The sequence below is a fragment of the Muntiacus reevesi genome, chromosome 1 (genome assembly GCF_963930625.1).
Source record: "Muntiacus reevesi chromosome 1, mMunRee1.1, whole genome shotgun sequence".
In the NCBI taxonomy this organism is placed as follows: Eukaryota; Metazoa; Chordata; class Mammalia; order Artiodactyla; family Cervidae; genus Muntiacus; species Muntiacus reevesi.
The window spans coordinates 232,969,225-233,545,940 of NC_089249.1; the positions used below are offsets into that span (position 1 = coordinate 232,969,225).

The following is a 576,716-nucleotide window of genomic DNA, read 5'->3' on the forward strand; positions in this document are numbered from 1 at the left end:
GCGTAGAGGTCACACGAGGGACTTTTCATGTCTACCTTATACACTTCTGTACTGTTTGAACTGATTTACAGTATGTATTTGGGCTTCCTGGTGGTTCAGATGGTAAAGAATCTGCCTGCCAATTCAAGAGACACAGGTTCGATCCCTTGGTCGGGAAGATGACCAGGAGTAGGAAATGGCAACCCACCGCAGTATTCTGAAAAATCCAATGGACAGAGGAGCCTGGTGGGTTACAATGCATACTGTTGCAGAGTCAGACACGAGTGATTGATTGAGCACGTCAGTTCTTCAGGGAGGTTTTCCCTCATGTTCTCAGAGCAGAGTGTGGTCGACCTGCACTGATCTAGTTAAGAATCTCCATAAGTTGTTTTTTTTCTTTTTCCCAGAAATACAACTGGCATTACGGGCATTCACAGTGGCTTTGGCACTAACTGGAGCTAACTTATTCAACTGGGAAGGTAATCCTTGGGTATTGTTAACCTAGGCATGCCAGTCTTCCCCACAGAGTCTTGCTTCGGGCAGTATGAGGCTCTAAGCTCCTGCTCCCTGTCCATTGAGGCGTCTGGACAAAGTAAGGTTGGCAGATAAAGTGAAGATGATCTTGTATTTTGCAGTCAAAATTAAAAATGCAGTTGGGTGAATTATGATGCTCCATCTGAGGAGTTCTCAAGGTTTAGGTCATAATGTATATAGAATTAGAGTTCAGTTCAGTTCAGTTGCTCAGTCGTGTCTGACTCCTTGCGACCCCATGAATCACAGCACACCAGGCCTCCCTGTCTATCACAAACTCCCAGAGTTTACTCAAACTCATGCCCATTGAGTCGGTGATGCCATCCAGCCATCTCATCCTCTGGGGTCCCCTTCACCTCCTGCCCCCAATCCCTCCAAACATCAGGGTCTTTTCCAATGAGTCAACTTTTCTCATGAGGTGACCAAAGTGTTGGAGTTTCAGCTTCAGCATCAGTCCTTCCAATGAACACCCAGGACTGATCTCCTTTAGGATGGACTGGTTGCATCTCCTTGCAGTCCAAGGGACTCTCAAGAGTCTTCTCCAACACCACAGTTCAAAAGCATCAATTTTTCGGCGCTCAGCTTTCTTCACAGTCCAACTCTCACATCCATACATGACCACTGGAAAAACCATAGCCTTGACTAGATGGACCTTTGTTGGCAAAGTAATGTCTCTGCTTTTTAATATGCTGCCTAGGTTGGTCATAACTTTCCTTCCAAGGAGTAAGAGTCTTTTAATTTCATGGCTGCAATCACCATCTCCAGTGATTTTGGAGCCCAAAAAAATAAAGTCAGCTACTGTTTCCACTGTTTCCCCATCTATTTCCCATGAAGTGATGGGACCAGATGCCATGATCTTAGTTTTCTGAATGTTGAGCTTTAAGCCACCTTTTTCACTCTCCTCTTTCACGTTCATCAAGAGGCTTTTTAGTTCCTCTTCACTTTCTGCCATAAGAATTAGAGTTACTGATAGTTAAACCCATGATATTTAGGAAAATATCATCAAAGTAGCATTTGGGAAGGTTAACTTGAGGATACTGAAAGATGAACTCCCCAGATTGGTAGGTGCCCAATGTTCTACTGGAGAAATAACTCCAGAAAGAAGGAAGGGATGGAGCCAAAGCAAGAACAACACCCAGTTGTGGATGTGACTGGTGATAGAAGCAAGGTCTGATGCTGTAAAGAGCAATATTGCATAGTAACCTGGAATGTTAGGTCCATGAATCAAGGCAAACTGGAAGTGGTCAAACAGGAGATGGCAAGAGTGAACATTGACATTTTAGGGATCAGTGAACTAAAATGGACTGGAATGGGTGAATTTGACTCAGATGACCATTATATCTACTACTGTGGGCAGGAATCCCTTAGAAGAAATGGAGTAACCATCATGGTCAACAAAAGAGTCCAAAATGCACTACTTGGATGCAGTTTCAAAAATAACAGAATAATAACAGAATGATCTCTGTTCATTTCCAAGGCAAATCATTCAATATCACAGTAATCCAAGTCTATGCCCAGACCAGCAATGCTGAAGAAGCTAAAGTTGAAAGGCTCTATGAAGACCTACAAGACCTTCTAGAACTAACACCCCAAAAAGATGTCCTTTTCATTATAGGGGACTGGAATGTAAAGTCAGAAGTCAAGAGATACCTGGAGTAGCAGGCAAATTTGGCCTTGGAGCACAAAACAAAGCAGGTCAAAGGTTAACAGAGTTTTGCCAAGAGAATGTACTGGCCATAGCAAACACCCTCTTCCAACAACACAAGAGGCAACTTTACACATGGACATCACCAGATAGTCAATACAGAAATCTGACTGATTATATTCTTTGCAGTCAAAGATGGAGAAGCTCTATACAGTCAGCAAAAACAAGACTGGGAGATGACTGGCTTAGCTCATAAATTCCTTATTGCCAAAGTCACACTTAAATTGAAGACAGTACAGAAACCACTAGATCATTCAGGTATGACATGAATTAAATTTCTTATGATTATACAGTGGAAGTGACAAATAGATTCAAAGGATTAGCTTTGATAGACAGAGTACCTGAAGAAATATAGATGGAGTTTCGTGACATTGTACAGGAAACAGGGATCAAGACCATCTCCAAGAAAAAGAAATGCAAAAAAGCAAAATGGTTGTCTGAGGAGGGCTTACAAATAGCTGAGAAAAGAAGAGAAGCTAAAGACAAAGGAGAAAAGAAAAGATAAACCCATTTGAATGCAGCGTTCCAAAGAATAGCAAGGAGACATAAGAAAGCCTTCCTCAGTGATTAGTGCAAAGAAATAGAGGAAAATAACAGAAAGAGAAAGACTACAGATTTCTTTAAGAAAATTAGAGATACCAACAGAACATTTCATGCAAAGATGGGTTCGATAAAGGACAGAAATGGTATGGACCTAACAGAAGCAGAAGATATTAAGAAGAGATGGCAAGAATACACAGAAGAACTATTCAAAAAAGATTTTGATGACCCAGGTAACCATGATGGTATGATCACTCACCCAGAGCCAGACATCCTGGAATGCGAAGTCAAGCGTGCCTTAGGAAGAATCACTACGAACAAAGCTAGTGGAGGTGATGGAATTTCAGTTGAGTTATTTCAAATCCTAAAAGATGATGCTGTGAAAGTGCTACATTCAGTATGACAACAAATTTGGAAAACTCAGCAGTGGCCACAGGACTGGAAAAGGTGAGTTTCCACTCCAATGACAAATAGAGGCAATGCAAAAGAACGATCTAACTACCGCACAATTGCAGTCATCTCACACGCTAGTAAAGTAATGCTCAAAATTCTCCAAGCCAAGGTTCAACAGTACGTGAACCATGAACTTCCGGATGTTCAAGCTGGATTTAGAAAAGGCAGAGGAACCAGAGATCAAATTGTCAACATCTGTTGGATCATTGAAAAAGCAAGAGAGTTTCAGAAAAACATCTACTTCTGCTTTGACTATGCCAAAGCCTTTGACTGTGTGGATCACAACAAACTGTGGAGAATTCTTAAAGAGATGGGAAAGCAGACCACTGGACCTGCCTCTTGAGAAATATGTATGTAGGTCAAGAAGCAACAGTTAGAACTGGACATGGAACAACAGACTGGTTTCAAATAGGGAAAGGAGTACATCAAGGCTGTATATTGTCACCCTGCTTATTTAACTTAACGCAGAGCTACATCATGAGAAACACTGGGCTGGAGGAAGCACAAGCTGGAATCAAGAATGCCGGGAGAAATATCAATAACCTCAGATATGCAGATGACATCACCCTTATGGCAGAAAGTGAAGAAGAACTAAAGAGCCTCTTGATGAAAGTCGAAGAGGAGAGTGAAAAAGTTGGCTTAAAGCTCAACATTCAGAAAACTAAGATCATGGCATCTGGTCCCATCAGTTCATGGCAAATAGATGGGGAAACAATGGAAACAGTGAGAGACTTTATTTTGGGGGGCTCCAAAATCACTACAGATGGTGACTGCAGCCATGAAATTAAAAGATGCTTGCTCCTTGGAAGAAAAGCTATGACCAATCTAGACAGCATATTAAAAAGCAGAGACATTACTTTGCCAGCAAAAGTCCATCTAGTCAAAGCTATAGTAGTCATGTATGTGACTAGTAGTCAAGGATGTGAGAGTTGGACTATAAAGAAAGCTGAGTGCTGAAGAATTGATGCTTTTGAACTGTGGTGTTAGAGACAACTCTTGAGAGTCCCTTGGACAGCAAGTAGATCCAACCAGTCCATCCTAAAGGAAATCAGTCCTGAATATTCACTGGAAGAACTGATGCTAAAGCTGAAACATCAACACTTTGGTCACCTGATGGGAAGAACTGACTCACTTGAAAAGAGCCTGATGTTGGGAAAAATTGAAGACAGGAGAAGGGGATGACAGAGGATGAGATGGGTGGATGGCATCACCGACTTGATGGACATTAGTCTGATTTGGTGATGGATAGGGAAGTCTGTCGTGCTGCCCCCATGCAGTCACAAAGAGTTAGACATGATTGAGAGACTGAACTGAACTCAGTTTAGGACAAGCAGATTGGAGAGGAATAGACAGTGGCTTCCAAGATGCCAATTAGGAAAATGCTGTAGTAATTTGGGGATAACTGCTATGCTTATTGCCATGGCAGTTTCTTTCCTAACATCAAGTTCTCCGTGTGCTTGTTACAGTGCCTGGCAAGGCAGAGATGACTAATAAACCCTGGCTGTGTTAATGGTTGTGGAAGATTAATTACAGTACTGTAGAGAAAGGGAACACAGGAGATGCAAGAAAGCATGCAGATGACTTACCTAGTAGAGATGTGTGAGAAGCTGGGGAGAAAGGAGAGCAAATGATGACTGCAGTCTTGATCTTTACTGGCATGACTGAGAGAGACAGAGAGAGAGAGAAGGGAGAGACCAACTGAGAGAGAGAGAACAAAAACTGTGGACTGTGGAGAGGTAGCCTGTCAAAGCAGAGGGGAGAAGGGAGAAGATGAGTGCCATTCAAGGCATGTTGTGTTGAGTTTGACAATGGGACATCTTACAGAGATGTGGAGAAGGATGTGAGCATGCGTAAGAGCTTAGCATCTGGAATAAAGATCTGGGTTATCTCTAACATGGAGGCAAGAGTTGAATCTATAAAAGCAAGTGAACTGCCATGGAGGGCAGGATGTAAAGAGAGAAAATTGAGCTCTGAGAATTAAGTTCTGAGGAATGTTCCTTCTTTCAGAAAGTTCTGGCAACAATGGAGGAAGTTGCAGGTGATAAGTTTCTCGAACTGCCAACTGAATCCTTATTTACCAAAGGCCTGCTGAAATTACTTGACATTTTAAATGTAGACTACAGAGAAAGTCATTCAGAATCAGACATGCAGTGGAGAAATCCTTCTGAGATATATACTGAGGGAAAAAAAGACATTCCCATTTCTCAGTTGGTCTCTGTTTTAAAATTGTCAAAAGCAACAAAAATCAAAGCACTTCAGTTCAAAAGTTTGAGCTGAAGTTTGCTCTCATTCTAGCTCATTGGAGTGTACTTTCCCCCCTTCTATTTTTGCTTTGTCTCTACTTTGTAAAGAGGTTGTTTAAGCCTGTGCATCAAACTCTCAGAGCAACCCAGTCACTGAGGGAAAATCAAAAAGGAAGTATAGTGCATTTATAACAGCTCTGCTGGGAACCAGTGGGAGGAGAAGCCAAAGGATACTGTCCAGAGCAGTGACCCCTGAGCTTTGGAAAAGTTAACTGGCAAACAGCACAGGAACATAATGGGAGGACCAAGAGTGGCTCAGGAAACTTTCTTAGGATGAAAGGACCACACCTTAGGCAGTGACCATTACCATTTTTCACTTTCTTGCTTCCCAGAAGCCTTCTTCTTACACCTGAACAAAAACATGTAGCGACAAGCAGGAGACCGGGTGGGGAGCAGCGGCGCACCATCTTTGCCTTGAGTAATGCTGAGGCACCAAATAGCTTCTTGGAGGACATGTTGAAATAAATATATGTAGCTTTTATTCAGGTAACCATTTCTCTGTCAAGGACACATGTTTGTGTGTGTGCAGGCAAGCGGTCATATGTGTGTTGCTAGCATCAATTGGGGTAGGTAAATGGAAACACGTGATTATTCCACGGTACTGCAAAGATGATGGAAACAATACGCTTTTTAAATAAGCAGATATCGCATGGAAGCAGGACCCAGGTGCTTCCTTTCTGAAGGAAACTCCCAACAACACACTGAGATCCACTATCAACAATGAACACGTATCGACAGAAAAGCCCAGAGATTCTCAAATCAGATTCTTTAAGGCTTATAATACTGTAGATTCAGCTTAGTAAACTACTGAAAGGGGGAGAAATTAAAAAGTAATCATTTTAATTATTATGTTTATGTCAAGTTTAGCCAACTGCTACAGTAATATCACTTGGCTTAGTCTACTGTAATTAATTCAGTGAATGTACAAAGAAAACAAATTAGAACTATTTATAGCACTGAAGCTGAGTGGAAATGAGATATTGCCCAAGTGCTATTACAATAAATATAGGTTGTTGACACTCCTTCAAACTATGCTTTAGAACTTTCAACCATTTATGTTATTCTTCAACAGTATAAACCTCCATGAAAAAAAGAAAATTCCAATAGTGGATCTCATCAATCTTATTTTCAGATATGCATGTCAAGTTGAGTAACCAGGCACTTGTTTTATTTGAGCCAAATTAAATAAATCTAATTAAGGAAATGTTAACTAGTATGCAAATACTGAATGCATTAAAAAAAAAAAAAAAACCAGTCTCTGCAATTAGATACAAATATTATGTGACTTTTACCAGTCAGTCCCACAGAGTGAAAATCATGGTCAAGATTCCTATCATTTAACTGGCATAGATTCCCCCCAGGTTTAGTTAATAGTGAATTATATGTAAATGAAAAAAATACAGGCCTGGAACAAAAGAACATCTGTATTAGAGATGACTGTTTTTTCTTTTTGGACTGCAAGGAGATCAAACCTGTCAATCCTAAAGGAAATCAGTCCTGAATATTTATTGGAAGAACGGATGCTAAAGCTGAAACTCCAATACTTTGGCCACCTGATGCAAAGAACTGACTCATTTGAAAAGACTCTAATGCTGGGAAAGATTGAAGGCAGGAGGAGAAGGGGACAACAGAGGATGAGATGGATGGATGGGATCGCCGACTCAATGGACATGAATTTGAGTAAACTCTGGGAATTGGCGATGGACAGGGAGGCCTGGTGTGCTGCAGTCCATGGGGTTGCAAAGAGTTGGACACAATTGAGTGACTGAACTGAACAGAACTGAACCACTCACGTAGAAAATACAAATGAAAAATGCATGCAAGACCACTGGTTCACCATCTAAGCATAATACAAGCAGATTAGGTCCCAAGTAATTATATTCACAATTTTAAGAAAAAAACTATCCAAGCCCCCTCCTGATATTTCTGAATTACTGTTACTGACCATGGTAAAATACACTACCTACTCCTTACTGCCTACTTTCAGTTTACAGGCATCAGAGTAAGTCCTTAGCATTCTTTCGCTCAGTTAATCCACAGAGCCTCAAGGGCAGATGCCCTAGTTATACGTATCCTGCGGATGAGAAAACTGAGGCTGAGAGAGGACATTTCCACAAGATTCTTGTGGAGAAGCTGGCTTTTGAGCTCTAAAGTGAAAAAAGTGTAAGTGTTAGTTGCTCAGTCATGTCTGACTCTTTGCGACCCAATGGACTATACGGTCTGCCAGACTTTTCTGTCCATGGAATTCTCCAGGGAAGAATACTGGATTGGATTTCCATTCCCTTCTCCAGGGGTCTCCTAACCCAGGGATTGAACCTGGGTTTCCTGTATCTTGTGCAGATTCTTTATCGTCTGAGCTACCAAAGAAGATACCAATGTGAGCTCTAACTGATCAGATTACAAAGCCTGAGTTGTTAACCAATAGTTTCTCCTGACAAACAGGTTTTCAAATGTGGAGTTTATGTGAGTCTTCTGTATACAGCTGAACTGGCCGGCTCTTTGTCTTGTGGATGAGGTTCAACCTCTGCTTCAGTTAATCTAGCCTGGGCTCTGGTTTTCCCCCACCCATAGGATAACCAGCTCCTGACCATACAGCTAGGTTTGTTCTCAAAAACTAGTGCTCTCTATGTGCACAGCCCTTTGAACTCTGTAAAGCCATTTCACATGAACATGGTCTTCTGATCTGCCAGTGAAGTGAGAAGGGAAACCATTTTTAATCCCCATTTTATAGACAGTATAAAACTTAAGTTTATTCAAAGTCATGTCATGGGCTAGAAGAGCCAGAGGTAGAATTTGGATTTTAGGCCCTCCTCCCAAGCAGTTTCCTCTTCTGTTCGGCCCCTTCACATGATGGAACTGCATATAGAATCCAACTGCCAAGCCCAAAGGAACCCTCTAGGAGCCTGCTAGACAAAGTGAGTATACCTACTAGGGATAGCATTTCATGTTCTTATGTAATCAAGAATTTAGAACCATAGGCAGGCACCTCTAGCTCATTTCAGCGCCAAACCAAAAGTAATCCAAATATCAGAGAGATAACACAACTTCTGATTTGTTGCCAAAAAAATAAAAAGTCTTTTGGGAGAAGAACTAAAACTTTAATTCAGTTATCAGTTCGATGCTGTGTATGTGATTTATTTCTTCTAGTTTGCCCTTAGGGTTGAAAATAAATTATAAGGCAGTATGGATCCTGTGTTGATCACAACAAACTGGAAAATTCTTACAGATGGGAATACCAGACCACCTGACCTGCCTCTTGAGAAATCTGTATGAAGGTCAAGAAGCAACAGTTAGAACTGGACATGGAACAACAGACTGGTTCCAAATTGGGAAAGGAGTACATCAAAGCTGTATATTGTCACCCTGCTTGTTTAACTTACATGCAGAGTACATCATGGGAATTGCCAGGCTGGATAAAGCACAAGGTGGAATCAAGATTGCGGGGAGAAATATCAATAACCTCAGGTATGCAGATGACACCATCCTTATGGTAGAAAGTGAAGAAGACCTAAAGAGCCTCTTGATGAAAGTGAAAGAAGAGAGTGAAAAAGTTGGCTTAAAACTCAACATTCAGAAAACTAAGATCTTGGCATCCTGTCCCATCACTTCATGGCAAATAGATGGGGAAACAATGGGGCTCCAAAATCACTGCAGATGGTGACTGCATCCATGAAATTAAAAGATGCTTGCTCCTTGGAGGAAAAACTATGACTAACCTAGAGAGCATATTAAGAAGCAGAGAGATTACTTTGCCAGCAAAGGTTCATCTGGTCAAAGCTATGGTTTTTCCCAGTGGTCATGTATGGATGTGAGAGTTGGACCATAAAGAAGGCTGAGTGCCAAAGAATTGATTCTTTTGAACTGTGGTGCTGGAGAAGACTCCTGAGAGTCCTTCGAACTGCAAGGAGATCAAACCTGTTAATCCTAAAGGAAATCAATCCTGAATATTTATTTTAAGGACTGATGCTGAACCTGAAACTCCAATACTTTGGCCACCTGATGCAAAGAACTGACTCATTTGAAAAGACCCTGATGCTGGGAAAGATTGAAGGCAGGAGGAGAAGGGGACAACAGAGGATAAGATGGTTGGATGGAATCACTGACTCAGTGGACATGAGTTGGAGCAAGCTCTGGGAGTTGGTGATGAACAGGGAAGCCTGGAGTGCTCTAGTCCATGGGGTCGCAGAGTCGGACATGACTGAGTGACTGAACTGAACTGATGGATCCTTTTCAAATGTTACCATGTTTTCAAGTTTTCATAACTACTTTTCAAGTCAAATCACAGCTATATTCAGCTGTATAACAATTGGGCAAATACTTTGAATTTTTAAAATAATCTAAAATGATGATAGCAACACATATCTCACTGGATTGTTGTAATCCTTAAATGAGGTATGCATGTGACACATCTGTTGGGGCACTTGGCAAGTACATTTTAGTTGGTGATTTCACTATGCAAAGCATTTTAAAATGCATCTTTGAAATCAAATACACAAAGAGTGTCTATGCTTTTGTTAACTTGTTTTATCTTGAAGTTAATCAGATTTATCACCTAATAAAAATGCATCATTTAACTGAGAATTCATATAATTAACTTGCATGTTTTTCTTAATGAAGTACATGAGGTGCCAGAGCTGCGATGCCAAGTCTCTCCCTTGCATGAGTTTATTTCCACTTTGTCTTTATCTTTTTAAGTTTGCCTTGACTTACAATTTCACTAGCTTGTGAGCTCCCTGAAGGCAGAAGCAGATGCTTCCATCTGTATTCTCTCACAGAATCCACCATGTGGTAGCCACTCAGTGAACGGTGATTGAACACTGACTTGATGCCAAGAAACTAAAAGATTCATCGATTAAAATAATTTATGTTGGCTGTGAGATCCCCACTATGTTTGGTCAATAAAAGTACCCTGAGTTCTCTGGGATGTTAATTCTACTCTTTTTTTCTTAATACTATTCTTGAGCATCTCTTAATTCTACTCTTGAGCATCTCTTAAGCAAAAATGGGAAGGGAGATAGAAAGAGAAAAATAAAGAAAAATTAAAGGGAAACAAGGCGATAGCAAATAGGAGGAGAGGAAAAAAATGAATCAATGAACTTTATTTTTTACCTTTCACCAAATACCTTTCAGTATTACATTTTTTTAAAAGTCAATTTATCTTTTAAAAATTGAAATATAGTTTATTTACAGTGCTACATTGTCAATTTACCTTTTACAATTAGAAAAATGTATACAGTTCTTTAATCTTTATTTTAAACTATTTCAGTTAAAATGGTAATTTTAGGTAGTTAGAACAGGAAAAAGGAGTACAAAATGGTGGAGACTAAAAGACAAAGAAAGGGAAAAGTTCACAAAAGGAAACAAAGGAAAAATCCACAGACGGGAGTGAGAACCTCAGATGAAACAAACATGCCCCTTCCTGGCTAGCCCTAATTTCAATAGGGCAGGCTTGGAGGGAGGCGGCAAAACATATAAAAAGAGGGAGCCAAGAGAGCTGAGGCCTCTGTTTCAAAGGCTGGTCTGCCCTTGGGCCTCAAGGGTGTACTACTATCCTTTGTTTGCGAAGGAATAAAAGTCTGAGCTGAAACTGAGCTGTAACACTGGTCCATAGTTTCAAACCTTTGTTGTGGTGAGACAGAATCAAGGAAATTACACACTCTCCCGACAGCAACATAAATTGAGACCTGACTTGCTAATTACAGCTATTATCCATGTTTTGGAGGTTCCTGGAAGTTTTGAAGTTGCAGAGTAGAAGGGAAGGAACATGTGTTTTAAATTAGACATATTTGGCCCTACATGTACCTTGTCTGGTTACTCAATCCCTTTGAGCTTCCATTTTATCATCTTTAAAATAACACTTAATGTTAATTCTCCTCTCAAAATTGTATCAGGGTCAAGAGTACAAACTCTGGAGTTAGGCTCAAATGATAACGCCAACATCTGCTGACAAGGTAAACTTGTGTAAACTTCATTTTCCTCATAAACAGGTTTATAGGTATGAATATAGGTATGAATAATATCCACCTCATCAGGCTATGAGGAGGAATAAACAAGATAATCACGAAAAATTTCACTCTGCATATTAGTCGACTTGCATGATAAAAAATACTCAACATTATTATAATTTTGTCAATACAAATTTGGTAGAAATTTGTTTTCCCTCTTGGTATTTATACAGCTATATATATGTGTATTTATATATATACACATACACACACATCTATATACACACACCCATACATACAGGGTGTATATATGTATGTGTATATATATATGTAATATCCTTGCCTCTTGACCCACAAAGCATATATACATATGTATACATATATATACATATACATATATGTAATATTCTTGCCTCTTGACCCATAAAACCTAAATATTTATTATCCAGTCCCTTACAGAATAAGTAGTTTACTGACCTCTGCTTAGAAGGTAGGAAATCATACCATCCCAAGGTACTGCTTCTGCTAAGTCACATGTTTTCTACTAATGAAGTCAATTTCATGTAGCTAAGAGCTGAGAGACATAAGGCTAGAGGAAAGAGTGAAAGGTAACAAACTTTAAAGAGAGTTTTTTTTTCTTTAATGGGAAAAAAAGAGGTGCTTTCCCCCCTCCTATTCTTTTTAGGTCTAAGTTAGAAGAATGGCTTACCAGTACCTTTCCTGGACACCTAGTAAATAAATGGTGATGGAACAACTGATGATACATATGGGGAAAAAACAAGGTTGGATCCCAACTTCATATACCAGGTGGATAAAAAAATACTTTTATGTGAAAAGCAAAACTTTAAAATCCTTAACAGAAAATATTGAGGGTGCTTTTTGGCTATGGGATAAGATAGACACAAACCATCAAGAAGATGAAGCACTTAAATCTTATGTGGTCCTAGGAAGACACTTGTACACATGTATGCACGGAGACACACAAGATTGTTCAGACCACTGGAAAAGCAGGCAGTTGGGCACAAACTTAATGTCATAAGTAGTGAAGGTATCAATACACAGTGATATAGTAATGGACTATTATATGCTAGTAAATAGAGCTGCACGAAGTAGTCACATAGCTGAAATCTCACAAACTTGCACGTGAAAAAAGCAAATTCTTTAAGAGTAACACAGTATGATGTCATTTATATAAAAGTCAAAAACACACTAAATAATACTACATTATTTAAGAATAGATACACATGTGGTAAAAATATAAAGCAATGCTGAGAATAAGCTGAAAATTCAGAGTATCAGTAACTTCTAGGAAGACATAGGCTACAATTTAGAATATTCACAGGGCATTTTAACTATACTTCATGTTTTTGTATTTCAACCTAGAGGCAGAATACAAAGTTATTTATTGTATTTTAAAAATCTTATTGCATATATTATGCATCTTATATCTTACTGCATCAGAGTAAGTATAAAAATCAAATTAATAGAGAACCCCCCAAACTTCTTTTCCTTTATAAGCATTACTTTATTTGAGAGCCTTGCTGGTTTTTCCTGTACATCTTATGTTGCTGAAAGGGATGTAATTGCTTTCCTGAAAAGTAGCATAGCTTTTAGTTTGCCCAAGACATTTTAGTTATTGAACTAAGGACACGGATATAGGACTCTTTGAGAAGAGTCATGTAATACCCCAGAGTCCAGTGATAGTCCAGATCAAAGTCCTTGGCACCTTGGAGTGAATTAGGTTATTTTTGTCAGATTAAAAGGTGCACTGATGAACAAAGAAAAAAAAAGGAATTAACTGTACTGGTAAAATATCACACTCTAGGCTATGGATGATGTGTCTGCTTAATATTTTTGATTGCAACTAAGTTAGAAGGACAAATATTTAACAGTCAAGGTTACATTAGTTATTGAGGCAAAACTGTATTTTCTTTCTAGTACAGTTAAAACTTCCAATTCAAGAGGTCTGGAAAAGAGCAAGTAGTCATCAATTCTCTCTCTTTACTTTTGTGCCAGGTGAAGAATGTGTTTCTGAGGGGGCGGGTGTGTGTGTGCACACTATATTTTTTAACAAAGAAGATATCATCCCATATATACTTTCACATAGCCTGATGAAATTAGAACATAGATAGGGAATGTTTTTATATATATACATACATACATATGTAAATATATTCTTCTGGAATATGATTGAAATTTTATTACTTCAAAAATTATACACACATTTATTTTGTTATATATATATATATAGTATATATATATCATATATATATAGTATATATACAATACATATATTGTATATATGTATCACATGCTGTATATAAAAGTTAAATATCCAGAATTGAAATGTGTTAAGGAATCTAATACAACTTTAAAAAGAGAAAACTAAAACTCAAAAATGACTTAATCATCTAGTTATTAGCAAGGCTAGTGCTAAGATATATATTTTTCATTCTTAGTTCTCAGTTCAAAATTATGCAAGAAACATGTCCTTCTTAGCTACATGAAAAGAAGCAAAAATGGGTCACTGTTATTTACTTGTCATCAGATATATGAAATATGAAATGTCCCTATCTGGGCTACACAATAAAAGAAAGATGTGAAGAATTTGGAAGAGACTTAGAGAACTCTGAGTTGGAAGGGCAATCAGAAACTCAGTTGTGAGGAAAAGCATTAAGGCAGAGAATATCCAGCTTGTAAGGAGGAAGCCAAAGGATTTTGTTCATAATAGCAACTTGATAGCTTTGACCTATATTTCACAGGACAAGGTCGTTGAACAAGGTGGGAAACATTCCCCCAGTCATTGAACCAGGAAGACTTCAAAGCAAGGGCCTATTCTTTTCCATAACCCTTGCAGAAATATATCCAAAATACTTTCCCCGTCACTTCGAGATGAAATAATTGGTTCATTTAAGTTTTGTTGTTGTTGTTAAAGAATTGAGAAAAGGCAACATAAAAATTCAATATGCACAAAATGCTACAAATACATCTCATTTCTATATTAAGAGTCAAATAAAGTTTGAACAGACATAAACAGAAGACTGGAAGGGACACCAGGATAGAGACAGAAGGGCAAGCATAGAAGCCATACCCTGGGCATTGGCTGTAATGTTCCTCTCTAAAATGCTGATACAACTGCCTACTTTCTGTGGCTTTTTAACTGTTCAGAATCATAGGTTCTACTCTGAATCATAATATTATAATTTCCAAAGTGGAAGAAAGGGTTTTTCAAGCAGGACCAGCAGCCAGAGCATGTTCAGTTTGGGGAGCAGGTAAGAAATTAAGCCAATTAGAGTGGTCTCTCTTCCATGGATACTCTTTCAGATCTTGACCAGGGACCACAGCTCCCCTGCTCCAGTCTAGAGGGTGGTGGTGTGGCAGGGCATGTGTGCTCATTCGTGTCTAACTCTTTGCAACCCCATAGACTGCAGCCCACCAGGCTCCTCTGTCCATGGGATTTCCCAGGCAAGAATACTGGAGCGGGTTGCCATTTCCTACTCCAGCGGATCTTTCTGACCCAGGGATCAAACCTGCGTCTCTTGTGTTTCCTGCATTGTCAGGTGGATTCTTTACCACTGGTGCCACCTTAGAGGGGGTGACCTGATCCCATCTCCAATGAAGAGAGAAAAAGACCCAAGCTCTGATTGTAGCATGAAAAGTGAAAGTTAAAGTCACTCAGTCGTGTCCGACTCTTTGCGACCCCATGGACTGTATGTCGTCCAGGGAATTCTCCAGGCCAGAATACTGGAGTGGGAAGCTTTTCCCTTCTCCAGGGGGATCTTCCCAAACCAGGGATCAAACCCAAGTCTCCTGCACTGCAGGTGGATTCTTTACCAGCTGAGCCACAAGTGAAGCCCAAGAATACTGGAGTCAGTGGCCTATCCCTTCTCCAGCGGATCTTCCTGACCCAGAAATGGAACTGGGGTCTCCTGCATTGCAGGTGGATTCTTTACCAACTGAGCTATGAGGAAGCCCAAAAATTGAAGTATGAGCAATTTAAATTAGTGGCTAGAAAAATTTCCCAGTCCTAGGGCTGAAACAGGTTTCCGAGAGGTTCTGCAAACAAGTTCGTATCAGTAAGAATTACCTTGTGTTATGTGAATATTTAAAAACTGCTTTGGTACTGAGTTTCATTATGAAACTGATTTAAAGTATTAACATACCTTTCCATTGTTTGTTTATCCTTTTTTGGTACTGCTTTTTACATCATGTAAACAGGTTTTATTTTTATATACTACAAATTCTTATCAATGTCTATAAATATTAAAATAAATGCCCATGCACATCTTATCACAAACTCTCCAATTTTTCCATTGCTGATTCTCTTTTAAGGCTCCAGACACCCCTCTATCACCTTCAATTCAATCCTGACTTTCTCAACTCCCATTCTGCCTTTAATTAGGCCTGGTTAAGACCCATGTTTTGTTCATAAATGATTCTGTTATTTTTGTGATATTATAAAAGCAGAAAATCAATGTGAATCTTATGTCAAATATTAAATTCTAATTTTGGTGTAAAGTAACAGATGATCAAAGATAGCCATGTTTAAATACCATTTACATCACTGGAGATGTAATTTGAAAGACCACGGGAGGTGGGGAATTGAGAGGTAAAGGGCTTCTTTTTGGAGTGATGGAAATATTCTGACATTACATAGTGATGACAGTTGTAAAACACTTTGAATATACTAAAATGACTAAACTGGACACTTCAAATTCATTAAAATAAATTTTATGTTAATAGGAATTTTAATTTAAAAAAAGGAGTGTGCATGTATTCATGTGTATAGAAATCACTGGTGGAAAGGGGGAGAGGAAGAAGGTACCTGTGTGTGGCCTGATAACAAATACACCAATCTATTTCAAGGGATCTATGTAGGGAGTGGAATCTGAGGGGAGGGCAAATTCACTTCAATTTGTTTTCTCTGGGCAAAAGTACTATGTTATTTTTTCCTCTATTAAAATCCATCCTAATATTCCTTGTTGCAGACCCTAAAAATACAGATGTTCCAGCAGTTTGTTTTTCCTCCCATACTTCCCCATGCTTTAAAATAGAATTTCCTGACATAATTTACATATCATAAAATCCAATTTTAAGTGTACATTCTACTGATTTTAATAAATATACAGTTGCAAAACCATTATCACTCAAAAAGTTCCGTTCTGCTCATTCAGTCAATCCCCACTTCCACGCAACTACTAACTCACCTCTAGAGATTTCTCTTTCTCAGAAATTCATATAAATGAAATCATGATATGTGATCTTTCAGTTTTTCTTTTACTTAGCCTATTTTCAAGTTATCCATGTTGAAACATCTTACCAAGAATTATTCCTATTTATTGCTGTATAGAGGTATAACTTTTTATTATAATGATGCTGTGTAATCAGAAAGGGAAATAAAAAGACATTTCCATTTTGCAAATTAAATCATATAAAATAATAAGGTCTTTGGGGATCACTGATGGCCAAGAGAAAAAAAGTCCTGAAATATTATCAAAAATTACAAAACTGAAAACTGCAAGTAAATGTGTCATTAAATCTTACAGACATTTATTTAAAATATATTTACCTAGGAAAAAATGAAATAACCTTATTTTCTCTACTTTTATGAGAATCAGAGTAGGCTAGGTAGGTATAAATTTACAAGTATCTCAAAGATGTTTCTACTGAGTACTTCCTTTGTTTTCTCATATTTAAAATTCTTTTGTGCTGCAAGTGTTGCAAAGCTATTTAAAAAACCTTAATATGTAATTAATTAATCTACAAGCAATCAGCAGATTTAGTAGCAGTTACGGAAGAACAAATTATATATGCAAAGTATGCCTAATTAATAATTAAACTCACAAAAAAATGTAACATCCGATTTTTAGAACCTAATGTGCTCAAGAAAGTAATTCTGTTTTTAAATTAGGAGAACAGCTTTGTGATTAATTAGTTTTCATTTGAGTATGTAATCACTTTAATTTATTTGCATAAACACGGGACACTGTGCTCCATCAGCAGGTAATGTTCTTTATTAACTAGACTAGGAACTTAATGAACAAGAAGAAATATTCCTATCTGTGATGCAAAAATCAGAACTATACATCGTCTTGATTTCATTCTTCAGGTTTTAAGGTCCCCACTCTGAGATAACAATACAATAATAATATAAAACACTTGGCAAAGTAATCTGTCAATCTCTAGAAATCAATAATTTAATATCTAATGCTTCATTTTTTACCTATTTCCCAGTTACAAAAAGATTATTCATGAACAAAGTACCTTATTGAAATTCAAGTAATAATAATGTATTAAAATTCAGACTTCAATAATTTGGATGGTGGCCGAAGTAGAGTTGATTAAAAGTCATTTATTTCTTCATTGGTGGTGTAAAGTAATAAGAGCCTACATTGTGGAGAAAGTGGTGAGGACAGGCTTTATTTAAGATGTTTGAAAGTAAACACTATATGCTTGACAAGTGAATGACAGATCATACTTATCTATTCATTAAAGTATAGGAACCAATTTTTCCTTATGGTATTTCCAATCAACCTTGATATCTTGTTATTGCCACTCTTTTTCCCAAACCCTAAATACATCCTAAAAAGAAAAAAAGAAACTTATTATTAATTACTATATTTGAAAAGGTACTTATGTTTTTGCCTTGATACTAAATGTTTCATTCTTAAAGTTATTTTGAAATAAGCATATTATTAGATACAAATTGCTTGAGAAATAACTTTAAGCTTTTTTCCCAAATAAATTAAGATTTTTAATAAGTGAGTTTGTTTGGTGACCAGTAATTGGAATCTGACACTACAAAATGAATCAGTGGATACCTGGGAGGATAATTTCATTTGGGGCCACGATTTGGGGAGGAAGTTTGCTCTAGGTAAAGCAAAGGAAGGAAGGCCCAATGCTATTCTATTCATGCTATGATCTGTGTACTGAGTTTTTGGAAAACTGTTGGCCCTACTTTATGAAAGGCCAAGCACTGTGTCACTTATATATTTTTCCTCCCACAGGGCAAGTTAAGCAAATTGTCTGAGTCATTACATTAGACCTGCTCTATATGAAAACAGGCAGATCTCAAAATGTTATCGTGATGCCCGTAATTCTTCATGATTGCATAAGAATATCCTGTAAGATAGCATTATAGAGATAACTGTCCTTAGTTTTGAGAATATTTAGTATATTTTATAAGTATATTTTGATATCCTTAGTATGTCTGAGTTGAGCAATGCCTATTGAGTTGTAAAATGCCATATGCTTAGTACTTAGATTCTATCCAGTGATCAGGTCATCAGATATATTTTAAACAATTCTCTTTGATTGGATGGGCAGCATCTGAGGATAGTTAGTATTTAAAGATTTACAGATTTTTTCATTATCTGCATAACTATATCTGGTGAAAGAATACCTATCTCTATAAGCTTTGTTATATAGCTCGTGAAACATCCATTGGTAAATGAGTATTACAGCAAAGTTGTAAAATACACATTTACACTATATGTAAAATCAACTACACGTCCTTGGCATACACATGCTTGCATAAACAACACACTAGCTTAAGTGAGTGAACCTGCAAACTCCACTCCCAGACAGTTTTACTCAGAGACAGTGAACAGGCAAGCTTTTAGTTAATGCTGTGAGCATCTCCAGTATTTAAAGGTACAAGCGTGTTTTGGCATAAAAAGGGTGTAAAAGCAAACCATATGCTCTTCCTGACACTTAACTGAACCAGTAGAAAAAAGTTACCACATAGTATTCTTGAGACACAGTATATTTGTTTTTTAAGTATGCACAAATATGGCTATATTTACTGTATTTTTGATTTGAGTTTTACAAAGGGGAAATTTTGGCTACAATGACTCTTCATGTAAACAAGCATATTTGAGAGCTCAACTCTTACTTATGAAAGAGTTGACAGCTCAACTCTTACTTTTTAAGTATGCACAAATATGGCTATATATACTGTATTTTTGATTTGAGTTTTACAAAGGGGAAATTTTGGCTACAATGACTCTTCATGTAAACAAGCATATTTGAGAGCTCAACTCTTACTTATGAAAGGCAACTCCATTGTATAGCTGTTTTGACAAAATAGCTAGATATAAAATAGCTTTGCAACTGATTATTTTGGGTTAAATAAAAGCCAGCTAACAACAAAAATCTCTACATCACTGATTTAAGGTAAAGGTTATTTTGTTGGAGGTGGAGGCAAAAAATAAGAAAACAATTTGATTCATTTGGGGAATCTGGCTGAAGATTAATGGTCTTAAGTTTAACCAACAGTGGAAGATTTTAACACCCAGCACATCATCTGCCCTCTTCATTAGGAATAACTTGATATTAACAGAAGACACCCATGACATTCATCTTAGGAAGAACTGTTTACATTTATAAAATGAATTGAAAAAGGCAAAAAAAAAAAAAAAAAACTATCCAAAGACTGTAATAACAATATTCTAAGACAATTTGGAAAGTTTAAAAACCCAGACAAAACCTAATTATTAGTGAGTGTACTCCTCCAGAAGATTAAATATTAATGAAGAAAAACAAATTCATAATTCGAGATCAGAAATCATGATCTTCTTATAAGTAGTATGTTTATATTATTTTAATCTTTTATGGTTGAAAATTAGCTCTAAAAAAGAACTGAGAATATGTCAGCTTGGCATTTCTTTTTAGTCTAAAAGTCTCTTCTTAAAAGAAAAGAAAAAGAAAAAAAGCAATACTTCCTCCCAGTATGGCACCTTTCTCATAACTGAGCTTTGTCCAAAATCAGAAGCAGTTTCTCTAGAAAAAGCCAATCAGTACACAAGATACAGTGTTTCCTTACAGACTTTTTTAAATGCAAGCATGACATTAATGAAATAAGTTTAATACAAGAAAATAATGTTGTAGCTCAAAACAAATTGCTTTTTGTTCAATCTCACTTTTTTTTTTATTCTGTACTAGATGACCACTATTCCTGAAGCTTAGAATAAATTTGGAATACAAGTCAAAACCAGAGCCTAATTAAATAAAAAGGAACACCGAAAATCTTGGTTTTGCAAAAGTAAACTCAACAACACAATTTAAATTAATTGGGAAAATTTTAATCAGTAAGCATCAAACACACTTTACATTGGGAACTGCAATACTGAAATTGTGACATTTTAAGTATTTTCCTCAAAAAAGGTTAGTGATTTTCTTTTTCCTGGGAAACATGGAAATCCAACTATAACATTAATGTGGCCAGTCTAGGTCACTATGTTTTAGTTAATGCTAATATTTAAATAGATATTCACATTCCATGTCTACAATAAGGTAGACTGTGAACTAACTGTATTGCTGAATTTTAGCCAAAATTCCATAAAATAACTCAGAGGAACGTCAAATTTCTGAAGTGCAAACTCAAAACTTTACATTGGGATCACTTTTCGGCTTCAATTGCATCTGACTTGACAATACAGGCAAGTTTTCTTTCCTAATTCCTTGGGAAAATATTTCTCCAATAAGTCCTGTGTCTTCTCTACTATGGATTGTTTTTAAGATATCATCTCTGTGGTTAGTTTCCCACAGTTGATAAAAATCTATCAAAAACACCATAATATACAATTAGCAAGGGAAAAAGTTGTTTTTCTAAGGCTGCAGGAACAGGAAAGAAATAGCACTTCTTATTTGTATAAGCACAAACACCTTTTAAATTTAGTCATACTGCATAAATCCAATATAGTATTCAAAAGTTCTATAAAAATGAACAAAAGATACTTATTTACTTCCACTGCTCCAAGAGTCAAACATTAGATCTGCATGAGAGTTGCACTGTAGCCGTTTGCTGGTCCAATTGAAGAGTTCAAAGTCCTTTTCGTTACTTGGCCCAATGATGTCCACATCCCAGATAAATTCAGTTCAAAAAACGGAAATTAGGGCGAAGACTCCATATAGCAAAGCACAAGGATATGCTACTAGAAGTTGCTGTCCTTCCATGGCTAATGCAGAAATAAAAATTTTGGAAGCAGAAAAACTACACCATCCAATAATCCCAGCAGTAAGGATGATTCCTACCATTCCTCTGTAACAAAGAAAAATGGAGAGCAGAGAGAAAAAGCAGAAGATGAGATTAGTTATGTAAGAGTACTACCATAACCAATTCTTAAGAGAAGTTTTTAAAAATTAAATCACATGTAGACGTCTACAGAAATAACCAAGATCTTTCTTCAAATGCTGATATATCTCAGTTAATTCAATTATTTCATGTGATAAAAAGCTTACTCGTAACATATTTTGCTTTTTAATTTACCACAATTTCTCAACCTTGGCAGCACTGACATTTGGCCTGTGTGTACTTCTGCTGTGAGGGTTGTTCTGTCCATCCTTAGGACATCCAGCAGCATCCCTGGCCTCTAACCATTGTACCCCTGCCCCTCCAGAGTTCTGACAACTGAAACTGTCTCCAGACACTGCAAAGTGTCCCCTGGTAGCAAAAGTGCCCCTGGCTGGAAAACACTGTCTTAGTAGAAACACTGTCTTTAAAATTCAAATATAAACATATCAATTTTAACAAATGAGAAAAGTGAAGCAGTTTCTACACTGAAAATCTGAAGCATTTTCATCCAAAACAGGGACACTGAGGCCATCATCCTTCCAAACCTCTAGTATCAGTTGATACATACTCTTCTCCTATGCCTTCTTTTCCACTCTAGGTAGAACAAAGCTCAATCTTTCCTCATGTCCAGCACTAGCCAGGAGGGAACTGAACTACTGAGAGAGGATCTGTGGATCTGTGCACTGGCCATGAGGAGCAACTTTATGAGCAGTAATATACACCTCTCTCTTTAACCCTTACTTAAAGTATTATTTTAAAATAACACAACTTTAAAGCTGTGTACAAGGATATCTGAGAACACAGTAGGCTAAAAACAGTCTCTTGACATAAAAAATTCCAGTTTTAGTTAAGAAGCTACTAAACAGAGAATATGTATTTATTATTCATTCACTTAGCATATGCCTGATATAGTTAAGAAATGAGATATTAAAAAAAAAAAAAATCAAAGAGAAGGTAAGTATAATTTTAACAACCTGATCTCCTCCATGCAATATTTAAGTTAACAATCACCTCTGTTCAATTTGTTTATGGACACTGGTAAGTTTACCTAAAACTAGTGAAATTCCTTATCATATGGAAAGCAGAGATGGTATAAATGATTTTTAAATTTATTCTCACTTCCATTATTCATCACTGAAAAGTATGTAACACAGTCTTCATTTATAACAGCCACTATCTGTTTACTAAATCAGTGATTTACCTCAAACTGATAGTGAACTAAATTCTATTACACAGAATTGGCCAATCAACTCCCAAAATAAAGATCAGTACTTACTGCAAAGAAAATATCACTGCGAAGCTGGAAAGCAGGATCATAGGAAGAAGACAATACCCAAGGACACTTGCCACACAACCAAATGAAACACCAGTCATACTCATTAAGTTTAATAAACAAAACATTCCTAGGCATCCAATTGCACTGATCCCATATACATAGCCAAACTGGATTTTGCCAGCCTATGGGTAACAAAAAGATGACAGGCAAAGAAAGTTAGAGGCAAAGAAAGTTACTTTGGGCTTCTTTCACCTAAAATGGTACTTATAGAAGATATTTAATTTGTGAGGATTAAAATCCACAGAGGTATCTATTGTTTATATAGGGAAGTAAAACAGTGAGCAGACTGCCTTTTATATCTTTCTATGGAAGTTTAAAGTACCCACCTCTCAACACACAGATATTCAGGATTTCATTTTCTAGCTACCATTTGAGTTTGGCATAGAATTCAACTAATAAAGATAAAAACCATTGTAGAATCACCTCAAGTCATAGATTTCTAAAAAGAAATCTGGCTGATTTTAAGCAAATAAACTACCAAAACAAGATGGAAAGTCATTCAAATATTTGGATAGTAGCTAATATCACTTGAACACACCCAACTCCACCAAAATTGCGCTGAGCAACTTATTTTCATTGGCAGATGTAGTCATAATCATTTTAACAGCAGAAATAATTTCATCATTGACTTTATATGGGTGTTAAAGGAATTAGGAGATAGGAAGCCAGGATAAGCAGGGAGCTAGGGTTCTGTGGGGAGGGGAGGAGAAAAGAAAAGTGATTAACTACTGAGCAAGAGGAATAAAATGGAAGATATTTTCTTCTTTCACTATTTTTCCAAACTGTTGGTTGCTTTATACAATTCTCTGACAAGCAAAAACTTTAAAAATTTTCTGCTCTTACAAAAGACATCACTAAACAATCTTAGGACAATAAACAATAGCTTAATTGGAGTTAGTACTCTTAGTCATGCTACATGAACATTGTATTTAGGTCATGCTATCACTAAAATCAGTCTGCAGAAAAGCCTTTAAAAAGTTCTGGTTTGTCACACATCTAACATATGAAACTTAATTATAAAAATACCTCTACAAATTACATTAATAGAAAACTCTCTGCGATTTTTGTTAGAATCAATACTTATTTGTAAATATTTGATTAAGAGTGTAGAAGTTTAAAAAAGTTTATTAATAATAATAAAATCTGACACTGGGTACAATACATTAAACTTTTCAAAGTGTTCTCATATAACCTGTCTTAATCTCCAAAACAATCCTGTTAGGTGGGAGGCATTATTTATCAGAGGGAAGTGAAGGGTGAAATCAAGAGCAGATTAGAAGCACTGAGTTCATGCCTAGCTTTTCTGACTAAAAATTCCATCTTTAATTCATTATATTGTTTATCTCTTCTAATTCAGAAGAGGACATAAAGATAAAATAAAACAAACATTAACAATTATATTTACAATTTCTCATTTTCAATATGCTTCAATATTCTTAGAGAGAGGAGAGACAGAGACTAAAACTTGTTGTCTTTTAATTTATTAATTCATTAAATATTAAAATAATATATAAGAAAGACCAGCACTTATGCAACAAAACACTACTCAAGGACGACTTAAAAAAAAGGAATTCTGATGTGCGACTAAAGCCACATGTTATTTATTAACAATTTTCCCTAATAATTGGACCACTTATTGGAACAAGAAACGATTTCTAAATATACCATATTATCAACAGAGAAGTGATGAATATGTATAAACTTAAACAACTCTATACCTTTTAAGACATATCAAAACTTGATGTAAAAGAAGAGTCTTAATAAAGGCTCTTCAAGGAATATTTAAATTCCATTCTTTAATTTCACACTGAGAGTTCCAACTAGAATCTTACCAGTAACAATGTAGCTCCAAAAGCAAGGCAAAAAACCATTGGTCCTGCCAAATCAGTCTCATTCATGATGCTGCCATCTGCTACTTTCAAGGGGTGTAAAACTGTCAGTGTTTTTTGCCAGATGTGGTCAAAATTGATACCCAATTCTAAAGAAAAAGAAAATAAGAAAGTCAATTAGGATTTGTGATATACTTTCAGTTTACCAGAATTTATGTTGTAACAGGGTGAAAGAAAAAATGAAACCACCACTATCAAAATAGTGATCTAGCAACATCAGATGATATTATTTTAGTGAGTCCTCAGTCTTTACTGATTACGGTGCTTATTCCACAAATATCAAATCTCTGGTTTGATGTCAGAAAAAGGTAAGGACATAACGAATCAGACACTCTGAGCTATGACTTTATAGCAAAGAATACACAGACAGCATTCATGGTAAGGGGCTCTACACCCAGGGCTTCAGAAACACAGGAGACCCTGCAAAAACGTATACAAAAGTATGTCTTCTATGTATATATGTGCATTTTTTCTGAGAAGAGTATGCATAGCTTTCATTGGACCTCCAAAGAGTATCTGATCTTCCCCCAAATTTTTAAAACTATTGTTTTTTGGGTTTGGAGATACAATTTGAAAAACACCATTCACTGATGTTATTAGCTCTATCAGTTTGTCTTCATGCAGAACAGTCAATACCATGCTATTTCCTCTCATTTCTTCCACTGATAGAATTTCATCAATAAAGTAAAGTAAAAGTTACTCTGCTCACATACTGACATACTTTATTATCACTATATAAAGATCTATTAAAAACCTGGTTCTCTGCCTCAGTGTTGTTCGAAATGAGTCACTTAGTAGAAAACATTTTCCTACAACCTTATTCTTTTAAAGATAAGAGGAACTTCTCCAAACAAAGATTTACTTTCACCATCTGGATACTAAAGAGTACTATCTAGAGTTGCAACCAACTGTACCTTCTAATAAAGGTGGTTCATCTTCAAAGTTGTTTCCATAGAATGGCTGAGGTGTAGTTGGAGTATAGGCCTGAGTTGGCTGGAAAATCTGCCCGGTGTATGGCTGCTGTGGCTGCATCATGTCTGCAGGGACAAACCGGCCTTGGTGCGAGTAATCATAGCCAGCATACTGCCTAAAAAGCCAAGTAAGGTTACATGCCTCAGAATTATGTCAACACCCAAATCTGATATCCCTGACAGGCAAGAAATATGTCATGCAATTTCCAGAATATCTACTTTCCCAGTTTTTATAAACAGTGGTAGAAATTAACTACTAAGATCAATTTAATTATCTACAATAAGACAGGTGGGTCATGGTGGAGAGTTCTGACAAAATGTGGTCCACTGGAGATGGGAATGGCAAACTACTTCAGTATTCTTGCCTTGAGAACCCCATGAACAGTATGAAAAGGCAAAAAGATAGGACACTGAAAGATGAACTCCCCAGGTCGGTAGGTGACGAACATGCTGCTGGAGACCAGTGGAGAAATAACTCAAGAAAGAATGAAGAGATGAAGCCAAAGCAAAAATAACACAGCTGTGGATGTGACTGGTGATGGAAGCAAGTTCAATGCTGTAAAGAGCAATAGTGCCTAAGAACCTGGAATGTTAGGTCCATGAATCAGGGCAAAAAGGAGATGGCAAGAGTGAACGTTGACATTTTAGGAATCAGCAAACTAAAATGGACTGGAAAGGGTGAACTTAACTCAGATAACCATTTTATCTACTACTGTGGGCAAGAATACCCTAGAAGAAATGGAGTAGCCATCATAGTCAGTGGCAGAGTCTGAAATGCAGTACTTGGAGGCAGTCTCAAAAACGACAGAATGATCTGTTTGTTCCCAAGACAAACCATTCAATATTGCAGTAATCCAAGCCTATGCCCAGATCAGTAATGCTGAAGAAGCTGAAGTTGAAAGGCTCTATGAAGACCTACAAGACCTTCTAGAACTAACACCCCCAAAAGATGTCCTTTTCATTTTAGGGGACTGGAATGCAAAAGTAGGAAGTCAATAAACACCTGGAGTAACACGCAAATTTGGCCTTGGAGTACAGAATGAAGCAGGGCAAAGGCTCATAGAGTTTTGCCAAGAGACTGCATTGATCAAGCAAACGCCCAGACCAGATGGTCAACACTGAAATCAGACTGATGAGATTCTTTGCAGCCAAAGATGGAGAAGCTCTATACAATCAGCAAAAACAAGACCGGGAGCTGACTGTGGCTCAGATCATGAACTCCTTATTGCCAAATTCAGACTTAAATTGAAGAAAGTAGGGAAAACCACTAGACCATTCAGGTATGACCTAAATCAAATCCCTTATGACTATACAGTGGAAGTGAGAAATAGCTTTAAGGGACTAGATCTGATAGACAGACTGCCTGATGAACTATGGATAGAGGTTTGTGACACTGTACAGGAGACAGGGATCAAGACCATCCCCAAGAAAAAGAAATGCAGAAAAGCAAAATGGCTTTCTGAGGAGGCCTTACAAATAGTTGTGAAAAGAGAAGCAAAAAACAAAGGAGAAAACGAAAGATACATCCATTTGAATGCAGAGTTCCAAAGAATAGCAAGGAAAGATAAAACCTTCTTCAATGATCGATGCAAAGAAATAGAGGAAAACAATAGAATGCAAAAGACTAGAGATCTCATCAAGAAAATTAGAGATACCAAGGAAACATTTCAGGCAAAAATGGGCTCAATAAAGGACAGAAAAGGTATGGACCTAACAGAAGCAGAAGATATTAAGCAGAGGTGGCAAGAATACACAGAAGAACTGTACAAAAAAGATCTTCACAACCCAGATGATCATGATGGTGTGATCACTCACCTAGAGCCAGACATCCTGGAATGGGAAGTCGAGTGTGCCTTTGGAAGCATCACTATGAACAAAGCTAGTGGAGGTGATAGAATTCCGGGTGACCTATTTCAAATCCTGAAAGATGATGCTGTGAAAGTGCTGCACTCAATATGCCAGGAAATTGGGAAAACTCAGCAGTGGCCACGGGACTGGAAAAATTCAGTTTTCATTCCAATCCCAAAGAAAGGCAATGCCAAACAATGTTCAAACTACTGCACAATTGCACTCACCTCACACGCTAGCAATATAATGCTCAAAATTCTCCAAGTCAGGCTTCAAACAATACATGAACCATGAACTTCCAGATATTCTAGCTGGATTTAGAAAAGGGAGAAGAACCAGAGATCAAATTGCCAACATCTGCTGGATCATCAAAAAATCAAAAGAGTACCAGAAAAACATCTATTTCTGCTTTATTGACTATTCCAAAGGCTTTGACTGTGTGGATCACAACAAACTGGAAAATTCTGAAAGAGATGGGAATACCAGACCACCTGACCTGCCTCTTGAGAAATCTGTATGCAGGTCAAGAAGCAACAGTTAGAACTGGACATGGAACAACAGACTGGTTCCAAATAGGGAAAGGAGTACATGAAGGCTGTATATTGTCATCCTGCTTATTTAACTTATATGCAGAGTACATCATGTGAAATGCTGAGCTGGATGAAGCACAAGCTGGAATCAAGATTGCCAGGAGAAATATCAATAACCTCAGATATGCAGATGACACCACCCTTATGGCAGAAAGTGAAGAAGAACTAAAGAGCCACTTGATGAAAGTTAAAGAGGGGAGTGAAAAGGTGGCTTAAAACTCAAGATTCAGAAAACTAAGATCATAGCATTCGGTCCCATCACTTCATGGCAAATAAATGGGGAAACAGCGGAAATACTGGCAGACTTTATTGTTTTTGGCTCCAAAATCACTGCAGATGGTGACTGCAGCCATGAAATAAAAAGACGCTTTACTCCCTGGAAGGAAAATTATGACCAACCTAGATAGCACATTAAAAAGCAGAGACATTACTTTGCCAACAGAGGTCCGTCTGGTCAAGGCTATGGTTTTTCCAGTGGTCATGTATGGATGTGAGAGTTGGAATGTGAAGAAAGCTGAGCACCAAAAACCTGATGCTTTTGTCTGTCATGTTGGAGAAGACTCTTGAGAGTCCCTTGGACTGCAAGGAGATCCAACCGGTCCATCCTATAGAAGATCAGTCTTGGGTATTCGTTGGAAGGACTGATGTTCAAGCTGAAACTTCCAATATTGTGGCCACCTGATGGAAAGAACTGACTCACTGGAAAAGACCTTGATGCTAGGAAAGATTGAAGGCGGAAGAGAAGGGGACGACCGAGGATGAGATGGTGGGATGGCATCACCGACTCAATGGACATGAGTTTAGGTAAACTCCGGGAGTTGGTGATAGACAGGGAGGCCTGGTGTGCTGCAGTCCATGGGGTCACAAAAAGTCGGACTCTGAGTGACGAACTGAACTGAAGTTGTATTTTATAGAGAAAATTTCCAGATGATGCCAAAAGTTACTTATGTAGCACAGAAACATTTTACAAAATACTAATCTTTTGAATATCAAGAGATCAATAAGTGAAAATATAAATGGTTTGTTTTCCCCCCTTTAGCGAGCATACATAAAGAGAGCTGTGAAATACAACGTTTGCCTAAGACTATGAATAAAAACTTAGGATTACAGACTTTGTACTGCATGCTATATATTTTGCACTGTAAATCAGCTCTCTCCATTGGGTGTAAAATCACTCTTCTGTATTCTCTGGAATACGTTATTTTTTTCAAGTGGATAAATGTCTTTAAGAACAATCATCAATTTCAAACAGTGAAAAATAAGAAGCATTTTCTTGTGAAAGCTTTCTGAATATAACAAAACATAATTAACACACCTTGCATTTGAATAGTTCTTTTAAGTTTTTAAAGTAAATGTACACTTATTATGTCCTTTGCTATGTACTGTAACAAATCTTACACTTTAGAAGCAGACTTTGCTATGGCTTTTTTAGTGATGAAAACAACTGAAGAATAGTGAAGCAGAACAGAAAAATATCGAAGCAATAGCTTTTAATGATCTGTCTCACCATTTTCTGGAAAAATATGACCTATTTATCAAGGGGCCAATCCAATTACACAGTAAGAAATAAAGAAGTAATTATTTTAAAGGTAAGACACTTTAAAAATGAGAACTGAGATGCCTTAGAGATCTTTTAGTCTCTAAGTCTCTTTAAAAATTTATAGTCGCTTTTTCATAAATATAAAAGCCTAATGACCTCATTATTACTTATGATTTTAAAGTTAAATCTAATTTTTAAATTAACTGAACATCTTGATTAAAACCAAATCAAAGGTGGAATTCCTTGGTGGTACAGTGGATGGGAGGTTCGCCTGCCAATGCAGGGGATGCTGGGTTCGATCCCTGGTCTGGGAAGATTGAATGGGCTGAAGAGCAACCAGGCCCACAGGCCTCAACTACTGAGCCCAAGTGTGCCACAACTCCTGAAGCCCATGTGCCTAGAGTCTGTATTCTGCAAACAGAGAAGCCACCACAATGAGAAGTCCGTGCACTGCAACAAAGAGTAACCCCTAATCGCTGCAACTAGTGAAAGCCTACCTGCAACAACAAAGATCCAATGCAACCAAAAATTAATTAATAAAAAAGTAACTAATTAATTAAAATTTCAGCTACACATAGCTCATATTCTCTTGTCTTATGCTAGTCCAATACATGCTTAAAAATACTATTTATTTTTCTGGGTATAAGATATATTGATAGAATCCACTGCAGCAATATTTTAATGGCAAAAAACAAAAATCGTAAAACAATATAAATATATACCTGTAACTACATTGTGATATGAGTATAGATTACTATCCATTGTTAAACAGAATGAGGCAGTTTTGTAGGTACTCAAAAGAAATGATAATCAAAAACATTTAGTGGAGAAGACAAAAAATTAATATTCAGGAACTTCTCTGGTGGTCCAGGGGTTAAGACTCCAGTGCAGGTTCAAACCTCTTGTCCTCGTCAGGGAACTAAGAGCCCGCATGCCATGCAGTGTGGCCAAAAAACACATAAATAAATAAATAAAAATTTTAAAGCAGAAAAAAAAAAAACTAATAAGTGGAATAAAATAGTATACATCATATGCACCCAATGTGACTATGCTTTTTAGAATATATATGCACATCTAGGTATATGTGTTTTACATACATATACATTATATACACAATTATATAGGTAAAGAACCCCAAAACAGGTGAAGTAAGACACTTAATTTTCAGATTATAATCTTTTGTACCTTTAAAAATCCTATGTAGTTATTATTTGTTGAAATCCATTAACTCTAAAATGTTATAGCTACTGAAATTTCCCAAAACATGTAAATTAACTTTTTGAATAGTACTGTGTAAAGTGTTTAATGTGAATTGCCTCACATTATCTCACTACTCTAGAAGGTTAACTTTATCATCCTTTTCAATACCAAAATGTGAAAACTGATATTTGGGTTAAAATGATTTGTCCAGAGTGGTGCAAGGATTCAAAACCAGACTTTCTAATTCTAGTAGCTAACTCTTATAACAACTGTAATAAAAATCACCTTCAAATCCTATCTGACATCAACATGTTATTTTTTTTTCTGTATATGCATTTCCCCAGTCATTTTGGTATGCAAATACTTTGATTACTATTTATTTACTTACTTATTTACACACACACACACACACACACACACACACACACACACACACACACACACACACACAATCCCCATGGGGCTAGCTGGCTGAATTAGGATAAGAACTCACATCTTCTAATTTAGTAGAATATCCTATAGTGCCAACTCTCTAAGGATGTATCATAAATTCACCTTAGAGTTCATGGAACAAGTAGAAAAGCTCCATATGGAGATTTGTACAATCTGCATAAACAGACTATATTTTATTCTCTTTCTCCAGGGAGAGAAAGAGAATATAAATGTGTACGGAAGAGAAAAAACAAAAAGAATGACATGAACCCATGGTTCTCAAACTCCTTGATCTTAGAACCCATTATATTCTTAAAATTTGTTATTGAGAACTCCTTAAATTTTTTATGTGGGTAATATCTATCAATAATTTTTCATTTTATAAATTAAAACAGAAATGTTTAAAATACTTATTAATATGTTAAAGTAAGATTAAATCTATCATATGTTACCATAAACTTTAAATGAAAAAGCTATTTTTCAAGACAGCTGAAAATTCTTATATCTGCCTCTATTCATTCTGTTGTACCATTCAGTTGAAGTATCTGAAGAAAATCTACTGTTGCAGACATGTGGTTGGAAAATAGAGTGTTTTAATAATCTTTTCAGATTATTAATATTCTTTTTGATACATCAAAGCACAGAGCAAAGTGATAGTTTTTTAAACTTAACTTGCAATGTGGCAATTGGAAAGAATGCTAATGAACTGTCTTGTACTTTGGATCCTTTCTTTACTCATGTATAATTTTGTAACATCATGCATTGGCCATTTAGAAGATATTAATATGAGTTATGCAGATGTTCCAAATATAGACTCACTTAATATGAAATATATGTATATAAATCATATTTGTTAATATCATCACTGATCTCATCAGAATATAATTACTGGGAAGCTGACAAGTTCACAGTGATGGATACAAGTTTTCCAAAGTGCTTATTTTTGCCTGATATTGTGAATCTGATTATACTGTCAACTGTTTTCCTTGAAGTTAACAGGTCACTTCATTCATTTTGAGAAATTATTCAAGTCTGAATAACCATAGTTTGTCTGTCAGATGTTCTTTCCAAAAAAAGGTTTCCATGAAAAATTGGCTGATTCAGCTTGTGACTCAAATTGCATAGGTGCTTATCCTAGAGATAATTACTATACTTTAGTATGAAGTAGAAGTGCTTTAGAACTATTTCCCATTTTGTCACACAGAATATTTTAAAAATGTGTATTGTCAAGGGTCAGGATTTAAAACAATAATTCTTATAGCTTCACCAAGGGCATCTTTAAATGAAATGGGTTCACTCACCCCCAACAAGTATGTGATGAAGAATACAATGATTACTAGAACAATTTGATGCCACTGTCTTGATTCACATTTGGGTACCAGCAGTTTTACCAATCACTGCTTTTACATCAGTGCAAATGTCAACACATCTAAAAAGGTATAAAATGTCTCACTGTGTGTGTGTTAACCACTCAGTAATGTCCAACTCTTTATGACCCCATGGACTGTAGTCCTCCAGACTCCTCTGTCCACGGGGATTCTCCAGGCAAGAATACAGAAGTGGGTAGCCATTTCCTTCTCCAGAGGATCTTCCCGACCCAGGGATTGAATCTGGGTCTCTGGCATTACAGACAGATTCTTCACCATCTGAGCCACCACAGAGGAGCAAAATGTCTCATTACTATTACAAAAATAGTTTTGATCTTTCAAAACCTCCTGGGAGGATCTCAAGGACACTCTGGGGTCTGTAGACAACACTTTAGAACCACTGATACAGACCCAAAAATTTCATGTAAGGAAGAGAAATAATGCAAGCAAAAAAAAAGAGCTTTAAATGTGGCACTACTATTCCTTCATCAGATGAAAGAGAATGCCATGGAATTTTACACTTTCCCTTTTCTGGCAGGATCTGCTTAGGAAAATTCCTGACTTACTCCTATTGATCTTAAACTAAAACATAATATGGCAGACATGACCTTTACAGACTAAATCAACACTTCTACAGCAGGAAAAGTAGCAGATGAAACCAATGCTCTCATAAGTACTCAGTATCAATACAAAGACAAAGCCACTTAACATACTGGGTTGACAACTTAAGCTCATCAAAATCCACAGGCAGTCCATAAAGGTATCATCAGTTAAAGCAAGATGAAAAAATACTAGCTTTCAGTACTTGAAAAAATACATAGTTGGTATTTCTATATATTTCATACCCACATTGATAATACAATGTCTAATTAAGACATTCATAAAACTCAGCAGACTGAGATCAAAGGTCCTTTTACTTTTTGGGTTTATTTTTTGTTATATGAACATAAAGTACCCATAGTGGAAACTATGCAAAATGTTAAAGCTGACTTCATAGGGCAAATGTAGAACTATGAACTAATAATAAGCCAAGTCAAACTTGAAGACAATCCAAGTCAGATTATATCTGAACCTGTATTTTCATCAATAGAGAGAGAAAAGTTAGCTGACCTTTGTTACCTAGTTGCCATAACAAACAAAATACTATTTGATAAACTGAGATAAACATAAAAATGTCATTAAGGGGCAGATCCAATTGAAGGCATATATAGAAAAGCTCAATTTTTCTTAAAGTTCAGAAACTCAGTTATTACTGCTAACACACTAGTCTTATTTTTCTCAGCAACATCAAAAAATTCATATTCATTAATTGGCAGTAACATTTATGTAAGCACCTGAAATAAACTTCTTTACAAGCACTGAAGCAATGCTTATCAGTACATGATTTTTGTTGAAATGGAACTGTGAGGATAGTTAGCAACAGCATATCTAAAACAACTGCTCTATGGCGAACTGTAGTGAGATGCTAAGTGTACAGAGAAGCTAAGTTACACCTTTAAGAGATGCTAACAAGGACAGAAAGAAAGAAACATAAGAAAGGCAGAGATACATTTCCACTTGAAATCTAAGTGGAATAATTCTGTTGAGTCTAAACAATATCATTCGGTTAAAAATACATCCAGGTCCACATACATAGAGAGGTTTTCCAAAGCCCTATTGCAGCACTCCAGCCATTCTTACATTCATCTGCCCTGTCATACACTGAACAATCACAAAAAAATACATATTTAGGTAAATAAATGAATGGAGATTTCTCAATAGATTTTCTCCAATCCTGACCAATTAACTGATAAAAAGAGATAAATCTTCAATGGTATTATGTACTTGAGAATTTAACAGAAAGAAAAAAAGTGATTCAGAGATAGAGATTATTATCTATATGCTCACTTCCACTGTTCAACTGTGTTAAGTTTTAGGGAAAAAGGCTTTACAAGGTACCAAAATAAGCAGATTCCAGGTTTCTTTTGTTTTTGCTTTTGTAAAAAGTATAGCCTATACAAGACAAGCCACACTGTGTTAATTTCCACACGACCTAATACTAATGCTTCCACACGACCTAATACTAATGCTTCTCTCAGACTAGATACACAGCCTTTCCATGCCCTCGTCCTGGGACAGTCTCCATGGTTTTTAATTCAGAGTCCATATGCACATCAGTTAACACATGAACTGTCTGGATGTTATACACACATTAATACAGATGTCTGACTGTAAACATGTATTTCTCAGAAACAGGCCCCTAGTTTTCTTCAGATTCTCTAAGGGATCCTGGACCATCTAAAAACGGTTAAGTAACCCTGGTGTAGGAAACTCCTTCACTAAAAGGGAGGCTGAAAAGATTAATCTTAACGATCTGAGAAACTAAGATGGAGAAGGAAATGGCAACTCACTTCAGTGTCCTTGCCGGGGAGGTCCCATGGACAGAAGTGCTTGGTGGGCTAGTGTCCATGGGGCCGTAAAGAGTTGGACATGACTGAGAGAATGAACACACACAAGAAACTAAGAATTTGATGTCCTAGAGGAGACTGGTAAAAATCCCACCTTTAAAAATTTTTTTCCACAAACACCAGAAACTAAGGAAAAAAATACATTTTGTTGTTGTTGTTTTTTCAACAGTTCAGGACTGGAAGGTTTTGAGTCTCCGACCCCGCACCCCCTCCTTCAATCTGCAACTGGCAAGTTGCACGTACTGACTGACCAAAAGTTTTGGTGTGAGAAGTAATAAAAGTGATAATCAGTTTATATGATTATATGAAAATCACCTGATAACCACAGCAGGGAGCTGACACTGTTCAACAGTGTCACTTAGTGCTTTCAGTTAACAATCGATACACTCTGAAAACTGGACTGATTTAACTACTAACGAAGCCATCAAAAGATTTTAATTTAATTTTTAACTATTCTTGTGGTCTAAACAGCCTATCTCTAGGTACTTTACGCTCCTACCCATACCCTAAATGATATTCAAACACCGTACTAGAAAAAGGTTCTTCAACAATCTATTTTTCCACTCATGGCACATCTGAATATCTTGCAGAAAATACCGAACTCTAAAAAGGACAACGTCGTCCGACCCAAACAAGTGTCAAGATCTCTCCGGAGGCAGGAAGATTATGAAACGTCACATTCCTGATAAGCAATTTGTTCCCACATTCAGTCTTAGGCAGAACCAAACATTCAGGGTACATGTTTTCACTGTAATCTCGACAAAACAAATGGCCAAAGTTGAAATGTTACTTGCTATAGGGTCCTCCACTTCCTCCATAATCATAGGACTGCTGTGACTGGTCATCGATGCTGTAACTTGTCTGGTAGAAATCCGTGTTTAAATTATCAAAGCCTGACATTGCAAATGATCTGCAACAGAAAAGAAATGGCAAAGATATCTTATGCCCAAGGGCCTCCTGAATTCGACCCTGACACTCTACTTAAGCGAATACACTCAGAAGGCGGCAAATGATTCTTCTAGATACTAGGGTTGCAGTATTTGGAAGGTGGGTCGCGGGGTGGGGTGTGCTAAAGAAATGTCTCTAAGTCAAGGCCCAGGAAGACACCTCCACTTCGAGGGGCTGATAATCCCTGGGTAGGGGCGGGGACGCGGGAGGAGGGGTTCTGTGGGGTCCAAAATACTAACAACAGCAAAGATGATTCGTCACCTCGGGATAGGGCTTTACAGCTGAAAACACGACAGCCTCTTTGCAAAGTAAGGCCTGGGCCGGCCGGGAAAGCTCATAGTCTCGCAGGATCCGCGTCAGCAAGGCCCGAAAAGGAGGGAGGGTCGGAGAGAAAGGGCCCGGGCGCGGCGCCAAGAGGCGGCCAGGAGCCGCCGTGCCCAGGTGCGGGGAGAAATCGAACATCATCCCACGGAATTGGGCACTCACCAAACGTGGAAGCAGCGGCGGCGGCGGTAGCTCTGGCAACCCCCCTAAACCCCCCAAACTCAGCTAAGGACCCTGTACCGGGCCGGTTGCTACGTGTCAGAAGGGCAAAGAACTATTTCCGGGGCACGCCCGCTCACGCAGGCGTGTTGGCAGACTTTGGGCTCGGGTTGGAGGGCCGGGGGCGGGGTTGGTGGGGCGGTAAACGCGGTGTGGAGCATGCGCAGTATCTGCCAACTAACTCCCGCGGCGGTTTTACGGGAAGAGGGGAAAGCTGCTGGCAGCTTGGGTAGCGGTGGAGGCAGAAAGGCGCAGGCGCAGCGATTGTTGCTTACTACTTCAGAATGAGAATTGCTTTGTAGACCTAGTGCCTGGGTGAAGGCGTGGAAGCGCCTTTCAGCACAGATATACACACTAACCCCAAATGAGACAAACAAAATAAAGAAATAAAAAGAAACATATTCCCTGCAAACAAAAATAACTAACAAAAAGACATAAACTATAAAAAAAAAAAAAAAAACAAAACGAGAAAGCAGCTACCCTTTGAGATTTTATGCTCCATAAAGAATTTCTGAAATCAATCATGCAATTATGTAATTTATCATCTTTTACAAATAATTTGATAACTGATTGATGTATGTACCATTCGCTCAGTGGTAAAGAATCTGTCTGCCAATACCATCCCTGGCTTGGGAAGATCCCCTGGAGGAGGAAATGGCAACTCAATCCAATAATCTTGCCTGGAAATTTCCATGGACAGAGGAGCCTGGTGGGCTGCAGTCCAGACTGAGTGAGAACACACACACACACACACACACACACCACCCCCCACCCCCCCATCTGCAGAATTCTAGGTAGAATGACTATAACCCGATTTGCTGGAGACAGTCTCAGGTGTCCCATTCTAACCCTGCTTTTTCCAGTATAATTATTAATTTTGTTCCCTTTTCATTTTCAAAAATATTAGTTTGGCTGATAAACTGTATGTTGTACTCTCTTTAAGCTTCACTACCTAGGAAGCAGTTTCTAGTTACCAACAATGTGCATTAATGTATCACTTCATTTACTTAATGATCTTACTTAAAAAAATTCTGGTCTGTTTATTCTGATATTTCCACTTTTTCCTTTCCAAAGAAATATTACTCTCAAACTTGAGCAAAATACAAGAATATGAGATTTAAAAATTACTTGCTTGTGAATGAATTGTTAAAGATGTTACTCAACTTCTGCTTCTGTCCATGAGAGTAATTACTATATTTATTGGATTTTCTTTCTTCTTCAATCCCGGCCTCAAATGAGAAGCCAAGCAAAAAATTGTTATATGATTAAATCTTCCTTATTGTTTGTTTGGTAGCCTGCAGAAGCCCCTTGGGGATTCTGAGACTATCAATCAATATCATAGCTAGTAATGCAGGCTTTTCTTTTTAGAAGTTTTCTTTCTTTCTTTTTTTTTTTTTTTTGGTGTGCATACCCCACCTAGTGCCACCCCATGATAGTCTCCAGAAAATATATTAAAGGAAACTGGAGTACTTTGTAAACATGCTGACTTCTGTTAAAGTCATTGAGCCGGCTTCATTATGAGAGAACCTCAACCAGGTCAAGGGATGATGGAACATGAGGGATTCTGGAGAGGCTGCCTAGTCCTTCCCTGGGACCTAGATGTCAGGTCTCTAAACTTGAAACAAATAAGGGAAGAACATTCTAATCGTGAGCAATATCTGTTAATTATATTAACAGTCATGCTAATCTACACACTAACACTTCTGCATTCTTATACAACATTCTACATTCTTATACAAGAAAACTCTACTTTTTCAGAATGGCAGTTAAATTGTGCTTTGCTATCTTGGAGATGCCTTCTTTTCCCTCTGTTTTACAGTAAATATATCATGGGGAATTGTGCCAGGAAATGATGGTTTGAACATCGGTCCTTTCCCCCTACTTTCAGCTATATCCACGGTCGTCAAGTGAGGTGGGCATTTGACAACTGTGTGCTTATTATGTCAAGTTCCACAATGAAACCTGATAATTTTGGTAAAAATCAATGTAAGTGCTGAAGATTTGTTTTCACTGTCCATGAATATTAATTATCTAACTCAAATATGACCATCATATTTCTCCCAAGTTATCCTTTATCCCTTAGAGAAGAGTTTCCTCATCAAATTCTGGACCTGTTATTTCAATTATCTTGCTTTTAACAATAAATTATTGTTTATGAAGACATTTGCCTATAACAGCACCAAATGCTTTTGGATAGAACTTATTTGCAAAAGACAATGAACTTTAACCATAATGTAATAATTATTCTTGGGACTTTGATTCAATATTATAAGTGCCTAATGGTCTTTTATTTTTTTTAAGTCTTTTAAAGACAATTTTTAAAACAACATTTTTATTCTAATGTTAAGTATTTCTAATGTAGAGCTCACAGATATCCTCTTAAATAGCATTTCTAATGCAGAACTCACAGATATCCTCTTAAATAGCATTTCTAATGTTCGATCAGCAGAAATTCCCAACTGGTCCCAGGGACCAGTTTCATGGAAGACATTTTCTCCACAGATCAGCAGTGGAGAGGTTGCTCGTTTTGGAATGATTAAAGCTCGTTACACTTGTTGTGTACTTTATTTGTATTATTACTACATCAGCTCCATCTCAGAGCATCAGGCATTAGATCCCAGAGGTTGGGGACCCCTGGATAGATGTTGTGGTCTGCAAAAAGAATTTCACTGATGGTAATAGAAGTTCTGCATCTCAAATACATTAGATGGAAGGGAAATAATGTTAAAAAAAAAAAAACCAGCATTAGAGGACTGGGTTCTAGTGATGGCAGAGCCTCTCATGCCAAAGGTGTATTTGAAAAATGTAGTAACCCTTGGGTGTACTTACTGTGTGCTAGGCACTGCTCCAAGCTCTTCACACCTTTGAACTTAATTACTTTTGCTAACAACCTGATAAGGTAAGTACTTTCTATTTCTTCTTAGTAAAACTGAGAACAGAGAGGTGAAATAATTTGTAGACCTGAGATTTGAACCCAGATGGTCTGGATCCCAAGTCCTTGTGCTAAACCACTAGACTGTTTTGTTATTATGTTACATATGTGAATGGCGGAAAGGCAATATTTTTAATGAATATACTACTTTGTCTAATGTGTTGTTATCTATATATGTATACATAATATAAAATCACAATTGGACAGTTGATAATTATATCAGCATCCCCAAATGTGTGTATGTTCAAATTGATTTTCAAAATATTTTTTGTAGTCTTTTTGTTGGTTACATAATAAATCTCCTAATGTTCAGGTTTACTTATATTAGTCATGTAATTTAGTTAATAATGTATAGTGATAAACGATGCATGTTCTGGAGCCAGACTGCCTGGATTTACATCCTTACTAGCCATGAACCACTCGCCATTTACACTTACTAACCATGAACCTTCAGTAACTTAGTTAAGGGCTTTGGGCCTCATATTTCTCATGTGTAACAGCAGGATGATAACTGTATTCATCATGTGTGGTTGCTAGGAGGATTGTTATGAGATAATGCATCTAATTATCTATGTCTAGGGCTTCCCAGGTGTCACTAACAGTAAAGAACCCACCTGCCAATGCAAGAGACATAAGAGAGGTGGGTTTGAACCCTGGGTGGGGAAGATCCCCTGGAGGAGGCAATGGCAACCTGCTTCAGTATTCTTGCCTGGAGAATCCCACGGACAGAGGAGCCTGGCAGGCTACAGTCCACAGGGCTGCAAAGAGCTGGACATGGCCGAAGCCAATTAAGATACATGCATCTATATCTAAGTACTAAGTACTCAATGAATGCACACAGTTATTATCATTGCTAAATCTATATAGCTGCAGAAGCAATAGCATTTTATCAGCAACCAAAATGGACTTTTTAAAAACTATTATGGTAAGGTTTGAACAAACTTTGCATTTCTCTGATCAGCCACATACATTCATTCCAGTGCTTCCCTACAGACTTTGCATTATTTTAAAGTTTGTCTTTTCATATTGTGGGGTATATAAAAATATGCTTTCTTCACCTTCTGCCCCAGATTCTCCAAATTGGGCTTGTTTGCATTGCTAATTTTAGTCTCACGAATATCCTTTCATGTCAGATACTATTGGTTTAAGAACTACTCATACATTGAAGCAGTTGTACTTGAAAATTTTACAGTGCTATCCATATTTGATTTTCTTGATATATTTCATGTTATTTCAAACACTAAAGAAAATGTGTTCATATTTCTGCTTTATGTGCCTTTTTCTCTTTTCTTTCCTCAGTAAATAGAATTTAATTTATAAAGAGACAATGCATAAGTTGATTAAGGTTGCAGAAGATATTTTTATGTGCAAAGAAAGAAAATGACTGTCTTGGCCAAGTAAAAATAATTACCATAACATTTTAATATATAACATTTATAAAAATCATAAAGGGATCAGGTTTTATACACTCAATGAGAGTAAAGTCTAGAAATTACTGCAAGTGTAATCTATTACACTTCCTTAGACAGTTCATTCTTTATATTTTTCTGTTAAGATTCCTCCTGACCCTTTCAGTTATACCCACTTTAAGCTGCCATGCTTCTCACTACAGTTTAACTCTGCTGTTATAATGAATGTCATATTCAACTCGATTTTTATTATTAAACAATATTTCCAGGTCTAGATATTGCTCCTTTTGATACTTTAAGGCAGATAATTTAAATGTAAGTTTAAGATGTTCTTGTTCAAATTTGTATCTTGCCTCTTGGTGTACACATGCATGAGCTACAAAATCCTAGTTTTTAATTTTGGTATGATTTTCACCTTAATGTTTTGATAGTAACAGTATCTTCCCTGAGTAGGGCTTCCCAGGTGGCACAGTGGTAAAGAATTCACCTGCCAATGCAGGAGATGCAAGAGATGTGTTTGATCCCTGAATCAGGAATATCTCCTGGAATAGGAAATAACAACCCACTCCAATATTCTTGCCTAGAAAATTCCATGGGCAGAGGAGCCTGGTGGGCTACAATCCATGGGGTCACAAAGAGTTGGACATGATTTAGTGACTGAGCATGGACACACACACACACACACACACACACACACACACACACCTGAGTATGAGTTAGATCACTGGGCACATGACAGGTGGCCATGTGAGAGAATCTCCTAGCTTAAAGCCCCTGTGAAGCAGCATACCCTTTTATTTTTTTATTTTTATTTTTTCATTTATTTTTATTAGTTGGAGGCTAATTACTTCACAACATTTCAGTGGGTTTTGTCATACATTGACATGAATCAGCCATGGAGTTACATGTATTCCCCATCCTGATCCCCCCTCCCACCTCCCTCTCTACCCAGTTCTTCTGGGTCTTTCCAGTGCACCAGGCCCGAGCACTTGTCTCATGCAACCCACTTGGGCTGGTGATCTGTTTCACTATAGATAATATTCACACTGTTCTCTCAAAACATCCCACCCTCGCCTTCTCCCACAGAGTCCAAAAGTCTGTTCTGTACATCTGTGTCTCTTTTTCTGTTTTGCATATAGGGTTATCATTACCATCTTTCTAAATTCCATATATATGTGTTAGTATGCTGTAATGATCTTTATCTTTCTGGCTTACTTCACTCTGTATAATGGGCTCCAGTTTCATCCATCTCATTAGAACTGATTCAAATGAATTCTTTTTAATGGCTGAGTAATATTCCATGGTGTATATGTACCACAGCTTCCTTATCCATTCATCTGCTGATGGGCATCTAGGTTGCTTCCATGTCCTGGCTATTATAAACAGTGCTGCGATGAACATTGTGGTGCACGTGTCTCTTTCAGATCTGGTTTCCTCAGTGTGTATGCCCAGGAGTGGGATTGCTGGGTCATATGGCAGTTCTATTTCCAGTTTTTCAAGAAATCTCCACACTTTTCTCCATAGCGACTGTACTAGTTTGCATTCCCATCAACAGTGTAAGAGGGTTCCCTTTTCTCCACACCCTCTCCAGCATTTATTGCTTGTAGACTTTTGGATAGCAGCCATCCTGACTGGCGTGTAATGGTACCTCATTGTGGTTTTGATTTGCATTTCTCTGATAATGAGTGATGTTGAGCATCTTTTCATGTGTTTGATAGCCATCTGTATGTCTTCTTTGGAGAAATGTCTGTTTAGTTCTTTGGCCCATTTTTTTTGATTGGGTCATTTATTTTTCTGGAATTGAGCTTCAGGAGTTGCTTGTATATTTTTGAGATTAATCCTTTGTCTGTTGCTTCATTTGCTATTAGTTTCTCCCAATTTGAGGGCTGTCTTTTCACCTTACTTATAGTTTCCTTTGTTGTACAAAAGCTTTTAAGTTTCATTAGGTCCCATTTGTTTATTTTTGCTTTTATTTCCAATATTCTGGGAGGTGGGTCATCGAGGATCCTGCTGTGATTTATGTCAGAGAGTGTTTTGCCTATGTTCTCCTCCAGGAGTTTTATAGTTTCTGGTCTTACATTTAGATCTTTAATCCATGTTGAGTTTATTTTTGTGTATGGTGTTAGAAAGTGTTCTAGTTTCATTCTTTTACAAGTGGCTGACCAGTTTTCCCAGCACCACTTGTTAAAGAGGTGGTCTTTTTTCCATTGTATATCCTTGCCTCCTTTGTCGAAGATAAAGTGTCCATAGGTGTGTGGATTTATCTCTGGGCTTTCTATTCTGTTTCATTGATCTATATTTCTGTCTTTGTGCCAGTACCATACTGTCTTGATGACTGTGGCTTTGTAGTAGAGTCTGAAGTCAGGCAGGTTGATTCCTCCAGTTCCATTCTTCTTTCTCAAGATTACTTTGGCTATTCGAGGTTTTTTGTATTTCCATACAAATTGTGAAATTATTTGTTCTAGTTCTGTGAAAAATACCATTGGTAGCTTGATAGGAATTGCATTGAATCTATAGATTGTTTTCGGTAGTATAGCCATTTTGACAATATTGATTCTTCCAATCCATGAACACGGTATGTTTCTCCATCTGTTTGTGTCCCCTTTGATTTCTTTCATCAGTGTTTTATAGTTTTCTATGTATAGGTCTTTTGTTTCTTTAGATAGATATACTCCTAAGTATTTTATTCTTTTTGTTGCAATGGTGAATGGTATTGTTTCCTTAATTTCTCTTTCTGCTTTCTCATTGTTAGTGTATAGGAATGCAAGGAATTTCTGTGTGTTAATTTTATATCCTGCAACTTTACTATATTTGTTGATTAGCTCTAGTAATTTTCTGGTAGAGTCCTTAAGGTTTTCTATGTAGAGGATCATGTCATCTGCAAACAGCAAGAGTTTCACTTCTTCTTTTCCTATCTGGATTCCTTTTACTTCTTTTTCTGCTCTGATTGCTGTGGCCAAAACTTCCAAAACTATGTTGGATAGTAGTGGTGAGAGTGGGCACCCTTGTCTTGTTCCTGATTTCAGGGGAAATGCTTTCAATTTTTCACCATTGAGGGTAATGCTTGCTGTGGGTTTGTCATATATAGCTTTTATTATGTTTAGGTATGTTCCTTCTATTCCTGCTTTCTGGAGAGTTTTTATCATAAATGGGTGTTGAATTTTGTCAAAGGCTTTCTCTGCATCTATTGAGATAATCATATGACTTTTATCTTTCAATTTGTTAATGTGGTGTATTACATTGATTGATTTGTGGATATTAAAGAATCCTTGCATTCCTGGGATAAAGTCCACTTGGTCATGGTGTATGATTTTTTTAATATGTTGTTGGATTCTGTTTGCTAGAATTTTGTTAAGGATTTTTGCATCTATGTTCATCAGTGATATTGACCTGCAGTTTTCCTTTTATGTGGCATCTTTGTCTGGTTTTGGAATTAGGGTGATGGTGGCCTCATAGAATGAGTTTGAAAGTTTACCTTCATCTGCAATTTTCTGGAAGAGTTTGAGCAGGATAGGTGTTAACTCTTCTCTAAATTTTTGGTAGAATTCAGCTGTGAAGCCATCTGGTCCTGGGCTTTTGTTTGCTGGAAGATTTCTGATTACAGTTTTGATTTCCTTGCTTGTGATGGGTCTGTTAAGATCTTCTATTTCTTCCTGGTTCAGTTTTGGAAAGTTATACTCTTCTAAGAATTTGTCCATTTCTTCCAAGTTGTCCATTTTATTGGCATAGAGTTGCTGGTAGTAGTCTCTTATGACCCTTTGTATTTCAGTGTTATCTGTTGTGATCTCTCCATTTTCATTTCTGATTTTGTTAATTTGATTCTTCTCTCTTTGTTTCTTAATGAGTCTTGCTAATGGTTTGTCAATTTTTTTTTATTTTTTCAAAAAACCAGCTTTTAGGTTTGTTGATTTTTGCTATGGTCTCTTTAGTTTCTTTTGCATTTATTTCTGCCCTAATTTTTAAGATTTCTTTCCTTCTGCTAACCCTGGGGTTCTTCATTTCTTCCTTCTCTAATTGCTTTAGGTGTAGAGTTAGGTTATTTATTTGACTTTTTTCTTGTTTCTTGAGGTAAGCCTGTAATGCTATGAACCTTCCCCTTAGCACTGCTTTTACAGCGTCCCATAGGTTTTGGGTTGTTGTGTTTTCATTTTCATTCATTTCTAGAGCATACCCTTTTAAAAAATCATTATTCTTACTTTCTTCAATTCTTTCCTAAATGCTAGGGAATGCATATTCTCTGAACAGAGAATGGTTATTATTATGGTCTTGAGAAAGAGTAGGTTACTCTCTCTTAACCATATTGCTTTTAATGTACTTGGGTATGATGTTTTATTTTAAGACTTCTATTTATAACACTGATTAAACTGTTTTCTTTAAATGAAGATAATTTCATTTTAAAACAGAGGTATGTGAAATCAAACTTACAACTTTAAATTTACAAATTTACAAACTTACAAATTTAAAACAAAATTAAATTCTGAAAATTTGGAATTTGCCTTTGGAAATCAAAGGCAAACACATTTTTGCATCTTGATTTTGCATTAAACCATTAAGATGTTTTTCAACTCTTCCCCTGCAGTCTTAAATCTGCAGGAATTAATGAAAATCACAAATCCCCTACTGTCTCAGATAATGAATTTTTCTCTCTGGAAGAAAATATAAGTATTTCTTGACTCTTGCTAAGATTTTATTTTAGAAAGAGTAATGTCATTTAAAAGAGTAGTTGATTTTAGGTTCATAAATATCTTTTCTTTCCTGGACTCTCCAAAAGTTCTCCCTGTCAATTCCAAAATTGGAATGTAATAGTAGACCCCTCTTCCCATTCCCTGGAAATTAAATATCTCAGCTTCACATGAAGATTTTGAGAGGGCTGTAAGAGATTAGCCTGACTTCACCGAGATATCTCTAAAGTTAAAAAAAGAGAAAGAAATAGACTGGTCTTCAAAGACAATCAGAACACCAAGTGTCTCAGAAAATGACCAAAACACTTCTCATTTGACTGGCTTCCCATAATGAAAATTAGTAATTCATACGGTAAAGAATCTTCCTGCAATGCAGGAGACCCAGGTTTGATCCCAGGGTTGGGAACATCCTCTGGAGAAGGGAATGACAACCCACTCCAGTATTCTTGCCTGGAGAATCCCATGGACAGAGGAGCCTGGTGGGCTGCCGTCTGTAAGGTTGCAAAGAATCGGATATCCCTGAGCGACTAACACTACTACTATTACTAAAACCGACAGGAACCTTGACATCATTCATTTCCTACCTTCTGATTTTACAAGTAAGAATCTGAGGCCAAGAAATCTATTGTAAGACCTAAACCTAAACTGCTGCCTTGACATTTCTGACCCTGATGGACTCTAAAAGCCTAGTTTGTAAATTGTTGTCTCAGTTTCATCAACTAGGGGGCATAACTGGCAAGGCCCCACCCAGCAGGGAAGGCTGCACACCTGGCTAGTTCTTCTGCCAGCCACACCAGCTATACCCCTCCTGGTTGTCAACCTTATTGGTCTTACCTTCCTACAATTTGGTGAAATTATTCAGAGACCAAGCATGTCCCCCCATGGGAACCAGGGATCACCTCACTCTCCAAACACTATAAAGTCTGTCTCCCACAGCCCCTGTGGGTTCATTCTATTCTGAGTGCAATATCCACCATCCATGTGAACCTGAATGACTTACAGTGTCCCCAGGAGGACTGAGCATATGTGATTAACAAACTGATGCCAATCTCATCTGTCTAGTGTTGTGTGTCGTATATTCAGCTAATCCCTCCTTCACCAACAAGGTGAATAGATGATCAGAACAAGGGATTTGATCAGGTATGTTAACATGACTTGTGTCAGATTCATCATTGTATCCTTATTGTGACTTGCAGATGGTAGGTGAAAAATAAAGATGAGATGGTAAATGAGTAATTATAATCATCTAATTACATCAGAAGCTTTTTTAGGCTAAAGGTCATATTAGATTTACTTTGTGTCCCAACTCTAGGGCATAAAATAATGCCATCTTTTTGGTATGTTTGTATTTTATTTAAAAAATATTTATTGAGAATCTATCATGTACCTATTACTATATGCAACAAACAGACTCTGTGTCTGCCTCTTCATGTATTAAGTGCAAAAGAAAGGGTGGCTGTATGCTAGCCCTCCTGAGTAGCCTGCTTGGAGAAACACTTCTGTTCCCCAGTACTTCCAGCTTGATGAAATCATCCTGAGATTGCATCAGGCTAAACTTGCCATTCCTTCTTTGTGAACTGCAATGTCCAGGCCAGGAAAAGTCTCTCATTTGGAGACCTGCTGCTTGGGAGAAAGTTTATAGTAACCTGCCAGTGAATGGCAGCGATAACGACCTGCCTTAACTGAGAGGTCCTTATTGCTAAGACTCGCTGGATCTGAGCATTAGTGCACATGAGGTCAGACACTGGGGTATCTTGTATCTTGAGAACACTTTTTGTTTGTTTGTTTGTTTTCAAGTCAAGTTTGAGTGGATCCATGCCAATGGGAATCCACAAAAGCACTAATCTAATTCCTTGGCAATAACTTTTCTTAAATTCTTCTATCATATTCCCAAAGACAATTCTTCTTGTTCTAGTTATCTATTGCTTTATTTAAAAAAAGACCTCAAAATTTGGTGGCTTAAAACAAAAATACTAACATTAATTTTCCTTCCAAATCTGTAAATTTGGGCAGGGCATGGCAGGGATACCTCATCTGTGTTTCATACGGCTTCAGCTGGGGAGGTGAGGGAAGTGGTGCTCAAAGGCTGCTTACTGCAATCATCTGAAAGTTCTCTTGTATTTATATATGTCTGACTATTGCTGGCTGCAGGACAGGGCCTTAGCTGGAGCTCTGTACCTGTATGAGGCCTCTCCATGTGGCACGGGCTTCCTCAAAATATGGTGAGTGGACTAAAGAAGAACATCCTGAGAAGGAGCACCAGTCAGAATCTGTGTCAACCACCATTTCTACACGATCCTCAGAAGTCACCCAGCATCACTTCTGATGCATTCTTTTGACTAGAAACGAGTCATGAAAGCTGATCCATATTCAAAGAAAAGGGAACTAGACTCCAACTTCTGGTAGAAGGCTATCAAAGATTTTTTATATGTTTTAAAACTACTGCTTCCAATGGCATACACGTGGTAAAAAGAAAAACATGTTTTCTTTTGTAATCAGACAGATCGGTGCATACTAGTAGCAATGAAGAAATTAAGTGAAAGAGAATGAAAGAATTCAAAATATGTATTAGATCCTGACATGTGAGTAAAGGGCTGCTTCAAGGCTGGGTATGTTAGTTGATATTTTGTGGCTCTGTAGAGATGGTCTGATCATGTGCATTTAGCAATGCTATTCAGTTACTATTGAAGTATGCTGCTTGCATGCTATTATTCCTCAGAAAAACATGGTCTCTAAACCAAACACAATATTCATAGAATAAAGCAAGTTTGGATAACTATTCTTTGGAGCACTTTCTCTACCTACAATACACAACATTTGTTGTTTATTTTTCTCATGATGCAAAAAAGGATGACTTGTTTCTAGAATTTCTTATCAGTAGAGAGTTTATGCTGTACTCATTTTGCCCCCTAGTGGCTTCTTATGCCCTCGTTCTGTATTTATATTTAATGTCCACATTTCTTGGAATGTAAGAAGGGAAAGTACCACTCTGTCCCCTCTGCTACATGCCTCGTTTTACATAAGAAGATCAAGACCCAGACAACCGACTGAGTGACTGAACTGAACTGAACTGAACTTGCGGGACTTGTCTGATGTCACACAGCCAGATAGATTTAGAATTCAATATTGCTGTCTCATCCAAGTACAAATAAGACCTGCAGAAGTACACCACTATTGTTCATTGATGAGTAGGAAATAGTGTCAGGCAAGTGGGAGGTACTCGGTAAAAATTTGATAATAAAAAACAATTAATCAATCAAGATTAGGACCAATATCTTTAGATTCCATGCTTTATGCTGTTTACTATGTGGTTTGTCTTTTTATCCTCATCATGTCTTTCTCATAGCACTTGACACTTGATTTTATTTTACTCCACAACTATTTCAAATCCTTCAACTACTTTACCCATCACTCATTTTGTTATTAGGATTATTACATTATTATTCACTTGTTCATTAAATTTCAGTGAGTACCAGTTGCCTCAGGCATTGTGTTACCTATAGGGCTACAACAAATTACTTACATTTTTTTTTAATTAAAAAATTTAAATTATAGTAAAATATATTACCATAAAATTTGGTACCTCAACTATTTTTAAGTATACCGTTCAATAGTGTTAAGTATATTCACATTGCTTTGCAACCAATCTCCAGAACTTTTTACCTTGAAAAACATGAAATTCTGTATCCACTAAAGAGCTCCCCATTGCCCCTTCCCCCAGCCACAACTTCCACCCTTCTACTTTCTATTTCTATACATTCGACTACTTTAGATGTTTCATGTGAGTGGAACCATGCACTATCTTTGTGTGACTAGATTATTTCACTTGGTCTAACATCATCTATATTGAAAATGTGACAGAATTTCCTTCCTTTCAAGGCTGAATAATATTCCATTATATGTATATATCGCATTTTGCTTAACCATTCATTCATTGATGGACACTTGGATTGTTTCTACCTTTTAGTTATTGTGAATAATGCTACTATGGCCATGTACCTGTTTGATATCCTAATTTTACTTTTTATTTTTTGGCTACATACACAGAAGTGGAATTGCTAGATTATTTGGTAATTCTATTTTTAATTTTTTTGAGGGAGGTCCACACTGTTTTCTGCAGTGGATACATTCTATATTCCCACTAACAGTACACAAGGGTTCCACTTTCTCCACCAACTTGCAAAGGCTTATTATTTTATTTATTTGATGATAGAAATTGTAATAGGTGTGAGACAACATCTCATTTAATTTGGATTTCCTTAGCAATTAGTGATACTGAGCATGCTTTACTATGTTTTTAGTCCTTTATATAATTAAAAGAGGCACTTAATTCATCACTTGCTTCCTCTGTATATAGAGAAATCACCTGATAAGAGCCATTCTCTCCTTTTTCCCTTTGATATGCTATATCTCCATTTATTTAAGATCTGAATAATGATAAAATAATAACTAAAACTTGCATTACATTTGTACCTGTTACATGTGAGGCATTGTTTTAAGTGCCTTATATCATTAACATATTTATTTCTCAAAACATCCTTGTAAGGTGGGTACTATTACTATCCTTAGTTTACAGAGGGAGGCATGGAGGCACAAGAAGGCATATGCCTTGTCCAGAGTCACGTGGCTGCTAAACAGTAAAACCAGGATTTGCAGCTTTGAAGTTAGCTTCAGAGTCTGTGTGCTTAACCAGATGTAATTTGCTTCTCTCAGACCCCCTCAAGCTTTTTTATACCTTTTTAATATCACCTACATATTATGATATCTTCCTCAACACCTCTAATGTACAAGTTTGTATGAATTTGGGTTGCAGATAAAAGGAAAAAAAACTTAAGTGCAAATTGATTGCATTGTAAGGAAAAATTAATTACCCCCATGGATGGCAAATCTAGGTTACAGCTAGCTTAGGTTGTGTTCAAATCCAGTGACTCAAACAATTTTACATATTTCCCAGCGATCTCAGCAAACATCCTCAAACGTCTCTTTTGTTCTGACTGAGCATCATGCTTGTCACTGAAATAACGGTGGTGGCAGGGAGTACAAAATGCTCTGATTGATCTGCCCAAGTGAGTCACATGCCCACACTTGAAACAAAGGTGGCATAAATACCACTGAAACCACAGAAATTCGGAGTTGGGGTGGGTGTTGGGCCCCAGGTATTTGTTCACATTTTTATTATCACTTTTTTTTTTAAGGGAGAAGGGAGGCTGTGTTTCTCCCTCTAAACAAATTTGTAAGAGAAATTACTTGTTAGATAGTCCAAGCACAGGTTGGAAAAGAATTTCCAGACACAGAATATTTCAGAAGGGAATGAGTTTATTAGGAGCAAAAGGAAGAGATAATGTGGGCACTGTGAGCACAGGAGGTCCACCTCCTAACAGATCAAGAAGAGTCAACAGTTTCCTGGGTTAGTAGCCAGTTTTTATAGCCTCAAGACAAAGAAAACTGCTGCTGGAAGGTTGGCATTAGATGATTGGTTAAGGCACTGTAGGGTGACTACTGGTGTGGGCATTTTTGCCTAATTTGGGGTCAGGAAGCCTGCTGGTGATGTTCAGGGGGGCTTTTGGCAACAGTTACAAAAGGGTGCAGTCAATTTCAGAGGTGATGTTGGTTCTTGGCTTCACTTCTGTAGCTGTGGTAGAAGGCCTCACACCTGGGGACTTGGGGCAGGACTCAATATTATTGCTTTTTAAAAGCTTTTGCTTATATGGTTTGAATAATTTAAAAAGCCAACATTAATTTAATGACTGTACCAGACACTATGGTATCTATTACATATATGCACAGTTAACCCTCACAAGAGAGCTGAGGTGCAGATGCTGTTATCACTTTGCTGATGAGAAAACTCAGGTGTACATGGGACAGGAAGCAATAACTGGTCTTCAGTGACCCAGTTTATAAGTGGTGCTGGCAAGATTCTCACCCAGCCAGGCTGGCTTCAGAATCTCTTCTCCAGCTGTATTGTAAAGGAGGGTGCTGGTCACATATAGACACTGAAGCTCACGAAAGAAACAGAAGAATTTATCACTTATGTCAATGCCTGGTGTTCATCAATAGGAAAGACATCAGGGACCCTCAATCTTGCCAATTCAGCTTACATTTAATATTTAAGTCTTAAAATTAGCAACTAAGGTTTATAGATAAATAGGGAAAATATAAATACGTAGTTTACTGTATCGAGTTATGTGAGACACTGGTTTAAAAATAAAAAAGAATGGTCAATGGTCCCTGTTCAGAGTCTAAGAGAGTATGATTAAGAGTTAAAAAAAAGATTTATCCATGCTATTAGACCTATTCATCATCAGAAACATTGAATATTTTATTTGTGAGAACTTTAGTAACCTTTCAGTTCTGCAGTGAAAAAAAATAACTGCTAAATCTCTCTGAAAATATTTTATCTTAAAAAAGAAAAAGAAATTTTTAACCAGTTTGCTTAAGCAAGTGCCAAGATCTCTTCCATGTGCCCACATTTTCTTTTCAAGGCACACCCAATAAACAGCCAAAGCATCAAAGGCAAAATGCCAAAGGTACGTTAAATGTTTAGTATCTTGGAAAAAGTGATTAAGGTAAGAGATTTTTCACATTTTCTTTTAGAATCACCATTCTTTAATGTAGTATTGGGGGGGGGTGGGCGGAAATGCACAAACATGGAGGAAGAATCATTCCAGAGTCAATTTTTTCACAAGATTTGTGATATTTGGGTTTCCCTCGTAGCTCAACTGGTTAAGAGTCGGCCTGCATTGCGGGAGACCTGGGTTGGGAAGATCCCCTGGAGAAGGGAATGGCTACCTATTTGCAGTATTCTGGCCTGGAGAATTCCATGGACAGAGGAGCCTGGCAGGCCACAGTCTATGGGGTCGCAAAGAGTTGGACATGATTGAGCGACTTTCACTCACTCACTCACTCACTCACTGTGATATTTAATGGGTTTTTTTTTTTTTTGGCTTCAATTACCTCAACTGAAAAATGCTGGAAGAAAAACTGGAATGACGATGTATCTATTCATCCATTCATTGTATAAGTCTTTACTGGACACCTCTCATGTGCTAGGCACGGTGCCAACGCTGTGGATACACTAAAGTGCTGAGCAAAAGCAGGTGTGAGTCCTGCGCTGACAGAGCATACAGTCTCATTGGGAAAGACAAACCTGGTTCAAATAATCACTTATCAAATAGTCACAGGACTCCTTAGGACTTTTCAGTGCCTAGGTTCCAGGTACACATAAACATGAAGGAATAAAGTACCAATTATCATATTTGTTTATTGGAGAGATCTGATGAATCTTCCTTTGTTTCTTAGACTCATTTCCACCCACCTCCCAGACTGTCAGCTAAGGATACTGCAAATCCCTCATGGCAGTTTTCTACATGTCAATGACATAATGCATTGACCTGGTTTATTATTGTAAATAGCATTTACTGTGCATAGTCAATGCTTAATTTCAGTTAATATTCCACTCTTCATTTTCATCTCATTCTTGGAGATGCATTTTTTTTTCCCCAACAAAGAGAGGTTGAAAAATAATAGCTCTTAATCCTGAAGTTGGCTTCCCAGGTGGTGCTAATGGGAAAGAACTGGCTTGGTATTGCAGGAGACAGAAGAGACATGGTTTCCATCTCTGGGTCGGGAAGGTCCCCTGGAGAAGGGAATGGCAACCCACTCCAGTATTCTGGCCTGGAGAATCCCATGGACAGAGGAACCTGGCGGGCGACAGTCCATAGGGTGGCAAAGAGTCAGACATGACTGAAGTGACTTAGCACACACACACACTCTTGAAGTCTGTTGTGATGTCATTTTGTTTCTTCAAAGAGTTTCAAAGGTAAGAACTAAAGAAAGAAAGAGACATGTGGGTTTATTCTTATAGCTATAATAAAATATACCCAGGGTTCCTCCTTTCTTTCAGATCTCAGTTTTGTTGATACAACATGGATAAAAATGTGAAGTGAAGTGTCTTTACTGAATCATTAATGACCTGAGGCTAGTGAGAGGTAGACTTCTTAATTGCATATTTATTTATTACAATTCCTCTTGGTAGTTCTTCTCTGAATTGCTTCATATACCTTAGGTCAGGTTGTTAATTAAATCTTTTGTAAAGGTTTGGTTTTACCTGTAAAAACTCCCCTGATATCTCTAAGTTGGGCTGAATGTGTGAGAGGAAGAGGCTATTTGTTGGGTGCCAACCAATGGCTTTGTTTAGAATATTTTTGCCAGCAGCTCTTCCACCTCAGGCTGTTATTTCATGAAAAGATACATGCACAAGTCACCGCTTCTGCAACCACCCCTCCAGCTCCACTGGAAGTGGATGTGGTTGGCTTAGCAGAGGGCACTCTTCCCTCTGAATCTAGCTTATGTGTACTGCTGGGAAGAAAGCTGATATCTCTGGAGTTGTTTTTCGCTAGGGCAGGCAAGAGGCTCTAATAACCTGCAGTCATCATAAGTTTCTGGCTCTGTCACAACAGCAAGGCTGCTTTGATGTAGAAGTTAGGCAAAAATTTTGATTGTAATGAACAAGTACAAATCTTAAAATTTCACCCACGTTTTACTGTTAATGTGATCCTTCTCTGTGAATTTTTGTTTACAACCCACTCCAGTACTCTTGCCTGGAGAATCCCATGGACAGAGGAGCCTGGCAGGCTACAGTCCACGGGGTTGCAAAGAGTTGGATACGACTAAGTGACTTCACTTTCTCCAGAAAAAAAGCTAATAAATATTTGCCTTGTGTCACTTGTAGATTTACTGTTATCTACTGTTAGCTGTAGGGAATCATTGAGGCCAAATTCTCATGTTAGGTTTTCTTTTTTCTTGTGCCTCTCCACAGAAGGTCCATGAAAATATAAAGCTAGTTTTAATGATTCTTTTTCTGGTAGAGTAATACATCTGGAGATGGGTTCTTTAACCTGAAACTTTCTTAACCCTTAAAGGATGCTTAACTACAAGTGGCTTGGCTGATGGTGAAAAGTGAGACATTTCAGCGCCTAGCAATTTGGCCACTGGGCAGCATCAATAAAGGACTGAATAGGGGTAGGGGTTGGAGAAGGGGCAGGTGGGAGAGTGTGTAGCTTGAGGACACCAGATGGGTGAGATCTTACTATTCTTTTCAATCAAATACCCTTCTCTCTTTCTCCACTCCAACCCCTGTTACACACACAAAGGTTGAGAATCAATACTGAATTAAAACTTAAGAACTAATCCTCCAACCCAGAAATGCCAAAAGGAAGATAAATGGTTAATTATTTATAACATCATCAAAGACAAGCCCTGAGGTCTTGTTAAGGCCTTGCACTCATGTATGGCACCACACCACACCACATGTATGTATGCCTGATGGCACCACACACTTGTAAGCACTTTTATAAACACGATGAATACTAATGGCATCAAAGAATTCACTTAGACTTTTTGGAGTTTTCAATGATGCCAGACACTATTGTATGCTTTATTTGAGTAACAGTTCTATAACTATTTAATGCATAATTTTTAACTTACTTGGGGAAGGCGCACTGTTCGGAAATTTGCATGAACTCTCTGGAATCTCTAGAAAACGCACAACAGGTATATGGGGTTTTACACACAATTTCATGGGATTTTGTGAAATCTCCGCATGGACTTGGGCTTCCCTGGTGGCTCAGACGATAAAGAATCCACCTACAATGCAGGAGACCTGGGTTGGATCCCAGCGTCGGGACGATCCCCTGGAGAAAGAAATGGCAACCCGCTTGAGTGTTCTTGCCTGGGAAACCCCATGGGCAGAGAGAATCCCATGGGAAATCCCATGGAAGAACTTGATATTTGAAAGCAAATTGGGCTAGGTACTGAGGACTTCGTGGCATAGTTTTCCTGTCTGAGGGACGATGTTGTCAGCCACCTGCACAATGCCCAGAATGATTTTGGGGGTTTTCTTATGGATTGCCAGCATTCCCTCCCCTTTTTCTTCCATTATAACATGACATTGTTTATTTATTCACTTGCTTATCACATTCCTTACTCTTTTTTGAGAGTAAATAGATTGCTACCTTGTTTTTCTTCCTTCTCCAGAGTGGTTCTAAAGACTTTACATGGCCCCAAGTCAGAGCTACTTATTGCATGCAGGATGAGGCTGACAAACCACAACCTGTGAAGACAGAGAGGGGAAATCCACCGGAAAGTGGCTTTGGAAGCAACTTCAGGTTCGTTGTGGGTAACCAGCCCACAGAGTGCAATGAATTACATAAACACAAATGAATATGTCTGTATTTTGTGACTCCCTCCCACTCACCCAAAGTCAGGCACTTAGTCACTTTTTCCTCCCTGTCTCCTTTTCTCTGTTATACCTCGATTATAGCTGCTATCACTGCACCGGAATTATTTGTTTATGAGTCTGTCTCTTTTACTAGACCATGAGCAATTCCAAGACAGAGTCCCTGGCTTATTTATCTCTGTACCCCAATCCAGTGTCTGGGTTAAGAGTGCAGGCTTTGGAGTCAGACTGTCTGCATTCAAATCCATGCTCTGTACATGGGAGGAGGACCATTAGGGCAAGCTACTTAACTTGTCTGAGCCTTGGTTCTCTTCCTTTCCTCCTTCCTTCCTCCCTCCTTCCCTCTCTCTTCTATCTTTTCTTCCTTTTATCTCTCAATTTCCTTTGCACCTAAAAGTATCATATTAATAAGTTGTATCAGTTTATTGTGAAGAGTAAATGAAATACTGTTTATCACAGTGACAGTCACTATAGACAATAATAATGGTACCTCAGTTCCGTGTCTGACTCTGTGACCCCATGGACTGCCGCACACCAGGCTTCCTTGTCCATCACCAACTCCCAGAGCTTGCTCAAACTCAAGTCCATTGAGTCGGTGATGCCATCCAACCATTTCATCCTCTCCTGTCCCTCCTCCTTCTGCCTTATATCTTTCCCAGCATCAGGGTCTTTTCCAATGTGTCAGTTCTTTGGATCAGGTAGACAAAGTATTGTAGCTTCAGCTTCAGCATCAGTCCTTCTGATGAATATTCAGGACTGATTTCCTTTAGGATTGACTAGTTTGATCTCCTTGCTGTCCAAGGGACTCTCAAGAGTCTTCTCCAACACCCAAGTTCAAAAGCATCAATTTTTCGGCATTCAGCTTTTGTTATGGTCCAACTGTCACATTCATACATGACTACTGAAAAAACCATAGCTTTGACTAGGGACCTTTGTTGGCAAAGTAATGTTTCCACTTTTCAATATGCTGTCTAGGTTTGTCATAGCTTTTCTTCCAAGGAGCAGTATCTATTATTATATAAATTATTATTACTATTGATTCAATAATCAACTGATTATTGAATTAATAATCATTTCCCTGCAAAGAGCTATCGCTCAACTTGTCTTTTAAATTGTCTCAAGGGTTGGAATGCTTTCTTTTCTGGTTTTCTATGTATACCAGGCATTCAGTGAAAGCTTTTGACTAAACCTCTTGATATGTAGCTGCATACACCTATTTTCCTAGCAGTACAAAAAATCTTTTGAGCCCATAGATGCTAACAAGTTAAATGTAGAGGGTTTTTCTCCTGAGGCCAATGCAGAAATGCAGATGAAGTTCTTTCAGCATCCATCCTGCAAAGGACAAAATCATTTATAACCACTGTGAACATGAAGCTGGGCTTGTATTTCTTGATATCACAGATAAAAGTGGTCTTTTTCTGCTAAGAAAGCTTGGCAGGAGGTAATAGAGTGGTAGATCAAAGTGGAGGCCTCATTGCTGACTTGGTTTGAGAGTTTGAGACTTAGCAAGTAGAAAGAAACAAGCAATTGAAACTGTGACTCTTTGAGATTCTGGATATGAACAGGGTGACTTGGAGAAACTTGCATTTTCTCTTCAAAGCCTGGCGTTGATGCAGGAGTCTGTGGTAACACTGCCCTCTTCTGTTTTTCTGTATTGTTAATATTAATAACATACGTGCATGTGTGCTGAGTAGCTTCAGTCGCATCCCACTCCCTGTGACCCTATGGACTGTGTGTAGCCCACCAGGCTCCTCTGTCCATGGGGATCCTCCAGGCAAGAATACTGGAATGGGTTGCCATGCCCTCTTCCAGGGAATATTAATACCAGGATTTCTCAAACCTGGTTTGAAGATCCTGACATGAATTTTCATTTTCCAAGAAGTGCTTACTTAAGGCAGAGAGGAAAAGGAATCATATGTTTAATGTAAAGCATGATGACCTGACCATTAAAAAACAGGTTTTGTTATGAAGTGTTTATTCAATTCCATTGTAGTTGGGTATTATATTTCAGGGGAATGGATGAAGTCAAAGAATCATAACCAAATCAATCAATTCACTTATTGATTTGTGATCTGAGGACGACTACATTTCTCCTAGTTCTTAAAACTTCCCTACTCTTCCCTTAGAAGTTAAAACATAAGCACTAGGCCACGCCCTGTGACTCTTGCATTTACCGCATATCCTCTCAGAGTAAGAACAGTTAAAGAGTTGTGAATGCCAGTTCTTCACACAACAGCCAGCACCACTTTCTGTGAATAGTAGTGTGTGAACTGTTTTGTAACTATTTTATCCTTTCCTTCTAAGTACCTCTGTGTATCTCTCCGAAGTAGTTAAAGCATAAGACTGAATCTATACCAAGGAATTTGGACTTTATTTTATGAACAGGGAACCAACTGACATATTCAGGCAAAGGATGACATCTTTAGAAGAATAACACTGTCAGCTTTGTGTTGAATGAATTGAGATGAAAAACCTTGGAAGGAGGGAGAACATTAGCAGATCTGTGTAGTAGTACCATCTCTAGTACCTCCATGATGCGTCCAAAATCCTCACATTTTTCCTCATTTTCCTTCCTTAACCCTGGTCAAGTCACTCAAGTATGGCCTGGATCCCTGCAACATTCTTTACTTTGCCTTATAGTCAATCTTGCTTCCCTACAATTCATTATCCTCAGAGCAGTCAACGTCAACTTTAAAAAACAAGTAGACTAGAACTCGGAGCTTCCCAGGTGGCACAGTGGTAAAGAATCTGCCTGCCAATGCAGGAGGCACAAGAGAGCGTGGGTCCGATTCCTGGCTCAGGAAGATCCCCTATGGAAGGGAACGGAAACCCACTCCAGGATTCTTTTTTTGAAACTCAAGAGAGATGAAGGTTCTTATGTAATGACACAAGATGGGTCACAGATAAAGTTGGGACAGGTGAGGCTCCAGGGCTGGCCCTTGCACAGAGGCAGGCTCAGGGCAAGGGCTTGTGTGCAACTGTGGGTGTCCCACCTGATAGCACCCTCACAACAAACACAGGCTCCAGTGTACTCGAAGGGTTCTTTATTGCGGGTGAGACCCCCAGCCAAAGGAGTACTGCAACTCCGGACAAGCCCCAGGCACGGCCCGGACTCCAGGATCTTCAGGAAGAGAGGGGTCTGGGGGCTCCAGGCCTCAGGACAGTCCTTGGGTCACACAGCACCATGAAAATACAGAGCTAAAAACTTTCTGAATGTCTCTGGCTGGGAACAAGTTGGTCCAACAGGGTCCACAACCACTTTCTTTTGATCACTGGAACACAACAAAAGTGCCAATGCAGGAGCTGATTGGAGTCCACCTAGGCTAGATTCTTGAGGTCCTCCTCGAAGGCCAGATCTGTGGTGTTCAGCTGTAGCACCAGGAAAACATGCCCATGGGTGCCCATGCTCTGTATGACTACTGGCTGCTCCAAAACCTTAGGGTCATTCCCATACAGGAAACAAGCCTGAGCCAGCACATTGCCAAAGGCAGACAGGATCATCTTGGCCCACAACTGATCTGGCTGAAAGCAGTGTGGTTCTAAGTTGGCAGACTCCAGCACATACTGGGTGTGGGGATAGGGGTAAAGATAGCCCTCCAGAAATCCTGTGTCATCATTCACATCATAAACATTGCACTCCTAAAGACTGATGGTGGGAGATATGGGATAGAAAGTCTCAAGAACATGATTCTCAGTAGCTTCCACCTCCTCTCGGGGGACAATGGGAGGCAGAGGATTCTTGGCATTTGCTTGGGCTCCACTGGAACTATGGACCTGAATCAGGGTAGACTCTTATTTCCAGGTGGTGGATCACATGCTGTTTTGGGCATAGATCTGCCTGGTCAGAGAAGGATGCTTGAGCATCTGGGATTTATACAGCCGCATCAGGCTGTCCACAATGACTGAGCAGTATGTCTCTCTCTTAAGGATGTTTTCAGTAGAGTGCCAGAGATGAGCATGAGAGATTGCATTCACAACAGGTTCATCTTGATCTTCTGTGTGGTCTCTTGGATCGCCAGTAAGGCTAGACACTTTCTCAGGAAGGCCTTCTATTAACTTGGTTTTGTTAAGCCAGAGAGCCTGCTTTACACCCTCGAGGGGCGGCAACACTGGTGGGAGATGGAGCAGACCTGGTCTGTACAGCAGGTGCTCATGCAGCAGGGCCAAGAGGTGCATCCAGTCAGGGTCCCAGGATGGGAAGACTGGCCGTGCCAGCCTGGGCATAGAGTGCATCTTCCCCGTGAAGGTGATCGACTCTAGTCCAGGAATCTTGTATACCCTGTCCGGGGGAGGAGTCTCTGGCTTCTGCATGCCCCACTCATATGCCCTGCATCTCAGGGCCCTGCAGCACAGAAGCCCAAGCCACCTGGGGCGAACCTTTGTGGGCTCCACACCAACGCCTTGCAGATCTGATCTCAAGACCTCCACCTAGATGCTGCCATCTTCCCTTGCGCAAGGCCCACTCCAGTATTCTTGCCTGGGAAATCCCATGGACAGAAGAGCCTGGCGGGCTGCAGTCCAGGAGTTTGCAAAGAGTCTGCCATGACTGAGCGTGCAAGCATACACACACACATACATAGACTAGACCATGCCTCTTCTAACTTTAAACCCATCAATGACTTCCTATAATACTTATTATGAAATCGACACTCTTACCCTGGTCCATGGTCTTCTGCATGGCTTGACCTGCCCCTGTGTGCTTCTCAGACCTACACTCTCACTTCTGCTCCAACTTGCTGGCTTTCTAGGGTTTTTGAACATGTCAAGCATAGTCTGACTTCAGACATCCGAGCCTTTGTTCTTATCATTCCATCCATCTAGAATATGCTATTCCCAGAATTTCACACGATTGGCTTCTTGCTCAAGCTCACATATCACTTACTCAGAGCCCCAGCCTCTGCTCTTTGTCTCCCCATCCTCTGCCCAAGACATTTTTTGATATTACCAAGTTCTAATTTATTCATAACATGTCACCATTTGAAATGATTTTGCTTATTTAATTACCAGTTTAAAATCTGCATTGCTTGCCTAGAATGAAAGTTCCATGAGGAAAAGAACCATGTTTACCTGTTCATCTCTAGGTCTTCAAAACACAGATCTTACAACAGAATGCTGTACCTAGTCAATGGTAGATCTCAGTAATTATTTGTTGAACAATCTGATTTGGGTAAAAGGCAAAGAAAAGGGTAGGGCAAATGGAGATGAAAAAGAAGAGATACCTGGAAGATTTATTGTAAAGTGGATAGACAAGAAAATTGGGTTTAGAGAAAGGCCATCGATGTCATTAACTCAGAGAATATGATAGAATATAATGAACGGGAGTAGCAAACAGATATTTGGCTTTAGACTTGAATGTGATATTCTGGCAGATCTATGTTAAGATGCCCAGCAGGTATATCTAATTTGGTAACCAAACTTGAAGTCATTTGCATAGTGGTGACAGCCCACTCAGACTGAGTCAGGTCAACAGGGGGAGGGTATGGGGGGAAAACAGAACTTAGAAGATGCGCAGATTTTTGTCCAAACATCCTGTGTGCAGGAAACCATGCTGGGACAAGTGACTGTGATAAATGAGGAGCAAGGGCTAGAGCTTCATGAAGCCAGGGATGGTGACACTGACAATTCAGTAAGTGAAGAGTGTGTTATTCAGATAAATATCATTATTATCTGCCATATGGTGCCCTTTGACCTACCCAAAACAATTGTCAGTAGGAGACTCAACACTCTCAAAGGGGATCTGTGTGACTGCCTTGATTTCTGCCCTCCCGTCTTTAAGGGGACACAGAATGAGGACTGGCCAACATTAATGATATTAACGATGTGTCTCTACTCTAGGGAGATGATAGTCTAAAACCATTATGGAAAAAATACTTAAAAAACTGCAAAGCTACATTTGTTGAGTACTAACTGTAAGCAGGTGATGTGCTAAATACTTGATATGTATTCTCTTATTTGATCCTATAAGGAACTACAATTATTACCTGTTTTATAGATGTGAGCATCGTGACTAGAAGAATAATGCAACTTTCTCAACTGGTGAATGATGGAGCTGGGATTTGGTCCCAGAACTGCCTGATCCTAAAGCTGCCACTTTTAACCATGGTGCATGAACACTTCCCAGCATAGGAAGTAGTCATTTTTAGCTTAAGTTGTAGATTGCTTTGTAGGTTTCTTTCCCTTTCCATCCCCAAATTGTGAATGTTAGGTTAATAAACCGGGCAAATTTTATTTGCAATAATGCAGGGTGACCAAAATTACTCATGAGATTGTCCTTTTGTATGAACAAAACTTCCTCATGTTCTTTTATTCGGTCTCCTCTGAGTCATACAATTGCCTCGAAGAACTGCTATTGCTCGTTGTTGTTGTTCAGTTGTCATGTCTGACTCTTCACGACCCCATGGACTGCAGTATGCCAGGTTTCCCTATCCCTCACCATCTCCTGGAGTTTGCCCAAATTCTTGTCCATTGAATCCGTGATGCCAGCCAACCATCTTATCCTCTGTAAGTTATTGCTTACAGAAAGTGAATCTTCCCAAACCCTCAGGATATCCTTAATTACAGGGTTCTTGGGGTATCTGAAATAGAAATAGTGTTTTACATCACCCTCTGCCTCCACTCCCCAACCTGAAATTATTGTGGGAATCTGTTCCTGGAAATAATCACAATCACTAAATGGGTACTCTATGAGATTATTGAACATCCTTGGGGATGTGCTACTGATATACTTTGGCAATTGCTCTTCTTTCTCCTGAAGTCCCCTGAAGTTGTGATATGACTCTGGCCATAGATTTCCTCTATTTATCCTTCATATTGTTGTTGGACAATCTTTCTCCGCTGCAATGAGGCTTATGCTGCCCTTCAAAATATCAAAGGATTTCCACCAGACAACTGTCTGTTGATCTGGGTTTCTTAGACTGTCTCCTTAAAGGCACTTGGAGCTGTTGTAGTAAAGTCTCCTTTCTGTCATCCAGTATCTTCCTTGATCTTTGGTAGAATCCTCAGCATCATCACTTGCATTCCTTTTTTCAGCTGTCTTGAACCCACGTGTTCAGTGGCACACAAGTAATAGCAGAAAGAGGGGCCTGGTGGAGTCAATAAACGCCTTGGGAGGACCACTCAAATGGCTCTTAGTCCTCATTGGCTGAGAATCAAATACAAATTAACTGTGTGGACTAGAGCTGTAATGGGCTTACAGAAATATTTCTGAGAGAATCAAGACTAATGAATCAGCCTGACTTGGGGCAGTTCTAAATGAATTCTAAATGGATGCCTCTGACTTCATGCCCAGTAAATATGTAGTGATGCAAGGAGGCACTTTCTTTAGCTCATCAATAATTTATTAATGGGTACTTTGTGCGAGACAAGATGTTCCTTAGAGTTTCAAAATGACTTCCTTTTGGTTAGCTCTGTGTCTTTCTCATAGAACTTTCTGCACTTCTCTTAAAAGCAGCCATCACTCTCCTTGGTGCCTATGTTACCTATCTTCAATTTGGACACAGAGTAAACTGTTGCCCTACTGGCTTATCAGCTTGTTGAGGGCAACTCTAGTCTCATTAATCATTGCAGCCTCTACAATGCCTGACATAGTTCTTTGTACAAATAGACATGTAAATATTTGATTAAATATTTGAGTAAATAAATGATTATAAGAGACATGGAATAGAACTACAATTTCAAAAGCTTTTTTTTTTGTTGTTGTTGAACTCCAACAACCTTAGTTGTCATTAACTCATTGGGCTTCTGGGAAAGGACTCTCTCTGGACTCTGATTAGCTAGTGGCAAAGCACTGATGTTCTCAAACTGGGCTCCAACCCCTTGGTCACTTTCATTGGACAGTTACTTTCTCTTTCTTTCTTTAGACCTGTATGTACAAATGTCCTTGGGCAAAATGGCAATAAGAGAAATGCATTTTCTTACTGTCTTTGGTGCAAATTAGAATTCCATCTCTGTTCCATCCATAATTCTTTCTCTAATTTTCCATTTAAATTTATAATTTTATTTAATATCCTATCTAGGGGTAATCTTAGCCTCTGTGTTCAATAGGATGGTTTTACAACAGAGTAGCAGTATGTAACAACTCTCAAGATCTCATTTACATATATGAAAAATTCAAGGGGTTGGTCAAGAGGCATCAGGTTGAATCCAGTTTGTATCAGATACATAAATCTTTTTCTTTTTTTTTTTTTTAATATCATAGACATTATTTTTCCTGATGGAATGGAAACCAGATTTATCATGAAGATATATGACACTGGTTGCATTTTCAAACAATTGCCTGATGTCCTCTGGCAGTCTTTGGAACCACACATTGCAAACCAGCCTGTCATTTGGAGAGACCCTAGGGTAATTGGGAGATGTGCTTGGGGCTCAGATCATTGTCTATAAAGGTAACATGAGATTTCCTTGGCAGCAGCTAAGCACATCTGCATTAAACAGCATAAGAATGATGTCTCCCAACTCACGTTTGAATTGTGTGCTTTGGCTCCTTAAATCTTGTGCCCCATGTGTGTGTCTGTATAGGTCAATCATTACCCAGGCTTTCCAACTCCACACACGTTTTTGGAAAAGATGCAGAGTGACTGATGCATAAAATGACTGGATTAGAATTGCCTGGTACCTTGTCAAGATTTTTTTAAAGTGAATCATATATACATTTTTTTTACCATCTACGTTCCTAAAAAAAAAAAAAAAAAGCCCAAAAAACTGGGATTTTTAGTTTTATCCCCAAAGCAGTTTCTTATTTCTAAAAACTTTAAAATTCTAGAACATAAACATATAAATCTATACTACTCATCCTTGTGGCTTCATTAAGGGCCAATTCTCTGATATTGTTATGGAAACCTTTTTATTTTACCTCTTTAGAACCCCTTTTCATCATTGGGATCAGTCTTCCATTGGGAATCAACATTTCAGGAGTAAAGAAAATTAGACACCACAGGAGATCAGATTCTGCTGTATCCAGATAAAATCTCTGGATACCATTGTCCCAGGTAGTAGTTTGTTCATCTATGCATGTTTTCATTTATTCACTCACTTGCACATTCTAACAAACCTTTGACACCTGCTTACTTACAGAGTGCTTTCCCTGTGCCTGGTACAGAACTAGGATTGGGGATATGGTGGTGATCTCTGCTAGGGATGTGTTGTTGTTCTGAGTGAGCAAATATCAGATAGAGGTTGAGGATATTTAACAAAAGGAACTATGCCTAAATAAGTTTGGTGTAATTAATAGGGGACTTTGGGATCAGACAAGCTTGGTGTGACCTCTTGGTGATTATTTAAACTCTCAGAGTTTCTTTTATTTTCCCCACAAGGCCAACAATTCTGGATTGTTGTAGGAATTAAATGCATGTGAATATGTTTGGGAGTCATCGTCAGTTTTGTTAGTTTGGCTACAGACATCGACATGAATATTTAAGGAAACTGGTGTCAGTGCAATTTTGAAACTAAAAACTTTGTGACCTCTTCCTCTTCCAAGGGTGTTCCTTCTAATGGTTTTTCTTTTTTTCACTCCACTTTGATTGGGCATTGGGTGCTTGAGTGACCTCTTTGCAGTGATGAGTTAAGAAAGGCTATTTTTCGCAGTGAGTTGATTTCTCTGGGACTTGACCAAATGCAAAGGTCACTAATAGCATTGTGAATGAAAAATGTTGCCTGGCAAATCAGTAAACAGAGGATGTTACAGCCATCAGGCACTCCAGCCACCCCAGACTGGGAGCCCTCAGGGAACTCAGGATGGAGACAAACAGGCTGGCATAGCCTCAGCCACGGCAGCCACCCCCACACATGCACCCTGAGGGGATTCAGGATGGAGAAAAGCAGGATTCTGGTCCCAGATAGCTGAGGCACATATCAAAAGAGTGATTTCAATGAGCTGAGACTCTTGCATCTTCCCATACATAGAAAAGTGCTAAATTCAAGGACTTGAGTTGTTTGGCTTTCTTTAATTATCAGCAATCTTTCCTTGAAATTAAAAAAAAAAATATTGATCCATTTATTTATTTTTGGCTGTGCTGGGTACTTCTGTTGCTGCCCAGGCTTTTTTCTAGTTGCAACGAGCAGGAGCTACTCTTTGTTGCAGGGCTTCAGCTTCTTATTGTGGTGGCTTCTCTTGTTGCAGAGCACAGACTCTAGGTGTGTGGGCTTCAGTAGCTGCAGAGCATGGGCTCAATAGTTGGGTTTCCCAGGCTCTAGAGCACAGGCTTAATAGTTGTGGTGCACGGGCTTAGTTGCTCCGAGGCATGTAGAATCTTCCTAGATCAGGGATTGAATCCTTGTCTGTGGCATTGGTAGGGGAATTCTTTACTACTGAGCAGCCAGGGAAGCCCCAACAGTAATCTTATGAAGTTCTGCTACCTGGTCTTTGTAGATTTCCCAGATGGTTCTTGTGGTTAAGAACCTGCCTGCTAATGCAGGAGATATAAGAGACACGAGTTTGATCCTTGAGTTGAGAAGATCCCCTGGAGGAGGGTATGGCAACCCACTCCAGTATTCTTGCCTGGAGAACCCATGGACAGAGGAGCCTGGCGGGCTACAGTCCATAGGGCCACAAAGAGTTGGACATGACTGAAGTGACTGAGCACTCACATACCTGGTCTTTGTAGCAAAAACCCCTTTATATCATGGCTCCTCCACTACCTCTTCAGAGCAGTCCCTCAGAGCTATCTGAGAAGCTGCATCCCAGGCTTAAGTTCTCAGTTTCGTCTGCCAAGCAAAACACAAGTCTCAACATTTAAGTTGTGCATTTTTTTTTTTTTCTAGTTGACAGTATGGATAACTCAATGCTTTGAGAACTAAACTGAAATCAACCACCTTATATTCCCAACTAACACTCATTCTGACATAACCTTGTCAGTTTCTTTTTTCTAGTAATGTATGATTCCATTTATATAAAATGTCCAGAATGGACAAATCATTTAAAAATTTTTTATGGGGTTATAGTGGAGTATAGCTGATTTACAATGTTGTATTAGTTTCTGCTATACCGCAAAGTGAATCAGTTTTACATATACATATATCCTCTCTTTTTTGAGATTCTTTTCCCACATAGGCCATTACAGAGTATTGAGCAGGTGCCATAGAGAAGGTTCTTATTTGTTAACCTATTTTTTATATACTAGTGTGTATATGTCAACCCCAATCTCCCAATTTATCACCCCCTCCCCCCCGCCTTTCTCCCCTGGTAATCGTAAGTTTAACATGCCAATTTTGTGCCATTCTAAGCAAACACTCTCATTCCTGCAATTAAATTTAACAAACATTTATTGAGCACCCTCCAAATGCCATAGCCTGTGCCATATACTGAGGGTTACCAAGATGAATGAAAAATAATTCCCTCCTCCATGAATATCTTGCAGATAACTCAAAAGGCAAGGGAAGAAGTGCACTGGCAATGACAGTGGTATTTCAGAGCATTCCTGAATTTCCCAGCTTTGACTTCTCAAGTCCTTGAGATAAATCTTTCCATTTGTTATTTGGTTTTTGCCCTTCTGTCTCCGTGCTTTCCCCACCTGCAGATGCCATCGGTAGAATTCATTTCAGTCTATAAGTATGACATGTTTGGATTTAGTTGTGAAAAATGCCTTCTACAAACAATGGCTACACCAAAGTGACTGCTGAATCACTGTAAAATGGTATGAGATGTTCTGAATGAGCTTTCCTCTATTTATCACTCTTTGAAAAGTACAGCTATTTCTAAGGCAGGTGAGTCTGTTTTTAAATGAACTAATTATCCATCTCCAAGGATAATTGTGCTTAGAAATCCCAGTATCCCTTGCCTTTGTTCTATCCCCCTCCTCCCAGGAAGAAGCAGACTTTTAGAAAAGGGATCAGTCACATCACCAGCATGAATAAGTAATGTGGTACCCTCCCATCCACTCATTCACACAGACCCATGGGGTATAGGCAGAAAGTGGTGGAAGAGGGATAGAGGAGGTGATGGAGCCAAGCATAACTATAACCACATTGCCACTTACCTATTGAATATTTGCTATGTGCCAGGCACTTTCAGAATTTTATCTTTAATCCTCACAACAATCCTGAAAGTGGGTTTTTCTCTCTCTAATACATACATGAAGTGAATATCCTCAGAGAAGTAAAGTGATTATCTCATGAGCATGCAGCTGGTAGGCACCTCTTTCACACCTTGCTCTGCCTGATTCTAAAACCTGTTCCTTTTTATTACAACTAGGCTTTTCAAACTCTTTCCCCACAAATTGCTTCAGAGAGTTCAATAAATTCCATGTATGCATATAGAAAACTATTTAGAAAAACATTAAAATGCACTCTAGAGACCACTGACATGTTATTGAAATCTTTGACTGATTGCTTTTTAAATAATAAGTGTTTTTGAACTTAACACCTAAGTGTTTTTGGATTTGATATTGCTTGTATCTGTTGCATATTTTGGAAAGGCAACGGAGACATTGTTTGAAAAATGGGTTTCCTAGGTGGAAGATAAAAGGTTGACAATTACTGGCTTACAAATTACACTATTCCTTTGCCAAGAGATCTGTTGCATAATGCATAGCAAACATAGTAAGGATGGTGCCAATATGCAGAATCCAGCACACGCAACAAGCATCACACGGTGAATGATACAGCATAGTTAAGCAGGTTGCTCGCAGTAGGACTGTGGGGTAGGCAAGGGTGGACCTCTTTTGTTTTTTATGGCTATGCCTAAAATATTGCCTGTGTATTTGTTGGAACCAGTTGTTTCAAAGTCGGGCAGTTATATTCTTTTTCCCCCTTATTCTCCAATCTGTTTTAAGGAAGAGTGTATTTTTGTTGGTTAGGTTTCAGGCTGATGAGATCACAGTTTCAAAACACATATGTGGACTTGGCTTCACTCAACATCATGTTCAAATTATGCACTCCTAACTTGGACATTTGTTCCAGAAAATTGTCATTATTTTGAAGAAAACCTGAAAAGGTGTTACCTTCGTATGTGAAGAGCAGCCGATACTTGCTTTTCAGATCAGCATAACATTAAAAAACAAAAACACTTCGGATATCAAAATGAGTTTACGTAGAACTTTATTCTGCAGACTTCCTTTCAGAGACTGTATGCTGGTACGAACAACTTCAGCTATTATTTGTATTTTGGGAGTCAAGTTCAACAGTATTTTCTGGAAGAAATTGAGAGAAGTGACTAAGCTGAACATTTCCTATTACCTCAAACTTTTAGGTGGAGCTAAGGCCGCAAAGTGGAGAAGAAAATGGCAACCTGCTCCAGTGTTCTTGCCTGAAGAATCCCAGGGACGGCAGAGCCTGGTGGGCTGCCGTCTACGGGGTCGCAGAGTCGGACACGACTGAAGTGACTTAGCAGCAGCAGCAGAGGCTGCAAAGAATGACCTCAAAGGGTCTCCCATTCCAACTTTAAAATTATACATACAAGTCGAATCCCAATTCTTTCTTGTGGAGGCTTTATTTTAACAAGACAGACTGCTGTCTGCTGCCTTCTTCCTCTGTTGCATCCTAGTATGCTTCTGAAGATTGGGCGGCAATATTTTATCTTTCTTTTGCCATAGTCACGGTATCTCTATAAGGGGAGACAGCTTCATTTTATAGATATGGAAGCAGAGGCCACCTGAGGTTAAATGATTTGTCCAAACCATATGTGAACTATGTAGGATCCAAAGCTGAATACAGTACCAGACATTTTGCTGCAAATAAGTAGTAGTGTTCAAGAATCTAGAACCTTAATCTTTAACTTCTATTGTTATGATTTTGAGTATGAGTGTGTGTTTGTATGTGAATGTTTGATTTCAGAGATTGTATTGAATTTATCTTTGTATCTTAAATACCTAACAGCTGTGATGGATACGACATAGTACTTAGTAAATCCGTGTGGAATGGATGAAAGGGTACCAGGAATGCAACCTTGTCTGGAAGAAGATAGTGGCATTTCTACTTTTAACCACTGTGGTATCAATTATTCTCAGTTCCCTATTCCCCCCCATCTCCCCCACCAAAGCCTGATTCCCCATTACCGAGAAATACATTTATACCAAGTAATAATCTTTACCTAAAACTACATAGTGGGAAGAGCAACAAATTTGCAAACAGAGCTGAATTTCGATCTTTGGGCATCTTTGGTAACTTCTTTATGCCTCAACTTGAGCTGAACAACAATAAATATGCCTGCTTCTACCTCTTTAATGGATGCTACTGACATTCATTAAGCACTCGCCTGAGCTGGGGAATGTGCTAGGGGTCCAACATGCAGATCACCGTGTTTTATCTGCACAGCACACCTGAGAGGCAGTCTTCTTATTATCTCCATTTTACCCTGGCTCAGAGACATTCAGTCTTCTGTCCGATGTTATACCACCAGTCGGGGAGAGCTGAGAGAGAGGTAATGGCTCTGACAGGCCCTCCATCAACAGTAGCTATTAAGACGATGCTGATAATTCAGGAGTCCTTGGGGCATGTAACACAATGAATGCACAGCATCTTAGCATGAGTAAGTTGATGAGATCAACTCCCTCCCTGATAACACAGACAGTCAGCATAAAAGCTATCTCCCTTTAAGGAACAGGAAACTCAAGGATGTGTTAGGGGGTGAGGATGTGGGAGGTGATCACATTATTCCAAAATTAAAATTGTCCTTTTGAGAACACACTCTTCAACATTCAGCTCTGGGGGTGTGTGAAAGTGGGGAACAGGAAATAGAAGCTAAGACACGTTCCATCAATTCCACAAGTTACCCATGGTGTGTCTTCATGAGCTGTGGGCCTGAATATTACAAGGAACGGAATGCAACATTCTTCCTCGCTCTTCCCTTAAGAGAAATCTGTTGCTGGATGTTCAGCCTTTGCGCAGAGTGTGGCATCCCACGGTGCTTCAGTGGAGAGCTGCCAGAAGAGAATAATAACACTAGCAGTGTTATCTGCTGACACGAAGGACAGGAATACACTTACAGCCTAGACTTGGCTTCTTGCCTCTTGTTCAGGCACCAAACAGCTGGGATTACTGACAACCTCCCTGAGACACCCTGGGACACACTGGCTTACTTTAGCACTATTTAAATCTCTCTAGATAGTGTATTGCTTTGTTTCCTCCAAGCCAATTATTGCTTTAATCTCACTTCTTATCCTTTGCCTCCCTGAGACTAAAGGAACAAGAAAGAGTACAGATCAGAGGCTATTAACCTGGGTTCTACAAACCCCAATGTGAATAGACTTAGGACCAACCTCGAACCAAATCCCTGACTTCTCAAAGGGTAAGAGGTCCAGACCCTCTCAATTTCTTGAGGATCCAGGTAGATTAAAAAGCAAATATACCTCAAGAGGGCTGTAAAAACAATTGTTTATTTTTAACTCTTTATTATACTAAATGAATTTTTTAAAGCACAAAACAATATTCAGCAATATATGTACTTAAAAGTGTTTATTAAAAAATATGAATTCAGAGTGCATTCAGGTGGTGTGGTCACAAGGTTAAGGTTGTGTGGTGAATGTTTTATGTTTTCTTTTTCTTCAGTCCTCAGAATGTGTCTCTGTGAGTGTGAGTGTAATCTCACTTTACAAAGAAGGCTCAGGGACTCTTCCCTGGCCACCCAGAGGTTATGGCTTTGCCTGGGGGCGCTGGGGGTGCTGGGGGCGCTGGGGGTGCAGCTGGGGGTGCTGGGGGTGCAGCTGGGGGTGCAGGTTGGATCCCTGATCAGGGAGCTAAGATTTCCCATGCCTCCTGGCCAAAAACCCAAAACATAAGACAGAAACAATATGGCAACAATTTCAGTAAAGACTTTTAAATTGTCCACATTGGAAAAAAAAAAAGAAAAAACTTCAAAGAAAGAAGGTTCATAGTCCAAATGTGAGTATTGCTGGGAACGTGAGTCCCTGGCCACGTGCTCTCCCTGGTGCCTCTTTATTCTGCCCTTCCTCAGGGGCTCTGTCCCTGACAATGAGCGTGAACTTTTATGTCCATGTATTCATTTCCTAGATTTTCTTCAAGCAGCCCATTCTCCCCCAAATGAAGAACTTCTTGTCTCAGAAATAGCCTAACCTATGGAGCCCAGACCAATGAAAAGAGCTTCTCATTTCTGAGATACAGAATACTCTTCTTTTAAATTGTGAAAATATTTTAGCCTTGCAATTTAATTTCATATTAAAAGCTCTTTTACATGACTTGCTGCTTTTTCAAATGTGTAATAATCTTAAAATTCGTCTTGTTTTCTTTATTTGCCACCTCTCCATCCCTATTCCAGAATCCACCAGGTTAGAACTAGGGTACTGACTGTACTGGACAGGCAGGGGTCTAATCTCACCTTGCTGTGTGACCCTGTGGAGGTGCTTTCCCTCTCAGGTACTCAGTTTCCATGTCTTTAAGATGAGATGGTGATTCCATTTCACAAGCTCCTTTTAGTTTTAAAAACTATGATTTCTCTTCCTCCCCTTCTTCATTTCTTGCCAAACTATTTCCCAAATACTTTCATATCCAATCTCCAAAGCCACTGTCATAGTGTGCTGGCCCACTTGGTTAGACATAAAATAATTTGCTCTTTACTACAACCAAAGACATTACTTACTAGTTATAGATTCAGACTTACTTTTCCCCTTAACCCGATAGTAACTAGATGTTTACTTTGTCATCTTGGTGAACAGAACATTTCTGATAATACTCAAGACCTTTAAAACCAAGAGGAAAAAAAATCTGACCTTTGGCCCAAATGGTGCAGTTGTAGAGTCCGCCTGCCAATGCAGGAGACACAAGGACGTGGTTCGATCCCTGGGTCCAGAAGATTCCCTGGCGTAGTAGAAAATGGCAACCCACTCTAGTATTTTTGCCTGGAAAATTCCATGGACATAGGATCCTGGCGGTCTACAGTCCATGGTTCCCAGAGAATAGGACACGACTGAGCACGCGCGCGCGCACGCACACACACACACACACACACACACACACACACACACACACACACACACACACACACACACACACACACACACACACACACACACACACACACACACACACACACGTTGCCAGGTATAGTCCTGCACTGATAGTTTGAGGACACTAGATGGCGATATGAGTGCATCAAATAACAAGCACATCCTTGATTGGTCCAGCATGAAAATCCCAATGATTGAGGCCAGAGTAGGTTAATACATTAGTTAAAGAAACAAAGTTAAATATAATCAGATGTTGGAGTGTTAGCTAATACTCTGAATGTGTTCAGTAATCTGATTCTTAGTGAAAGAAAAGAGTGTTAAATTAGTAATTATTTTTCGCTACTGCTGAGTCTATCTTCACGCTAATTCTTGGGGCAAGAGCTGGCAATAAACCCATGTATCCCATAAAATGTATCTAATTCACACTTCTTGCTCCATTTTTTGGTTTTCATCTTTTAAAAATAGCAGTTGTTTGGAATGGAGTGTGCCCCGCATATATTATTCATAGATGAAGTACTACATTCTCGTTAGGAATGTGAGTCCTAAGACATTGGTGTTTGAAAGGGGAAATGGCTGACTTACTGTAAGCTGTTGGCTGGGCCATTATTGACTGGCAGGATCAACTGGAAGCACTTTGTTAGTGGATTAGGTTGCCCTGGAAATGCCTTCCTGAAACTCTAATGATGCACTTAAGGGAACCCTCTGGGACAGGAGTAAAATGTCTCTTTGCAGGCGTGTCTTCCACCAGAGTCCTCTTGGGATGAGACGGGAGCGGGCGGGGGCACATCCACAGAGAAGCTCCGTAAGGAAACAGACCCAGAAAAAAGTTGCAGGTAACGATGTCTTACATGGAAGCCAAGATAATGACTTACTGGTAGAAGCCCTGTTTTTCTCTGAGGGTACCAGTGCTTCCTATAGTCTTGTGAAGGAGCATCAGTAATTCCAGAGAGACTGAAGGTATGGATGTATATATTCATTATTTATCTATTTGCTGGGGTGAGGGTGGCAGAGGAATGGAGAAAAAGGAAAACAAAACAAAACAAAAACAAGAGAGGGCATCTGAGAGAACATGGCTTAGTCCTCTTCGGGGGGGCGGGGGGACACTTTGTAGCTTGAACATTGGGGGTCATTGGGTATGCTTTTTTTTTCTTTTAAACAAGCCTTAGAGGGGGCAATTTGCCCTTTAACAGAAATTTAGTGCACATACAAAGGAATTGTTTGTTGATTTTTTAAAATGAAAAACCGCCGTGTTCATCTGGGTTGAGAGGTTGTTTCTGGGGCATGGTGGTGGCTGTGGCGGTCTAGAGACAGCTCGAAAGGGCAAAGCAAAGGCGCTTGGAAACTCCAGACTCCCGGACAGGACCGGGAGGGAAGCGGCTGCGCCGCGCTGCGTCCCCGCCCCGAGCCCGGAGCGCCCGGGGGACTCGCGTGCGCACGGCCGGAGCGCGGCGTCCCCGTGCAGTCCCGGCGACCCGTCACCGAGGCGGACGTGACTCGGAGCTGCCTCCGCTCTCTCCAAGCCATATTCCTTTAAGATGATGTAATAGTCATTTCCCTGGATGGTTTCTTGCCTGCACTGCTGAAACAACAGCATCCGAACTGCACTGGGAACTGTGGAACCACCCAGCTCCTCCGCCGGAGAAGCCCGAGCCTGAGCCCCGCGCCGGCATCTCTGCGCCGCGGCGGCCGCCCGCTCCCACCTGGCTGGGAATATGGGAGCCCGCTTGCCCTTGCCGGCAGGTGGGGTGGCTACCTGGGACCCCAGCAGGGCGCATCTGTCTTGCTTCTGGGCTTTCTGAAAAGCTTCTAAGTCCCGGTACCTCTTGCAACTCTCTTCTGTTTTAAGGATTCTTTCCAAAGGTTTGATTTTTTTTTTTTCTTCCTGGAGAAGCTTTGAATATTTTTCTCTGCTTTGCTTCTTCAATCCAACCACCTCTAGTCACGGTTTAACTTTTTTGTGACTTGTTTTAACTTGAGATTGGGAGTGAATATATACATACATATACACAAATATACATTTATATAAATATTTATATATATAATTATTATTTTCTAAGAGCACATCTCTCTGGCACTTTTCATTGATACCTCTGTATTTTACCTGTTTGGGATTTTGACAAGCTCCAGACTCTGTGTGTGGCTGGGGATTGACTGCTTTGCAAATGGGTATTTCTTCACAAGAACTGTTTCCAGCACTCACTGAGGTAAGTTCCAGGGCTTATTGCTTTTCCTCTCCAGCTGGGGAAAGAAAATAAGTCTCCTTTTAGAAGTTGAAAATTGCATATTCGTTTTTAATGCAGAAATCAAATAGAAATGTTTTTAATACTAAATGCTGGAGACAGAGGTTTATAGATAAATATGTAGACACAAAATACCTTGAGAGAAGCTACGATTTAGTTGAAGAATGGCTGAAATCAGTAATTCCAGGGCTGCTTATGTAAAATAATCTCTCCCTCCCTCCCTTTCGGTTTCCCTCCCTCCTTCTACCTCCCTCTCCTCTCTCCAGCAGTCTCTTTTTTTCTGACTCATGCTGTGTTTGAGGAAATAATTTTCTCTCTTTTCCTGCAGACAGACCTCTCAGTAACTGGGGACCTGGCCGGCCTTGCCTACTGAGCTTGGGGGAAAACTGGATGCAGATGAGTTGATTATATTCCATGAAGTCATAGCTCACCACCTGCCAGGGTTTAAACTACTTCTGTAGCATCACTTCACCTGTGGACTCTTTGAAATTTTGCTTTGTTGGGGGAAAAAAAAAACTGGGGTAAGAGGAGGTTGTTTTTAACAAGTTAGCATCCTCTCCTTCCCTTATAAGTTGCTGCAAAGGATCAGGCTGTGACTCCATTGGATCGCTCCTTCACATCAAAATAGGAGAAGAAAAAGAAGAAAGGTACCATGGCTCTGAGTGGCAACTGTAGTCGTTATTATGCTCGAGAACAAGGGGCTGCAGTTCCCAACTCCTTCCCCGAGGTCGTGGAGCTGAATGTTGGGGGTCAAGTTTATTTTACTCGCCATTCCACATTAATAAGCATCCCTCATTCCCTCCTGTGGAAAATGTTTTCCCCAAAGAGAGACACAGCTAACGACCTAGCCAAGGACTCCAAAGGAAGGTTTTTCATTGACAGAGATGGATTCTTGTTCCGTTATATTCTGGACTATCTCAGGGACAGGCAGGTGGTCCTGCCTGATCACTTTCCAGAAAGGGGAAGACTGAAAAGAGAAGCTGAGTACTTCCAGCTCCCAGACTTGGTCAAACTCCTGACTCCTGATGAAATCAAGCAAAGCCCAGATGAATTCTGCCACAGTGACTTTGAAGATGTCTCCCAAGGAAGTGACACGAGAATCTGCCCCCCTTCCTCACTGCTTCCTGCTGACCGCAAGTGGGGTTTTATTACTGTGGGTTACAGGGGGTCCTGCACCATGGGCAGAGAGGGGCAGGCGGATGCAAAGTTTCGGAGAGTTCCTCGGATTTTGGTTTGTGGAAGGATTTCCTTGGCGAAGGAGGTCTTTGGAGAAACTTTGAATGAGAGCAGAGACCCTGACCGAGCCCCAGAAAGATACACGTCCAGATTTTATCTCAAATTCAGGCATCTGGAAAGGGCTTTTGATATGTTGTCAGAATGTGGATTCCACATGGTGGCCTGTAACTCCTCAGTGACAGCATCTTTCGTCAACCAATATACAGATGACAAGATCTGGTCAAGTTACACCGAGTACGTCTTCTACCGTAAGTACAGAGTGTTCTTGCTGTTTTTCATGTGTATGGATTTGTTTAACAGATATATATACATATATATATATGTATATATGGTCTGCATGTTCAGTCTATGTTTAAGGAATGCTGTTTTGGGATTTTCATTTTTTTTTTTTTTAACTCTTGAGGTATAGCTAGGGGATTAGAGGTTATAATCTGCTTTCATGTTTTACCTAAGGTAACTTTTGTTTTCCCAGTCCACTCACAGAATATTTAAAGGTCTCAGAAATCACAGGATACAAATGATATTGGTAGAGGTAATATGTGGAATGACAATAGACATGTGTGTCTGTCTGTCAGATATTGAACTGTGAAGATAAAGCAATGATGAGAACTTGGCTCTTGGGTCACAGGAGCTTGGTAGACGCAGAGTGGCTGAAGTGCTGCTGACTGTTGTCTTATCTGAACTTCGGGTCTATTAAGCTGGTTTCTGAAGACTGGTGTTCATCGGGGATGTTGAAAGCAAAATGGATGTTGCACTGAATGACGTGATCTTGGCTAGATGGCAGTACAGACTGATGAAAGACCCCTTCCCACCCCCATCCTCCCACCCCCGCCCGACCCCAAATCTGAAATTTGCCTGCCTAGGCTTTCACGAATTTGTGATTTGATTCCTTAGCAATTTGTACTGAGATTTGAGTTGCACTGCAGACTTAATTAAGCTGAGCTGCATTTAGGATTCACCCAAAAGAAATGAATCCTTGAGAATTGTCAATCACACACAGTCAGCTTCAGGCAACTGAGGTGATAGAATCACTGGCATAAAAGGAAACCAGAAGAGAAAAAGAAAGAAAGGAAACAATTGTACTGAAGCCTTTATAGTAAGAATTTCTTAGAGTCAGTCCAGTTGTTTAAATGACAATTTACTGTACAGAATGCCTTATTTTAAGAATTACTCTAAGTTAACCATAAGCCATTGATCTCTGGGAGAAAAACAATCAATCAGTCTGTAAAGTTCAGTGCTTGACGAACTGCTGATTGTCAACAGGTCTGGGAGCTGGGTGAAGTGAATTCCATGAGAAATATGTTTCCACTTTTCCCCTATTCTTATTTTAAGGCAAATCCATAAATTTTGAGAATTAAAGTATCTAAATGTCTCTGCACATTAAGGTGTGACTGAATCTGTTGGACTGAGTTTTGCCTACAGTTGTGTTTATTCCTTTGGAGATGATGTTGGGAGCCTTGGTGACAAGGCCTGTGGGAAGCCGAGTTGTTCTGTACTGGGTTTTCACAGATTTGGTTTTTAGAAGTGAAGACACATGGATTGTATAGAAAGAACAGCCTGCGGAGAAAAGTGGAATCAGCTAGCAGTTCAGTCACATTCTGATGTTCTGTAACAAGCATTATTTGGTCCAATACCCCTATCTATGGCTTTTATCTATAATCTATACCTTCCTCTGTGTTGGGGCTTAGTGGCCAGATTCTGCTTTCTTCCTTCTGGTGAGTTTTCCATTAGTGTAGAGATAAAGCTTTAGCTTTTTGGCTTTCTATAAAGGAATATGGCATTATCTGTGATTCTGTAGAACAGACATCTTCTAACTTGGAAAAAAAAATGAATCGTTGAATTTAAATCTAGGTTTGTGATATTTACCTTGTTTCCCAATTTCTAATATTTGAAAACGACCTCTTAAGAAACTTTAGTCAAACAGAAGAAAACAACAATACCCCCTCAAAAAGACCACACTTGATTCCAATCACTTGCTCATCTAATTGAGACTTAGAGCCTGAGTTGCCTGCTAGTTCAGTGACATTTCTGTGTTTATCAAGGGCTCATCTGTATAATACTAAGCCCTCTGTAGACTGCTCCAGACAGACTCTGTTCTCTAATCATATAATCACTTCCGTTTTTTGTTGGATTGCTGAGAGGATGCCAAGGAGTAGGTTGCTCTTCATTACTCCATGGACAGACTAGCACAAATATGCAACAACTTCACATTGCACAGCGGATATACTGCTTATGATATACTTGCTCTTTGTACCTAACAACCAGAGCTAAGTGTTAACTCTTCCTCAGTCTCAGGATCAATAAAGCTGACAGCTGGCTTTCTAGGGTGCATGACAGCTTCCGTGCAGCTGCTTAGCCATAATTATTTAATTAGAAGCTGCCAACTGTGCCTCTATAAGCATTAATTCATCAAGCTGTTGTGCTTGGGTTAATGGGCCAAAACTCTGGGAGGTGCTCTAAAGCAGGGAATTGCCTGTATGCAAAGATGCCCCAAGCCCCGCCAATCAACCAGTTTCCAGCCCCGATCCACTGCATGCATTGCAGAGGGCTTGGAGCCCAGAAACCACCGCCTGCCTGCCATCCAGGTTTGAAGGGCAGTGGTCTGAAGAGCAGTATGTGTTTCAGGGAGCACTTCCCCCATTTAAAAAAAGCAAAAACCAACCAACCAACAGAAAAGGTGTTCTTTGTAGGGGATCCCAACTTCCTCCTAGGTTATAAAAATATCTGTAGATAAAGATATAGATATGTGGTGACAAACTTCCTAGTTCCAAGGAGTGAACTCCAAGAAATCAGACTCTTCTAATAACCAAGGGATATTGCAGAATCACTTTGCCTGGATCCATATCACAGTAAAAATGAACAGCAAGAAATTAATACATTGCATATGGTGGTTGACAGTTGTGGGGAGAGATCCCTTCTTCCTCTGTTTGCCTAATTTTCTTCTAGATTTTCCAGGGAGATCTGTCAGGTATTAACAGGTTAGATTCTTGCCTCATTCGGTCTTCATGTAGACCTAGAATTGATGATCAACATCAAATAGTTTTGACTGACTGTTTAATGTAAAACTAGAAAAAAAGTCAACAGGTATTTGTGTGTGTTCAACAGGGTGACAAGAAATATGTTTGTTTACACTGCTTATACACCAAAATGCAATATGTGAGATATGGATTATGATTTGCTTATCAGCAAGCAAGAAAATGTGAGTGGTATAGGAACATGAAAATGTCTGTCCTAGAATTGCCTCACAAAGTATTTTACTTGTTTTAATTTAAAACAACAAGAAGGTATTTTTCCCTCTTTCTCATCCAACTAGGTAAATAATTACCTCTGTTTTCTTTCCAAGTATTGTATGGAAGGCAATATCGTAAACATCAGAGGATGACTTCTTGACTCACCTCCAGATGGAATGAGTTAAGTAATTTGGAAGACAGAAGTCCTGATATTGAATCAATAGCCATTCATACAACTTAGGAACAAAATCACAGGTGTATGGAAATAAATGAACCTCTTATTTAGAGCCCTCTTCCAATGCCCTAGTGAGAGGGAAAGTTGTTCTTCAATGGAGAAGATTATGTACATTTCCTTAATCTTATTCCTATGAGTGAGTTACTGAAAGCATTCATATTCAAAGGCATTTGCCTCTAATAGAATTGTGATAACCTGACCACAAGTAGGAGTTTCATTCATAACATCCAAAACCATAAACCGAGTTCTGTGAATCATAGATAGAGACATCGATTCATTGCCTTTTCAACAGAGTACTACTTGGAAGTGCATTTTAACCTTTTTTTCTCTTTACTTGGTTTCCTTACATTCAAAAGGTTGTTTCTACCAAAGTTTCTAAATAATTTTGTATACATATATATCTTCAGGGTGGTTGATTGAGATGGGGGTGTTGGAGAAAACTGGATCAGGAAACGATTTCTTACTTAGAATTCTGCATGACCTTGTATTAGGAAGAAATGGTGGTTCAAGCCATTGTGAGTAACTTACCCAATGTTAATTTTTAAACCTTCTGTAAAAGGGTGAGTTTTTAAAGGAAAACAGGCAGAAAAGCATCTATCTTGAAATAATTCTAGCTTTCTTTTTCCTTGTTCCTCAAAAGTTACCAATGACATCAATTTCTATTGTCCATAGAAATATGATGTTGGCACATTCAAAATGAAGACACAGAACAGCAAAGTCCAAACCGTGAAGGTCTGGTGTTTACCTACCTCTCCTCTTTCTGTGATGTTTTTCTGTCTTTTCCATCTTAGATGCTCCCCTTTCTTCATGCTTTAGTCATTCCTGCTTTCAAGTTCTTTCTCTTTATGCCACAATCAAGATCTCAGTAAAGTTCTGTCCTGTCGTTATATTTACAACATTTTTAAGGCATGGTGTTACTTTTCTCAGAGGTTTTTGTACATAAGAAACCTTTTAATAGTCATTGATCAGGTGACTTTGTATTCCAAAGGGAGTGTTCTTAAGGCCTGTGCCTTCTTATTTTATAATTTATATTTTAAATATATAACATAATCTTAAGTATAAGGCTTAATCATGAAGTCAGCCTAGACCTTGCTTGGGGAGATATTGGCTGGTTATGATAAAGGACAGGGGCAGTGGGTATCATTTTTTTCTTGTCTCTTTAAGATGCTGTTCTCTGACCATTGGACTCAATGTAATAGTACTATAAACATGTTAGTTGTTGTTAAGTCACTAAATCATGTCTGATTCTTTGAGATGCCATGGACTTCCCTGTCCTTCACCATTTCCTGAAGTTTTCTCAGACTCATGTCCATTGAGTTGGTGATGCCATCCAACCATCTCTTCCTCTGTCAACCCCTGCTTCTCCTGCATGTTAGTAAAATATTCTGTCATTTGTTTTCACTTTCATGCTAAAAGGGATATGTTACCTGAGCCTGATTCCTTGTAAGAGATGATTTGAGCAGTTTCTTCCTAAGTCTCTGGCCTCCCTGAATGAAATTGGCAGCAAGAGAAATGTCAGTATGTGAGGAAAAAAGGGGGAGAACTCTGATTTCCCCCAAGTCCTTTGATATGTTAAAACATATGTGTATGTGTGTGTGTGTGTGTGTGTGTATGAGTAGGTATATATATGATTAGAAAGAGAAGACCAAATGATTCTGACAGCCTGAAGAGATTTGGATCTTCTCAAAGGAATCATAAACAGAGAAAATGCCGCTGCGCTCCATTTGGAACACCTCCGAGCACAAACCATGGAGAGGAGTGACTGGACAGAGGAGAGAGTGCCGGTTCCATGCACAGAAACAGTTCTTTTGAAAGAAGAGGTGATGTTCAATCTCTGCATCACAGCTGACTGTTGCTCTTTTCTTTGGACTTCGCTGTAGCTTTCCTCAAATACTGCATTTCTTGGCAAGTCAGCTAAAACATTTCAGAATAGAAATTTTCAAACATTCAAATATAGAAACAACCAGCTCCAAAACTTACAGTGATTATTACAAGACTGATCTTGTTTCATATATATCCCTACCTACTTTTTCTTCTGTCTGCACTGGATTATTTTGAAACAAATTTCAGGTGTTAATCATTCATTCATCCATTAAAAACTATATGTTTCTAAACTAAAATGAATTTTAAAATGCATCACGGTAACATCATCATACAAAACAAATAGTACTTTAATATCTTCTGATATCTAGTTGGTGTGCAAACTTTGATTCTCTCAGTATTTTTTTTAAAGTTGTCTTGTTTGAATCAAGAGTCAAATGAGGTACATCCATTATCTTTTAAAAATTTATTTTATTTTTAACAATTATCTATTCTTGGATACACTGGGTCTCTGTGTCTGTGCATGGGCTTTTCTCTAGTTGCAGTGAGTGAGGGCTACTCTCTAGTTGTGGTGTTTGGGCTTCTCATTGCAATGGTTCCTGTCGTTGCAGAGCACAACTCTAGGCATGGGGATTCAGTAATTGTGGCTCATGGACTTAGTTGTTTCGAGGCATGTAGAGTCTTCCCAGAAGAGGGGATCGAACCCGTGTCCCCTGCACTGGCAGCTAGATTCTTATCCTCCATACCATCAGGAAAGTCCCTGTTTATTATCTTTTATTGCTATCTATAAAAGAAAAAGAATACTGCATATGACATTGCCACAAAGTGGCAAAAATCTTAAATCTTTTTATTTCTCCATTCCCTCCTCCTATCCCCCTTAACACTTTTTCTCTCTCTCCTTCTTTCTTTCTTTTTCTTTCAGTTTATTTGTTTGAAGAAACCAAGCTATTTGTCATGTCAGATGTCCGGCACTCTGGGTTTTGCTCATCCATCTCTATGATCTCTGTGATGTCAGTGACACATTTTTTCTTACCCCTGCATTTTCTGTAAATTTGTTAGAGCTAAACAGCAGATTCTAAGACTTGATCAGATTCAAGTTCAGAATTTCTTGCACGAAATCTTCACAAGTGTTGGAAAGCCCATTTTAATTTATTTTTTATGATCTTGATTTCTTTTTAAATTTCTTTTTAAAAATTAATTTATTTATTTCAATTGGAGGCTAATTACTTTACAACCTTGTGGTGGTTTTTGCCATACATCAACATGAATCAGCCACATGTGCACATGTGTCCCCCTATCCTGAAACCCCCTCCCACCACCCTCCCCACCCCATCTCTCTGGGTTGTCCCAGAGCACTGGCTTTGTGTGCCCTGATTCATGCATCAAACTTGCCCTGGTCTTCTAGTTTACATATGGTAATATATATGTTTCAGTGCTATTCTCTCAAATTATCTCACCCTCGCTTCTCCCACATAGTCCAAAATTCTGTTCTTTACATCTGTCTCTTTTTACTGTCTTGCATATAGGATCATTGCTACCATCTTTCTAAATTCCATATATGTCAATATGCTCTATTGGCATTTCTCTTTCTGACTTACTTCACTCTGTATAATAGCATCCATCTCATTAGAACTGACTCAAATGTGTTCTTTTTTGTATAGCTGAATAATATTCTATTCTGTATATGTACCACAACTTCCTTATCCATTCGTCTGCCGATGGACATCTCAGTTGCTTCCATGTCCTAGCTGTCATAAATAGAGCTGCAGTGAACATTGGGGTACATGTGTCTGTTTCAGTTCTGGTTTCCTCGATGTGTATGCCCAGCAGTGGGTTGCTAAGTTGTATGGCAGTTCTATTTCCAGTTTTTTAAGGAATCTCCACACTGTACTAGTTTGCATTCCCACCAACAGTGTAAAAGGGTTCCTTTTTCTCCATACCCTCTCCAGCATTTATTGTTTGTAGACTTTTTGATGGCAGCCATTCTGACTGGAGTGAGATGGTACCTAATTGTGGTTTTGATTTCATTTTCTCTGATAAGGAGTGATGTTGAGCATCTTTTCATGTATTTTTTAGCCATCTGTATGTCTTCTTTGGAGAAATGTCTGTTTAGTTCTTTGGCCCACTTTTTGATTGAATCATTTATTTTTCTGATATTGAGCTGCATGAGCTGCTTGTATATTTTGGAGATTAGTCCTTTGTTGATTGTTTCATTTGCTGGCAAGTCCATTTTTAATTTGCTTTGGCAGATTGAAATGCTATGTTTTGGAAGCAAGGGAAGGACACCTTCTTATTGTTAGTTTTTTCATAATTATCCTATAGGCAAATAACAATTGGGACCTATTCTCTCCATTGTTCAAGCTGATTCTGATGATACAGCAGGCCCGTGTCTTCCTTTCTAGTCATCTAATAACTGTGCTGTGCTTAGTCGCTCGGTCGTGTCTGACTCTTTGCGACCCCATAGACTGTAACCCACCAGGATCCTCCATCTCTGGGGATCCTCGAGGCAAGAATACCAGAGTGGGTTGCCATGACCTCTTCCAGGGGATCTTCCCAACCCAGGGATCAAACCCAGGTCTCTTGTATTGCAGGCAGATTCTTTACCATCTGAACCGCCAGGGAAGGCCTAGAACTGCTTAGTATTCCATTGCTCTTCTTGTCACTAGGCTGAGTTACCATCAGGGATGCAGTGAACAAGAAGGCTCCTGTTGACTGGGAGAGAGAATCATTTTTAGAATAGCCAGGGAAAGTTTGCCTACTGGCTATTCTAATTTTGCATGCTTGGATTTGTTCAACTGTGTGGAAACTCCACTGAACTTGTTATATATGTTTCCCAAACCTCTCTGTGTGTTCCTTATCTCAGTAAATGGTTTCATCAGTTGCCCAGTTCCCCAGGGAAGAATAAAACCTGAGTGGCTCTTCTTTCTCCCTTACCAGTTCTCCAAACTCCAAGTTCTATTAGTTCTTTTCTGTCATCCACCTAAAATCCATCCATTTCTTCCCATCTCCACTGATGCTACTCTGGCCCAGGCCACCAGTATTGCTTTTCTAGACTATTAAAAAGAAAATAAAATTGTCCTTCCCATCCATGTCTGGTGTGATCCCCTTTGGGTCTTTTCTTCCTGCTGCAAATATGGTGAGATTTCTAATGTGTGAGTCTGACCATGTCACTCCCTGACATGAATCACAGCTGTTCGTGACATGACTTCTGCTTCTGTCCCTTGCCTTTTCTGTTGCCCTCCCATCGCTTGCATTTTTAACCTCAGATCCTGAATGCTGTTATACACTTGCTTCTTCAGTTTTGTACATAATGTTCCCTCTGCCTGGAACGATGCCTCCACCTGCTTTGATTAAGTACTTCTGGTCCCAAATCTACAGGTTCCTCCTTATGGGAAGCTTTTCTAGCCCATCACATCTAAATTAGGTACCTCTTATATTTGCTCCAAAGGCCCCTATTTTCTTTTAGTTAGTTAGTTAGCTCAGTCGCTCAGTTGTGTCCGACTCTTTGCGACCCCATGAATCACAGCACACCAGGTCTCCCTGTCCATCACCAGCTCCCGGAGTTTACTCAAACTCATGCCCATTGAGTCGGTGATGCCATCCAGCCGTCTCATCCTCTGTCGGCCCCTTCTCCTCCTGCCCCCAATCCCTTTTTCACCATGACACAAATAATGCTGCATTACTGCTTATTTAACTGTTTCTGTAACATTAGATAGCAAGTTCTGTGAAGGTAGGAATTGTCAGTCACATTCCTTGTGATACATCTGGCCAAAAACCTGCAAAATTGTAGGCACTCCATAAATATTTCTCAAAGAAGGAAAGTAATGCCCATTGCAGATCCCCTGGAGGAGGGCACAGCAACCTACTCCAGTATTCATGCCTGGAGAATCCCATGGACAGAGGAGCCTGGTAGGCTACAGTCCACTTGGTCACCAATTCAGATACTACTGAAGCGACTGAGCACGCACTTATATATATATATATATATATATGTATATATAAAATATGTATATTTTAATTGCTTTACAATGTTGTGGTATTTTCTGTTGTACAACAGCATGAATCAGCCAGAAGTATACACACATTCCCCTCCTTCTTGAGCCTGTCTCCCACCCACCCCTCCCTCATCCCACCCCTTTAGGTCGTCACAGAGCAGACTTCTGTTATGGTCATACATGCCACTGTCTTGAATCTACCATTACATCATCTCTTAACGGAAGAACTGGAGAGCAGTGATGGTGTGATTGCTCTGCTGTGATTATTAATAATGATGGCATTTCCTGACTTGCCCTGAGTCCTAAGGGCAGTGCATCTTTCAGGGAGAATTCCATTTTGTATGTAAAGTGCTTAGCCTAGCTCTTAGCACCTGCACAGACATTCTAGCTCCAGGGAACTGAGAAAAACACTTACCAGCAGCGAAGTCTCCTGTGGTTTCCTTTTAGTTGATGCACCCAAGCAGGAGCAAATTGAAGCTGGGGTGGAGCCAGGGTTTAAGGAACAACCCAAGGAGAGACTTGGGATTCAGAAAAGTGCTGCAAAATTGAGAGGGATCTGCTAGAATGCAAAGTGTGCTCTGAGGATGACTAGCTGGCCTTCTTAACCTTCCTACTGCCAAGGGACTCTACTTCCTCTCTCCCTCCATTCTTAGCTCCTTAGTGATCAGAGGCAGAGGCAACATGAAATGGTGGTTGAGAGCCTGGGTGTGGGAGCCCAGGCTGTTTGAATTTGAATCCCTACCTGTTTGATCACTGGCAAATCACTTGACTTTGTGCTTTAGTTTCCTCACCTGGAAAATGGAGATGGTGACAGTGGCACTTGCCTCAGTGTGGTTACGAGAATTGAGTGGGTTGCTATATAGAAAGTGCTGGTGACAGCTCCCGTCACCCAGGCAATGCTAAGGGAATGTTACTAAGTAATTTCAAGGACCTCTGAGAATGACAAGATACAGGTCCTTCCTGTAAATAACTCACCTGATTCTTTTTAATAGTCTTCCTGGATACTCTGTCCAGTCTGTTGATTCTATGAATGTTAAAAAAAAATAAAAATAAAAAAACAAACAAAAGCATCTAGAAGTGATTTTTAAAGAGGAAATGCAAGCTACTGATTTTAATTGAATCTGAATAAACATAAAAATAAACGCTTCAAAAAGTTTCCAATTCCAGTGACTCTTTTCTTTCCTTCGCTATTCCATAATGCAAGTCATTAATAATGACTTTTCTCCCCACCTTATTTTCAGTGTGTGGTTTTTCAGAATCTAGGAGAATATATGGTAGAATTTAAAATTAAGAATATAATTTAAATTATATCTTCAGTCATTGAAGGATTAGAATAACCTTTTAGGAATCTCAGCCTAGAGAGAATTTTCCTTCACGGTGATAGAAAATGGTTACTGAATAATGCCCCTGATAATAAGATCATTTAAATTGCTCCAGAAGTGAAAACAAGACATTTGCTTCACACCAAGTAGCTGTACTGTGTGACTTTGAAAGGAGATAAAGAGTGGGAGATCATGAAGGACAGAGGAACCTGGCGTGCTGCAGTCCATGGGTTGCAGAGTCAGACACGACTTAGGTACTGAACAATAACAAGAGTTCCCTGGAGTCTGCTACCGTATGACCCATTCAAAAACTACCCCATGTGAAGAAATTCATACTCTTCTACTTGTATTCATCAGTTCCATTCGGAAGCAGAAAATTCTGATAATTTCTGCACCCCCATTTGTGTGTGTGCTAAGTCACTTCACTTGGGTCCGACTCGTTGCGACCCCATGGACTGTAGCCCTCCAGGCTCCTCTGTCCATGGGATTCTCCAGGCAAGAGTACTATAGTAGGTTGCCATTTCCTTCTCCAGGGGATCTCCCTGTCCCAGGAATTGAACCTACATCTCTTACATCTCCTGCAATGGCAGATGGGTTCTTTTAACACTAGTGCCACCTAGGAAGCCCCAGTTATCCCCATTTACAGCAACTTTTTATTCTGAGTGTATCTAATATAATGTGATTGTAAACTACTTACATGGGTGAAAATAGGAGGCAACCCATTCTTTATATATAACCTAGTGCACATCTGGTAGCTCAGAAGGTAGATAATCTGCCTGAGATGCAGGCATTCCCTGGGTTGGGAAGATCCCCTGGAGAAGGGAATGGCAACCCACTGCAGTATTCTTGCCTGGAGAATTCCATGGACAAAGGAACCTGGCAGGCTACAGTTCATGGGGTCGCAAAAAGTTGTACGTGACTGAGTGACTAACACTTTCACACTTAAGAGACTTTTGAGCTGCTGAATATTGTGTTTTAGACAATATTGTAAACTGTGGATTGACACTGCCAGGCTGTTATACAGAGAAAAGGAGAGCCAGGTTGCAGTAATGGTGATTTTTCTGTAAAGGGAGCTGTGGAACAGCAGAGAAATTCTAGCGAAGGGGATTGGGAAAATGGGGCGTATGAGTGTTAGAGTGTGGCAGAGGCATAAAATCAAAGCCAAGAGAATACTCTAGACTTGAGGAAATGTTGCAGAGCCCTTGACAGAAAAAGAGCTGGCCAACAATGAGAAGCACATCGAACACTGGTCGGGCATTATGGCTTAATTTCTCACAGTGTTAAGCAGTCAGTTATGTCAGGTGGAGAAATTTTCCTATGGGCCCATACTTGCAAATGTACACTGAAGTGCAAATGGAAAATAGGATTCCATTTGCACTAGTTTGTTTTTAGCCAACTAGATGAAATATCTTTTTCTTTAAACAGAGGGATACCTGTGTGCGGGTGTACGTCTTGTCAAGCTGCAATGAAATGGCATGATGCTCATCCCAATTTGCATAAAAGAGCACGCCTTAGAAAACACCAGTGTTGTTTGGCTTTTCTGAATAAATACTTTTGTGGCCTGGAGTTCTAACAACTCTGTTCTAATGTGTGATACTTGCAACATTTTAAAGGCCATTTTCAGGTCTTTGGATGCTCAGTAATGTAAAATATTTATTTGTTTGGAAAGATCTGATTGCTTCACACTTACTGAAGACCTGTCTCATATAAAGTATCTTTTTGTTTTTTGCAGGTTGTCCAAATATCATATCTGTAGCAAATATAATATCTGTATGCAAAGAACTGAGATCCTAGTTCACAAATTCCTCATGCTCACAATTTTCTAGTACTTCTCCACAGTCTGCCAGGGAAGTGACTTACATTGTGCACAGGCCTCATGGATTAGAAACTGCAGGCCCTTGAAATCTTCCATCATCTGCACAAAGAACAAAACATCATGTGAGGTACAATTTAGTTTTATACCAAGATTGTGTCATCCCTTCCTTAGAGTGACCTCCTTTGTTTATTTATTTTTTTAATTTTGTCTTGGGGTGTAGCCGATTAATGAACAATGTTGTGATAGTTTCAGGTGAGCAGCAAAGGGACTCAGCCATACATATATTTGTATGCATTCTCCCACAAACTCCTCTCCCACCCAGGCTGCTACATAACATTAAGCAGAGTTCCCTATGCTATACAGTAGGTCCTTCTTGGTTATCCATTTTAAATATTACAGTGTGTACATGTCCATCCAAACTCCCTAACCATCCCTTCCCCCCATCCTTCCCTCACCCCACAACCATAGGCTTACTCTCTAAATCTGTGTCTTTTTCTGTTTTGTAAGTAAGTTCATTTGTATCATTTCTTTTTAGATTCCACATATAAGGGATGTCATATGATATTTCTCCTTCTCAGTCTGACTTACTTCACTCAATATGACAGTCTCTAGGTCCATTCATGTTGCTGCAAATGGCGTTTTAGAATGACCTCCTTTAATTGGTAGATTCTATGTCTAGCCTCTGTTGCTTGTACAGAATTCTGTTTGCTGCCTTCTGGTCGTGTGAGTATATGCCAGTCCCTGGGACCTTGCTGCACCTTTGCTTTTGGGTGTGTTAGGTTCCTAAACGTCTCGGCAATGGTTGGCTTATACATTCCTTCTAGAATGTATTTCAAACACCTACTATGCACATGAGCATGCACACAGTTCCAGAGATTCACCTGTAAATGAGATGCACTTGGTCATCAGTGTTCTCATGGAGCATGTAGTTTAAGGAGAGATTGAACTAGTTAATGGGCAATTTCAATCTCATGCGATAAAGAAGTGTAAATTGATTAAAGGGTAGAGAGTAAACTTCTAATCTGAACTTGGGGTGTCAGGAAATCCAACCACATTTTGTATTAATGCTTAGAGGAGAAAATGCTAAAATCCTAATGTATCTGTTGACTTTAAGATACTAGCTGACTGATGGAGTCATAGAAATTCTATCCTAGGATGGCTTAGGAGTATCTGAAAATCATTAGCTATCGCTCCAGTTCTCATTTAGTTAATTCCATCATTTCCAGTATGAATGATTTTGATTACTCCAGGAACCAATATCTTCATTTTTAAACTCTTCATTTCTCCCTTCCATCAAACCTTGTCTTGTGAAAGTATATGTGCAAAATCAGAAGCCAAATGATAGCCTTAGATGAACAGTAATCAACTCTAAAGATACTTTATAATTATATCTATAGTCTCCTTTTATAATGATTCTCAAAATGATGTCATGATTATTATTTTAACTTTAAGGATTACTGATTTGCCTTGTCAGTCTCACACATAACTTTTTCAGTAACTACCCCAGTGCTGAACACACAGGAGGAGCTCAGTAAGGGATCAATAAATTCATAACACCGCATTTTAATTTTTAATTTTTTTTTTGCAGGGCTACACTGTTTGCAGGATCTAAGTTCCCCAAACAGAAGTTGAACTTGGGCCTTGGTAATGCAACTGTGGGGTCCTAACCATTGGACCACCAGGGAATTCCCTAAAACACCACATTTTAAGGAAATAACGTGTTAATTTTATCTTAAAGAAATTAAATGTAAAATTTAAAAGAAAACTTCAAGATATAAAATGTGAAATATAAAATGAATGAAGTGTGGAATGAATGATAATACCAGTTTTACTTGATACTTACTTTTAACCATGGGTGTGCACCCTGTGAATGACAGTGAAAATATGATTGAGCACAGTGACGGCATCAGATATATCTGGATGAAAACCTTAGTTTTGTTCCTTCCTACCAGGGCACCCTTGGGAGAGTATCTTAACCTCTTGACCCTTCAGAACATTCGTCTCGCCTCTAAAAAGGGAACACAGAAGCCTCTCTCATGGTGGTACTGTGAGGATTAAGCAAAAGTCATGCCATCTTGTTTCCTTGTCTTAGTTCGTTTCTAGGCTCTTTTGAATTCATCTTATGAATAGGTATGTTTGCATTCAGAATAAACTGAGAAAATATGGATCTGATGGAGCTGATCTTGCGTTTTCTCAAACAAAAATCAGGCTGCTTCTCACTGGTTTCCCTCTGGACTGATGCTATTCATTTTCTTTCTTTCTTTTTTTTTTTTTTATCCATTTTCTTAACAAGAGGAAAAACACACCCTGTAGTAACACATTCCTGAAGTTCCTTTGGCGTGCTCACCTCTCCTGCTGTTTCTGCAGGCCCTGGTCTACCCACAGCACCGTCACATGGCCTTTTGACAGCTTTTATAATAGGCCGGTCAGTCTCCCACCTTGAGACATTGCATTTGTGGACTTTTCCTTCTGCCTCTTGCCTTTCTGGGTCAGGCTTTAATAATTTTTCCTTGGAAAGGCCTTCTGTCACCATCCCAGCTGGAGGAGCCGGGGCTTCCTCATCATTCTCTATTCGGCTCTGTGTTTCTGTCATAGCACTGTTCACATGTGTAAATATTTGCTTGCTTTACTTGTTAATTTTTTTCTCAGTAGACTGTAAACTTCATGGGGGCAGGAGCTAGGAACTCTATTTGTCCTGTTCTTGTGTATCCATAGCCCCTAACACAGTGTCTGGTTGTGTAGGAGGCATTAACTTATTTTTTCTCTATCCTCCCTACCCTACCATGTGAAATTATAATAGTAGGATTACCTCTCATGGTGAAAGCAACTGACAGTATAAGTATAGGTATAAGTATGGGGCTTCCCTGGTAACTCAGATGGTAAAGAATCCACTTGCAACGTGGGAGACCTGGGTTCGATCCCTGGGTTGGGAAGATTCCCCTGGAGGAGGACATGGCAACCTACTCCAGTATTCTTTCCTAGAGAATCCCATGGACAGAGGAGCCTGGCAGGCTACACTCCATAGGGTCACATAGAGTCAGACACGACTGAAGTGACTAAGCAGCAGCCGCATGGGTATATGTGTAGGCATAGGTATGGGCTTCCCAGGTGGTGCTAGTGGTAAAGAAACTGCCTGCCAATGCAGGAGACGTAAGAGACATGGATTTGATCGCTAGTTGGGGAAGATCCCCTAGATTAGGAAATGACAACCTACTCTAGTATTCTTGTCTGGAAAATTCCATGGACAGAGGAGCCTGGCGGGCTATAGTCCATGGGATCACAGAGTCAGACTTGACTGAGTCACTGATCATAGCATCAAGGGGTCAGTGTAGCTGTTTGAAAACTCTAACTTGGACATTCTAAGCATATGGTGAATTTTTATCTATTGAAAAATTAGCTTTTTACCTTTTTGGTCAGGTTTATTAGTTGTGTATTCTTTTCTGCTTTTTATTTGGTTTTTCAAAAATTTGCTTATTTAATTTTGGCCGAGCTGGATCTTCGCTGCTGCACATGGGCTTTCTCTAGTTGTGGTGAGTGGGCTTTTTTTGTTGTGGAGCATGGGCTCTAAGGCTGCATGGGCTTCAGTACTTGTGGTACATGGACTTAGTTGCCCCAAGGGATGTGAGGTCTTAGTACCCCAACCAGGGATTGACCCTGCATCCGCTGCACCAGAAGGTGTATTGTCAATCACTGGGCCACGAGGGAAGTTCCTCCTTTCTATTTTTAAAATTTTCATTGACTTATGTTTAGTTCTAAGGGCCAGTCTAAATGAAGGATGGATTGCAGAAAGACAGTTATTAAAAAAGGTGAAAAAAAAAGTAAATTAATTTTACCTCTTAATTTGTTACAGTACAGAGAAGGTTACCTTAATTACCCATTTTATTTTATTTTTTGGTACAACATAAACAATGGGAGTTATTACTATTGAAAGCATGGAAAATGGTCATTACAACTGATTTTATATGCTTTCACCTAGTAGTCTGGAATTGTTTCATATATTGTGAATAAAACCTGAGGTTAGTATGTTATTTTATTAATGTATATATCCTCCAAAGAACTTAAAGGACCATGGTAAAATCTCTGCTTTCCATCCTAATGTGAAAAATTAATTGTAAACAAAAAAATCTATTTTGGGGGTATTTGCAAATAATCCCTCATAGCAGTGATAGTCTTCCATATAAAAACAGCAGGAACACTTTCTTTTTATCATAGCTGTATTTTCATATTGTTTATAGTCTGTGATTTGCCTTGGTAATTTGCTTCCTTTTATGGGAAAACAAGTTTTCTTCCAAACAACCAGATGCAATGTAATCAAATAATTGCTGTCTTAATTTGCTGCTGAAGTCCTCCTGAGCAGAAAGAAATAAAATACAGGTCTGCAGTAGCATTTATTTAAATTCTGAGTTGCTAACCATAATCATAGCTATCTTTTATACCTGAACTTGATGTCAGGTATCTTGTCAAGTGTTTCTCGTGTAATCCTCATGAAACCTCTACAATAAAAAATTGAGGCTTAGAGAGGTTTGACTTGCTCCAGGTCACTGTTAGTGGCTGCTTCAAAATTTCTGTATGGGAAAAACCTAGTAGTATGAAGTTCAAGCAGAATTCATTCACTCATATCAAGAATGAAGGTGAAGGTGGAGTGATGGAGATCAAGGGTGGGTGATGGGGCTTAACTTTATAACAATTCTCCTTACCCCACAGACCCAAGTCACAGTGATCTCATAATTGCTGCGAGCAAGATTTCAAATCCCGGCTGCCCTGACCCCAATTCCTGCACTCTTAACTGTCATGAAACGCCACTGAAATACCAGATGGCAGTCCTGTCTTTTTTGAACTGTCAAAAGCAACTCTTCAAGGAAACCGACTCTCAAGATTAAGTGAGAAGCCCACATACAGCCTCCACCAGACAGTGGGGTGGCAGAAGGTGCTGGACAGGGCTGACTTCCCTTCTTCTCTCCTCTTTAAATTTCAAGCCTTGTGAACACGATTTTCCTATGATACAGCTTAAAAAAAAATTAAACCAGATTGAGCTGAAATCTGCAAATCTGTCCTCAGTTACCCACACAAAACTCCTGGGATACGATCTCTTCTCCCAGGGACTCCTACACAGCATTATTTTTAAGATTTTGATTTCTTAGGTACCACAGATATGAAAAGGCACAAGATTTCATAGTACTAAAAAGAAGTCAAAAAACATTTGGAATGGAATAGGAGAGATTTATCCTTGTCTTTCTCCATGCTACCAAATACCTAAGCTAAATAAATAAATAAGCATGTGTCTTTAAAAATTAAAATACAAAGACATATTTGCAAGTTCTGGTTCTTGAATCTGTAGCAAATCGAGATGAGTGAATTAGTCCAATAGAAGGTGAATCTGGATGCTCTGGCAGGCATTCTTCATCTCCAGATAAAAGGCACAGTTAAGTGTGAACCTCTGACTAACCTGAAACTCTGTTTAAATCATGAAGTATACTGAAACTGAAGTCTTCTTTTATCAGCTCTACTAGTTTTGAATTTGAGGAGAGTTCCTTAAGACTATAATATTAGTATAACCACTTTATGTTACTAGCAGTTTTCTATACCTTAGAAGTCTAGACATATATAACAGCAAAGTTAGAAACAAAAAGTAAAAAGAAAAATTGATTCTTGATGTTAAAACCAGTTGACCCTTACAACCCCTTTTCCTTTTGAATCTTGGTGAAAATCCTGAAACCTTAGAAATAGGGAAGTATAGCCTCTTGCTGTCCTCCTTTTCTTTTGGTTTTTGCTTTTCTTCATTTAACTGTGCTCTAAAATTATAGATGTCACTGACTGAGCACAAATCATATGGCAAACACTATGATAAATGCTTTATAGATGTGACAGTGGAATAACCTTTGGAATAACCTTAGGAGCTGAGGATTACTTTTTCTCACAGAGAAGAAAACTGAGATGTTGGGAGCTCCTTACCCAAGTTCACAGCTAGTAAATAATAAAATTAAGATTCAGACTTTGGTCAAGTCTGTTCGACTCCTAAGATTGTAAATCCTTCTTAATTGTTAAGATATATTGGTTTGTTGCTAGAGTACAGATCTCTTCTATAAGATGAAATATAGAAATTAGATGGTAGAACAGAAAATGTGATCAATTTTTTTTTTAATGTGGTAGAAGAAAAAGTATATTTATATGCTGGTAGGAAGGATTTGGGACTTCCCTGGTGGCTCAGTGGTAAAGAATCTGCCTGCAGTGCAGGAGAAGCAGGAGATACGGGTTCGATCTCTGGATCGGAAGATCCCCTGGAGGAGGGCATGGCTACCCACTCCAGTGTTCTTGCCTGGAGAATCTCATGGACAGGAGCCTGGCAGGCTACAGTCCACGAGGTCGCAAAGAGTCGGACACAACTGAAGGGACTGAGCACACACACAGGAAGAATTAAGGGCTTCCCAGTGGTACTAGTGGTAAAGAATCCACCCACCAATGCAGATTTGTGAGAGACATGGGTTCAGTCCCTGGGTCCAGAAGATGCCCTGGAGGAAGGCATGGCTAACCACTCCAGTATTCTTGCCTAGAGAATCACATGGACAGAGGAGCCTGGCGGGTTGCGGTCTATGGGTTTGCAAAGAGTCGGACACTACTGAAGCGGTTTAGCATTCATGCAGGAAGGATTCAGGAGTTAAGGAAAATTCAATAATACAGGAGAGAGAGGAGAGACAGTTGGAGTGATATCCTTGGATAAGTAAGACAGAATATAATTGAGTGCATATAGAGTTTATTCTTTGTTATGAGCCTAGACAGTTCATTTAGAGTAACAAGATGTATGAATACAGATTAGATATATAATAGATATCGAAATAGTATATGTACATACAATCACATTTATGCATGTGTGTATATATATGTATATGTGTATATATGTATATATATATATAAAGCAAATAGTACTGGAGCATTTGGGTACAGACACAATTGGAATGCTTTGGTGGGAGCTTGTTGATTTCTCTTTGTATTACTTCTGTCTGCTCAATAAAATAAGAAACTGAAATACTGATGATGGTGAAGGAAGTAAGTGAGGTTTAAAGAGTGAGGAGATGTTTTAAATAGTTCTTTAGTGCTGTGGGAGAGTGAATGAACTAGGGGGAAGTATTGACTGGCAGCATTAAGGACTCAATTGAAGCAATTGGCTGTGAAAGTGATATTATTCAGCGTGGCTGTGCATTTTTCTTCAGCCACATCCAACTGCATAGGAGCAGGTGAAGAGCAGACCCAGATTTGATCCTAACCAGCAAGTGTGAGGTTTTGCAAAGTGCAGGCAAAAAGAGTTGAAAATGTAAGCAAGAAAGTTATTAAAATGATTGGCTATTGAATTTAAGTTGCTAAGAAGTGCAGCAAGGACATGAGGGAGATGAAGGACAATAAAAAGATGTAGGATCAATGCACCGATGGTCCCTGTGGAGTCAAAGGTTGTTAGAATCTTGTATTGGAGAAAACGAGCTGGAAAGATAGGAGAAGATGGTAAGATGTTTGAAACTGAACTTACAGAGGGTCAAACAATTATTAATGACATAATTCAGGGTTTGACTCTGGAAGAGACTGGCTGAGGGAAGGTGGAAAATGTGACTATTGGAAGAGAGGATTTGAGAGAATTCAAAGATCATCTATATTGGTACTGAAAGCACCAAGAATTAAGTTATTTCAACTTTGTAGCAACTCTGTGTCCTTCATGTTAGAAAGAAAAATTGAGGCCAAGAATTAGTAAATAAGTCAAAGATTCCAAACCTAGGAGGCATCAGTACTGCGATTTTAATCTGGCTTGCAAGGCTCATCTCTCTTAGCCACATGACATACATAATGGCTTATGTGTGGTATGCTGCCCTACCTCTATCCCATGGTTAATTAAAATGGGCTGAGGCAGGTTAGATGCTTTGTGTCATTTGCCTACCAAATCATTCACCAGCATAGATTTATTAAGCACCAACTAAGCACCAGTGCACTGTACCCTTCCATGTTTTGGGGCTGCAGGGGTAAAAGGTGTTGCAAGAAATTGCAGGATACAGTTTCAGCTGCATTATCATCTTTGCCAGTATGAAAGAGTTTGAATAACTGTTTGAATATTTTCTTGCATCTCGCCCTTATTATCTTATGAAGATGGGTAGAAAATAGCAAATGGATGTGCTAATATAGGTGATAATCGTTTATCTTATAATCTTAATATAGTTGAGACAAAGATGGACATCTTTAGGCATGCTGGCTGAAGCAAATCTTTAGCCTCAAATGGATATCATTGGACTTAAGCCAGTTGAGTGAATTTTTAATTAGGAAGGAAAAAATATCAAAGTTTAAAAAAGGTATTAAATGTAGGAACTGTATTTCAAAGTTACTACCTTAAATTCCTATAATTAGGAATGGGAATTTTTTTTCTTATTTTGGAATGACTATTATGTATAAATCTATGGCTTGATTTATACCACCAGATCTTTATACATGACTTAAGTGGTGTGTTAAGTATGAATGTATGGACTGCTTTTATAATATAGAGGTGATACAGGTATTGGGAAAAATAGAAGAGGAGAGCTTAATTCTGTGTGGAATATTGAATGATCAGGGATGTCTTCCCCAAGGTGGAAGTTCTTAAGTAAAGACATAAAGAATGAGGAATTTATGAAGCAGACAATATAAGGAATAGTATTTTAGGAAAAGCAGGTGCTGAGGCATGGGAATGAGATGGATCATGGCTTGTTTCCCTAACCTCATGGTTAGAATATAAGGGCAGAGGGCAGACAAAGATGCTGTATGGAGAGCTAAGTAATAATCAGATATGAATGGCCTTATATGACATGCTAAGCTGCTGGATTTCATCCTACGTGGTGAGAAGACTTGTAAGCATTCTAATAATCACCATTTATTCTTACCAGTGTCTTCCTTTTGCTTTCGTTGCTAGTTTGTGTGGGTTGTGTGTGTTAGTCGCTCAGTCGTGTCCGACTCTTTGCGACCCCATGGACTGTAGCCCACCAGGCTCCTTTGTCTATGGGATTCTCCAGGCAAGAATACTGGAGTGGGTTGCCATTTCCTTCTCTAGTTTGCTTCTCCAGTGCTAGTTTAGTGTTACCTAAATTCACTATTGTTTAATGCTTATGTGACACTTCATGATATCTGACTGTATTATGAATATTTGGGGTACATTTTAGGGACCCATTCTCATATATTTCTTCTTTATAGCTAAACTATTACTTGCTAAGTCTTCATTAGTTTATTTGATAGTTATTGAATACCTGCTATCTACCAGATATGTTCTAAGTTTTAGAGATTCAGAGTGAACACAATTTCTGCTCTCATGAAGGTTGTATTTAAGTGGAGGGCATAGACTGATAAGCAAATTTGTATATAAGTCACTTCCATGAATGCTGCCTATAAGGTGAGCATTCGGCTGAATTATGAGTTTGACAAAGTCCCTCCCATCCTCTGCTATACCTTTGCTCTCTACTGCTGTCAAGAATGTTCCAGAAATGAAAGTACCACAAAAAGAAAAGACAAAGGTTTTCAACCATGTCATAAATCTTCATTAAGAAGAATAAACTATTCTCAAATCTTGAATGTTCTTGATACCTGATGGTTTGCCAAAGGATGGATTGTTATTATTTTTTGTGTATATTTGGCAAATATATTATTGTGTATGGTCCATAAGATCACAGTTTTTCTTAAATTTACATTTGGTTTTCAGATAATCTACTAATAATGTTCAAATATCAAAGCTTCTACTAATGACAACAGTAATAGTAATAGCTATATATTTTGAGCACTTACTTGCTAAATATATTAGATTCACTGTCTGAACACTCAAAGTGATGGGAAAAGTCACATTGAGATGGGATCAAAGTGGCTAAGCAAGTTGCCCGTCTCCTAGTAGGAAGGAGAGCTGGGGTTCAGACCTGAGCCATGGGTTTCTAGAACCTGGACTCTCATCCGTCATATGACGTGTGACCATGCTGTCAGGAGACCAAGCTACCAGTCTTTCTCTTTCTGGCAAATTAGCACCTTTTGATGGAATTTAAAGTGTTGGGTTGACCAAAATGTTCATTCGGTTTTAAGTAAAAACAAAAGACGTATTTTTCATTTTCAGCAAGAACTTTATTGAATAACGTATTCACTAACCAAAGGAACTTTTTGGCCAACCCAAGAGATTCCTCCATTAGATCTATGGTGGGTTCTATCCCTGAGGTAGATTCTGCAGTCTTCAGAGCAACAGTCATCAATAGAAACCTTACAAGAACCATATATGTAATTTAAAATTTTCTAGTAGCCCACATGACAAAAAGCAAAAAGAAAGAGTAAAATGAATTTGAATAAAATGTTTTAATGTAACCCAGTATATCAAATATATCTTTTCAATATATTTCTGAATATCTTTTAGGACTTCAGTTTTTAAAATTTTTAAATCATTAAAACTAAATAAAATGTAAAAATTGAGTTCTTCAACTTTCTAACATCATACACTAATATAAACTCAAAATGGATTAAAGGTCTAAATGTAAGACCAGAAACTATAAAACTCCTAGAGAAAAACATAGGCAAAACACTCTCTGACATAAATCACAGCAGGATCCTCTATGACTCACCTCCCAGAGTAATGGAAATAAAAGCAAAAATAAACAAATGGTACCTAATTAAGCTTAAAAGCTTTTGCACAACGAAGGAAACTATAAGCAATGTGAAAAGACAGCCTTCAGAATGGGAGAAAATAATAGCAAACAAAGCAACTGACAAAGAATTAATCTCCAAAATATACAAGCAGCTCATGCAGCTCAATACCAGAAAAGATAAACGACCCAATCAAAAAGTGGGCCAAGGAACTAAACAGACATTTCTCCAAAGAAGACATACAGATGATTAACAAACACATGAAAAATTGCTCAACATCATTTATTATCAGTTCAGTTCAGTCGCTCAGTAGTGTCCGACTCTTTGCGACCCTATGAACCGTAGTACGCCAGGCCTTCCTGTCCATCACCAACTCCGGGAGTCCACCCAAATCCATGTCGATTGTGTCAGTGATGCCATCCAACCATCTCATCCTCTGTCATCCCCTTCTCCTCCTGCCCTCAATCTTTCCCAGCATCAGGGTCTTTTCTTTTTTTTAATATAAATTTCTTTATTTTAATTGGAGGCTAAATGAGTCAGCTCTCTGCATCAGGTGGCCGAAGTATTGGAGTTTCAGCTTTAACACCAGTCCCTCCAGTGAACACCCAGGACTGATCTCCTTTAGGATGGACTGGCTGGATCTCCTTGCAGTCCAAGGGACTCTCAAGAGTCTTCTCCAACACCACAGTTCAAAAGCATCAATTCTTTGGCGCTCAGCTTTTTTTATAGTCCAATTCTCACATCCATACATGACTACTGGAAAAACCATAGCCTTGACTAGACGGACCTTTGTTGACAAAGTAATGTCTCTGCTTTTTAATATGCTGCCTAGGTTGGTTATCAGAGAAACGCAAATAAAAACCACAATGAGGTACCTACCATCTCACGCCAGTCAGAATGGCTGCTATCAAAAAGTCTACAAACAATAAATGCTGGAGAGGGTGTGGAGAAAAGGGAATCCTTTTACATTGTTGGTGGGAATGCAAACTAGTACAGCTGCTATGGAGAGTAGTGTGGAGATTCCTTAAAAAACTGGAAATAGAACTGCCATACAACCCAGCAATCCCACTGCTGGGCATACACACCGAGGAAACCAGAATTGAAAAAGACACATGTACCCCAATGTTCATCGCAGCACTGTTTACAATAGTTAGGACATGGAAGCAACCTAGATGTCCATTGGTGGATGAATAGATAAGAAAGTTGTGGTACATATACACAATGGAATATTACTCAGCTATTAAAGAGAACACATTTGAGTCAGTTCTAATGAGATGGGTGAAACTGGAGCCTATTAAACAGAGTGAAGTGAGTCAGAAAGCAAAACACCAATACAGTATATTAATGCATATATATGGAATTTAGAAAGATGGTAACAACAACCCTATGTGTGAGACAGCAAAAGAGACACAGATATAAAGAACAGACTTTTGGACTCTGTGGGAGAAGGTGAGGATGGATTTATTTGAGAAAATAACATTGAAACATGTATATTACCATATGTGAACTAGATGACCAGTCCAAGTTCGATGCATGAAACACAGCACTCAAAGCCTGTGCACTGGGACAACTCAGTGGGATGGGATGGGGTGGGACGTGGGAAGGGGGTCCAGAACAGGGGGACACATGTACACCCATGTCTGATTCATGTCAATGTATGGCAAAAACCGCCACAGTATTGTAAAGTAATTAGCCTCCAAGTAAAATAAATAAATTAATTTTAAAAATTGAGTTCTTCAGTTTCACTTGCCATATTCACATGCTCAACAGATGCAAATGACAAGTGGCTACTATCTTGGAAGGTGAAGCTTTAGCAGCTTCTGTTTAAAGGAACCCCAGGTTGCTCACTGATATCACATATAGATTCATGTGTGGACCCTGAGATTCTGTATCTTTTCATGCCATATTGGAAGCATGGAACCTTTGTTTCTGGCAGAGCAGTTGTTTTGCAATCATTGTAGAATAGTGTCTTCCTGATTTGGATACATGCTTTGCTGGTACCCACTTGAATGGGCCTCCAGTTTCATAATGAAAGTCATATCAACCATTAAATAAAAGATAGTAATGTCAATTGTGAAAGTTAACTTTGCTGGTGTTGTTCTTGTAGGCACAAGTGGAGATGAAGATTGTGATCTTTGTCACTTTTCTTCAGTCCCAGGAGAAATTCTGACTCTATTATTTTAAATTCATTATCTTATGATATTGAAGTCTACATTGTGAGGGCTTGATTCCATCGAGGTCAACTCTGTTTCCAGCTGAGTTTTATAGGAGTCTATCTATCAGAGCTTTTGCCCTAAGCCTGGAAAAGAGAGAAAGAAGAAAGCAAAGAGTTGTGTGAAGCTTGCCTGTCAGTCCTCCGCACAATTCTTTATTCTTTTCCCCATCCACCTCTTTTAATTTTTATTGTAAAAATCCAAGAGTTTAGTGATAATGGCTTTAGGATATATCTTAGTCCCATCCCCAAAGGACTGTTGCATTATTTGCACTTTAAGTGGAATCCATTGTTCTAGTTGGGTTTTTCTTGTTTTACACCTTTTCGATCTTCCATAAACAGGACAGATAATGAACATAAAAGAAACCCAGCTTACCTAGGAAGATAAGGCAAAATTGCCCAGGTGTTTGAATTGTGCTGACTGGTTTTATCTGGTTGTGATAAATCATTTCCTGTCCAGGTGGTCAATCCTAGGGAAGGGGAGGGAGACAAGGGAGAATTTAAAAAAAACCTAATTAGTACCCATCATTTAATCTCTGCACTATCTGCTTTGCAGCCAGGAAGCTATAGTATTTGTTAGACAAAAGTCTTCAAGGATTAAAACAGAGTTGTAATATTTTCTGGTTAGGCAAAAACAAATTTAAATAAATGAGCAGGGGGAGATGATCTGTTGTAAAGAATATAATCTTCAATTAGTGTAGGTTTCTTTTGTACAGAAGCATTTGTACTCCCAGTTACCTGATGCAAAACAGGTGCCATATTATTGCCACGTCTCAGTAACGGAGAGGAAATGAATCATTTTTGCTTTTGAGGTTTCCCTTGGATGTTCCAAATTCAAAAGTCAAGATGAATTGTTCAAACCTCTCTGTTTGGTAGAGACTGTGGCCATCTATCTCTTATGCTGTTGCTCCTGAACATCACTCCATTAGAAACAGTTCAGGATTTCACTCTGGAGAAGTGTGATATATAAAAGCCTCACACATTTTTTCCCCACTCAATCTGTCTTGCTTGAATAATTACTATTTACATGAATACCTTCTCCATCCCAGGGATCACAAACTATTTAGGTAACATGAGAGATGCTGAACCAGTGAGGTAGTTTGTAAGAAGTTTCCCTCAAACCATGAAGACAAATGGCTGTTCCATGGAATCAGAAGGATGAGAGTGAGTCTTATACCCTATTTGTGCTACTTACCAGCTTTGTGAGCCAAGGTGTACAGCTGAGTCAGGCTTTCCTGTGAAAAATGGGAACAAATTCACCTACCTTAGTAGGTTGTTGTATGGCTCAAATAAGATGATGACTATAGGAGAACATTTAGTAAACTATAAAGTATTGTATAAAGAAGTTGATACATATATAAACTGTATACCTCAGAATCCCTCTCTTTTCCAAAGATAAAAGTTATTGTGATAAAAAAAAATGAGTTACTGAGATGGGCAAGAAACCAATCTCTCCCTAAAGGGACCTCAGCCTTTTCCTCTCTCTCCAAATGAAAACAGAAGTACATCACTAACTCTGTCTCTTCTGGATGAAAGAATAAAGCTGTCCAATAAGCAATAAATAAATGATTGCCAGGAAATATACACACTAGCCTCACTAAAGCCCAACTCAATTTCTATCCCATGAAAGTACACAAGCACACCCAGATGATGGAAAAAATGTTCTCAGTGTATGCTAGGAGGAATCATTTTGCGTGGATGATAATCTTGTTTTTATGCACAAAGCTTAGTCTACTGCTTCAGTGATTTCAATAACAGTCCATTCAATGTAACAATCCATTATTCCTCTGGGTTGATAAAAGTCTTATGCTTCCTATTTCTTTGAAGGTTCTAGTGCCTCTTTCAAGTGAAGGGAGGAAAAATAATTTTCCTTTTATCTTTCTAGGTTCTTGGCTCAGAACACTCTGTAATAAAAGATAGATTAACTTGAGGAAAACAAACAAAACTATAATAATATGTATGCCTTCTGTATACATGGGAGATACCCATTTCAGTAACTCCTGAAATGGCCCAACCCATCATCTTTAATACCATCTTCAGCTGAAGGTAAAAAAACATGAGGGTAGAGAGTATGGGAAACCAATTAAAGGCAAAACCTGAATATTCATTGGAAGGAGTGATGCTGAAACGGAAGTCCCAATACTTTGGCCACCTGTTGCAAAGAGCCAACTCGATGAAAAGGACCCTGATGCTGGGAAGGATTGAGGGCAGGAGGGAAGGGGGTGACAGGATATGATGGTTGGATGACATCACCAGCTCAACAGAGATGAATTTGAGTAGACTCCAGGAAATAGTGAAGGACAGGGAAGCCTGGCATGCTGCAGTCCATGGGGTCACAAACAGTTGGACACAACTGAATAGCAACTGAATAGCACACAACTGAATAGCAACAACAACAATCAGGCAAAGCATAACATACAGTGGTAAGATTTTATGCAGATTTAAGTCCTTGCTTTCTCCATCGAAAAGAACTTCAAGAGACTTGATAATCCTCTTTCTGATGGAGAGAGAGAGACACTCTTGTAAACAGAGATTTCCTTTATAAATGTAAATGTATCTTTGAAAATGTTAACTTCTAAGGTTTTAGAGCTTTTCCTATACCTGTTGTTTTTTGAAGATAATCAGCTTAAAATAATCATTTCACCAAGCGGATATATTTGGGAGGAGGGCAAATTCTCCTCCCCTTCCTAAGGATGTGGTTTCTCTGTCATAGCTAACGGAGGATAAAATCCTCTGTCTCCTCATTAGCCCACAGATCGTCAGTAAATTTGCTGAGTTCTTTGTTTCCTTGGTTATATTTAGAGCAGGAGCTGTAGAGTCAGTCTGACTGGGTCAAACCCTCACTCTATCACTTATTTCTTATCTGACATTGTGCACACAGTTCCTTAAACTCTTGATATCTTAGTTTCCTCATCTATAAAATGGAAATGATGATAGCATGTACCTTATGGAGTTGCTGCTGCTGCTGCTGCTAAGTCACTTCAGCCGTGTCCAACCCTGTGCAACCCCATAGACGGCAGCCCACCAGGCTCCCCGTCCCTGGAATTCTCAAGGTAAGAATACTGGTTGTCATTCCCTTCTCCAATGTGTGAAAGTGAAAAGTGAAAGTGAAGTCACTCAGTCATGTCCCACTCGTAGCAGCCCGATGGACTGCAGTCTACCAGGCTCCCCCGTCCATGGGATTTTCCAGACAAGAGTACTGGAGTGGGGCACCATTGCCTTCTCCTATGGAGTTGCTAAGAACGTTAAATGAAATTGCAAATATAAAGTGCTTAGCAAAATACCTGGTTTATGGTAAACCCTCAATAAATATTAGCTTTTATTATTGTTATTGTTACAGAAGTGAGAGATTATTATTTAGTTTTTACATTGAGAATTATAGCATAATAGTCTCTCTTTCTTATCAAATTACAGATGGCTATTTTGAGATTCTCTATTGAAAATTTATGCCTAAGGAAATGGCTTTCATGCTCTTCAAAAACACCTAAATGTCTGATTCTTATTTTAAAGGGCACAAAACCCACCATAAGACTTTAAATAACTTGTTATTTTGAACATCCTTATTCTTTCTTTGTATCCCCAAGTTTTATCATAGATCTGACACTTACCATAGTAATTTTTCTATCAAAAGGTCATTGTCAGGGATTTCTCTGGGGGCCCACTGGATAAGACTCTGCTCCTCCAATGCAGGGAGCCCAGGTTCGATCCTTGATTGGGGATTTAAGATCCCACATGCTACAACTAAGCCCGTGCACTGCAACTGCTGACCCCACTGCTTTAGAGCCTACACATCACAGCTAGAGAGCCTGTGTGCCGCAAGGAAGAACCAGTGCGGCTGAAATTAAAAAAAAGTCATTTTCAGTGTATAGATTATAGAAAAAGGAAAATGGCATAGATCTTGGCAATGACTCTGTTACAGGATTGACAGCATTAGACAATGAAACATTTACCTAGGTCCTCCTGCATGCCAGGCACTATTAGATGCTGAAGTTTTTATGTATATAAAACCCTGTCTCTGCACATGAGATACTGATACTCTAGTGAAGACACAAATACAGATACAACTAATTATCAGATAATGAATAAATACTGTATCTGAGGCACAAATAAAATGCAGAGGGAGAAATCAATTCTGCCTTTTAGATGAAATCAAGGATAGCTCCAAAGAACAGGGAACATTTGAGTTGGGTCTTTTGAGATGAATAAGATTTGGGTTGGTGGATGGGGCTCTGGAATGGGGGAGAGAGCTATTCAGGCAAAAGGAGCAGCATGTACAAAGTCATGAAACTTTGAAGGGAATTATATGAAATTGACAGGTAGTCTGATATGTCTAGAATAAAGCACAGTAGAGACCATGTAATTAATTATACTTGGCTAAAAATCATGGACATAGTTCTCTCATAGTGGTAAAGAGGTAATATAAAATATGAATAACTCATATTTCATGAAACAGAGCTAAAGCTTATGAAAGACACCATCTTAGAGAAGCTTGCTTGTAAGATAGTACTATAGTAGGGAAGTTTAGAAAAGCCATTATGATGAGTAGCTTGAGAAGCACATGACATTTTTGGTATGTGTGTGAGGAAGGAAGGGAAGATAAATACAGATGCTGTTAGCTGCTGGAAGCCATCGCGGGATAAACAATGATTTGGGAGGAAGGAGACTTGTTCTGCTACTAACTGGATGTTGACCTGGGAAAGTTGCTTAACCTTGTGGGCCTCAGTTTCCTCATTTGTAAGGTAAGGACTTTAGGTGATCTTAAAAGTCTCAAAATTTAAGGATTTATCATATTAACAATGGCTATCTCACTACTTAACTATGTTTTAATGGCTTGCCTGTTCCCCACTGAAAAATGCCCCACGATTAGTAGGTCAGGTGTCTAGATATCAATGACTAGCCCTAGATAGATGGAAATACTGTTGAATCTCTGCTTTGATTTTCTACTTTCAGTATTCCTTCTCATCAATCCAAGGTCCTTGGGTGTTTCGGGCCCCTGACCCAGATATTTCTTCTGCTATGAAAGTCTGCCTGCTTGACTTTGTCAGTCACATGCCTCTAATGGGTCTTAATTAGGGTGAACATAAAACACTAAAATAATGTCTAACCAAGTTGGTGTGACTCTGGTTTCTTATCCTGTTCAAGAATGGTCATTATTTAGATCCTACTCCATGAGGCTGCTTTCCTTGCTATCATCATTGTGATGTGGCATATTGACAGAGCACTAAATTTCTGTTGAGCAGATGGTGCCAGGATTTAGACTTATGCTTATCAGATACAGATGGTCCAAACAGTGAACTTACCTTTTGGTTATTTTAATTTAGATCAGGTTAAACATAAATGACTTCATAGAGCTTTTCTTTTGTGACTTTTGTTTTACTAGCGATTGCAAATGTTTTCTCTTATTCTTTATCCTTTTCTAGACAAAGTCTTTGATTTTGATTGATACATATTTTTGCTCAGTGTTGACCCAGGTTGTCTCCCCTAATCCTGTTCTATTTGTTTCCTAGTTTTTCTGGAACAGGAGAAAACAAAACAGCAAAAAACAAGCCACACTGTTAATTAGCCTGGAAGAGAAAGCTCTGTTATTGTCAAGAGTTCTTAATCATGAACCCTCATCCCCCTCCACCCCCAGTGACCATTGTAAGTAGCAGAGAACTTAGTATATAGGGTCTGGAGGAGCCCAGGCTTGCTTTAGAGGTGAAAAATAAAACAGAGCATCAGAGAAACTGAGTGATTTATCTGAGGTCACATTGAAGTGTTTGAAAGTGTCAAGGCCATAAATGTGTCTTCAAATTCTTGTTTGGTGTTCTTTTCAGACACCAAAGTGCCTCCTGGAACCAGTCTGGTTGCTTAGCATCAGATACTGTTACTAGCAACTGGCATTTTTCCCACATGGGGAAATTGATACCATCACTATGGAGAACACATTCTCTGCCAACTTTCTGAAAAACCACAAGTTCTGCAAATGTTTTGTGGTTCTGATTCTGAAGGTGGAGACTGTGCAACCAGATGGCTATGGACTGAAAAAAGATGTTGCAAGGAAGAAGGTAGGAGCAATAATGTTGGTTAAGAGTATAGGGTAATGAGAGAAGTAGGTGGTAAGATGCTACAGCTGAGAAGGACTCAGGAAGGCAAATATTTCACATGGATTTCCATGGTCTTCTTGAAAATTTTCAGAGGCTGACTTCTCAATGTCCCTTGGGAGTCTGTTTCAGTAATTCTCCACCCCAGAGTCAATGAACTTCTCTTCCTTTCATTTAGGAACTTTGGTTCCCTTTAGTTTGGTAACTTTAAGTCAGAGGTTGCCACTTCTGTCCTTTTCTTTGGAGGAAGTTAGACTTGCCTAAGGAGTGTGACATAGAATGGAAACCTGTACGGGTGAACAGCTTTATTTGCAAAGTGGGACAATAAGCAGACTTCATTTCATGCTTCTTCACAATCATCTAGTCCTGTTGACTGATCTCTGTGATAGGCTTTGCTCCTTTCTCAGGAGCATAGTGTTTTAACCTCCCAGTAGCCTTGCTGTCTGCTGAGAAGAATTGGGTTATAAGATGCTAAGATCTGGAAAAAGATGATATAATTTGCTTTCACCCAAAACAATTAATTTGTGCCCTTTTACTCATTCTTCCTCATCATTTTTTGATTTTGTCCCCATTCATCTATTCCATAATTGTTTTTTGAGTACCTTTGGCGGGGGTGGAGGGGCTAGGTACTAGGCATACAACTAGGGCAGGGCAAATGCTTGCCTACAAGGAACTTATGGTCCAGAGGTGGATTCAGATAAGTAGGTAGACAATTGCAATCCTTTATGAGAAGCACAATATTATGATAGGAGCAAGCATGTGGGATTGAGGAGGAGTACACAGGTCAGAGAGAACCCATGGGGGACACTCGATAAATGCTTGTTGAGTGAAACAAGAGTCTTAAATTGTGGCTTACTGATTGTGTAATTTTTGGCTGAGCCTCAGTTGCCTTGTCTGGAAAATCCCATGGATGGAGGAGCCTGGTAGGCTGCGGTCCATGGGGTCACTAAGAGTCGGACACGACCGAGCGACTTCACTTTCACTCTTCACTTTCACACATTGGAGAAGGAAATGGCAACCCACTCCAGTGTTCTTGCCTGGAGAATCCCGGGGACGGGGGAACCTGGTGGGCTGCCATCTGTGGGATCGCACAGAGTCAAACACGACTAAAGTGACTTAGCAGCAGCAGTTGCCTTTCCTGCAAACTGGGGATGATAACACTTTCTAGAAGGCCTCTAAGAGTTTTTATGAGAAGCAACTAAAAGAATGCACTTAAAAGCACTTAAGAAACCATGATGCTGTATAAAGGAATTGTTAAAAGCATTGATGGTGCTCTTTCTGATCTCGTGTTTGGTCATGGTATCCGAATGTGGAAGTTATTAAGAATTTTGGGTGAATTTCCTAAGAGAGAAGATTTCTGCCAAAGGAATGTGTCTCTGGAAGCCCCTGAGAGATTTTAAAGTGTCTTCTTTACAAGACAAAAACGCATGACAGACCCTAGAGACAGTAATGAAAAATCTAATTTAGTTTGCATTTAGAGTAAAGAAAATTCTGAAAGACATTTATTTCTTCTTAAAAGAGGTTTTAAGGATATGTTTACCTCTTCAAGTCCTATTTTGACAGTTCTCTAAATTCCCAATGATTAAATCCATGTTGTTACCAGATTCCCCTGGAAACCTTTAAAAATAGCATAATCATGAACTATCATGCCTTTTTGAATTCTATTCAACATTGATGCTAAGGAAAATATATGAAGAAACAAAATGGTCTTTACTATCAAGGCTGTTATAGTCTAACTGATGGTATATGACTGCCACACATAAGACGATAGTGAATGATAACTCCGTAATGCATAGATCATAAGTAAGACTGGAAGTTGAGAACTTACCTGAGGCTTATGAAGGCACTGAGATCACATTGGCTCTTAGAGAATGGACAAGATTTGGATAAGGCTGAATGGAATAGGGAAATTATTAATCTTTCCAAGTGAAAAGAAAGGCTTAAACTTTGGAAATGAATAGGATAAATAGTGCTAGTTTATGGGATTATTTTAGTTTCTTCCACTTATCAAATGCTTTCTATATGTTAGACATCAGCTAAGAACTTTAAGTTGGGGTCCTCAATCCCTGGGAACATGGGCTGCTACCAGTCCATGGCCTCTTAGGAAACAGACCTCATGGCAGGAGGTAGGTAGCGGTGAGCTAGTGAAGCTTCATCTGCCGCTCCACGAAGCTCTCATTACCATGTGAGCCATCCTGCCCCATCCATGGAAAAATTGTCTTCCATAAAACCGGTCTTGGGTGCCAAAAACGTCGGGGATGACTGCTTTATGTATGGTAACCTTCACAACAACCCTGTGAAGTTGGTACTGTTTATACCCCACTATTACATGTGAGAAAATTGAGTTTCAGAGACATTAGGTAATGTGTCACTAGACTCATAGCTACTCAGTGGTAAAATGAAGTTTTAAATTAAGGTATATCTGATCTTAAAGTCCATGTTATTAACCATCATATTATGCCATCTTCTGACTCTGTGCATCAGTTATTCAAATGAATAATTCATATTTACCAAGGAACTAGTCAGCAGTTTTGAAACTTCCCAAGTATCTCTTGAGATTAAAATCTCTTTCCTTCATCACAGTGTATGATTTTTAAAACTTTTTTTAGACATCACAGTATATGATTTTTTCTTTTTAATAGTTACTTTTTAAATTTTTGAGATAATTTAAGTCTGAAAGAAAAGTTGAGAAATAATACAGTACTCTGTCTCCCTTCATTCAGCCTCTCCTTACATTAACATTTGATACTATTTTAAAACATTTACCCAAACTATGACATTAACCCTAGTATAATAGTATTAGCAAAAGTACAGAACTTATTTGGATTTAACCATTCTTTCCCCAAAATATCCTTTTTCTTTCAGAGGATCCCATCCAGAGTCCTGTGCTGCATTTACTAGTCAGGTCTCTGTGGTATTTTCCAATCTGTGATAGTACCTTGCTGCTGCTGCTGCTGCTAAGTCGCTTCAGTCGTGTCCGACTCTGTGTGACCCCATAGACGGCAGCCCACAAGGCTCCCCCGTCCCTGGGATTCTCCAGGCAAGAACACTGGAGTGGGTTGCCATTTCCTTCTCCAATGCATGAAATGAAAAGTGAAAGTGAAGTCACTCAGCCGTGTCTGACTCTTCCGCAACCCCATGGACTGAAGCCCACCAGCCTCCTCCGTCCATGGGATTTTCGTGGCAAGAGTACTGGAGTGGGGTGCCATTGGCTTATCCAGTGATAGTACCTTAGTCTTTCCTTAACTTTTAGGACCTTGACACTTTTGAAGAGTATTGGTCAGTTACTTTGATTAATGTTTCTCAATGTCTGATGTTTGATGATAATTTTATTGAGATTACATATTATTTAGGAAGATTCCAGAGAGTTTATGTGTCCTTCTCAGCTGTTCATATTAAGGGGTAGTGCTGCTGCTGTCACTTCAACCACATCTGACTCTGTGCAACCCTGTGAACTGCAGCCTGCCAGGCTCCTCTGTCCACAGGATGCTCTAGGCAAGAGTACTAGAATCAGTTGCCATGCCCTCCTCCAGGGGATCTTCCCAGGGATTGAACCTGGGTGTCCTGCCGTGCAGGTAGATTCTTTACTGATGAGCCACCAGTGAAGCCCGTATCAAAAGGTACTTGAAGATAATACATGGGTTAAAAATGTCTTTCAATGCTACTAGATTATTTAGGTTATTGAGGAGATAAAGGAAGAAATATATCTTTAAGGATCAAGATTGTAGAGAGAAATATCAGTAACCTCAGATATACAGATGACACCACCCTTATGGCAGAAAGTGAAGAGAAACTAAAGAGCCTCTTGATGAAAGTCAAAGAGGAGAGTGAAAAAGCTGGCTTAAAACTCAGCATTCAAAATACTAGGATCATGGCCTCTGGTCTCATCACTCATGGCAAATAGATGGCGAAACAATGGAAACAGTGACAGACTTTATTTTCTTGGGCTCCAGAATCACTGCAGATGCTGACTGCAGCCATGAAATTAAAAGATGCTTGCTCCTTGGAAGAAAAACTATGACCAACCTAGATAGCATATTAAAAAGCAAAGACATTACTTTGTCAACAACCTAGTCAAAGCTATGGTTTTTCCAGTAGTCATGTATGGATGTAAGAGTTGGACCATAAAGAAAGCTGAGTGCTGAAGAATGGATACTTCTGAACTGTGGTGTTGGAGAAGACTCTTGAGAGTCCCTTGGACTGCAAGGAAATCACACCAGTCAATCCTAAAGGAGATCAGTCCTGAATATTCATTGGAAAGACTGATGATGTAGCTGAAGCCCCAATACTTTGGCCACCTGATGTAAAGAACTGACTCATTGGAAAAGATCCTGATGCTAGGAATGATTGACGGCAGGAGGAGAAGGGGATAACAGAGGCTGAGATAGTTGGATGGCATCACCGACTCGATGGACATGAGTTTGAGTAAACTATGGGATTTGGTGACGGACTGGAAGGCCTGGTGTGCTGCAGTCCATGGGGTTGCAAAGAGTTGGAGACGACTGAGGGACTGAACTGAACTGACTGATATCTCTGAGAACAGCTGGGTTGGTGGGCACAGAGGTTGGCAGTGGTAGGTGATGAGCTTTCATCCTTGTATCTTACTCTTCACACTTTGAAACTACTACAGTGTAGAACGGGGCAGATTCTTCTCTCAAGTATGGTGCCTCTGTCCTCTTTTTAACTCTGAAATTCACTGTGAATGGTCTTAAACTTTTGTCTGAACCTAATTTCCTGCTTTGATAGTCTGGGGGTAGTCAGAGTAGAAAGAAGGGAACTAAATGAGTAAAAAACATTCCAAATAATGCAATTCCTCTCTGACCTTACTCATACTCTCTAAATGCTCTTCAGGAGCATTAAAGGGTGAGGTTAAAAACTCAGTTTGTGATATTCATTATGGTTGATTTGGTGACTTTATATTGAAGGACTCATGTCTGAGAATAACAGGCTATTACAGCAAAATCACTCTTCTTACAAGGGCCTTTGAATTATTATACATAATGTAGATTGGAAATTGCAATTAGATCAATTAAATACATAGTATTTTTTTAATACTAATCCCTTCCTTAATCACTAACTTTTGTGGGTATTTTAATTTTTTTCAAGGAGGCAGATGAGGCTCATGTGTGAATAAAAATGAAAGGATTGTGAGTATAAAGAGTTTATTGCTAGTGCTCCCCTGCTGAATACAGTGATTTTCTGGTTACCTGATCTGAAATGAATTGTAAGTCAGTGACATAAGAGAGTACAATACAATAATTCAGGGCACCATGTTTTGGCTACGAAGCATAAATATTTGAACATTTGCATTACCATCTCTGAATGAGTGGATTAAGTAGCTATGAAATATTAACTCATGTTCTTTTGGATATGATTGAAATATTACATTCAATCTTTACCCTCCCCCCGGGGGAAAAAACACACAATCCCTGTGTTCTATGAAATGTGAAAGGAATCTCATTTCAGTGTCTTGCTTCATTTACCTGTGCCGTGTCGATGATACAACCTGATAACCATGTTGCAGTTGAGAGTTTAAGGTTCCCATTCTGTTCTTTAGAGGAACAGTACATGAGTACATCATACTTTAGGGGCTTCCCAGGTAAAGAATCTACCTGCCAATGCAGGAGACCTGAGACACGCAGGTTTGATCCCTGAGTCGGGAAGATCCCCTGGAGAAGGAAATGGTAACCCACTCCAGTATTCTTGCCTGGAGAATCCCATGGACAGAGGAGTCTGGCAGGCTACAGTCCATAGGGTCACAGACAGTCAGACATGACTGAAGTGATTTAGCACATATGCACAGCGTACTTTACCCACTTTTTCTAAAAGTTGTTTGTAAGTTGAAATTTATAAATTCAGAAGCAGAGATGGCAATCAAAACAATTTGTGGGTTTTTTTTTTTTTTTTTTTTTTTGGAAAGGAAGGTGGCTTTTGAAATATGTTAGACTTCTTATGAGTATTAAGAGATATTAAAGCAAGATCCCTTACTTTGACTTCCAAAGCCAGGAAATCCTTATTTATCTAAAGACCATGTACTGGTATTCTAGTTTATAGACAGGAGTTTATGGTACTATAAAAAATATACAGTTTCTCAGTTCACTTCAGTTCAGTCGCTCATTCATGTCTGATTCTTTACAACCCCATGAACTGCAGCATGCCAGGCCTCCCTGTCTATCACCAATGGCTGGAGTCTACCCAAACCCATGTCCATTGAGTCAGTGACACCTTCCAACCATCTGATTTTCTGTCGTCCCCCTCTCCTCCCACCTTAAATCTTTCCGAGCATCAGGGTCTTTTCAAATGAGTCAGCTCTTTGCATCAGGTGGCCAAAGTATTGGAGTTTCATCTTCAACATCAGTCCTACCAATGAACACCCAGGACTGATCTCCTTTAGGATGGACTGGTTGGATCTCCTTATAGTCCAAGGGACTCTCAAGAGTCTTCTCCAACACCACAGTTCAAAAGCATTAATTCTTTGGTGCTCAGCTTGCTTTATAGTCCAACTCTCACATCCATATGTGACTACTGGAAAAACCATAGCCTTGACTAGACGGACCTTTGTTAACAAAGTAATGTCTCTGCTTTTTAATATGCTGTCTAGGTTGGTCATAACTTTCCTTCCAAGGTGTAAGCATCTTTTAATTTCATGGCTAGAATTACCATCTGCAGTGATTTTGGAGCCCCCCAAAATAAAGTCAGCCACTGTTTCCACTGTTTCCCCATCTATTTGCCATGAAGTGATGGGACTGGATGCCATGATCTTTGTTTTCTGAGCATTGAGCTTTAAGCCAGCTTTTTCACTCTTCTCTTTGACTTTCATCAAGAGGCTTTTTAGTTTCTCTTCACTTTCTGCCATAAGGGTGGTGTCATTTGCATTTCTGAGGTTATTGATATTTCTCCCGGCAATCTTGATTCCAGTTTGTGCTTCATCCAGCCCAGTGTTTCTCATGATGTACTCTGCATATAAGTTAAATAAGCAGGGTGACAATATACAGCCTTGACATACTCCTTTTCCTATTTGGTACCAGTCTGTCGTTCCATGTCCAGTTCTGACTGTTGCTTCCTGACCTGCCTACAGGTTTCTCAAGAGGCAGGTCAATTGGTCTGGTATTCCTATCTCTTTCAGAATTTTACACAGTTTATTGTGATCTACACAGTCAAAGGCTTTGACATAGTCAATAAAGCAGAAATAGATGTTTTTCTGAAGCTCTCTTGCTTTTTTGAAGATCCAGCAAATGTTGGCGATTTGATCTCTCATTCCTCTGCCTTTTCTAAAACCAGCTTCAACATCTGGAACTTCACGGTTCATGTATTGCTGAAGCCTGGCTTGGAGAATTTTGAGCATTATTTTACTAGCGTGTGAGATGAGTTCAGTTGTGTGGTAGTTTGAGTATTCTTTGGGGTTGCCTTTCTTAGGGACTGGAATGAAAACTGACCTTTCCCAGTCCTGTGGCCACTACTGTTTTTCAAATTTGCTGACATATTGAGTGCAACACTTTCACAGCATCATCTTTTAGGATTTGAAATAGCTCAACTGGAATTCCATCACCTCCACTAGCTTTGTTGGTAGTGATACTTCCTAAGGCACACTTGACTTCACATTCCAGGATGTCTGGCTCTGGGTGAGTGTGAGTGATCACATCATCATGATTATCTGGGTTGTGAAGATCTTTCTCATACAGTTCTTCTATGTATTCTTGCCACCTCTTCTTAATATCTTCTGCTTCTGTTAGGTCCATACCATTTCTGTCCTTTATCGAGCCCATCTTTGCATGAAATGTTCCCTTGGTATCTCTAATTTTCTTGAAGAGATCTCTAGTCTCTCCCTTTCTTTTGTTTTCCTCTATTTCTTTGCATTGATCGCTGAGGAAGGCTTTCTTATCTCTCCTTGCTATTCTTTGGAACTCTGCATTCAAATGGGTATATCTTTCCTTTTCTCCTTTGCTTTTTGCTTCTCTTTTCACAGCTATTTGTAAGGTCTTCTCAGGCAGCCATTTTGCTTTTCTGCATTTCTTTTTCTTGGGGATGGTCTTGATCCCTGCCTCCTGTACAATGTCACAAACCTCTGTCCATAGTTCATCAGGCGCTCTGCCTATCAGATGTCCCTTAAATCTATTTCTCACTTCAACTGTATAGTCATAAGGGATTTGATTTAGGTCATACCTGAATGGTCTAGTGTTTTTCCCCACTTTCTTCAATTTCAATCTGAATTTGTCAATAGGGAGTTCATGATCTGAGCCACAGTCAGCTCCTGGTCTTGTTTTTGTTGACTGTATAGAGCTTCTCCATCTTTGGCTGCAAAGAATATAATCAGTCTAATTTCGGTGTTGACCATCTGGTGATGTCCATGTGTAGAGTCTTCTCTTGTGTTGTTGGAGAGGGTGTTTGCTACGACCAGTGCATTCTCTTGGCAGAACTCTATTAGCCTTTGCCCTGCTTCATTCTGTACTCCAAGGCCAAATTTGCATGTTACTCCAGGTGTTTCTTGACTTCTTACTTTTGCATTCCAGTCCCCTATAATGAAGAGGACTTTTTTGGGTTCTAGTTCTAGTTTTTGGGTGTTAGTACTAGAAGGTCTTGTAGGTCTTCACAGAACTGTTCAGCTTCTTCAGCATTACTGGTCAGGGCATAGATTCGGATTACAGTTCTTAGCAGATGTCTTGTGTAGAAAGGAATGAGCATTTAACTACAATACAATTTTATTACAATTATCATTATTATTATTGAATAAATACAAAGCATAGGCAATTATATACTTCCCACATCTCAAAACACGCTTCCCAACTTCCCAGCTAATGTGTCACTCTTGTCACATCTTTTTAATTCTACATGGATCTTACATCTCACCAGACATTATAGTAGTTTTATACAGTCAATATTTATTAATAAACCAATGGTGGTAGTGGTTTAGTCGCTAAGTTATATCCGACTCTTTGTGAGCCCATGGACTGTAGCCAGCCAGGGTTCTCCGTCTGTAGGATTCTCGGGCAAGAACACTGGAGTGGTTAGCCATTCCCCTCTCCAGGGGGTTGTCTTGACCCAGGGATCAAGCCCAGGTCTCCTGCACTGCAGGCAGATTCTTTACCAACTGAGCTACCAGGGACACCCTAATAAACCAGTATTGACATATTATCATTAACTGAAGTTCATAATTTATTCAGATTCCTTTGTTTTTACCTAATGAACTTTTTTCTGTTCTGGGATTCCATCCAAGATACCATGTTATGTATAGTTTTCTTATTTCCTGAGGTTCGTCTTGGCCAATGATTTTGTAATTATTAGACTGGGGTTGTGGGCTTCTGGGAGAAAAACCATAGAGGTCAAATGCTATTTTTATGATGTCATATCACAGGTTCATACTATTGTTGACATCATTTTATTGTTGACCTTAATCCTTTGAATTAGTGGTTGTCAAGTTTCTTTACTCTAAGTTTACTCTTTCTCTCTTTTTTTTAATCTTTCCAAACTGTACTCCTTGGAGAGAAGTCCTATGCCCACTCACACTTAAGGAGTGGAGTTATATTCCTCCTCAAGGGCACAATATCCACTTAAATTATCTGAAATTCTTCTACATGGGAGCTTTGTCTCTTTTTTCCCATTTATTTCTTTATTCAGTTATTTATTTATGTTGTGGACATTTACTTCATTTTTTGAGTTATAATGCAAATAAAGTTTGTATTAAAACTTTATTTTGTTACTCAAGTTGTTTTGGCTTTGGTACTTTGGAACTCTTTCAGTGACTCCCATATTCCTTTGATATAAGTCCATCTTTGTCAGTATTTTGCTTTTGTGGGGGTTTTCTTGGGGGGAGCACTTCATTATTTCCGTTACTATAAGATTCTCCAAGTTTATTTTGAATATTTCCTACCCTTGTCCTGGGATCAACCATCTCCCTGAGGAGCCCTGGTTCCTTTTTGAATAGTATTAGAAATCAAAATCAAGTTGCTGGTGAACTCATTACTTCTGAAGTGACATTGCTTCTAGTTTCTCTTATCTGATGTAGCAAGGGCGTAAGTGTATGTTTACTAATCTTGTAAATGTGTGTGTATTCAGTTTCTCAATCATGTCTGATTCTTTGCGAACCAACGGACTGTAGCCTGTCAGGCTCCTCTGTCCATGGAATTTTCCAGACAAGAATACTGGAGTGGGTTGCCATTTCCTCTTCCAGGGGATCTTTCCAACCCAGGGATGGAACACGCATCTCCTGCTTCTCCTGCATTGCAGGCAGATTCTTTACCACTGAGCCACACCAGGGAAGCCCAGCCATGTATATATACATAGCTATATCTATTATTTACCTACCTACCTACCTATCTACCTACCTATTATACAGATAGTACAACTATCTGCATCTGTATTAAGCTATATAGGAAATCTTGCTTCCTCCCCTTGTTTTTCTGTAAACACCCCCCGCCCCTGCCAACAGGGAGAAACTTGTTCCTGTTTTTTGCTATCCATTTACCTAGTTGTTCAATTCCAATGTGCATGTATAGCAATTTCAGAGTTGGTAACCTGTACCCTGTGGGGCACAACTTTACCAACCAGAGGACAGTGCTTATGTACAATTTCTTTTACGTTTAGTTTTATGGACTCTATATATTTCTAGCATTACTTAGGTCGGCATCTTTTCCCTGCATCCTTTTCAGTGAGATTATTTCATACATTTGCAATATGATCAGATCGATTTGCTTCCCACCCCTCCTTTAATGCTTTTTTTTTTTCACATGTTTATTCTGGATATTTTCTTTTGACCTATGTTCTAGTTTACTAACTTACTCTTCAACTGAATTTACTGTACTATTAAAAACCTTCATTGGGTTCTTAATTTTGATTATTATAATTTTCAATTACATGTTTTTCTGTTGATTCTTTTTAATAGTTTTCAGTCCCCTGTCAAAATTCCTAATTATGTCTATCAATTCTTTGAACATATAGTCTGTATCTCATAACTTTATTACTTGGATCTCATGTGAGTTTATTTATATTGTCTGTTTTTCTTCTCTCAGTTTGTGATCGTTTTTTTCTTATTTCTTCTTCTGCCTGGTTGATTTCTTTTTTTTTATTAATTGAATTCCCTCTTGATTTCAGTACTGTGCTGGATACTGGGAATTTCAGAGAAAATATGCATATTTATACAATCTTTGTCCCTGAGGCACTTACAGCCTCATAAGGGAGATACAAATTAATTAAAGAATCAAACCAATCAGTGTAAAGTCATAACTGTGATATATACTTTCATGGAGAGGGCTGTGTTTCTATAGGAATATATAATAAGAGGATAGAAGATTTGATCTCATCATAGAGGTTAGGGAAAACATCCTCAAGAAGTGCCAGTTGCTATGAGACTCAAGTATAGGGGTTGGTAAGATATATGGAAGAAATAAGAGTATTCCAGGCCAAAGGACTACCATCTGCAAAAGTTCTGAGGTGATAGGGAGAATCACATGTTCAAAGACCTTAAAGAAGTTCCAGATGGTCTAGAAGGCAGAGGCAGGAGGAAGTGGACCATCATATGGGGTTGAGAGACACACAAGGTTCAGACCTTGTAGTGCTTTGTGGCAATGCTGAGGATTCTGGTCTTCATCCCAAGGACAGTGAGGGGGCCATTGAAGTGTTCAGAGAAATGATGTGATGATGAGGATGCTGTATCCCAGAGATCAGATGATGTTTGGGCATACAGATGGCCCTCGTTGGGCTTCATATCAGCTGGTTGGGATTTCCCAGGCGGCACTAGTGGTAAAGAACTTGCCTGCCAAAGCAGGAGACATAAAAGACAAAAGTTCAGTTCCTGGGTCAGGAAGATCCCCTGCAGGAGGGCATGGATACCCACTCCTGTATTCTTGCCTAGAGAATCCCATGGGCAGAGGAGACTGATGGGCTACAGTCCATAGGGTCTCAAAGAGTCAGACACGACTGAAGCTACTTAGCATGCACACCTCTTTATTTGGTCTTATCCAAGATTCTGGCCATGCAAATCAGATTAAGTTGCTCTCCTAATTAAAACTATCCATTGGCTTCTCTTTGCCTTTAGACTATAATCTAAATTACTTTTTGTAAACTGAATCTCCAAGACCCGTCCTATGTATTGCCTGACCAACCTACCTCATGATACCCTCCTCTTCACTCATTGTGTTCCTTCTGTAAGGGACTTATTTCTGTCTCTTGAATTTGCTAAAATTGCTTCATTTTTAGGGACTTGCATTTGCTGTTCTCTTTTTCTGGAGTTTTCTTCCTACCTTTTTTTTATATTAGAGACTCTGTGATTTTTCCAGTTGTCGATCATGTGTTATTTCTCAAGAAGTTATTTTGCAATCATTATCATTTTCTTCATAGTACTTCTCATCCTCTGAAAGTATTCATGTTTTTATTTATACATTCACTATTGTCATCCTACCCCCTACCCCAAAAGGTATCTTATCTGATTAGTTTGTCACTGTATTCCTAGCACCTCATACAACATCTGGCACATACTACGCACTCAAGTGAGAAGAAAAGGAGGAGGTAGGGAGAAAAAAACCAATTCTCTCTTTTAATCAAATAAAAAACATTTATCACATATTATCTTCACAGTGTAGCTACAGTTTTTCCCCCATTGATTAATACATATCATGTTATAGACCTTACAGATGGTAAAGTATTGTGGGTTTTTGTACTAAGAATACAAATTCAATAAGTCAGGCCATATCTATTGTACATATGAAAACAAGGCTTGTAAGGACCAGATAACTTCCTGGCATTTACTCTGCTTTAAGTGACAGTCTGACCTGACCTTGAATCCTTGTCTCTTGACTGAGTCTGCTGTTCTTCCCACGCTAGTTCTCTATGATACCATAGGGACTGATATTGTCACAAGAAGCAGAATATAACCGAATGGGTCAGATAAAATTAGAAGTGGTTTCAAATTTTGCTGACTCGAGTCTTTGCACATTTTTAGAATCACGCTCAGATTTATTAATATCTTCTGGCTCTGGCATGTTTAAATAACTTTCTTCAATTTACATACCTATTTCTTTGACTGACCACTGGCAGTGTAACTGAGGATACAGCCAATCTCACTTAAAACCTACTCCTTTAAAAATGTTAAACTAATTATACAGTCTCTGGGGCTTTAGAACCTCTGAGAAGCCTGAATTAACAATGGATTCCAATATGCTTACAAACTACATTGCTTTTCACAGCATTCAGAGAAAGTGAGGGGGTTGTGAACCATTTCCACCTGGGGATGTTTCTGGCACAGTCATCTTTCTACTAAACTGTATACGTCTTGGAACTAAGGTTAGATTTACATCTAGGGGATATTTCTGGCACAGCTGTACAGAAGAGGAGTGCATGGGCTCTTTCTGCAGAAGTCTACTGCCATGCCAGTCCCGCCATGACAACAGTGATGCACATTTAGCAGAGGCGGTGCTTCAAAGAGCCGGGAAAGTGCACTCCTCTCAGGGATTCTCTATCACTGAACTCACACAGTTGACATTTTGCTCTGAAATTCTCTGCCTTTACTCCCTTCACTTTTTTCTTTGCCTCTAGTTTGCTTTTCTTACTTCATTGTACTTGGAACTGTGTGTGTATTGGGGGGTGGGGCAGAGATGCAAAATCTTGCTTTAGTTCTAAGAAGTATACGGTTTAGTAGGAAGATATAGAGGGCCTCCCAGGTGGCTGGGTGGTAGAGAATCTGTCTGCCCATGTAGGAGACTCAGGAGATGTGGGTTCAATCCCTGGGTCAGGAAGAGCCCCTGGAGAAGGAAATGGCAACCCACTCCAGTATTCTTGCCTAAGAAATCTCATGGACAGAGGAGCCTGGCGGCTACAGTTCATAGGGTTGCAAAGAGTCAGATACAACTGAGTGACTGAGCATGCATGCAGGAAAATATAGAACTTAGTTTTAAACAACTATAATGGAAATTAAAATTTGGGATAGATGTAGCCTAGAATGTATGGTTAAAAACTTGCTTCTTAGTGTCAGTCAGGCTTGGAGTTCAGTTTGGGATTCTATTATTGGGTTGTCCAAGAAGTTTGTTCAGGTTTTTCTGTAACATCTCAGGAAAAAAAAAAAAAATTCTTGGCCAACCCAAACTTATAAGTTAGGTTGTTTTAGACAAAATACTTAGCATTCCTAAGATTTGATTTTCTCATCTGGAAAATTGGGGTAACAATAACTATATGTGTCATTCCACACAATTTCATTCATGATACATTTATGTAAATGGACTAATACAGTTCTTGGCATGTAGTAACTGCTTGATAAATGTTAGCCTTTATCATTAATATATATATATGTATATAAATTTTAAATTGGTTTCAATTCCTTCTGCTCTTTGTGCATGACTGCATTTTGCATTAAGGAAATACCATTAGTACAGTTGGAAAAGGGAAAAGTACAGGGTGTGTGGGGAAGTGGCCAGTCTCAGTTTGGCCAGATTCTGTGATCTGTATAGAGAAATCTTGAAATATAAGTGATGAATCAATGAGGGTCACTTAAGGTGACGCTTGAAGAGTTTTGAGTGACAAATCTATATTTAAATCAACATGTATGGGTAGGTAGTGAAGGACAGCATACTGTTTAAAAGGAAGTTCTGGAGTCAAAGTACTCGGGTTCACCCCCGGCTCCACTGTTGACTGCTGCATGATGTTGGGCTAATTAATATATATATATATGTATATAATTTCTATCTGCCTCAGTTTCCTCATGGTTAACAATATTACTAATATCAAAGGCTTCTTGTGAACATGGCAAGATATTGCAAGTTCATTATTAGCTGAGAGCCTGGCAGAACACTAAATAAATGGTAGCTATTATTATTATTGTTAGTATTATTTCAGCTGAACTTAGTAGTTGATTTGCAAGTAGCAGATACAAAAGACAGCCCTTTTAGTGTTATTTTCTAACTAAAATGGGCATGGTGATAAATTTTGAGTAAGACAGCCATGAAAAGTAGCATTTTAAACCTCTTCTCCAATTCCCAAAGTTTTAGGTTTTCTCCAATAGGTTCCTGACCATTTATGCAGTCAGTTTCTATGTAGAGTAGCACGTGCACATGCAATTTACATATACCAACATGTCACTGGCTTATAGTGTGTGAACTATCAATATAGTGTAGGTAGTAAATCTATTTCTGAACATCGTGTGTATATTAGCTTTTGTAAGTTGAAAATTTTAAGGAAAAAGAAGTCATTATTCAGAAAAATGCTGTCATTAATCTATTTTTAAAATGCAAGAGACCAGTGCCCACTCCACTTATCATCTTTCTAAATCCAAGTATCCATGTGCCGATTTATTTGGGTGGGCAAAGGCTGAATAAATATTTTCTAGTAAATAGCATCATGGAGAGAGCTACCAAAAGCCAAATCAGAGTTAATCTTGATCCTTTTATTTTCTGTCTTCGGAAAGTCTGCAAGTGTTTCAACCTGCTATTGTTAATTTTCTGTGTGTCAGTTTTCCTTGGGTGCCAACATTGGACAGGTGGCCTAATGCTTTCTGTGAAAACTTAAAGTAGATGAATAATAAATGGGACTTTCACTTCCTTAGAAAAACTAAAAGAGCCAAGAGTTTTCGCCTTTGATTAGTACAGGCTAGGGTGACAGTTGGCACCTGCAGTCTCACAGGTGAATTTTTTTCTCAGTGGGGTTCAAACAGATCACAAAGAATCATTCTACTGAGTTTCTTGGATTTCAGTGTGATTATGAGGCTCATGTCAGAAACCTTAATGGAAAATTTTGCTGGAAAAGACATGCAACTAGATCATGCTACATTAAGCAAGTTTCAGGGCAAAGGCTGAGTGTCAGAGAAGTTTCATCCATCTGGAACTGTCTCTAACTCAGCGATTACAGCATGGAGATTGCAGCCTAAGGCAGGTTCTTTTTTTTCTCATCTCCTTCTATCTTGTTTTTCTACTCCCCTTGCTCTTCCTCTTTTCCATCCTCACTAGGAGTTGATGTCTCTACTACCAGAAACTTGTTTGGTCATGACCACAAGGAACTCAGTAGGTAATTTCTGTGACCTGTTGTTTAAAGCCAGCCATGTCCAGAGCTATATCTAAGTCTCTTAATAGAGTAGAATTAATAGTATTGTAATTTAGATGTATCTATTTGGGAAGGGATCCCAATTCCATCCAGGATATTGTATACTTCAAGATTCATGGTCATCTTACTGTGTCTCACACCAAACCCCCTTTCGTTGTCATCTTTATCCCCTAGCCAGCTTATTTTCTTCTGCTACCGTGCCAACAATTATTACATATTTACATACTATGTGATTATATATTACAGAAATATATCCTATATATCACTTCTCTTTTAGTTATGGAGTATTGGAACCTGGGTATCAGTAAGCATTTTTTATTATAATAATCCTCAAATAGCTATAAAAATATTGAGAGTAGTGTAAAGTGCACTCATTTCAGGGACTAGGATACTTCATGTGTTCGTGTGTCCTCATGAGCACCAGAATTGTGACTGGCACAGAACACGTACTTTGTACAAGTTTCCTCATCAAGATGATTGTATATTCATCAAATTTATTTCTTTTTTAAAAAATAGGGAAGAACTTTGTATAATTTCTGTACTTGGAGACCTTCTTCCCTTTTTGAGGTGTTCAAAAATGAACTTCTTGCCTCCATGTGGCTATAGAAAATAACAGAATCTTTGTTTTTTTTTTTTAAAGAGGATCATGTGGTCATATTTTTGTAGTTTTCTCAAGACCTTATAGTTAATTGGAGAGGAACTTATAACAGGCTTTCTCCTATCCTAAAAAAAGTGTCCCTTATTACAAGTTGAAATGGTGGCTCTTTGAAGGTACTTAACCTTGAGAGATTAAATGCTTCTAAAAGAGAAGAAAATATATGTCTACTGATACCAAATTAAATGCAAATGGAATCTGGAAGCATGTTTTATAGTTAGACCTTTAAAAACAGTTGTTTCATGTAAAAGTCTCTGTTTTTCTTTATCAGGGATTTTAAAAAGGATTGTTGTCAGATACGTTTTTACTAAATCACCATTGATCCCACCTGGGACTTTGGAAAGAAGCAGGCAGTTGATTGTGGGCATCTCTAGGGTAACAACCTGTTGTCTATGGATCTGTGTATCTAAGGCCTGGGTAGGTCTCTGGACAAAACCAATCTGGTTGGCAAATGCACATGCTAGCACTCACTACATTATCTGGAAAGTGCTTTCCTTAAGATAAAGTGGACAACCCAACCAGAACTCCTCCTTCCTTTTTGAATGTGTTGCCTCTTGCTTCAACTAATTTCTGACGTTGAAGGAAGAAACCAAATCACCTTTGACTCTAGAAAAAATGTAGTTCCTGGAGCTCAGAGTGAGTTCATTTCTAGAAGCAATTTATCTTGCTTGCAGCACATCATCAGACAATCGAGGGACATATACAATTATCAACATTTAGCAAAGAGGACAGCTTCAGTCAATTAAGTGCTCTCTTCGGCAACACATGTACTAAAACTTGAACTATATAGAGAAGGTTAGCATGGCCCCCATGGCAAGGATGACGTGCAAATTTGTGAAGTGTTCCATATTTTGGGGGCTTCCCTGATGGCTCAGATGGCAAAAAATCTGTCTGCAATATAGGAGACCCAGGTTTGATCCCCAGGTTGGGAAGACCCCTTGGAGAAGGGAATGGTTACCCACCACAGCATTCTTGCCTGGAGAATTTCATGGACAGAGAAGCCTAGCAGGCCATAGTCCATGGGGTCACAAAGAGTGAGATATAACGGAAGACTAACTGTTTCACTTTTAAAACCAAGCATATAATTTTGAGCAAATAAAAACCTTTGAGAATGTCTGACTCTCTTACAAATGATAAAGTGGAGATTTGGAGAAATTAAGTGGTTTAACTGAAGTCATACAGATAATTACTGGCAGAAGTATATTTCTAGAAGTAGGTTCCTGGCTCATTTGTAATCACCCAGGGAGATAATAATACTGTATATGCCAGGCCTATACTTCTTCCATCTTTTCTTCCACAAACTATACTGGGATGCTTTCAAACCTCCAGTGGATAAAATGAGATTATGTTGCTACTGTCTGGGCTTGAATCCAGGCCTATCAGATCTAGATGCCCCCTTTCTCAAACTGTGTTCTTCACTGACCAAGAATTACCTGTGAGAACAGGTACAGCATCATATGAACAGAAGAAAAAAGTGCAGTGGTGATTCTTTGAAAGGATACAAACATCATATTTTCCATTCTCTTCCTACTATTTGGAATCAAAAGACAAAGAAAGTCTTTGATTACTCTAAGTGCTGTAGTCTTGATCAAAACAGTTGACTTCTATGGACCTCTTTTATCTCATTTAAAAAAAGTGATTAGGGAGATTGCAAAGTATTGTGCTAAGAGACAGATTGTCAGGTTATCTGTTGTAGGTAAATCTGTCTGGGTTCTGCAAACAGAATCATCTATAAGTTAGTTTTTAGGAACAGAATATAAATTTACATCCATATGTTCATTATTATCTGTATTGCATTAAGAAGGACAGTATCAAGGAAGACAAGCAACTGTGATCTCCAAAAAGTCCCCAAGAGACCTTTTACTAGTGATATTCTGTCTACCTGACTTCCCCTGGGGATAGGCAAAAAGGAACATCTTCTTAGCAACACTGCAAAAGCAACAAAAAGTCCTAAGAGGCTTAGTGATCAAACTGGGAAGTTTTTGCTAAAGGAAAATCATAGTTTACTAGAATTTTAGGACTTTAATGCCACTGCTTGTGATGAATATGAGCCATCAATGAGATTATACATATTAGGTGAAACAGAAGCTCAGATAGTAAGTGTGATCAACATCGTCTATATAGAACTTGAGAAAGTGTTTATTGATAACAAAATCTCTAAGCTATTAACAGTCTTTCTGAGCGGGGAGTAGTGAAAGATCAGAATATACAAGGTGAACGCTGTGGCAAAAATTTTGCCTTTTTTAAGCAATATGTGCATCATGCAAAATGATGGGCTTGATGAAGCACAAGCTGGAATCAAGATGGCCAGGAGAAATATTAATAACCTCAGATATGCAGATGACAGCACCCTTTTGACAGAAAGTGAAGAAGAACTAAAGAGCCTCTTGATGAAAGTGAAAGAGGAGAGTGAAAAACGTACCTTAAAACTCAACATTCAGAAAACTAAGATCATGGCATCCGGTCCCATCACTTCATGGCAAATAGATGGGGAAACAATGGAAACAGTGAGACTTTATTTTCTTGGGCTCCAAAATCACTGCAGATGGTGACTGCAGCCATGAAATTAAAAGATGCTTGCTCCTTGGAAGAAGCAAGCAATATGTAGACCATAATCACTAGGATTTTTTTATATTATTTCATTCTACTTTATATTTCAGATACACACACACACACACACACACACACACACACACACATATCTGCATACCTCCCAAATATTTTTTAGAGGGCAGAGGTATCTGCATTACTTACCCCAATGTCCCCCAAAGCATGATATTGAAATACTGAATTCAAGGAATTGTTTTTATTCTAAAACACGCCTGCCACCACCACCACAGTAGAGTAACCTCAGTTTCAGATAATTGTAGGAGAAAGTTTTTATAAATATTCATGAATAATAAAACTAATCATTTTTTACCTGCAAGGTAGGACCAGTTCAACTGAAGGCTCCCATGGTTAGTGAATCACTAAGACAAACTATTTGTTTCAAGTTTGCAAATCCTAAAATTGTTTCAAGCAACCATTTCCTTTTTCTTCATCTTGAAGTAATTAACATAAGTTTAGGCATAGCTTCTTGTTGTTATACTCTTGGAGGTCAGATTATCATGGCACAGTATTTGAGACCACCAACTTCACCTAGGATGCCCCAACATCATGTTATCAGCCCCAGAAAGCTGGAAGACCTAGATTGCTAGGAGATATTTAGATCATCTCTAACCACATTTTCCCTTGGACTCTGTGTACATCTTTCTTAATTCATTCAGCTATACTCCAGTGTTTCAATTTCACCAACATTTATACTATTTGAGACTTTTATTATTTTTTTATGTATCAAACATAGTATATTTGCTGTGTGTCAGAAGACTCAATCTTATTTCCTAGAAATAATAAAATATGTTAAATCAAGACATAGTGGCCAAAAACACGGGAAGAACACTGTATTCATACAGTGTTCTGAGTACCCTGGGCCTTTATAAGGTACCTACAGACTGTAGTTCCTGCCCTCAAATAAACCTATAAATGAGGAGATAGGTGTTGTCATGGTTTAATCATAGGTATTTATCATGTTATTCAAGTGTTTGATGTGTTTTTTAAATGACTAACTTGAATAACATGGTAAATACCTATGATCAAACCATTACAACATTTAAAAGTACCCGAAAAGTGCATTTTATGGCAGAAGAAGAACTAAAGAGCCTCTTGATGAAAGTGAAAGAGGAGAGTGAAAAAGTTGGCTTAAAGCTCAACATTCAGAAAACTAAGATCATGGCATCTGGTCCCATCACTTCATGGCAAATATATGGGGAAACAGTGGAAACAGTGGCAGATTTATTTTTGGGGGCTCCAAAATCACTGTAGATGGTGACTACAGCCTTGAAATTAAAAGACACTTACTCCTTGAAAGGAAATTTATGACCAACCTAGACAGCATATTAAAAAGCAGAGACATTACTTTGCCAACAAAGGTCCTCTAGTCAAAGCTATGGTTTTTCCAGGAGTCATGTATGGATTTGAGAGTTGGACTATTAAGAAGCTGAGCGCTGAAGAATTGATGCTTTTGAATTGTGGTGTTGGAAAAGACTCTTGAGAGTCCCTTGAGCTGCAAAGAGATCCAACCAGTTCATCCTAAAGGAAATCAGTCCTGAATATTCACTGGAAGGACTGATGTTGAAGCTGAAACTCCAACACTTTGGCCACCTGATGTGAAGAGCTGACTCATTTGAAAAGACCCTGATTCTGGGAAAGTTTGAAGGCGGGAGGAGAAGGGGATGACAGAGGATGAGATGGCTGGATGGCATCACCGGCTCAATGGACATGAGTTTGAGCAAACTGTGGGAGTTGGTGATGGACAGGGAGGCCTGGGGAGGCCTGGCCCATGGGGTCGCAAAGAGTTGGACACGACTGAGTGACTGAATTGAACTGAACTGAAAAGCACGTTTGTGAACAGAGGCTAACAGCCCTTGTGCGCAAGAACGTTTCGTTCAGCTGGGAGCTTACAATATCTCGTGTGTTTAAAAGTATAACCAATGTATGCTGTGATTGAAATATTAGATAACACAAGAGATAATGCATGATTGTATACAGTTGCCATAAAATTAAAATAGATCTTAAGGGCATTTGCAAAAGTTCATGGGGAAAGAAATCACAATTATTAAGAGTCCTTGTATCCTTCAGTCACTGACATATACTTTTCTTTTGGCTGTGCCATGCTGCATGCAGGATCATAGTTCCCCAACTAGGCATTGAAACCATGACCCTGAAGTTGAAACATGGACTCTTATCCACTGTACTGCCAGGGAAGTCCCCTGACACAATTAAGTCCCCTTTAATTGCAAAGTGTGGGAAATAAGGAAACTACTCCTGTTTCTTGGATACTTACTATTTTCCAACTTTCTACTACTATACTATATTTTTTTACACTTGGTCTCATTTCCTCTGTACAGCTCTATGAATTCAATGCTATTTTACCCATTTTAGAGATGAAGGAGTAGAAGCAAGATTAGTCATTTACCTACAGAGAGAGATGACTCTAAGTAAGCAGGGAAGCTGGACTCAAATCCAAGGCTGTCTCAAAGTTCCACTCTTTACCACCCCACACTTCTGACTGAAAACTTTTGGTGAGCTGTAGCAGGTTCTATGTACATCGTTTTGAGAACAGTCAATGGGTTAGCAGGTTAGACATGATCATAGATGCTGCCTGATCAATCTCAAATTGAGATGACCTTCTAAACAAATGGTATGCCATTTCCTTTCCTATAGTCACTGTAGGATTTTGATGCTGTTTCTAAATGTAGGGGATTCTGAGACAATTACAGAACCAATAGTTGGAGGCAAAAATTCACCCATTTGCAGGCTGCTCTATATACCTCAAACCTGGCTGTTGGCATTGTGCTCAGGTAAGTGACTGAAAAATGGGTGTTTTAATGCCTTTGAATTCATCCTTTGAAGATTGCCTTCCTTTACAAGAGAGAGAAAATATGTTTTCTTAGCGTGTGTGTTATAACATGCTTTGTACTCAGTGGCTGCTCTTTGATGTTGTCTGAGTAGATGATGGTGATGACACCCTGAGTTCCTTTCTTTCAGGTCAAGATGATCAGGCTCTTTGCCAACCAAACAGGACAAATAGGTGTCCTACCAAAAGTTAGAGAAAAACCTGCAGTCATTACTTATTTTGAAATAACATTCGCTTATAATATCTTACGCTTTGGGCTTTCCTGGTGGCTCAGTGGTAAAGAATCTGCCTGTCAGTGTAGGAGACATATATTTGATCCCTGGCTCAGGAAATTCCCCTGGAGAAGGAAATGACAACCCACTCCAGTATTCTTGCCTAGGAAATCTCATGGACAGAGGAACCTGGTGGGCTACAGTCCATGGGGTCACAAAGAGTCGGACATGACTGAGCAACTAAACAATATCCTATTGTTTGTTTAGGATGCCTTGACCACAGGAATTTAGTGGTTCCACCATTTTCTGTCATGTCAACATGTTCAATACTGTCTTGTCAAGGTGATGAATCTTAAGGTGGAACAGGAGTTTACAATTCAGTCCCTGAGGACTTTGCACTCCATCTTTCCAGTCCATATGAAGTGATTGGCATCTATTCAGATACATAGTTCAAAGGCTAAGTAAACTTTGGTACACAAGGGGAAATATGAGCACCCAGTGGCCAGGGAGTAGATTTGGCTCCATTCCATATACCTAGTTCATGTATCAGGAGATAAGAAATCCTGACTGCTAAGGTTGGATGGGGGCAACCCCTGTGGGTCCATGTACAATATTCATACAACTGGAATCATAGATATGGTCCAGGATGCCCCAGTGATCAGCTGGAGTGTGCTCTTGGATAGCATGCAGGGTTTGAACTGGAAAAATCTCATCTGTGCATTGCCTCTGAGCATTTAGAAGGTAAGTTTTTAAAAAATCTCAGAGATATGACGTATAGAGAAGGAACACCATTATCTGTAGCCTTATGAGGGAACAGTTTCCCCAGGACAAGTACCTGGATCCATTAAAAGGGGCAAGGAACTCAGTCCTCTTCCAGGGAGGGCAAGGTATAGAAGGCAGATAAGCCCTTCCTATTCCTGAGAACAAGTAATATGATTGCTTATTGCCCACTTCCTACTCAAAGAAAACAAAGTTGTGAGATCAGGGAAAATGTAAGAAAACTATATGCTTACATGGGCACATATAAGCATATATTTGGTGTGGTATGTTGAAAAAGTGGTTGCCTTTTTTTTTTTTTAAGGCTTAGCTTTTGCCTTGACAGTTTCACAATTAAAGCCTTATCTTTGAGTCTGTATTTACCTTGCTGAAAGAGATCATTATCCTCGGAAAATGTTCTATCCTATTGGTATTGTTTCTTAAGTAACTATTAATACCATTTTTATGAACGGATATAATTAACTCAGAGACTGACAACTTTCTTTGAAATTCTCTTTTCTGTTTCCTAAGCATACTCTCATCTCTGACTGTACCTTGTAAACATCTGTCAGGAATTGATGAAATGACCTCATTTGGGTCCAATCAACTCAGCCACAAAGACTGTCACACTAAGACCTGATTATCACTGATGTATGGTAAAAATGAACAAACTAAAGAAAGCATTGTAAAGGTAAAACCTCCCAGGCAAATCAGCCCCCACCCAAAGATTCCCTTTATACAAAGCTGGGATTTCAGGAGAGAAATGTTGAAAGAAAATAATTATTAGAATAATAACTTATATGTGTGATTAAAACACTTGATGTCTTGAAAGCAAGGGGTTTTCTTAGAAGAAGATTAACTTGAAAAATGAATGTGCCAGAGGCTTGCTTTAAGTGTCCTCAAGCCTGCCTTCTCCCTCTCTGCTTCTGTGAAAGGGTCAAATTTGACCCAACATATTACCTTATCCTTTGTACCTCTCTGCAGAAATTCTTTCATCCAGAGTTTTCAAAGTGTTTTACAAATGTAAATGAACAAGCCTCATCACTTCTCTCTATAGAGATGGCTCATTTTAAGTAACACAGAAACTTACCTAAATAACTTACTCAAGGTCACCTGAGAAGTCCTTCATGTAATCTGAAAATGGATATTCAAAGTGTAAAAAATACCTCCCAGCCTCGCTGCAGATACAGACGCATTGCATCCCTTGGCAAGTGCCATTGAAGGGATGAATAACCTTCTTTAATCTTTACAGGGAGGCTTCTTCTAGTTGGCCTTTTCTCAGCCTCACGAAGAACCCACATACCTGGAAACGCAGACTTTAGCTCTCTTCTTTCCTAGTCCACTCAAAGCTGAGTGAGGACAGAACATGACTATTTTTTACAATCTTAATGAATTATTTTGATTCAATAATTGACCATGTTTTCTTTCATGCCCCCAAACTTGTCTATTATTCCAGACAACAAATATTTACTAGTTATTTTTTTTGCCACTCACTGTGCCAGACCCCAAAACACACTACAGTCATGCTCCTCCCTTCATGAGAAAGACAGTAAACAGGAACCAGATACACTGAGTCAGTCCCATGTAGATGAAAAACATTGTGAGCTAGGTGAGGTGGGTGGGAATGGATAGATCAGGGAAGACTTCTGTAAGTGAGTGACATGTGACCTGAGACCTGGAGTGTGAGAGTGAGTTAGATTTTCAAAGTACAGGAGGATGAGTGCTCCAGGCAGAGGAACAGTCAAAGTAAAGACCAGAGCTCAAGTGGGAAAAAATTTGGCATATGGAAAGATGGCCAGAGCTTAGTGAGCGAGATTGAGACTAGTAGGAAATGTGGTTGTAGAGGAAGGGTGGAGCTTGTGGGTCCTGGGAAGCAGTGTGGATTTTATCCTGAGAACCATGATCCAACCACGAAAGATCTTAAGCCTGGTGTTAACATGATCTGATTCATGTTTTAGAACTAGTGAATTTTGGAGAATATCCTTCCTCAGCAAACATTTTTATCTGTCTTTACATAAGATTCACCAGGCAGGGCAGGTTTTCTCATGCCTCACACCCACTGAAAGAATATGAGTAGGAAATTTTATGTGTTATTCCTACATTAATCCTTACCACACCAGTTCCCTAAATACTCAGGAATTCAATGTAAAACATTGTCTTATAAAGCAAAGACCTACCTCCTACTGTGGAGCTGATTCATCCAGTTTTTTCATCCCCAATTAGCTAGTCTTCTTGCCCTTTACACGGAGGAAACTGCAGTGTTCCTTTGATTTATCTGTCCTCCTTCCCTGTGACCCCTAACAGCACATGGCATAGACCTCATCACTTTGTATTGACATTGAGTGGTCCTTTGCCCGGATTTTCTGTTTGTGAGTTCTTTGAGGGCTACGAACTATCTTAGTCACATTGATATCCTCAGTTGTTATCACAGAGGAAGGTCCAGACTATGTGCTCAAAAAATGATGAACAGATGAATGAGCAATCATGGGTTGTCACAAATCAGGACACATTGGAGTATAAAAGGCAATGTGACTGATGATTATGCTGGGGCAACAGTGGACTGGACACCCACTGAACTGGAATGTGTGGTCATCTTGATAATCATTGTAATGAATTATGAGAAAAATTGTAAATTCTCTGATTCTGGAGGTCTTTGAGAAGGCACTGTTCATTTGCCCAAGCTGGTTTAGACCAATGGTTCTCAAAGCATGGGAGACATAATAGCACAGGAAATGTCTGTAGGTGGCAAGGGAATCAAGATAATAGTATTTATTAACACTGTCATAATTCCATTTTCAAATTAAATTAATTTCAATTTAATGGGTTTTGTCAAAATCCATGTATGACCTTTAGCATATATATATATATATATATATATATATATATATTTAAGTCTTATATATTTTACTTCCAAAGATTTGTTAAAAAGGAAGTTTTATTTCCCAATCCTATCTGGTAAATGATCATAATTTGCCATGAAGGAAGGCATAGAAATAAATATAACTAATATAATATTAAATTCCAGCCAAATATCATTTTCTGTTCAAAGGGTCTGATCCTGAGATTTGTTCACTTTTCATTAAAACAAAACAAAACAAAACAAAAAAACAAAAAGGAAGATCAGCAGAGGTTTGAAGGAGCCAAAGATAAGCTAGCGCTTAATGGAGAGTTTCTCTTTTAAATAATTAGAAATGGTAAAGTACCCATATATTCTATTATTATTTGTTATGAAGAAATTCTAAAGTTGAAAGGTCATACATACATACATAAATGAAATTAATTTAAAAATTAATGATTTAGAAAAAACAAATATGTACATATGCTATTTATTTTTGTACTCTTCTTCTAATTATAAGAATTGTGCATGCTTATTGTTGGAATATGACCCTGGAAAATACTTATAGCATAAAGCTGAAAATTAAAAACAGATGATCACCATTTAAGAACAAATGCATTTAATACATGAGGATTTTTTCTTTTATAAATATGATGATTTTGACTCTCAAAATGTTCATACATATGTAAATCTAAATTTACATAAGAAAAAAGGATTATGGTTTCATTTATTAAAAACAATTAACAATAGAACCACTTTAAATATGAAACCTTTCCTTTTAATTTGCTCAGGAATTCTCTAGCAGTCCAGGAGTTGGGACTTGGTGCTTTCACTGCTGTGGACCTGGGTTCGATTGCTGTGGCCTGAGAACCAAGATCCCACAAGCCATTAGGCACGACCAAAAAAAAAAGTTTAATTTGCTCTAAATTTATATACATTTAATATTGAGGACCATACTTATGAAGTAACTTAAGACACATCTTTACTAAATACAATTTCATAGAATTTTGGTCAGTTATAGTGAGATGAATGAAGTTTCCTTTTGGAAATTGTGTATTTAAAATCCCACTTTTCTTACCTGCCAGAGAGGTACAATTTCTGGCTCCTTACAGACTTACTTTCCTACTGTGGAGGAATAAAAGCATAGCAGATTGAATTTTCAGTGAGAGGATACAGCTTTGAACCTATTGCCATGGCAAACCAAGAGGTGTAGGGAGATAATTGTCTACTTATAAGAATGATATAGGTGTGGGAAATGTCTATTTACATTTTTTTCCAAAGCAGAACATCAGCACTGTGCAATGTTATTATCTTAACCACAAGCAGGCTAGATGGTTTAAAAAACAGCAACAACAGCAAATAGAACAATAACCATCCACACAAATGTGATAACCTGCTGTTCCACTGATAACAGATACTTTTCCTCTCCCTTCCTAAAAAGTTCTCTATTCAGACAGAGAATGGCTCTACCACCATTTGATTTCAATGTTATGGTGTGAGGTTGGGATTACATGATCTTTTATAGCACTTTGTCAGGAAACGATGCAATTAAGAAGATAACCCTCCTGTCCATTCCCACCAGCTCCACTCAACTTTAGTATAAATACTAATACATTTTAAGGACTATAGTCTCCATGAAGACTAGGAATCCATGAAGTTGTCTTCCTGTGCTGAAAACATTTGTTGGTTCCTAGAAGGCTCTTCAACAGTGTTGAATGAGCTATCATCATAATAGCTACTCTTCCTAAATACCCAAGATGTATTTGTTGTTCACCTGCTAAATCGTGTCCAACTCTTTGTGACTCCATGGACTGCAGCCTCCCTGTCTTTCACTATCTCCCAGAGTTTGCTCAAACTCTTGTCCATTGAGGCGGTGATGCTAGCCAACCGTCTCATCCTCTGTTGCCTCCTCCTCCTCCTTCCCTCAATCTTTCCCAACATCAGGTTCTTTCCCAGTGTGTTGGCTCTTTGCATCAGGTAGCCAAGATGTATCAGGTGCTGTGATTTATTGTAATAATTCCAATTCTCACAAAGACTCTAAATTGTAGTTGTTATTATCTGTATTGTCACACTGAAGAAACAAGTTCAGGAGTGTTAAGTTCATACAGGGATGGGAGTAGAGATTAAAGTTATTATAGATTTGTCTGATGCCAATATTTCAAGTGCTTCTCTTACAGAATGGAAGAGAGTTATATGGCCTCAAAAAGGGCTTCATATATGAAAGGGAAAACTCCAATGGTGCAGATTCAGATTTTTTTGTATGGTCCGATAATAGTGACATTAAAAAAAAAAGAAATCCATATATGAATATGTTTCTGAGACTGTGAGACAGATTTTTTTAAATGAGTTGTCTCTAAAGGGTTTGGAGGAACTTTGGTGACTGATAGGCATTATTAACACATTTAGGCTCTATTTAGAAAACAACTATATATGTATGTGCGTCCATTGTCTTAATCTTCTTTTTCCCACTGTCTAATCGTGCTTCAGGTTTCTCTGGTGGCTCAGCTGGTAAAGAATCAGGAGACTTTGGTTCGATCCCTAGGCCAGGAAGATCGCCTGCACAAGGAAATGGCAACTCACTCCAGTATTCTTGCCTGGAAAATTTCGTGAACAAAAGAGCCTGGTGGGTTACAGTTCATGGGGTCACAAAAGAGTTGGACATGACTTAATGACTAAACAACAACAGCAATCTCTCTTCAGCAGTCTCACAGACTGGGTGAGGTGGCAGAGGGGACACGGGCTCAGAGGGACATCCTGACTGGATTCCTTTTTCCTATGTTTTGCTTTCTTTGGTGGCTGGGCTGCCTTTTGAGGCAAATGGGCAGCCATAGCCAAAGAGAGCCCAGAATATCTGCAGAAGGGAACAGAGGGTGGCACCAAAACAGCCCTGTAGGAGATGAGGACATCAAAAAGATTTGTTCACCAGAGTTTGCAGTTTCCTGCAGCTTTATAAATAATTCACTTGGGTAATGTTTTATCAAAAACTGTACAATTGCTCAAAAGCCTGAGACTCTAATAGGCTTAAAAAAAAACTTAATAAAAGAACATCAAGGCTTTGACCTGACACCCTTCCCCATCTCAGTATTTTGTTTTTTCCTCTTGGGGAAAAAAAAATCTGTAACGCAAAAATGAATTTATTGTAATTGCCCACCTAGTGTGTAAAATTTCAACTTCAGTGTCTTGCTTAACAGGCATTGTGCACAAAGCTCAAGACCAGCTGAGCACTCAAAATTTCTAGTTGCTGTTTCTTTTAATAGTCAGCAGTTGGATGCTCTGCTCATCTCTGGGAAGAAGTCATTGAATCAATTCTTTATTTAACCTGTTTGCTGACTTATATTCCCTGTCCTACAACAAAGATATTTTGGTCCATCTTCTCCTTATTAAGTATGAATTTCCCCCATGCATTTTAATCCACTGATTTGTGTTTCTTGGCATACATACTTTGTGTGTACTCATTGTAAAATCTAGTTTTTCTGCTCACAAGGTGAGCTACACAAGAAAATAAGAATGATTCATGAAACTCCTCATCATTCCCAAGGAGAGATTCTAAGCATTTGCCAAAGATGGTGGGTTCTCAAAGAAGGACAAGTTTGACTTAGTGGTAAAAGTTGTGAGCTCTGGTCAGATGGCCAGGTTTGAATTTAAGCTATAGCACATATGGGCTGTGTGACACTGAATACCTTCTGTAAGTCTTCTGTATCTCAACTTCCTTGCTTATTAATTGTAGATAATTGTTCTTGCCTAAGAGGGCAGGTGGTGGTTCATATCTGATTCTTGCAACCTGAGGAGTAGAGCCCTCCAGGTCCTCTGTCCATGGGGTTTCCTAGGCAAGAATACTGGAGTGGGTTGCCATTTCCTTCTCCAGGGAATCTTCCTGACCCAGGAAATGAACCCAGGACTCTTGTACTTCCGGCAGATTCTTTACCGATTGAGCTAAGACAGCAGAGAGGTAAGCAATTGTGGATTGTTTATTACAATAGAATTCTGTGGATTGGCAAATTTATAAACACATTTTATAATTTCTAGAAGTACATTCTTCTCATATTACATTTTCCAATGTTTCACAAGTAATGTTTAATAATATACCCAAAGTCCTTCTGCAAAGGGAAGACGAAGGAGGATAAATCATGTTTAATAGTTAATATTTCAGGATTTTATCTTAAAATGATTTAGATAGTCAATGAATATCAATTATTTTATTTAACTCAATATAACTTTAAGTTTTTAAAATACCAAAAAGACTTTGGAAACTACTTAGGCACACCATAAAGCATAATCATTATTGAAAAGTTTGTAAACTTTTATTTACATCTGTTTAGTTCATTTGTTCTTAACAGTTATGTTTAGATTAGTCATGAAAATCTCACAAGATATTAAATAGCTAATTATCATCTTAAGTTATCTTTCTTGATGACAAATTCTCTATCAGAATTAGCATGAGATTTTTTTAACTTTTGGTAAACTTAGGTATAATAAAAGCATTATATTTAATGCTGATAACTCTAAAGATAAGACTGTTTTAATTAAAACAATAAACAGCCTTTTATTTACCAAAGATTATCCTAGATCATATGAACTTGGAAAAAACTTCTATATTTCTGTGAGTAAACTTGATTTATACAATACTTGTTTGTCTTTAAGCCAATTAAATAGAACTCTTTGCAAACTAATTTTGGTAATAGCATCTGAAGGTAATAAAACATCAGACGTCTATAACATACATACTTAGATATACATAAACATACATATAGACACAAACAGAGATTGTATCCCTTTCATTTTAAGATTTGAGCCATGAGACGAGTATGATAATGCAAAGTTCACTAGTTTTTAAAAGAACAGTTGAACAAGAATTTTAAGATGTTTTATGGGCCTAGTTTTCAAAATAGCCTTTCCTTTTTTTTCCCTTGATAAAAATAACCCTGTTTCCTAGAGAAGACCAGGTGGAACACTTACATCTCAAAAGACCAGAGAAAGAATGTAAGTTTCACCAAGAATGATTTTGTTTCATAATTCTAGACTTTTACAATTTCTACAAGCCTTTGAGATGAGTAGCGGAGGTGTGAGAGCATACCTGCTAAAGTCACGTTGGTCCTGTCCAGCTCTTCGTCACCCCGTGGACTGTGGCCCACCAGGCTCCTCTGTCCATGGGATTCTCCAGGCAAGAATACTGTGATGGGTTGCCATGCCCTTCTCCAGGGGATCGTCCCAACCCAGGAATTGAACCCATGTCTCTTACATCTGCAGTGGCGGGCGGGTTCTTTGCCAGTAGCACAAAAGGATAGGTGGGTCTTGGATTGTTTCTAGAGCCACAGTTCTGGTGTTGTAAAAACTCAATTTGTAAGAAAAGTTCAGTTGCTTTAAATTTTTCAAAGAATAGGGTTACAGCCTGAATGCTGTGGAGGCTGACCCACCCATCCCACTACATTGTCCTCAATTTGTTTTTTAGTATCAGAAAGAAGAGCTTTAAAAGATGGACATCAAGAAATACCTATAGTCTAGATTTAGAGTTCTGTGTCTTTAGGATGTTTTAGTAAATGTTTTCTCAATGTCTTCTAACCATTTTTTCTTTCTCTCTGGATACATAGTTTCATTTTAGCTTAGGATGTTCTCAGTCACTAAGATGGACCAAGGCAAGCCAGCCTCCTCTGCCCTTGGAATTTTCCAGGCAAGAATACTGGGTTGCCTTGTCCTCTTCCAGGAGATCACCCTGACCAAGCAATCGAACCTGCGTCTCTTGTGCCTCCTGCATTGGCAGGCAAATTCTTTACCACTTGAGTCACTTGGGAAGCCCTATGACCACTGTGGTTCTCTGTTATCTTGAATAAGCTTAACCTGCTTGTTCAACCTTCAAACAAAATTCTATTCACCCGAGGCCTTACTCTGGACCCATGTCCAGCTTAAGTTAGACCTGTCCTGTTTCTAAGTCGGACCTGATCCATCACCTGAAAGTCTGATTTCTACACCAGATTCAGCCCAGCTCCTGCCATTTTCAGGATCCAGGCTGGAAAAGAAATGCTCAGTCTGAAAGCTGCCAAGGCAGAAGCTTTGGCTGGAGCATCGGAGGGCACTTGCCTTGAGGCAGTGAGGAAGCAGTGACGCCAGGGGCTCTGCAGGTAACTTCACTCCTGTTGCTCCTTGCCCCCGCAGCCTGTGCGGTGGGGTGGAGGGGGTCTCCTTGGATTCCCTCTTCAGTCACCAGACCTGTGAGAAGACAAACTGAGGCATATTAAAATTTTAAAGTTATTGGAGCAAAATCAATCTAATCAGGAAGCTTCCAAACTAGCCAATAGGAAGGAGCTCTGAGGAGCAGTGCAAGTTGACTTTTAGAGCCAGAGAGAGTAGGGACAAGGGAGTTCTGTTAAGGTAACTTCATACTCCTGATGCTTAGAGAGGGCAAACTGAAATGTCAGAGTAGAGAAAGCTTTATTGCAAGGCCGTGCGGGGAGATAGTGGCTCATGCCCTAAAAAACCCAGAACCCCCTGAAGGGTTTCTGCAAAGCACTTTTAAAAGCCAAATGGGAGGGGATGGGGGTGGCAGGGTCTGTGCTCAGCTCATGTAAAATGATCTAATTGGCTGATGGTGAGGTAGCAGGTTGTCACAGAGGTTAACATTGTCAGCCCTTAGGCTCCAGGAGGCCTGGGTCTACATGCTTATGGTCATCAAGTAGCAAACATCTTCTATTCGTTGGGGAGGGAAGGGTTTTATATATCTGCAGAACAACTCAGGAATGTGAATCCAATACTATTATCTAGGTGCTTCAAAGAGGAGCTAAAGCAGAGGATATGGGGGGAGAGAAGATGGCAGGGATCTATCCCCTGGAGAAGGGCATGGCAACCCACTCCAGTATTCTTGCCTGGATAATCCCATGGACAGAGAAGCCTGGTAGTCTACAGTCCCTGGGATCACAAAAGAGTCAGACATGATTGAGCAACTAACACTTTGTTCAGGCAGATGACCTAACTAATACTGATCAGCTGTCTCCAGATTGGCTGATTTAAGATTCCATTTCTGGGAAAGCCAAAACCTTAATTAAGTTTCTGTTTGAAGTTCAGCATAAGCAATCCCATTATTGGGCTAGTTATTTTATTTTTTAGCAATATGAAAGCATCATTTGCAAAATAACCTTATCTGGAAGCTTCTAGAGGTAATTTAATTCAATAAAAGGAGATATTATTTATTTAAAACCATGTGGGCATTTTAAGGAGAAAGGTTTTTTTCTGTTGTTGTTTCTTTTGTTTGTGTTTAAGAATATTTATTTGGCTGTGCAGGGTCTTAGTTGTGGCATGTGGGATCTTTAGTTTAGGCATGTGGGATCTTTAGTTTAGGCATTTGGGTTCTAGTTTTCTGCCAAAGGATCCAACCCTGGTTCTGCATTGTGAGTACACAGCCTTAGCTACTAGACTGGCAGGAAGTACCTTGAGGAGAAAGGTTAAAAGATTTTTCAAAAGATAGAGAGTTTCTTGGTGGCTTAGTGGTTAAGAATCTACCTTGTAATGCAGGGGATTTGGGTTCAATCCCTTATAAGGGAACTGGGATCCCACATGCAACCTGTAAGACAGCAACTACTGAGCCTGCAAGCCAAGACCCAACACAGCCAAATAAAAAATAAAGTTTATTTTTTTTAAAGGTTTTTCAAAAGATAGAATTTCTGAATTTTTCCTCCTCCTTTTCTCTTTCTCCTTGTCCTCATCATCCTCTTCTTTTTATTTTTTTTATTTTTTAATTTTTATTTTTCAGTGAGTTTTGTCATACATTGATATGAATCAGCCATAGAGTTACACGAATTCCCCATCCCGGTCTCCCATCCCACCTCCCTCTCCACATCCTCTTCTTACTTCTTTTTCTTTTCTGTCCCTTCTTCCTTCTCCTCACCCTTTTCTCTCCTTCTTCAGTCCAGCTCAGAGTGTATGGCATTTATGGTAGGAAGTCAGGGAGCAAGATGTGTGGGAGTCAGGTAGCTTGGGAAGGTTAAAGGCTACTATGGAGTGCAGCCTTTAATAGTTGAAAAACTTGATAGCAGATCAGTTCAGTTCATTCGCTCAGTCATGTCCGACTCTCTGCAACCCCATGAACTGCATCACCCCAGGCCTCCCTGTCCATCACCAACTTCCGGAGTTTACACAAACTCATGTCCATTAAGTTGATGATGCTATCCAACCATCTCATCCTCTGTCATTCCCTTCTCCAACTGCCCTCAATATTTCCCAGCATCAGGTTCTTTTCAAATGAGTCAGCTGTTCGCATCAGGTGGCCAAAATACTGGAGTTTCAGCTTCATTATCAGTCTTTCCAATGAACACCCAGGACTGATCTCCTTTAGGATGGACTGGTTGGATTTCTTTGTAGTCCAAGGGACTCTCAAGAGTCTTCTCCAACACCACAGTTCAAAAGCATCAATTGTTTGACTCAGCTTTCTTTATAGTCCAACTCTCATATCCATACATGACCACTGGAAAAACCATAGCTTTGACTAGATGTACCTTTGTTGACAAAGTAATGTCTCTGCTTTTTAATATGCTGTCTAGGTTGGTCATAAATTTCCTTTCAAGGAGTAAGCATCTTTTAATTTCATGGCTGCAATCACTATCTGCAGTGATTTTGGAGACCCCAAAAATAAATCTGCCACTGTTTCCACTGTTTCCCCATCTATTTGCCATGAAGTGATGGGACCGGATGCCATGATTTTAGTTTTCTGAATGTTGAGTTTTAAGCCAACTTTTCACTGTCCTCTTTGACTTTCATCAAGAGGTTCTTTAGTTTCTCTTCACTTTCTGCCATAAGGGTGGTGTCATCTGCATATCTGAGGTTATTGATATTTCTTCTGGCAATCTTGATTCCAGTTTGTGCTTCCTCCAGCCCAGTGTTTCTCATGATGTACTCTACATATAAGTTAAATAAGCAGGGTGACAATGTACAGCCTTGACATACTCCTTTTCCTATTTGGAATCAGTCTGTTGGTCCATGTCCAGTTCTAAGTGTTGCTTCCTGACCTGCATACAGGTTTCTCAAGAGGCAGGTCAGGTGGTCTGGTATTCCCATCTCTTTCAGAATTTTCCACAGTTTATTGTAATCCACACAGTCAAAGGCTTTGGCATAGTCAGTGAAGCAGAAATAGATGTTTTTCTGGAACTCTCTTGCTTTTTCCATGATCCAATGGATGTTGGCAATTTGATCTCTGGTTCCTCTGCCTTTTTTAAAACCAGCTTGAACATCTGGAAGTTCACGGTTCATGTATTGCTGAAGCCTGACTTGGAGAATTTTGAGCATTACTTTTCTAGCATGTGAGATGAGTGCAATTGTGCGGTAGTTTGAGCATTCTTTGGCATTGCCTTTCTTAGGGACTGGAATGAAAACTGACCTTTTCCAGTCCTATGGCCACTGCTGAGTTTTCCAAATTTGCTGACATATTGAGTGCATTGCTGACATTTGAGTGCAGCACTTTCATAGCATCATCTTTTAGGATTTGAAATAGCTCAACTGGAATTCCATCACCTCCACTAGCTTTGTTTGTTGTGATACTTCCTAAGGACCACTTGACTTCACATTCCAGAATGTCTGGCTCTACGTGAGTGATCACACCATCGTGATTATCTGAGTTGTGAAGATTTTTTTTTTTATAGTTCTTCTATGTATTCTTGCCACCTCTTCTTAACATCTTCTGCTTCTGTTAGGTCCATACCATTTCTGTCCTTTATCGAGCCCATCTTTGCATGAAATGTTCACTTGGTATCTCTCATTTTCTTGAAGAGATCTCTAGTCTTTCCCATTCTATTGTTTTCCTCTATTTCTTTGCATTGATCGGTGAGGAAGACTTTCTTATTTCTCCTTGCTATTCTTTGGAACTCTGCATTCAAATGAGTATATCTTTCCTTTTCTCCTTTGCTTTTTGCTTCTCTTCTTTTCTCAGCTATTTGTAAAGCTTTCTCAGACAGCCATTTTGCTTTTTGCATTTCTTTTTCTTGGGGATGGTCTTGATCCCTGTCTCCTGTACAGTGTCACGAACCTCCATCCATAGTTCATCAGGCACTCTATCTGTCAGATATAGTCCCTTAAATCTATTTCTCACTTCCACTGTATAATCATAATACCAGATAGATTCAACCAAGGCTTAAAATGCCACACTTAGACATGGTAACCCAGAGTTATTTGAGGAGGCAGAGGAAATGGGATGTATAATACTTTTTATTCTTCTGAACGTGAGGTTGTGATCTCATCAGTATTTCTCCAGAATCCATGAAAACTTGAAGTGTCTATTCAGAATCATGATTACTCTTATGAAATATTGTATAAGCATGGTGGGCAGCAGAAATATTCACTCTACGTGTTGTCAGGACTTGACCTGCCTGAATTCAGTCTGTGGAGTTGAGTGGAGAGGAGAGGGTTGGTTGATGCACTGATGAGGGACAGAATGAAACATTTTATCTCCCTATTTCCTCTTTCTGATAATCTTCCTTTCTTTTAACTAATTCCAACCTCAGCCCTTGTGTACTCACTTCTCAGCTTGGATTTCTATACCTTTGAAGGTATCAATTCAACCTTCAAAGTCTCACGAATCAGAAGGTTTCTTTTTTCTTTTGGACTCTCTGTTTTACAAGGAACTTTTAACAAAGTCCAACAAAGCCACAGTGCTTCTGAAAGCCAGCTCTGTTTAAATTGTACCCAGGTAATTATAATTTCTTTAACTGTGGCCATTCCTCTGGTAATATGTATTCACACTAAAAAAAGATATTTTGAAATTCTTTAACAGCATATTAAAATGCAAATCGGTCTTCCTATTAAAGATTTCTGGAAGTTCTCTGACAACACATTTAAATGCAAATTGCCAAAGTGTAGATGCTAAAATTAAAATTGGGAAACATAATACACCTCCATGGAGGGGCTGATGCTCTTAACAGCAGAGAGGAAAGCAGTGCTCTGGGCTCCCTGTATTGTAATCACACAGTTGGTCAGCGACCAGGTCTGGACACTTGTGGAGAATAACAGTCCTACCACCCTGTTAGTTGCTCTTCCTCCTTCCGCATGTAATTCTGCAAAATGGATCTGAGCAAGGTGGACTCTTTGCAGTCTGACAGCCCGATGCTCTGCCTTCCTTTTTCGTGTGTCATGTTGCCTGGACAAACAGGGGAAGGCCAAGCTTCTGACCCACTGGTATTTTGTACTCTGTGACTCTGCCTTGCCCTATTTACAGACCTTCTGAGATTTCCCCCCTTTCTCTGGCTCTCTCCAGAGCTAGGTGATTATAAGAGGCAGATTCCCATGGCAACTATACAAGCCAGTGCTTTCCTGGTTCTGCTTTTGTGATTCCGCAGGGTCCTTCTGATTATCCCAAAGGGTGTCACAGGATTCTCAAATAAAATTAGTTTTAATTTACTCTAAATTTAAAAATAAATAGGTGTCATTCTGTACTTTGGGGTCATTGGGTGGTGAAGGATGTAGGCTTCTGGTAAGGTGAGTTGTGGGAGTGAAATTAAATAATAATCTGCTCAAAAGACTTGAAAATGTAATGTTGGATATCCTTTCAGGACTGTGGTTGAATGGTGTAGAATGGACTCCTAATTCCTAAAATGCAGCTCCGAAATTAATATTCTAAGATAGACTGGGTTGTGAGCAAAGCCTTTTTTGCAAGGATGAGCATTCTATTCTCTGACATTGTTTCTCCAGGTGAGGTGTTTTTAGGATTTTTTAAAGTCAAAATCTGGGGAAATTTCCAGATGAAATATCTCTCTTTGGTATATATAGTTCGTTGCATTCTTTGTTTAAAAGTAATTTTTAATTTTATAAAAATACATGAACACATTTTTTCTTAAAGACTCTTTTGTTTTAAACCCAGTACCAACCTGTTTTCCCAAGAGTTAACTTTGTTATGAATTTGATGTGTAGTCTTCAGAAAATTCTAGTATGTATCTATAGATGATGTATGGAACTATTGTGTGTATCTTTAAAAAAGGAAATGACATTGTTCTACAATGTGATTTCTGTCTCAGTATTTCTTAGCGGATTATAAGTTTTGATGTGTATATTTTTAATTCATTTATTTGCTTTTAGAATTATATCATATGATTATGCTTGCTCATGCATGCTCAGTCTATAAGTCATGTCCGACTGCAACCCCTGTCTGTAGCCCAGGAGGCTACTCTGTCCATGGAATTAATCTCTTAATGGTAGACATTTAGATGACTAATAATTTTCTACTATTATAAATAATTGCTGCAGGAAATTTTTTTGCATGTGGTTTGTTTAGGATGGATACTTAGAAGGGAAATTACTATGATTCTTATTTTTCAAGGATTTTGTGCCTTTCTCTTAGTCCCTCTGTATCTGACAGACACCTGGAAATGTTCCTTATTAATTAATAGGTTCTTGTTTTCAGGAAGAAGAGCTCTGGTTTCCTATTGCTACTCTATTCTGTATAATTATAAAATAACAATATTGCAGAAATCACATCATTATGAAAGTCACATCCTGTGTTAATCCACAGTGCAAATGACAGAGTGTGAAGCAGAGCTCTGAGTGATGGAGTTAATATCATTTATTCAGTGTTGTTATATATCCATGGATTCTGTATTCTTCCCTGAGGGTGAAAAACTCTCTATATATTTTTTGCCTAAATGTTTTATTTCTCTTTGGAAAGTTTGCTGCAGGGCAGAAATAATAATTTGCAAGAATAAATAATTGTGTTATTTGGTGGGCTTCAAAGTCTGGAAGTATTGAATTATCTTGTGAATTTGGGCCGAATAGAAGGCTCAAAGTTGATGATGATAATTGTTATAAGGCTCTTTTCAGCTAAGTGGAATCCTCACTCAAAAAACAAACAAACAGACAAAAAAACCACCTCATAGACTGCAGAATGACTTCCCATTGTAGAGTGCACACTAAGCTTAGTCAGAGAGTAGAAGGGCATTTGCATTGTGTAATTTCAATCACAGACTGTTAAACTTGGAAACGAACTTAGACCAATACCCTCCTCTTCCATCTAAGACACTTTCATCTCAGAGAGGTGATGTAAGTATCTGAGATCACTTAGCAACATTATAAACATTATAAACCAGATTTTTAAAAAAAAATTTACTTTTCAAAGTTTACATACAGTTAAATTCACTTTTCCCTCCTTTTTGGTATGTTTTCCTGTGAATTTTGACAAATACACCAACATAATGAGGATACAGAATGGTTTTATCACTCCAGAAAATCACGTGCAGCCCTCTTTGTGTCAAATCCTACTTCCACCACTAACCTCTAGCAACATCTGACTTCTGAAATGGTTATGCTATTTCCAGAATAGCATATAAATGAAAGTATATAGTATTTCATCTTTTAAGCCTGGCTACTTTCATTTACTTAATATGTTTAAGATTTCATTATGTTGTTGACTGTATTAGAAGTCCATAGCTTTTCATTTCCAAATATCATTCCACTGTATGACTACACCCCTGTTTATGTACCCACCTACTCCCTGAAGAATTGGGTTGTTTCTAACTTTTGATGATTAAAAATATGTTGCTATAAATATTCATTTAAAATTTTTGTGTGAACATAAGATGATGTTTCTCTAGGGTAGATAACTAAATGTGGAAGGTTAAACAAGCAAAAGTAGCAATTTCTGGGCATATATATATATATATATATATATGTATATAAAACATTATAAGAAAGGGCTTCCCTGGTGGCTCAGTGGTAAAGAATCCACCTGCAATGCAGGAGACTTGGCAGAAGCCATGTGGTGGATCCCTGGGCTGGGAAGATCCCCTGGAAAAGGAAATGGCAACCCACTCCAGTGTTCTTGCCTGGGAAATCCTATGGACAGAAGAGCCAGGTAGGCTGCAGTCCATTGGGTTGCAAAAGAGTCAGACTATACTTAGTGACTAAACAACAACAGTGGTATCTCATTGTGTTCTTAATTTGTATTTACCTAATGACCAAAGAAGGCTAAATGCCTATAATTGATGCTTTTGAACTGTGGTGTCTGAGAAGGCTCTTAAGAGTCCTTTGGACTGCAAGGGGATCGAACCAGTCAATCCTAAAGGAAATCAGCCTTGAATATTGGAAGGACTGGTGCTGAAACTGAAGCTCCAATACTTTTGTCACCTGATGCAAACAGACGACTCATTGGAAAAGACAGTGATGCTGGGAAACACTGAAGGCAAAAGGAGAAGGGGACAGCAGAGGATGTGATGGTTAGATAGCATCACTGACTCAATGGACATGAATTTGAGCAAACTCCGGGAGATAGTAGAGGACAGTAGAGTCTGCTGTGCTGTAGTCCACGGGGTCACAGAGTCAGACATGACAATTGTAAAACAACAATGACTAAAGAGGTTGAGTGTCTTTTCATGTGCTTATTTTCCATTTGCAAATCTTCTTTGAGGAATTATTTGTTAAAATCTTTTATCTAGTTTTTATTTGAGTTATTTGTTGCCTTTCTGTTGAGTTGTGAGTTATATGTGTATGCATGTATATATATATGTGTATATATGTGTATATTCAGGATATAAGTACTCTATTGGATATGTGATTTGTGGCTATTTTTCCCCAGTGTGTAGCTAGTCTTTTCATCTGCTGTTGTTTTTGGCAAAAGTTTTGAATTTTGATAAAGTCAAATTAATCAATTTTCAATATTATGGATTGTGATTTAATATATCTAAAAACTCTTTGCCTTTCCCAAGCTTTCAAAGATCTCCTATATTGTCTTCTGTGTTTAATAGTTTTATATTTTCTCTTTAAATGTAGAATCCATTTTGAGTTAATTTTTATTTAGTGTATGAGGTATAAGTAGAGATTACCTTTATTTATTTATGTATTTATTTAGCTTATGGATGTTTCGTTGTCTAGCACCATTTGTTGAAAAGTCTATTCTTTCTCCATTGACGTATTTTTGCACTGTTGTCAAAATCAATGACTATTATCTGTTTCTAAAGTCTCTATTCTGTTCCATTGATCTATTTAACTGTTCTTTCATCAATACTGAACTGTCTTGTTTACTGTAGCATTATGATAAGTGTTTAAAAAAAAATGAGTGCTCCAACTTTGTTCTTATTTTTCAAAATTTTTCTGGCCCCTTTAGTTCCTTTGCTTTTCATTAAAATTTAGAACCACATTGTGAGTATCTCTTAACAGCAACAACAAAAATCTTGCTAGAATTTTTATTGCAATTGTGTTATATTTATAGATCAGTTTTGGGGAAATTTGAGGAAGATTAAACTCTTAAAATATTGAAGTTTCCAATCAACACACATGGTGTATTCCTCACTTATTTGTATTCTTCTTTACTTTCCTACATCTGTGTTTTGGAATTTTCAGCAACAGTTGTAGCATATATTTTGTTAGATTTTGGGGGGCATTTTACAAGATTTCTCGCTTTCTTTTTCTCTTTCTTTTTTTTGAATTATCTGGTATTCTTGCCCACCCACTTGCTTGCTTTCCTCTTTTTCTGTCCTTCCTTTCTCCTTTCCTTTTTCTAAAGCATGTCCAGTTTATATGCATAACAGGACCTTATGTTTATCACAATGTCAATAGATAGTGTTTAAATTCTAATTTCCTATGAGCATTTATGAACATCATTTTTTAAAACCTTTTGATCCATTTCTGCTACCCCTCACCCCCTGCCTGTAGCAACCACCAACTTATCCTCTGTATCTATGAGCTTTTAGAAAAACAGAGTCCAATATAAGAGAGATTTTATGGTATTTGTCTTTCTTTATCTGACTTATTTCACTTGGTATAATTTCTTCAAGATCTGTTCATGTTGTACAAATAGCACTATTTTATTCTTTTTTTTTTTTTAAATAACTGAGTAGTATTTCATTGCATTTAGATTCCACATCTGCTTTATTCAGTCATCTGTCAGTGGATATTTAGGTTGCTTTCTTATCTTGCCTATTATAAGTAATTCTGCAGTGAACAAGGGGGTGCATATATCTTTTCATGTTAGTATTTTTGTTTTCTTAGATAAATGCCCAGAAGTGGAATTGCTGAATTATATTGCTATTTCTATTTTTGATTCTTTGAGGATCTTCCATACCTCTTTTCAGAGTGGCTATACCAGTTTACATTGCCACCAACAGTGCACAAGGATTTTTTTTCTTCACATTCTTACCAACATTTGTTATTTGTTGCCTTTTTGATAATAGCCATCCTGACAGGTATGAGGTGATATCTTATTGTGGTTTTGATTTCCACTTCCCTGAAAATTACTGATTATTACTAATGCATCTTTTCATGTACTTTTTGGCCATCTGTGTGTCTTTGGAAAATGTCTATTTGGAATTTTTAAATGTCTGTTCAAATTTTGACTTTATGTTGTTTACTGCTTACTGTAAAGAAATGTGATTTATTTTAATGTATTGACTGTGAATCCTGCAACCATGTTGAGCTCACTTATTAGGTGTAGGAGATTTTTTAGATACCTTGACATTTTCTACATAGACAGTGATGTACAAGTTTCCTTTTTTTTCACTCTGTATGTTTTTTTCTTTTATTGTGCCTTATTTCAATGACTAGGGCTTTTATAGTATTACATAGGAATGATGAAAGTGAATATCCTTATCTTGGCCTCTGGTTTAGGGGGAAAGCATTAATTCTTTAAGCATTAATTATAATGTTAGCTGCATGTTTTTATAGAGATTCTTAATCAAGTTAAAGAAGATCACTTGTATTTCTAGTTTGCTAAAAGTTTTTACTGTGAATTAATATTGAATTCCATCAAAAATTTTTCTGTATCTATTGGTATGATTGATGTCATTTTCTTCCTTAGTCTGTTAATATGATGGATTACATTGATTTATTTTCTCGTAATAAATCAGCCTTGCATTCTGAGATTAAACCATACTTTGTCCTAGTCTATGCTTCTTTTTATATATTGCTGGATTTGACTCCTAATATTTCACTGAGGTTTTTTATATCTATATTTATGAATGATATTGTTGTATAGTTTTCATTTCTTATATTGCCTTGTTTGATTTTGTTGCCAGAGTACTGCTGGCATCATAAAACAAGCTGAGTAGTATTCCCTCCTTTTCTGTTTTTTAGAAGAGATTGTGAGGAATTGGCATTATTATTATTTTCTTATCTGCTTTGTAAAATTCACCAGTGAAACCACCTGGGTCTGGAATTTTCCTTGCTAGAAGTTTAAAATTATGAGGGCCAGACAGTAAAGAATCTGCCTACAATGCAGGAAACCTGGGCTTGATTCCTGGGTCAGGAAGATCCCCTGGTGAAGGGAATGGCTACCCACCCCAGTGTTCTTGCCTTAAGAATCCCATGGACAGAGAAGCCTGGTGGGCTACAGCCCATGGAGTCACAAACAGTCAGACACAACTGAGTGACTGACACTTGAAATTATGAATTAAAGTCTTTAAATAGATATCACATGTGTGCTCAGTCATGTCCAACTCTTTGTGACCCCATGGACTATAGCCCCCAGGCTCCTCTGCCCGTGGAATTTTCCAGGGATGAATACTGGAGTGGGTTGCCAATTCCTCCTCCAGGGTTAAATAGATATAGAGCTATTCAAATTATGTTTTTCTTCTTGAGTAAGTTTGGCAGTGTAGTCCACATCATCTAAGTTGTTGAATTTATGACCATAAAGTCATTCTTAGCATTCCCCTTTGATTATTTTAGTATCTCTGGAATCTGTAGTGATATATTCTGATATTGATAGTTTGTGCCTTCCTGCTTTTTTCTTTGTCAATATGAGCAGAAGTCTACCAATTTTGTTGATCTTTTGAAAGAAGCTGTTTTTGGTTTTATTGATTTTTTTTTTTTTCTGTTTTCTATTTTCCCTTTTTCTATTTTATTTTTCTTACTTCCTTCTACTTGGTTAAGTTCCACATGTTCTTCTTTTTCTCGTGTCTTAGACTAGAAACTTCAATTATCCATTTGAGTGTTGAAGAGTGTTCTTCATTTCTAAGAGAAGCATTGAATGATATAAATTTTCTAGCACCATTTTAGAAGCATCCCATAATTTTTGATGGAACTGAATTCTATTCAGTTCCAAATATTTTCTGATAGCTTCCAATCTTTTTCATTGATGGTTGTACTGAAGGTAATTTTGATTTTGGTGGGCTTCTGAGAGGAAGTCAGTTCAGGGTCTTTCTACTCTGTCATCTTGGTAGTCCACAGAAAGAAATCCAGTTCTCTACTTTCCTTGAGACTTTCTGTTTGACTCATCAATTATTTGGAAGTGCATTTTAAATTTTCAAATATTTGGAGATTTTTAAAGATATTTTTCTGTCATTGATTTTATGGTTCAATTTTGTTATGATCAGAGAATAATACTTTGCATTATTTTAATCAAAAAAGTTATTAAAGATAGTTTTTTATGACCCAGTATATGGTCTATCTCATTGAATATTCCATGTGGACCTGAAAAGAACATGTATTATGCTGTTGTTAAGTGGGGTGCCTTATGAATGTTAATTAGGTCAAGTTAATTAGGTCAGTGTTGCTCAGGACTTCTATATACTTATTGATTTTCTTTCTTGATTACTGAGAGATGAGTGCTGAAGTCTCCAAGTATAATTATGAATTTACCTTCTTCTCTGTTTAATTGCATTCATTTTTGTTTCACGTATTTTGGATATGTTAGTAGGTACAGATACACTTAGGATTTTGATATTTTTATGAATTGACTCTTTTTTAATCTTTTGTAAAGTCCCTCTTTATCTCTGATAATTTTTTTATCCAGAACACTGCTTTATCTTATCTTTATGTGGCCAGTCTTGTGACTAACTTGGTGACAGAATATGAGAGGGAATGAAGAAAGGCCCTTGAGACTCCATTTTCCAGTTCCTCTGGTCATAAAGAAGCATATCCTTTCCAGTTATCTAAAAATCTGCAGAAGAGGGGCCTCCCTGCTGGCTCAGTGGTGAAGAATCCCCCTGCCAATGCAGGAGACATGGGTTCAATTCCTTACCTGGGAAGATCCCACATGCCCTGCAGCAATTGAGCCCGTATGCCACAACTATGGAGCTGGTGTTCTAGAGCCCAGGCGTGCATCTACTGAAGGCCCAGCAACTCCTGAAGGTACTGTGCTCCAGAGTCTGTGCCCCCAACAAGAGCAGCCAGTGCAGTGAGAAGCCCCTGCACTGCCATTGGAGAGTAGCCCCAACTCGTGGAAACTAGAGAAAAGCCTGAACAGCAACAAAGACTTCTCACAGCCAAAACACAAGTGAATAAATAAGTAGTTGAAACAAATCTGCATAGGAGTTTGGCCTCATGCCTGAGGCCAGCACAGGGGAGTAAAAAATATTAAATTATGCCAGTCTTCCCCTAGCAGATCCATCGCACATGGGGGCCCCTTCCTGGTATTCTGGCCACTAGAGAAGAAAATTTCCTTTTGTTTGTTTGTGCTGCTCCCTTAGGCATGTGGGATCCCCTGACCAGGGATCAGACCTGCACCACTTGCAGTCTTAACCACTGGACCACCAGGAAAATCTGAAGAAAATTTCTTTTGAAATGTCTTCTGATTGCACCTGCTGCTTAGTCTTGGAATTCAAGATTTTGTGGAGTTCAAGCTGGGAGATATGCGAGGGAAAAACACAGAATTGTCTGTACCATGTTGGTCACACTCCTAGTTCCGTTATTTACTTTTATGTTATTAGATAGGGGCCTTATGCATGCTATCCAGTGTTTTTAGTTGTAGTCAGAGAAAGTATGGAGTGAGCTTACTCCATCAGAGATGGAATCATCACTTCGTAAATCACATTTTACTCCATATTGGACAACTCAGAATATTCCTCCCCTCACCCTTCTCTGTCATTTTGGTCAAAAATAACTGTCTTAATCAGTTTTATTATTATGCCTGAAGTTCCATATTACATACTATTAATACTGTTAATACATGTAACTGATACTAGGGCAACAGCCAACTACTTTCAGCCAATTATACCTTAATTCTGATCAGTTCAGTAAGATTAGCATAAATCATAATTAAGAGATAACAAAAATAGTGGAGAACTATATTTCTTTCAAAGAAATGGAAAAGTGACTGATTTTATGAACACTATCTTTATAGGGCGTGAAAATATATACCCTTCAATAAATGAAAGATAAATAAGAACTTTGTTTACCTAGGAGATATAAATCCATAGGTATTAATTATATTTTATCAGAAAGTACTCATTTAGTTGTGATTTCAGAGATGCAACACTCTTTGACTTAAACTAAGAAAGAAATGTATTGAGAAATTCAGGCTACATTCATAAATGGCTTCATAAATGGTTAATTCACTACATAAATGGCTGCATTCACTTACTCAAATTATGTAGCCAGGAAAATCTCTATTTCTCATTTTCATGGCTGTATAGTTTCTTTTTCTTTTTTTTTTGACTGGGCTTCATGACATGTGGGATCTTAGTTCCCCAACCAGGGATCGAATCTGTGTTCCCTGAAGTGCAAGCGTGAAGTCTGAAATACTGGACTGCCAAGCCAGGGAAGTCCTGGTTTCTGTCAGCTTTGTTCTCAAGCAGATGCTTCCCATGATGTGGCTAGTTACTAGTAACTAAGTCACTAGTATCTTCAGACTTACTATTTTTCCTCAAAGTGACTATATCAAATAGAGTATCTTCTTCAAAATTGTAATTGGAAGTTGGAGATTCTTATTGATTGGTCTGGATTGGGCTTTATTTCCATCTCTGAACCATTGACTATTATTCTGGTTTTCCAAACCTAGGAAGTAGGCTTAGCCTTTGATAAAATAAGTTCCCCACGAAATTTGAGGTAAGAAGGCATTGACTCTAAAAAGGCAAAACAAAGAGCTATCCACTCTGCAGGTGACGTTGAAAGAAGGGTGGAAAGCTATGAAAAGAAATGTTTCCTACTTCACAGTGTGGCTTAGAAGCCTATTTTGTATAAGAAGGAAAGTTTAAAGGCTGGTTTTCTAAAACTCTAGCAGTAACAATTCTCTTGAATCCAGGGGAGTAAGTGAATTATGCTGAGTTTTTATAGTCCCTGATTTTAACTCTGACATGTATAGTAAATGCAATTCTCCAGTAATATTCGGTGGCATATACAAAAGACAGGCCATGTTTCTTTCTTTCTAATTTTTTTTTACTAATTGGTACCTGCTATATTTTGTTGCTTATTAAAAAAAAATAAGGAACAGATTTTCAGTTAAAAAAGATTGCTTTTCAAGTTAAAAAGTGTTTCAGTTATTTTTTTAATGTCAACATCTTCATAGATAAGGAAAAAAAGTCACTGAGAATTAAAATCAGATCATTGCTTGAAGAAAAGAATTTAGGTAAGCAGGGTAGGCACTTCTGAAGTATGAATGCTCATTTTCAATCTTCCATAACTCTCACCATAAACTGGGTTGCTCAGGATTAAAGGTTGAATGTCATGGCCAGAATACCCAAGGGATCATCTGAGACATGTCATCATAGAAGCACCTCACATAAACCACCACTGTTCAGCTGTCACCAGAGGCATGGACGTGAGACAATGCTTAGAAACAAAATTGTGTCACAAAAGATTGAGCCTCTACCCATCAGAGGGGAGTTTGTTTGCAGTATGTTGTGAAGAAAGTATTCACAAGGAGTTAGGTGTGATTGCTGCTGCAGCTGTATCACAAAAGAAAATTTTCCCTGAGAACCAAGAAAGAGATCAGAGATTTAGACAAGTCTCTCAGCCTATTGCAGATGGCAGGGTGACTGTTCAACACTTGAGAAAATCTGAGTGCCTAAAATTATTCCTCAACATCTTAGGATTCTCAGGTGGTACAGTGGTAAAGTATCCACCTTCCAATTCAGGAGTTGCAGGAAACTTGGGTTCAGTCTCTGCATTGGGAAGATCCCCTGCAGGAGGAAATGACAACCCACTCCAGTATTCTTGCCAGGATAATCCCATGGACAGAGGAGCCTGGTGGGCTAGTCTATGGAGTTGCAAAGAGTCAGGCATGACTAAGCACGCACACACATGAACCTAAATACAGTCGATTATACTGACTAAGTTTTCCTCATTGGGAACCAGAATGTGGCAGAAACCACATCTTACTGCATTTCGCCCTAGAATATCTAATGTCCTTACAGCCCATGGAAGCAAATCTTAGGGATCAGATCCATTGCCTGTCTGCTAAGAATTTAAGAGGACTGAGTTTTAAGGCTGTGAGGTGCCTGTCATTAATATTTTTTTACCTGTCTGTAGAGATTACTTAGGAAATGGCAACCCACTCCAGTGTTCTTGCCTGGAGAATCCCAGGAATGGTAGAGCCTAGTGGACTGCCGTCTATGGGGTCCATGGAGTCAGACATGACTGATGCGACTTAGCAGCAGCAGAGATTACTTATCACTGATCTCATATCACCCTTCTCTTGTCTTCCTGGGAAACATTCTTACAGGAGAGGGATTCCTGTTGTCCAGGACTGGGACAGCGCCACACACATTCCCTCTGTGGATTCTGTCCTCGTGCTTTTCTACTTTACATTTTGTTCTTGAGCCAAAGATCTTAGGAAAGAAAAAAATCCACTTAGCTACTTGGAGTGTCAGTCTCCTTATTTGGAACTTGAGGGTAATAATACGTGTTTCAGTGAGAGTCAGATAAGATAGAGGCAACCCCTTTATTAAGACCTAGTTGGTTATCAGATTTTGGTAATACATTAAGATATCTTTAATACTGGACATTCTTTCCAATTGGCAAAAAAAAAATTATAAATTGTACTTTGTTTCTGAAAATGGACTTTATACTATTAAATTTAGAGATCTATCAAAAATAAATGAAATGAAATGAAAATCCAAATTGAAACTTAATGAACATTTATTAAGCATGTAAAACCAAACAGTGAAAACCTTTACCATAAATTTTCCTTCTGGAAACATTTTCTACATGAACTGTATGAATAAAATATACTAAAATATATCTATTAAAATTATTAAATTTTGTACTGAAATTTTCCTTTTATAATCACAAGTATCCTTTATCCATCTTAAACATGTTTATCATCGAGTCAGTATGCCTGAATGCCTCTCAATTACTGGAATAGTAAACGTCCATGGAAAAGCAGTTCCCATAATAACTTCTTTTTCAAGGATCTTTTGCTCTTTTATATCAATAAGATCTTTCCTTCTGAGCATCCATTATTGTTGTGCTTTTATAGACAGATGTGAAATTGTCTCTTTTGGTAATATAACATTACCAAGACATTTGTTTGCAAGAAGTTCTGTTTTTATTTTCTCTTGATGCCGGTTAAGAAGAGCAGTTTTTGCCTTCAGTAATTTCAGATAGGGTGCCTAGAAATCATCTTTGAAGTGTTTGAATTATTGCATGCAGCTTCCCTTGAACTCTGACCTCATGCCAACCAGTTGTTTAACTGTTCAGACATAACCACATGCTTTTAAAGAGCTTTTATTAATTTATAACCATGTTGGTTCAAAAGTGTTTTTAATGTGGATTATAAGGATTTAACAATATAGGACACTAAAATAATTCAGAACATCAACAGCTAGGGTGTTCAGTGAAGACATTTTAAAGAAGAAAGGTGTTGGGTCTGAAACCAGAAAGTAGCAGTATATATGTTAGCAAACTGGAGGAGAAATAATGCCCAGAGCTAAGGAAGTGGCAGAAGCAAAGAAATTAACTTAAGCATGCACTGTCTGGAAGAATCCTCTGATAGCTCCTGTTCTTAAATTTACAATATCTGGCTGAGACCAAGATCTTATCTTCATCTCCCATTATTCCTTTATTAAAAACAAAATTGTACAGGCTAAAGGAATAAAGTTGTAGTTTTAAACTACAATCTAGACTATTTCTAATTTTATAATCTAGACCATAACAGCCTTTAAGAATTTTTTATTTTATTTATTGTGACATAATTCACTTGCAACTTTGTGTAAGTTTGAGTTGTATAACATGTTCGTTTGATTTATTTGTATATTGCACTATGCTTACTACAAATAATGTAAGCTAACCCCTTTATCACGTCACATAATTATCTTTTGTTTTTGTATTGAGACCAATTAAGTTCTAGTGTCTTAGCAATGTTGAAGTTTATAATACAGTATTGATGACTGTATTTGCTATGTTGTACCTTAAGTCTCCAGATTTGATTGATCTACTAGTTGTAAACTGTTGTTCCTTTCTAACACACTAAAGTCCCAATGCACTCAACTCCATGACTGCACATACTCTGGTCTTTTGCTCAGATCATTTGTCCTCTGTGTTATCTTCCTTGGCTCTCCTGTACTAAATTCATTGCTCTTCTCTTATACTTCCTTCGAACTTAGCATATGGTACTAATAAGATTTGATGCTTTTGAACTGTGGTGTTAGAGAGGACTCTTGAGAGTCCCTTGGACTGCAAAGAGATCAAACCAGTCAATCCTAAAGGAAATCAGTTCTGAATATTCATTGGAAGGACTGATGCTGAAGCTGAAGCTCCAATACTTTGGCCATCTGACTCGAAGAACTGACTCATTGGAAAAGACCCTGATTCTGGTAAAGGCTGAGGGCAGGAGGAGAAGGGAACAACAGAGGATGAGATGGTTGGATGGCATCACCGACTCAATGGACATGAGTTTGAGCATGCTCCAGGAGTTGGTGATGGACAAGGGAGCCTGGCGTGATGCAGTCCAGAGGGTCGCAAAATGTTGGACATGACTGAGCAACTGAACTGAACTGAACTAATAAGATGCCCAGCATACAGTTCTGTGATTTGTTTAAAGATTTATTATCCTCAGTAGGTTGTGTGACCTTTAAAGGCAGGCTTTATGTATTTAATATCATACTTCATATATGATGAGTAGTTGTTTGCTGAATGTTTCAATTGAAATGCATTGAACATGACATGTTTGAAAAATAAGTTATGCTTTTTGTAGGGATTTTTAAAAAGCATTAGACTAGGGACTATTAAAATGGGATAAAACTCACAGGGTCTTGGAACTTGGTTGGGAAAAAAAAAGATCTATGTTTTTATTATCTTAAATTTAATATTTACTTTAATTGCAAATTACTGTTACCATGCAGTATATTAGGAATATCGCTAACTTTGGCATTGGTAGATATAACAGATATTTTTGTATCATGTCAGTTATTTCAACTTATTGAAATATTGCTTAAGATCACTTCTTCAAAACTGGAATAATTATTAGGCTGCTGCTAAATCTAGCTGTTTGATCCATTAATGAAGGAACTCCTATGTTTCCATATAGATTTAAAGGAATATCTTAACTATTTTTAAAATAATTGGTTTCCTTTTTAATCTTATATATTTTATTTTATGAATTTTAAAACCTTATGAGAAAGAGTTCATAGACTCTTTGTCAGATTCCTGATGGAATATTTGGCAGAACAATGGTTAGGAGCACTTGCATTGTAAACTCAGTGAGGACAGGGTATATGAGGGAGGTTGGCAGTGTCCTTGAAAGCCCAGTTCAAGGGAGTGGTATCTGGGAATATGGTGAGGATGTCCTTCCTGTAGTAATGGATTTAGAATTGGAAGTCTGAATAATCCAGGATACTACTGCAGAGGTTGATTTGATGAAGTCATTCTTTTAGTAAACTGGATCTGGTTGTTCTGCACAGGATGGGTTAGAGGACCAAACTCATTTAGAAATCTATTCCAGTCCAACTATGAGATGAGGAGGCCTGATCAAAGATGGTTGGTTGTTAGAATTTAAGATGAAGACTTGACCTGGACCACATAAGGGTGAAATAGAAGCAACAGAGAGAAATGAGCCCTGGAAGTGATGTTTTGGGTGGAAAAGAGCAAGAGTTCAATTTTGATGATACTACGTTGAGCTTATGTAAAAATCTTGTTAGGTTTAGATGCTGGTTTGGCATTTCAGTGTGAAGCTGGAGATTTAAAAGCTCCTATTACAGAGTGTAGAGGTAAAATAAAAAGAACAAAGTAGTTCATCAATGGGAAGAGCAAAATGAGAGAAGAGGCTGAGAGTTAGGAAGGAAGCTTCAGGTTCAATGGAAAGTTTTTAGTTTTCCACCTCTCAGGAGTTACCAGTGATCTCTCCCTAGCTTTTACCCTCTGTGGAGTTAGGATCCAAAGGGCAAGCTGGATTTCTGGATGGCACATATTTTAGAAGAGAGCTTTGCTGCTCAGGAAGGGCCAGTGTTCAGCAGTGACCAAGGCCCTAGTTTGGCTTCAAATTGTGAAGCTCAACACATAAAATCCTCTTACCCATTATACAGAAGCTTGATGACATTTAAGGCCAAGTCTCATGCACACCGTTACTGAACTCATTAGGAGCATGGCTGTTTCTCTTTACTGGTCTCACTTTCTACAGCTCTCACAGCATCCAAACCCTACTCTTGTTTCTGCTAAGGCTACTACTCTCTTATCACTTGAGTTCCTTTTTTTCTTCCATTGCATGCCCTTTTTCCTAAGCTTAGCCTCTGTCTATTAGACAGTCTGTGGCTCTTTTCCAGAGTGTCTAATTTTATAGTCTTACACTCATTCTTTCAAGTTTTCAAAAATTGTTACCATGATACAGAGATTTTGCTAACTTCCACAATTGGCTGCTCCTCTAAATTGTTCCTTTTATGAACACTTAAGGAGCCATACTGATGTTTATATTTATTGTTTTCACAGTTTTTTATTGTGGCTTTTTTAGACATTTAAATCATTGCCTGTAAAAGTCTGCTCTTCTAAAAATGCATTGAAGTTTTAGTCTTATGTCATGACTGTGTCCGACCCCATCCACTGCTGAAATTTTATTTTGAAGTATCTTATAATTTTGACTGAAACTTGATCCATCTATTTTAAAGACCTTCAAAAGCATTCAAATGAAACAGGAAAGATGGTAACCTACTTAGTAGACAGCATCTGGAATACCATTTTCCCTTAGGTCCATGCCAATTTCAATGATGAACTAACCACAAAAGTGTAGTTTAATAAAACAAAATATCCATTCCATTTCATTAGTCAGCTTTTATGTAATTAAACAAGATCCAGTTACATTTTGCATATAATTTTGAGTGTTTCTTAGAAGATTATCTAGTGATTTAACTAGACTATAAGCCCTGTATCCTCTTAAATTAAAACTGCTGTTTTTTGAATGAATATCAATATGTCAATCTTATTTTTGTTTTGCTAGCACTAAAATGAAAATAATGACAGAATAACCTGAAACAGATTATCATGAATTTTTAAATAACCATAGACTTATTTTCATTTGATAACCATCAAAGATATGCTGATAATGCTACAATTCAGTGCAACTTGCTGTTTTAAGTTAAGACTTTATTATTTTAGAGCAGTTTAAGGTTTGTAGCAAAATTGAGTAGAGGTACAGAGCTTTCTCATATATCTCCTGCCCTCACACGTGTGTAAACGTCCTATTATCAACACCCCCATCAACTGTTACATTTGTTACAACTGATGAATCTATATCAGTAATAATCACCCGAAGTTCCTAGTTTATCTCAGGGTTCCTTTTGGTGTTTTACATTCTGTGGGCTGGACAAATGTATAATGAGATGTCTCCATCATTACGGTATAATGCAAAGTATTTTCACTGCCCTAAAATCCTCTGTGTTCTACCTGTTTATCCCTTCCCACAACACCTGACAGCTAGTGATCTTTTTACTATCTCCATAATTTTGCCTTTTCCAGAAGGTTGTGTAGTTGGGATCCTGCAATATGTAGCCTTTTCAAATTGACTTCTTACATTTAGAAATTTGTGTTGAATTTTCTTCCCCCCCTTTTTTTTGTGACTTGATATCTCATTTTTTAGTGCTGAAAAATATTCCATTGCCTGGTGTACCACAGTTTATCTCTTCATCTACTGAAGAACATGTTGGTTATTTCCAAGTTTTGGCAATTGTGAATAAAACGCCTCTGAACATTTGTGTGCAGGTTTTTGTGTGGACATTAAGTTTTCAACTTTTCTGGGTAAGCGTGAAGGAGCACAATTGCTGCAAATATGATTAAGAATATGGTTAGTTTTGTAAGAATCCACCAAGCTGTCTTCCAAAGTGACTGTACCCCTTTGCATTCCAATCAGCCATGAATGAGAGTTTCTGTTTTTCCACATACTTGACAGTGAACAGAATTGTCATGACTTAAGTGACTTAGCAGCAGCAGTGATATTTCATTGTGGTTTTAATTTGCATATCCTTGATGATACATGATTTAGAGCATCTTTTTATATGCTTATTTGCTGTCTGTTTGTGTTCTTTTGTGAAGTGTCTATTAAGATCTTTGGCCCATTTTTAAAATTTGTTTGTTTTCTTATTGTTGAGTTTTAAGAGTTCTTTGTTTGTTTTGGATGACAGTACTTTATCAGATGTGTCTTTTGCAAATATTTTCCTCTAGTCTGTGGCTTGTCTTCTCATTCTTTCACATTGCCTTTTGCAAAAGTTTTTTTTTAATTATAATGAAGTCCAGTTTATCAATTGGATACTGCTTGCTTTTTAATTAGATGTCTAAGATGCATAGAGATGTTTAATGACACATTCCCAGATACCTAATTTTCTGGGTATACGTGGGCATGTTTGCACATGAATGTTATTTTTTCTTATGAAGGTTTTTTTTTAATATACTACATTATTATATTTATTGTTATTTTTGTTGTTTAGTCACTAAGTTATGTCCAACTCTCTTTGACCCCATGGACTGTAGCCCGCAAGTCCTCTGTCTGTGGGATTTCCCAGGCAAGAATATTGAAGTGGGTTTCCATTTCCTTCTCCAGAGGATCTTCGACCCAGGGATAGAATCTGCATATTCTGTACTGGCAGGTGGAGTCGGTGGATTCTTTACCTCTGAGTCACCAGGGAAGCCCCACATTATCAGATTATCTGACTTAAATTTTACATATCCATTCACAATTGATAGACTTTCTCATAAATATTCTTGTTCCTCATCAGAGTGTTAAAAGACTTTTGTTGTGGAGGAATCCTTTTATAAATACTTTTACTTCGGGGTAAGGACTTGGAGAGAAGGAAGGAAACCTTTCCTAATTTGTTCTACCTAGTGTTTCCAGCCCTGGATTCTTTTTAGATTAAACAGGTAGATTTAGGTGGCAAAATAGCACAGCAAGGGTGTGGAGTTTGAAGTTGGCAGAACTGAGTTCTAATCACTGTTTATTTACAGTGTGCATATGCTAACTTATGCACGAGAGGATGAGATGATTGGATGGCATCACCAACTCAGTGGACATACAGGCTCTGGGAGATGGTGAGGGACAGTGAGGCCTCTCATGCTGCTGTCCATGGGGTTGTGAAGAATTGGACACAGCTACTTTGGCCACCTCATGCGAAGAGTTGACTCATTGGAAAAGACCCTGATGCTGGGAGGGATTGAGGGCAGGAGGAGAAGGGGACGATAGAGGATGAGATGACTGGATGGCATCACCGACTCGATGGGCATGAGTTTGAGTGAACTTCGGGAGTTGGTGATGGACAGGGAGGCCTGGTGTGCTGCGATTCATGGGGTCGCAAAGAGTCGGACATGACTGAGCGACTGAACTGAACTGAACTGAACTGAGTGACTGAATAACAAATGCTAACTTAACCTCTCCACACCTCAGTTTCTTATCTGTACTGTTCAGTTCTTCATTCAACTACCATTTGTTAAACATTTACTATATGGAAGGCACTGTCTAAACTCTTAGGGATAGGCGTGGTGCTTGACTTGATGGAGATTACATAAAAATAGACAATAGAACCTAGCATATAAATTTATGCAAATGAACTGATATTATCCAAGGAAGTGATGAAATGACAGATGTAAAGTAAGAGTTCAACAAATGATAGATTTTAACATATTATTAGTTTATAAGTCTTCTGACTACCCACTGTAGTCTTGTTCCAGTGCCTAGCATACTTGTTAGTACCTATCAGGCTCTTGTCCTAGGTAAAATCCTTTAGAAGAAACTCCAAGATGATAATTTGTATGCAAATAATTAATTAGGGAAGATCTTCTAGGAAAAACTGGTTAGGGATTGGGGGAAGCAGCAAGAAAGTAAGAGAAGCAAAGGAAGAGTGGGATTCAGACAAGCTCCAGTAGAGGAGACCTGATGCTTCAGGAGACTCTGGAGAGTAAATCATCCCTCAGAGCATTTCTGGTCCAAGAGAGGAGCTATGTCAGTCATTGTACCTATTAGTCACTGACCAAGTGATTCATGGGAACTAAGATGAGCAGAATAATGGTCCCCAATAATTTTCATGCCCTAATCTCTGGAACCTATGATTATATTACCTTCCATGGCAAAAGGAATTTTGCAGGTATAATTAGAGATATGGATTTTCAAATAGGGAGATTATCCTGGGTTATCCAAAGAAGCCCAGTCTAGTTACAGGAATCCTTAAAAATCCTTTCCCGCCTAAGGACACAGAGAGATGTGACGACGGAAGATGGACAAAGAAAAATGATATTATTGACTTTGAAAGTGAAGGAAGAGGGGCTATGAGCTAATTGAGGTGGGAGGCTTCAAGAAGCTGGAAAAGACAAGGAAATGGATTTTTCCCCAGAGCCTCTAGAAGGAAATACAATTTAGCAACACCCAGTGGGAACTGTGTCCTGACTACTAACTTACAAAGCTGTAAGGTAATAAATTTGCATTGCTTTTATAGTAATTCGTTATAGTGGCAATAGAAAACTAACATGGCTATGTAAACTCATAGACACTTATATCTCTCTACTCTTGTGGAAAGTAATGCCAGTTGTCTATGGGAAATTCTCCAAAGAACCTCTTTAGGTTAGGAATTGGAGGCAAAAGTACACCAAGTAGAATGAACCCAGAAATGACCAAAGGGACCCGAGAAGATATGGGGAGCCACCACCAGTTTTTGCTGCAGTGCTCAGTAAGTATTTGTTACCTGAATGAATGAATGCATGCATGAATGAATAAATAATTGAACAAACAAATTTATGTAAACTACTGTGACAGAGAGATTGTATAAGAAATGGCTTCTTGTCACAAGTAGACAAGGTAGTGCTGGCAGTTCCCATGCAAAGAGTATTTGGCAATCAAAACATTTTTCTACATGTAGTGCCTTTCCCTTGTTTTCAGGTTCTCTAAGGGGACTGTGGATTAGAAAAGTAAAAGTGTTCTTTAGACATAATAAAAAGGAGCAAACTTTAAAGGTATATCTGTGCTGTAGAAATCCTTCAGAAAATTCAACAGTTCTCTGGAGAATTTCATTGTACTTTAAGTGCCTGACTTGTAAGCTGCTGTAACTAACCAGCTGGAGAATTCATCATCCTCTGGAGCATTTGGCTTGCTTGGCAGAAAAACAAAACAAATCTACCTAGAAATGGAAAAGGAATGGCCTTTAAAGGCAAATGTTTTGAGAAATCAATGGCAAGAAAAATAAACTAATGGAATATTTTCCATTTTTTTGTAGTTATCGTCCCTCTCTACTCTCTCACATTTTGTGCCTGGGTAGGAACTCTAAATGAATTTTCTTATAGTTACATTATAATAAAATCTATATATGTGAATGATTAACTCTATTGTTATATCCATGTATGCAAGTTAGAGAAAGACAGTTGATTGGAATATCAGACATAAGGAGAATTAGTTTGCTAATGTCCTGTATATGGGGACAGGGTTTCTATAATTTTATGTGGTTTCAGATCACCTAAAGAGATACTTTAAATCTGATAAGATTAGAGATGAGGTTATGGGAGTTGTCTGAGAGATGCTGGTAGAAGTGTCAGATCTGTATTTCCTTTCATTCTGGCTCCCTCTTGTATCACTTTAAAGTGACATTTTCAACTTTTATCTCTCTTCCAGTAAAACATTTTAATAAATACTCATATTGATGCGAAGTGTAGAACTATACCACCATGAGCATGCACCTTTTAGATTTAAATGCTACATCAGTAAGAATGCTTTTAGCTGCATGTAAGAGAAAATGCAACCAAAAGAGGCTTAAACTATAAAAGGAAGTTGAGAGATAGGGCAGGTACAGGACTGGTTTAGTAATGAAATTGAAGACCCTGGTGCTTTCCATATTTCAAGTGATCACATCAAATGTGACTCTGGACATGGTCCCAACTTGGCTGCAGAGATTCAGATATATCCAGTTATACCACATATGTTGAAGAAGAATTTTACTCTAGTGAGTCTCCTTTAATATGGATTGAAAGCTTTTCAAGATGTCTCCATTCCACCTTAGCTCACTCTTCTTTGGATCACATTGGCCAGGATTAGATCACTTACCATGTCCAAAAAAGCAGAGAAGGCTTGGGAATTGTGTGTCTGTGAAAGCTATGTTCAGCCTCTAGAGTGGGAGGTTGGTTCTGCCAGTAAGGAAGAAGGGATAGGGATGACTATTGATCATACAGTCCTGGGTATAGATATGCATTTATTGTGATGGTGAAATGAGATCATGTTGTTAAGTGCTTAGCATGGTGCCTACAAGTGTATCTAGTCTCAAGATGCCTTCTGCAACAAAATTTCTTGAAAACCTGTTGGCTACTGTGTTAGCAGTTTTAATGTCCAGCTGCAACACCAGTCAAACATCCTAGCAGGCATAGAATTTATATTTAATGAGTCTCTGAAAGCAGATATAGGGCAATTGTTTTGTATGACACTGAAAAATATCTAAAACTTCTTCCCTCATTCATCTTCCCTTTTCTAATATTCTCTCATAGTCACATATGCTCCCCACTGTACTTGGGTCTCTCCCCAGCTCTGGCCCTTCTCTTAAGTTCTTTTTCCTGACCTCCTTCTTTATTATGCAGATCAATTTAGTCGCTCCAGTGTTCTTTTAGTTTTCCTTTTCACCCAATATTTTGATCAACACAATGAAGTCTCAGGAAGAGAACAGGTTAAGGTACACTTCTCTTAAGAAGCAAGACATAAAGGAAATGTTATGAATACATAAAATGGAGTAATGTATTTTTCTTTCCCTTGTTGTTGAACTATTTGATGTTGCCTAGAGATCCTAGAAAAAGGACCACTAATACTTTGGCAGAAAACTTCAACCTTTTTCAGTCCCTTCCCCAAAGAGAACCAAGAATGGAAGCAAGACCAATTTGCTATTCATAGGGAGATGCCACTCCTGCTTTGCTGACAGCCGTATTCGATTAGAATAATGCCTTATGATCTACATAAAAGCAGTCTGACAAAACTTTAGATAAGGAAGAGATTCCACTGATCTTAAATGTACTGTTTGTTTTCCCTCTTTCTCATCCTGGTTTTAATTTCCTCTGCCCATGGGTTATTGGGTGACCATGAAGACCTAAATTCATCTTTGCATTCGAAATTATATGCTCTGTTTTAATGTTGCACATATAAATGGGCACTCCATTTGGATTTCATTTTTCTTTTGCCACTTGCCTAACTACCAACTGCCCTCTAGGTTTGAAAGGAGAATTAGTTACATCCACCATTAGTTTTATCACCTTATTTTTTTGGTGTTTTGTCTGAAAGAAAGTGCTCAGACAGACATTTAATTGCAGAAACAAGTCAGCTAGTGCCCTATACTTTGGCGACAATGTAGCTGATTATGTCTTTAATGGACATTCCAACCAGTGGAACTAGACCTCGGGTAGAAAATCCAGGTCCATTTATGTCAGGTTTATTATATTACCTTTTCCTGAAGATGTGAAAACTTCTTCACTCAGATATTTCACTGCTTTAAGACAGTTAGACCTTAAACAGAGAGAAAAGTACCTGAATGAGTCTCCTTGGGATCTCTCTTGGCTTCCTTTGAAAGCCAAGGTTCTGTCCTTTAAAGCTAGATCTTGGTTAATTGGAAAGCAGTGGGCATCTGAGGGTAAGGTGAGTAGCTTTTATTTGCTTCCTGTATAACAGGTAGAAGGAGAATCCTGATATGCCTGTTGTTTAGCAAGAAGATTACATGGAGGACTATTCTGGACCCATTTCTCTTGATGTCATTTCTGAGACCAAGGACTCCAGAGTACAGGAAACAGAAGGGACAGCAGGTGTGGGGAAGAAGGAGTACCAGGCAAGCAGAGGAGAGTTTTCATATTTTTTCATATTTTTATTCACCAAGACTGCCTGTTTGAAAGTAATTTTTTAAGGGAGGGATGGGGGCAGTTCTCTCCACATATAGGAATAAAAAAGGTTTATTTTGTTTTATATTGAGTTCATGAAAAGATGATAAAAACAATAGCAAAAATTTTGGTATGGTGAGCATTTCAGTTCAATTATAAAATGCAATTCTTATGTAAGTCTCTGACACTGATGTTATTATTACACCATTATTCTCATTTCATTGATTAGGCAAGAGTTTTAGAGCAGTTAATGGCTTATGTAAAGTCACATAGCTGATTCTAACCACTGCATTATATGGCCTCCCTGATGGGCTCTTAGGATGCATCTATACCTTAATGGAAAGTAACATTATAATCAAATATGAATGTCCTCATTCCAGCAAATTCATTTTCTAAGACCAAAGCATTCACATGTCAATACTGGGTTGTCTGATTCACTAGAATCCTTGACTGAAAAATAAAAGTGCTCCATTTGTTTTTCAGTCTTACAAATACTAAGTGGTAAACTTTTGTTTTTTTATAGCCATATCCCTTGGCCTACTCTTTTGGATCATGTGCATTTGCTGTGATTAGAATAATAGAAAGAAAGAGACAGAGGCTTTGGGGAAAAGAAATTACATGGAATGGGAGGGTATTTACCACTAAGCATAATACAAAAATTAGAATTTGATTTTTAACCAGCAACAAAAAATACAATGGCAAGTATTTATCTGTCTCACATGAAAAATAAGAAACCTATAATGCTGGTATTGTCAGCACAATTTAAGTTTCATTGTACAAGGATAAATAAAGGGATTGCAGCTCAGAAAAACTTATAGGTAATCATTTACGGATGGCTATCCTAGAAATCAATTTATGTTGTTCCATGATCAATATACGTGCAGTGTTCTAAACCAGTCAAGCCTATTGGCTGTGGTTGACTATAATGGAGCACCTCGGCCGTACTCAGATATGATCTGGGCATGTGCTTGTATTACTGCCAGGACAGTTTTTTAGCCCCACAATTTGAAGAGCACTGAATCAGGAGATATGGACCAACTTGGAAAGTGTAAGGAAGTAAATCTCTTGGGCTCCTGACATAGCTAGTTACTCCTTTGCCAAATAGATCTCAGTTTATGTCTGGCATCACAAGACACCTCTGCTTCAGTCTTAACGCTTCCCACCCCGACTGCATCTCTTTCCTCAAATCGTTGCCACCTTTTGTGAATGCTGCTGCTAATTTTGAACAACCGTTTCTGCAACTTACCACTTGTACTGTTACATAGACCACAAATATCTTTGCACTGTTTCACTCAGATAATGTAGTAGGAAGCATCTTGTAATCCACAAGGTGTTTTGCAATGTAATATATACGTAAGTAATAATTGACTTTCTATATTAAGTCCTATGATAAATACTTATTGATCTTTTAACCCATGGCAGACATCATGGTAATTATAGGGGATGTGAGATGAAGGAGATATATCCCACTAGTGAGGACCCAACATTGGTGAAAGGTACTGTCACTAAGCTCTTTATTAATATGCTGTGAGGCTCATTATTAATATGCCGAAACAGGAGAATTCTCCCAAAGGATTTCATACTGTTAGATCTCTGTCCTAAGCACTAAGCAGAAGCTTGCTAGGAAACAGAAGGTATGGAATAGATATGGAAGAAAGATGTACCAAGTGGAACACCCAACAGCTGCAGAGTAAGGACAAATTATAGTCAGGAAATGGTGGAAAGTTTCACCAGAGTATATGGCAAGGAGAGTGAGGCAAGAAGACTGAATCACTTAGATGGTGAAGGACCTGGAGAGTGATGTAGAGGAGGTAGATTTTTTTCTGAAGGAAGAATTTTAGACAGACAGTTCCATCAGAGCCATATAGATGTTGAACTGAAAGGGATTAAGGCCAGAGGTAAGATCAATTGTGAACTCTTTAAGTAGGTAAGAAGACAGATGATGAATTCCTAACCGAGACGAGACTATGTGTTTTGACTTCTCAGCAAAACTCTAAGTTTCTTGGTGAGACACTAAGCCTAAGTTGTATTTTGCTTGTATCTTTCTTTGTTTCCAGAATAATTCTGTGCACATAGTAGATGATTGAAAAATACTCACCTTATGAATAGATTAGGAATCCATCTGTACTTAGGAAAATGTATTTACATAATGTAGTCCCGATCCAGTGAAGATGGTGTTTTTGGAAAAGCTCTGTCATTTTTAAGAACATGAAAATTACTGCTTTATGAATTACTCCATGAATAAAAAAGTGTCTTGAAGCTTTCCTTTTAGTCAAATGCCCAGAAATTTGCCCATCAAAAACTTTTTTTTGGGTCTTCAACATCATAGCTTTTGAACTTTTAGATATTTTTTAGGATTCGTGGAGATGAAAAAATAAACCTCAAAATTATTATTTTATTTCATCTTTCATTTTATTATTTTTGTCTCTAATAATAATGATAGGTTTCATTTATTGAACGTTTACTCTGTGGTTGTCATTCTTCTAAGTAGTCTGGGGACATTTCTCATTTAATTTTTACACATTCACTATGAGGTAGGTTTTATTACTATCCCACATTAAAAAATGAAGAAATTGGAACACAGCTTAAGTAGCTTATCCAAGATGAAGTAGCTGGAGACAGAAGAGCTTCAGAATCAGGTTTTCTGACCCCAAGGTACATTCATCACTATAAAAAATGAAAAAATAGGCAGATTTAGGGTAGCACAGTGATCAAGGGCTGAGACCCTATTAGTATCATTGTGGTGGCATGATTTTGAGGGACTCTTGGCAGGATTCAGAGAGAAAAAAGAGGGGGAAAAAAAGAATAAAAGAAAGACAGAGAAATGAGTTCAAAACAGGAATGTATTAATATGCTGTCACAGTGAGTATGTAATAAATATTTTTCAATGAAATGAAAGATGAAAGACAAAGGAGGATTTCATGGCATGGAGTGAAAGAGGGCCCTCAACCATGGCTTTGGGTTCTGTTCTTGGTTCGGAAGAACTGTGTCTTTATAAATGTTTTTTTGTGTGTGTGTGGATTGCAGCTTCACTCACTCCCAGGCTATTTCTGGGCCTGTTAACAAATTCATAAATCTTCACTCACTATTTTTTTCTTCTAGTTAGGATCAGCCCAAATGATTCTAGCCTTCAGAATATTTATTACCATACTTCAAATACAGTATCAAGGAAAGAATAACTTAATTGTAAAGCAACCTGTTTTTCTGATTCTGGATCTGAGATTCTCATATTCAGTGAAAGCAATTGCTCTGGTGCATAAAATACATTCTCAAATAACACAAGAGATTGCACCACAGTTGTATATGAAGGTCATAATGCTTTTCATAATTTGATACAGGCAGAATGATTAAAAAACCCACTTACCTCTTCCTTTTTGATTGTTCTGTCTCTTTTAATTTGTATCCCTTTGGGTTGCTATGACCAGTGGAAAAGAGTGCAGTCTATAGAGCAAGCAGCGGGATATTGTGGAATATGGAAATCATTTCTATATATGCAGAGAGGAAGCCTAATTACCTCTATTGATCATTCATCCAGTCTTTCCTCTTCCCTGTTTTGTTTAGTGTTCAGTTATATAATTGGCATCATTAGAGTATTAGTGCCTTCTTTCACAAGGCATGTGGTTGCTGGTCATTAGCAAACTTGATAGACATGTCAAGAAGAACAGACCTAAGAAGGGAAGCAAACTTTCTCTCCACAGCAGGGTAGCTGGCTTTCTCTAGCTAACTCAATTTTTTTTTCCTTGCAAATGACATTGGAATTATATTTCAAGTACAAGTCCTCTAAGCTTCAACTGATTGTTAGTTACCTGTCTTGGAGGTGATTCTTCCTCTAGTGGGGTAGCAAAGCATTACTTTATAGGCTCCTGAGATGTCTGTTAAATCCATTATGATTTGTTAAAAACCCAGTTAGACTTTTTAAAACCTCTTACATTGTGGCTCAGACCATAAAGAGTCCACCTGCAATGCGGGAGACCTGGGTTCGATCTCTGGGTCAGGAAGATCCCCTGGAGAAGGAAATGGCAACCCACTTCAGTATTCTTGCCTGGAGAATCCCATGGAGAGGAGCCTGGTGGGCTATAGTCCATGGGGTCGCAAAGAGTCAGAGATAACTGAGAGACTAACACACACAGGCTTTTTAAGATTCTCTAGGCTTCCAGGTGGGGAGGGGTTATGTAGAGGTGGAAAGAGGTCTGGGCCTTTATGTGGCAAGGGTAACGGGAATGCTCTGAAGTTCAGCTTCATGTCAAAAATAAGTTTCAGATGTGATCGAGCTTTTTATGCTCATTATTTCAGAGTGATCTGAAACTGTTTGGTTGGCATCAAAAATGTCAGTTGAAATACCTAAAACTTTTCATTACTTAAAATTTTCCCCCGGCTGTTATAATGAGCCAAAAAAGACATGCTGATGGAAAGACTAGGCTGAGTGATAAAAATGAAGCTCCAGGTTGCACTTCAGGCTTTGTACTCAATAGCTCTGTGACAAGTGGAAGTAATTTCTTCAGTCTATTTTCTTTGCATATGAGTTGGTTGGTTTTGGGAGTTTAAACTCAAATACCATTGAGGTCTGGTCAAAGAATATAAAGCCTGTGGCAATTGAAGAGAGCATGTCCACCTGGCCTAAAAGTATTACAGCCTTAAACACACTTAAAAATATCCTCCCACAGAAAATACATCTATAGGAAATATTTGACCTATAGTTGTCAGTTTACTACTTCTAGGCTATATTATCTATCCCACCCCCCTTTTTTTGGTCTGCATTTTCTATTTCCACAAAAGAAAAACAAAAGGTCAAGTGAAAGACATGAATAAATCCTTTATAGTAAAATTTTTTTTGAAGGAATAAGGCAAATTATGTAACGATAAAAACTGACTTAGTTTAGATAGAAAAAAAAGGCCAGCGTGTCATAGTTTAATACATACAAGTTGACTGTGAATAGTTAGTTTATTATTGCTGTGGGGGAAGGAAAAGGACTGTATAATCCTAAAATGAAACATGGAAAACCTGTCACATGGTGTTTGGAGGTCCTTTTTTTTTTTTTTTAAACTGTCCTCAGCACTGGTCTGACCCTCACTATAGGGGTGTCCAGATGTGGTCGTTGTTGTTCAGTCTTAAAGCTGTGTCAGACTCTTTAAGACCCCATGGACTGTAGCCAGCCAGGCTCCTCTGTCCTTGAGATTTTTTCCAGGCAAGAATACTGGAGTGGGTTGCCATTTCCTTCTCCAGGGGATCTTTCTGATCCAGAAATGGAATCCAGGTCTCCTGCATTGGCAGGCAGATTCTTTAACATGAACCCACCAGGGAAGGCCCCAGATGTCATGGACCCTTGAAAGGGGTATGAAAAGGCCAAGGAGCAACCAGAATTTCGAAGAACAGACATTATTTCTTTTGAGACAAGACTAAAAGAGTTTGAATTGGGATCATGGAGAAGAGAAGGGAAGAATTTGGGTTAATTATTCTTCAAGGATGGGGATATATTTTCATGTTGAGAATGTAAAGCAGTTTCCTCTGTATCTGTGAGTAAAGACAGAAGCTGGAATTAGTGAGTTTAAATAAAAGCAATGGAGATGTGATTGACAATTAGGGAGGATAGTAGAGTGGCAAAATGCTGGCAGGGTCTATTGAGAGATATTTTGATATCTTTGCCTCGGGGGATCATCATATAGAAAAGGTGAGTGATTAATCTGATTATCCTGATGGTAAGGAGCAACTGGTCAGCACTCTAATCTGGAATGGTCTTATTTGGCATCACCATCATCCCCCTCCCCTACCATCTTATAGTCATCTCCTTTGACCATAGTGAATGTGTCTCAAATAAAGATAGCCAAAGGTCCTCTTGAGGTACTGGAATAGAACTTCAAAGCCACTGAGAATATCAAAATCTTTTTTTTTTTTCTGGGATAGTAGAACTCATTTTTAATTCCTGGCCACCTGCTCTGTCTAGTTCACCCAGCATGGGGGCAACTCTGCACTTAGAGCTTTGTAGAACAAGATATCAAGCTGACCATCTCTTAACCCCAATCCCAAATTCTTAGGACAAAGATTCTGTTGTGTCTAGTTTGGGAAAAGTGTTAACCTGGTTTCAATAAATCATACCTTGAGGTAAGGGTGAGAGTTATTTGGTAGGAGGACCTACCAGCATTAGGGTTAAGTGTGTTATGGGTTAAATGGTGTTGTTGCAGGAGACAGGGGAGTGAGGGTAAGTTTCTGGGAAGGGCCACTGAGTGAGGGTCCTTGACTCTATGCAGGGAAGAATTCAAGAGCAAACCAAATTAAAGTGAAAGCAGGTTTATCCAGAGGTCACACTCCATAGGCAGGATTCAGTCTGTTTCAGAAAGTGAGAGCAGCCTTGGGATGTTGAGGCGGTTAGTTTTTATGGGCTGGATAACCTCACGTACTAACAAGTAGGAGGAATATTCTAACTGTTTGGGGAAGGAGTGTGGGCTTCCAGGAATTGGGCCACTGCCCCCTCGTTGGCCTTTCGTGACTATCCCTGGAACTATGGCGCCTATGGAGGTGGGTGTGTCACTTAGTTAGTGTATTACAATGAGCATATAGTGAGGCTTATGTTCTATTGGCAAATTTTCCACCATCTTGGGCTTAGTTCGTTCTAACTGTCGTATCCTGTTTTTCTCAGTGGCTCTCTCCCCCTCTTAATTCTTTTAGTCATTGTGCCCTTCTTCCTTCTTCCTTCTCAGTGTCCTCTCCAAAAATCCATATATTGAAGCCCTAACCCCCAAACCTCATACTTTACTTGGAGATAGTGTCTTTAAAGAGGTAAATAAGGTAAAAGGAGGTTGGTAGGGTGTGCCTTCTCTGGATCCATCTGTGTCCATACAAGAAAAGGATATTTGCTCATATAGAGAGAAGCCAGGTGCACATGAACACCAAGGAAAGACCGTGTGAGGACATAGTGAGAAAGTGACCATCTGCAAGCCAAGAAATGAGGCCTCAGGAGAAACTAAATTAAGTGACATGTTAATCTTGGATTTCTAGCCTCCAGAGTTGTGAGACAATAAGTGTCTGTTGTTTAAGCCATCTAGTCTGTGGTGATATTTGCTTATGGTAACCCTAACAAATGAATAAAAAGTGGTCTGTGTAAGTTCTTTGAGAAATAGATCTGAGAATATACTCCAAGGAATCTGATATCACCACTATAATCATAATTACCTGCATCAACCATATGTGATGATTCTACAGAGATTTATGTAACCATAACTGCCCCCTTGTTAGGAATTTGTATCTGGATCTAAGTATTTCACTTTTCTAGGGCTGGAACAGAGAATGCAGCAGGTCAGGTCATCACTCTAAATTATTCTGAATAATCTCTAGCCTGTACTTTGTTGGAGCAGAAATTGTAAAAAGGGAGAAGTCATAGTAGTTTGTGTTTCTGCAGCCATGGCTGCTGGGATAGGAGAGCCAACCAGAGCCATCCTGATGGCCCCTAACAGCTCCACCACGGCGAGCTTTACGCTACCCTCTCTGCTTCCCCACCATTGAGTACCACTGCTGAAGCTCTATTCAAGGTGGAGTCACTTCGCAGCCCACTCTATGCCACTGATTGCTACTGGGACTGACTTTACCCAGTACTGGCCTTTACAAACTGCTTAGCAGATGTAAACCTGTTAGGACTAAGTGACTTTCCTTTGGCTCAAACTGCTCACATTGCACCCTCAATTTTCTGCTTGACTTGAGTTTCAGGGACATGCCTCAGGATTGCCTGGCGGTGCAGGGACAACTGTTAGCATTAATGAAGCTCACCAGCAACTCCTCTTTCCCCCAGGATCTCACCTGTTTGCTAACAAACCTTTTTAAAGGCCCCCAAATATCACTGGATACTTGAGCTGTTATTTATGGAGGTCAGAGTTCCTCCCTTCTGGGAATTTCCTCACTGTGTTGCAAGCAAACATTTTCAATCGAATAGTTATTCTTAACATATACCAGAGCCAAAGACAAATTCTGTCCACTCTGATGTCATCTACGGAGATCATTCCTTTACCCTGAAATGGGTGATGGCTTTCTACTGCTTGCAAAATATTTCTTTTTTTTTTTTCTTTCCTTTTTTGCATTTCCTTAGCGTGCTTTCCAGAGGTTTCTAACTAGACAACATCCCATCTCGCTGGTCTAAGCCAAAACCGCACACCAGCCTCATAAGTCTACTTGCTGTAGCTCAGTCATTACTTCTCATGTTTTGCTTGGGCAATTTTCTCTGTTTAAGGTGCCTTTTCCTCTCTTCACCATGTCTTTAAATTTTATCCATTTTTGAAATCTTAGATCAAGTGTGCTCTTCTCCATAGAAACCTGCTCCCAAAGTGTAATGAATCCTTTCTCCTTGTTACTATCACCCAGTCTTCATAATTCCATTAGGGCCTGGCCTTGCTCATAGCTACATTATTATAGTTTTAAGGATTTATTTCAGTATCCTCCACTAAATTCCTTAGGATTAGGACAGTATCCTGTCTTCCTATAGATCTGCCCTCAGTATCCATTCAGCAATGTTAGAATAATCGTTGTCATTTATTGAACATTTACTATGTGCCAAGCTGTATGCTCAGTATACGTTATTTCATTTAATAGGCAACAGTTTTAAAATAAAGCTTTGACAGCTTAGAAAGTTTGAGTAGCATCCCCAAAATTTCACTGTTTGCAAATGGTAGAGGCAGCATTTCCCTGTGATGTCTCAGCACTAATGTATAATGCTGTTTTCAGTAGTCAGTATATGCAGGCTGAATTGATTTGGATGAAACAGCCTTTCCATTTTAAGAACTAGATGATGTTAAGGTATATATATGGAATCTAGAAAGATGGTACTGAGGAACCTATCTGCAGGGCAGCAGTAGAGATGCAGACAGAGAGAACAGACTTGTGGACACAGTGTGGGAAGGAGAGAGTGGGACGAATGGAGAGAGCAGCATGGGAACATACACACTGACATATGTAGAATGGATGGCCAGTGGGAATTGGCTGTATCACTCAGGGAGCTCAAACTGGTGCTCTGTGACAGCCTAGAGGGGAGGGAGGTGGGAGGGAGCTTCAGGAGGGAGGGGGCATATATACCTATGACTGATTCATGCTGACGTGTGGCAGAAACCAACACAATATTGTAAAGTGATTATCTCTCAATTAAAAAGAAATTAATTAAAAAAAAAAAAATGAGCCCATGGAATGGCCCACAGTCATGGTTGCTGTTGCTGCTGCTCCCTTGCCTGCTACCAACTTCTTTCTGTAATCCCCAGCCCAGAAGGTTCCCTAATAAGGGTTCAGGGAGTTTACAAATCCCCAAGCATTGCTAAGGATGGAGGTACATTGCTGATCTTGCCCAGCCGTGTGGTAGCTGAACAAAGATGATGTGTTGGATGCAGTTGCCATACTATGGAAAGAACAGCGGAATGTTAACCAGCACATTAATCATGCTGACAGATGGTCTGCCTGGCTCAGGCTCTTCATCAGACTCTCCCTATCTCTCAAGCTCATGGCTGTATACCTATTAGTTTGAAGGGAGTAATATAAGATACAGGTTTAGATGGTAAAGCAAGGCAGTATTAGTAATAGCTACAAGAATATGTTAGGCTCTCTGAAAGTTTAATTTGCCTTTATTCTGCTTGCCCAGGACACTGACCTTCATCTTTCTATCATAGCAACCCACCCCCATATCAGTAAATTTAAAATACATGCTCACATTCTGATCCCACACCCAAGTGACAGCTTCACACATATCTCTGAAAATGGCTACCGCCAACCAAGTCAGGTAAGCGTATATTCTGAGGAAATTTGCTATCCCTTGCCTTTATTTCTGCTGGCTCAGTGGGCAGATTCTAATTTGAACAAGCAAAATTTAGCCTGCCTGAGGCTGGTGGGCAGGTGTTGCTTTTTATGAGTGAGATGCTTCAGCTGCTAGGGTGTACAGATATTTCAGGCTGTCATCACCTCTACAGGAAACCCAAGATCCATTTGGTGGGGGTCTAGGGTCTTGGCAAATCCCAGTTTCTGCTGTTCTCACTGACAATTCCTTGGCCTGTCATTTGTGGAGATATGTGTCTAAATATTGATATCCGTATGTTGTCATTGTTCAGTCATAAGTTGTATCCAACTCTCTGTGACCCCATGGACTGCAGCACGCCAGGGTCCTCTGTCCTCCACTGTCTCTCTGAGTTAACTCAAATTCATGTCCATTGAGTCGGTGATGCTGGATCTCATCCTCTGTCATCCCCTTCTCCTCCTGTCTTTAATGTTATCCAACACCAGAGTCTTTTCCAATAACTCGGCACTTTGCATCAGGTGGCCAAAGTATTGGAACTTCAGTTTCAGCATCAGTGCTTCCAGTGAATATATTCAGGGTTGATTTCCTTTAGGATTGACTGGTTTGATCACCTTGCTGTCCAAGGGACTCTCAACAGTATTCTCCAGCACCACAATTCAAAAGCATCAATTCTTTGATGCTCAGCCTTCTTAATGGTCCAACTCTCACATCTGTGTGTGACTACTAGAAAAGTTATAGCCTTGACTAAATGGATGTTTATCAGCAAAGTGATGTCTCTGCTTTTAAATATGCTGTCTATGTTTGTCATAGCTTTCCTTCCAAGAAACAAGTGTCATTTGATTTCAGGGCTGCAGTCACCATATACAATGATTTTGGAGCCCAAGCTTCCACTTTTTGCCCTGCTGCTGCTGCTGCTGCTAAGTCACTTCAGTCATGTCCGACTCTGTGCAACCCCATAGACGGCAGCCCACTAGGCTCCCCCGTCCCTGGGATTCTCCAGGCAAGAACATTGGAGTGGGTTGCCATTTCCTTCTCCAATGCATGAAAGTGAAAAGTGAAAGTGAAGCCGCTCAGTCGTGTCCGACTCTTAGCAACCCCATGGACTGCAGCCTACCAGGCTCTTCCGTCCATGGGATTTTCCAGGCAAGAGTACTGGAGTGGGGTGCCATTGCCTCCTCCATTTGCCCTCCTATTTACCATGAAGTGATGGGACTGGATGCTATGATTTTAGTTTCCTGAATGTTGAGTTTCAACTGCTTTTTCATTTTCCTCTTTCACCCTCATCAATAGACTCTAGTTTGTCTTCCCTTTTTGCCATTAGAGTGGTATCATCTGCATTACAGAGGCTGTTGATATTTCTCCCGGCAATCTTGATTCCATCTTGTGATTCATCCAACTCAGCATTTCACTGACTATTTGAAGAAGACCCTGATGCTGGGGATGATTGAAGGCAGGAGGAGAAGCAGATGACAGAGGATGAGTTGGTTGGATACCATCACCACCTCAATGGATATGAGTTTGAGCAAACTCTGGGAGATGGTGAAGTACAGGGAAGATTGGCATGCTGCAGTCCATGGGGTCACTAAGTATTGAACATGATTAACTGACTGATTTTAAAGCACAAAAATAAAGTCTGACACTGTTTTTACTGTCTCCCTATCTATTTCCCATGAGGTGATGGGACCAGATGCCATGATCTTAGTTTTCTGAATGTTAAGCTTTAAGCCAACTTTTTCACTCTCCTCTTTCACTTTCATCAAGAGGCTTTTTAGTTTATTTTCACTTTCTGCCATAAGGGTGGTGTTATCTGCATATCTGAGGTTATTGATATTTCTCCTGGCAATCTTGATTCCAGCTTGTGCTTCCTCCAGCCCAGTGTTTCTCATGATGTACTCTGCATATAAGTTAAATAAGCAGGGTGACAATATACAGCCTTGACACACTCCTTTTCCTATTTGGAACCAGTCTGTTGTTCCATGTCCAGTTCTAACTGGTGCTTCCTGACCTGCATACAGGTTTCTCAAGAGGCAGGTCAGGTGGTCTGGTGTTCCCATCTTTTTCAGAATTTTCCATAGTTTATTGTGATCCACACAGTCGAAGGCTTTGGCATAGTCAATAAAGCAGAAATAGATGTTTTTCTGGAACTCCCTTACTTTTTTGATGATCCAGCAGATATTGGCAATTTGATCTCTGATTCCTCTGCCTTTTCTAAAACCAGCTTGAACATCTGGAAGTTCTTGGTTCATGTATTGCTGAAGCCTGGCTTGGAGAATTTTGAGCATTACTTTACTAGCATGTGAGATGAGTGCAATTGTGTGGTAGTTTGAGCATTCTTTGGGTAGTCTCCCAAATCACTGCAAATGGTGACTGCAGCCAAGAAATTAACAGACGCTTACTCCTTAGAAGGAAAGTTATGACCAACCTAGATAGCATATTAAAAAGCAGAGACATTACTTTGCCAACAAAGGTCTGTCTGGTCAAGGCTATGGTTTTTCCAGTGGTCATGTACGGATGTGAGAGTTGGACTGTGAAGAAAGCTGAGCACCAAAAAATTGATGCTTTTGAACTGTGGTGCTGGAGAAGACTCTTGAGAGTCCCTTGGACTATAAGGAGATCCAACCAGTTCATCCTGAAGGAGATCAGTCCTGGGTGTTCATTGGAAGGATTGATGCTGAAGCTGAAACTCCAATACTTTGGCCACCTCATGCGAAGAGTTGACTCATTGGAAAAGACCCTGATGCTGGGAGGGATTGGGGGCAGGAGAAGGGGATGACAGGGGATGAGATGGTTGGATGGCATCACCGACTCGATGGTCATGAGTTTGAGTAAACTCCGGCAGTTGGTGATGGACAGGGAGGCCTGGCATGCTGCGATTCATGAGGTCACAAAGAATCGAACACAACTGAGTGACTGAACTGAACTGAAGTGACTGAACAACAACTCTGCACACAAATTAAATGAGTAGAGTGACAATATACAGACTTTCTAGTTTCACGTTAGTCAGTTGTTCTATGATATTCATATATGTGTACCCTATCTATCTATGTACTATGTATGTATGTATATATCTGACTACATATCTATCTTAATGAGTTCCACTCAAATCAATGGATAAACATAACAGGATACAAAGAGAGATAAACTTGCCTCCTCTTTCAAATTGTGAGATGGAGTTGGGTGAGAGAAAGAAACTTTTGATAAAGAAAAAGGTAGTGAAAACAAGGATAAAGTGTGACAACTCCCCCTCCCCTTGCCACTCCTTTTATTTTTTCATAAGGAAGAGAATTGGTCAGTACTGAGAACTGCTTAGTGGTGGGCAGTTTTCACATGGGGTCTTGTTGAATTTTTATTCTAGGCCTTTGAGGCAGGTTTCATTGTCCCTTTTGCACAGAAGAGAAGACTAGGAACCAGAGGGAGTAATAAGACTACAGTCACAGGGATGGAAATGCTGGAGCTGGGCTTATATAATCCTGATGCTTACCTCTGGCTGCTGAGATGAGGTATCACATTTCTCAACACATCTCATGCTGCTTCTTCTCTGAAACAAACCAATTATTTGTGAGAGGAGATAAAACATTAGGAGGAATTAAGACCTTCTCCTTCACTGGTGTGTTTATTTTTTTATTTTTATTTTTTCACTGGTGTGTTTAATGGACAGTTCTGTGCCAAACTTCCCAAAGCACTTTATGTGCTCTTCAGATACCTACATTTGAAAGTCTTAATCAATGCATCTTGTAACTACAGTTGCAAAGGCACCCACTCAGCATAACATCCTCTTGACTGGACACCTACAACATTCATAATCTCCCCAGATTCATCCAGAAAAGATAATAATGGTTCAAAGTCAAACCAATTGCTTGTAAAACCCAGGAGGTGTGATATGAGTTGACACATTTTTGGCAAATTTTGAATGAAGCCTTCATGCTAATCTTTGAGTCTTCCAAGCCTTTTTAGATTGGGAAATGGGCCAGATCAACTTATAATCCTGAAGACAGAGTCCTGAGACCAGATAAACTTGTGTTATTGTTGAGCCACAACATTATTACTCAGTCCACTGGAGGTCTGGATCCAGATGGCAAAAGAGACCTCAGAGGCATACTGGAGGTGACATATCTGCTCAGTCAGTCCGCAAAGTGTGGCTTCTGCAGGACCTCACACGCTGGCCCTGAGTCTGAGAAACTCCTAAGGAAATCCAAAAAGAAATGGACCATTTTGGGGTGTGGAGAGTGGAAAATGCTGCTATCCGAGTTATTTGGGAGAATTTATTTCCTCGGGAACTTACTGAGTAGCATGGAAGCAGAAGGGTAGGAGGAGAGAGGAGGGCAGGAAAATTTGTATACAGTGCAGTTTAATTTATTTTGAGTTCTGCATAGTGTCATCATATGTATTTAAGAAATAATTTGTGAAATCTTTTTTTGGTCTCTTATGAATTTTTTTCTTCTTTCCCAAATGTGCTTTGTTTTAAGTCAGCAGAAATACAAGGTTTGTTCTTTAAAAATGTGTCATCCCTAAGGTTAAAACTGGACATTAAGGTCTGATTCATAGGGCTGACTGTTCTAATGTACAGAACAGTTCCAGAAATGTAGTGCTATAGAGTTAGAGTTGGCTTTATTATTTTCTGTTTCCCACCTTATGTGATTGTGAGGGTAAATACTTAATTGGTTGGTGAAAATTGAAAATTACCAAAACGTAAATGCACTAAAAGAATGCAGGGTTTTGTTTGTTTTTTTTTTTTTTTTCCTAGTCTTTCTCCTGCCTCCACTTAATGATTATTCCTATGAGGCAGCTCTGGGAAGTGGGAGAGGACATGCCGCACAGTGCCATGGCACACTCTTCCCCACGAGGCTGCGGTAGTGGCGTCTTGGTCTTCCTAAACAGTAGTGCACCGTGCACTGTGATTGATTTCCCAGTGTCCGGTGGAGGGTGATCTTTCCCACCCTGAGTCGGTCACGGTAATTCTGCCTCCATTGACTCTGAATGGTTTAGATGTGGGCAGGTCAGGTCTTCTGAGATTTGCCAGAGGATCTTGAAATGCCAGTCTTCCCATCTGTAAAGTGGAGGCAATAGTAGCTTCTAACTCGGTTGTCAAATATTATGTGAGTGACTGCTTAGGCAATACATGGCATATAGTAAACACTCAGAAAAAGAGTTTGGGATTAATAGATATAACTACTGTATAGAAAATTGATAAACAACAAAGGACCTACTGAATAGCACAGGGAACTATATTTAATCTGGGTCAGGAAGATCCCCTGGAGAAGGAAATGGCAATCCACTCCATATTCTTACCTAGGAAATTCCATGAACAGTGGAGCTTGTTGGGCTATATAGTCCATGGAGTTGCAGTAGAGTCAGTCACGACTTAGCGACTAAATATATATATATATATATATATATATATATGTAAAATTCGGCTATATACATGAAACTAATGTTGTAAGAGACTATATGTTGTAAATCAACTATACTTCCGTTAAAAGTCATTTATTTTGAAAAAAAAAGGAATTATTATTTTTCTTTAAAAGTTTCCTGCTTTTTGATCTAGACATTCTACTCTTAGGAAGTATGCTGGAAACATAATTAGAGTTGCATGCAAAGAGATATACATACAGATATACTTATTACTCTATCTAGCTATGTATTTATAGTTGTTCATCACAGTATTATTTATAATTGGGACCCTAATTATTCAAGAATTGTCCAGTAATAATTAACAATGAAATATCTACTCCAAGGAATACTCTGAAGCCATTAAAATTATGTACTAGGATTTTATTTAGTGACATGAAAAGCAGGTTATGGTATATTATTTTATAAAGAGCAGCTTATTTTCCAAAAATGGATAATGATAGATACAACTATAAATACAAATATAAATAAACAGAGACAGGCAGGATATATACCACAAGTAGCAGAAATAGGCTTTAAAAAACTATAGACTTTATAAAACTATACATATAATACATATTTGGGGCTTCCCAGGTGGTGTTAGTGGTAAAGAACTTACTTGCCAATGCAAAAAATGTAGGAGACACGGGTTTGATACCTGGGTCGGGAAGATTCCCTGGAGGAGGCTGTGGCAACCTACTACATTATTCTTGCCTGGAAAATCCCATGGACAAAGGATCCTGGCAGGCTACAGTCCATAGGATCACACAGAATCAGATATGGCTGAAGCAACACTGCACGCACAATGAATATTTAGCTATTTTTAAGACCAGAAAATATATCTAATCTTACTCAAAATGTTAATAAAATCTGGGACAAATGACTTTCAAATCTTAAAAGGTAACTTCTATTTTCTTTTTTCAATTAAGCATTTTCAGTTCTTCTATGAAAATGTGTTGCCTATATACCTTTTAAAGCTACTAAACATACATATTGTTAAAGCGACTTGCCATAGATTTCTGCCAAGACTCTGCTTCAACTCCATTCAACAAATATTTATGAAGAGTTTATTAGATGCCAGGCACTTTGCTAGATGGTTCACAAAAACATATGCAATCTGTTCTCTTAGAGTTAAGACTGTACCAAATCATCCCAAAGCACAGGAGAGGGAAATGCACTGGACTTGGTTGTTTCTAATAACAGGGGTGGGAACTGCGTCTTCTGTGTCCCTGTGTCTTTCTGCTGTGTGCCCAGGGACTGAGCGAAGGCTGCTGTACTGTGTCAGCTCCATCAGTAATGTCTGTCAGCCTTCATTCTTAGCTGTCATCACCCTGATTAAACATATTCACTTGAAGTAGAAATGAAAGTAACCTCCATTGTAAATTCAAGATAAGACTCCTAACCCTTTCCATCAGATTGCTGTCCTAAGCCCTCTTCATGAAGAAATCCTGGAGCTGCTTCTGCCTGAGAAGGCAGTCAAGGCTATTTTAGGTGCTTGGTTCAGTTTTTCACTGTACTGATGTGTCCTCAGAATGGAGTACCACTTGTAGACCAAGTTTTTAGAATGAATACAGAGACAAGAAGAAGAAAAAATTCTGTCTTGATCTTTTCTCCTTCCAGTGAGAAGGTGTCTTCCACAAAGAGTATAAGACAGTGCTTGTGGGCAAAGAGCTGGAGGAAACGCCATTGCAAAGGGGAGTGAAGACTTCCTGTTTATTCCTTTCCCTAGGACTTCTCATGGAGTTCGAAATGGTGTTGAAACTCGCTGTAAAATATGATGGCAAAACTCCGTGAGGGAAAGCGACAAGGCAGAAGAAACTTGTTTGGGTTCTTAAGAAAAGCTGTCACATTTGTCTCCTCTAAACAGCCTTTAAAGGAAGTTTTTAATAACTATACTTCCACCTATAGCCTTAAGTCAGAAACTATAGGTAACAAAGTTAAGAGTGATAATGATAGTGGAAGTTTGGAGGAATGAAACAGGAGTAAAGAAAAAAAGGTGGTGAAAGTAGGTGGGAATGTTTACAATTTTGTTTTTTTAATGTCTGTGATGAGATGAAAGATTAATAGAAAACAAGCGAGAATGTCAAATATACTGAAATTAAACAAAACATGAACTTAATGGGTCAGATTCATATAGCATCCATGTGCTGCTAGATGTAATCATTCATAAAATCTCAACTTTTGCCAGCATAGACTTTCTGCTAAAACACAGCCTATTTGCAATACCTTAAGCTGTAGATGAGCAGATTTACTGTGATGGTCTTGGGGCCCCATTGTATGAATGAGCCTTAGATTGACACCTGTGATGGGAGGTGAAAAATACCAAATTCACCATAAGGTTTTATTATCAAAGTTTAGATCAGAATTTAGATACTGCAGCTACTTTTTAAATTATTATGTAAAAAGGAGTAATTTCTTCACAGTTCTGAATGCTTCTGCTTTAATTTAATGACACCCAAGTGAAAGTGAAAGTGGAAGTCACTCAGTTGTGTCTGACTCTTTTCGACCCCATGGACTATTTAGTCCATGGAATTCTCTAAGCCAGGATACTGGAGTGGGTAGCCTTTCTCTTCTCCAGGAGATCTTCCAACCCAGGGATTGAATCCAGGTCTCCCTCATTGCAGGCAGATTCTTTAGCAGCAGAGCCACAAGGGAAGCCCAATGACACCCAAGATGTAATTAAATTTTATAAACAGTACTACCCTCCCCTGTTTGGGAACAAGGGAGTGATAGCTGCCTTCTTTACGATTATGACATCCTCCTAGTGGCAGGCTGAAAATTTATGTGATAAAACTGATCCATGAGGGTAGTCAGTCTGAAATCTTCTAAGCCTCCAAGAAGTATTTCTGTCTCTCAGTAGTGATTGCAGTCGTAGTAATAGTAGTAATAAACATTGATTGAGTCCACACTATGCCAGGCACTGTCAATTATGTTCAAATTGAAAGGGCTCTGGAATTAGCGTTTGGTATATAGTGTCTTATTTTGTCATTACAGTAACCCACTGAGATAGATCCTTTTACAATTTCTGTATTTTGCAGACCAGAGATGGGTTTAAAGAGATCAGTTAATTTGCTTAAGATTATACAGATTATATAGGATTTTGACTTAGAAAGTCCAATATCAGGTACCATATAGTTAAATACCCATTTACAAGAATCACACAAGAGACTGGAATTGTCTCAGTAATTTCCGTATCAGTTTCATTTCCCTGGGAACAAAAGAGATTTGGCATTTAGCAGATTTATTAATCAACGCAGGTGGTTCATACAAATATTATAGTCAGATGCCAAAGTATCTGGGTAGTAATGGAAGTGCTTTGTTGTTGTTCTTCTTTTTTTGTGACTGGGAGACATGAATTCTTTGGAATATCGGGGAGCTTTCAACCACAGCAAATTAAGACGAAGCATAACTGTCTTGAGAGTAATGAAAGCGCCGGCACAGGAAATTTCTCACACATGTTTTTAGACTGTGTCGTCTGCTGTTCTCGGAGTCCACATGCTTGATGATGAACTACAAAGTGTGCCTTCTACTCTGGTTTAGGGAAGTTAGGTCAGGCAGCCCAGTAACAAAACTGTTGTTAAAGATGGGACCAGGTAGTTCAGGGGTAAAGAACCTGCCTGCCAATGCAGGAGATGCGGGTTCGATCCCTGGGTCAGGAAAATCCCCTGGAGAAGGAAATGGCAACCCAGTCCAGTATTCTTGCCTGGGGAATCCCATGGACAGAAGAACCTGGCGGGCTATAGTCCACGGGGTCACAAAAGAGTCAGACACTACTTAGCGACTAAACAACAACCGAATGGAAGAGTGCCCTGTACCCAGATCTTGGTTTATCAGCCAGCCAGTGTCTCAGACACTTAGGGCTTGTTCTATGGGGGTAGAGACAGGAGAGACCAGAAGATGGAATCATGATGAAAGGAATCTGGCTATGTCCATTGCTTAGTTGCCCTTCTCTTAACAATAGACAACTTATTTTTGAAGACCACATAGCTTTTTTGTTATATTAATTTGCCGAGGTGTTTTTAACACATATGCATGCATTCCCAGGTATACACACACACACACGTGCACTGAAATATAGATCATTTAAACATTGGAAACTTCATGCTGAAATGCTGGTGGGCTAATTAAAAGGACCAAACTTCACCTCTTTGTCTGTATCTATTCAGCCTCACTTTCCTGTCCCAACTTCCTGTGCAATTAAAGCATAAGCAAATCTGTGATAAATAGCAGAGGTATGCCAGCATGGGTGTGTCCTAAAAACTGTCGTGGTCTTTGTGGCTAGTGAAGTGAAGTGAAAGTTGCTCAGTTGTGTCTGAGACCATGGGGACTCTGTGACCCCTTGGACTATACGGTCCATGGAATTCTCCAGGCCAGAATACTGGAGCAGGTAGCCTTTTCCTTCTCCAGGGAATCTTCCCAACCCAGGGATTGAACCCAGATCTCCCGCATTGCAGGGAGATTCTTTACCAGCTGAGCCACCAGGGAAGCTCTTGTGTCTGATGGAAAGGTCTAATTATTATCATTAATTGGATTAGTTGTTCTGCATTTTGCGTTTTCCTTCTGGGTTTCTAATATTCACAGGTATTTTAAAGACAAAAGCACTCTCACACTGTGCAATTCCATGATGGCCTGACCCATGGTTTTTGAAGGCCAGTGAGCTGCCCCTAACATCCTGTGGTTGATTTGGGGACATTGTAGACTCATCTACACATCCTCACCTGGAGGTTACTCCAGTAAGTTCTGCTGTGGACCATTATTCTTGAATTAATCCAACTGTGTGAAAACAAGAAATCTGCTATGTTTCCCTATTGTTCCTTCTTTTGAAACAATTTTCCTGATGGACTTTGAACATTTTCACTTATATATGTTAAAAAGACTTTTTTTCTCTGACTTATTTCCATAATTTAAATATCTTTATTTTTACTAAGTATAAATTATATACTGCTATTATAAAAAAAATTGTAACAATGGAGAAGTATATAAAGTAGAAATGGAAGTTCTTTGCAGCCTCATCCCAAAGATAATGATAATATAATAAAAACCAAAATAATGCATTTATTAAGGACCATGTTCCAAGCTAAGCTTTTAGGTTCATTAACAGGTATAGCCCTTAGAATAGTTCTGTAAGGTAGGTACTGTTATTTCTCGGTTTAGTACATAGGATACTGAGGAATAAAATGTTAAAAGTTTGTACACCACCACACAGGTAGTCAGTAGCAAAGCTAGAACCTAATTACTGAAAGTATGCGTCTGCAACCCAATTACTATATTAAACCTGATGGATCAGGGCTGATTGTTTATTTAACTTCAACTTTAAAAAGTTAAATAAATCATAAAAGATGAACTAAGCACACCTTAGTATTTTATTTTAACTTAAAATGTACCTCATTTATATGTTAATTTCTTAACCATTGATCTAACACCAAGACCTTTTCTTAAGGATGGCTACACCCTTTGCTTTTCTTAAATAAACCACACCCATAATTGCTGTAACTTTGTAATGGGTGATAAATTCTTCAGAGGCTGTTTTTGTTGTATTTTATAGACAGTCTCCTTTATAGAGTCTTCACAAAGCAATTTAGTTTTCATAGAAGCAATTCTTTTTAGTCTTACATCTTACTAACTTCTGTATTTTATTTATTTTTTTTTAAATTTTTTAAATATTATTTTATTAGTTGGAGGCCAATCACTTCACAACATTTCAGTGGGTTTTGTCATACATTGACGTGAATCAGCCATATAGTTACACGTATTCCCCATCCCAATCCCACCTCCCACCTCCCTCTCCACCCGACTCCTCAGGGTCCTCCCAGTGCACCAGGCCCGAGCACTTGACTCATGCATCCCACCTGGGCTGGTGGTCTGTTTTACCATAGATAATATACATGCTGTTCTTTCAAAACATCCCACCCTCACGTTCTCCCCCAGAGTTCAAAAGTCTGTTCTGTACTTCTGTGTCTCTTTTTCTGTTTTGCATATAGGGTTATCGCTACCATCTATCTAAATTCCGTATATATGTGTTAGTATACTGTAATGTTCTTTATCTTTCTGGCTTACTTCACTCTGTATAATGGGCTCCAGTTTCATCCATCTCATTAGAACTGATTCAAATGAATTCTTTTTAACGGCTGAGTAATATTCCATGGTGTATATGTACCACAGCTTCCTTATCCATTCATCTGCTGATGGGCATCTAGGTTGCTTCCATGTCCTGGCTATTATAAACAGTGCTGCGATGAACATTGGGGTGCATGTGTCTCTTTCAGATCTGGATTCCTCAGTGTGTATGCCCAGAAGTGGTATTGCTGGGTCATATGGCAGTTCTATTTCCAGTTTTTTAAGAAATTTCCACACTGTTTTCCATAGTGGCTGTACTAGTTTGCATTCCCACCAACAGTGTAAGAGGGTTCCCTTTTCTCCACACCCTCTCCAGCATTTATTGCTTGTAGACTTTTGGATAGCAGCCATCCTGACTGGCGTGTAATGGTACCTCATTGTGGTTTTGATTTGCATTTCTCTGATGATGAGTGATGTTGAGCATCTTTTCATGTGTTTGTTAGCCATCTGTATGTCTTCTTTGGAGAAATGTCTGTTTAGTTCTTTGGCCCATTTTTTGATTGGGTCGTTTATTTTTCTGGAATTGAGCTTCAGGAGTTGCTTGTATATTTTTGAGATTAATCCTTTGTCTGTTTCCTCATTTGTTATTATTTTCTCCCAATCTGAGGGCTGTCTTTTCACCTTACTTATAGTTTCCTTTGTTGTGCAAAAGCTTTTAAGTTGCATTAGGTCCCATTTGTTTATTTTTGCTTTTATTTCCAATATTCTGGGAGGTGGGTCATAGAAGATCTTGCTGAGATTTATGTCGGAGAGTGTTTTGCCTATGTTCTCCTCTAGGAGTTTTATAGTTTCTGGTCTTACATTTAGATCTTTAATCCATTTTGAGTTTATTTTTGTGTATATAACTTCTGTATTTTAAAAGAAACTAGACCATTACCTCAAGTATTAAAGCTTTAAGCAGTTTTGAGGACAAAAGTCACTGATTCTTTGTAAGCAAACAATACAACATACGAGGCCAGAAATGCCTGGGGCTTATAGCTCTCAGCACTCAGCACTGCCCTGGGCATCAGCCTGAACCTTTTGCAGAATAAAGTTAGTGCTTAAAGGTGTATTGGGAAAGTCAAGTTCAGTTAGGAGAACTTTATGATGGACTTAACTTAATATCAAGCATACTGAGAGGCATCTGCAAAAGTTGTTCATTGAGGGGAATGTTTCCTTTTTCCCGTGCAGTGCTCCATACCTCTCAAGGTGTATGCTTACCAGAGCTTGTTGTTCAATTTGTTTTCATTTTTTGCATCTTTTGTATGTATGTTCACATTTTTAAAATTTATTTTTAATTGAAGGATAATTACTTTACAATATTGTAAATTTATGAACTTCCCTGGTAGCTCAGCAGTAAAGAATCCACCTGCAATGCAGAAGCTATAGGAGACCCCGGTTGGGCCCCTGGGTCAGGAAGATCTGCTGGAGGAGGCATTAGCAATTCACTCCAGTATTCTTGCCTGAAGAATCCCATGGACAGAGGCTGGTGGGCTACAGTCCATGAGGTCACAAAGAGTTGCACACTACTGAAGCTATTTAGCATGCACACACATTATAAGTTTATATATTATGGAGATCAAACTCAGTTTGCTTGCCATAGGACAGGTCAATTAGAGGCAAGGAATATGACTTTATTCAGAAAACAGAGAAGATGGCCGACTAATGTCTCAAAACAACCATTTTATCAGGGTCTGGATGCCAGGTTTTTTTATAGAACAGAGATGGGGGAGGTGAAGAAGTAAAGTGAAAAGGCCATTAATCTTGCAAATGTGTCCTGGAATGGCCAGTGTCAGGGAGGGGCTGTGTTAATTTCTTCCTTCTGTAGTCATTCACAGGTGGATAGGATCCTGAACACAGGCATTTTGGTTTAACATTCTGGCAGAGGGGCAGCGTTCCCCAAGGCAGGCCATTATACATGAAGAGTATCCTTTTAATGAACAAAAGCAGTGGAAAGCAAATGTTAAATAAAAAACAGATTCAACATGGAGTATGTTCTTCCCTGTAACACATATCTCTCCAATTTCAACTGGTCTTGATAACCAAGTCTTCAAAACATGCACAATAAGGAATACAATGAATTCCCCAGGAAGGAAACATTCTAGAGCCTCTCCCATGAGACTGAACCAGCACTAGAAAAATGAAACAAAACTGAAGGAATTAATTGTATAAATCTAACATTAAGAATTGCCCTTTTTTTTTTCTTTCCAGAGAAAGCCCAAATTTATTAGCATGGCCTATAAGGCCTTACGTGATCCAGCTCCTGCCCCTCCACTTAACCAAATAATCCATCATGCTTGATCCTGCCATGCTGTTTCTGGAGTTGGTCCCTCTGCTTTTGTGACTTCTTGGAATGTACGCCCTCATCTTTCCCTTCTCTTTTCTTCTAAGAAAATCCCTTCAAGTCCCCAGCTGTGCCTTTTTCTCTCTGATCCTGAACTTCTTATCTCCTAGAGCAGAGCCAAGGGGTTCCTTCACGTGACTTCATTGCTCTGCCCTCACTGTACATGGTGTTTTTATTTTAGCATCACCCAGATTCGCAAGCATATTTTGACTTGTGTGTTGCTACAGTATGAAATCCAGGAGGGAAGTGGTAGGGTTTTATTCATCTCTGTTTCCCCAGAGTCTGTCCCCCTCTTGGCAAATATTAATACTCCACAAATATTTGCTGAATGAGTGAACCCACATTCTGGGGCATGTGTGTTTGCTCTTGGTCTTCTAGCATGCTGAGATGGGAAGGCATGGGTGCCTGATTGCAGTGGTTTCCTTCAACCCTGTGTTGGGGAGGTTGAAGGAAGAGGCTCCTTGTAGTGGCCATTCCTGCAAATTTCTTTCCAGCCTTGAAAGAGAGATCAAAGGCACAGCCCTGAGTTGTCTGCTCAAGCTTTTGTTCACACTTTCCCTTTGCAGTGAGGGACTAAGAGGAGGATTTTCTGTATATATTACTGAAGACTTTGATCTCACTTGGTTGATGTGGATGGTACCCTTGTTCACAGTACACTGCGATGAGACTATTGTATAATGCAATAAGGGGAAGTCTGTGTGACAGCCAGGTGTTGCTCAAGGAATGTATGGGTTTATTTCATTAGGCGTAATGTATTCTCAGCAGAGCCTGGTCTGCGTGCATAATGTGATTCTCGGGGTGCCACAGCAGAAACTCTCTGTTAGAGGAAGGTAATTGCATTACCCTGCCACTTTCAGATTCATTAAGGGGAATCTTGGGCTCGCCCATCAGTTTTCAGTCCTGCTCACAGTCAGAACCATTTCCCTGCGGTCACCTTTCCATCAGGCCATGTATCTCATTGGCTCTGCCTGACAGCCAGCTCCTAAATGCTTCCTAGCAAGTGCCTATGCCTGTCCTGTATGTGATTGCAGATTAGCTTGGCAGAGGAAGAAAATCTCTTAGAGGACGGAGACCCCAGCTTGATTGTCTCCAAAGTGAGGTATGCCCAGTACTGATGATTTTAGGTGGTTCATGGATAAACATTTATACAAGTTTAATTGTTACATGTTTATGTTAATATTGACCAGAAAAACCACTAGTATATAAAACCTGTGATTTCACAGATTTGGTGTTAAGAGGGAGGCAAAGTGGGTATTGCAGTAAGTCAACTTAAAAGAAAATCTAGGGCTTCCCTGGTGGTCCAGTGGTTAAAAATCCACCTGCCAATGCAGGCGACATGGGTTTGATAGCTTATCTGAGAAGATCCCATATGCTGCCTGGCAGCTGAGCCCATGGGCCACAGCTACTAAGCCTGCACTCTGGAACCCCTGTGCTACAACTGCTGAAGCCCACTTGCATAGAGCCCATGCTCTGCAACAAGAGAAGCCACCACAATGAGAAGCCTGTGCACTGTAACTAGAAAGTAGCCTCCACTCACCACAACTAGAAACAGCCTGCATGCAGCAGCAAAGACCCAGCACAGCCAAGAATAAAGAAATAGACCCTTTAAAAAAGAAAATCTGAGATAATAGCTTTAAAAGTTATCTGAAGCAATGACTAAAATAATTAAGATGATATTCCAATAACTAAAGTCTGGAAATGTGATATAGGACAGTTCCTGATATGTAGTGGATACTCAATCAATATTTATTGGAATGAATGAATGAATGAATATTAAAAACTGTGATAGTATCTACTCTTTATTACATGCTTATTTTGTGCCCAGTCACTGGGCTATAAATGTTATGCCCTTTGATTCTGACTTGCAAGCTGACAATTTATCTTCATTTTATAGATGAAGGAACCAAGCCATAGAAAATAACTTATGCACCATCACAGCTGGTGGTTGTAGGTCTATTCTCTGTCACCAAACCCCAAGTGTTTGACTTGTACACATCTCTGGGTCATAGATACTGCAAGTTAAGATGAAATTTTTATTTCCAGTTCCACCCAGGTTCCCTAAGGTGGTAAAACTATTCCAATTCATTAAAGGTTAGCTCAGATATCTCCGTTGTGACAAGTGTGCTGCCAGGACTGTACACTTGATACGTTTCGCCAGAGCTGACCTGCTTAAACACCTTGCACTTTGGGAAGTCTTATAAGTTCCCGAATAAGTCTGACTTCTATCTCTTCTTCCTTCTTGTCTGGAATGCCTGCTCAGCTTCTCTGTCAGTGTTATGGGAATGTCATGTCACAGCTTAAGCAAAGACTTCCAGGGGCTTCATGATAGGCTGACACAAACAGAACTCTATCTGAAACAGCTTATATGGCTCTGATGTTACTGCTTTGGACAACTTGACTCAAAAAGTGTCTCTGATGGTAACCAAGATATCAAAAGTACATGTGTGACTTGATAAGAGTGAAATAGAGCCTTTCAAAAGCCCTATACTATTTTTGTTAATGATTTTATGTACAGATATATAAGTAAATTTATAAATGCTCTAAGTTGATATTTGTCTATGTCACTCATGTAACTAAGCAATTATACCTTTAAATGGACGAAGAGCTTCTCTCACCACCCTTCACTTTATATTTTTACTGTGTCTGTATGGTGCCAAGCACAATGACCTATTAGCCTGGGTAGCATGGACAAGCCAAATATTGATTAAGTCTCACAATCTGATAAAATCTGACTGCATTCTTGAAAGCCATTTTCAGATCTTCAGTAAGTCTTGGGATACCAGTAGCTTCTAATTTAGTGCAAATGTAAACTCTTATAAAAAATGGGGTGTAGTTGCTTTACAATGTTGTGTTGTTTCTGCTATACAACAAAGTGAATCAGCCATGTGTGAACATATACTCTCTCCCTCTCTGACCTCGCTCTCATCACACCCCGCTGTCACCGCCACCCACCAGGTCACCACAGAGCACTGACTTGAGCTCCCTGTGCTACATGGCAGGTTCCCGTCAGCTATATATTTTACACATAATAGTGTATATATGTAAATCTAATCTCCCAATTCATCCCACTGTCTGCCATATCCACACATCTGTTTTCCACATCTGTGTCACTGTTCCTGCCCTACAAATAGGTTTATCTGTACCATTTTTCTAGATTCCACATATATGCATTGATGCACAGTGTTTGTTTTTTCTATTTTTGACTTACTTTAGTCTGTATGACAGACTCTATCCACATCTCGACAAATGACCCTATTTCATTCCTTTTTATGGCTGAGTAATACTCCGTTGTGTATATGTACCACATTTTTTTTTGGAAACTTTTTATTTTGTACTGGAGTACAGCCAATCAATAGTGTTGTGGTATTTAATAATTTCAGGTGAACAGCAGAAGGGACTCAGCCATAAATATACATGTATCCATTCTCTCTCAAACCCTCTTTCCATCCAGGCTGGCACATAACATTGAGTAGAGTTCCATGTGATATACAATAGTCCTTTTTGGTCATCCATTTTGAATATAGCAGTGTACATGATCGTCCCAAACTTCCTAACTATTCCTTCCCCCCAGTAACTATAAGTTCATTCTGAAAGTCTGTGAGTCTCTTTCTGTTTTGTAAGTTCATTTGTATCATTTCTTTTTATTATTTTTTTTTTTTTAATTTTTTTATTTTTCAGTGGGTTTTGTTATACATTGATGTGAATCAGCCACAGAGTTACACGAATTCCCCATCGTATCATTTCTTTTTAGATTCTACATATAAGGGATGTCACATTATATTTCTCTTTCTCTGTCTGACTTACTGCACTCAGGATGACATTCTCTAGACCCATCCATGTTACTGAAAATGGTATTATTTCATTCTTTTTAATGGCTGAGTAAAATTCCATTGTATATATGTACCACATCTTCTTCATTCATTCATCTGTCAATGAACATTTAAGTTGTTACAATGAGATATCTCCTCACACTAGTCAGAATGGCCATCATCACAAAATTTACAAACAATAAATGCTAGGGAGGGTGTGGAGAAAAAGGAACCCTCCTACACTGTTGACGGTAATGTAAACTGATACAGCCACTATGAAAAGCTGTATGGAGTTGCCTTAAGAAAAAGATAGAACTACCATATGACCCAGAAATTCCACTACTGGGTATATACCCCAAGAAAACCATGAAAAGATACATACACTCCAATGTTCATTGCAGTACTATTTATAATAGCCAGGATGTGGAAGCCACCCAAAGGTAAACTTTTAAAGTTTAAGACTACGTACATCCTCTCCAGAAGTCCACACTCTGCAAGCAGAGAGCTAAAGGGAAAAGACATTTGGAAGAAGAATACATTATGGAGTTTTCTTAGTTTCATTAAAATTATAAATTGTTTCTCACATTTGTGATTTCTTCTGTGCGGCTCATTTACTATCTATGATAGGATATAAGTATCATGGCTTAGAATAATTTCAGAGCTGACTGACAATTCTTAAAAATTGAAAATGGTTATTTTTCTCTTCATAAGCTTTTTTTTTTCCACTCTAGTTTCAGGGGAAGAAAAGGGTCAACCATAGGCAGATAATGGAGATCATGGGCATTCCATGTGTAAAACAAATGCCACTTCCTGACAAAGCCTCCCTACTGCATCTGGGAAAGCCAGTGATCTCATTTCTGCTCAATTATGATTGGAAGGGACTTTTGAAAGTCTTTTTATCTCGAATTCCTCAAAATGTGACTCATGGTACAACAACTTTAAAATCACCTGAGGGTGCTAAAATATATACATTCTAGGTCTCCACTCTAGACCATGTGGATGTTTTCAATAGAGATGGTGAAGATGGATTTTTCAGAAACTCCCTAAATAATTTGTATGAACACTAGAGTTTAATAATGACTTTATTATAATCTCTTCATGGTACATAGAAATTGAGGCATGATGTGGTTTAACTAGACAATAAATAAGAAATCACCATGCTTAGCTATTCAAAACCACCTAGGTAAGCTGCAGTTTTTTAATTCATTTAACATGCATCTTTCTGCCTCAGCTGTGTAGTTATGTAACTTAATTACTTCTTAGTTTGATTTGACGGCCTTATTCTATTAGATAAGATGTGTTAATTACTCTGATGGCAATATGTGGTAATAATGGCTCAGTGTTACATTAATAATTTCAAGATCATGAATAATATGCAACACCTCTGTGTCTGAGCCATCATTAATTTGTTTCACCAGTGCTGAAGTGTTTAAAATTCAGTTTCAAGTATGTCTTCTCAGAGGAGAAAAGAACAATACATGTATTGAAAAACCTCCTCTTTATTCTGCTCTTAACTCTGTCCTTGCTACATAATTAGCTGCATATTGTATCTAATTAGTGGGATAAAAATCCAAGTTCCTTTTATTTTTTAAAAATACAAGTAAATCAAAACAAAGTCCTTGCTGATAAAGAAGGAGGAAGAGTAAACACAATATATTAATAAATCTTGTGCAATCGCATCACTTATAGTGAATCTCAAGGCATAAGAATAATTCTGTAAGTAAAATTTTTTTATTAGCCTGAAGTTTTGAGTAAACTTAAAGTCATGTTTCCTTAGGTTTAAAAAAAAGAAAACCTGCTACTCACATTGATTATAATTAAGCAGCTGATATGTAGGCAGAAAAGAAAGGTAGTAAGTAGACACCTGTTCTGTCTCCTGCCCAGCATCCATTTATCTTTGATATAGGATATCATCATGATATTGTGTATCATGATATCCTACATCCACATCATGATGTGGAACAACCATTTCCCTTAGTCTATGTGGGAACAATAGTCAACAGCCATAGCTGGACTGTCAACCCAGAAGTGACTAGTCAGCATATTCCATTCTCCTGGGAATTCTGACTGGCTTAACAATGGCATGTGATTTAAGTTGGTCCAATCAGAGCTCATCCTAAGATTTCTAGAGCAATTGAGAAAGCTATGTACTGAGACCATGTACATGATAGGGCATCAATTGGGAGAGACTGACATTCATTCTTGTCACCATGAAAGGCAAGTCTACCATCATAGAAAAAAGAGAAGGGAAGGGGGATAAAACCAATTCTTGATGATAGAATTTAAGTCTCTGAATTCACCCAAGCCTAAAGTTAACTGCTATTTTTTTTTACATTATTCAGTCAAAATATTCTGTTTTTTGCTTAAGCCATTATGAGTTGGATTTCCATCACTTGCAGCAACAAAAAGACAAGAAAATATTTAAAACCTTCTGAACTTGTAAGTTTCCAAGAAAGGAAATGATTTTGCACTTAGTCTTGCATGTATTCTTGAGTCTTCATTGTGACCAGAGGAACAGATTGGTAACTGGCCAGGATTAGATCTAAGTTGACAATATAATGTATTACATGAAGCAGAATTGTTTTCCAACTTATCTTTTAATTATAGAAAATTTTGAACCTACATAAACATAAGCAGAATAATATAATAAACTTGACTGGAACCATCAGCAAGCTCCAACATAATCAATCCACTGGCCAATTCTGCCTCATTCACATCCCATCAACTTCTCTTACCTCTACTATTAATATTATTTTTGAAGTGAATCCCAGACATCATCATTTCATTGGATAACATTTTGAGAATGAAAAGGAGAGATGATTGTGCCAGGATAGAAGGTACAAACTAAGACTGGCCTAGCAATCAATCCTATTGATCAGACTGTCCTATCAGTCAGTTAGAGACTGATAGAACAGAATAGACTGAAAATAAATGGAATAAAATCTGTAGCTTTGTTCTGTGCCCTAACCAACTGAAATGGCGAACCAATAGGCTTGCTGAAAGACCTTGAGAACTGTTCCTTTCTAGTAGTACTTTCTGGTTGTAAAAATGTTTTACTGAATACCATTTTAGTCTGGGTCTCCCAAGTAATGGATGACAGAAAAGGGTAAAATGTGCAAGACTTTATTAGGGAAACATCCCCGTGAAAGGAAGTGAGAAGGCAGAAAAGGATAGGAGAACAATTAGAGGAAGTAAGAATACATTAAAAGTGTCTAGGTTTTACAAGGCTGTCATTTCACATGCTAGCATGGTTATGCTCAAAATCCTTCAAGCTAGCCTTCAGGAGTACACAAACCAAGAACTTCCAGATGTACAAGCTAGGTTTTAAAAAGACAGAGGAACCAGAGATCAAATTGCCAACATCCACTGGATCATAGAACAAGCAAGAGAATTCCAGAAAAACATCTGCTTTACTGACTACACCAAAGCCTTTGACCGTGTGGATCACAGCAAACTGTGGAAAATTCTTAAAGTGTTGAAAATATCAGACCACCTTTTCTGTCCCTGAGAAACTTGTATGCAGGTCAAAAAGGAACAGTTAGAGCCAGACATGGAATAACGAACTGGTTCCAAATTGGGAAAGGAGTACAACAAGGCTGTATATTGTAACCCTGCTTATTTAGCTTACATACAGAGTACATCATGAGAAATGCTGGGCTGAATTAAGCAGAAGCTGAAATCAAGATTGCTGGGAGAAATATCAACAACCTCAGACATGCAGATAATACTAGTCTAATGGCAGAAAATGAAGAGGAACTAAAGAGCCTCTTGATGAAGGTGAAAGAGGAGAGTGAAAAAGTTGACTTAAAACTCAAACATTCAAAAAACTTAAGATCATGGCCTCTAGTCCCATCACTTCATGGCAAATAGATGGGGAAAATGTGGAAGCAGTGACAGACTTTATTTTCTTGGACTGCAAAATTACTGTGGACAGTGACTGCAGCCACAAAATCAAAAGACACTTTTCTCCTTGGAAGGAAAGCTATGACAAATCTAAACAGCATATTAAAAAGCAGAGATATTACCTTGCAGACAAAGGTCCGTATAGTCAAAGGTTTTTCCAGTAGTTGTGCAAGATCAAAGAGTCAATCCTAAAGGAAACCAACCCTGAATATTCATTGGAAGGACTGTTGCTGAAGTTGAAGCTCCAATATTTTGGCCACCTGATACGAAGAGCTGACTCACTGGAGAAGAGTCAACATAATGGAAAAGACCCTGACGCTGGGACAGATTGAAGGCAAAAGGAGAAAGGATGAGCTGTTTAGATAGCATCACTGACTCAATGGACATGAATTTCAACTAACTTCAGGAGATAGTGAAGGACAGGGAAGCTTGGCATGCTGCAGCCTAGGGGGGTGGCAAAGAATTGGATACAATTTAGCAACTGAAGAACAACCACCACAGGGGAGTTTTCATGCTCTAGTCCCATGTCCCCTAGGAATTGGCTTGCCCTAAATACGTCAAGGCTATGATTTTTCCAGTGGTCATGTATGGATGTGAGAGTTGGACTGTGAGGAAAGCTGAGCACCGAAAAATTGATGTTTTTGAACTGTGGTATTGGAGAAGACTCTTGAGAGTCCCTTGGACTGCAAGGAGATCCAACCAGTCCATCCTAAAGGAGATCAGTCCTGGGTGTTCATTGGAAGGACTGATGCTGAGGCTGAAACTCCAGTACTTTGGCCACCTCATGCGAAGAGTTGACTCATTGGAAAAGACCCTGATGCTTGGAGGGATTGGGGGCAGGAGGAGAAGGGGATGACAGAGGATGAGATGGCTGGATGGTATCACCGACTCGATGGTCATGAGTTTGAGTAAACTCCGGCAGTTGATGATGGACAGGGAGGTTGGCGTGCTGTGTTTCGTGTGGTCGCAAAGAGTCAGACACGACTGAGCGACTGAACTGAACTGAACTGAACTGAATATGCTTGTTACTCTCAGTCCTGGACTGGGAACAGCCTATGAAGGTATTGACTCAGTGCACAAACAGCAGCTTAGTCTGTTCAGGCTGCTAGAACAAATTATCATAGCCTGGATGGGCTTATTTATTCCTTACAGTTCTGGAGGCTAGAAGTCCAGGATCAAGGTGCTGACAGATTTTGTGTTGGTTAAGGACCAGCTTCCTGGCTCATAGATGGCCATCTTCACCTGGTAGAAGAGGTGAGAGAGCTCTCTGTGGTCTCTCTTATAAAGCACTAATCCCATCCATGAGAGTTTCATCTCCTGACCTGGTTATCTCCCAAAGGCCCCACTCCATATACCATCATATTGGTGATTAGGTTTCAAAATATGAATTTTGGGGGCACAGAAGCTTTCAGTCTACAGTGCAAAATGATGAATTTCAGAGTATAGCCGCTGAGGTCCTTGTTCAATTTTGTTCCTTGTAGTTGGAAGTCTATGAGATGCATTTTCATGGCCACCACACATACGATAAAGCATGGACTTGGGAATCAGAGCAATGCTATTAAAATCTTAGCTCTATTGCTTAGTAAGTATGTAGATGTGGGCCAATCACTTAATGCTAATGTACCTTATACATGAAATGGGTGTAACAGTAGCCCTTACCTCAAAGATCATTGTGAAGTTTCCATGAGATAAACTACAGATAGTGCTTATGTGTTAGTAGTTCAGTCTTGTCTGACTCTTGGCAACCCCATGAACTATAGCCTGCTAGGCTTCTATGTCCATGGAATTCTCCAGGCAAGAATACTGGAGTGGGTAGCCATCCCCCTTTCCAGGAAATCTTCCCGACCCAGGGATTGAACTCTGGTCTCCTGCATTGCAGGCAGATAGTGCTTAGCAGTAGTATAACCTATAGCAAGTGCTCAAAAATTATTAGTGATGATGACGATGATGATGACGATGATGATGATGGTAACAAACATGAAGCCTTTATGAAGGTTTATTTATAGACCTTCAGCCATAGGTTCATATTTTTAGACTGTATCTGAACAGTAGATTTGCAATGACTGATGTATTTCACTTAGGAGTTCTGAACCAGTCTTTTAGGTCTGTCTCATCTTCTTTTGGTACATCAAACGGTCCTTTTCTGTCTTATTCCTGAGCCTTTGGACTCAGTATTCTATCTGGATATTACTTTCCCCACTTTTCTACTTTATCTGCTTGCTTTTGCTCATCCTTCTGGTCAGTTTAAGCATAAATTAATCAGGTAGGACTACTCTGACTCCACAGTCTAGTAAAGCTGCTTCTTTTATTAATATAACCTCTAAGAATTGTGCTCCTAAAATTGTATTCCTTTTGTATCTAGAACTTCTGTTAGTGTGTAATAATACATTTATTCCTATGGTTGTCTTCCCAATGTAAGATCAAGGGTGATGTTTGATTTTGCTTATAATTTAGATCCAAAGCCTAGCACAGTGTTAGTTTACAACACACCCAATAACATTTATTAACTAACTGAATAAAGTATATCTAAGTTGGCTTAAAGCTCAACATTCAGAGAAACTAAGATCATGGCATCTGGTCCCATCACTTCATGGCAAATAGATGGGGAAGCAGTGGGAACAGTGGCTGACTTTATTTTTTTGGGCTCCAAGATCACTGCAGATGGTGATAGCAGCCATGAAATTAAAACTATTCCTTGGAGGGGAAGTTATGACCTCCCTAGACAGCATATTAAAAAGCAGGGACACTACTTTGTCACAAAGGTCCGTCTAGTCAAGGCTGTGGTTTTTCCAGTAGTCATGTATGGATGTGAGAGTTGGACTATAAAGAAAGCTGAGTGCCGAAAAATTGATGCTTTTGAACTGTGGTGTTGGAGAAGACTCTTGAGAGTCCCTTGGACTGCAAGGAGATCCAACCAGTCCATCCTAGAGGAGATCAGTCCTGGGTGTTCATTGGAGGACTGATGTTGAAGCTGTAACTCCAATAATTTGGCCACCTGATGTGAACAGCTGACTCATTTGAAAAGATCCTGATGCTGGGAAAGATTGAAGGCAGGAGGAGAAGGGGATGACAGAGAATGAGGTGGTTGGATGGCATCACCGACTCAATGGACATGGGTTTGGGTAAACTCCGGCAGTTGGTGATGGATAGGGAGGCCTGGTGTGCTACGTTTCATGGGGTCACAAAGAGTTGGACATGACTGAGGAGCTGAACTGAGCTGAACTCCTCAGAAATAACCAGGTCCTTGTCAGTTATAGCCTTTGTGGCACATTCTTCAGATGCTGAGACATAAAGCTAGCTTAGACAAAAGGAGGAGGCATCTGACTAGTTCTCTGGACAAAGCACTCTGTGTCCTACTTTTATTTTTGTTATTACAATATATTTAAGTTTTATTAATTATGATAAGAACACAACATGAAATTGATTTTCTTAAAATTTTTAAGTGCATAATGCAATACTGTTGACTACAGGCATGATACTGTACAGTAAATCTCTAGAACTTACTCATTTTATGTAACTGAACCTATATATCCATTGAACCTACGTTTCCCTTGACCTCCACCCACTTCTTTCTATTTCTATGAGTTTGACTTATTTTAGATACCCCAGTTATCTAGTGTTTGTCCTTTTGTGACTTGTTTATTACACTGAGCATAGTATCTTCCAGGTTCATGCATGATGTCACATATAGCAGGCTTTCCTTCTTAAGGCCAAATAATATTTCATTGTGTGTACATTTTCTTTGCCCATTGAGGGACATTTAGATTGTTTCCATATCTTGGCTTATTGAAAATAACATTGCAGTAAATGTGAGAGGGCAGGTATCTCTTCAAGACCCTGATTTCAGTTCTTTTGAATATAAACCCAACAGTGGGATTTCTGGATCATATGGCAGTTATTAAAAAAATTTTTTTTGAGTAGCCTTCATACTACTCTCCACAGTAGGTACATAAGTTTACATTCCTACCAACCATTCACAAAAGTTCTTTCTCCACATTCTTGCCAACATTTGTTGTTTTCTTTTGGATAACAACCACTCAGATAGGTGTGAAGAGATATCTTATTGTGGTTTTGGCTTGTATTTTCCTTATAATGAAAAATGTGGAACATCCTTTCATGTACCTACTGTCTATTTGTGTGCCTTCTTTGAGGAAATGCCTATTCAAATCCTTTGTCCACTTTTAAAATCATATTATTTGTTTTTATTTTATTGCTAAAATTGTAGGAGTTTCTTATATATTTGAATATTGACCTTTTATCAAATACATGATTTGGAAATATTTTTGCCATTCTATAGGTTACCTTTGTATTGTGTTGTTTCTTTTGCTGTGCAGAAGCTTTTTAGCTTGATGCAGTTCCATGCCTATTCTTGTTTTTGTTGTCATATCCAAGGAATCATTGCTGAGACAAAAATTCATAGTTTTTCCCCCTATGTTTTCTTCTAGAAGTTTTGCACTTTCAAATTCTGTATTTAAGTTTTCAATATAATTGAGTTGATTTTTCTGTGTGGTATAAGGTAAGGGAACAATTTTTTCCATGTGAATATCCACTTTCCCCAACAGTATCACAGTATCATATGTAGAAAATCCTTAAGATTTCACACACATACACACACACACAATTACCTGCTAGAACTAACAAAGGACTTTAATAAATTTGCAGGATGCAAAAAATTAACATACAAAAATCAGATGTGTTTTGCATATTAACAATGAACCAAAAGGAAATTAAGGAAACAGTCTCATTTAGAATAGCATCAAAGCCTCAAAAAGAATAAAATACTTTAGAATAAACTTAAAAGATGAAGGACTTGTATATCGAAAATTTATAACATTGATTAAAAAAGTTAAATTACAGAGTGAAGTAAGCCAGAAAGATAAAGACCAATACAGTATACTAATGCATATATATGGAATTTAGAAAGATGGTAACGATAACCCTATATGCAAAACAGAAAAAGAGACACAGATGTACAGAACAGACTTTTGGACTCTGTGAGAGAAGGTGAGGGTGGGATGTTTCGAGAGAACAGCATCAAAACATGTATATTATCAAGGGTGAAACAGATCACCAGCCCAGGTTGGATGCATGAGACAAGTGCTCGGGGCTGGTGCACTGGGAAGACCCAGAGGGATCGGGTGGAGAGGGAGGTGGGAGGGGGGATCAGGATGGGGAATACATGTAAATTCATGGCTGATTCATATCAATGTATGACAAAAACCACTACAATATTGTAAAGTAATTAGCCTCCAACTAATAAAAATAAATGGGGAAAAAAAAAGTTAAATTAGACAAAGACATGGAAAGACATCCCACGTTCATGGATTGGAAGACTTAAGACTGTTAAAAATCCCAGTACCATTTTTTTTTTACAGAAATAGAAAAAAGTCTAAAGTTCTTAAAGATCATATGGAACCACAAAAGACCCTAAATAGCCAGAACAATCTTGAGTAAGAACATAGCTGGAGACATTACATTTCCTGACTTCAAACTATGTTATAAAGCTAAAGTAATTAAAACAATATTGAACTGGTTTAAGAACAGAGATATAGACCAATGGAACAGAATAGAGAGCCCAGAAGTAAATCATGCATATTCAATCATAATGTTCAACAAATGTGCCTAGTGGAGAAAGTACAATTTCTTCAGTTAGTATTATTGAGAAAATTGGATATCCGCAAGCAAAAGAATCAAATTGTATCCTTGTTTTACATCATACATAAAAATTAACTCACATGGATTAGAGGCTTAAACCCTAAAACTAGGAAACTTTTAGAACGTGAATATGACACAAAAAGCACGAGCAACAAAAGCAGAAAGTAGGACCCTGTGTCTGTCTTGGCATGACTAGAGAACTAAGTTTGGGATCAGAGCGATCTTGCATCAGCATCGTGAGAGAAGACGAGAGACTGGTGAGAAAAACATTATTGTTAGATACACTTAGAGATTGTATTTTCTCTAACCATGGTGAGTTTTCTCCCACTGCTTCTCAAAATTTAATGTTGAGAAGTACTTGAGTAGTTTGTTAAATATAGGTATTCCCAGGCTCCTCTGCCGAGAGATTCAGACTTACTAGGTCTATGGCAGGGCCCCTGAATTTGAGTTTATAAAGTGGCCCATGAATTCTGATGATTAGTTTTAGGAATCACTGCCCTGAATTCCACAAATGGCTCAGAACCACCGAAGGTGACACATCTGTGGCCAGAACCTGTCATGATCAACTTAGACAACACTGATGAACTCTCCTAATAAAGCTTATGTTCTGTGAAGGCAGAGCCTATGCCATTCTTGCTTACCATTGTATCACCTACACTAAGCATGGTGGTTGGCACATAGTAAGCACTCAATAAATATTTTAGCATACTGACAGCACAGTGCTCCACTTTACAATTGTGGCAGTTCCAGCTCTCTGTAGGTACATGTGCAGAAAAGGAGCTCTACAATTTGCAGTGTAGTTTGTAACCCTCAGCCCCTAAATACTGATAGTGGGTTAATTTTATTAATCCATAATTATTTTCCGCAGTGGATTATTAGTGGGTCATCTTTAGTTATACATAAAAATAAAAGTACTTGGAAGAGTGTGCCATTTGCTGATGAAATGAAAGGATTCACATTTTGGAGTACTCTGAGCACTTTCCTAGGACTCTATTTGAGAACCACTAATCTAGGCTAGGGATCAATGTGATAAATTGAGTCTCAACCATGAAACTGATTATTATCTACCATAATCACTGTGGTGACCAAGAACCTTTCTGTCACCTCCCACCACCCTCCCGCCTCTGTCTGGCTTCATTGTGGGCAAAATAGCCATTTTTGCTGACTTCTCACATAATGATGAATTCTTCTTTGGTTTCTGAGCTTATGTCCATTTAGTTTCTTTTTTGGGCTTTGTATGACTGCCATTTTGACAATTTTTTAAGTAACTGAAATCCTCCTTATTTGACATTTCTTATCTCCCAGATCACCAGTGCCTCAGCATGTCTAAATTTTGCCTTATTCTTTACTTTCTGTCACTAATAGACTTTATTTTCTCCTTGGACACATCATGAATAAAGTTTTGAACAATGAGAATTGTCATCTATCTAGTCCTTACAAAGTGTGTAAGGCCTCACTCCTGTTGAAATAAAAGTGCTATGTTTGGGGATTTGTGATACTAGGTTAATTTACTTATTTGCTTCTCCACATTAACGACAAAAAAGTTCGTGTGGCTTTTGTTTTTTACCTGTTTCCAAAGTCAGTCTCTCCTCATGGGTTGAAATGTGGGATTGCTTTAAAGAGAATGGTCCTAGGAGCCTCCGTCTCTACATTTGCCATCCTCAGTAACCAAATAGGACCTCAGACTCCAGCTGGCACTTCCTGAGCAGCCTGAGAGTCAATGTGTTTGTTTAATTTCCACCTGTGAAGCTATCTGATGATTGCATTTCCCAGCAGTGACCAGTCAATTGGACTTTCAAAGCACTCGTCCAAAAGACTGCTTTTGTGTGCTATCTGTGGGTGTAATTGCAGCATTTATAGACCAGATCTCTTCCCTTTGACTACTTGGGTGAAAAATGATGGTGATTATACTAGACTCACACACCCGCATGCACACATACACACACTCATACACGTGCAGTTCTTTCCAACCCTCTCGCTATTGTGGTCCAGACTTCTACCACCTCCTGTTGAGATGGTTCTGATGACTCCTCATCGCCCTCAGAATGTGGTCTCAGCCCTTCACCAGCATTCAAAGACCTTTTGTGTCTTTGGTTTCCATCTCCTAATGTTCCTTCCCCACATAATCCTCCTCTCATCTTAGACTGCATGCTACTCCAGCCCTACTGAATTACCTGTCATGGGCTCTCCCACTTATGGGCCCTTGAATAAACGCTTCACTTTGACAGGAACCCTTTCCTCTTCCTTCTCTTCTCATTCTCTCTTCCCTTTCAGCCTAGCTTTTTATTGTTCGCCTTCAAGTCTCAACTCGAACTTCACAGCCCTCAAGAGGCACTCACCGGCAGCACGTCCTGAGGAGGCTCCTTGCCTGGGAGTCTGCAGCATCAAGGCCCTTCCCTGTGGAGACCCCTGGGCACTGTGCTGTAGCTGCCTCCTGACCTGCCTGTTTCCCATTCTCCTCCACTGAGAAGACAATGAACTTAACTACTACATCTTGCTCATTGACAAAGCTCCCATGTCTAGAACAGCTTTGGCGTATAGTAGACATGACACCCCACTCCAGTTCTCTTGCCTGGCAAATCCCATGGACGGAGGAGCCTGGTGGGCTGCAGTCCATGGGGTCGCTAAGAGTCAGACACGACTGAGCGACTTCACTTTCACTTTTCACTTTCATGCATTGGAGAAGGAAATGGCAACCCACTCCAGTGTTCTTGCCTGGAGAATCCCAGTGACGGCGGAGCCTGGTGGGCTGCCGTCTGTGGGATTGCACAGAGTCGGACACGACTGAAGCAACTTAGCAGCAGCAGCAGCAGCAGACATTCAATAAATGCTTATTTTTTTAAAGACTTTTTTGTTGATGTGGACCATTTTTTTAAAAGTCTTTATTGAATTTTTTACAGTGTTGTTTCTGTTTTCTGTTTTGTTTTTTTGACCACATCACAATACATGTGGGATCTTAGTTCTATGACCAGAAATTGAACTCGCACTTCCTGCATTGGAAGGCTAAGTCTTAACCACTGAACCACCAGGGAGGTCTGTAAATGCTTGCTTAAAAACAGGATAATCCATGTAGTTCTATAACATGTGACTGATTTTATGTGTATTCTATTTCATTTTTTATAATGAGACCTATGAGAAAGGTATTTAATAAAAATAAAGGGCTTTCCTGGTAGCTCAGTGGTAAAGAATCCATCTGCCAATGCAGGAGACATGGGTTTGGTATCTGGTACAGGAAGATCCCACATGCCACAGAGCAGCTAAGTCCATGTACCACGACTACTAAGCCTGTGCACTCGAGCCCAGGAGCTGCGAGTGCTGAGCCCATATGGCACAACTACTGAAGCCTCCATGCTCCAGAGCCCGTGCTCCATGATAAAAATAAGCCCGTGTAATGAGAAGCCCGTGTGCTCCAACTGGAGAGTGGCCCCCTCTCACTTCAACTAGAGAAAAGTCCACATAGCAACAGAGACTCAGCACAGTCAAAAATAAAAATTAATCCATTCATTAATAAAAATTCAATAATAATAATAATGAGACAATAAAATTTGTTTTTAATTTGGTTATTTTAATGATAGGCTTAAATGTCCTAAAGCCATCCACAAAGGCAATTCTATTTTATAAAATGTTTTGCAGTTTTTAAAAGAAAGACACCAAATGGTATAAATATGTGACTATTTTATCCCATCAGTTACCATGGGATACCTTCCTTCAAAAATATCCTCTCTAAGATGAATCCCCACATCTATGACAATAAAGTCTCTAAAGTGAACTGACTTAAATATAGAATACCAGTGTGATCAGAGATGATGGGTGTCAGAGACTGAAAAGACTGAAAAGGAGGAAATAAAAAATAATTATTTAATAGAAGAACAAATACATGAATCCATACTGTCACTTTTTAATACTTATTGTTTCTCCTACTAAATATACTAGTTTGTAATGAGTTGAGATATTTTGTCATCTAGCTTATCAAGCTCCACTAATATATGTGACTGAAAATATTAAAGTTGAAACGGAAACACTTGTATCACAGATCAAATTAGACCTTATAACTAATTGTGCTTCCTAGAGAACAGTAGCTTCCACTGTTCTCTTCTTTACTGTGTGTGTGTGTGTATTAGTTGCTCAGTCCTGTCCGACTCTGTGCAGCCCCATAGACCGCAGCCCACCAGGCCCCTCTGTCCATGGGATTCTCCAGGCAAGAACACTGGAGTGGGTTGCCGTTTCCTTCTCCAAAAGGAGCTATAGAAAGAAAGAAAGGGAAGTCACTCAGTCGTGTCTGACTCATTGCGACCCCATGGACTGTAGCCTACCAGGCGCCCCCATCCACGGACTTTTCCAGGCAAGAGTACTGTTCTTTACTGTAGATGATGGCAAAGAGATTTTTATGGGTGTTTCTGAGCCAAACTTTTACCTGCTTTGAAAATCAGTTTGGATTCACTCAAAAAAGAAAGAAAATCCAGTTTTCTTCATCTGCCCTCAGAGCCTAATTTTTTGTGTTTTGGAGAATACATTATCCTGAGAAAGAATTTCAAAAACAAGCTTCAGAAAAAATTTCAGAAAACAATACAATGTTTAAAAATTTTTTAACTTCAAAAAATGGTGTAAATGGACTTATTTACAAAACAGAGTCACAGATATAAAAAACAAACTTATGGTTACTAGGGAGAAAAGGGGAGGGTGAGAGATAAACTGAGAGATTGGGACTAACATATACACACTACCACATATAAAGTAGATAATTAATAAGGACCTATAGTGTAGCACCAGGAACTATATTCAATGCTCTGTAACGACTAGTGTAGGGAAAGAATTTAAAAGAGTGGATATATGTATATATATGGTCTTCCCAGGTGACTCAATGGTAAAGAATTTGCCTACCAATGCAGGAGACACAAGTGCAATCCATGGGTCGGAAAATCCCCTGGAGGAGGAAATGGCAATCCACTCCAGTATTCTTACCTGGGAAATCCCATGGACAGAAGAGACTGGTGGGCTATAATTCCATGGGGTCACAAAGAGTTGGATGCAACTGAGCACACACACACACACACACACACACACACACACACACACACACACACATAACTGATTCACTTTGCTGTATAGCAGAAATTAATACAACATTTTAAATCAACTATATGCCAATAATTAAAAAAAAAGTCTTTAAGTAGTGACTTCTATGGAACAGATAAACCATACTCACAATCAAAAGCTTTCCTGTTCCCATACTATATTGTTATAGTCAGCCCTGACATTTTTGAAGTGTTTAGGGTATGGTTAAATCCAATATTGTTTAGGAGTTCAGAGGAAGTTTTGAGGAAGTGTAGGAGTTTTGAGGGAAACAAAGCATAATAGAGTGAGGGAATTAAACCATGCATTCTGAGCTCATTCTTGGAAGGGAAAGTGTTTAGAGCAGGAAGCTTGGCGGCAGTTTTGGCAATGGTAGAGATTTGCCTCTGGGTCCATGCATGATGTTGTTTGCTCAGAAACAATCATGTCATAGTTTCTAAACTGTAACATTGGTGACCTACCCTAAGAGTACATGGTGCAGTGATTTATGGAATTTGGAAGTTGTTTCCGATTGAGCCCTTCTTGCTCTGAGAGACATGCATCTACTTGCTTCAAGAGTTGCATGTTTCTCCAAAGATTCTCTTCTGCTCACCCTTTGTGCCTTTCTGCCTGCTCCTCCAGGTGTAACACTGGCTCTCTTTCACTGTTAACCTTTTGTGGATAGCTTTGTTGGGCTTCCCTGTTTCTTTCCCATTATTCAAGAACCCTTCCTTGTGTTTGCATGGCATTCACCATAGAGCTGTGTCCAGTCCTTGTGGCACAGCTTGGCTGGTAACGAATCTGCCTACCGATGCAGGATACACAAGAGATGCGGGTTTGATCCCTGGGTGGAGAAGATCCCTTGAAGAAGGAAATGGCAAACCACTCCAGTATTCTTGCCTATAAAGTTCCATGGACAGAGCAGCCTAATGGGCTACAGTTCATGGGGTTGTAAAGAACCAAACACAACTGAGCACACATGCATGCATGGTTGCCACACTATATTTTGAAATTTTTTTTTCTGTATTTTAAATACATACCTCAAACCCTCTTTCTACAAGTAATCAGTTAACAATTTCTTGGGTTTCTTTCCCTAAAACATAAATTTTGCATATTGCTGATGCATATGAAACTAAACACAAAAGATCATATTTTAGGCAATCATTTCCCCCTTGCTTTTTATTTACTCTCTTTTGGTTATGTTTCTATGAACATATGCAGGCATGCCTTATTCTTTTAAACAGCTGCCGAGTAATTCTGTTTTATGGATGTTTTATAAATTATAATTACCCAGGCTCCCAATTATGAACACTTTGATTGTTTGTAGCTTCCTGTCTTTATAAACACAGCAGTGAAAATCCTGAGTGAACTGTGAGTATGTCTTCAGGATACATTCCAAACTGTGAGATTTCAGGGTCAGAGGGCATGTGCCTGTTTAATATTGGTGGATTAACTCTGTAGAAAATGTCTCACATTTTATCAGCATAGCACTCTCTGTAAAAATTAGTTTACTTTTCTCTCTCTCCACCTAGAAGGTGAGAAAGTTGAGTGTAGGATGATGCTTTTTATCTCTTGATCCCTGAAGCACTTAGCCCAGTGCTCAGTAAATATTTGCAGAAGGAAAAAATGACAAATGCAAAGTTCTATTCATACTTTAGCCTGTGTTAATACCATCAGAGTTATGCCAGTGGTAATATTAAAGTCACACTTTAATGTCACAGCCAGACAAGTTTGATAATTCATGGAAAGGTGTGCAGGTGTTTATGAATTCATCAGGCAGTTGCACACCATCTCCACAATCATCTTATTTAGAGGTTCAGGAAGAGGAAGGAAGGATAGTTCCAGGATCCATCTATGTCCTGTCTCTTTAAGGGGACACCATCCTCTGGGGCCAGCAGACCTGCTGACTGGTGATTTGAGTATCTGGATGGGTTCTAGAGGGGACAAGAAAATCCTCTGTTCTTTGCCCCCAATAGGGAGTGTGCAATCCTGGCAGACTAAATGCTGACACGTCAATTTCTTCCTGTCATCTCTCGTGTGCATCCCATGATGCATGTAAAACTGTCTGTGGTTCCAAAGGGCCTAATGGGTAGATTCTAAACTCTCCAGCCTGACCAGCGAGGCTACCCCAATCCATACGGTCTCGAGTGTGTATCCAGCTACTCTGGTCAGCTGGAGACCTATGGTGGACTTTGCCAGCCAGTTTTTCAGGATCATTCTGTCTTGTTTCATTGTGAAAAGAATTTTCATCTTCCTGGTCTTTGTCTGGGAGAACCTTGGCTGTTGTCACCATTTTTTCCTTTTCTTTTAAAATCATCATTGGATTTCTTGTTGTCTGATTCATAGATGACAGTCATTTTTCGTTCAGATTGGTTGCCATATTGATTTTAATCCGCACCCCACTTTTTTTAGTGAATGAGCTGTAAATATGCCACTCTTCTATATTCCAGACAATATATTCCAGACAGATTCCAGAGAGTTTTTAAAGACCTCCACTGCTTTCCAAGGCACCTTTACTTGAAATATTGTGTGTATCCCACAATGCTGACACTCCTGGGGAAAAGTGATGTGAATCTAAGAGGTATTTACTTTCTTCTGACTGTTCGTCAGGCTAATACCCATTTGGCTGATCAGCCCTGACTGGTTTAGTGCAGGTGTAATGAATGTCTTAGGTTACCCAGTGACTTTGAACTTTAATTTTTATTAGCTTGGTTCACTTAAAGAGCACCTCTGTGCCACTGTAATCTTTAGTATGCCTCCTTTCTACAGGCTGATAGGATTTATGACCCCAGGGTTGGAAAAGCATAAAGATGAAACGGTCCTCCTGAGAGGTTTGTCTCTTCAGGTTAGTGTTAATGCAGAAGCTGTATTTACCCACTAGATCCCAGGACCATAAAAAGTAAATCCACAGCAGAGTGCTAAAAGATGACTCTTGTTCAGAACCATTGCAGCATCTAAAACTGACACTGCAATCAATGAAAACATTTTATTGGCCCCCTTGGGTTTTACTACAGAAAATCACAAAGCTCTCTTATGCACCAAAAGCAGGAACAGATTTTGTTGGTGGCCTTGAATCAATCTGTTAGATATATTTGGAGAAATGTGGATATTAGTGAAGTTGGATAGGGATTTTCAGGTGGTGCCAAGAAAGAAGCTTCTACAAATAAACAATCAATCAAATAAATAAATGCACAGGCAGAAGTATTTGCAAAGAGTTGGCAAAATACTTTTGCATATATCATATGTTCAATCCACCAACCTAAAGAGCTAGGTGTAGTTCACAGTCAGAGAATTTGGAGTCCAGAGAAGCTGAATGATGTGAGTTGAAATTTTCATGAGTGGCTAGAGTGTCTCTCCTGTGTGTTATACTCCAGGCTTTAAAACCCACCAGCAAAGCTATCATTATTTCTATTCTAAACCCCCCAAGTCCACAGAAGTAAGCTGAGCATCTGGAGTGAAAAAGTCAAGATTTGTAGACTATTCAGCTTATTAGAATAATATAAACAATCCATACAGATAGTTCAATCACTTAAAAAGAGACATCTACAGCTTTATTTACTTGAATTAAAAAGCATTCTGATTCCTACAGAATTGTTCATTTATCCCTCCATTTCCTCATTCAAAATTTACTTGGACTCTCTACCACCAGGCTATAATAGCTACACCAACAGGATGGCACATCATCCCTGCTTTTAAGGACAGAATAGCAACGTTAGATTATGCTTACTGATGCTAGTTTATGATATTTTGAACAATGTGCTTTTCACTTAAACTACTTTGTCGTGCTTATTTCTAACAGTCCTTAATAGATCTTACTGAACTTCCCCAGTGGCTCATTGGTAAAGAATCTACCTGCCACGCAGGAGCCAGAGGAGGCTCAGGTTCGATCCTTGGGTCAGGAAGATCCTCTGGAGGAGAGTATGGCAGCACACTCCAGTGTCCTTGCCTGGAGAATCCCATGGACAGAGGAGCCTGGTGGGCCATAATCCATAGGGACAAGGAGTCGGACATGACTGAAGTGACTTAGCATGCACTTATAGTTCTCCTTATCCCTATTTTTCAGATGAGGCAATCAAGGCTCATTTCCCCAGTAAGCGGTAAGAGGCAGACTCCATTCGAGGGCTGGTGTGATCCAGAAACCCATACTTTTTACCTCTCTGTGTCTCTTCCTTTCCATGTTCTGCTCCTTGGCTTATGATCTGGGATAGGCAAACACAGGAACAGAAAATATAGCAATAATTTGGGGGAAGTTCAATAACAAGGGAATGGATTAAGTGTTGTTGGAATATAAAATGAAGAAAGTTAGAGAGGATTTGCCTTGGTAGGTGAAACTTAACTGGAGTATTAAAATAGCCAGAGAACTTTTCTATGCAAGGAAGAATGAAAGGCATTCTAGCAAAAAGGAAAACATAGGCAAAAGCATGGAATCACATCTAAGGGTTTCCTCTTTGGATAGTGCATGGAGAAGATTCGTTGTTTGTACAATGAATAATGCATAGAGCATCTTCACTGGTTAGTTTATTGAATCCTCATGGAGTTCATGGGACTGTTTCAGTTGTTGAGGTGTCGATTATAACTCTGGCATGGTCCTGCTATTACTCTTGCTTAAAACTAGAAAGAGCATCTCAAACTTTTACAGTAATCAGACCATGGAGAGCAGCCCCATTACTGGACTAGTTGTTTTAGTAACACACAACAGTATCCAGAACTGGTGAATTTCTATGTATTGATCTTTATCACCCCTCTACAATGTGAAGATGGCTACTTAAATATGCAGAAAGACTTCAAGTCGAACATCTAATTCACATAGAAGACTGTAACAGAGGTTGGAAAGCAGGGAGCATATAATTAGGCAGGAGCAGGATGAAAGAGAGTTGTCAGTTGTCAAACAATGTATTACTCTAGATGGAATATATCCTTCCAGGTAGGGAGAGGCATGGAGGGTCTGTCCTTTTCTGTACAGTTGTGAAGACTCTTAAGGTCTCTTGATTGAAAGTACGATGTTCCTGTCACTCAACAATAATGATATCATATCATTAGGAGTCTGAGAATCCTATATCATTAAGAGTCTGAGAAAATCCTAATAACATCCTAGGGGTACTCTCTATCCTGAAGGAGCAGTAGGCGAGTCCCAGAGCTTACTGGAAAAAAGAAGAATGCTTTGAGTGTGCTTATTTGTAAGAATGCTTTGGTGTAGTTGAAGTCAACTCTCATTTTCAAACTGAAATTTTCCTGCCTCTTATGTTCTAGTAAGAAAGCTCCTCCATGTCTTTTGGGGGTTAAAGAATAATTCCTATATTCAGAGCATATGTAATTGTAACCTGACCACCAAGAAGATGCCAGTAATTCTTAGAGGAAGCCCATGTATATTAAATAAAGGATAAGACTTTGTGATAAAAGACAGCAAACTGAATACACAGTTTTTCCCTCTCTGATGCTTGTTAAATTTCCCTAACATGACCAAAGAGGAACAAAATGTCATAAAATGACAAGGACAAAGAGAATGGTCCAGAAGATGCACCAGATGAGAAATGTCAACAGCATGTTGAAAGTTAGAAGGTGAATGGACAAGAGATAACTGACATAGTAGCGAGGAGGAAACTGAAGCTATGTGGAAGGAAAGACATGAAAGAGGATCAGTCTGTGTCCCTGGCAAGGCCCAGGGAGACTGAGGATTTCAGGTCGCTAAGGATACCCCAAGGGAAAGGACTGGAAACAGAGGAATCCTGTGAAAGTGATAGACTACACAGTAAATCACCCACCTTGTACAGCCAAGTAACCTACCCTCCTCACTCTGGTAGGAACGGGGTGGATTTTCTTCAGATAAATGGACCAAAGAGGCTTTGGACTCAGACAACACATCCATTGGAGGGCAATGCTGAAAAATATGCAGAAAATAGGGAAAGTGAAAGTGAAAGTCACTCAGTCCTGTCCTACTCTTTGTGACGCCACGGACTGTCCATGGAAAATAGGGAGTGAAGCTAAAATCTCATTGACTCCTAAGACTCTTAACTTCTGTCCTATGCATATCTTTCAATTCTAAATAGTTGGGCAAGAAATTGGAGGATTCCTTTTTAGAGAAACTAATATGCCCAACAAGCAGTGGGGGACACTAAAATCTAACTTTTGGGATTCCTCAAAGAAAGGGCCAAATCTCAGATTGAATGTGTTATTGTAAAACCTATAAGCAAATGTGTTATAATGTTAATTGCCTTTTTCTTCCTAACCAACACAATTTTTAAATATTTATCTTAGGTACTTTAAGACATCCAGGTCTTTAATATTAGAACATTTCAGTGATTTAGTCCATAGTGTTGGAATTACTAGGCAGTTGTACTGAAGAAGCATCTAAGAGTTCCCCAGTCAAAAGATCTTGAAAAATAATAGATACTAGCTACTGTAATGTGGCTTTTCTTCTGGTCTTCTCTTCTGTTCTACACTTTGTCCCGGTGTGTCGGTTAGGTATTACCATAATAATGCTGCAAAAGAAGCTCCTGTAAATCTCAGTGTCTTTAAAATATAAGACTTTATTTAGTGTAAGAGTGTGCAGGTTGGCTTGGTGGTTTTTCTGTTGGCCAGCTCACTCAGCTCATGTGTGTGTGGTCAGCTGTGGTGACCTGATGGCTCTGCATTTCATGCCTGCATTCTCTCTGTGAGTCGCTAGGGGTCTGTGGGTTCAGCAGGATGTTGACTTGTCTCCTGTTGTTCCGGCTGGGGTGACTGGGGCCGACTCAGTTCTGCTTTAGTTTCTCATACTTTTGAAGTCTTATCTGGGGGTGTTTGTGGCAGAGGAGCAGGAGGGAAATGCCTCAGTGTGCACACGATTGTCATGCCCCTGCTCACATCATGTTTGCTAATGTCCCAGTGGCCCAAGCATGTTTTATGGATGAGTCCTGACTCAAGGGACATGAGGACTTGGACCCATCAGTGCCATCAGTCTGGCACATCTGCCTCCACCTTATTCCTCCATATCGCCTTTTTATATGGACTTCACCCCGCAATTTAGAGAGGATCAGTGTGGGGGTTATCTTTATCCAACAACTTGCTCTTGGCTTAAGAGACCTCAAGTGGTATACTTCTTATCAGTTTATTGAAATATACAATTCGACATGGAACCAGAATTTATTTGTCTTAGAAAGCCACTGGCATTAAAAGGAGATTGAGGTTAGAGGCTGAAGGAAACTAGTTTAAACACCAGTTTCCTATTCTCTGAAGTGTGGTTATAAAGAGTTTATTCAAAATGAGACTGGATTTACAAATGCCTTTTCAGAATTGAAGATAGAGTTACTTTGGAGCTTCCTCTGATCCCTCTTCAAAGTCCAAACTCTTGGACCACCTTTAGGGTGGTGTATGGTGGAGGAAACATTTAAGCATTTGGTTTCAGTGCTCATGCTAGGTGACCTTGAAAAATCACTTGACTATTCCCTTTTCTGACGATGTGTGGTGAGGATCCTTTTTAAAGAAAATCTATCTTATAGACTTAATGATTAAATGACAAATGGGTGATAATATCTAGTCTAAATATTGGATTATCCAAAAGGTTTGTTTGGGTTTTTCCATAAGATGTTACAGAAAAACCCGAACATTTTGGCCAAACCAGTGTATATAACTATAGATCAATTAAAAATTTTAGTATTACTTTTATAACAAAAGCTATTTTATTATGAATTTCCCCTGTGACAGCATTAACAACAATAATAATAACTTTTGTTGGCTGAGTGTGTATCATGTGCCTAGCACAATGATAAGCATTTTACCCTTTTAATTTTATTTAATCTTAATGAGAATGCTATCGAAGTTAATATTATCCCCTGTTTTATAGAAGGCTGAGTTTTTAAAATGCCAGATAACTTACCCAATCTCATATGGTATTGAAGGGAATATAATGAAAGGGGTCTGACAAATTTCAGAACTTGTCTTCTTAATTATTCTTCTCATGCTGTACATTTTGATCATCTTGTGCAATTGTGAATCTTCTGCACTGTCCAGAGTCTTTACTCCATAACTAATTCCCATGATGACATAGATCACATTCAACAGCAGTTATGACAGTATTACTAATCTTTATTCTGCACTTAGTGTGTACATCATGCGGCTAAAGATTTTGAAAAAAATGTTATCCATACCTAAAGAAAATAAACAGTTTATAGACAGCATGGGTAGTGGGTAGAGGAATGATGCCACTGAGAGGACCCTGGAGGCCTCTGCATATGAAAATTACTTTTATTTGTTTGTCCAACAATCATTTATTGGGAAACTACTGCAAGAGAGGTCTAAAGGTTAGAGACATGAGTGAGGCAGTTCTGGCCCTGAAGGAGCTCATGTTCTAGTCAAGAAGACACATACACACTCATGCACACACTCACAGCATGAAGCATGGCACAGTGCTGAAACAAAGCTGTGACTATGACGTGACTGATTTTGGTTTGGATGTGAGGATGCGAAACATGGGCTGAGTCCAGGGAATGCTCCATGGAAGAGGTGGCAAGTTAGCAAAATCATGAGAGAAGAATCTCCTCAAAAAGAAAACTAATAAATGAATACAAAAGTAGGGAAGGCTAGTTGACATGAGCAGACCATAGCAGGTGCAGGACAGAATGTGAGGGTGAGGCCATGGGAAGGAGGTGGAAATGAATGTGCAGAAGCAAACAGGGTCCAGATCATGAAGGGTCATGCAGAGAACATGGAGATGTTTCTTGGGAAATGGGAGTCATCAATTTTTAAGAACCTGAAAATCCATCATGAAGTAGAAGTGGAAATGGTAAAATGCTTCAAAGTTCACATCAGGTAGGGTTTGCCCCTCTTTTCCAATAGGATCAGCAGAGGCCCAGAGTGGGGATGCCTCTTGTTCATCTACCTGAAAGGACCCTCCTGTGAGACCACGTGGCATCTCCACACTGACAGCATTGGGGCAGACAGGCTATCTTGTGTGCCGGCTCTTACAAAAGCAGAACTGCTACAAAATCTGTTTCTGAGAAGTTCTGATTTTTCTTCCGTTTTGCCGGTGCTGGAGAAACTGGGATGCTGAGGGAGCAGGCTCCTAGCAAGCCACTGATCTCATTCTCTGGCACCTGTAATGGCAGTGTGGGCAGTGAGCAAAGCATGAAGGTGTATGCAAGCCTGTACCTCAGTCCACAATTGTGCACAAAGTCTGCTCTTCCCCGGCTGGGACAGGTTGTGAAAGAATGAGGCAACTGGGAAGCCAAGAAGAGCATCTGCATTTTCATGCTGTGAATTAGTAAGCAAGTTGTCACTGTGGATTCCCCTAATGCCATCTTTTGCTTCTATCAGCCTGAAAATACTCCAGCAGTCTCTTTGCCCCTGGACCCATGCTTGACTGGTGACCTAGAGGTTATCACTACTAGGCTCTGCTTACATCCATGGCACCAATTTAAAGCACTGGGAATTTTTCACCCTTTAAAGAAGTTGCAGGGTTCAACAGTAGACACTTAGTAAGCCTGTTTCTATGATTTCTTCTAGATGAAAAAGACAAGCTGTTCTGCATGAGTTATAATAAAGAAAGTGCTTGTTTACATGTTGTGAATCCACTTTCACTCATGTGTTCCCTTCTTCCCTTTGTAACTTTCCTTGTTTACCCCAATACACACATCGACCCACACATGAACACACACACACTCTTGCATGTTCCTTATATTCAGAAAACTATGTGGAAGGTTGTCGAGATCTGGGGAATTCAAAGTTATGTGAAAATCAAAAAAGGAAAATTGTGTGAATGGGTATCAGTATTCATGTTAATACATGATAGTAACCATTATTGTGTATATCACTTTATGTTTTGCTTTATTCAGGTAATCTTCATAACCATTTCCTAAGTTTCTTCATTATCTTAGTGACTACTACATAATATTGGTTAATGTATTATAATTCAGTTACTTGTAGTCTAGTCTTGGACATTTCAATTTCAAGTATTTATGATTATAACCGAAGCTATTATGAACATCTCTGCATGGTTTACTACAAACAGGCTTTTCCAGGATAAGGGTCATAGAGTGGAATTATTAGGGCAAAGGCTATAAAGAAAGTTTAGAGCTTCTAATTATTTTCATGTTGCTATCTAAAATAAGTAGTCAAGCTTTTTATGTCATGAGGTTTGTGAGCATGCCATTTTCACCAGAATTCTCCCAGTAGTATGCTATGATTTTAAGATTTTTTTGGTTGTTTTATTAATATTACCTAGTAGAAGTAAAATGGTACAGCAAAGATGCCTTAATTTGAAATTCCATGTGTGGGAGGGAGTTTGAAGACAGAGCAGACATACTTATACCTATGGCTAATTCATATTGATGTATGACAGAAACCAACACAGTATTGTAAAGCAATTATCCTCCAGTTAAAAATATAATAAAAAAAGGAAAAAAAATGAATTCCTTGATTAGTAGGGAGAAGCATGAACTTCTTCCCCCAGCACTTACTTAATATTTAGTTTATTTTATGTGCATTGTTATTTTATGTCATTTATGTATTTGATATCTATTTTATTTTCCCTGATAGCTCAGTTGGTAAAGAATCTGCCTGCAATGCAGGAGACCCTGGTTTGATTCCTGGGTCAAGAAGATCCACTGGAGAAGCGAAAGGCTACCCACTCCAGTATTCTGGCCTGGAGAACTCCATGGAATGTTTATGGGGTCCATGGACACATGGAATAGTCCATGGGGTCACAAAGAGTCAGACATGACTGAGCGACTTTCACTTTCACTTTATTTTTCTCATGAAGTTTTTAATCACTTCTATGAAATATTAGACATTTATAGATATGAACAATTTGTTTCCTAGAAATGTCCTTCCCCCAAATCGTGGCAAGACTTGCTCCTTCTAATCATCATTCAGCACTCTACTCAAATGGCATCTTCTTAGCGCAATCATGACCTCCCTATGTAAAGTGAAGGCAGTTGGCGTAGCATGGCATTAACTCAGACTTCTTCATAGGAATGTGCAGGCATACCAGGGAACACAGGTTGAAAACTATCTACTTCAAAGTGCAGTTGATGACTCAAGTATAGGAGTGATGGAAAATGAGCTGAAAAGGCAGGTTTGGTTTCTCGATGGTAGAAGACTCAAGGCTTGCTCTTTGAGATGCATTGAGATGAGTCTTCCTTCTCCTTACATTTCCTACGGCCTCTGGAGTCAGGGCAAAAGGCACTTAAAAAGCATAGACCAGTTAACAAAAAGGTTGTACAGAAGGTGGTTAACAAGAGATGTAGCATTGTGCTCTGCACTGAAGATCATCTCCATGTATCCGTCTCCTGGGTCTCAAGGTGAGAATTGTTCCAGAGGAATGCTGTGACACATCAACAGAATGAGGGTGAACCACCTAGATTAGCATCACGTAAGAGCCATATATCATCATCTACCATTTGTGGAGCATTTCCTCAGGACTAGGTTCTCTGCCTAGTACATTAAGTGCCTGACCTCACTCATTCCTCTCAAGAACAAGAAAAACATGTGCTAATTTTGTTCTCATTTTACTAATGAGGAAACTGAGGCTTGAAGAGTTTATATAGCTAATAAGCGTAGAGGTCAAAGTCAAATCCAGTACTGCCCCAAAACTACTACTCTTTGCAGTCTCTGACAGTAGCATTATAAGATCTCTGTGCACAATTATTGCTCAGTTGCTACCTTCCCTCCTTCCCCTTATTACCACTTCCCCAGGGCACTACATTTCCTTCCTGTCTACCTTTCCCCTCCTATTCTTGCCCTCATACAAGCTCTTGTTTACACACTCAATCCCTCAACATTTATGGAACACATGTAGTTTGCCAAGCTTTCTGTAAAGTGATTCTATTTCTCTGTGTTTTTATTTCTCAATAATGCCTGTTACGGTACTGTCAGAAAGCACCATAAATATATGGTGTTAGGTGTGGTGAAATGCCCTCGAGAACTTTAATAAGTGACTTATTTCAGCTGAAATCCCAAAGGTTGGAAGCTCTTTTGCCTGCTTTCCTTTCTCTCCCCCCACGTCCTCCTTCCCTTTCTCCCCTCCACAAATATTTATCATGTGAATGTTCTATACTGAATACTGTGATAGGTGCTTGAGGTACAGATAAAATGCAGAGTAGAATAAATATCATTAAAACATGTTTCAGATCCACTGTGAGGATGCAGTGCATGTCTACTGGGCCTCTAGTCAACACTTATCCCCCAGTCAACATTGGTGATTTAGGTCATACATGAATGAATTAGTGGTTTTTTCTACTTTCTTCAATTTAAGTCTGAATTTAGCAATAAGGAGTTCATGATCTGAGTCACAGTCAGCTCCGAGTCTTCTTATTGCTGACTGTATAGAGGTTCTCCATCTTTGGCTGCAAAGAATATAATCAATCTGATTTTGGTATTGAACATCTGGTGATGTCCATGTATAGAGTCTTCACTTGTGTTGTTGGGAGAGGGTGTTTGCTATGACCAGTATGTTCTCTTGGCAAAACTCTGTTAGCCTTTGCCCTGCTTCATTTTGTACTCCAAGGCCAAATTTGCCTATTACTTCAGGTATCTCTTGATTTCCTACTTTTGCATTCCAGTCCCCTATAATGAAGAGGACATCTTTTTTGGGTGTTAGTTCTACAAAGTCTTGTAGGTCTTCATAGAACTGTTCAAATTTAGCTTCTTCAGCATTACTGGTTGGGGCATAGACTTGGTTTACTGTGAAATTGAATGGTTTGCCTTGAAAACAAACAGAGATGATTCTGTTGTTTTTGAGATTGCATCCAAGTACTGCATTTTGGACCCTCTTGTTGACTCTGAGGGCTATTCCATTTCTTCTAAGGGATTCTTGCCCACAGTAGTAGATATAATGGTCATCTGAGTTAAATTCATCCAGTCCAGTCCATTTTAGTTCACTGATTCCTAAAATGTTGATGTTTACTCTTGCCATCTCCTGATTGACCACTTCTAATTTGCCTTGATTCATGGACCCAACATTCCAGGTTCCTATGCAATATTGTTTTTTATAGCATCAGACTTTACTTTTATCACCTGTCACATCCACAATTGGGTGTTGTGTTTGCTTTAGCTCTGTCTCTTCATTCTTCTGTAGTTATTTCTCCACTCTTGTCCAGTGGCATATTGGGCACCTACCGACCTGGGGAGCTTATTTTTCAGTGTCATACCTTTTTGCCTTTTCATACTGTTCATGGGGTTCTCACGGCAAGAATATTGAAGTAGTTTGCCATTCCCTTCTTCAGTGGATTATGTATTATCACATGGCAAAATGGTTGTCTGATGAGGCCCTACAAATAGATGAGAAAACAAAAGAAGCTAAAGGCAAAGGATTTCTGGAAAGATATACTCATTTGAATGCAGAGTTCTAAGATTAGCACGGATAGACAAGAAAGCTTTCCTCAGTGATCAATGCAAAAACATAGAGGAAAACAATAGAATGGGAAAGACTATAGATCTCTTCAAGAAAATTAGAGATACCAAGGGAACATTTCTTGCAAAGATGGGCACAATAAAGGACAGAACTAGTATGGACCTAACAGAAGCAGAAGATACTAAGAACAGGTGGCAAGAATTCACAGAAGAACTATACAAAAAGATCTTCATGACCCAGATAACCATGATGGTGTGATCACCTAGAGCCAGACATCCTGGAATGCAAAGTCAAGTGGGCCTTAGGAAGCATCACTATCAACAAAGCTAATGGAGGTGATGGAATTCCAGTTGAGCTATTTCAAATCCTGAAAGATGATGCTGTGAAAGTGCTGCACTCAATATGCCAGCAAATTTGGAAAACTCAGCAGTGGCCACAGGACTGTGAAAGGTCAGTTTCATTCCAGTCCCAAAGAAAGGCAATGCCAAAGAGTGTTCAAGCTACCATACAATTGCACTCATCTCACACGCTAGCAAAGTAATGCTCAAAATTCTCCAAGTCAGGCTTCAGCAGTACATGAACCATGAACTTTCAGATGTTCTAGCTGGATTTAGAAAAGCAGAGGGACCAGAGATCAAATTGCCAATATTCACTGGATCATCAAAAAAGAAAGAGAGTTCCATAAAAGCATCTACTTTTGCTTTATTGACATGCCAAAGCCTTTGACTGTGTGGATCACAACAAACTGTGGAAAATTCTTAAGAGATGGGAATACCAGACTACCTGACCTGCTTCCTGAGAAATCTGTATGCAGGTCAAGAAGCAACAGCCAGAAGTGGACATGGAACAACATAATGGTTCCAAATCGGGAAAGGAATACGTCAAGACTGTATATTGTCAACTTGCCAATTTAACGTATATGAATTGTACATCATGTGACAAGCTGGAATCAAGATTGTCGGGAGGAATATCAATAACCCCAGATATGCAGATGACACCACCCTTATGACAGAAAGCACAGAAGAACTAAAGAACCTCTTGATGAAAGTGAAAGAAGAGAGTGAAAAAGTTGGTTTAAAACTCAACATTCAGAAAACTAAGATCATGGCATCTGGTCCCATCGCTTCATGGCAAGTAGATGGGAAAACAATGGAAACAGTGACAAACTTTATTTTTGGGGGCTCCAAAATCACTGCAGATGGGGACTGCAGCCATGAAATTAAAAGCTGTTTGCTCCTTGGAAGAAAAGCTATGACCAACCTAGAGAGCATATTAGAAAGCAGAGACATTACTTTGCCAACAAAGGTCCATCTAGTCAAAGCTATGGTTTTTCCAGTAGTCATGTATGAATGTGAGAGTTGGACTGTAAAGAAAGCTGAGCACCAAAGAATTGATGCTTTTGAACTGTGGTGTTGGAGAAGACTCTTGAGAGTCCCTTGGACTGCAAGGAGATTCAACCTGCAAGGAGATCAATCCTAAAGGAAATCAATCCTGAATATTTATTGGAAGGACTGATGCTGAAGCTGAAATTCCAATACCTTGACCACCTGATACAAAGAACCAACTCATTCGAAGTGATGCTGATGCTGGGAAAGATTGAAGGTGGAAGGAGAAGGGGGCAACAGAAGATGAGAGGGTTGGATGGCATGACTGACGCGATGGACGTGAGTTTGCGTAGGCTCCAGGAGTTGGTGATGGACAGGGAAGCCTGGTGTGCTGCAGTCCATGGTGTCACAAAGGGTCAGACATGACTGAGTGACTGAACTAACTGATATTTTTGGATGAAGAAAAAAAAAAAGCGTTATTTCTTTGCCAGGCAAAGGGGGACACAGCGGGCTAATGCCCTCAACACTATGTGCCCTGGCCATGGAGTGGTGGTGAGGAGTTCTTTAGAAATGGTTCAAAGAGCATGTGATAAGCTCCTGGACATTCTTCTGATTAGTTTGTGGTGAGGTCAGTGGGAGTCAGCATCATCAATTTTCTGGTTTCAACTGGTCTGCGGTCTATGTGCTTGTGAGCAGCACACAGTTAACTTCTTCCACCTGGTGGGAGTTTCAGGATCCGCAAAGGGGCTCACATATTGTTATACATGTCTCCTGAGGGGGAACCGGGACCCTGTTCCAAGGTTGCACTCTTGTTTCTTTTGACTGCTCCTCCTTTGTCTCTGCATCCTCTCCTTTCTTAATTAGCAACTACTTGAATCTGCTCTGTTAGAACTCAGGGAAGATCTTGGAGGCTGAATGAAGCCTATTTCCTATAATCAAAACCTGGGAGACACTGAAAGGCTTTTGTGCCCAGGAACCCCGCAAAGTCCTGCTTGGTATCAGGATTAGGTGATGGACTCTGAAATGGCATTCCTTCTCATGCCTAGCCTTAACCCATCCCATGGACCCCCTCTCTACCCAGAATTGGAGGGTATAGCAGAAGATTTGTTTTCTCAAGAGAGATTTGAACATCTGCAAAAAACAAGACTCTGTTAGAGTAGATTAGTTTCATTACAAACAAAAAACACCTTCAAAGGTGTATTCGATCGTAATGATAACCCTATATGCAAAACAGAAAAAGAGACACAGAACAGTACAGATTTTGGACTCTGCGGGAGAAGGCGAGGGTGGGATGTTTCGAGAGAACAGCATCAAAACCTGTATGTTATCTAAGGTGAAACAGATCACCAGCCCAGGTTTGATGCATGAGACAAGTGCTCGGTCCTGGTGCACTGGGAGGACCCAGAAGGATCGGGTAGAGAGGGAGGTGAGAGGGGGGATCGGGATGGGGAATACATGTAAATCCATGGCTGATTCATGTCAATGTATGACAAAAACCACTACAATATTGTAAAGTAATTAGCCTCCAACTAATAAAAATAAATGAAAAAAATAATAAGACCTATAAAAAAAAAGTGTATTCACATTCTTGATCTTTAATTTCATGAAACAGAACAGCCTGCATTAGTTCACCCACTAGTAACTGGTTGACTCAGTGCATTGTGAGAAGGCACCCCTGCAACTCTGAGCTTGTATTTGTCAGCCACAGTAGGGTACAGAGTTTGGATTTTAGGGAATAGGGTAGTCTCACTTTCCTGTAGCATATGCTCCTATATTTGTTAAAGGAACAAGCTGAGTGTTTCTAACCCCATAGGAAATGTAAATGCCTTTCTCTCATTTTTTTGTCACCCATTAACAGCACACATTTGTTTAACAATAGGATCCTTGAATTGGTTTCATGCTGTTTCTTATGTTAAGTAATTTCTTAGAAAGTCTCCAATATTATTACCTCCCCTTCCTTTCAGAGAGCTCCTGGGAATATGTGAAATATGGGATTGACCATGAAGTTATAGTATGTTAAGAAGTTTTAATTAGCGTAAAATGTAGTGTAACATACATGTCAACCATTAATTTTTATAGGCTGCATGCATTTTAGATATTGAGAATTCCTGGGTAATTTTAGCCTGCAAACTCATTTTCCTCAACCATATTATTTATGTTTTATTCTTACTCGGGATGAGTATAAGATTTGGGGGCTATCCTTCTCTTATTGTTTTATTCATTTGTTCAGAAAATATTTCCTGAGCCTCTGTATATGTTGGGCACTATCTTGGACACGGAGAACACAGCCATGAACAGGATAGGTAAGGGCACTGCTCCTATGAAACTTACATCCTGGATCAGCATTATCTAACAGAAGTTTCCGTCTTGGAGGACATGTAACATGATTAGATTACACTGGGGACAGATTTTCTGTACAGGAGAGTAGTCGCTAACCTCATGTGGCTGTTGAGCATTTAAAACATGGATAGTGCAACTGAGAAGTTGGACTTTTAAAATTATTTAACTTTTTATATTTAAATGTAAATAGCCACACAGGGCTCCTGGCTGTTGTTTTAGATGGTACAGTTCTACTGCAAGCGACTGATTGTAAACAAGTAAATGCAAAATCAGTGTCTGTTTGTTACTAAATCTAAGCTCTCTAAACTCACTCTGCTTGCCACACAAAAAGCCAGTAGATCAGAGAGGAGGTGGTCAGACAAGGATTAATGATTTTGTTTGGAAAGCTGACAGACAGATGACAGACTAAATGTCTCAAAATAACCATCTTATCTGGGTCTGGATATCAGTATCTTTTCTACAACAGAGAAAGGGAGGAGGTGAGGAAGTAAAATAAAAAAGGACATAAGTCTTGCAAATATCTCCTGGAATGGCCAGTCTCAGAGGGTGTGTTAATTTCTTCTTTTCTGCAGCCATTCACGGGTGAGCAGGGTCAGATTGTCACTTTGTGAGCTGAACAAAGGCACTTTAGTTTAACATTCAGGCAGAGGGCTGAGTTTCCATGAGACAGACCATTATGTATGATTGTAATAGTAAAAGTAATAAAAATCAAAGATTAAAATCAAAGAAACAGGTCCAATGTGGAGTCCAATTTTAGCTCTTCTTTGTTACATATTCAGATTGTGAAAAGTGCTGGCAGGGGTGGCGAGGATGGGGGATACACAGGCAATGTGATGGGGGTAGTGGAGGAGGCTGACTTCAGAGAGAAGGACTAGAGAGGGATGGGTGAGGAGGAGCCAGGCTTGTAGGAGCTGAAGGAAGAAGGAACAGTAAGCATATAGTGTGAGTTTTCTCAGGAGCATGCTGAATGTGCTGTCTCTTCCCACTGAACGTCTGCCCCTTCCCAGACCCACACCAGGGCTGGAGGTAATTTCCTTTGTTTGTTTTATTAATTTTTACTGGAGTATAGTTGCTTTACAATGTTGTGTTAGTCTCTGCTGTGCAGCAAGGTGAAGCAGTTATACGTAAACATACATCCTCTTTTTTAAAACTTCTTCCCCTTTAGGTCACCATGGAACATTGAATAGAGTTCTCAGTGTGATATAGTTGGTTCTCATTAGTTATCCATTTTAGTCACTATTAGGGCAGCATTTACTTTGGATGAGACTTTCCTCTGGAAGGCCTGGTTCTGCGTGGGAGTGTGACTTGGCTTTGGAGTGGCCAGGAAGGCCCACTTCCATTCTTTCCCAGTGGAGCGGCCATCTCTTCCCTTAGTGCAGCTGATTCATAGAACTGATTCATTTTCCAATGCTTCTGGCCGTGCCCTTTCAGCATCTCACATGCCAAGTGTCTACAGGTAACACAAGGTATATTTGCTGCCAAACCTACTTTCCACATCTAAATCTTTTCTGATGTATCTGCGAAGAGAAGAGCTTAATTCCTTTCTCCAAGACATTTCTTTATCCAATGGTGTAACTCTTTGTCTCTCCACCTCTATTTGTCCCCTCCCATCCCACCCTTGTTAATGTGTTCACTGACTCTTCTCCCCATAGCATCCCCCACTGTCCTGGCTACGTTTCTGTTTCTAGTGTTCTTTTTTCATACATTTCCAAGCACTTGCACATACGTGAAAACATTTGATACTTGAGGTGTGGCTGATACTATCAGTATTACCATGGCTATCATAATCTTTATCATCACCATCCACACCTCCATTTTTATAGATGAGAACAAAATATGATGCTAGGGAGCTGCAGTACCATGGCCCAAATCACCAAAATGCTAAGTGGGCCAACCCACAACTCAGTGGTTTTTCCAAATCTGTATCCATCTTCATCTTGTTACTTCAACCTACTGTCCTTCACTGAACTGCCTCTCAAATCTGAGACCTGAAGGAAGCCAAATGAATTGCCTTTTTTTTCTTGGTGTGAGAAGTTCTGTGATGTCTGCTTTTTCTATGATCATTCACATAGCCCAGCATAGTTACGAAGAGTTGGTATTCTAAATGATTTAGAACATACTTTATTATTTTTTATTTATTATTTTTTAAAATTAGCTGATGCTAAGTGATTAGCCACAATGTTGATACTCAGAGCTCTGGGCATACCTGTTCAGAAAAGAAAACATTACTTGCAGCCTTAAGTAATTGACATCTTAATGAGATTTTGCTATTTCTCTTTTAAGTTAAGCCTGCATGAATGGTTCAGTTTTCTTCTTTTTTTTTTTTTTTATCCCCCTTGATATTTCCACAGACAGTATTTATTATTGGTCCCCCTTGTTACATGTTGTGCTGAGCCCCTCAGATATTTTGTTTGCCTATTAGAGTGGCATGAAGCTTGTATAAATATTCCATATTAAATCCAACTACTCCTAGATCCAGATATGTTTAAAAAAAAAACAACTTAATGGCAAGAAGCAAGGCAATGTATTTCAATTAAAAATTAGAGTGTGGATACCACTGAAGTAAAATATATTTTTAAAATAGATGACAGGGGCTTTCCTGGAGGTAAAGAATCCGCCTGCCAAAGCAGGAGACACGATTTTGATCCCTGGGCCAGGAAGATCTCACGTGCTGTGGAGCAGCTAAGCTCACAACTGCTGAGCCTGTGCTCTTGAGCCTGGGAGCCGCAACTACTGAGCCCGCTTGCTACAGCTACTGAAGCCCACACACCCTAGGGACTGTGCTTTGCCACAAGAGGAGCCGCAGCAATGTCTGTATACTGCAACTAGAGTAGCCCTCACTCACTGCAACTAGAGAAAAGCCTGCACAGCAATGAAGACCTAGCACAGCCAAAAATAAAATAAATACGAGAGAGGTGCCAAAGTGGAATAGAGACTCTGTGTCTGATGGATCATGGGCAAAAGTGCTTGTCATCAGCAGCTCATGTTATTGCCATTCAGCGTGTTTTATGGAGATTTATGATCCTTGTCTTTGTTCTCTGTCCTTTGTCCTTGTCTCTTCCCCCTTTCACTCATTTGTAAGAATGTCTTAATCATCCTGTACAAGGTGGAGTACTGTATAGGGTTGGGTCAGACATGGGAACATGCTTTCAGGGTGTCTACATCCACTCTTTAGTGAACAGAGAGGCACTGATCAGCTTGACTGACAAACGGTTCAATATGATATAGCAAACACAGTAGCTGTGATATGATTAATATGCTATTTGGATAAAGAAAGGGACCAGGAAGCTTTTCCAAGGTGGCTCAGTGGTAAAGAATCCACCTGCCAACGCAGGAGACTCAGGTTCAGTCCTTGGGTCTGGAAGATCCCCAGGAGTAGGAAATGGCAACCCATTCCAGTATTCTTGCCTGGGAAATCCCATGAACAAAGGAGTCTGGTGAGCTACAATCCACCGGGTCGCAAGAAATTGGACACGACTGAGTGACTGAGCACGCATGCACACACACATCAAGGAGAGGAGGAAGGTGATCAGGATAAATATGTGAAGGAACTGCAGATGATGGCAAACCTGCACATTCGCATTGGGTACCAAGATGAGAGATACAGCTGAAGGATGACAGCTAACCAAATATAAGGGAACCAGTAGTGTCAGGTGATACCTTCACACCAGAAACACCTGTGACCCACATATACTCTCTTATTCTCGCCCCTGAATCTGGGCTACTTGCTTTTGGTCGTCCTTTCTGTCCCCAGGGGTTTCATTCCAGGTTTTCTGTCCTATGGCTAATTGCTCTTTGGTTTCTGTGGTGGCAAAACCTAACAAATTGAGCACAGTTCCCACCAAGCACTGACTTGTGGGTATTAAAATTTATGATAAAGCAATTTGGTTGTGCTCTGTTCTGAAGAAATGGAGAACCTTAATTTTTCATCTGCTTCAGTGGCAGTGCTTGCTATGATTTCAGATCAAAAGGTGGTGCAGAATGATTTTTGAATTATCTTAATACATGAAATCTGAACATTGGAATGATTTATGGAAATAAATCATCTGACTAGGCACTAACAGATTTTTGAGTCTCATCTTCCAGCCATTTATTTTTAACCTCTCTGAATATCCTCTACTCTGCTGAAACCAACAACTCACTTCTGAAGCCAGTGAGCTGTCTGCTTATAAATACTGAATCAACCAGCAAATCACATTTAATTAGACTCTGTTCATTCTACTTAGCTTTTAAGATGGTAACATGCCTTTTAAACTATACAAACTGTGGTAATCTAAATAGGAACAGACCTGATAAAATCTTAATTAAATGTAGTTCAGGGCTAATGTTTGCCACCTGCTTCTGCCAAACCTGAAGGAACCTTTGAAAATAATGTCTGCCCCAGGGGGCTGTATTCAGACCCTGGTACATTTTGGGGGAAGTAGATCCCAATAAGCACAGTTGCTTTTGAGAGATTTTTGAATAAACTCCTGATAGTGGTCTGCCCTGTGTTATTGCTCATTACCCGCCTCTTTGGGGAACCCTCTGGCTTAATCACAGTTGAACTCAAACAATAATTTCCAGGTACATTAATACTATTGGTATTTCTTTGGTCAAGAGAATGGAGCTAAAAGAAGTGCATATGGAGCAGTGCAATTGTTAAAAATGATGCTTTAGAAGCAGGCAGAGATTGGTAGGACTTCTGACCCTGCTTCATACTAGCTATGGGACTCAGTATAATTTGCAATCTCTAAGCCTTGGTTTATTTAAGTGTAAATTGGGTTTAATATACTGAACTTATTTTATGTCATTATTATGAAAATTCAATAATATGCATATAAAGGGTACAGACCTATGCCTCACATATGGTAAAAACTCTATAATATCTATATATTATTATATATTATATATTCATATCTGTGCAAAGTTGAGAAGGTAGGGAAAGAATTCCTCTAGCTGCAATATTTCTTAGTAGTGCTATTTTACCACTGGAGAACTTTCCTAGATTTAAGTAACTAACATTTAATGATACTGAGCAATATGCAGATATATGTAAATACTCTATAGGCATGAATGTCTATAGGCAGCTACACATTCCTGTGACCTAGTTTATTTGAGTAGTAACATAGAATAAAAATAAAGAGTTTAAAACTTATATACTCTGGTAGTTTATTTTATTTTATTTTTTGGAACAGAGAAGGGTTTATTGCAGGGCCAAGCAAAGAGAATGAGTGGTTGTGCTCAAAAAATCTGACCCTAACCCTAACCCTAGCCCTAACTCTAAGGATTTTAGAGATAAAGTCATAAAATAGGTATTTGCCTCTTGAAAATAATCAAATTAGGATATATAAACATTTTCTTGACTTGAACTCACCCCCCAATTACAAAATTTATATTAATAAGTTTTCTTTTCTTGGTAAGAGGAAGCAAAGAGATACTTAATTAGATACCTATTTTGATTATATAGTGAATTCTGATCTCATAAGTATGAAAACAGAGAAAAACTTACAATTGAGAAAATATGGTAAAGATATTATTATTATTATATACATAGATTATTTTTACTATGTAAAGATAACCATTATTAACCATTGAAATACAGTTTCTAAATTCTTTAAAATATGTGTATGTAAAAATAAAATTTAAAAATAAAATATGTGTATGTAGTACACATACATTTGCGTGTGTGCGTGCTCAAGTCACATCAGACTCTTTGTGAGTCCATGGACTATAGCCTGCCAGGCTCCTCTGTCCATGGAATTTTCCAGGCAAGGATACTGGGGTGGGTTGCCATTTCCTATATATACACATGCACACATATATATGCACAATTTAATTTTATTTTCTAAAAACTTGGACTTCTCTGGTGGCCCAGATCGTAAAGAATCTGCCTTCAATGTGGGAGACCCGGGTTCACTTCGTGGATTGGGAAGATCCCCTGGAGAAGGGAATGGCTATCCACTCCAGTATACTTGCCTGGAGAAGTTTGTGGGCAGAGGAGCCTAATGGGCTACAGTCCCTGGGTTCGCAAAGAGTCAGACGTGACTCAGCGACTAACACACACACACACATAGAATGTCTGCTTAGAAATAATGAATTTCTTTAGTATATATAAATATATGTGTCATAAATATCATTCTGCAACTAAGAGAAAATAATTCTGTAACTTGCTTTTACCACAAAATATTGTAGACTTTTAAAACTTTGTTTTTATTGGTGTTTAGTTGATTTACAGTGATGTATTAGTTTCTGCTGTATGGCGAAGTGAATTAATTATATATATATCCACTCTTTTTAGATTCTATTCCCATATAAGTCACTTCAGAGTATTGAGTAAAGTTCCTTGTTATATACAATAGGTTCTTGTTAGTTACCTTTTCATATGTAGTAGTGTGTATGTATCAATCCCAATCTCCCAATTTATTCTTCCCCCCTTTCCTCTTGGTAACCATAAGCTTGTTTTCTTTTACATCTGTAACTCTTTTTCTGTTTTGTAAATAGGTTCATCTGTACCATTATTTTAGGTTCCATATGTAAGTGATAACATATGTTAGTTGTCTTTCTCTCACTTACCTCACTCAGTATGATAATCTCTAGGTCCATCCATGTTGCTGCAAATTGCATTATTTTATTCTTTTTTTATGACTTAGATTCCATTAGATGTATGTACCATTTATCCATTCCTCTGTCAATGGACATGTAGGTTGTTCCCATGTCCTGGCTATTGTAAACAGTGTTGCAATAAATATTAAGCTGCATAGATCTTTTCCAAGTATGGTTGTCTCCAGATATATGCCCAGAAATTGGATCTCTGGATCATATGGTAGCTGTTTTGTTTTTCGAGGAACTTCCAAACTATTCTCCATAGTGGCTGTACCAATTTACATTCATATCAGCAGTACAGGAGTGTTCCTTTTTCTCCACACTGTCTCTAGCATTTATTGTTTGTAGTTTCTTTGATGAAGGCTATTTTGATTGGAGTGAGGTGATACCTCATTGCATTTTGATTTACATTTCTCTAATAATGAATGATGTTGAGCATCTTTTCATGTGTCTCTTGGCCATCTGTATGTCTACTTTGGAGAAATGTCAATTTAGATCTTCTGCCTGGTTTTTGATTGGGTTTTTTGGCTTTTTTTTTTTTTTTTTTAATGTTGAGCTGCATAAGCTGTTTGTATATTTTGGAGATTAATCCCTCCTCAGTTGCTTTGTTTGTGAATATTTTCTCCCATTCATAATAGACTTTTTCCATCATAGACTTATCAATGACTTTTACAATGAAAAACAGAAGCTAATCAATGTTTGAGGCCTTCACAACATTCTAGAAAGCTATGTCATGGCTCCTTGGAATTCAAACTAAAAACAGGAAGTTTTAGGTCAGCATCACTAACTACTGCACACTGTTCAGCTCACTTCAGATCAGTTCAGTCACTTAGTTGTGTTCAGCTCTTTGTGACCCCAAGGACTGCAGCATGTCAGGATTCCCTGTCCACCACCAACTCCTGGAGCCTACTAAAACTCATGTCCTTCACATTGGTGATGACATCCAACCATCTCATCCTCTGTCATCCCCTTCTCCTCCTGCCTTCAATCTTTCTGAGCATCGGGATCTTTCCCAATGAGTCAGTTCTTCACTTCAGGTAGCCAAAGTATTGGCTTCAGCTTCAGCATCAGTCCTTCCAATGAATATTCAGTACTGATTTCCTTTAGGATTGAATGATTGGATCTCCTTACAGTCCAAGAGACTCACTAGAGTCTTCTTTGACACCACAGTTCAAAAGCATCAATTCTTTGGTGCTCAGCTTTCTTTATAGTCCAACTTTCACATCCATAGATGACTACTGGAAAAACCATAGCTTTGACTAGACAGACCTTTGTTGGCAAATGAATGACTCTGCTTTTAATATTCTGTCTATGTTGGACATTGCTTTTCTTCCAAGGAGCAAGCTTTTTTAAAATTTCTTGGCTACAGTCACCATCTACAGTGATTTTGGAGCCCCACCCCCCAAAAAATGTCTGGCACTGTTTCCATTGTTTCCCCATCTATTTGCCATGAGGTGTTGGGACTGGATGCCATGATCTTAGTTTTCTGAATGTTGAGTTTTAGGCCAACTTTTTCACTCTCCTCTTTCACTTTCATCAAGAGATTCTTTAGTTCTTCTTCACTTTCTGCCAGAAGGATGGTGTCATCTGCATATCTGAGGTTATTGATTTTTCTCCCGGCAATCTTGATTCCAGTTTGTGCTTCATCCAGCCTGGCATGTCACATGATGTACTCTGCACATAAATTAATAAGCAGGGTGACAATATACAGCCTTGACGTACTCCTTTTCCTATTTGGAACCAGTCTGTTGTTCCATGTCCAGTTCTAACTGTTGCTTCCTAACCTGCATACAGATTTCTCAAGAGGCAGGTCAGGTGATCTAGTATTTCTTTCTCTTTAAGAATTTTTTACAGTTTGTTGTGATCCACACAGTCAAAGGCTTTGGCGTATTCAATAAAGCAAAAGTAGGTGTTTTTATGGACCTCTCTTTCTTTTTTGATGATCCAGCGGATGTTGGCTATTTGATCTCTGGTTCCTCTGCCTTTCTAAATGCAGCTTGAACATCTGGAACTTCATGGCTCATGTACTGTTGAAGCCTGACTTGAAGAATTTTGAGCATTACTTTGCTAGTGTGTAAGATGAGTGCAATTATGTGGCAGTTTAAACATTTCTTTGGCATTGCCTTTGTTTGTGATTGAAATGAAAACTGACCTTTCCCACTCCTATGACCACTGCTGAGTTTTTCAAATTCTCTGGCATATTGACTGTAGCAGTTTCACAGCATCATCTTTTAGGATTTGAAATAGCTCAACTGGAATTCCATCACCTCCACTAGCTTTGTTCATTGTGATGCTTCCTAAGGCCCACTTGACTTCACATTCCAAGATATCTGGCTCTAGGTGAGTGGTTCACATCATCGTAGTTATCTGGGTCATGAAGATCTTTTTTTGTATATTTCTTCTGTGTATTCTTGCCACCTCTTCTTTTTATCTCTGCTTATGTTAGGTCCATACCATTTCTGTCCTTTATTGTGCCCATCTTTGCATGAAATGTTCCCCTGGTATCTCTAATTTTCTTGAAGAGATCTCTAGTCTTTCCCATTTTATTGTTTTCCTCTATGTATTGATCACTGAGGGAGGTGTTCTTTTTTTCTGTAATTTGTTTTTATTTTTATTGGGCTTTTTGGGCTCTAAAATCACTGCAGATGGTGATTGCAGCAATGAAGCTAAAAGACGCTTACTCCTTGGGAGGAAAGTTATGACCAACATAGACAGCATATTAAAAATCAGAGACATTACTTTGTCCACAAAGGCCTGTCTAGTCAAAACTATGGCTTTTCCAGTAGTCATGTATGGATGTGAGAGTTGACCTATAAAGAAAACTGAGTGCCGAAGAATTGATGCTTTTGAACTGTGGTGTTAGAGGAGACTCTTGAGAGTCCCTTGAACTTCAAGGAGATCCAACCAGTCCATCCTAGAGGAGATCAGTCCTGAATATTCATTGGAAGGACTGATGCTGAAGCTGAAACTCCAATACTTTGGCCACCTGATGCAAAGAGCTGACTCACTGGAAAAGACCCTGATGTTGGGAAAGGTTGAGGGCAGGAGGAGAAGGGGACAACAGAGGATGAGATGGTTGGATGGCATCACCGACTCAATGGACATGGGTTTGGGTGGACTCCGGCAGTTGGTGTTGGACAGGGAGGCCTGGCATGCTGCAGTTCATGGGGTCATGAAGAGTCAGACATGACTGAGTGACTGAACTGAACTGAGGGAATGGGATGGGGAATACCTCTGTAAGTTATGCCCCACTAGGAAGATGTACATTCTAACTCCTGGGATAGCTTTCAGAGCTCTTTCTTTTTCTTGGAGCTGCTGAGGAATGCTTTCTTATATCTCCTGGCTCTTCTTTGGAACTCTGCTTTCAGATGGGCATATCTTTCCTTTCCTCCTTTGCCTTTAGCTTCTGTTTTTTTCTTAGCTATTTGTAAGGCCTCCTCAGACATCCATTTTGCCTTTTTGCTTTTCCTTGGAGATGGTCTTGATCACTGCCTCCTGTACAATGTCACGAACCTCCATCCATAGTTCTTCAGGCACTCTATCAGATCTAGTCTCTTGAATCTATTTGTCACTTCCAATGTATAATCGTAAGGAATTTATTTAAGTCCTACCTGAATGGTCTAGTGGTTTTCATTACTTTCTTCAATTTAAGTCTGAATTTGGCAATAAGGTGTTCATGATCTGAGCCACAGTCAGCTCCCAGTCTTTTTTTTTGCTGACTGTATAGAGCTTCTACATCTTTGGCTGCAAAGAATATAATCAATCTGATTTTGGTATTGAACATCTGGTGATGTCCATGTGTAGAGTCATCTCTTGTGTTGTTAGAAGATGGTGTTTGCTATGACCAGTGCATTCTCTTTGCAAAACTCTATTAGCCTTTGCCCTGCTTCATTTTGTACTCTAAGGCCAAATTTGCCTGTTACTTCAGGTATCTCTTGACTTTCTACTTTTGCATTCCAGTTCACTATAATGAAGAGAACATCTTTTTTGGGTGTTAGTTCTGAAAGCTCTTTTAGGTCTTCATAGAACCATTCAACTTCAGCTTCTTCAGCATTACTGAATGGGGCACAGACTTGGATTATTGTGATATTAAATGGTTTGTCTTGAAAACAAACAGATCTTTCTGTCATTTTTGAGATTGCATCCAAGTACTGCCTTTTGGACTCTTGTTGACTCTCAGGGCTACTCCATTTCTTCTAAGGGATTCTTGCCCACAGTAGTAGATATAATGGTCATCTGAGTTAAATTCATCCATTCCAGTCCATTTTAGTTCACCAATTCCTAAAATGTCAATGTTCACTCTTGCTCTCTCCTTTTTCACCACTTCTAATTTACCTTGTTTCATGGACCTAACATTCCAGGTTCCTATGCATTATTGTTTTTTGCAGCATCAGACTTTACTTCCATCACCAGTCACACCCACAACTGGGTGTTGATTTTGCTTTGGCTCTTTCTTCATTCTCTCTGGAGTTATTTCTCTACTCTCTTCCAGTAGTATACTGGGCACCTACCAACCTGCAGAGTTCATCTTTCAGTTTCCTATCTTTGTGCCTTTTCATACTGTTCATAGGGTTCTCAAGGCAAGAATGCTGACGTAGTTTGCCATTCTTTTCTCCAGTGGACCACGTTTTGTCTGACTGCACACTGTAACAACCCAATTGTAAGAGTTGCTACTGATTGGTCTATCATATATGTATGCAATGATTGATTCTCTTACCAATATTTTTCAGTAGATTGAAATCTTTATTATCATGAATTCTTTTGAGAATATGATAGTATTAATAGTTCTAGACCCTTTTAAGCTTCCAAGTTGTACATACACCTTCTTGGACTTTATGATCTTCCTAGAGTTCACCTTGAACCCTTTTCAACTTCGTTTCCTATAATTATCTGTTGTTGTTGTTCAGTCCCTCAGTCATGTCCAACTCTTTGAGACCATATGAACTGCAGCATTCCAGGCATCCCTGTCCTTCACCCTCTCCCAGAATTTGCTCAAACTCTTGTCCATTGAGTCAGTGATGCCATCCAGCCATCTCATCCTCTCTCACTCCCTTCTTCTCCTGCCCTCAATCTCCTGGCATCAGGGTCTTTCCCTAGAACCATGACCAGTTAAAATCCTTGGAGCCCCCAAACTCTGCAAAATTTGCTTGCTATATTTAATCACACATAAAACAATAATAAACTGTAAAACACAAAGCTTTAATATACATTGAAATTAAAATATCTTTGTTCTAGATAATATGACTGCAAAATTTTGAATACACTTATTGAAATAGAATGAAGTTATTTTATGAGGATTCCTTCTCTGCTAAGTCTGAAATATGTGTTTCGTCTGTCTGTTCATTCATATAAAAATAAATTTCACCTGTGAACTAGAAAGGAAAGTGAGCTGCTAAGTAAATTTAATATAAGGCTTACAAATCAGTACATACTCTGCTACTCTGAGGTATAACTTCCAAATTTTCTTGTAATGCAACATGTATTTGAAAGTATTATAGTCAATAATACCTAACATTTATGAGGATTCAGTGTGTTCTAGGATCTTTATTAAGCACTTTGCCTGTCTTATCTTATTTGGTCTGCACAATATTCCCAAGCTGGAATCAAGCTTGCCAGGAGAAAAATCAACAACCTCAGATATGCAGATGATACCAAAGAGCCTCTTGATGAAGGTGAAAGAGGTGCATGAAAGTGCTGGCTTAAAGCTCAACATTCAAAAAATGAAAATCCTGGCGTCTGATCCTATCACTTCATGGCAAATAGACGGGGAAACAATGGAAACAGTGACAGACTTTATTTTCTTGGGCTCTAAAATCACTGCGGATGGTGATTGCAACCATGAAATTAAGAGACACGTGTTCCTTGGGAGAAAAGCTGTGAGAAATCTAAACAGTGTATTAAAAAGTAGAGACATCACTTTGCTGAAAAAGGCCCCTATAGTCAAAGCTATGGTTTTTCCAGTAGTCATATAGGGATATGAGGGCTGGACCATAAAAAAGACTGAGTGCTGAATATTTGGTGCTTTGGAATTGTGGTGCTGGAGAAGACTCTTGAAAGCCACTTGGACAGCAAGGACATCAAACTAGTCAATCCTAAAGGAAATCAATCCTGAATATTCACTGGAAGGACTGATGCTGAAGCTGAAGCTCCAAATAGTTTGGCCACCTGATGTGATGAGCTGACTCATTGGAACAAACCCTGATGCTGGGAAAGATTGAGGGCAGGAGGAGATGGAGGTGACAGAGATGAGATGATTGGATGGCATCACCAAACCAATGAACATAAGTTTGAGCAAGCTGTGGGAGATGGTGAAGGACAGGGAAGTCTAGAATGTTGTACTCCATAGGGATGCAAAGATTTGGACATAAATAGCAATATTCCCAGGAGCTTAATGATTTTATCAACCCAATTTTATAGATGAGGGAAATTAATTTTATAAAGTGAATTGGCTAATGTTACACATCCATAAGGGCGTCCCAGTGGTGCTAGTGGTAATGCAGCCTGCCCATGCAGTAGGCATGAAGTGATGTGGGTTTGATTCCTGAGCTGAGAAGATCCCCTGGAAGAGGGCATGGCAACCCACTCCAGTATTCTTGCCCGGAGAATCCCATGGACAGAGGAGCCTAGTGGCCTAGTGGGCTATAGTCCATAGGGTCACAAAGAGTTGGACATGACTGCGGTGACTTAGCACTCATGCATGCACACATCCATAAAGTTCTGGAATCAGAAAACAAACCTACTACTGCCAGGTTTATGGCCTGCCTTCTACCCATTCTATAGATTGGCAGTTGCAGATGATAGCAATATTGAATGTCTTATCTGAGATTTAGTTGTCCGGTTAGCTTCTGTCCATATGACCTTAACTTTATAGATCAAAACAAATGCATAAACAACATCAAAATAGAAAAATAAGTCCCCAAATTTGTATTCTTGCTGTTTAGTTCAGAGGTGTATAAAAGCAATTTTCAGAAGATATCTATTTACACTTAGGGAATATCAAATCTCCAAAGTAACTCTCTTACTCAATTTTTATTTAGGAAATGTGAAGTTTCTAGAGGAATGTTACCCACTGGGTAGCCTGGTGGGCTAACCAGAGAACCCACCTCACATGGTGTTTCTCTCACCCTCTGTGGTCCTTGGTTTCCTTCCATGGATTGGTGAGCGGTGATACAATCCAGTATCTGCTTGCACTTCTCATGTTAATGTGTCTTCCTATGCACCATTTCTTTTTCTTTTTTTAACCTATCACTTTTCTGTAGTTTCTCTTTTAAAAATATTTATTCATTTATTTTTGTCTGCGCCAGGTCTTCGTAGCTTTGTGCAGGCTTTCTCTAGTTGTGACGAGCTGGGGCTACTCTCAAGTTGTGGTGCAAGGGTGTCTCATTGCGGTGGCTTCTCTTGTTGTAAAGCACGGGTCCAGGTGCAGGGCTTCAGTAGCTGTGGTGTGGACTCTAGTTTTGTGGTACACAGGCTTGGTTGCCCCATGACCTGTGGGATCTTCCCAGGCCAGGGACTAAACCAGTGTCCCTTGCATACAAGGTGAATTCTTATCACTGGACCTTCAGGGAAGCCCGTTCTGAGTTTCTGACAGTTGGTTCTTTACAATCATGCTCTATTCTGCTGCTGCTTTTCTTTCACCTCAATGTGTTCAGACCGGTCTCAGCCATCTATTCGAAACACACCATGCTGATTTCTGCCTTTCCCTGCCCTGCCCTTCTATCTATTCTGTTTGCCCAGAATGCCCTTCCTGTTCTATTCTATTATAATCCCATCTATTTTTCTAAATCAGTTAAAGTCTAGTAACGTCATTTCATTTGGCAGAAGCCTCAGTGTAGCTTCTGAGACACTGAATGGAGACCTTTTAGCCTTTGTTGACCTTCCTCTCAGGAGCTTGTGGAACGCAATTAAATTCTCAATTCCTCTGAATTTGTTGCTCTCTTGTTTCATGTGTGAATGTCCTTTTCCTGAGAAGATGGCAAAAATTTTAAGGTGGGAACTATGTCTTATATTCCCACTTAACATGGTTAGAATCTCCCACAGTTTTACTCAATGAAACGTGTATGTGCTATGGTCTGAATGTTTGGGTTCCCAAAGGTCGTATGTTGAATTCCTAACCACCAAGAGATGGTAGGTGGGGTCTTTGGGGAGTGGTCAGGTTATGATGGTAGACCCTCAGGAATGGGATCAGTCCTTCATCTTCAGAGAGACTTCTAATTCCTTCTGCCATATGAAGATACAAAAGAAGTCTGCATCCTGGAAGAAGGCCCTCACCTGACCATGCTCGCAATTCCCTCTCTCAGGTGTTGCTCCAGAATGCAGTGTAGGTCCACTGTAGGACCAGAAGCTATGGCCTTTTCTTGAAATTTGGAATCTTCTCGGACAAACTGTAATAGGAAGAAAATGATAAAATAAAACACTATAGTCATCAAATTTATTGAAAATGTCTGGTGCCAGGCACTGTATAAATAAGATATAACCAAGATGTTCTTGGGCTTTCCTGATAGCTCAGTTGATAAAGAATCCACCTGCAATGCGGGAGATCCCAGTTCAGTTCCTTGGTTGGGAAGATCCATGGGAGATGGGATAGGCTACCCACTCCAGTGTTCTTGGGCTTTCCTTGTGGCTCAACTGGTAAAGAATCCATCTGCAATGTGGCAGACCTGGGTTCAATCCCTGGGTTGAAAAGATCCCCTAGAGAAGGGAAAGGTTACCCACTTCAGTTTTCTGGCCTGGAGAAATCCATAGACTGTATAGTCCTTGGGGTCACCTTATAAATAGCTGAGAAAAGAAGAGAAGCTAAAGACAGAGGAGAAAAGGAAAGGTATACCCATTTGAATGCAGAGTTCCAAAGAATAGCAAGGAGATATAAGAAAGCCTTTCTCAGTGATCAATGCAAAGAAATAGAGGAAAACAACAGAATGGGAAAAACTTGAGATCTCTTCAAGAAAATTAGAGATACCAAGGGAACATTTCATGCAAAGATGAACACAATAAAGGACAGAACTAATACAGACCTAACAGAAGCAGAAGATATTAAGAAGAGGTGGCAAGAATACACAGAAGAACTATACCAAAAAGATCTTCATGACCCAGATAACCATGATGGTGTGATCACTCACCTAGAGCCAGACATCCTGGAGTCTGAAGTCAGGTGTGCCTTAGGAAGCATTCCTACAAACAAAACTAGTGATGGTGATGGAATTCCAGCTGAGCTATTTCAAATCCTAAAAGATGATGCTGTGAAAGTGCTGCAATCAATATGCCAACAAATCTGGAAAACTCAGCAGTGGCCACAGGACTGGGAAAGATCAGTTTTCATTCCAATCCCAAAGAAAGGCAATGCCAAAGAATGTTCAAACTACTACGCAGTTGCACTCATCTCACATGCTAGCAAAGTATTGCTCAAAATTCTCCAAGATAGGCTTCAACAGTACATGAATTAAGAATTTCCAGATGTTCAAGCTGGATTTAGCAAAGGCAGAGGAACCAGAGATCAAATTGCCATCATCCATTGGATAATCGAGAAAGCAAGAGAGTTCCAGCAGAATATCTACTTTTGGTTTATTGACTACGCCAAAGCTTTTGACTGTGTGGATCACAACAAATGTGGAAAATTCTTAAAGAGTTATGAATACCAGACCACCTGACCTGCCTACTGAGAAATCTGTATGCAGGTCAAGAAGCAACAGTTACAACTGGACATGGGACAACAGGCTGGTTCCAAATAGGGAAAGGAGTACCTCAAGGCTGTATATTGTCACCCTGCTTATTTATCTTATATGCAGAGCACATCATGTGACATGCCAGGCTGGATGAAGCACAAGCTGGAACAAGATTGCCGGGAGAAATATCAATAACCTCAGATATGCAGATGACACCACTTTTATGGCAGAAAGCAAAGAGGAACTGAAGAGCCTTTTGATTAAGGTGAAAGAGGAGAGTGAAAAAGCTGGCTTAAAACTCAGCATTCAGAAAACAAAGATCATGGCATCCAGTCCCATCACTTCATGTCAAATAGATGGGGAAACAACAGAAACAGTGACAGAGTTTATTTTCTTGGGCTCCAAAATCACTGTTGATGTTGACTGCAGCCATGAAATTAAAAGATGCTTGCTCCTTGGAAGAAAAGCTATGACAAACCTATTAAAAACCATATTAAAAAGCAGAGACATCACTTTGCCAACACAGGTCTGTATGGTCAAAGCTATGGTTTTCCCAGTAGTCATGTATGAATGTGAGAGTTGGACCATAAAGAAGGCTGAGCGCCAAAGAATTGATGCTTTCAAGCTATGGTGCTGGAGAACTCTTGAGAGTCCCTTAGACAGCAAGGAGACAGTCAATCCCAAAGGAAATCAACCCTGACTATTCATTGGAATTATTGATGCTGAAGCTGAAGCTCCAATAATTTGGTCACCTGATGCAAAGAGCTGGCTCATTGGAGAAGACCCTGATGCTGGGAAAGATTGAAGGCAAGAGGAAAAGAATATGATAGAGAATGAGATGGTTGGACTGCATCACTGACTCAGTGGACATGAGTTTGAGCAAACTCCAGGAGATGGTGAAGGATAGGGAAGTCTGGCCTGCTGCCGTCCATGGGGTTGCAAAGAGCTGGACATGACTTAGCAACTCAGCAACAACATATACATATATAACCTCTCTTTCTTTCTCACACATAAACATAGTAATATAATCACAAAACTTTATGATTTAGGATTTTTTTTCAGGGTATATGCCCAGTAGTGGGACTGCTGAGTCATATGGTTGCTCTATTTTTAGTTTTTAAGGCACCTCCATACTGTTCTCCATAGTGGCTGTATTATTTTACATGCTAACATTTGCATTTTACCAACAATGAAAGAGGGTTGCCTTTTCTCTACTCCCTCTCCAGCATTTATTGTTTGTAGATTCACATGCACCCCAATATTCATTTCAGCACTCTTTACAATAGCCAGGACATGGAAGAAACCTAAATATCCATCAACAGGTGAATGGATAGAGAAAATGTAGTACATATATATGATGGAATGTTACTCAGCCATAAAAAATGAAATTGGGTCATTTCTAGAGATGTAGATGGACTAGAGACTGTCATACAGATGAATTAAGTCAGAAGAGTAAAACAAATATTATATATTAATGTATATATGTGGAATCTAGAAAAATAGTACAGATTAACCTATTTGCAGCAGAGAAATAGAGATGCAGTCATAGAACAGACATTTGGACATGGTGAGAGGAAGAAGGGTGGGATGCGTTTGGAGACTGGAGTTGACATATATACACTACCATGTGCAAAATTGATAGCTAGTAAAATAGAATCTGGGGCTTCCCTGTTTGCTCAGATGGTAAAGAATCTGCCTGCAACACAGGAAACCTGGGTTCCATCCCTGGGTTGGGAAGAGCCCATGGGGAAGGGAATGGCAACCCACTCCAGTATTCCTGCCTTGACAATTGCATGAACAGAGGAGCCTGGTGGGTATCATCCACCGGGGTCACAAAGAGTCAGACATGACTGAGTGGCTAACACACACACACACACACACACACACACACACTCTATAGAACCTGCAGTATAGCGCGGGGAGCTCATTTCAGTGATCTGTGGTGACCTAGATGGGTGGGATGGGGATGGGGTGGGAGGGAGGTTGAAGAGGGAGGGGCAACATGTACACATATAGCTGATTCACTTTGCTGTACAGTAGAAGCTAATACAACATTGTGAAGCAACTATACCTACATTAAAAAAAAAAAACAACTTTGTGGCTAAATGGATTTTTGAGATCATGTGTCTCCAAATGAGAAGATGCTGAGGATGCATGTGTGCCTAATAAATAGACTTACTGAATTGGAAACTACACTTCTCCAGGTGCTTAATATGCCCTGTCTCTGTAGGATTGATTATAAATGGAACAGCCTCCCAGAATGTTTCTCACAGTTTAGGTTACAAGTTCTCCTCATTACAAACACTTTAGGATGTTTTCTGCAGAATCATTTCCGCTCGACACCTGTCAGGCGGTGGCGAGAGGTGGTGGGGCCCGGGAGTTCTTCAATGGATCAAGATTCTCCTAAGTGGGTCTCATTACTCTCCTTTGTGAAGAGAATGGTTCTCTCCGTCATGAATTAAGAGCATAAGCAGATTCATAGGGGAGGGTTGGCGATGTTTGTGCAGCACTGCTTCACATTATATTAGACTCTCATTTGCTACGGTTTGTGTACTAGTATGTGCATGAGTGCCCAGTTGCTAAGTCGTGTCCGACTCTTTGTGGCCCCATGGGGTATAGCCCACCAGGCTCCTCCATCCATGGGGTTTCCCAGGCAAGAATACTGGAGTGAGTTGCCATTTCCTTCTCCAGGGGATCATCCCAACCCAGGGATTGAACCCGGGTCTCCTGAATTGCAGGCAGATTTTTTTACCACTGAGCCACGTGGAAAGCCCTTGTATACTAACAGTTATGTCTAATTTTTATCCTTTATGTGATGTTTCTGTGCTCATACCTCTAGAAGAGTGAGCTCAACCAAGGGCAGTATTGCCTGCCATGGGACAATTGGTAATGCCTAGAGACATTTTTGATTGTCAAAACTGAGGGTGAGCTGCTACTAGCATCTGGAGCATAGAGACTGGGATCTTGCTACATGTCCTGTGATGCTCATACATGTGTGCTAAGTCACTTCAGTATTGTCCAACTCTGTGCAACCCTATGGACTGCGGCCTGCCAGGCTCCTCTGTCCATGGGAGTTTCCAGAATGCTGGAGTGGGTTGCGGTGCCCTCCTCCAGGGGATCTTCTTGACCCAGGGATCAAACCCGTGTCTCTTACGTCTCCTGCATTGGCAGGAGGGTTCTTTACCACTAGGGACATGTGGGACAGCCCCCAATGACACAGCATTATTCAGCATAAACTGTAAATAATGCCAAGTTTTAGAAATCTCTTTCTGAAATGATGATTCTTAATCGGAGGTTCTTATTCAACAGTCTATTCCATAAATGGAAATGAACTTCAGTTTATGGGAGTTCAAAAATTTTGGCAAAATTTTATGTGTACATATGTTGTCTGGGGGAGCCGCTCTGTGATTTCTATCGGATTCTTAAATCTCTCAAAGGTGACAGATTGCAAAACTTCTGCTTCTGTCATTTCCCATACCAGTGATGTTTTCACTATTGCCTGTTTTCCAGCCATGCCTCTCACCTTCATTTAAAACTTATTTAGCATTGCTCTGTGTGTTCAGATGGTGACAGGGTGACTGTCTGTCCTAAGATGCTTGGGACCTAACAGACTTAATTATCTTTTTTCACTGAAGTAAAGTTGATTTATAATATTGTGCCAGTTTCAGGTATACAGCAGAGTGATTCAGTTATGTGTGTTTATTTTTTCAGATTATTTTCCATTAGAGTTCATGTTGATAAAGTTCTCTGTGCTATATAATAAATCCTTGTTGTTTATTTATTTTACATATAATAGTTTGCATCTGTTTATCCCAATACTCCGAATTTATCCCTCCCCATTCCTCTGCCCTTTGGTAATCATAAATTATTTTCTGTCTCTCTGTTCCTGTTTCTTTTTTGTATATGGATTCATTTGTATTATTTTTTAGATTCCATGTATAAGTGATATCGTACAATATTTGTCTTTTTTCTGACTTCACTAAGTATATGATTTAAGTCCAGCCATGTTGCTGCAGAGGGCAATATTTCATTCTTTTCTATGGCCGAGTAATATTACATTATATATATATCCCACATCTTCTTTATCCATTCATCTATTGGTGGACCCTTACGTTACTTCCATGCCTTGGCTATTGTAAACAGTGCTGCTGTGAACATTGGAATGAATATAACTTTATAAATTAAGAATTTTCTCCAGATATATGTCCAGGAGTAGGATTACTGGATCATAAGGTAACTCTGTTTTTAGCTTTTTAAGAAACCTGTATACTATTCTCCATAGTGGCTGTATTAATTTGCATTCCCATCAACAGTGTCGGAGGGTTCTCTATTCTCCATACCCTCTCCAGAATTCATTATTTGTAGACTTTTTTAAATGATGGCCATTCTGGCCTGTGTGAGGTGCTACCTCATTGTGGTTTTGCATTTCTCTAATAATCTGTTATGTTGAACATCTTCTCTTGTGCTTGTTGGCTATCTGTATCAGACCTATTTGTTAATAACATCTCCATTCATTCTCACATGTGTCTGGGCCTGGTTTGGATGGTGAGTTACCAGGTTAGTCAGATGTATTGTGTCCATGATTTTAGGAATTCCTCACTGCTAAGGCATAAACTGTTTGTTTAAAAAATGCATACAGGAAAAATACACAAATATACAGAATCTCTTCCCTGCTGACTTCCACCTCAGGCTATCTAATCCTTTGAGGTGTAGAATAAGGAAAGTATATGACAAGTGACACAATTGCATTAAATATTTTACTTAGGATATTTTTATAAACTAAAAACAGATAACATTTAGAAATCTCATTATGGATATAAAACACTTGCCACGTTAGGGTGTGTTCTTATCACAGTCTGTGGCCTATATAGCTAAAAATTCTGTAAGAAATTCAAAATATGCATAAAGGTTGGTCCTGAGAGAGCCACAATTTATATGCTTTACTCTTGATATGAGCTGGTGTCATTAGTGTGTGTGTGTGTGAACATGTTCTCATGTAAGTTACTCTTGGTCAAGTCTGAATTTTTTCTCAATTCAACAAAGTACTTCTGTAAAATAAGGTAATCAGAATAAATTATTTTCAAGACCTTTCCAGTCTTGAATTCTATATGTGTTCATCCATCCATCCATTCACTCATTCAGTCACTCTTTCATTCATCCCTTCAAAGCAGCTGAACACCTGCTCTCAGCCAGGCCCTGAAGGTACAGAAATAAAGATTACCCTTTTAGATCTCAAAAACATCAGGCCCCAGTAGGGAAAGAGTACAAGTCTATACCAAGGCTGCTATGGCAGTGTGGAAGTGAATCCCTAACACAGATGGGGAAAAGAAAGGTGATTCAGGCAAGAAAAGGAAAATGTGTTCATTTATCACTTGCGTATAATTCAGTAATGAATCTGTAGTAGGATGATTCCTGTGGGAACGCCAAAGCTAGGCTACATTGTAAACCTCCTTGGGGCAGAGAACCACCTCTTTTGTGGACCTCTGGAATAAGAGTGGCAGAGATGGTGATTAAGGGCACAGGCTTTGCTATTTGATTTGAGTTTGATCCTGGCTTTAGGACTTACTATGTCATCTGGGCAAGAGAGTTCACTTCACTAAAGAACAAGTTTCCTTATCTGTGGATTGGGAATGAAAATAGAGTTATCACTAATTCTTTTAGAGACCTACTTCACAGAACTAAATAAAATGATGTGTGTAAAGCACTAGTAAGTACTTATTAAAAATCCTTAGTACTAGTAAGTACTTACTAAAAATCCTTAGTGCTAGTAAATCCTTAGTACTAGTAAGTGCTTACTAAAAGTCCTTAGTACTCTTAGGTATTGTTAGGTTTAGGACTCAGAGTTGAATGAACATGAGGTTTTTGAGTCTGGCAGACTTAGGTACAAATCCACATGAATCCTGCCATTCAGTTAGTGTGTAATATTGGGACTTCATCAGTCCTAGCCTCAGCTTCCTTATCAGTTAAACAAGAATAATAATAATACCCAGTACACAGAGTCCTTGCAAAGATGAAGAGGATGTATGATTTGCAGCACCATGAATGGACCTAGAGATTATATACTAAGTAAAGTAAGTCAGAAAGAAGAAGACAAATACTGTATGATATCACTTATATGTGGGATCTAAAATAAACACAAATGAATCTATTTGATACAAGACAGAAACAGACTCACAGACATAGAGAATAGAATTGTGATTGCCTAAAGGGAGGGGGTTGCAGAAGGGACGGAATGGGAATTTGGGATTAGCAGGTGCAAACTCTTTTACAAAGAATGGATAAACAACAAGGTCTTACTGTGTAACACAAGGGGGCACATTCAATATCCTGTGATAAATCATAATGGAAAAGAATATTAAAAAAGGATATATATATACACACACACTCATATAACTGAATCACTTAGCTGTGCAGCAGAAACAACAAACTTATAAATCAGTTATGTTTCAATAAAATAAAATTTTTAAAAAAGGTATATGTTGAGTGATGGGTGCTTAGTAATAGTTTCTTTAGAAGTGTTCTCTCTCTCCTTAATTCCTTTCCATTTCTTTGATTTACATTGCTCCCTGACCGAAAACTTATATAGAGCTTCTTATTCACTCATTTACTTATTATTTATTTAAAAGCTGCTCATTGCAGACTACCCTGAATCCAGACCTCAAGGCCAGTATTCAAGGAAGATAGGTCTAATACTTTTCACCGTCCTCCTTCTGTGGTGACCCCAGTAGTCGTGGCCTTGGCTGTCTATCAGAGATGCGTGTTCTCTGCCCTTGCCTCTTACAGCTCTTCCCTGTGAGAGGAATAATTGGCAAGTCAGCATGATCTCTGCTCCAGGAGCACCAGGGGCACAATGGAAAGGAGCAGTGTTTCAGAGCGCGGTGGCCACAGGAGAGGGCATGTAGCCAAGGGCAGGGGGCGTGTTGCTAAGCTGTCTCCCCTCATTTCATTCGCACCTCACCTGTGTATGTCAGCTTCCATCCCTCAGTGTGACACCGCTCAGAGATCATCAGTTAAGGCCGGGAGAGCCGTTTCTTGTCTTTTTCTTCTGCCTCTGTGAAGCTTTTTCTTGCCATCCATTCTCTTCCATTGTTTGTGTTATAGTTGAATTTTGTGTTGTAGCCCAGGTGTAATGCTGACTGATGAGTTTTGTTTAGCTTGATGGTGACGTGCTTACCTTAGTTTTCATACAACTTAGTTTTTGTGAAATTTAGTTTTGTAATTAAAGAGAAAAAAATTAAATATCCTTTAGAGAATTGCACTTCTAACTCCTTGAATTTCAGATAACTTGATTCCCTGTGGTCACTTTAGGAACCAACACTACAGACTAAGAACCAAACTAATATCCTAAGAACATAAGCAATGTATTTATGGTTCAAAACCACATTTTCCAGCCTCTTTCCTGCCTTTGAATCTGGGCGCTTTGGGTGCAGTGATTATGTGTAGGTAAGGCTGCAGTGACACTTTCAAGCTTCTGCACCTGCAATTCTTGAATCTAAGCCATAGCTGCTGAGTTTCCATCAAAGAGGACACATCCTAAAAAGGAGGGTTAGAAACAAATTTTTACTTCTCAGTTTTAAAATGTTATCTCTGTCCTAGTGGGTGTTCTTGGATGAGACCGAGAACTGGTGGCAAGTGCTAAACGCACACTGTAGCCCATTGGCTTCCAGAAATAGAAACAGAACAATATGCCTGACTCCAGAGGCTACCCCGTGGAAGGAGATCAAACGGTCTTTTATTGTACTAGACTCTGGAAAATAAAGAGGGACTTATTAATATGTAACTACATAGTCATTACGTATTTATGCAGTATAGACTACATAATTAGAGCTACGCTGACTGTATAATTTATCGTTGGTAGACCCAGTTAAGACTGTTCAGATAACCATGTACTGTAATTATGTAGTAACTGTTGTTCTTTGAGTAAAAGTAGTAACCAATAAAGTGAAAACTGGCGAGTAATTGCTTTATAATTATTCTGGGAAAGGAATTGTTCCAAGTAAAACAGTGAGAGATAAACAGATGAATCTTTCCTTTGATAGGCAATACTGTCTAGCTATCAGAAACCATGCAGTCATACCAAGAAGACAAATTCCATGCTATTTTTATGCATTCATTTTTTTTTAACTTGAAACAATATGGACAGTAAAATGATTTCCGTAGAACAAATACTATTTATGACTCTTTTAGTGGTTATCATTAGTGGTTACTTTTAAAATGGGTCCAAGTTAATTCAAAATAGCTAACTTCTTTTTTTTTTTTTTAACATCTCCGTTATTTGTTTTGTTGCTATGTTGTCATTACCACAAATTCAGCAATGAGCTTATCAGTCCTAGGAGCATTTCCTCTTGTTATTTTTAACAATTGCTAGGACAACTCGTTTTATACCCAAACTTTCTTATTGGGAGATGTTCTTTCTGGAAGAGGAAATCTTTAAAAGATTCCCTTTGGAGATTATTCTGATTTGCTATTGCCACTAACTTATTTGCTACTGGAGGTGGTGAGTTAAAGAAAGATAATACATTTACTCAAGCAAAGCTTCTAAACTGTCTTGTATTCTATAACTATGCAATTTATTTATTTAATATTTTATGTTTTTAATCTCTACTTATCATTAGATCAGTAATGAGGTTTTCGTTTTCAAGTTAGTTTCAAAAAAAAAAAGATAGTTGTAAACCAATTAAGCCCACAATGCCAGAACATTTATTTTTTTACTTGTTTCCTATTCCCATTTGAAATTCAGGCAACATAATTGCATGCATCTTTAGTCACAAAACCAAAAAGGATCAATAGTCTTTATTAGTTGCTTGAGGTTATGCTAGACTGTTATTTTCCTGAAAAATCCTCCTGTTATAGGTAGTTTGAAAGGCGGTGGGATATGAATAGCAAGGAGAGTAGTGGAGTTTTTCAGTGTACCAAGAAACTGGTTAACAGTTTCTCTTTGGGAAGGGTTCATGGGGTTAGGGTGAGAGCACTTTTTACTGCTTAATTAATGTATTTACTTTTATGTATGCATGCTTTACCTACTTGGAATATTTACATATAAACACATATACCTGATTCTAGTGAAGATAAGCTATTATTACTGTTGTGTTCAGTCACGGGAAAGCTTGTGCATGACTGGAATACTGCTGACACCTACAGTTCCAAGTACCCTGTCAAGATTTGCCTGCTTGAAATCACTGATGCTCAGAAAACTCACCTTTGGAGTCTTGTGGACCTGCAGATCCCAAGGAGGAGTGTAAGGACATTAAATGGCCAGACCACTGGTTTTTGTGTCAGACATTACTTAAGCAATGTAAGTATGTCCCCTGACATCCTTTGCTATCATTATTTACTTTAAATGGAGCATGTGGTTGTGAGATGTTTCCATGAATTCCTCACTTTTCTAGAGAGTGAATTGGAGGAATAAGGAATTTGGAGTCCTAACATCTGGGATAAAGACCTAGCTCTGTTTGTGGGCAAATGATGGAGCGTCAGGATGCAGCTGTGGTTGTGGACCTCTTCTGAGGAAAGAGCCAGACGCTATCTCTTTAGTAACGTCTCGGGGGTCTACACTGTGTGTCTAGAAGGAAATCAGTCCTGCTGCCCTGCTCAGAAGGGACCGAGCAGGGGTGCAAACCAGCCACACAGGCCATATGTGGACTGGCTACAGAGGAGGCCCGTCAGCCACAGCTACTCAGAACAAGTTTCTAGCCGGATCAAGTGGATGGTGGCAGTCAGATCCACTCAGATCCTCACTGTAGGAAGTGTAATTTCTCAGAAAACACATAGAACAAGTAGATCCTTTGAGTTCTGGCTACATTGAGAGAAAGGCTGAGAAGCGCTCTTTGGCATTATATACCCAGCTCTTGGTCTCCTCCTCTCTGAGAGTTTTCCTCTGCTTCATGCATTCACACACACTTTGGGCCCAGCAGGCATTTCTGTCCTGTACGATTACCCCTCTGGTTGCAGCTGATTAGAGATGTACAACTGGCTTAAACTATCCTCCATGAATATAGAATTAAAACTCAGATTCCCTCATCACGTTGGTTACTTGAAGAGCAGACAGGCAAACTCTATACCTGGGGGAAGGGTAGATGTGGGATTATGCAAGGAGGTGCCTTTGGCAGAAAAGGATGAAGCAGGTGTGCAAAGATGAGTGACCATGCAGGAGTAGCTGCCATATTTCTGAGGCTTTCCTGGGCCTGGCCTGGGTCTTTGATTATGGGTTATGTGCGAGCCCTTTGCACACTTAATGTTAAATCTGCAAACCTTTTAAAGTCTTTTTTGTTTATGTTTTGTCAAGGGAGTTTTCATTACTTACAACCAAAAGAGCTGATTTTCTGTGATAGTCACCACCATGCCTTCCAGTCTCAGAAGGTTACTCTGAGACCCAGAATAATCTTGTATGCCTACAAGGAGGCCACAACTTATCACCCAATGTTCCTCACCATAAATCCCCATTGAGGAAAGTCATCTCTCTTTCTCTCTTTTTTTTGCCATACCCCTGGAATCTTTTCAGATCTCCAAACATTAAACCTTTCAAATACATTTTAGCATCTGTAGAATGGGAGTAACAATGTACCTCTCCCACTGAGGAGCTATTGCAAAGATTAAAGTAAGGGATTATTACTGTGGTTTTTAATCTCTATGCATTGTAGGCAGTCATGGTAAATAATGGTGTTCCTTTGGAGAGCTGGCCTGTGAACATCAACATAGAATGATGATGGTATGCAGATTTTTGGTCCCCATGACTTTTGCCCCTGGTGTCACACTCACAAATATCAATACATTAGTTACACAGAGAAGGGAAATTGGAGGAGGTATAAAGTTATTCAATTAACTTAAAGTAGGAAGACTATTCTGGATCATCCAGGAGAGCCCAAATACATGAGCCCTTAAAAATAGAGGAGAAAGGCAAATGTGGGGGACTGGGTAGGACTGATTTCTAGATGGCTTTTAGGAGCAGAGGGGGCTCCAGCTATTGGAGACCTCAGACCTACAGTCACACAAGGACCTGAATTCTTCCAACCCCCTGAAAGGACCTGGGAGTGAATTCTGTCCCAAGGCCTCCAGGTAAGAACTCATTGCAGCCAACACTTTGATTTTGGCTTTGTGAGATCCTCAGGCGAGAACCCATGGAGCCTGACTGTGCCTGGACTTCTGACTTGTGCAAGCTGTGAGATGATACATGGCTATTGTTTTCAGTCACCATGTTTCTGGTAGGTAGTTACAGCAGTGATAGGAAGCCACGTTGCTATGCCCTAGGCACAGTGCTTTATAGTCACTCCACCAGAATCATCAAGGGGCCCTAGAAGTAGAGACTCTTGCATCTCTGTTATAAATGGGGAAATTAAGGCACAGGAGGGAGGTTAAGTAAGTGGTTCAAAATAACAGTTTCAATAAACAGCACAGGCAGGATTTGAACCCAGATCTGTCTGTAAGAGGCCCGCACTGAAGTTGTTCACCAAATGAGATGTGACACTTCAGCCAGCTGTAACCGAGGACTGCCCTGTCATCCCGGGAGACGCAGTGAGTCCCAGGGAGCACTGTGCTGGGCACGAAGCTCACATTACCCCCCCTCTGCTTGCCTGTCGGAGAGGCAAGAGGAGCCCGGCAGCAGCTCTGCACCTGTAGGAAGCGGCGGCACGGCCCACGGGGCTCATTTAGCCTCAGTCGGTCCGTGGCGGGAGCTCGTCTGGGGCCCGGCCCCCACCCTGCCTGGCGACCTGAGCGCCGTGTCATCATCGAGGCTCCGAAGCATGAAATGGGGTTTTGCGCTGAAGCCTGAGAGACACGGTGCATTGAGCTTGGCTTGGCTATTTTCCCCCCTGCTGTTTGTTTTTAAAGATGAAATAAGGACAGGCATGAAAAAGGTCTCCCAGGTCCTCTGTACGATATGAGAGCCAGCAGAGAAGGCAGGAATGCAAACAGAGGGAAGACAGGGCAGCTCTCTGAAGCCCAACAACGGTCCCCGCACAGTATGTGGCGTCTTTCCTGTTATTATTACCTCACTATTGTTATACGATTATTTCAGGGGCATGGAGAAACACTCCTGGCCTCCAAAATGTATGGAGTCACAATGAAGGGATCTTCCCAGTCCTCTGGTTTAAGATTAATGTCCTGTGAAATGTTTTCTTACCTTTGTCATCTGTTCCCTGACACTTAATGGAAGGCACACCATTATAAGAAAATAAAAGATAGCTTAAAAGATGTTAGCGATTTTCATTCAATCCAAACCTAATTCCCCTGGTAAAAGACATTTGTCATTCATACTCTATAAAGCATTTTTGAAGTTTCAAATGCATGCTACTAGAGGTACATGAAATGATTTTAGTGAATCACAGATGAACATATGACTTTAATAGTTATAATATTTTAATTCAAGCTATAAGAAAACATAACATAGCATATTAAGGGTGTGATTTCTAACATGACTAAAGTTGGTAGTAGGTAAAAATAGTATACCTTTTGGAAGGAAAATATTATAATTATTTATAGGCAGTACAAACAGGAGGTCGATATGAAGGCAGTTTGTGGGTGATGGATATTTGGGAATCTCTGCTGTAGTATGACTTCTCTTCAGTTCATCAGATTAGTTTCAAGGCAGATGTGAAGAGAAGAGAGAAAGAAGAGAAAAAGGTCCTGGTCTCCCAAAGAATAAAATGAGGATGGAGGAGAAGTGAGTGCCAAGTCTGCGAGGAGCCACAGCAGACGGGATAGAGAGCCCTTGACAGTGAAGTCTGAGGCCATTCATGTCAAGTGTGACTGGCTTCAAATTTTTTTCTTCTAGTTCTACCCAGACTGAAGGAAAAATGAATGTGATTCCCACTGGCCTAAGAGAGTAACTGTGGCTTTCAAATTGCTTTACCTGCCAGCAGGCTTTGCACCGTTTCTTTTATTTCTTTTGTGCTGGCAAAATTTACTTTGGCATCATTTGATAGAATAGTAGCCCTCACAGAATGTTGGAGCCGGAAGGGCCCTGTTCATCCTCCTCATTTTACAGACAAGAAACCGCAGACACAGGGAAGGCAAATGATTTCTCCAAGGTTTCGCAGACTCCAGTCCATGACTGGTGACTCCCTCTTGAATGTACTCATCCCGATACAGAGGCTGTCAGAGTCAGACAAGGAATTTTAAACCCCAGGCCTTGTGTGGACAGTTGGTAGAGAACAAATAGAGAGAAGTGCTTCAATCCTGGCCTTCTTTTCTGTCAGTTTCATGCTTTTGCTTTTATACGTCTCCCTCTTATGCTTCATCCCCATGATTTTAAAAGCCATTATAACCTTACATATTTAAAATTTTAAAAGTGGAAAAGCTGCTTGTGGAGAATGTGCTCAGAGTAGGCAGCTGTTCTTCCTGTAACCCCCTTAACTACATTTCTGCATGTCCTCCCTAGTAAAGGTTTGTTTAAACAGTGTTTGATAGGTTTGGTAGGAGGTTTTAAAAATTCTCTAAACCAGGCAACCTGAACGAGCGTGCTGGAGTCCTGTTAGAAATAGTACTCTTTCTGTTGCCTTTGCCCCCTAGTTGCCTTTCCCATATTTCAGACTTGGAATTCTATTGCTTGTAGGAACAGTTGTTTATATAGGAAAGAATCTGCTGCTAATCCTTAGGCATCTATTTGGAGACAAGGTATTGCACAGATTCTTATTCATGGGAATATAAATGATATTTATTAGGCAATAAAGATGGAAGATGAATTGGTTAATGTCTTGGAATGGCTCTCTTGCTTACTGGCATTACCTCTGTTATACTTCAGAAACAAACATGTTTTCAAGAAAATACAAATGTTGCTGAAAAGGTATAGAGGGTTCTATTAGTCCATCAGCCACCCATCATAGTTCTAACCATGGAGCCAGTCTGTTTCCTCATGGATGCTATCATTTGAGAAATGAAGATGCAAAGATTCTGCTGGAGTAGAATCTCTGGTTCTGACTAACTCTGTCTCTCCTTTTGTTTAGTGATAGGAACTTCAGAGTTCCCCCTTTGGGGTCTAAGACAGTTTGGAGTGGTTTTTACCAACTGCAACTGAAAATTTCTGCCTGTGTGTTTTGACAAGATGGGCTTGCTAACCCCTTATTTACTCTTCTTTTTACTTGAATTCTTTATTTGTACAATGGGTTTAGGCTTTTGTGATATTTCTGGGGGTAATTTTTTATTCAACCGTCAGTCTGAAATAATGATTTCAGTGGTATGGCATAATGGAAATTGTCCCTGCTTGGTCATTTCTCCTGACTGGCATGTAGTTCAGGAGTATTCAGGGATTTGAGAGTCCAGCACTAAATTGCTGTGTAACTTTGCCCACATGACAACCTCTCAGGCCTTCTGTTTCTCTCTCTCTCTCTCAGAAGATGAAGCTCTATTATCTGCTGCTTCTGCTTATCAGAAAGGGCTCTGAATGTTCCCCATTCCTAGACACAAGCAGAGCAACCAGAAGCTGCTGACTCTATATATGTCACCAAGTTGACATGGTTGGTGAATTCAGCTGGAATTAAAATCATTCTCTTTAGTTTAAGTTCCGTAGCATTGACGCTCATGGAAAAACTCCAGGGAAGTTAAGGATGTGGTGAGGAATTAAATTCACCTTGCAGGCTGCCTTCTTAATTTAGACCTAAGAGATATTTGATCAAAACCATTGCTATTTTTTTTCTCTGTCATGCCATTTGTGGGATAACTGCTGGGCAAGAGCCCCGACTTACTATTAATGAATAATTAACACTCTAATAACTCAAAACCTCCCCTTCCTCTCCTCCCACAAGCCGTCGTGGGTTCTCACCTATGTTCTGTTTAATAATACCCCTCCTCACTTTCTCACCATATTATCAAAGCAAAAGGGAATGAAGGATGGTGGATTGGACATGTCTATCTCACAGATAAAGGTTAGACTCTATACTTACATATTAAATCCTAATAGGAAGGGTCAGGAGGCTGTTAGCTCCCTCATTCAGCCATTCATTCTTTAATTCAGCCATTCATTCTGGCATAGAAGCTAATGTCCCACACTCAGATTGCCTCAGTCTCTATGCAATTTCTTTTTTATTTTTTCCCTTCTTCTTCTTTTTTTTTTTTTTTTTTTTCCGACTGTTCCACGTGGCTTGCCTAATCTTAGTTCTCCAACCAGGAATCAAATCTGTTCCCCCAGCGGTGGAAGTATGGAGTCCTAACAACTGGATCACCAGCAAATTACCTCTATGCAATTTCTCAATGAATAAATTTAGGACAAATTTAACCCCTTTGTGCCACAGTTTTCTAATCTAAATGCAAATAATAGTATGACCTATAGGATTTTTGTTAGGATCCAATTAGAAAATGTTCCTATGCCTCCTACAGAGTAAGCCTCCAATAAAAGTTAACCATTTATTTGTTTATGAAATCACTTGGTGACCATGTATTAATTCCCTGTTTATGCCAGTAACTGCCATGAGCTGGGGGATACAGAAATAAATAAAAAACAGTGTTTTTAAGCGTTCATAGATTGGGTAGAGAGGGGTGGGGCTGCAGATTTTATAGTGGTTAATTATACTATAGTGGCAAATGCTGTAGCCTACATCTGTATCCTTGCTATGTTACGAGATACCATAGGAGTTTAGCTACTAAGACATCTAACTCAGGTGACCCAGGAGGCAACGTCTACGCCAAATCCTGAAGGGTGAAGATGTATAAATAGGTGGGCATGCCAGGCAGAGGAATTGCATCTTTAATAGCTTGGCAGTGGGGATGGGAAGAGAAGTTCTGGGTTACTGTAATAATAATTGGATCCAAGGTGTCTAGGTGGAGAATAGTAAGAGAAAGAAGACAGAAAAATTGGAAGTAACAGATCATAAAAACCTATGTCAGTCCCTTTGGAGGGCTCTTGGCCCAGAATGCTGAGCCTTTGAAGATTTATAAGGAGGGTGATGACTTTGTTTTTTATTTTTATTTTTTTGCCTCTGACAAGGGGAGTTGGGTGAACACAGGTTAAAGTTACTGAACCCAGCTAAAGAAGGGTATTACATTAGTCCGGGGAAGAAATGATCAAGCAACATGATCTAAATTTATCACTGATAATGGGGATGGAGCATAAGGAATGGATTTAAGATAAATTGAGGGGATAGAATGGGAGAATTTGGTGAATCATGGGATGTGGGTTGTAAAGAGGAATCAAAACAGTCCTGACACTCTAGCTAGGCAGCCGGGTAGGTGGTGGTGTCATTAACCAAAACAGGGAAAAACAGCAGACAGAACTGGGTTAGGGAGAAAATGGAGGCTCCTACATTAAATTTGGTGGTATTTCTGATTCTTGAGTTTGCCTTCATTTCTCCCAGAAAATAGACCGGTGATGTTGTTGGCAGTCAGATAATAGAAACAGGACATTGACGTGGAGGTAGAAGAGACCAAGACAGGGGTGGTAGCTATAGCAGTCCCAGAAAATCACTAAGTTGAGTCTTTATCTGTAAATAAAACCTTCCTTTTGTCCAAGATGGAAAAATTTCCATGGAGTTTTAGACTGATAAAATAATGAATGTTCATTGTAAAAAGAACAGTACAGAATTAAAGTAAAGGAAGTCATCTTGTAGTCCTACCATCTAGAGATAACCACCTGCATCAACTGCACGTGTATCTTTGAGAGATATACATCCTACATGTATGCTGTTACTTATTATTTTTTATATGATACACCATCTACATCTCAGTATGTAGGTCAACATTTGTAGATCTTTCTCATTCTTTTTAATGGATGCTTGAAATCCTTTTGTAAAACCATCCTTATAAAATATTTCTAGACATGGAGTTGCTCACTTAGGCATTTACATATGGCAAATCACATCTTCCTATTTACATCTGATAATCAGTAAAATAAGATTAGTTAGCCCATGGGATTACACTGCAACTGGGAAATTGGGAGGGTATGTGTGTTAGTTTTCTATTGCTGCTGTAACGAATTACAACAAACTCAGTGGCTTGAAACAGCTCAAATTTATTTTTCTCCAGTTCTGTAGGTCAGAAGTACAGACTGAATCTTAAAAAGCCAAAATCCTACCTCAGCAGGGTTGGCCTCCTACAGCTTCTGGAGCTCCCAGTGGGCTTTGACTCCTAGCAGCATCATGCCAGTCCCTATTTTAGCCATTACACCATGGTCTCCCTCTTTCTTCCGTCATATGCGGACCTTTATGATTACATTTAGGGCCCACACGGATAATCTGGGAGAATCTCCCCACCTCAGAATCTTTAACTTAATCATGTGGATGAAGTCTCATGTGCCACATAAAGTAATATATTCACAGGTTTCGGATATTGGGATGTGGACATCTTTGGGAGGCCATTATTCAGCCTGTGCACGTGTGTGTGCTAAGTCACTTCAGTCATGTCTGACTCTTTGCAAGTCCTCCAGGCTCCCATGTCCATGAGATTTCCCAGGCAAGAATACCGGAGTAGGGTTAAGGGATCTTCCTGACCCAGGGATTGAACTTGCGTCTCTTAGGTCTGCATTGGTAGGAGGGTTCTTTACCTATCACTAACGCCTCCTGGGAAGCCTGTTATTCAGCCAATAACATGACAAATATTTCAAAACCAAAATGCTAGAATTCCCATAAGAAATGGCTGAGATTGGAAGTGTCATCTCAGTTAGGACCTGTATCTTCCTCATCCTTTGGAAGAGATGGCAATGAATGACATCTGATGCATTCTGCTAAGTACTGAGGAATATAGTAGAGATTATGAGATACCTTCAACATCTGAAGACATTAAATTCTAGCATTTTTAGCAGTTATGGGAGAGCAAGGTTAAACTTTGAAACAGTAGGGAGAGTCACAAGATAAAATAGCATCACCTCATAATGTTGTGCTTGCATGTGCATGCTGAGTCTTTTCAGTCGTGTCCGACTCTTTGTGATCCCATGGACTGTGGCCCACCAGGCTCCTCTGTCCATGGGATTCTCCAGGCAAGAATACGGGAGTTGGTTGTCATGCCCTCCTCCAGGGGATCTTCCCCACCCAGGGATCAAAGCTCTGCCTCTTATGACTCCAGCATTGGCAGGCAGGTTCTTTACCAGTAGCGCTACCTGGGGGAAGCGTAATGTGGTGGTGGTTTAGTAGCTAAGTCATGTCCAACTCTTGTGATCCCATGGACTGTAGCCTGCTAGGCTCCTCTGTCCATGGGGTTTCCCAGGCAAGAATACTGGAGTGGGTTACCGTTTCCTTTTCCAGAAATCAAACTCAGGTCTCCTGAATTGCCGGCAGATTCTTTACCAACTGAGCTACGAGGGAAGCCACATAATGTTGTGGTGTAGACTAAATGGAAGGGTGAAGGGAAAAGAATTCAGATTTCTTTACAGATCTAACTTCTTTTGCTAAAATGAGATTTCACACTAGAACTTTTAGTTTCTAATGTCTTTCTGATGGAAATGAAATGTGCCTGTGTGTGGTAGAAAGGAGAGTAGAAGAGTTTGGGATGACAATTCCTTTGACTCTTTATTTCTTTTGCTAGCCTATAGTCAGTCTTGTGGTCTTTATGCTCTCCCAAGAAACAAAAATAGCCATTTTTTTCTTATAAAATTCTGCTCAGCTAATGTGAATGATATGCCTGTAGCCCTTGTCAACACAGTCTGTTTTCTGTGCTATGCTTTTCCTGGAGACAGGTTTATTTTGAATCTACTTTCTTAGTTTCTCCCCAGTGTAAACTAGGGGGTTTCACTTTGGGACTGCTCTTGCCCTCTGGTCCACACTGCTTTCTGTGATGCTCCCCAGCAATAATGCATTTAACTGCAAAGCCTCTGAAGTCAGTAAAGTTCAGTGCTGCTTTGTTCTAGGCAAGATGTTTGGCTGCATTCAGAAGGGCCTGCTGTTCAGGGGTGGCCTTCATTTGCAATCTCTTCATCTAGTTCCCGACGGAGAAGGCAAGGGCACCCCACTCTGGTACTCTTGCCTGGAAAATCCCATGGACGGAGGAGCCTGGTAGGCTGCAGTCCATGGGGTCGCTAAGAGTCGGACACGACTGAGTGACTTCACTTTCACTTTTCACTTTCATGCATTGGAGAAGGAAATGGCAACCCACTTCAGCGTTCTTGCCTGGAGAATCCCAGGGACGGGGGAGCCTGGTGGGCTGCCGTCTATGGGGTCACACAGAGTCGGACATGACTGAAGCAACTTAGCAGCAGCAGCAGCAGCAGCAACAGCATCTACTTCCCAAAGTGTCATTTCTTCATAGTTCATGGGATTCTTTGCCTTGCTTTTCAAGAAGTGAGCTGCCCTAGAGAAGCGTGCCATCACCCTTGGCTTGGACCCTAGAACAATTAAAATAGCACGTGACCTCTGGCAAGTATCTTCCCTTCTTGATATCTACACCAATTGGCTCAGAGTCTCTCCAACAGCATACTTCCTAGTCAGCTCACAGACCCTGCAAAAGCATGCTTCCTTCCATTAGGATAGAATTTCAGCTGAATGAAAGGGGCTTTCAATAGCACATCTCTCTGCAGGTATGATAGGAATATGTCCTATTTCTCACCCATGAAATGTAAGCACATGTAATAAAAGTTAGTTTCTTAAAAGGAAAATGCTTGACCTGAACTTCCTGTCTTTCTCCTCTTTCATGATCAAGGATGTATATATGCCATGTCATGCCAGGCTGATCGTGCAGAAGAGAACAACTTCCTAAGTGATGTTGAACCACTAGCTGGGTGAAACCAGGGGATCAGAAAGGTATATGGGGTGTGAGAGAAATAAAATTCTCATTTCAACAATTGTGTTTGTGTGTTTTGCTACAGAGAACTCTGCCCCAGTGTTCCCATCTGGAAATGGAGAAGTTGATCTCCAAGAGGCACTTTCTAGGGCCAGTACTCTAAGACAGTCACATTAAGCCTCTAAGACATTTTTGTCTTACATAATTAATCCTTTTTTCTTACATAAATCTTCTTCATTCTGATGCATTTCGACTTTCTTCTTCTCTTATTATAAATTATTTTTCCTTCTCTTGGGACATCTGGACCCAATACTTTTCATTTATGATCTAGCTTTCTGCTGGTTGATAGCTAACTCATTATATATGCATGTTTTCAAGTGCATTTGCTTTATACTGTATGTATAGAAGGCACACTCTTTGTCAAAAAGAAATATACTGAATACATGTGCAATGATGTGAATAAAATGTTATAATCTTGGTAGTTGATCTAGTGGTTCTCTTATAGTGAGAGACTGATTTTACTGGAAAATGATTTGATAAGACCTTCACAGAGAAGAAATGAGCCTCTGGGTTCTAGGCATGAAACTGGAACCCAAGTTTCATGCAGAAGAGAGTTATTCTGTATAATAAAGTAGTGAGAGGAGAAAGGAAAGGGTTCTGATTTACACAGGGAAAAGGATAGGGGAGATGAGTTAAGGACCCTGATTTGCAGAGGAGCAAGGGATTCCTGAAAGAAGACTTGTGTCATAGTTATATTTTTAAGTGAAATGTGTTATAAGCTAGAGTGTGAACCCCTCTGGGAGCCCTACTTTTTCAGATAAAAGTATCCTATGATATTCTTGGTCTGTTTAGCTTTCCAGCAGAAACTTATTGAAAGGCTGAGTTGTGTTTTAAGATGAGACGTTGAATGTTATAAACTAGATATCATCATCTCATTGGCTGTGTCACCAACAAAGTGACGATGAGGTGAGCTTTGCTTTGGTGTGACCACAGTGCTGTGCCCCTTATGCCCTCCGTAACTGAGCAGTATTTCTGTTAGCCACGTGAGCTCACAGAATAATTCCAAAAGAATATCCTTTACTGGAGGCTTGGATGTATGTACCTGCCCATTCAAATCTGGGATAACATCAAATGAGTTGGTGGAATTTGGGGAGTGGTTTATCTACTATATTCAACTCATTTCCTTCCCCGTATTCCCAGTAGGCCTGCAGTCTTAGCTCTGCCATGTTGACTATCCTTCACAGAGCCTCTCTGTGTTAAAGGAGAAAGATCCCGTATTGAACCCTATCTCATTTTACTTTCTCCTGGGGCTCCTTGATTGTGCTAACAATAACATGCTCTAGTCACTTGTTATTAGCGATCCTGGATATAGTGGACATGACTGAAGTGGCTGGTTGTCAAACTATGTGGAATGGTGAGGCCTGTGGTAAACTGGTGAATTTATATCCTGGCCAAAGGGAACAAATTATGCTCAACTCTAGATGATTGCTGCCAGACAGTCTTTATATATATATATATATGTATGTATGTATGTATGTATACACACACACACACATATTTATATTTTAAAGTATAAAAAATACTTTTAGTCACTCAGTCATGTCAGACTCTGTGATCCCATGGACAGTAGTCTGCCAGGCTCCTCTGTCCATTGAATCCTCCAGTCAAGGATCCTAGAGTGGGTAGCCATTCCCTTCTCCAGGAAATCTTCCTGACCCAGGGATTGAATCCAGGTCTCCTGCATTGCAGGAAGATTCTTTACCATCTGAGCCAGCAGGGAAGCCCATATATATTTTAACTATACTATATATATATACACCAATCTAATGTAGCCAGATCTGATTTTCAACAGAATATAGAAATTAGGAACTATATGTAATATTTACTAATTTACAGCATTGGAGCCTGAGCCAATCCACATTTCATCAATTTATGATGCTTGGTTTAATACGTTCTTCTATAAATTTACCCAATCTCCTGTACACATTTAAGTCTCTGCAAGTTGAAGAGGGAGAGGAGAAACCCCCTGCTAGGTTCAGGCCTCTGGAAACTTGTCCAAAAATCTGTCAGCCCTTTCACAGCACTCATAAAACATCCTGCTGACAAGTCTTCTGCAGGCTATTGTGCTAAGAGTCTTATCTCAGGTTCACTAAGTCCCCAGACTCAGGAATGAGTAGGGACATGTGGATGAGAACTGTAATTACACAATCTGCAGTGTCTCTCTTTCTACAATGCCAGGGTTTTGTGCAGCTCACTGGATAACTGTCTTTCCCATCTCTTTCTATACAGACTTTTTTTTCTCACTTACTTCCATTACATCTAGGGGAGCAGTGCGTTTGTGTGTATGTGTTGTGTTTGTTGTGTGTGTGTGGTGTGTATGTTCTGTGTTGTGTCTGGTGTGTGTGTCTGGTGTGTATGGTATGTGTTGTGTGTATGGTATGTGTGTGTATTGTATGTGTGGTGTGTATGTGTGGAGTGTGTATGTGTGTGGTGTGTGTATGTATGGTGTGTGTGATGTTTGTGTAGGGTGTGCATGTGTGTATTGTGTGTCTGTGTGGTGTGTATTATGTTTGTGGGGGGTGTGTGTATGTGTGTGGTGTGTGTGATGTTTCTGTAGAGTGTGTATGTGTGGTGCGTTCAATGTGTGTGGGGTGTACGTGTTGTGTATATGTGTGGTATTTATGTGATGTGTGTGAGGATTATGTGTGTGTTGTGTATGTGTGTGGTGTGTGATGTGAAGTGTGGGGTGTAAGTATGTGGTTTGTGTTTGTGTGGTGTGTATCCTCACATACATACATATTATTAATAAGAATCTGTTGGGGGGACATTAAAATTGACAGAAATAAAAGAGCTTGTGCATTCAGCATCTGTCCAAACATAGCTTGGACTTTTAAGCATGATTTCATGAATTTCAAAGAATATAGTTTTCCCTCCTGTTTGCCCTCCCTTTTCTTCTCCAGAGGGGGCACTACCAGCCATGAGGCTGGGGTGGAGTGGGGAGAGAGATGTTAGAGCTGGAGGAAAAACACTAGTGAAAAGTTATAATTATAGCTAAGGAATTCCAGACACAGGAGTGAAATGAGCCTGTTGTGTATATGGATAAGTCAATATACTGTCGAGTAAAAAATATACCAAATCTAGTTCTCTGCTTTGTCAGATCATTAAGTGGTTTTTAGGATTTAAGTCAACCTTTTTCAGTTTCTTTGATAACATATCTGAGCCATTATAAGCTCTTATCATGCTGAAAATTTATATCTAGCTCATCACAAAGTGGTTTTAATTTCTGCAGTCAAGTTAGAGAAATGGTTATTTTGTTTCAGATGTGTGCAGACAAGCTATAGTTGATCTGCAGTGTTCTTTGTTCTTCTTTTTTTTTTTTTTGAAACAGCTTTGGAAACGGACTTTATTGGCTATGTCATTTCTATGCCTTTTGTTACTTTCATGTATAATTTAAATAAGATGTTTTAAGTGCATTAGAAACAATCATCTCACATGTGTCATTGATGGCAGCTCAACATCATGGGGTTTAGCTCTGGTCAAGGCCACAGAATAGACACGTGTTTTTAAATTATTCAAGTAAACAGCCAATGTTCCAGGCATAGATTGAGCTGGACCAATGTATTATTTGGCCTATTCTTTCTGCTTCACTGAGTATAAACACATGATTGCTTTGTCTTAGATGACTTTTTACAATGCATTGATCCTAAACTAATATTCATCATAGGAAAAGATGAAAGTGTTCATGAAATGGGATTTTGCTATATTAATTGCAGGCTTTCTCTTAGGTGCCTGGCTTCAGAGTGAATATTCATTTACCACCAAGGGAGAAAGGGATACACACTTCGGGTATTACCAGAACTTTCTGCCCTTAGTACGTTTCGTGCTCTAAAGTAGATTCAGTTTATCATGAAATGTTCAAGGCACCCTCATGATTTTCACAATTACCTACCCATTCTTTCTCTCTTGCCTATTAGTTTTCCCCATTTTTATGACTACTCTGTGGCTACATTCCTCAGGCATTTGACTGATGACAACACAGTCATGGGAAGGAGGCTCTTTAGTTATTTAGGTTGTGTTTACATGTTGGATGGCTACCTCAGTGACTTAGCAGTAAAGAATCCGCCTGCAATGCAGGAGACACAGGTTCAATCCCTAGGTTGGGAGGATGCCCTGGAGGAGTGCATGGCAACTGACTGCAGTATTCTTGAGTGGAGAATCCCATGGACAGTGGAGCCTGGAGGACTACAGTCCATGGGGTTGCAAAGAATTGGACATGACTTAGTGACTGAGTATTCATGCATGCATTCAATCTAGAAATCAACTACCAGTCTACACGTTGGGTTGGACTTTGGATAAGGATTGCAGAATTAATAAATAAAGAGATCTTTCATGTCCTGGGAGAAGAGAGGCTTAGGTGAGATGGGCTTAGAATTGTAATGAGAGGAATTTAGGAGTTCTGCAAATAAACTCTGTGACCACAAGAGCTGTGAGAGAACAGAGCCCATTGCCGAGATACCTTTGGAGGATACTTTTGGAGGGTATCTTTAAGGACATCACCATGTGAGATTAGAGACCAGGAGTTCATCAGGGGGACTCAGGACATGCTACAGTCCTAAATATAGTTATTTTATTTTCAAAGATAATATTGTTGACAATTTTTCAGATAGATTTCTTTGTACAGGCATGACAGAAAATACCAATGCGGGATTATTCACTCTTCCTTTTAAAGTTTCACATAGCTGGCTCCTACAAAATGCACCAAATAAGATTACACATGCTTTCCCCCCATGATTTTATTGTCTGACATTGAGAATTTTTGCTCGAGTGTATCAGTGATGGTAGCTTCACATTCTCCTCATGGTATCACTGCCTTCAGAAATAGACCAAGGAAGTTGTATTCAAACCTAACAAAGTATAGGTGAAAGAATAAGCCAAGTATCTAAGTATTTCCGTCACTTAAATGTACTATATCATATAAGTTGTCTATATATTTAATCTTTCTCATTTTCCTCACATACAAATTGTGTGCACCATCAGTGTGCCAGTTTTGTGCATACATGCATTTGTGAATGTGATTTCCTCTGCCTAGAATACAGCTCACTATAATACAGAATTCATCATTAGAACCCAGAGCAGACACCAGCAACTCCAAGAAGGCTCCCTGGATCCCTTGCTCCTCTGACATCACACTTCCGTTCCTCCTACTGAGCTTACAGTATGTAGTTGCTCAGTAAACATGTATTGAATGAGTAAATACTGAATAGATATGTAGTCCTTCTCCCATATTAGTCTATGAGCTCCAGGAAAACTGGAAATTTATTTTATTCATGTCCATATATTCGGCCAACACCATGCTTGGTGTATAATAGATACACAATAGCCATGTGGTGAATTGATGAACATTTATTTGTGGGGAGACAAAGGATCTCTGTATCTACAGCAAGCCCCTCCATGTTCATGTTGTTCAAAAAATTAGACTGTGATAATAATGTCACCACTAAATCCTCACACTACTCCGTCCAACTCATGTATATCTTGCACAGCATTCCTTTCTGTTATAACCACCAGATTATCTGGTGAGCAGCATCAGGTTGTTTTTCCACTCTACTCTGATGAAATGGCTTTGGCACTTTGCTGCTACCCTCACCCTTCCTTACTCCTGCCTCTGCAGAGAAGCGAAAACCTTCAGATTCATTTTCTGTACATCACTGGAGCCATTTCACCTTCCCTGGTGTCTCACAGATAAGTTGCAAAAAGCAGAAGAAATCACAGTTGATGAGAACCTGGGGACTCTGAAATGATAAATGAGGATTTAGAAAATTGCCCACCTTAGCTGTAAACTGCATTTGCTGGGCAAGTTGAGGAATTAAACTGCCATCCTTCATCTCATGGAGCTGAGATTTCTCTGCAGTCAGAGCTGCCATTTTGACCTGTCTGCTCACATTTTGTTGAGTTATTCACTCCCCAGTTCAGCTTCTTTTATTTGAAATATTCAGATCTACCTTTCTTTATGGGATGGATTACTTGTTTTCTCCCTAGCTTTTTCTCATGCCATTGAACTGCATCATGTGTTAATAAGCTTTTTACTGTGCTAAATTGCTTTGTTTCTGTAGCTGATTTGAAGGCAAAAAGGCCCCAGAGGGTGAAAGGAAAAAAAAGAAACATTCTAAAGTAATTAGAATGATTATAGCAGCTGAAAACACTGCTTTCCTAAAACTGCAATATTTTCTCAGGAGATTTTGTTTTTATTTTTGTTTTACAATAGCCCACAAGACTCCAGGATCGGTGCTTGCAAAACGAATGGTGGTGGCTGGTAGGTTTTCATCATAGAGCTGAATGAGAGTCACACACTAAAAAATTTTCAAATGCATTATTGTGACTACCCTAGGGTTGTCTTACTCATCTTATGTTTGGTTCCAGTCATGTCATCTGCCTTCAGGACCACTGAGCCTAAAGCTAAGCAGCAGCTCTGAAAGGTATGAAACACAGGGTTAAAAACCAGTATTATGATGCATACACAAAAATCTATTCATTAAAAATGGTGAATTGTAGATGTCTCTATGGTCAGAAAAGCAAAAGTAGTAAATGTGGCAGCTATGAATTAACAGATAGGAAAAGGTGACTTCTAGTAGTGCAATGGAAGAAATCAAATACTAGGTTTGATTTTCAAGCTGAGTAGAAGCCAGTGAAATGGGAGAGGGCTTAGGATGGAGAGGTTTTACATTCACAGGCTTCTCTCATGATGCCCCATGATTAGATAGCATCCAATGACTCACTTTAAACCTTTGCACAATGGCTGTCAGTCATTTCCTTGTAATGAATGTATAATATAAATTTTAGGTCCTTTTCAACATCCTTGCAGGTGTGAAAAGCTGGTAAGGAGCAAAGGTAAGACTTCAAAACTGAAGGCTGAGGAAGAGGGTGGGAAAGGTGATGGGCCATCCCATGCTTGAAATTCCGTCCTCTCTTGTTTCCATCAAACATCTGGCAATAGCAGTACAATATGCATTACTGCTGAGTCTAATTCTTCACAATGACATTTTCAACATAAATCTATTTTCCAAGTAACTTTAAAATACACATCTTCCAGTGTATATTTCCCACTTTGCTATCATCTCAAGACAAAATATATTGAAAATAATTTATCCTTTTTCAATGACTGAAGATGGGTTTTACAAACATCCAGTAATTTTGTAGCATTACTGTTATTTGAAGTGTTATTTATTTAGTGTAGAGACTGAATGCTACTAAGCTAATGGATTTTTATGGTAATTGTGGCCAATTTTTAAGATTGTGTTTCTAGTTTCCATCTTTTGCATTATAAGGATGGTCACTTGAATACTCTTTAAATCTGGATAAATAATCAGGTATGTAAAATAAGGTGATATTTAAGTGAGAGCCAATACAATTGTTGGATGGACTCTTTCATAGTGCAAAGTACAGATATTTTGTGGTGTCTGTGTCAGCTGTTGAGAAGCTCATTCCCTTTTGGATTCATTGCTGGAAGTCTGACATTCTATAAGTGAGGCATTATAGTTTGTGTTTTGGCTAAAGGGGATGTTGTCTGCAGCTGGGAACAAACAATCAGCAAGTTATGAATCATGACTCCTTTCACAGTTCATTGTGAAATAATAATATATGAGCGTAAAACCATTTGCCTTGATTATAGCTGTCACTAAAGGGAAATGTTGACTGAGGCCATAGCCTTTCAATAAAATATAAGACACACAAATTCAGAAAAATATCTCTATTTATTCATAGGTACTGATGACTTCGGTGAAGACAATATATTGCCTAATATCAACAAATCATTGAAACATAAGTGTATTCAGGTGTATGACCTTTTCCATATTTAGTTTTAAATAGTCTTCAGTAATAGGCTTGGAGTTAAGCCTTACAGATTTTTTTGTTTCTTGCACATCCACTTCTGCTTCTTCTGAGTGCAGCTCCCTGTTCTTTTCTGGGATGTTATTCTACCTTCACTGATAATGAATGGAATGGACCCAATATAATACTCTTTTTTCCCCATCTTAAATCTCTATTCATTCTCACAACAGAAAATATGGATGTGGCCGCCATAAGCTCCCAAGTTCATGTATTAATTGTCCAGCCACTAAGAAGAGACTGAATCAATTCTTGACCCAATCCTAAATTTGCAAGTATGTAAGTCTCTGGACCATTCAGCTACTCCATGAGTAATGCTCATATTGTATTGAAATGTTGCTCCTACTCAAATCATGTAAGTGTATGTCCAGTGGGTTTGTAGGGGGTGGAGTGGGATTGGGGGTGAGTTCCCTCAAAGAAAAAAGTGTTTCTCCAAGAGTGGGGTGTCCACTGCTTCTTATGTGGTCCTAATAGGGCCTCATAGTGACATTTACTTTAAAAGGGCATGCAGGTTACCATTAAAATTTTTTACATGCCATCTGTTCTTCATTAAACATATTATTGGTACAGAGTGAGGCTGAGACATCTAGTAACCATTGTTTGGGATTCTAAAGATTGTTCTTATAAGGTTTCACATCATCTAGCTGCCACTGAGAGATAGTGCTCTGGAAATGTGCACAGACAGAAAATGATAAAATGGATATGTCTACTGGACTGGCAGAAAGACTAAGTTAAGAGCAAGACAAATAATTTTTAATCTCTTCTCTTCTGCAGAGCTGAATGACTGTTGACTTTCCCTCTCAGTTGATTATAAAAGGCTCTCTGAATTGACTGTGTCTAGGATGGGTACCGCACGTATTCTGAATGGCAGTTTCACCATGTAAGCACTCTAGCTGCATTGTAACCAATACCAGTAAACCCTAGTACCTTCATGAAGTTAGTGAGGAGAGGAATTTCTTGAGCATGTATTACAGATCTCTAGGCACTGTAAAAAGACTAGTGATTGGTGATTTGAGATTGATGCATTTTTAAAATTTTTTGATACCTATTGACCCTCTGTGGTAAGGCTGTGGTACTGTGGTCACTTTTTTCTCCTTCATTTACACGACTTCTCACTATGATACTGTATTTGCTCATATGCCTTTGCAGTCTGTTGGAAATACTCAATACGTATTCATTAAGTGAATGAATGTGTGTGTTTACAAATGGAACATATATTCATTTTTAATATCCCCTAGATTTATTAGCTTAATACAGGGCTTATGTTGTTGTTCAGTCACTAAGTTATGTGTGATTCTTTATGACCCCATGTACTGCAGCACACCAAGCTCCTCTGTCTTCCACTGTCTCCTGGAGTTTGCGCAAATTCATGTCCATGTTGTCCCTGATGCTATCTAACCATCTAATCCTCTGCCACCTCTTTCTCCTCTTGCCTTCAATCTTGCCCAGCATCAGGGTCTCTTCCAATGAGTCAGCACTTTACATCAGCTGGCCAAAGTATTGGAGCTTCAACTTCAGCATCAGTCCTTCCCATGAATATTTGGAGCTGATTTCCTTTAAGATTGACTGATTTGATCTCCCTGATGTCTAAGTTACTCTCAAGAGTCTTTACCAGCACCACAATTTGAAAGCACCAGATCTTCAACACTCTTTATGGTCCAACTCTCACATCCATTCATGACTACTGGAAAAACCATAGCCTTGACTATATGGACCTTTGTCAGCAAAGTGACATCTCTGCTTTTTAATATGCTGTCTAGATTTGTCATAGCTTTTCTTTCAAGGAGCAATTGTCTTTTAATTTCATGGCTGCAGTCACTGCCCACAGTGATTTTGAAGCCCAAGAAAATAAAGTCTGTCACTGCTTCCACTTTTTCATCTTCTATTTGCCATGAAGTAATGGGACCAGATGTATGATCTTAGTTTTTTGAATGTTCAGTTAAAGCCAGGTTTTTCGCAGTCTTCTTTCACCTTCATCAGGAGGCTCTTTTGTTCGTCTTCACATTCTGTTATTAGGGTGGTATCATCTGCATATCAGAGATTGTTGATATTTCTCCCAGCAATCTTGATTCCAGCTTATGAGCCCAGCATTTCACATGATGTACTCAGCATATAAGTTAAATAATCAGAGTGACAATATACAACCTTGTCGTACTCCTTTCCCAAATTTTGAACAAGTCTGTTGTTCCATGTAGGGTTTTAACTGTTGCTTCTTGACCTGCATACAGGTTTCTCAGGAGACAGGTAAGGTGGTATGGTATTCCCTTATCTTTAAGAATTTTCCCAGTTTGTTGTGATCCACACAGTTAAAGACTTTAGCATAGTCAATGAAGCAGCAATAGATGTTTTTTCTGTGGCTCCCTTGCCATGATTCAATGAATGTTGGCAATTTGATCTCTGGTTCCTCTGCCTCTTTAAAATCCAGTTTGTACATCTGAAGTTCTTGGTTCATGTACTACTAAAGTCTACTTTGAAGGATTTTGAGCATAATGTTGCTGGCATGTGAAATGAGCACAATTGTGCGGTAGTTTGAACATTCTTTTCATTGGCCTTTTTTGGAACTGGAATGAAAACTGACATTTTCCAATCCTGTGCTCTGTGCTCACTGTGGAGTTTTTCAATTTGCTGACACTTTGAGTGCAGCCCTTTAACAGCATCATCTTTTAGGATTGTAAATTCCTCAGCTGGAATTCCATCACCTCTGCTAGCTTTGTTCCTCATCTTGCTTCCTAAGGCCCACTTGATTTCACACTCTAGGATGTCTGATTCTAGGTGAGTGACCACACTGTCATGACTAAATCAGTCATTAAGACCTTTTTTGTGTAGATCTTCTGAGTATTCTTGTACTTAATACACCTCTTCTTAATCTCTCCTGTTTCTGTTAGGTCCTTGCCATTTCTGTTCTTTATCGTGCTCATCCTTGCATGAAACATTCCCTTGATATCTCCAATTTTCTTGAAGAGATCTCTAGTCTTTCCCATTCTATTATTTTTCTCAGTTTCTTTTCTTTGTTCATTAAGAAGGCCTTCTTATCTCTCCTTGCTATTCTCTGGAACTCTGCATTCATTTCCCTTTTCCATTGTCTTTTGCTTCTCTTCTTTTCTCAGCTATTTGTAAAGCCTCAGACAATCACTTTACCTTCTTATATTTGTTTCTCTTGGGGATGGTTTTGGTCACTGCCTCCTATACAATGTTATGAACCTACATCCAAAGTTACCAGGCATTCTGTCTACCAGGTCTAATTCCTTGAATCTGTTCTCCACTGTATAATCATAAAGGATTGGATTTAGGTCACACCTGAGTGACCTAGTGGTTTTCCCTACTTTCTTCAATTTAAGCCTGAATTTTATAATAAGCATCCCATAATCTGAGTCACAGGCAGCTCTAGGTCTTTTTTTTTTTTCTTCTTTTCTTTCTGACTGTATAGAACTTCTCCATCTTTGGCTGCAAAGAACATAATCAATTTGATTTTGGAATTGACTGGTGATGTCCATGTGTAGAGTTGTGTCTTGGGTTAATGGAATACTTATAACAGTGTTCAGTTATTACATAGTAGATGAAGGAAATGAGGAATGAAAGTAGGCACTTTATAAAGTACTTTTGAAACTTTATTTGGGGGGAAAAACCTGCCTTTCCTCGAAGAATTAGAATTAATTTGGGAACTCAGACTACATTGATTTGAATGAATTAATGCACACAAGAATACTTGGTAAGCTGTAAAGGGGTATGATTGTTAGAAAAGACAACACCAGGCTCACCTCAACTAAAATAACTTACTTCCAGCAGTGCTCTTTACTGATCGCAAAGCGCTTTCATCTCTGGCCTACCTTTCAGTTTTCTCAGCAACTTCATGAGGGCACTATGCTGTAATCTCCGTGTTACAGATGAAGCAACATTCATTGAGAGACAGTCACTGGTTTGAGGTCATATACTTTAATAATGAAGTCAGGGTTCAAGCTCTGTTTTTCTGAATCTAAGTCTGAACTCCTTCCTCTAGAGTAGAACAAATATTGCAGGGTAATAATGCATTGTTTTAATGAATAATGATGTTTATTACTTATTAAAAGTTTAAAGAAGAATTTGGTACCCCTTTGTTTTATCAGAAAGGAAGTCATCCAACCCACAGGTTTTGGAATTATGTCTGAGCCCAGTGCTAGGCATGGAGGTTTGTGGTGAGAGCTGAGGTATTAGACAATCTCTGTCAGTCACATGAATGACTATGTAGGTGTAGCTTAAAAGGAGATTTCTTTCCTTAAAATATGACCCAGCAACAACTTTGTCACCAAGTGGACAAAACTCTTCAGTTCAGACTATAAGCGATAGGTACTTAAGCAAGTACTTATACATTAGGAATTCATTAGTGACCTCTCTCTCTTGTTTAACCAATCAGCAATTCTGGTGTCAGAGTGGTTTCATAACCCTCCTAAGGACACAATGCTACTAAGCAGCAAAGCCAGTATTTCTAGTCTCCATGAATTATTCTCACTTTTTTTAGGTGAAATATTATATAGAACACATTATTTATTATTAATCAAGAAAAGAAAACAAGCCTAATTTCAATTCTGGGGTAAGCCTTTAAAATAAATGAACTTCTATGTATTGTTGCTTTGTTTTCATTAATAATCTCTCTCTTTTCTTAATGATCTACTCTGAATATTATCTTGGGTTTAATACACTTTCTTGACATTGCCCTCCTCAGCTTTCATCTTATTAGAGTTGGATACCATAGAACACCCACCATTTAGTGCAGAAGAAAACTTCCATTTTAACCCTAGAATTATAATATATACAGTCTCAGCTGCATGCAAACCTTAGGGAGGTCTTCATTTATATTTTAAGTCTTCATGATTTGGAGTGGAATGGAATTGTTTCTCAGTCATTTATTTAGCCCGTTACTCCATTTCTTCTTCCCATCCTCTCTGAGAGGCAGAAACATGGGGAAAATATTTATTCATTCAGTAAATAATTATTGAATATCTACAGTATTTGAGGGTGCACTATTCAAGACACAGTGACCAGACAAGGTCACTTGTGTGAACATGAAATTTTCTTGTTGTTCTCATGAAATTTTCATTCTGGTAAATAAAACAGATAAGGGTATGTGCACCTATATGTGTGTGAGTAGGTGTGTTTACATATGAGTATTGAGGGATTTCAGGTGTTCTAGGGATAAAGAAACCTAGGTAAGAGTGATGTAGAATGATAGATGCTAGTAGGTATTCTGTACAGGTGGGCATGGAGGACCTCTTAGAGCTATGGGAAGTTAGCCTCTGCGGGTAGCTTCCTTCCCACCTTCCCAACAGGCATACTGCCTCTGGATCTGCCTATTGCAGCAGACTAAGCGCTTCCCAGAGTAAATGGACATATCTGCTCTGCAAGCAAGTTATTAGAAACAAATGGTTGCCAAGGGCAGAAATCAGTGAGTGAGGAACAGCCAGTACATAAGAAGTATATACAGAGTGTGATGTATGAGTGAAAGAAGGAAAGTGTTAGTCCCTCAGTCAAGTCTGACTCTTTGCAAACCCATGGACTGTAGCCCACCAGGCTCCTCTGTCCTTGGGTTTTTCCAGGCAAGAATACTGGAGTGGGTTGCCATTCCCTTCTCCAGGGGATCTTCCTGATCCAGGGATTGAACCTGGGTTTCCTGCATTATCAGTCACTCACAGAAAGTCACTCAGTTGTGTCTGACTCTTTGTGACCCCATGGTCTATATAGTCCATGGAATTTTCCAGGCCAGAATACTGGAGTGGGTAGCCTTTCCCTTCTCCAGGGGATCTTCCCAACCCAGGAATCGAACCAGGGTCTCCTGTATCACAGGCAGATTCTTTACCAACTGAGCTATCCGGGAAGCCCTCTGTGATGAACAGACATGGTTATAAAAATTCTCTTGATTGCATCAAGCTTCCCTTTCTCCTGGTTATAAAAGGTTTAAGTTCAGAAGTGATTTCATCCTTACCCTGCTTGGCAGAAAGAAAAGTTAGTTTCTGTTTCTTCCAAAGCTCTTGGTTATTGATGGAGTGATGACCTAATTAAAATTGGATTCCAGCATGTAGAGTATCTGTGAATATGAACCATCTTCTACAGAACCTCTTAGGGATATTCATTACCTAATCTCATATTTAAAAAATTCTTTTGTCAAGACTAGACTAATGAGTCTTATCATTTATCTCTGAAGCAAGTGGCTACACACATTTAATATTTTATAGAGTTCTTTTATATGGATGTGAATGGAATTATAGCCAATCTAACTACTTAGTACCTCCTTCTGTGTGTGATGGGTATCTTCCCAGTCAGGTGGATTTCCTCATTTCTAATGCATCACTATCTGATACTGATTATTGAACCTCCTTTTGGGGAACAAGGAGAAGGATGCACTGGGGACACCGTGTGGCAGGAAACGGAACTGGTGACATGTTCAAAAGAAAAAGGAAAAAGTTAAAGATGGAACCTTTGAGGAGAGGAAAAGAGGAAAAGAGAGCCTAGCTCCAACTAGTGTTGGGAGGGTCTGTACATTAGGGTTGGAAGTGAAGCTCATTCTGCAGCGTCTAAAAATTCTGTCATTAAATTATTAAATAAACTCATCAGGTAAGCTCAAACAGGTCATAAGAGCATTCTTCTCAAACCAGAGTTTACTCGGTTAGTGACATCTAGGACATAATTGTGACATTTGTCTTCTGTGTTCTAGTTCTCTCTTCTCTTTCTGCTCTCCTTTCTCTCCTTTTGTTCCAGGGTGACTGGTTCCTTCATGAGCTTCCTCTTAGCCCCTACCCTCAAAAATTACTGCTCATTTTCTTCTTCCATCTTTTCCCATGAGATTCCACTCAGACCCACCCTGCTCTTCTCCTATAATGCGTTTGTTTTTAGTCACTCAGTCATGTCCGACTCTTTGCGACCCCATGGACTGCAGCATACCAGGCTTCCCTGTACTTCACCATCTCCCGGAGTTTGCTCAAAATCATGTCCATTGAGTTGGTGATGTCATGCAACCACCCAGTCATCTGTCATCCCCTTCTCCTCCTGCCTTCATTTTTACCCCAGCATCAGGGTCTTTTCTAATGAGTGGGCACTTCACATCAGGTGGCCAAACTTTGGCACTTCAACTTCAGTATCGGTCCTTCCAGTGAATATTCAGGATTGATTTCCTTTAGGATAGACTGGTTTGATCTCCTTGCAGTCCAAGTATCCTTACTCTCTTTAGAACATAAGCCTCCTGATTCTATTCCTAGCTAACCTGGTGTATTGTGTAATGTACAACCTCTGGGATACAGTAGGTGCCCAAAATATAATTTGTGAATAAATGTGGTCATAGCTTAGTAGGTAAACCCTACTGAATACCACAGGCAAATTTAAAAGACTTTTTAGAAACATTCCTTGGCTGCTTCAGGGTCCTTAGAGATATCAGGAGGAAATGTATTTATAAAGCTGAACCCTTGATGAAGTTCTTCATTTGCCCAAGCAATTCCTTTGGGCAGAGATTCTGAAATGCATAGTGAGACTGAAGGTCATCCTCTGCATATCTATTCAGAAACCGACCCAGGTGTTATATTAATAATTTTCCTTTCATTAACACTGTCCCCACATGTATACTCCCAAGGTTGAACTTCTTGAATTGAGAGACAGGATGGTGTCTGGAAAATGAAGCAGATGTACGGTCAGAAGTCTCTTATTCACCTTCTCACTCTGCATCTTACTAGCAGTAGGATACTTGGCGAGTCTCCTCATTTCTTCCAGCTTCTATGTCCTTAGTGTAAAACAGTGACTCTGTGTAACTGTGGAGCTGAAGGATTGTTTGTCAGAGTGGATAAGCATCTCCTTCACAAACTCTGAATTATAGACAAAGACATAAAGGCATGTTCAATTCTGATATTTGGCTTTTCATGTTTAATCACAGCTACATTTTTAACTGTAAGCCTTCAGCTACATTTCAACTGGTTTGTTGATCTTTATTAGTCATTAGAGGTTGAATGAGGTGGGGAATTTACTTATTCATGTGGTAGTCGAGTACCTAGTGAACAGCAAGTAGTATACTAAGTGCTGTGTATAGATGGTGAAAACAAAATGACATCTTTTCCTTTAAGGAATTTATAGACAGAGGAAGACATTAAATAAACACATACATAACTATATAATCATAAGTTTCTAATTAAAATCTGGTGAGTTGCTACAAAGTGAAAGCTACAAGGTCTGTGAGAGAGAGGGGATGAAGAGTAAAGCTTGATGCTGAAGGAGAAATGAACAGGAGTAAAGCCAAGTCAGGAATGGAGGAAGGATGCAAAGGGAATAGCACATAGACCAAACGTCATAACCTCAGAAAACTTGAAGAAAACCGAGGTGGCTATGAGTGAGGTGGGTGGTGAAAGTGCTTTGACTGGGTCAAATAGTGGATAAGAGGGTAAGCTCATGTATGTGGGTAGGAGTTAGATCATGCAAAACCTTGTAACGCAAGGTTGAGATGCTCAACCTTATATAAGTTCACTGCAAGCCACTAAAGGGTATTGAAGCATGAGACTGAAAGGGCTACTAGATTTATGTTTGTTTTTAAATCCTTCACCCTCTGGATGCAGTGTGAATAGATTAGAGGTGAATCTACACGGAAACAGGTAGCCTGGCGAAGAGTTTATTGCAGTATCCAGGCGGGCAGGAAATGGAGATGATTGCGGTTGCTCTCGGTGCTGTTTACCATGTTTTCCTGGCTCTACTTTTTCTGAGAACCCAGTAAGATTTCATTCCTCAACTCCTTTTAAAGTTAGGTTATGAACTTCTTAAAGCTTACTTTGGTCAGTGAGACTAAGAAGTGACTTGTCACTTCTGGACAGAAAATTTGAGAACAAATGTGTGATTTTTGATATTCACTTTCTTCCACCTTGTGTTCCTATAAACACATGTCCAAGAGGAGCTTCTATCCACCTGGGTCCCTGAGTGACTAACCAAGGGTAACTGAGTCCTCTATTGAGGAACATCGGATATAGCATGAGAAAAGAGTACATCTTTGTGAGGTGCAGCCCCTGAGATTTGGGGGTTGTTTGTTACTGCAACAGAAAGTGTCCTGACTGGTCCTATCCTTACACATAAACATACTAATTTGTGTTCAAATAAACTTTGCATTTTTACAAATACTTTAATACTGTAATGAATGACCCTTTTGAATTCTGTTCTCAGAGTTATAGCTCATTTTTTAGTATTTGCTTCATATTCTGATTTAGAGCAATATTCTTATAATATTAATTAGTGAACTATATCAATATCCTAGCCTTTGAAGAACTACATTTCCAAGACTTTTGTAACTGCTTTAGTTACCTTCTTTTATGCACCATCATTTATATATCATTCAAAACAGAGAGTTGAACAGCAAAGCATACAAGAGATTCAGTTCAGTTCAGTCACTCACTCGGGTCCAACTCTTTGCGACCCCATGAACCACAGCACGCCAGGCCTCCCTGTCCATCACCAACTCCCAGAGTTTACCCAAACTCTTGTCTATTGAGTCAGTGATGCCATCCAGCCATCTCATCCTCTGTCGTCCCCTTCTCCTTCTGGATATTAGAGTTATTATATTCCCTAATTTGTTTTTTAAAGTAGTGAATTTGTATATTTCTCTAGGTGAATATTATTAAGACTCTTGTGAGATGCTTTTCTACTCCTGTATCATTCCTGCTAGACCTAGGAAACACATATAATTTTGGGAATTCATGTATCTATTCTTAGTCTCATGTGATTATTTAATGTGTGTATACACATGCATATGCATGTATGTACATATATACATACACTTATGTGTGTATTTGTGTGTATAAAATATAACTATAAAATATATCTATATATATAGGTGTTTTTAGGTATGTATATATAAAAGCCAACTTGATTCTTCCTTGCCACCTGCATGCCTATTTCTCACCCACATACCCACCCATGCTATTGGATAGAGTAGGCTATATATTTAAAGCATCAGCCCATTCCCTAGCAACCTGCATTCTGCAGTTTAAATGGCTTGGAGGCTGCAGCAGGAATAGGAAGGGTTAATTGCCTGCTTTATTTTGTTGGGAGAGGCAGCTTTCATTTCACATTGATTTTCTGCATTCTCTGTGCCAATTTGCGACAGCTTGTTTCACAGTCCCACATTTGTTTAAAGCTCTCTAACAGACTGATTCTATTTTTTTCCCTCATGATTTTTTTTTAAACTTAGGAGAACATGGCTTTGCACGTGATTGAGAACCCAGATAAGCCTCTCTCTCTCTGGAGACTGTGATTGGCAGCTCCCCCTGTCGTGCAGATGTGAAATAAGGAAAGCTAATTTTCCCATCGACTTTCTAGTTTCTATTACTATCAGTCATTTCACATTGGTGCTCATTACAGCCATCTACTTGCCAGATGGAAATCTGCCTACTCACTGGGTGTCTATTTTCTGCCACTCATGGATCATGACAATGTCAGACAATATGTCAGTAAACTCCCTTCAATATCCTTTTTTTGCACTGGATAGATTGGTGACATTATGTAAAATGTTTGCTGTTGGTAGGTAACTACCTTCATGTTATATGTGAGCAAAGAAGAGGCAAGGCCGGAAAATCCAAGTTCCTTGAGAAAAGTTACCCATGGTAACAGAAGAGATGGATGGTGTTGGTAACGTAAGTGAATCACTTCTAGCTATAGCTGTTCTCTGAACACTGAAAGGGAGTGACTATGACCCATGTGAACAAGTAAAGCATGCCAACACTAGAACCTCCTATTCTTGATGAGATGACAACTCACAGCTGGAAGCAAGGCCTGGCTTGAACCACTGGTCCTTGAAGTGTGGTCCTGGACCAGAAACATCAGCATCACCTGGGAATTTTTTAGAAATGCTTGTTCTCAGGCCCACCCCAGACTTACTGAGCCAGATTATCTGGGGCTGGGCCTAGAAATCTGTGTTTTTAAGAACACCCACACCCCCGCCCCCAAGTGATTCTGATGTTTGTAAAAGTTTGAGAACCACTGATTTAAACTGAAGTGGGTATGGGAATATTATTTGAGTTGAAAACCCTAATATTTGCTTCAATTATCTATGTTTCATGCATGGGATGGGGAGAGGATATTTCTGGAGCTGAATATTGGATCAAATAACATGGAATGTAATAAAAAAGCAAGTCGATTTTCATTTTTCAAGCTTCCTTTAAATTTTATTCAGTGAAAGAGGGTCTTCCCTGCCCTGAGCAGAAAGCTCCTGGAGGCCCTCTCCAGGCATCTGAGGCGATCAAAGTCTCATGGACACTTTAAGGGGAAATAAGCCTCAGTGCAGTCCTCCTTTCACCCCAGCTGGACTGGCTACAGAGGGACCTATCACAGGCCTCTTTGTTCTTCCTCGCTCACACCTTCCTCCTTACTCAGTCCTTCCATTCCCTGGAAAGTAAGTCCATCCTTACTTTCTGACATCACCCTTCCTGGTATTCCCCCTGGTGGAGTCTTAGTGCCCTTCTGGGTAGTCTATCTGGGCAGAAATCAAACAGTTCTAGGATGGCTTTCTCTTCCCAATATGGTCCTAATCTGGACTGTGGGGAACCCTCAAGCATCTTTGCCCAATAGCTGTGGTCAAGTAGACTGACTACAATGTAGAGACTGACTACTCTAGGCTCTGCTACCCAAGATGTCTGTTAGCATCTAGACCAGGTACCTGAAAACTCTGGTCCATGAGCCAGTTCTGGCCTGCCGCTTCCTTTTTTTTCCTTAGGTAAAGTTTTATTGGAACACAGCCATATCCATTTGTTTTCTGTATAGTCTATGGTTGCTTTGCACTACAACATGATGCAGGTTACATGAATCTCAAAGCCTAAAACATTTGCAGTCTCTTTGCAAAAACTATTTGCTGACCCTTGTTCTAAATTTCTGAGGATGGAGGAGGGGAGAAGAAGGGGAAGGAAATAGGAGGAGGTAATGGAAAGTTGGACCCCAGCCCCCTTTGCCTCTCAAACTCCAGGAGTTTAAGATCTCTAGGTGGTCTCCTTGAAGCAACCCTACTCTTCCCTTACCTTTCAGGGAAGGAGGTAGCCACGCGGCAGTTGCTCAATCCAATAAATCCCTGTATAAGTCCCCTCTATATTTTTTAGCTCTCAATCCTTTTGTTCCCCTGATGGAAGTCAGTAGTCCAAGAGTTATAAGGCAGGTCTTAGCCATATCTTTTGCAAACACACAATTTAATTCAGTTCCTTATTTTGGCCTGATACTTATCACCTGGGGCTTCCCTGGTGGCTCAGTGGTAAAGAATCCGCCTGCCAATACAGGAGACGTGGTTCAATCCCTGGGTCAGGAAGATACCCTGGAGAAGGAAATGGCAACCTACTCCAGTATTCTTGCCTAGGAAGTCTCATGGACAGAGGCGCCTGGTGGGTTACAGTCCATGGTGTCGCAGAAGAGTCTGATACAACTTAGCAACTAAACAAAGATAACTTATCACCTGACACGCTTGGCCAAAATTCATGATTTACATCCAACGACATTTGTGTTTAGACAGTTAAATAAAATTCAGATGACATACCTAGATCTTGATTTAGAAGAAATGCAGTGAAGCTATTTGTGGGTTAAATTAAAAATTAACTGATATTTTTTCACATAATTGATAGTTGAGGGCCAGAGGCACCGTTAAAGAGATACAAGTTTTCTGAGATTGTTTATTGATGACTTGCCCAAGTAATATATTTTAATCACCTCTCAGATCCACATCAGGTCTTCTGATCAAACCTAACATTGCAAAGCAAAAAATCCGACCATTGCTCTGTTTCTTTCAAACAGGCTCAATATAGGTTTCATGCTGATCGATGATCCTGTGTGTCAGAGAAAATCAGCCTACTTTCCAATTTTTGAGATGGAAACTGACTTCTAACATTTTTCAGTCAAGTACCTTGTTTATTATTTATGTACTTTTATTTGTAGCATTGTTGGATTCACTTTATAGAAGTATTTGTCTTATGTTATTTTGGAAATGATGGAAATAAAAACACAGACAAAATAATCTACAAGAAAGAATCTCCATGATAGGAGCGAGAATGTGTTTTGGATTCCCTTTGAGATGATTCAAAAGAGTAAAATGACTATGTGGACAGAACATGTTACATAAGACCTTCAAGCCCAGTGCTCATTCTAGCAACTGGTTACAAAACTGTGTAGGTGAGCTCGTTTGATGAAAAAGTAATCAAAATAGCTGAACCATGAAACCATGGTTTTGATTATTTTGTACTCTTAATACCCAAATCCAAAGAACTGTGTGGTGAACTTACTGACTGGTTGTCTTGCTTGAAATGGAAATCCCACAGCAAAACCCATCAACTGTATTTTGCTCAGCTTTTCATTTTACAGCAATGACTAGTTATTTTGCTAATTGGTAGTTTTACAAAGTATTAGATAATGTATTTCTATTATATTTCATATATAGATTGAAATAGAGATAACATATTAGTAAAGAAAAGAGCTGCCTGTACCCATTATTATTATATGCACTTTAACATTTTTATTAAATCCTGTTTTTCCTCAATCTTCTCATGTTTATGTCCAATATGATTTATTTTAGCCCAACATGATTTTGAGCTCATGCTAACTTACATAGCCAGAGTACCAGGCAGATTGTTAAGAGAAAAGAGAGAATTTTCTTTACTTCATGGTTGATTCTCCATTAAGTCCTTTCAGGATGAGCTCTAAAAATATTAGTTATCTTATATCTTCAAGTTGTTTTTAAAATGTGTTCACAAGTTTTCAAGTTTGACTAGATGTGAAAATGCCTTCTTCTATAAAAAGATTTAGAGTAGTTAATACAAATAATCTACTGATATAAATACTTTTGAATACATCACACACACACACATAACTACACACATTATGCCCATGTTTATATAGATTCACCCCAGAATGAGACTCTAATACAGATTTTCTTGTTTTAGCTGTGTGCTTGTACTGTTTTTTCAAAACATTTTCATTTGTTCAAGATTTCAAGCAAAGCCTGCAATAAAAAACATACTGTTTTTGTTGTTGTATTTCAGTAATCCCTTGCCTTTGTGTCCTAGATACCGTACCTCTTTAAAAAAACCTTTGCTGCAAGAGTGAAATATGAGATTCCCCATTGGTTCCTGTGATTTAAAGTCCTCAGTGTGTATCTCTACTGTAGGTGTGAGGGAGAAATGGCAGCAAGTCTGCTGATGAAGAGGAGCAGGCACTGATTTGTATTCTCTTGAGGCAGCATTGACTGAACTCCTACTATGTGTGGAGCGTGATGCCTGGTGCTGGGGGGAATCTGAAGATTAAAGCGATACCGGTGCTGTGCATACTGAGCCTTAGGGACACTCACGACCTAGATGTGCTGTTTTATCAGAGTTATCTAACTCAGAAGATGATTCACATAAAATTATGTTGTGCCCTGAAGTTATCTAAGTCATTGCTATTTTCTCCATTCCCTCAGTTATAAGCAGCTCACCATTAACTGGGAATTTTTTTCTCCTATACTTTTTTCTTTTTCGCAGAATCTAGTATTAGTGCAAAAGCAGGACATTACTTTTTAAAAAAATAGACAGTAACTAGGCTTCTCTGACTTGTAATGTGTTCTTTCCGATCCTTTTCTAAATAGAATCAGTTTTCAGTGAGCAAAGTGGTAATGTTTTATCGTTTGGGGGCTGCCATGTCAATTACTAGGGTCCTTCTGTTGAAGTGCAATCATTTGAATAGATAATGAAAATGTATGGAAATATGCCTCATACTAGAACTTTTATCAAAGATATATTTCATTGATAACCAGTCCAGTCCATGAAATGCATTCATTGTAATCTTCACTAGTCTGATTGATAAATCAGATGAGCAAACAATATATACTTCAAAAATATATATATTTCATATATAGAAATGAGTTTCTCATGAATATAGCAACAATTATTATGACATTCTTATATTCATTTTGTTTTCTCATCCTCTGCCTTGATTCTAGTACCAGGAGTGTACTACAGGTGCATATTTTCTAAATCTCCACATGAGAAAAGATCTAAGATAAATTCTACACCTAGTAGTAGACAGGAACTAAGGAATGGGGGATGTACATGTGAGTCTGTACATGAGGGTCTGTACATGTGAGTCCATATCCTTTTCCTTTCACTTGTACTGCTCCCATTTTCCCCATTCATAAGGCCATAAACTAGACCTAGCGATGACCTCAGTGTCTCTTCATTTTCATCGTCTTTACTTTTTAAATGCTGTGATTGTTTTCTGTGCATGATGCAATTTCACCCTCGGCTTTTGCAAGAAGAGTTTCTCTCAGCTCTACTTCAAGGAGAAGGTAGGTTAGCTAGATTAGAATAGAATTCTTGGGGGTAGGTGCCTATTGGATGGGCCTTGCAGTGAAGAAAGAAGAGCAGTGGGGAGGGACTGAGAGGTGCTCACAGAGTTGACTCACGTTGAACAAGGAAGTGATCTAAAGCCTAAGAGGGAGGAAGGAGGTGGCCAGCTAGAACTCTCTATCTGCCAGTCAGGTAGACTTCCAAAGCACAGTGCTTGTATCAGATCCTCTTGTCTGAGGCACAGCTGCAGGGAAAGTGCCATCACATGAACCCTTGTGTAACACACCAGCACACTTGTCTCCTTTTACTACTTGGACTAGCAATGTGAGATGAATAGCAGTAGATTATAATATGATCTGGAACATTACACATTAAGGGAACCTTGGAAATCATTCATTCAACACCCTGTATGTGGCAAGGCATTGTTTTAAGTGCTGGGTGTTCAATGCTGGACAAGGCAGATAAGGCCCCTACCTAGGTGGATCTTACTATGTAAAGAAAGGACAAATAAGTATGAAGAAAATATTAGCTATTCATAAATATAATGAAGAAAATGAAACAAGATCATATGATGGTAACTGGATGACAGCTTTAGATTGGACAATTGGAAGAGACTTATCTAGGTGGAGACATTTGAGCTGAGACCTGTTGAAGAGAAGGAGCCAGTAGCATGAAGATTTGTGGGATGAGTTTCTCCAGGTGGAAGGAACAACCAGCACAAAGGCCATGAGCTATGGAAAAAACTATGTCTGAGATCAGTGTGTTTGAGGCACAGTAAGAGAAGAGTGGCTAGCCAAAGTTTGGAAAGGTAGGCAGGAACCACATCATGAGACCTGGTTCAGTTCAGTTCAGTTGCTCAGTCCTGTCTGATTTACTCAGTTGTGTCCATGGACTGCGGCACACCAGGCCTCCCTGCCCATCGCCAACTCCTGAAGCTTACTCAAACTCATGTCCATTGAGTCGGTGATTCCATCCAGCCATTTCATCCTCTGTCGTCCCCTTCTCTTCCTGCCTTCAATCATTCCCAGCATCAGGGTCTTTTCAAATGAACAGTTTTTCACATCAGGTGGCCAAAGTATTGGAGTTTCAGCTTCAGCATCAGTCCTTCCAATGAATATTCAGGACTGATCTCCTTTAGGATGGACTGGTTGGATCTCCTTGCAGTCCAAGGGACTCTCAAGAGTCTTCTCCAACACCACAGTTCAAGAGACCTGGTAGGTCAAAGTAAACATCACGTGTGAATCTCTCCTTCTAAAGGTGAAGGAGCTCAAGCTCAGAGAGGCAGAATGCCTTGGCCAGGACGGGAAATGGCAGCCTGGGCTCCGACTGCTGCTCCGACCTGTACGTCACACTCCTGCCAAGGGTGGTGTTCAGTTAAGCTCTTCTATCATACATTGATTTTCATGTCATAATGGGGGTGATAGCACCAATCATATGGTATTTTTAACAGCAATATTGATAAGAAGCAAAAGAACTGAGAGTATGCCCAGAGCAGAGGCAAACACTGCAAACTAACATCGTCACCGTAATTCTTTGTGCTGTGAGATTATGTTTCTTTATGTTCCACTGAAACACATGCAGAATGCATGGACACAACAGCGGACTCACGAAGCAATGCTTGTGAAAATGAGGTAAAATCATGCCAATTTTCCCACAGAACTCTGACCAGCTGGTGCTCCCTGGGTAATCTGTGGCCGTCTTGAGTCTACTGCCAGCATTGGAAAGGGGCTTTCTGGGCAGTTGCAGACAGATGGTTGCTTGCAATAGTAGCATCACTCTTGGGCAACAAAGATGTGTTTAGTGTACTTTTACCATCCATCCAACCATTTGTCCATGGCCACTTAGTAAGAAATAACTTCTGTGCAGCACACCTTGCTGAGTTCTAGAAGGCTCCATAAGACAATCATTTTACATCTGTATCTCACAGATGTGGACACAAGCTCAGAAAAGTAAAGTAACTTGAATCACTCAAGTTAACACAGCTGATAGATGATAGAACTGGTGTCTGGACTCAAGCATATCTGACTCCTCTGTTCTTCCTTTACCAAATATTTGCAAAGTACCTCTATCTGGGGGACTGTGTTAGGTCCAGAGAGCAGCATTGAGACATCAGACATGGCTCTTGCAGTCTGTCCTGGATAACCTTCCAGCATCTCAGAAATAACTCACAGAAATGAAGAGGAGCAGATGATTTGTCTCATATGCAGTTTTTGGAAGAGCAGGACAGGTTGCTTATGTACAAGCCAGTCTCCTGGCACATGCAGCATGCAAGGCTGTTCTTTTTCTTCTGCCAATTGGACGCTGGCACCATTAACTGTTCATTGGTTTCAGAAGAGGCTTTGCTGCTGTGATTGATTATCTCAAAATAGCATTTGTGGCAGGAAGAGGTTTACTTGGTCTCTCTTTCTCTACCTCCCCTTTGGTAGCCAGGTAAACAGTGGCTGTTATTCCTGCATGAAGACAAATGACAAGTGTGGTGTTTTTGCCACATTTATAAGCCAGATTATATGCCCTCTATCCAATTAAGTCATCTATATGATGACAGATGGATGGGAGAAGAGTATGGCTTAGCGATAGAGACAAATATAAGCTTAGAGAACCCAATCTTTGATCTGGGTTCAGTTCTGACTCCACTGCTACTGCTGCTAAGTCACTTTAGTTGTGTCCGACTCTGTGCGACCCCATCCCTGGGATTCTCCAGGCAAGAACACTGGAGTGGGTTGCCATTTCCTTCTCCATCTGACTCCACTACTTATGAGTTATTATATAAGTTACTTAATGTTCCTTCTGCACAATTGCAGTCATCTCACATGCTAGTAAAGTAATGCTCAAAATTCTCCAAGTCAGGCTTTAGCAATACCTGAACCATGAACTTCCAGATATTCAAGCTGGTTTTAGAAAAGGCAGAGGAACCAGAGATCAAATTGCCAACATTTGCTGGATCATCAAAAAAGCAAGAGAGTTCAGAAAAACATCTATTTCTGATTTATTGACTATGCCAAAGCCTTTGACTGGGTGGATCACAATAAACTGTGGAAAATTCGGAAAGAGATGGGGATACCAGATCACCTGACCTGCCTCTTAAGAAACCTGTATGCAGGTCAGGAAGCAACTGTTAGAACTGAACATGGAACAACAGACTGATTCCAAATAGGAAAAGGAGTACGTGAAGGCTGTATATTGTCACTCTGCTTATTTAGCTTATATGCAGAGTACATCATGAGAAGCACTGGGCTGGAGGAAGCACAAGCTGGATTCAAGATTGCCGGGAGAAATATCAGTAATCTCAGATGTGCAGATGACACCACCCTTATGGCAGAAAGCGAAGAGGAACTAAAGAGCTTCTTGTTGAAAGAGGAGAGTGAAAAAGTTGGCTTAAAGCTCAACATTCAGAAAACTAAGATCATGGCATCCAGTCCCATCACTTCAGGGCAAATAGATGGGGAAACAGTGGAAACAGTGGTTGACTTTATTTTGGGCTCCAAAATCACTGTAGATGGTAATTGCAACCATGAAATTAAAAGACTCTTACTCCTTGGAAGGAAAGTTATGGCCAACCTAGACAGCATATTGAAAAGCAGAGACATCACTTTGTCCACAAAGGTCCATCTAGTCAAGGCTATGGTTTTTCCAGTAGTTCTGGAGGTCAGAGTCTGAAAATAGTCTTAATGGGTTAAAATCAAGGTGTCCTAGAGCTAATTCTTTCTGGAGACTCCAGGGGTGAATAGTTTCCTTGCCTCTGCAAGGGGGCAGCTTTGGGGCTGCCAGCATTCCTTGGCTTATGGCTATATCACTCTAATATCTACCTTTGTGGTCAAATAACCCTCTCCTCTCTGACCTCAACCCTCCTGTCTCCCTTTTTTATGAACTCCTGAGATTACATCAGGCACACCTGGATACTCCAGAATAATCTGCCCATTTCAGTATTCTTAATCAGATCTGCAAAGTCTTTCTTTACCATGTAACATAGGTCAAAATGTGCCTCTTAAAAAGATAGGTTGGCATTCTAATCCTTGGTGCAACCAAATTTGACCTTATTTGGAAATAGCAACTTTGCAAGTTAAAATGAGGTCATGCTGGATGAGGGTGTACCCTAATCCAATAACTGTTGTCTTTATATGACAAGGGGAAATTGGACAGAGACACACAGAACAGAATACCGTGTGAAAACATAGAGACTGAGATGACATACAAGGAGAACACTGCATGGAAACAGAGGCAGAGACTGATGTGTCTACAAGCCAAGGACAGCCAAGGACTGTATCGTCAGCAATCCCTGGAAGCTAAGACGGAGGCATAGAACAAATTCTCCCTCTGAGCCTCCAAGAACAAACACCCTGCTGATATCTTGGTGTTATACTTCTGGCCTCTGGACTGTGAGACAGTAAATTACCAGTTGGTGGTAACTTGTTATAGTAGCCCTAGGACAGATACTGTGTAAGATAACATATCCTTAGATTCTGGGAATTAGGGCATAGGCATCTTTGGTGGGGCATGGCGTGTGCATGCTCAGTCATGTCTGATCTTTGTGACCCCATGGACTGTAGCCTGCCAGACTTCTCTGTCCATGGAATTCTCCAGGCAAGAATACTCCTTCTCCAGGGGATTTTCCTGATCCAAGGATTGAACCTGCATCTCTTCCATCTCCTGCACTGGCAGGCAGATTCTTTATCACTTGGGCCACTTGAAAAGTCCGTTATTCAGCCCACTTCCCACACGTATTGCTCAAACCTCCTTCCCCAGTCACTTAATGCCAGACCCTCTGGTAAGTAGTTCCAAGTTATAAGTTGTAGTTATGACACTGTGGGTAAATGAGGCTTCTAAAATCATAGACTGGACTTCCCTGGTGGCTCAGTGGTTAAGAATCTGCCTGCCAATGCAGGGGACACAGATCCGATCCTTGGTCTGGGAAGATCCCACATGCCGTGGGACAACTAAGCCTGTGCGCCTCAACTTGAGAGTCCATGTGCCGCAACGACAGAGCCCACATGGCACAACTAGATAGCAGTCCCTACTCACCACAGCTAGAGGAAGCCCACATGCAGCAACGAAGACCGAGCACTGCCAATAGAAAAAAAAAAAACTTTTTAAAATTTAAAAATTAAAAAAAAAATCCCACACTAATTCTGAATTGGTAGAGCAAACTCATGGCCCACAGACTCCACCCTGTGCACCTGCAGTGAGCTTGGAGTATAAGAAGCAGGAAACTAGGCCTGGGAGGTAGACCTTGAGTATCCCCTCCGGGGCCTCACTGCATGGGATGTACCCTGGGAGGACAGAGAATGGAATCTAATCTTTAACACACAGTACTCTCACTAACCATTAACAAACAGAGCCTGAAAAATGTCTTTGACTCTACTGGATCCATTTAGTAACACTGCTTACTGGGGAAAGAAAGAGGATGGAAAAAAGAGTTTAGAAAATTTCAGTGTAGCAACGCCCCACCCACTGGAAGAAGGGAAAAATGCTATTCCTTATGGACTGATATGGAATGTAGAACAAAACGGGTAGATGCCCCCATGCCCACCAGTAATTATAAGCACTCAATAAATATCAATGAATATTGATATTATTGTCGTCATGTTCAGAACTGTGTTGGAAAAGGCAGCCTGGATGGTCAACTATCTGACTGTCCTTCATAATCAATGAATATTTCTCCCCGTCAATCTGGAGAAGATGTGTATCATTTGGTTGGTTGACATTCTGATCACGGGGCTATTGCTAAACTATCATTTGTGCATGGTCTCTTGTTTCTTGTGTGTGTCACAAGAATACTAAGACTGGTCCATCTGAGTTGGCAGATGTGGACATGCTTTGGAAAAAGAAAAGTAGAAATGTGTAATTATGGAGGAAAATTGAGTAGGCAAGACCACTGGACCTTATTCTTTATTGAGAAGCCAGAACAGGGAACTTGGCATCATGACATATTGGGAATGTTCTATTATGAATCTTGCTGTGGTCGAGAGGTGACAGGTTTACTTGGTTGTTATTATGTTGGTGGGGAAACAGCCACTGGAGAGAGAAGGAGGTGTATCATTCCAGCCCTGACATCCACCCACACAGCTGGATGAACTGCGGCCAGAGTGCAGAGCACTATCAGGAAATCCAGGCATTTGGCTCCCATTCTATGATAGGAATACCTTAAACCAGATATGTCCCATATCATGAGTAGAGTTCAAAAATGGATAGCAATGTAATACTTAGTTGATATTAAGTACTTTACATTGATGCTCTCTTAAGTACTTTACACTATGATTCTCCTCTTTCCAGGGAAACAGGTTAAGTCATTTGTCCATGATCATAGCTATAAAATACCCAAATCAGGATATGAACCTAGGACTTTCTAATTCCAAAGTTCAAGCTTTAAAATGTTTTACTATAATCACCTCTGGAAATTCATATTCCACATTAAATAAAGCCCACCTGATTTTAGTACTTTTTTCTATAGCATGCAGTATGGAAATTATGGTAAAATCAACAGGAAGTTTAAGTATGCTTTCCTACCCCATTTTGCTGGAGATTGGGGTGAATTCAGGCCAGTGAGAATGTCATGAGCTGAAAAGACTTTGCTGGGACCCTGTGATGTTTAGAAAATTACTTTCCAGTTTGCCTTAATCCCCACTGTCACAGCGTGAATCTCATTCCTCTCGTCTGTCTTAAGCAGAGATGGAGACCTGCCAGTAACTGTTTCCTCAAAGAAACCGTCATTGTGATTGAAGGTTCTTCTTTGGACTCCTGTTTTAGTTTTATTTCTGTGTAACACACACAAAGCCTCGTCCTGCTAAGGTGGAGACTTAGACTTTCTGCTTTTCATAGCTCACCATCTAGCTCTGAACTTGTAGCTCCAGGGCTAAGCCTTCTAGCAAGCATCTCATCTGCAGGGAGCTGCTTCCCTGATGGTGGTTTCACTGGGCTTTTGTTGGCAAACAGCTCTGTATTTTTTTTTTTTTTTGCACCATTGATTGGGATGGCAGGAGGACCAGTGGGGAATCTCCTGCAAAATGACTGGAAAGATCCAAGACAATAGGGCTATCTATGAGCTTTCTGTCTCCTCACTAGCTACCTGGAAGGCATTGGTGGCACTCAGCACCATTGGCAACCCCAGTTCATTTTGAGTTTCTAAGGGAGTGGATGAAAAATAAAGCTGATCTCGATTCTATTTATAGGACAGATTTGCTGAAAAGTAGGAAAATGGTTGATACCCCATTTCATTCTGGTGAAATATTGGAGCTGCTTGCTCATAACAGTGTTGCAAGTGTCCTACAAACAAGGCGATTTGCACTAGCAAATGATATGAATGTCGTAGCCTTTGTGCCTGACTACAGTGGGAATTCCGAGGAAATATCTTGAGAATTCCCAAAGCTATTTTAGCCTAATAATAGAAAACCCACACCAAGCACAGTGTTTTAGTTTGGACAAAGGTTATTCTAGCCTTAAGCAGTGGCTGAAAGGCAGTGATTGATGTTTTCCCATCATGAAGCACAGAGGGTTAGTTCCTTACTTCATCTCAAATTTATTGTCACAGAAGGACATTTGTTTGTTACTGTAGGCCAAGAAGGGAAAACAAGTCGTTAAAGGTCAGATAGTTATTAATGATTTTAACTAAAGAAAGGATTTAAAAATCAACTCCATGGTATGGACTCTTGAATGCCTTAACCAATGATCCTTTCTAGAAAAAAATCTTCGTTTATAAGTGACAGTTTTCTCCCCTAGTTGTCAAGAGGCAAGATTTTTTTCCCTTCCTTATTATCCTGTGGTCCAGATGCACTAGTTATGGTTCATCTCATTTCATAATAACACATACATCACATTGGTGCAAATAATCAAGCAGGCACCTGTTTCACAAAGCCTAGCCAACAACATTCATTCAGCAGCAACCAATAGAGGGCAAGTACAGTCTGATAGGGATGGAGAGTGAAAGCTATTAGAAATAGAAAAAGACAGAGGATTTAGACAGGGGAGATTTCAACTAAGCCAGTAATGTGACAATCAATGCAAGCATCTCCTGGGATCTTTTCTTTATCTGCCACCTACCTCTCTCTGCAATTATATGACAGGCAAACTTGTTGGTCATTCTGCAGTTTGATACTTCCTAGGAGTTGCAGGCTATGTTTTTCAGATCTACTTCCAAGTGACCAATCACTCTTTATCATCAAACATTATCTAATTATCTCATAGGGGGTACAAAAATAGGATTTTTAGCTAATTTTAAAGGCAGGACTTGTTTACCCTGGCCCTGAAATTAGGCGAGTAAACAGGAGGAAGTCTTTTGGAAAAGTCAATGAAGAGCTCTCCAGTAGGCATTTCATTGTAAAGTTCATGCCTTTGATGGGAGTGGGTGAGAGGAAGAGAGGCAGCTGGAAAAATGCTATACACAGGACTATCAAGATTCTCCAAGATTCACCAAGTGAAAAAGCTTGTTGTTATTCTTTTTTTTTTTTTTTAATCTATTCCACCAACCAAAGTTTGAGTTGAAAACCTTAAAGTAGGTAAGGTAGAAAACATTTCAATTAGAGTTTCTTTAGAAATTCATCACAAACTCATTAAATTCATGTTTAATGTAAAGCAGAAGTTTGGGGCCTACGGTAATCAGATGTATTTAAGGAGCTACATTAAGATCTCAGCTACGTTTTTTGTTCCATTGCTCTTCTGCACATTGACTAGCTGGAATGAAGCACAAAGCCAGGAGCAGAAAGGCTAGAATTTGAATAATCTTTGCAAACAATCATTGCACACTGCTGGCTGAGAGAATCCTCATGGGAACACCATCTTGGATACTGTAACTGGGTGGAATTTGCAAGTCCTACTCCACTGCATGGTATCAGCACCCTTTCTCTGGTCAGATTGCTCCCAGAGTGAATATATATGAGTATATTTACGTACAACTATACAATCTTCCACGTGTTTGTGAAAAATACATTAGAGATGATTCCTTGGCTCTTTTTCTTACATTATTTCTCAAATATTTCACCCTGTTTCATTTATCAGTTCAATAGTGATGACTGGGTAAAGGAAATCAACCCTGAATGTTAATTGGAAGGACTGATGCTCAAGCTGAATGAAGCTCAAGTACTTTGACCACCTGATGTGAAGGGCCAGCTCATTGGAAAAGACCCTGATTCTGGGAAAGATTGAGGGTAGGAGGAGAAGGGGATGACAGAGGATGACATGGTTAGATTTCATCATTGACTCAATGGACATGAGTTTGAGCAAATTCCAGGAGATAGTGAAAGACAAGGAAGCCTGGCATGCTGCAGTCCATTGGGTCGCAAAGAGTTGGACACAATTGAGCAACTGAACAACAAAAGCAGAGACGCTGTGCTTGATGAAAAAGACCTTGGGGTAGAACTATATCAACAACATCACTTCCTCTCAGCACTTCCCATGTGCTCATAATGAATCCACTGTTCTTACCCTGGTGTCCTAGGCCTGCATGATGAATCCCCCGCCTGTGGTCCTATCTCATCTTACATACTTATCTTCACTGCTCTTCCTGCTCCCACTATTCCAACCTCCTTTTTTACTTCCAGTGTTTCAGCCTTCATCCTGTTTTATTGAAGCTCCAGATCTTCAGATAGCTGACACTTTAAAAAAATATATTTATTTATTTATTTATTTTGGCTGCACTGGGTCATTGTTGCTCTGCACAGGCTTTCTCTAGTTGCGGTGAGTGGGGGCTACTCTCTAGTTGTGGTGTGCAGGCTTCTTGTTGTGGTGGTTTTTCTCGTTGCAGAACATGGACTCTGCAGAGCACTCATGCTTCAGTAGTTGCAGCACATGGGCTTAGTTGCCTCCCAGCCTGTGGGATCATCACGGTCCAGGGGTCGAAACCAATCGCCTTGCTCTGCAAGGTGGATTCTTAACTAATAGACCACCAGGGAAGTCCTTTATTGAACTTCAGGTCAAACGCCACCACTTCAGAGAAGCCTTTCCTAATCATTTCATTTATCATCAAGTTATTATGTCCTTTTTCTGTAATTTCTTTTTTAACATGGACTTTCCTGGTGGCTCAGATGGTAAAGCGTCTGCCTACAGTGCGGGAGACCCGGGTTTGATCCCTGGGCCAGGCAGATCCTCTGGAGAAGGAAATGGCAGCCCACTCCTATACTCTTGCCTGGAAAATCCCATGGACGGAGGAGCGTGGTAGGCTACAGTCCATGGGTCCCATCGAGTTGGACACAACTGAGTGACTTCACTTTCACTTTCCTTTTTAACTCTGTCTTCCTTCACCAAAATATATGCTTTATGAGCTTAAGGTCCTTCTCTCATTCACCTCTGTATCTTCAGTGACTGGCACATGTACATGTCTAATCGCACTCTGAGTAGTTGAATGAATTGGAAGTCAAAAGATCTATGTGCTGTTCCACCTTTCCCATTATTAAGCTGTTTTATTTCCTAGAACTCTGCTGGTCTCAACTTTACCTTTTGTGTAACAAAAACATTTGAGCCAGATTTCTAAGGTTAGTTTCACACATGATTTTTAAGCTTTTACATTGACTGTGCTTCATTGAATCCTGTTTCACCTTAGGGGCATAAAAGACTATTTCCACAAGAGCATTTCACGTTTACATCTGCGAACAGTTCCCACTAACTGAGACTTTGACCTAGTTTTTGGGACAATGGTATTATCTATCATTTATTCAATAAGCATTCTTTGAGAAACAGGCACAAGTGGCTTTAGGAATATAGCAGTGAGCCAGACCTCTGCTCTCAGGGCTGTTAGACTCACAAGAAGACAATTACTATAAGCAGTATCAGTACAGTAATAAGTACCATGATGGGGGAGTGTTCTATGATGGCCCATTGGCAGAACACCTAACAGAATTAGGAGGCATCAGGGAGACGCCCATGATGCTAATGCTGTAAACAGTTCAAATATGACCAGAAGGGTAATATTTGAAGTGAGGTGAGATAAGAGGAACAGGTTTCTGTGAAGAGGCAGCAACATGCATGAAGGGAGGGAGAACATGACATGCTCCCATTGAGTTTTGCGGCTAGACTGGCTGGAACAGAAGCTGCAAGGTGATGACAGAAATGTAACTGAGCCTGACTGTGCACAGGCTCTGGCAAAGCCAACGTCATCGTATATTGTTTGTTCTCTGATTTCTAAAGGAAGGGCCTTCGTAAGTGTCTTCTGAGATACAAGATCTAGAAGGGGACAAATTGCTTGGTTTGTATGGTTGTTAAATTACTTTTTCTTCACAACACTAGCATATTAAATCTAATTGTATAGAAGATAGAAGATAGGTACTGCCTTACAATTTCATTTGGCTTTCATGATAATATTGTACACATAGTGAAAGTGAAAGTGAAGTCGCTGTCGCGTCCAGCTCTTTGCGACCTCGTGGACTGTAGCCAACCAGGCTCCTCTGTCCATGGGATTCTCCAGGCAAGAATACTGGAGTCGGTTGCCATTTCCTTCTCTAGGGGATCTTCCCAACCTAGGGATCAAACCCGGGTCTTCCGCATTCCGGGCAGACGCTTTAACCTCTGAGCCACCAGGGAAGTTCTCATATTTAATGGGATAATTTCAGAGGACTATTTGCAGAGAAGTTGCATTTTTTTCCCTTATGGGATGTAAAAAATAACACTAGATAATACAGTGGATTTTCAAACTTTGCCAGTTCCCACTTATTGGGAGAAAAAAACATTTCTGAGATTTTTTTTTCCTTCCAAATCCTTGGTCATGCCTATGAACATCAAATATGTGCTTATTTGTCAAAGTCTGATAATTTGAAACTTTGTTCTAAGAACACATGAATACAATTCTACTCTGGACGAGTATATTGGGGCCATTCCATCCCCCAGTTCAGTTCAGTTCAGTTCAGTCACTCAGTCGTATCCGACTCCTTGCGACCCCATGAATCGCAGCACACCAGGCCTCCCTGTTCATCACCAACTCCTGAAGTTTACTCAAACTCATGCCCATCGAGTCGGTGATGCCATCCAGCCATCTCATCCTCTGTCATCTTCTTCTCCTCCTGCCCCCAATCCCTCCCAGCATCAGGGTCTTTTCCAATGAGTCAGCTCTTCGCATGAGGTGGCCAAAGTACTGGAGCTTCAGCCTCAGCATCAATCCTTCCAATGAACACCCAGGACTGATCTCCTTTAGGATGGACTGGTTGGATCTCCTTGCAGTCCAAGGGACTCTCAAGAGTCTTCTCCAACACTACAGTTCAAAAGCATCAATTTTTCGGTGCTCAGCTTTCTTCACAGTCCAACTCTCACATCCATACATGACCTCTGGAAAAACCATAGCATTGACCAGACTGACCTTTGTTGCAAAGTAATGTCTCTGCTTTTTAATATGCTATCTAGGTTGGTCATAACTTTCCTTCCTAGGAATAAGCGTCTTTTAATTTCATGGCTGCAGTCACCATCTGCAGTGATTTTGGAGCCCCCAAAAATAAAGTCTGACACTGTTTCCACTGTCTCCTCATCTATTTCCCTTGAGGTGATGGGACCATATGCTATGATCTTAGTTTTCTGAATGTTGAGCTTTAAGCCAACTTTTTCACTCTCCTCTTTCACTTTCATCAAGAGGCTTTTTAGTTCCTCTTCACTGTCTGCCATAAGGGTGGTGTCATCTGCATATCTGAAGTTATTGATATTTTTCCCATCCATCCCCCAACCACCATATAATTCATATTTTGTTTGTTTGTTTATTTGGCCACACAGTTTTCTCCAGTTGCAGCACAAGGGCTTAGTTACCGCCTATCATGTAGGATCTTGATTCCCTGACCAGGAATTGAACCCACATGCTCTGCATTGGAAGGCGAAATCTCAACCACTGGACCACCAGGGAAGGCCCCAAATGTTTTTGGAGATAGACTTTAAAGATGTAATTAAGGTTAAATGAGGTCATAGGAGTGAGCTTTTGTCCAATTTAACTAGTGTCCTTATAGGAAGAAGAGATTAGGACACAGACATGGAAAGAAGAAAGTTTATGAAAAGATGGATGGGCAGTCCAACCACTGACAAGCCTCCGAGAGAGGCCTCAGAAGAAACAATCCTGTGACATCTTAATTTTGGGCTCTAACCTCTTGAACTGTGAAGAAATAGATTTCTGTTAATTAAGCCACACAGTTTGTGGTACTTTGCTATGATGTTATGATGGTCTTTGAAAACTAATACAACCTTTGACCCCCTTTTTATATAAATAAATTGAAGATTACGCATCATTCATTCATTTATGAACTAGCCTAGTATGTCTGTTATTGATTTGGGGGGAAATATTTGCATGCATTTTTTTCAGGAATGTTTTATCCATATTTGCTTTCAAGAGTGTTATCAGCTTCCCCTGACAAGTCTACAAGACCTCCTTGAAGGGGAAAAATAAGGGAATATAAGAAGAATTCAAACAATTGAATCAGTTATGAGGAATTGTGCTTATGGTAGAAAGTGAAGAGGAACTAAAGGACCTCTTGATGAAGGTGAAAGAGGAGAGTGAAAAAGCTGACTTAAAACTCAACATTCAAAAAACAAAGATCATGGCTTCCAGTCCCATCACTTCAGGAAAATGGATGGGAAACAATGGATACAGTGGCAGAGTTTATTATCTTGGGCTCCAAAATCACTGTGGATGATGACTGGAGCCATAAAATTAAAAGACACTTGCTCCTTGGAGTTCATGATCTGAGTCACAGTCAGCTCCCTGTCTTGTTTTGCTGACTGTATAGAGCTTCTCCATCTTTGGCAGCAAAGAATATAATCAATCTGATTTCGGTATTGACCTTCTGGTGATGTCCATGTGTAGAGTCTTCTCTTGTGTTGTTGGAAGAAGGTGTTTGCTATGACCAGTGCATTCTCTTGGAAAAACCCTATTAGCCTTTGCCCTGCTTCATTCTGTACTCCAAGGCCAAATTTGCCTATTACTCCAGGTGTTTCTTGACTTCCTACTTTTGCATTCCAGTCATTTATAATGAAAAGGATATGTTTTTTGGGTGTTAGTTCTAGAAGATCTTGTAGGTCTTCATAGAACCGTTCAACTTCAACCTCTTCAGCATCGGGGCATAGACTTGGATTACTGTGATATTGAATACTTTGTCTTGGAAATGAACAGAGATCATTCTGCCATTTTTGAGATTGCATCAAATACTACATTTTGGACTCTTTTGTTGACTATGATGGCTACTCTATTTCTTCTAAGGGATTCATGCCCACAGTAGTAGATATAATGGTTATCTGTGTTAAATCCACCCACTCCAGTCCATTTTAGTTTGCTGATTCCTAAAATGTTGATGTTTACTCTTGCCATCTCCTGTTTGACCACTTCCAATTTGCCTTGGTTCATAGACCTTACATTCCAGGTTCCTATGCAATATTGTTCTTTACAGCATCAGACTTTACTTCCATCACCAGTCACATCCATAACTGGATGTTGTTTTTGCTTTGGCTCCATCTCTTCATTCTTTCTGGAGTTAGTTCTCCACTGATCTCCAGTAGCATGTTGGGTACCTACCGGCCTGGGGAGTTCATCTTTCAGTGTCCTATCTTTATGCCTTTTCATACTGATCATGGAGTTCTCAAGGCAAGAATACTGAAGTAGTTTTCCTTCCCTTCTCCAGTGAACCACATTTTGTCAGAACTCTCCACCATGACCCATCTGTCTTAGGTGGCCCTACATGGCATGGCTCATAGTTTCATTGAGTTAGACAAGGCTGTGGTTCATGTGATTAGATTGGTTAGTTTTCTGTGATTGTGGTTTTCATTGTGGTCTGCTCTCTGATGGAGGGCAGCCATGAAATTAAAAAAACACTTGCTCCTTGGAAGAAAAGTTATGACCAACCTAGACAGCATATTAAAAAGCAGAGATATTATTTGGCCAACAAAGGTCCATCTAGTCAAAACTTTGGTTTTTCCAGTAGTCATGTTTGGATATGAGAGCTGGACTATAAAGAAAGCTGAGCAACAAAGAATTGATGCTTTTGAACTGTGGTATTGGAGAAGACTCTTGAGAGTCCCTTGGACTATAAGGAGATTCAACCAGTCCATCATAAAGGAAATCAGTCCTGAATATTCTTATGAAGGATTGATGCTGCAGCTGAAACTCTAATACTTTGGCCGCCTGATGCAAAGAACTAACTCATTTGAAAAGACCCTGATGCTGGGAAAGATTGAAGGTGGGAGGAGAAGGGATCAACAGAGGATGAAATGGTTAAATGGCTGACTCAATGACTCAATGGACATGAGTTTGAGTAAGCTCTGAAAGTTGGTGATGGACAGTGAAGCCTGGGGTACTCCAGTCCATAGAGTTGCAAAGAGTCAGACATGACTGAGTGACTGAACTGAAGTGCTCCTTGGAAGAGAAGCTATGGCCAACCTAGGCAGGATATTAGAAAGCAGAGACATTTCTTTGCTGACAGATTACTGGTTTTTCCAGTAATCATGTATGAATGTGAGAGTGAGACCATAAAGAAAGCTGAGCACCAAAAAATTAATGTTTCTGAACTGTGGTGTTGGAGAAGGCTCTTAAGTCCCTTAAACTGCAAGGAGATCCAACCAGTCAATCCTAAAGGAAATCAGTCCTGAATATTCATTGGAAAGACTGATACTGAAGCTGAAGCTCCAATACTTTGGCCACCTGATGAGAAGAACTGACTCATTGGAAATGACCCTGAAGCTGCGAAAGATTGAAGGCAGGAAAAGAGGATGGCAGAGGATGAGATGGTTGGATGGCATCACCAACTCAATAGACATGAGTTTGAGCAAGTTCTGGAAGTTGGTGATGGACAGGGAAGCCTGACATGCTGCTGTCCATGGGATTACAAAGAGTCAGACATGGCTGAGTGACTGAACTGACTGATTGACTGATTGTGGTGTTTATGACAATAATACTGGCAAGTCATCCCATCTTTAGGGCATGGTAAAGATAGAGGTGTGAGCTGAAATTATGTCATAGACTTTGGAATCAATATACAGTTTATAATTTACAAAATTTGTATGTGTTTTTTTGAATGGACAAGTCTGTAGTGGTTTCACTAGTCAGTGTTGTAGAATAAGTGCATGCTCAGTTGTGTCCGACTCCTTGCAACCCCATGGACTGTAGCTCACCAGGCTCCTCTGTCCATGGGATTTCCCAGGCAGGATTACTGGAGTGTGTTGCTGACTCCTCCTCCAGAGGATCTTCCCAACCCAAGGATTGAACCCACTTCTTCTGCATCTCCTGCATTGACAGGAGGATTCTTTACCATTGGGCCTGTAGAATAAGTATTGATATATAAATCTGCAGAGCTGGATTTGAGATCTGTTAGTAGGTCTGTGGAAACTCTGTGTATTTCACAGTTGTCATCTGTGAGCTAAAGGGATTGTCCTAGATGACTTTGTAGGTCCATTCTATCCTTAACATTTAATATGTGTCCCCAGTGGGTAAATGTGTGTGAAAAACATTTCACGCCTCTTGGACTTTTTGGTGAGTTTAAAAGCAATCCATCCAGTTACTAGTTTTAGAAGTCAATCTGTAGAAAACTAGTAGAAACTTTATACACTGTCATTTCTTTAATGTCCTTCTAGTTATTTCATCTGTATTTTCTTCTCTGTGGGATCAATGCTGTATAGTATTGTAAAATAAGTCTGTCTTCTGATTGATAGTATGAAAAATGCTACATAGCCTCAGAACCCAAATGGGTTGTCATGACGACTGATGACATTTCTTTCCTGCAGAGTGTACTGGGAGTCCATGGCCTGTGTGTCCCTGCAAACTGTTCCATGTTATTTTTGCAGTGGGAAAGCTGGAGCCAGTAACGGTGTGAAGGTAGGACATTATCCGACTCAAGTCTCATTATGGACTGAACTTGGGAAGAGATGATGTCCTATAATCATTGAATCTCTAGGCATTATATTAAAATAAGCACTTTAGTGCATGGGTTTTAAATAAACAAATGAATAAATATCAGAATTTTGCTGGTACATGACCTCCAACATACAAGACTTAGCTAGTTTAACTTTGGAAAGTTTTATTTATCACAATACAGTTGATATTTTTGAGTTTTGCTGACCCATTTACACCCCAGCTTTCTTCTGCAACATCACTCCCTCTCCAACTCTTTGTCAGTGGGTTTTGGGTTGAAGTCATTTTTCTACCAGCCGTGAGAGTGGGAAAATCAAAGCATTATCTTATGATGGCTGCAGATTCAGGGATAGACATGTGGACTGGTTATACTGAGACACACTGCTGAGAGATAGACGCCCATGTTCCTATTAGGCTGGTCTTACCTGTTTGTTGACTGTGTCTCAAGCTCTTGGCCACTGTATTGCCATCAGTGGGGACCTGGAAGACGAAGTCATCTGGAGCAAAGCAGAGCCAAAAATGGGGAGAGACTTAGACCTGTAGCATTGTGTGAGCCACTTCTAAAGTTAGACCTTCCTCTGCACATATCAATTTTATGAACCAATGAATTTCCTTGTTGTTTAAGATACTTGGGAGTTGCATGTTCTGTCACTTGCAACAGAAAACTTGCCTATAGAAATAGACCAATAGTAAGCTTTGAGGAACAGTGGAGAGAATTCTGGTTCATAGACAAGCTCTTGACTATTTAACTTTGGGCAAGTACCTCTTTGAAAATGGGACCAAGTTATTCTAGACTGTCCTATTCCTCATGGTTATTAAGGGGATCAAACTTAAAAAGATATTTTGAAATATCTTGTAAATGTCAAACTTCTTTACTGCTATCAGCAATTAAATTTTTGACAGTGGGGACTGTAAGTGATGCTGTGGAACATTTTGACAGGAAGCTATTCTGTCCATGATATCTGAATACACATCTCTTTCATCCCTTAGGCTTAAAGGAAACCATGTGATACAAAATGTTTGGTTCAGAAAAACCTTTGTTGTGACAGGCTGTCCTCTATATTTTAGGATGACTGGCAGCATCCCTGGCCTTTACTCACTAGATGCCAAAATACCCCTCTGCCCCAGTTGTGACTATCAAAAATATTTGTATATATTACTAAATATTCTCTGTGGGAGTGAAATTGTACACCTCCCCCCAAAGAATCACTGATTTAGTTGATGAGTGAAAGTGAAAGTATTAGTTAGTCAGTCATGTCTGACTCTTTGTGACCCCATGGACTGGCTCCTCTGTCTATGGGATTCTCCAGGCAAGAATACTAGAATGGGTTCCCAGGCCCTCCTCCAGGGGGTTTCCCAACCCAGGGATCAATTCCAGGTCTCTTGTTCTTTACCACTAGCGCCACCACCAGTCATTCACAGTCGAATGGGGAAGACATGTACATATATGTCAACATAAAGTTGAAGCAGAGTCTGCCTAGTGCTACGGTTAGTACATTCCCACCCCAGGGTGGGAAAGTGGGGAAGCAGTTGGGGAATGGCCTGCGTTCAAGCTGTGTTATAAGTAGGACTAAGGGAAGTGAAACAGGTGACAGGGCACTGCAGTCAGAAGGCACCATATGTGCACAGAGTTGGAGGTGCAGAGAACGTGGTGTTTCAGGGAATTATCGTACCTGGTCTGGCTGAGCATCAAGAGATGGGAAGTGGTCAAAAATATACCTAGGGTGGAGGACGTAGGCTGGGTCATGAGCTGGTGTGCTATTCTAAGCAGCACAGACCCTACCCTGTAGGCTTTGAAGAGCCTCTGAAGGGTGTTAAGTAGAACTATAACTTGATTAGATTTGTTCTTTAATACTGGATGCAAAGTGGGAGATGGGCTAGAGAGGGCATGGTTGGTTAAAAGGCCCTGCATTAATTTAGTGAAAGATAGCATGGCTTGAACTAAGGCAATAGTCATGGAGATAGAGAGGAGACAGGCAGATTATGGTGATATTTAGGAAGGGGCTCTTGGTAAGACTTGATTGATGACTGATTGGATCTAGGGGTAAGGGAGAAGGGAGGGCTTCTCCCTCCTTCTCAGCAATAAAGAATCTGTCAATAATGCAAGAAACTCAGGAGACTGGTTGGATTCCAGGGTTGGGAAGATCCCTTGGAGGAGGAAATGCAACCCACTTGAGTATTCCTGCCTAGAAAATTCTGTGGACAGAGGAGTCGGGTGGGCTATAGTCCATAGGGTCACAAGGAGTTGGACACAAGTGAATGACTGACCATGCACACATGTACACACACTGAAGTTCTTCTTGTATGTGTCTGTCTGTCTGTCTATGTGTGTGTCTCTGTCTCTTTTCCAGATACCATGGTTAAAACCAGGCAGCTGTAGTTTTCTCATAGGAACCAAGAACTGAATCTATAGTTGGGTGTTTTCAGGAAGGGGAGTAAACTTTAATTTCCATCTTGGGAAGGGACTGCACTTTAAGAGCTTGATATATCCCATAAAGGGGCTTCCTAGGTGGCGCTAGTGGTAAAGAATCCTCCTATTAATGCAGGAGATAAAAGAGATGTGAATTAGATCTCTGGGTCAGGAAGATGCCCTGGAGGAGAGCAAGGCAACCCACTCCAGTATTCTTGCTTGAAGAATCTCATGGACAGAATAGCCTGGTGGCCTACAGTCACAAAGAGTCAGACACAACTGAAGAGACTTAGCAGTCATGCATGTGCGCTGCAAAGGTGCGTATATGTGGCTGATATCTCTGCCTCAAGGCTGATAAAATGCAAAGAGGAAACACCTTGCTTGTAGCAGCCTTAGTGTATGGTGAAGGGTCTTGGGGACCCTACCGAAGGAGAGAGACTGGGGGAAAGAGCTGTCTTGTGCTCACTGATAACTCCCACAGTGACTTCACTCATGATGCTGCATTGGATTGCCCTCTGAATGTGAATTTCATGCTTGATGTAAGTCATCTCAAAACCCATGGAAAGAATATGGGCAGAGGAAATGAGATTTGTGTAATCTGCTTTGGCTTCTGTTCTATTCTAGCATCTCGAGCACCTCTCCTCAGTCCTTTTCCTTGGTGGTTTTAAGCTCTGCTTTGTTATTCTGATTTCTCAGACCTTAACCCAGCTGTGGTGTGGCAGGCCACAAGGGCAAGTCTAAGCTTGTCTCAGTCACTTATTTTTAGTTGGGAAGTCTTGTTCAGAATATACAGACGAAATCTCTGTCCTTTAACTCTGAATGACTTAATGTGGATATTTCCACATTTCCATATTTCCACAAATGTGACTTCGGTTCTTAAAATCAGATGAATCATTTGATCTCAAAGTGAAATGAAATGATTCTCCAAGACTTGCTTCTCCCTGCAAGGAGGTGATTTATGATGTTTGAAGAGGGTGCTCCTTGAAGCCCAAATTTGTATTTATAGTTGGGCTGTGTGTGAGTCTGTGGGCCTGGGGAGTCAGGCAGCATCTATTTGTATGGCTGAACTTATAAGGGTCCTCTGTACATTGGCTAAAGCAGTAGGAAGTACTTTTGTATGTGTACCTAGGATCTGGAACGTGATGAAATGATGTGTCATGAGCATTCCACCTGACTCCGTGGACTTGGTTTGAATGCTAGTGGAGTTAAAAGAGTGAACCAGAGCTGGAGGGATTTGCTTTCAAAGTCTTAAGTGGGAGGATGTGACAGAGAGACAGAGAGGTCACTGCCGTTGCATAGACCTTACTCTTTCAGTACTAGGACTGGTGACTGTGGGAACATCCATACTGAGCATGGACATTGGTTGCAGAATGATAAACAGAAATAGAAGTAGATTTGAGTGCATCTGAGTCAACACTGGGGAACCCCAGAAGAAACTGTGGGAAACTCTGATGAGGATGGCCTGAAGCCCTCCAAAGAATTGGACAAAACCTGAACAGGGTCTGAGTCATCTTACCTCATTTGTACTTAAAGGTATGTGGGACCTGAGATTTTAGGTTTGCCATAAAAGCCCTGGACAGGAAAACATTTATATGTGCTGTAAAACTTTAATCAAAAACCTGGAGTGGGTCCCCTGGTAGAATTTCAATCAATGTCCCTTGTCTACTTATCACATTCTCTGACTCTTAAATGTCATCTAAAATCTCTGCCTTCTGAGTGACAAAGCAGAGAATGTGAGATTAGAAACAAATTGCCTGGCTAAACTCTGGGCTGCTTGGTATGTAAAATCTGAAAGTGCCGTTAACTTTGCTGAGCTGATAATCATCAAGGCTGTGGTCTAGTGTTTGTGTGCGAGAAGGCAGGACCAGGCTTTCTGAGCTGTTGATTTCCATCTAAGTGTTCTGTTTGATTGTGTGTTGATTTGGGAATCTGACTGGGGTGCCATGTACTCATCTTCCCACTTACTTAGGAAGCTTGAAAGTTAGAACATCCACATTTTAAAAATTTCAAACAGCTCCACAAATGGAAGTATTTATGCTCTCCTATTTTTGTGAAAAATACAACAGGCTGTACTGAAAATTTTCAGCAAGTGCTATTTATACTTATTGCTTGGCATAGGTCCATCTCAGCTCTGTCTCCAAATAGTACAGCCCTATGTGTTTGATTTGGATGTCTGGTTGGAGAAATGAATTATACTATTGAACAACATCTAAAGTCAAATTCACCCATCATCTTTAATCTATTGAATGGATGATAAAGAACTTCTATAATGGGGAGAGAAAGGAAACAAACTTTGGTATTCTATAGAGGAATATGTTGCTATTTAAAATGATGACATGTTTAAAAAGAATACCTAATAACATGGAAACATACCGATAGTGTAATGCTAAGCTAAAAAAGTAGGTTACAAAGATGAATATATACCTCCATGTGGGATTGGGATGTTTCTAGCTCTTGATATGTGGCAGCATTAAGGCCATGTTTGCTCCATTTAGAGATATAATAAATCTTTTCTTTTCCTTAGACTACCTGGAAGGATGCTGACTTAATTGGCAGTATCTTCCCAAGCTCATTAGTCTATGTATGACTTCCTCGGTAAGAACTTGCATTTCTATGGGGTCTGACTCAGGACCATTTGAAATAGACAAAATGATGGTCAACTGCCCTTTGCTGTCGCTAATCTGTTACTCAGAATTTTGAAAACAATTGTTGGCACCACTATCTTGCCTATCGTCTGCATGCCAGCACTTGTATAAAAGCCAATTACAAGACATTTGTCATTGTTTTTATACCATAACTTGATAATTTTATTTAGACAGGGGCATTTTGTATTGATAAATCTAGGTAGATTACCAAATCATAATACATTTATTAAAACACCAATTAGATCTTGCTCCCTCATCCATCACAAGACCTTTAATTCTGGGTGGTTTTGGCAGGATGTTCCAGAAATCATGTTCACCTAGTAAATGACTTAAATCAAATTAGCATTTCACAAGAATTCTTGAAATTTCAAGGTGAGCCATTTTTTATGTATTCTATAAATAATAAGCAATATTATTCTCAAGCCTTACTACTTCACTGTTGGAATACACTATGGGAAATAGCAAGTCTAGAAATAGTCTGATTTGGAAGAAAAAAATTTTTAGTAAATATTTATTGAGCACTTATTTGGGGCAAGACACTATGGTTTTGGTTATAAAGTGTCAATAATTCAACTTGAGCAAGCTTAAGGAAAAGATAGAGTTTATTGTAACGATATTGGTGTAGCTTTCAGAATACAGAGACAAGAGGAAAACTAGATTCCCTATGGCTTATGTTTTTCTGGGCTCCAAAATCACTGCAGGTGGTGATTGCAGTCATGAAATTAAAAGACGCTTGCTACTTGGAAAGAAAGTTATGACCAACCTAGACAGCATATTAAAAAGCAGAGACATTACTTTGCCAACAAAGGTCCATCTGGTCAAGGCTATGGTTTTTCCAGTGGTCATGTATGGATGTGAGAGTTGGACTATAAAGAAAGCTGAGTGCAGAAGAATTGATGCTTTTGAACTGTGGTGTTGGAAAAGACACTTCAGAGTCCCTTGGACTGCAAGGAGATCCAACCAGTCCATCCTAAAGGAGATCAGTCCTAGGTGTTCATTGGAACAACTGATGTTAAAGCTGAAACTCCAATACTTTGGCCACCTGATGCGAAGAGCTGACTCATTTGAAAAGACCCCGATGCTGGGAAAGATTGAGGGCAAGAGAAGAGGATGACAGAGGGTGAGATGGTTGGATGGCATCACCAACTCAGAGGACATGGGTTTGGGTGGACTCCGGGAGTTGGTGATGGACAGGGAGGCTTGGCGTGCTGCGGTTCATGGGGTCGCAGAGAGTCGGACATGACTAAGTGCCTGAACTGAACTGATGGCTTGTATTTTCCTCTACAAGTTGATTTTATTCTCTTTAGCAACTGGAGCTTCCTCCCTGAGCACAGAGGAACATGGCCTCAGACAGTGAAACACCATTTTATTTGTGTCACCCGAGATTTGACAGCTCAGCTTAAACACTCTTGTGATGAACTGTGGCCCAGCATGGGTCACATACCTCCCTTTAACCAATCGTGTTGGCCTGGGTGGATGGTACACTATGATTGGCCAGATGTGAGTCATGCACCCACATTTGGTTGGTGGCAGGGTACCATGATTGACAGTTGCCACAAGAATCATGTTTTCAGTTGGAGAAAAAGGAAAGAAATATTACAGGAAAGATGAGAGTGGGGGGGTGGGGGGTGGGAAGTGATAGCAAGCTTTCCCTGAACAACTGAAGGAAACTAAAATGAGGAATATGAAGATGAATAAAGTAGACAGAGATACAGAAATATACATTGTACTCAAGAAATATATGTCCTGTCATGAAACTAAGACATGTTCACAGATACCTTTAATATCCAGAAATCTAAGCAAAAAGTGAAGAGAGAGAAATGAAAAATGAGGAGAAATAGAAAAGATAAAAGAAGGAAATGTGTTGAGGAGAGAGCAGATAGGCCTCCCTTTTATAGAATGACAAATACATAGTGTTGTTGAAGACTAAAATGATAGTGGTGGGAAAAAAACAAACCAGTAAATCCAGTATGAAATGTACAAGCTCAGCTAGACTATACAATGTCTCAGAAGACATAGTCCCTGTGCAAGTTCTTTGTGTGGTCATTTTTTTTTTCTTTTAACAAAGCAAAGCAGCAACACCAGAAACCTCATTTTCCCTTCTTACTTTGCAGTTATGCTTCCAGTTATAGTTAGATTTATTTTATATTCTATAGACATAACTCACTGTTTCTTTAAAATAAAAAGATGAAGCATTTGGAATGGGAATTGCTGACAAAACAAGATGGTGGACAACACCCAGGATATAAGTGCCCAGGGAAGGGGCGGGACAAGGTCACGCAGAGTGAGAGAAAGTGATGTCTCATGCTTGTCAGTTCGGCTGTGGCAGATGCATTTTATCAGGAGCCAAAGGACTGGCTACTCTGCCAGGCTATGACACCTGTTTGCTGTGTGGCCTCAGACAAGTTATTTCACGTCTCTGGATCTCAAACTTCTCATCTCTAAAATGAGAGAGATTGAATTAAATCAGGGATGGCAAACTGTTTCATCATAAGTTCCAATTTCTGATCAATTAACTATGAGAAGGATTATGTCTGGATTCGGTGAGGAAGATTTCAAGCAAGGAGACAGGTAACACGTTAAGCCATCAGTTGTCATTAGTGCTTCAGTGGGAATTGGTTTGCTAGGAGTTTTCCATATGAAGATGAGACATTCCCCCCCACCAGAGAAGAGTATGAGGAAGCTGGTCCAGACTCCCATCCATGCAGCCAGACCCAGGATCTCTCCATCTTTACTGGCAGCATCTCTGGAATGAGTTTTCTGCATATTGCTTTCCCAATTAACATGTTATAGTGATTTGTGCTGTTTTCTGATACATATGTAGCTCCTTGAGATTATAATTATAGTCAGGGACCAGGAGCACCTACCAAAATACATAAATATCCCATTTGTTTGCATAAAATTTCAGGGGTTTCATAGTCTTCCTAAAAACCCATATAGCACCAAGGATGCCCTCCAGTGCTGTTGATATTAGGTGCAGTGTTACTTTAAAATCATGTGAAAAATTGTAATTACAAATTGTGAAATTAGAAAAAAGTCTCATTATGTATTTAAATCAAGTTACCTCTGTCAAACTAAGTAGCATCCTATCTACCTGTACATACTACATGTTTAATTCCTTCAATAGGAAAAATTCAAGGATTCCTTTTTTTTTTCTTAATGACTAGTTGTTTCATGTGGGTAGGTTAATAACTGAGTTAGTAGTCAAATCACTTTAGAGGTGAAGAGACTTGTTTTAGGTTTTCCACAAGTCAAAGGAGGTGGTTGGATGAATGGCTCCTTAAGGTTGTTGTCAGTTCTAATGTGCTTAGTTCAGTTCAGTTACTCAGTCATGTCCGACTGTTTGCAACCCCATGAACTGCAGTATGCCAGGCCAGCCTCCCTGTCCATCATCAACTCCCAGAGTCCACCCAAACCCATGTCCATTGAGTCGGTGATGCCATCCAACCATCTCATCCTCTTCTTCTCCTGCCCTCAATCTTTCCCAGCATCAGGATCTTTTCAAATGAGTCAGCTCTTCACATCAGGTGACCAAAGTATTGGAGTTTCAGCTTCAACATCAGTCATTCCAATGAACACACAGGACTGATCTCCTTTAGGATGGACTGGTTGGATCTCCTTGCAGTCCAAGGGACTCTCAAAAGTCTTCCCCAACACCACAGTTCAAAAGCATCAATTCTTCTGCACTCAGCTTTCTTTATAGTCCAACTCTCACATCCATACATGACCACTGGAAAAACCATAGCCTTGACCAGATGGACCTTTGTTGGCAAAGTAATGTCTCTGCTTTTTAATATGTTATCTAGGTTGTTCATAACTTTCCTTCCAAGGAGTAAGCATCTTTTAATTTCATGACTGCAATCACCACCTGCAGTGATTTTGGAGCCCAGAAAAATAAAGTCAGCCACTGTTTCCACTGTTTCCCCATCTATTTGCCATGAAGTGATGGGACTGGATGCCATGATCTTAGTTTTCTGAATACTGAGCTTTAAGCCAACTTTTTCACTCTCTTAATAATGTTCTAGTATATCGTTAAATGAGTTTCCTAGGTGGTGCTAGTGGTAAAGAAGCTGCCTGCCAATACAGGAGACAGAAGAGATGTGGGTTCAATCCCTGGATTGGGATTCCCTGGAGGAGGACATGGCAGCCCACCCTGTATTCTTGCCTGGAGAATCCCATGGACAGAGGAACCTGGTGGGCTACAGTCCATGGGGATGCAAAGAGTCTGACATGACTGAATGACTAACACACACACACACACAGTTAAATGATTCACTAGCACACCATTTACTAATGGAATCGAGTTTGGCTTAACTCAGTTGGTGTTAGTAGTTGAGTGGCTTTTTAATCTAGTGGGCATACAGATTACCTGGTGGGTTAAAATGTGCGTTATCAGATTCAGAGCTCCAAATTTTGTATCTCTGAGTCTGTGAGAAGAGCCAAGAAATATGCATTTTAAAAATATTCTCCTGGTGATTTTCATGCAAATGATCCTGGGTTCCTGCTTGGATAAACTCTGTACTAGTGTGAGGTAAATCATGCAAGTGATCATGGGTTCCTGCTTGGATAAACTCTGTACTAGTGTGAGGCAAAGATCGTATCTTGTTTTTATTCTGATACAATACCTTGTATAAAATAGATGATAAGTGCTCATTAACTTGAATTATTCCTGTTTTAGTGAATCATGGGAAAATTGCCTGGGCTCAGAAATGTTTTTCAGAGCATTGCATAGTATAATATACGCAGCAATGGAAAATGTTAGCACCAAACCATATGTCTTAGGAATCACAACTCAATTTCCTATACAATGTTTTTCAAATATGTTGATCATTTTAAACTGCTCATTTTCTAATCCTGAAAAAGGAGCCATGAACATTCTGTAATTCAGTAAAAATGAAATAGATGGCGTGGTGACTTCTTTCTTTTCCTGTTATTCTAATACACCTTGCAAAGAGATGCTTTTTGATGGTATGGACATTTAGGTCACCTTAGTGTCATTTCATCAGTGTTTGAAATTGCTCTGGTTTCGTTTTCATTAAAAATAAAACCAAAATCATCTTTTTTTCTTTTTTAAACTGTGACTAGGATGCTTTTTGAATGAATCACTAGAAACAAGGTAAATAGAATCTGGGATTTACCTGATGGTCCAGTGGTTAAGAATCCGCCTTCCAATGCAGGGGACATGTGTTCAATCGCGAACTAAGATCCCACGTGTGCCACAGAGGGACTAAACCTGCACACCATAACTGGAGTCCATGTGCTGCAATGAAAGATCCCGCATGCTGCAACTAAGACCCGAGACAGCCAAATGAATAATAAATACATAGATTAATTTTTAAGCATGTAAATGAAACCATGTGTTCACTCCTTTTATGTATTAGTAATAGTACTTCATAGCTGTCTCAGCCTCACCACAACCCCTTTAAGAAGCAGTTGTTATACCCATTTTATGGATGAAGTTACAGATTCAGAGAAATAAATAGCTCAAAGTCATCCAGCCAGTAGCCAATGGATTTGAAAATTGCTTTTGTCTAACATTTTAAAGACCATTGTCCAGTATACATGTGTTATCAGGATTTACTGAAGTAATCCTTTGTAACAAGCTTCATGTGATTGAATATAATTTGTCAAATATGACTATAACTTGCCAGTGGTCCACCTGGGCCAGAGATAATGCTTTCTGTTGGATCAGAGTCATACTCCAGTGGCAAAGACTAAAACAAGGCCTGAGTGTCTGTGTGTGTATGTGTGTGTATACATATAATTCTCCTAGATATTGGGAAAAATAGGTTACTGTTAAGACTGCAGTTTACCCAAATTGCTCTCATCAGCTAATCTAATTTTATTATTATATCATTTTCTGTCAAGCCCAATTTTTCTTGAATTACCTCAGTTTTCTTACCATTTTTTAATGTTCTCATTATGTGCTAGCTACCAATTTATGTATATGGATACACACATACATACATGTAGTTAATCTTCATAGTTCATATAGAGGATAAACATTATTGCCATAATTATTCCCCTCTTACTCCTGGAAAAGCAGATTTATTGCAAGAGCAAATGGTTTGTTCAAGGTCAAACATAACTAAGCGATAGAACCAGGGTTTGTTCTTAAGTCTGGTTGACTTTGTTTTTTTTTTTTTTTTTTTTAATTTTATTTTATTAGTTGGAGGCCAATTACTTCACAACATTTCAGTGGGTTTTGTCATACATTGACACGAATCAGCCATAGAGTTACACGTATTCCCCATCCCGATCCCCCCTCCCACCTCCCTCTCCACCCAGTTCCTCTGGGTCCTCCCAGTGCACCAGGCCCGAGCACTCGTCTCATGCATCTCACCTGGGCTAGTGATTTGTTTCACCATAGATAATATACATGCTGTTCTTTTGAAACATCCCACCCTCACCTTCTCCCACGGAGTTCAAAAGTCTGTTCTGTACTTCTGTGTTTCTTTTTCTGTTTTGCATATAGGGTTATCGTTACCATCTTTCTAGTCTGGTTGACTTTGAAAGCCTGTTCTCATAGCTTCTTACCAGCTGCAGCAGGTATCACAAACTCAAAGGCCAGACTAACCATGAAAATGACCGTAGATGGTCAGGAGTTAAAAAAGAAATTACTTGGCTCTCTTGGTCACTCAGCTATATTTCCAGTTTATATAAGGAACTGGGAACAGAGAAATATTTCTCTGCTATTAGAAACTAATAGATCAAGTTTAATGATAAAGGACAAGCAATGACCATCCCTGGGGTCAAGAAGCAACCGGGAACAATGCGCAGGCTGCAGTGAACTGGGACATTTAGAGGAACAGTCATTACTCCTCCCAAGCCAACTGCTGCATGAGAACATAATGATCTAGGGGGATCGGATTTTCTAAGTTTTAAAGAAAATCTGGGACTCTAGATTTTTATGTAACATCTCTTTAATTTTTAAAAAATTGTCTTAGAGTATTTTTTTAAAGTGTCAGCTAAAGAAAACAAGTATGCCAACCAAATCAAATTTCTAGGCCACTTATTTTCTACCGCTGTAATTATTACTTACTTGACATTTAAAAATAAATAGAAAACCAGAATATGACATAGCAGTCAGCTTTTCTGGCTTCCCAAGTAGACTGTGTTAAATTCCTCCTCCTTATGCTTTATTAAATTCCCCTATTCTTCCTTATGTGCCTGGAGGAGTTATCATGTCTACAATAATGATGGTGTTAGAAGTCCTTAAAACTTTGTCTTTCCTGTTCTAAATACTGTGTCACACCCTTTTGTTTATGAAAAGCAATGTGGCGGCATGTGTTATTTCTTTGTCATTGTAGTTACTGTCGTCAGGTTTTTCAGAGAATGCCTTCTCTTGGTTAAGAGCATGTCAGTGGAAGCAGCTGTCCCTGTGTGTTGTGTTGTCATCTGCTCATTATGCTGGCCCAGAAAGGATGTGGGAAGTGGTTCTTGCCACACACTGACATCACCAGCAGACAGAGTCCTCAGCTCTACTAATCTGTGAAATTGTTTCCCACTTTCCAGTGCACTAAAAGCTAATTGCTTTCTTCAATGAAACAAAGCTATCCATTGAGCCAGTTTGTTGAACTGGGAAATTACTCACCTGTGACAATCAGCTTATCTCTTGTTTTTTGTTTTTTAAGAAGTATTAGCCATTGGGGCATAATTAACCTTAAAGAGTGAGCTGACCATGTGGGCAACTTTCCCTTTCTGGGTGATCTTTGTCTCTTATTTTAAAACCCCAAGTTCATTCTCCGTCTGAGAAGTGATTTCCCTCTACTTGGTACTAGAAGTAGTCACATTTTTCATGGTGGATGCAGGGACTAATAGTTAAATTAATTGTATTTTTAGAGGGCATATCTATTCATAAGCATAATGTTCAGTACATAGATGTCACGTGAGGGAGGGATGTGCAGCTCATGAAATACTATTGCTAATGTAAATTACAGTAATCCTCCTAAGAGGACAAAGGGAGAGAAGTTTAAGCTTCCTTGGCCTCATGCTTCATTTCATTTATCTACACCTCTGTTTTTCAATCAGTGTTGATGAAACGCTCCAGATGACACCCTTTTGGATTTGGTACAAGGAATTGATTGCAACTGGACAAACCTGATAATGTTTGTTTGCTTTTACTTTTTACTGGAGTATAGCTGCTTGACAATGTTGTCTTAGCTTCTGCTGTATAGCAAAGTAAATCAGCTATGTGTATACATATATCTCCCTTTATTGGATTGCCTTCTCATTTTGATCACTGCAGAGTATTAAGTAGAGTTCTCTGTGCTATATAGTAGGTTCTCATTAGTTATCTATTTTATGCATAGTAGTGTATATCTGTTGATCCCCATCTCTCAATTCATCCCACTCTTCTCTCTCTGTTTGCTGTCCTTACATTTGTTCTCTTTATGTGAGTCTCTATTTCTGCTTTGCAAATAAGATCACCTGTACCGTTTTAGATTCCACATATATGTGTCAATATATGATATTTATTTTTCTCTTTCTGATTTGCTTCATTCTGTATGTCAGTTCTAGATCCCTCTGTATCTCTGTAAACAGCATAATTTTGTTCCATTTTTGGCTGAATAATATTCCATTGTGTATATGTGCCACATATTTATCCATTCCTCTGTTGATGGACTTCTAGATTGCTTCAATGTCCTGGCTATGGTAAATAGTGCTGCATTAAACAGTTTATGCACCTCAATATAAAACAACCCAACAACAACCCAATCAAAAATTGGGCAGAAGACCTAAATAGACATTTCTCTAAAGAAGAAATACAGATGGCCAAGAGGCACATGAAAAGATGCTCAATATCACTCATTCAGTTCAGTTCAGTCGCTCAGTCACGTCTGACTCTTTGCGACCCCATGAATCGCAGCATGCCAGGCCTCCCTGTCCATCACCAACTCCTGGAGTTTATTCAAACTCATGCCCATCGAGTCAGTGATGCAATCCAGCCATCTCATCCTATGTCGTCCCCTTCTCCTCCTGCCCCCAATCCCTCCCAGCATCAGGGTCTTTTCCAGTGAGTCAACTCTTTGCATGAGGTGGCCAAAGTACTGGAGTTTCAGCTTCAGCATCAGTCCTTCCAATGAACACTCAGGATTGATCTCCTTTAGGATGGACTGGTTGGATCTCCTTACAGTCCAAGGGACTCTCAAGAGTCTTCTCCAACACCACAGTTCAAAAACATCAATTTTTCGGTGCTCAGCTTTCCTCACAGTTCAACTCTCACATCCATACATGACCACTGGAAAAACCATAGGCTTGATCAGACAGACCTTTGTTGGCAAAGTAATGTCTCTGCTTTTTAATATGTTATCTAGGTTGGTCATAACTTTCCTTCCAAGGAGTGTCTTTTAATTTCATGGCTGCGATCACCATCCACAGTGATTTTGGAGCCCCCAAAAATAAAGTCTGACACTGTTTCCACTGTCTCCCCGTCTATTTCCCATGAATTGATGGGACCAGATGCCATGATCTTAGTTTTCTGAATGTTGAGCTTTAAGCCAAGTTTTTCACTCTCCTGTTTCACTTTCATCGAGAGGCTTTTTAGTTTATCTTCACTTTCTGCTGTAAGGGTGGTGTCATTTGCATAGCTGAGGTTATTGATATTTCTCCTGGCAATCTTGATTCCATCTTGTGCTTCCTCCAGCCCAGCATTTCTCATGATGTACTCTGCATATAAGTTAAATAAGCAGGGTGACAATATACAGCCTTGACATACTCCTTTTCCTGTTTGGAACCAGTCTGTTGGTCCATATCCAGTTCTAAGTGTTGCTTCCTGACCTGCATACAGGTTTCTCAAGAGGCAGGTCAGGTGGTCTGGTATGCCCATCTCTTTCCAAATTTTCCACAATTTATTGTGATCCACACAGTCCAAGGCTTTGGCATAGTCAATAAAGCAGAAATAGATGTTTTTCTGGAACTCTCTTGATTTTTCGATGATCCAGCGGATGTTGGCAATTTGATCTCTGGTTCCTCTGCCCTTTCTAAAACTAGCTTGAACATCTGGAAGTTCACAGTTCATGTATTGCTGAAGCCTGACCTGGAGAATTTTGAGCATTACTTTACTAGTGTGTGAGATGAGTGCAATTGTGCAGTAGTTTGAGCATTCTTGAGATTGCCATTCTTAGGGATTGGAATGAAAACTGACCTTTTCCAGTCCTGTGGCCATTGCTGAGTTTTCCAAATTTGCTGGCATATTGAGTGCAGAGAAATGCAAATCAAAATTATAATGAGGCATCACCTCACACCGGTCAGAATGACCATCATAAAAAAAAAAAAATCAACAAATAATAAATGCTGGAGAGAGTATGGAGAAAAAGAAACATTCTTGCACTGTTGGTTGGAATGTGGAATGGTGCAGCCTGATTATGTTTTGAAGGCATCACCCGAAGCTGATTCTTTCATTCTAGTTGAAGTGATTAGACTATTGGCCTAATTAGTATCTAAAATACATGTCATAGCACAGTTGGATTTAGTGGTAGTTACTCTTTAATAGGTCACATAAAATACTTTGTTCTGCATTTTTAATGTGGCACACGTGGGCGGTGACAGAGTGAAGGTGCCTTTAGTCTGAATATCAGCGCATATTCCCTAATGATGAAGGCCATTAGCTAGATGGACCATCTCTGGGAAAATAAGAGAAGCATAGTTCTTTGTGTCATTTCAAAGTGAAAAATGGAAGTACATGAGGAGGGGAGCTGAGAAATGTGCTGTGGGGTTTAGGTGGGGAGGGGGCCAAACATAAACAGCAGAAAATCTGTGGGTTCACAGCTTTTTGGTCTCTTAAAAAGATGTACATGCTACTGTTTTATTTTTTTCTTTCTTATTTTTTTTTTAGCTTCACAAAATGGTAGCTAACTGAAGAAAAATAATACCATGTGAAACCGTATAAAGGAGAAACTCATAGTTAGTCCCTTTCCCTCTTCATTCCACCAAACAAATAAGACCCTGATTAATGTATTTTACCTTTCTGTAACTTGCTATGTTTCCTTGTCTGTAAAGCTAATATCACAGTAATATCACCTTTGTAGGTTTGTTGTGAGATTTAAATGAATTAATACATGGAAACAACTTATAGCAATGTCTTTTCAGATCAGCGAATCTCTCTATGGATCTAATCCATCTACTGTATTATTCCTCCACTTGCTTCTCACCAGACCAATGTATCAGCAGTGTTGTTTCATGTTCTCACGAAAAGAACTATCTTTCTTTTAACACCTGCTTTTTATTTCAAAATGTGAATATACTTTAAATATAATTCCTCTTTTAAAGAATATTTACATTATTGCCATTTGTATTGCCTAATGGCTATTACAAACAAAATTCTGCAAAAAATATCCTACATATATACCCATTCCATATTACCAGAAATGGGGTGGCTAGGACACAAGATCTATGTATTTAAGTTTGATGAATATTACCAATTCTCTTTCAATCTAATTGAGCTGATTTACACTTCTGTTAATATTATCTGAGACTTCCCTTTGATCTGCACTTTTGCCGGCATCAGTGGAGGTGATTTTGCTGTACGGTAATGGTTGTTTTTGTGTAACTGTGTGTCCATGAGTACCTTGTCATGTGTACATGTATACACGTGTGTGTGTGTGCGCATGTATGTGTAGTTTTATTTTGATTCCACTCTCTGGCACACTGCTTTCCGCCATCCACACATGCAAAGGGCAAAGAGCAGCTGTGTTTGTAGGAGCATCTTTATAGAGCGTCTGTATCTAGCTCCCCAGGGAAACAACTTTGGTTTTAACTGAGTGACCTATTGTCCAGATGTGACTCCAAAGTAAAAGCAGTTCAAGTCCTGACTCTTCTCTTCCTCTCTGTTGTTCTAAAGTCCTATGGGACTTTAATGAGTGTTTACAGTTTAGAAGATTCTAGGCTGATCTAGTGTGGTGAGAAATGGTGTTGACTGCCAACTACCAATTATAATTATCTGGTTCCTTAAATATCTCCTGCACTGCTGTGTCATAGGGTTAAACCTTCTCCTCATATAATTTAAGTTTTAGGGACCATATGAAAAACTATGCTCTTTATTTATCTCTTTGTCCTCCCTCTAAAAGGCTATTGCTTATGGCCTAGGGAATTGGTATCATGGAAAGAAAACTGACCTTGAGGTCAGAACTCCTAGATTCTAGTCCCAGGATAGCAGGTGGTTAAGAGACTAGAGGTCTGGGTCCAAATTCCATCCTGTCAACTACTTCCTAGGCAACACTGGGGAAAATGTTTGTTTTTTGTAGATTTAGTTTCTTCCTGTATCATATGGTTATATTAATATTTCCTACTGCCATCTATCAACATTCTTGATTATAGATAATAAAAATGAACTCACAATGTTTTAAGCAGAAGGACATTGTTTGTAAATGCATCAGGACTTCTTAGATTAACAGGAGGCTGTAGATTCAGTTCTAGAAAACAGGCAATAAGTGAGGTTCTTGGAAGGCTGGTCACAGGTACAATCTAGCTAGGATGCCCTTGGTCTCTACTGTGAATATATACTTATACATTTTTCATATTTACACCATTTTCCCAAGGTTTGAATTTCTGAGGGTAGTAATCAGTTGGCCCAGCCTGAGTTAAGAACTCAATACACACGGTGCGGGGGACAAGAGAAGAAGTAACCATGTCCCTTGTCCTCTATGATGGGAAATGTGATGCTGCCTTCAACAAGACCATAAAGGAAGAAAAATGGAGTGATGAATGCATGGATTTGGAGTCCAAATGCCCTGGGTTCAAATCCTAGAGCCACTCCTTAATCCACTTTTGCTTTGTGAGAAAATGAGGATGGTTAAGATACTTACTTTATTAGAATTACCCTGATAATTGAATGCATTGGCGTAAAATGCTTAGAATGATATCTGACATACAAGAAGCTCACCAGACATTGTCTCTTATATTATTAATTTTCTCAGATAAGAAGGAAGTAATACTGGATAGCTAAACACAAAAATTAACAAACAAACCTACCCACCAGTGTCAACACTTACACGTAATACATGTTCCATGCTGATGGCAGTTTTACTTATTACAATTTATGAAACTGGAATTCCACTTTCAACAGACTGGGTTATTATTAGTCTCTTCATCTGTAACATTAGAAGGTGGCACATGACACTTAAGTTATCTGACAATCCTAAAATACTATGAATAGGATTCAGGAAAAGGCAAGGATACTTGGGGAATAGATAAGAGATGGCTTACAGCTTTGTTGCCAGACAAAGTCGTTGCCAGCCACATGTGGCTGCTGAGCACTTGAAATGAGGCTGGTCTCAACTGAGATGTGATATTAGAGTAGAACACACAGTAGACTCCAAAGACTTTGTACAAAAAGAAAGATTGTAAATTATTATATTAGAGATTTTTAAAGTATTGGTTACATGTAGAAATTATATCATATATTTATATGAAAAAGTGAGTGTTGGTCGCTCAGTCATGTCCAAATCTTTGCAATCCCTTGGATTGTAGTGTGCTAGGCTTCTCTGTCCTTGGAATTCTCCTGGCAAGAATACTGGAGTGGGTTACCAACCCCTTCTCCAGGGGATCTTCCCAACCCAGGGATGGAACCCAGGTCTCCTGCGTTGCAGGCAGATTCTTTACTGTCTGAACCACCAGTGAAGCCCATAAATAAAACATACTCTTAAAATTAAATCCCCCCATTTCTTTTTACCTTTTTAAAAATGTGGCTCCTGGAAACTTTTGAATGACTTAGGTGACTCACATCATATATCTCTTGGCCATTGCTGGGCTAGAGCAGTTACATAGTTGAGTACTCTGGAAAAAGTTTAAAGCTTGATCTTTGTTTAGTTAAGATATTTTCATTTTCAATGGACAGAAATCCAACTCAACTTGCTCTAATATAATAGGAATAATTGGAATGCAATAGCTCATGAGAGGTACAGAAATAGCCTATCTTCAGACTTGACTAAAATCCAAGGACTGAATCTAAGTCATTACTCTGTGTGAGCATATAGGTGAATTCTGTCCATCTCTTAGCTGTTTTCCACTGTGCTGGCCTCACTCCTAGTCATGTCCTTACTTCCTGGTAGCCACAACACTAATACATCTAAATTTTTATGTATCCTAGTCTAGGAGAACAAGAGGTAGTCTCATTCCCTTAATCCCAACAAATCTAGCTTGGATCATGTGCCCATACTTGCACATAATAAGTATGGCATATTATGCTTTGATTAGCCAGACCTAGGTCACCAGGTATTCACTGGAGCAAAGTTGGAGACATAATTTGAACCCCAGTGGCCTACGAATGAGGATCACCAAGAAAATATGGTTTCTGTTCCTAGAACCAGTCAGAATGGCCACTTGGCAGAGAAAATCAATCATCATAGGCTGTAGGGGGGAAAAGAGGGTTCCTCTTCCTGTGTTCTTTATCTCATGCTTACCTGAGCCATAAACCTCTAAGTCATCATCTTGCATTCTTCATCATACACTTCATCCCATCACTCACCAGATCCTATTAATTTGCCTCCTAGACAGCTTCATACATACCCAAACCCCCTCTACCACTTGCACTAGCTTCCTAGCTGTTATCCTTAGTTTTAATCTCATTTTGCTGAAATCCAAAATCTATTGTCCAGACTACTTAGAATAATTATTTCTTTAATTAATGAAACAATTTTTACAAAACACATGTATATAGAAAACTAAACAAAACAAAATCTTTGACAATGAACTGTTCAAAAGTAAACATTTTTGTAACCACAAGATACTGTAAAAGTCCCTTCCATGAGTCCCAATCCAAACACAATCCCTTTGTTCCCCTTTGTAACTTTTAAAGTTAAAAACCACTCTGATTTTTATGCTAAATATTTCCTTGGCATTTTCAGTTATTTCTTCATGTCTTTCTTTGCATTGCAACTAAACTTTTGAAAACTCAAGCTCTTCGAACTGTGGTTTCTCAGAGTTTGGATGTGGCTGAAGGCAAACACATCAAATAATTAAATATGTTCCTCTGACCTCTGTATTTTCTTGAAAATAACAGCTGAGTCTGGAGACTGGAACTAACTCAGAATAGATTACTTGGCTACATTATGATAACATATATCTGGTTGTCTTTTATTTTGTGGTTTAATAGCCCTTGATATTTAATGCCTATATCTATTAATTAATTGTGATTTGTAAAATGGTGACATGCTGATTCTATTACTTAATTTTTATTTATTTTTAACCATTTGTTGATGTAAAACATATGTCATAAAAGCCATTCATTAAAAATGTATAATACAAAGATTTAAAAATATTTCATATGGCTGTGAAAGATCACCACAACCTAATTTTAGAATATTTTGTCTCCTCTCAAAACAGGCCCTGTACCTATTAGGAGTTATTTTGTATCCCACCCCAGCCCACCCTCAAGCCTTAGTTTAGTTCAGTTCAGTGACTCAGTCCTGTCTGGCTCTTTGCAACCCCAGGGACTGCAGCACGCCAGGCCTCCCTGTCCATCATCAACTCCGAGAGTTTACTCAAACTCGTGTCCATTGAGTCGGTGATGCCATCCAACCATCTCATCCTCTGTCATCCTGTCCATCCCCTTCTCCTTCTGCCCTCAATCTTTCCCAGCATCAGGGTGTTTTCCAATGAGTAGGCTCTTTACAGCAGGTGGCCAAAGTATTGGAACTGCAGCTTTAGTATCAGTCCTTCCAATGAACATCCAGAGATGATTTCCTTTAAGATTGACTAGTTTGATCTCCTTGCTGTCCAAATGACTCTCAAGAGTCTTCTCCAGCACCACAGTTTGAAAGCATCAGTTCTTTAGTGCTCTGCCTTCTTTATGATCCAACTATCATATCTGTACATGACTACTGGAAGAACTGTAGCTTTGACTATTCAGACCTTTGTTAGCAAAATGATGTCTTTACTTTTTAATATGTTCTCTAGGTTTGTCATAGCTTTTCTTTCAAGGAGCAATCATATTTTAATTTCATGGTTGTAGTCACCATCCACAGTGATTGGAGCCCAAGAAAATAAAATCTGTCACTGTTTCCATTGTTTCCCTGTCTATTTGCCATGGAGTGATGGGACCAGATGCCATGATCTTTGTTTTTTGAATGTTGAATTTTAAGCCAGTTTTTTTTTTTTTTTTTTTTTTTTTCCGCTATCCTCTATCACCTTCATCAAGAGGCTCTTTAGTTCCTCTCCATTTTCTGCCATTAGGGTAGAGCCATCTGAAGATTTATAGTATAAAGTTGATAATTATGATGTAGCTCACTTTTATTGTTGTTGTTTGTTATGCTGTTAGTGTCATATAAAAGAAATCATTGGCTAATGCAAGGGTAAAAATATGTATCAGTCTATTTTTTCTAAGAGTTTTATATTTTTAGCTTACACTTAGGTCTGTAAATTTTTTGAGTTACTTTTTGTATATTGTGTGAGATAGGAGTTGAACTTCATTGTTTTGCATGTGGATATCCAATTGTTCCCATATCATTTGCTGAAAAGACTATTATTTTCACATTGGTTGTTTTGGTACTCATTGAAAACCCAGTGAATATGAATGTAAAGTTTTATTTATGGACTCTCAATTTTTTCTATTAATTTATATATCTATCCTTATATAGTATCATACTGTTTTGACTATGGTAGCTTTCCACTAAGCTTTGAAATCAGGAGTCATGTGTCCTTTGACTTTGCTCTTCTTTTTTCAAGGTTGTTTTGATTATTCTGACTCCCATCCATTTTCATATGAATTTTAAAACCAGCCTGCCAATTTCTGGGGAAAAAAAAAACACATTTGGGATTTTAATAGGATAGTTTTGAATTTACAGACTTATTTGTGGATTATTGCCATTTTAATAATAGTAAGTCTTTCATCAATAAACATTAAGATAATATTATATTCTGCTGTTGCTCAATGAAATGTTATATATGTTTTTTTAATATTTAAAAGCTATTGCAAACTAGTACAGCCACTGTGGAAAACAGTGTGGAGATTTCTTAAAAAACTGGAAATAGAACTACCATATGACCCAGCAATCCCACTTCTGGGTATACACAATGAGGAATCCAGATCTGAAAGAGACACGTGCACCCCAATGTTCATCGCAGCACTGTTTATAATAGCCAGGACATGGATGCAACCTAGATGCCCATCAGCAGATGAATGGATAAGGAAGCTGTGGTACATATACACCATGGAATATTACTCAGCCGTTAAAAAGAATTCATTTGAATCAGTTCTAATGAGATGGATGAAACTGGAGCCCATTATACAGAGTGAAGTAAGCCAGAAAGATAAAGAACATTCCAGTATACTAACACATATATACGGAATTTAGAAAGATGGTAACGATGGTCCTATATGCAGGGCAGAAGAAGAGACGCAGAAGTACAGAACAGACTTTTGAACTCTGTGGGAGAAGGTGAGGGTGGGATGTTTCGAAAGAACAGCATGTATATTATCTGTGGTGAAACAGACCACCAGCCCAGGTGGGAGGCATGAGTCAAGTGCTCGGGCCTGTTGGGCTGGGAAGACCCAGAGGAATCGGGTGGAGAGGGAGGTGGGATGGGGGACCGGGATGGGGAATTCGTGTAACTCTATGGCTGATTCATATCAATGTATGACAAAACTCACTGAAAAATAAAAATAAAAAAAAATAAAAAAAAAAAAAAGCTATTGAGTTGTTAAAGTTTTCTATTTATTCTTCCTAGTTTGTTTTAACCATTATTGAAAGTGAATATTTAAGTCTCCAACTAATATTTTTGAGTTTTCTTTTTTCTTTATCCCCTTTTAATCTGTCAGATTTTGCTTTTTGTGTTTTGGGGATGTGCTGCTCATTGCATATGCAGCCCTCCATTGGTATCCATGAGGATTGGTTCCAGAACCCTCATGTGGATACCAAAATATGAGGATGCTCATGTACCTCATATTAAGTGATATTTATTTGCAAACAACCTGTGTACATGCTCCTAAATACTTTAAGTCATTTCTAGATTACTTATAATACCTAATAAAAAGTTAATGCTATATAAATAATTTTAAAACAGTGTAAATGCCATGTAAATAGTTGTCAATGTGTTACAAATTCAAGTTTTTCTTTTTGGATCTTCCTGGATACTATTTTTTAAAAATATTTTTGTTCTGCACTTAGTTGAATTGGTGGATGCAGAACCATGAATACAGGGTCAACTGTATGTTTATAATTGTTTTATTTTCCTGATGGACTGTTCCTTATCATGACATCTCACTCTTCACTTCTAGTGTTTTTTGTTTGTTTTAAAGTAATTTTCATATTATTATTTGATAATAATATTTTTAGAATTCTCATATATTATATACAACTAACATATAATTAATCTCATTATATATTATATGTAAGAATAATAACCTCTATTGTTATAAAATATATTTTTTTCTATTAGTCTAGCCAGTTCAGCTCTTTTATGGTTGTTGTTTACTTGGCATATTTTTTTATATACTCTTACTATTTATATCCTTGCATCTAAAGCATGTTTACTACATAAAGCATATAGTTGTATCTTATTTTATATCCCATTTCATAATCCTTGCCTTTTGATGGCATTGTTTAAACCATTCACATGTAACATTTTTTATATATTTGAATTTATAGCTCCCATTTTGCTTTTTGTTTTCAATATGTCTGAGTATTTTTTTAAAATGTATTTCTCCTTTATTACCTTCTTTTGTAGTAACTGTAATTTTTAGTGTAGTATTTTAATTCCTTTTTGAATTTTTTATTTCTTTTCTTAGTGGTTGCTCTAAGCCTTATAATAAACATTGTAACTCATCATAATCTATTTCAGATTTATTCATAGCTTCAGGGAACTATAGAAGTATTACTTTTATATGGCTCCATTTCATCCCATCTTTCCAAAATTTTTGTGCATTTACTGTTATACATTTTGTGTTTATGTTGCAAACCAAAAATACATTATAATTGTATTTTTCACTTTGCATGATTTTACATCTTTTAAAGAAGCTAAGGAAAGAAACGAATGTGAGTATATGTTTATTGGGGGCTTCCCAGGTGGCTCAGATAGTAAAGAATCTGCCTGCAATATAGGAGACCCAGGTTCAATTCCTGGGTCGGGAAGATCCCCTGGAGTGAGTTTGCTATGTTAACTTTCCTGTTTACCCTTTCTAGGTCTCTTCATTATTTCTTTGGATTTGAGTTGCCATCTGGTTTCATTTTCTTTTTTCAAAACAGCTTTTTTCTGACCAATCTCCTTTGTTTGTTATTGTCAAATTTATTACTTTTTGATGTGATATAGGCTCCATGTTATAATTATATTATATTGTTTATGTAATTGCTTTGTATATCAGTCAAGAGATCAAACAAAATGAAATATGCAATTATACTCTATATATATATAGAGTATATACTCTATATATAAATTGTCTATATAATTAACTTTAATGGTACTCTTTGTAATTGGATTCTAGTTAAATCTGCTATCACTTGTTTCTTAGCATGAAGAATTTTCTTTAGTTTTTTCTTGTAAGGAAGATCTATTTGCAACAAATATTCTCAAATTTTGTTTGCCTGGGAATGTCTTTATTTTGAGTTTATTTTTAAAAGATAATTTTGCTGGATATAGTATTCTTAGTTGATAGTTTTTATATTTTCCATACTTTGTGCCATCCTACTACATTCTGATCTCCAATGTTTCCTGATGAGAAGTTAGCTATTAACCTTATTGGAGATTTTGTATGTGGTGAGCTTTTTTTCTCATGCTGCTTGTAACATTCTGTCATTGTCTTTCAACACTTTTATTATGATGTGCCTTGATTCAAGTCTCTATATTTATTCTACTTGGAGTTTATTGAAGTTCTTAGATGTGTAAATTAATGTTTTAAATCAAATTTGGAAAGATTTTAGACATTACTTCTTCAAGTAGTTTTTTGTCTTCTTTCTTTCTGGTATGCTTATTACACATGTTTTTGTGTCAAGATAATGAACTTGTTCCTCTTCATCCTCCATACATGATTGAGTTACTTTATTTTTATTATCATCATCAATCAGTTTATATGATCAGTTTAAATCTATTGATTTTATTATCCTTATGAAACTCAAATTGTTCTATTTTTGGCTTGTGGGAGTTTCTTCAGTTTGGCTTTTGAGTTTTTTTGAAATGACTTTAGTAGTCATTGATGACTTCCTTGCTATCAAGCATGATGAAGAATTCCAGGCTCATCTGGTATATTTTCTACCTCTGACCTGTAATTAATTTTCTCCAAGAAGGTCTGGTTTATTTTAGTGAGAAATGATATTTCAAAATCAGTTTCTGGTTACCAGAGTGGGGTGGGGGGTGGGTAAATTGGGAGATTAGGATTGACATATATACACTGCTGCTGCTGCTGCAGCTGCTTAGTCACTTCAGCCTTGCCTGACTCTGTGCAACCCTATGGATTGCAGCCCGCCAGGCTTCTCTGTCCACGGAATCCTGCAGGCAAGAATACTGGAGTGTATTGCCATGCCCTCCTCCAGGGGATCTCCCTGACTCAGGGATTGAACCCAAGTCTATTGCACTGCAGGCAGACTCTTTACCATCTGAGCTACCAGGGAAGCCCCGTATATACACTGCGGCTACTGCTGCTAAGTCACTTCAGTCGTGTCTGACTCCTAGCGACCCCATGGGCTGCAGCCTACCAGGTTCCTCCGTCCATGGGATTTTCCAGGCAGTACTGGAGTGGGGTGCCATTGCCTTCTCCGATATATACACTACTATATATAAAATAGATAACTAATAGAAACCTGCTGTATAGCACCAGGAACTCTACTCAATACTCTGTAATGGCCTATATAGGAAAAAAAATCTTAAAAAAAGAGTAATATGTGCAATGTATATTTATAACCCATTCACTTAGCCGTATACCTGAAACCACCAAAATACTATAATTTAACTATATTCCAATAAATTTTTTTGAAAAGACACAAGACAGATTAATTAAAAAAAAAGCAACTTTAATTCAAGACACAGAAGTCTCATAGAAATGGGACAAAAGAAATAGCCAAAGCAGGCAGCTTTTATAACTTTTTAGACAAAGCAGCAATAAATATGAGAGGAACTGACAGGACAAAGAAAAAGATCACAATCTCTGTGTGAAAAGTTCTCATTGGTACTGGAATAGTCACATAAACATGTCTTCTAAATTCATAGTGATACTTATAATTCAGATTAAAAATTTCAGGACTTTTACTTAAACTCTGTTTTCTTTTTCTCCACATCAAAAATCATACACACTATACTCTCTTCTTCCTGGACTTCATTTAAGTTAGTTCCACAAGTATATCTGTTAGAGTTTGATTAGGGAAGCAGACCATTTTGAATAATACAGAGTAAGGGATGGGTCTTAAGGGTTAGGCTTTACATAATAGTGAGAGCTAGTGAAGAAGTCTGTTGAAGGCTATTTCCTCTAAGTCTGATAGTGGGTCTGAAGCTGATGTAGGTAAGGAGGGATGAAACACCATACATGAAGCAGATAAAAAGCACGCAAAAAGTGGAACCCACAAGAAGAACCTGTGTCTCATGTCTCACCACCTGTAGCCCTAACACTGTAGTTATATGCAGAAGAAACTGGTGACTTTTGCTATAGAACTGTACACATGCTTGACTGAGGACTCAGAAAAACTGAAGAAAGATATTTGACAGGGATTGAAGTGGGTTAGGACCTGACTGATGCCAGTTACCAGCAAGGTGAGCTAGCAGATAGCAACTGCATGGGCAAGTTGTAGCGGCACATGGAGTCCCACACTGACATTCACAGAATGACGCCTGCAGTTCTGCTCTCCAAAATTTATGCAAATTTATGTTATAGACATCTGTAATCTGGAAATACACATGGAAAGAAATGCTGGACAATGTGACTCCAGCTTGGATAAATTAACGTAGTAGTAAACTACCACTTCTGATAGGTATTTAATATTAACTGCAAGTCCTTATGTTGGCACCTCTCTAGTCATTTTGGATAGCTAAATCTTGTTATATATTTTCCAGAAAGTTCTCAAGAGATTATTCACTTAATAGTTACAATTGATAACAGTTTGTGTCATTTATACCTGTAAGGTAGTGTTGCTAGATGTAAAGCCTTGGCTTCTACCTTCTTTCTTTGAATACCCTAAATATGATCTTCCATTTTCTTCTGGTATAGTTCATTGCTATCAAAAACCTGATAATAATTTAACATTCTTTCCCTCGTACATCAGATGTTTCTTTTATCTTTCTTAAAGTCATATATACATATAAGTAATAATTGAATTTTCTTTATTTATAATTCTTAACATATTCTCTGTTCCCTTGCTTCAGTTTTCTTCTTTAGTTTGTTACTCTGCCACCTTCTCTCACTTTTCTTATTTTGATGTATAAAATTTGAGCTCAACAGTTTTATGTTGCTTATATTTATGGGAAATTATATTTCCTGATTTTTTAGAATGAGGTGAGGTTTAGGGATATTCCAATTTTACAGAGCTCCCTCTTCTCTTGTTTAAAAGTAAGTGAAAGTCGCTCAGTCATGTCTGACTCTTTGTGACCCCATAGACAATACAGTCCATGGATTTCTCTAGGCCATAATACTGGAGTGGGTAGCCTTTCACTTCTCCAGGGGATCTTCCCAATCCAGAGATCGAACCCAGGTATCCCACATTGTGGGCAGATTCTTTACCAGCTGAGCCACAAGGGAAGACCAAGAATACTGGAGTGGGTAGCCTATCCCTTCTCTAGGGGATCTTCCCAACCCAGGGATCGAACTGAGGTCTCCTGCATTGCAGGCAGATTCTCTACCAACTACTATTGATTTTTCTCTTGTTTGAATATAATGTCAAAAATATGTTTACTGCTTTCTTGGATTTCCTGGTTACATTCTTCTCATTTTGGCCTACACTTATTTTTCTTTTATTTCTCTTCTGTCTTGTTCAATTTTTATGCTACTCCCAGTAATTTCTTTTTAGTATAGGACCTATCTTAGAAAGGAGTCCTGGTACGTTGGTAATTATGTTTACTGGACTAGCTTGCTCCAGTTAATTAAGTCGGTATTATGGACCTTTCTTCAGTACTGGAGGACAAAACCTCCCAATTTATGCTGCTGCTCTCACATTCGGAGAAGGCAATGGCAACCCACTCCAGCACTCTTGCCTGGAGAACCCCAGGGACGGGGGAGCCTGGTGGGCTGCCATCTATGGGGTCACACAGAGTCGGGCATGACTGAAGTGACTTAGCAGCAGCAGTAGCAGCTCTCACACTGACTTTCTATGCTTTCCAGTGCGTGGCTATTTTGGGGTTCTCCTGTTTTCAGGTCCTTTCAGCCCCACCTTATTTCTTCTGTCCACACAGATGCTATTATCCTAAGCAATAGGTAACTCTCCTGCTTGTGTTTGCTAGTTGTGGGGTTACCTTGTCAGTTAGTTCTCTTATGAATGTTGTCCATGGTTTTGCTTTTGCTACTTCCCCCCTGCCTTTCTCTTGCATTCTACCTTATTTTTAATCTTGAGGTATAACTGAAAAAATTCATAAGATACTTAAAGTGTCATGATGATTTGACATACATTTATATTGTGAAAGAATTTCCCCCATGTAGTTAGTTAATACATCCATCACCTTATTTATTTACTTATTGTGAGAACATTCATTTCTACCCTATTAACAAATTTCAATCATACAATACATTGTTATCAATCATAGTCACTATGTTATGTTAGATCTTCAGACCTTATTCATCTTATAGCTGAAAGTATGCATCCTTTTACCAATCACTCCCTACTAACCTCACCCCCAACCTCTAGCAACCATTTTTCTACCATTTCTTAAGTTTGACTTTTTTTAGGTTCCACGTGTAAGTGATGCTGTCTTTGGCTGGCTGACTCATTTCACTAAGCAAAATGTTTTCAAGGTCCATCCATGTTGCTTCAATGGGTAAAATGTCCTTATTTTTCATGGCTGTATATCGTATGTAACATTTTCTTCATACATTCAGTTATTGGCCGACACGTAGGTTGTTTCCGTATCTTAACTATTGTGAATGTTACAGTGAACATGGGAGTGTAGATATCTGTTTGAGATTCTTATTTTATTTCTTTTGTATATATATCCAAAAGTGGGATTGCTCAATCATATGATAGTTGTACTTTTAATGTTCTTTGTAAAGTCCATAATCTTTTCTATAGTAGCTGTTCAATTTACATTCCCATTAATTGTGCACAAATGTTCCCTTTTCTTCACATCTTCACCAACACTTATCTCTTGTCTTTTATCTCTTGACAGCCCTTCTAGTGAGTATAAAGTAATAATATCTCACTGGTTTTGACTTGCATTTCCCTGATTGTTAGTGATGTTGAACATATTTTCATGTAACTGTTGACCATTTATATATCTTCTTTGGAAAAATGTCTATTCAGATCATCTGTCCATTTTTAAATTAGTTTTTTTGCTATTAGTTTGTATGAGTAATTTATATATTTTGGATATTAATTCCTTATCAAATATATGATTTGTAAATATTTTCTCCTATTACAAGGTTGTCTTCATTTTGTTGATTGTTTCTTTTGCTACTCTGAAGCTTTTTAGTTTGGTGTGGTTCCACTTATTTACTTTTGCTTTTGGTGTCAAATCCAAAATATCATTGCCAAAACTGATGTAAAGAAGTCTATCCCCTGTGTTTTATTCTAGGAGTTTTATGATTTCTGATCTCAAATTTGTCTTTAATCCATTTTGAGCTGAATTTGTATATGGTGTAAGACAGACATCCAGTTTCATTCTTTACACATGGCTGTCAGTTGTTTTATCACCATTTATTAAACAGACTATCTTTTCCCCATTGTGTATTCTTGGTTTCTTTGTTATAAATTAATTACCTATAGCATATATGCTGATTTTTCAATTCCTATTTTTCTTTGGATATTCAAAGTGTTTTAAAAATAATGTTGCTAATTCTTCCACTTTCCCCAAATCCTGCAGAGCAATCTTTTGCAAACACAAATCTGAATATGATACTTCTTTACAATAATGATTTTATAAATCTTTACTATCCTTAGATGAGGTCCATGCTTCTTATAATGGCTTGTAAGAATGGTTCCCACACTTTGCTTTGTATTAGAATTACATATGGTATTTTTAATAATCCTGATGACCAGATTGTACTCAAGACCAATCTGCAGATGGGACTAAGCATTTATAGTTTTTAAAGTTTCCCCGGATGATGCCAATATTTGAGAACCATTGACTAGAAGACCCTTGACAGTCTTAAACAACACTTGTCTATTTCTGTTTCTCTCCATGATGCTGTTGCCCAACAAGCCCTCATATAATTCACTCATCAGTCATAGCAAATTACTTAGAGCACTAAAATTCATTACCCTGTCTTCTTGCCTCAGAATACCCTTTCCCTCTAAAATGACTATGCACCTGATGATCACCATATAACTTGATGGTAGAAGATCTAAAGATTATTATAGGTACCTAATTGTAACAAATGTAAGGGAGATGGCTGATTCTTTGTAAATTTAGGTTTTCTTTCTTCATACTGTGCCCATTATTGGACCATACTGCACGATATCATGAACTGTTTCTTGCTTGGAGGTGAGCCTTTAGCACTTTCTGGTTGTCTCTGTAAGACCAAGTTTTAGTTTTGGGGAAGTTTATTGAGAAGGATAAGTTGCTGACCAGGGGCTCTATAGGGTTTGTACTTCTCTGAATGATTTATATTTATAATACTGGGGCTGAAGTTGGAAATTAGATCTGCCACTTTAAAATATGCTTGGTCTGGCTTTGGTATTGTGAAGAGTGGATTCTTATCAGTGGTTGCATTAAAACAGCATCAGAGACAAGAACAAGCATATATTTTAAATGACAGCTCTAAGGAGCCTTCCTGTTTTAGATTAAATCCTGATTTCAAAAGGCTAAGCCCTGGATTAAAGATTTTGATTTGTCTCTATAGTCTCTTAATCAAAGCTCTTTTTCTTAATGTTTATAGCCTTAAGAAAAATTATGAACAACTTCTTCCTTCCTTTTATTGTACCACATTAGGTCCCAGTAGATACCAAATAACTCACCTTGGTTTGGAATAAGATAAACTTTTGGTACAAGCATGGAACCACTTTGAAGCAGTTAAAAATAATATCATAGATTCATCTTTCCAGTTCTGGAAAAATGATATAAAGTCTGAGAAGATTCATGTTGTTTACTCGCTCAGTCATATCTCCATCTTTGCAACCATGTGGACTATAGCATGCCAGGCTCCTTTGTCCAAGGGATTTCCCAGGTAAGAATACTGGAGTGGGTTGCCATTTTCCTCCTCCAGAGAATCTTCCTGACCTAGGGATTGAACCTGCATCTCCACCTCTTCTACATTACAGGTGGATTCTTTAATGCTGAGCCACTGAGGAAGTAAAAATAGTTACCTCTTTGTGATGAATTGCACACAGGTAGTTTTATGTTTTTTCAGGTTCTCATTTGATCTTTCCAATTTTCTAACAAGGAATATCTTTGTACATATACATTTAAAGAGGTTAAGTGTAGCTAGAAAGTTTTCTTCTAAACTAGGAGACATTGGCCTTTTTAGGACTTTATTGAGGGATTTGTAGAATCAATCACTTTTCATAGTTTTTGTACTTTTCTTATAGTTTTTCATCTAAATAACGTAAGCTAAAGAGTCTCCCAAAGCAACTTAACCTGCTTCCTTTCACTCCTTGACACTGCAGAGGTCTCAAGTTATGACTCCAAACTAAAGGAGAGGGAGTATTGTTTTTTTTTTTTTTTTTTTTTTTTTGAGTAGGATGGTTAATTCATTAAAAGTATTTTTACTCTCCAAACCTATACTTGGGATAAATAGAACATGAGGACACAGGAAAGGCCATTTGGTGATTCTGTGTGTGTGTGTGTGTGTGTGTGTGTGTGTGTGTGCCCTTTGGATTGGTTGCCCCATAGGGTTCAGCTTTGTCTATGCTGATTCTGTCCCCCCAGGACATACTGGCTAGGAGGGAGGCTTTACTTACATGTTAGAAAGGACAAACCAGTGCAATAGCAAGGCACTGAAACACAAATCTCACCTTTTTTGGAAGCTCTATTAAAATCAAACTTTAATCATGAATTGTGGAATAGAACACAGGCAGTTAGGAGCTGCTAAAATATTAACACATCTATTGAAACAGAAACCCAGGCACTTTATTATCCTCATGACCAGCTCTGGGACTTCATAATTAAGTCTTTCAGTTTGATTTATTTAGACTCTAAGCAAACTTTCAAAGTGAGTTTGAGGGGCTTTGTACTTGGAACATGAATGCATTGCATTTCCCAAGGCAATTTGGAACCGGGGTTTCATCACTTCAACACCCTGGCTCAGAAGCAGGTGTTCTGAGAAACTTCTCCTGAGCGTAGTTACTCATTAACTGTGAGAAGGACTTCAGACATCTCCCTTAACAAATGAATCTTCAGGAAGGAAGGAGAGAGGGAAAGATATAATACTGAGGAGGGAAATTTGTATTAGTCACAGCATATTAATTTCTCTTGGTACTACAAAGTGGACACCTCTCTCATCTAAGCCTTTGCTGCTGCTGCTGCTAAGTCGCTTCAGTCATGTCCGACTCTGTGCGACCCCATGGACGGCAGTCCACCAGGCTCTGCTGTCCCTGGGATTCTCCAGGCAAGAACACTGGAGTGGGTTGCCATTCCTTCTCCAATGCATGAAAGCAAAAAGTGAAAGTGAAGTCGCTCAGTCGTGTCCGACTCTTAGCGACCCCATGGACTGCAGCCTACAGGCTCCTCCGTCCATGGGATTTTCCAGGCAAGAGTACTGGAGTGGGTTGCCATTGCTTTCTCCACATCTAAGCCTTTAACTGGTTCTAAATAGTTCCTCATTGACCAGAGTGAGTGGAAAGATGCACCCCTTTAGCATTTAGAAACATTAGTCCTTTTACTTTGATAGTGTGGAACATTGGAACTAACATAATCCTGAGATTAATCATGTGGCAAATTCTGAGATAAACTGAGCTTGGACATACAATGTAACATCAACCCATCTCAAGGAACAGGATTGGTAAATCAAAGAAAAGGATGAGACCTAACTACAATACAGATTCAAGGGTAGAATTTTATCCAGTGGCATGTAATAATCTTTGTTCGAGAGAAATCAAGGAAGGGAGAAAGGGAGTGAATCACCCAGAATATGTGTACAATTAGTGTTAATGCAATGAAAGAGTGAGAGCAAGAGAGAGGAGGGAAGGAGAAAAGGAGAGAAAAGAGAATAAAGAGAAAACAGAAAGAGAAAGAAGAGAACACTGCTACAGCAAAGCATAGTATCCAAGCTTAAAAATATGCTTTGGGATATTTGAGCATTGGAAAATGACCAGTTGACTTGGTCATTTGCCAAATCAGGAGACAAAACAGGATCTAAATGAAAAATTATGTCTCATCACTGTGATGATAGGGACATTGTAAAAGCTGAATGGGGGGAAAAAACAAGCAGTACCCCAAGAGAAGAGATGAGAAAACTGGACCTTCTTTAAGTGCTTACATTAGTGGAGAATCTGGCTGCTTTTCTCTAAAGTTCTAAGCTTCAGAGTTTATTATTCTAGAAATAGTACAGGCTTACCCTCAGCATAACTCATTGATTATATCTGAGATGGAGGAATTGGCTGGTAAAAATTATTGTCTGGTGTTGCCACAGGTATGTACCAATGGAAGGGTTCCTGGGAGGAGGTGGTGGAGGATCTAAATGAATGAGTTTGGTCCTGTTGGCCCTTCCTTCCCTGAAGATAGAGCTATCTGCAGCTTTTTGTGTCATTGGGAAGATGATCCATAATTGGAACTCATCCTAGACAGGTCGTTCAGGGACTACTGTTTCTGTCTCCTTGCGCTGTCTGACCTGCAGGGCTCATTCCTCCCCCTCTAAGCTGATGTTTAGGTGCCCAGGGCAGCCCAAGGTGCTCCAGAGTCTGTCACTGAAGTTGCCCAGCCTGCATGGTTTGATTTCCTCGTCTGACCACCTTTTCCCCTCACCATCAGAAGGAACCTGAAATATATACTGCTCCTCAAATTTTCCTCTCATCTTGATGTTGGAGAGAAGCTGTTTCACCCTAAGTTGTCAATCTCTCCCCATGTCTTTACTGTCTGTGTGGATTTTCATAGGAGATTTTTAAAGCGAAAATGCCCTAAGAGAAACAATGATAGAATTTAGTGTCAGAAACACCCAATTGGAGGCCACACTAATTGTGGAACCTTGGGAAACATCCTTAGTTAATATGAATCACAATTTATTAATTTGGAAAATGGAAGAAAGAGTCATTTATTTCAGAGATTAAAGATTAAAGTGTGATTGTAGCTGTATAAATCCCCTCAATAAACTGTTGAACCTTGAGTAACTGTTGTTATCGTTTTCATCATGGCAAAATTCTTGATAGGCCTGTGAAAGAAGTATTTGGGGCAGAAGGGGAGGGGTGCTCCCATCAAAACTCTAGTATCATACCCTGTAGTAGCCAACTACTCTACTGGTTTTAGGCTGGCCTTAAACTAGGACTGAGATTTTAAAATGTATGGCAGAAAGAGAAGTAAAGAGCCTCTTGATGAAAGTGAAAGAGGAAAGTGAAAAAGTTGTCTTAAAACTCAACATTCAGAAAACTAAGATCATGGTATCTGGTTCCATCACTTCATGGCAAATAGATGGGGAAACAATGGAAACAGTGAGACTTTATTTTGGGGGGCTTCAAAATCACTGCAGATGGTGACTGCAGCTGTGAAATTAAAATACACTTCCTCCTTGGAAGAAAAGCTATGACCAACCTAGACAGCATATTAAAAAGCAGAGAGGTTACTTTGCCAATAAAAGTTGGTCTAGTCAAAGCTATGGTTTTTCCAGTAGTTATGTATGGATGTGAGAGTTGGACTATAAAGAAAGGTGAGTGCTGAGGAATTGATGCTTTTGAACTGTGGCACTAGAGAAGACTTGTAAGAGTCCCTTGGACTGCAAGGAGATCCAACCAGTCCATTCTAAAGGAAATCAGTCCTAAATATTCATTGGGAGCCCTAATACTGAAGCTGAAACTACAATACTTTGGCCACCTGATGTGAAGAACTGACTCATTGGAAAAGACCCTGATGCTGGGAAAGATTGAAGGTGGGAAGAGAAGGGGATGGCAGAGGATGAGATGGTTGGATGGTGTCATTGACTCGATGGACATGGGTTTGGGTGGACTCTGGGAGTTGGTGTTGTACAGAGAGGTGTGCTGCAGTCCATAGGGTCACAGAATTGGACACAACTGAGTGACTGAACTGAATGAACCCTTTGCAATGGTTAATTTGTCTACGGTCTCAGAGATAGCCCTTCATGAATTCAGTGTGACTTCATGGAAAAGCTATTCATGAGCTCAGTCAGACTCATTAAATCTAGCAAATGGGAATGAGACATGAAGAACTGAACTCTCAGATTTCTTTTGATAAGAAATTGACCTACCATTGTTCTAAGTGGTATACTAAGCACACTGAGGAAATCAATGGTGGATCAGTAGACCTTAAGCACATACATGCTTGTGTCAGCTCTGTGCTTGTCTTCAATTCTTATGCTGTGCATTATTTTGCTGCATAAGGTAGAATTTAGGAAATTACCCATCCAACGAATCTCTAACCTGTTTTCTTTCAGTAAAAATTATCTTTAAAAAAGTTAAAAAAATTATCATTATCTTCCATAAAAATCAAAGCATTCATAAAACCAGAAGTACCACTTTATACCTTTATACCTTTCATTTTTGTCACATGGACTTGTTGTAGATCAACTTTGTGTTTTCTAAGAGAGTATGTGCTTGTTATTAATAATAATTATTACTGATACTACTCTATCTTCTACCCTGATAATATCCAGGGAATGTTGATTCTTCTTTCAGCTACCTTTTTCAGGGGTTCCCAAATTATGAATGGGCCACATTTCTGCAATTATATAAACATTAACTTTATATGTTCTCATAGAAATAATGGTAAAGTTTGTGGTTGGGGCCCTAATTAGATGTCAGAAACTTGCTAAAGTCATTACAATTTCTATTGGAAGTCTTGGGGTTTCATATGTAAAGATCCCTTATTGATAACATCAACTTTGAGAAGGCAGCTCCTCTCAGAGTTCATTGTCTTTTCGCTAACCTGGTGATGTGAGTGCCTTTTCTCCCTTACCAAGGGTCTCTTTGCCTGGGTCATACCTTTCTCCTGGGTTGGGTCATGATTTAACTTGTTTTAAGACATCATTGGATTTGGTGTTTAAGGTCTTGATGGAGAGATGTTCACAGTGACAAATAAATTAACAAACATACAGAAACCAATAGACCTGAAGTTTCGTCACCAAAAATGTTTCTATCCAGGAAGTGACTGTGCTACCATTATGTTATAGACCCCAACACCATAACACCATGTTTTGAAGTAATCACATTTTGGAGGTATTGCATCAGTTTCCATCTTCTGCTTGAGATTTCCTCTTGTTTGTTTTCAAATATCTGCAATTAAGGGGACCCTGCACCTCAACATCTGAGGAATTCTGTTCACAACCAGGCATCTACATTCAAACTGGAGGTTGAAGGCTTCCCATCCTCGTTATCTCATTTGAGGTATGCTTGATGCTAAGAATCACTGTCTGTTCTCCAGGAGCATCAGTACCAGGCAGGCATGCAGAAAGAATGTTTGAACTTATTTCTCATGCACAAATATACAACACTTCAAAGTGTTGTATATTTCTTTGGTGCAGTAATATGGAATCTGTCATTCGGACAAAGGTGCACACAGATCTTTATCCTCACTAAGGACTCTAAGTAATTATTACTTTTATTGACACTTTTTTTCCCCAATAAAGAAGAAAATATAAAATATCTAGTGAAATGCTTGCAGAAATTTAGAGCCGTAAAAGTCTACTCCACCTATGATTTCCTGGAATAGGAATATGTAATGTAAATATAATGGCCAAAGTCAATGCAATACATTGATTCACTCAACTAAAATCTTGGGGGTTCGTATCTATATGTGCAAATATTCTTGTAGAAATTGGAGATACAGCAGTAGATAAAAGAGACAACAATGCCTTAGTCTCAGGAAGCTTACAATGCTAGAGCATGTCAGGAGTCTTAAGTTTTGAGACAGTTGCTACAAGCATTGATCCTGTGAGGTCACAGGCTGCCTGCTGTCTGAGTAGCCCCACCTGCAGCCTCTCCTGTGAGTCATTGCGGGCTCTTCCCCCTTTCCTTCAACGTGGTGGCGCTGAGGAGTGTGCGCACCCCTGGGTCTCGAGCAGATGGGACAGATTCAAGTCAGAGAGTCTCCCTCACCTTTCTTTTACTTCTGCATGGCCCCCGTCCTTCCAGAGTGGGAGACTCCTTCGCCTTAGCCAGTATCCACCTCCATGCCTCATGGGTTAATGGGTGTGGTGCCTCAGCAACACATGAGAAGAGACAGGCACATTCAGCTTCTGCAACGGAACCTATTTTTATTAGAGATTAGTCTTCTGCTGTGGTAGAGATCATGGTGGCAGGTAATTTGGGGACCGAAGCAATGTAGAGAGGATGAGGAAGTTCAATGCGGACTCTAGTGATGGCGTTTGGTGTGGGGCTGTGAGGCAGCGCCTAGCTGCTGGGATCCCTCTGACTAAGCAGTGGGGTGAGGGCAAGATCAGCTGAGCCAGAGTGGAATGAAGAGAGGTGAGTGTGGAGGGTGGGGTAACCCTGAGGGTGGAAGGAGGGAGCCAGGGATTGTTGCAGCCTAGAAGGGTTAGTAGTGGAGTGAAGGAAGGGGAAGGGACATTTCTAGGTAGGACTGGCAATGTTTAGAGAGTATTCAAGTGCTGAAGTAGAATCTTTGATACACTTTGATTTTTAATAAAGGGATTAAACAAATTGGGAGTGCACCAGTATGAGTCTGTCTGAACACAGGTGCAGTTCTAAAGACATTGTTGTCTTGGTACCCTGCATCAATGCCTCATTCTCCTGCTGCAACGTCAAACAAGGGAAATTTGTGAACAGCATTAAAAATGCCATAAATACAAACTTGATTCACAGATAATCTGCAAGCCATTGCCATGTCTCCTATTATGCCATTTTAGTGTTCTACCAAACTGTCATGCTCCTCTACTCATAGAAATAAGTTTTTGGTATACATATATTATCTTCAAGTAATAGGAGTAAGAGGAGTCTTTTGGAATTTAACCCTTTTTGTAGGTATATTTTAAAGGGTATGTATTATTCTTTATATGCATATGCTATTTTATATTCTTTATATAGTTTCACTATTTTTAATTCTCTCCTACACACAAACAAAAAAGCATAATTGTGTTGGGATTTTGACCAATAGAGATACCATCAGAGTAGTGTATGAGTTTTTTACTTTAATGCCTACATTTTGACTTAAAATACATGTATTCTTTTAACTAAAATTAACTATGACTGAAAATATAGCCTGTCTCCCAACTCAGGATATACTTTTTTTTCCTCTCTGATTTGCTGTATCACTTTTTGTACTGTTTATTCATTCCCTACCCTGCTCCTCTCCCTGCCCCCCCTCCCCACGCCCACCCCCCCATCCCCACCCCCCCCCCCACACACACACAGATACAGTACAGTATATCCCAGGCTAGACTCAATAGGGACATGTTACAACAATACAATTTGAGTATCAAAGTTCTCTTGCCAATTTCTCATTCAGCTGAGGAAGATACACTGCCATGGTCTCAGGTTTACTCTTCATTTTCCTCTATGCATGATTCAGTGACTTCATTTAACTGGTGAAATTATTTTTGATGGATAAGTTGAGAGTTGGGTAGATCTAGGCTTTTGAATTCACTTTGGCAACACTTTCTTTGATACTATACCACATCGCTTCTTTCCTCATGAATGGAAAAATAAATAACCTCTTGTAATGACTGTAAGGATGAGTATTTGAAAAGATAGACACTTTGAAATTGTCTTTCCCTCAATACTTTTTACACCATATGCTATACAGACTGCTTTTATTCAGAGTGGTATTTGAAGATCTGAGAGGTGGGGAAATGCAGAAATTTTCTAAATAAAATATGTATATAGACATAGATGGGAAGTAGTTTAAGCTTCAAGTGAGTTAGGTAAGGAAATAAAGAATTTGTGCTCAGGTGAAGTGCAAACTTGTGATGGAAAGGTAGTAATCACTGGACTATGTGTGTTTAAATGTAACTTAATGAACCTGCCATCAGATGGCCTGGTTGATTGAATGATTCATCTATTTGTTGGCTCAAATGACTGTAGTAGAGTGGTCCTTATATAACACTTTGCTCTTCTGTAATCTGTCGGGTTACAGGATGAGTAAGTGTGGTCCCTCCTGGTAAGGGACCCAGAGTCTGACATGGGAGCCACTCACAGAGTACAACCCAGCACTGTGAGTGCAGGAGAGAGATGTCCAGGTGAAAGGGCAGAAGAAGGGTCAGTTACTTGACCTCCAGGGGCATTAGGTTGGGCTTGGGAGAAATTAGGAGACTTTCCAGAGAAAGTACAGCTAAGCTGACTCTTCACTGATGAGTCACTCAAAGCAAAGAGGGGACAGGAAAGGTATTTAGGAAAAAGGGACAATCTGAGCAAAGTCAATGAGGCAAGAAGCCTCATGTACAAACAGTAAGGAATGAATAAAGAGCATGGGCGGAGACCAGATTAAGGAGAGAATCAAATACCAGATCAACTCTCTTTTGTCTGCAAAGAAGAGTAATCCAGGGTCAGTGAGACCAAACTGAAGCCTGACAATAAGAATAGTACCAAAAGTACAAATTCTACCTCAGAGTCATGTGCAGTGATATTATTATTATTATTATTATTTTTCAAAATATTTTCATGAATATTCTTATTTGACAGAACCTAGCAAGATGTGAGTAGGGTAATAATACTATCAAATTGGGAATGAGAAAAATATAGGGATTTTAAGAATTTGACCAAGGCCTTATAATTTGTTGGTACCATGTCAGGGCTGGGACGTGAGTCTCATACCATGACCGGTGCAATATATCACCTGCCTCTAAAACCAAGGCATCTTAGCTCAGTCTTTATCATACCTTGAAATCCAGGCCAGCCATCTTCTCATGTGAGGGATCAGTAAGATAGACTTCTATTTGGCAAAGTAGGGCGGGGCCAACCCCACCAATGGGGGAAAAAATCATATTGTACGTATAATTCATTCTCTTCACATAAAAGAAAAAGAAAGAATAATCCATAGTGATCGCTAATAATATGTTAGTAATTATTAATTACTTTAATTAATAATAATATATAGTGTTATTGGGCTTCCCCTGTGGTTCAGTGGTAAAGAATTTGCCTGTCAATGCAGGAGCCACAGGAGACGTAGGTTCAATCCCTGGGTTGGGAAGATCCTCTGGAGAAGGACATGGCAGCCCACTCCAGTATTCTTGCCTGGAAAATCCTATGGACAGAGGAGTGTGACCAGCCACGGTGCATGGGGTCACAAAGAATCAGAAATGACTGAAGCAATTGAGCACATTGAGCACATAGTGTTATTAGTAACATATTATTGAATGGCAATCCACTCCAGTACTCTTGCCTGGAAAATCCCATGGACGGAGGAGATTGATAGGCTATAGTCCGTGGGGTTGCAAAGAGTTGGACATGACTGAGTGACTTCACTTTCACTAATATGTCTTTATACTACTAATAATAACTTGTGACAACAGTGACAGATGTATTTCAGGGCCAGGCACCAAGCAGAGCACTTTGCATTTACCTCTCAAACAACCCCATGGGGGTGGCTACTGCTATTGTCCCCTTTTCGCAGGTGAGCAAAATAAGGTTCAATAACTTGCTAAAGTGATAAATAGAAGTTCAGTGACATTGAGATTTGTTGACATCACAGCCCAAGCTCATCACCACTTTGTGAAACTGCCTGTCTCATGTACTCTTCCTTGATTTATATAACACCTGTACTATACCATATGTGAATTGTTGGTATTTAATAAAACATATGGAGACTTCTTTCTCTGTTCCAAGAATTCTGTGGCAGAAGCTGCTACACTGTAGCTAAAGAAACCCCATTCTAGAATGTTTACTAACTATTCTTTGGCCCTGCTGTTAAAAAAAAAAAAGAATGATTAAAAAATGCTGAATGTCTCAAACCCTAATGGAACTTGGCTTACTATTTAATTCAGCTTCAAGGGTGGGCATATCATGGAAATATATTAGTAGAAACCTAATATATAAACCAATGGGATGATAAAAAACTGAACATACTGAAAACCTGTTAATTCTCAACAGTGTTTGAACTTCAGGTTTGGCTTCTGTTCCCAAGAAACCGACAGGATGCAGGGCTGTCTTCTTGCATGTCAATGTGTTTGCAGCTCCTTTCTGTCTCCCTGTTGCAGAGGATGTACAATCAGGTATTAAGATGTGACAGGATGATGGAAATGAGAAAGTGAAGAAGGCACATGGGAAGGCAGTAATTAACCAGAATGCATATTTATCATAGTCTGTCATTGTTTACAAACAATGTAATGATTCCTGATGGTGGAATTAAACTCCAGGCTTCTAGTTTGTGAAGTCAATCAAACAACCCCAGCAGGTGCAGACCGGCAGAAGGACTAACCAAATAAATGTTCTGATATACAGGATAAAGCTAGAGACACCTGCCAAAAACAGATTGATTGTTGAAAATTTGCATAATCTATATATTGAGATGTCTTAACCATTGATAAGTCATGGCATAATGAGGGAAGAACTGGACTTATAAACAAAAATTCTTGACTCTGATATTCAGCATAGATACATCATTTGCTTTCCTGAGCCTCACTTTCCTCATCTATAAAATGGGAATAAGAGCATCTATCTCATAGAGTTCTTTCTCTCCATCTCCACTCTTATAAGTCATCCTTACGAGTAGCCTAGAAACCATCAGCTGCTTCCCTACCTCCATTCTGACTCACCTGTAATCTGTTCTCTAGAGAGCAGCGTGAGTAAGCTTGTTACAAAGATGAATCATGTAATTCCTCGTTAAAACCATCCTTCTTATTGTCCTGCATGACTGCTGGTTGTAGGCTTTGAAGTTCTTTACAGTTTGACCACTGTCTCTCTCTCCAACTTCACTTCCTACAATTCCTCCTCTCTCACTGCATATTCTATCCTATTCCTACCTCAGGACCTTTGCATATGATGTTCCTTTTGCTTATAATGACTTCTACGTGATCCTCATAGGCTAGCTTGTTTTGGACAATAGATCCCTGCTCGAATATCACCTTCTCTGGAGATGCCTTCTCATCATTATATCTGTCAATTACAACTTTCTCATCTAACTCACCCCATCATATTATCCTGTTTTATTTTCTTCACAGTCCTGGAATTTTCTCTTTTACTTATTTAGTCTTTATCTTCCTTACTAAAATGTAAAATACCTGTGAGCAACTGTGTACCCATTGCCTAAAATTGCAATCAAATATTAATTGAGTGCTGAGTTAATAAATATGAGAATCAAATGAGGTATAGTAAATGAAGTGTGTCTCTAATCTATCAAATGTTATACAAGTACTATGTTTTATAATTTCTTCTCTCTGGCCAAGTCATGGCTCTTCTTAAGTCTCTGTCAAAAATGGAACAAGCATAATTTTCAGCCAGGAACTTTTCAAATGGGAACTTACTTTCCAGAAACTTATAATGTAATGAAAGACTAGATTAGCACAAAGAGTAAAATAAAATATTTATATCAAAATTTGAAGATACCTTATATTCATTTTGCTAAGGTCATTTTTTTTCTTTTTACCACACCACTCTATATAATTATATGGATGCATGTATGTCAGGTAGAATTATTCTATATTATAGAAACATAGAAAAGGGGAATTTGAAACAGTGAAACAGATGTGGGGAGAGAGCAGGATTTATCAATTTGGCATTTCTACAGGCCCATGAGAATTCCCATATTTAACTAGTCACCTTCATCCCACTCCTTTATACCCCCAGTCTCTTTCTTTTCCTGGCACATTTTCATATATTGATTGGCCATTTGTATACCTTTTTGAGGAAAAATAGTATCTATTCAGTTTCTCTGCCCATTTAAAAATGTTTGGTTGTTTTTAGTTTGTTTTTGCCTATTGAATTAAATGAGTTTTTGGTATTTTTTGGATTCATACCCAGGGATCAAAACTGCATCTCCTTCATCTCCTCCATTGGCAGGCAGAATCTTTACCACTGTGCTACCTGGGAAGCTCTATTATTTTTATATTAATGCCTTATTAGATATATGATTTGCAAATATTTTCTCCCACTATATGGGTTGGCTTTTCATCTTGGTGGTGGGTTGTTTTGCCATATAAGTTTTTTGCTTGATGTAATCTCAATTAATTTTTTGCTTTTATTGCTTGTACTTTTGGTTACACAACAAAAATAGTCTTTACAAAGACTAATTGTCAAGGTACTTTTATCCTATAATTTCTTCCAAGAGATTTATGGTTTCATATTTTATGTGTATTAATTTAATCCATTTTTATTTTGTGTAACCTCTATCAAAACCCCATGGCATTTTTTACAGAAATAGAAAAAAAAAATCTTAAAGTTTGTATGTAACCACAAAAGACTGTGAATAACCAAAGCAATCCTGATTAAAAAAAAAAAAGAAAAGCAAAAGTAAAAAAAAAAATAAATAAATAAGCTAACTAGAAACTACAAGCATCTTCACACTCCCCGAACTCAAATTATATTAAAGAGTGATAGTAATCAAAACAGTTTGATAGTATGGCACTTGCATAAAAATAGAGAGAAACCAGTAGAACAAAATCAAGAGCCCAAAAACAAACCTTCATATATGATCATCTAACATTTGACAAGGAAGCAAAAAAACAATAAGGAAAGGATAGTTTTGTCAATAAATGATGTTGAGAAAGCTTTATAACCATTTGTAGAAGAATGAAATTGGACCTTTATCTTACGTCACTCTTTTGATTGTCTCTTTAAAAAGCTCTTTCCCATCTATTTCCCAAATGTTAGCACTTGAGAGTGTGTTACTAAGGGTATAGTTATTAATGCAAAGGGAATAATATATTTAATAACCAGGTACTTAGCAATGTAGAATTCAAGTATCTCTCAATCTAATTTCCCCATAGTTATCACAGAGATCATAAAAATTTCCATTCCCTTTGACCTGAAAATCATTGCCTTTGTTGTTCAGTCACTAAGTTGCGTCCTACTCTTTGCGACACCATGGACTGCAGCATACTAGGATTCCCTGTTCTTCACTGCCTACCAGTTCATTTCTGTTCAGTCGCTCAGCCATGTCTGACTCCTTGCAACCACATGGACTGCACCACACCAGGTGCCCTGTCCATCACCAACTCCCGGAGTTTACTCAAACTCATGTCCATCGCATCAGTGATGCCATCAAGCCATCTCATCCTCTGTTGTCACCCTCTTCTCCTGCCTTCAATCTTTCCCAGCATCAGGGTCTTTTCCAATGAGTTAATTCTTCCCTTCAAGTGGGCAAAGAATTGGAGTTTCAGCTTCAGCATCAGTCCTTCCAATGAATATTCAGGACTTATTTCCTTTAGGATTGAATGGTTGGATCTCCTTGCAGTCCAAGGGACTCTCAAGAGTCTTCTCCAACACCACAGTTTGAAAACATCAATTCTTCAGCACTCAGCTTTCTTTATAGTACAACTCTTACATCAATACATAACTAATGGAAAAACATAGCTTTGACTAGATGGACCTTTGCTGGCAAAGTAATGTCTCTGCTTTCTAATATGCTGTCTAGGTTGGTCATAGCTTTTCTTCAAGGAGCAAGCGTCTTTTAATTGCACGGCTGCAGTCACCATCTGCAGTGATTTTGGAGCTCAAAAGGGTAAAATCTCTCAGTGTTTCTATTGTTTCCCCATCTATTTGCCATGAAGTGATGGGACCACATGCCATGATATTAGTTTTCTGAATGTTGAGTTTTAAGCTAACTTTTTCACTCTCCTCTTTCACTTTCATCAAGAGGCTCTTTAGTTCTTCACTTTCTGCCATAAGGGTGGTGGCATCTGTGTATCTGAGGTTATTGATATTTCTCTGAGCAATCTTGATTCCAGCTTGTGATTCATTCAGCCCAGTCTTTATCATGATGTGCTCTGCAATAAGCAGGGTGACAATATACAGCCTTGATGTACTCCTTTCCCGACTTGGAACCAGTCTGTTGTTCCATATCCACTTCTAACTTTGCTTCTTGACCTGCATACAGCTTTCTCTGGAGGCAGGTCAGATGGTCTGGTATTCCCATCTCTTTAAGAAGTTTCCACAGTTCGTTGTGATCCACATAGTCAAAGGTTTTGGCATAATCAATAAAGAAAAAGTAGATGTTTTTCTGGAACTCTCTTGCGTTTTCTATGACCCAGCGGATGAGGGCAATTTGATCTCTGGTTCCTCTGCCTTTTCTAAATATAGCTTGAACATCTGGAAGTTCATGGTTCACATACTTGGAGGATTTTGAGCATTACTTTGCTAGCGTGTGAGATCAGTGCAATTGTGTGGTGTCTGAACATTCTTTGGCATTGCCTTTCTCTGGGATTGGAATGAAAATTGACCTTTTCCAGTCCTGTGGCCACTGCTGAGTTTTCCAAATTTGCTGGCATATTGAGTGTAGCACTTTCACAGCATCATCTTTTTGGATTTGAAATAGCTCAGCTGGAATTCCATCACCTCCACTAGCTTTGTTCATAGTGATGCTTCCTAAGACATACTAGATTTCACATTCCAGGATGTCTGGCTCTAGGTGAGTAATCACACCATCATGGTTTTCTGGGTCATGAAGATCATTTTTGTACCATTCTTCTGTGTATTTTTGCCACCTCTTCTTTAATACCTTCTGCTTCCGTTAGGTCTGTACCAGTTCTGTCCTTTATTGTGTTCATCTTTGCATGATATATTCCCTTGAACATTAGAACTGTATTAGAAATGTATCTCTAATTTTCTTGAAGAGATCTCTAGTCTTTCCCATTCTATTGTTTTCCTCTATTTCTTTGCACTGCTCACTAAGGAAGGCTTTCTTATCTCTCCTTGCTGTTCTTTGGAACTCTGCACTCTAATGGGTATATCTTTCCTTTTCTCCTTTGTCTTTAGCTTCTCTTCTTTTCATAGTTGTTTGTAAGGCCTCCTCAGACAACCATTTTGCCTTTTTGCATTTCTTTTTTGGGGGGATGGTCTTGATCACTGCCTCCTGTACAATGTCACAAACCTCCATCCGTAGTTCTTCAGGACTCTGTCTATCAGATCTAATCCTTGAATCTGTCACTTCCACTGTATAATCGTAAGGGATTTGATTTAGGTCATACCTGAATGGTCTAGTGGTTTTCCTTACTTTTTTCAATTTAAGTCTGAATTTGGGAATAAGGAGTTCATGATCTGAGCCACAGTCAGCTCCTGGTCTTGTTTTTGCTGACTGTATAGAACTTCTCCCTCTTTGGTTGCAAAGACTATAATCAGTCTGATTTTGGTATTGACCATCTGATGATGTCCTTGTGTAGAATCTTCTCTTGTGTTGTTGGAAGAAGGTATTTGCTGTGACCAGTATATAGCACTGCTGTTGGAAGAGGGTGTTTCCTACGACCAGTGTCTCTCAGAGTTTCTCAAATTGACTTCCATTGAGTCAATGTTGCTGTCTCACCATCTCATTCTCTGCTGTCTTCTTTTCTTTTTGCCTTCAATCTTTCCTAGCATCAGGGTCTTTTCCAATGAACCTGCTCTTCACATCAGGTGGCCAAAGTATTGGAGTTTCAGCATCAGTCCTTCTAATAAATATTCAGGGTTATTTCCTTTAGAATTGACTGATTGGATTTCCTTGCAGTCCAAGGGACTCTCAAGTGTTTTCTCCAGAACCACAATTCAAAAGCATCAATTCTTCAGTGCTCAGCCTTCTATATGGTCCAATTCTCACATCTGTGCATGACTACTGGAAAAACCATAGCTCTGACCATACAGACCATTATCGGCAAAGTGATGTCTACTTTTTAATACACTATCTAGATTTGTGATGGTTTTCCTTTCAAGGAACAAACGTCTTTTAATTTCAAGGCTGCAGTCTCCATCTGCAGTGATTTTGGAGCCCAAGAAAATAAAATGTTACTGCTTCCACTTTCCCCCTCTTCTATTTGCCATAAAGTGATGGGACTGGGTGCCATGATCTTAGTTTTTTGAATGTTGAATTTCAGGCCAGCTTTTTCAGTCTCCTCTCTCACCTTCATCAGGGGGCTCTTTAGTTCCTCTTTGCTTTCTGCCTTTAGAGTGGTATCATCTAAATATCTGAGGTTGTTGATATTTCTCCCAGCAATCTTGATTCCGGCTTGTGATTCATTCCGCCCAGCATTTCACATGATGTACTCTGCATAGAAATTAAAGAAACAAGGTGACAATAATGTCACCCTGGAAATTATTAGTGCTCGTTTAGGTAGCACTCCATTGTGTTCATTGCTTATTGGCTGCATCTGTCAAACCACTTGACTATCTAAGTGAATTAACCATAAAAGTAATGGTGGGCTCCACAATGAAAGATTTTTCTCCCTAAAAGAAGGGTGAGAAATCTTTGAAGTTGTGCATTTAAGTGTAATGAAAATGATTTAACAAATAGGCAAATCATATATACAGGAATAATAGTGAACTATCATCACAGTGCACAGTTTAACCCTCCTTTTAGGAATTTTTGTTGCCTTTAGAATCACTGCAGGTCACCTATGACAACCCTAGCTTCAGAGCAAAGAGGAGGAAAAGCTCTCTATGAATCAATATGTTCATCAGCAGTGCTTTCCTAAGTATTATCAATTATGCAAATAAGTCAATATTTTGTTTGATAACCCATGAGAATAGAAAGTAGAATTATTGGAAAAGTAATATGGAAATGGGCTTTGGGCAGACTGTCTATTGAAAGAAAAGCAGGAAAAAAACCACATAGGTTACCTATGAAAGTATCTTTATTGAAATTGCCTTTTAAATATTTTACAACTGTGATTGGTATGAACACTATCAATTTGGGTATCAAAGTAGTTATCTTTTAAAATTTTTTTCCAATGGGTATTAAATATATTCTAGGCACTGTGATCATGCTGGAGACAAATATCATTTAATTCTCATCATCCTACCACGGCAGTATTGGTATTTCCAACATTTTCAGATGAAAAAAACTTAGAGCCAACAGTAGAATTGTGCCCTATTCCTGTTTCTTTGACTTTCAATCCCAGTTTCTGAACCACTATGCTTTCCTACCTACCTCATTATGGAAATTCTGGGATCAGATTATGTTCATCTGCATCACACCTCTTCTTTTAAAGACTGTATTTTAGCTGCTTAACCTCTCTGTTTCTCAGTTCACTTTTCTGTAAAATGTGAATGACAGTAGAGCCCACTTCATAGGAATGCTGTGAATCTCTAATGAGATTCTGTAGGCAAAGTGCAAAACAGCACCTGGTATGTAGTAAACATTCAATTTAACGTTGTCTAATTTTATTACATGATAGGAACATAGGCTGTGGCTATCTGGGAAAATCCCAGGTTAAACCACCTTTGTTTCATTTTGAATTCCTACTTAAAAGAAGAGTAATTAATCAGTGGCCAGTTGGCAGAGATATGTGTTTAGGCAGAGCCTCTAAACTCTATAAATCTTTTTTTCTCCATTATCATCTGAAGATAGGCTGGTGAGAATAAGATGCTCTTTTCATGTTATAAAAAGTGAAAGGGCAACTCCATTTCCTTTCACTGGTCTTCTTTTGGAACTTGGAGTGAATGGAATGGTTGGATCTCTGCCCAAGAAGCTCCTTTTTCAAAAAGACATCATTTCACTGAAGCATCATGATATACTGATGAAACAGGCCTTGGCCTTGGAGTCAAATCTGCCAAATATCAATCCTTGGTTTCATCTTTTATTAGCTTTGGGACTCATGGGCAAATTAGTCAACAGTTATGAAATCTAGTGTCCTCATCAACCAAAAAGGAATCATACTTACCGTAGAGCAATGGTTCTCAGCTGGAGGTGATTTTAGTTGTGTTGAGTGAGGAGTGGAGGTGCTACTGATAACTAGTGGGGAGAGGCCAGGGATGCTCTGCACATCTTACAATGTAAGAGACAGCACCTGCAACAGAGAATCATCCAGCCCAAATATCCGTAGTACCCAGTTGGAGAAACTCTTCTTGGTGGTGTTGCTAACATAAAATACAAATGTTTGTAAAGCACTTGGCCCCACACCTGACATGTGGTCAGAGCTCACAGTTCATGAATGTCATTTGCCAGGAGTGACTCACTATTGTGAGTTCCCAGCTTCCTCTGTCAGGTGCAAGCATTGTGCTAAACCTACTCACACGGAGGTGTCAGACTCAGCTTCCATCAAGGGTGTGTGCAGTTTAAAAGCAGACCGTTTAGATGCTGATTCTGAGTAAACCTGTATGATGAATCTCAGCCTGCCTGGAACTGGGGAAGTTTGGTCCCCGCCCATCTCCTCTCACCCCCAGGAAGGTGGGAATTCGGCATTATGATTCCCTAACTCTCCTCACTGGTAGTGAGGGCTCAAAGAGGTGATGCGAGTAAAGTGCCCTGCCCTGTCTACAGCATAGGTAGGTGCCAGCGGAGGTCAGTGTCATCATCACTCAATGTCTGTCTGTCCGTCTATCTCTGTCTCTCTTAGACATGTGGTCATGTTAGAGGAATCTGCTTTCTTCAAGCTGCTCTGTTAGTATGTTAGTCTTCACTGTACTTAGTAATGGACTCTTCCTGAGAGCTTTTCTTTCCTATTTGATGGACTGTTCAGAAATGAAAACCTCTCTACTTGGGTCTGACTTTGCCTCCATAACTCCGCACCCTTCCAGCTGTTTCCCTGGCAGGGTTCCAGACAGGGCTCAGGAGCTGGGGCCTGACACCATAGTTAGGCATCTTTCTCTCTCCTCATTGTAAAACAAGGGTGCTCAGTGGCCTCTAAGCAGGTCCCTTCTAGGTCTTCTGCTCTATGATTCTGTCCAGACCTGTGCATAGTGAGTTTTGAACCACATCCCAGGTGACCTTTTCATGGCTGTGTTTCTCACCATCCGAAGTTTTCTGGTTAACTCCAACTTAAAATTTCTAAGACAGCAGTCCCCAACCTTTTTGGCGCCAGGGATCAATTTCATGGAAGACAGTTTTTCCATGGACCAGGGGTGAGGGAGTAATGGTTTGGGGATAATTCCAGTGCATTACATTTATTGCGCATTGTTTCTATTATTATTACATCAGCTCCACCTCAGATCATCAGGCATTAGATCCTGGAGCCTAGCATCCCCTGTTCTACAGTTCTTTTATTTTATCTATGATTTTTGAAAAATTCCCAGGACACTCTGGCTCTTGAAAAGCTGCTCTGGGTTAATTTGACTATTTTTTCTTTTACCAGGAGAATCAACAGAAATTTATGCCTGCATTTACCAGTAAGCCATAGATTGTTGTGTTTTGATTTCCGCACTTTGAGGAGGTATTATATATTGGTTGGTTGTTGAAAATATATTAAGCAGTATTAGTAAATATGAAATCTTAATTAACTGGCAAAGTGTTTTTTTCCTGTGCTAATTAAATGCATACTTCAAACACTGTTGACTGCTAGCGGGGCAACCCGGGTAGCAGAAGACTTATGGAGGGGGGTGACATATCAGAAAGGGACCAGAACTCTTCATCCTTCACTTAGTTATTTTCAGTTTTCTCCAGTGAACTTGAGAAAGGGAGATGAGATTTTTAATATAGATAAACTGATTTAAAAAACCTACAAAAACCTGGACTTTCAAGTTGTTTGGTCAGATTACTTAAAGTACTTAAACTTAAGTACTTAAACTTAAGTTGATTACTTAAATTACTTAAAGTTGATTACTTAAAGTACTTCAGTACTTAAAGTTACTGAAGAGTTGGAATCACTGGGATTATTATGTCTTAAAGTCCACAATTTTAATCTTTTTGCTCTGTTGGTATTTTTAAATATCTTTAGTAGATATTGAATAACGTATCCACCAAAAAGAGCAGAGACTTTGTACTAAAAGAGATCTGTATTTGAATTCTTAATTTGCCACTTGTAAACTCTAACTTTGGATGGGATAATTAACCACTTTGAGCTACAGTGTCCTCTTCCATACAAAGGAAAGAGAATCACATCCACCTAGGAGAGCTACTGTGAAGATTAGATTATGTGAAGTGCTAAGCACAATACTAGGCTCATGGGGGTCCTCAGTAAATGATATCTACTATTATGTTAAGTTTCTGGTTTTGGAGGGACAGATATTGTCATTCACTGTGGGAATAATTATGTACAACAGGAGGCAGCATTGTCTTAGTATGTTTCTTGACAGTGTTAGTCAAATTTGTAGGACTAGTGTAGCAAAAGGGCTGTGAGTCCAGAGAAGAAATGGGTAACTTACAAAGTAGCTTAGAAAGTAGTTGTACTTGCACCCTAGAGTAATATTAGTGCTAGAATGGTACAAGTGTTCGGTTAGTTCAATCACTCGGTCGTGTCCAACTCTATGCAATCCCATGGACTGCAGCATGCCAGGCTTCCCTGTCCATCACCAACTCCCTGAGCCTACTCAAACTCATGTCCATTGTGTCAGTGATGCCATCCAACCATATCATTCTCTGTCATCCCCTTCTCCTCCCACCTTCAATCTTCCCATCATCAGCATCTTTTCTAATGAGTTAGTTCTTCACATCAGGTGGCCAGAGTATTGGAGTCCTTCCAATGAATGTTTAGGACTGATCTCCTTTAGGATGGACTGGTTGGATCTCCTTGCAGTCCAAGGGACTCTCAAGTGTCTTCTCCAACACCACAGTTTGAAAGCATCAATTCTTTGGCTCTCAGCTTTCTTTATAGTCCAACTCTCACATCTATACATGACTACTGGAAAAACTATAGCTTTGACTAGACAAACTCAGGGGATGACAAATGTAAACTAGACAGATATTGAGTGTGATTACATGAGTTTGATCAAGTGTTCAAGACTCTTATTGTAAGTAATGCAAAATTAACTCTGCTAGATTAAGCCAAAAGAGAATTTCTTGGCTTATAAAATTATAGGAATGAGGCCAGTGTGTGATACTGCTAGATGTTGGGCTCTGTCTCCTGACCGTTTCTTAACTTTGGCTGTTTGCTTGGCTTCTTCATGCATGAACTCCCCTCCAGCTGGTAAGGAAGATGGCCAGTGAACTCGCATCCTCCCAGTCTGGCACATCCCAAATCACTAGGGATAGTACTTATAAGTTCCCACAGAATGGTCCCAGTGGGGACTCTGATTCATTCAGCTTGGCTCATATAACCATGCTGGAATCACCCACTACAATTGGGAGATGGCTGTTTCACAGAGGGTCCATTTATCCTCCCCTTGCAGCTAGACACGGCAGCATGTTTGACAGTTCCTTTAGGATGGAATAGTGAAGGGAAGTTCCCAAAAGGAAAGGATGGATGTTTTTACTGGAAAGGGGAAGCATACAAATCCTGTAATAATTTCATGTACGTTTCATTCTAACAGATAAAATACTCTGAGATACGGATTGAGAGGAGTTGTAGTGAAACTTATTATTCAGGGGAAATGGTCAAGTTTGTGAAAACTGGTGAAGAAAAATATAAAAGTAAGTAGCCAGGATGAAGAGGACACCATGGGAAAAGAGATCAGATGGGCCATCGCACTCTCTAGGAAATAGGCAAATAAGGACTTTGGGGACAGGAGTAATTCAGTAGAGTCTTAGCTGAAAAATGCTGAGACTAAGAGGAAGAAATACAATAAAGGGAAAGAAAACAAGAACCTGGGAAAATGTGAAATAAGTGTGTCATCAAGGAACACTTGAAAGAGCAAGGCAGTCAGCCAGAAAGTTAAAGTTCAGGACTAAAGCTTATACACATCACTGCATTGCTTTATTCAGAGAGAAAGCTCACAGGTGAAAAACCTGAGCTAGGCGGTTGTTTCAGCATCACCAAAGTGGAAAATTATGTGATTAGAGACCATAGCCGAGTAGTTAAGAAAGTTTTTACTGAAGTTGTTTAATGCCTTTAGGGATTTTTTGGATATTAATAAATAAGTATGAGTGATGATCAATTAGAAAATATATGTTCTGGATTTTGCCATTAATCTCTGTTGATCAGCCTATTTTATGCTTTGTTACATGTATATAAATGTCTAGTGAAATGACTAAATTTTTCCATCTTGCATGTCATATTTTTCTATTTTTTGTGTGTGTGTGGTAGAAGGTTTACTGCTTCTCACAAATACTCTAAACCATACACCTCATCCATTTCCTCTCCTGTTCATTTTCATGCAGGTATTTTTTGAGCATCTACTGCCGTGAAAGCCCAGCGTGTATGTGCCCTGGAGTATGCATTAGACTTCAAAAGGGAACAAAGCCAGGCTTTAAAACACAGGAAAATTGACATTAATCCAACCTAAGAACACATCCATAGTTACATATCGTGGTGGATATGAAGGAAACAGGCTGGAAGTTGGGACTGGTTTAAATTGGGTTGGAGGATGGATAGGTAAGGTGCTCTGAGAAAGGGATGGTCAAAAAAGAGCTTAACAGGTGAATATCAGGAAAATAAGTTGCGATGGATGAGCACATGCAAAACCCTTAGTAATGCATAACAAGGGCAGCTGGGGGCTGAATGGCAGTGATGGTCCTTCACTTCCATTCCCTAACTCCTCCATCTGCACTCATGGTCCAGCAGGTCGAGAGCTGTGTCTGTCTTTTCTGTTGAATCCCTGGAGGGGTCAGTGTCCTGTTATTTAGCTGTTGTCTCAGGGCTTCAAACCCACCCCTCTCTGCTGTGCTGAGGTTGTGATTCAGCTCACCACTCTTTTCATGGGCTCAGCTGGCTTCTTGTTAGGTTCTGTCCATAGGGAACATAGAGGAAGACTGTTAACACAGCAGGAGAAGCACCCCTTGCCTGCTTCCTGCTCATCAATCCAGCTTGTATTTCCCCCAGAAGGAGTTGGTTCTAGTTCTCAACTTTGTTGTTGTTGTTGTTTTTCTTTAATCTCAGAGCCAGGCCCCTTCAGATACCATGACCAGCAGCAGGGAGGATGCCCTCCTCATATGCCTGGGTCCCGCCTCCCACAGGATGCCTGTTGCCCATATCTCAGTTCTAGTGACCCTATCTCTTTTATTTGTCTCCTTGGTCCTAAGGGTGGTAGCTGCCTCTTGCAGTCACTATCTTTGGCCCTTTCAACATCTGTTTAACCAATTCCTTATATTAAATTCTCCCTTTTAGGATAACAGGTGGAACATCTGTTTTCCTGATTGGCCCTGACAGATGCATGGATGGTTTCACTATCTGCTCTTTCCCAGACTTACCTCATCTTAATGAGGGTCCCCAGCTGGGTCCCTCCAAGGCCAAATGTCCAAGTGCAGAAAAGGTCAACCACAAGCAAGAAATGAGGATTGTCAATCTGGAAGATGTATTTTTCCCAGGTGCTTGCATGGTCTGTCTATTCCCAATCTCCACTGTGCAATATCTTTTCCAAGGTTAGCAGAATTATAAAAACATCAGTTTGGGCATTATTGACTTTTCAACCGGGATACCGAGAAAGTGTTTCAGCAGCCTCAATAAATTAAATCTGGCCACCTAGCTCCCAGACTGGCAGGCTCCTACATCATTGACAGAGAAGACAGGGAGAAGCAGTTTTCCCAGCTGTTGCTGTAAATGATGAGCATTGTGTTCACAACCATTAGCAGGTGGAGGATTTGAAGTGTTGGTAGATTGCAGAGCTGCCTCTTTTAAAAATGCATAAGCACTTTGTGAGTTTGCTAAGTTGTGATTCACTCAGCTTGGTTTGAATTTTTCATCGAGGAGAAAGATTCTGTAGCCTTTCCTCTTTTATTCCTTCTTTGTCAGTAAGGACTCAGGGCTATAGTGGAGAGGGACTAAGTCCACTCATTTAATTTTCTTGATTGGTTCTCAATTTGTCCAAGTTGTAAACTGCTGGAAGATTTAGTGTTTAAGGATTCACAGCTATTGAGTTTCCTGCTCCTCCCATTTAATCCCAACTACAAACACCTCTGGGCTCTGGGTTTAAATTTATTTGATGTGTCCTAGCGTAAATTTTTATCCTGGAAGTTCCATCCATTTGTGAAATTCTAAGCACTGCACTGTAAAGGAAACTTCTTTCCAAAATTATCCCCTGGTCTCATAGTATGTGCCAGACACTGTAAGTGCTAATGGTTACTCTCCACTCCCAAACAAAATCAGACATTATGAAATGCTCAGTGTACATTTTCCTGAAGAGTCCAGTTATAGCATTAGTGTTCTTTCTAACATGATGCTCCAGCCAGACTGAAGAATTGGTTGTATAGCATGCTAGCAGTAACATAATCATCATATCTAACAAGCTTCTGATTTGTTTTGTTTATGTGGATCAGTTTCTGGCTTCTAGCAGAATAAATGTGTACACTGGTCAAAGTATGGATTGGGTGCCACAAACCATGAAACGCTTTTATCTTAATTATCTCATTTAATTTTCCTAAAACCCTTATGAGGAAGATGCTATTACTAACCTTATTTTTCAGAAGAGGAAACTAAGGCTCAGAGAGGTAAAGTAGTTGATCCAAGCTGACATATTGCAGAGCCTGACTCTGGAGCCTGCAATCTATCTACTGTGTTATCAATTTGTTATAATTCAACACATGTGTTTGACTCATTCATTTAACCATCAAACATTTATCAAGCCTCTATTATGTGCCTGGCAGCAAAAATGATGTCCAACAAATTCAGCAGTGGTTTATTTAAAGATAAGGAAGCGCTATTAGGCTCTTTGACCAGAAACTAGTTAATACACCCCCAAAAGGCTGCAGATATTTTGTTGTTTTAATATCAACAAATGAGACTTTTATGGGAATGAAATGATTTTCTCCCTATATCTGACTAATCAATTGTAACCTATTTCTCCTCAAATGGAGAGAATTATTCCAGCCAGTATTGAAACCTCAGCAAATTGGGAGCAAAAGTATGTTGTAATTTGAAATACCAAGATATTTAGTAGATCATAATTTGCTATAATGGGGAGGATTCTAGAATACCTTGAGTTACAGAATTGACCTTTCACAGATCCTTTTACTCTTTCCAGAACAGGTAAGCTTATGTCAGTGGAACTGCAAGGGTGAAAGGGTTTTCTGTGTTCTGGTTTAAATCCTCTGTCTGCTGTGGTTAAATTCTTGGGAAGGGGGTAAGCAAAAGAAAAAAGAAACAACATGGTTCTCTTCTCACATCTGATTATTTTTCAGATTTTATAATGACCCTTCAGATTATACTTCTAACTGGACTGTATTAATACCATCTTCTTCCTTGATTTCAAACTAATATATAGACTTCAGAAGCCATCTTATGAATTACCTTTCCAAAGTAGTAAAACATTCAGATGTGCTCATAAAATATTGAAACATGTGGCAGTATAATGGGCTCCACTAAAATTAATCTGTTTAATTTCCCTTTAATAGTGATAGTGCCTAGACTTAGTGGAAAGTAATACTTCTCTTTGCCTGGAAGCTGGTGGATCCCAACTGACATTTAAATCCATGATGATCCCAGCAGTTCAGGGCAGAAATAATGCATCAGTGCCAGGGTCTTGGCTTGGACAGGTCATGGAGGGCTGTGTGCAGTTTTCCATATGAGCACCCAGGACTCATTCACATGTTGGTGTTTGTGTTGTTAAACTGCCCTTCAGAAAAGAAGCCTCAGGTTCCCCTCCAAGTTCATTGGATAGAAAGACTTTCAGGGGAAGGTAACTCTTGGACAGAGAAATACAGGCCTGTTCTATTTTTTTTTTTTTTTTTTTTTTGATGTGGACCATTTTAAAAATATTTATTGAATTTGTTACAATAGTATTTCTGTTTTGTGTTTTAGTCTTTTGGCCACAAGGCACATGGGAGCTTAGCTCCCCGACCAGGGATCAAACCTGCACCCCTGCATTGGATGATCAAGTCTTAATCATTGGGCCATCAGACATGTCCCCCAGGCTCGTATTTCTACTGATTTAGGAGGGTTTATGGCCAAAATATTTTGTCATCTTGTTTTAAGGTTATAGGCAGGTGTGTTCCAACATATCTTTTTCTTCTCTTTTCTGTCTTTGTCCTATTCCTTTTCCTTCTTCTTTTAAAGCTTTGTTCAGTTTCTGAATTTTGCTCAAGAAAGATCAAACTAGATCAGCCCTGGGTTGGTGTTACTTTTCCTTGACCCAACTCATTGGAGCCATTTCTCCATGGAATCATATTAGTATAGGGATAGCCAGGTTTGGAGAGGCAGAGGCAAATTCTACCTTCTGAAGGAGAAAAAAACCTCCTCAGAATCGGGGCTGGCAGACAGAAACCATTTTCTATGGCTGATACTTTCAGTCACCAGCTGGCACATATTGAATAGTTTCTCTGTTGCGTGGAAGATATTTATTTGTAATAGCCTGTGATAACTAGGCCATTACTGCTGTGGTGATTCCTTCTGGCTAATTGGATTGTTGCATTTTATTTAATGGGTATATAAATACAATGAATATTCAGTCACATTTGAGAAGTAGTACAGAAGAGCGAATATATATTAGAGATCCTTTTGGCATTGTGATTTATAGGGACTTTCTTTTTTACCATCTCTGAGGAAAAATGTATAACTTGTTATAAATATTTAAATGGTTTAGATATGTCGAGGGCAGACATTGTAAGAGATGACAGGATATAACCTTCCTAATAGTTTCCATCCTAAGGTTCCTCTACTTTGACCACATTAGAAATGATAACAAAGTGGGATCTTATTATCATGTGACTCATTATTTATGAGAATAAGATATAGTGCAAATCGAAACTGGATCCCTTTTAAAACATATAAATGTACCACATTATCTTTGCCCTTAATATTAGCATCATAAAGTGGATTGATCTCCCTTTAACTTTTTCATGGCATGAGTGCAATGAATATATGAAGTGCCCAGTGTATAACATCTGATCAGTAAACAGTATTAGGTTTATGACTCCAAGAAGACTCTGGCTATGCAGAGAGTGGAAGGCTTGGAGCAGTGACTTATGCTCAGGAAATTGTTTTGTGCGGTGACTCTGGATTTCCTAGTTTAGGGAGCCACCAATTGAGTATCTAAAAAATGGCTCTGCTCCAAATAGCTGAATGTACTGCTATGAATCAAGACTCAGGGAAACAGGGAGAGAGGAATTCACACTGGCTTAAATATAATGTAGTGGATTGTATAAGTGAAACCTCATTGAAAGAACTAACTTCAGGTATGGCTGGATCAAGGTATTTCAGAATTATTATTAGGATAAAAATAAATATTGAATTATTTAATTTCTATACTCTTACTGGAGCCTTTTCTGGTATGACAACAATGAACTCTTCACTGCATCTACCTCAGGGTGCTCATGGTATAATAGCTGAGATGCCTAAGGTAGAAAATAACTATAACAAAATGTGATATGTGTAATAATAGAGGCACTTACAAGGGAAGATCATAACTCAGAGAAAAAATTGACAACTATTTCTGAGGATAGGTGAACCAGGACTTCAGAGAGAAATGATACTCTGAAAACTGTTTTGAAAGAGAAGCATGAATTTTATGGACAGATTAGTTATAGTATTTTGGAGACCTGTTTCCAAATCCCAGCTCTGCCATTTACAAATTGTACAGCTTTGTACAAACTATGGCAAATTTCTTTTTGGGGAGCTGCACCTAGGTCTTTGTTGCTGTGCAAGGGCTTATTCTAGTTGCCAGGAGCAGGGGCTACTCTCTAGTTATGGTCTGTGGGCTTCTCATCGCAGTGGCTTCTCTGAGTGCAGAGCACAGGCTGTAGGGTGCATGGGCTTCAGCAGTTGTGACACATGGCTTAGTTACCCCACCACAGTGTGGAATCTTGGAGTAGGGATCGAACCTGTGTCCCTTGCATTGGCAGGCAGATTCTTAACCACTGGGCCACTGGGGAAGTCCTAGAGCAAGTTTCTAAAATTCTAAAGTCTTTAGTTTCTTTATGTGGAAACTGGGGATGGAGATACTTATGTCTTAGAATTGTCATGAGGGTCTAGTATGTTAATGGGTGCGAAGAACTTACATGTGGTCTTATACAAAGTAAGCTCTCCCTGACTGGTAGCTGTCATTCCACTCTTCTAGAATCTCCCTGTTTACCTGACTGCATTAACATGGGGCATAGGATTAGGGCTTAACATCAGCCACGGTAAAGTCAGTTAGCATATATTGAGTGCTTATTGTGTGCCTCACATTGCATTAAAATTTCGTTTTTGTTGTTGTTTGTTGTTCAGTCGCTCAATCATGTCCAGCTCTTTGCAACCCCATGAACTGCCACATTCCAGGCTTCCCTGTCCTTCACTATCTCCTGGAGAATTTCACTCGCCTTATCTAATTCCACCCTCAACTCTTGAGAGTAGGGAAATTATTATCGTCCTCTCACAGATGAGGAAACTGAAGCTTTAAGAGTTAAATGGTCTGCCAAGGTAACAAAGTTAGTGATGACACTGTGCAGCTGAGTAACTATCGACTCCATGGACTGATGCATTAGAATGTATTTCCCCTTATGCAACTTACCCTTATTAACTTCCTTCCCTCAGTGAACTTGGCTGCTGGGTACTCCTGTTGCAACCCATTCTGTGTGCTGTCCTGCTTCTTCTAAAGACATGGCTGTGGAAGCTTGTCTGTGTGTGTTGATATGCAGTGCTCCTACTCCAAGCTGAGCTGCCTGACATTCACTCCTTGGGTCCTGTGCTTCTTTGCAGGTGAGCCTTCCAGGTGGTCATCGTCGCACTGTGATTGCTGCTGCAAGAACGGTAAGGGTGACAAAGAGGGAGAGAGTGGCACCTCCTGCAACGACCTCTCCACCTCCAGCTGCGACAGCCAGTCTGAGGCCAGCTCTCCCCAGGAGACAGTCATCTGTGGGCCCGTGACACGCCAGACCAACATCCAGACTCTGGACCGTCCCATCAAGAAGGGCCCCGTCCAGCTGATCCAGCAGTCAGAGATGCGACGGAAAAGTGACCTGCTCCGGACTCTGACTTCCGGCTCCAGGGAGTCGAACATGAGTAGCAAAAAAAAAGCTGTTAAGGAAAAGCTGTCAATTGAGGAAGAGCTGGAGAAATGCATCCAGGATTTCCTAAAGATCAAAATTCCAGATAGGTTCCCAGAGAGAAAACACCCTTGGCAATCTGAACTTTTACGGAAGTATCATCTATAGGGGTGGGTGGGGGGTTGGGGTGGGAGAAAAAATAGCGTGTCACCGTTTTGAAATAAACCTCCTGAAAGAAATCCATATTTGAAAAGAGAAAACAACTAACAATACACATTTGTTAGAACACAATAGCCCATTGATCTACTACTGCCTATTTACCTAGTTCACCTTAACATGTCAATCCACAGGGTAGATTTCTTTCCAGATGTGGAAGTATAAGAAATTCTCTCTCTCTCTCTCTTTTTTTGGTTCTTTGTCTGTTTGTTAACTTGGTCCCATGTGCTGAGTATCTTGTCTATAGATGAGAGCCAGCAACGTAAGAACAGCTGAGAGGCCTTGGGAATCATTTATCCCAAACTGGGTTTTTCCTCTCTTCTTCTACCTCCCTCCGTTGAATGAAAATTATGGTAGCGATCTGGCCCAATGCCATAGGTTTGGATTTTTAAATTTTCCTTTTTCCTTTTGTTCCTGGGGTGATGGGGGGAAAGTGGCAGATTTATATGACTTTTCACTCAAATTGATTATGTGCCAGTTTATATTGACTCCGTATGCATGAGTATTTGTGCAACAGAAGCACAACAAGTATGTATATACACACAGAGCACGTGGCCCCAGGGCCTGGGCCTCGACGGGGTTGCTCCTGCCCCCGCAGCGCCCTCTTAGAGTCCTTCAGCCACAGGAGCCTCTGCTTTTTTCTTAAAACCCTTCTGGGAAGATTTCTGAGCCTCTCGGCATCATTTCCTTACATCTAGTAACCCCCATCATCAGCAAATTGTCTTCCTTATTTGGAAATGAACACCCTCAGGCTCCATTTTACTGCACTGCTCTCTCTCAGCCCTAGGAGAAGGTGAGAAGAGCTAGTCACACGTTCTTAGTATTTTAAAAAACCCAAACATCCGTATCCACAAAAATTCCTGCAAAATGACCCCAATTCAGCCTTCTCTACCCTGAGCTGAATTACCTTTCTTCTCTCAATGTTTCTGCCCATGTTTTAATGGTGTGACCTTTCCACGTACTCCACGTTAAGTTCTCTGCATTCCTGTATAGTTGTGGCAGTAAGAAGAGCACACAGTACTTAAATAAGGGTCCAGACTTTTGTTTTAAGGGGAAGTTGTATTTCACACATCCCCGAATAATTTCTCATAACTTTTTAAAACTACAGTGCTTCACTGTTACTTCCTTGGAGCCAGTTTTTTTTTGCCTCTGGAATCTGCGCTTTGGCTGTGTCCATACTAGAATTTGGCTCTCACTTCTCTGATGTCTTTGAACAACCCAACTAGATAACTGAAGCTCTGAAATTAAGAGTTGGGCTTTCTAAACGGTCTTCCTTGTTTACATCCTTGACCTGTATGGACACAACCAAAAAGAAACTATTAATAGCCATCCATCCATGTGACTCTGTATTTTATTAATGTACTCATAGTTTTTTTCATAGATTTGTGGTAAATGAAGACTAACGGGCAAGATTTGACTTTCAGCATTCCTCATGCATTTCAGTGGGAACTGAAAAAAATATTTTTTTTCCATCCTTAATTATGTGCCAAGAACTCCTATTTTTTTTTTTTTTAATTGTGTGTGTGTGGTTATGTGTATATGTACCACAGGTAATAAAGGCAACTGGATGATGTCTATGGGAGGGAGACATAGTGACCCATTGCTTCCCATTGAAATCTTTCATTGATGCATATTATTATGTAAGAGGTGTATCTCGTTACTTGTTATTAGGGCTCATTAACATATGGATAGCTTTTTGAATTTTTGTTAATTCTTACCTTCACACCTGGGCAACAGACCCAGCCAATGTTTTCTTGTCCTGATGGTTCAAATGGACTTAATAATTTTGCTGAAATGAAAAAAGAAAGATCATTTTGGGAGTTGTGTTGTAAGACAATTATATTTATGAATTTAAGTGCTGTTTTTTCATACATTAGTGTATCAGCAGACACTTGATCTTAACTACAACATAGCTTTGTACAGTCTACCAATATGTCTTTACTGTTTTCAGTGTTTCTTTATACCATTTCATATTGGTCATATTGGTAATAGAAGATTCTGCAAAGGATCATAGAACTTAATGGGTCAAGAAGTTGAATTTGGTGAAAATATCCCCAAACTCACTTTGCCCAAATGATTCTTATGGTCCTATTGAAAGTTCTGTCAAAGAGTTGGGGGTCTAACTAAAATGACCAGGGTCCCAACTTTCTTAAATTTCAGACCTGATTGTAATGGCTTCAAGATAGAAACACACTAGTAAGAAGTGGAGAACTAGTAAGATGGCCATCAACTCACTATTCCTACTATGTATGTACTTTAAATAGGAAATGAAACATTGCAAAGAAAATGTTAATGGCATTTCTCTGTTCTTTGACCTGTCATTTTTTTTTTTTTTTTTTTTTCTGTTTAGGCTGTCTTTATACCCCCAGAAAACAAAACCAGTGGTGGCAAGTCTGTTTAAAGTAATAATAACATTTTTAATCGGGGTCAGCTCAAACCAAATAGTTCACATAGCTGAAACAGCAACAGAGTGTTCATTTGTGTGGTTGTTGGTATGGAAATAACAGGTAAAGTTAGTCATTCAGTCGTGTCCAACTCTTTGTGACCCCATGGACTGTAGCCCACCAGGCGCCTTTGTCCATGGAATTTTCCAGGCAAGAATACTGGAGTGGGTGCCCATTCCTTTCTCCAGGGGATCTTCCCAACCCAGGGATTGAACCCGGGTCTCCTGCATTGCAGGCAGATTTGTAGACCTGGTCAGTAAAAGTCTCTGCAGAGGCACCAGGTCCGTGCACATCTTCAGTCCTAGTTCAAGTGGAATTGGAGTGAGGGCTATGTGGCCTACAACACTGGAAATGAATTCTGGGTAAATGAATTAGAAGATTAAATGCTATAGTGGCCCTGCACCATGTATCATATTCATTTCCTCAAACTTAAAGTAGTTTCAAGAATTTTTTAATTCATTTCTGGACAGAAAAATATGTATGGTTTGCTTCTTGAATACTGGTGAGGACAAAGGCTGATTTGAAGAGACTAGTAGCATCAAATGGGTCAAATCAATGAGGAATCATAGGCACCAGAGACCTTGGAAAATTCTGCCATGCTAAAATCCAGTGAGCTTGTGGAGGTCATTCTCTATGGTATGTGGGTGTTCTGAAGTAAGAACTATATTTATAAAGTCCTCTGACCCACTATCAAAGAGGGAGTGATCTGTGTTCCGCAGGAAAGGGGGAAGACAGGAAAATAAAACTGTTGGATCATGGTGGTAGTGTGCTCTCCCTCCCTCTGCTAAGAAAAAAATTGCATTGAGATGTGGCCGTAAAACAACAAAGTGGCTTCCAAAATATGCCGTGATGTTATCCTTTGTACTTGTAGGCACAGTTATCTTCCTGGAAATGCATGCATGAATTACAATAAAAGGGGAACAATGCACAAATCATAAGTGTTCCCTTTGTTCTTTATTCCTCCATAGCTATAATATGTCTACTCCCGACTGATTCATGTGAGGCAGGGGCACATGTATAAAAGGGGAGCTAACAGGAAATTTTTCTTTTTATTCATTGGTCTTGCTTGATTCATGGGCACCTTGCTTCCTTGATTCACAGACACCTTTACCCATAGCACAGATGTGTACTGTTCACTCTGGGTCCTCTTAGTTGCTACTGCTTGAGCTCCTGGATTAACTTTGCTTCTCAGGGTTAGATTCCTCTCTGATTATTGCTTTGTTGGTACCTAGCAAAACAGGCTGCAGTGAGACAAAGAAAAGGCATACATGGTGTTTTGCAAAACTACTTGACACCAATTCCCAAAATGGGAGACAAACTTTGATTCTCATATATTTTTCTCTGTTACAATTTCAACTTTTCAACTTTGTATTTATCATAGTGGTTTAACCCAGAGCACTTAAACACTGGTATTTTCTGGCACTTTCTATCATACAGTGGGACTTGACTAGTCTTGGTCATCTGGATTATATTTCCTAGAGTTAAGACTACACACTTTTAGGAAGAATCCTTTGTCAACTTCCATGTGACATAGCAATTTTCAGAGGAAAAATGATGAGAGTTATTTTCCCCCATGACCATGACAGATAAATATTTTTGCCAATTTGCATGCTTGGTTATAGGGTCAGCATGGGCCGTTTCTCTCTTAATGTCTTGGTATTGTTGGCATCTTGCAATCTTGATGACCCAATTTATTTATTTTCTTTTATATTGTCAAAATAATACACGAGAGACAGCATTAGAGTGAGCATTCTGTATTCTGAGTTAAAATAAAGTTAGACGTCATTTGTACAGGACTGTACAATGATTAATATCTGCAGAGAAATTAGACCAAATGAAACCTGCTGAAATGGGTTTGATTTATATTGCCTTCATCATTCTGATTTTAGATGAAATGGTTATTGCTCTCCACCCCTGCTGAAAGAAAAAGAGTGTTAAGCTTTAATAATCACAGCTTTGTGATGCAAGCACAAAGCTACTTTGAAATGTTGTTTTTCTCATCTTGCCATATACACTGGAATGGAGATTCATCCCTCAGTGACCTCCATTGCAGAAGTGTTGGCAGTGTTTCCAGTACTCAGCATGAGGAAAGTCATTTGTAGCGCTTGTAAAAATGCAGATCCCTGACCCTAATCCCAGGAGGTCTAATCCAGAAACTTCAAAGGGGGCCAAGGAACCTGCATTTGGGGCTTTCATCCTTAATGATTTCTGTGGGATGGTCTGTGGACCTTCCTTTGAGAAACTCTGGTGTTTAGGGACTATGCAGAGGTCACCATTCCTCTTACTTCCTAGTGGCACTCCCTCTCACTTATCACTACAGATGAGTCAGAGCATGCATAATTCATTATCTTAAGGAAAAAAAACAAAACAAAACAAAACCCAAAGAAGAACATCCTAGGACTAGGGCCGGGCAGATTTCCATAGTTGGTTTGCCCTTTCATCTGCTTGTCACTCATGACCTCCTCTCCATTTTGTGTATGTTTGATGTTTGTACCTTTTTGTCCCCAGACTGAAAACCTGCATCACTATAGTTGTATGACTGGGTAGATGGGAGCATATCTCTGAATGAGATGTGTCCTAATGATACCCAACAGGGAACAAAGAAAATGCCCTTCTCTGAAGAGAGTTGTTCTTCTCTAGGCCCATTTATAGTTTGCATCAGAGGAACCTCAGAGTGATCCATAATTTAATGGAGTGTGTGGCCCGAAAGAGGTTCCTATAACTGCACATACAAACCACCAAAATGAGTATGGGATGTTGAGTGAATTTAGCTATATCATGAAGAAAATCCTGAGTCATTGTACTGCTTACTTTGTCCAGTGTGACTCAAGCAGTATTAAGAAACCCTCAGAGAGTTGATGACTCTAAACCTCAACATTAATTAAAAATGTAAAGCAAAATCCATAAAGAAGAATGCATTTAAAAAAAGAAAAAAGTAGTGGATTCAAAATTTTCATTTGTAATGATATGAAGTTCTTGAGTTTTCAGTCACTCTGACTAGGAGAGATGGCTGTACTGTAATTATTCAGAAGAAAAAAAAGAAACAAATTTGGAGGTTTTCAGGGATCCAGTTGATCCTATCCATGTAACAGAATAACTGGAGAGGTACCAAATCCTGCCCCCCCCCACCCCACTACAATAAACAGAGAATAAATGACTTAAATTCATGCTTGTCATAATCATTAATTAATATTTAAGTAAAAACTACTATCAAAGGAAAGTGAAGAATGATCAGCGAAACTAATGCATTTGAACCACAAATTATTTTGGCCAAGAATTTTTTTAAAATCTTAAATTGGATTTAGTATCCTTTCCCTCCTTTATTTCCCAATGGATCTTTTTATTCCTCAGCTTTCTAAACTTTAAACAATGTTCTTCTTGTTTGTGAAAAAGTTGTATTGTTTATTGGGTAAAGAATTTTTAGTTCCTAGACTATCTTCTTTGCTTTATTTTGGGAATTTACTTTTAAAGGGCTTAAGAAAAATGTGTCCCAGTCCAATGACTATCAAGGGGTTTGTCCTGGAGGAAGGAGGAGGTGATTTTCCTGTTAATCAGCCTTTTAAAAGCACTTAACTGCCAAGTGGAGGATTTAGTAAGTCTCCTCTCTCCAGCGACCTCTTCCATCTTGTCAGTTTATTCTTAGAATTGACCTTTAGCTAATTTACCTGCGTTTGCACAATAAAAATCAACATAACTTCAGACTCTCACTGCTGATGTTGGCTTCATCCATCACAAATGGAAGAGGATTGATGCATAACTCAGTAGTGGAGGAGAACTGCTTTATAATTGTGTCAGTGTGTGTGTGTGTGTGTGTGTGTGTGTGTGTGTGTGTGTAGGTATACACACGTATAACTTTTACGTCAGTGTTGGGTTGGTAACTAGTGTCTATGGTAATGCTATTCAAGTGCAGGAATATTCAATGTTATTCAAGTCTCTGGTCACAAAGTTTAACAACTTTTAATTCAGCCCAGTAGTTTGTCTTTACTGTGGGTGTGAATACCTGAGAAGGTTGAGTAAACCTGATCTTCTGATACAAAATTCAAACATTACAGACTTCTGGATGAAAACCAAACCTTGTTTTCATTTATATAGTCACTAGTGGCATCATACTCAACATAAGTGTTAAATGCTCAATCATGTTCAACTCTTTGCCACCCCACAGACTGTAGCACACCAGATTCCTCTGTCCATGGATTTCTCTAGGCAAGAACACTGGAGTGGGTTGCCATTTCCTTCTCCAGAGGATCTTCCCAACCCAGGGATCAAACCCACATCTCCTGCATGGCAGGTGGATTCTTTATCATCTGAGCTACTACGGAGGAAAGAAAAAGAAAGCTTTGAAAGCTAAAATGTGCATGGAATTCACATTGATCACTAGTAGTTTTTCTCAACTGCAGCCAGTGGTCAGTGGTTTAACTTGTGTGTGAGAGACAGAAACATTTTTAGGAAAGCCTCTGATTTGGGGATTATGTTCATTTAAGGCAATGACTGTCACGCAGGGGTGACTTTGCATTCTAGGGGACTTTGGGTAATGTCTGAGGATGTTTTTGATTGTTCTCACTTGAGAGGTGCTACCAACACCCAGTGAGTAAAAACCAGGAATGCTGCTAAACATCCCACAATGTAGAGAACAACCCCCACAACAAAGAATTATCTAACCCTAATGTCAATATGGCAATAGTGCTGAGGCTGAGAAACCCTGAGTTACAGGTTGGTACCAATTTTCCAAGCCATTCTTAACCATGTAGAGAAAGACTTCTGGATCAAGAAATAAGATGAAATGAACAATAATAATTTGTACCACTTGTAATATGTATAGGCTCTATTTATTATCCTTTTATACAGAAGCAAATGCTGAGATTTAGATAGAAATATGTCATTTTTTCCAGGATTCCAGTAGTGATGAGACAGGTCTAGGGTCCAAATCTGTCCTCTATTTAAGTCTTTCTCTGCCTCAGAAAAATGATACTTCAGTGAAGTCATCAACCTTAAAACAGGTAAATGTGTTTGTTGTGAAGCACTTTGGGAGCATATTCAGTTCATGTGACCCTATTAAGGATGTCTTTCAAGCTGATTAACAATATACAGCAAGGTGGTCTCAGAAATGAAACAGAAAAGTCAAGGCAAGAGTGCTTAGAATAGGCCAACAGTTTTATCATCTTTAACTGCTCACTGTGTACTTTGGGTTGAATATCTTCACTAAAGATGATATTTATATCTTGGAAAATGTGATCGTCATACTCACACAGATGGCCCCCATGCTCTTGTTTTCAGAGAAATGACAAGTCTAAGCACAGGTCCCTAGCTACTGAATCTTATTTTTCCATTTGTAGTTACTGACTACATTAGAGCACAAAACAGGTTTGTATCTTAAGTCATTTGACATTTTTCTTTTAATTTATCAAACTCACATCCCAGTGACTGAATAAAGGTCCAGTCATTCTACCTCCAATTTGTGCAAGGGAAACCGAAGACCAGAGAACTGAAGTCAGACATTCATTTATTTGTGCATTCGCTCATTGGTATTTGCTTAATGCATACCATGGACTGGTCACCACAAGGAGCATTATAATCTACTAGGGAGTTGGACTTGGGATACAGAGAATTCAGATCAAGTTCAAATCCTGGGTTAACATTATTTCTGTATGTAGCTCTGATCAACATTTGAGACTTATGATTTAATTACTAAGTTATGAATAATGTAGACTATGAATTTGTTAGCATGCACCAGAAACTCTATTAGGTGTTTTCTATGCCTTATCTTCTTTAATCTTAGAGTAACTTAATAAGGCAGACACTGGTACTGTCCTCTTTTTACAGGTGAGGTCATTGAGAGATGGAAAGGTCAAGTGGCACATAGCTTGACAACGCAGAGACAGATTCTCATCTGGGTTTATTAAACTCTGAAGGCTCGCAACCACCTCTGATATGAACTCTTCTCTGTTCTGGATTTCACCTGTGTATAGCTTCTTCTGGTCTAAGCAAAAGGTAGCCAGGATGATTCTAGCCTGACATGCTTCCTGCAAGTTGTCAGCTATTTTGTGTTGTAAGTTCCACTAGACATGCACATCTCTAGGAGATCAAGGAGAAGCAAGTCTGGGGATGAGGGGGGCGGGGGCAGCGCATACCACAGACTGTACCTGATGGTAAAAATGCTATCAAGGGCTTTGTTTTAGAACAAGTATCTAGTGAGAACCGAGCCCTATCATACCCACAGGGGTAAGATAGATTCCATGCCAGGAGGTTGGCACCCAAGCTGCTGGCTGTGCTGTTTACAGGAGATCAGGGCAAGTTTCAGGAGAGGTAAAATGACTGTATATGAGTGCATATGTGTACATGCATGCATATGCCATTATTACCTTTGGGCTTTTTAAACAGTCTCACTTTTTGTTCATGACAGGTCAGAAATCCAAATATGATTTGACTGCCCCTAGCATCTTATCATTATTGTTCTGAGTTGGAAAAAAGAGGCAGCTAGAGAAAAGAAACTGCACTGAAATATATGACTGTGTGTGTGTGTTGGGGAGTGTGTGTATACTTGTGTGTTGTGTATGTGTGTTTATGTATAAATTTTGTGTATATATGTATATATGTGTGTACATCTATCTAAATGTATATATATATATATCTATACATTTATATATACACATAAGCAAATCTTAGTTTGAAACTGTTTGAAATTTTGAGTTTGAAAGACTGATAATTTATTTTTGATTTCCTAGAGTCTAAAATACTTCTAATTTCCAAAGTTCTTTTCCACTATGAGAATATGTATATATCTATGGTACAGAAAATATGATTAGAATATCTAGGTTTAACATCTATGGATGCAAAACCAAACAAAAGTGTATTTATGGAAAAGTCAAACTTGGAAAAACTGGCTTTCTTATTTGAACCATTTGTTGGAATTTCTAACTATGTGTTTTCAGACTTGTTCATTAAACAATAGCACACATACAGCCCACTAAATGAACATAATGATGTTTAGGAATAAACAAATAAGAAAATGTGGGTCCATGATGGCACAAATCCAATGGTTATTATGCCAATGGTACTTCACCTACCTACCTATTGGTTAATTTACTATCTTATTGATTTTTCTTTCATCATTCATGGAGGGCCTCTGTGGCCTTATATATTTGTAGGTGAAGCTAATTATCTGTTTAATACTTTTTAAAAACTATAGTAAATAATTTATAATATGTATATTGTAAATATATACTAAAGCTCAAGGGCACATTGTAATAATAACCAAACATTTTTCTAGACTTCTACAAGTAACCCTTTCAGCCTGATTATACAGATACCAAAATAGTTGCTCAAAGAAAGAACAAGAAAAAGTTAAATGAAATAAAATGTTGCTTATTTGTTTTGGCATGGTACATGCATACAACCAAATGACTGAAATTTGAACTCTTTTAAGGATACAGTAAGTTGCGTTTTCATTCACTGCCATGTGCTTTGCATATTTTGGAGAATATGAAAAGTGTTTTAAGCCAACCTATGCAAAAGAGCTTCCCTGGTGCTCTTTGGGATCAGTTCGTATGCACACAAGACCATACCTTTAGAAGCTCAGCCTGGCTCCCAGCCCAGAGCTCAACTGATGGTCCAAGCACAGACTCCTCCTCCCAGGGACCTGTTGGATTAGCTCACACAGTCAGAAACATTTGCAAACCTATCGAGTATGGTCGTTCATTTATTTTTCCCCCAGAGGATCCCTGAAGATGTGGTCTTAAAAGCACCAGAAAGAAAATCAATCTTGTAGCAATTACACACATGTTTTAATTAGGTTTAAGGACACTTGAAGAAGTAATGGTTGTTTTCCTCCCAAATTTTAGAGCAGAAGAGGGGGTTAAACACCAACCTTGGCTCCAAGTTCTCCTCTCATTTTCCTTTCATTCATTTTTATTCTATAGGAGATTGTTGAATCAAGAGGATTTTGCTTAGAATACTCTGCTTAGTTTAGAAAAGGACAAATTAATTTTTTCTTTTTCTGTAAAACATGAGGGGTGGAGACGTGGGGGTGCCAAAAACCCCTCATTACCCTGTTTCTGATGTAAGAAAATGGATTCGGTAATTACTGGAGTGGTATCCTACTTAAAACACAGAAACAGAAACTTAGGGAAGTCCCATTTCAGAGTTCCGCTGAAAACTGTTAATGGGGTATGTTGTAAGTGGGCCACCACTTAGATTAACAATGGCATCTCGCTTGTTTCTCTGATAGGAACTTTGTCTGTAAAGTCAAGAATCTTTGTGTTGACTGAAGGAATTGAACTAATGACCTCAGTTGATTTCCTGTTCCCCGTGTCTTTCGGGACCAACAGAGCACTGGATAGAACCTAACAAACATAATCATTTGTCCAAATTGAATTGACATGTTTCAATAGCATCAGTACCACTTTCAACACTTATAAAGACTATTGATTAGGATAGCTGGGTATCTCCAAGTACAGTTTGCCAGGGATTATTAAGCTCCTCTGACATCCATCTTGGATGCTTTGAAGGCAATGTCACCATAGATAGAGGAGTTTGAATTTTGCTGGAACTAACCCTGAGTGTTGATCTACTGGGGCCTTGCTCATGTTACTTTTTCCTGACCTCATTCAAGTGCTTGATGACTTGGGTCAGTTTGTTGCACATTGATGTATACCAAGTGACACCCACTGAAATTACCTCTTCTCCTTTCCAATGCAGTTCACTTGTACATAAGTGTAATGTCAAATTGTTTACAGGTTCTTTTTGTGTGTAATTGTGATAGCAGATTTAGCTCAGACTTTAAAGGAATCTGTTTACTGAATGGTGTTAAAATGAATGTGCTTATTACAGTATAAACATCATTAATTATGGACTCACATGAATGCATGTCTTCATGTCGTCAACTCCCAGCAGCTCGGTTATCCAGCAAAATGTCTGCGGTCTGTGAATAGCAAATATACATAAACTACTGTGATTAATAACTCAGTAACTGTTTCTACCTTGGTATGTAACACTAGATTTTAGCCTGCTGTATTTCTTTCTTACCTATTGTTTTGCAAGAGAAACATGGTAAAAGATAGCACTGCTAATTGTCCCAATGGAATTGCACATCATTTTGGCAATCGTTGCTCCACCCAAAAGGTAACTGCCTGTGATGGAACAATGGCCCTGAGCAACATATAAATATATACATACATATCTATGTATGCAATATCTACAATGCTAATTACTACCATCTATTCTCACTGCCAATGGAAACAAACTATTTTCTTTGGAATCATTGATGGATATAAAAAGTTTAATTTGCTATTAACTGCTTTCATATTCTGTTTAGTTCTTATAGTATGGTAAATGATACAGGTGCAGTATCAGTATTGTAAAATTGTGTGGTGAAAACTACAAAAGTCATTCTGTGGATATATTTTACAAGGCAGACCAGAAACTATATTTCAGATTCTTGTGTGAATATAATTACAGAAATAGGTAACTATTTTTTATGTGTTTGCATAAATGACTCCATTTCATATACATTGTAATTTAGCACCAATCATAATAAATCATTTGGTAACATTTAGTTGTTAGAGATATCTATTTTTAGTATACATGAGAGACTGATGATTCAACATTATTTCACACTAACTCAAAAATTTTAGATGGAAGGTAATTACCATTGCAATTAGTTTATTTCTGGTTTGTTGTGGCAGCTTGCTGGCTTGGGGTACAAAATAAGGAGACTTAATAAGTTGGTTATTTAAAATTCTTAGAATGAGACTGCAGTAAGTTGAGGTCTTGCCGCTGCCTCTTCATAATTGGGTGGCCTTATGCTATTTATCAAGACTCTTTGAACTGCCATTTCCTCATCTGGAAATAGGGAGTAAAAATGATAGACACCTCATAAGGTTTCTGTGAGAATTAAATTAGATAATCCAATTAAAGCATTTACCACAGTGTCTAGTACATTAAATAGATGTTTAATAATCCCTATTCATTCTCATTACTGCTATCTAAAATACAGATCTCAAAGAGGAGCTTGGATTTAACAGTCTGAATATATTTCTTTTCTTTTTTCCTGTTTAGGCTTTATGGCATTGCCTATAGAGTTAAACATTCAGTATGTTTTCTAATCAAGAGGGAAAATTATACAGGGAGAAAAAGGGAACTCTACAGATTGGGTGGGGGGCTTTAGAAACCATTTAATCTTTTGCTGCTCTGAAGTATATTCAGCAGAAATCTTGTCCCATGATATGTGCCAAAAAACAAAGGGAATTGGATGATATACAGTTTGGGAAATAAAACTTTTTACATACCTCTCTTTTTAGCTTTTAAATGCTTTTTATCACATTTGAAGCCCTGGGAGTTAGACAGTAAAGGAAGTTTCAAACTTTATTTACCCTAGAATCTCCTAGACTTCTCTCACTGAGGATGTTTCTGAAAATATGAGTCCATATTTTTGAAAAGCTAATTTAGCCCAGTCCCTCCTTGTATAGGAGAGAAAACTGAGACCCAGACTGGGGAAGGGATAAGCTGAAGGTGAGATGATCCTAGGTCTAAACCCCCATCTAGGGACCCAGGCTACAACACTTGCACCTAAATCAGTCTTGGCTAAATGACTGACAACAGTGATGGCATTGGTCTGAAAAACCCTTTTTAATTCACATCCTTCCAGTACAGACCCAAAGTAAAGGTTCACATGAGATACTGAAGCCCAAGCAGGAAAAGCAAGGACACAGCAACCAGGCCTCCTTCCCTAGATGGCTCAGGGACAGACAGTTGTCCTGCCTGGGCATTCGAAAGCTTTCCTTAGAGATGGTCCCGACCATGACACAGATGCTGGGCAGGGCCGTCCCTCCACCTACCACTGGGTTAAGAATTTAAATGGACCAAATGATGGGATGGCTTGGAGGGGAGTTTTCCTATCAATTATTTTTTTAAGGGTTTTACTTATTTATTTAATTTTTGGCTACACCGTGCAGCATGCAGGATCTTAGTTCCCCTGGCTGGGATTGAACCCACCCATGCCCCCTTCAGTAGAAGCGCAGAGTCCTAACCACTGGACTGCCAGGGCGTTCTCCTCCTATGAATTCTTTGGTGGGAGGCTGGGGCTTTCCTCCAGAAAACTTAGTGAGAAGACCCCTATGTTGAGAAACTGTGAAGTTGCTGCCCTCCACAGCCCCTAACACTGCTTTCATAGAACCCAGGCTTCATCAGGGGCAGTCACAAGGAAAGAGGCTGCCACAGTTCCGGAGACATGTGGACAGAGAAGGAGCCACATCACGAAGGAAACCCTGGCTGCAGCTGCGGTGGACGAGAGACAGCCACGGGTTCATGACCACTGCCCCGCCCCAGACAGCAGGTGAGTTTTCTCTGAAGATCAAGGGTCTGGAGAACAGTGCCAGGAGCCTCTGTGGTGAGGGCTGTGAGCACACGGGTCTGCTCTCTCTGCTGTCTTTGAAAGGAAGGTGTGCCGGGGTGCCCAGTCAGAGCACAGCGATGGTGGATCAGGAGGAAGACGCCCTCTTGGGCTCTCTGGGGAGACTTGGGGAGTCTGTAGGAGACTTCATGCATCTCAGCACTGAAGTTATGAAGAGTCAGTGAAGGCATACAGCTGCTGTCCAAAAGCTCGTCCGTCTGACAAATTGAGTTGAGCAGGACTTGATCAGAAGGATCATAGCTTTTGGAATGCGGGCAGTGAAGCAGGGAAAAACATCACCTTCTCAGACAATAGCCCTCCTCCCCTCTAATTTCAACCCAAAAGCAACGTTCCATCCCAAGCCTGCAAAACACCCAGAGCCACGTCAATCTCGGCCCCAATGGCAGCGGCCACTGAGATGAATCACGACAGGTGTTTATCCCAGTAGGGAGGCTGGTAATAGCCCCCAGCCAGACAGAACACCATCAACTTCAAATAAGCCAGGCTTACCTTGCAAGGCTCACAAATGACAATGTGTCAGCAGCAAGGGCTCAGGAGGGCCAAGGTTCAGAATCTCAGAGAGCTCCCCGTGTTACTAAGTCTCAGTAAGCATGTCATGAAAGCACCAGAAAGAAAGTCTGGACAGGAAAACTCCAACTTCAGCTTGTGTTCCCCTTCCTTCCTCCTCACTGTATACATTCCCCCTAATAGGGTACCAAGAAATGAAACACCCTACATGCTTAAGAAGGAACATTGAGATGGGTTTCTCTGTGGCTAGATCTGGGCTCAAATGTGTTGTCCAAGACTATGAAATCCCTGGTGGATGTAAAACAATTCAATCTGCTGCCTCTGAAACAGAAAATCACAAACCACATGCATCCTTCACACAAATAAAGCTTTTCTCCTCTTCATCTCTCCTGGCCTCTCCACTTCTACATCTCTGCATTCTATTCTGTTTGTTCTTTGGCTGTCTGATACAGAGAACAAGCATTTTGAATAAAGCACAGAACCTCTTGTTTTGCACTCTTACTCCCACCTCCACACTTCTCTCCAGGCCTCAGTTTCCTCATCTGAGCGATAAATGAGGAACCTGGAGGAAACACTTCTACGTACTATTTCCCATCCCTCCTTTCTATGTGTTTTTAACCTAGGTCTCCATGAAGGTATGGGTAGGAGGGGAGCAAGAGGACTTTGGGGACTCCAACAGTTGACCGTTTCAGATTGTCTTTGAATGAAAGCAGCTGGTTTCCCAAAAGAGCTTTGTTTGGGAGCAGCTTTGTTCCCTAAAAGAGAACAAAGGACAAGGCAGTAAGTTGGATGCTGGTTTGTACTTTCAAATTTTGTTGTTCCAACATTATTGTGAATGGGTCAGCTCTCACCTTTCCCTGACACCGGGGCTCCCAGGAGGTGAAGTGGACACTCTGTGACTCACCTCTTGCATTACCCAGGGCTGTAGCTTTTGTTTCAGCAAGCCCAGTGTGAATTTCTATTTTTCATTCACTGTGGATAGAAGGGAAGGGGTCGGCAAGGGGGACAAAGACTCGATTAACTGGAGATGGAGACAGGAGTGCCACAGTTGACAGCAAATTGTTCTTCCTCTCTTTGCCCCTGGAAAAGTGTATCCCTCAGTACCTAGAAATAAAATACTGTCAGATATTCTTAAAAATAAGAGATAGACGCTCTACTCTCTCTGTCATCTGACATTAACAAATCTGACAGCACACGAAGAGGGAAAGAGACATTAGTAACTACCAGGTCTGTGTACCCGAGGCATGTGCGTATGCGCTAAGTTGCTTCAGTTGTGTTGGACTCTTTGTGACCCTATGGACTGTAGCCTACCAGGCTCCTCTGTCCATGGGATTCTCCAGGCAAGAATATTAGAGTGGGTTGCCATGCCCTCCTCCAGGGGATCTTCCTGACCCAGGGATTGAACCGGTGTCTCTTATGATTCCTGCCTTGGCAGGAAGGTCCCTTACCACTAGTGTCACCTGGGAAGCTGTGAAAGTCAATGAGTAGCGTGGTAATTATCTTGATCTACTCTTCAGGAAGCTGACACCTGCAGGTGCTTCCAAACCCCAGTTTCTATGTTCATCATGGGGACTGAGTGCATACTGTCTGTCACCTGGCACCTTGAAGTTTGCAGTGAATATGCTTGTTCATCTGAAGTTTTCAAAAGCAGGAGCAAAAGGTTAGGATTTTCTTCTTAAATCTACCCTTTATCACATGGCTTTGTGTAGCTGTTGAGTGCCTTGCATTGGTATTTATGAGGTTTTGAGGAAATGCTGGAAATATAACAGAATATAAAAGTTAACAAGATAACATAGAAAACATCTGCAGTGCAGTTGTTTACTATATTTTGTAGTACTCTTTTATTAATAAGTAAATCTCAACCAAAGACAAAAATATACATGGAATGTCTTCTTGTTTGAATGGGGAAAATGAGTATTTTCTGGTTTATGATGTGCAGGCAATATAGATCCCTATCTTCTTAGTTCCAGGATGGTGAAACCCCCCGAACAAAAGAGGCCTCTGAAACAGATAAGACCCAGATCTAAGGAAGACAAAGGGCAGTGCTGGAAGCCATCAGTATAAAAGTGCTGAGTTCTGAGGATGTTTCTACAGAAACCACGGGAAATATTATAGGACAGAATGGCAGGAGGTCAAACAATTATATCTCCCAGATACAAGAACTCAGGATGTTTCTCAGGGACAAACTTCCTTAACCTAACCTCACAAGATTTTCCTTCCTCAAGATCTTTCCCTTCCCCTGACTCTACAGCTGTTTCTGCTCTGGTTGTCTTATCGGAATTTCTCAGAGTAACCTAGAAAAGAGGCAGAAAATAGGCAGCAAGGGGTTGGAATGAAATAGCATCCGGAAGGGAAAAGGGAAGGAGGTCTGGAGGCTTGCTTTCCAAAGTCTGCCAGGGGACAAGCAGGACTGGCATCACTGGGGACAAGTTAGAACTAAAGACTCTCAGGACTACCCACTCCCCGCCACACACACACACCCCTCCTGGATTAGAATCTGAGTTTCAGCAGAACCTGTTTCAAACAGGTACATTACACTTTGAGAAACACTGGTCTATAAGGTATGGTTGAATGCATAGGGATAGCCTCAGAGGTAAGATGTTGAGGGTAAAGGGGTGGTATGTAGGAGGTGGATTGTTCCACGTGTGGCCATGGAATTAGATGATGTGGAGACTGTCATGTGGGCAATAAAAATACCACTAGTAAATGGAAGTACACTCTGTGCTTAAATAAAGAAATATTTATTAAGTTTTTAAAATTTATGTTATATAAAAAAATTTCAATATAATAAAAGTTTAGCATCTAAATATAAACAAAAAGAGCAATGAAAATTAACCATAATAGCAACTATCAGCTACAATCATAGTTAACATTTTACCCTGTCTGCCACTTTCTTTGTATATATGTATTTACCATATGTATATATATACATAATATATATAGTTGTATTGTTGTTGCCATTGCTCAGTCACACAGTCGTGTCCAAGTCTTTGTGACCCCATGGGCTGCAGCATGCCAGGCCTCACTGTCCCTCACCATCTCCCAAAGTTTGCCCAACTTCATGTCTACTGCATCAGTAATGCCATCCAGCCATCTCATCCTCTGAAGCCCTCTTCTCCTTCTGCCCTCAATCTTTCCCAGCCTCAGAGACTTTTCCAATGAGTCAACTGTTCACAGCAGATGACCAAAATACTGGAGTTTCAGCTTCAGCATCAGTCCTTCCAAAGAGTATTCGGGACTGATTTCCCTTGAGATTGACTGGTTTGATCTCCTTTCTGTCCAAGGGACTTTCAGGAGTCTTCTCTAGCAACACAGTTCAAAGGCATCAGTTCTTGGCTTTCTGCCTTCTTTGTAGTACAACTCTCACAACCGTACATGACCACTGGGAAGACAATAGCCTTGACTATACAGACCTTTGTCAGTAGAATGTCTCTGCTTTTCAACACACTGTCTAGGTATGTCATAGCTTTCCTGCCAAGAAGCAATCATCTTCTGATTTCATGGCTGCAGTCACCATGCGCAGTGACTTTAGAGCCCCCCAAAGAGGAAATCTGTCACTACTTCCACTTTCCCTTCTATTTGCTATGAAGTAATGGGGCTGGATGCCATGATCTTAGTTGGGTTTTTTTTTTTTTTTTTTAATATTTAGTTTGAAGCCGGCTCTTTCACTCCCCCCCTTTACCCTCATCAAGAAGCTCTTTAGTTCCTCTTGACATTAGAGTGGTGTCATCAGCATATCTGAGGTTGCTGATGTTTCTCCAGCCTATCTTGGTTCCAGCCTGTAAATCACCCAGCCTGGCATTTCTTATGGTGTGCTCAGCATTTAGGTTAAACAAACAGGGCGACAGCAGACAATCCTGTCGTACTCCTTTCTTAATCTTGAACTAATCAGTTGCTTCATATAGGGTTCTAACTGTTGCTTCTTGACCCACATACAGTTTTCTCAGCAAACAGGTAAAATGGCCTGGTATTCCCATGTCTGTAAGAGCTTTCCACAGTTTATTATGATCCACACAGTCAAAGGCTATAGTGTGGTCAAAGAAACAGGAGTAGATGTTTTTCTGGAATTCCCTTGCTTTCTCTATGATCCAGAGAATGTTGGCAATTTGAACCAGAGGAACTCTGGTTCCTCTTTCTTTTCTAAACCCAGCTTGGACATCTGGAATTTCTTGGTTCATATAATGTTCAAGCCTAGCATGCAAGATTTTAAGCATAACCTTACTAGCATGGGAAATGAGTGCAATTGTCTGATGGTTCGCATATTCTTTAGTACTGCCCTTTTTTTTTTTTTTTATTTAATTTAATTTATTTTAATTTAATTTTTTTTCAGTGGGTTTTGTCATACATTAACATGAATCAGCCATACTGCCCTTCTTGAGATTGGGATGAGGATTGACCACTGCTGGGTCTTCAAGATTTACTGACATATTAAGTGCAACACCTTGATCTCATCATCTTTTAGGGTTTTGAATAGTTCTGGAATTCTGTCACATCGACTAGCTTTATTAATAGCAGTGCTTCCTAACGCCCCCTTGACTTTGCTGTTCAGAATGTCTGGTTCTGGGTGACTGACCACACCATCATAGAAATCTGGTTCACTAATATCTTTTTTGTACAGTTTTTCAGTGTATTCTTTCCATCTCTTCTTGATCTCTTCACCATCTACTAGGTCTCTAACATTTCTTTCCTTTATTGTGCCCATCTTTGGGTGAAATATTCCCTTGATATTTCCAATTTTCCTGAAGAGATCACTAGTCATTCCCCTTTGTTGTTTTCTTCTAGATTTATGCACTGTTTGTTGAAGAAGGCCTTCTTGCCTCTCCTTGCTATCCTTTAGAACTCTGCATTTAGTTGGATGTACCTTTTCCTTTCTCCCTTGCTTTTTCCTTCTCTTCTTTCTTCAGTTATTTGTAAAGCCTCCTCAGATAACCACTTTGCCTTCTTGCTTTGCTTTGGGATGGTTTTTCTCACTGCCTCCTGTACAACATTATAGACTTCCATCCACAGTTTGTCAATTTTTTTTGGGGGGTCATTACATTTTTTTAATTGTTATGAAAAATATATTGTCAAAGGATTAAAATACATACCATGGACTGGAAGAAAATATTTGCAAAAGATATATTTGATAAAAGAGCTATTATCTAGAATATACAAATAACTCTTAAAACTTAATCATAAGAAAATAATTGTTTTAAAATGAGCAAAATATCTGAATTCTCACCATAGAAGATATACACATGACAAATAGACATATGAAAAGATGCTCAACATTATATGTAATTAGAGAATTTCAAAGTAAAAGACAAACTAGAGACTACTACACACATACTGTGTTGCTAAAATTAAAAACCTTGACAGTACTAAAGACTGACAAGGATGTGGAACAACATGAATTCTCATCCATTGCTGGTAGTGATACAAAATGGCACAGCCACTTGGGAAGAGAGTTGGTAGTTCTTGGAGAACTAAATATCTTACCATAGTATTCAGCAGTCACGCCCCTTAAAACTTTGACAAATGAATTGAAAACTATATCCACACAAAACCTGTACATAGATTTTTTTTTTGGTAAGTAGGAATGTATTAGTTATGTTTGTATCTTGTAAACTTTTTTTTTCTTTTTAGTTTAATTGGAGGCTAATTACTTAGCAATATTGTGGTGGTTTTTGCCATACATTCACATGAATCAGCCATGGGTGTACATGTGTTCCCCATCCTGACCCTCCCTCCCACATCCCATCTCTCAGGGTCATCCCAGTGCACCAGCCCTGAACACCCTGCCTCATGCATTGAACCTGGACTGGCGATCTATTTCACATATGTTAATATACATGTTTGAATGCTATTCTCTCAAATCATCCCACCCTCACCTTCTCCCACAGAGTCCAACAGTCTGTTCTTTACATCTGTGTCTCTTTTGCTGTCTCGCATATAGGGTCATCATTACCATCTTTTAAAATTCCATATATATGCATTAACATACTGTATTGGTGTTTTTCTTTCTGACTTACTTTGCTCTGTATAATAGGCTCCAGTTTCATCCACCTCATTAGAACTGGTTCAAATGCATTCTTTTTAATGGCTGAGTAATATTCCATGGTGTATATGTACCACAGCTTTCTTATCCATTCATCTGCCAATGGACATCTAGGTTGCTTCCATGTCCTGGCTATTGTAAACAGTGCCGTGATGAATATTGGGGTACACGTGTCTCTTTCAATTCTGGTTTCCTTGGAGTATATGCCCAGCAGTGGGATTGCTGGGTCATATGGCAGTTCTATTTCTAGCTTTTTAAGGAACCTCCACACTGTTCTCCATAGTGGCTGTACTAGTTTGCATTCCCACCAACAGTGTAAGAGGTTTCCTTTTTCTCCACAACCTCTCCAGCCTTTATTGTTTGTAGATTTTTGATACCAGCCATTCTGACTGGCCTGAGATGGTACCTCATTGTGGTTTTGACTTTCATTTCTCTGATAATGAGTGATGTTGAGCATCTTTTCATGTGTTTGTTAACCATCTGTATGTCTTCTTTGGAGAAATGTCTGTTTAGTTCTTTGGCCCATTTTTTGATTGGGTTGCTTATTTTTCTGAAATTGAGCTGCAGGAACTGCTTGTATATTTTTGAGATTAATTCATTTTCAGTTGCTTTGTTTGCTATTATTTTCTCCCATTCTGAAGGCTGTCTTTTCACCTTGCTTATAGCTGTCCACAGTTCTTCATGCACACTATTTATTTACTAGGTCAAATCCCTTGAATCTATTATACAGGTAAATAGATATATAATTATACATATATAATTCCTATAGATAAAATATTCATTATATATAATTCATATAGGTAAATATTATTAAGAATATAAATTAGGTATAATCATGTGAATAGATGCAAAACTATATGATAACATTACTTTATTGATACAGTTATTTAGGCGTAATATTTTAATAACCTAATTAAACTTAGGTTGTTATTTTTGTTCAGTTGCTGAGTCTTGTCCTTTGCAACCCCATGAACTGCAGCACGCCAGGCTTCGCTGTCCTTCACCATCTCCCAGAGCTTGCTGAAACTCATGTCTATCAAGTCAGTAATGCTATCCAACCAACTCATCCTCTGTCATCTCCTTCTCCTCCTGCCTTCAATCCTTCCAAGCATCAGAGCCTTTTCCTATGAGCCAGCTCTTCCCATCAGATGTCAAAGTATTGGAGCTTCAGCTTCAGAATCAGTCCTTCCAATGAATACTTGGGATTAATTTCCTTTAGGATTGACTTGTTTGATCTCCTTGTAGTCCAAGGGACTCTCAAGAGTCTTCTCTAGTACCACAGCTCAAAAGCATCAATTCTTTAACATTCAGCCTTCTTTATGGTCAGACTCTCACACCCATACATGACTACTGGAAAAATCGTTAACTTTGACTCTACGGACCTTTGTCAGCAAAATCATGGCTCTGCTTTTTAATATGCTATCTAGCTTTGTCAGAACTTTTCTTTCAAGGAACAAGTGTCTTCTAGTTTCATGACTGCAGTCACCATCTGCAGTGATTTTGGGGCCCAAGAAAATAAAGGCTGTCACAGTTTCCATTGTTTCCCCTTCTATTTGCCATGAAGTGACGCCATGATCTTCACTTTCTGAATGTTGAGTTTTAAGCCAGATTTTTCACTCTATTTCACTTCAATCAAGAGGCTCTTTAATTCCTCTTTGCTTTCTGCCATAAGGGTGGTGTCATCTGCATATCTGAGGTTATTGGTATTTCTCCTAGCAATCTGGACTCCAGCTTGTGCTTCATCCAGCCCAGCACATCTCAGGATATACTCTGCATATAAGTTAAGAAAGCAGGGTGACAATATACAGCCTTGACGTACTCCTTTCCCAGTTTTGAACTGGTCCATTTTTTCATGTCCAGTTCTAACTGTTGCTTCTTGACCTGCATACAGGTTTCTCAGGAGGCATGTGTAATTAGGATTTACCTAATTAATCTTAGGTTACTCTGAGAAATTCAATAATATATCAAAAATTCCAATTAGATAAGTAGAGTAGAAACAGCAGTCGTGTCAGAGGGAGGGAGAGATCTTAAGGATAGGGATAGGAGTATATGTGCCCATTGTAACTTTTATTTCTGCTTATAACATATTCTAGTATTTTATGCAAGTGAGTTTTAGGAAAGATTGTTTTTCATTAATAGTATTAGTTTTTTTTAAATATTAATACTGAGAAGACTGACTACAATAAATGTTGCAAGAATACAGAGCAGTGGGAACTCTCATACTTTACTGGTAAGAGAATAGGCAGTACAGCTGCTTTGGAAATCTTTTTAGCATTGTTTCCAAGCAATGGTTTGCAGTTCTACACACCTAGATGTCAGTACCCTGGATTTTGAGAAAAGAGAGGGCTTTATTGTGAGTTTAACCAGCAGGGAGATAGAAGGCACAACTCAAACCTATGTCCTAGTCCAGGGCTGTGGTAAAATTTAAGAGGTTAGGGAAATTTCAAACTTGGAAGCTGACTGGCTAGTCTCAAATCAGCCCCTAATAACCTACAGGTGCTACTGGAAGCCAGCTTTTCCTTGATGGACTTCTTGCTTCATTTGTGATGCTCTCCAGGGGCAACTCTTTTATGCTCTAAGTTCTACAAGCTGAAGATTGTTTGTTCCAGCGTCACTTGTGGACAGGGGCTGTGATCCTACACAGGAGAGGTGGCAGTGCTAGCTCCATAAAAGGATTCCCGGTCTGATTAATCCACAATCTATTTAAGGAGGCTAACCCAGTTTAAGAGGGGGCTCAATGTGCTATGTGCTGTTTCAGCTTTATCTATTAAATATCAGTAAGAATTCCACACTGGAAACAGCATAAATGCCCTTCCATAACAGATTGGCTACAAACAAGAGCATGTATTGGATAAGTCCATTCAGCAATATTCCAAACAAAACTATGCTCTGCTTTTAGAAATCACAGTAGTAGTTCCCATTCAGGATGAGTAAGTGGACAGTGACTAGCAATGGAGGATGAGGGCTTCTGGGAGACCTCATTATTGTTCTATTTCTTGATCTGGATGAATAAGAAGTATTCTTCAATAAAGCAGCTTAATAAATATTATAAAGTAGTGCCACATATTTTATAACATTTGGAAAATAGATAAAGTGTCAGGTGCTATTATCATTTCGATATACAGTCCCCTGACATATTTGATGTTTTAAAATGTCTCTTTTCCCTCCTAAAACCATATAATGGACACTTATTAAAATTAACTCCCCCCCCCGCCAAAGATCAAAATTGTATAAACTAAAAAGAGAAAGCCCACCACAATACCATTCCATACAGGTAAGTTCTGTTAAAATGTAGTGCTTTTTTGGGAGGGGTTTGTTTTTAAAGTGGATCTCATATTTTAGTTAAATAAATGGGCTTTTGTTAACTTCAGATTTCTCTGGGGGCTGAGGTTGGTTGATTTGTCTTATAATTTTCCCTTCCAGCCTTCCCATATATCAAACTCTACTCAGTAAATGAAAGGGAGTCACCTTCATTTAAGCTCACTGTCCTCACCAGCTCTCTTCCTTTGTTACCTGTTTGAGAAAAGGGATAAATGAAAAGGAAGCTAAACTAAGCTTAGACTGGGACCCACAGGTTATCCTATAAGGAAGCTCTGTTTGGAAGTATCACACCCCCGGCCCCCCATGACTGGCTCATCTCCTACAAAAGCCAAGAGTCATCTTTTGAACACTCAGAGCGATCCCAGTTCTCAGGCCAGCCCGCTGCACAAATTTGGAAAAGAAAAAATGATTGGTGACACTGCCTCATCTGTCTTCTGTTTCATGTACTCCTCTGTTCTGGGTGATAGTGGGGAGGTGGACTTGGAGAAAAAGTGGTGCACAGAAGACACTTAAAACTGTATAAGCCAGTAGTTCTCACTTGAGGCCAATTTTTGCGCAGCACCGCATCCCCCACCCCCCACCCCCACCGCCCATAACCCAGGGGAATTTGCAATGTCTAGAGACAATTGTGGTTGTTGGTGGGGGAAGAGTTGCCACAGGTGTCTAATGGATAGAGACAGAGGAAACTGCTTAACGTCCTACAATGCATGAGACAGCCCACATGGGAAAGAATTAACCAGTCTGAACTGTCAGTAGCGCTGAGGTTGAGATACTGATATGAGTGGATAGGGGTGTGTGTGTATGTGAGTGTGTGTGTGTGTGTGTGTGTGTGTGTGTTCAGCTCAGGCCTCCCACCAGGTATATAGATAAATAGTCCTTGACAAATTTTCTTCATCTCTAGGGAAGTTTTCTTGATGGAGGTCAGATAATGATTTAGTTCATTCCATAATGATTCGAGGCACAAAACTCACATTATTCAGATGGATAGGTTCTGTGTTGTGGAGGAAGAGCACACACATACAGTTAATGTACACCAAAATTAGTGGAATAGATATCAACCAGGGCAGTCTTGTGGGAAACCAGTAAGTTGATTATTCTAAGGGATAATCAATTTACTGGTTGACAGCTAACGCCCAAACTCCTTGTGAGATCAGACAGAAAAATCTAGAGAAAGTCACTTAGCTGAAACCATGCTCAACAGGAGCAGACCGTGAGAAGCCTCACAAAGGGAACAGCGTTAATACTCAGGGAACCTAAATTCTCTTTGGGACACAAATAACTTTCTGGGGGTTCTTGGGCAAGTTGTTTAATAGCTTTAGAACTCTTTCTCCCTTATTTGCAAAACAAAAGAAAGGGAAGGAAAATCAACATTTATTGTGAATCTGTTATTTATTTTTAACTTTCTTTCATTTATTCCTCATCATAGCTCAATGAAGTAAACATTGGTATTTCCATATTCCTAAGAGACTCAGAAGTTAAGTTACCTGTCCAATGCTACACAGCAGAAAGTAGCAGGGCCAGGACTTCAACTTAAGTGTCCTGATCACTTTCACTTTTTACTTTTCATAGATCCTGTTTCCTCAACCTATGAAACAGAGATGATGCATGGGTTTTTGTGTGATCATTTATTGATTCAGTGCACACAGCTCCAGAAGTAGACATTTAATAAATTCTGTCTTATTTTTAATCACTATTATTTTGATATGTCCATGTTCAAAAACTGCCCCTTTCTTTGTAAGAAACAGCTGCTTAGAAATGAAATTCACTCGTCATTATTAGATACCAATTATGAGGCAAATGCACAAAGTTCCTTTGGAATAAAAACTCTCCTCATTCCCCCCCTGGCTGAATCAAGTGAGGCTCAAGACCCGAAATTTTGATCTGGAGACAGAAAGCAGGCTTACCCTGGCTGTAGTGCCCCATTTACCAAGCAGGGGGCTCTCCTTGTCCTCAGGCAGGCAGGAGGGAAGTAAATGGTGCCACTAATAACACCACTGAGCTAAATGCCTCCCCCAAGAGTTCCAGAGTTGCCTTTCTCTTTGGTTATCAGTCTCTCAAGTACTCTCCAGGGATTCTCAACTTTTAGAGTAAATGATCCCAATCTGGGAGGATGAATAATTCAGTGTTAGCAGTAAATTTTGAAGAAACACAAGCATGGGAGATACTTTGGGACTTGGCGATGTAAGTTGTGGTTAGAGGCAGCCCCTTGCAACAAGGGGTTGTAGACCTTGTAACCCACTAGCACTCCATCCTGCCGTCATTCCCCATTTCCACTAACACCTGTCAGGACTAAATCACACCTTCTGTGAAGGCATTTGTTAAAACTCAAGTATTACTTGGGAGCAGTAAATGCATGAATATATTAGCACATATTAACACTGTGTTTGTTGATCAGATTAGCTGTCCCTCAGAGAGCAGATCCCTGGAGGGAATGTGTGCTAATTTGCATTTGTATCAGTGTAGTGAAGGGAGGTTTGGTCTGGATTTACATAGAATTTAAGAGGGATGTATGATCACATCCTTTGATTTTGAAAAACTTGTTCCAGGCTTGATCAGAAACCTGGCCCCTAGAGCTTAGGAAATGGTCCCAGGAAGGAGCAGGGCCTCCACTGAAAGCTTTAAGTTCTTAATCTAAACCTGGTTAGCAACTCAAAGGTTGTTACTAGAAAGACAGGGGGTCCAGTGACAACAGAGAAGAAAAGAGTGAACTTGAGTTTGAAGATTTGGGTTTGACAAGGTTTGAATTTGAGAGAATAAGTGATGCTTTTTAAATTTTTAAAATTTTTTATTTATTAAAAAAAATAATTGACTGCTCTGCATGGCATGTGGGATCTTAGTTCCCCAACCAGAGATTAAACCTGTGCCTCTGCATTGGAAGTGCAGAGTCTTAACCACTGGACTGCCAGGGAAGTCCTGACATTACTTTGTTTCAAAGGAAGACAGAGAAAAGGATGCAAAGGGATGATTTAGAGGGCAAAAAAGTGTGGCGTGTGGTCCTTTTGCCAGAACCTTCAGTGACTTTAGTTATTGCCCCTGAACTGAGCAGCATGCCCTGGGTCTGGGCTCTTGGTCCTTTACTAAAGGGGAGACCCCTTGCCTTTGCTCCTGCACAGGGAGGGGGGGGGGGGGGAGACTGACCTTAGGAGAAATCTGTTACTCCTTGAATTCTTGCCTTAGACTCTAAAATGGTTGTAACATTTTTATGTGCAATGATGTAAACAGCACCCAGCATAAGAGGGCTTAGCACTCTGTAGATACATAAGTTTGGTGGCAAATACTAGAAATGGGTCCTGGACTTGGATTCAAATATGAGGGGCTTCAGCCTTCATTCAGGTAGTTAGTAACTGTGTATTCAGGGCCCAGGGCAAGAGTACACTTGGACAGTAGCACACCACACATCTAAATTTCAAGGACAATAAATCAAGCTTAAAAACTGTTCAGATACTGTCTTAAGATGTCTAAAGATGATGTTTAAGATGCTGTCTCCCAGGCTAGAAATCCTAAAAATTTCCACCAAATAAAACATAACTCTCAACTTTTAGGTTGTGAATATTTTTAAAGTACACAACATGCATAACTAGTAAATTATTAATACACATTTTTTCAAATCTTTTCTTGATTTATTACAGCTAAAGCACTAACAAGGCTGGTAAAACAAAAATCTTTTCAGATAGTTTGTAATAGTATTTGTATTTTTAATATAAATAGTAACTATTTAAAGGTTTGTAATAGTAATATTACAATAGTAATTATTTGTAATAGTAACTGTTTAAAGATTAAAAATATAATTTCATTTAAAATGTTCAAAATTTGACTATATTTTACTCAAAAAAGGAAACCACAGTAAATGTAATGTCACAAAATACAAGAAATATTTTCCGTGTGTTTTTGAAATTCTGTAAATTTGTCAGAAGTAAAAGGGAAAACTCAAATTACTAATACTAATCATCAACACTTTAAAATATATTTTTTTAATTTAAAAACTTGTAATTTAATTTTAATTACATTTCAAAAACATAATTACCTCATTAAATTTTTTATGTTAATTGAACTATAATTCTAACATTTGGAAAAATTTCCACTCTCCTCCTTTTCTTGTTCTCTTGGCTGGTCAAATAGCTAAAATGACATACAATAGATTTATAGGAGAAAATCAAACTTAATTGCTTACATACTGGAAATCCACATTAACATGAGAAATTGCAAAGACAGGTAAAAGGAGGTATATACATGTTATTCTGCACTCAGGAGAAAGGGTTAGAGGCCTGTACTTCAAAGGAAAGGAAGGCAATTCAGAGGACAAATGAAAGAGTAAACACTTAATAAACAAACATTTTTCTGGGCCACCCCTAAACAGCACAGAGAGGACTTTGATCAAACAGGCCTGCTAGTTCTTCCCTGTCTACCACACCTAGTTTGTGTTATACTCTAGCTTTCTGTGATGACAGTCCCCTTCCTGGACTGGGTCCTCCATTTAGATGCTTCTAGGCATTTAAGGGAAAGGTCAAAGGTTCTACCTGTGTGGCACATCATGTGGAGACTCCTTAACCCTTACACATTCAATCACCTAATTACATGGGAGGAATTGATAGCCTGCTCTGGGAATCTCCCTTGTGGCTCCATTGGTAAAGAATTGGCCTGCTATGCGGGAGACCTTGGTTCTATCCCTGGGTTGAGAATATACCCTGGAGAAGGGATAGGCTACCCACTCCAGTATTCTTGTCTGGAGAATTCCATGGATTTTATAGTATATAGTATAGTATTGTTCAGTTCAGTTGCTCAGTCGTGTCTAACTCTTTGTGACCCCATGGACTGCAGTACTCCAGGCCTCCCTGTCCATCACCAACTCCAGGAGTTTACTCAAACACATGTCCATTGCATCAGTGATACCATCCAACCATCTCATCCTCTGTCATCCCCTTCTCTTCCTGCCTTCAATCTTCCCCAGCATCAGGGTCTTTTCAAATGAGTCAGATCTTCACATGAGGTGGCCAAAGTATTGGAGTTTCAGCTTCAGCATCAGTCCTTCCAATGAACACTCAGGACTGATCTCCTTTAGGATGGACTGGTTGGATCTCCTTGCAGTCCAAGGGACTCTTAAGTGTCTTCTCCAACACCACAGTTCAAAAGCATCAATTCTTCGGTGCTCAGCTTTCTTTATAGTCCAACTCTCACATCCATACACGACTACTGGAAAAACCATAGCTTTGACTAGATGGAACTTTGTCAGCAAAGTAATGTCTCTGCTTTTTAATATGCTATCTATAGGTTGGTCATAACTTTTCTTCCAAGGAGCAAGCATCTTTTAATTTCAAGTCTGCAGTCACCATCTACAGTGATTTTGGAGCCCAAGAAAATAAAGTCTGTCACTGTTTCCACTGCTTCCCAATCTATTTGCCATGAAGTGATGGGACCAGATGCCATGATCTTAGTTTTATTGTTCATGGAGTTGCAAAGAGTCAGACATGACTGAGCGACTTTCACTTTAAATTCCACACATGGGAATTTCAGGGTAATATGTATTGTTTAGGAAAATGACTGATGCTGAAGATGAAGCACCAATACTCTGGCCACCTGATGCAAAGAACTGGCTCACTGGAAAAGACCCTGATGCTGGGAAAGATTGAGGGCAGGGGGAGAAGTGGACGACAGAGAATGAGATGGTTGGATGGCATCACCAACTGGATGGAAATGAGTTTGAGTAAACTCCAGGAGTTGGTGATGGACAGGGAAGCCTGACTGTAGTCCATGGGGTTGCAAAGAGTCGGACACAACTGGGCGACTGAACTGATGTGTTGTTTAATGTTGCAAATACTCCCAGCCACCATGATGAGACTGCTGCATGCCTATGTGCTTAGTCACTCTGTCGTGTTTGACTCTTTGCGAACCCATGGACTGTAGCCCGCCAGGTTCCTCTTGTCCATGGGATTCTCCAGGCAAGAATACTGGAGCGGGTTGCCACTTCCTTCTCTGGGGATCTTAACTATGCAGGGATCAGATCTACATCTCTTGCATTGACAGGCATGTTCTTTCCCACAAGTTCCACCTGGGAAGCCTGCTGCAATAATTCCTAAATGCCTCTGGAACTCTAATTGTGAGACAAATAGAAGTGTGAAAACAGAGGCACTCTGAGGGAGAGGCTACTTTGTTGTGCAGGAATATATTGCTTTCATACTATCTGAGAGAAAGGATTTGACAGATTAATTAATTTGCCTTTCCTTTTACCTGAGCACTTTTGCAGCTCATACCCTCCACCATTCTCCCTGAGCTAAACCCGTGTCTGTCTCCAACACCAGCAGCAGACAACCACAGCCATTCACTGCTTCTCAGCATCATTGCCTTTTTTAGAGGGGATTGGGCAAGAGGGGTGGAGAAATGTTTCTTTGGCCTGAACAGTATTAATCAGGAAACTGGATATTTAGGAATTAGGGTGCTGGTCTGTGTGTTGGACTCAGACCAGGTATCTGTGCATCCTTCCATTTATCTTGTGTGTGTTGTTTTCGTTATACAGGTCCCTCCAAGGCTTGGAACTTAGAGCAGTGTCTGCTCTTTCCTGAGTGTTAGGACAGTATTATGCACATGATTTTGTGCAAGTTGCTTTTCTAAGAACTGCTACTCTTACCTGAGAAATGGGAATATTACCCCTGATCTACTTATCTCATAGTGTTCTTGAAAAATGTAAGATTGCATTTGCATGCCTTTTAACTTTTTTCCATTTTCTTTATTTTCTTCGTCTCAGTGTCGACTATGCTTTTTATAAGTTTTAATTGGAGGATAATTGCTTTATAATATTGTGTTGGTTTCTGCCATATAGCAGTATGAATCAGCCACAGGTATACATACGTGGTATACATAACTTCCCTCCCACCTCCCGCCCCATCACACCTCTCCAGGTTTTCATAGAGCACCATGCTTGTGAGCCCTAGGTTGTGAAGCAAATTCCCACTGGCTGTCTATTTTACATATGCTAATGTATATATTTCAGTGTTAGTCTTTCAATCTGTCCCTCTCTCTCCTGGAGAAGGGAATGGCAACCCACTCCAGAATTCTTGCCTGAAGAATTCCGTGGACAGAGGAGTCGGGCAGACTACAGTTCATGGGGTCACAAAGAGTTGGACGTGACTAAACTACACCAGCTGCAGCAGCTCCTTCCCCAACTGTGTCCATAAGCCTACTCTCCATGTCTGCGTCTCCACTGCTGCTCTGCAAAGAGGGCTCATACGGCACGCCTTTTTAGAAAGCATTTAAAGTTATGGTAAAAGTGTAGGATTGAAGGAACATAAACCTTTGTGAGAAATAGTTAATAGTTTGGTTGTATTTCTTGTATGTGTATGTGTGTTAACAAAAAAATCAGAGTGAAATAAGAAGACATTATTACACCTTGTATCAAGTGTCACTCAGCTAGGAATTTCTACTAAGACAAGCTTTCACATATAGGACTCTGGAAGGGTTTTATTCTTTGTCTTACCCTAAAGCTCATTAAAAATTCTAACATCTGTATAAAGTAAAATAGGGGTGGCATTCAACCCGTGAAGTCAAGTCATATAAATGTTGGCTGTTCATTTCCATGTCAGGGCAGCATCGTCAGCTCCATCTTGCAATGAGACAGACCATTCATTAAAATGTTGTCCACTTGTTTCTTTATCTTGCTCATTTTTATAACAATAACTTTCAGGTTTTGAGAACATATTTAGCTCTAGGCCCTAGGCTAAGTTGTATATGTAGTATCTCATTAAGGTCTCATAATAACCAAGTTATATTACTATGATTCCCACTCTAAACTAAGGAAGAAAAAAAAGAAAGAAAGTTTAGTCACTCAGTCGTGTCCAACTCTTTGTGACCCCATGGACTGTAGCCCACCAGGATCCTCCGTCCATGGGATTTTCTAGGCAAGAATACTGGAGTGGGTTGCTATTTCCTTCTCCAGGGGATCTTACCGACCCAGGGATCAAACCCAGGTCTCCCACATTGTAGGCAGACGCTTTACCATCTGAGCCACCAGGGAAGTCAGAGCCTAAGGGAACTAAAGTCAGACTAAGGAAACAGAGCCTAGATGATTTTCTCAAAGCCATAAATAGAAAATGAAAGGACTAGAAACAAGCTTAGTCTAATTGCAAAGTTCAATGCTCTCCAATAGAGAAATTGGTGAAGACATCAATCCAGGTTCCAGGATGGACTCACCTGCTGCTGACAGCCCTGCTTGGACTACTGATGCTGTTCTTGTAGCTCTGGGATCAGGAACCCTTTAGAGAAAATCTGTTTGACCCAGAACTCCCAGCCGGGAGCATCCTGGTCTGACTCACACGTTAGCCAGTGTGTGGGGGTATCTACAGACTGCTGGTTCAGAGGGCTGTGGTTCAGGACACTGCATGACTTTGCTGTGAACAAAAAATCAGTATGTTGTTTTGGGCACAGCTCTGTAATCAAAGCCACGGAGCATAAATGGATTTCTGCTAATTGGCTCAATGGAAACTTACAGCTGGAATGGGATGGACTGGAGCCGTCTGCCGTTGTGCATACAGATGGGCCCGGGTCGTATTCCCTGGCCATCACTGAAACAAATGCCCTACTTTGTAAAGAGGCAGTGAGCGTGGCACACAAATAGCTAAGCTGTTTCATATTTGCAGACATTCAGGGTAATATATCTGCTGTCAATAGACAGCACTCACATTAGGGGGGATTGTGACAGCATCGCTGACACGCTATTGATTCATGGCAGAGGCTGTTTATCTGTGACAAGAAAACATCAGTTGATATTGATAAATCATCCGAAAATACTCACCTACTTGCACTCTATCAAACTGAGTGAAATATACAGTAAACTGCCTGCTGGGAGTCAAAATGAATCCACAGGGAGAAGGTGTCCATGAGACATTAGATATTCTGTATAAATGTGCAAGCCAGCTTCATTGATGATAAAGGAATGGTTTTCTCCCTGTAAGGCCAAAGACTGAAAACCAGTTATACTTGTAGTGGGAAAGAACAAGAAGCGAATTTGGAGTGTGGCTTGTTTATATAATTCTGTCCTGCTTATTGACCTTAAAAAAATGAATATGAAAAACTGCCTGGTGTGCAGTGTTAGATGAGCAGAAAAATCTGACATACTACAGAGATGAAAGCATGTCCTTGCCTTTCAAGAGCCAGAATCAAGGAGGAGGGTTCTTACTTCTGCTGGTATTTTACAGGCAGGTTACAGCCTTTCCCCCTTTCCTTTCTTGGTGGTGGCGGAAGTCAACAAAGCTGTTTAAATTAGAGGTGTGCATTCCGTCAAGCTAGAGCATTGCATACATGTTACCTGGAAACAAGATAACTGTTGGTGTATAAATACTGTTTCAAAAATGCGTTCGCTCATTCAACTGAGCATTAGTAAGCACCTATTGCGTGTCATCGGAGAAGACAATGGCAACCCACTCCAGTACTCTTGCCTGGAAAATCCCATGGATGGAGGAGCCTGGTAGGCTGCAATCCATGGGGTTGTGAAGAGTCGGACACGACTGAGCCACTTCACTTTCACTTTTCACTTTCATGCATTGGAGAAGGAAATGGCAACCCACTCCAGTGTTCTTGCCTGGAGAATCCCAGGAACTGCGGAGCCTGGTGGGCTGCCGTCTATGGGGTCACACAGTCGGACACGACTGAAGCGACTTAGCAGCAGCAGCAGCAATGTGGCATGTGGGCTCCCCAGGTGGCGCTAGTGGTAAAGAACCTGCCTACCTACCAATGCAGGAGACGACAGAGACAGGGTTTGATCCTTGAGTTGGGAAGATTCCTTGGAAGAGGGCATGGCAATCTGCTCCAGTATTCCTGCCTGGAGAATCCCATGGACAGAGGACCCTGGCGGGCTACCGTCCATAAGGTCACAAAGAGTTGGACGCGACTGAAGCAGCTGCGCACTGCACACATGCACGCGTCATGTACTGCTAGGTGGTGAGGGCACGGATGTGAGCGAGAGACAAGTCTCTGCCCTTGTGGAGCTTATATTTCCCTTCGGGAGGAAAATTTTTTAAAAATGTAAATATAAAATAAAATAAGTAAATATACATTTGACAAAGTTTTAAGAAGTAACCTGTTGAAGACATATGTAGTTTGAAATATTTTCTGCCACATGCAGCAAGAAAGTCCTGATGGTGGCAGTGAGCTGGCTGGATCCGTCTGGATATTCCCCAAGTCCTCCATGAGCCTGCATAATGATGGCAACGTGGGTTAGAGAAGAGAGATTGTATTTATTTGGTAACTTCTTAGAGCAAGCTCTGTACCTAGGCACTTTTAAGGACCTTAAGGATTATGAGTAGCAGCTTGATAGGAAGGGTTTTGGGTTTGAAGTCAGATTACCTATCATATCCGAGTACTGTGCCCCTGGGAAAATCACTTAGCCTCTTTGACCCTCAGTTTCCTTATTTATCAAGTGGAGATAATACCTTGCTGAATCATAGTAAGGATTAAATTAGATGATACATTTAAAATATGTGGCATATAATAGGCAATCAATAAATTCATTGACGAAATTCCCTGGTGGTGCAGTGGTTAGGAATCGGGGCTTTCACTGTTGGGCCCCGGGTTCAGTCCCTGGTCAGAGAAGTAAGATCCCAAAAGTCATGTGGTGCAGCCAAAAAAAAAAAAAGGTTAATTTTCTAAGAGGAGTATTAAGTAAGGACCACTGGTACTAAGTCTGAGGCTATTGAAGGTTTAGAATGTTTAATGCTTTTTGTTTGTTTGCTTTTCTGAGGTGTATTGGTGTGTTGTTGTTTTTGTTTTTTACCATACTGTAGTTCCTCTACCAGAGATAGGACGGGTGCCCCCTGGAGTAGAAGCGCAGAGTCTTAACTAAGTCTTGTGACACAAGGAAGTTAGTATTTTTAAAAGTCTTGTGACACAACGCTTAGCGTTTTCAAAAGGCTGAATGAGTGGGGCTTTGGAACCTTACCCAAATGACTAGATGGATGCTTTTTTCATTGTGGTTAATGATATATCATAGTACTTCAATAATGTATTCCTATAAACTATTCCTGCCATTATCACCTTCAGTGCTGCCATGACTTCCACCATGGCCACAATTCCTAGTACCATCACCAGCACTATCACCACCTGCTTCTATAAGCATCTCACCTTTGTTGAACACTTACAGTGTACCAGGCATTAAGCCATGGAAAATATCACCTCATCTAATTCTCACAACAACCCTTGTGATAGTGTTATAACCTCTTATTTTATAGAGGAGGAAATGGAGGTATTCTTTAAGTTAAAAAATTAATAAAACTTCAAGCAGCTAGTGAGGAGTATAATTGGGATCCAAACCCAAGCAACCTAACTCTAGAAATTCCTCACATGAGCTGTGTACACAACACATAACCCATCTGAACTTTTCTAAGGCACGCTGTAGTTCTGAATGAGTTGTTGAGGCAGCCACCGGAATCCTAGGCAGTCTGGTTACTGTGATCATCAATAGCCTTGAATCAGCTGGACCACCTAGCTGCTTGCTTGGCAGCATCCCAGGCTGTCCTTTCCTCATTGGGGAGTAGCTTAGGCCCAAGCGTAATCCGACTTAATAAGGGCTAATTGATAGTGTTATGAGAAGGAAAAGACAGAAAGAAAATCTGTCAGTAAGGCAAAGACTTGGAAGTAATATGTAATATGTTCCGTTAGGGGCTTCCCAGGAGGCGCTAGTGGTAAAGAAACTGCCTGCCAATGCAGTTGAGATGCAAGAGATGTGGATCAGATCCCTGGGTTGGGAAGATCCCCTGGAGTAGAAAGTGGCAACCCACTTCAGTATTTTTGCCCAGAAAATTCCATACATTCCAAAGGGCTGCAAAGAGTCAGACACAACTGAGCACACAGACGTGTTCTATTAAAAAGCCTTTCTGTGAGTTACTAATGAAAGGCAAGAAACTGATATTTCCTTATTTGATTGGGTCTCCTGTTAAGGATTGATTGAACTCACACATTTGCCAATTTACTGAAAATAATTCGAAGCATCATTAAATGAATTTCCATGGAGGCCAATTTCAACCTAACCCATCTCTTTGTTTATAGCCACTATTTTCTGGGATACTGCAGGGAACACTCTCTCTCCAATAGATCGAATAGAAGCAAGAAGATATTTTGCAAAATTTATAGAAATCCTTTTCCCTAGATGTCCTTAGACTTTTAGCTCAGTTGTCTAGTGTTTCTGGTAATTATTTTGTGTATGATGTTAGTGGTGTGGCTGCATGCCTTGGGAATCAATTCTGTTTTCGGTAATAAGCCTATAATATCTCTAAAATCTTACATTTAATCAATGGTGGTGCTAGGACTTGAATCCAGGTCCTTAAGACTCTGTGTCTGCTGTCTCTGTGGTGGGACTATTTTATAGGTGGGGGGGAAAAGTTACTATATAATAAGTTCCTTCTAGAATTTTCACAATAAAATTATATTGCTTAAGGTCTAAGACCTAGGTCATGCCAAATTTCAGCTTAAATGGGATCTGTTTTAATGAGACATTGTTGTATTGGAGATGGTTGTGATGAAAAATAAACTGAAATGACCTATAAACTACTACTCCGTGGAACTAGGAAAACTAAGTTTTTAAAAATCATTTATATCATGCATGCTTTCAAAGCCAAGTGGCTCTTCCTTGGTGTGATAATCACAGAGTGATATAATATGATTTGCCCATTTCTGTTTTTAAATTTTTTATTAATTTTTTAAAAAGATTTTTTGATGTGGACCATTTTAAAGCTTTTATTGAATTTGTTATAATATTGCTTCTGTTTTTGTTTTGATTTTTGGCCACAAAACATGTGGCATCTTAGCTCTCTTGACCAAGGATTGAACCTGCATCCTCTGCACTGGAAGTCAAAGTCTTAACCACTGGACTGCCGGGGCAGTCCTGCTTTGCCTACTTTTAATCAAAGTTTAATTTCCAGGAATTATAAGGTAGTCCTGTGTAATTATTTTTCCAGAAAAATCAAGTTGGGTCATCCCAGTGCACCCATGGTGAATTCAAGTCAATGTATGGCAAAACCAATACAATGTTGTAAAGTAAAATAAATAAATTAATTAATTAAAAAAAAATCAAGTTGGTAGGCTTCCAAAGGCAGTGCACACAGTTTTTAGATATTGAGGAGGCAGTGTTGGGTGGTCATATTTCCTCATTTTACATATGATGAAGTAAAGGCTTAGTAACTTATCTAAAAATCTTACATCTAGCCAGTGGTGGTGCTAGGAGTTGAATCCAGGTCTTTACAACTCCAAAGTTTTAATCTCTTTATACCCATCATGGTATCCTACCTTCTGATGACCCAAATAAGGAACTGAGATATTTCTAATGCTCTACTTTATTTATACGGGAAATGTAGTTTTTGAACCTTAATTATCTCCTTGTCTCCCAGATGTCACAGCTTCTTTATCTTTATAAACCCCATTTATTTTATTTTTCAAATATTTATGAACTATTTACCATATATATGGGGATACAGAGATAAGACATAGTGGTTGCAGTAAAAATATCTCATAGTTCACTGATCTATGTCCTGTTATAAATTCTATATTTCAAAGCTTCTCATCATTTTTTTTTTTTTTTTGCAGAATACTGCAATGTTTGTTCTCTGCTTTTCATTTTACTGATGGGATATGAATAATAATGTCTATGTTATACCTTTACAAGTCCCTGATCAGGTATTTAAATGATAGAAAATATTGCTTTATCAAACTGAAGTTAAATGATCTTCATTTTCTTCATATTATGTTTTATAAAAATTCTATCTTAAATATTCATGAGAATTTTATTATTTGTCTGAGGGAATATTTATATAGTTATTAAATGTAATCTAGTGCAGTATTGTCATGATTTTCATTGGAGTATCTAGTCTAAACAGGATGATTGGGACTTCCCTGGTGATCCAGTGGTTAAGAAACTGCTCTTCAATGCAGGGAACCTGGGTTCAATCCCTGGTCCAGGTACTAAGCCTGCACACTGTGGAGCCTGAGTGCCCCAGTGAAGGCCCTGGGCGCTGCACCTGAGACCTGACAGAGCCAAATAAATATTTAAATTAAAAAAAGCTAACTTACTGTATCATGGTTTGAAAATAAAAAATACGAGTAAATAGGATGGTTAGCCATAGGGTACCACACCAGGCAATTAAGCAAGGGAGTTTTGAAAAGCAAAGAAAACATAATACTGTTTGCACAAATAATTCCTTAATAAGTTTATTATCATTGTAGCATTTGTGTGTTTAAACTTGTGCCTAAATATTTTCTTTAAAAGTTTCTTAAGCTAAAGAGCTATTTTTTTCTCTGTATCTTTGAATGTTAGAATCTTCAACAGGACATAGGATATAAATTGAAGGTGAAAACAGCTTGCAAATTTTAATTTTCAAATAATGTGTCTTATCTGATTCCTAAGTCTTTAAGAACTCAAATTAGTAAGAGCATTTCTAAATACACGGGGGAGAAGTATGGAAAGAGTGTAGAATATGTAGTCGGAGAGGCAGGCACTGAGACAAATCTCTGTTTCTGAGCTTCGGTGCCCTGACAGTTAGCCAGGTAAATGTCTCTGAGCCTCAGTTCCAGTTTCCTCACCTGTAAGTGAAGTCGCTCAGTCGTGTCCAACTCTTTGTGACCCATGGACTGTAGCCTACTAGGCTCCTCCATCTGCGGGATTCTCCGGCAAGAATGCTGGAGTGGGTTGCCATTTCCTTCTCCAGGGGATCTTCCCAACCCAGGGGTCAAACCCAGGTCTCCCGAATTGTAGGCAGATACTTTACCATCTGAGCCACCAGGAAAGTCACTCTCACCCGTAAAGTGGAGAAAATAACCATGGCAATGTCTATGTTTTTGGATGGTCACATCCTTGGAAAGAGATGATGGGAAAATATTCTCACAGGTATTTTGTTAAGCTAAGCACATATCCATTTTTCAATACTCAAGCTGTATACAAATCTAATTTCTAGCCCAAGCTGAGTGTCTCACTAATGACTGGAAACTCCACAAGCATTAGCTGTTGTTACCATTAAAAACGTGAAAGTTCCAGTGATGGATCTTAAAGGTTTCAAAACCTAGAACAGCCAGATTTATACTAATTGCTTTTGTCTGGGTACCTCAGATAAGCTTTATGTTTATGGATGCAAAAATTATATCTCCATCAGTTATTCACTTGGATGATTCTGACTATGTATATAGCTGGCCAGACATCCTCAACAAAAGAATTCAGACCCTAGGAAGATGAGTGAGGGTCCAGTATTTCTCAAATAAAAATATTCTAGATTTAAGTAAGTGTTTGACTGAGTGCTATCTTGTACCATATCCCCAGGGCTTTTTCTTGTTTTTTATATTTCCTCTAGTAACACCTATGCTTGAGTGAAGAAGTAGTACAGTTGGCTATTTCTGTCTTTTTTGAAAAATAATGTTTATGGCTTTGATATTTTTAGGGATGAAGAAAATTACCAAAAATGTGTGCTTAAGAACACAATTGTCAGGCAGGGTATATTCCTAGAACACATGAGGACTTATAGCTATTTATGTTTCAGACCCAGGAAAGAGGGCAATGGATAGGAAAAATGCAGTGTCTTCAGAAAAATAAGCTTTGACGGTCATAAAAATGATTGTGAATGGGAGAGAATGTAGGCCTTCTGCAAATGATGAGCAAATCTTATATCCCTTCTGCCTACCAGAATCCACCAGGTTTCAGTACTCTAACAAGTTAAAAATGCACAGAATTCTCTGTGTATAGCAGCACTAGACATTATAACTAGAGGAATGAGACCTTTATGAATCCTTTGGGGCAAAAGAAGCTTGATTTGTATGAGTAGAATCATATATTCTAACTCTTCTATAGGCACAATATTTCCATTTAGGAGGGTTTAATTATAAGATGCAGTTCACCAGTGGCCTCTCATTTGTACATTTTATATCTTTACTTACCAACATGCACATGGAGAAGGAAATGGCAACCCATGCCAGTATTCTTGTCTGCAGAATCCCATGGACAAAGGAGCCTGGTGGGCTACAGTCCATGGGGTCGCAAAAGAGTCAGACATGACTGAGCAACTAACACACATACACCAACATGCACATACCCTTTGCTTTATAGGAAACATCAGGAAGCTTCATATATAATGAATATTCCTGGTAGAAAATTGCTGAAAATTCTCTTTTTTTCCTTCCTAGTAAAATGACAAAGAATTCTAACAAGAAAAGTCTAATATTGCCTTAGATAGCTGCATGGTAACTACCAGTGGGTGATTCTGGAGTTCAATCACATGGCTCCATATTAGAATACTGGTTCCATCACTTGATAATTTTGTGTAATTACTACTTAATTATAGACATAGAACCACTATAAATATTAGGTAATAGGAAGTGTATCTTATCCAGTGGTGCGTGGATCTGAGAAATAAAAGGTCCAAAAAGATCAGAGTCAATGGTAGAGGTGAACCAGTGTGGGGCAAGTGGGTCATTTAGGACCCATGAGAAGCTAGGCATGTCCAGCTGCTTGGAGGAGCCTGTGAAGGGGTTGGTGTGGAAGACTAGGAAGATTCTTGACACTTTGTGGGAAATGCTTCTGTGAGATTTCAGTGAAAACATCTGGTGATAGGCCTAGAGTTGCTGTTGGACACCAATCAGGAGAAAGACTTGAATTCAGACAGGATAAACAGGAACACTCTGCATCTCTCTCTAAACAAAGTAAAGTGACTGGTGATTCACTCTGTTGCGAAAATTGTGGTTAATGTTTACTGTGGATAGCCCTAACCTGAAGCTATATGTGGAAAGGAATTCTGGGAAATGTAGGCCCAAGATAACTAAGTTGGTGCAATCAATTCAGTTCAATTGCTCAGGCGTGTCCGACTCTTTGCGACCCCATGAATCGCAGCACGCCAGGGCTCCCTGTCCATCACAAACTCCCAGAGTTTGCTCAAACTCATGTCCATCGAGTCAGTCATGCCATCCAGCCATCTCATCCATCCTCTGTCATCCCCTTCTCCTCCTGCCCCCAATCCTTCCCAGCATTAGGGTCTTTTCCAATGAGTCAACAATTCGCATGAGGTGGCCAAAATATTGGAGTTTCAACTTCAGCATCAGTCCTTCTAATGAACACACAGGACTGTTCTCCTTTAGGATGGACTGGTTGGATCTCCTTGCAGTCCAAGGGACTCTCAAGAGTCTTCTCCAACACCACAGTTCAAAGGCATCAATTCTTCAGTGCTCAACTTTCTTCACAGTCCAACTCTTACATCCATATATGACCACTGGAAAAACCATAGCCTTGACTAGATGGACCTTTGTTGGCAAAGTAATGTCTCTGCTTTTTAATATGCTGTCTAGCTTGGTCGTAACATTCCTTCCACGGAGTAAGCATCTTTTAATTTCATGGCTGCAATCACCATCTGCAGTGATTTTGGAGCCCAAAAAAATAAAGTCTGACACTGTTTCCACTGTTTCCCCATCTATTTCCCATAAAGTGATGGGACCAGATGCCATGATTTTAGTTTTCTGAATGTTGAGCTTTAAGCCAACTTTTTCACTCTCCTCTTTCACTTTTTTCAAGAGGCTTTTTAGTTCCTCTTCACTTTCTGCCATAAGGGTGGTGTCATCTGCATATCTGAGGTTATTAATATTTCTCCCGGCAATCTTGATCCCAGCTTGTGCTTCCTCCATTCCAGTGTTTCTCATGATGTACTCTGCATATAAGTTAAATAAGTAAGGTGACAATATACAGCCTTGACGTACTCCTTTTCCTATTTGGAACCAGTCTGTTGTTCCCTGTCTAGTTCTAACTGTTGCTTCCTGACCTGCATATAGGTTTCTCAAGAGGCAGGTCAGGTAGTCTGTCTGGTATTCCCATCTCTTTCAGAATTCTCCACAGTTTATTGTGATCCACACAGTCCAAGGCTTTGGCATAGTCAATAAAGCAGAAATAGATGTTTTCCTGGAACTCTCTTGCTTTTTCAATGATCCAGCGGATGATGGCAATTTGATCCCTGGTTCCTCTGCCTTTTCTAAAACCAGCTTGAACATCTAGAAGTTCAGAGTCCATGTATTGCTGAAGACTGGCTTGGAGAATTTTGAGCATTACTTTATTAGCATGTGAGATGAGTGCAATTGTGCAGTAGTTTGAGCATTCTTTGGGATTGCCTTCCTTAGGGATTGGAATGAAAACTGACCTTTTCCAGTCCTGTGGCCACTGCTGAGTTTTCCAAATTTTCTGGCATATTGAGTGCAGCACTTTCACAGCATCGTCTTTCAGGATTTGAAATAACTCAACTGGAATTCCATCACATCCACTAGCGTTGTTCATAGTGTTGCTTTCCAAGGCCCACTTGACTTCCCATTCCAGGATATCTGGCTCTAGTTGAGTGATCACACCATCATGATTATCTGGGTCTTGAAGATCTTTTTTGTACAGTTCTTCTGTGTATTCTTGCCAACTCTTCTTATTATCTTCTGCTTCTGTTAGGTCCATGCCATTTCTGTCCTTTATCGAGCCCATCTTTGCATGAAATGTTCCCTTGCTATCTCTCATTTTCTTGAAGAGATCTCTAGTCGTTCCCATTCTATTGTTTCCCTCTATTTCTTTGCATTGATCTCTGAGGAAGACTTTCTTGTCTCTCCTTGCTCTTCTTTGGAACTCTGCATTCAAGTGGGATGTTCTTTCCTTTCCTCCTCTGCTTTATGCTTCTCTTCTTTTCACAGCTATTTGTTAGGCCTCCTCAGACAACCATTTTGCCGTGTTTCATTTCTTTTCCATGGAGATGGTCTTGATCCCTCTCTCCTGTACAATGTTACAAACCTCCTTCCATAGTTCATCAGGCACTCTGTTTATCAGATCTAGTCCCTTAAAGCTACTTTTCACTTCCACTGTATTTTCATAAAGGATTTGATTTAGGTCATACCTGAATGGTGTAGTAGTTTTCCCTATTTTCTTCTATTTAAGTCTGAATTTGGCAATAAGGGGTTCATGATCTGAACCACAATCAGCTCCTGGTCTTGTTTTGCTGACTGTATAGAACTTCTTCACCTTTGGCTGCAAAGAATATAATTAATCTGATTTCAGTGTTGACCATCTGGCAATGTCCATGTATAGAGTCTTCTCTTGTGTTGTTGTAATAGGGTGTTTGCTATGACCAGTGCGTTCTCTTGGCAAAACTCTATTAGCCTTTGCCCTGCTTCATTCTGTACTCCAAGGGCAAATTTGCCTGTTACTCCAGGTGTTTCTTGACTTCCTACTTTTGCGTTTCAGCCCCCTATAATGAAAGGAACATCTTTTTTGGGTGTTATTTCTAGAAGGTCTTGTAGGTCTTCATAGAACTTTTCAACTTCAGCTTCTTCAGTGTTACTGGTTGGGACATAGGCTTGGTTTACCCTGATATTGAATGGTTTGCCTTGGAAATGAATAGAGATCATTCTGTCATTTTTGAGAATGCATCCAAGTACTGCATTTTGGACTCTTTTGTTGACCATGGTGGCTACTCCATTTCTTCTAAGGGATTCCTGCCTATAGTCGCAGATATGAGTCATCTGACGCAATACAAAACCAATATTCTGTGTGACTTTAGGTAAATTACTTAAACTCTCCGAGTATACCTTTCTTTTTCTGTACAAGGAGCATAATAATATCACTTACTCTGCAGAATTATTTTAGAGTTGAATGCTGTGCTTTATGTAATACGTTTTGCACAGTGCCTTGCACTTGCTAACAGCTCAAAAATTAGTTATTTTATCTTCACATCTATATTCTTTTTCAGGTATTGTATTTGCTCTCTCATGAATGCTCTGTCAATCTATGTGTACCTTTGCCATGAATATTTTTGTTTTACTTGAACTTGTGTTAGCATTTATTAAGCAAACTTTTAGGGATAGGAACTTCTGTTCTCTAGGGCTGTCCTAGAGAGGGTTGCTGTTGGGTTTGAAAGGGGATTATTCACATCAAAAGATAATTCCCTGTTCTTCCCTCTAGTGGGTTCTTAGAAGGTGAGACCTGTTTGCTAGCTGGCATCTGTAGTCACCTGGGAAGAACCATACTCTGATCTTTGAATTTTGTACCTTGCCTAAAAGCATGATTGTTTGAATGATTTGATCTGCCCAGTGTACCACATTGTCATGGTTTCTCTACACATAAGATGATTGGTTCCTTGCTCTTCCGATGTGTGCTCATGCCGCTCGTAACCTGTCTTTCTTACCTGCTCATTATTGACGGAGGGGTGTTAGCTCACTGTTATGTACAGCTGCTCTTCATTTTCCTGGTTAAGCTAGACCCAGAGGCCCAGCTCACCAGTGATGGACTAGTCTAATGTCCATTCCATATGTTTCTGCTTCTGTAGATGGACTTTATTATCGCTCCAGGTAGTACCCTAATAGGGGTAAATCTAATGCTAACACTAACGTTTCCACAAGTCAGAACACTGGGGCAAGCGTTAGTCCTTACATTCTTAAACCTTCCAATGCAAGGGTTCTTTAAGTTTTCCCATTCAGGCTAGACTGTCTCAGGCAGTTACAGCAGTAGATGTCTGAAAAGGGAGCAGAATTTGATTGGTTAAAACTAGTTTCAAACAACAAAAACAAAGAAACTGGAATCTAGGGACACAAGAGCAACAGTGGAATAAAAGTATGAAGGGGTCACAGGCTATTGATCAGACCTAGTGTTCTTTGATTAGCCAGGAAATATGCAACAAACCATGAATCAGGACAGCCTAGACTTGGTTCTTTTTACAATAATTTCATTCCTAGTTTTCAGTTACACAGCACAGCACAGCCAGAAGTAGATGAAGCCCTCTCTTAAGATTTAAGTAGTAATTTACCTTCTTTAGAAATCTTGACTCTGATACTTTGCCAAATTTCCAATCTCCATTCTTTCCTCCTCTTCCCCAATATGAGTTGATAGAATTTTAATTTATTTTCTATGATAGTTAAATTTATCTGTCAGCTTGGCTGAGCTAAGGGATACCCAGGTAGCTGGTAAAATATTTCTGGGTGTGTCTGAGGATGTTTTTAGAAGAGTTCAGCATTTGAATTTTTGAGCTGAGTAGGTCAGATGGTGTTCCCAATGTGAGGGTGTGTCATCCAACCCACTGAGGGTTCAAACAGAACAAAAAGGGGGAGAAAGGGTGAATTATGTTTCTCTGCTTAAACTCAGTTATCCATCTTCTGTCTTTGAACATGGTTGCTCTTGGTTATTGGGCTTTGGATTGATATTGGGACTGAACCATTATTCCTCTGATTCTCATGCTGTTGGACACAGACTGAATTATACTGCAAACTTTCTTGGTTGTCCAGCTGGCAGATGGCAGACCAAAAGGCTTTTTGGCTTCTATGTTTGCATGACCTAATCCCCATAATAAATCTTCTCACATAGTCTATTGGTTCTGTCTCTCCAGAGAACCCTGAGTAATATGCTTTGAATTTTTCCAGTCCTTATAGATGGATCCCACTATCTTATATACCTGCTTATATTTTTTCACATAATGTCCAATTGTTTCATATTTGTTGTAAGGTCCAGTGCAAAGATTCTAGCTTTATAGATACAATATTTTGTAGACCAGTATCAGGATCTCTACTGTATGTATCAACTGTGTTCTAATCTATCCCACTGAAAGGTCTATAGCTTCATAGGTCATTGGTTGTCATTCAGTCGCAGTCATGTCTGACTCTGCAACCCCATGGACTGCAGCATGCCAGGCCTGCCTGTCCTTCACTATCTCCCAGAGGTTGCCCAAACTCATGTCCATTGAGTTAACGATGCCATCCAACCATTTCATCCTCTGTCGCCCCCTTCTCCAACCCTCAATCTTTCCCAGCATCAAGGTCTTTTCCAATGAGTCGGCTCTTCACAGCAGGTGGCCAAAGTATTGGAGCTTCAGCTTCAGCATCAGTCCTTCTAATGAACATTTAGGATTGGTTTCCTTTAGGATTGATTGGTTTGATCTCCTTGCTGTCCAAAGACTCTCAAGAATCTTCTCCAGAATCACAGTTCAAAAGTATCAATGCTTCGGTGCTCAGCTTTCTTTATGGTTCAACTCTCACATCTGTACATGACTACTGGAAAAGCCATAACTTTGACAATATGAACCTTTGTCGGTTTTTTAATACTCTAAGTTTGTCATAGCTTTCCTTCCAAGGAGTGAGTGCCTTTTAATTTCATGGCTGCAGTCATTGTCCACAGTGATTTTGGAGCCCAAGAAAATAAAGTCTGTCACTGTTTCCATTTTTTCCCCATATATTGACCATGAAGTGATGGGAACAGATGCCATGATGATAGCTCAACTGTACCAAAACTGACTTCACTGTATTAACCAAAGCTATGTTCCTGTTATAGGAACGTAGGTCAGCTATGTTATAATCTACTGCCATAGGAGAATTAGATCCTCATTCTTTATCTGCATTATTGTTTATTCTGGTGTAACAACTGTATGTCTATTATGTGGACAAATTTAGGCTCCAAGAACCTGGAGCCTAAAATTGTTAATGAAATTGTTACTATCATTTGGCATGCCAAGAGATACTTCATAAATAAAAGATTCAAAATTTCAATGCAGACTTGCAGAAGATAACACTATAATGACAACAATATATTTTTTTAAAATGCAGCTGATAATTAGATCCCTTATTTCCTTTTCTCTAGAATAATCTGTTCCTTCACTAGATATTTTAGTTAATGGACTTAAAGTAGCATCTCTGATGACTTACAGTTAGCCCTGCAGTATTTAATCTGAGCCTTTAATTCTCATTTCCTTGATTATATGCCTAAGAGTAAAGATGTTGGGGGGGACAATGGCAGCCTGGAAAGAGTCCTCTCCTCTCAGACCCTGCCCTGTGCACCTCTCCCAGGTGGCTGCTCCTGAGTTATATTTATCGTAACAAGCTAGTGACCTAATGGAGAAGTCATGAGGCTACAGTAAGAATAAGACTGAAAACCAGAGGCAGGAGGCTTAAGTCCAAAACCTGAGAATACCAGAGAACTCCTGAGTCCAGGGAATATTAATCAATAAGAGCTCATCAAAAGCCTCCATACCTACACTGAAACCAAGAACCACACAAAAGCCAACAAGTTCCAGAGCAAGATATACCAGGCAAATTCTCCAGCAACACAGGAATATGGCCCTGAACTTCAATATACAGGCTGCCGAAAGTCACACCAAACCCATTGACATCTCAAAACTCACTACTGGACACTCCATTGCTCTCCAGAGAGAAGAAATCCAGCTCCACCCACCAGAACACCATCACAAGCTTCCCTAACCAGGAAACCTTGATAAGCCACCCGTTCAACCCCACCCACAGTGAGGAACCTCCACAATAAAGAGGAACCACAAACTGTAAGAATATGGAAAGGTCACCACAAACATAGCAACATAAACAAGATAGAAAGGCAGAGAAATACTTAGCAGGTAAAGGAACAGGATAAATGCCCACAAAACCAAACAAAAGGGGAAGAGATAGGGAATCTACTTGATAAAGAATTCTGAATAATGACAGTGAAAATGATCCAAAATCTTGAAAACAAAATGGAATTACAGATAAATAGCCTGGAGACAAGGATTGAGAAGATGCAAGAAATGTTTGACAAGGACATAGAAGAAATAAAAAAGAGTCAATATATAATGAATAATGCAACAAATGAGATCAAAAACACTCTGGAGGAAACCAACAGTAGAATAACAGAGGAAGAAGATAGGATAAGTGAAGTAGAAGGTAGAATGGTAGAAATAAATGAAGCAGAGAGGAAAAAAGAAAAAAGAATCAAAAGAAATGAGGACAACCATAGAGCCCTCTGGGACAATGTTAAATGCCCCAACATTTGAATCATAGGAGTCCCGGAAGAAGACAAAAAGAAAGACCATGAGAAAATACTTGAGATAATAGTTGAAAACTTCCTTAAAATGGGGAAGGGAATAGTCACCCAAGTCCAAGAAACCCAGAGAGTCCCAAACAGGATAAACTCAAGGTGAAACACTCCAAGATACATATTAATCAAATTAATAAAGATCAAACAAAAAGAACAAATATTAAAAGCAGCAAGGGAAAAACAACAAATAACACACAAGGGGATTCCCATAAGGATAACAGCTGATCTCCTACAACCCAGATTACTGTACCCAGCAAGGATCTCATTCAAATATGAAGGAGAAATCAAAAGCTTTACAGACAAGCAAAAGCTGAGAGAATTCAGCACCACCAAACCAGCTCTCCAAAAAATACTAAAGGATCTTCTCTAGACAGGAAGCAAAGAAAGGGTGTATGAACTTGAACCTCAAAGAACAAAGTAAATGGCAACAGGATCATACTTATCAATAATTACCTTAAATGTAAATGGGTTGAATGCTCCAACCAAAAGACAAAGACTGGCTGAATGGATACAAAAACAAGACCCCTATATATGTTGTCTACAAGAGACCAACCTCAAAACAAGGGACACATACAGACTGAAAGTGAAGGGCTGGAAAAAGATCTTCCATGCAAATAGAGACCAAAAGAAAGCAGGAGTAGCAATCCTCATATCAGATAAAATAGATTTTTAAATAAATGCTGTGAAAAGAGACAAAGAAGGACACTACATAATGATCAAAGGATCAATCCAAAAAGAAGATATAGCAATTATAAGTATATCTACACCCAACATAGGAGCACTGCAATATGAAAGGCAAATGCTAGCAAGTATGAAAGGGGAAATTAACAGTAGTGCAATAATAGTGGGAGACTTTAATACCCCACTCACACCTATGGGTAGATCAACTAAATATAAAATTAACAAGGACACACAAACTTTGAATCATACAATAGACCAGTTAGACCTAATTGATATCTACAGGACATTTCACCCCAAAACAATCAATTTCACCTTTTTCTCAAGTGCACATGGAACCTTCTCCAGGATAGATCACATCCTGGGCCATAAATCTAGCCTTGGTAAATTCAAAAAAATTAAAATTCCAAGCATCTTTTCTGACCACAATGCAGTAAGATTAGATGTCAATTACAGGAGAAAAGCTATTAAAAATCTCAACATATGGAGGCTGAACAATATGCTGCTGAATAACCAACAAATCACAGAAGAAATCAAAAAAGAAATAAAAATATGCACAGAAGTGAATGAAAATAAAAACAAGACAACACAAAACCTATGGGACACTGTAAAAGCAGTGCTGAGGGGAAGGTTCATAGCAATACGGGCTTACCTCAAGAAGCAAGAAAAAAGTCAATTAAATAACCTAACTCTACACCTAAAGCAACCAGAAAAAGAAGAAATTAAGAACCCCAGGGTTAGTAAAAGGAAAGAAATCTTAAAAGTTAGGGCAGAAAAAAATGCGAAAGAAACAAAAGAGACCATAGCAAAAATCAACAAAACTAAAACCTGGTTTTTTTTTTTTTTTTTTAACTAATTTTTTGAGAAGATAAATAAAATTGACAAACCATTGGCCAGACTCATCAAGAAACAAAGAGAGAAGAATCAAATCAACAAAATTAGAAATGAAAATGGAGACATCACAACAGACAACACTGAAATACAAAGGATCATAAGAGACTACTACCAGCAGCTCTATGCCAATAAAATGGACAACTTGGATGAAATGGACAAATTCTTAGAAAAGTACAACTTTCCAAAACTGATCCAGGAAGAAATAGAAAATCTTAACAGACCCATCACAAGCATGGAAATTGAAACTGTAATCAGAAATCTTCCAGTAAACAAAAGCCCAGGACCAGATGGCTTCACAGCTGAATTCTACCAAAAATTTAGAGAAGAGCTAACACCTATCCTACTCAAACTCTTCTAGAAAATTGCAGAGGAAGGTAAACTTCCAAACTCATTCTATGAGGCCACCATCACCCTAATACCAAAATGAGACAAAGATGCCACAACAAAAGAAAATTACAGGCCAATATCCCTGAGGAACATAGATGCGAAAATCCTTAACAAAATTCTAGCAAACAGAATCCAACAACATATTAAAAAGATCATACATCATGACCAAGTGGGTTTTATCCCAGGGATGCAAGGATTCTTCAAATCCACAAATCAATCAATGTAATACACCACATTAACAAATTGAAAGATAAAAAACATATGATTATCTCAATAGATGCAGAGAAAGCCTTTGACAAAATTCAACATCCATTTATGATAAAAAAAAAAAAAAAAAAACCCAGAAAGCAGAAATAGAAGGAACATACCTCAACATAATAAAAACTATATGTGACAAACCCACAGCAAACATTATCCTCAGTGGTGAAAAACTGAAAGCATTTCCCCTAAAGTCAGGAACAAGACAAGGGTGCCCACTCTCACCACTACTATTCAACATAGTTTTGGAAGTTTTGGCCACAGCAATCAGAAAAGAAAAAGAAATAAAAGAATCCAGGTTGGAAAAGAAGAAGTAAAACTCTCACTGTTTGCAGATGACATGATCCTCTACATAGAAAACCCCTAAAGACTCCATCAAAAAATTACTAGAGCTAATCAATGAATATAGTAAAGTTGCAGGACATAAAATTAACACACAGAAATCCCTTGCATTCCTATACACTAACAATGAGAAAATAGAAAAAGAAATTAAGGAAACAATTCCATTCACCATTGCAATGAAAATAATTAAATACTTTGGAATATATCAACCTAAAGAAACAAAAGACTATTATAGAAAACTATAAAACACTGATGAAAGAAATCAAAGAGGACACAAATAGATGGAGAAATATACCGTATTCATGGATTGGAAGAATCAATATTGTGAAAATGACTATACTACCCAAAGCAATCTATAGATTCAATGTAATCCCTATCAAGCTACCAATAGTATTTTTCACAGAACTAGAACAAATAATTTCACAATTTGTATGGAATTACAAAAAACCTCGAATAGCCAAAGCAATCTTGAGAAAGAATAATGGAACTGGAGGGATCAACCTTCCTGACTTTAGGCTCTACTACAAAGCTACAGTCATGAAGACAGTATGGCACTGGTCCAAAGACAGAAATATAGATCAATGGAACAAAATAGAAAGCCCAGAGATAAATTGACACTCCTGTGGACACTTTATCTTCGACAAAGGAGGCAAGAATATACAATGGAGAAAAGACAATCTCTTAAACAAGTGGTGCTGGGAAAACTGGTCAACCACTTGTAAAAGAATGAAACTAGAACGCTTTCTAACATCATACACAAAAATAAACTCAAAATGGATTAAAGATCTAAATGTAAGACCAGAAACTATAAAACTCCTAAAGGAAAACATAGGCAAAAGATTCTCCGACATAAATCACAGCAGGATCCTCTATGACCCATCTCCCAGAATATTGGAAATAAAAGAAAAAAATAAACAAATGGGACCTAATGAAACTTAAAAGCTTTTGCACAACAAAGGAAACTAAGCCAGGTGAAAAGACAGCCTTCAGAATGGGAGAAAATAATAGCAAATGAAGCAACAGACAAATAATTAATCTCAAAAATATACAAGCAACTCCTGCAGCTCAATTCCAGAAAAATAAGTGACCCAATCAAAAAATGAGCCAAAGAACTAAACAGACTTTTCTCCAAGGAAGACATACAGATCACTAACAAATCCATGAAAAGATGCTCAACATTACTCATTATCAGAGAAATGCAAATCAAAACCACAAGGAGTTACCATCTCATGTCAGTCAGAATGGCTGCTATTCAAAAGTCTACAAGCAATAAATGCTGGAGAGTGTATGGAGAAAAAAGAACCCTCTTGCACTGTTGGTGGGAATGCAAACTAGTACAGCCACTATGGAGAACCATGTGGAGATTCCTTAAAGAACTGGAAATAGAACTGCCATATGACCCAGCAATCCCACTGCTGGGCATAGACACCAAGGAAACCAGAATTGAAAGATATATGTGTACCCCAATCTTCATCGCAGTACTGTTTATAATAGCCAGGACATGGAAGCAACCTAGATGTCCATCAGCAGACGAATGGATAAGAAAGTTGTGGTACATATACATGATGGAATATTACTCAGCCATTAAAAAGAATACATTTGAATCAGTTCTAAATAGGTGGAAACTGGAGCATATTATATAGAGTGAAGTAAGCCAGAAAGAAAAACACCAATACAGTGTACTAACACATATATATAGAATTTAGAAAAATGATTATGATAACCCTACATGAGAGACAGCAAAAGAGATACACATGTATAGAACAGTCTTTTGGATTCTGTGGGAGAGGGCGAGGGTGGAATGATTCGGGAGAATGGCATTGAAACATGTATATTATCATATGTGAAATGGATCGCCAGTCCAGGTTGGATGCATGAGACAGTGTGCTCAGTACTGGTGCACTGGGATGACCCAGAGGGATGGGATGGGGAGTGAGGTGGGAGGGGGGTTCAGGATGGGGAACACATGTACATCCATGGTAGATTCATGTCAATGTATAGCAAAACCACTACAATATTGTAAAGTAATTAGTCTCTAATTAAAATTAATAAATTCATATTAAAAAAGAGTAAAGGTGTTAAAGTGAGGGTGGAAATGTATATTGATATTCCACATGTAGATAAGAAGGAAAAAGCATCTATCAATCAATTAGTTGTTTCTGGTACCAGCTGTAAACCTAAGGCCAAGTAGCTGAACATTTGGAAACATCTGGCTAATTCTGACAGGATCTTCTTTTAAACATCTAGATGTTTGATATCACATTGACTTGATGAACACAGAAGTCAGTCTCAAGATACAGGGCTTTAAAATTCATGCTCAGTTAATAGAACCAATGCCATGAATCAGATTCTAGGTTCTTTAAAATATTTCCAGAAAAATAAAGGATTTCTCTTATGAAAACCTAATCTAAGATAATGTAGGAGATAACATAGGCCTTGTTGGCCTTGGGTATGGCAGTGATGTTAGATATAACACCAAAGGCTGGATCCATGAAAGAAATAACTGATAAGCTGGACTTCCTTAAAATGAAAACATTTTCTCTTCAAACAATCTCAAGAGAATGAGAAGACAAGCCATAAACAGGGGGAAAATATTTGCCAAAGACATCTTTTTTATCAAAGATGAATATTTTTAATTATAAAAGGTACAATTCACAAAGAAGATAGACATCATAAAGTATTAGATACCTTAAAAACAAAGGAACAAATATACATAATGCAAAAATCAGAACAAATATAAGGGAAAAGAAAAAACATATAATTATAGTGAGACATATTAACATTTATCTGAGAATATTTTATCAAGTACAGAAAAAATAAGAATAAGAGCATCTTGAATGATGTCATTAATAATTTAAATAATATATTTATATTTAATTAATTTATATTAATCATATGCTACACAAATGTACTTAAAATTTTGTATCACCTATGTTGTCATATTTATAGGACATTTAGAAAAACTGGCAAAAATATAAACATTACTAAATTTCAAAAATTAGATTTCTGTGTATGTGATTCAGTTATATGTATATACCTATATTATTTCTGTAATTATTTTCCATTATAGGTTATTACAAGATAAATCCTGTTGCATATCTGTTTCTTTTAATTAGAAATCTAGCATTCTATTCATACTAAGTCAAACAAGTGGAATCAAAATGTCATAAATTTTTTAATTAGACAAAAATTCATAAGTGTTCTAAAATATATATTATACATATTATTTATATACATGTATACAACAGTTTTTCTGCTACACTTAATAAAGGCTTGAAAAGAACATCCAAAAAAAAAAGAAGAGATAGAGAAATTGGGAAGCATAAACTAAATGGAATGGGAGCACTGAATATGAAATAGAAAAAGTAAAATAAACTAGATAAAGGTAAAACGTCCCCATATAGTCCAGTTGTTTTTAAACATGGCTGCTCATTAGAAACATATCTGGAGCTCTGGCAAAAAAAGGAAAAAAAAAGGAAAGGAGAAAAGGCAATACCTGGGCATTTGTAGTTTTCAAAAAATTCCAAGACAATTCTGATATGTGTATGGATTTTAAAAAGAGATTACAGGTATTTCTATTAAATGCTAGTTTTGGTGGTATAGAATCCTATAATTTTTCTATTGACCCATCAAGATACAATCATAAGTGAGTAATAGTTACATAATTACAATAGGAAAAGATGTTCACAATCAGTAAAGGTTTTACAATCAGTAGCCAGACAAAAAATAAAAGAGGATTGCGACTGCAAGCCATAATGGGTGTGTGCAAGGTTTTGTTTGCGCCCTTAAAGACTGGAGTCTCTGTTTCCCCCCAGTCCTATGGAAGTCTTGTATTCAAATCCCGCTGGTCTTCAAGGTCAGATTCTTTGGGGATTCCCAGTCCCTTTGTCAGGTCCCCAGGCTGGGAAGCCTGACGTTGGGTTCTGAACCTTCAGGATAGTAGAACTTCTTCAGAATTATTGTTCTCCAGTCTGTGGGTCACCCACCTGGCAGGTATGGGATTTGATTTTATTGTGATTGTGCCCCTCCTACCATATAGTTGTAACTTCTTCTTTGTCTTTGGACATAGGGCATATGTTTTTGGTAGGTCCCAGGGTCCTCCTGACAGTGGTTGTTCAACTGTTAGTTGTGATGTTGGTGCTCTTGTAGGAGGAAGTGAGCACACGTCCTTCTACTCAGCCATCTTGAACTGGAAGGGGCAAAAAACATAAAGGACCAGAATCCAAAATATATGGATGAACTCCTAAAATTTCACAGTAAGAAAATAACCTATTTAAACAAGCTTCAACAAGTTCTGAACAAACACCTCACCAAAGAGGATATACATATAGCAAAATAATAAATGAAATGGTTTTCAATATCATATGCCATTAGAGAATTACAAATTAAAACAATGAGGTACTACTACACGCCTATTACAATGGCCAAATCTGGGATGTTGACATCACTAAAAGCTGGTTAAGATTAAAAAAGAAAAGAAAAACTAACCTTAGAAACTTTCCCCCCTCTAACTTGGGTCCTTCATCAGTTAAGGAGTGAAAATCCTGCTGGGAGAACTTTTCACAAAGAGAATGAATGGCTATGTAATTGTTACATGAAAGTGAAACTGAAGTCGCTCAGTCGTGTCCCACTCTTTGCAAACCCATGGACTGTAGCCTACAGGCTTCTCCATCCATGGGATTTTCCAGGGAAGAGTACTGGAGTGGGTTGTCATTTCCTTCTCCAGGAGATCTTCCTGACCCAGGGATTGAACCTGGGTCTCCCGCATTGTAGGCAGATGCTTTACCATCTAAGTCATCAGGGAAGTGGTAATTGATACATAACTATCAATTAATAAAGTTACATAACTATGAATTAACAAAAAGGATGTGCCTGTACTTCCAAACTCTTCCTTCTCCCCTTCTGTTAGGAAGCAGTGCTGTTCTTTCAGGCATCAGGACTCCAAGCATCTGTGTCATCTTTAATTTCTTCCTCTTCTTTGCCTTTGGTTTTCATTCAGTGGGTAAATGCTTTCTTGAGTCAATTTAGAGATATTTCTTATGTATCCTTTTGTCTCCCACTGAAGTTCAAGTTCATATCACATAATCTTTTTTTTCTTTAAAGAAAGTATTCAACTTCTGTTTAATTATAATAATGCATGCTTTTCTGGTAACAGTCAAATAAAAGTGAATAAAGTAAAAATAAAAAATTTCCTTTTCTCTAATCTTATTGCCCAGCTGTTAACAATGGTTATTTTCTGATTTTATTATGCCCATAAAATATAATTATATATATACCTTTATCAAAATAATATATTACAATTAGCTAATATTTATTAAGGAATTACTGTGAGTCAGTGGTGTGTCATGCACTTTAAATACATTTTCTCATGCAACTCCTGTCGTATTATCTGATAACTGATTGAACCAAAATTCTAAACTTGCCTGGCTAACTCCAAAGCCTCACTCTTTATCCTTATTCCATTCTTTGTTGCTTTTTAAAAATAAAGTTGTGATGACTTTATACATATTGTTTTGCAACTACCTTCTTTTTATTTGACATATAAGAGACACTTGCACCTATATGAAAATAGCCCATTTTCTCTACATTATAGAAATGCAGTAATTTTTTTTTTTGTACACTTCAGTTTGTCTCTGTTGGATAAGTTCATTAGAAGTAAATTGGCAGTAAGTTCTTAACTTGTTTGCCCATCTCTACTCTCTGCCCCCTCAAATCTTTCTCATTCCTTCCAGTTTTATCACCATGGAACTGATCCCACCACTTCCTGGTTTGGGGTTCCCTGGATTTCTGGGTAAGGCATAAAGCCTTGCCTCCCCCGACTTTCAAAATTTCAGATACTTTCAATGCAAACTCATTTTACCCAATTGTCTTTTACTCACTCTGCCCCAGTATTAACTAGTCTAGTACTGCTTTAGCTTAGAATCTCTCTCTTCTTCACCTTTTCTTGTATGATTCCTGCTTACCTTTGAGAACTAGAACAATTATTAATTCCTTCACAAATTCTCCCCAGCTGGAAATTATAGCTCCATAACCACAATGTCCCAAAGTATCTGATTCATCTGTCTCTGTTTTCAGAACTATCAAGTCATATTTTGTTTTAGCACTGATCTCTCATACAGGCTTCATTATTCTCTGAAAATTCTGAAAATGAAAAGGAAATAAAAGAAGAAAGACAAAAGAAATTAATTTTGGGCCTGTTCAAGGTCTAAAACATCCTATATCTCCCATGGCATTTATCAATAGTATTGGTTTGCTAATTAAGTAGTTATTTCATAAAGGATTCTGCTGATAAGTATGAAGACCATTCTACTATTTCTCTGAGCTTCTTTCTCTTCATAGATCCTAACAGTATGGAACCACTGAACATGATGATTTGAGCTGCTTGTCTTTCTATGAAATAAACATTCACTTACCTTTAGAGGTGGTCATATTGACACTTTATTTGGGAGGTTTACTACAAACTTCTAGAAATGAAAATATCTTGGGTGATGATCTCGTATGTGCCTTGCATACAGAGTTTTACAGAAAATTGTTCTGCCTAAAATTCCTGATATTAGGAAGCCATATCCATGCAGCTATCCTTGTGCCCTAAGAAATTAGACTGGAGACGAACACGTGATTTATGCAAACAATCTTGTTGCTGCTTGACTTTCTGGAATAAAAAATGAAATGATCCAATCAGTTTCTCCTTCAGAGTTTGGAAATTAGAACTTGAGGCTGAGATATTATTTGGAAGGCAAAAATACCTGTGGCAGTACATCAGGGCCCAGAGTTACAAGGATGCATAAAAGATGTGCAGAGCAGTCATGGATTGGAACCTGGTACCTAAAGGCAGCTGGTGCTACAGGCAGTCAAATTTAACCTTGAAATACCTTACAAAGGTGCCACTTTGGGACCAGCATACAGTTTCTCAGTAAGCTCAATATAGCATAATTTTCCTTTAGTTTTGGAACAGACTATTGCTCCTTCAGTAGAGCACCAGATGAAGCAGTTGGCGTGCATTTAGAGTCCATGTTTTACTGAAAATATGTATCTCTAAATACTAGTATTATACTTGGTGCTGTGAGATGATCATGGTACAGGAGGCACCAGGAAATGGAAAGTGATGATGGGAACAGCAGTTTTAGGACACCCATCTTATGCTCACTTCTGTGTGTACGTGGGAAGCACTGAGAAATGCATATGCATCAGATAGATCCACTTGTAATTTGATTCCAGGGTGGAGAACAGAGGAGGAATCCAGCAGAGGGGGAAGACGGGTGCATTATGCTGAGAGAGGAGGCTTCTGGTGAGACAGAGGCTGTGAAGCCCCAGAGGAGGAAACAGATGAGGAGACAGCCCTTCAAGCTGACCTGGACTTGGGACAGTCCTGTCTTCAGCTCCAGGCTGTGTCCATCCTCCACTTCCTCAAGATAACCTATAGTCTTGCTTATTCATTTCAACTGAAAGTATCCAAGTCAGTCAGTGAAATGGAAAAGATTCTACTTCTCGAATACTTCTGAAGTTTGTCTTGTCCATGGAAATGCTTCCGGGTGGGAATTTGGAGAACACCTATTGAAAATATTCACCACTGTATGCCTTCCATAGAAATTATACATTGGCATTTCTGAAGCTAGTGTATCAGCAAAGAGATCAGAAGGCAACACACAAAAGGAATACACAATTAGCATTTGGGAAAAGCAGTGCCACCTGCCACTTTGGGGGTCTTTTTGTGTGTAGGGTAGCTAGTATGTTTTACAGGCACTCATAGTCACCTTTAAATGCAGTTCAGACAAATTTCAGTGTTTTCAGCCATAGACAAATCATATTTTGTTCCCCTTCTTGTACATCATAGCATATCAAGGCGGAACAACTTTCAGTGTGAAATAAAATGCCTTTCCTATTTCTTTCCATGGAAAGCAAATGCATGATTTAAAATTGTCAGATGATAGCCAGCTTTGAATAAGTTCTCTTCCCTCCTCTTGGTGAGGAGCCTATACAGAGAACATTTTGGGATTTAATCAGCAAACAGTAGTGGAGAATTAGCTTAGAAAAATAGCCATCTCTATCACATCTGCTGTGCAGACAGACACTGTGTACTGCAAGGAAGCATCAGGCCTCAGAAGAGCAAACAAGGAGCTCTGCCAGGGAAAGGATGGCAAATCTGGACTGCCTTCTGAAACATCTGTTGGGAGTCAACACCCTGGTGGTGATGTGCAGCCTGTATTACACTGATCAGCTTCAGTGCCAGCTCCTTGCCACAGGGGAACTGGTTTCCAGGTCTACTGGGCTGGTGCCGAGAAGAACACAGAAAATTCTTGGAGCAGGAGCAAGCAAACAGTTTTGGATGTGCTTGGCAATACAAAAGAGCTTCATGGAAGCCTTACCTTTCATTTCCCTCCTTGGAGACCATTGGCCTTGTGATTTGTGCTGAAGTTGTTTTTCCTTATTTGCCAAAATCTTGGACTGGACGTACACAGACATTCACATTTCTACGGAGAATTCCAACTAATGCTGCTTCATTTTCAGGGAATGAAAAAAAAGAGCCTAATCTCTGTGGTACTTTACAGAAGAAATGTGTCATCAACCATAAAGGCCTTTTTGTTGCAATATCTTTTTCCTCCAAATGAGAAACTTCTGTTTCTCATGAATGCCCACTTCTCCTCTTGCCTAAAATGAAGGCTGACCCATCTTTGCTCTTTACTGATCAGTCATCATGCTAGCTTATCATCTATATTCAGACAGATTCTGTTGATGATCCTGGTGAGGCTATTTTTGTTTTTGAAACTGGAATTCAAATGTGCCTGTCGAATATTCACAGAAGAGGTTTGACCAATGAATGATGAAGCCAGACTTATCACAAGACTAATTTGAATTTATTTACATGATTTCCAATAAGAAAGCTAGTCAGAAGACAGAAGCAGTCAATGAAATGAAATTTCTGTTGACAGGTAGCTATAGTGAAACTCATAATGTGCCAGCTTTGTGGGGTTTTGTGTAGGTTTTCTCATTAGTTCTCAAGAGTTGCCTATGAGGAAAGAATTGCTGTTTGTTTTCTTACGTCAGAGACATCTCGTAATCTGCCTAAAATCAATTTACTTGGTAAGTATAAAAGTTTGTGTGATAAAAAATCTCCAAGTTTCAAGATTTTCCCAATATGTTTTACTGGTTCCATGAAGTGTTATTAATTATTCACTCCATAAAAAGTTATTGAGGGACCTCCCTGGTGGTCCAGGCTTGAGAATCTGCCTTCCAATGCAGGGGACTCAGATTTGATCCCTAGCAACTGAACTGGGGTCCCACATGCTACTGAACAACTAATCCTGTGGGCCGCAGCTCCTGAGCCTCATGCCACTGCGAGAGTCTATGTGCCAGAGTGAAAGGTCCCACCTGAGGCAATGAAGAGCCACATGCCGCAACTATGACCCCATGCAGCCAAATAAATAATATTTTTTTCAAAGTTCCCAAGTGTTCATTCTGTGCCACCTATTTGTCCAGCTCTTGGGACATAGCAGTGAAAAAGAAGAGAAAAAAAAAAGGAAGTAAAAATCTGCCCTCCTGGAGCTCACATTCTGTTGTCAAAGTTAGAACCCGAGAGAGAATTTAATCCAGTCTAAAGCAGTGAGGAGCAGAATATACGTTTTCTCCTAATCTCTGAAGGCACATTAACCAAGCGGTTGGAGTAAACCCTGTTAAGCTGGGTTTGAATTTTTTTTACAGAGGAAGAAAACAAGGATATCACTAGGAAGTAAAAAAAAAAAAATGGGGTTAGGAGCAGGAATACTTGCCCCAAAGGGACTTTTTTTTTTTTTTAAGACTGAAGGAAATAATGCACATAGACTGACTAGCATAGCATCTCATACAGAACAGAAACTTGGTAAGATATTGCTGTGACTGATTGTGGTGGTAGTGATGAATGATGATAATAGATTCTAAACAAATATTACAACAAAAAAGAGGGTAACATTTTAACTTAGGAGAAGAAGACTCGAGGCAGAACAGCCAGTGTTTAATTTTAGAACCCAGGGCTTTTTCATTTGGGAAGCGTGCCTGGTCTCAAAAGAGATTTTTTAAAATAGATTAAGCTGGCGTGCCAGCTGACCTGAAGAGTTTTCAAGGCTGGTGCCCACAATTGCGTGAGCCCTTTTTCCTAGTATCTCTGCAAATCTTTGCCAAGGAGATGCCTGGTTTGTGGAGCAGCAGAATTGATATTCACCACATCAGAGGGAGCTCTCCTGCCACCTATGCACTGCCCATCTCCCTCCTTCCAAAGAGGTGTAGCACTCTTGTGAGAGATCCCAACAACCTACCACGGAGCTGCTCCCTAGGAAAGAAGGCAATAACATTAGCAGCTGAGTCTGAGTTGTGATCTGGAGAAGGTTTAGAAATTTTGGCTCAGTGGTTGGTTGTAAATCTGGACATTCGGGTTGTATTGTTAGGTAATTCTATCCACATTATACATTTGTTTAATAATTTCCAAACTTCACACAAAGAATAAACAAATGGGACCTAATTAAACTTAACAGCTTTTGCACAATGAAGGAAACTATAAGCAAGGTGAAAAGGTAGCCTTCAGAATGGGAGAAAATAATAGCAAACGAAGTAACTGACAAAGAATTAACCTCTAAAATATAGAAGCAGCTCATGCAGCTCAATACTAGAAAAATAAACGACCCAGTCAAAAAATGGGCCAAAGAACTAAACAGACATTTCTCCAAAGACATACAGGAGGCTAGCAAACACATGAAAAGATGCTCAATATCACTCATTATCAATGAAATGCAAATCAAAACCACTATGAAGTACCATCTCACGCCGGTCAGAATGGCTCTCATCAAAAAGTCTGCAAACAATAAATGCTGGAGAAGGTATGGAGAAAAGGGAACCCTCTAACACTGTTGGTGGGAATGTGAACTAGTATAGCCACTATGGAGAACAATGTGGAGATTCCGTAAAAGAACTGGAAATAGAACTGCCATATGACCCAGTATGCTCATTGCTGGGCATACACAATAAGGAAACCAGAATCAAAAGAGACACATGTACCCCAGTGTTCATCGCAGCACTGTTTATAATAGCTAGGACATGGAAGCAACCGAGATGTCCATCAGCAGATGAATGATTAAGAAATCCATGGTACATATACACGAAGGAATTATTACTCAGCTGTAAAAAATAATGTATTTGAGTCAGTTCTAATGAAGTGGATGGAACTGGAGCCTATTATACAGAGTGAAGTAAGTCAGATAGAGAGAAACACCAATATAGTATATTAATGCATACATTTGTAATTTAGAAAGACAGTAATGATGACCCTATATCCAAGATAGCAAAAGAGACACAGATGTAAAAAATAGACTTTTGGACTATGTGGGAGAAGGCGAGGGTGGGATGATATGAGAGAATAGCATAGAAACATGTATATTACCATATGTAAAATAGAAGATCAGTGCAAGTTCGATACAGGAAGTAGGGCATTCAAAGCTGGTGCTCTGGGACAACCCAGAGGAATGGTGGGAAGGGATATGGGAGGGGGGTTCATGATGGTCAGACACATATACACCCGTGGCTGATTCATGTCGATGTATGGCAAAAACCACCATAATATTGTAAATTAATTAGCCTCCAAGTAAAATAAATAAATAAATTTAAAAACATTTCCAAACTTAAAAAGCCTGGATTGGTTTAAAACTCTCTGCTGGCATATGTCGTAGATCCTCCGCATTGTCATTTAGAGCAACACAATCTGGCAGCTTCTACACTTGCTAATTAATAAATCCATAGGTGTTAAAGATGGGAAAGTGTATGTCATTTACCTTCCATCAGTGAGTTGTGGGCCTAGGACAAATTCACCTTCACTACAATCTGCTAACATCTTTCTTCAAGGACACAGGAAGACCTCCAGTAAAGCATTTAACCTTCCCGTGTCTGAGCCTCCTCAACTATGAAACAGAAGTACTCACATCTGTCCAGACACTCTTGTGAGACTCTATTAAGATAATAGATCTGGGCCCTCCAGTTAGAATAAATGCCTCTCAATTTTCATAGAGAACTGATGGCACAGATCATTTTCTCTCTGTGGTGTGGTTTTTTTATCCTTCCATCTTATCTTTTCAGTGACATTAGCTTAAGACTGTCTATTCCATCTCTACACGCTCTTTCCACAGTTCTTTGCATGATCTTTAATTCTGTTTTTTTTTTTTCCTTAATAAAACTTTGAGTAACTTCTTTGTACCAGACTCTGTGTAGCTGTAAAACTTTTTCTCTTTTTGGGTGAACTCCTTCCATATTGCTTAGCTGCTTCAGGGTCAGAGTCCAGATGGAGGGGAAGCTAATTAAGGTGAAGAGTGTTGTCTCTTACATGAACGGTATTTTTTTTAAGAAACAAATTTTTAATTTTAAAATTGTTTTAGATTAAAAGAAAAGTTGCAAAGATGGTATACAGTTCTCATACACCCCTCACCCAATTTTCCCTCATGTTAACACCTTACATTATCATACAGGACACTTGTCACAGCTAAGACAGCAACATGGTCACCTTGCTACTAACCAAACTCATACTTTATTCAGATTTCATGTTTTCCCACTAACATCCAATTTCTGTTCTCGGTTTCCATTCAAAATATCAGTTACATTTAGTTGTCATGTATCCCTAACCTCCCCTGGTCTGTGAAGGTTTCTCAGTCTTTGCTTGTTACTAATGACCTTCACAGATTTAAGGACAACTTGTCAAGTACTTTGCACAATGTCCCTCAGTTTGGGTTTGTCAGATATTTTTCTCATAATTAGACTGAAGTCGTGAGTTTCTGAGAAGACCACAGGGATGACCACATCATCTCAGGGTAAGTGCTTTGAACGTGACTTATTGTTACTGAACCAACTTGGGTTCATTCACCGGCATGCAGTAAAGCCAATCTACTGAGACTGGATTGTGGTAAAGTGCAATGTTGGTGCAAAGCACCAAAGCAAGGAGTCCAGGCAGCTAGTGCTTAAAAGCCCTGAACTCACCAAAGGCTTTCAGGGAAAGGTTTTAAAAGACAAGGTGAGGGAAGGTTGTGGGGTATGCGATCAACTCATGGACCTTTTCCTGATTGGTTGGTGGTGAGGTAATGGGGAGTTAATATTGTCAGACTTCTAGTTCCAACCAGCGTGGGATCTAAGTGCTTGTGGGCAGAAGGCAGTTAACTTCTTCCACCTGATAGAGGTTTTAGTATCTGCAAAACAGCTTAAAGGATATGGCTGAGAACATTATCTATAGCCCATGCTGCTGCTGCTGCTGCTAACTCGCTTCAGTCGTGTCCGACTCTGTGCGACCCCATAGGACGGCAGCCCACCAGGCTCCCCCGTCCCTGGGATTCTCCAGGCAAGAACACTGGAGTGGGGTGCCATTTCCTTCTCCAATGCATGAAAGTGAAAAGTGAAAGTGAAGTCACTCAGTCGTGTCTGACTCTTAATGACCCCATGGACTGCAGCCTACAAGGCTCCTCCATCCATGGGATTTGCTAGGTAAGAGTACTGGAATGGGTTGCCATGTCCTTCTCCAACGCAGGAAAGTGAAAAGTGAAAGGGAAGTTGCTCAGTCGTGTCTGACTCTTAGCGACCCCATGGATTGCAGCCTACCAGGCTCCTCTGTCCATGGGATTTTCCAGGCAAGAGTATTGGAGTGGGGTGCCATTATAGCCCATGAGGAGGAACTAAATGTCCTTGACTTTGTTTAATGGATAAATTATTATTATTTTGTCTTGCATGACTGTTTTCCTTTCTTCTACATTTGCTCACTTCTCAGATTAAATTTATTCTTTCACTAAAGATTTTCTACAGGCAAAAGGTAGGCAGAAGACATGTGAGAGATTTGTTCTGGGAAGGGCTCATAGGGTCCTGCTCAGTTACATTATTACTGGTGGTGTTAATTTTGATTCTCTGGTCAAGGTCATGTTCACCAGGTTCTGCACTGTGAAACTGCTTTTTTCCCCTGTTATATAGTCTGTTCTTCAGAAGTAAGTCACTGTCTGAGTACGTGCGTGCTCAGTTGCTTAGTCATGTCCGCCTCTTTGTAACCCTATATACTGTGGCCTGCCAAGCTCCTCTGTCCATGGGATTATCCCAGTCAGCCACATTCAAAGAGGTGGGGAAGAGATGATGAGCTTTACTTCCTGGTATATATACATAAATTATTTTGAACTCTTCTGTAAGGAAGATTAACTTCTTCTCCACTTTAATCTTCCTATCTATCTATCCATCTATTCATTGATTTATATCAGCATGAACTCATGTGTATTTTATATTTTGTGTTGTAATACAATACTCTACCCATGATTTATTTTGTTGCTCAATTGTTCCACCTCCAGCCATTGGCAACTTTTTTAGATTGGCTCTTGTGTCCCTTTGACAAGCCCCATCCTTTGATTTTTGAGTATTTCTTTACTTTTACACACTAAGATGCTAAGAGATGCTCTGGGCTCACCTTGCATTCTTCATGCTTTGGCTTGAGAATTAGTCATTTCTTAGGAGCCCTGATTTATTTTACTGGAGAAAGGTATTAGAAACCAGGGTCTGAAAAAAGAAAAAAAAGAAACCAGGATCTGGGTGCTTTTTGTGCTTGTTGTTACTCCAAGCTTGAGATCTCTGTGCATTGGAAGCTTAGTAGCTGGTCACTCTCTTAAAACGTACTTGAGGGTTTCTCAGAGTTTCCTCCACTGGAGCCATTCAACAATGGTTACTTTAGTGGCAATGGGGACCACTGATGATTTCTAAATACAGCATGATAATGAAAACTGCCATCTAGTAACATTATCTGCATAGGGGATGCATTTGGGGGATGATATGTAGTAGAGAGGAGAATGGAATAGGCAGGACAGTCAGAAAATTAATGGAATAGTTAAGATTATGAAAAAAAAAAATCTGAACAAGGATGATTACTGTGAAAATCAAAAGAGGGAGACAGTTATAAGAAGTATCTACTAAGAGTATTGACGATATGGATATTCCCAGCTACTTCCTGCCATGATTGTGCAGTTTAAGGATTTTTTGATACCCAATTCTGCTGTTACTACAATATATGAGCCAAGACAGTTTTTAACCTCAGTCAGACTCTCAGATCATTTACGATGGGAGACTAACAGCATGATTCCTATAGTCTGCAGATCTTGAAGCTCAAGTCTCAAGACTGGGTTTCTCATCACTTCCACATTTTAGTAAAATAGACCATTTGTTGTTTTCCTCTAGGGAAATAGTAGATGGATTCAGGCAGGATGTATGACTGGACCCCAAAGGATGACTTTAAATTGCTCTTGTAATACTTATCTTTTATTTGCCCATTTTTGGTATCTTTTAAGAGAAAAGATGCATTAATAGAAAAGTACTTGGGGATGTACCATAAAAGAGCTTTTGGGTCTTAGATAGCTCTTCATGAGATATAGATCTGGGTCCTCTCTAGCCCAAACGTGCAATTTGTTTTGCTGGTGAATACAAGGAACTTAAAAGGGCTATGTAAGTAGTTTTCCTTTGTTCCTGTAGGACCTTTCTTGCTACCCAAAATGCAGTCCACAGAGGTGCAACAGAAGTTTCACTTAGGAGCTTTCTAGAAGTTCTGCTTCCATGTACTGTATAGAATCTACATAAAGATAAGATCCTTGAATCAGCCAGATGCATGGCCCAGTGGTCTAGACCACTGGTTCACTAATTTGGCTGTACGTGAGAATCATGTGAGGAGCTTTACAAAACACTAAGCTTAGGTTTGTCTCCGCAGCTTGTGATGTAATAGGTATTGAATGTGACCTGAGTATTTGACTTTTTAAGACTTGCCAAGGCTTCAGGGTTGGCATAGTAGATATCACCACTTCAGGGTGAAGATTAGAAGGCTATAAAATAGTATATTTCCCATCTAATGGAAAGAGTCGACTCATTGGAAAAGACCCTGATGCTGGGAAGGATTGAAGGCAGAAGGAGAAGGGAACAGCAGAGGATGAGATGGTTGGATGGCATCACCAACTCCATGGACATGAGTTTGAACAAACTCTGAGAGATAGCGAAGGACAGGGAAGCCTGGCTTGCTTCAATTCATGGGGTTGCAAAGAGTTGGACGCTACTGAGTGACTGAACAACAACAAAGGGAAAAGAAAAGCTTAAGACTTGAGTAAGACTAGTACTCAATTGAGTAAGACTAGTGCTCAGCTCATATGATATTACCACTATTGATCCAAAAACCTAGCTTGTGGCACACAATGTCAGTAACACTGGGCATAGTATTCTTTTTCTGTTAATGAACTACATATGCAGACCATCAAATTGCTGACCAGAAGGGTCCTAAAAATATCACCTTCAGAGCTACAGGGAGTTGCATGCAGATTTCAGATGGGTTCATGTGGTTCATCCCTTATCATGGACATTTGAGCATCTGACACCCCTAAATTGAGAACAGAAAAATCCCTTTAAACAGAATCAACCCAATTGCACCAGGGATATGGGGTCATGGATGTCACTGACACTGTGTAGTCATTCTGTCACACTGAAGGCTAGTGACTGGTTTAGCACTGGCTGGTTCTCTTTTTGACTGGTGTGATCATCTGACTGCTTTGTCCTCTATAGTGTCCCGCAGAACAATGTAACACACACAGAAGCCCTTAATAAATTCACCCAATGAGCCTTAAATTAAAGCCAGCTGACAGTGAAATGTCTCTAATAAGAAAATCTGTCATTCAAAATAGGATAACCCAACATGAGAGGGGGACTTCTAACACCAGTAAACAATTCTGGGATACTGGCTGGTTCAATTCATTTGCTAGAGTGTCTGAAGGAACTCAGGAAAACACCTTACTTACGAGATTTACTGGCTTATTAATAAAGGTTATAATTCAGAAACAGGTAGAAGAGATGCACAGGGCAGGGAGTGTGGGAAGCACACAGAGATTCCATGCCCTCTCCATTCCCATCTCGGTCCCCAAATCTCCACGTGGTCATTAACCTCTCTGAATCCCATTCTATAAAGGTATCTATAGAGGTATCATTACACAGGCATGATTGATGAAAATATTGGCCACTGAATCGGAATCAACCTCAAGTCCCTCTCTTCCTCCCTGGAGGTCGAGGGGGTGGGACTGTAACTTCCAAACCTCTAAGCTGGTAGTTAGCTCTCCTGGCAACCAGCTTCCTATCTTTAAGGAGGAGCCAGTAGTCATCTTATTAATATAATTAAAGACACCTTGCTTCTCTGCTTTCCCCCATCACTTAGGAAATTCCAAGAAGTTTAGGAGTTCTGTGCCAGAAACTGGGACAGAGATTCAATATATATTTCTTACTATAAATTACAGTATTGCCAATGGCCTTAGACATTATTACTGCCTTGCAGGGATGCACCTGTGCCATTATCCAGAGTGTTGTGTGTTTATACTTGATGAGTCTCCTAATATACCACCTTTGTTAAATCACATGAGGATCCACTGAGTACCCTAAGTGATCAGACTTCCAGCCTCCTAAGTCAATGATTCCAGTCACAGGGCTCTTGGTGGGGAAACAAAAAAGTTGTTTATCTTGGGAATTATTACTATAATCTGAATTTTCTCTTATTTGTGCCTACACAATTGCTGTGGCCTCCACCTCCAATGCAGCCAGGTAGTGGCCACAGGAGCCACCTCCAAGCTAATGAAACCCCATGCTGACCACTCAGGGGGGGGCGTGAAAAATTGTGAGAGCTCGTTCCAAGGAGTAAAATGTTGGGGGAGATCCTGGAGAGGTTGGACCTGCCTGTTGCCCCTGAGGCTGACCCACAGAGCTCCCCAGACCCCCTCCATCCATGGAATGTAAGCTCCACCCACCGCTTGGCAGCCCTTTACAAGGAGGCAGCCTGTAGGGAGCACTAGGTTATTGAAACCACCTGGAGCACCCAGGCCTGAAACCCCTTAAGCAATCAGTATAAACTTGGAAGATTGGGGGTAGATGTGGAGATCTCCTGTCTTGTGGCGTCGGAGATGCGCCTCGTTTGTTAAGTTCCCTTGATTCTCAGAACTGCCGTCTCGCAGTCTGGACTGACTGCCTGTTTCTGAGGTCTGTCCTTGTCCTCTGTGTATGGGGGCTGGTTTGCGAGGCACACACCACTTGAGGGCATTATTTAGATAGCTTTGGGGTGCGGTTTCGTATTTCTTTTTTTAAAAGCTTCCCAAGTAATTTTAATATGCTGCCAGTACTGAGAAACTTTGTTTTTAGTCTCCTGGAGGCCAGGCCAGAAAAAGGTTGTTTCCAAAAGTGGAGTAGAGACCTGAAGGGAATGCAAGGACTTGCGAAGAGGAAACGCGGAGTGAGCTCTAGGACGTCCAGGTTGCTGCTTTCAATGCGAAGAGAGTTTCCCGCCTCGTTTTCGAGATGAATAGAACCATATTGTGTAAGTGCTAAATATTATCAAACTTCGTGTGAGGCTTTTATTACTTGTTTGACTCCTGGGTAATCTGAATTCTGTGACATTTGCAAGCTTGAAAAGCCCGGAATTATCGATGCATTTCCTGTGTCTTGTTGGAAGCCAAGTGTTAATCATTGTATTGTGTAACTCCTTCAACTCTGCACTTTACAAGTTTTAAGAAGCCTCCAGAAGGGTTCTTCCCGCTGTTTGAGAGCACTCCCAGTGTATCTCTGCAAGCTTGCCTTCTCCTGTTGCCTGCAGTGACGTGGCCACTAAACAGGCATTTCTCAAATTTTTGCAATCAGCCGGTGTTCTCCTTATAAAACACGAGTTTCGGCTTTTATTTTTAGCGTCTTCTAATACGCCCTGATAAATGTTCTTCTCCTAAGGGCTTGTCAGAAGCAAGGGTGATTGATAAACTGTTGCAAAGGAAAGAGAAAAATGTTCTTTCTAATATCTGCCATTGTGACATATTATATAAATAATGTTCTAAGGCTAATCGGTGCTAAATGGATTTTGTATTTTAAATGTTCTCTGCAGCCATCCAGGTATGAATCACATTGTTTTATCAAAATCATTATGAGGGCCTCCTTGACTTGTAAAATCTAGCAAATAAATATGGGAAGGCAAATGGTGCTAGGCATGTGCGGTGGCATCATTAGGACTTTGTTTATTCTGCATGTTCATAAATCACCACTGCATGTGAAAAGACTTGCCAGGGAAGAATAAGAGCTTTGTCCTTGGCCTTCAGCATTGGCTGCTGGGAGAGATGGTGCTTTCTCAATGTCAGCCGACTGGGGCTTCAGCTGCTCACCTTGTTTGTGTTTGCTGCTTTTTCCCTTTATTTCAGGACAGAATTCTTTGTGGCAGAGGTTTCTGAAATGTGTCAGGCAGAGTAATTTTAGGTGGTATGTGAGCAGATATTTTGATTTTAGAAGTTGCAACATTTGTCTGTCTTTGCATTAAGCCTCCTGATTAAGCCTACTTCCTACCTTCCTTGCTTTCAGAGGTTCAGAAGAAGAAAAAGCTAAAGAGGAATGAAAGAGGGAGTATAAAAGAGAAGCACTAAGAGAAGTAAAAAGAGAAAGGGATCCAATGCTAAGAAAGGTCTTGGAACCTGGTATCCTGCCAGAGATGTAAGGATTTATAGATGTAGTGATGTGTCTATGTATGTGTGTTTCAGAAATGGAAGCCAGAGAGACATAGTGATTTATAGATGTAGTGTGTGTGTGTGTGTGTGTGTGTGTGTGTGTGTGTGTGTGTGTTTGTTTCAGAGACAGGAAACTAGGCAGTGAGACTGGAGTTAAAAAAGATTTTTAGCATCATTGACGGCTCAAGACTACACAGCTTTGTGGATGTGTATACTAGAGGCATGTGGTAGGGCAACCATATATGTATAATAGAGAAACATCTGCATTTATTAATGAACATAAATTCCCAGCTCTGTGTTTAAGTCACCCTATGACTTCAGGGCAAAGCTTTCTCCTTCTGAGCCTTAGTTTTCTCTTCTATAAGATATGACAGTTATATTTTAAAAATAGGTTTTATTGTCATTTTATAAAATAATAAATCCTGCATGGTTGTTTGCTGTTGTATTTATTTTTTAAATTACTTTATATTCGTAGTAAGCAAAATTTAGTTTTCTATTTATTTTAGGTAAGTTTAAGTTACACTGATCCTACTTGAAAACAAAAAATTGTCGATGATAATAGTAAGAGTTGATGCTTTCCTGGCATTTCTTCTTGTGTCTGGCTTTTCATATATTTGTCGTTTGGTCGCAGTTTGCATAAAGTGCTGTTATACTGTTATTTCACACTCCCAGAGACATAGAGGTTGAATATCGTGTTCACTGTCATGCAGTTCATGAGTAGAGGGAGCTTAAGGATGAATCCAGGTGCTCTGGCTCCATAGTGGAAGTGACTCTACTCCATAGTCAGTCTGTTCCCTCTAAAGTATCAACATAGAATTAGTTGGCAACAACAGGGAGGTTGCTACTCAGGAGGCACTGCTCTACGTTTTACTTGGTATCACTGTGTGTGTGTGTGTGTGTGTGTGTGTGTGTGTGTGTGTGTGTGTGTGTTAATCTAAAGCTTTGTCTAGTATGTAAGATGGCTGTTGAAAAATCCAGTCAAAGGTGAATGAACGAATAAGTTTTCTGTATCACACTCAGTAGTGTCTTCCCAAAGCTCAAATTACATCCTGTCATTCCCCTGGTTAGACTTCTTTAGTGGCTGCCTGTTAAGTTCGCAACAGTGCACAAATAAAAATATAGGACACCTAGTTAAAGTTGCATTGCAGATAAATAATGATTTTTAAAAATTTTTATTTAAATTTAAACTGTTTATTTTCAATTCAAATAAATGTAATGGGCTTTTTGTTTACAGCTTAATTCTCCAGCCTCTTCTTATACCATTTCCCATGTAGACTTTGTGTTTACCCATGTCTGGATGCTGGCAGTTCCCTGAAAATATATTTTCTGTAATCTCCCGAGCTTTTCGCATGCTGTACTCCTTAACAGACCAGCCATCTCCTAGGTCTTTTGTCAGATCAGATAGGATGTTATACCTCCCTAGTCTAGGTTAGAGGCCACCATGCTTGCTGTTCTCCAGCCAGACATCCTATTACACTGCGTGTGTGCTCAGTCGTGCCTCTTTGCGATCCCGTGGACTGTAGCCCGCCAGGCTCCTCTGTCCATGGGATTCTCCAGGCAAGAATACTGGAGTGGGTTGTCATTTCCTCTTCCAGGGGACCTTCCCGACTCAGGGACTGAACTTGTGTCTCCTGCATCTCCTGCATTGGCAGGTGGATTCTTTATCACTGAGCCACCTGGGAAGCCCGTTACACTGTGTGGTAATTGCCTATCAACCTGTTTATCTCTCTCCAGACATCATGCTCTTTGAAGGCAGGGGCCATGTACATCTTGCGTCCTTGTTGTATGCCCAGGGTATGACCTAAAAGAATATTTGTGGAAGAAAATGTGCTTGTGTGCTTGAAAGTTTACATATGGAGCAAGTTCAGATCTGGACTATTTTGTTGATTCAGAAAACAACTGGCTGACAATATACGGAGGAGAAAATGAGTATTGATGCATGTCTCTATTCTGCATGTTTTGCTCATCTAAGATCTATTTTTCACATGAATATATTTAACATTAGAGACAAAGCTCTGATTTTTTTTTCAGGCAGAATGCATATTATGGGCTCCTTTCGGAAGCAGCATCTATTTTGCTCAAACCAATGATGCATAAAATTATATTTTAATCATCCCAATAAGTCATCACAACTTCATAGCTTATTTATCAATTTCTACAGAATTTAACATCAAGCTGTCATTTACCCAGTTGATTCTATGTCTGTATATTGTATGAGAATGATAAACCCTATAAAAGAACTAGGCTGGATAATACATAGTGCTGAGCTATTTATGCATCTCAGGCACGTTCTTAGCAAATATCTACCCAGAACTTAGGTTGTCAATGGGTGATCATTAAAGTAGCCATTTTCTCATAGAGGTCTGTCTTGGGAATTGGTTGTGATTGTCCCATACTACTGTGGTTCTGGTACTTTCATCACACTGAATGTGGTTGTTATTGTTTGATCGCTAAATCCTGTCCAACTCCTTGCGACCCCATGGACTGTAGCCCATCAGCCCCTTCTGTCCATGGGATTTCCCAGGCAAGAATATTGGAGTGGGTTGCCATTTCCTCCTCCAGGGGATCTTCCCGACCCAGGGATCAAACCTGCGTTTCCTGCCTGAGCCACCTGGGAAGCCCCCGGAGGGTAGGGCTGGCTTAAAAAAAGAAACAAGATTTTGAGTCAATGATTGCTCTGAAAACTTTCTGGTTTTGTTATTCTGTGAGCCTCATTTATCTTTTGTTGTAAAGTTGGGCTCCTAAAACCTACTTTTGGAAGACTGCTTCTCTAGGTTTCTAACTTGATTTTTTAAACTTTAGCCAAATTCATTAGAAAATATTGCTTCTCAGAGTCTTTTGTCTGCTTTCCTGTCTTTTTCTTTCTTTTTTTCTCTTCTTGCTTATGTACATTCAAACACACAAAGGGCAGTGGGAAATTTGAATGAAACCCCCTCTGGAGGTGGTGGTAGTTTAGTCCTTAAGTTCTGTCTGACTCTTGAAACCCCATGGATTGTAGGTTCCTCTGTCCATGAGATTTCCAGGCAAGAATACTGGAGTGGGTTGCCACTTTTTCCTCCCAGGGATCTTCCCAACCCAGGGATCGAACCCCGGTCTCCTGCATTGAAGGTGGATTCTTTACCAACTGAGCTCCCTGTACCTTGGATCAAATACTGGTTCAAAGCAACCATATGCAAATTTAAAATGAGCCTTTTTCTTAGTTTCACAATAACTATTTTATTATTTTAGGACGTATAAATACCAGTGAACCTAGTGAAATAGGTCACTTATATTCTAATTGTTATCCCAGTGGTGTCAAATGAACTTGACTATTCTTTGTGATGCTTGCTGCATTGAGAACTTTATAGGCCTAGGAAGGAAGACAACAGAGCTGATGGAGATATAATCACTATTTCTCTATATATCCACATATCTCTGTAATAAAATTCTACACATCTTTTTCTTACAGCCTTTATAAGCCTGCTGAAAATACAAGGGTCTAAATTTCTATTATCAGATCCCTCAGCTGAGAAAGTATGTGTCTAATGTTGTTTATAATGATTTGCTTCTAATAAGGAAAGTTTGGAAAGAGCATAACTATCCAAAAATAGTGCCTGTGCTTCACAAAACTTATGACTTAGGAGGGCCATCACAAAATAGGTCTAATACAGATGAATTTTGAGAGTCTCTGGTTCTTCCTATAATAATACCTGCTCTTAGAACCAAAATCTGAAGGTATGTCTGAAGCCCAGGCATAGTACACTGATTAGAAAGTTCTGAATTATATATATATATATGTATATATGTAATGGAATATTTATAGCTGGCCAAAAATGATTATATTGATTTAAATGTGTTAGCATTAAAAATGTCTACAGCAGATTATATAAGAGAAAAAAGGGTTAAAGTTGAGTGTGTATAGTTTATACAACTTATTCAACTGGGTATGCCTAAAGAAATGTCTAGAGGAAAAGTCACCAGTGTTTTACTAGTAAGTGAATTCTGAGTGCTATTAAAAAATTTTTTTTTCATGTATTTGGGGGATTTAAAAACATTCACCCCTTTCAGGTGTAATTTCCCCCAAATAATAATCCTCTATGTAGGAACTTCCCTGGTGGTCCAGCGGTTAAGAATCTGCCTTCCAATGCAGGGGATGCAGGTTTGATCCCTGATTGGGAATCTAAGATCCCACATGCTATGGGGCAAATAAGCCCTCAAGCACCACAACTAGAGAAGTCCATGAACTGCAATGAAGACCCAGCATAGCCAAAACAAATAAACAAACAAACAAAAAACAAAAGAAGTCCTCTGTGCCTTAAATCAGGAGTGGGGTTCCACTTTCTTTGGTTGGCAATGAATTCTTCTTCCTCCATCCTACTTCTTGACATTTGAAGGGTTGACTTCACTTTCCTGGGGGTGGGCCAGGATTCATTCAAGCCATTGCTCTTACCAGTGATTAATTTGGGACATTGTGTCTACAGTAATGAGAATATGTCAGCTTTTAGGCCGCAGAGATTAGTTTAGAATTGGGAGTCTGACTTAGTTTGGAATGTGGAAATGAGAGTAAGTTTCTGGAAAAGTTTCCTTACAGTAGAGACTTCAGGAGATGATCATCTCTTCTTTCTCTGGATTTTTTTCAGTTGTTAGTGGGTCATTTTGACTGAACAATGAACCAGAGCTAAGAGAACTGAAAAGAAATGAAGTTAGAATCTTAAACAAAGCACTCCAGAATCTATTCTTATTTTACACATTTTCCCTTAGCTTGATAAATAGTTTGATTCCTTATAGTTGAAAACATTTTAATAGATTCATCACTTGTTTAGAGGTAATAATAGTTATTTCCCATCCACAAAGGTAAGTAAAGAGGTTCTTTATCAGGTGTGGCAAGATATATGTGTATCCCATATATATAGATTTTTGTCATTTCTATCTAATGTGTGTGTATATGTGTGTGTATATATATACTTATATACACACACATATATTTGTACACACACATGCACTTTGGCTATCTTCAGTCAGTTTAGTTCAGTCGCTCAGTCGTGTCCGACTCTTTGCGACCCGATGAATTGCAGCACACCAGGCCTCCCTGTGCATCACCAACTCCTGGAGTTTACCCAAACTCATGTCCATCAAATTGGTGATGCCATCCAACCATCTCATCCTCTGTTGTCCCCTTCTCCTCCTGCCCCCAATCCCTCCCAGCATCAGGGTCTTTTCCAATGAGTCAACTCTTCGCATGAGGTGGCCATCTTAGTATTTTAAAAATAATGTTCTTTTCCTGTACATCACATATGTAATTTTAAAATTTATAGCTCTGTCATTTAAAAAAGAAAAAACATGAAATTAATTTTGATAAGTTTGTATTTAACTCATTATATCTAAAATATCTTTTCAATGTTTACTTTTTGATGTTTTATTTAACTTACTAGATCTAAAATTCCCAGTATTTAATCAATAAAAAATTTTTAATGACCTGTTTAACTTTTTATTAGGGCTTCCCTGATTGCTCAGTTGGTAAAGAATCTGCCTGCAATGGGTTTGACGGGAAAGATAACCCACTCCAGTATTCTGGCCTGGAGGATTTCGTGGGGTCACAAAGAGTTGGACACAACTGAGTGACTTTCACTTTCACTAACTTTTTTGTGGTAAATCTTTTAAATCTGATGTGTATTTTGTGCTCAGAGCACATCTCTTTTGGGGGGCTTCATTTGAATGCCCAATAGCCACAGGTGGCTTCTATTATTAAACATCATAAGGCTACCTCCATGGTGGTATCTTCTAAGAGCCAGCAGCAAGTACAAATTTGGGATGTTTCTGTAAATGCATTCTTAGGCCATACTCCAGACCTACTGAATCAGAATTTTCATTTAAATAAGATTCTCAGGTGATTTGATGGTGTACATTAAAGTCTGAGTAGTTTTTTTTTAAATTGTTATGGTTGTTGCTATTTTATTTGTTGTTGGCAGAAGTGAACCTGTTCATACATACCTAGGCCCTCAGCCTCACTAGGCTATATAGCTGGATTATGGCAAATGGGAGGTATAGTCAAGTTATACTGCAGAAAAGTGCATGAACATAGGCCTAGGAGAGCTAGTTCAGGAGTGGTAGGAACTCTTCACACTGCAGAGACCTGATGCTAGTCTCATTATGGATGGATCCCACAAGCCTAACAGTCATAGAAGAGATTGGTTGTAAACCCCATGTGAATGGCACATCTGGAACATGTTGATGTCTTCATCAACAGCAGATTTATTTATACAGTCTTGTTTTGTGTGAGAAATATCTGATATGGGATTGTTGGGAAAATATTTACAGATCTTCAAATTATCTTTTAGAAGGATGGGCTGGAAATTGAATTGAACAATATAAGGTCTTCATTAGGCTCTTGTCACATGCCAGGTTTGTATGCATTTGCTTTGGTTTGATTCCTGTCTGCTTTGCATTTTATCCCCCATGGGAAATTGTATCAACTCATTAGGTAATAATTCCCCATTCACTGGAGTGGGGAGATCCATGGATTTTCAAAGAAAGCGTAGCTAGTCTTGCATTTCACAATGGGCATAAATCTGGGTGCATTTGTCTCCTCTGTAGTTATTTTTCTATTCATCTCAAACCTTATCAGAACAAATAATAAACTACTTCATGAGCAGATGTGCCACTTATTCATCAAGTTCTAAAATGATAATGAAGAAAATTTAATCTGGAGTGTCTTTGGAAGGTGAACTAAAGCCAGATTGGTATGAATAATAAAGACTGTTGAAATGTTGCACCCCCACATGCAAAGCCAATCTTTACTGTACTTGGCAGTGCTATCTTTTATATAGTGCAACAGTGTATAGAAACAACCACCACTTGGATGCTGGCCTCCACATGAAGCTACTCTTGCTACAGATGTAAGCATTCTAGTTGCTTAAAGCATAAAGGAGCATAAAGAATATATTTTCTTGCAGCTGGAAGCAACATCTGACATTGAAAAATGTTGCAGATATGTTGGAGGGATTGTATTTATTCACACAAATTTAAGACAAATTCAAAAACTTGTGCAGCTTGACATTTTTGTTCAAAAAATTAACAAATTGAGACCAATTTCACTCTAAAAGCTGTGCAAAATGATCTCAGCTTGGGAAATAATTATTAGTTTGGATCTTCTGCACATTTGACCTTACTTTTATGCATAATGCCTATCTGCTCTTCTGATTGTGTGTTCAGTGAACTACAAACAAAGCTTTATCTTATGGGTTGCGTATCTTTCTCATTTCTTACTAAATTCAGTGCATCAAAACTACAATAACAATACCTTATAATTTCTGAGAATGTGGGTTTTGTCCCACGGTTTTATAACAATTACTTTTCCACTATGTGCTTTTGTGTTTTGGGGAAATATAGGCATGAGTATCAGTTTCCCATGTGGATCTGCTGGCCTGGATGATTATTTTTTATTTAAAAATTTTAGCTCCTTGGTAGGTTCCTATTGTAGTAATAGACACCTAAATAATCCTGTCCTGTTTAAAAAATGGAAATGAGTGTATACCAGGCATAGAAAATCCTGCTTTTGACCTTTGTATGCAGCACCACTGAATAATTCAGTTAACAAACCCATGAGCAATAGTTCATAATTGTTTCTTAAAAGTCAACATGGTTGTGAAACAGCTCGCCAATGAATAGAAGAGGAGATTTAGAGTAACAGGCCCATGCTGTGCTTACACTTTTCTGTGAATTTAATACTTCTAAGATGTCCAAACCAGTAGCCTGAAGGAAATTAAAACGTTGTTTCTTTATAGAACAAATGGAATATTAAGCGTTGCCTCAGGAAAGATGTTTTATATTCAAATTATGTTGCTAAATGCTGTCTATTGATACTGAACTCTTCACATTCCCTGTGCTGCCCATCTTCCCCCCAACTTGTTCCTTCTTTCATACTCCCTCCTTCCATGAATGGTCATGACCCACCAGGCTTTTTATTTCCCAACCCTCTCCTGGCGGTTACAGTTTTGACTCCCAGAACTGCTGCATCTTCCTAAATGCGGGAGGTTCTCCATTGCCACCTGCACTTTCACATGCTGTTCCTTCTGTCTGATTTAGTTCCTCCTCCCTCTTTTATTCTTTCTTCGGCTGCCTTACCTGCAGTAAGGCTCTGCAAGGCTCACCGCAGATAGCACTTCCTTTTCCAAGCCTTCGTTATTTCACCCTTCTCTCCTACTCTGGCTTGTCTGTGTTCTCACATCACCTGCTGAAACTGTTATTGCTCTGCTTCCCAGCCCGGCGCTGACTTATGTGTCCACTGGGATCTGTTTGAAGGCAGACACTGAGCTCCTCCAGTCTTCGTATCTGAAAGCTGTGAAGAGTTCTGGGGATATGAAATCCCCAGCTGTGTTTAGGAAGGGCTGAGGAGGTGTTCCTTCAGGATACATGAGTTAACCTGTGTTGAGGTGATAGAGGCTTTTTGATAACAATGAAGTAAACCACATAGGTAAGCTAAAGCCTTATAGCATTCTCTCCCAACTTCCTCTCATTTTAAGGTGTTTGAAAATTACTTTAAGGGCTAATAAAGTGAATACCCAGACATATGCTAATAAGCCTTTTGTTTATTTCATTAGTGCTGCAAATTTTTTTAAGACCTTCTGGCTGATCCTTCTTATCTTTGCTGCCAAAAGCGTTTCATGGCCTTGAAGGGAACCTGGACTCTGACGTGCCATAGAAGTTAGACAGTTTGGAGTCTTCAAAGGTAGGAAGTTAAGTATTCTCTCACCAAAAATCTGAGTGCAAGAACTCATGTTTTCCATGCATATCGTACAGAATGCACAACTCTGGAAAAGTCTGACACCAAAAGTCACCATTCTTGATGTGTGGGAGGATGAAGCAGTTGGTGCAGGTGCTCAGTCGTATCTGACACTTTGAGATCCCATAGACTGTAGCCCGCCAGACTCATCTGTCCATGAAATTCTCCAGGCAAGACTATTGGAGTGGGTTGTCATTTCCTTCTCTAGGGAATCTTCTCAACCCAAGGATTGAACCCACATCTCTTGTGTCTCTTGCATGGGCAGGCAGATTCTTTACAACTGCGCCACCTGGGAAGCCCAGAGGTAGTTGGTGATTTGCCGTGATATATATCCCTTTGTAAGGAGCTTGAGATGATACATACATTGTCCCCTGCAGTCTTTGGACTTTATTAGAAGAATAATATTACTTACATTACTGTAGATCAGCTCCAGGACATGTAAAATGCAAGCACTGTAGTGGATAAGGTTCTAGAGTTCTTGAATTTTTTTTAAGGCTCAATTTTATGGGTGCCTGTTCTCTGAGTGAGAATTCTGAGGCTAATTCTAATACCCAGGGTTCCAGAATGAAGGAATTGGCTATGGGGAAAGGACCAGGAGTGGCCTCCCAGCCTACCTCTAGTTATATCCTAACTATGGAGGATAGAGACCTGAAAGCTAATGTGTCCTTCTACACAAGGCAAGCTTGAGACCTCTCCTGTTGTGTAAGTGAGAAGAGTTTAAGATGCTGTTGTATCCTGACTGTGTGATGCCAGTTCCCCAGTGGGTATTGGTTTACAATGTTCCTTTGTCTTCTTCATTTCTATTTACTTATTTAAAGAGTATGAGTTCAAGGCCAACTTGAATCCCACTTGCACTGGATAAGCATTTCTGGTCTAACTCAAATTGCTGCATTAAAAAAAATATATATATATATACACACACACATATATATGTCATATTTATATTTATGTCTGATATCATTGGCATATATATATACACATTTATAATATAGGTCTTTACATATGTATACACACATTTATGTACATGACTTATCTCATTGAGTGAATTTAATTCCATTCATTAAACATTTGATGAGTGCTGACTGTACTGGATATTTTTGTATGTGTTTGCTATCTATTTCTAACTCTACCCTACTCCCAGTTACCACAACTTTTACAGTCATTTTAGCATGAACGTTGATTTAATTAGCACCTGGTTTTTACTAATGATGATAGCATAAGTACTTGGGCATAGTTCTGTACTATGCAGTTTTGTAAAAATATTGTACAATCAGCATTCCTATGATGCCAGAATGTTGTCCAGAGTTGCTCTTACTCACCTGGCCATTGTCTATGAATAGTGCCAACAACTTCACTGACAAAATAGTTGAATAAATTGGCTAAATGTTTTGAGGTTGCAAAAAAAATGTTTTCTTTTGTAATTTTGCAATAAATCCTTTACAATCCATGTCACTGTTTTTCAAAAGATGGATATATTTTTCTTAAGGGTACATAATTTTGACCTACTCCAGTTTAGCTGAAAATGGGTTTTTGAGTAGTACAATGAATATTCTTAGTTTTCCTTTATTAACTTTTTGGTATGTTAAGAGCATTTTTTCCCACTATTTATGCATCTTTAATAATTTTCCCTCACTCTTTTCAGGATATTTTTTCTTTCTTTGTTGTTTACTCACTAAGTTGTATCTGACTCTTTTGCGAGGCCTTGGAATGTAGACCACTATGTGTCTCTGTCTGTGGGATTTCCCAGGCAAGAATACTGGAGTAGGTTTCCATTTTCTTCTCCAAGGGATCTTCCCAACCCAGAAATCAAACCCATGTCTCCTACATTGGCAAGTGGATTCTTTACCGCTGAGCCATGAGTGAAGCCCTAAGTATAGACTCTTGGTTTTAAATATTTGAATAAATATAAATATATTTTCTATGCTGTTTTTAAGAATTAGCTTTATGTAGGTATAATTTATAAACACAAAAGTTGCCATTACATATGAGACTTGATAATTTAATATAGATATGTAATTAACACTGCAGTAAAATTCAGAACAATTTGTAATCTTAAAAAGTTCTCCCGGACCCTTTGCAAGGCATTCTTTACTGCTGTCAGGGCATCTTGCAACACCTGATCTTTCTGTCACTATAGTTTGGCCTCTCTAGATTGTCATATTAATAGAATCCTACAATATTGAGTCTTTTGTGTCTGGCATATTTTACTCAGCATAATGCTGTGAGAATTACCTATGTTGTTGCATGTTTTGGTAGTGTTTCCTTTTGTTGTTTAATATCCACAGGTATCCCAGTGTCTGCGGACCACAATTTCTTCAATCAGTTTATAGACACCTTGCTGGTTTCTAATTTTGAGTCATTATTGCTCAAATGTCTATGAACATCTATATGTTTTAATGACACTTCTGCTTTCTTAGGATAATGTTGAAGGGTCCATGTGTCATAGATATATATAAGTTTCTTTCTTTTGAGTTACAAGTAAAGACAGTCTATCTTCTTTGAAGCATAAGGCATTATTTGAAGAATAATCTGATTTTGAAGAATAAGACACCATTCTACCCTCCAATTCTGTATCTCATACAAGTGGAATCACACAATGTCTATCCTGTTACTGGCTTATTTCACTTAACATGGTGTCCTCAAGCTTCCTCTGTATTGCTCCATATGGCATGATTTCTTTGACTTTTAAGGCTGAATAATATGTCATGGTTTACATAGATCACATTTTGCTTTCTAAAAATGTTTATTTTATCTAAAAATACCTACATCATCATTTTTAATATGCTGTTTTTAATTTGCAGGGAGTTATACAAGTTTGTTTTTATTGGTCAGTTGCTCAGTTGTGTCCGACTCTTTGAGACCCCACAGGCTACTGCACACCAGGCTCTCCTGTTCTTTACTATCTCTTGGAGTTTGCCCAAATTCATGTCCATTATCCTCTGTCTTATCCTCTGTCTCATCTGTCTCTCAGCTGTCTCATCCTCTGTGCCCCCTTCTTCTCCTGCCCTCAATATTTCCCAGCATCAGGGTCTTTTCCAATGATTTGGCTCTTTGTATCAGTTGGCCGAAGTATTGGAGCTTCAGCATCAGCTGTTCCAATAAACATTAAGGGTTGATTTCTTTTAGGATTGTCTGGTTTGATCTTGCTGCTATCCAAGGGACTCTCTCAAGAGTCTTCTCCAGCACCACAATTCAAAAACATCAATTCTTTGGTGCTCAGCTTTCTTTAATGGTCCAAATCTCACATCCATACATAACTATTGGAAAAACCATAGCTTTGACAATATGGACCTTTGTTGGCAAAGTGATGTCTCTGCTTTTTAATACACTGTTTAGGTTTGTTATACCTTTCCTTCCAAGGAGCAAGCGTCTTTTAATTTCATGACTTCCGTCAGTGTCTGCAGTGATTTTGGAGCCCAAGAGAATAAAATCTGTCACTGTTTCCACTTTATCTCCTTCTATTTGCCGTGAAGTAATGAGACCAGATGCCATGATCTTAGTTTTTTGAATCTTGAGTTTCAAGTCACCTTTTCCACTCTATCCTTTCACCTTCATCAAGACACTCTTTAGTTCCTCGTTGCTTTCTGCCATTAGAGTGGAATCATTTGCACATCTGAGATTGTTGACATTTCTCCCAGAAAGCTTGATTCCAGCTTGTGATTCACCCAACCAGGTATTTTGCATGATGTATTAATATTCTGCACGTAAGTTAAACAAGCAGGGTGACAATATACAGCCTTTCCCAATTTGGAACCAGTCAGTTCTTCTGTGGCTGATTCTGTTGCTTCTTGACCTGCATACAGGTTTCTCAGGAGATAGGTGAGGTGGTCTGGTTTTCCCATGTCTTTAAGAATTTTCCACAGTTGGTTGTGATCCACACAGTCAAAGGGTTTAGCACAGGCAATGAAGCAAAAGTAAATGTTTTTCCAGAACTCTCTTGCTTTATCCATGATGCAATAAATGTTGGCAATTTGGTTTCTGGTTCCTCTACCTCTTTGAAAGCCAGCTTGGTCATCTGGAAATTTTCAGTTCATGTACTAGTGAAGCCTACCTTGAAGGATTTTGTGCATAACCTTGCTAGCATATGAAATGAGTGCAATTGTGTGGTAGTTTGAACATTCTTTGACATTGCCCTTCTTTGGGATTAGAATGAACACTGACTTTTTCCAGTCCTGTGACCACTGCTGAGTTTCCCAAATTTGTTGGCATATTGAGTGCAACACTTTAACAACATCACCTTTTAGGATTTTAAATAGCTTAGCTAGAATTCTTTCACCTCCAATATCTTTGTTCATAGTAATCTTCCTAAGGGCCACTTGACTTCACACTCCAGGATGTCTGGCATTAGATGAGTGGCCACACCATTGTGGTTATCTGGGTCATTAAGACCTTTTTTGTATATTTATTCTATGTATTCTTGCTACCTCTTCCTAACCTTTTCTGTTTCTGTTAGGTCCTTACCATTTCCAAGTTAAGATCTATTAATTATCAAGGATATATAAATATTAAGGTGAAGAAAAAATAATCTCATTATGTTCCTTGAAAGTTTACTAATTTGACTCTCTTCATCAAAAATCTTTAAAAAATGATAAAAATATATGTTTAAGTTAGGGCCAGTTTTTTGTTTTTTTTTTTACCCATTCATCAATCAATGCAGCAAACATTTATTTGGCTTTCGTGTCTTGGCTGTCTTGAAGAGATATATGAATGCATTACCTTGTACATTGCAACATTATTCATGGTAGCCAAGAAGTCTCTGTCTTCCTTTTTTTCCCTTCCTCCTTTCTTTACTGTTTTTCCTTTATTGAAGTAGAGTATTGATTTATAATATTAGTTTCAAATATAGTACAGTACAACATAGTAATTAAATATTTTTATGATTGTATCCATTTATAGTTGTTATAAATTACTGACTATATTTCCTGTGCTGTGCAATATATCCTCGTTGTTTATCTTTTTGTACATAATAGGTTGTATCTTTTAATCTCCCACCCCATCTTGCCCTTTACCCCTCTCCATTGATAACCTCTAGTTTGTACTCTTTATCTATGAATGTTTTTGATGTGTTAAATACATTCATTTTATTTTTAAAGTGATTAATCACACATATAAGTGATTAAGTCAGAGAAATATGAATGCTCTATTATTTCACTAAGCATAATACTCTTGGTCCATCCATGTTTTAGCAAATGGCAAAATTTCATTCTTTTTTTTATGGCTGAGTAATTCCATTGTCAATGTATATTCCATATTGTCTTAAATTTTCTTCATCAGTGTTTTATAGTTTAAGAATACAGGTCTTTTATTTCTGGCTTAATTTTATTCCTAGGTATTTTATTCTTTTTGATATAATTTTAAATGGGATTGTTTTCTTGTTTTCTCTTCCTAATAGTTTATTATAAGTGTATAGAAAAGCAACAGATTTCTGCATATTAACCTTGTATCCTGCAATTTTACTCAATTTATTTACTGTTTTTAGTTTTGTTTTTTTTTTCCTTTGGTGGAAACTTTAGGTTTTCTATATAGTGTCGCATGGAGATGTCACTTTTTTAGTGAGTTTTTTTACAGCTATAAATTTCTCTCTGAGGATTGCTTTTTTTGAATCATTTAATTTTTTAAGATATATTTATTTATTCATGGTTGCCTTGTGTCTTGGTTGCTGCTTGTCAGCTTTGTCTAATTTCAGAGCACAGGGGCTACTCTCTGTTGCCTTGCATGGGCTTCTCATTGCAGTGGTTTCTCTTGTTGTGGGGCATGGGCTCTAGGAATGCAGGCTTCAGTAGCTGCAGTGAGAGGGCTTGGTAGTTATGGCTTACAGGTCTAGTTGTCTCATGGCATATGGGATCTTCCTGGACCAGGGATTGAACCTGTGTCTTCCTGCATTGACAGGCAGATTCTTTGCCACTCAGTCACCAGAGAAGCCTGAATCATTAAAGATTTCATTAGCATTCCTATGAAAGTACTTTCTAATTTCCCTTTTAATTTCTTTTTTGATACACTGGTTATTGAGGTATATGTTATTTATTTACCATATGGTTGTGAATTTTCAAAATTATCTTCTGTTATTGATGGCCTATTTTATTCCATTCCACTTAAGAATGTGTATTTTGCTTTTATTGGGTGGAGTTGCTCTATAGATGACTAGTTACTAATAGTAGTGTTGTCCAAATCCTATTTTCTTGCTGGTCTGTCTAGTAGTTTTATGTATAATTGAAAATGAGATATTGAAATCTCTAGGAATCATTGTTAAACTGTCTATTTTTTGGACTGCAAGGAGATCAAACCAGTCCATCCTAAAGGTAATCAGTCCTAAATATTCACTGGAAGAACTGACGCTGAAGCTGAAACTCCAATACTTGGGCCACCTGATGCGAAGAACCGACTCATTGGAAAAGACCCTGATTCTAGAAAAGATTGGAGGCAGGAGGAGAAGGGGACAAGAGAGGATGGGATAGTTGGATGTGATCACCGACGCAGTAGACATGAGTTTGAGTTGGTGATGAACTGGGAGACCTGATGTGCTGCAGTCCACGGGGTCGTAGAGTCAGACATGACTGAGCAACTGAACTGAACTATTTTTTCTAGAACCTCTATTTTAAAAGGCCATTATTTATGCTTGTGCCAAATAATAACTAACATTAGTTTGCAAACATTATATCATTCGCAAAGCACCTGCATACAATTTACCATTGAATTTTTTTCCCCCACAAGTTTAAGGACTAGTATTTTTTACATTCAATAGTTAAAGAAAATGCTTTTAAGGGAAATACACTGACCAAGTTGAAGCTGGTAAAGCTGATGCTTGAACTCAGGTTTGTTAATGTCCTGTATGCTTCCCACTGTGCCATGATATGATCTTCCCATTTCCCCACTCATCAAAATAATATCCCATAAATGTAGTCATGAATGGAGATCTGCCACCTTTCTTTTCTTTCAGGCCAAGTGGACTCCTTCTCAGACTATTGACTTTAGTGGAGTCCATGTCTGGCTCCCACTCAAGAATCTGTGTCTTTAGTTCATATCTTGGATTGGTATTTTCTGGTATTAAGATTCCACCCAGTTTTTTGGCCAAGAGCCAACAAGCTCTGGTGATGACAGCCAGACCTACCCACCTCTCCATTCAAACATTGCCAGCTGGGTAGCATCCCTTTCTGCCAACCACCTGCCTACATTTATCTTATCCTGCCAAAGCAGCTCTTTCTGAATCCCAGCTCCAGCTTCAGTTCAGCCCTTCTCCTGGCACACCTGAGAGGAGCATGTAGGCCAGAATTAAATAGCAAGGCATTTTTCAAAATCACTGCATAGCAAATAAACGAACAAAAGCTGGGTCTACCTACTTAGGGAGAAACCAGCTGAATGGAAAGTGAAGACAGTCAGCTGTTTGCTTATAACCTGCATCAAGCCAACAAAAGAAAAAAAGATTTTGGCCGATGTTCTCAATGAATTATCCAGAGGTGAGTATGTCATGTAAAAATGTGGTGATTCAGTGAGATGGGAGCCGGTGGAAAGATGATGTTTGATCTGCAGTGGAATTCCCAATAAATTTTTCCTGATGAAGTCTGAAGTTTAAATTTGGTAATTTGGAAATCTCTGGTGTTCGGCTTTATGGATATAGCAAGAGGAAGACAAGGCGTTCAGTCAGGCAGCACAGTTGGTGCCGGAGGTGAGTTGAAGGAGAATATATTGGAAAGAGGTGTAAACATTTTGTCAGGACATAGTCCTCATTTTTGTGTAGATCTCTTTAGTAAGCAACCTTTTTGACAGGTAGTCAAATCTTAGGGTTATATAGGCCAGTATATGTGACAGAATATACACCCTGAACCTGACATATTGATTGGGGAGCAAGAAATAGATTCAAAGTCCTCAAATAAGGCCCAAGGACATGATAACTGGAAAGTCAGGGTAGATTATTGAAATCAGACAAGATGTGTTTGGAGTGTATGTGTTTTTACGTCTGGGTGTCTTTTTCTGGTGGGGAGATATTTTTCAAGAACTTTTGGAATTTACAACAAAAGCTACTTCAGGATTCAGTAATTTAGTGCCTTTGTCTTTCTTTTTTAAAAAAATATTTATTTACTTACTTATTTCGGCTGTGCTGGATCTTAGTTGCTCCTGGGCTTTTCTCTAGTTTTTGGGAGTGGGAGCTACTCTCTAGTTGTGATGTGCTGGCTTCTCATTGCAGTGGCTTCTCTTGCTGTGAAGCACGGGTTCTGGGGCTCACTGACTTCAGTAACTGCGGCCCCCGGGCTCTAGAGCGCAGGCTCAACAGTTGTGTTCAGCACGTGGGATCTTCCTGGATCAGCGATCAAACCCCTGTCTCCTGCATTGATAGGTGAATTCTTTACCACCGAGGCACCTTTGTCTTTCAAAGTTGGATTATCTTCTTTCTAATTTTATAGCTGATAGAAGGGGAAAGGAACTCACTTGTTGCATACTTCATGATTAAACTGTGGAAAGGGAATTTGACACTTGTGTATGAGTATACTGTACTCTAATCCATTCCTGGGGGAGTGTAAAATGGTATAGTCATTGGAGTGGGATGTTTTTTTTATGTCAGTTAGACGTTTAGTCATTCTCGGTAATAATCCTTGATAATCACTGAGAGAGAAGTCCAAGAAAGGCTTAAGGTTGCAAGAAACCAGAGTTAATCTCAGTTGTCATTATTAGAAGAATGGATAAAGCATGGTAAATGCATACAATAATGCTGTGAACTTACAAAAGGAAGAAAGTGGCTCTAACAGCTACACAGATCAATTCTCAAAACATCATCTCTCAAAAAGCAGATAGCCTAACACTAATTAATAAACATATAAAGCTTAATATACCATATGCTTTTTAAAGATAAACTTACACATTTTCATGAATCTTTAAAATGAAAAAAGATTATACCAAACTCATAGTAAAGGTTGGGTAAGTTCAAAGGAGAAGACTTTAGTTTTACTTTTAATGAATTAATTTTTCTTTAATGAGACTGTGTATTTATGTATTATGTGTATTTATGGAGTTATATGTAACTTAAAAGTTTCAAATTATGACTTGGAGTTTTGGGTATCTTGTTTTTTCTTGTATATTTTTCTAAAAGTGATTTGGAAGTTTATGCAAAGTAAAGAAAGAGAATACATTTAAAAAATTAATGGGACTATCATACAAGCAAATGAAGATGAATTTGATTTGTGATGTTGAGGATGACTTACAATTATGCTCATTTGGATGTTTTATATAGAAAGCTGTTCTAATCTGCCCTTTGATTTTATCCCCGCATTAAAAAAAAAAAAGAAGTGTAGTTTATTTTCAGTATTGTACCAATCTCTACTGTACAGCAAAGTGACTCATTTATTCATATAGATATTGGTATACATTATATATATATATATATATATACACACACACACATTCTTTTGTAACTTTCTTTTCTATTATGGTTCATCATAAGATACCGAATATAGCTCCCTGTGCTATATAGAAGGACCGTGCAGTTTATCCATTCGAAATGTAATCGTTTACATCTGCCAATCCCAAACTCCTAATGCTTCCCTTCCCACCCTCCTCCTCCTTGGCGACCACAAGTCTGTTCTTTATGTCTGTGAGTCTGTTTCCAACCTGCCCTTTGGATTGGTGTGAGAGAATGGGTGAATTTGGACTGTGTGAAGTTGCACACTTTGTTTAGTAAAGGTTGCCACTTCTTTAACAAACTGTTCATAAATTATTTGATTTTAATGATAAATGATGAGAATATTAATCATATCTAACCACGGACAACTGAGGATACTATTGTAAGAGTAAATCTATTATTCATCTTTTATATAATTGCAGACATTTAGATACTGACTCAGCACCAACAATGCATCAAAAATTATATTAGTGGTTCTAGTGCACTGTTCATCCCCTCAGGAGGTCCAACAATAATGAAATGAGCAGAAAGTAAAACAATAATCGTTAATGTGATAAATACTGTAATAAAGATAGCAATAAAATATTTCAGGAGTGTCCTGCTTCTGGCAATGATTAAGTAAGTGGTATATTGCCACTTTCACTATAAATAGCTGGAACACTGGATCAAATATATTAAATAGCTGATGGGAAGGAGTGCTTACAAAGGAAACTTTTGATGTAATGGAAATGTTCTTTATCTTGATTATGATAATGTTTAAATTAGCACAAGATAATAAAAACTCATCCATCTGTATCCTTAAAATGGGTATATATTTTTATTATAAACTATATTTCATACTGGTTAAAATAAGTGAAACCCAACTTTTACTCTATAATTGGAAAATATACAATTAAGAAATAAAGCTGAAATGGAGCAGAGGCCTAAATGTCAAAGCTAAAACTTTAAAAATCCTAGGAGAATACAATATTTGTGTAACCTTGAGTGGGAAAAGCATTTTTCCAGAAATAAAACACATTAAAAAAAAATATATATAGTTGATTTACATCTTGTGCCAATCTCTGTTGTATAGCAAGGTGACTCAGTTATACACATATATTCATTTTTATATTCTTCTTCACTGTGGTTTCTAATAGGATATTAAACATATTTCTTGGTGATATACAGTAGGACCTTGTTTATCCATCTTAGCGATCAATGCAAAGAAATAGAGGAAAACAATAGAATGGGAAAGGCTAGAGATCTCTTCGAGAATATTAGAGGTACCAAGGGAACATTTCATGCAAAGATGGGCTCAATAAAGGACAGAAATGGTATGGACCTAACAGAAGCAGAAGATATTAAGAAGAGGTGGCAAGAATATACAGAAGAACTGTACAAAAAAGACCTTCGTGACCCAGATAATCACGATGGTGTGATCACTCACACTCACCTAGAGCCAGACATCCTGGAATGTGAAGTCAAGTGGGCCTTAGGAAGCATCACTATGAAAAAAGCTAGTGGAGGTGATGAAATTCCAGTTGAGCTACTTCAAATACTAAAAGATGATGCTTTGAAAGTGCTGCACTCAATATGTCAGCAAATTTGAAAAACTCAGCGGTGGCCACAGGACTGGAAAAGGTCAGGTTTCATTCCAATACCAAAGAAAGTCAATGCCAAAGAATGCTCAAACTACCACACAATTGTACTCATCTCACACGCTAGTAAAATAATGCTCAAAATTCTCCAAGCCAGGCTTCAGCAATACACGAACCATGAATTTCCAGATGTTCAAGCTGGATTTAGAAAAGGCAGAGGAACCAGAGATCAAGTTGCCAACATCTTCTGGATGATCAAAAAAGCAAGAGAGTTCCAGAAAAACATCTATTGACTATGCCAAAGCCTTTGACTGTGTAGATCACAATAAACTGTGGAAAATTCCGAAAGAGATGGGAATACCAGACCACCTGACCTGCCTCTTGAGAAACCTATATGCAGGTCAGGAAGCAACAGTTAGAACTGGACGTGGAACAACAGACTGGTTCCAAATAGGGAAAGGAGTACATCAAGCCTGTATATTGTCACCCTGCTTATTTAACTTATATGTAGAGTATATCATGAGAAACACTGGGCTGGAGGAAGCACAAGCTGGAATCAAGATTGCTGAGAGAAATATCAATAACCTCAGATATGCAGATGACATCACCTTATGGCAGAAAGTGAAGAAGAACTAAAGAGCCTCTTGATGAAAGTGAAAGAGGAGAGTGAAAAAGTTGGCTTAAAGCTCAACATTCAGAAAACTAAGATCATGGCATCCAGTCCCATCACTTCATGGCAAATAGATGGGAAACAGTGGCTGACTTTCTTTTTTTGGGCTCCAAAACTTCTGCAGATGGTGATTGCTGCGATGAAATTAAAAGACGCTTATTCCTTGGAAGGAATATTATGACCAACCTAGACAGCATATTAAAAACCAGAGACATTACTTTGTCAACAAAGGTCTGTCTAGTCAAGGCTATGTTTTTTCCAGGGGTCATGTATGGATGTGAGAGTTGGACTATAAAGAAAGCTGAGTGTCGAAGAATTGATGCTTTTGAACTGTGGTATTGGAGAAGACTCTTGAGGGTCCCTTGGACTGCAAGGAGATCCAACAGTCCATCCTAAAGAGCTCAGTCCTGGGTGTTCATTGGAAGGACTGATGCTGAAGCTGAAACTCCAGTACTTTGGCCACCTGATTCGAAGAGCTGACTCATTTGAAAAGACCCTGATGCTGAGGAAGATTGAGGGCAAGAGGAGAAGGGGACAACAGAGGATGAGATGGTTGGATGGCATCACTGACTCAGTGGACATGAGTTTGGGTGGACTCCAGGAGTTGGTGATGGACAGGGAGACCTGGCGTGCTGCGATTCACGGGGTCGCAAAGAGTTGGACACGACTGAGTGACTGAACTGAACTGAATCCCAAACTCCCAGTCCTTTCCTACTTGTGGCAGACACAGTCTGTTCTCTGTGTCTGTGAGTCTGTTTCTATTTTGTAGATAGACATTTGTCTTTCTCTTTCTGACTTTCTTCACTTAGTATGGTAATCTCTAGTTGCATCTTTGTTGTTGCAGATGGCATTATTTCATTCTTTTTTATGGTAGAGTAGTATTCCACTTTCTATATGTACCATGTCTTCTTTATTCATTCATCTGTTGTTGGACATTTAGGTTGTTATCATGTTTTGGGTATTGTGAATAGTGCCACTATAAACATAATGGTGCATGTATTTTTTTTTTTTTTCCTTTTTGGCCATACCTGATGGCATGTGGAAATTGCCCAACCAGGAATTGAACCCATGCCCCCTGACATTGAAGCTGAGTGTTAAACACCAGATCACTGAGGAAGTCCAGATGTATATTTTTGAATAATGTTTTGACCCGGTATATGCCCAAGAGTGAGATTGCTGGATCATAGGGTAATTCTGTTTTTAGATTTCTGAGGAACCGCCACACTCTTTTTTGTTTCGTGGCTGCACATACTTAAATCCTACCAGTAGTGTAGGAGGGTTCCTTTTCCTCCATACCCTTTCCACCTTTTATTTGTTGTAGATTTTTTGATGATGACCATTCTGCCTGGTGTGAGGTGATACCTCATTGTAGTTTTGATTTGCATTTCTCTAGTAATTAGTGATGTTGAGCATCTTTGCATGTGCCTACTGGCCATCTGTATGTCTTCTTTGGAGAAATGTCTATCAACCTCTCTTGCCCATTTCTCAATTGCATTGTTTGTTCTTTTGTTGTTGCATTGTCTGAAATGCGTATTTTGTAAATTAAACTTTTGTTGGTCACTTTGTTTGCAAATGGTTTGTCCTATTCCATAGGTTGTCTTTCCCTTTTTTTAAAAAATGATTTCTTTGCTTTGCAAAAACTTGTAAGTTTGATTAGGTCCTGTTGGTTTATTTTTATTTCTATTGCTGTGGGAGACTGAACTAAGAAAACATGGGTATGATTTATGTCAGAGAATGTTGTACCTATGCTCTCTTCTAGGAGTTTTATGTTATCATGTCTTATGTTTAAGTCTTTAATCCATTTGACTTTATTTTTGTGCATGGTGTGAGAGTGTGTTCCATCTTCACTGATTTACATGCAACTGTCCAATGTTCCCTGCACCATTTGCTGAAGAGATTGTCTTTTCCCCATTTTATATTATTGCCTCCTCTAAGGATTAACTGACTGTAGGGTTGTGGCTTTATTTCTGGGCTCTCTATTTTGTTCCACATACCTGTTTTTGTACCTCCCACACTGTTCAGATTACTGTAGCTTTTTAGTATTGTCTTAAGTCTGAGAGAGTTATGCCTCCTGCTTTGTTCTTTTCCCCTCAGGATTGCTTTGACAGTTCTGGGTCTTTCATTGTTCCATATAAATTTTTGGGTTATTTGTTCTAGTTCTGTGAAATGTCATGGGTATTTTGATATGAATCACATTAAATATGTAGATTGCTTTGGGTGGTATTTCCATTTTAACAATATTACTCTAATCGCAGAGCATGGGATATCTTTTCATTCCTTTTGAATCCTCAATTTCCTTTGTAACTGTTTTATAGTTCTTAACATATTAAGTGTTTCACCTCCTTGGCCAGGTTTATTTCTTTGTATTTTATTTATTTATTTATTTTTGATGTTATTTTAAAAGGTCAAAAGCATTTTAAAAGTTTCAGGAACACAAAGAAACAATCGCATTTCTTTGGAGAAGGCTTTACAGAAGAGGTGAGTCTTGATGGAAGTGTATAGTAACAGAATTCTGGTGGCTATGTGAAGAACATGTAGAATGGAGAAACTTCTGCAGATAGGAGATTATTTAGAGATAATGTGACAATGAGGAAGAAACAGAAGAAAATCAATGCGTTTATATATGGGCCTCAAACTCAAATGCTTACACTGTCCATGTAGACAGTTTAAATGTATGAAGCAGTTAGGTATGAGATCACAAGGAGAGGAAAGAGCTGTGAAAAATGGCACATTCTTGTCCTATCTAAAGAGGGGAGCCATGGTCACTTCTACCTAATTATAGAAGGGATTATTATAGCTGGGAGTGCAGACCCAGTACTGTCAAATTGAACTTTTTTTTGAAAGAAGTTGGACAGCCACATTTTTATGCAAAATCTTTTGAATTTTAAGGTGTGAAAGACTGTGTGGGTTAACACCCTCTGGGTCAAAAAAACACAACATTTCCAGGCAACATGTGGATCATGGCCCTGAATTTAAATCTGTGCAGCTTAGTCTATATTTGAATGTGAATGGTGAAAGTTGATGCAGTGTTCTGGCTGAGACAAGCATTCAGGATTGTGATTTCAGTATGAAATTAGGAATCAGAAGTATATGCATGTGATTATAGTGATGCTGAGTTTATTGGGGTGTTTGACAATTGAAGGTCCTTTGGTCCCAGAGCTCTTGTCAGAGGATAAGGTCTGGGAATATTATATGTGGTACCGTGATTGTGGTACTTTCAATTTTTGCTTGTAACATCTATGCATACCATATCAAACATTATTTCCTTATGCCACCACTTATACTGATTGTCTTAACAACCACCTAATAATACTTTCAATAGTTTACTTAACAGCACAATATTTGGTTTATATTAACATACTTATTATTTTATCCCATAGTTCTTTGCCTTAATTTTAGTTTTTTCCTTGATTCCAAAATGAGAGAAAGCAACTGAATGCATCATATGGTATTTTGTTGACAAGTGTGTGAATAATCAGTGTATATATATGCTAATAGAGATGTTTTGAGCTACTCTGGTGGCTCAGGCAGTAAAGAATCTGCCTGCGGTGGAGGAGACCTAGATTCCATCCCTGGGTCAGAAAGATCTCCTGGAAAAGGGAATGGCGATCCACTCCAGTATTCTTGTCTGGAGAATCCCTTGGACAGAGAAGCCTACTAGACTATAGTCCATGGAGTTGCAAAGAGTTGGATGTGACTGAGCATGCACATACTGCAACTCCCTAGCATACAGAAATATTTTAAAGCATTCCCCCCCATATATTATTGAAAAAAGGTTACTTAAATTTATTTTGCCTTTTATTGGGGAAAAAAGAAGGAAAAATACTAATTTTCCTGCCAACGGATAATGTTTCCATATTAGTAGTCTTTCTTTTAACAACCTTAAGATAAAGGGTTTTAGAAATTTATCAATATATTGACCTTTATCTCTTTCTGCCTTCAAGAGAAATCTCTTATGCTATTTTAGAAAAGGTGAGGTATTTAATAAATATACTTTTTAATAACAAAAACAGTTATGACCAACCATTGTATGACCTCAGTTGTTCAGCGAGACTTTTGATTGACTGGGCTGAAACAAAGTTGATTTTCTTAATATTGCTCTGTTTTGAAGATACTCATCTTGATGTAATAATGACAGTTTCATTCTTCTAGAGTTTGCAGAAATCAAAAAGCATCTTATTATAGATGATAGATAAACAATACAATACATGAAAGTAATTAAAGCTTCAAGATAGTGAAGTTGTCAAGTCTCCCCAAATTTATCTATTGGTTTAATGCAATTCCAATCAAAATCTGGAATTTAGAAAAATGGTCCTGAAGAATGTATATACAGGGGAACAATGGAGAAACAGTCATAGAGAATAGACTTATGAACATGGGGAGAGGGGAGGAGAGGGTGAGATGTATGGAAAGAATAACATGGAAACTTCCATTACCATATGTAAAATAGATAGCCAACAGGAATTTGCTGTATGGCTCAGGAAACTCAAACAGGGACTCTGTATCAACCTAGAGGGGTGGGATGGGGAGGGAGCTGGAAGGGAGTTTGAAATGGGAGGGGATATATGTATGCCTATGGCCGATTCATGTTGAGGTTTGACAGAAAACAGCAAAATTCTGTAAAGCAATATTCTTTCAACAAAAAATAAATAAATTAAAAAAAAACTCAACAAACTTTTCTGTAGAAATAGTCAGTATTATTAAAATGTACATGAAAAGAAATAGGACCTAAATAGAATAGCTAAAGCAGCTAGGATAAAGAATAAAGTTGGGGAACCATTGTGCCCAGTGCTAAGTCTTGCTGCATGACTAGAGTAATCAGGGCAGTGTGGCACCGGCTGAAGGGTCTGCCCATAGGTCAACAGAGGGACCCAGAAAGAGCCCCACACCAGCATGCCAGATTGAGTGGTGACAAAGGTGCAAAACCAATTCAGTGGAGGAAGGACAGTCTTTTCAACAAATGGTGCTGAAGCAATTAGACACCACAGAAAGAGGAGGGAAAGAGGAGGAAAAAAGGACTTCTGACTAAACCTCAAAACTCGCACAAAACCTGAAAATGGACCGTAAATATTAATGTGAAACTAAAACCTTTAGAAGCATAGAGAAATTCAAAAAGATACATGCATCCCAATATTCATATCAGCATTATTTACAAACCCAAGGTACAGAGGTAATCTATGTGTCCATTAACAGATGAATGGTTAAAGAAGATATGGTGTGTGTGTGTGTGTGCGTGCGCGCGCACACACACAAGGGAATACTACTCAGCCACAAAAAAGGATTAAATTTTGTCATTTGCAACAACATGGGTGGACCTGGAGTATATAATACTAAGTGAAATAAGTCAGAGGAAGACAAATACTGTATGATATAACTTATATGTAAAATCTACAAAATACTGCAAACTAGTAAAAATAGCAAAAAAGAAGCACACTCACAGACACAGAACAAACTCATGGCAGTGGGAAGAGGAAATGGAGCAGGGACAATATAAAGATGGTGGATTAAGAGGTGCAAATTATATAAAAATAAACTCCAAGGATATATCATACAACATGGGAACATAGCCAATATTTTATAATTATAAATGGAGTATAACCTTTAAAAACTGAATGATTATATTGTACACTTATAACCCATAATATTCTACATCAACTATACATTGATAAAAAACTATCTTTGAAAAGCTAAAACTAACAGCTAATGGATCTTTGAGTGTGTTTTAAAATTTCTGCAATTGACAAAGAAAGCAAATGGCGCAAACTGTCTGTTAATGACTATATCAGAGAAAGAATGATTTGGCTGGACAGCTCATGGGTATCATTAGTGTGATACCACTTGGTCCTCTTTTTCCCTGTATATATATAAGTGAGTGCCTACTCTGTGCCAACTACTGTCATAGCCGCTGTTACAATGGTGAATATTATCTATGCTGTTAGGAATAACGGTATCTAGCAGCAGAGTGTCTATATTATAAAGAAAGGACATTTCATAGAACAATGATATCAGAGTTCTTAATTGTCATAAACTATTTGAGGATTTTTTGCCAGATTTATATAGCACATTTATTTTATCTCCTAAACTGTTGTGACTGAAGTAGGAGATAAAAAAAACAGAGAAAAAAATTATAGGAGTTGCTGAACTAGGCAAACAATTTTAGGTGTTCTTTAAGATTCATGATATAGGATGAGTCAGCAATTGTGAAAATTCTGATCCTAGAGTTGTGTGTTTAAAGTTCTAATTTTTCTAGCACCATCAACAAAACACAATTCATTAAGCTACCAGTGGTCAGGCTAACTGGGATGATTGGACTCAAAAGATGCCCATGTTGCCTTTTCTTTTTTTCCTTTTCACATTCCTTTATTTCTTCAAATGGAGATTTTTAAAGCAGTCATATCACTCATAAAGGATTGATTAAAATGTTTAAAATTAAAGGCAAGAGGCAATGCTATCATTGTTTTTTTTTTTTTTTTTAATTAAAGGGGCTCTTCGTGTCATCTAATTGCTTAGAAAGAAGAAGATTAAAGGCAGTGAATATTTCTGCTTCTGCAATAGGCACAGAAAAATTGCAAAGAAATTTGAATTATATTGCCTGGGTTCATAGCCAGGCTCTAGCACTTACTATCTCGCTATGCTTTGGTAAGTTACTCAGTTTCTGAGCCTCAGATTTCCCACTTGGAAAGTGGGGACAACCCTGATACTATACAGGGTTACATGACAGTGATATAAGGGGCTTAGCTTGATGTCTGGCATATGAGATAAAAAATATTAGTTGCTTTTATTACTTTTTTTTTAATTGCAAATAGGCTAAGGTTTGGGTGTTCATGCTTAGGAAAGCATGTGCTTTTCAAATTGTTTTCATCTCAATGTCCAAATTCGAGTCAATAGAGGTTAATGTATCAGTTAGGAATCTTTTGGGAGGATATTATGGTGAAAGATAATGAAAAACTGCTAGACGGTGATTTAAAAAATATTTTTACATGGGTAGTAGAAACTATTTGTTTTAAGCTGGAGAAATTGGATATGTACTTGAGGGAGATTAATTTGGTCAGAACTTTTCAGATAAATTGGAGTAAGGAGGCATTTGTGGCAGAGATTCTAATTTCAGACTCTTGCTAGCCTCAAGGTAGGAAGTAATGGACAGATTTATAGCTTTCGCTTGTTCTTAATAACGATTACAAAACGAAAGTAGTGAACGATTCAATAACCATTTGTATTTGGCTTTACAATTTGTAGAGTCATTCTTTCAGCTTTTGTTTCCTTTCTGTCTTGTTTTTGTGTGTACCTTTTTGGGGGGGCGCGGGGAGGGAATGTCGGCACTTCTTACAAATTAGTTTTTACTTTAAATCAACTTAAGAATTACTTTTTTCAGCTTTGTTGAGGTATACTTGAAAAATAAAACTAAGATATGTAAAATATACATTGTGATGGTTTGATGTACCTTCACATTGTGAAAGCATTCCCCTCTCATCTAGTCGGATACAACTGGCCAGGCACCCATGCAAGCTTTACTTTCTTAGTAGTTTTCAGTTATAAAGTACAGCATTATTAACTGTAGTTACTGATCATATATTACATCCTTGTACTTTATTCAACTCGAAGCTGAAAGTCTGTACCTTTTTAGCTACCTCTACCTATTTCTACCATCCTCCTAGAAGGATTCCTTAATTCTTGTGTAATAAATTGTGCCCTGTGTTTTCTGGGATTAAAAAAATTAAGTATAGCATCCTTTCTCAGAAAGCTTTAAATATTGTTGAGATAAAACACAGAATTGCTAACTAATAAGAGAAAAATACAAGAGGGACTTTGTGTTGTTTGCTCGCTTCCAGGGGTAGCATAGTACTGGGGACATAGCAGGTGACCCAAAAGTATGTGAAAGAAGGTGCTGAGAGGACCACTGTGTTTCACGTGGAAATTATCCATTTGCAGCTGCACTTGGAAGATTAATGAGGAAATGGATGTACACCAAAAACATCTAAATGACTGTATTTTTACACTTGGAAACTACTGGTAACACAGGCCCACACCATCTGTTGGCTTGGCAGCTGTGACAGTGACAATATTGCTCAGTGGAAAAGCCTGGATTCACTTCTGGGAGGGTAAATGAACAATTAGGCATGGCTGTGAGAGCTTGGGAACCATGAAGCCTAGAATCCACTTCCTCGAGTTTTATACCCATTCATGGCTTGGAACTCTGAAAGTCCCCACTCAGCACAGTCTTCTTATTTCTCTTCCTCCCTGATTAAACTTGGTCTCAACATTAGGGTCATCAAGTCTTTCTTATCAAGAGTCTCATACCTCCTTCCTCAGCTATGTTTCATTTATCACCTGATGTATTTTTCACTTCCAAGTTTTTCCCTGTCTACTTGCCAACTTCCAATTCTGAAATAAATTCTATTTCCAGTTTTCTTGAAACATGTAGGTCTCTAGCTAGATAAATTTATGTAAAAATGCCGAGTTCTAATTTCATATAGACAAGACAATGAGATTATGTTTCATTTGCTTATCTGCAATTCTGATACCAAAACAAGTTCTGAAAATCAAATGGTTTTGTAATTTACTTGGTGGCAAAACTTGAGGTGACTTGAACTAACTTGTCAACAACACGTTAACCTGAATTGAGCTGGGGCTACATACTTTATCTCTTAGTGAGAAGATTAATACTTTTTATGGAAGAAAAATGTAATTCCAAGATGGTTCCCTCGACCCTAGATGGGATTACATGTAACATATTTTTCTACACTATTATGTCTTTTATTTAAAATATAATTACTTTACAGAATTTTGTTGATTTCTGCCAAAGATCAGCATGAATCGGCCATAGGTACACATATGTCCCTTCTCTCTTGAACCTCCCTCCCATCTCCCTCCCCATCCCACCCCTCTAGATTGTTACAGAGCCCCTTTTTGAGTTCCCTGAGTCATGCAGCAAATTCCCATTAGCTGTCTATTTTACATATGGTAATATAAATTTCCATGTTACTCTCTCCATACATCTCACCTCCTTCCTCCCCCACTCCATGTCCAAAAGTCTGCTCTCTATGTCTATTTCTCCATTGCTGCTCTGATAATAATTTCATCAATACCATCCTTCTAGATTCCATATATATGTGTTAGTAAATGGTATTTTTCTCTTTCTGACTTACCTCACTCTGTATAATAGGCTCTAGATTCTTCCACCTTATTAGAACTCACTCAATGCATTCCTTTTTATGGCTGAGTAATATTCCATTGTATATATATGTACCACAGCTTCTTTATCCATTCATCTGTCGATGGACATCTAGTTTGCTTCCATGTTCTAGCTATTATAAACAGTGCTGCAATGAACATTGGGGTACACATGTCTTTTTCAGTTTGGTTTCCTCAGGGTATATGCCTGGAAGTGGGGTTGCTGGGTCTTAATGGTGGTTTTATTCCTAGTTTTTTAAGGAATCTCCATACCATCTTCCACAGTGGCTGTATCAGTCCACATCCCCACCAACAGTGCAAAACGATTCATTTTTCTCCACACTCTCTCCACATTTATTGTTGGTTGACTTTTGACGATGGCCATTCTGACTGGTGTGAGGTGATGTCTCACTGTAGTTTTTATTTGCATTTCTCTAATAATGTGCCATGTTGAGCATATTTTCATGTGTTTGTTAACCATCTATATGTCTTCTTTGGAGAAATGTCTGTGTAGGTCTCTTACCCACTTTTTGATTGGATTGTTTGTTTTTCTGGTATTGATCTGCCTGAGCTGCTTATATATTTTGGAAATTAATCCTTTGTCAGTTGTTTCATTTGCTATTATTTTCTCCCATTCTTAGGGTTGTCTCTTCACCTTGCTTGTGGTTTTCTTTGCTGTTCAAAAGCTTCCACTTGTTTATTTTTGTTTTAATTTCCACTACTCTAGGAGATGGGTCATAGAGGATCTTGCTTTGATTTATGTCATCGAGTGTTCTACCTATGATTTCCTCTAAGTGTTTTATAGTTTCTGGTCTTACATTTAGGTCTTTAATCCATTTTGAGTTTATCTTTGTGTATGGCATTAGGAAATGTTTTAATTTCATGCTTTTACATGTAGTTGTCCAGTTTTCCCAGCACCACTTACTGAGGAGGCTATCTTTGCTCTATTGTATATTCTTGCCTCCTTTGTTAAAAATAAGGTACCCATAGGTATGTGGGTTTGTCTCTGGGCTTTCTATCTTGTTCTATTGGTCTATATTTCTGTTTTTGTGCCAGTGCCATACTGTCTTGATGACTGTGGCTCTGTAGTATGGCCTGAATTCAGGAAGGTTGACTCCTCCAGTTCCATTCTTCTTTCTCAAGATTGTTATGGTTATTAGAAGTTTTTTGTGTTTCCATATGAATTCTGAATTTTTTTTTTGTTTTAGTTCTATGAAAAATACCATTGGTAATTTGATAGGGATTGCACTGAATTTTCAGATTGTCTTTGTGTTATAGTCATTTTCACAATATTGATTCTTCTGACCAGGAACATGGAATATCTCCATCTCTTTACATCATCTTTGATTTCTTTCATCAGTTCCTTACAATTTTCTGTATACAGTTCTTTTGTCTCTTTAGGTAGGTTTATTCCTAGATATTTTATTCATTTTGTTGCAATGGTGAATGGGATTAATTCCTTAATTTCGCTTTCTGATTTTTCATTGTTAGTATATAGGAATTCAAGTGATTTATGAGTATTGATTTTGTATCCTGCAACTTTGCTATATTCACTGATTAGCTCTAGTAATATTCTGATAGTATCTTTAGGGTTTTCTATGTATAGTATCATGTCACCTGCAAATAGTGAGAATTTTACTTCTTTTTTATTGATCTGGATCCCTTTTGTTTCTTTATCTTCTCTGATTGCTATGGCTAGGACTTAAAAAACTATGTTGAATAATAGCAGTGACATTGGGTACCCTTGTCTTGTTCCTGAACTTAGAGGGGATGCTTTCAGTTTTTCACCATTGAGAATAATGTTTGCCATCAGTTTATCGTATGTGGCCTTTACTATGTTGAGGTCACGTACAACAGACAGTGAAGAAATACAAAGGATTATAGGAGACTATTATGAGCAACTGTATGGCAATAAAATGGACAACCTGGAAGAAATGGACAGGTTCTTAGAAAAGTTCATTCTTCCAAGACTGAACCAGGAAGAAATAAAAATTATGAACAACCTGATTACAAATGCTGAAATCAAAACTGATCAAAAATCTTCCAGAAAACAAAAGTCCAGGGCCAGATGACTTCACCAGTGAATTCTATCAAACATTTAGAGAATGTGACTATCTTTCTAAAACTCTTTCCAAAAATTGCAGAGGAAGGAACACTTGCAAATTCATTCTATGAGGCCACACTCACTGTGATACCAAAACCAGGCAAAGATAACACACACAAAAAATTACAGGCCAATGTCACTGATGAACATAGATGCAACAATCCTCAACAAAATTCTAGCAAGCAGAATTCAACAACACATTAAAAAGTTCATACACCGTGCTCAAGTCGGGTTTATCCCAAGAATGCAAGGATTCTTCAATATATACAAATCAATCAACATGATACACCATATTAACGAATTGAAAGATCAAATCCATATGATAATCTCAATAGATGCAGAAAAAGTCTTTGACTATTATGTCTTTAAAACAGGAAAAAATTCTGAAGAATAGCCAATCCCAGATGTTTCAGAGAAAGAATTGTGGACCCACATACCTTTAAATTTGTGGATTATAAATAGTTCCATTTGTGCTACCTTGGATAATCCCTAAAACAATCCAGAGGTGTAATGAATGCATTGCTGCACCCATTTTTCAGACACAAAGAGTGAAGTTTAAAAATGTAGGTCCCTGACCACTGAGCTGGTAGACTAGAGAACTCGGATTTGAAACTAGATGTTCTTTTCTAGTCCCTTCGTGCTTTTTCACTGTTTTTTTCTTGGAGTTACTGTTCCTTTTTATTATAAAAGCAATCAACTATTTTAAGTAAAAAGTGAAAAATTTGAAAACTGGAAAGAAGAAAGAATGAAAAATACTTGGAGATAGTATTGTTGTGACCATTCTGTTACTCTTTTGTTCTGTTCATTCATAATGTATTTTAAACAAATTGAGGTAATCTATGTATAGTGTATTGTATCTTGATTTTTAAAATTATTTAGATTATATATATGGTCTATTGGCATTAAATCATCTTCAGCATCATGCTTTTTCCAATTTTGTTTAAGTCTCTCGTGTAGAGAATTCAGAGCACATCATTTTCAGAATTTGCACAACCTCTCATTACTGATCTATGTTTACATTCCAACCCACTCCTCCCTCAATTCATCTAGACATCTTCTCTTTAGATGTCTGAAGTAGGGCCCTAGACATGTGAATAGTTTTGTAAGTGTTACAAAATAAACATTTTGTATGTTTTCCAAGTTATTGAAATTATAATTTGCCTAGGATAAGGGTCATTTCTAGTTTTTTTTTTTTTTTTTTTAATTCAGTATACTCATGGCAAATAGATGGAGAAACAGTGGAAACAGTGGCTGACTTTATTTTTGGGGGCTCCAAAATCACTGCAGATGGTGACTGCAGTCATGAAATTAAAAGACGCTTACTCCTTGGAAGGAAAGTTATGACCAACCTAGACAGCATATTAAAAAGCAGAGACATTACTTTGTCAACAAAGGTCTGTTTAGTTAAGGCTATGGTTTTTCCAGTGGTCATGTATGGATGTGAGAGTTGGACTGTAAAGAGAGCTGAGCACTGAAGAATTGATGCTTTTGAACTGTGGTGTTGAGAGGACTCTTGAGAGTCCCTTGGACTGCAAGGATATCCAACCAGTCAGTTTTAAAGAAAGTCAGTCCTGAATATTCGTTGGAAGGACTGATGCTGAACCTGAAACTCCAATACTTTGGGCCACCTGATGTGAAAATCTGACTCATTTGAAAAGACCCTGATGTTGGGAAAGATTGAGGGCAGGAGGAGAAGTGGACAACAGAGGATGCGATGGTTGGATGGCACCACCGACTTAATGGACATGAGTTTGGGTAGGCTCCGGAAGTTGGTGTTGGACAGGGAGGCCTGGCGTCCTGCTGTTCATGGGGTTGCAAAGAGTCAGACACTACTGAGCGACTGAATTGACTAACTGACTGATACTTTAAGATTTATCTATCTCTGTATGTATTTATTTCTGACTGCCTTTAGCTGCTTTGTATTATCCATAATGATTACCCATCACATTTTACTTTTTCTTTCCTCAGTTGGTAGACGCTTTATGGTTATAAACAATGCCATGAGGTTTTAATAGTTATAAATAATGCTGTGAGGAATATCCTTCCACAGATTCCTTATGGATTTGAGCAAAAATATCTCTGGACTCTATCCCTGGAGTGTTATTTCTCAGTCAAAAGGCAAACGGAGATTGAATTGCTAAAGTGATATCAGATAATGTTTTTGAACACCTGTATCTGTTAAGCTTCCTGTGAGTAGTGAGTGCTTGAGGATCTATCTCATTTTCACATGTTAAATCTAGAGGTAATCCAATTTTTAAAACTTTTTGAACTCTGATGGACATAATCTGACATATTCTAAAGCCAATGAATGAGTGTAAGGAAGTCTTTGTTTTGGTTATCCCTCTGTGTTTTCCTGTCTGCAAATTTCTTGTTCATTTCTTTGCCTATTTGCAACTGAATTTCTGTCTTTTTCTTATTCATATTAGTAGGTTTCTTATAAAATAGTCTATTTTATGTATTAGAATTTGTTTTACCTATTTTCTATTGTTGAATATTTTGATTGGATCAGTCTGTTGCCACTTTAAATAATGGTGTGATGAGTATTCTGGTACATTTGTATACATCTCTATTTAGTTCTTAAACACTAAAAAGAGAAATACAAGAGATTCAACTGTATAAATTTATTTAAAGTGTTAGATAGGTAATAAGGAATCAGTTTGTTTCAATTTTGCACAGTGTATGAGATTGCCTATTTCTATTGCTCTGAACTGTTGCCAACCTTGAACATTATCTTTATCTGACTAATTACTTATTGTTCAGATAGTATCTGGGAATTTCAGTGAACAGTTTTTCAGTAACTATGTGCTATAAAACTTTCTCTAGTCATTTACCAGTACTATAGTGCTTTACTTATTTTACTTTTAAGATTTGCTTATTTTTTTTTTTTATTAGTTGGAGGCTAATTACTTCACAACATTTTGGTGGGTTTTGTCATACATTGATATGAATCAGCCATAGAGTTACACGTATTCCCCATCCCGATCCCCCCTCCCACCTCCCTCTCCACCCTTCCTCTGGGTCTTCCCAGTGCATCAGGCCCGAGCACTTGTCTCATGCATCCCACCTGGGTTGGTGATCTGTTTCACCATAGATAATACACATGCTGTTCTTTCAAAACATCCCACCCTCACCTTCTCCCACAGAGTTCAAAAGTCTGTTCTGTACTTCTGTGTCTCTTTTGCATATAGGGTTATCATTACCATCTTTCTAAATTCCAAATATATGTGTTAGTATGCTGTAATGTTCTTTATCTTTCTGGCTTACTTCACTCTGTATAATGGGCTCCAGTTTCATCCATCTCATTAGAACTGATTCAAATGAATTCTTTTTAACGGCTGAGTAATATTCCATGGTGTATATATACCACAGCTTCCTTATCCATTCGTCTGCTGATGGGCATATAGGTTGCTTCCATGTCCTGGCAATTATAAACAGTTCTGCGATGAACATTGGGGTGCACGTGTCTCTTTCAGATCTGGCTTCCTCAGTGTGTATGCCCAGAAGTGGTATTGCTGGGTCATATGGCAGTTCTATTTCCAGTTTTTTGAGGAATCTCCACACTGTTCTCCATAGTGGCTGTACTAGTTTGCATTCCCACCAACAGTGTAAGAGGGTTCCCTTTTCTCCACACCCTCTCCAGCATTTATTGCTTGTAGACTTTTGGATAGCAGCCATCCTGACTGGCGTGTAATGGTACCTCATTGTGATTTTGATTTGCATTTCTCTGATAATGAGTGATGTTGAGCATCTTTTCATGTGTTTGTTAGCCATCTGTATGTCTTCTTTGGAGAAATGTCTATTTAGATCTTTGGCCCATTTTTTGATTGGGTCGTTTATTTTTCTGGAATTGAGCTTCAGGAGTTGCTCTTTAACAAGTGGTGCTGGGAAAACTGGTCAACCACTTGTAAAAGAATGAAACTAGAATGCTTTCTAATACCATACACAAAAATAAACTCAAAATGGATTAGTGACCTAAATGTAAGACCAGAAACTATAAAACTCCTAGAGGAGAACATAGGCAAAACACTCTCCGACATAAATCACAGCAAGATCCTCTATGACCCACCTCTCAGAATATTGGAAATAAAAGCAAAAATAAACAAATGGGACCTACTGAAACTTAAAAGCTTTTGCACAACAAAGGAAACTATAAGTAAGGTGAAAAGACAGCCCTCAGATTGGGAGAAAATAATAGCAAATGAAGAAACAGACAAAGGATTAATCTCAAAAATATACAAGCAACTCCTGAAGCTCAATTCCAGAAAAATAAGATTTGCTTTTGTATACGATAGAGGTGGTCTCCCTTATTACTTTTCTATTTCAAAATTTCCCTGTATGTTCTTGCCTCTTTGTTTTTCCATTTGAACTTTACAATTATTTTTTGTAGTCTCCTCTCACAAAGTTTAGTGAGTTTTGCTTTGTTTTTGGGTTCAGTTGAATTTATAGATTACTTTAGAAAGGATTGTATCTTTATGGTTTGAGTTTTCCTTTCCAATACAATGATGCCCCTTTAAACTAGTTGAAGTCCACTTTTACATCTTTAAGTAAGTTTCAGTTTGTGTCATATAGATCCTGTAAACTTCTTACATAGTTCATTCCTAGGTACAGTGTTTTGTTTTGTTTTTAAGGGAATAAGGAGCTGCAGTATTAAATGGGATTTATTTCTCCATTTTAACTTCTAACCTGTTGGCATAGTGTATGAAGACTATCAATTCCTTGTATTACTTGTACAATCTGCCTCTTTATTTAATTCTCTTACTGTTTGTAATTGTTTTCCAGTTAATATACTTATTATCTCATTGTTTGCATGATGTCCTCTGTAATTTTAACTCCTTTCCATTTTTTTTTTTGTATCTCTAGTTTTTGTACTTCCTAATTGCAATTTTCATCCTCCAGAGCAATGTCAAATAATAATAAATTATAATGGTGGCCATGGACTCCTTTGTCTTAATCTTGATTTTAAGTGAGAATGCATCAAGTGCTTTCTCATTATATGAGATGTTGACTTTGGGGTTGAGAGGCACATATTTTATGATATTAAGAATTAGCAATTTGTTCCTATCCTTTTCTATCTTAAAAAATTTTTTTCTTAAGACACAATTTTGAATTTTATTAAATGAATATTTCAGCATCTATGAAGATAAAACAAATTTTCTTTTTAGATATGTTGTGTGTTTTAATAAATATCTTGAGGTTCAACTACACGTGCATTTCTGGAGTAAAGTCCACTTAGCTTTGGTGCATAATTATTTTAATATATTTCAGAATTCTGTCACCTAATGTATTTCTTAAGATTTTAGAATGACATCTAGGTTGGTTTTTAGACTGACTTTGTCTGTTTTTGAACTCTTGGTATCAAGGTTACGTTCATTTAATTAAAGTTAGAGGTGTCTTATTTTCTATGTTCCAGAAAATTTTAAATACCATTGTAATTATTTTTCTTTTCCAAATACTTCATAGAATTTCCCTCTAAAACTTGGTACTGGTACTTTGGGAGCCAATAATATTTGGTGAACTTGCTCTGTTTCTCTCTCTAGCAATGTTTCACACTTGAGAGTAGTTTAATTTGGACTAAGGAGTGGAGAGGTGGTTCAGAATGAAACATCTCACTTCCAAAGATGTGAACTAATTTCTAAAAACACGATTTATTCATGTGATGAGTTTCTGCTTCCTCTGGCTGGTAGATTGGAGCCTTATCTGGGGAAACATCTGTCACTAGACCATGCGCCCCTTTGGATGGGTGTAGACCAAGGATTCAGGCATTGTACCAATGTGTGCATTCTCTCACATTCAGAAGACTTCCTTGAACCATTGACTGTTTGAAGCTGGGAACTTATTCCAAATATTCCTTGCATGATTTCTTGCTTTCTATCCATGGCTTTAGCTGTCCTTTGATGCATCTTTAGATTTGAGGTTTAGCTGTCACTTTATTTAACTGAGAATCAAGTGTGCACATTCTCTTTGTTGCTTCTAGATGGTTTCTTAGAAGTATTAGAATGCTCATTTTGATATATTTTGTTTTTTATTAAAGTATAGTTGATTGACAGTGCTTTAATTTCTGTGTAGAGCTAAGTGATTCAATTATATATATATTCTTATATATATATATATATATATATATATACACACACATATATATACATATATATACTTTTTTTGTTCTTCTCTGTTATTGTTTATCCCAGGACATTGGGAATGCTCACTTAATAACTATTTTCAAACAAAATAGAGTTAAGAAGCATTTCTCCTTTTTCCATTTCATAAGTAAATTTTCAATTTATAAAATGCCTCTTGTACCTCTCTCATTTTGGGGACCCAGTGTTTTATGAAGAACACACTAAATTTTATCAGTGCTGTTTTAGAATATATGAAGATGTCCACACAATTTTATCTTTTGACTTATTACTGTGGTGAACTGTGTTAGCAAACAGTTAGTACTAAATCCTTTTTGCATACCTCAAATAAATTTGTTTGAAAAGCTAACAGTAAGAAAAGATTTTATTTGAGTGTTTACCTATATGTGCTCAATAAATATCATTAAATTATTTTTCCATATATATTATCTTTTAAAATCCTCACCATAATTCTGTTCAGTACTATTACCATTTTACATTTGAGGAAATGGAGACTCATTAAGGTTAAGTCATAAGCTGACAAAGCTAGTATTAATGGTGAACTCAAGCTTTCCTCAGACTGACTCACCTTGTATCTTACTGTTTTATTATTTTAATGTCTTAGTAATTTTAATTTGCTAACATTTTATTAAATATTTTAAATCTAGTTCAATATATCAGATTTTGTTGTAATGTGTTTTACGAATGAAATAAAATAAGTGAAGTGAAAATTTTATATTTCCCCCCCATGGTGTAGTGGAGAAGTAATGGAGAGTAGGACTTAATCCCTGTCTTAAATATTGTTGTCACTTGTAAAGCCATTTAAGCAAGTGGCTACTTTTACAAGCAATTATTCAGCATCTTTTTCTGTTATTCCCAGTGTTATCATTCTTTTCAGTTTATTTTTCTTTCTTTTTAGGCATATTTTGGCACTTTTGTTTTAAGACTTATCCTATTTTATTTAAAGCTTTTGTTTTTTTATCCTATGTGCTTTATATGTATATTCCACTACACAGAAAAATATCTACTATGTAATATATATATCCAGATAAATAGAAAAAGGTCAGTTTTATGGCTTTTTAAATTTATTTTTATGATGAATTTTTAATTAAAAATTTCCATATTGCTTTCCTCAAAGGAATTTTAGTGTTCCTTTTTTAAATTTTGAGGTTAAAAGTTCACTTCATTTCCTTTCACTTATTTTAAAATATTGATCTGATTCAACAGTATAACTTTCTTTCTTTTAGTCATTTTCTATATTATAGTAGTCATCATTATTTTATAAATAGCTCATAATTATAGTTTTGATTTTCCTGTTTAAAAAAGTTTTCTTTGATACATTTCAAAAGTATACTTCATTGTTTAATTCTACCTTTAGTGTATTGTTATTAGAGAAAGTGGTATATAATTTCTGCATTGGAGAATTTATACAGTTCTTATTTTGCTATAGAATGTAACCAATTTTGGTAAATGTCCCATAATCTTTGGAAAATAAGGTGGATTCTTGGTGTGTAAAAAGCTGTTCTATACATAATCAAGTATTATATTTGAAACTTTTATATATTGTTTATATTATTTTTTTCTACTTGTTCTGTCAAAAGCTAATGATGGTGTATTAAATTTTCCCACTTTATTTGTGTTTCTGCCAGTTTCTTTCTGTAATTCTGACAGTTTTGATTGCTATATTTCAATTCTATATTATTTTCTACTTGAAGGTTCATGACTCACATCTTTAATTTCTTTATTCTATACTTAACTTTTGTCAATATAAATGACTTATTTTTAAAATTTTTACCTTGATTTAAATCATACTTTATTTTGCCAATCCATGTTTTTTCCCTTAATATTTCTTTGTAAGTTCTTTTATTGGGATCCTAGTCCTCCTACCTGTAAGACCTTTACTTTTGGGGGATTTAATGCATTTATATTCATTCAAATAGGAAATAAGTTTAGTTTTATTACAATCATCTTAACTTTAAGGTTTTTCTTATTTTTTTAATTTGATGCCTTTTCTCCTTCCATATCTTTTGTCATGTGATACTCACATATACACACACAGTTTTCTTTTATTATGTTTATTGGAGAGGCATATACATCTGAAGTAAGTGAAAGTGAAAGTCGCTCAGTCGTGTCCGACTCTTTGGACTCAGTCGTGTCCGACTCTTTGCGACTCCGTGAACTTCATGGCATTCTCCAGGCCATAATACTAGAGTGGGTAGCCTTTCCCTCCTCCAGGGAATCTTCCCAACTCAGGAATCCAACCCGGGTCTCCCATATTGCAGGCAGATTCTTCACCAGTGGAGCCACAAGGGAAGCCCTAAGTAGGACTATATCAAATGTACATATGTGTTTCTTTTAAGGGTGGAACAAAGAATCATCTCAGGTCACTTGGGGAGTCACCTTGGAAGTATACCCACATGGAGCCTTTCCAGGTGGGCTCCCTCAGGATTGTAAGGCTTCTTCGAGTTCCTGAAGGGGTCTTCCACAAGAATTTACCTGAGAAGCTCATGTGTCCAGGGAAACTACATGTTAAAAGAACCTCTGAAACAGTTAAAATAATTTTTTCCAGGAAGAGGGATATGTTTGAGTCCAGGAGGGAGTGGCCTGGAATCTGTCTGTATCATCACTCCCAAGGAGGATGGGGATGGCTTCGTGGGAGGTGGTTATAAAAATCCAGAGAGCAGAGTGCTAAGAGCTGTAACCCTAGGAACCCAAGCCAGGACTCTCCCTGCCCAAATCTGCACTGATCATATTTATTGATGAATCAGGACAGCGGGTGCAGTGACCTGAATCCATGAATAATTCTCCCAGAGATGGGCCAGAGTGCTTTCCAGGTTGTGAATAGATACTCGTCAATAGCAATGCCTTGTGGAAGTGAGAAGGAATCGCTGTGGTCTACGCATCTCACCCCAGGGTGTTCTCTACTAGGTACATCCTTCAGAGTGGTCTTGGGTGTAAATCCCTAGGCTCTGCAGATTACTGGAGGGACAGGAGAGTCTTGAAAGGCAGCTACCAAACCTACTGCCAACGGGCAATTTGTTGGTAAGAGCAGTTAACTGGAAAAACAAGGCATGTGACCATAGTTAAACCCCAAGTTTGTGGAACAGGTTATATCATATTTTATTTCAGCTGTGCTGTGTCACTTCAGTCATGTCCAACTCTTTGCCACTCTATGGACTTAGCCCACTGGGCTCCTCTGTTTGTGGGATTCTCTAGGCAAGAATACTGGAGTGGGTTGCCATGCCCTCCTCCAGGGGATCTTCCTGACTGAGAGATTGAACCCGGGTCTCTTATGTCTCCTGCATTGGCAGGTGAGTTATTCACCATTAGTAGTGGTTATTGCTAAATTTATATATATATATATATATATATATATATATATAGAGAGAGAGAGAGAGAGAGAGAGAGATTTTTATTTACAAAAGTCTATACTGAAATTAAAGAAACTGTTGACTGTGTAAGATACGAATTTTAGTCCAATTTTTACTTCTCCTTTCCACTTGTGGTTTTCTAACTATTTGTGCATATAACCACATGCTTTTTGGATTTTAACCCTATATTATTATTGGTTAGTTATAAGCTGTTGAATGATGTGCCTAGACTTAAAATTATTTTTGATTGTTACATAAACTTTAAAACCATATTGACAAAAATTAGTTCAATGTTATCTTGTTTAATTTAATTTTATTGCACACAGTTCAGCCTCATATAATAACCATTTCCTTTAGGAGATATTTATTTTGATTTATCTCTGTAAGGCTGCTATACATCTTTAAGTAGTTTATTCTTTAAGAAGAGTGCTTTGGATGCTGTACAACTAGCAGGCATTTTCTTCTTGGCTAGTCATATGTGATTTTTTTAACCCTTTAAATTAAATGATCACAAAAGAGTTTTTGAACTATATGCATTTTATATAATACTCATGATACTCTATGCTTACAGTTCTTTATGGTACATGAAGAGCCTGTTCATTTTGCACATTTGTGTTCTTTGAGTTAGCAATTTTTGTTATGTCTTTTATTTATTATTTTTATTTTATTCTTCTATTCCCCATCTCTTTTTTGGATTCTTATATCTTGTCTCTCATCTCTCCCATCATATTAGTATTTTGTGGCATCATGTATCATCATATATCATGTACATTGTTACTTTATGGAAAGTATCTAATCTGCTGTTTTCTATGTCAATATTTTAAAAAATCTTTATATAGTTTTTATTAATTTTAGAAGATTTCTTTCAAAATAAATGCTTAGCTTCACTTTCATAGATGAAGTGTCTTCTTGTATCTTTTTGGGAATACACATCAGAATTCTTTAAAATGCTCTTCTATTTGTTTGCTAAACAAAGGGGAATCCCTGTGATTTCTGTTTTCAAGGTGATTCTCTTTTTCTAATCTGCAGTTTATATTTAGGAGTATTTCCTCTATTTGCTCCATTGGGAGAAACTCAGCTGAATTTTTTTTTTTTTTTTTTGGTCATATTGAAGTCCTGCTCCCTGGGGGGAAATTCTGTGTCATAACCATCTCTTCACCATTGTGCAGTCCTACCTTTCCTCATTTCTCATTTAGAAAGTGTAAGTGGAATTTAGTGTAGAAGTCCTTCACTTCTCCAGAAAGCCCTCTCTCTCATGAGAGAGGTCATCAATTGTTCTTCTACCTGCATTTTGTTCCTTTCTGAAGATTTCTTATATAATTTCTTGATTCCTTTTATTTTTCATGTTTCAATTCCTAATGGGAAGTTTTCCCTGTTAAAAATTTTATTATGAAGTCTTCATAAAAGTGAGGAATAAGGTGCTAGTGCTTGTCTGTGATATGTTTTAAGATATTTTATATACCTTTAACACACATATGCTTTATATTGCATTATGTTTTATATTATATGCTATCTACACTACACATGCTACATACACCACATGTTTTATAAAAATCTCTAATCCTTTGTTAATCTCTGACTGTGATAGTACACATAGCTTGTGTTCCAGACCTTTCCTAATCTCTTTAGAAGCTCAGAACACTTTACTGAGATGATCAAGACAATTCATTGTGGATTTCCCCAGAACCCCTTCCTCTGCCTCCCAAGTTTTACTATGTTTACTCTTTTCTTACTTTGTTTTGTATTAACAGATCTCTGTCAATCCTCATTTCTGTTTCTCTCTTTGATTCATCGGTTATGTTTGCCTTCCCTTGAAATTTCATTTATCTCTTCTCATTCCTTTTCCTTAGATGAAACATTTGCCCACATCTCTTTTTTGAGAAGATGGTCTACACATGATACATCCTCTTTATTACTGTGAATGTATGCCCCAGCTTTGATGATTTTCCTAATAATTCTTTTGAAAAATAACACATCTATGGGTCTTTATTATTTCCTTACCCCTTAGCCCCTTTCATCTTCTTGTCACTTATGGTATTATTAGTCATTGCTCCCGTACCCTATAAATCATTTCCACTCTTGAGACCAAGGTTTACTCTGCTTCTTCTTCATACTCTGTGATTAATTCTTCTCCAGCTTTAATAGCTCTTCTGCTTTTTATCTTCTCCGTAAGATCTCTGGTGCTTCCATGAACTCTTTCCTTACAAATTTTCCTCCTTGGTGAACTAATCCATTCTTTTCTTTTTATAATTTTAAATTGGGACATAATTTCTTTACGGTCCTGTGTTAGCTTCTGCTGTATAATGTGAAACAGCACATATATCCACTCATTCTTGGACCTCCCTCCCTCCCCCACTCCCGTCCCACCCATCTAGGTCAGCACAGAGCATCAGGCTGAGCTCCCTGTGTTATATACCAGGTTCTAGTAGCTGTCTATTTTACACATGGTAACATATGTATATGTCAATACCACTCTCAGTTCATCCCACCCCTTCTTACCCCTCTGTGTCCATAACTCTGTTCTCTATGTTTCTGTCTCTCTTCCTCTCTTGGAAATAAGTTCATCTGTATCATTTTTCTAGATTCCACATATAATCCATCCATTCTTAAATAGTCAGTCCTTATCACTGGGCTGATGATAGTTTAATATACAACTTTCATTCCTAGCACTTTTTCCTGAGATCTCAACATTTCATTCAACCGCCTGATAGACACTATCTCCAAGACTCTTAGGTTTGGATGCTCAGAATGTGGGACTTTTCCCTCTCTTTCTTCTATATCCATCAGTAACCAAATGCCATCATTTTAAGAGTTTTGTTTTTGTTATCCTCTTAATTTTCTTGTCATCTGCACCTTGAATCTCTTCCCTCCCTGCTAAAAGTCATCCCATATATTACTCTTGTACCATATAAAGTAAGGACTTGAACTTGCTGCCATTGCCTTCTCATAAGTAGAAATATGAATAAACCTATCCAGTACCAATTCCTACTTTGAGCACACATTCTGAAGACTCTATTCATAGTCACATTTCCCAAAAAGGTCCCATAATGCAAAATGCCTGCTTGTATAATAACAATATATTCTTTTCAAGTCCCATCCCTTTTCTCCCCAGGACAGTAATGTTGCAAGTATTTAAACAATGCGACACATTAATTTGAGCAAACTCAGGGAGATAGTGAAGGTTGGGGAAGCCTGGGATGCTGTAGTCCATGGGGTCTCAGAGTCAGACATGACCGTGCAACCGAACAGCAACAACAACAAAAAAGTACGAAGATATAAGCTTAAAATATTTATTCTTTCAGCTCTCAGGGAAGCATATAGAGGGATTTGCTTATCTCTTGTGATTGATCACGCACAAAAAAATGAGACTTGCTTTCTCTCAAGTGACTCATGTGTTAGTTTCTTATAACACACCCCTTCTATCAATACATAGCAAGTTGTCCAACTTGGAACTTCGATTAAATCTCAGGTCAATGACAGAAGAGAGACACATAGTATGTAAATATTTACCTGAAAAGTACTTTTAGCCAATAGACATACTGAACTGTGGGATTTGAGATGTGTTGTTGTAGATCCTCTTGTGTGAAATCAGTTTGGAGGCATGACCTGGGAGCCCCTCTGCAGAACAGATCCTTCGGTGATTAAATCCCAGCTGGTAGGGTTCAGCATCTATTGACTGATCAATGATGGTGGCTCATATTAGAGTTTGTGAAGCACTTTTATAATTCTACTTCACTCATCCTTATGATCCCCTATGAGATGGGTAGAAATTGCTATACTATTATCACTTTATAAGCAAAGATAGGGGTTGAAGAAACTGAGTGCGTTAAGAAGGTGACTCAACTAGAAAGTGTCAGATTCTGGTCAAGAATTCTAGTCTCTGACTCCAAAATCAGTGTTTTCCTCTTATACGATATTATCTTGGATGTGTGCATATCAGATGTTCCTGTATTTCCTTTTAATGAGTCCCCTCTCTCATTTGAGTGTGACCTCATGAGTATTCGGATCTGTTATTCATGTCTATATCCCTAGAGACTGTCACAGCCACAGTGGGAAGAGTTGTCCACCATGTGGATATTTGATAAATGAATCAATTCATAATAACTAACATTTATTGAGAGTTTCTTTGTTTTAGATGCTAATACTGATACTGTTTTCACATGAAAATAAGTTTATTGACTCATTTGATCTTTACAACTATCTTATGAATTAGGTATGGCAATTGTTACCTCTACTCTATAAAGCAAGAAATTGGGACAGAAAAAGGTGAAATAATGCACCCACAATCAAGAATGGTAAGAGTTGATATTTAAACCCAGCACTCATTTAGCCTCTATTATCTGTTATCTTTCAGTGTTTGAGTCTGATTTTATAAAAATCTGATTTTATAAAAATCGGATAATAATAATAATGGGTGTAATGGTTTTAAAAACATGACTACAAGTTCTTAGTCCTCCTGTAGAAAGGTGTGGGTTTATATCTTCTCCCATTGAATCTGGGGAGTTAGGTGAAAATGGTATTATGTGACTTCCAAGACTGAGCCCTGAGTGGCCCTGTGGCTTCTACCTTGTTATGTGGAACATCTGTTAATAAAGTCCTGAACTGAGAGGAAAGTCATCTAACTAACTTGACAGGGCCACACTGGGAGGAGCCCCAAGCAACTTAGAGCGGCGGCCCCCAATCTTTTTGGCACCAGGGACCAGTTTTGTGGACGACAGTTTTTCCACGGGCAAGGGGGGTGGGTTCCGGATGATCAAGCACGTTGCATTTATTGCGTGCTTTATTTGTATTGTTAGTGCATTCACTTCAGATCACCAGGCATTAGATCCTGGAATTTGGGGACCCCTAATCTAGAGAAGCCATGTGAAGGCATCTCTGCGTAATCGTCCTGCTGATGTAGTATAGAATGTCTCAGCTCTGCTGTCAGACGTGTAAGTGATGCCTGTCCTGAGTGTTTCTGCCACTCCTGGCATTCCAGTGTCCACAGAGGAGGGCCCGAGCCTTGTGGAGCAGAGATAAGGCAACCATTGTGTCTCATCTGTATCCTTGACTCACAGAGCTTCTGAGCATAACAAATGGTGGTTGTTGTAGGTATGCCACAAAAATAACCATAATAAAATTTAATCATAGTTAAATAAATACTCCCCTATCCCAGGGCCACTTGATTTCTGGTAATACCACCCCAGGACTGTTCAGCTGAAGCAGTTAAGTGTCATGTGTTATATACCCCACACCAGAGAGTGCTGCGTGTTAAACTGATGGAATGTTTAAAGAGACTGGCCTGTTGGACAGCTCCTTGTTCCCAGGGAAGCCGCAGAAATATGAAATCTTTGGTTTATATTCTGCTGAGCTCAGTGGGTTGCATGTTATTCTTGGCTTTTTGCCCAACAAGTCTTGGCAATCATGTCATTCCTTCTCTGATTATTTTGCAACTGGGTATGAATTACTGCTGCTGATGTCACTGAGGTTTTGTTCTTTACATAACTGGGTAGACTGGCTAGCTTTTTTTGACTATGTAAGTTTACCCTTAGATTTGTTGAGGAGTGGCCAGACCTTCAGAAGTGAAGAATGATTAATGTTAGCCAGACTTCCCTCCTGAGTCAGGATAGATTTACTTGGTTGTGTTCTTTGTGTACCATGTTATGGACTAGGAATCACAAAAAACTTAACAGATTTACAAACTTTGGACACATAAAAATCACAAAGGACCCCATTTCTCATGCATATGAGTCACTACAGTTGTGATACATTCTCTGAGCCAAAATTGCTATTTGAACCATTCATTACTTGAAAAATTGAGGACTATGTTCAAAGCATTTTGCTGGATGTTAATGAATCTGCACCTAAGGCAGAAACACACTGCGTTCATTTCCATTTCTTTTATAGTACTCATGCCCTGGAATTCTGTATCCTCCATCTGCAGAGTACTTGACACATTTAGGGGATCAATAAATATTTGTTTTATTAATGTAAAACAAAAGTGATTTTTCCTTTCCTGGAAGAGTATTTATTCATGTAGTCTTTCCTTATTCTTTCATCCTTTATTTAATCCCTCTTTCATCTAGACTCCTAGGAGGACCCAATTTGTACTTCATGTATTATGGAATTTGAATTTTCTGTTATACTTTCATGTCTTCTGGGTTCATAAGGACCTTCAGTTCAGTTCAGTCCCTCAGTCATGTCCGACTCTTTGCGACCCCATGAATCGCAGCATGCCAGGACTCCCTGTCCGTCACCAACTCCTGGAGTTTACCCAGACTCATGTCCATCAAGTTGGTGATGCCATCCAACCATCTCATCCTCTGTCATCCCCTTCTCCTCCTGCCCCCAATCCCTCCCAGCATCAGGGTCTTTTCCAATGAGTCAGCTCTTCGAATCAGGTGGCCAAAGTATTGGAGCTTCAGCATCAGTCCTTCCAATGAACACCCAGGACTGATCTCCTTTAGGATGGACTGGTTGGATCTCCTTGCAGTCCAAGGGACTCTCAAGAGTCTTCTACAACACCAAAGTTCAAAAGCATCAATTCTTCAACACTCAGCTTTCTTTATAGTCCAACTCTCATATCCATACATGACCGCTGGAAAAACCATAGCCTTGACTAGATGGATCTTTGTCAGCAAAGTAATGTCTCTGCTTTTTAATATGCTATCTAGGTTGGTCATAACTTTCCTTCTAGGGAGTAAGCGTCTTTTAATTTCATGGCTGCAATCACCATCTGCAGTGATTTTGGAGCCCAAAAAAATAAAGTCTGACACTGCTTCCACTGTTTACCCATCTATTTCCCACTAAGTGATAAGGACCTTAGCACCCACTAAACAATATTTGATTGATGAGCCACTAAACTTTTGATGTTGGACACGTCTTTTTGTCTCTCTAGGGCTCAGTTTCTTCTGCTGTAAACTTAGTATTTGAATTAGGTTACTGGATTTCAGTCTTTGTGCCAAGGACCTCCTGGGCAGGATAGGAGAGCAGCTAAAATTTCTCATACCTTCACCATTATATTTAAAGTGTAAATGTAACTTTTATGAAGCATGATCTAAAGCACATTATTTTGTAGCAGCATGACTTTTAAAAATAATTTTTTAACAGAATAGTTCCACCTCATTTTATTATTTATTATTATTTTTGGTTATGCTTGGTCTTCATTGTTCAAGTGTGTGGGCTTTCTCTACTTGCTGTGAGTGGCGGCTACTCTTTGTTACAATGTGTGGGCTTCTCATTGCAGTAATTTTTGTTATAGAGCATGGGCTCTAGGTGTGCACACACGCACACACACACACATGACTAACAAAGAACAGTGTGTGACAAAAACTGTGTGTGTCACCTGTAACACCCAAAATATTTACCTAAGTATTACTCTGCTCCCTTACAGAAAGAGTTCCCTGACTCCTAATGTAGATGAAGGATAGCACATGCATGGCCTATGTACTGATATTCAATTCTACCTTGCCCATGGCAGGTATCTTTAATGAGTTATAGTATCCTCCTCCATCTGCCTTTGGATCCCCCTCCTCTTAGTACTCCTGGAGTTTATTACCAATTTGGTGGAGTTGGCATTTTATCTTCCCAGTTTTCATGGAATATCCATTCTTAAAAAAGAATGTTGAGGTGACTTCTGTTAGTGCCCCCAATCCTCTGTTTCTAAGCTTCTGGTGCATTCTAGCTGACTTTGATTGTGTGTCTCTTGTCTATATGCTTTCTCCAAAGTCACAGAAGCTGGCACCTGTTCTATACATGGAGGCCAGAAATTCCATGGAATTAGCCGTCCTGGGAGCAGCCTCAAGAGTTGCTCTATAAATACCCCAGCTCCCTTGCCTTTTGGGTAGGATAATTATGAAGCATCTTTAATGAAACCTCCCAGAGTTTCCCCATGAGGTGAAACTCCGTTTGCTCATTGTGGTAACTGCTGAGTGCTGTGCCTTTATTCACTGTCTTTCTTCCCTTTGCACCATTGTCTTTCCTGCTGGTGTTCTCTGTGTGTCCCAAGTAAACTACGTATACTCAAATCCTTATCTCAGAGTGTGCTTCTGGGGAAGTTCAAACCAAGACTGATGTCACACCTACTCCTTTGTAGAATCCATGCTTTTACCGAGACCTCTGACTTAAAGCACCATGGCCTTTGTTTGCAATTTCTGGGATTTGCTGCCTGCAGTTACTCACTTAGAGGACAGCCCAATTCTGTGTGATCTGATGTCTCTATTGTAAACTTTTGACATTATTGATGGATCAGGCAATTGATTTTCTGATTGGATACTGGGAGCTTTCCAGTCCATTCTTCCAGACCCCTGTTAGTGAAGAAACTTCCTAGGTGCCCTTACAATGGAAAATTCACAACCAATAAACAATTGAATCTTAAGATTTACATTGGCCAGGCAGGTTGCTATACCAAGCTCTAATAATAACTCCATATTTTTCTCAAACCTTGGCAGAAAGTGCAGGCAGCTGTGTCCAATTATGCTGAGCACAGCAAACTCAAACTTATTAAAGTTAGGAAACAGGCTCTTTCAGGATGTGAAAAACTCAACATAATGTGAAGATAATTTCTCAAGTGTACGGTTTAGTTGCTGGTTTTGTTTTATTTTATTTCTCACTCCAGCACTAAGTTTTTAGTTCCCAGTGTAGGGCAGGGAACATGATCTTTGTTAGTACCTAAAAGCCAGAGTTCAGATTGTTGTTGCTGTTGAGTCACTAAGTCGTATCTGACTCTTTGTGACCCCATGGCCTACAGCATGCCAGGCTTCCCTGTCTTTCACTATCTCCTGGAGTTCAGATAAGTAAGCTCTATTTCTGGGTCAGTCAACAACTATAGTGAATGACCCACACAGTCATTTATTGTTTAAAAAATTCAATTAATAATGCCCCCTCATAAGAGAGAAATTTTTGTTAGAGTTTATTTGGGGCTTTGAGACCTAAAACCAAGATACAGGAAAAAAAAACCAAAAGGGCAGGGTAATTTAATTAATTGATTTATGAGTCTGTGAGACATTTAGGGGCAGTATTTCAGGAAAGGACTTTCATGTTCCTGAGAAAAAGTTAATTTTTAATGATGTGAGAAAAAACACGTTTCTTCCACTAACTTTTTCTCCTTTCAGTACCTCTGGCTGCCCCAGAGAAGTTGCTTCCATCCACAATTTGTTCCATTGCCAAATGATTCTGATGATGTTCTCCAAGTGTTTAAGTAGAGATTTCCATGTTGCTACAGAGACCTGCTATAACTTTTCTTCTTCCTCTAATAGAAATAATTGATCCCTCAGCTTGCTTTTTCTAATGAGGGCCAGTCAGTGAGCAATCTCTCTTCTTGCTTGTCTACTAATTGAATATCTTTTTCTGCACCAGGAGATATTTTACAGTTGTTTTCAAAACAGTGCACACAATAGTTTTCCATGCTGTCAAAGCTGGTACCTCATTTTTCTAAACAACTTTCCTAGCCCCCCATCTAAATTAGATCCCTTGTCATACTCTTGTTACTGTGTGTTTTCACTTCATTGAACTTTGAGCTGTTTGTAGTTACGTATTCATTTCATTGGTTATGTGACTAATGTCTTTGTTTCCCCACCAGACTATGTGCCCCAAGTGGACAGGGATTATATTTGTTCACTAATTACCATATTTTCAGTGCTAAGTTTTTTTCTGGAAACATGGTATTGTTGAATGTTACAGATTATACATTAAATGTACTTTTTAATGCATTAGTTTTTATTAATATATGATTATGTGATTACTATTATTCAATAATACTTCGTTTTGTGAACACATTTAGCCCTGGGGATATGTACAATATGTGTATGTGTGCTAAGTCACTTCATTTGTGTCTGACTATTTGTGACCCCTGGACTCTAGCCCGCCAGACTGCTCTGTCCATGGGATTCTCCAGGCAAGAATACCGGAGTGGGTTGCCATGCCCTCCTCCAGGGGATCTTCCCAACCCTGGGTCTGAACCCACATCCTTTATGTTTCTTGCATTGGCAAGCCGGTTCTTTACCACTAGTGCCATCTGGAAAGCCCAAGTACTACACACACACACACACACACACACACACACACACAAGGTGGTGGTGGTTTAGTAGCTAAGTTGTGTCCAACTATTGCAACCCCGTGGACTATAGCCCACCAGACTCCTCTATCCATGGGATTTTTCAGGCAAGAATACTGGAGTGGATTGTCATTTCCTTCTCCAGGGGATCTTCTCGACACAGGAATCAAACTCAGGTCTCCTGCATTGCAGGCAGATTCTTTACCAGTTGAGCTATGAGGGAAGCCCCATATATAATATATAATGTGTAATAAAATAATATGTATTATAATATATAATAATAATGCATAATAAAATGTATAGTATAATACATAGCATAAGGTGTATACCTGACTGTTATCTGTATATGTGTGATATATATATATACATATGTATATGTATATATATCTGTGTGTGTATATCTGTCTGTGCAGACCAAATCTAAACAGCTCTTTCTCTTTCAAAATGCATATTTTGTAAAAATTATCATCAGAGGAATAAGAAGTTTGTTGAAGTCTGTTGTCAAAGTTACATTTATTTTTAACTTTTTAAAAAAACAGATGAAGTTTGTTTTTTATTGTTGCAGACTGAGAATGCACAGTGCACGGGCTGCATTTCTATTAGTTACCATGGTTTCCGGTACTTCAGAAACTGTCCAAGAAAGGAGTGGAATTTTTCTCACCACGCAGAGATGTTTTCCCTAACTTGTTTGTGCCCACGTAATGTACCAGTTTGAGTCGTCTGCTTCTCTCCTCCCCATCTGTGCTGCTTGCAAGGGGTGGGGAGAAAGGGAGAGATAAAGCAGGTGAAAGAGTTAGACACAGTCTTCATTACAGCATCCATTAGCTAAAATTTAGATTCTCATCCCTGTATACTGGATCAGGAAGATGCCCTGGAGGAGGCAATGGCAACTCGCCCCTGTATTCTTGCAGGGAACGTTTCATGGACAGAGCAGCCTGGTGGGCTACAGTCCAGGGGGTTGCAAAGAGTCAGATACGACTGACTGAGTGACTGAGCACATTCGTGTGTACGAAAGGTCTCTGACTTGCACAACAGAAATGCAGCATCCAGAGTGTGTTTCCTTCCCTCCAAACACTCCTTCATGCACATGTACCCATTTTTGTGATGAAGGCAGGGCAGAGACCGCTGATTCTCCAGAGATGGCTCTGTCAGAAGGGGTTTTTATGCTAACAGTGTTATTGCTGCTCTTGGTACTATTGCTTTTTGTTAATTTTTTCTGACCTATTGGAAGGATCTACTTTTGCAGGGATGACTGCCTTTGTTTCTGCACTAATTACTTGTCTGTACTATTGTCTCAGTTCACCAAAAAATGAAACTGCGTTTTTCCCTCAGAAAGCTTTATTTACTCTGCATTCTGTGGTTTGTTTTCATTGTAGAATCTATTGCCAAGTAAATGTTCTTCATTTCAGTGGCTATTATTGTGTCCTGGCTTGACTCTCTTTTAATAATAGCTCTCAGTTACTGAACTTGTTGTGTTCTTGGAGCTGTGGTCTATATGATAGCATCAACATTTTCTTTTTTTTTTTTTTTTTTTAGCATCAACATTTTCTTTACCTTCAAAATAACCCTATAAAATAGGTGTTATTATCACCATTTCATAGATGAGAAAACTGAGTCAGAATTCAATGCATGGACCTAAGAGAGTAAAACAGATTTTCCTAACATCAGGTGTTTCTTAATTTGTTCATTTAAAACATTTATTGACAACTTACTATGACCTAGGTAGTTTTACAAGTGCTGGAAATACATTCCTGAACAAAAATTCTTTCTCTCAGGAAGCTTCTGTTCTATTGGTCTTTACAATGCTCTGCTACCTCTCATATGTCTGTTTAAGCCAGAGGCACATTTGCTAGAAAATATTGGGATATTTCTTTCTAAGTTATGCTAATTATTATGCCAGTGAGCTAGCTGGTTTATTTCTAGAGAAACAAGCTCCCATAGACAATTTGGAGGGTTTGCTTAACCTGTCATTCTCTTCTCTAGCTAAGTTTTATATTCCTGAAAGAACAGGTGCAAGAAGTGTGTCTTTACTATGTCGTGTTATCCTCTCAGCCTCCCAAGGCCAGAGCTGATTGGCTGTTACCATGGCTGAGTAAATCAGATTTTTTTCTCAATCTAGAATTTTAAATTAGAAATTAGAGATACTTAAAAGACCCCTTGTTATTTGATGAGAAGAGGTTTAAACTGCTTTTGAAAAGATTGTCATTCTTGGCTATATGCACAAAGGGATAAAGTTTGCCTTGAGACTGACAGAATAAGGAGAGAATGGTGGAGAAGGGGACAATTAGATAGATAAATATGAGAAACAGCACACAAAGTGATGTGATCTCAGAAATAAGGACACCCAGGGCTTCCTCCCTTAATACAACTCCTGAATTCCCGTCTCAGTTTCTGCTCCTGGGGAGCCTGCCTCTGAGAGCTGATAGCAGGAGTCGTCCTAGGAAGTAGCTCACCAGGAGTTGCAGAGTTGTTGGATCAGTCACCACCAGTTAGCAGTGAGGGCGCTGTCACTTATGGCAGCTGGGGTAGCAGCAACCCCTACGTGAAGCTGCAGTGCACTTAAGCTAAGACTTTAGGAAGGAGCACGATGATGTCTTCACAGGGAAAAAGATAACCCTAGGAGAATCAGTACCCAACTTCAAGCAAAGCATGAGGGTCAAAGGACCTCCTTGGAAACCCTTTAGGAGACCTTACCTTTATTACTTGCAGCTGGAGGGCAGAAAAGCTGAGGACTGTGGTGATCTGGGAGATCAGCAGACCTTTGTAGAAGATGAAGTTCTCAACTTGGGCAGGTCTCCTCTGCCAACTCAGGGCCCATAAAGGAGTGTGACCCTGGGGTTGGGATTAAGATACTGGGTAGACATTCTTGAGCAATTTGAACTTCTAGGTGCCCTTGATCCCTCTGTGTCTGCAGATGTGTCCCACTTCCTCTTGTTGGAAGATAGAACCCACCCTGCCCACCAACCCCTACATTTGGCTTGAGGCTGTAGAGAAATCTCAAATGAGATGAGTGCTTTATAAGACAATACTGGTCTTTAGGCTCTGCCTTGTCCTCCTCCTCCTCTGGTTCCCAGACTAGTACCCAGGGGCAGATGGCAACACGTGCTGAATCTGCTCAGGTGTGGGAGTAATTATATGTCAAAGGGGCCACGTGATTTGGCTCTCCATGTACTAACTGAAAGTGCAGAGTAGGCCTCGTTTGATTCTGAGGGTGCAGAATTAAGGTGGGGGAACCTTAAACTGGTTAAGAGAGCTTATGCAGGAGCTGTCAGGATTTAACACCTGCTAGGACTCTCAGAGTTGGTCCTAATGTGTCTCCAGGATAAGGCTTAGAAGCTTGGATAAAGTGGCATCCCACAATAAGAGGCACTGAAATTCAGAACTGCCGTGACAGACAGTGCAGGGATATGTCAGAAAAGATGAGAGGAGAGTGTGCCAAAAGGAGGCTTCTGTGCAAGAGCAGAAAACCTACCAGCCAGTAGTGTCCTGGGGAGGGCCCGGAGCACACTCCATCCACCAGAGTGGTGTGAACACACGGGGGAGGACAGTGCCTGCATCATGTGGTCCTTGAGAAACTCAGTGGGGGCTGTCTGTGTAGGCAGGGACTGAGTACAAGAATCTGGTACAGAACTGAGATTCCTGGTAGTGGTAGAGATAGCAGGACACCAGATTATCAGAGGCCAAGCTTAGTCATGAGGAGCAAGGTGGACTTAATGCTATCTAAGGGTCCTTATGACTCTACACATGGACATCACCAGATGGTCAACACCGAAATCAGATTGATTATATTCTTTGCAGCCAAAGATGGAGAAGCTCTATACAGTCAGCAAAAACAAGACCGGGAGCTGACTGTAGCTCAGATCATGAACTCCTTATTACCAAATTCAGACTTAAACTGAAGAAAGTAGGGAAAACCACGAGACCATTCAGGTATGACCTAAATCAAATCCCTTATGACTATACAGTGGAAGTGAGAAATAGATTTAAGGGACTAGATCTGATAGACAGAGAGCCTGATGAACTATGGACGGAGCTTCGTGACATTGTACAGGAGACAGGGATCAAGACCATCCCCATGGAAAAGAAATGCAAAAAGGCAAAATAGCTGTCTGAGGAGGCCTTACAAATAGCTGTGGAAAGAAGAGAAGCGAAGAGCAAAGGAGAAAAGGAAAGATATTCCCATTTGAATGCAGAGTTCCAAAGAATAGCAAGGAGAGATAAGAAAGACTTCCTCAGCGATCAATGCAAAGAAATAGAGAAAAATAATAGAATGGGAAAGACTAGAGATCTCTCCAGGAAAATTAGAGATATCCAGGAAACATTTCACACAGATGGGCTCAATAAAGGACAGAAATGGTATGGACCTAACAGAAGCAGAAGATATTAAGAAAAGGTGGCAAGAATACACAGAAGAACTGTACAAAGAAGATCTTCATGACCCAGATAATCACAATGATGTGATCACTAACCTAGAGCCAGACATCCTGAAATGTGAAGTCAAGTGGTCCTTAGAAAGCATCGCTACGAACAAGGCTAGTGGACTTGATAGAATTCCAGTTGAGCTATTTCAAATCCTGAAAGATGATGCTGTGAAAATGCTGCACTCAATATGCCAGCAAATTTGGAAAACTCAGCAGTGGCCACAGGACTGGAAAATGTCAGTTTTCATTCCAATCCCTAAGGAAGACAATCCCAAAGAATGCTCAAACTATCGCACAATTGCACTCATCTCACATGCTAATAAAGTAATGCTCAAAATTCTCCAAGCCAGGCTTCAGCAATACATGAACCATGAACTTCCAGATGTTCAAGCTGGTTTTAGAAAAGGCAGAGGAACCAGGGATCAAATTGCCAACATCTGCTGGATCATAAAAAAAGCAAGAGAGTTCCAGAAAAACATCTATTTCTGCTTTAGTGACTATGCCAAAGCCTTGGACTGTGTGGATCACAATAAACCGTGGAAAATTCTGAAAGAGATGGGATTACCAGACCACCTGACCTGCCTCTTGAGAAACCTATATGCAGGCCAGGAAGCAACAGTCAGCACTGGACATGGAACAATAGACTGGTTCCAAATAGGAAAAGGAGTACATCAAGACTGTATATTGTTACCCTGCTTATTTAACTTATATGCAGAGTACATCATGGGAAATGCTGGGCTGAAAGAAGCACAGGTTGGAATCAAGATTGCTGGGAGAAATATCAATAACCTCAGATATGCAGATGACACCACCCTTATGGCAGAAAGTGAAGAGGAACTACAAAGTCTCTTGATGAAAGTGAAAGATGAGAGTGAAAAAGTTGGCTTAAAGCTTAACATTCAGAAAACTAAGATCATGGCATCTGGTCCCATCAATTCATGGGAAATAGATGGGGAAACAGTGTCAGACTTTATTTTTTGGGGCTCCAACATCACTGCAGATGGTGACTGCAGCCATGCAATTAAAAGACACTTACTCCTTGGAAGGAAAGTGATGACCAAACTTGATAGCATGTTAAAAAGCAGAGACATTACTTTGCCAACAAAGGTCCATCTAGTCAAGACTATGGTTTTTCCAGTGGTCATGTATGGATGTGAGAGTTGGACTGTGAAGAAAGCTGAGCACTGAAAAATTGATGATTTTGATCTATGGTGTTGTAGAAGACTCTTGAGAGTCCCTTGGACTGCAAGGAGATCCAACTAGTCCATCCTAAAGGAGATCAGTCCTGGGTGTTCATTGGAAGGACTGATGCTGAAGCTGAAACCTCAGTACTTTGGCCACCTCATGCGAAGAGTTGACTCATTGGAAAAGACCCTGATGCTGGGAGGGATTGGGGACAGGAGGAGAAGGGGACGACAGAGGATGAGATGGTTGGATGGCATCACCAACTGGACGGACATGGGTTTGAGTATACTCTGGGAGTTGGTGTTGGACATGGAGGCCTGGCGTGCTGCAATTCATGGGGTCGCAAAGAGTCGGACATAATGGAGCGACTGAACTGAACTGAACTGAAGGGTCCTGAGCTATGGTGCTTGATGAGATCTTTATTAAAGCCCTCTCTCCATAAATCAGGATCTCCCAAATCCTTATTTCAAGCTTGCACCTAAGGGATCTAGCATAAGATAACACCTTCCCCAACCCTCAGCCACAGCTGTGTCCTGTCTAGGCTTTATTAATATTGAAAGGATAGGAGAGAAACCTTCTTGGTCCAAAGTTAGTCTCTGGACTTCCTAGGAAGTTGCCAGGCAGGAAAAGCAGCAGTTGGTATGCATCTTGTCATCACAGAGCTAAAGCATACATCTTTCCTCTACCCGAAATGATGGCCCTGAGAAAGCACGTTGGTGAGGGAGCAGGAACCAGATGGTGTCAAGGAGAAAAACAAGGCATATGGCCTCCACTTAATGGACAAGGCTGAGACTAGGCAAGTCAGATAGCAAGTGTGGATCCAATGTGGTCACAAAGATGAGCCCCAATAAAATGAATACATACTTCAATAAAGAACTTGGTGTTTTGGGTCTGTTTTCTCTTTGAATATTGTATTAGGTTATTTTTGGCAATGCGTGAGAGGAATGAGACTTGAATTAAATTCAGTCTAAGAAGGAAATTTATTAATTCACAGCATTTGAGAAAGGGTTGAATAAACACATGACATAAAAGGCAGATAGACAAGTGAACTACCAGGACAAATGGATCCTAAAACTCCAGCGCTGCCATCTTTCCCCCTGACTCCCAATACTGCTTCCTGCCAAAGTCAGTTTCAGCCTCTCCCACTGCAGCTGGCCTGTCTCCTCAAGGAGCAAAGAATGGTATTGATAACTTCTGAGTTTTATATCAGTATATCTTCAGCCTCCAGAAAGGAAAGAGTCTGATTCTTATCTGTTCAGAGTGAAGAGTTTGCAGGAAATGGAAATGATTAGTTTGACTTTTGAGTTAGTTGCTTACCCACAGACAAATCAACTGTAATCAGAATGGCATACTCAAACATGACACTTGCTAAGGATAAGGATGGATACTTGGTCATCACTTCCGTGGGCTTCCAGTATGAAGTCTCAGGGCAATCTTGAATGAAACGCAAAGCAAGGTTACAGTGCTATCACTTTAGGAGACACAGTACATAGAGTCTAGAGTCTGGGATTCGACTGGAGCATGTTGGTATAGAGGGAAGAGCTCTAAACTTAGAACCAAAGAACAAAAGTTCAAGTAATAGCTGCCCGTGTTGTTGTTTAGTTGCTCAGTTGTGTACGATTCTTTTGTTATTCCATGTGTTGTATCTCACCAGGCTTCTCTCTCCATGGGATTTCTCCAGACAAGAATACTAGAGTGGGTTGCCATTTCCTACTCCAGGAGATCTTCCTGACCCAGGTATAGCAGAACCCAGGTCTCCTGCATTGGCAGGCAGATTCTTTACCACTGAACCACCAGGGAAGCAGTAGCTACCCCATAAACCTTATGAACAGGACTGTATCACTTATCCTCTCAGAGCCTTTGTTTACTCACTGTAAAATGGGAGGAATCACTGTCCTGTTGGGATTATGTTTTATGCATGTGTATTTTTTTAAACATTACTATAAAGTAATCCCAGCATTGATCATGCCATGTTATCGAAACTTAATATGTATTTTCTGAATTGTAACATTTTAAGAGTACACCATCCACTTTTATTTATTTATTTATTTATTTTTGTTATTTTGGTCATTTTATTTATTTATTTATTTATTTTTAATTTTTAATTTTTTTTTATTAGTTGGAGGCTAATTATTTCACAACATTTCAGTGGGTTTTGTCATACATTGATATGAATCTCCCATCACACATTCATTTATAGATAGAAATTTAGTTTGGATACACACACACCCAGACACACAAAGGTTTGCGTTATTTTTCTACCCCTGGCATGACCATATTAGAAACTGTTCATTTATCTGATCTATAGCTTAGCACTAAGGTCATTTTGATTATAAAGAACACTGAGTTTGCATATGCTATCAAGTGCAGTAAATGTAGGAACATGTAAGAGAGACCACAAATATCTAGTGCATTCATATCTTAAAACTTATTCTAGGCCCATATTTTTGGAGCTCGTATTATTTAGATAATGTTTCAGCTCTACATTTCACTCATCATATATAGATACAAGCTTTCTAAGGATTTCTGAAATAACAGTTTTCCTTTATCTGCTCTGTTTTTTCTGGGTCTGTTGGACAGATTTTCCTAGAAGAGAGAAGAAAGGAAACACATGTTAATTTTGTTTGCCTGGAGAAGGTTCTGGGAACCTGTCTCTTGTGGCACACCTGCTCATTTCTAGCTCTGGAACTGAGCCACAGCTTCCCCAGACTGCTTCATTTCTGGGGAAAGAGCCATGGTTTTTCAATTCCATCTGAGTGAGGCCTGAAAGGGTCATTTTAGTTTCTGAGGTTGGTTTCAGGAGGCTCATGTCTCTCCTTTCATTGGGAGGGCCTATACAAGGCATGGGCTCTATAGACTGGATTCTCAGGACAGCAAGTTGTATTTAGACCTGGAGGCAGTCCAAGAGGGAAAACTTCCCTATAGGAAAAAAAAAACAGGCCATTCAGTATTTGTTTCTTTCCACTTGTGCCCCTCTGTTTACAAAGCTGTGGTGATATTTATTTTGAAAGGCTTAGAGAACAGGAGTGCTTTCTCTGGAGATAGTTGTAAACAAACAAACAAACAAAAAATTCTCTAGTTATTCCATTTCTGAGCTGCTTCATCCTCTTTTGCCCCACCCACTACAGGAGCTAAAAGTAGCACTGCCCTTGTATGTGTCAATACCTTGGAGCTAGGGAGTTCCTTGTGGTCTTTAAAAAAAAAAAAAAAGAAGTATAGTTGCTTTATAGTACTGTGTTAGTTTCTGTTGTGAAATGAAGTGAATCAGCTATACATACACAGATACCCCTTTCTCTGAGAACTTCCTCCCTCTATTGCCCCCATCCCACCCCTCTAGGTCATCACAGAGCATCAAGCTGAGCTCCCATACAACAGGTTCCCACTTCTATTTTACACATGGTCATGTACGTACACCAGCTGCACTCTCCCAGCTCATCCCCCCACCCGCATGTCCACATGTGTGTTGTCTGTGTCTCTATTCCTGCCCTGACAATAGGTTCATCTGCAGCATGTTTTGAGATTCCATGTATACACATTAATATATGATATTTAGTTTTCTTTTTTGACTTCACTCTGTCTGACAGAATCTAGGTCCATCCACATCTCTATACATGACCCAATTTCATTCCTTTTTTATGACTAATATGTATGCACATATTTCAGTGTATGCACATGCCACATCTCCTTTATGTATTCATCTGTCAATGGACATTGAGAGGTTCCTTAAAAAACTAAAAATAAAACTGCCTTATGACCAAACAGTCCCCCTATTGGGCATATACCTTGAGAAAAACATAGTCCATATGGTTTCAGCCTGAATCTTCAGAAGGCAGAGCCTGAGCAAAGGCTTTTGTCATCCTGTTTTATGAAGGAATGCAGTGCCAGGGAGCCTGCCTGAAGGAGAAGGGATAGGAAGCAGGGAAGGTGTGAGAACAATTGAACCCATATAAAAAATGTGACCAAGTTAGCAACCACTTGGTTGAAGTGGAACTGGGTGCCATCTTATAGGGCTGTCTTCATAGAAGTTCACAGACTGCTTCTCAGGACCGTTCATACAAGGGAAGAAGGAAGCCATTGATCTGTTCCCCCCAGACTGCCATTGGCCCACTCCCCCCAGGCTGCCTTTGGACATTAAATCCTTCGTGACTCCCAGCAGCATCTGTCACCTCAGCATCCAAGGGAAAGACCCGAGTAAAAAAGGTGAGCGGAGCACAGAGCACATCTGAGGTGTGACGTGATGGGGTTGTGTCTACAAGAAGTTAGGTCTAGATAAAGACACTTCCTAAAAGAGGGTTTCAGCTCTGGGGTGGAGGAGAAGGAATCTGTATTTTATTTAGGTTCTCAGGTTATTCTGATTCAGCCTATCTGTAAGCTAATGTTCAGAAATTACATTTATTGACTATAACTACCTCCAAGCACAAACACCGACATGCCTATTAACAATGGATTTATGAGCTTTCAGGAAGTACTTTTCTTTTATGACCTCCTTAAGGCAAAATCATAGACATACACACTCCCACAGGGGTGTGTGTGTGTGTGTGTGTGTGTGTAGGTGTTGATCACAGCGTACAAGGGAAATACTTTGAATTTCATAAGCTACAGAGTTTAGTATGTATAGAAAGAGGAAGTGATGAGTTTTCCCCAAATCTTCCCAACTTTCATGCATATTTTTAGGAACTACAATTTTTTTTTATATGTCATACATGGACTCAGCTCTCAGTTAGCCTTTGTATACTTTATGAATTATGAGTGCCAGGTTTGTCTCCACAGCTATCATGCCAGACTGTCTGGCTTGCCTTCCTCACTGGGAAAGCATGTGTTTACCCAGGAAGCAGTCACTCAGTTTTAACATTGGCCTCTGCAAAAAACCTATTTACTAAGGCAAAGCCAGTGCTCCTGCAAAATTAAAATCCAACTTGAACACCTTCCAAAATCAAGCTGAAATGGCTTTTGGATTATCCATGGTAGTGGATTATTCACACCACTGCTCTCCTATTAACAAACAGTTATTCAGAATTCACCATCCAGACAGTCTCAAAACTGTGAACAGCCTCTGCCACAATTCAGTTGCATGTAACTCACATGTTATCACATAAGCTGAGTGAGGAATTGTGGTGAGACCCCCTAGTTTGGTGGTTTTCAAAGTATGATCCCTGAGCAGCAACATCAGCATCATTTGGGATTTTGTTAGAAATTCAAAAAGATCATTAGCTTTTTGTATAATTAGATATGCATATTGCAAAAAACTGTAATGCATAAAATAAACTGCCTTTGTTGTTGTTTAGTTACTAAGTCATGTCCGACTCTTTGCGACCCCATGAACTTCAGCATGCCAGGCTTCCCTGTCTTTCACTACCTCCAGGAATTTGCTCAAACTTATGTCCATTGAGTCAGTGATGCCATCCAACCATCTCATCCTCTGTTATATCCCCTTCTCCTCCTGCATTCAATCTTACCCAGGATCAGGGTCTTTTCTAATGAGTTGGCTCTTCTCATTAGGTGACCAACGTATTGGAGCTTCAGCTTCAGTATTAGTCCTTCGAATGAAGATAGAGTGGATTTTCTTTAGGATTGAGTAGTTTGATCTCCTTGCAGTCCAAGGAACTCTTCAGGAGTCTTCTCCCAGCACCACAGTTTGAAAACATCTATTCTTTGCTGCTCAGCCTTCCTTATGGTCCAACTCTCACATCCATACATATTGGAAAAACCATACCTTTGACTATACACTGTTTTAACTGATATATCTCCAACTGCTAGAAGTATTTAAGTAGATACTGGATAAATTGTCAGAGGTTTTTAGAGGAGATTGTTGCTTCAGATGAGATGTTGGATAAAAGGGCTGCTAATGTTGCTTCAGACACTAATGTTCTTTGTCCATATCAGCAGGAAGTAAGTGATCTCAGTATCTTATCTTTGTGTTTTAGTTTGGATCTCATAGATGGTTCATGCAGCCACAGGAGTGCTCATTACTTTCAGATCACTGTGAGATGTTTCCTGAGTTTTGCTGCAATATCCACATGTATTCCAAAATAATTATTTAGGAACCCGTTTTCCAAATCGGTCTCTTCTTTAATAAGAATTTCTGAGGTTTCTAAAATCTTTAAAAAATAATGAAAACCAATCAAATGAACCTGTGCTATAGAGATAAATATGTTTTGCATTATGATTTAGCTATTCCATATTTTTGTTTTTAACACAGAAAGGTAATTATTAACATGATTCATCACATTTTAGTACAAACTGTTACTGTCATGAATAATGATAAGGAAATAACCTTTGTATAGTGCTTTGGAGGGTACAAAGTGCCTCTGCATATACAAGTGCACTTTATTCTTTTAGTGACCCTATCAACATTTATGATTATTATAACTCATTTTATGCAAGAAGAACCTGGTGTTGGAGAGCTCACTTACTTATCTAAGAGAACTCTGCTAATTAGTGATGCAGGATGAAGGGAGTCTTCGTCGTTGGTTTTTATCAAGTCCATCTTCTTTCCCATATATTGTTCATTCTAAAATGTTTTTGTCTTAGGATCCCAATTATTGAGGACCCCAAAGATCTTTTGTTCATGGGGTTTATATCTATGGTTTATTATATTAGAATTGAAGACTGAGGACATTTAAAAATACTGTTTAATATTTCATTTAAAATAACATTAATAAACCAATTAAATGGTTATATCAATAATTTAATTTAAAAATAAAAGTTTTCAAATTTAAAAATGAGTGAGAACAATTGTGTTCTTAAACATTTTAAAATATCTCTTTAATGTTTGGATTAATAGAAGGCAAATGGATTCTCAAATTTTCTTTTGCATTTAATTTTTTGCAAGATGACATTTTGGTTGAAGAGAGTGAAAAAATTTGACCACCCAGAGATACTTGGTTGGAAAATAAGGCATATTTTAATAAAATTTGTAGATAATTGTAGATATTTTCCTTTGATTTGTACGAGATCAAAGCTCAACAAGTGATAGGTTCTCAGAGATCAATTCTCATAGATCAATTGACATCAGACTCTTCTATTCGGTAACTTTTGTATCCTTCACTATCACACATTCAAAACAAAAGTCCATTTCCAGCAAAGAATAGAAACAGCATAAATTATTAAGTTTTTATATTTTAAACTTGGGTATGCATCTTGTGAATATTATAAGTGATTAAATGACAAAATTACAAGTGTGAGACATTACTTCTGCATACCAATGTATGATGTTTGTCTTGATAAATAATACTTGTGTCAGTGTTTGGCTGCAAGATGAAATAGTTATGCTCTTTTTCTCCATGAAATGTAGTTCTCAGAGATACAGAACATGAACACTTTTCAATGAAATTTTGTACTCCGTTATGTTGTAATACAATGGGTTTCTTGCATTCTGATAAAAATGAATATTTTACCGATGTATATGACTCCCTGCCCTGGTTAACTGAAAATTATTGATTCACTGAATTTGAAGATTTTTTCAAATATTGTCACATTTTATTGTGCCAAGAAATCACATCTGTTAATAGTACAATAATGCCATAGTGAAAGTTCTCAAGTATTGGGAAGCTGTCAAGTTTACAGTTACAGACACAAGATTTTCAGAACTCTCATTTTTCCATTTAAATCTTGTCTTTAGCAACAGATATCAGTTGTTTTCCTTAATGTGACAGACTGACTTCATTTTTTCTCATGAAAACATTTTTATGTCAAATTTCCAAGTCTGAACAACCAGAGTTTTATATTTCATGGAGAAAAAGAGCATAAGTATTTTATCTTGCAGCCAAACACTGACACAAGTATTATTTATCAAGACAAACATCATACATTGGTATGCAGAAGTAATGTCTCACTCACACTTGTAATTTTGTCATTTAATCACTTATAATATTCACAAGATGCATACCCAAGTTAAAAATATAAAAACTTAATAATTTATGCTGCTTCTATTCTTTGCTGGAAATGGACTTTTGTTTTGAATGTGTGATGGTGAAGGATACAAAAGTTACCGACTAGGACAGTCTGATGTCAATGACTTGATTTGTACAAAGGCACTAGTTATTTTCTCACCACTGCTTTTGTGCCTTCAGTACAAATGTCAATCCAGTGAAAAAACAAATAATATCTTAATATTTCTATGAACACAATTTTTTTTTAATTTTCAAAAATTTTAATGGGATATAATTGATTTAGTGTTTTAATTTCAACTGTACAGTAAAGTGGATCTGTTATGCTTATATCCACTCTTTTTTAGATTATTTTCCAATATAGACCATTGAGTATAGAGTTCCCTGGGCTATGAAGTAGGTACTTATTAGTTATCTATTTTGTGTATAGTAATGTGTATATGTCAATCCCAATCTTCCAATGTATCTTCCCTGGTGCTCTCACTCCCTGGAAACCATAAGTTTATTTTCTACATCTGTAACTGTTTTGGTTTTGTAGATAAGTCCATTTATAGCCTCTTTTTAGATTCCTTATGTAAGCAATGTCATATGATATTTGTCTTTCTCTGTCTGATTTGCTTCACACAGAATGACAATCTCTAGGTCCATCCATATTGCTGCAAATGGCATCAGTTCATTCATTTTAATGGCTGAGTAGTATTCCATTGTATACGTGTACCCCGTTTTATCTACTCCTCTGTCAGTGGATATTTAGGTTGCCTCCATGTCTTGGTTATTATGAACAGAGATGCAATAAACAGTGGGGTGCATGTATTTTTTCCAGTTTTGTTTTTCTCCAGATAATGCCCTGGAGTGGGATTGCTGGATCATCTAGTAGCTGAATTTTCAGTTTTTTGAGGAACCTCCATACTATTCTCCATAGTGGCTGAACTAGTCTGCATTTCCACCAGCTGTGTAGGAGTTGTGTTCCCTTTTCTCCACACCCTCTCCAGCATTTATTGTTTGTAGATTTTGACGGTAGCCATTCCGACTTGTGTGAGATGATATCTCGTTGTAGTTTTGATTTGCATTACTCTAATAGTGATATTGAGCCTCTTTTTATGTGCTTTTTAACCAGGTGTATGTTTTCTTGGAAAGAGGTCTATTTAGATCTTTTGCCCATATTTTGATTGGGTTGTTTTTTTGATACTGAGCTGCATGAGCTGCTTGTGTATTTTGAAGATTAATCCCTTGCCAGTTGCTTCATTTGCTAAGTATTTTCTCCCATTCTAAGAGTTTTCTTTTTGTTTACAGATTTTTTTTTTTTTTTTGCTACGCACAATCTTTTGCGTTTAATTAGGTATATTTTATTTTTGCTTTTATTTTCATGAATGCAGTTTTGAGCTTATACCCATAAGTCCTAGAAGGGTCTTGAGGACTTTGGTGTTCATGGAAGGATTGCTACTCTATATCAAGCTGCCCTTCTCTTTAGTAGCTGAATTTTGAAGAAGTTGCCATTTCACTCCATCATAAGACAAATTGCTTAATGTTGCTGACACTGACACTTTTGATGTTTTTGCTGATTATGGCCCACTTTGAACTGTTCTCCTCCTTGCATACTACACTGTAGTCCCACCAAACTTCCATTCTTTTAACTCATTTTGTTCTCCCTAGCTTCTGGTCCTCATAAACATTGGGCCTTCTGCTGGGAATACCACTTCCTTCTAAATTGTGAGGCTAGCCCACCCTCAGGTATGAGCTTGAATATAATTTTCTCAAGGACGTGCTTACTGACATCTGTAATCAAACTTATTTCTAAACATATTTTTATGGCAGGGCATATATTAGGTATTAGGCATGCATTTGTTCATATTGGGTGTCCATCTTTAATACCTGTCAGAAGAAAAAAATGATTCTGATGAAACTTAGAATTTCACTACTTTTATGTTTATAGGTAAAGTCAGTTAGGCTCAGGGTCTCTCTCCCCCAGTCTTCTCCCTCATGTAGATTGTATCATCTTGGATTTATTAAAGATTATGTTATTGATAGGGGTGGTTGTTCCGCAGGTTGGTCTGGATCCATCAACCCAGGTGCTTATAAAGACAGACACTAATACTTTGGTATGCTCTGATGTCAGCCTCCATCCAATTTGGCATCTGCCGATGAGGGGGTGCACTTCTAACACAAAACCTGCTGGAAATGGCTACAGTATACAGTTTATCCCGTAGCTTCCATATCTGTGAATTTGCCTACTTGTTTTAATTTTTTTGCACTCCTAAAAATCGATTCATTTATTTTGGCATCTGCAGCTGAGATGGGTGCCCTGCTGCATGAAACCTACTGGAACTGACTACAAGAAATAGTCAGTCCTCATTATTGGCAGGTTCCATATTTGTAAATTTTCCTATTTGTTGTAATTTACTTATTGTCAAAAATCAATAGCCAGGGTGCTTTCACAGTATATTGTTGTGACCTACGAAGAGCAGCAAAAGATTTAAGTTGCTTGACATCAGTTCAGTTTAGTTCCTCAGTCGTGTCCGACTCGTTGAGACCCCATGAATCGCAGCACGCCAGGCCTCCCTGTCCATCACCAACTCCTGGAGTTTACCCAGACTCATGTCCATCAAGTTGGTGATGCCATCCAACCATCTCATCCTCTGTCGTCCCCTTCTCCTCCTCCCCACAATCCCTCCCAGCATCAGGGTCTTCTCCAATGAGACACTATGAGGTCCCATCACTTCATGGCAAATAGATGGGGAAACAGTGGAAGCATTATTTTTTTGGGCTCCAAAATCACTGCAGATGGTGACTGCAGCCATGAAGTTAAAAGACGCTATATGCAAAACAGAAAAAGAGACACAGAAGTACAGAACAGACTTTTAAACTCTGTGGGAGAAGGTGATGGTGGGATGTTTCAAAAGAACAGCATGTATATTATCTATGGTGAAACATCACTAGCCCAGGTGAGATGCATGAGGCAAGTGCTCGGGCCTGGTGCACTGGGAAGACCCAGAGGAGTCGGGTGGAGAGGGAGGTGGGAGGGCGGATCGGGATGGGGAGTACGTGTAACTCTATGGCTGATTCGTGTCAATGTATGACAAAACCCACTTAAATGTTGTGAAGTAATTAGCCTCCAACTAATAAAGTAAAATTAAAAAAAAAAATAAATAAAAGACGCTTACTCCTTGGAAGGAAAGTTATGACCAACCTAGATAGCATGTTAAAAAGCAGAGACGTTACTTTGCCAACAAAGGTCCATCTAGTCAAGGCTATGGTTTCTCCAGTGGTCATGTATGGATGTGAGAGTTGGACTATGAAGAAAGCTGAGCACCGAAAAATTGATGCTTTTGAACTGTGGTGTTGGAGAAGACTCTTGAGAGTCCCTTGGACTGCAAGGAGATCCAACCAGTTCATCCTAAAGGAGATCAGTCCTGAGTGTTCATTGGAAAGACTGATGCTGAAACTGAAACTCCAATACTTTGGCCACCTCATGTGAAATTGCTTGACATAGACATTCCCAATTGAGGTTGAACATGGTGATACTCTTTCTTGTTTCACTCTCACACTGTAAGTTCAAGTCTCCTTTTGAGTCTATTGACTTCTGGGTTTTTCATTTTTTTTAGCTTTTTCCTGGTGATTTTGGTATTTAAGATGAACTCTAAGCCTAGTTCTATATAGTGTGCCTAAGTACAAGAAAGCTGTGGTGTGACTTATGGAGAAAATATGTGTGTTTGAAAAGCTTTGTTCAGATATGAGGTAAAGTGCTATTGACTGTGAGTTCAAGGTTAACGAATTAACGTTATACATGAAGTAACAGAGACACACACAAAACACAGGCTATGTATTGATCAGTTGACAAAAACATTGCGTCAGAAACTCAAAGTAACCTAACCCTTTATTTCTTCTAGGAGTAGTGACTTAATATTTGCAAATTCTGTATTTGTGACTACTTTATAGAACTTAAGGGCTTCCCTGATAGCTCAGTTGGTAAAGAATCCACCTGCAATGCAGCAGACCCTGGTTCGATTCCTGGATTGAGAAGATTCACTGGAGAAGGAATAGGCTACCCACTCCAGTCTTGGTTTCCCTTGTGGCTCAGCTGGTAAAGAATTCACCTGCAATGCAAGAGACCTGGGTTTGATCCCTGGGTTGGAAAGATCCCTGGAAAAGGGAAAGGCTACCCATTCTAGTATTCTGGTCTGGATAATTCCATGGACTGTATAGTCCATGGGATCACAAAGAGTCAGACATGACTGAGCGACTTTCACTTTCACTATAAAACTTAACTATCATGAATAATGAAAATTGACTGTACCATTTTTCTATGACTTTCTCTGGTCACCCAGTGAATAGCATAATTCTGATTTCTGATTCTAGTACCACCATATACTCATTGAAAGACCAGAACACTTTTCAAAGAAACTGCCTTAAGTAGGAAATAGAACTCCAACTATTCTTTCATCCTCTCTGTTGTGGGTTGAATGGTGTTCCTCAGGTGGCTCAGATGGTAAAGGCGTCTGCTTGCAATGCGGGAGACCTGGGTTCGATCCCTGGGTAGGCAAGATCCCCTGGAGAAGGAAATGACAACCCACTCTAGTACTCTTGCCTGGAAAATTCCATGAATGGAGGAGCCTTGTAGGCTACAGACCATGGGGTTGCAAAGAGTCGGAGATGACTGAGCGACTTCACTTTCTTTCTTTCTAATCCTGGTACCTGTGTGAATATGACTTTATTTGGAAATAGCTTTTGCAGATGGAAGGTGAGGTCATACTTGATTAGAGTAGGTCCTCTTTCCAATAGTGGGTACCCTCTTAAGGAGAGAAAGAGACATGGGGACACTGAGACATTGTGGAGATGCATAGAGAAGTCCCTGTAAAGATGGAGGCAGAGATTAGACTTAATGATGCCACAAGTCAAGTAACACCAGAGATTGCTGGGAACTATCAGAAGCTAGGGCAGAGTCTTGAAACCCGTTCTCCCCACAGCCCCAGAAGACACCCACACTGTAGATACCTTGATTTTGGACTTCTGTCTTTCAGGTCTGTGAAGAATTGCATTTCCATTGCTTTAGACCCCTAGTTTGTGGCACTTTGTTGCAGTAGTCCTAGGACACTAATACACAACCTTTAACACTTTCAAGTAATATCCTTGATGAGATCCAGCAGAAAATAGCTCCACATACACCTATGCTGCTAAGTCGCCTCAGTCGTGTCCAACTCTGTGTGACCCCATAGACGGTAGCCCACCAGGCTCCCGTCCCTGGGATTCTCCAGGCAAGAACACTGGAGTGGGGTGCCATTTCCTTCTCCAGTGCATGAAACTGAAAAGTGAAAGTGAAGTCGCTCAGTCATGTCTGACTCTGCGACCCCATGGACTGTAGCCACCAGATTCCTCCATCCATGGGATTTTCCAGGCAAGAGTACTGGAGTGGGGTGCCATTGCCTTCTCCATACACCTATGAGAAAGGGGTATTTCATCAATCTCACTGTGGTGGTTCAGACGGGCAAGTCCTACACTAATTAACTGGAAATTCTAGTCTCCAGTTTTCAGGTAGTGCAAGTCCTGGAGAAAAGAGTAGGACACTGCAGACCTGGCTCATGGGAAAGTTTTTGTGTGTGGCATTTCACACTCTCAGATCAAATGCTGTTTAACAGAGGAATGATAAATATTAATGTAGCACCTGCTTCAATTACTTTCAACTAGCAGCCACTGACAGAGTGCAGTGTATGCAGCGAGACCCTGTGGAAGTAGCCTCTGACACTCTTCCAGGCTTACCTCAGTGATCCTTCCCAAACCACACCCTGTGGGTTTGCTGATTGGCCCTCTGAGGTGGCCTGCTGCACACCAGCACAAGGGCCCTTGATAACCAGAGAGCCGGCCGCCAGCTCTAGGGCAGCATGGGGGTTCCATCCACTGCCTCATAGATAGGATGGTGGCGGAGGGCACTGCTGACAGATTCCCGCTTTCCATCTAGGTTCCTAGAGATGGGCTGGAGGAAGGTTAGTGGGTTCCTCCAGAAGCATAACAGCCACGTTTCCTTAGCAGGTTTCCCTGAGGGGGGATTTGACTCACTTGGTACCACTTCCAGCTGCTGAGAGACCCTGACCCCCTTTAAGCTGGTGGAGGCATTTGAGGGCATGTACATTTCCCATGTGTTGTGTCATGTATGGGGGAACCAGGGCCTAGAATCCTGCATAGGAATGAACTGAAATCAAGCAGGCTACAGTTAAGTACCTGTGCCTGTGTCTGGGCTGCCTCTAGCCATGTGAATTATTTAGACAGTGCTGAGTAGCCCTCAGCGACAAGCCTCATCTAGAAACCTAGGAGAAGTGATCATCTGTCCTCCAGCATCTGCGTGGCAAAAAGAGCATCTCCAAATGAAAATTTTAAGCCATAATTTATAGAAGATTCTAGGTGTGCCAGCTGCTACAGAGAGTATTTTAATTCATTAAATGCTAGCAACCCTAAGCTGGAGCAACTATTATTATCCTCATTGTACATATTGAGATTCCTAAATATAGTAGTTACTGAGTGTAAATTTTCCAGGGGGAAGCTAGTAAGTGGTGGAGCCTGCTTACGAACACAGGTCTGCTTGGCTCCAATTCTAATTCTACCACTTCCCAACTGAACAACACCCGAGGAGAGCTTGAAATACATATATGTGTGAATGTTGAATTCAATGATACATATATGTGGATTCAATACATACTTTCATATGTATTATGTACTGTGTTCAGTCACTCAGTTGTGTCCAACTCTTTGTGACCCCATGGACTGTAACCCTCAGGGCACTTCTGTTCGTGGATTATCCAGGTGAGAATACTGGAGTGGGTTGCCATTTCTCCTACTCCAGGGCATCTTCTCGACCCAGGGATCAAGCCCAGGTATCTTACATCTTGTGCATTGGTAGGCAGGTTCTTTACCACTATGCCATGTGGGGAATTAAAAAATACATGCGTGTGGATTCAAGTACATAGTTGTTTTATACATACATATGTTTTACATGTCAGTCAGTCAGTCAGTTCAGTTGCTCAGTCATGTCCGACTCTTTGCAACCCCATGAATCGCAGCACGCCAGGCCTCCCTGTCCATCACCAACTCCTGGAGTCCACTCAAACTCATGTCCATTGAATCGATAACACCATCCAGCCATCTCATCCTCTGTTGTCCCCGCTCCTCCTGCCCCCAGTCCCTCGTAGCTTCAGGGTCTTTTCCAGTGAGTCAACTCTTCGCATGAGGTGGCCAAAGTATTGGAGTTCCAGCTTCAGCATCAGTCCTTCCAATGAACACCCAGGACTGATCTCCTTTAGGATGGACTGGTTGGATCTCCTTGCAGTCCAAGGGACTCTCAAGAGTCTTCTCCAGCACCACAGTTCAAGAGCATCAATTTTTCGGCGCTCAGCTTTCTTTATAGTCCAACTCTCATATCCATACATGACCACTGGAAAAACCATAGCCTTGACTAGATGGACCTTTGTTGGCAAAGTAATGTCTCTGCTTTTTAATATGCTATCTAGGTTGGTCATAACTTTCCTTCCAAGGAGTAAGCGTCTTTTAATTGCATGGCTGCAGTCACCATCTGCAGTGATTTTGGAGCCCCCCCAAAATAAAGTCTGACACTGTTTCCACTGTTTCCCCATCTATTTCCCATGAATTGATGGAACCAGATGCCATGATCTTAGTTTCCTGAATGTTGAGCTTTAAGCCAACTTTTCACTCTCCTCTTTCACGTTCATCAAGAGGCTTTGTAGTTCCTCTTCACTTTCTGCCATAAGGGTGGTGTCATCTGCATATCTGAGGTTATTGATATTTCTCCCGAGGTTATTGATATTTCTCCCGGCAATCTTGATTCCAGCCTGTGCTTCTTTCAGCCCAGAGTTTCTCATGATGTACTCTGCATATAAGTTAAATAAGCAGGGTGACAATATACAGCCTTGACGTACTCCTTTTCCTATTTGGAACCAGTCTGTTGTTCCATGTCCAGTTCTAACTGTTGCTTCCTGACCTACATACAGGTTTCTCAAGAGGCAGGTCGCGTGGTCTGGTATGCCCATCTCTTTCAGAATTTTCCACAGTTTATTGTGATCCACACAGTCGAAGACTTTGGCATAGTCAATAAAGCAGAAATAGATGTTTTTCTGGAACTCTCTTGCTTTTTTGATGATCCAGCAGATGTTGGGAATTCGATCTCTGGTTCCTCTGCCTTTTCAAAACCAGCTTGAACATCTGGAAGTTCACGGTTCATGTATTGCTGAAGCCTGGCTTGGAGAATTTTGAGCATTACTTTACTAGCGTGTGAGATGAGTTCAATTTTGCGTAGTTTGAGCATTCTTTGGCTTTGCCTTTCTTTGGGATTGGAATGAAAACTGACCTTTTCCAACATGTATACACACACACACACACACACACACACATATACATACACACACACACACACATATATATATATATATGTTAGAGTCAAAGCTTGAAATGCATATATATGTATTGTGTGTGTGTATTTGGAGTTGGGTTAGAATAAAGCCTATGCACATTGTAATACTAATATATAGATATTAGTATTATATATGTATATATAGATACATAGATCTATAATATATAGATACAATGCTAGATAGTAAGAAAAATCCATAAGAGGAGACAATTTCTGTTTTTCCTAGCAATATATACTTAGGCAGTAGTGCAGTATGTAGCATGAATGTATATTCAGTAAATATTTGTTGAAGGAACAAATAAGAATAGATGAGTGGATGAAATTATTTTGTTTACTGAAAAGCTCTGCATTCATTATAACCTTTTTAGTCTCAAGCAGTAGGCAGAGTAAAAACTCTGAGTCCTCCCCTTACAGCATGGAATGGGAACTTGCATTTTCTGACATCTCATTTTTGTTCTGTCTGCTTCATTTTCCTGGTACAGCAAAGTAAGCTGGGGTCTGTCCACCTTAGGTTCCACTGTTACTCTTTATGTCCTTGCTTTTATAGGGATAAGTTGAGACACTGGACAAACATTGCTGAATGCCAAAGGACAGGAAAATTTCCTAAGTTTCTATTTACATCCTTCAAATAAAATGTAAGTCAGCTGAAATCTTTTCTTAACTTGGTGGAGGGTAGCTGTTTCCATTTGAATATTTAAGACTTTGAGCTGAGAACCCAGCACCACAAGTACCATTTTTATTTCTGGAACTAGAAATCCTGAGGTAAATCCTAAAATATGATCTAGATATGTTTATTTTATTCTGTCCTTGGTGATGCAGAAACTGTTCTATGGTTTGATGCATTCAAATGACTCAAGCATTCTAAGGAATCAATTCTTGTTCAGTATTTTGGGAAATGAATAACAGGTATAGATATAAACATATCTGTAGCTCTAGATATAAATATAGGTTGATGATAATTGACTCTTATTTCACATTTTCCACAGGCAGGATGGGGCATTCTCAGCCTGTCTTATAAGGAGCATCTCCAGTAGCCACATGTTTAAAAAAAAAAAAGCCAAAGCAATGAGATACCAAGAAGTCAAACATGGTCTTTGTTTATCTGCCAAACATTGTAATGAAGGCTGCAGAAATGGAAAAGGCCCATCGGGAACCACAAAGATTTGTTTGGCTCTATTACCACCTATTAGCCTTCTGGGGAAAGAGATAACTTAATTAACTGATTTCTTCATTTTCTGAAATAGAGTTATATCTCTTGAAAGATGCTGTTTGGGACCATTACAGAATTGTGAACTCACCCTCTTGGGATGGACTCCTTAGGATTCTGTGGTAGTTTAGTTCCTAAGTCATGTCTCACTCTTGTGACTCATGGACTATAGCCTGCCAAGTCTCCTTTGTCCATGGGATTTCCCAAGCAAGAATACTGGATTTTTTTTCCGTTTCCTCCTCCACGGGATTTTCCTGACCCAGGATTTGAACCCAGGTCTCCTATGTTTCAGGCTAATTCTTCACCATCTTATCCACCAGGGAAGTCCTAAGGTTCTGGATAGTCCTTTTATTTATGCATCTGATCCTCCGGACTCTTTTCATATTCCCTCTAGCTTCTGTCCCAAAGCATCCCCAAACTCCTATTTCTCTTAATTGTAGTAATATTTCCTTTGTCTCCCTGATGTCAATTTGGAGCTTTTAAATCATTATTTTGGTAGTCCATTCATCTTTCACTTTATCCATAGTGTCTGATCAGCTACCAAGTTGATGGATTTGGCTTTGTATTTTCTCTTGATTCTCTTCTTTTCATTCTAACTCCATCCCTACACTTACATTGTCTTAGAATGTTCTTACTTCCCATCCACAGCCATTGAAATTAAAGACATCTTTTCAGAGAAATCTGAGACACCTTAATGTTTATTAATCTTTTCTGAAAGTGTATCTTGCCCAATAAATTTGATAGTGCCTTATCCTGAAATTCTATATCACATATATTTTTCATTGCACATGTATTCTCCAGTATACCACAGATGTCTCTATCCTGTGTTGTTCTTCTCATTGGAATGTAAGAAATGTCAGGCTCAGTTTGATCCCTTGAGGACTGGCAGTAAACTGCATCTATTAACTTTGCACCTAATACAGTCTAATAGAGAAAGTTGAGTGTCCTGAGTCTGACTGCCTAGATTTGAAACCCAGCTTAGACACTTTGAACCTCAGTTCTTTTATCTAACAAAGAATAATAACTATCTTTGAGATGTGTATTTTAATACAAAACTTGTATCCATGTTGCCTGGAACACAGTAAATGTTTAATAATGTAATTCATTCAACTGATATTTACTGAGCAGGTATTCTGTTTCAGATATTGTTTTGGGCTTTAAGAATCCATAATGGTAAACAAGACAAACAAGTGCCTTGCTTCTGTATGGTGTAGATTCTAGTGAGAAGAGGTAGAGAGGGATGATGTTAATCTGTTATAAAATAGTATGGCTGTACCACTTTTCTGATTTGTAGCTTATGCCATATTTGTTTTTAAAGATCATGAATGTAATCCTGGACACAGATACTAAAGATGTTGAAAAGGAGTGTTTGGATGAAGCACCATGACAGTAAATGCCATATTCCAAAGTGAAATGCAAATCATAATACACACACACACACACACACATACATACATATATTTCAAAATTGGTGTTGGAATCCACATCCATATCTATTAAAATCCTCACATGCAATGAGCATAACTAAAATGAACTGTTGAAGTTAGGATTTTTGTTAAGAACATTTGGGATTCACTGTGTGTACTTCATTTCCGAGGGATGGAAAGGACAGGATTACTTCCCTCTTCATCCTAAGAGAGAGGTGCTTTAAGGAGACCGGTCAGAGTTTAATATGATATTTCTTTAGTTTGGGAAGCACAGCATACTTGAGTCTGATTCTTTCTAGAAAATTGAACAAGTGAAAAGTTGGCTGAGAGGCCTGTAGTCCTTGAATTTATTGAGAAACATAGTATTTAAATATGCTTCATGGGTAAAATGTACATGAAAACACAGGGCAGGGGCCCCGGATTTAGCTTCTGTCAAGAGGGGCTGAAGGGAATATTGAACAGACCTCAGAAGAACTTGATGTACCAATGGATGCTTATGTTCAAAGAAGGAGTAAATGGCCAGCTGCAAAAGAGATGAAGTCATGCTCCTCAGTAATCAAGATTGACTGGGCAGTTAGGTCCTTAGTAGAGTATCCATTTATATTTGTGTACATAAACAGGATATCTTGAGAGAGTGGTAAGAGCCATGGAGAAAATAAATTAGGATAATTTAGTGGAGATTGACTCGGGTGAGGCAGGTGTAACTTGAGAGTGGATATCCAGGAATGATCTCTCAGAACAGGTAATACTAGTCTGGCAGGCTTCTGGTTATCAAGAAGAAAGTTATTCAGGAAAGGCAAGAGCTAGCTCCAGCGCCAGTGGCTGGGAATGAGGTTGACGTATTTTAGGAATTCAAATGTAAACAGTGTGCAAGTGACCGGTCAGTGGGAATGATGAACAGAGCGGACTGTAAAGTTAGTTCAAACAGAGCCTTGCAGGGAATGGGGAGGGGTTTGGGTTTAATTTTAGTAGAAAAGGAAGCTACTAGAGAGTTTTAAACAGAAAGTAACATGAAATGATTTACTTCTGAATGAGGTAACAGAAAACTGTGCCAAGTACAGGATACTGCAATGATTAGATACCTCCTGGAGAAGATGTGACGTGAGCTAGATCTGGAGCATTTGGGTTTAATTTGGAGAAGCTAGGAAGAATTGGCAGAAGGTGAGTGGAAGAGCGTATATAGGTACAGGGCAGGGAATTACATGACACAAGGCATAGACAAAACCCAGGGATTGCGATTTTAAGCTATAAATTGGTTGCTGGTATGGGTTAATCCTTAAAGAGGTAACTAAATATCAGGGCCAGCCAAACCAAGCTGAGTGTCCAGTTGTGATATCTGTTTAAAAGGGACCAAATAAAGAAGTAGAGTCTAGGAGTGAGGGAGTGTGACAAATTAGGAGGAAGGATACCCACAGGTGCTGGGCCATAGGGTCTGAAAAGAGGGTCTCACTAGCCAAGATGTGGTAACAGGTTCTATATTGCCCATGGCCACAGACAGAGAGGACATTCTTAAAGGTAATGGGGCAAATGACAGCCATCCTTGCCTAACTGTGGTCAATTATCCTCATTTTTCTCTTGGCAATCCCTTGTTTCAAACTCCTAACATCTGAATGAATCTCTGTACAGTAACTTCATGGCATTTGTCTGAGTTTGTTTTTCCATTTTGTGCAATTATTTTTCTGGCATCTGGATCCACAATCAAAAATTCAGCTTAGGAAAGCCAAATACTTTTCCTGGTTTTACTCAACAATCTAGCCCCAGCATAATGCCAAGCATATAATGAATCTTCACATACTTGCTGAATGAGTAAATGCTGCCTCACCTCCTAACCATTTCATGAGTTTGTGTCTTATCTCTCCCCACTCCAAATAGACTAGTACCTTTCTAGATTGTGAATATGCTTTAATGAATTTCTTTCTGATATATACAAGAAGATAGCATATTAAAAAGCTGAAACATTACTTTGCTGATAGAGGTCAGTCTGGTCAAAGTTATGGTTTTTCCAGTAGTCATGAATGGATGTGAGAGTTAGACCATAAATAAGGCTGAGTGCCAAAGAATTGATGCTTTTGAACTGTGGTTCTGGAGAAGACTCATGAGAGTTCCTTGGACTGCAAGGAGATCAAGCTAGTCAATCCTAAAGGAAATCAATCCTGAAGAATCATTGAAAGCACTGATGCTGAAGCTGAAGCTCCAATACTTTGGTCACCTGATGCAAACAACTGACTCATTGGAAAAGACCCTGATGCTGGGAAAGATTGAGGCAGGAGGAGAAGGGGGTGACAGAGGATGAGATGGTTGGATGGCATCACCGACTCAATGGACATGAGTTTGAGCAAACTCTAAAATTTGGTGATGGACAGGGAAACCTGACATGCTGCAGTCCATGGGGTTGCAAGGAATCTGATATGACTGAACAGCTGAACTGACTGGTGTACAAGAAGATTTGATTGACTCCTTTATGTATCACCCACTGTGAAAGATGCTTAATACAATGATGAGCAGGACAAACCTGCCAGGTGTTTTCTGAAGAAGTTAACTTTCAGTGAAGAATCTTAAATAACTAGGCACAAGGATATTATGTTACCATTAACATACATGATAAAGAGGAAAAATATAGGTTGCTATGAATAGCTCTGAAGTTCATTCTCTCCCCTCAGGGAAGAAAAGCATTATCATCTTAAAGGAAAACAGCAACCATGATTTTAGTTTTGATTCATAAATCTGTTGGTACCAAGAAAAGGCCCATACATAGTAGCTGTATGCCTGTCAGAGTGAAAAATCAAAGCTGACATACTGACAATACACACTAACCTTGCTAATCATTGTGTCCTGTCAACACAGCACAGAAACCATGAAGTTCTTATTCTTTTTGTCCCATGGGTGTGGTGGTCAGGGAATTACTGAAGAGACTCTCCATAGGCTAGGATATTAGACATTTCTTTTCCATCTGTCTATACACACAGAGATGTTGGCTGTTTGCCTGTGTCAGAAATCAGATTGATCAGTATAGAAGTACTGGAATTAAATGTTTACAGAGAATATCTCTGGTGATTATTAAAAGATTAGAATCTCCTTAGAGTTCTTAAGTTGTGCCAGATGGTCATCTACATAAAAGCACTAAAGAAATTCAAGAGGGAAAAAAAGAAAATTTAGACACTTAAGCAGATCATGGTAGGGAAATGGAAGAATCAGGCTGAAGATGCCAGAATTTGGTGAGTCCAGAGGAAAATTATTTTTTTGCTTATTTCCCCATGAAACCACACACACACACACACACACACACACACACACACACACACACACACACACACACACACACATATATATTTAAAGATTTTTCAGTGTGGACCATTTTTAAAGTCTTTTTAAAATTTGTTACAATATTGCTTCTATTGTTTTTATTCTGTTATTTTTTGGCTCTGTGGCATGTTGGGGGGGGTGGTCTTAGCTCCCCACCTGGGGATTGAACCTGTATCCCCTGTATTGAAAGACAAAGTCTTAACCACTGAACCACTAGGGAAGTCTGCCAAACCATGCATTCTTTATGGATACAAGTTGCCTCTTTGCTTGCACTTGCTGTTCACTCTTCCTTGAACCCTTTGCTCTGACTCTTCCTCTTGTTATCAAGTTTGTATCTTTTGGATCCCAGTCCAAGGGGCTTGTTTATGACTTTTTATATTATTGAACCCTCATCATATACTTTCCCATTGGCATGTTACATCCTTTATAACATCAAAATGTACATTTATTGTTGATTTATATACTTTTAAAAACCTTAGGTTTGAGGGCAGGGTTGAAGGCAAGAGGCTAAGTAGGCAACAGAGGATGAGACGGTTGGATGGCATCACTGACTCAATGGTCATGAGTTTGAGCGAACTCCAAGAGACAGTGAAGGGCAGGGAAGCCTGGTGTGCTGCAGTCCATGGGGTCACAAAGAGTCAGACGCAACTTAGCAACTGAACAACAACAGCAATCTGTTCTGTGCTGTTTGCTAAACTGAAAAGTGATTGGATCGGTCAAGAGCACTACATAAATATGAAGAAAGGAATGATTATTGATTAACTATGGTTGCAAATAAAAAGATGTCATTTTAGATTGGTGAAAATAACTGGAATTTTTCAGACTCTTTATTTCTTTTTCTTACCTTGTCTCTTATTTAATTACTCCTAATAGGGGGCTTTTTTGGGCATGTGTAGACTCAGTGTACTTCTCTTTTTTACCCTTGCGCTTTGTTGAGGTATACTTGACTTATAAAACTTGTATATATTTGAAGTATACATCATGTTGCCTTAATATATGTGTACATTGTGAGATAATTACCCCAGACAAGCTAATTAACACTCCCATCTCCTCACATAGTTGTGATTGTGTATGTGTGATGAGAACACTTAAGATCAACTCTCTTAGCAAATGTCAAGTATACAATACAGTATTATTAAATACACTGTGTATACAATATTATTAAATATTCACTGTGCTGTACATTACATCTCGGGAATTTATTCATCCTGAATCACTAGAGTATTTTTTTTTTCCTGGTTGAAGTACCCCAGCACTTACACTGAAGCTCACTAGCTAGTCTTCAGTCCTCTACTAATAAGAATGGCGGAATATAGATATTTCACTTTATTGGCTTGCCTCTCTTTAAACAGCCCATCTTCCCACCCCTCTCTTGTGATGAGATAGAAAGAACACTAGACTGTGTTTCGGGGGTGGGGGGAGGTGTTTATTTGCAATTGAAAGTTTGCAAATCCTCTCTTCCCAGATTGGTTGTTTATAAAGTGAGAGAAATGAGAGAGTTGGATTAGATGAAACGTAAAGTGTATTTTAAGTCTAAGATATTATGATTTGTAGGTGTTATATTTAAGTCTTTTATCCCTGTTTTCAAATGATATTTTTAAAGGTCAGAATTGGACAACAGATGCTGAAGAAGGTCTTGGCCTAAGCTCAGATTGAGTGGGAGGTACTGTCAGTGTTGATAAAGGTCGTGGTCTTGCTGACCTGGTTGTAAGAGGAGCCCCAAATTCTCTACATCATATGGGAACCTGAATTATTAAAATTTGTTCATTTCCACTGAGAAATGAAACTGTCTGGAAGCCCAGACATAGTTTTAAGAATTTTTAGAAGAAGTCATGAATTAGACCAAAGAGAAAATGCCAAGGAGTGACTTTTTCAGAAGAAGATAACTTTCAAAACAGGAATAAATAAAGAACCTCTCTGGTTTTTATCAGAATCTAACTTCTCATTTTAACAAAACATTTTGCCATTGGTTTACATGGCAGAGAGAAGCAGGAAGGACACCAGTGAAGACAGAGGGTGTAGTAGTGAGAACTTGAAACCCGGACTTAGATTAGTGTTTAGATCACTTTGTCTGTAACCTTGGGCAAGTTATTTAACCTCCCTGAGTTCCATGTCCCTCATCTGGTAAAATGTGGAGAACGATAAGATGAGGTAGTATGTGAAAACCTTGCGTGGTTCATTATCAAGCGTTCCATAAATTCCCTGTTACTTTATGACTGTAATACCTATACCGGGCTGTGTGCTGTGCTTAGCTGCTCAGCATGTCCGACTCTTTGCAACTCCATGGACTGTGGCCCACCAGGCCCCTCTAGAACTCAACAAGTAGTTGTAAGCACCATAAGCAATGACTCCCAATTCCCTTCCCACCTTCACACACATATTGCTTGTCTAAACTATCAATATAAGCACTTTAAGAGTAAGGTATACTTGACAATGCAGTCAGTACATCAACAACCTCTAACATGTTATGAATGATTTAAAAATACACTTTAAAAAACTGGAAATAGAACTGGTGACGGAGGAGAAAAAACTTGTTATTAGTGGGATTCCTTTACCCAATTGATTTCCTCAAAATGTCCTCTTCACTTCCTGGGTCAGAATATATTTATTTATTGTATTGAATTCATGCTGAATAAAATATGGACTTACTATTTTTTTTTTAACCAAGTTCACTGAAGGATACAATGCCCTCAAAGAGTCTGTAGTACAGTGGTTCAGAGCACAGGCTTCAATTAGGCAAACCTCACCTACAATTCTGGCTCCCTGGTCTCTTAGCTACATGATCATAGGAAAATTATTTATTAACTTTGAGCCTCAATTTTCTTATGTATAAAATGTAAAACTCTCCTTTTATGTTTTATGAATGTAATTCACGTAATGAGTACAATCATTCTTGTAAAACAGAGTTCCTAACACATAAGAACCAATAAATGGCTATCATTAGTAAATTATACTATAGTGGACAATATTAAGACACCCCAGTTTTGATCATCTTATGCATAAAATTATTGACATTTCTACCCCCTTACTGAGTTATTTTGAGCTCATAGGCCAGTCAGTAACAACAATAACTTCTTTAAATATCATTGATTTAATACTACAAAATACTATTTCTTATTGATCTAAAATCTTCTGTGGTTCCAAAGAACTCCTTAAGTCAGCTGTCTTCTGTACAGTCACTCAGAAATACAAGAATTGTGTTGTATGTCTCAACCAACTCAACATAGGCAGTATCTGTGGGTCCAGAGTGTGAAGTGAGTATCAGAGAGGTCTAGTCCTATCTTCTACAGCCTTCTTCTCCCTGTAGATGCTTAGGTGTACATATTAGCCACCTCACAGAAAAATTAGAGAAAATGCTGGTTCATAGAGACAAAGAGAAACTAAAAGGAATTGAAGGGCCATTTGCAGGGATATTTTTCTTTCTTGCTAGTGTCAGTTCATTTTTTTGTAGTTGTCCAGAGGGCTTGGCTGAGAAATCTAATCATACTTGTTAGGAAAATTGTTCTCATCACTTTTAATGTCTTCCATAGGCACAGAATGCAGGAGTGGGACATATATGCTACTTTATTACCATTTCTGGCTTGAATCTACCCTTATGCTAATATTATTTTGAACTATACTTAATAAAAAATGTCAAAGATACCTGAAACAGTAAAATAAGAAATAAAAAAATAACAAAAACTCTATCATCAAATTTCAACCTTTCCCCAATGCTGTTTCATGTTTCCACTCCCTGCTAATTTTTCCTGTTAAATTTCAAAACATATTTCAGATGTGGTATCATTTTACTACTAAATATTTCAGGACACATTTCTAACTGAGAAAATTATGCTAACATCACCACCGTGCCATTGTTACATGGAAAGATAACAATAATTTACTAAGGTCATCTAATTCCCAGTCCACGTTCAAATTTCTCTCTCAAAAATGTTCTTTTACTGTTACTTTTAAAAATTAAATTAGAGACTAGGGCCAGTTATAACATTTGATTGTTATGTGTTCTTAGTCTCTTTTATCCTGTAAGCCCTCATTCTATTTTTATGCCATTGATTTGTTGGAGAAGTTAGATCACTCATTCTGTAGAATGTTGCACATTATGAATTTACCAGTTCCCTCATGGTTTGGCTTATCTTATTTTTCTTCTTATAAACTTGTAGGTGGATAGAAAAATTTTATTAGATTCAGTATCTATTCATTTGGTGTGGGTCTCTTTTATTTTTATGTATTTTGGTTTCAGTTTTGTATTTAAGGCATTTCTTTTAAAAGTTTTTACAGGGACTCTTTGCTTTGAATAATGGTGTAGACTTCAGTAGACTCATAACAATTATAAATGTCATACTATATCATATATTTATAATAGTTATTTGAAAGTATAGAAAAATGACTGAACATAGGCAGAAACTTGAGGGAATAGAATGTTCAAAAAAGCAAAAATATGCTAATTTCAATCCATTTGTTTAAATCCAATAATTTAAATTGTTTTTCCCTAGTGGCAAGAATGGCTAGAAATTGAAACAGGAATCCAGTGAAAGAAGAAAGTCACAGAGGGTGGAAGCTTCCAAATCTGCATATGTTTCCCCCTCAATTTTAATATATTCCTTAAGTGTACATGCATGGGATGAGGTTCCCAGAAATTTAAAAGCTGAAAGGCTATAAGAACTAAAAATTAAACAGCTTTCTAGTGTTGGAAAGAGTTGGGGGTTCACTCCTTTTTCAAGTTTGAATAGATTAGTAAACACTTGCAGCTTTTGAATAAAATCCCCAAAGGATCATGCTTTAGGAATAAGAACAACGCAACAGAATTAAGGTCTATGCCCCAGGATTAAGGGAAAATCCAAAATAGACCTTCACTGATAAAGCCTAAGTTATTGTGGATAAGGGTATTTCATCATCTAATTATTTGTTAGAACAAAATTCCACTCTTCAGATGGACACAAATAGTCCCAAATATCTACAATGTATCATTTATAATGTCTAGTATACAATCAAAAACTAGCAGACACCATAAAAATCAACAAAATATAAGGAGAAACAGTCAATAGAAGCAACACATAGATTGCCTACTAATTCCCATATCTGGGCTAAGATTTAAAATAGCAAAAATAGGCATGAGGACTTCGCTGGTTGTCCAGTGGTTTGCAGTCTGCCTGCCAATTCAGGGGACGTTGGTTTGACCCCTGATCTGGGAGGATCCCACATGCCCGGGGGCAGCTGGGCCCATGTGCCACAGCTACTGAAGCATGTGTGCTCTAGAGCCCACACTTCACAATAATAGAAGCCACCACAATGAGAAGCCTGTGCACTGCAGGTAAAGAGTAGCCCTCCGCTTGCTGCAACTAGAGAAAGCCCACACACAGCAACAAATATCCAGCACAGCCCCCTCAAAAGGCATGAAGGTGAAAATGAATCAAGATATGTAGATAAATCTGGATTTCCTTTATCATTATGATGTCTTTTATATCATAATATTTCTAGGGATGTGGGACATGATTCTTATTTAAATTTTTACTTTTAAAAATGCTACGAATTTTGGAAAATCGGGCCAGAATGAATAAAATCAAATGAATGGCAGTGAATTTCCAACATAGAGAGATACCTGAAATTTATGTTAGTTCATCTTTTTTAATTCATTTAAAATAGTTGATAGTGCCATGTGTGTCTATAGCATACATGTGTGCTAAGTCGCTCCAGTTGTGTCCAACTCTTTACTTCCTTGTGGAGCGTATCCTGCCAGGCTCCTCTGTCCATGGGAGTCTCTAGGCCCAAATACTAGAATGGGTGGCGATGCCCTCCTCCAGGGGATCTCCCTGACCCAGGAAGCGAACCTGAGTCTCATAAGTTTCCTGAATTGGCAGGCAGGTTCTTCATCAATACTGCCACCTGGAGTTTTATGCAAATAATCACTTAGAGGGAGCTGAAGTGGGCTGGTACATAATGTTTTGTTGAATACATACTGTGTGCCAACACTCAGCTAAGTCCTGGAGATACGGCAGTGGGTGATACAGGCATGCTCCCTATGTTCATGAAGCCACAGAACATGCACAGGCTCCCAAAGGGACAGCTTACTGAAGAAACTTCAGAAGAGCATTTAAGGAAAATTTATCCAGTTCTTGCAATCAAGGGGCCTTTCCCTAAAGACTTGGTGGAGATAGGAGGAGATTCTGGTTATCAGCGTATGAAAAATAGTAATATCAAATGTGCCTTATGAGAGTTAATCTAATAATCCTTTCAAAAATATATTAGAACATGATGAATTTGGTACTTGAAATCTTGTAGAAAGACTACAGTGGTAAATGATTAGGAGTGAAAAAATTATAGAGTGAATGTCTCAGAAAACAGCTGTAAAAGAACGCCATTCACAGCAGAGTAATCTCCTGGGATGACAGATGGGCACTTAGCTTCCTGGGACATTCAGAGGGTCATATTCAAAAACACAGAAAAAATATTGTAGAGAGTCAATCATTGTTCTATTTCAAATGAATAAAATTCACTATTTCATCTGATTCCAATTTCTGTTCTAAATGACAGCAAATTTAGTCTATCTTTTAAAAATATGTCTCTCCCCAGTTCCCTGTTTAAAAAAAAGTCCTATGAATTTTTATAATTGTTGCCTTATGATTTACAGAGCAGAAGAGAATGTATTTAGAGGGAAATTATGACCAATGACTGATAGGAATAAAAATCTGAGCTTTGTTCAATATGTGTGTGTCAGTGTATCACACACTGAAATTAAAATGGTGCATGCTGTTGAGAAGGAAATTCTAAATATAGCTGAAAATGTAAAAGTGCTTATATAAACTGTGTTTATTTGAGAAACTTATAGTATTCAGAAAGAGAGTTATAGTCAAATGCATTATCTAACATGGTACTACACTGGAGTAGACAGTTAGAATCAACCACAGAATCTTAGTGGTGAAACATAATAAAGCTTGTTTCTTCTCATGCCAAGTGCACTGAGTGTCTGACTCTGTAGGACAGTTTTCCTCTGTGAGGTGACTTTGAAATCCACACCATTTGTGTTACCTCTGTTGTTGTTCAATCTCTAAGGTGTGTCTGACTCTTTGTGACTCCATGGACTGCAGCATGCCAGGCTCCTCTGCCCTCTACTGTCTCCTGAAGTTTGCTCAAATTCATGTCCATGGGTAACAGGGTTGCCTCTATCACAACAAAAATTTCTTCAAGCTTGGATGATATGAGAACAGAATACCTGTTGCACTATAAGTGAAATGTTTTGGCCAAGGAGGAGTGTCAGTTCTGCTCATAAAGACTTTGTCCAGACCTTGATCAGAAACAGTCACCTGGCCTTTCCTTCTAAGGGTAGCAATTAAGTGATCAGAGAGACGAGAAGGGTGTGCTAGTGAGTTCTAGAAATCCAAACCATGCATGATGGTCTTCCCCTAATAGAATGTATAAATTCCATGAATGTAAGAATGGTTTCCTGTTTAGTTCACTGCTGCTGTAGCCTCAAAGTTTAGAATAATTCCTGGCATGTAACACGTGCTCAGTGTTAACTGAATGAACGCAGGAAAAAAGTCACTTGGAGGTTACTTACTCCACAGCAGGTTTTGGGTATTACAGGCACTTAAACTTCTTGGATGTGCCTCAGTAAATAACGTGTAAAATAACAATGCTGAATAGTGAGAAAGTTGGATTGGTTAGATCACAGGCTCTGATTAATCACTATGATGGCCAGTATCTAGGTTCAATTCAGGTACAAAGTGACAGAATAACCAAGGAAAACAGACTTACACAATTGGTATTTTGTATTCTCTTATGTGATAAACATTCTGCAGAACAATGATTATGGAGAGCTCATCGAAGATCCAGCATCATCTTTCTACTGCATCATCCCACATATGCTGGTGAGAATGAGAAGACAGTCACCATCATATCCTTATCCAGCAATATTAAAGAAAGAATGAGGTGGGCTAGAAAATTGTCTTCAACAAACTTTTTGGCCAACCCAGTACATCCCTCTTTTTATCAGAGTGGAAATCACTTTTCAGAACCTCCCATGAAAGATTTTTTTGCATATCTTAGTGGCTACCCCTACATTCAAGAAGCAACAGTTAGCACTGGACATGGAAAAACAGACTGGTTCAAATAGGAAAAGGAGTATGTCAAGGCTGTATATTGTCACCCTGCTTATTTAACTTATATGCAGAGTACATCATGAGAAATGCTGGACTGGATGAAGCACGCTGGAATTAAGATTGCCAGGAGAAATATCAATAACCTTAGATATGCAGATGACATCACCCTTATGGAAGAAAGCAAAGAAGAACTAAAGAGCCTCTTGATGAAAGTGAAAGAGGAGAGTGAAAAAGTTGGCTTAAACTCAGCATTCAGAAAACTAAGATCATGGCATCTGGTCCCATCATTTCATGGCAAATAGATGGGGGAAACCATGGAAACAGTGACAAACTTTATTTTTTTGGGCTTCAAAATCACTGCTGATGAAATTAAGAGACACTTGGTCCTTGGAAGAAGTTATGACCAACCTAGACAGCATATTAAAAAGCAGAGACATTCCTTTGCCAACAAAGGTCCATTTAGTAAAAGCTATGGTTTTTCCAATAGTCATGTATGGATGTGAAAGTTGGACTATAAAGAAAGCTGAGCACCGAATCATTGATGCTTTTGAATTGTGCTAATGGAGAAGACTCTTGAGAGACCCTTGGACAGCAAGGAGATCAAGCCAGTCAATCCTAAAGAAAGTCAGTCCTGAATATACATTGAAAGGACTAATGCTGAAGCTGAAGCTCCAATACTTTGGCCACTTGATTGGAAGAACTGACTCCTTGGAAAAGTCCCTGATGCTGGGAAAGATTGAAGGTGGGAGGAGAAGGGGACTACAGTTGGATGGCATCACTGACTCAATAGACATGAGTTTGAGTAAACTCTGGGAGTTGGTGATGGACAGAGAAGCCTGATGTGCTGCAGTCCATGGGGTCACAAAGAGTCAGACACGACTGAGCAACTGAACTGAAACCGAATCCCTACATTAAATGTCATTACCTAAGTTATGATAGACAGATCTGTCCTAGAGGTAAACCTTTAGAGTCATCACTGTGCAGCTGAGATTGGATGAGATCCCAGTGAACTTGTTGTTGACTAAAAATGATCTCAACAGAGTTCTGCAATATTAAGAATTTAGGGAAATGAAGTGCCGCTTAGTAACTTGGGGTTAGTTGCTTAATCTTTCTGAGAGCATCTGTTCTTTCTGTTTTAAATTGAGGATGCTATTTAAATGCCCTTATATGTAAATAATCAACATATAACTAAAGTTACCTAGGCTTTTCTTTTCAATGTAACATCAAAGTGATGAGGCTTTAATAAAATAATTCATGTGCTATAAGTTGTAACTTGGTGATATGTGTTAATTTCCTTTACAGCAAATATTTTATCTGTAAAAATGGATAGGTTTTTGTCCTGCTTAATCCATGGCTTCCGGTCACACGGTCACACTTGGAGCACAGTTTATCTTTCTCCAACCCACCATGGTGCTCAGCAGTGCCCTGCCTACCTGCATAACCTCATCCCACCCATATTTCCCTTGCTCTATATTGAACAACACAGTCTTCAGTTTCCCTTTATATTGGCTAAACTTTGCACAGACTTCTTCCTGATTCCAGGGACTGATCTCCTTTTTCTTAGAGCATTTTCTTTAGGAAATTTGTCATTTTAAATTCTTTTCTCTGATCCTTTGATATGTAAATCTTTTTAAAAGCCTCTTACCCATTTGGCCACCCAGGACTGACTGTCTTTCTCACAGATATTAAAAGCCGAGGGTCAGAAAATTGGACTAAATGTTGTTGATTTGGCAGTTAGGGATCACACAGCCATTTTCCCCAATGAAGATGCATGAATTATATTAGCCAGTGGCTGATGAGTGAGCAAGTGACTCCAAGCTGAAGCTTTCTTGCTTGGGCCCAACCTTTAAGAAAGAACTGTGGACAGCCATCAGCGCAGGTCTGCTCTTTGCTGTGGCAGAATGCTGGTTGAGATCTATCTTTAAGCACTGGTTCTTTCTGGTCCCAGTAAGTGGAGAAAGCAAACCATGCCCAGCCCCCAAACACTTTTTCTGGAATAGCTAAATAACCCAGGTTAGGACTGCTTCACATTTTCTCTTGTTACTTTACTTTTGGAGAGACTTATCTGTACACATGGAACTGCAGAAAGTCCCCCCAAAATTAAAGTAACAAGAGAAAATGTGAAGCAATTCTAACCTGGGTTATTTAGACATGGAACTTAAGAAAGGGGCTTCCCACATGGCACTAATGGTAGAGAACTTGCTTGCCAATGCAGGAGACATAAGAGACACTGGTTCAATACGTGGGTTGGGAAGATCCCTTGGAGGAGGATATGGCACCCACTCTAGTATTCTTTCCTGGAGAATCTCATGGACAAAGGAGCATGGTGGGCTCCAGTCCATGGGGTTGCCTCGGTGAATGGGGAGAACTGGTGCTCCTTTGTTGAGTCTCCTTAGAGGAGGTCACTTTGATAAGGTGATTTTGAGTGGAGATTTGAAGAAAAGGAGCAGGCTGCGCTGATGACTAAGGAAGAGATACCCAGGCTGAGGAAACAGTAAATGCCAAGACCCTGAGCTGGGAATACAGCAGCATCTTCAGGGTGTCCGAGGTGACAGTGGAGGTGATGATTAGATTCAAGGGACTAGATCTGGTAGACAGAGTGCCTGAAGAACTATGGATGGAGAGGTTCATAATATTGTACAGGAGGCACTGACCAAAACCATCCCCAGGAAGAAATGCAAGAAGGCAAAATGGTTGTCTGAGGAGGCTTTACAAATAACAGAAGAGAAGTCTGTGGGGTAGCAGTCAGACATGACTTGGTGGCTGAACAACTACAACATCGGGGATTTATAAAGTGGGAGCAGAGGTTAGAACAGAACAAGCGAAGAGTCTGGGATAAGATGAGACCAGAGATGCAGATGGAAAATAGTGAGGCAGAAGGAAAGAAGAAAGAGAAAGGAGAGGCAGGATCACGAAGTAGGAACTTCTGAGTAGGATAAAAGTAGCCTACTGATACAAAATATGTTTAGATTTTCTGTCATCTTTCTCTTTTATAGACCACATAGCAATCAACTTTCTTGCCAGACAATGCTAAACTTCAAAAAATCTTGTTTCTAAAATTTATATATCAAATAGAAGAAAATTGACATTCTTCACCCTTATGACCTTTTCAGTCTGTTTACAGAGGACTGGAACTACAGAGAGTGTTTGTAGGTCTGTTTGTTGGGCAAACCTGTTCTAACTCAAATAGCTAGGAGTAGAAAAGTCAAAAGAAAGCCACTATTCACACAATCATTCAAGATCATTTCGCCTTGTGGAGCTTATGAGAGACTGGGACAAGGGCAGCATATTTGAAAATTCCCATGTGAGTTCCTTTCAATTCTATAATGATGGGTCTTGCATTGACTTTTTAAACTGAAATTATTTTTAAGATACTTATAGATGGACATGCAGTTTTAAAATATACACAATAAACTTATAAAAATAAATTGATGATCATTCTGATGACTGTAATGAATTTAACAAACGCATATATTTAATTACCTCCTGTTAACACCACTAAAATAACAGTGAAGGGAATTTTGAGGTGGGATCCTGCATTCCTGATTTCGTAATATTGCCTTTTTAAAATCTCTTTGCATCACTTTTTTTTTTTTTTCAGATTCCACATACAAGTGATATCACAGAATGTTTGTCTTTCTCTGTTTGCTTTACTTCACGTAGTATGAAGTATGATAATCTGTAAGCCCATCCACATTGCTATAAGTGATATTTCATCCTTTTTATTGGCTGAGTAATATGTCATTGTATACATGTGCCACATCTTCTTTATTTGTTCATCTGTAAGTGGATATTTAGGTGGCTTCTGTGTCTTGGCTATTGCAAATAGTGTTGCTATGAAGATAGAGTTGCATGTGTCTTTTTGAATTATGGTTTTCTCTGGGTATATACCCAGGAGTGGTATTGCAGGATCATATGACAACTCTTAGTTTTTAAAGTAGCCTCCATACTCTTCTCCATAGTGGTTCTACCACTTTGTCTTCCCACAAACAGTGTAGGAGGGTTCCTTTTTCCTCACAACCTCTCCAGTGTTTATTATTTACAGACTTTTTGATGATGGCCATTCTGACAGGAGTGAGATGACACCTCATTTCTCTAATAATTAGTGATGTTGAGCATCCTTTCATGTGTCTGTTGGCCATCTGGATGTCTTCTTTGGAGAACTGTCTGTTTATGTCTTCCATCCATTTTTTTCATTGGGTTGCTTGTTATTTTGATACTGAGTTGTATGAGTTGTTTGTATATTTTGGAAATTAAGCCCTGCCAGTCAAATTGTTTGCAAATATTTTCTTCCACCCCATATGTTGTCTTTTCTTTTGTTGATGACTTCCTATGCTGTACAAAAGCTTCTATGTTTGATTAGGTTTCATTTGGTTATTTTTGCTTTTATTTCTATTGCCTTGGGAGAGAATATTGCTATGATTTATGTCAGAGAATGTTTTGCTTATGTTCTCTTCTAAGAATTTTATGACATCTAATCTTATATTTAATTCTTTAAACCATTTTAAGCTTATTTTTGTGTATGATGTGAGGACGTGTTCTAACTTTGTTGACTACGTGTTGCTGTTTAGCGTTCCCAACACAATTTGCCTGAGAGATGTCTTTTTTCCTTTATATTTTCTTGCCTCCTTTACCAAAGGTCAATTGACTACAGGTGTATGTGTTTGCTTCTAGACTCTATTCTGTGCCATTGATCCATATGCCTACTTTTGTGCCCATACCATTCTATTTTAATGATTGTAGCTTTGTAGTATTGTATGAAGTCTTGAAGGGTAATGCCTCCAGCTTTGATATTTTTCCTCAGCTTTGACAACTCTAGATCTTTTATTTTTTCATATAAATTTTAGGATTCTTCATTCTCCTTTTGTGAAAAATGTCATGGGTATTTTGACAGAAGTGAAAGTGTTAGTCGCTCAGTCCTGTGTGACTCTTTGCAACCCCATGGGCTGTAGCCTGTCAGGCTCCTCTGTCCATGGGATTTCCCCGGCAAGAACACTGGAGTGGGCTGCCATTCCCTTCTTCATAGGATCTTCCTGACCTAGGGATTGAACCTGGGTCTCCTACATTGCAGGTGGATTCTTTACCATCTGAACCACCAGGGGAGCCCTAATTTGATAGGAATCACATTAAATCTGTAGATTAGTTTGGACAATATGACCATTTTAGCAATATTAACTCTTTCAGTCCAGGAACATGGCATACCTTTGAATCATTTTCAGTTTCCTTTATCAACATCTTATAGTTCTCAGCATAGATGTCTTTCACTTTTTGGTCAAGTTTATTCCTAAGTTTTTTTTTTTTTTTTTAATGTTATTTTAAAAGGGATTTTTTTAAACTTTCCATTTATCATATTTCATTGATATAAAGAAATGCAACAGATTTCTGTATGTTAATCTTGTATCCTGCTAGCATGCTGGATTTAATTATCAGTTCTAGTAGATTTTGTGTGAAGTCGATAGTTCTCTATATATAGAAGCATATCATCTATATATAATGACAATTTTAACTGTTCCCCACCAATTTGGACACACTATGTTTTTATCTGCTTGCTGTGGCTTGGATATACCATAGTTTAATAGTTGACCTGTTGAAGGATATACAGACTGATTCCAGATTGAGGCTATTATGAATAAAGTTGCATTCATGTTTATCTTTTATGAAAGAATAGACTTTACTTCTCTGGGATGAATGACTTTGGCAGGCAATTGTTAGATCCTATGGCAGTTGTATGCTCTATTTCATAAGAACCTAACAAACTGTTTTCCAGAGTGGTTGTACCATTTCACCTCCTATTAACATTAGCAGTGTGTAAGTGATTGCTCCTTAAAACCTTGCCAGCTTTTGATATTGCCACTTTTTTTTTACTTTATACATTCTGATAATAATACAGTTATATTTCACTAGAGTTTGATATTCATGTCCATGGTGGCTAGTGTTGCTGAGTATTTTATCATGTACTTATTTGCCATCTATTTATCTGTTCTCTTCAATTAAATACCTGTTCATTTCTTTCCCCCATTTTCTAATTATACTGTTCTTGCTGTGGTTGGGTGGGGTGTTTCTTTTTTTTTGTCTTTTTTTTTTTTTTTTTAACTCTTGAGTCTTCCCAGATTTTAGAGACTTGATGTACTTGGATCCTACTTTCAGTTCTGCTTATTGCCTCTGCATCTCTGGTGGGGATGAATGCCTTGACCACAGAACACAGCAGACCAGGCTACTTGCTGTGACTGGTCCTTGTTTTCCTGCCTGAGTTGCCTGCTCTGATGTCTCTGGAAGGTGGAGGAGAGTTTGGGGACCACAGGGACAACTGACTCCTCCTCCTGAGCAGCTGCATTTCTCTTTTCTCATTCATCTTGTCACTTGCATATGGCAAAGGAGGGAGTCCTGGCCCAGGAAGAGAAGGAGAGTGCTTTCCTTGGATCCTTATTTTTGGTGAAACTCTGAATGGATCCTTCATGCCATTTGTGTGAGGATTGCCTGATGTTGTCAAAGGAATCCCTTCCATCCAGGAGAGAAATGAGCTTACATGAGCTGCCTTCTGTTGGTAAATCAGGGATTGAGAAGTGCCAGGTTTGTGTGACCTTCTGCTGGGTGGAGAAGCCAGGAGGCCTTACCACTGTGCTGTTTCTCCAGTCCTGAGGTCCCAAACCAACTCACCATCTTAACACCATTCAGACTTCTATGTCTCTTGTCTCTGGATCCATTTTCAGGGTTTGTCATTGTACTTAGTGGGGAGGAACAGAGTAAAATGGGTGTATACCAGCATGTCTGGACTGAAAGTTCCAATTTACTTCAAAGAAAGAACTCTATATTTTGAAGTAATTATGGATTCTAAGCAAGTTTCTAAGAAATGTACAGAGACTTTCTATGACCCTTTACCGAGTCTTTCCCAACATTAGCATCGTGTATGATTATAATACAATGTCAAAGCCAAGGATTTGACCTTGGTTACAAGTCACAGCCATGAAATTAAAAGATGCTTACTGCTTGGAAGGAAAGTTATGACCAACCTAGATAGCATATTAAAAAGCAGAGACATTACTTTTCCAACAAAGGTCCATCTAGTCAAGGCTATGGTTTTTCCAGCGGCCATGTATAGATGTGAGAGTTGGACTGTGAAGAAAGCTGAGCACCAAAGAATTGATGCTTTTTTTTTTTTAATTTTTTTTAAATTAGTTAGAGGCTAATTACTTCACAATATTTCAGTGGGACGCACACTGAGACATCTTTTGACCTTGTTCTCTGAAGCCATTTTGAACTTGCTGAGAAGTCTTCCCTGCTCAGTCCAGAGACTTGGTTTACATTAAGTACCAAATATTTGCTTACTCGTGTGTGTGTGACATCATGCCTTACCTTGGGAGCCATGTGTTTGGGTAAAGGTCCATCTGCCTTTGAAGAAGACAGTTATTACTGTCTTCTTATTCATGTTGCTTGAGTGTTCTTCAGTCATTACGTTATCATTTAATTGGGCACTGGGTCCATCCTGTCTTGATGAATAGGAATAGCTTCCTTTGAGTGAACATTTACCATGTTTCTGCCTCTTATAATATGATACAGGGGAAAGTTTTCAAATATTAATGTGTCAGTTCATTCCTACTTCCCTTCAGTTCACTGAATTGTGGATTATCCATGGTTGATGACTGTCTCTGTCCTTGTTTTCAATCTCTTTGGACAACCTCCCTCTAATAGTCCAAAGGTTTCATAAGTGGGAGCTAGGACTCCTTGAGGAGAAATGGAGACAAGGGAGAAAAGTGGTATCCTGACTAGAGTGAGACATAGGTAAGGCCTTAAAATAACGTACTTCTCCTATTCACAAAATCTTGCGAAGTGATAGTATCAGTCTCGTTTTGGATGAGGAAATAATTAGAATGATATATATCTGATTCCAAGCTCTAGTGATTTCTCTCATTTTGCAGTTTAACTTACTATTCTTTTCCTCATTTTCTCCTTTTTATCCCTCCGCTTCAGTCTCACCTTTTTCCTTTAATCTTCCCTTTCTTTCCATCTTCCCTTATTTTTCCCTCTTTGATTGTCTGTTACTTTTGTTTATTTCTTGCTGTCTGTTTTTCAACTGCCCTCCTTTTGTCATTTATTGATCATCAATCATGTTGGGTATTTTCACTCACTGTTAGACATCAAGACAGACAAGATGCTGGCACTCACCTCAAATGTTCGACACAGTGAACTTTAGTAAACTTCACTGTGTTCAGTAAACTTCATTGTGCTTAAAAAAAGAATTCCTTTCTTGTCATTTGGAGGAGCTGCAGAGTTCAACTGGCCCATTTTCTTCTTCAGGATTTTCAAGATGCAAGGAGTGGAATAGAGTTGGGGCAGATACTTTTATAACCACACTGGGACATCAGCTAGTCATCAGAGCTGCCTGATGCTCACAAGCTGAATTCACTGACACATTGCACACAAGGACGAGTGCAGTGGTCAGTGATTCCCTTCAATGGTTCACACTCCCTGGGAAAGCACAGGCTTTTTAGTTCTAATAAGTATGTTCTATTCAATTCTCCTTACATTTCAAAGTCTGTTTATAAGAAGCCATTCTTTCATTAAGAACAGAAGTCCCTTTGGCCCCAGGTACCATTAATAGGATGTGGAAACTGCAAAGTAATCTACTCACAAATCCCCCAAACCCCTAAATTAATCCTTTTTGCTAACAACTAAATAAAGCAATGTCTTTATCGTATTAAAGTTTTTTTTTTTTTTTTTTTTTTTTTTTTTTTTTTTTTGGCACACGCACAGTTAAATGATTAAACTACCAAATGTGCAATTATCCAATTATGAGGAAGGAGGGAAAATTTAGATTAGATATGGTTTTGTTCTTGAAAGATTAATTAAATTGCTACATCAAGGAGGCATGAATAATATTTAAGTCAAAGAAGCAGAAGATATACAGGAAATATTTTATCACAAATACAGAAGCAGAAGGGAACAAAGTGGGTCAATATGACTGGGGTAGGAGAAGATAAGGGACAAAAAAAATTAAGGAAAAGAAGATAGAAAAGAGGATGAGAAACTTATTTGAAGATAAGTTCAGTTCAGTTGCTTAGTTATGTTCGATTCTTTGTGACCCCATGGACTACAGTACACCAGGCTTCCCTGTCCGTCACCAACTCCCGGAGCTTGCTCAAACTCATGTCCATTGAGCCAGTGATCCCATCCAACCATCTCATCCTCTGTTGTCCCCTGCTCCTCCTGCCTTCAATCTTTGCCAGCATCAGGGTCTTTTCTAATGAGTCAGTTCTTTGCATGAAGTGGCGGAAGCATTGGAGCTTCAGCTTCATCATCAGTCCTTCCAATGAATATTCAGGGTTGATTTCTTTTAGGATTGGCTGATTTGATCTCCTTGCTGTCTAAGGGACTCTCAAGAGTCTACTCCAACATCACAGTTCAAAAGCATCAATTCTTTGACCCTCAGCTTTCTTTAAGGTTCAACTCTTATATTTGAAGATACCAAGGAATATAATTGGAACACTCAATAAGAGATATTTATTTCCTTAAGATTACTTTTTGAACAGTATAATAATATATTAAATAAACCACATCCTAGTTGAAATGCTGGGGAGCACAGTTGTTGTTAAGACAAAATAATGAAAGAGTAATTAATCCTGCATGCATTATTTTTATTTCTCTTATAATCAAAATAAAAAATAGTGTTCTAGAAGAGGTATATTTTTCTGGAGGGAGTGCCTTGTGATGGCTTGAAGCTCAGTCTGTGGAGAAATGATGAATCAGGTAGGTAGGTATTTTATACCAAAAATTTTCAGCCTACCATATTTCTCTTCTCGCCATGCTTTCATTCAAACATATCAAATACCTTCTCTTTGTCAAGCATCATGCTGGAAATGGTGTTAAATGTATTAGTCAAGAAGAATAGCATTTTCTCTATCCTAATGGGGTCCTACTTTTCTCCTTATGTAAATGATCTCTTTCACTGACCCTTTCCTAATTTCTAATTGGACTCAGATCATAGGTTTGAAAAACTGTTTGGATACTATAGACAGATATAGATGAAATGCTTGATTTTATACTTACCTTGAGGATTTTGTCCAAACCTCTTTTTAGCAATCACCTGTGATTTCAAAAGCTCCTGCACTTTATTAACTGGGAAGAATTCCCTGATACCTGAAACTTATATTCATTTATAACCTTACAAGGTTTAGCTTTGGAACTCTGAGTGTTTTATTTTGTATTTCCTGTCTAGCTAAGAAGCCATTCTTTTTTCACTCTTGGCACATCAGAGACTTGTCATGGATTATCTAACAGGACATGTGCTTTTAGAGACATACGCATACCAAATGATTGCAGGCTTTGTTCTTTGTGAGCTTACTGGAAATCAAGGCTTCACCAGGAAATAGGTCAAGTGTTCTGAGTCCCTTAGACTCCTATGGGAAGACTGAGGCAGCAACACCCTGAGACAGAGTCCTCTAGGAAAATGTAAGTCAGGAAAGGAGAATCTTCACTGATCCCATATATTCGTTGAAGAAGTCATTAACCAACTTTGCTGATTTGGAGACCAAGAGGATGATAAAATTAAATCTAATTGCTACTTGGTATCAGAAAAAAATGTGCTAATAAAGATCCCTGGGCAAAAGGAAGAGATTGATTGGCTCTAGGTTACAGATGAAACTCTCTTACTTCCACTTTGGTTGGGTCACCTTATGTAATGTTGATAGATCTCAAATATCAGAGTTCCTAAGTTTCCCATTGGGTGAAATGAAAAAAAAAAAAAAATTCAGACTAATTAGATAAAGTGTTACTTAATGTGTTTAAAATTTTTGCTCTCCTCCTTAGATTTTACATTTAATATTAAGAGTGAAATTGGATCATGGGAAGGATGACCCACTATGGGAAGTCTTTCTGTGGGGTTGCTGGGCTAGGCCTTGCAAGGTCTAATGCTTTATTGACTGTGGTTCCAGAGGAGTCTGTATTCTTCGGACATGTCTTAGACATAGATTTTTAAGCCTCCCTCCTTTCCCTCCACTCTATAAGCTTTTATTCAATTGGATTTTTTCTATATTGACTCTAGTTATGGCTCCTGGGTGATAGGTGAAAATGCCACATCAATTTTACATAATTGTTACTATTTTTATTATTTTAATAATGTGAAATCTGCACATACTTTTAAATTTAAATAATGTTTTACTCTAAATAGCCCTGGCCAAATGCCAGAGTAGTGATACCACCTTTGCATTTTTAAAGTCTTTGATGGTGAACCTAATCTCCAGTCTCCTAATCTCTTCAATCTCTATCCCCATGAATAAAACTATTGATATATTGGCATACACTGGAGTGTGGAACCTTCCCAGGGGCTTCCAGTGAGTCCTTTTTTAACATGCTAGCTCTCACTCAGTGGGTCAAGGAACAAAACTGAGAGTCCTATAACATCTATTCCCATTATGTTCTACGACTAGAGAAAGAAACATGGGTCAGTTGCCTGCTGGACCTACTTGGAGATGGCCTTGGTCAGGAATTCGTCTATCACCTGACTGACATCAGGATGGGTACCTCACAGTAGTGTTTTGGATTTCAGGGGGCTTACTTCAGTACCGAGTCAGTACCTGATAACTGTCATTAAACTTGTAAATGTCTACAGATCTGTTCAATTTATATTTGAATATTTATAATATACACCAAAGGTTAGTTGTTGAGATTGTCCTCAGATGGAGGGGAGTTGGGATTTATAAATTAGCTTATGTCCGAACAGTATGTAAGAGGTCATAATTGGCCCCCTAATGTGAATTAGATTTCTTACCATATCACTAATACCTGGGATGTTCTTATTCTTATATGTCAAGTAGAAGTCCATAAACTGTCTGTTTAATGTCTAATGACACAATAGCCCACTAACCATTGTCATTTTAACCCTTTACATCAAAACACTCCACCACTCTGTTCCTCATGTAGCTTATAATAGTTATTATTCCTCCTACCCTCTACTACCATACAATCCTATTAATTCCACTGAGATCAGTAAAGCAATTTTCTTTGAAACTCTAGTTGCAAAGTTTCTAGTCATCTCTAACATGGAGGGATGGCCAATGTACTCTTTTTAAAAGAAACCAAAGCCTTTTCATGGATGTGTTTTAAAGATTTTGATGAAGGGTGTGTCCTATGAGTCTCCTGGAGTTGTGATAGTGAGAACATGGCTGAAGAGGGTATATGTATGCAATCTAGTCTGCCGTTCCCATCTCCCTAAGCATTCTGAATTGTTCCTGTCTACATCTGCCAGGAAAGTTCTGACATATCACCTTCACTGTCCTTGGGCCATTCTTGAATCCAAGTTTAATTAGTCAACCAAAACTATTCTTTCTATTCCCAGTGAGGTGAGTGTACCCATATAACAAATTTTGGCCTAAATGCCATGTTATATTTTGGCCAGTTTTGCCCCCATTAGTGTCCCTCTCATGCATGCTGCCCCAATGCACACCTCTTGATATAAATTGGCAGTGTTCTATAGCTCTTTTGTTTCTTCCCAGATGGGGCCTTGAATTTTCTGCCTTATGCTAGCATTTACCTTTTATTGCTTTTGTATTCAGGATATCTGTCTCTGTCAGGGAGATTCAGGGACAAAAATCCTCAGCCTCATCTGTATTCTGCCCACATTTCCCCTTTTCATGATTAGGGTCTCACCCTTCTCCATCAAAGCCATTACATAAAAGATGTGGTGGAGCTGAGCATCTGGTTGGTATCCCAACTCAGTGTTACTTACTGCAAGACCCTGGGTTCCATCACGGACCCATTAGCCCTATGGCTAAAGGAGAAAAAGTGCTACTGCAAAGTTATCATCAAGGCTTTCTGATTTTCCACTTGAGTTATGAGCTTGGCAGTTAAAGACTCCAATTAACTCTTTCTCAGGGGTCCATCAGCTCTCTAGGCTGTCAGAAATAACTAACTAACCCCCCAAACTTCCTGATCGATATTGTCACCATAGAAACTTAGTGTTACAGCCACTTAATCTCTCCTTCTCTTGTCTCTTATTTGTACTCCATGCTAGTCCATCTTCAGTGATTACTCAAATAATTATAAATGCCAGTGCATCACATGGAATACTGCTGTTTCATTTAACTCTTACAAGGAGAGTATCTATGTCCTCCTCGGATATAGGGACAACCTCATCTCAGAATTCCATCAGCAGGGCTGGTTTCCACAGGCTCTTCCTCTTCCTTTTGTATCCGCTGTGGTTTTGGTCTTGGAAGGAAACAATTTATATGAGATAAATTTTAATCAAGTGACTATAAAGTTGTGATCACAATCGAGAGAGGCAAGGTATGTGCTCATGGAACTGCAACTGGTTCTCAGTGGAACCCTCTTGTGCATCTTGAACATGTTAATCTTTACTTTCTTCAGAGGCTGAGTGATGGCTCAAGTGTTGCCACCTCTAGGCCTGGAGGAGGGGAAAGGGGATGGAGTCCTTAGCTTAGTTCAGCTTGTAGCTGTGGTTACAGGAGAGGACCCTTTAACAGAATTGATGGTTTGGGTAGATCAGCAGGAATGCCGTTGAGACCTAATAGGAAGTGATACAGAGTCATGAGTACCTATATCTCACTTTCCTCAAATCTTCTGTTCCTTTGTGCTTCCCCTGGGGATTAGATATGAGGCAGCTGGCTGCCAATCTGCTCCACAGAGGCCATCTCCTAGGAGTGAGAGAAAGATGGGCAAGCAAAGAGAGTGATTGTGAGGGAGAACTAGAAACAACCGGCTCAAAGAGATACTGTTGCATTCCCATCTGACAGATCAGAAAACAAAGGTTCCAAGAGCAAGAGTCACTTGCCTGAAGCCCTTCAGCTCACTGAAAACTGGGTTTTCAATGAAAATGGATCAATTCCAGTCACTCTTCACTGCCTTGGAAACAGCTTCAAAGAGCAATTGTTTGACCTTTTATTCTACAAAGAACTTTCTTCCTAAATAGTCTGTTTTGATTATCATTAGACACACTTCTGAGCTAGGAATTATTATTTCATTTTATGGGGGTAAAAACTATGGGAGAATTTAAACTATGTTCCTAAGCCTCAAAGTGCATAGGTGGCAAAGGGCATCCAGACAGCAGGTCTGCTGAACTCTCAGTACCAAACACATGGCTCTACGTCAGTGGATGATGGTTTGTTCTTTTTTCTTGTTTCTTTTTTTTGGGGGGGCACCCCTTTTCATTTTTAATGTTGATCATTCATAGATCCAGCCAGAGCACTTTCCACCCATGTGATTTCCAAGGGCTAACTTTTGAGAAAATTGTGAAGTGGGCAGTTTCTCTTCCCACCTTCCCTTGCATACTTGTTGCCAGCTTGGTGTTCATCTCATCCTGTGAGCTCTGCCGTCTCTTAGGCACTTAAGTGTGGTCTAGTCCTACTCACAAAACAGGAATATGAAAGCAGGAAATTCACCTTCTGCTTTATTGGGACAGACATTTCAGCATCAGGTCTGGGATATTGGGATGTTAGATCTACTGGTTTATAAATAAGACTGATTGAAAAACACAACTTTTTTTTTTTTCTTAAATGGCTGAGGGCTTACCATTGCATCAGCAGGGACAAAAATAGTTACAAAAATAAAATGGGACAAATGTTCCTGGAGTATTCATCTAATCTATTTAAGAATTGTTGAAATACGGTTCTCTAACATTATTATTATTTTATTTTTGGTTATTTTTCTCCTGGGAATTATGCTATGAGACTGATTTACCCCTGTGTTGGAATTCTGACAATCTTATGTTAAATACTAAAGAAATTATTTGACTTTTTTTTTTTTTTGAGGCAGCTGTAAGTTTGAATCATGTCAAATTAGAAGATTTCTTACTTGCATGTCTATTTCTTTTTGATTCAAGGTCAATATTATTACTTTCTTTGCCGCACATTATATAAAAATATGATCTCTCATTTAGAATGTCAGATGACAATCTCTATTGCAGTAGCTGAGCAGATTTTGCACCTGGTTTGTCTTTCAATTAATTTTTATGTCCAGGATGTGATGTTTGAATAGGAATACAAATAAAAATCTGAAAACTGTGTTTTATCTAACATCACAGGGTAATGTTTCCCACTGTAGGGTTGAAAAATGCCTTTAATATGCTTTTACTGGGTACCACTATGTGCTAACCCTGGACCATATGCTTGAGACAGAGTCCATATGGCTGGAGCAAGCCGCATGGGGAGGACAGTTTCAGGAAATGCACTCCAGGTAGGCGTGATCTGGGTCACATGGTATCTGGATAGGGAGCACCCAGGACAATAGTATGTCTCTTCTCTCAGTGGTTAACTTTCCAGTAAAATAGATTCGAGTTAAGCAAGAAAGGCTGGATGCAATGCTGGTGCAGAGCTGGGAACAAAGCTTTGTGAAAATACTAGCATGTTTTTTCACTGGCATTGAAACCTTGAAATAGCCCTTTCCTTGACTTCAAGCCATGACCAACAGCCAGCCAAGGCCAGGCCCTGTACTCACACCCTCAGACCTTGACTGGTGAGGCCTCAGATGCATGTGAGCTCTGTCCTGGCTAGAGCGTTGGAAGCATCCATTTCTTCATTTGCAAAATGAGAGCAATAGTTCCTTCTTCATGAGAATGTCGAGTATTCTCTGCAGCAATTTATTTAAAATGCTCATCCCAGAGCCTTGCACATATTAAGAGATTAATAAATATTTGCTGTTGGAATGATTATATAATGGTTATAAAGGATTTTTTAAGCATGGCTGAGGGCTATCTGGGAAATGACATATACAGTCATTTGACATACAGATATATGGGGTCATTTTCTGAGAAAAGATAATCAGTTGTAGTGATGATGGTAATTTAAGTAGAGAATTTCCTTTTTGAATAATATGCTTGATCTTATTCCAAGGTATTCTTCAAATGTGCCTTTCCTTTGATCCCCTAAACATTAAACTACATTAGCTAATGAAGTGAATAATCGCTTCCAATGGGCTTGACATTTTCTGGCCAGTTGAAAAAATTAACCCTGCTGACTATAAACAGTCAGAAAATTGGTAACCTTTCAGCCACAAGCATCATTATAAAGCATAAAAAAAGTAAATAGAAAATGATTTATGTCTTGAAAGTGTATTGCAGAGTCATGCATGCCCATGAGCACAAGGCTGGATTTCTACGAAGGCAGTTTACCCAGTTGCTGTGTAAGTGCAGAAACCAAAATAGAGGTTAACACCACAGAAACACAGCTTAAAAAAAAAAAGTCTAGCTGCCTTTTAAACAGCTTTGTTGAAGTATAACTGATATACAAAGAACTGCAAATATTTGGTATGTACAACTTGATGAGTTTGGACATATGCAAATAGTCATGATACTATCACCACAATCAAGATAATAAAAATACCTATCATAGTTTCTTTGGTTTTTTTTTTTTTTTTTTTGGTGTGTGTGTGTGTGGTAAGAGCACTTAACATGGAAACTACCTTCTTCAACACTGGGACACTCAATACTGTATTCGTAGCTATATATCTGGTCCCATCACTTCATGGCAAGTAGATGGGGAAAAACTGAAAACAATGACAGACTATTTTCTTGGGCTCCAAAATCATTGTGGATGGTGACTGAAGCCACGAAATTAAGACACTTGCTCCTTGGAAGAACAGCTATGACAAACTCATCATATTAAAAAAGGAGAGACATCAGTTTGCTGACAAAGGTCTGTTTAGTCAAATCTATGATTTTTCCAGTAGTCATGTATAGATGTGAGAGTTGGACTGTAAAGAAGGCTGAATGCTGAAGAATTGATGCTTTTGAACTATGGTGCTGAAGAAGACTCTTCAGAATCCTTTGGACAGCAAGGAGATTAAACCAGTCAATCCTAAGGGAAATCAACTCTGAATATTCATTTGAAGGACTGATGGTGAAGCTCTTATACATTGTAGCTGAAAAATTGTAGCTGAATTGTACAATAGTAGAATTGTAATTGTACAATTGTAGCTGAAGCTACAATACTCCACCTGATGCTAAGAGCTAGGTCATTGGAAAAAAATCCTGATGCTGGGAAAGATTGAGGGCAAGAGGATAAGGGAACGACAGAGGATGAGATGACCAGATGGCATCCTCAACTCAATGGACATGAGTTTGAGCAAACTCTGGGAGATAGTGAAGGACAGGGATGCCTGGCATGCTGCAGTCCATGAGGTCACAAAAATCGGACATGACTGAGTGACTGAACAACAGCGACTACAGATAGACACTATGTTGTATGGCAGATCTCTCTAAAACATATTCGTCTAGCATGACTGAAACTTTATGCCCATTGATCAACTCCCCATAGCCCCCCTCCCACCTTCTGGCAACTGTGGTGGTTTCCTCTGCTCCTTTTGAGTTTGAGTATGTTAGATTCCTCATGTAAGTGGAGTCATGCAGTGTTTGTCGTGCTGGGACTGCCTTATTTCACTCAACATAGTGTCCACCAGGTTCATCCATGTTGTTGCATATGGTAGGATTTCCTACTTTTTAAGGCTGAATAATGCTCCATTTTAAGTATTGTTATATACCACCTTTTCTTTCTTTATTCATCTGTTGTTGGGCACTTGGCTCCTCCCATATCCTGTCTATCATGAATGATGCCGCAATGAGTGTGTGCTAAGTCACTTCAGTCATGTCTGACTCTATGCAACCCTATGGACTGTAGCCCGCCAGGCTCCGCTGTCTTTGAGATTCTCCAGGCAAGAGTACTGGAGTGGGTTGCCGTTTCCTCCTATAGGAGATCTTCCCAACCCAGGGATCGAGCCCAGGTCTCTTTGTGTCTCCTGCGTTGGCAGGCAGGTGGGAGTGTAAATATCTGTTTGGTTTTAATGTTTAACTGCTGCAGGTTGGTGCTTGGATGTCATGCGCTTGTGTTGACTTGTTATTATTATTAGCTTCATTTGTAGATGAGAAAATCAAGGCTTAGAAGAACTGCATTTATGTGTCAGTTTCCTGTATCCTGCCTTGGAGTATTACAGTGAGATTGTGAGTGTGGACTCTAATCTAGCGTGATCTCTGCTTATGTCATATAGTCACAGAAAGTGGTACCGCATCACTAAATAACAGCAATAGGACAAACCTGTATCTTCAGCACTGTAATTGTCATCCTTTTCACCTCTAGTTACTTTATTAACAAAAGCAAGACATCATGAACCAAAGTTCCTTCCAAGCCTTAAGCAAGCAGGACTACTTGTATACTTCTGATTTCTTGTCCATCACATAGCTCCCCATCCCTCTGCTCCAGCCACTTAGTTCTTCTTTCTGTGCCTTAATTTACCAAATTTATTTTTACCTCAAGGATGTCTCACTTCCTACTTTATCCTGACTCATTTTCCTCTTAACTTTACCTACTGTGTCTTTCTTGCATCCGCATCTTAGTATAGCTCAGGTCTTACTGCTAGTGAGAGGTCTTTCCTGATATTTCTCTCCTGGAATCTTCAACTCTGTTTGCTCCCTATTTTTTTACTTTCAGGATGCCATTTATTTGTGTATTTGTGAATTGCCTGTAACCCTCACTGAAATGTACAGTCGGTAAGACAATCACTCACCTGTCATTCAATGCTGAACCCGCATGCAGTGTACATAGTAGGAACTCAGGAAACCTTGTTAAATGTGCAGTTGAATATCGATTGCAGTGAAGAGAAAATATCATGGGAGCAGGTGTATCTAATTCCTCCAAGTAAAATTCACTTTTCTAGCACATCAATTGCATCCATACTTGAGAATCAGTGGCTAAACTTGGGAATTATGAAAAAGGCAAAATGAGAGATATAGGCCTTGCTCAGTTATCAGAGACTCTCTGACACTCGAGGGGAAAATGCATTCCTGGCATTCTAAGACAGCAAAGAGAGCAACAGTCCTGGCTGAGACGCACTGGGAAAATGGGTCACAGGCTTAGTGTAACATAGTGTTAGGGAACCCCTGAAGAGCACCACATTAAATCTCATGGCAAAACTCACTTCTTTCCTTCTTTTGTTGAGTAAATCCAGAGAATCGAAAAAAAAAAAAAAAGAAAAAGAAAAGAAAAGAAAAGAATTCTGATACTATAATAAACCCAGAGAATTATTTATTTATTTTTTAAACACTTACATTTTGCATTGGGGTATAGCCAATTAACAATGTTGTGATAGTTTCAAGTGAACAGTGAAGGGACTCAGTCATACTTAAACATGTATCCATTCTCCTCCAAACTCCCCTCCCATCCAGGCTGCCACATAGCATTGAACAGAATTCCAAATGCTATATAGTAGGACCTTGTTGGTTATCCATTTTAAATATAGCAGTATGTACACATCCATCCCAAACTCCCTATCTCATACATATATACAGTGGAATATTATTCAGACATTAAAAGTAATGAAATGATACCATTTGTAGCAACATGGATGGAACTAGAGACTGTCATACTGAGTGAAGTAAGCCAGGATGAGGGGAGGAAGGATGGATGAAAGGGTACCCAGAGAAGTTTTTAAATGGCATGATAATAGAAAGCACAATGTAAATAAAGTCTGCTATTAGGAAGGTACACTCTCAGATTACAAGGCCCATTCATTTCTTCAGTATATGCACACAAACACACTACTCTCATGTCTTCTTGATATAGCCAGTCTATCCTAAAGGAGATCAGTCCTGGGTGTTCATTGGAAGGACTGATGCTGAAGCTGAAACTCTAATCCTTTGGCCTCCACATGCGAAGAGTTGACTCATTGGAAAAGACCCTGATGCTGGGAGGGATTGGGGGCAGGAGGAGAAGGGGACGACAGAGGTTGAGATGGCTGGGTGGCATCACCGATTTGATGGACATGAGTTTGAGTAAACTCCAGGAGTTGGTGATGGACAGGGAGGCCTGGTGTGCTGTGATTCATGGGGTCTCAAAGAGTCGGACATGACTGAGCAACTGAATTGACTGACTGACTGACTGATAGTAAGCTTCTCATCTGACAGAGAAATAAATTTTTCTCCTGACTAGAGGAGGTTTCAGTGAATAAAAGGCCAGAGGCCCTGATGTCCCCTTAAGAAGATGAGCTTGGAGAAGTGGGTGGGAACGTGACTTTCTAATATGTTCTGTGGCTAGAACTTTAATCATAGTTACCTTAGTTGCATCATACAATGTGCTAAGCACAGTGCCCAATCCTTTTTTTAATACTACCTTATCTTATTTTCAAAACACTCTCCAAAAGTAAGTACTGTTGAAATCCACATTTTTAAGGTCAAGAAAAATAAATTTAGGGGAATATTCAATATTACTCAGGCAGTGAATGTAGGACCTATATGATGCCAATACATGCTCAACACCTACTGAGTGAGTACACGTTGGTACCTCCACTGCCCAAGGTCCCAGGATATCATATCATGATGCTATAGTAATATCACTTACAATGCATTTATTTGGTACCTGGCCCTATTCAAAGTTCTTCACATGTTTCAAGTCATTCAATGCTCACAATAACCTATGAGATAAGAATTATTGTTTTTTTTTTTTATTTTATTTTATTTTTTTAATTTAAAAGTTGCTTTTTAAAAAGTTTATTTGACGTTAGAGCATAGCTGGTTAACAATGTTGTGAGATAAATACACACACACATACACACACACACACACACATACATGTATCTATTCTTTTTCTGATTCTTTTCCCATTTAGTTTGTTACATAATACTGAGCAGAGTTCCCTGTGCTATACAGTAGGTTGTTACTAGTTATCCATTTTACATATATTAGTGTGTACATGTCAATCCCAAACTCCCTAAATATCACTTTTCTCCAGATAACTGTAAGTTAATTCTCTAAGACTGTGAGTCTGTTTCTGTTTTATAAATAAGTTCACTTGTATTTTTTCTTTTTAAATTCCACACATAAGTGATATCATATGATATTTCTCTGTCTAACTTACTTCATTCATTATGACAATCTATAGGCTCATCCATGTTGCTGCAAATGGCATTATTTCATTCTTTTTAATGGCTGAGTAATATTCCATTGTATATATGTACCACATTGCCTTCATCCATTCCTCTGTCCATGGACATTTAGGTTACTTTTGTGTTATGGCTATTGTAAACCATGCAGCAATGAATATCAGGGTGCATGGATCCTTTTGGACCATTTTTTTTCTCCGAGTATGTCTAGGAGTGAGATTGCAGGATCATGTGGTAACTCTACTTTTAGTTTTTTAAGGAACCTCCATACTGTTCTCTATACTGTTTATGCCAATTTACATTCACACCCACAGTGTAAGAGGGCTCCCTTCTTTATACACTCTCCCCAGCATATATTATTTGTGGATATTTTGAGGATCACCATTTTGACTAGTGTGTGTGATACCTCATTGTAGTTTTGATTTGCATTTGTCTAATAAATAGTGATCATGTGCCACTTGGCCATCTCTATTTCTGCTTTGGAGAAATGTCTACTTAGGTCTTCTGCCCATTTTTTATTGGATTGTTTGTTTTATTGATAATAAGCTGTATGAGCTGTTTATAAATTTAAAACTGGACAGCTGCATGGAAAAAAATGAAATTAGAACATCCTTTAACATCACACACAGAAATAAACTCAAAATGTTTTAGTAATAGCACTTACTAAACATTTATTATGTACTTGGCCCTGTTCAAAGTTCTCTACGTTTATCAACTCATTCAGTGCTCACAATAACCTATGGAATAAGTACCTTTATTATTGTTTTATTTTCATTGTTGTTGTTGTTCTCATTTAAACAGGAAAAAAAAAATCAAGGCCAGGAATAGTTGAATAGCTTTCTCAAGTCCTCCTATCTAGTAACTGGTGATGTTTTGAGCTATCTGGCTTCAGATGTCATGCTCTTAGGCAGTATGCAATATACTTTGAAAATACAAACTATGGTGTTTTCCTTTCTTTTGATCCCTAAGTCTCATGACCACTGATTTTGAAAGAAAACCTTTCATGAATGAGCCTCATTGTGGGGTGCATATTATTAGCCAGCTTCATACCCTAGGTAAAAGAGTTAAGGGTGTTTTCAGAGGAAAGCCCTGAAGTCTGAACTGAACTGAAGCCCTAGTGGTTTCAGGACACAGGGGACTGCTTCTCGAAAAGCCCAAGCTGGACTTCATTTTCTATGGGGGGGTATTTGAGTGGAAGAACCTATTTGTTTATATTAGTTATTTATTTGTTTGCTTATCCATTTCTTATTTTCCTCTCTGGCACATCAACTTCTTCAGAGAGGGACCTTTTCTGACCTATTTAAATTTGTATGCACAGTTCTTAACCCAGTGACTGAAAGGTAGTAAGCATTCAATAGATACTTGTCCAAAAAAGAGAAATTAACTTGGACTATAAAGAAAGCTGAGCACCGAAAAATTGATGATTTTGAACTGTGGTGTTGGAGGACTCTTGAGAGTCCCTTGGGCTGCAAGGAGATCCAACCAGTCAGTCCTAAAGAAGATCAGTCCTGAGTGTTCATTGGAGGGACTGATGCTGAAGCTGAAAGTCCAGTACTTTTGCCACCTGATGCAAAGAACTGACTCATTGGAAAAGACCCTGATGCTGGGAAAGATTGAAGGCAGGAGGAGAAGGGGGCGGCAGAGGATGAGATGGTTGGATGGCATCACCGACTCAATGGACATGAGTTTGAGTAGGCTCTGGGAGTTGATGATGGACAGGGAACTGGAACTGGAACTGGCGTGCTGCTGTCCATGGGGTCACAAAGAGTCGGACACGACTGAACTGAACTGAACCTTGGGCAAGGCACAGAACCTCTCAGAGACTCAATTTCTTTGCATGGGAAATGAAGAATAAGCATTCCTCCCTCCAGAAGTGATGATTAGGATGAGTTCATGAATGTAAGGTACTTAGCAAAAGGTCTTGTTAATAATAACTAGTATTCTTCCTTGTTCCCTCATCCTTAAATGAACCTAGCAGCAACCATAACATTGCTTGCTTTCTTGCTCTCTTCACTTGAGAAACCTTAGTTTTGTTTTTTTTTTTTGTTGTTGTTGTTTTGTTTTGTTTTTAACAATAAATTCACTTCTCAGTGGTAAATACCCTTCTTTAGGGTATACAAAGATAGGCAAAGATGTTTACATTATTTCAATAAGTGAAAAAGCCTTATATTAATAGCATAGGATGCAGAATGTGATTTCATGTATGTAAAAAAGGTGTATGTTTCCATGGGAAAATTATATAACTATATATACAAAATGTTAAAAGTGGGACTACTAGTAGTAGGTTATGGTTATTTTCTCTCCTTTCATTTCTTTTCTTTTTTTTTAAGTTTGTCTTATTTTTCATATATCCCAAGACAAACATGGTGTCATTTTGTATTAAAAAATACAAAGCCTCAAATTGTGTGGCTTGACCAGTACAGAGCAGAGGGGAACAATTTCCTTCCATATGGTTAAGACTTTATTTTTCAACCAAATTCAGAAAGTGAGGAAGATCTCACAGGAATGAAAAGAGAGGTCATTTCCTTTAGGCCTCCACATGTCTTTTTCTTTTCTTTTTTAAACTAACTTCTATCTGCATGTAGTTGCTTTGCAGTGTCATATTAATTTGTAGTGTATGGCAAAGTGAATCAGCAATTACTACCAATGCTCTTTCTGCCAGAACATAATATAGTCATAAATATTTGCCATTACCAATGTGGGGTGCAGGCACCAATATCTTTCACTTAGGTCAGATTTTCTTACCCTCTGTTGTAGATTTGCTCCTGGAAAGATTTGTAGGAGTCAAATTTCTGTGAATTGAAAGCTTAAGGGACTCTTCTGTGTAAATGAATTCTGTTGAGGATCTGTATCAGAGATAATTAGCCCCTCCTCTTCCACTCTAATTTCTCTGGGTTCACTTTGTATATTGTTTGAGCTCATTCAGTGAAATGAAATAAACGCATGAGTGTATTATTAAGTATTGTATATCAACATTTTTAATGGCTGCTTTGTATTCCATTGAGTGGATATCTCAAAAATTATTTAATCCAGTGTCTAAGTGCTCAGTGTTTAGATTGTTTCTGTTCTTTTTCATAGCATTTAGCAATATTTTAATTATAAATTTGAATACTTTCCATAGGTTGTCTCCAAAGAACATATGTTTCTGAGGCTCTGGTAATATAGTGCAAATTATTTTGCATTATTGCTATACAAATTCCACTAGCAGCAGAAGAAAGTTTGCATTTCTTGCTGACTAATTTTGAATATTATTATTATTTAAACATGCCAATTTGATAGCTGAAAGTGGTCTCTTTTATTGGAAGAGTTTCCATTTTTTTGCTTACTTGTGTGAATGAAAAATTTCCTCAAAGATTTATATAGAGTTGCTATGACTTTTGATTTTTGTAGTGGATCATGGTACAGACATAGGAAGCAAAACTGTTTGTACATATTCTATTTTATTAGCCAAATGACCTAGGGCAAATTAACTTTTCTGTGCCTCATAAGATGGCATTAATGACTGTACCTGATGGTAGTGTTTGAGCTGCTGCATCCAACTTTGCTTGAATGCCACATTTGGAATTCCAAGTTATATCAGTGATCTGAGTTGGATTTGTGTCTCTGGCAACTTAAGGAATCTTGTCTGATTCAGGATTAAACAAATTCTGTATCATTTCAGATGCTCAGACTGAGAATGGATGAGACTACTGTTTTAGTAGTATTGTTATCAGGGACTCATGCTTTAGAAGAGGTGTAAAACTAGACCTCTAAGCTTATTACAATTTTTATTTTATTTTAATTAATTAATTTATTTATTTTACTTTACAACATTGTATTGGTTTTGCCAAACATTGACTTGAATCCACCATGTGTGTACATGTGTCCCTATCCTGAACCCTCCCTCCCACTTCCCACCCCATCCCACCCCTCTGGGTCATCCCAGTGCACCAGCCCCGAGCACCCTGTATCATGCATCAAACCTGGACTGGCGATTCATTTCACATATGATAATTTACATGTTTCCATGCCATTCTCCCATATCATCCCACCCTTGTCCTCTCCCACAGAGTCCAGAAGACTGTTCAATACATCTGTATCTCTCTTGCTGTCGTGCATACAGGGTTATTGTTACCATCTTTCTAAATTCCATATATGTGCGTTAGTATACTGTACTGGTGTTTTTCTTTCTGGCTTACTTCACTCTGTATAATAGGCTCCAGTTTCATCCACCTCATTAGAACTGATTCAAATGTATTCTTTTATGACAGCCTTTTTTGTTATTTCAGAGTCTTACCCAGTTAAATGCAGGTTACTTAATGGTTTGCCCTTTTGAACTTTTGAAAAAAGGCCTGTCAGCCTGAAATTTGTATTCATTTGAGCCAGGGTTTGTGTGGTGAGTATCCTCCTCTATTTCAGATATATTCTCTGCTGTTTTCCACCTTGCTCTGTGCTTTGGGAGAGCTAATTTGTTAGATTACACCAGTGGGTTCTCTTTCCTTCTGGCCTGGGCCAAGAACTGGCAGGAAGAGGGAGACCTGAAGAAAGTGCGGTGCTGGTATTGATTTTCCTGGATCCATTCCTGTGACATCACCAGTGCTGACTGCTTTCTTTAACCAAAGCAGTAAAATTTCAGGGGATCATTTCTACAGAGCTCTTTGTCTCCATGTTCTGGTAACTGCTTCCTTTCCTTGCTGTTTTATCTTGATGATTTTGTTCAGTCACTCAGTCATGTCCAGCTCTTTGCGACCCCATGGACTGCAGCATACCAGGTTCCTCTGTTCTCTACTATCTCCCGGAGTTCGCTCCAGTAAACTGAGTCGGTGATGCTATCTAACCATCTCATCCTCTGCTGCTCCCTTCTTTTGTCTTCAGTCTTTCCCAGCATCAGGGTGTTGTTTTATCTTAGGGATGAGAGTCATGCAACATCTCATAGTTTCCCAGTGTCCTGCCTCCATGTATGACTCTCCTTAGGCTCCCTGTTTGTGTTACCATCTGTTTCTTCCTAGGATCCCAAGTGATGCAAAGAAATGTATTTTCACATGCTCTGGCTAGTTGTTTAAGCCTGTAGTGTTCAAAGGCTCAGCTGTTGGATCCTGGCCCAAGAAATCCTACCACCTATCAAGTTATAACCCAGAACCAATAGCCCTGGAAAAAGCCATTTAGAATTCAGGTCGAAGTTGTTGACAATCCAATTAAACATATCACAATAACATGAATTAACCAACCCAGCAAATAGTCATGAAAAAGGATTAATACTGGAAACTTGTTGAGTATTTCTAATGTTTTATATTTTTCATGTATGCTGATCTTGAATAAGTATCACTGTCAATGCTCATGTAGAAATCTTATTGAGTAGAGTTCTAGGAATCATTATTATGATATATATAAGTATAAATTAATATTAAATTCATTAACTTAAAATTATAAAAAGCACTAGTCTCTGGCTTCTTAAGTCAAACATTTATATTTTTTTAAGCTAGTATATATTAATAGTTTAGTTGAAAGTATGACCTTGGATGTAGAAGAATCCTGGATTAGATTCCTAAATCAACTACTAACTAGTTGTGTACTCTTAAGAAATGACATAATTTTTCTAAACTTTATTTTCCTCACTTGTAAAATGAAGTTGTAATAGTATTTATTGCACATTGTATATAAGGCACTTAGTAAAGAGTAAGTGCTCTATTAAATGTTTTCTATTATTAGCATCATTTGACTCCTATAATACTTTTTCCATGAGTAGGCATCATTTTGCCTTCCATAACTAAGGCTAATAATCTCAGTAGTCTGTAGGGGCCAACAGGTAGCACATAAGGGGAGTAAGTCACATATAAGTGCCATTTGCTGTCTTAATCTCCTCTGCAGTCCTGCTTTTGAGAGAGAGAGAGGATGAGAGAGACAGAGACACTTCTCTACTGTGTGAAAAAAAATTCTTCCTTAAGCTCAATAACAAATGACAGGTGACTCTGAGCCAAGTTTCATGACTATTGCTAGGCTTTATGAAGAGAAAAATGACAGATTTTTGAAAAGCATTACAATGTTGAAGTTGTATATGAAACTTCCTAGTTTTCATTGTTGTTGTCAAGGTAATTTCTCATAGCAGTTTTAGTTCACAGAAAGATTGAGGGGAAGGTGCAATGATTTTTCATGTATTTCCTGCCCCTACACCCATAGCTCTCCCAGTATTGACATCATTTACCAGATTGGTACATTTTTTACAACTGATGAACCTACCTAGTTACATCATGTAGGTTCTAAAATGTTATGTAATTGAAATCATATGGTATATAGCCTTTTGAGATTGGTTGTTTCACTTAGTAATTTGAAGTTAAGTTTCTTCCATGTCTTTTCATGGTTTGATAACCCATTTATATTTACTGCTGAATAATAATCCATTGTTTGGATGTATTGCTGTTTATTTACTGATTAGCCTGCTAAAGGACATTTTTACTGTTTCCAAATTTGGGACTTTTGAATGAAGTTTCTGTAACATCAGGTGCAAGTTTTTGTGTGGATGTAAATTTTCAGAGCCTTTGAGTAAACACCAACAAGTACAGTGATGCTGGATCCAATGGGAAGTGTATATTTACTTTTGTGAGAAACCACCAATTTGTCTTCCAAAGTGACTATCATTTTGCATTTCCAACAGCAATGAATGAGAGTTCCTTTTGCTCCATATCTTCTAGCATTTGCTTTGGTTTTTGGACATCCTAATAGGTGTATAATGGCATCTCACTGTTTTTATTTGTGTTTTCCTAATGACATGTTATGTGGAGAATCTTCTTATATACCTATTTTCCATCTGTATGTCTTCTTAATGAGATGTGTCTGTTAAGTTCTTTGGATCATTCTTTGAATAGTTTATTGAGTTTTTTGGGTTCTTTGTACATGTTGGAAAATAGTCCTTTACCAGATGTGTCCTTTGCAAATATGTGTTTCAAGTCTGCCTTGCCTTCTTCTGACATTGTCTTTTGCAGAGTTAAAATATTTTAAAAATAAAATAAAATATTTTTAAAAAATTTTAAAAAATAAAGTTTTATTTTAAAAATATTATAAAATAAAATATTTTATTTTAAAAATGTCTTAATGGATTGTGTCTGTTGTATCTGAAGAAATCATTGTCATGTTAAGGTCATCTAGATTTTCTATGTTATTGTCTAGTTTTTTTTTTTTTTTTAAGTTTTATAGTTTTAAGCCTGTAATAATTTTTGAGTTAATTTTTGTAAGTGATATCAGGTTTGTTTTTGATTTTTTCCTTTTGCATATGGTTATCTAGCTGTTCCAGCACCATTTGATAAAAAAAAATTACCTTTGCTACATTTTATTGTCTTTATGTTTTTGTCAAAGATCAGTTGACTATATTTATGAGGGCCTATTTCTGGGCTCTGTATTCTGTTTCACTGATTTGTCTCTTTCCACATTGTCTTAATTACTATAGCTTTATAGTAAGTCTTTAAGTAGCATTAGCTTTCCAGCTTCATTCTTCTCCTTCAATGTATTATTGACAATTCTGGTCCTCTTGCCTCTCCATATAAACTTTAGAATTGATCTGTCAATATCCATCAAATAATTTCCTGGAATGTAGATTGAAATTTCATTGAACCTTCAGATTAAGTTGGTAAGAACTAGCATCTTGGCAATATTGAGTCTTCCTATTCATTAACGGGGAATCTCTATCTATTTAGTTTTTCTTTAGTTATCCAACATTTTGTAGCTTTTCTTATATAGATCTGACAGAAATTTTGTTACGTTTATACCTAACCATTTCATTTCTTTGGATGCTAAGCCAAATGGCATTGCACATTCCAAATTTCACTTTTTCAGTGCTGATGTACTAGAAAATGATTGACTTTCATTTATTAAACTGGGCTTCCCTGGTGGCTCAGATGGTAAAGAATCTGCCTGCAATGAGGGAGGCCTGGGTTTGATCCCTGGGTTGGGAAAATTGCCTGGAGAAGGGAATGGCAACCCATTCCAGTATTCTTGCTTGGAGAATCCCCATGGACAGAGGAACCTGGTGAGCTACAGTCCATGGGGTTGCAAAGAGTCAAATACAACTGAGAGGCTAAGCACAGCAAATATTAAACATGTGTCCATATTAAACACATCTTGCTATAATTTCTTATTCGCTCCAGAAGTTTTTGGTGTTGTTGATTCAGACTTTTTGCATAGATGATATCATCTGCAAAGACAGTTTTATTTCTTCCTTCTCAATATGTATGCCTTTTATTTCTTTTCTTTATTTCAATAGCTAAAACATTGATTGTGAGGTTTAAAAGGCATGGCAAGGGGACATTTTTACCATTTACGTAATCTTAGTGGAGGGCATAAAAACAGCCTCTCAATTTAAAAATATTACTCAATATGTTTAAAGAGAATATTGGGAAAATAAAATACATCTGCAACTAGAGCATAGAGGGCCAATGTGAGTTCTGACCTAGGAGGTTAAAATCATTTGTTTTTTTAAAAAAAAGTTTGTTTATTTATTTTAAAGGAGACAAAGATGAATGCTTTTAATGATAAAAGCTACAATTCACAAAGAATGTAGACATCATAAGTCATTAGACACCTAGCAGCAAACAAACAGAGATGCATAAAGCAAATATCAGAAGAAATGTAAGGGAAAAGAAAATATATATAATCATAGTAAGACATATTAACATTTATCGGAGAATATTTCATCAACTGCAGAAAAAATAAAAACCACACACAAAAAAAGAACTCTACTTTTTGAAATTGAGTTATGTTTATCTTTGTGCCAGTTATTCTAAATGTCCCATGGACATCTAATAACAACATATGAGATACAAAATTTTAAGTATATTTGTGTAGGATACAAGATTGTTGTTCAGTCACCAAATTGTGTCCGACTCTTTGTAACCTCATGGACTGTAGCATGCCTGACCTCCCTGTCCCCCACCATCTCCTGGAATTTGCCCAAGTTCATGTCCATTAAATCTGTGATGCCATCCAACCATCTCATCCTCTGTCGCCCTCTTCTTTTGTCTTCAATCTTTCCCAGCATCAGGATCTTTGTATTAATCTTATATCCAAGACTCTGATGCTAGGATATAAGATTGATACAAATTAATTAAATATAAATCTATTATATTTAAATTATTAATGACGCTTATTTTAATTAGAATGATCTACAGAAAGCAGAAAAGTCAATGGTTACTGCAGCTTACATGTAATTCTCCTCTGTGTTAGAATGTAGGATAAGTCAGCCAACTAGACAGTTTTTCTGCTTTCCCTGCCCACTTCTATCCACAAACACTCTGTCCCTGGTCCCAACAACGACAGGTGAAGCTGAAGCAAGAAGTCCAGCAGTGAATAGATCCTCAGGGTAACACTTATGTCCTCTTGGCAGAGAAGCTAAAAAGGGGACATAAAAATGACCCTGTACCTTAAATTTTTGCTCATTTCTTAGCTATCACAGTTAAAGCACACTGATAAACGAGGGGAATAGATCTTGGTCTGACCTCCTTTCTGTGTTGTTTTTCCATTTGCCTGTGGGTTTTATTAAATGTGTAAGGAACAAGCAGGTCTTCGGAGGCTTGTAGCTGGAAAGCCAGAGAGCAGTGTCTGAAATAGGCACACTACATCTACATAGTCGTATCTAGCTAAGGGAATGCTGGGGCAAGAGAGAAGTCAGGGTAGAAATAGAATATCCTTGAAGCTCTTCAACAATCCAAAGACAGGGAAAATAGGACAGTGGCCTGTGGTGGGGATTAGTTGGGGGATGAATACAATCTGATTCTGAGTATTTTTGTTCTTTTTAAAACAGATTTATTTTCTTAATTTTTTTTTTTTTTGGCTTATACTTGCTTTACAATGCCATGTTAGTTTCTGCTGTAAGCAAAGTGAATCAGCTATACACACACACACACACACACACACACACACACACACACACACACATATATGTATATATATAAATATACCCCCTTATTTTTTAACATTTTCTTTTTAATTAGATGGTAATTACTTTACAATATTGTGATTGTTTCTGTCACAGAACAACATGAATGAGTCACAGGTATACATATGACCCCTCCCTCTTAAACCTCCCTCCCACCTTCCTCCCCATCCCACCCCTCTAATTTGTCACAGAGCACCAGCTTTGGGTTCCCTGCTTGGTACAGTGAATTTCCTCTGGCTCTCTATTTTATGAATGGTAATGTAATTGTTTCAGTACTACTTTCTCAAGTCATCCACTCTCTCCCTCCCCTACTGTGACCATAAGTCTGTTCTTTATGTCTGTGTCTCCTTTGCTGCCCTGCCAAAAAGTTCATCAGTATCATCTTTCTAGATTCCATTTATATGTGTTAGAACTAATTCAAATGCATCTCAGCATTTTTATAGCTGAGTAATATTCCATTGTCTATATATAACCACAGTTTCTTTATCCGTTCTTCTGTTGATAGACATCTAGATGGCTTCCGTGTCCTAGCTCTTGTAAACAGTGCTGCAGTGAACAGTGGGGTACGTGTTTCTCTATCAGGTATGGTTTCCTTAGAGTATATTCTCAGTTACCACACAAAGCACTGAGTAGAGTTCCCTGGGCTGAAAGGTAGGTTCTCTTTAGTTACCTATTTTATGTATAGCAGTGTGTGCATCTCAATCCTGATCTCCCAATTCATCCCACCACGCCTTCCCTGCCTTGCTATCCATACGTTTGTTCTCTGTCTCTATTTCTGCTTATAAGTAAGACCATCTATACTAATTTTTTCAGGTTCCACATGTGATTCTGAGTTCTTCTGGAGGGATTTAATTTTCCACAATGCCCTTCGCAGATTCCACAGATCCTTAAATTAATTTTTCTATATACACTTTATGTTCTCCATTCTCTCTTTCCCCCAGATTATCAATTCATTCTTTTAACCAAGTTGTTATTAAGTGAGAATTGTATCCTGGACCCTGTGCCAGGCACTTGGGATACTATGAAAACTAATAAACTGTGTAGAATATGAGAGATATTTTAAACAAATGCATGTAACATCACTTGAACAATTCTGGTGGGGATGGGAGTACAGTTTGGACATGAAGATAGTGGACTGTCTTTATTCTTCTCCTACTTCATTTGATACAAATAGAAGTTTTCACTACTTTGTGACTTCAGAACGAATCAGTCTGTCAAGCTCTGCTTTATGTTTGCATATGTCATCTTTAGCTCTGAAGTCACATTTCCTGGGTTTCAGGCAAAGCTCCTTCACACTGTTTATCTGTGCAACTTTGAGTACATTACTCATCTTTTCTATGCCTCAGTTTACTTACAACATGGGATTTAATAATAACTGACTAATGAAAGCATGGAAGTACTCAAAACAGAGCATAAAGTGAGCCTGGTAAGTATCAGGCTCATAGTTAATGTTTGTTTTACTAGCTGCTAATAATGGTATACTGTAACTAATTTGTCATGTTATTTAATTGTCTAATAAATTATACATCTCAGAGTGGACAAAGGTAAAAAAGAACTTTGATTTCATGGAAGATTGAGATAATAAGTGTACCAAAAAAGCAAAAATACATAGATAATAATGGGGGTTATCATTTGAATATTTTATAGTTTTATTTATTTTTGGCTGTACTAGGTCTTCACTGCTGCGCGGGCTTTCTCTAACTTCAGAGAGTGGGGCTGCTCTCTCGTTGCAGTGTGCAGGTCTATCATTGCAGTGGCTTCTCTTGTCATGGAACACGGGCTCTCGGCGCGTGGGCTTCAGTCGCTACGGCATTTGGACTCGGTGGTTGTGCCTCCTGGGATCTAGAACACAGACTCAATGGTTGTGGTACATGTGCTCGGTTGCCCCTCAGCATGTGCTCAGCTCCTCCTCCCAGATCAGGAATGGAACCTGTGTCTCCTTCATTGGCAGCTGGATTCTTTATCAGTGAACCACCAGGGAGAAGCCCTCGTTTGAATTTTTAAGATTAACTGTGATGTTAGATTTCCTGCGAATTCAAATATTACTGGCAATGAATCAAATTTCAGGTTTTTGTGAAAAAACCAGTGTAAATGATTCTACTCTACACTCAATTTAGCCAATATTGACAGTTTTAAACTGCTAAGTATATTAGACAAGATGCTATCATTTGCAAGTGATAGAAGTGGAACTTGGATTAGGTTCCTGTAGATTTGTATGGGGGACAACTGACATGAAGGATAAGAGGAACTGATCAATAATCCCCACCACACCAATTGCTTTCTCTCCTTTCTCTGCTGATCTCTGAACTTTAGCTTTTTAAAATCTCTTCTACTGTAGGTGAGTGTTCATCCAGCAAAATATATGGCTTCGTGTCCTTATCTGTTTAGGGAGAATTTCCTTACTCCCAGCTTGATTTTGAAAATTTTGGGCAGAGTCTGATTGGCTTTGCTTAGGCCACATGCCCACGCATTGGACCAATAACTGAAAAAGGAAGGAGGAACACACTGTGATCCTATCATTCTCGACCAGCACCCTCCCTTGTAATTAGTTTGAGTGCATTACTAGAAATAGTTGTGAGGAATAGAATTGGGACACAGTTTTGGAAATTTTGCCTGTCATCCATCCCAATTTGTGTCTACTTCATGGGAGGTGGAAAGTGTTTTTCATAGTATATGAAATTCACTTACATGTATCTTTTCATAGTATCTGATGCTTGATTTATATCAAAGATATTTGGACTCTAATGAATATTGACAATTTTACTCTAAACTCATGTTTTAGTGGTATGATACTGGACTTCACTATTTCTTAAACATATATCCTAGTTCAGTTTTCCACAATATCTTATTAGTTCCTTAACTCTATCCAGGAAATTCTACCAACTTCAAAAGGAATCATAAATATTATTAATATTTTTAAAATGTGTGTTTTACTGCTAAGAATAAAACTCTGAGGAAAGAAAGGAAAATGCAGTGCCATTTATTTTTGTAATTCCATACATAAGATAGGCACAGAAGTGTTCTGTATATGGGACAGGTGTAAAACATAGTTTACTGGGTGGTGTGTAGTGAGATTTCAGTGGGTCCATATTCCTTTCCTCTCTACCTTCCCTTTCCTCTGAGGGAGGCTAAGGCATTTATGACCCAGTTTGCATGCAGAGCTTGTATTCACCAGAACAGGTGTTTTACTCTTGTTTTATACCATGCAATTGTTATAGAAGGGCACTAAAAATTCTTAGACACAGAAAACTCAGAAATATTTTTTTTCTTGAAGAAGAGCCTTTTCACATTTGTATACCATTTTTACTCCTCCCAAATCTCCCTAAACCTTGAACATTCTCCCTCTTAATTGGGAAATAGTAGATCTCCAATTTACTCAAACATTTTCTACAGGTATAGTATTCATAAAAATTCATACAGGTTAGATGCATATTATTCAAATGTTTAGGGCATGACTACCTGATGTACAGTATATTCTGATGAAAATTAAATTGTTTGAGTTTATACATTCCAACATTATAAGAAACATTTTGCTGATGAGGAGCTGTCTATCTTTAAACCAATTATGATTTTGTTTTACAACCACCCTTTACTATCATCTTTTAACTCAAGGATGAGGCTTTTAAATTTCAATTAAAAATCAAGACTCCTCTGTCTCCAGTGAAATGCTCAATTCAGATAAAATTCATTAAGTAGCTACTGTAAGTGGTACTCTGCACCAATAGAATTAGATTGAATGCAGAATAACTCTGTTACCCTAATATCATTATTATTGTGAGACCAGTGGAAGATTCAGACTATTGAGGCAAATGTCTCCATAGAAGATGCACTTGAACTGCAATTTTTATCAATATAATTTTAGATTTTTGTTAATTTTATGACTAAGCTGAAAAATACAGAAAGGAAGTGACATATGGGGTTTACATAAGGTTTTCTTTTTAATTATTGGAATATAGTTGATAGACAATTCACAATTTTCCAATGTTATACTCCATGAGTAAGTAGAGTATAGCTATAGTTACAATAAAATATTGACTGTATTCCAGTGTTATGCAATATCTCCTTATAGTTTATTTTATACCTATTAGCTTGTATCTCTTAATTCCCTACCTCTGCATTGCTACTTCCCTGTTCCCGCTCCCCACTGGTAACTACTAGTTTGTTCCTTGTGAATCTGCTGCTTTTTTGCTAAAGTCATGCTGAATGGATAAAGATAATGTTATACACTCACTCACACACACTCATATGCACACACACACACAAACACACACAGACAATAGAATATTAATCAGTCATAAAAACAGAATGAAATTTTGCCATTTGCAGCAACATGGGAAAACTTGAAGGCTATTATGTTAAGTAAAATAAATCAGACAGAGAAGACAAATACTGTATTAAATTACGTATGTGTGGAATCTAAAAAATTACCTAAGTTTTTGAATCCCTAACTTTCTTTTCCCAGTCTTCCTCGTGGCCTATATCATATATAAGTGGAAGAATGCTATTTAATGTGATTGATGAAGATTTAAAAATAACTTTTTTCTCTCTTTGTAGAGCTGTGAAATACTGTGGCTTGTTCGTTGAAAGCAGATGGATTTAATTTTTTTTTTTTTTTTTTTTTGAGCTTGGAATTCAGTGAGGAGATACATTTTCCTTTTGTTTTGCTAAACAGTACATTTAGGGTGTGAATCACATGTTGTGAAAATGTTCCTAAATGTGGGTGGAAAAATTCCCAGACCCAGTTACACAAACATTAAACAAAGTAGTTGCTCATTAAAACAACAACAATAACAATAAAAGTAGAATGAATCATTCTGCCAGGATAATTAACTATTGATTATATTTCAGTGTTAAAGCTATTTCTTGGAATGAATTTAGGTTTCTTTTTTCTTTGTGTGCATTTTTAACTGGTAACCCAAAGCATTTATGTATAGTAGGAGAGGAAAAATGGTGTTTAAAATAAAATTACACTTACAGGGCATCAGTTGGGCAAAAACAACTTGATTGCAGACTTCTCCGGGGCAAGGAGAATGAACAATGCATCTTTATAACCTTTGTCAGAACTGTTAGTATATGTCTTTCTCATGATGGATATTCAGAAAAGAATGACAAATGAGTGAATACTTACATAAATGTATTAAATAAATGTTAACAGAGAAATTGAAGCTGGTTTAAATATTGAATTGCTTAAAAATAAGAATGTGGAAACAATCTAAATGCCCATCAACAGATGAATGAATAAAGAAAACATGGTACGTACCTATGGACACCTTATCTTCAACAAAGGAGGCAAGAATATACAATGGAAAAAAGACAACCTCTTTAACAAGTGGTGCTGGGAAAACTGGTCAACCACTTGTAAAAGAATGAAACTAGAAGACTTTCTAACACCATACACAAAAATAAACTCAAAATGGATTAAAGATCTAAATGTAAGACCAGAAACTATAAAACTCCTAGAGGAGGACATAGGCAAAACACTCTCTGACACAAATCACAGCAGGATCCTCTATGACCCACCTCCCAGAATATTGGAAATAAAAGCAAAAATAAACAAATGGGACCTAATTAAACTTAAAAGCTTTTGCACAACAAAGGAAACTTTAAGCAAAGTGAAAAGACAGTCCTCAGAATGGGAGAACATAATAGCAAACAAAGCAACAGACAAAGGATTAGTCTCACAAATATACAAGCAACTCCTGAAGCTCAATTCCAGAAAAATAAATGACCCAGTCAAAAAATGGGCCAAAGAACTAAACAGATATTTCTCCAAAGAAGACATACAGATGGCTAACAAACACATGAAAAGATGCTCAACATCACTCATTATCAGAGAAATGCAAATCAAAACCACAATGAGGTATCATTACACACCAGTCAGGATGGTTGCTATCCAAAAGTCTACAAGCAATAAATTCTGGAGAGGGTGTGGAGAAAAGAGAACCCTCTTACACTATTGGTGGGAATGCAAACTAGTACAGCCACTGTGGAGAACAGTGTGGAGATTCCTTAAAAAACTGGAAATAGAACTGCCATATGACCCAACAATCCCACTGCTGGGCATACACACTGAGGAAACTAGACCTGAAAGAGATATGTGCACCCCAGTGTTCATCGCAGCACTGTTTATAATAGCCAGGACATGGAAGCAACCTAGATGCCCATCAGCAGATGAATGGATAAGGAAGCTGTGGTACATATACACCATGGAATATTACTCAGCCATTAAAAAGAATTTATTTGAATCAGTTCTAATGAGATGGATGAAACTGGAACCCATTATACACAGTGAAGTAAGCCAGAGAGATAAAGACCAATACAGTATACTAACACATATGTATGGAATTTAAAAAGATGGTAACGATAACCCTATATGCAAAACAGAAAAAGAGACACAGATGTACGGAACAGACTTTGGCAGTCTGTGAGAGAAGTTGAGGGTGGGATGTTCAGAGAGAACAGCATTGAAACAAGTATACTATCAAGGGTGAAACAGATCACCAGCCCAGGTTGGATGCATGAGACAAGTGCTTGGGCCTGGTGCACTGGGAAGACCCAGAGGGATGGGATGGGGAGGGAGGTGGGAAGGGGGATTGGGATGGGGAACATATGTAAATCCATGGCTGATTCATGTCAATGTATGGCAAAAACCACTACAATATTGTAAAGTAATTAGCCTCCAACTAATAAAAATAAAAAAAAAAAAAACATTAAAAAAAAACAACAAACAAACACAAAACAGTGGTATAGGGGCTTCCCTGGTGGCTCAGTGGTAAAGAATACACCTGTCAGTGCAGGAGACATGGGTTCCATCCATGGTCTGGGAAGATCCCACATGCTGTGGAACAACTAAGCCCATGTACCACAACTACTGACCTGTGCTCTAGCTCTCAGAAACGGAAACTGCTGAGCGCATGTGCTGCAGCTACTGAAACCTGTGCACCCCAGAGCCTGTGCCCCACAGCAAGTGAAGCCACCACAGGAAGAAGCCCGCACACCACAACTAGAGAGCAGCCCCTAATCGCTGCAACTAGAGGAAACCCACACATAGTACAGCCATAAATAAATAAATAGCCTTTCAAGGAGGGGCTTTAGTCAGTTGGGTCAAATGCTGTTGATAGCCAAATTAGATGAATACAGAGACGTGATCATTGGATTTAGTAACGTGGAGGTTGTTAGAAGCTTTAAAAGTATAGTTTACATGCACAATGGAATATTACGTAGCCATAAAAGAGAAGGTGTGTGCATACTCAGTTGTTTAGTTGGTCTTTGTGACCTCATGGACTGTGGCCTGCCAGGCTCCTCTGTCCATGGGATTTCCAGGCAAGAATATTGGAGTTGGTTGCAGGGGATCTTCCTGACCCAGAGATTGAACCCTTGTGTCCTGCTAGGCAGGGGTATTCTTTCCCACTAAGCCATGTGAAAAACCCATTCCCCTTATAGAAGTCATCTAAAGTAGCCCAACACGTAGAAGTAGAGAGTAGAATGGTGTTTCCAGGGGTTGAAGGAACAAGAAAAAGGAATTTTTTGTTCAGTGGGTATTAAGGTTCAGTTAAGTTAGATGAACAAGTTCTAGAAATCTGCCCTACAACATTGTGCGTATAGTTAACAATATTGTATTGTGCATGTTAAAATTTGTTAAGAGGATAGATTTCATGATGTGTTTTTGCCAAAATTAAATAAAAATGACAGGAGCAATATATAAACTGCCGTGGATCTGAGCTCATAGTTGATCTCAGAGAACAGCTTAATGGATATTAAGAATTAAAACCACCAGAGCTCTGTAGGTCATGAACACTCAGAAAGTGAAGTCCTCTGAAGTTCTCATTCACAGTTAACTCTACATTCCTCATGTAAATGCTCTTGTGGATCCATTCCCCAACTGGTGTTCACAGGACAATTTCCTCCAAGATAGTGACAAGAGAGCAAAGTGGAAAGGGTTCCCTGCTTTCTAAGTTTAAAGACAATGACCTAACTGCAGATAAACACAAAAGTACAGGTTTCTTTATTATAGACCTCTAAAAGGTTCTAATGTACTAACATGAAATATGAATCTCAGAGAGGGGCTAGAGAAAATCTCTTTCCATATTGCTTGAACATAGAACTTTTTGTCCGGGATGTCTATTGGTTTGTGGTAGAATTGTTTTGTGATGCATACTTTGCCAACAAAGGTGCGTCTAGTCAAAGCTATGGTTTTTCTAGTAGTCATGTATGGATGTGAGAGTTGGACTTAAAGCTGAGCACCAAAGAATTGATGCTTTTGAACTGTGGTGTTGGAGAAGACTCTTGAGAGTCCCTTGGACCGCAAGGAGATCCAACCAGTCCATCCTAAAGGAAATCAATCCTGAATATTCATTGGAAGGACTGATGCTGAAGCTGAAACTCCAATACTTGTGGTCACCTGATGCAAAGAACTGACTCATTGGAAAAGACCCTGATGCTGGGAAGGATTGAAGGTGGGAGGAAAAGGAGATGACAGAGGATGAGATGGTTTGATGGCATCACCGACTCAATGGACATGAGATTGAGGAAGCTCCAGGAGTTGGTGATGGACAGGGAAGCTGGCGTGCTGCAGTCCACAGGGTTGCAAAGAGTTGGAAATAACTGAGTGACTGAACTGAGCTGTGATGCATCTACTAACATCTTCTAAAATTAGATTTATGCAGAATATAAACAACTGGTGTATAATTTGGTTGTGAAACACTGGTCTAGAGAATTAGTGCTAAATTTAGCCATTTGGCAAATTCATCCATCATTGCAAATGTCAGCAGAGTTAATTTATCTATTTGATATGTGAAATAGCCAATCTAGTGAAAGAAGTTACAGTCAGGGGAATCATGGTGATGATGATGATTAAAGACAAACTTAATTGAATACTTGCCATGTGCTTCAGTTCAGTTTAGTCACTCAGTTGTGTCTTCAAGGTTGGATCTCCTTGCAGTCTAAGGAACTTTCAAGAGTCTTCTCCAACATCACATTTCAAAAGCATCAATTCTTTATATATTTTTTTCAATTGAAGTCTAATTGTTTTACAATGTTGTATTAGTTTCTGCTATATAACAGAGTGAATCAGCTGTGTGTATATATATATCCCCTCCCTTTTGAACTTCCCTTCTACCCCTGCATCCCACCCTTCTTGGTTGTCAATAAACTCATATTTTCATAATGATCTCAAAAATGAGTTCTTTAGCTGGATTGTTCAGCCAGTATGCAATCAGTGATGACACATTGCGTTTGGTTTATAATATCTCTTTTAAAATTTTGATCTTGAACACTCACCATTCCTCTTCTCTTCCCTATTCTGGCTTCCCTCCAGGACACCTCTCTCGACCCCCTGCCTGCCTTACTGACTTCTGAAGAATTCAAGCCTATTATCCTTTAGAGATGTCCCACTTTCTGGATTTGTCTGATTATTTCCTTTTATCTTGTTTTTGCTTTTCCTGTAAATGTAAATTGGATCTAATTCATATAAAATTTTTTTGAGCAGGATTGCTTTAGGCAACACTATTTGTTTCATAATGCATCATATTTGGAGGCATTTAACACATACTTTTCCTGCAGTGAATTAATTAATTAACATTAATTAATTAACTGATTATATGATTGGTCGGTGGGTTCAGGTAGTGAAGTCTAGATTCCTCCATTATAAATGCTCATTCTCCACTTGGTGTCTGAAAAGATTATGGTTGATACTTTACATCTTGTGAGTATGCAATTTTCCAATAACTTTATTTCTTTCTTTAAACATTCATCAATGCTTTTTCCTGATTTATTTTATTAGGCATTTATTTTCTAATTCTTTAGTTTTCTAATTAGGTAATTCTTTCTACATTTATTAATTATAATTCTTCTGTAAGGGAGCGCTATTTCTCAAAACACTAGAGCTGTTTGGTTACCCTGAATTCTTGTAGCCATTATAAAGGCTGGATAAACAATTGTTTCCATTTATGCATAATTGTTTAGAGAATGATTGATAGCAAATGAGGATTTTTTATGGGTTTGTTTTAGCTTCTCTTTTTAAGTGTAGTTATAGAATCAAGAATTTTAATATATTAATGTGTTCCAATAAGTTACAGTTTTCTTGATATACAAATTGTCTCCGTTGAATTGTCTCCTTCCAGGTATCAGCTTTATCCTTATAATACAATCCAATTAGTCTCTGAAAATTTTCTTGCTTTCAAGCAAAAGATGTTTCCAGTACATTTAGGACCTTTCCTTCTTTAGACTTGGAGGTAAATGTTTCTTCAAGGAGTTAAAATTCTACTAATAGGAATGGTGCTTAGAAACCAAATTCCAGCCCCAGAATGACATTCACTTTAGGTTCTTTTAATGAACCAAGTTAAGTGGTATAAATAAATTTATTTATCATATATGCATATATATGTGAAAAAATAATAAAATCATGTTAATTTTAAGTTTTTACTCAATTTCTTTGATTTTTACACTGGTGTCTCTGTCTCCACTTTCTCTTTATTTTGAAAATCCATGATTTCTAACTAAGTTAATATAATCATTGATCCGCATTTTCCTACAATGTCTGTAAAACTTTTCTAGATTACACTTAAAAAGTACTAAATGAATTTTATCTTTTTGTAAAATTTTTTGGTCCTTACTGTATATCTGACTTTGTACATTCAGTTTAAGAATTGCATTCTGAAGGGATCCAAAATGATTATTCTGTCTGTGTTATTAGGGTAATTTTGTTATTGACTATTTTGATTCTTTTATTAATATATAAAATATTTTCATAGCTCAAGAGCAAACTCTGTATGAAATGGGACTCTCAGGCAATCCTCATTTCCTTCTCTGTTGCCATCACGCCAACTTTCCCACTTCCTACAGGTAACATATTTTATTAGTTTTTGATTTATCTCTTCATTGATTCTTTTCCCAGCACAAGTCTATATACATACATATTATTTCTTCTATTTTCCTAGACAAAATGCAACCTAATAAATAATCTTCTTTATAGGCATACTTCATATTATACTTTTGCAGCTTTACCTTTAGTACAGATTCCTAGAAATGGTATTGCTGGTCAAAGGGTAAATGTATATGTAATTTTGTTAGATAGCACCAGATTTCCTTTCTTGGGGAAGATTTATACTCCTCTCAGCCATGTCTGAGCATGATCCTTGTATCAGTTTGTGCTGCATAAAATACTACTCAATTTAATTTAAGACAACCACCATTTAATTTAATTAGTTCATAATCATGCAGGTGAGTAATTTAGGTGAGGCACAACTAAATAGATCTTCTGTTTTCTTGGATGGACTCTGTCGTATTTCTGAGGTCAACTGCAGGTCAGCTTTTGAGACTGGTTGGTTCTTGTTTGGGTTGAAAGGAGGTGACCAAATCAAGTATTAACCCAGACATGTTCACATGGTGGCTGGGCAGAGGACAAAGAGAGCAAGTGAAAGCATGAAGTCTGCTTGAAACTTATCCTGGGCCTGACTTGATGGTTCATCTCCTATATTCAGTTTATCAAAGTCAGTGGCACAAGGGCAGCCCAGATTAGGGGAAAGCACATAGGGAGAAGAATCATTGTGGATGGTTTTACAGTCTACTACATTTTTCATAGACATGCCAATATACTGTATTGTTATGATTATGGATTTCCGCCACTCTTTTTGTAAGAACAGGCATTTTAGTGGATTTTAATTTGAATTTCTATTGTTACTAATGAAGTGGAACATCTTTTTCTATGTACAGTCTTTTCATATCTCTCACCCGTTTTTTAAAATCAGGTTGTTGTTCTTTATTTTTAGGAGGATTTTTGTACAGATTGGAAATTAATTATTTATACTGTAAACTTCCTGTGTTGTTATATATTTTTCACCTTTATTAGTGATATTCTATTTTCTGTCCTAAAGTTTAAGTATTTATATAGCTTATCATTACTTTCTTTATGGCTTCTGGATTTTTGATTCATAGTTATACAGATTTTCTCTATCCTCAGATTTTACCATGGTTTATCATGTTCCTTTCTAGGTCTATTAATTTTAGAACCAGCTTATATCCCAAAGTTAACAACTGTGCTAGAGTTTCTTATAACTCCATAAAATAGTGAGGTATTTCAAGCTCATTCTCTGAAGGCAACTTCTTGTTGGAGAAGGTGCAGTGTAATTTTTTTCTGCAGCTTGCTGAGAGGAAGAAAGGCAGAAAGGCAAATAATAGAGTAGCCTTGATCCAAAACACAGATTTCCTTCTGAAAGCTTCCTTGCAGTGTTCGTTATTTGAGACTCAGAACATAAGTTCCCCTAGAAACAATGGCAAACGTGACGATGTGGTTTTTCTTGCATCTCACCAACTGTATTTTACCTGCATCACAGAATGAACCACACTGTGCTTTGAGCTCTATTACCTGTTCCCATTCCCATCTCTAGACCTGAAGAAGAAGGGGGAAGATATACCATTAACAGTGCCTTGTGAGAGGGGGAGTGTGGACTATAGGCCATCCAAAGGAGTTGAGGTCGTAAAGAGGTATGGCCACTGCTATAATGCAGTGCTGGAGCAAGAGAAGAACGTGGGAGAAGAAGTGGCTTAGTCCCTTCCTCTGATATTGTCAAACCCAAGTGGAATTGAGAGGGCAAAAATCCCAGGTGATTGGGTCCATAAAGGTCAGGGCCTATGGCAAAGAGAAAGGAAGAAGGCTGGGTACAAGCAGAACTCCCATACAGTTAGAGACTGCAGCAGTCAGGGTGAGAATTTCAGTGTACCAGAGTCTATATACCATTATAAATGCTAAGATATTTTATGGTTTGAATTGGCTCCCTAATCTTTACTTCTAGGCTAGGAAGGTCTCCAGGCCATCTGTGTATTCTTATTGCTTAATTCAGTGTTCAAAACATGAAATGTTTAAAACGTGGGAAAGATTGAGGGCAGGAGGAGTAGGGGCCGACAGAGGATGAGATGGTTGGATGGCATCATTGGTTCAATGGGATGAGTTTGAGCAAACTTCAGGAGATAGTGAAGGACAGGGAAGTCTGGCGCGCTGCATCTATGGGGTCATAAAGAATGGACATGACTGAACGACTGAACAACAACAGAAAACATGAAGGAAGCACAAAACATGTGAGAGTGAGCAGTAACTGACTGAACATCAATTTTCCTCTCCAGTGTTTCTCCTTTCCTCTTTTTGGGAAAGGTTTTGGTGTTAAAAAACTCTGTGTTCAACTGCTGGCTCCTACTTATTAGTTCTGTGAACTTGGCTACATTTTTTTTTTCTTTCTTTAAAGTTTTTATTGAACTCACATAGTTGACTTACAATGTTGTGTTAGTTTCAGTTTCACATCACAGTGATGTGATTCAGTTATACATATGCATATATTCATTCTGCTTCACATTCTTTTCCCAATAGGTTATTACAGGATGTTGAGTAGACTTCCCTGTGCTTCAGAGTAGTTCCTTATTAGTTATCTATTTTATATAGAGTAGTATATATTTATTAACCCCAATCTCCTAACTAATCACTTGCCCTCACATTTCCCCTCTTTAACCATAAGTTTGATTTTTTGAGAGCTGTGGGCTTGTTTCTGTTTTTTCAATAAGTTCATTTGTATAATTTTTGCTAGATTCCACATATATATATATATATATATATATATATATATATATATATGATATCATATTATATGTCTTTTTCTTACCCCATTTAGTATGATAATCTGTAGTCCATCCATGTTGCTGCAAATGATATCTTGTTCTTTTTATGCCTGAGTAATATTCCATTGTATATATGTACCACATCTTCATCCATTCCTCAATCAATGGACATTTAGGTTGCTTACATGTCTTGGCAATTGTAAATGGTACTGCAGTTCTTAAACTCTCTAAGTCACCGTTGCTTTGTCTGTAGAACAGAGATACTAAAAGAATTTAAATGTCCTCTAAGCATTCTTGTGAGAATTAAATTAGGTAATTCATGTGAAGTTCCTGTCACCTAAGTGTGAAAATGATACCTGCAAAATGCATCAATGACGTAAATATCAGAGCTAAAGCCATAATACTTTGGCCACCTGATGCAAAGAACTGACTCATTGGAAAAGATCCAACGATGCTGGGAAAGATTGAAGGCTGGAGGAGAAGGGGACAACAGAGGATGAGATGGTTGGTTGGCATCACTGACTCGATAGATGTGAGTTTGAGTAAGCTCCAGGAGTTGGTGATGGACAGGGAAGCCTGGCATGCTGCAGTCCATGGGGGTCACAAAGTGTCAGACATGACTGAGAAACTAAACTGAACTCAAAGCCACAGTAAGAATGTTAAAAGAAGAAAAGATAGGAATAAATTGTGGTGAACTTTCACTTGGCAACAAATTCTTACATATATCACGAAAAGCATGAGGAACAAAAGAATTTTGGGGGTACTCGGATCATAACATCATAAATGTGAGGTGGTTACATAAAATATTATTAAACATATTTAAAATAGTGATATTAGTCTTTATTAATTTTTTCAACAATTTGCAACAAAGGACATTATCAAGAAACTAAAAAGACAACCATCCTACAGAATGGGAGAAAGTATTTGCAAATCCTATAAGTTTCTAGCATCCAAACTATGTAAATAACACTTAAAATTTAACAACAAAACAGAGACAATTGAAATTGACAAGGTATTTCTAATATCTAACATTGAATAGATATTTCCTCAAAGAAAATGTACAAATAGTGAACACATGAAAAGATGTTTAACATCATTAATCATTAGGGAAATGCAAATCAAAACCACAATGAGGCACCACTTTACACTCACTAGAACAGTTATAATATGCACACATACACACAACAGGAAATAACAAGTGTTGGTTGAGAATATAGAGAAACTGAGACATTCATACATTGTTAATGGAGTTGTAAAACGGTTCATCCGTTGTGGGAAACAATTTGGTAGTTGTTCAAAACGTTAAGCATAGAATTGCCAGATAGCTCAGGAATCCCTTTCCTGGGTTTTCTACTTTAAATGAATGGAAAAAAGGTGTTCAAACAAACACATATTCACACATGTTCACAGTAGCAATGTTCATAACAGTCAAAAGGTGTAAACTGTTCTGATGTTCATAAATGGTGAATGAATAGACAAAGTGTGGTAAATCCTCAGAGTAGAATATTATTCAGCCACAAAAATGGATGAAGTACTGATGCACGCTACAACATGCTGCTCCTGCTGTCACTTCAGTTGTGTCCGACTATGTGCAACCCCATAGATGGCAGCCCACCAGGCTCCTCTGTCCCTGAGATTCTCTAGGCAAGTACACTGGAGTGGGTTGCCATTTCCTTCTCCAATGCATGAAAGTGAAAAGTGAAAGTGAAGTTGCTCAGTCGTGTCTGACTCTTAGGAACAACATAGGTAAAGCTTAAAAACATTATGCTAACTGAAAAAAGTCATACATAAAAGGTCACATATTGTTCGTTCCATTGTAATGAAATATCTAGACTAGGTACATCCAAAGAGAGAGAACAAAAATCGGTGGTTTCCAGGGGTTGGGAGGAGTGGAGAATGGGATCAATGGCTCAGTGAGCCCAGAATTCCTTTTGGGGTAGTGGAAATGTTTTAGAACTAGATAGAGGTGGTAGTTGTACAACACTGTGAATGTACTAAATGCCACTGATTGTTCACTGAATTCACTGAATGTGAATTTCACCTCAATTAGAAAATAAAGAATAAAAGACAGGTGGAAGGAAGTAGGTGGCAATGTTGGGGGAAAATATTGACCATGACTTAATAATAAGCATATAAAGGTTCATGTACTATTCTCTAGTTTGTATATGTCAGAAGTTTTGCATAGAAGTTAAATGAAAGTCAGAAAAACAGGAATTAATACTGCACCTGATACAGTTTTTCATATTTTAATTGGCCCATTGCAGAACAAACTGCAACCTCAGAGTTTTCTTTCTGTTTTATATTTTTGCCTCAAGTATACAGCTTTTGTAGATTTTGTAAAATGGATTACATCCTGAACCCCCCTCCCACCTCCCTCCCCATCCCGTTCCTCTGGGTCATCCCAGTGCACCAGCCCAGAGCGCTTGTCTCATGCATCCAACCTGGACTGGCGATCTGTTTCACACATGATGATATACATGTTTTGATGCTGTTCTCTCAGATCATCCCACCCTCACCTTCTCCCATAGAGTCCAAAAGTCTGTTCTATACATCTGTGTCTCTTTTTCTGTCTTGCATATAGGGTTATCATTACCATCTTTCTAAATTCCATATATATGCATTAGTATACTGTATTGGTGTTTTCTTTTCTGGCTTACTTCACTCTGTATAATGGGCTCCAGTTTCATACACCTCATTAGAACTGATTCAAATCAATTCTTTTTAATGGCTATGTACCACAGCTTTCTTATCCATTCGTCTGCTGATGGGCATCTAGGTTGCTTCCATGTCCTGGCTATTATAAACAGTGCTGCGATGAACATGGGGGTACACGTGTCTCTTTCAGATCTGGTTTCCTCGGTGTGTATGCCCAGAAGTGGGATTGCTGGGTCATATGGCAGTTCTATTTCCAGTTTTTTAAGGAATCCCCACACTGTTCTCCATAGTGGCTGTACTACTTTGCATTCCCACCAATAGTGTAAGAGGGTTCTCTTTTCTCCACATGCTCTCCAGCATTTATTGCTTGTAGACTTTTGGATAGCAGCCATCCTGACTGGTGTGTAATGGTACCTCATTGTGGTTTTGATTTGCATTTCTCTGATAATGAGTGATGTTGAGCATCTTTTCATGGGTTTGATAGCCATCTGTATGTCTTCTTTGGAGAAATATCTGTTTAGATCTTTGGCCCATTTTTTGACTGGGTCATTTATTTTTCTGGAATTGAGCTTCAGGAGTTGCTTGTATATTTTTGAGATTAATCCTTTGTCTGTTGCTTCATTTGCTATTATTTTCTCCCCTTCTGAGGGCTGTCTTTTCACCTTCCTTATAGTTTCCTTTGTTGTGCAAAAGCTTTTAAGCTTAATTAGGTCCCATTTGTTTATTTTTGTTTTTATTTCCAATATTCTGGGAGGTGGGTCATAGAGGATCCTGCTGTGATTTATGTCGGATGTTAAAGAGGTTGTCTTTTTTCCATTGTATATTCTTGCCTCCTTTGTCAAAGATAAAGTGTCCATAGGTACGTGGATTTATCTCTGGGCTTTTTATTTCGTTTCACTGATCTATATTTCTGTCTTTGTGCCAGTACCATACTGTCTTGATGACTGTGGCTTTTTAGTAGAGCCTGAAGTTAGGTAGGTTGATTCCTCCAGTTCCCTTCTTCTTTCTCAAGATTGCTTTGGCTAATCGAGGTTTTTTGTATTTCCATACAAATTGTGAAATTATTTGTTCTAGTTCTGTGAAGAATACCGTTGGTAGCTTGATAGGGATTGCATTGAATCTATAGATTGCTTTGGATAGTATACCCATTTTCACAATATTGATTCTTCCAATCCACGAACACGGTATATTTCTCCATCTATTTGTGTCCTCTTTGATTTCTTTCATCAGTGTCTTAAGTTTTCTATATATAGGTCTTTTGTTTCTTTAGGTAGATATACTCCTAAGTATTTCATTCTTTTTGTTGCAATGATGAATGGTATTGTTTCCTTCATTTCTCTTTCTGTTTTCTCACTGTTAGTGTATAGGAATGCAAGGGATTTCTGTGTGTTAATTTTATATCCTGCAACTTTACTATATTCATTGATTAGCTCTAGCAATTTCCTGGCAGTCTTTAGGGTTTTCTATGTAGAGGATCATGTCATCTGCAAACAGTGAGAGTTTCACTTCTTCTTTTCCTATCTGGATTCCTTTTATTTCTTTTCCTGTTCTGATTGCTGTGACCAAAACTTCCAAAATTATGTTGAATAGAAGTGGTGAGAGTGGGCACCCTTGTCTTGTTCCTGATTTTAGGGGAAATGCTTTCAATTTTTCACCATTGAGGATAATGTTTGCTGTGGGTTTGTCATATATAGCTTTTGTTGTGTTGATGTATGTTCCTTCTATTTCTGCTTTCTGGAGAGTTTTTATCATAAATAGATGTTGAATTTTGTCAAAAGCGTTTTCTGCATCTATTGAGATAATCATATGGTTTTTATCTTTCAATTTGTTAGTGTGGTGTATCACATTGATTGATTTGTGGATATTAAAGAATCCTTGCATTCCTGGGAGAAAGCCCACTTGGTCATGATGTATGATCTTTTTAATATGTTGTTGGATTCTGTTTGCTAGAATTTTGTTAAGGATTTTTGCATGTATGTTCATCAGTGATATTGGCCTGTAGTTTTCTTTTTTTGTGGCATCTTTGTCTGGTTTTGGAATTAGGGTGATGGTGGCCTCATAGAGTGAGTTTGGAAGTTTACCTTCTTCTGCAATTTTCTGGAAGAGTTTGAGTAAGATAGGTGTTAGCTCTTCTCTAAATTTTTGGTAGAATTCAGCTGTGAAACCATCTGGTCCTGGGCTTTTGTTTGCTGGAAGATTTCTGATTACAGTTTCGATTACCTTGCTTGTGATGGGTCTGTTCAGATCTTCTATTTCTTCCTGGTTCAGTTTTGGAAAGTTATACTTTTCTAAGAATTTGTCCATTTCATCCAAGTTGTCCATTTTATTGGCATATAGTTGCTGGTAGTAGTCTCTTATGATCCTTTGTATTTCAGTGTTGTCTGTTGTGATCTCTCCATTTTCATTTCTAATTTTGTTGATTTGGTTCTTCTCTCTTTGTTTCTTAATGAGTCTTGGTAACGGTTTGTCAATTTTGTTTATCTTTTCAAAAAACCAACCTTTAGCTTTTTTGATTTTTTGCTATGGTCTCTTTAGTTTCTTTTGCATTTATTTCTGCCCTAATTTTTAAGATTTATTTGCTTCTACTAACCCTGGGGTTCTTCATTTCTTCCTTCTCTAGTTGCTTTAGGTGTAGAGCTAGGTTATTTATTTGACTATTTTCTTGTTACTTGAGGTAAGCCCGTATTGCTATGAACCTTCTCCTTAGCACTGCTTTTTCAGTGTCCCATAAGTTTTGGGTTGTTGTGTTTTCATTTTCATTCGTTTCTATGCATATTTTGATTTCTTTTTTGATTTCTTCTATGATTTGTTAGTTATTCAGAAGTGTGTTATTTAGCCTCCATATGTTTGAATTTTTAGTAGTTTTTTTTTTTTTTTTTTTCCCTGTAATTGAGTTCTAATCTTACTGCATTGTGGTCAGAAAAGATGACTGGAATGATTCAAATTTTTTTGAATTTACCAAGGCTAGATTTATGGCCCAGGATGTGATCTATTTTGGAGAAGGTTCCATGTGCACTTGAGAAAAAGGTGAAATTGATTGTTTTGGGGTGAAATGTCCTATAGATATCAATTAGGTCTAGCTGGTCCATTGTGTCATTTAAAGTTTGTGTTTCCTTGTTAATTTTCTGTTTAGTTGATCTATCCATAGGTGTGAGTGGGGTATTAAAGTATCCCACTATTATTGTGTTATTGTTAATTTCCCCTTTCATACTCGTTAGCATTTGCCTAACATATTGCGGTGCTCCTATGTTGGGTGTATATATATTTATATTTGTTATATCTTCTTCTTCGATTGATCCTTTGATCATTATGTAGTGTCCTTCTTTGTCTCTTTTTACAGCCTTTATTTTGAAGTTTATTTTATCTGTTATGAATATTGCGACTCCTGCTTTCTTTTGGTCTCCGTTTGAGGGAAATATTTTTTTCTAGCCCTTCACTTTCAGTCTGTATGTGTCCCTTGTTTTGAGGTGGGTCTCTTATAGACAGCATATATAGGAGTCTTGTTTTTTTATCCATTCAGCCAGTCTTTGTCTTCTGGTTGGGGCATTCAACCCATTTACATTTAACGTAATTATTGATAGGTGTGGTCCCGTTGCCTTTTACTTTGTTGTTTTGGGTTTGTATTCATAAAACCTTTCTGTGTTTCCTGTCTAGAGAAGATCCTTTAGCATTTGTTGGGGAGCTGGTTTGGTGGTGCTGAATTCTCTCAGCTTTTGCTTGTCTGTAAAGCTTTTGAATTCTCCTTCATTTCTGAATGAGATCCTTGCTGGGTACAGTAATCTGGCTTGTAGGTTATTCTCTTTCATTACTTTAAGTATGTCCTGCCATTCCCTTCTGGCCTGAAGAGTTTCTATAGATCAGCTGTTTCAGATAGATCAGCTGTTATCCCTATGGGAATCCCTTTCTGTGTTATTTGTTGTTTCTCCCTTGCTGCTTTTAATATTTGTTCTTTGTGTTTGATCTTCATTAGTTTGATTAATATGTGTCTTGGGGTGTTTTTCATTGAGCTTATCCTGTTTGGGACTCTCTGGGTTTCTTGGACTTGTGTAACTATTTCCTTCCTCATTTTACAGAAGTTTTCAGCTATTATCTCCTTGAGTATTCTCTCATGGCCTTTCTTTTTGTCATCTTCTTCTGGGACTCCTATGATTCGAATGTTGGGGCATTTCACATTGTCCCAGAGGTCCCTGAGGTTGTCCTTATTTCTTTTGATTCTTTTTTCTTTTCTCCTCTCTGCTTCATTTATTTCCACCATTTTACCTTCTACCTCACTTATCCTATCTTCTGCCTCTGTTATTCTAGTGTTGGTTCCCTCCAGATTGTTTTTGACCTCATTTATTGCATTATTCATTTTTAATTGACTCTTTTTTATTTCTTCTAGGTCCTTGTTAAACATTTCTTGCACCTTCTCAATCCTTGTCTCCAGGCTATTTATCTGTATGTCTTTTTCTTTTCTTCTCACATTTCCTGAGGTAAGGGTCTGCATCTGGGTTTCCAAGCAATCCTAAAAAACATGAAAATATTTGCAACATTTATGTTTTTGTATTTTTTATTTTTTATTTTTATTTTTTTTAAATTTTTATTTTTCAGTGGGTTTTAGAAAGATGTTTTTGTATTATTAATATATACCTTTAGAGTGAAGCAGGGCTTGATAGCTTCCATAAGATTCTCAAAGGACTCTGTTAGTACCATGTAGAAGCGTAAATATGTCAGCAGAGAAAGAATTAAACATAGATGGAGAATTAAGGTACACATGTAAATAACAGAAAACCCATTAAACTGGATTAAACTGGAACATCTTGGTGGCTATAACGAACAAACAGGGGTGGTTCAGCCTCAAGGATGGATTCACCTAGGGACTCAAACATTGTCATTGAGTCTGGCTCTTTATCCCAATCTCTAAGCTCTGTGTCCATTTGCTTTGCTCTCTTCTCAAGCTTGGGCTTCCCTTGTAGCTCAGGCTGTAAAAAAATCTGCCTGCAATGCAGGAGACCTGGGTTCGATTCCTGGGTTGGGAAGATCCTTTGGACAAGGCAATCGCAACCCACGCCAGTATTCTTGCCTGGAGAATCCCATGGACAGAGGAGCTTGGCAGGCTACAGTCCATGGGGTTGCAGGAGTCAGACACGACTTAGCAAACTATACTACCACTACCACTTGTCAAGCTTTCCTTTGTGTGGATATTAAAGGAATCACACATTCCCTCTTGACATAGGCAGTGGGAAAATATTCACCTACAGCACAAGGATAAGAGTGGAAAAAAATATGGATCCTTGAAAGAAAGCTGGTATATTAGCATCTTATTACCAAAATAAAAGGAAATGGATTCTGGGAGAGTAAGCATAATACATGTTTGCTGAAATTACCAATAGTGAGTCTTCATATGGACCTGAGAGTAGACTCGGGTCTTCCTATGCTTCCTGGTCCCTAGAATTTTCTCTGATTGGGAATACTTGCAATTAGAAGCAGAAATGCCCTATGAGTGGACAGAAAAGTGAAAATTGGAGTTCAGACAAAAGCCAGCATCGCTGAAGGAAGCAAGAAAAAAGGCAGATTTTTCTGGCTAACAATCTTGACCCAGCGAGCAAAGGGAGAAGTACCAACAGCAAATCAGGAGTCCAAGCTTAGCAACAACTCACAAAAGAAATGAAGAGGGAGATCTGAATTTAGAAACAGGTGAGAAGGGTGTCTCATGACATAATCCTTCAGTGGACATAATTGTAATAATAAAAAATAAGTACTATTTATTAAGCATTTCCTGTATGCCAGGCATTCCCCTTGTGTATATTATCTGCACTGCAGACTCCTGTGAGGTGGATATGATTATTCCCACTTAATCTGTGAGGAGATTAATTTTCTCATCATCTTTGCCTCAGGCCATGCTGTATGATTACTAAGCACACTCTCATTGTTGCTTGCTTGGCATAATGACTCCTTGAGACCAAAAAATGCACTATACTGACAAATGGTTGCTTAAGGCTCCTTAAGCAACCAGTCCTGCCTTTATGAAACATGAGGGAGTATTACACATGCTAGAACTGAAAATCTGCTGTGTAAGTGCTGTGCTAAGAGCTTCGTGAGCATTACCTCATTTTATCTTTGCAAGGACTCTATCCTCATATGACCAATAAGGAAACAAAGTGTGATTTCCTAAAGTCACACTGGGAATCCAGGAAATCTGATCCAAGAGCTGATCATCACTCTTTCAATCAAAAGATCATTAGAAACAAAAGTTTTGGGTAATCCTCATCTCAGTGAAATTTCAGGGCCTGAATTCATCTTTGCCACCAAGGACATCTTTGTATAGTGGTCTCTCTCCATCAAGCATGCATATGATCAGGGATCAAAGTCATAGAAAAAAATACTATAAAATATTTTTTAACTTGGAGAAAAATGATCAGAGTTGTTCTGGTTTTTATATTGCCCTGAAGTTTTCACTGGTTTTTCTTTATTAGATTTTTCCCTTGATGCCAGAAGTTTGATGTTTTTCTCCATGTTTTTTCTCTTCCTGGATATGATTTTGATACTGATATGTGCTTTGATTCCATTAGCTAATTTCTTCCTGGCTTGTTGATTGGTGCTATGTGTAAAACCCTACAGATATGTGTCAGAAAACAACTGCTTGATTCTTACATGCCAATAAGGAGAAAATCAATCTCCAGTCTCCACGGGTGCCCCAAATTTTCCCATACCCTAAGCACTTTCTTTTTAGTGAGATAAAGAGGTGGAGACCATTGTATATAAGTACTGTGTGATAGAATTAACAATAATAAATATTAATATAATAATGCCTGTGTTATTAATACTAAGTGAAAATCTCATGGACAGAGGAGCCTGGTGGGCTGCAGTCCATGGGGTCGCAAAGAGTCGGGCATGACTGAGCGACTAATACTTACTTACACTAACACTTATTATTATACATAACATAATTAATATAATAATAAATAATGATAGTATTAACAATAATAATATATAATTCAGCAATTATTTTTTGAACATTTCTTATCTTCTAGACTCTTGGAATGCATCAATGAACAAAACCCTCAGAGAGCTTGCATTCTAGCAGGGAAAAGTGGATAACAAACAATAAACATAATATAAATGAGCAAAATAAAAAGAGGGGATATATGTGCATGTATAGCTGATTAACTTTGCTGTACAGTAAGAACTAACACAACATTGTAAAGCAACTATATAGTCTAATAAAATTAATTTAAAACAGTGTATTGCTTAATGATAAGATAAAAAAGTGAAGACAGGAAATATTTTAATAAGGAAAACATGGTGTAGAAGATGGCTGCAATATTGATAGTATGGTCGGTGCAAACATCACTGAGAAGGTGAGATACTAACAAAGAGTGGTGATGAGGGAGTTGTAAGTGTAAAGACCGGGGAAGAACATTCCGTGCAGAGGGACAGCTGTGCAGAGATCCTGAGGCATAAGCATGCCCAGCGTGTTCTTGCATCAGCAAAGAGGCCTATCTTCCAGAAACCAAATGAGAAGAGGGGACAGATCAGAAGGAAATAAAAGACATAACAGGGAGCTAGAGCATGTAGGTCTAGCATGTACAGATTCGATTCTTTTATTTTGATTTAAATAGGATTTTTAAAAGAGGAGGGACTTTATCTTTTATTTTAAAGTAATTACTCTGAGATTAGACTATAGGATTACGAAGGTGTTAGCAGGAAAATCTCTTGGTGGATTATTACCAGAATCCAAGAGATGGCTCAGACTAGGTGACAACAATGAAGATAATAAAAGATGTCAAGTTCTAGATAGATCCTTGTTTTCCCTGATGGATCTGAGGTGAAGTGTGATGGATGGGGAAGATTATTGGTGGAGTAATTTGGGGAGGTGATCTTGATGTCTAAATGCATTATTTTACTTATTCATCCATTCATTTTTCATTCAGCCATTCAGTAACTATTAAGTGCTTATTATGAGCCAGGCATTCTCTCACTAATTTTCAGAAGAAGTATTACAGATGAGGAAATCCAGGCTCAGAGCATTTAAGCCATTGGCTAGACTTCATTCTGCTAATCAGTAGCATCACAAGTCCAGTCAGAATCTTTGTGATTTTAGCTTCCAAGCATATGCCATGTGACTCGACTGTACTGACAGAAATGAGAACGATACGGCTTTACTTGTGTGTTGCTAAATATCAGATAGTACTTTTGTGGAAGTCAGACATTTCTTCTCTGCTATGACCTATTTTATCTTTCTGTGAGACACAAGGAAGTCTCCCCCTTCCCAATACTTTTTAAGGCCCTTGTAATCTCCCATTCATAACTTAAAGCAAAAAATGAATAGGTGTTTTGCTTTTATAACAAAGATATACTTGAAGCTTCCAAATATTGAGCGCTTAGCATCTAACAAGTGCTGTGTCTAGATATTTTGACAACAGTCTAAATTTCATGACATGTTATAGCACCAGTCATTTCTTCATCAGATATGTAAATCAGGAGTGAGAAAGCCACATAAATAGATTTTCCACGAATATTTTTGGCAAAAAAACAAACAAAAAACCCCAAAACATATCATAAAGTTTCAATAGTGGCAACTGTATTCCTTTGGATGTAAACTGTAAGGTTGAAAGGGAATAATTTTTCTTCTGAGAGTAGCTTTTAACAGCTCTGTGGGATGCTCCTCTGGCCCTCAGGCCCTCTTACTCCTTCCTGACGTCTAAAAAGGAATGAATCTCCCCATGATGCTTTTCCTTGTGCTGCTCTGAGTTGTGGTTTGGGGCCACATTATTGCTTATATTATTCTTGATTGGCTCTGTTGCAGGTAAAAAGGACTTTTAGCCATGTTGGAGGGAAACACATCTCCTTATTATTTTCTAGCCATTTCTTTTATTTTAACTTTTAGGCATCTATTTAATAATTTGGGGGGGAACATTGCCTCCAGTTGTGATTTTGAGGCTATTCTTTTTTTTTTTTTTTTAAATGTTTCCAGAAAGATGCCCTTTCAACAGAGTACATAGTTTGTGAACTTCATTTTCTATTACATGTGAAGAAAGCAGCACCTCCTTCGTCCATCCATGATGCTGCCTTTGTTCCCCTTGGCACAATTTTGAATTTAATAAAAAGGATACAGCTAATAGCTATAAGAATAGAAAGATGCACTCACAGCATGATCCTCCTCCTACCTTCACCTCCAGTGCCATCTGAAGGGAAAACATAAGGAGGTGTGGAATGAGAGGTGAGGGAGTGTGGCGAATTAATCACTAATACGAGGCAAGTAGAACCCATGAACACACAGGGCTCCTCAGGAAATAATAGCAGCATTCATCATGTGTTGGCACAGCAGAGAGTTGTAAATAAAAAATGTAGAGATTATCAAAAGAATGACAGGGTTGGCTGAATCATAACCACATGCTGTTCTCATTCTGAAAGCCGAGTACAAAAGTAGAGACTGAGTCCCAACACATGGATTTCTGCCATCAACAGATGAGCAGTTATGCCATGGTAATGATGACGATGTTTACATTTTCTCAAAGTGTGTCACATGATGTTTGGTCCCTGTTCTTGCAGGCCACTCTGACAGAATACCCTAGAATTTTTCAGTTGCTCTAGGTGACTTGATGTGGTGGTGTGAGAAAATTTCGTTGTTTTATATCATACCAGTACTGAATTTGTGTTAAAGGACTAGGTATAAGTCTTAAATTTACTTTTTCACAATGGTCTAAAAAATGAATTGATTGCTGAGAAACTTTCTCACTCACCTAAGAATTTGACTAAGCTCTCAAGTTTTTTGTTTTTATGCTAAAAAGTTAACACTGTATTTTCAGCCTCTGTTTTCTATTTATTAAAGTAGGTGAATTTGTGTTTCATGGCTACTGTAACAAGTTACTACAAACTTAGTGGCTTAAAACACCAAGACCTTCTTATCTTACAGTTCTGTAAATCCAAATTCTGATATGCATGCCCTAAGCTGAAATCCAAGTGTTTATGGGGATGCATTCTTTTCTGGAGGCTCTGGGGAACTCCTTTTCTTGCCTTTTTCATCTCCTAGAGGCTTCCACATTCCTTCACTCATGACCTCCTCTGTCTCAAAGTTAACAATGCCCAGTCAAGTTTTTCTCACATCTCACAACCCTGACACTTACCCTTTTGGTCTGTCTTCCTAATTTAAGGACATTGATGGGCTGTAATCAATAATCCAGAAAAATCCCCCAAGGTCAAATTAATAACTTTAATTCCATCCTCAACCTTAACTCCCCCTTGCCATATAATATAACATGTTCACAAGTTCAGGGAAACAGACTGGGATGTATATCTTTGGAAGCCATTATTTTACTTACCACAGTAGGTGTTTCTGGAGGTCTTTCTATCATTAGATAACAGTGATAACATTAGATAACATTATCTAACTATTATCTAATGATAACATTAGATAACAAAGTCCAGATCAGTTTAGTTCAGTTCCTC

General features: G+C 38.9%; 2 protein-coding genes, 1 non-coding gene and 1 pseudogene across 6 annotated transcripts; 2 read left to right on the forward strand and 2 right to left on the reverse strand.

The window, feature by feature from the left end:
* Positions 1 to 17,019: 17,019 nt before the first annotated feature.
* On the reverse strand, positions 17,020 to 36,705 carry YIPF5 (Yip1 domain family member 5). Of its 4 annotated transcripts, none has more exons than XM_065918828.1 (6): positions 35,942 to 36,024; positions 27,803 to 27,886; positions 25,671 to 25,843; positions 24,700 to 24,845; positions 22,808 to 22,989; positions 17,020 to 21,498 (listed from the first exon to the last, which is right to left on the reverse strand). In XM_065918828.1, the coding sequence occupies exons 3-6, from the start codon at positions 25,789 to 25,791 to the stop codon at positions 21,336 to 21,338; spliced, it is 612 nt and encodes a 203-aa protein (XP_065774900.1). In that variant the 5' UTR covers positions 25,792 to 25,843; positions 27,803 to 27,886; positions 35,942 to 36,024; the 3' UTR covers positions 17,020 to 21,335. The 4 variants fall into 4 exon arrangements, with proteins under 4 accessions (XP_065774900.1, XP_065774901.1, XP_065774902.1 ...); XM_065918827.1 differs by lacking the exon at positions 27,803 to 27,886 and adding an exon at positions 36,586 to 36,705 and having other exon boundaries at positions 17,204 to 21,498; positions 35,942 to 36,061; XM_065918829.1 differs by lacking the exon at positions 27,803 to 27,886 and having other exon boundaries at positions 25,671 to 25,839; positions 35,942 to 36,062.
* Positions 36,706 to 59,074: 22,369 nt separating this feature from the next.
* LOC136158348 (large ribosomal subunit protein mL37-like) lies at positions 59,075 to 73,404 on the reverse strand (annotated as a pseudogene).
* A 1,445-nt stretch (positions 73,405 to 74,849) lies between these two features.
* On the forward strand, positions 74,850 to 362,460 carry KCTD16 (potassium channel tetramerization domain containing 16). The gene is made up of 3 exons (XM_065935603.1): positions 74,850 to 75,004; positions 75,369 to 76,524; positions 362,006 to 362,460. Exons 2-3 carry the CDS (start codon positions 75,693 to 75,695, stop codon positions 362,458 to 362,460), a joined length of 1,287 nt encoding a protein of 428 aa, XP_065791675.1. The 5' UTR covers positions 74,850 to 75,004; positions 75,369 to 75,692.
* Positions 125,029 to 125,136, forward strand: LOC136156770 (U6 spliceosomal RNA). Its single transcript, XR_010661251.1, has one exon. It is a non-coding gene; the product is annotated as a U6 spliceosomal RNA (small nuclear RNA).
* Positions 362,461 to 576,716: the final 214,256 nt, after the last annotated feature.

Bases quoted from the DNA above. Each gene is read 5' to 3' on its own strand.
- KCTD16 (XM_065935603.1), top strand. From the start codon at position 75,693: ATGGCTCTGAGTGGCAACTGTAGTCGTTATTATGCTCGAGAACAAGGG. The intron at 76,525-362,005 runs GTAAGTACAGAG...GCTTCTTTGCAG, and splicing joins CACCGAGTACGTCTTCTACC to GTGAGCCTTCCAGGTGGTCA.
- YIPF5 (XM_065918827.1), bottom strand. From the start codon at position 36,051: ATGTCAGGCTTTGATAATTTAAACACGGATTTCTACCAGACAAGTTAC. The intron at 24,846-25,670 runs GTACAGTTGGTT...CTTTTTCTTTAG, and splicing joins TGAACCACCTTTATTAGAAG to AATTGGGTATCAATTTTGAC. The intron at 22,990-24,699 runs GTAAGATTCTAG...TGTTACCCATAG, and splicing joins TTGGAGCTACATTGTTACTG to GCTGGCAAAATCCAGTTTGG.